Source organism: Loxodonta africana, chromosome 3 (genome assembly GCF_030014295.1).
Source record: "Loxodonta africana isolate mLoxAfr1 chromosome 3, mLoxAfr1.hap2, whole genome shotgun sequence".
Taxonomy (NCBI): Eukaryota; Metazoa; Chordata; class Mammalia; order Proboscidea; family Elephantidae; genus Loxodonta; species Loxodonta africana.
In genome coordinates, this window is record NC_087344.1 from 164,004,811 (window position 1) to 164,533,070 (window position 528,260).

A 528,260-nucleotide genomic window follows, 5' to 3' on the forward strand; every position below is an offset into this window, starting at 1 on the left:
CTAAGGAACATTCTGGTTGTACTTCTTCCAAGACAGATTTGTTTGTTCTTTTGGCAGTCCACGGTATATTCAATATTCTTTGCCAACACCACAATTCAAAGGCATCAATTCTTCTTCTGTCTTGTTTATTCTAGTGTCCCCTGCAGGGTAAAATTGCCCCCAGTTGAGAACTATTAATAGAACAATGAGGGCAGAGCACAGGAGGTGCAGTCACACAGAAAGAGATTAAAATCCAGGCTCTGAAACCTGCTGAAGCAAGTTACTTTGCTCTCTGAGCCTCAGTTTCCTCATCTGCAAGATGAGGAAAATATTAATAATAATACTGACCTCACAAGATTGTTGGGATTGGCATAGGGTGAGTCCTCAGCAAAGATAAATTTCTATCTTCTCTCCTGGAAAAGATTAGCAACTCTGGACTCCTGGATGTTGAGGAGTGAGTGAGGGCAGGAAATCTCACTCTTCTGGGAACAAAAAAAACAAAAACAAAAAAAACCTGTTGCCATGGGGTCAATTGTAACTTATGTGACCCCATGTGTTGCAGAGTAGAACTGCTCCATAAGAGTTTTCTTGGTTGTAATATTTACAGAAGAAGATTGCCAAGCCTTTCTCCCATGATGCCGCTGAGTGGTTTTGAACCACCAACCTTTAGCTTAGTAATTGAGTGTTAACTGTGTCACCCGGGAACCTGGGAAGAAGGAGGCATCAATTGGTGGGATAGAAGAGTTAGCAAATGAAGAGCGAGGGCAGTTGCAGTCTTAGGAGGGAGCAGTGGAGGCTGGAGTGGGGAGACAAAAGTTAAAGAAGCTTAGAGATGGAGAACAAACAAATACGGGCAGACAGTGATCTTTTTCAGAACCAGGAGCCAGCGTACCAGGCGGCTCCATTAACATCCGAATACCCTGAGCCAGAGGGAGAATTCAGATAGGGATCTGACTGCATTTTTTTTTAACTGATTACCTGGAAAATCTAGTTTCCCAGTGATGGCTCGGAGACAGCAGTCCATATCAAACCACATAAAGAAACAGACCATGACAGCTTCTCCAACCCCCCAAACAAAAGAATCAAAATCTTTCCCAAATGAAGATACAATCCTGGAATTATCAGATACAGAATATAAAAAAACTAATTTACAGAATGCTTAAAGATATCACAAATGAAATTAGGATAACTGCAGAAAAAGCCAAGGAACACACTGATAAAACTGTTGAAGAATTCAAAAGATTATTCAAGAACATAGTGGAAAAATTAATAAGTTGCAAGAATCCATAGAGAGACAGCATGTAGAAATCCAAAAGATTAACAATAAAATTACAGAATTAGACAACGCAATAGAAAGTCAGAGGAGCAGACTCGAGCAATTAGAATGTAGACTGGGACTTCTGGAGGACCAGGGAATCAACACCAACATAGCTGAAAAAAAATCAGATAAAAGAATTAAAAAAAATGAAGAAACCCTAAGAATCATGTGGGACTCTATCAAGAAGGATAACTTGCGAGTGATTGGAGTCCCAGAACAGGGAGTGGGGACAGAAAACACAGAGAAAATAGTTGAAGAACTCCTGACAGAAAACTTCCCTGACATCATGAAAGACGAAAGGATATCTATCCAAGATGCTCATCAGACCCCATTTAAGATTGATCCAAAAAGAAAAACACCAAGACATATTATCATCAAACTTGCCAAAACCAAAGACAAACAGAAAATTTTAAAAGCAGCCAGGGAGAAAAGAAAGGTTTCCTTCAAGGGAGAATCAATAAGAATAAGTTCAGACTACTCAGCAGAAACCATGCAGGCAAGAAGGGAATGGGACAACGTATACAGAGCACTGAAGGAGAAAAACTGCCAACCAAGGATCATATATCCAGCAAAACTCTCTCTGAAATATGAAGGAGAAATTAAGACATTTACAGATAAACACAAGTTTAGAGAATTTGCAAAAACTAAACCAAGACTGCAAGAAATGCTAAAGGAGATTGTTTGGCCTGATGACCAATAATATCAGGTACCAGCACAATACAAGGTCACAAAACAGACCGTCCTGATATCAACTCAAATAGGGAAAGCACAAAAACAAACAAATTAAGATTAATTCTAAAAAATAAATAAATAAAATAATTCACATAACAGGAAATCATGGAAATCAATAGATAAACGATCACAATAATCAAAAAGAGGGACTAAATATAGGACGCATTGAACTGCCAGATGGAGAGTGATACAAGGCGATATAGAACGATACAAGTTAGGTTTTTACTTAGAGAAATAGGGGTAAATAATAAGGTAACCACAAAAAGGAATATCAATTTCATAACTCAAGAAAAAAGCCAAGAAAAACGTAACGACTCAACAAACATAAAGTTAAACATTGTGAAAATGAGGATCTCACAAGCTACTAAGAAAAACGTCTCAGCACAAAAAAGCATGGGGAAAAATGAAATGGCCAACAACACACATGAAAAGGCATCAAAATGACAGCACTAAAAACTTATTTATCTATAATTACACTGAATGTAAATGGACTAAATGCACCAATAAAGAGACAGAGAGTCACGGACTGGATAAAGAAACACGATCCATCTATATGCTGCCTACAAGAGACACACCTTAGACTTAGAGACACAAACAAACTAAAACTCAAAGGATGGAAAAAAATATATCAAGCAAATAATAAGCAAAAAAGAAGAGGAGTAGCAATATTAATTTCTGACAAAATAGACTTTAGATTTAAATCCGCCACAAAGGATAAAGAAGGACACTATATAATGATAAAAGGGACAATTGATCAGGAAGACATAACCATATTAAATATTTACGCACCCAATGACAGGGCTGCAAGATACATAAATCAAATTTTAACAGAATTGAAAAGTGAGATAGACACCTTCACATTTATAGTAGGAGACTTCAGCACACCACTTTTGGAGAAGGACAGGACATCCAGTAAAAAGCTCAATAGAGACACGCAAGACCTACTTAAAACAATCAACCAACTTGACCTCATTGACTTATACAGAACTCTCCACCCAACTGCTGCAAAATATACTTTTTTTTCTAGTGCACATGGAACATTCTCTAGAATAGACTACATATTAGGTCATAAAACAAATCTTTGCAGAATCCAAAACATCGAAATATTACAAAGCATCTTCTCAGACCACAAGGCAATGAAGCTAGAAATCAGTAACAGAAAAACTAGGGAAAAGAAATCAAATACTTGGAAAATGAACAATATCCTCCTGAAAAAAGACTGGGTTATAGAAGACATCAAGGAGGGAATAAGGAAATTCTTAGAAAGCAACGAGAATGAAAATACTTCCTATCAAAACCTCTGGGACACAGCAAAAGCAGTGCTCAGAGGCCAATTTATATTGATAAATGCACACATACAAAAAGAAGAAAGAGCCAAAATCAGAGAACTGTCCCGACAACTTGAACAAATAGAAAGTGAGCAACAAAAGAACCCATCAGGCACCAGAAGAAAACAAATAATAAAAATTAGAGCTGAAAGAGAACAGAAAAACAATTGAAAGAATTAACAAAGCCAAAAGCTGGTTCTTTGAAAAAATTAACAAAATTGATAAACCATTGGCTAGAATGACTGAAGAAATACAGGAAAGGAAACAAATAACCCGAATAAGAAACGAGAAGGACCACATCACAACAGAACCAAATGAAATTAAAAGAATCATTTCAGATTACTAAGAAAAATTGTACTCTAACAAATTTGAAAACCTAGAAGAAATGGATAAATTCTTGGAAAAATACTACCTACCTAAACTAACGCATTCAGAAGTAGAACAGCTAAATAGACCCATAACAAAAAAAGAGATTGAAACGGTAATCAAAAAACTTCCAACAAAAAAAAGTCCTGGCCCAGACGGCTTCACTGCAGAGTTCTACCAAACCTTCAGAGAAGACTTAACACCATTACTACTGAAGGTATTTCAAAGCATGGAAAAAGACGGAATACTACCCAACTCATTCTATGAAACTACCATCTCCCTGATACTAAAACCGGTAAAGACATTACAAAAAAAGAAAATTTTAGACCTATATCCCTCATGAACATAGATGCAAAAATCCTCAACAAAATTCTAGCCAATAGAATCCAACAACACATCAAAAAAATAATTCACCTTGATCAAGTGGGATTTATACCAGGTATGCAAGACTGGTTTAATATCAGAAAAACCATTAATGTAATCCGTCACATAAATAAAACAAAAGATAAAAACCACATGATCTTATCAATAGATGCAGAAAAGGCATTTGACAAAGTTCAACACCCATTTATGATAAAAACTCTTACCAAAATAGGAATTGGAGGAAAATTCCTCAACATAATAAAGGGCATCTATGCAAAGCCAACAGCCAATATCACTCTAAATGGAGAGAACCTGAAAGCATTTCCCTTGAGAACGGGAACCAGACAAGGATGCCCTTTATCACCGCTCTTATTCAACATCGTACTTGAAGTCCTAGCCAGGGCAATTAGGCTAGACAAAGAAATAAAGGGTATCCAGATTGGCAAGGAGGAAGTAAAGCTATCACTATTTGCAGATGACATGATCGTATACATGGAAAACCCTAAGGAATCCTCCAGAAAACTACTGAAACTAATAGAAGAGTTTGGAAGAGTCTCAGGTTATAAACATACAAAAATCACTTGGATTCCTCTACATCAACAAAAAGAACATCGAAGAGGAAATAACCAAATCAATACCATTCACAGTAGCCCCCAAGAAGATAAAATACTTAGGAATAAATCTTACCAAGGATGTAAAAGACCGATACAAAGAAAACTATAAAACTCTGCTACAAGAAATTCAAAAGGACATACTTAAGTGGAAAAACATACCCTGCTCATGGATAGGAAGACTTAACATAGTAAAAATGTCTATTCCACTAAAAGCCATCTATACATATAACGCACTTCCAATCCAAATACCAAAGTCATATTTTAAGGGGATAGAGAAACAAATCACTAATTTCATATGGAAGGGAAAGAACCCCCAGATAAGCAAAGCATTACTGAAAAAGAAGAAGAAAGTGGGAGGCCTCACTCTACCTGATTTCAGAACCTATTATACAGCCACAGTAGTCAAAACAGCCTGGTACTGGTACAACAACAGGCACATAGACCAATGGAACAGAATTGAGAACCCAGATATAAATCCATCCACGTATGAGCAGCTGATATTTGACAAAGGACCAGTGTCAGTCAATTGGGGAAATGATAGTCTTTTTAACAAATGGTGCTGGCATAACTGGATATCCATTTGCAAAAGAATGAAACAGGACCCATACCTCACACCATGCACAAAAACTAACTCCAAGTGGATCAAAGACCTAAACATAAAGACTAAAACGATAAAGATCATGGAAGAAAAAATAGGGACAACCCTAGAAGCCCTAATACAGGGCATAAACAGAATACAAAACATTACCAAAAATGATGAAGAGAAACCAGATAACTGGGAACTCCTAAAAATCAAACACCTATGCTCATCTAAAGACTTCACCAAAAGAGTAAAAAGACCACCTACAGACTGGGAAAGAATTTTCAGCTATGACATCTCCGACCAGCGCCTGATCTCTAAAATCTACATGATTCTGTCAAAACTCAACCACAAAAAGACAAACAACCCAATCAAGAAGTGGGCAAAGGATATGAACACACATTTCACTAAAGAAGATATTCAGGCAGCCAACAGATACATGAGAAAATGCTCCCGATCGTTAGCCATTAGAGAAATGCAAATTAAAACCACGATGAGATTCCATCTCACACCAACTAGACTGGCATTAATCCAAAAAACACAAAATAATAAATGTTGGAGAGGCTGCGGAGAGATTGGAACTCTCATACACTGCTGGTGGGATTGTAAAATGGTACAACCACTTTGGAAATCCATCTGGCGTTATCTTAAGTAGTTAGAAATAGAACTACCATACAACCCAGAAATCCCACTCCTCGGAATATACCCTAGAGATACAAGAGCCTTCATACAAACAGATATATGCACACCCATGTTTATTGCAGCTCTGTTTACAATAGCAAAAAGCTGGAAGCAACCAAGATGTCCGTCAACGGATGAATGGGTAAATAAATTGTGGTATATTCACACAATGGAATACTACGCATCGATAAAGAACAGTGACGAATCTCTGAAACATTTCATAACACGGAGGAATCTGGAAGGCATTATGCTGAGCGAAATGAGTCAGAGGCAAAAGGACAAATATTGTATAAGACCACTATTATAAGATTTTGAGAAATAGAAAAAACTGAGAAGAACACATACTTTTGTGGTTACAGAGGGGGCAGGGAGGGAGGGAGGGAGAGGGCTTTTTATTGATCAATCAGTAGATAAGAACTGCTTTGGGTGAAGGGAAAGACAACACTCAATACAAGGAAGGTCAGCCTAATTGGACTGGACTAAAAGCAAAGAGGTTTCCGGGATAAAATGAAAGCTTCAAAGGTCAGCAGAGCAGGGGCTGGGGTCTGGGGAACTTGGTTTGAGGGGACTTCTAAGTCAACGGGCAAAATAATTCTATTATGAAAATATTCTGCATCCCGCTTTGAATTGTGGCGCCTGGGGTCCTAAATGCCAACAAGCGGCCATCTAAGATACATCAATTGGTCTCAACCCACCTGGAGCAAAGGCAAAGGAAGAACACCAAGGTCACACGACAACTAAGAACTCAAGAGACAGAAAGGGCCACATGAACCAGAGACCTACATTATCCTGAGACCAGAAGAACTAGTTGGTACCCGGCCACAATAGATGTCTGCCCTGTCAGGGAGCACAACAGACAACTCCTGAGGGAGCAGGAGACCAATGGGATACAGACCCCAAATTCTCATAAAAAGACCATACCTAATGGTATGACTGCGACTAGAGGAATCCCAGAGACAATGCTCCCCAGAACTTCTGATGGCACAGGACAGGAACCATCCCCGAAGACAACTCATCAGGCATGAAAAGGACTGGTCAGTGGGGGGGGAGAGAGATGCTGATGAAGAGTGAGCTAATTAAATCAGGTGGACACTGGAGAGTGTGTAGGCAACTCTTGACTGGAGTGGGGATGGGAAGATAGAGAGAGAGGGAAGATGGCAAAATTGGCACGAAAGGAGAGACTGAAAGGGTTGACTCAATAGGGGGAGAGCAAGTGGGAGAAGGGAGTAAGATGTATGTAAACCTACATGTGACAGACTGATTGGAATGGTAAATGTTCACTTGAAGCTTAATAAAAATTAATTAAAAAAAAAAAGTTAAAGAAGCCTTCCCTGCACCCAGGCCCCCATTGTTGACCTCTCTGTCCACGGGCTCCGGGCAGTGTCCATGAACCATCCCCCTGCCCAGTGCACCTTCCATGGTCCTCAAGGCTTCTGTGACTAACTCTGTAGCCCATTGATGGGCTCTCATCCCTGCCTGACTTCTCTTCCCTCTCCCTCTCCCTGCCCCAGCTGGGGGCCTGCAGCTGTGGACCCTGGGGTTCCCACAACCCTGCCCCTTCTGGTCTGCAGTCTGTGGGGCCCAAAAAGGCTGTATTGTAAGAAGCATATCTTTAGCTTACCTTCTGCTCTAAGCCACCCCAGCCCTCTGATGCCTATTTTTAGCCCCAGCAGAAGGCTGGGCAGCTTCTTCATGCTCCATGGGAAGGTGGCGATTGGCCCTGACTGGCCTGTTGCTCTGTCAGCCCACTTACATTGGCTTTTGCTGTTGTTAGGTGCCATCGAGTTGGTTCGGACTCATAGCGACCTTATGTACAAAGAAAGAAACACTGCCCAGTCCTGCGCCATCCTCATAATTGTTGTTATGCTTGAGCCCATTCTTGCAGCCACTGTGTCAGTCCATCTCTTTGAAGGTCTTCTTCTTTTTCTCTGACCCTTTACAGCATTCTGGCTGTACTTCTTCCAAAATAGATGTGTTCATTCTTCTGGCAGTCCACAGTGTATATTCAATGCTCTTCTCCAACACCGTAATTCAAAGGCATCAATTCTTGTTCAGTCTTCCTTATTCATTGTCCAGCTTTCGCATGCATATGAGGCAATTGAAAATACCATGGCTTGGATCAGGCCCACCTTAGTCTTCAAGGTGACATCTTTGCTTTTCAAGATTTGCCCAATGCAATGTGTCTTTTGATTTCTTGACTGCTGCTTCCATGGGTGTTGATTGTGGATTCAAGTAAAAGGAAATCCTTGAAAACTTCAATCCTTTTTCTGTTTATCATGTTGTTACTTATTGGTCCAGTTGTGAGGATTTTTGTTTTCTTTATTTTGAGGTATAATCTATACTGAAGGCTGTGGTCTTTGATCACCCACATTGTTAGGCAGGCTAATTACAGTAGTAAATTCTGGATTTCACACCTTGAGCTTCACCAAAAGGCTATGGTGATCGTCATTCAGGAGAGTTAAATTTCCCTGTCCAGGATTTGAAAACCCTCTGATACCATAATGCTCCACATCTAAGGAATGGAAAAGGAGTCTAGGATTCCAAGGAATACTGAATAGCCAAGGAGAGTGATACAGGCAGACAGAGAGAGATGCAAAGAGGCCAGAATAGAGAGACAGGGAACTAAAGACAGACAAACTGACAAAGACCAAAGTAGACACAGATGTTGTTGTTGTTAGATGCTGTCAAGTAGGTTCTGACTCATAGTGACCCTGTGTACAACAGAATGAAACACTGCCCGGTCTTGTGCCATCCCTCACAATCATTGTTGTGTGTTCTTTCTTCTGGCAGTCCATGGTGTATTCAATATTCTTCACCAATACCACAGTTCAAAGGCATCAATTCTTCTTTGGTCTTCCTTATTCATTGTTCAGCTTTCACATGCATATGAGGCTATTGAAAACACCATGGTTTGGGTCAGGCACACCTTAGTCCTGAAAGTGACGTCTTTGCTTTTTAACACTTTAAAAAGATCTTTCACAGAAGGTCTGCCCAACGCAGTGTGTCGTCTGATTTCTTGACTTCCACTTTCATGGGTGTTGATTTGGATCCAAGTAAAATGAAATTCTTGACAACATCAATCTTTTCTCTGCTTATCATCATTGGTTCAGCTGTGAGGATTTTTGTTTTTATGTTGAAGTGTAATCTATTCTGAAGGCTGTAGTCTTTGATCTTCATCAGTAAGTGCTTCAAGTCTTCTTCACCTTTCAGCAAGCAAGGTTGTATCATCTGCACATCACACGATACCAAACCACAAACCAAACTAGTTGCTATTGTCGATTTCAACTCATGGAGACCCCACGTGTGCAGAGTAGAACTACTCCATAGGGTTTTCAAGGCTGTGGCCTTCCGAAGGCAGATGGCAAAACCTGTCTCCCTAAGGAACCTCTGAGTGGGTTTGAACTGACAACTTTGAGTTAGTTGTTGAGCACTTACCCATTTCCACCACCCAGATACTCCTGAGACAGATACAGAGGAAGGTTTATGATGGATACATGGAGGCAGAGGAACAGGCCAAAAGAGATCGAATAATAGAAAAAGAGAGAGAAGAGTGGAAATGGCACAGCCTTGACAGCTAACGTTTATTATTAGAAGTTTTTACACCCATACTAGCTGGATTGTCACTATCATTTTATGGGGGTGGGGAAGTGAATGGCTCAGTGACTCGCCCTAGATGTACTGGGAATGTGTGGTGGGTCAGGATTGAAGCCCATATGTAGCCACTATGTTCAATAAACAGAGAGATGGCACAGTCATACATAGAAGCTAGAGGAACCAGAAGGACAGAGGCCTGGGGGCAAGCTACACATCACAGGTTCAGAGTCTGTGGAGATGTTTTAGGCCAATACCTTCTTTGTTTCTCTGGGAAAATGGCTCTCAGAAATGAGTACAATGGGTTAAGGTGTCAGTGCTGAATTACTGGGTTTCCCTGGAGTGTGTGTCACACAGATAGGGTTCCTGTGCTACCGCAGAGGCTGCCCAACACACTTCAAGTACTTACAGCCCAGCTGTAAGTTTGGAAATACCATCTCCCACCATGCCATTAATGTCATTAAGTTAATTGAACAGGGCTTCTTTTCTGAGGATGGGGTGGAGGCAGGAGATAATAGCTTTGGATTTGCCCATTGTCCTTTGCATCCTGACCTACTACTGCCTGCTGCTTTTCTCCTGAACTAGCTGATCCAGCAGCCCCAGCTGAGGGTGTGGGTGATAAATGCTGTGGGAGAAGAGGAATTATTCTTGCCAAGATCTCCACCTCTGAAAGTCTTAGCCCCTGATGGAGACCCCCAATTCATCTTTCTACATTTGTTGAGGCATCAACCAACAAAGCCTGTCTCTATAGACAGCAATCATAAGTCATTCCTTCTGCTTCTGGCTTCCGCCCCTCACACCACCGTGCAGCCATCCTTTTCCATCAGTCTCCTGAGCAGACGGAGATTTATATAAGAATGGCTGCCCCTGTCTGTGGGCCCTCTGATTACCTCTGACACCTTCAGGAAGAGAACCACAGGATTATGTTATAGTACATGCCTAAACCAGAATTTCATCACTCATCTGTCAGTTTGTTGTACTGTGCTGAAATGTGTGTTGCTGTGATGCATGACTTAAAACGAGAAGAAACAGCTGCAAATATCCATTAATAATCAGAATGTGGAATGTACAAAGTATGACTCTAGAAAAATTGGAAGTTGGCAGAAATGAAATGGAATGCATGAAGATCGATATCTTAGGCATTAGTGAGCAGAAATGGACTGGAATTGGCCATTTTTAATCAGACAATCATATAGTCTATTCTGCTGGAAATGACAAATTGAAGAGGAATTATGTCAAATTCATCATCAAAAGAACATTTCAAGATCTATCCTGAAGTACAACGCTGTCAGTGATAGGATAATATCTATATGCCTACAAGGAAGACCAGTTGATACAACTATTATTCAAATTTATACACCAAATGCCAAAGATGAGGAAATTGAAGATTTTTACCAACTTCTGCAGCCTGAAATTGATCAAACATGCAATCAAGATGCACCGATAATTGCTGGTGATTGGAATGTGAAAGTTAGAAACAAAGGAGGATCTGTAGTTGGAATATATGGTGTGGGTAATAGAAATAATGCAGGAGATCACGTGATAGAATTTTGCAAGAACAAAGACTTCATCATTGAAATACATTTTTCAAGAACATAAACTGGAATCAAATTGGATACATCTGTGGAAAGAGACTATGAAAAACCTCAATAACACCAGTCAGAACAAGGCCAGGGGCCGAATGCCGAACAGACCATCAATAGCTCATATGCAAGTTTAAGTTGAAACTGAAGAAAAATAAAATGATCCAGGGAACAAAAATATGATCTTGAGTATACCCCACCTAAATTTAGAGAATATCTCAAGACTAGATTTGACTCATTGAACACTAATCACCGAAGACCAGACGAGTTGTGGAACGACATCAAGGATACCATACACGAAGAAAGCAAAAGGTCATTCAAAAGACAGGCAAGAAAGAAAAGACCAGAATGGATGTCAGAATAGACTCCAAAACTTGCTCTTGAATGTAGAGTAGCTAAAGCGAGTAGAAAAAATGATAAAGTAAAAAAGCTGAACGGAAGATTTCAAAGGGTGGCTCAAGAAGACAAAGTAAAGTAATATAATGAAATGTGCAAAGACCTGGAGTTAGAAAACCAAAAGAGAAGAATACTCTTAGTATTTCTCAAGCTGAAAGAAATGAAGAAAAAATTCAAGGCCCCAGTTGCAATTTTGAAGTATTCTGCAGGCAAAATATTGAACAACGCATGATACATCAAAAAAAGATGGAAGGAATACACGGAGTCACTGTACCAAAAAGAACTGGTCGATGTTCAACCATTTCAGGAGGTAGCATATGATCAAGAACCAATGGTACTGAAGAAGTCCAAGGTGCATTGAAAGCACTGGCAAAAAAAAACAAGGCTCCAGGAATTGACAGAATATCAATTGAGATGTTTCAATAAACAGATGCAAACCCTGGAAGCACTCATTTGTCTACGCCAAGAAATTTGGAAGAGAGCTACCTGGCCAACTCACTGGAAGAGATCCATATTCCTGCTCTTTCCAAGGAAAGATGATCCAATAAAAAAAAAAAAAAAGATCCAATAGAATGTGGAAATTATCAATGTCATTAATATCACACGCAGGTAAAATTTTGCTGAAAATAATTCAAAAACTGTTGCAGCAGTACATTGACAGGCAACTACCAGAAATTCAAGCCAGATTCAGAAGAGGACATGGAATGAGGGATATCATTGCTGATGTCAGATGGATCTTGGCTGAGAGCAGAGAATACCAGAAAGAAGTTTACCTCCGTTTTATTGACTATGCAAAGGCATTTGACTGTGTAGATCACAACAAATTATGAATAACATTATGAAGAATGGGAATTCCAGAACACTTAATTTTACTCATGAGAAACCTGTACATAGACCAAGAGGCAGTCATTCGAACAGAACAATAGAATGCTGCATGGTTTAAAATCAGAAAAGGTGTGCATCAGGGTTATATCCTTTCACCCTAATTATTCAATCTGTATGCTGAGCAAATAATCTGAGAAGATGGACTACTTTAAGAAGACCTTGGCATCAGGATTGGAGAAAGACTCATTAACAACCTGAGATGTGGAGATGACACAACCTTGCTTGTTGACAGTGAAGAGGACTTGAAGCACTTACTGATGAAGATCAAAGACCACAGCCTTCAGTATGGATTACACCCCAACATAAAGAAAATGAAAATCCGCACAACTGGACCGATAAGCAACATCATGTTAAACAGAGAAAATAATGAAGTTGTCAAGAATTTCATTTTACTTGGATCCACAAGCAACACCCATGAAAGCAGCATTGAAGAAATCAAAAGACATATTGCACTGGGCAGATCTGCTGCAAAAGACCTCTGTAAAGTGTTAAAAAAAAAAAAAAGCAAAGATGTCACTTTGAGGACTGGAGTGTGCCTGACCCAAGCCGTGTTATTTTCAATCACCTCATATGCATGTGAAAGCTGGACAATGAATAAGGAAGACTGAATTACGGTGTTAGCAAAGTATTGAATATACCACGGATGGCCAGAAGAATGAACACATCTGTCTTGAAAGAAGTACAACCAGAATGCTCCTTAGAAGTGAGGATGATGAAACTTGGTCTCACATACTTTGGACATGTTATCAGGAGGGACCAGTCCCTGGAGAAGGACTTCATGCTTGGTAAAGTAGAAGGTCAATACAAAAGTGGAAGACGCTCAAGGAGATGGATTGACATAGTAGCTGCAACAATGGGCTCAAACGTAGAGAATGGGAGAATGGCACACGACCGGGCGGTTTCATTCTGTTGTATTCAGAGTTGCTATGAGTTGAAATTAATTCAACAGCACCTAATAAATGACAACAACAAATCAGAGTATTATATTAACAGTTGGTGCTCCATGGTACAATGTTGGGGAGGCAGAGAATGGGGTCCAGATCCTCCCGTAGCCAATGAAGTTCAAAGGGATGTGTTGGGGATCATTTTGGAGGAGGGGGGATGTGGGAATCATGTTTGAAGCCTGATGGGCTGGCTAAAGAGCTGTGCCATTTATTGCGATCTTGCAGCCCTTTTCTGACTTGCTGTCTCTTTTCAAAGAGGCAAGTGCCTTTCAGAATAAGCTGCCCTTAGGGAAGTGACAGGATACATGAGGAATTCATGAATGTGTAGGTACAACAAACCAGTTGTTAAAATATTAAGTCACTTCCACACTAGTTGGTAAGTAGTATAAGTGGTTGAGACCATATACCATCATTTGATGTTGCCCAAAGGTGGCCACAGTGATGGGAATGAGACCTGGGAACAGCGGGCAACATATGTGGTGGCGGGGCGGGGGGCGCCTGTAGATGCTGTAGCCTCTACTCCTTCCTCCAGAGTGGCTCAGTGTTGGTGGCAGCATTGCCAAGGGATGTAGGCATAAGGTCTCTGATTCCAGGCCACATAGGAAGTGCTGCCATCAAGCGCACATGGGCTGTAGTGTGACTTCTGCACAAGGCTCCAAACTCCGGAGACTTCCTAACTGACAGTTCAATACAAAAGACTTTGGAAGAGTTTGATGGAGTCCCTATGACCAATCAAAGTCAGAGAGGGCCATCATTTAGCTAGTGACAGCTTCAGTAAACAAAAGATCACACCAAAAGTTTTTAAAAATCATAAGAACACGATGCTATTGGAATGTTTTGATGAATAACTTCTGGTACAATGTCCATCACTTGGTAAGTAATTTTAGTTACAGAATGAAAGAGAATAGATTAACTTTTTAAATTTACATATTGACTCATGTGCTGATTTATATTATTATGTTGTTTTTAGCCACTGTCGAGCTAGCCCCTGAGTCATGATGATCCCATGCACAACAGAACGAAACACTGCCCGGTCCTGTGCCATCCCCGTGATCAGCTATGGATTGGACTTTTGTGATCCATAGCATTTTCATTGGTTGATTTTTGGAAGCAGATCATCAGGCCTTTCTTCCTAGTCCATCTTAGTCGGAAAGTTCTGCTGAAATCTGTTCAGCATCATAGCAACACAAACCACCAATGACAGACAACTGGTGGCTGCGCATGAGACGCACTGGCCAGGGAGTGAACCTGGATCTCCCACATGGGAGGTGGAAATTTTACCACTGAACCACCAATGCCCCTATATTAAAAAACCAAACCAAACCTGTTGCCATTGAGTTGATTCCGACTCATAGCAACCCTATAGGACAGAGTAGAACCGCTCCACAGGGTTTCCAAAGAACGTCTGGTGGATTCAAACTGCTGACCTTTTTAGTTAGCAGCCAAACTCTTAACCACTGTGCCACCAGGGCTCCACCTCTATATAAATGGCTATTAAATAGTTCTAGTGTTACCCCTGCCCAGATACATATACCTGAAATCCGGGTACAGTTTCCAGGTCAAAATAGCAGACACAAGCTCAGTGCCCTGATCCAGCAGGAAGGACCAGTGGGTAGGGAGCAGGACCCTAGAGAAGGGGGTCAGGTGGGAAAGAGTCATAGTCACAAAAGGCTTCCTGGGGAAGAAGGATTTTGAGTCAGGCTTGGAGGGTCAGGAAGGACATTCTCGGGCAGAACACTGTGTACATGGGGCACGGGGAGCAGGACAACTCAGCTTCTCGCAGAGGGCAAAGCTCAGAACATCTGTACCGTTGAGGTCTGCCAGGGACTGCACCAGACCCTTGGCCCCCAATGACCCTTAGAAACACAGGCAAGAGAAACAGCCTTTGAATCCTGGAATGGCTGGCAACAATTAGAGTGGTTACCTCACAGGGCGCAGAAGGAAATGGGGAGAGGGAGATAGTGAGAAAGTCTTAATTAATAGTTTCTTGCAGCTTATTCCTGCTTTGATCACGAGGCTGATATTTCTGCAGTCTATTATAAACTTCATTAAGTTTATTTGCCTGCCAGGCGCCTGCCCTTTCTCCCATCCCGTCCTGTCAAAGATAAATGACTCCAGTGGCTCAGCTGATCCCTTCTAAGCTTTGCTCTGAGCACGTGGGCAGCTGGAGGACACCTGAAGGGAAGCCGCAGTGCAGCGCAGCCGACCCAGGGGGACAACTAACAAGTCGAACCACCAAGACAGTGAGCTGGCGTTCAAAGCTGCGGTACCAATCAGCATTGAATTCAAAATGCTTATGCATACGTATGAGGCTTCTCTGAAAGTTGAAAGTGAGAGAACTAATGTGGGGTCAAGGCCATATCTGGGAGCAATTTGGATTGCCCAAACGATTTATCATGACAGTGTATCCATGAGAATCATGGAATCTCATCAGCACTGCAAGGAACTGGAAAGGTCACCCATCCGAAGCTTGAGTCTCTCCTGCACAAGCAATTGCTGAGGCTACCTTGAACTCTCCCAGTGACAAGGAGCTCATTGTTCCAGAGGCAGCTCATTCCATCCTCGGACAGCTCTGTGTCAGTCCAAAATCTGTTCCCTCTAACTTCAAACTTATGGTCCTAGAGCTCTCAATTGAGTCGATAAATTTAAAAAGGTAAAAAACTAATTTATCATCTACAAACTTCATCATGCATTTGAAGAGACAGATTCTGTTGTCCCACAAGTTTTCTCTTAATCTAACTGAACATCCTCAACTTCACCAATTCTTCACATAATTTATATTTCTTTAAGTATGTCATTTCCAGAATTGACAAAATGCTCCAAGTATGGCCAGGCCAGGACAAAGCAGAACACGAGTATCACCTCCCTTCTTTTAGACATTATACTTCTAATAATACAGCCCAAATCATATTGGCTTTTGTGTCAGTCACATTAATGAACCTTTTGAGATTTAAACATTGGCTATAATAATATCGTATAAGGTGTGCTGGTTTTATCGGAGTCAGGAAATAACTTAACGACATTGGTAAGGATAATGTTATACATTGCCAATGTTGATAGCAGATAAACTCCAGAAATCTCTGCCAGCTTAATTAGGACACTGTGGGCACAATAAACTGTTGATTATTTTTTCAATGATTTTAAATTATATTAATCAATCCATTAATTATGTTTTAGAGAATGATTTTAGGAGTATGAGGAATCTGTTCAAATGAGAATTAACAGGTAACTTGTTTGCCAATAGGACAACCACCCAAATAATAAGCTATTAAATGCATGGTAACATATAGTGATTGTGTAAAGAATAACTAAGCAATTAATTAACATTTAATGTAATTCATAGTAAATTAGATAGCAAGACTTATTAAATGTCAATTAGCCATATTAGCTACTGACACCTAAGTGATTCAACATGCTAATGCTATTTAATTTCTTATTTCTTATAGCTTAATTACTTAACAAAAATGTGTTTACATATTTAGAGATTCTTAAAGTCACCAGCCAGATATAGGAGTGACTATTTGTATGGCAATTGAGGAAAAGAAATTAGGAGAACTTGACCAGTGTTTTATTTAGGGCCATCTTCTTAGCGTTCTTTTTTGCTGTATTCCTCTTGGAAAATTTTTGTCTGTTTGTTTTAGGGGAGAGGAGTGTGCAAAGAGTTTAACTGGGAGATGATCCCAAACAAAACTCTGTCTTACAAAGACCCACTGAGAGACTTTGTGGAATAAGTGTCATCATTGTCTCCCTGAGGGACAAGAAAGCTGGGGCTTCTTGTTGCTGTTTGTTTGTTTGTTTTCATACTGACTCCTGTCTAGGAGATAGTTTCGACTATTTTGGATGACTGAACTGATACGCTGCTTTTGTGCCACCAAGTTCAATGTGACTGGTTTTCGAGGGCATTTCTTAATTCTGTCATTGAAATGTTTAAGCCCCAAGCTGCTGGGAAGCCAAGAACATGGCTGAGCTTCAGGAAACTTTGAACCAGGACCTTCTCATGCTTCTAGGACTCTCCGTCTCACTTCTCTCCATTCCCACTCTTTATTGACATGGTCAGAAACATGGCCTTGAGCTTAAGTTTTACATTTTTGAGCTCCAAGCCACCAAACAAGTTGGCTCTGAAGTGATCTCTCATTCCAGGTCCAAAAATACAGGGAAGGGACCTGGGCCAACTGTGGGCCAACCCAAGGGTGCCAGCACCCACTGTGGCCATGCTCCCAAGACAAGAACTGCTGGAATGCTGGTCAGACAATCCCACTGATGTCTGCTACACCTTCCAGGGCCAGGACCTGCATTGGAGGATGGACCTGCAAAGATGAGCAGAATGTTTTCCCTCTGCTTAAGTTGCTCACAGCCTAGTGGGAGTGATAGCAGATAATAAGATACCAACCCGGACAAGGTTCATAGAGATAATTGTGGGGAATTATCCAAACGTGTGGGAGGTGGGCCCAATGGGTAATTGAAGGGGTAGCAGATGGAACAGGAGTGGTACCTGAGATGAATCTTGGAGGATAAGGTGGAGTTAGTTGAGCAAAACGTAAGGACAGGCTGTCCAGGTGAGATGTGATCTTCAGGGAATCTTGGGAAGTTCTGCATGGCTGGCTTGTGGTATCCTAGGGCAGCCTGATAGCTCCATCCGCCTCCTCAACCCAAGCCAGCCATGAGAGCATAGATCGGTCACATTGAGTAGGAATGTCTATTTGGACTGTGTCCATACAGGAACACAGGGCCAAATGCTTTAGTCACTATGTGTTTATTATTCTTAACACTGACAAAAAATGCTTTCCAGAATAAGAAAAACTTTTCAGTGAATGAATCAAGTTGGATTATGACAATATTAGATCGATCAGTCTTATCACTCTTAACTTTGCGTAAGTTGTATGGACCATTTTCTCTACTTAAGTTATTCTGTTGAATTCTTATAACAATCACTATGATGTAGGCATTATTATTCCCAATTAACGGTTAAGGACAAGTTAAGCCAAGATTGAGTAAATTGCCTAAGGATTTTACCCCATCAGTGAGTTGCAGAATCTGCCTTCAAACCTAGGTTTGACTGATTCCAGTCTTGCTCCCAGGACATTCATCCAGTCACTCATCATCAGTACTATGTAATAAACATAGAGATACAAAAGGAGCGTGACAATGTCCCTACCTTCGAGGGGTTACAGAATTGCTCCAACAGTGAGAAAAGTGCAGTGATACAGAGACCCAGGATCAATGCATGTGCATGGAAAGGACGATAAAGCCGGTCAAGGGTGAGGTGCCACTGAGAGGTGATAACATGCCAGTTTAGATCTGAACGATGAGTGGGCTTCAAGCATGTGAAGGGGGTGTGGCAAAATGTACTGTAGGCAGACATGACAGCATGTACCAAACCTGGACAGGAAAGCTAGCAAGTTGTCAGGTCTAGAGTGTGGAAGGAAGAGAGGAAGGAAGGGGCAGATATAGAGAGGTGAGAATGTGGAGGCAAGCAGGGAACAGATTCTAAAAGGCCTTGAAGGCCTTTATGGAATTGACCCCATGCTTGTACCACCTTCACCAAAAGGCCTGATGGTCCCTAACTCGGTTCTGTCTTCTGGACCGAGGGCTGCACTTAGTTGAGAGGGCTGTGGCAGTTGATACAATGAGTAAATTCTTCCTGAATTTGTCAGTTTTTCCCTTTTCTGACCTATTCATACAGGTGAGCCCTGTGCTTCATGTAGAAAAATGGTCTCTAAAATGCCCACCCAATGCAGGGGCTCTACAGCCTAATCATAGAGACATAATCCTAGAGAAGGTACAGGAAGAGACAAGGGTATGCAGTGTAAGAGCAACGGCAAACCAACCTGGGTGGAAACCCTGTCTCTGCCATTCACAAACTACGCTATTGGGCAAGTTTCTTAAGCTCTTACTCAGCTGCAAAGCAGAGGATTCAGCAGGGCTATTGTGAAAAGTAGATTTGATATATGTGAAGTGCTTGACCCATGGCAATAAACCCAACAGGTGTTAGTTCTCTCCCTCAACATTCAGAAACACAATACACAGAATGATAATTGTCTACATTCATGCAATTGCATCTTCAAATATTTGAAGATAATAATTATTTGCCTTGATAGCTTAATAGCCATCTCTTCTCCTGGCTAAATATTACCTTTTCCCTAATCATTTCCAGACCCTTACCATGCTGAATGTCCTTTTCTGAATAATTTTTGGTTGGTGGCCTTTCCTTTCCAAAGTGTCCTGGCTGGATCTGGACCCAGCAGTCTGGGTGTAGTCCGGGCAGCACACAGCACAGTGTGGCTGGCACTGCCCTTGTTCTGGGTTCCATAATCCTATCAGAGAAGCCCAAGCCACCATTAGTTTCTGAGCAGATACATTTAACTGGAGGCACACATGGAGTCTGTGATTAACTTTAACCTTCTCCTCCACCTTATTTACCCTCCACCAGGTCTTGCTCATTTAACCTACCAGGCTGCAAGATACTTGAGGAGGGGCTCAGTCTTGTACAATTCTTGAACAACGTGGAAGTCAGTGTGATATAATGGGAAGAGACTCAACCTTGGAACCAGTTGGACCTGGGCTCAAAGGTCAGCTCTGCAGTCTACTAACAACAAAACCATAGGCAACTTACCCATTGGCCTTAATTTTGTCAACTATAAAATGAAGATAATAGGATTGAATAAGAATTAAACTGGTTATGGATGGAAAGTGCCTGGCACATAGTAAGCATTCAAGAAGTCTTTGACTTTCCTTGTATGTTGCTCCAGAATCTTGGGATACAAATATGGGGCTTAGCTCCTCACTTAGAGAAACTTAGGGTATAAGAGGGGAAGCAGGCCTGATTTTAATAAAATGTACTATTTGCAATGATAGAAGTAAGCGCAGGGGACTGTGGGCTTGGCATATAGTAGATTCTCAGTAAATATTTGGTGAATGAATAAATATTTCTGCCATCAAATCAAGTGCCCCAAATCTTATTCTTGTGTAATTAATTTTGAGGAGATCTAAAAGCAAAGCTTAGCATTTATCTGGTTAAATTAATCTAATTAGTTTTTAACAATTGTTCCAGCCTGTCAGGATATTTTTAGAGTCTTTATTCTGTCATATAATTCATTATATATTACATCCAGCTTTGTGACATCTAAACATCTGGTCTATCTTCCAATTTTTTGACAAACATGTTGACTAAGACGTCCCAGGTGAGAGACCTGTGGCAGTCCATTAGATACTTCCCACAGAATGTTCCTTTGTGTTTAAGATATCAAGGTATAAAAAAGCCATTGGAAAAACACTTCCCGGATACTGAAGTCCCTTCAGAGGTCCCAGGCCACAGAAGGGTCAGGCAGCAAAAACTTCTTCTTAGCAATGACAGCTTTCAATCAGTATCCTGGTTAAACCAAGGGTAAGAGAGACTGGACATGAGGCCTCCCATTGCAGAACAATTTGTATTCTCCATCATTTTCTGATTCACCTTCCACACTTTTGCCAGAGGGACTCATAATTAACTGACTGTGTAACTTACTCAGATGGATGGATGGATGGGTGGATGGATGGATGGATGGATGGACGAACAGAAAGGCAGATAGATGGCATTGAGTTAACTCTGACTCATGGCAACCTTATGTACAACAGAATGAAGCATTGCCTGGTCTTGAGTGATTCTCACAATCACTGGCATGTTTGAGTCCATCATTGTGGCTATTGTGCCAATGCATCTCATCAATGGTTTCCTTCACCCTTGCTGGCCCTCTACTTCACCAAATGTGATGTTCTTTGGCAATTGATCCTTCCTGATGACGTGTCCAAAGCAAGTAATTTGGACAATGCTCTGTTGTGATCCATAGGGTTTTCATTGCCTGATTTTTCAAAGTAGATTATCAGGTCTTTCTTCCTAGTCGGTCTTAGTCTGGAACTTCTATTGAAACCTCTTCACCATGGGTGGCTCTGCTAATATCTGAATAGCAGTGGCATAGCATCCAATATCATAGCAACACGCAAGCTACCTCGAAGGGAGAGACAGATGGTGGTTCCATGGTTTAGCTCTCAGTATGCATATTTCTCAACCTTGTTTCCTGACATTCTATTTTTCATAATTAAAGCTCTAGAAATTCTTAATTGGTCATACTTACCCACATATGCCACAATATTCCACCACCATACTTTAACTCACGACTTTTCTTCTGCATGAGATGCTTTCCCTCTTCCTGTCCCCTTCACCCAGTCTATTCTACTTCATCTTCCAATTCCATCTCCTTTGCCCATACCCTTCATCTGGGACTGGGTTAGATGACCTTTCTGGGCTCTCCTAGACTCCTTTGATTATCTATTATTGCTGCACTTAGTACATCGTTGCTAGTCATCTGTCCCACTAGACTCAAAACTCCTTGAGTGGGAGAACCAAGTTTCAGCCATCTAAGAATTTCTTGCTACTACTTTAGGACCTGGTACACTGTAAATGTGCAATAAATGGTTGTTGAAGTGTGTGTGTGTGCTTTCAGACCATTTATACGGAGTTCTAATGACTTATCCGAGAGTTAGAATAGAGGAAATGTTTAGATGGAAACTGAGGCCTACAGCAGTTGAGTGCCCAAGCTCACATGGTTAGGATTAGAGTTTAATTTTCCTTAACTCCAAACCCATAACTTTCACCATTAGGTAACATTGTGTTCTACAACTTTTTTCTTTAAGGTCCAGATGTGCATGTATTTATGGGAACCACCTGGATCAAATAGGAATGCCCAGGCACTATTTTGGAGAGAGGAAGCAAATTTGTTATGGGATATAATGACAGGTCATTGAGGTTACCTCTGGCAAGGGTGTTTTCACCCTAATGGAAGACTCCTGGAGACACTCTGCCTTAACCATTGGAATGAATCTTTATGGGTAAGATTTCAGATGTTATAGCCGTTAGTAAAGGAAATACTGCCAAGAAATTTATGTTTTGGTAACTGTGAGATCACACAGCGTAGTTAACTTCTGCAGCTACCTATAGGATCAGTTCAACCTTAGACAAATTCTAGGTAACCCTGGGGAACTGGCCATGTGCTAAAGGTAAGAGGACATGTTGGAAGACTGGAGGGGAGAGAGAGAGAGACAAGATAGGGGAGAGGAGAGAAACCCGGCATTTGGACTTTGAGACTAGAAGTCAAAGGTTATAGCCATCCCTCAGCAGGCTAACAGAAGAAACATGGGCTCCAGGTAGAGCCTCACACCTGTTTAATCTTGGCCGCACTGTGGGCTCTTATGGAGACTACCCCTCTTTGGAGTGGCAATGCCAGAAGTCTCTTAAGCAGGCAGAACGCTTATGAGGTGGCCCCTTGGGTCTTCCAGGCAGGCTTTGAGTTCAGGTTCTTTCCCATGGTACTTTTGATTACAGCCTGGGGCTGCTTCCAGTTCTGTCGCTGGAGGCAGCTTTAGTACTGTTGGTCCCATGATTCTGATGTTAACAAGGAGCAGGAGGCTACCCTGGGAGCAACTGGCCATCACCTTCATGTAAGAAGACAGAGTTCAGGGCCCACGGACCTAGACCAAGAGAGTTCATCTGCTCAGGCACATTTGGGGGATGTCAGGCAGAAACGGAGTCTGCAGAGAGAGAGGGGAAAAGAGTGCAGGATACAGCCTGTGTCAATCGTTCGAAACTGAGGAAATTATATGGGACATTATGTTTGCATCCTCAGGCTGGCAAAGGCACCTCAGGGACTGGCTATAGGATGGAGACAGATGGTTTAGAATAGCTTCTCCTCTCATCTCCACCCCTCACACCCACAGACCTCAATGATTGCCCAGTTCTTTGGTCTCCTGAGAGGTGAGTCACTTTCCTGTCATAATTCCAGCGGTAATCTCCACATCATGTATTTTGAATTTCCCTCAGCAGGAGTCATTTCTGGTGACTTAAAAGTTCTGCTGGCAGTGCCCAGGGGGGCAGCTGGAGCAGGGTTAAGCCCACCCATATTCAGCCTTGAGTTTCGTTCCCTCCCCTCCTGGCTGGCTGTCAGAGACTCTACTTTCCTTTCCCTTAAACCATGCCAAATGTATAGAGACCAAAGTTTAGTGGTTACCAGGGGTGGGAGGGAGGGGAAAGGGGGGAGTTATTGCTTTTGGAGCACTAAGTTTCTGTTTACGATGATGGAAAATTCACATTGATTACGGGCACTGGTTGCATGATTAGAGCAACAGTTACCCAGCTGGTTAATGTAACTGATGTCAATAAGTTTTACACCTATAAAAATTTAAATCAACAAATGTGTGATATATTTTTAAAACAACAACAAAAAGCGTAGCTGCTGAGGCTGCTTATGTACCGCCAAACACCTCATGGGGTTGGGTTTCTTGATTTGGAGGTTTCAAGTCATGGTTTCATGGAAATCCCAGTAAACTGGCCTTCATACTGTGTTTAGTACTTCTCTTCTCCCTCCTAGTTTGTTGCATATTGCCTGGGGTTTAGAAGTGTGCAGGCAGACAACCAAGGCACAACAATTGGTCTCTATTCACCTGGAGTAACAGAGGAAGAAGGAGAGTCAGGAATAGGGAGAGGAAATGGAATGCATAGCTAATTGCCTCCAGTGAATAACTGCCTCCTTTGCCATGAGAACAGAAGAATTTGATGGCGCCCAGCTACCATTACCGAATGTTTTGATCAAAGATCCTATAGAAGAATAATGATCAAAAGGGGGAAAAGGGAAAATGTGGAACAGAATTTAAATTTCTCATGGAATCCAGACTTTCTAAAGCCATTGAGGCTGGATGAGCCCCTGAAACTATTGCACTGAAATAATATTTAAACCAAAAATATCCCCTGAAGTCTTCTTTAAACCAAAGAAATAATTTAGCTTAATTTGTAAGGAACATCTCCCTCGAGCGTTATGCTTTTTTAAAGAGATATCTGTATAGTATCAAATTGGTAACAGTAATTTGAAAAGTTAGGAAGCTTAGGGGGCAGTGAGTTTATGTTAATGTGGAGAAACAATTAGGAAAAGGAGGGTGAGAATGTTTGCGCAACCTTAAGAATGTAATCAATGAGTTGTACACAAAGAAAGTGTTGAATTGGTATATGTTCTGCTGTTTATATTTTCAACAACAACAACAACAACAAAATCATTTTAGAATAAACAAAACTAGTTGCCATTGAGTCAATTCCAACTCATGGCAATCCTGTGTGTGACAGACTAGAACTATGCTCCTAGGGTTTTCAATGTCTGATTTTTTTGGAAGTAGATCACCAGGCCTTCTTTCCAAGCTGCCTCTGGGTAGACTTGAACCTCTAACCTTTTGGTTAGCAGATGAGGGCGTTAACCATTTCCTTTCCTCCTGTTTTAGCTCAGGCCCTCCTGACTGCCTTACTTTTTGCCTGTTGTTGTTAGCAGCAGTTGGGTCCATGAACAATGGAGTAAGATTCTGCCTGGTCCTGCACTATCCCCATGATTGCTTGCAAATCAGACCATTGTGATCCATAGGGTTGAGATAGCCAGGCCTTTCTTCCTAGATCACCTAGGAGTCTGGAAGCTCTGCTGAAACCTGATCAGCATCATAGCAGCACACAGCCTGTACTGACAGATGAGTGGTAGCTGGTGATGAGTTGCATTCTCCCACCTCACTCTCCCCACCGCAAAAAAAACCCTAGAAATTGTTGGGCCTTCTCAGCCAGAACCTTGGAGAACTCTGAACCCATCCAGCCTCCATGAAAATGCAGCCATTTCTGGGGCTAGCTTTAGGTATTTCCCAGTATATCCTCTACCTACTAAGGGCACAGAGCTGGGACTTCCCTTATCCTCTACTTTCATGCCCAGTCTTTGCACATGGTCTGTGCCCTACCCCAGCAGCAGAGCCAGGATGTAGTGTGATTTTATGATTTAGAAAAGAATCCTTCATCTTACTTTATGCTTACACTCTCTCCCCTCCTATTATAGTCTCTGGGTGGTGCAAATGTTTAACACTTGGCGGCTGTGATGGTTAATGTCATGTGTCAACTTCTCAGTTGTTTGCCAGTTATGATGTAGTTTGGTAGCTATGTAGTAAGGTAATCACCTCCATGATGAGCTCTGCTATGAGCAGTCAATTAGTTGAGAGGGATTTTTTTGGGGGTGTGTGTCCTGCATCAAATATAGTGACTTTCTGGCAAAACTTGTTGGTTCTTATTCCCTCTGGATCCTGCAGCTGGCTTCTGTTCATCTGAACTCCAGTTCTTGGGACTTGAGCTATCAGCTTACCTGCCAATCTTGGAGTTCATCAGCCTCCGCAGCTTGTGAGCAAGAGCCTGATCTTACGTTCATCAGCCCCTGCAGCTACATGAGTCAGAAGAAGCCTCCAGCCTGACCTATGAGCCATTTCCTTGATATAAGTCTCTCTCTCTATATATATTTGTATGTTTCACTGGTTTTGCTTCTCTAGTGAACCCAGCCTAAGACACCTGCTTACATAAGTTTGGAAGTTTGCGTTCACCCAGAGGTGCCTTGGCAGGAATGTCTGGTGATATATTTCCAAAAATCAGCCATTGAAAAACCTACTCTGAAGCATATGGTGTTGCCATGAGTTGGAATCGACTTGACAACCTCTGTTTTTTCCCCTCCTAATTATTCTTTCCACCACTTGCCTGTTAGTTTAGATATCATCTCAAGAATAGATTTGAGGTATTGAACACTAATGAGCTGTGGGTTTACATCAAGGACATTATACACGAAGAAAGCGCAAGGCCATTGAAAAGACAGGAGAGAAAGAAAAGGCCAAAACTGATGTCAGCAGCTATTCTGAAAGTTGCTCTTGAACATAGAGTAGCTAAACTGAATGAAATAGGTGATGAAGTAAAAGAGCTGAACAGAAAATTTCAAAGGGCAGCTCAAGAAAACAAAGTAAAGTATTATAATAAATGTGCCAAGACCTGGCATTAGGAAACCAAAAGGGAAGAACATGCTCAGCATTTCTCAAGCTGAAAGAACTGAAGAAAAAATTCAAGCCTTGAGTTGCAATATCGAAGGATTCTATGGACGAAATAGAGTCCAGGTGGTGAAGTGGTTAAGAGCTCAGGCTGCTAACCAAAAAAGTCAGCAGTTCAAATCCACCAGCCACTCCTTGGAAACCTATGAGGCGGTTCTACTCTGTCCTATAGGGTCATTATGAGTCTGAATCGACACAATAGCAACAGGTTTTTTTTTTTTTTTTTTTAATGGGCCAAATATTGAAGGACACAGGAAGAATTAAAAGAAGGTGGAAGGAATACACAGAGTCACTGTACCAAAAAGAATTTGTTGACGTTCAACCATTTCAGGAGATAGCATATGATCAAAAATTAATGGTACTGAAGGAAGAAGTCCAGGATGCACTGAAGCCATTGTCAAATAACAAGGTTCCAGGAATTGACGGAACACCAATTGAGATGTTTCAACAACGGATACAATGCTGGAAGCGCTCACTCTTCCAAGAAATTTGGAAGACAACCACTGACTGGAAGAGATCCATATTTGTGCCTATTCCGAAAAAAGGTGATCCAACAGTGTGGAAATTATCGATCAATATCATTCATATCACACACAAGTAAAATTTTGCTGAAGAGATAATTCAAAAGTGGTTGCAGCAGCACATCAACAGAGAACTGCCAGTAATTCACATCAGATTCAAAAGAGGATGTGGAACAATGAATATCATTGCTGAAATCAGATGGATCTTGGCTGAAAGCAGAGAATACCAGAAAGATGTTTACCTGTGTTTTATTGATTATGCAAAGGCTGTGTGTATCATAACAAATTATGGAAAACATTGTGAAGCACCAGTCAAGAAATCAAACGACGTAACACATTGGGCAAACCTGCTGCAAAAGACCTCTTTAAAGTGTTAAAGCAAAGATATCACTTTGAGGATTAAGGTGCATCTAACCCAAGCAATGGTATTTTCAATTTCCTCATATGTAAGCAAAAGCTGAACAATGAATAAAGAAGACTAAAGAATTGATGACTTTGAGTTATTGTGTTGACAAAGAATATTGAATATACTGTAGACTGCCTGAAGAACGAACATACCTGTCTTGGAAGAAGTACAGCCAGAATGCCCCCTAGATTAAAGGATGGCTAGACTTTGTCTCATGTACTTTGGACATGTTATCAGGAAGGACCAGTCTCTGAAGAAGGACATCGTGCTTGGTAAAGTAGAAGGTCAGTGAAAAACAGGAAGACCCTCAATGAGAGGGTTGACACAGTGGCTGCAACTATGGGCTCAAACATAACAAATATTGTGAGAATGGTGCAGGACCAGGAAGCGTTGAGTCACTCTGAGCTGCTGGGTTGGAACCAACTTGACAGCACCTAACAACAGCAATTTGCTCTTTACGGCTTCTCTCTGCCTCAGTTTCCCTAGAAAGTATGGTCAATGACCTCTCACTGGCTTGGATTCTTTGGTTGGGTGTGAAATGCACTCATTCTTACTTTGGAAGGGGTGGGAAGAAGTAGGGGTGGAAAATGCAGCCTTGGCTTGAGTTGAGAAAACTCTCCCCAGGAATCCAACAAATGGATAATTGGTCCCCATTTCCTTTTGAAGGCTCCTCCTACCCCACCATGAGCAGAACAGGGTGCACTTAAACTAAAGGCAAAATGTGTAGCTCCTCCTTAGTTGGGAATGCATGTGTGGAGACAGAAAGATGTAGAGGAGGCAGAAAGAAAAGTGGAAGAGTGAGAAACAGATTTTCAGCAACAGAAGTGTTCTGCCCATGGATGCCTTTAAGTTACTGGAGAAACAAGAAGGGAATGTGGGAGGACAGGGAGCCATGAGGGGCCCAAGCCCCTGGAATTCGGTTAGTGGTCTTGCCTACTATTTATTGGACAAGTGCTTTACACATGCTGATTCTTATAGCCCCCACAACCCTCACAAGGACCATTTGAGAAAGGCATCATTATATCCACTTTGTTGATGACTCGGTAGGGAAAAATGAAAGATGATTTTAAGAAATACTAATATAATGATAATCTTCTCACCTTTGTATATATTTTACAATTTATAAAACATTTTCTTTTTTTTTTTGTACTCATGACAACCCTGTAAAATAGGGAAGAAAGAGACATTTCCATTTCACAGATTTAATTCACTATGCATTTCTTGAATGCCCACTACATTGAAGGCTGAGGAATAGTCCCTTGCCCAGGAGTCTGCGGATTAGGTGATATTCTCCACAGAGCAGACAGGGTAAGTCCTGCAACAAAGATTCATTGAACACAATGTTCGAGACCTTAAACCACTGCTGGTCCTCATATCCCCAAGAAAGAATGAAAAATGAAGTTATTGTATTAAAATCAAGGCATGGAAATAGACTCCTCACATTTCTCTAAGCAGTCTCAACTATGTTCTTGTTAGTTGCCATTGAGCCCACTCCGACTCGTGGAGACCTTATGTACAACAGAATGAAACATTGCCTGTTCCTGTACCGTCATCATGATTGTTGGTATGTTTGAGTCCATTGTTGTGGCTACTGTGTCAATCCATCTCATTGAGGGTCTCCCCTGTTTTTGCTCACCCTCTGCTTTACCATACATGATATCATTTTCTAGTAATTGGTCTTTCCTGATGACATGTCCAAGGTAAGTGAGCTGAAGTCTTGCTTCTAAGGAGCATCCTGGTTGTATTTCTTTTGACTAGTTTGTTCTGCTGGCAGTCTGTTATTTTCAAGCATTACATTTCAGTTTTGACAACTTCCAATTTTCCTTGATTTGTACTCTGTACATTCCGTGTTCTAATTAATGATGGATATTTGCAGCTGTTGCTTCTCATTTTGAGTAGTGCCACAACAGTAAATGAAGATCCCAAAGCTTTACTCCATCCATGTCATTAAGGTTGACTCTATTTCGAGAAGCTCTTCCCTAGCTTTTGAGTGCCTTCCAACCCAAGGGGCTCATCTTCCTGCACTATATTAAACAATGTTCTGTTGTTATCCATAAGGTTTTCATTGGCTAATTTTCAGAAGTCTGAAATCTCTGCTGAAACCTGTCAACTATAGCATTACGTAATGCTTCTGCAACCATCTAATACAGCATGAAGGCTCAGAAGGTAAAGGGGTTCACCAAAAGACACGCAGTTAGTAGTGGCATGGTGAGGACATGAATGCAGGTCTTTGGGATCTTTTTCTAGAAAACAATTTATTTTATTGTTGTCGAGAATATACACAGCAGAACATAACAATTTCTGCATGTACAATTCCCTTATTTTTTAAATTACATTCTTCAACTTGTACAACCATTATCACCCTCCTTTTTTGAATTCTTCCTTTCCAGTTAACATAAACTCAATGCCCCCTAAGCTTCCTATCTAACTTTTCAAAGTGCTGTTGTCAATTTCATCCCATACAAATAGTTCTTTAAAAGACCACAATTCACAGGGAATACATTCTTTATTAATTAAGCTAAACTATTGTTTTTTATTGTTTGGTTTGAAGACTTCAGGGGATATTCTTGGTTTAAGGCTTAAAGATTATCTCAGGGCAATAGTTTTGGAGGTTCATCCAGCATCAATGGCTCCAGAAAGCCTGGATTCCATGAGAATTTTAAATTCTGTTCTACACTTTCCCTCTTTTGGTAGGGATTCTTTATAGAATCTCTGATCACAAAGGTCTTTTGGATCTCAGTACAGTGTGTTTTCCACTCTACCATGCTGTTGCCCACATCAACGCCTGATGCCCTTAGCATAGTGATTTTGTCCTGGCAAGGCCAGCATTAGTTATTGTGTTGTCCATTTATTCCTTCTTCTCCTCACCCCTGCTACTGCCTCCACAAGATACCCACTGTCCTCATGGTGCCCCAGTTTGCCTAGAGCCCTTTCTAAGCCATCCTAGGCAGCCTCCCTCTCAGGTAAGGCACAGATCCCCAGGTCTGGCTCTCTTAGAACTCACAGATGCTGGCACTGCAATCCAGGGCCTGGCCCACAGGGCAGCCCAGTCTGACTGAAGCCTGAGTCTTGAAGAGGGATGCACTTTTGCTAGTCCTGCCTCCCTTCCCACTGTTATTAAGTCTGAGGAATGGAGCTTTGAGATCTTACAGATAGACATCATCTATAGTCACAGATTTCTAAAGGATTTTTTGTTCCAGTGTTTGTGCCTGCATATTATTACCAGGTTTTAAGACTCCAGATGTCTTTGGGGCTCAACCCTTTATTGCAAGTCAGAACAAAGTAAAAACTAGACAGACTGCTTGGGGAGAATGGGTGGCAATTAAGGATTAAGATGAGTAAGTGGGGAAGACATCTTTCCCTCTTGCCAGGACTAAATTAAACATCTGCCATGGCTAATGGTTCTTGCAGTGTCCTAGAGAAGAGTGAGAGGGTGACATAAAGGATGTTTTATTATCATTAGTTATTTTCTAACAGTTTTCAGATAATCCTCAGGCGTTTTAGGAAGGCAATCACTGCATTTGCAAATTGTAATGATTTGTGTACTTGCCTTTTAATTATTTACTCTGTTTACCTATCTTAGTAAATTATTTAACCTTTCAATGACCTGTTTCCTTACCTGTAAAATGGGTATAATAATGGTACTACCTCATATGGCTGTCATGTGGATTAAGTGAAAATTGCTTGGATAAGTGCCTGAAATACAGCAAGTAGGCCATAAAACTTTAGCTATTTTTATTGTTATTCGTATATCTTATTTTTACTTTGTCTTATTTAATTGGCTTTGGCTTTCAGAACAACGATAAATGATAGTAGTGATAACAAGTGTCCTTACGTTGTTTCTGAAGTTAATTGTACTATGCCTAAGATGCTATAATCAAGTATGATGTTGGCTATTAGTATGAGAAAAAAATATGTTCTTTTAATAAGGGAGTATCCTTCTCTTCATAGTTTTCTAAGAGTTTTTTAAAAAATATAATCAAAACTAGATTTTGAATTTTTTTTCTTTTTTTTTAAATTGTATTTTAGGCGAAAATTTACTGCACAAATTAATTTCTCATTTAAAAATTTATACACAAATTGTTTTTGTGACATTGGTTGCTATCTCCACAATGTGTCAGCACTTTCCCCCTTTCCGTTTACATGCCAGGTTCCCTGTGTCCATTCATCCAGGTTTCCTGTCCCTCCCTGCCTTCTCCACTTTGCATTTGGGCAAGTGTTGCCCTTTAAGTCTCCTATACTTGATTGAACTAAGAAGCACATTTCTCACATGTTTTATTGTTTGTTTTATAAGCCTGTCTAATCTTTGGGTGAAAGGTGGGCTTTGGGAGTGGCTTCAGTTCTGAATTAGCAGGGGGCCATAGTTTTGGGGGTTCCTCCACTCTCTATTAGAATAGTAAGTCTGGTGTTTTTTTGTGTGAATTTGATTTTTATTCTACATTTTTCTCCCACCCTGCTTTTTTTTTTACTGTCTGGAACCTTCTACAGTCAGAACAGCTGGTGGTGGTAGCTGGGCACCATCTATTTTTTCTTGGCTTAGGCTAATGGAGGCTGTGGTTAATGTGGCCCATTAGTCTTTTGGACTGAAATTTTCCTTGTTTCTTTGGTTCTCTTTAGTCTTCTTTGCTTGGAACAATATGGGGCCAATAGATGTATTTTAGATGGCTGTCAGCAAGCTTTTAAGACCCCACACACTACTCACCAAAGCAGGATGTAAAAATTTTTCTTTGTGAACTATGTTATGCCAATTGACCCAGATGTCTCCCAAGACCATAGTTCGTACCTCAGCCCCAGTAATTCCATCCCTCAAGGTGGTTGGATGTGTCTAGGAAGCTGCTATGGCTTTGCCTTGGTCAAGTTGTGCTGACTTTCCCTATATTGTGTGTTGTCCTTCCTTTTACTAAAGTTAACACTTGTCTACTATCTAGTTAGTGGTTTCTTCTCCCCACTCTTCTCCCTCCCTGTAACCATCAAAGATTGTTTTTTTTTCTGTGTGTAAAACTTGCTTGAGTTTTTGTAATAATGGTCTCATGCAGTATTTGTCTGTTTGTGATTGACTTATGCCCTCTAGATTCATCCATGTTGTGAAATGTTTGCACATTCATCACTGTTCTTTATCTTTGCCTAGTATTATTCCATTGTGTGTATACACCATAATTCATTTATCTATTCATCTGTTGATGGGTTCACGGGTTGTTTCCATGTTTTTTTTTTTTTTGAACTTTTTATTCATCTGTTGATGGGTGCATGGGTAGTTTCCGTGTTTTTACTATTGTGAATAACACTGCAATGAACATGAGTGTACATATGTCTATTTGTGTGATGGCTCTTATTTCTTAAGGATACATTCCTAGGAGTGGGATTGCTGTATTGTATGGTGTTTCTATTTCTAGCTTTTTAAGAAGGCGTCATATGTTTTTCCATAGTGGTTGTATCATTTCACATTCCCGCCAGCAGTCCATAAGGGTTCCAGCTTCCCCACAATCTCTCTAACATTTGTTCTTTTCTGATTTTTTTTTTAAGTGCCACTAATGTTGTGGTGAGATGGTATCTCATTGTAGTTTTTTTTAAAAATAATTTTTATTGTGCTTTAGGTGAAAGTTTACAAATCAAGTCAGCCTCTCACACAAAAACCCATATAAAACTTGCTACACACTCCCAATTACTCTCCCCCAATGAGACAGCCTGCTCTCTCCCTCCACTTTGTCTTTTCGTGTCCATTTTGCCAGCTTCTAACTCCCTCCACCCTCTCATCTCTCCTCCAGGCAGGAGACGCCAACACAGTCTCAAGTGTCCACCTGATCCAAGAAGCTCACTCCTCACCAGCATCCCTCTCCAACCCCATCGTCCAGTCTAATCCACGTCTGAAGAGCTGGCTTTCGGAATGGTTCCTGTCCTGGGCTAACAGAAGGTCTGGGGACCATGACCACCGGGGTCCTTCTAGTCTCAGTCAGACCATTAAGTCTGGTCTTATGAGAATTTGGGGTCTGCATCCCACTGCTCTCCTGCTCCTTCAGGGGTTCTCTGTTGTGTTCCCTGTCAGGGCAGTCATCGGTTGTAGCCGGGCACCATCTAGTTCTGGTCTCAGGATGATGTAGTCGCTGGTTCATGTGGCCCTTTCTGTCTCTTGGGCTTGTAATCGCCTTGTGTCCTTGGTGTTCTTCATTCTCCTTTGATCCAGGTGGGTTGAGACCAATTGATGCATCTTAGATAGCATCTTGCTAGCGTTTAAGGCCCCAGGCGCCACTCTTCAAAGTGGGATGCAGAATGTTTTCTTAATAGATATTATTATGCCAAGTGACTTAGATGTTCCCTGAAACCATGGTCCCCAAACCCCTGCTTCTGCTACGCTGGCCTTCGAAGCATTCAGCTTGTTCAGGAAACTTCTTTGCTTTTGGTTTAGTCCAATTATGCTGACCTCCCCTGTATTGTGTGCTGTCTTTCCCTTCACCTAAAGTAGATCTTATTTACTAATTAGTGAATGTCCCTCTCCCACCCTCTATCCCTCCCCGCTCTCGTAACCACAAAAGAATGTTTTCTTCTCAGTTTAAACTATTTCTCAAGTTCTTATAATTGTGGTCTTATACAATATTTGTCCTTTTGCAACTGACTAATTTCACTCAGCATAATGCCTTCCAGGTTCCTCCATGTTATGAAATGTTTCACAGATTCCTCACTGTTCTTTATCGATGTGTAGTATTCCATTGTGTGAATATACCATAATTTATTTATCCATTCATCCGTTGATGGGCACCTTGGTTGCTTCCATCTTTTTCCTACTGTAAACAGTGCTGCAATAAACATGGGTGTGCATGTTTATCTGTTCATGTAAAGGCTCTTATTTCTCTAGGATATATTCAAAGGAGTGGGATTGCTGGATTGGATGGTAGTTCTATGTCTATCTTTTTAAAGAAGTGCCAAGTCAATTTCCAAAGTGGTTGTACCATTTTACATTCCCACCAGCAGTGTAGAAGTGTTCCAATCTCTCCACAGCTTCTCCAACATTTACTATTTTGTGTTTTTTGGATTAATGCCAGCCTTGTTGGAGTGAGATGAAATCTCATTGTAGTTTTGATCTGTGTTTCTCTAGTGGCTAATGATTGTGAACATTTCCTCATATATCTGTTAGCTACGTGAATGCCTTCTTTAGTGAAGTGTCTATTCATATCTTTTGCCCATTTTTTAATTGGGTTATTTGTCTTTTTGCAGTTGAGTTTTTGCAGTATCATGTACATTTTAGAGATCAGGCGCTGATCAGAAATGTCATAGCTAAAAACTTTTTCCCAGTCTGTAAGTAGTCTTTTTACTGTTTTGGTGAAGTCTTTGGATGAGCATAGGTGTTTGATTTTTAGGAGCTCCCAGTTATCTAGTTTTTCTTCTGCATTCTTTATAATGTTTTGTATACTGTTTATGCCATGTATTAGGGCTCCTAACATTGTCCCTAGTTTTTCTTCCATGATCTTTATTGTTTTAGATTTTATATTTAGGTCTTTGATCCATTTCGAGTTAGTTTTTGTGCATGGAGTGAGGTATGGGTCTTGTTTCATTTTTTTGCAGATGGATATCCAGTTATGCCAGCACCATTTGTTAAAAAGACTGTCCTTTCCCCCATTTAACTGTTTTGGGGCCTTTGTCAAATATCAACTGCTCATATGTGGATGGATTTATGTCTGGATTCTCAATTGTGCTCCATTGGTCCATGTATCTGTTGTTGTACCAGTACCAGGCTGTTTTGACTACTGTGGCAATATAATAGGTTCTAAAATCAGGGAAGGTAAGGCCTCCCATTTTGTTCTTCTTTTTCAGTAATGCCTTATTTATCCAGGGCCTCTTTCCCTTCCATATCAAATTGGTGATTTGTTTCTCCATCTCATTAAGGAATGTCCTGGGGATTTTGATCGGAATTGTATTAAATGTATAGAACACTTTTGGTAGAATAGATATTTTTATAATGTTAAGTCTTCCTATCCACGAGCAAGGTATGTACTTCCACTTATGTAAGTCTCTTTTGGTTTCTTGCAGAAGTGTACTGTAGTTTTCTTTGTATAAGTCTTTTACATCTCTGGTAAAATTTATTCCTAAGCATTTTATCTTCTTTGGTGCTACTGTAAATGACATTGATTTGGTGATTTCCTCTTCAATGTTCTTTTTGTTGGTGTAGAGGAATCTAACTGATTTTTGTATGTTTATCTTGTATCCTGATACTCTGCTGCACTCTTCTATTAGTTTCAGTAGTTTTCTAGAGGATTCCTTAGGGTTTTCTGTGTATAAGATGATGTCATCTGCAAATAGAGATACTTTTACTTCTTCCTTGCCAATCTCGATGCCCTTTATTTCTTTATCTAGCCTAATTGCTCTGGCTAGGACTTCCAGCACAATGTTGAATAAGGGTGGTGATAAAGGGCATCCTTGTCTGGTTCCTGATCTCAGTGGGAATGTTTTCAGGCTCTCTCCATTTAGGGTGATGTTGGCTGTTGGCTTTGTATAAATGCCCCTTATTATGTTGAGAAATTTTCCTTCTATTCCTATTTTGCTGAGATTTTTTTTTTATCATGAATGAGTGTTGAACTTTGTCAAATGCCTTTTCTGCAGCAATTGATAAAATCATGTGATTCTTGTCTTTTGTTTTATTTATGTGGTGGATTACATTAATTGTTTTTCTAATGTTGAACCATCCCTGCATACCTGGTATGAATCCCACTTGGTCATGGTGAATTATTTTTTTGATACGTTGTTGAATTCTATTGGCTAGAATTTTGTTGAGGATTTTTACTTCTATGTTCGTGAGGGATATAGGTCTATAATTTTCTTTTCTTGTGATGTCTTTACCTGGTTTTGGTATCAGGGATATAGAGGCTTCATAGAATGAGTTTGGTAGTATTCCGTCCTTTTCTATGCTCTGAAATACCTTTAGTAGTATTGGTGTTTCTCACTGTAGTTTTAATTTACATTTCTCTAATGGCTGATGGAAAGCCCTGTTGGTGCAGTGGATAAAGCAATCAACTGTTAACTGAAAGGCAGGCGGTTTGAAACCAGCAGCAACTCCTCTGGAGAAAAGTTGTGGCAATCAGCTTCTGTAGAGATTTACAGCCTTGAAAACCCTACGGGGTGGCTATGAGTCGAAATCGACTCAACGGCAGTGGGTTTGGTTTTGGAATGGCTAATGATCATGAGCATTTCCTCATGTGTCTGTTAGCTGCCTGAATTTTTTGGTGTGTGAAATGTCTGTACATATTCTTTGTCGATTTTTTAAATCGGATTATTTGTCTTTTTGTTATTGATGTGTTGAAGTATACTATAGATTTTAGAAATTAGACCCTCGTCAGATATGTCATAGCCAAATTTTTTTTCCCAGTCTCTTTTTACTTTTGGTGAAGTCTTTTAGGTGTTTACTTTTCGGAAGCGCCCAGTTATCCAGTTTATTTTCTGGTGTTTGTGCATTGTTAATTACAGTTTGTATTGAATTCATGTCATGTATTAGGGCCGCTAGTGTTGTCCCTAAATTTTCTTCCACGATCTTTATCATTTTAGGTTTTATATTTAAGTCTTTGGTCCATTTTGAGTTAGTTTTTGTGTATGGTGTGAGGTATGGGTCCTGTTTCTTTTTTTTTTTTTTTACAGATGGCCATCCAGTTTTGCCAGCACCATTTATTAAAAAGACTGCCTTTTCCCCATTTAGTGGACTTTAGTCCTTTGTCAAAGATCAGCTGACCATAAGTGGATGAATTTGCATTTGGGTTCTCAATTCTGTTCCGCTGGTGTATGTGTCTGTCACTGTACTGGTACCAGGCTGTTTTGACTACCATGGGTGTATAGTATGTTTTGAGATCAGGAAGTATGAGGTCTCCTATTTTGTTCTTTTTCTTCAATAATGCTTTGCTTCTCTGGGGCCTCTTTCCTTTCCGTATAAAATTGGAGATTAGTTTTTCCAGCTTGTTAAAGGATGCTGTTGGTATTTGTGTCGGGATTGCGTTATATCTGTAGATCAGTTTGCGTAGGATTGACATTTTTATAATGTTGAGTCTACCTATCCATGAGCATGGTATGTTTTTCCATTTATGTAGGTCTCTTTTGGTTTCTTGCAATAGTGGTTGTGTAGGTCTTTTACATCCGTTATTAGATTTATTCCTACATATTTAATCTTTTTAGAGGCTATTACAAATAGTACTGTTTTCTTGATTTCGTTTTAGAAGTTCTCTTTGTTGGTGTAGGAAAATCCAACTGATTTTTGTATGTTGATCTTGTATTGTACTGCTCTGCTGAATCTTTCTATTAGTTACAGTAGTTTTTTTGTGGAATCTTTGGAGTTGTCTATGTCCATATAATCTGCAAATAGGGACAGTTTTACTTCTTCCTTTCCAATCTGGATTCCCTTTATTTGTTTTTATTGCCTTACTGCTCTAGCTAGGACTTCTAGCACAGTGTTAAATAGGAGTGGTGATAAAACACATGCTTGTCTTGTTCCTGTTTTCACAGGGAATACTTTCATCCTCTCTCCGTTGAGAACGATGTTGGCTGTTGATTTTGTGTAGAAGCCCTTTATTATGCTGAGGAATTCCCTTCCTATACTTATTTTATTGAGAGTTTTTATCAGGAATGGGTGTTGGACTTTATCGAATGCCTTTTCTGCATCGATTGAGATGATCATGTGATTCTTTCCTTTTATTTATGTGGTAGATTACGTTGACTGATTTTCTAATGTTGAACCATTCTTGCATACCTGGTATGAATCCCACTTGGTCATGGTGTATTTTTTTTTAATACGATGCTGAATTCTATTGGCTATAATTTTATTGAGAGTTTTTGTGTCTATATTCATGAGAGATAAAAAAAAAAAAAGATATTGGTCTGTAATTTTCTTTTTTTGTGGTGTCTTTGCCTGATTCTGGTATCAGGCTTATCCTGGCTTCATAGAATGAATTCAGAAGTATTCTTCCTTTTCTATGTTCTGAAATAGTTTGAGTAGTACTGGCATGAGCTCTTCCTTGATTGTTTGGTAAAATTACCCAGTGAAGCCTTCTGGGCCAGGGCTTTTTTTGTTGTTGTTGTTGGAAGTTTTTCTATTACCTCTCCAATTTCTTCTCTCGTTATGGGGCTGTTCAGATTTTCAGTATCACTTTGTGTTAATTTAGGTAGGTAGTGTGTTTCTAGAAATTTGTCCATTTCCTCTAGGTTTTCAAATTTGTTGGAGTATAAATTTTCATAATACTCTGTTATGATCCTTTTTATTGTAACGTTCCCCCAAGTCATTTCTTATTTGGCTTATTTGCTTTCTCTCCTGTTTTTCTTTTGTCAGTTTGGTCAGTGGTTTGTCAATTTTATTGATACTTTCAAAGAACCAGCTTTTAGTTGTGTTGATTCTTTCTGTTGTTTTTCTATTCTCTATTTCATTTATGTCTGCTCTGATCTTTATTATTCCTTTTCTTCTGGTGGTTGTGAGCTTCTTTTGCTGTTCTCTTTCTATTTGAGTTGTATAGCTAACTTTTTCATTTTGTCCCTTTCTTCTTTTTTGATGTGTGCACCTTATTGCTATAAATTGACCTCTGAGCATTACCTTTGCTGCATCCCAAAGATTTTGGTATGATGTGGTTTTATTTTCATATGATTCTAGGAATTTTTTTCATTCCATCTTTGATTTCTTCTATTACCCAGTGGTTTTTAAGCAAGGTGTTATTCAGTTTCCATATATTTTATTTTTTACCTTGCCCTTTCTGTTGTTAATATCTACTTTTATGGTGTTGTGATTAGAGAAAATGCTTTGTATTATCTCAATGTTTTGGATAGTTGAGGGTTGCTTTGGGGCCTAAGATGTGGCCTATTCTGGAGAACACTCTATGTGTGTTGGACAAGAATGTATACTTTGCTGCTGTTGGGTGGAGTGTTCTATACACGCCTATGAGGTCAAGCTGGTTGATTGTGGCCTTTATATCTTCTGTATCTTTGTTGAGTTTCTATCTAGATGTTCTGCTTTTACCAAGAGTGGTGTGTTGAAGTCTTTTACTATTATTGTGGAACTGTCAATTTCTCTTTTCAGTGCTGCTAGAGTTTGTTTTATGTATTTTGGAGCCAAGTCATTGGGTGTGTAGATACTTATTAAGATTTTGTTCTCATGGTGGATTGTCTCTTTAATCATTATGTAATGTCCTTCCTTGTTTTTTATGGTGGATTTTGTTTAAAAGTCTATTTTATCTGAGATTAGTATTGTCACTCCTTCTCTTTTTTGTTGTTGTTTGCTTGATATAGGTTTTTTTCCATCCTTTGGTTTTTAGTGTATTTATGTATTTGTTTCTAAGATGTGTCTCTTGTAGACAGCATTTTGATAGGTCCTGTTTTTTTTCTATCCATTCTGTTACTCTCTGTCTCTTTGTGGGTATATTTAAGCCATTTTTGTTCAGTGTGATTATCAGTAGGTGTGAGTTTATTGTCATTTTGTAGTGCTTTGTGTGTGTGTGTGTGTGTGTGTGTGTGGTGCTGACGTTTTCTTTTTTCCTTTTACTCTCCTGTGCTGAATTCCTTTTGTTCGTGGATTTTTGTTTGTTTGTTCATTTGTTTCTTCTTTTGTTTTTATAGATTTTGTGTTTACTGAGACTTTATGTTTTTCTTTTTTATTCTGATGAGTAGATTTGTTAATTTTCTTAGTGGTTACCTTAAAATTTGCCCTTATCTTCTAAGTTTGAACACAGCCTTTTATTACTTGATATTGCCTTCACTTCCTCTCCTTTTGAAAATTCTATACCTACATTGTTTATTTCCCCCTTTTATTTTTTTGAGTTTGTTGTTATTTACAGATTGACATCTCTGTTTCCCTGTTTTAAGTCTTTTAGCTCTGTTTTATTACTGAGAGTTCTTTACTTAGATTGGTATCTGGCTGATGCTCTCCTGTGTCCTAGACTTCAGTTGCTCTTTGATGTTGTTGGTTATCTAATCAAAGAACTTCCTTTAAATATTTCTTCTACATTTGGTTTGGTTTTTACAAATTTGCTTCATCTCTGTTTATCTGAAAATGTCCTAATTTTGCCATCATATCTGAAAGAGTTTTGCAGGATATATTATGCTCAGTTGACAGTTCTTTTCTTTTAAAGTTTTATATTAAGGTCATGCCCTTGCCTTTTTGCATGCATAGTTTCTGCCAAGTAATCAGAACTCAGTTTTATTGTTTCTCCTTTCTTTGTGACTTTTCATTTTTCTCGAGCTGCTCTTAGGATTTTCTTTTTGTCTTTGGTTTTGCAAGTGTGATTATAATGTCTTGGTGATTTTCTTTTGAAGCATATCTTATATGGGGTTTGTTGAGTTTCTTGTGTGGTCAACTTTTTGTCTTTCATGATACTTGGGAGGTTTTCTGCCAGCAAATCTTCAAAAATCTTTTCTGTGTTTTCCAATTTCTCCCCCTGTTCTGGATCTCTGATAACATGGAAATTTTTACTTTTGATTGTGTCCCACATAATTTTTAGGTTTTCTTCATTATTTTCTCTGATTTTTCCTCAAAGTGGTGTCCATGAATTTGCCTTTAGTCTTGCTGATTCTGACTTCCATTTTCTCAGATTTAGTCCTAAAACCTTTTACTGAATTGTCCATTTCTGAAATTTTGTTGCTTATCTTTTGACTTTCTAATTGCTGTTTTTGTATGACATCTAATTGTTTATTTATTTTTGACATTTTGTTCTTGTATTATTTTCCTGAATTCTTCTGTTGTTTTGTGTTATTCTTGATTTTGGCTATGTTTTGTTGGTTTTGTCTGTGTTTTCCTTGATCTCTTGGTGATCCCTAAATATTACCCTTTTGAATTCCATATCAGGTAGTTCCACTGCCTTTTCTTCTTTCAGAAGGTTATCTGTTTCTTCTTTTTGGTCACTTGTGAGAGCCATCTTGTTCTGCTTTTTTGTATGTTTTATTATTGTCTGCTATCTTTGAGATGTTAAGGTACTATTTTCTGTATTTATTGATTATGCGTTTTTTAGTTGTTTTGTTTTGATTTGTCATGGTGGGTGTGCCAGGCTTGCTTTGCTACTTGCTTGTCTGTGGGCACAATAGCTCTCACCACCTTGTCCAGGTAGGCAGAGCAGCAGCAGGCAGGGTGAGCCCACTTTTCTGTACACTGGTTTGGTGTGGTGGCTGAGAGTGAATTGGATGGGTGCTGTCTGCTGCCTGGTGCTGTCCAGTGGTGCGGGAGCATTCACAGCCCATCGCCAGAGAGGCAGGGGTGTTGGATGGGTGTTGCTTCCCTCTGTTCAGCAGATGGTAAGTGGTGGAAGGGGAGGGGAAGTGTGAGTCTGGTATGGCAGCAGGCCTGAGCTGAGGATACTCTAGTCATGATGCCACCGGAAGGATTGCCAGGAAGCAGGTGTGGCATATGGGGCAGGTGCTGTGCCTTCTGTTAGTTCTGTTTGGTTCTTTTCTCGTACTCCCTGCCCAGGTGTCTTAGTCATCTCGTGCTGCTATAACAGAAATACTACAAGTGAATGGCTTTACCAAAAGAAGTTTATTCTCTCACAGTCCAGTAGGCTAGCAGTCCAAATTCAGGGCGCCAGCTCCAGGGGAAGCTTTTCTCTGTCCGCTCTGGAGGGAAGGTCCTTGTCTTCAGTCTTTCCTTCATCTGGGAGCATTTCAGCACAGGAACCTTAGGTCCAAAGGATGCTTTCTGTTGCAGGCACTGCTTTCTTGGTGGTATGAAGTTCCCCACTCTCTACTTGCTTCCGTTTCCTTTTATCTCTTGAGAGATAAAAAGTGGTGCAGGCCACACACCCCAGGGAAACTCCCTTTATGTTGGATCAGGGACATGGCCTGAGCAAGAGTGTTACATCCCACCGTAATCCTTTTTAACCACAGGCAGAGATTATAACACATAGGAAAATCACAAAATGGAGGACAGCCACACGTGCACTAACAAAGTTGATGCATATTTTGGGTGGACACAATTCAATCCATTACACCAGGGTTGTTTCTGGCTGTGCTCCAAGATGGCAAAACTGTGCTGTTAGTTGGCAAGGGGTCTCCACTCCATATCTCTCTCCATTCTCTCTTTTCATTCTTTTTTCTTCTTCCATTTCGTATTTGATCTAGTTTTTTATTGCTTCATTTGATGGTTATGGTTTTGGGATTGATGTTTGTATCTGTTTCACTTAATTTTTCAGGTCTCCACTGCAGAGGGACAGCATGGTGTGTTCATTTAGGGTGCCATGTTGGCTCAGTCTCTGGAATTTTGAATTTTATATGATTTTGGGGCCTCTTTTTTTTTTTTAGGTGGCATAGTGGTTAAGAGCTATGGCTGCTAACCAAAAGATTGGCAGTTCAAATCTACCAGGTGCTCCTTGGAAACCCTGTGGGGCAGTTCTCAGTTCTACTCTGTCCTATAGGGTCACTATGAGTTGGAATTGACTCGACAGCAGTAGTTTTTTTTTTTTTTTTTAATTTTTTATTAAGACAATGATAGTTCTCCTTTGATCTATTAATGATCCGTGCATAATGTAAATTATATTGGTAGATTTCCTAACACTGAACTATCACTGCATTTCTGAAATAAGCTTTGTTTGGTCACTGTATATTTTAAGTATATACCAAGGTTTTAAATTTTATTGGTTTCATCATGTTTAGGATTCTTACCACTGTATTAGTACATTATGTTTGAGCTTCCCTTTATGTCCTAGTTTATGATTTAGTTTTTGGATATGTTAGTTTCATAAAACGAATTTGGAAGATTTACATCTTTTTATAGGCTCTAAAACAGGTTGACTAATGTTGAAATTTTCCCTTTGAATGTCTGAAAGAATTTGACAATAAAAGCCTCTGGGTTTAGCATCTTTTTGAGAAATTTTTACAGTTTCTACCCCAGCTATTATTATTCTGGTCAGATTTTCTACTTCTTGAGGCAATGTTGGGCATTTGCAGTTTCCAAAAATTTTGTCCATTTACCTAAATTCTCAAATTATTAGTATCATGTTGTACATGTATTTTCTTGTTTAGTCTCCTTTCTGTCTTTGGTCATATTATTCTCTCATACTTCATGTTACGTACGTTTGTTTTCTCTGTCTTCTTTGCACTGATTACAATTGCCACTGATTTGTCCAAGTACAGATATTTTCAAAGACTCCACTCTTGGATTTATTTAATAATGTGGCTTTTCTATTTTTTTTAATCATTTTCTGCTTTTGCCTTTGTTAATTTTTTTCTTCCAGTTTTAATTACATTTATTTTGTTTTTCCTCTCCTAACTTCTTGAGTTATATTCTAACTTTATTTGATTTTTCTTGTTTTATAATTAAAGCATTTAATTCTACAAGTTTTCCTTTGAGCAAAACATTGGCTGTAGCCAACAAATCTTCACATAAAATGTTCTCATTTTTATTTTCTAAATAATGGGTAATTATAGTTTTGTTTTCCTCATTGATCTAGTAGCTATTTAGTAACACATTTCTTTTTGTTTCCATGTGGTTGAGGGCTTTTTTCTGCATGTTTAATTTTTTCTGTTCTTAATTTAAATTTCATTATATTGTGATCAGAGATGATGTCCTACACAAGTTTCGCGTTTTTGAAATTTGCTGATATGTTCTTTACGTCTTAAAATATTATCAGTTTTACTAAGTATTCCTGGATTGTGGGCATAGTATTATTTGATAGTTATAATATTCAAAACCTTATATCATTGCTTTTTCCCTCTTTTTGGCCAAATTGCTTACTTTTATTATTAAACTTAAATATATTTTTATGGTAATTGAAACATTTAGTTTGCTTTATGTTTTAGTATATTTGGCACATATAATGTCTTCAGTATTTTATCTTCATTGCCAATAATCATTTAGCAATAAAATTATGTGGAAGTATAAATTAATATAGCTTTATGGGGGTCGGACAGGCAATTGAGCAGCTATACATCAAAATTTGTAAAATATATAAACTATTAAGCTCAGTAATTTTAATTCTAGATATTTTTACTTCAAAAACATTTGAACATATGCAGAGAAGAGACGTTTATTGCATCACTGTTTATAACAGCAAAAAATTAGTATCAACCTATAGCAAAGTTTTGCTCAAAGGAAAACTTATAGAGTTAAATGTTTTAATTATTAAACAAGAACTGTCAAAACAATTAAATTAACATTTAACTGAAGAAGTTAGGAAAGGAAAAGCTATGTAAAATAGAAATAAAAAACAAAGTCAAAAGCAGAAAATTAGAATCAACCAATAGGAGAATAGTAAACTATATCATGTGAAAACCGTACTAAAAACACAATGCAACAATAAAAAATGTGATAACTCTATGTGCACTAATGTAGAAAGATAGCTAAGATACAATTTTAAGTGGGGGAAATCCAAGATTGAGTCCTGTGTGAAGCAGATGCCAAGATAGAGTAAGAACTGCAGGTGATTTATTGGGAGTATTCCTGTGAAAGCTAAAGGAGAGACTTAGCAGGAGTAGGCAGAGAATGCTGTCAGACCAGTGATACCTGTGAGAGGAGCAGGGGAAGGAAGGAAGATTGGGTAGGAAGAACCTCATACTGAGGTGCACCTCTGAGAAAATGTTGGCCAGCCTGTCATGGATTGAATTGTGTCCCCCCCAAAATTTGTCAAGTTGTCTAGGCCATGATTCCCAATATTATGTTATTGTCCACCATTTTGTCATCTGATGTGCTTTTCCCAAGTGTTGTAAATTCTTTCTTTATGATGTTGATGAGATGGGATTAGCGGTAGTTACGTTAATGAGGCAGGAGTCAATCTACAAGATTGGATTGTGTCTTGAGCCAATCTCTTTTCAGATATAAAAGAGAGAAGTGAGCAGAGAGACAGGAGGACCTCATACCACCAAGAAAGCAGCACCAGGAGCAAAGCACATCCTTTGAACCTGGGACTCCTGTGCAGAGAAACCTCTTGACCAGAAGAAGGTTGATGATAAGGGCCTTCCTCCAGAGCTGACAGAGAGAAAAAGCGTTCCCCTGGAGCTGACGCTCTGAATTTGGACTTGTAGCCTACCAGACCATGAAAGAATAAATTTCTTTGTTAAAGCCATGGACTTGTAGTATTTCTGTTATAGCAGCACTAGATAACTAAGACACAGCTCAACAGAGAGCTCTAGGCAAAGATTACCCATAGAAGAGTCCCACATTAGACAGAAAAGGCCAGGCCATAATATCCCATCTGTGTTCAGGCATTGGCTGAGGACTGCCAGCTTGAATGCTGTGGTAGACATCCATAATGATGCAGATGGAGGCTAATTACACTCCTGGTGGTTCATTCTCTCTCAAAGGAAGATTTGAGCAGCTCACATCCGTGGTTGCCACAGTCCACCCCTCAAGCTGCTGAAATCTACTCCTCCATTCACATTTGGGTAGCAGCTCCTCAATGGTTGTCATGAACTGCTTCTCCCCAAAGAAACCTTGGAATACGAAAGTTATTTCATTACCGATGCTGCATTTGGTATCAGGGCCTACTGGTACTCATCATCTTTCTCTTACGCTATTCATTCTATCACTCTCATTCTACTACATAGGCACATTGATAGCTTATCTGATTTACGATTCAAATACTCACTCCTGAGGGGTGTGTGTCCCTAGAAGCCATATTCTTCTCAGACTGGGGTTGCTGCACTTGTCCATTCATAGTTACAGTTAGACAAGGGAGTTCCAAAAGGCACCAAAATGGAACACCTGGATTCCTCTTATATTCATTCCTGTTCCCCTTGTGTAACAGCAGCTGTACCACCTCCCACAGATTGGGGTTAATTATCCTGCCAAGATGGTGATTCCTCTTCTCACCTGCTGGTACTTGGATGTAGAGTCCAAAGTGACTAGGTGGAAGCCATAGCCTGTAGTTCAATGGGGCCTCTGCTATGTTCTGTAACAAGAGTGCACCCCTTTATATACTAGGGCCACTAACCCCACAGAGTCAAGAGTTGCAGGGATGGGAAGCACAGAGTCTCTGAGTGGACCATAGTAGTGGAGCCACTCCTGCTTTCTTCTCTTGGTTCCTGGGCTCATAGATTTTTCCTACTGGGGACACAATGCTACATATAGGTACCTGACTTGGTTCATATACTATATCCTGTGTCCTGTATCCTGTATCCTGTATCCTGGAGAATGTCACTTTGTCCTTGAAGATTGTTGCTTCCAGGCTTCAGCAATACCTTCAGCAGGCCATACCAACACTCTAGCAGGCTTGCAGCTTTTGAATGGTGTAGCATATGATACAACTAGTAGATTCCGTAGGCATGGGTCCACTCCAATTCCTTTTCCGTGGTAGATGATTTCTGCTTGACAATTACAGGTGATAGAAAATATCTTCAGGTCTCTTTGGGAAAGGACTGAAGGAGCCTTTATGGCATATACTTGCCATGTATATATATAGACCCAAGGTCCTGGCCACCTCTTCAGATAATTTCCAGGTCTCAAAATTAGCTCAGCAGAGGGTTGTGATTTTTTTTTATTATTATTCAGGCAGCTGACGTCCTCCTCCTGACCATATATTCTTAACTTCTTTTGAATGTATATACTAAACAGAGCCCTCATTTGTTGCTCATCTATTTTGCTGCTCGGGCACTGTGTTCTGTTAACCATCTGCATAACTCTATGCAGGTCAGGCTCCCTTGGCTGATACTCTAACCTTGCCAGTCATTATGGTAATTGCAACTTTCTGGCTTCTGGTGGTTAAGCACTGCCATATGACCTCTTTTGCTTGGAGCGGTAGTATTTGGAAGGTGTTCTCCCCATTGCTAAGCAGCCAAGCTCACTCAGTGACCACCTCTCCTATCATCAGCCCTGGCCTGCAGAGGAGACCCATAACTTAAACTTTTTAGTCATGACAGTACCCCTCTCACCCATGCACCCCCGAAGCCTGAGCCTTCCCAAGGAACATAATCATTACGTGGGTCTTCTGACCTCACTTCCCTGAGCCTTTTTATCCCTTCCTTCACCATCTTTCACAGCAATTTAGGTTTTTCAGCTTTGCTCGGCATGGCCCATCACTTTCCCCAGGCTTCTAAGAGTCACTTCGGTAGTTAGTTTGACCCCATCCTCTGGAGCCCTTGCTAGGGTGTTAAATCTCATTTCCTGAGAGTATACCCATGGGGTCAATGAACCCTTGTTTATCAGCCTTATGTGCCCTTGGTGATGCACCCTAAAAATTCAACCCCTTGAGTATTTACTTGGCTCCTGTCTGAACATATGAGCTAATTCTCACAGCTCTTTGAAATATAATCTCTTTTATCCCTTACCAGGCCCAGCATTTCTTGAGCTGTATTATGTCGGGATTTAGATTATACCAAGCACTGCTAGAAGAATGAACAAATCAGCCTTAGAAAAACTACAGCCAGAATGCTCCTTAGAAGGCGAGGATAGTAAGACTTCAACTTGCTTACTTTAGACATGTCATTAGGAAAGACCCATCACTAGAAAAGGGCGCCATGTTTGGTAAAGTGGAAGGTCAGTGAAAAAGAGGGAAACCCTCAGTGAGATGGGCTGATATAATAGCAGCAACAATAGACTCAAACATATCAATGATCATGAAGATGGAGCAGGACCAGACAACATTTTGTTCTGTTATGCATAAAGTCTCCATGAGTCAGAGCTGACTGGACAACACAATAACAACAAATAAGACTGGTAGCCAGAAGGAGACAGAGACAGCTCCTGAAAGGTGACACCTGCTGGCTTGCATGGAAGAGGCCCCTGCAGTACGTTCTCACATGGCCTGAAGTTCCAGCTTTTAAGGAAGGGCAGGTCACTCTGTAGGCTCTGAGAGTTCAAGGGAGTCTGCAGAACCACAATCCTTTGAGGTATCACCCAGATGCCTCAACTCATTTTTCAGGGTCCCAGGTTTTCCCAGCAAGGGCCTTGACCTTAGCATAACAGGCCTGCCTTGGCTGAGCATTCAATCATCTTTGAAGCTCCGTGACTCAAACTCAGATCCTGAATTATATCCATTCTCTTGCTGTAGGAAATAAAGGCCTCTACCCTGGTGGCATAGTGGTTAAGAGCTATGGCTGCTAACCAAAATGTTGGCTGTTTGAATCCACCAGGCACTCCTTGGAAACTCTATGGGGCAGTTCTACTCTGTCCTATAGGGTCACTATAAGTTGGAGTTTACTCAATGGCAACAGGTTTGGGTTTTTTTTTTTTTTTTTTTTGGTACCCAAAAGGTCCCTAGCTCTCGAACTTAGTTTTTAACCATTAGCCACCCTCAGCTGATTATTATGCTTCTGTAGGACATCAGTGAACTTTATTATAAACAGCCAATCCCATTGGCCTTGTATGCCTTGTTTCATCCATACCCTTTAAATGCCAGAATGTCTGTCCCCCTTCCCTGAGATGTTTTCCAAAGTCACCACTGGTGAAATTTTTAGCAATTGAGCCATTACTTTGTGCCATGCACTATCCATGGCCTCACTCAGTAGGGTCCTCCCTTACAGCTGAGCAGTGAGTGATCAAGTCTCAAAGCCCTATCTTAGCCCCTGTTTTCTTGGACCACTTCTGGTACCAATCGTATCATTTAGATACCAAAATGTAGTTAGAAGTGCAAGAGATTAATTGGGGGCAAGTTCATGAAAGATAAAAGGAACCTGGAGTAGAGGGAGAAAGCCTTCAGACCATGATGCAGGTGGTGTATCACGAAAGAAGGGAAGGAAGGAAGGTTGGGTAGGAAGAAGCTGAGATTGTGGTACAGCTCTGAGAAAGTCCCAGCCAGTGCAACAGGAGGATTCAACGCGGAGGAGTCCTCCACTGGGCAGAAAGGGCCAGGCCCTAAGCTCACCTTTATGTTCAGTGATTGGCTGGCCAGGTGGACCATGACCTTGGCTCAAACACTGCAGTGGGCTGAAAGTGCTGTGGCTGGTGGGTGTCACTAACTCTCAGAAATACCTCAACTGCCCAACTATGATTAAACAAAATTCCCAAAGCCATATGTTTCTACGTGAATGTTTAAGTATATATATGCATTAAAAAAAAAACCAAACCCAGTGCCGTCGATATATGCATAGAGACCTAGAAATATAATCACCAAAAACTTAACAGAGGCCACCTCTTGGGAAAGGAGTAATATTAAAAGAATTGAAAAAAGCATTTTCACATTTTATCCCTTATATTTATGGATTAACTTAAATTTCACAGTAATTTATTCCCATAATAATAATTTGTGTAATTAAAAACATTTAAAATGTGAAATTAACCCTCAGTCTCATTTAATCCTTTTGTCTTAAATTCAACTCTGACCTGTATTAACATTCCATATTTGCTTTCTTTTATTTGCACTTACTTCATACATCTTTATCAACCCTTTGACTTTTAATCTTTCTGAGCTATTTTGTTTTAGGTGTCTCTCTTGTAGTAACATACTATTAAAAAATTTTTAAACTCAACCTGAGAGTTATTGTTTTTTAAAAGGGATTTTTTAATCCGTTTATTTTTATTGTTATAGCTGATGTATTTGGGTGTACTGCTACCATCTTATGTTATACTCTAGCAGTTGGGTTCTTGTTTGCATAGAACAGAGAACTAATTTATCTAACATAAACAGAGAAGGGAAGTATTGGCAAGATGTTTGGGAAGAGAGAACCAGGCTCCGAGAATGAGCAGAAACTATGGAAGGCAAGACAGAGTTGGGGCCATGCTATGGGGACGTGTCAAGATATAGTAGCTGGACCCTGGCTGTTGCCACTGGATTCCACTGTTTCTGGTCAGTTCTTCTGTACTACTGGACCCTCAACTTGATAATAGCCACCCCCGAATAATCTCTGACACAGGTAAATTTTGTGCCAGTGCCTCAACTTTCAAAGTCCCAGGTTGGACCATCTGTCTAGCTAAGCCTGAAGTTCAAAGCTGAGCCTAGATGCCAGGGAAAAAAATTATCTGTCACCCTTATATTTCTTTTATGGGAGTCAGAGCCCTGGCAAATGCTAAGCAGTCAGGAAAAACAAATATCTACCATGTATCTGCCTGTTGTTCATTACTTCTTCATCTATCTTTTGTCATTTGGATTTTTTTTTTCCACTGTTTCATATCATCTCCAATGCTGGAAAGCATAGGTACCATATTGAATACTTAAAAAAAAAAAAGTAAATGTATCTTTTTATTTTTATATTTTACTGAATGTTTTAAGTCAACAGGGAAACATTAAATTCTGGTGCCCCCTATTTAAGACTAAAATTCTAACACTCTCTTACTTTTTCCTCTTCCTCCCATTCATTTCAATGTGCCTACAATCTTCTTCTTCTCCTTCAGTTTCATCTCTTTGTCTTTTCCCTCTAAATTCTGGGAGGATTTCTTAAATTTTTCCTTCAAGTAACTGATTACATTTTCCACAATAAAAAATACTCCTTTTTACTACCTTCAGAGTTAACTTTGGATTCCCTGGAAGATGCAAACAGTTAATACACTCAGCTGCTAACTGAAAGGTTGGGGTTCAAGTCTACCCAAAGGCACCTTGGAAGAAAGGCCTGGCAATCTACTTCAGAAAAATCAGCCATTGAAAAGCCTATGAAGCAGTGTTCTACTGTGACACACAGAGCTCTACTCAGAGAATCAACTCAACAGCAACTGGTTTTTAACGTGAACTCTAGTCCTTCTAATACATGCAGGCCGTCCCTGAATTATGAACAAGTTCCATTCCTAAACCTGTCTTTATGTCAAATTTGTACATAAGTCAGAACGGTTAGGTACTGTTCATATCTAACTTCAGTTAGTCAAATGTTTGTCTTAGTATATAGTATATAGTATATAGTGCACCTTTCTATGCATAAAAACATTAACGAAACACTTCCAGATACTCTAAAACATCTTTAACATAATAATACAGTAACAATAAAAATAATGTTTTGATATGGGTTGCAAAGTAGCACCTGTTTGTTATTACTAACCACTGTATGTATTTTGAATTTTTAATACAATAGACTCTATGAGAGTTACTTTGTAACTATGGGTTGTACACAAGTCAGATCTTTGTAACTCGGGGTCCACCTGTATTTTTTACTTTCCTTGAAGTTCTTCCCTGTATCATCCATCTCTCCTTTAATTGTTTAATTTTATTTTTATTTCATTGTGTCCAGAGGGTTTTTTTTTTTTTTTATGTTTCTTAGAGGTCATGTATTCTTGTATTCTATTTAAAATGTCAGCCCATTTCTGAAAATTTTCTTCTGAGTCCTGTAGTATATCATTTTCAGAGGCATAAAAACAAGGTGATAAAATGTTTGGTGTAGCATAAATTATTTTGATATGGTAGTGGTGAGTTTTAATTTTCTATCTTGATTAAAAGGTTGTAAGTCTTATGTGATCAAAATTAAATGGAATTGTGAATCATTATTTTTATTTTACAAATGGTTGAATATACTTTTGGTGGTTTTATCATGTTTCTGACAGAAAAAAATTTTCTCTGTTCTCCCCTTTGCCCTGTCCACCCCTTCCCTCCACAACTTGGGTCTCAAAGCTCTGTGTGTGTTCAGCAGTATGCTTCTTGCTGAGCCTTCTGAATGATGTGCCTTAGGCTTCTTATCAGGCATTTTCTTTTTGCTCACTTTGAGTAAAGCAAGATCTTTCACGTTTGATGTTTCCCTACAGACAGGATATGTGGACCACCTTGGCCTCCTTTCTGTGCACTGAGGAAAGTCAATGGACAGTTCTCAGTAACACAGGCTCTCCTCCTCCCACTTCCTCGTTCTCTGATGTGAAGTACTATTAAACACACTAGACCTCACTTTCTTAGGACCTGGGTAAGCCCCCCAAAGGTGGCCTATAACGTTTCCTTTCATAACGCTCATTTATGTTAGTAATTATTTGCTTCATGTTTGATATGTTCCACTAGAGTGTCAGCTATACAGGGGCAGAGTTCATGTCTATTTCATTTACTGCTGTAACCCTAATACTGAGCACAGAGCTTGGCACATAGTAAGTGCATAATAAATATTTATTGAATGAATGGATGAATAAATGGAAAAATATATTTAGCAACATGTACAGCTATCAATATTTTTTCCTGCTGTCTCTGCCTGTGATCCTTTTCTTATACATGCTAATAAGACCTGTAGGAGCCAGAGAAAGGGAAAGATATATCAAGTCTTCCAAGCTTTTTAAGTCATCTCTGCATTGTGAGTGTATCAGAGTAGACTAGATGCTATAACAAACTGCAAAATCTCAATGGTTTAACATAAGACACCTTCATTTCTCACTCATATCACAGGGCAACCTCATAGTGCAATGTGCAGCAGTGTCGGGAGTAGAGGTGGGGCTAGGTGCTGCGGTGCCTACTCACAGAGGGACCCAGGCTCCTTCCATCTTGTGTCTCCACCCTCTTCTATGGCTTTGTAACACTCTCTATTCAGTTACAGGGTAGAGAAAAAGTGCTTGAGGGATTGCATTTGGTAGGTTTTTATGGGCCAGTCCTGGTGGTGACCCATATCGCCTCTTCTCGTGCTCCATTGACCAGAACTTAGGCACATGGGTGCACCCAACTGTAAGGGCGCTGTAAAACGTAGTTTATCTGTGGCCCCTGGAAGAAGAGGAAAGGGCAGATGTTGGTGAGCACCAGGAGGCTCTGCTACAATGAGGAAAAGCCTCTGTGCAAAGTGAGGTTAAACCTGGGAAGGTTTGTTTATTTTTTTCCATTCCATTTCTGTGTGCCTCGTAGACAGCACAGATTCCACCAGATTCTGTCATTAAGTTGCCCATCAGTCTTCATTTTCAATGAGAAGTTTCAGCCTTATCTATGTTTCTGTGGGTATTTTAGTGGTAAAGTTGTCAAAATCTTCACTGGAGGATGTTAGCCAGGAGCAATTTTAAACTGGAAGGTCTCCTTGAACCCTTCCTGGTTGGTGTTTTATTTTGGACCTCAATGAAGGTTCATTTGGTTAGAGTCAGACCACCATTCCAACCTGCCAAATGTCTTTGTATCCTGACCCTATATTCTCCAATTAGGAGGGCCTGGAATCCCCAGAGATAACATAGGCATTTCTCCAGGAGGCTGCTACCCATATAACCAAGATCATTCTTTTTGGGGCAGGTAGAGATGAAGGGGATAAATAAGGAGGGGTGGCCTTCCTTTTATGAGGCCCTGGGTGGTGCAAATGGTTAAGCGCTGAACTCCTAACCGAAAGAATGGCAGTTCAAAGACGCCCAGAAGTGCCTTAGAAGTAAGGCCTGGCAATCTGTTTCTGATAGTCACAGCCTTGCAAATCCTATGGAGCAAGTCTACCCTGCACACTTAGGGGTTGTCAAGAGTCAGAATTGACGTGATGGCAATTCACAGCAGCAAGTTTCTCTCCTTTTTTTTGAAAGGTAAACCAGTTGCCAAGGAGTTGACTCCAACTCATGGTGACCCCATGTGTATCAGAGTAGAATTGTGTTCCATAGGGTTTTCTTTTTTTTATTATTGCAGCATTTTTTTTTTTCTAAATATCAAGTCTTTCTTTTATGATTTGGTGGTTGGTTGACAAAAGTACTTATAATAGTTCCTTCCTCTTGTAGCTCGGCTGCCCACCACCATCCCCTGACTTTGATCATACATCTGTTTGGTGACATTGTTAAAGGGCTGTAGAAGGAGAGGGAGCCCCAGCCTGGGAGAGTGGCATAAAAACATCCATTACCGTGCCATTAAGGGCCAGCCTGTGCCTTTCCCTGTCCTTCTTTCTGCTGCTCGCTGTGCTGAAGTCAGGTTTCTGGAATTATTTATTTATCCCTGCTTGGATGGGGAAGTCTGTCGTCATTGTCCTAAAGTCTCTGACTAGACAATGAGCACATTTAAATCCGGAAGCCAATGCTGGCAATCCCCTCCCCTCCTCTAAAAGCCCCTCCCTTCTGGGCCAAAAACACCATTTCTAGGCTCCCTTCTTTCCCTTTTACCCACCAATTTTTCCTTAGATCCACCCCATGACCCATCACCATCACCATCATCATCATCCTTGTCATAACCACCACCATTTATGTGCCAGATGTTGCAAGGTGTTATACACATTTTATAATTTATTCCTCCCAACAGTTACGAGGTAGAAGTTATTATTATCCTCATCATACAGATGAGAAAACTGTAGCCCAGGAAGGTAAAACTATTTGCCTAAGGTTGTGTAGCTACTGAGTGAGTAAATAAGTTTTCAAAACTGAGATGTCTAACTCCAAAGCCCCTGTTGAACACTCACAGTATTATTGCATCTATTAGAAACCCTATGTGCACTGGTATTATATGAATCCAAAGTTGATATACAATGATCTCCAGAAGCTGAGTCTGTACCATAGCCGGTGTTTGGAAAGCACCACAGACATAATGAAGTTAATTTGCCCAAGATAAAGAGCAGTCTACGGAGTTGACAGATCGGGGATCAAGTTCTGGTTCTATTACACTTACTATCTGTATGAACTTAGACAAGTGTCTTAACCTCTTTGAGTCTCAGTTTCTTCATCAGTCAGATGGAAATAACACTATTCGCCCTGTAGTTTGTTGAGGACTGGAGTCTCTGGGTGATGCAAACAGTTAACTCTTGGCTGCTAACTGGATAGTTGGAGGTTCCAGTCTACCCAGAGGCACCTTGGTAGAAAGGTCTGGCGATCTACTTCTGAAAACCCTTTGGAGCAGAGTTCTACTCTGACACAGAAAGGGTCACCATGAGTCAGGATTGACTCGATGGCAACTGTTATTGTTGAGAATTGAGAAAAAGTATGTAAAATATATGTTTTTAGTAACTGACTAATAATAGCTTCTCTATAAAGTAACGCAACCATTTATTTAAAAAAAAAAAAAAGGACATTTAAATCATGGAAAACAAAGCCAGAGTTAGAAAAAAACTCAGTGGCCAGGAGCACAATGACCACAGAAACTCTATGCTTGTGCTTTTGGTGTCCAGAGTCAGTGACTTACTCAATTACTTGCTGCCAAGGCAAGGAGAGGAGATTTTCAGCAATGCCCAGCTGAGTACCAAGGCAAGAGAGAGGTGGCGGCGGTCAGACCAGGTTGTTCTGACACTTTAAGTGGTAGCATTTGAGATACTACATTGTTGTCACTTCGTCCTGCATTCTGGTTCTTAAGTCAGATTCTAGATAACCTGTCTTTCCCCAAGCTTTATAGCTTTGACTTTCAATGGAGTGAGGAGAGAGGAAAGCAGCCCTGAACTTTCAACCCTTCCTCTGTTCTTGCAGATTTTCAGGAAGATCTACGAGAAAGCCAGTCAGGGGAATGGATGAAATTACCCCTAAAGGACTTGGTTGCCCTTCTTTTTGTCTGTCGAAGGAAGATAATGTCTTCTGGCACTATCGATGGCCCCACAGAAGGATTCCAAGCTCTTAACTCCATTAAAACCTCACCACCAATTCTGTTACATCCTGGGACTGCTAATGAAGGGAAAGAGTCATTTGCAAACCCAAGCCAATGTGAACTACCCTGGCTCCTACCGGAAAAGATGTCAGTGGCTTATGTCAGCTGGGTGGCCCTTTAGAAAACCCACTCTCATAATCAAAGTCTCTGTAATTCAGTCTCAATTATCACATGGCATCCACCACATCAGCCAGCTGCAAACATTACCCTGCATTTGGTAGATTACCCATCTCACTGCAAAGAGCCTCACTAAAGTACCTTGACTTCATTTCCCATATGCTCCCTCTCTTTCCTTCCTCTGAAAGATGATTTCCAAATTGGACCCACTCCTTTCTTCTCCTGCAACATTAAGGACACAGCCAGAGAGAAGTCCTAGCAGAATGTCTCATGTTTATAGATCCAGACCTTTGCAGCTGGACCAAGTGTCCCAGTGCCCAGACCAGGAGTGAGGGATGGGTATGCTTACCTGACTCTGACCTACAACCAATTGCCTTCAAGTCAGATGGTGACCCCACATATGTCAGAGTAGAACTGTGCTCCATAGGGTTTTCAATGTCTGATTTTTCTGAAGTAGATCACCATGCCTTTTCTCCAAGGTGTCTCTAGGTGGACTGGAACCTTCAACATTCTGTTTAGCAGCTGAGCACATTAACTATTTGTACTACACAGGGACTCACTCTGACTTACAAGCAGTCTATTAAGTGTCTGAAGACTTTAAACTTTGGCTGGTCTCTTTGAGATGTGTTTTTTTTTTCCCCCTGAAAGGACAGGACCATCATTTCAGCTTCAGTAGGCAACGAGACAGAAACCAAACGTGCTTTTGTTGTTGATGTTGTTTTTCTCAGAAGTGTTGGGCAGTACCTAAGCTAGGCACTCAGATCTTAGGAAAACCTTGAGAATTTCTACTTCCTCTCAAGACTGGGATCTCCCAAGGACCAGGAGTATAACACGTCTGAAACTGGACCCAGGATGCAAAAAAAAAAAAAAAAGCCACAGGATGGATGAAGTTTAGCTTATCAGGTATTAATGGAAAAAGCATGCAATCAGGATTCAGAGGTGCTAAGTGAGTTCCAGACCCACTATCCTCATGCTGTGAGACCTTAGACCTGATCTCTCTTAACCTCAGTTTTTTTAATCTGTAAAATGGGGATCATTTTACTTGCCTCACAGAGTTGCAAGGATCAAATGAAAAGTACTTTGTGAAATGTACTTTGTAAATGCTAACATGCTTTACAAATATAAGTTATTTTTGGTTAAAATGAAATATTAGACCAAAGCTTTGCTTGCTACGTTCCTCTCACTTCTCTTGATCCCATCTGCTTAGGGTAAATCTCTTGCCCATAAATCAAATGTCAGAAAAGGTCCCTGTTGTGTTTTCGTGAATTGCAAAACAAATCCTTCTCCAGGTAAAAAAGGCCCATTCTCTTCTTGTCTCCAGGGTTTGCATGAAGAGCAGTGATAATTTCAATTAATAGGCGAATGGAGCTTTTGCAATATAAAAACCATCTTCCAGTATGCTTCCTTATGTGTACTGCACAACAATACTTGGGGGATTCTTCCGAATGGTTACATGCCCATTTTATAAATGAAGACAATTGAGGCTCAGTCTCATGCAGTATTTAAATAGATTTAGGACCTTGAATGCAAATCTTCTCAAAATCACAGTCTTTCCAGTACTTCCTCCAATACTACACTGTGATCGCACTTAGGTTATTGATCGGGGGTTGGGGGGCTCAGATGAGGGAGTATAGAAGGGTTTGCCTGAATCATCCCCCTGTGTTAGGAAAACCTGCCATCCTGCAGGAGACTCAGCTGTGTGACTCAGTGTTCAACGTTTCACTCACCCAAGAGCGAGATTAAAGAGTGAACACACACTCTGCTTTCAGGGAGCTGACAGAGTAATAGGATATTCAAGTCCAAGTTCTAGTGAACAAGGATTTCCATGAAACTGTCCTCTGAAATTGTGTTTGTTGGTGTGGAGTAGTGTCTTTATCTGGGTTCTCCAGAAAGCAAAGTCTGAGATAAAGGTTTATGTAATACTGGTTTTTTAGGGTATGGAAGCCCAGGGAGCAGGGGTGAGAAAAAATGGGAGCAAAGCAGAGAATACCAATGTATGGATGCATTCATTAGAAAGCTGGCTGCTACTACATGTGACTGATTGCTTGATTTCATGGTATAGCTCTCTGAGAAGCTGCATAAATTATATCTAAAAATAGTTCATTTGGGAGGGAAAAGGGGAAAGAATGTATTCACTGACTGCCTTCTTCCATTAGTTAAAGGTTTGTCCCATGGAGAGTTAACACCATACTTTGGGGTTTCAAATGTTTGGGTGCCAAGTAAGACCCTGAAGCCTGCTAAGCGTTGGAGGCAACAGGAAAGCCCTGTGACAGGATGTAAGATGCACACTAGGTGAAGTCATAAATTGAGGTACCGTAAGCTCGTACCTATTTTAAGCCAGTCAAAGCTTATACAGAGCTGGTTAACACAGTGATGTCCGGTACAAGAAACAGGGGAAGCCAAGAGGATCGCAAGTGGTACACAAGAGATTTCTGATATAGTCCACCTATTATGAATTGAACTGTGTCCACCAAAAAATATGTGTTGTAAATCCGTATACCTGTGGTTATAATCCCATTTGGGAATGAGTTTCTTTGTTACGTTAATGAGACAATATTAGTGTAGGGTGTGTCTTAAGTCAATCTCTTTTGAGATACAAAAGAGATTAAACAAGCAAGCCAGAAAGCGGAGATGGTGAAGATAGATGCCAAGCCAGATGAAGATTGCTGAGGAACAGAAGAGACAGGAACCTTCCTCCAGAGCCAACAGAGAGCTGGCATCCTGAATTCGGACTTCTAACCATCTAAATTGTGAGAAAATAAATTTCTGCTGTTAAAGCCACTCAGTCACTTGTAGTATTTCTGTTATAGCAGCACTAGGTAACTAAGACACCACACCTTGCACTACTCAGATCTTGTGCTTCTCATTATATCTGGCTCCCATTTTACAATATAGGGCCTCCATATTCCTCCCTGAGAAATTATGGGGAGAGAGATTAGGTACAAGTCTGAGTAATCTGAGACTCTTTTTCAAGGTGGTGGCCAGGTTCAACCTCTGAAAAAGCTGTAAGCAAGAGGATTAGTGAAATGAGCTATAGTCCACACTGCTAACTATTGCCCTAAACCATAATTGATATGCATATCTCCCACTTCCCCCATCTACTCTATTTCCCTCAAATTTGGCCAACTTTTCACTTGGTCTGGATTGCTTGCCAGGTGGTGTGAACCAGAATTTTATATCCAAGAAGACTGAGCTCTTGCAGGGCTCTGGTTGTTACAACTGCCCATTTACCATTATCACTTGCACCTGACTAAGAGCGATGGCGAGAAGTCCAATCCTACTTCCGTTTCTTTGTTCCTGGATCCATATATTCCAACTACTGGGTCACAGCACCGTATAGTGGGCTTTGGTTCAATGCATATACCACATCCTAAAGGACAGTGCCCTAAATTTGCAAGTATCATCCCCAAGCTAGAACTGAAGATGAGCCTTTAATTAAGATTATTCTCTAAATCTAATAGGCCAACAGCTTTAGTTTGATGGAGTACACGGTAAGACCAATGAATTCTACGGTCGTATAACCATTATCATACCATCTTTGTTTGAAAATAAATCCCTTGGTCTGAGGCAGTGTTATATGGGCTACCATGTTGATAGGTTAGGCATTGTTTAACTCTTGGCATTCACCGAGCCAATCAACCAATAATAATGGATTCCTGTCCTCTTCAGGATGGAAAGTGTCCAGTGTAACTGACCTACTACCAAGAGGTTGGCTAATAGTCTAATTTTTTTGAGGAATCATACCACATGAGGGAACTGCACACTGGCAGTATCTAGATCAGCGTTAGTGAGAGGGTATCTACCTACCTGCTGCAAAAGACCTCTTTAAAGCATTGAAAAGCAAAGATGTCACCTTGAAGACTAAGGTGAGCCTGGCCCAAGCCATGGTGTTTTCAATCGCCTCACATGCATGCAAAAGCCGGACAATGAATAAGGAAGACTGAAGAACAGTTGACACCTTTGAATTGTGGTGTGGGCAAAGAATATTGAATATACCATGGCCTGCCAGAAGATTGAACAAATCTGTCTTGGAAGAAGTACAACAAGAATGCTCTTTGGAAGCAAGGATGGCAAGACTACATCTAACGTACTTTGGACATGTTATCAGGAGGGATTAGTCCCTGGAGAAGGACACCATGCTTGGTAAAGTAGAGGGTCAGCAAAAAAGAGGAAGACCTTCAACGAGATGGATTGACACAGTGGCTACAACAATGGGCTCAAGCATAACAACAATTGTGAGGATGGCACAGGACTGGGCAGTGTTTTGTTCTGTTGTACACAGAGTTGCTATGAGTCGGAACTGACTTGATGGCGCCTAACAACAACACAACATATGTATTCAGGCCATTTCTCCTTTCATCCAAAAGGATGAACAAGTTTATTGCTCCAAGGTCTGTCCTTCAGGAGAATTTCTCTTACCCAAGTAATTTAGGGCCAATATACTGTATTATCTGTAAACCTGGCCTGATTTCTTTCTTCTTCCCCCAGTTGGTCATAAGGAAATACCCATGAAGCCATAAGTTTGAGCAGAGGAAAAGACATCAGTGTTCTAGAGGTAGGTTCCAGAGGTGGAACTCTAGACCACATGTCCATGTGATTTATTTATGCTTTTTGAACTTGGTTCTGATCCCAAAAATATAATTTTATTAAACAATTGTTGTTGTGTCCACTCGGCCTGATGACTTGGAGGATCCAATAATATCCAGCTCATGATTGGTAGCTCAAGTCACATAACCACTTGATATCCCAAGGTCAGTCTGTCATTTAGTTTCTATTAGGTCCATTAGCATACCAGGAGCTGTTTTTCAAATGGAAAGTAGTTCTCTGCTGCAGAAGTTATAGCCTTTTTCCAGAACTTTAGGTTCTGCACTTTAACTCTCTTATTGAGGCTTGCCAAAGACTACGCAGGAACCTTTCTACCATGGATATCTCAAAACAACATCAGACCTGCTGAGTCATAGATCCCCAATGTCAGGTAAGTTATTTTGCCATTGGGACTGCTGCAGAGCTTACTCTTGTTCTTGGCCCTACTTGAAAATAAAAGCCTTCTGAGTCATCCAAAATTTTGGTCAGAACAGTATCCCCTAGTATGGTATATTCTACCCTAAAATCTGAAGAAGTCCACCACTAGGTGCAAAGAGGAGCAACTTGATCTTTAACTTAGAGGGAATGTCTTGACTTACCCGAGACCACTTGCCTCCTAAAACTTCACCAATATGTCAGACTCCTGAAACTTCCTGCAGTTTATCTCTCATTCTTTAATAAGCAGGGGTTTTAGTAGGGCATCTAAAGTAGTTAAAGTAGTTGCCAGTTCCTTCTCACTGAGTCTGGTTAGCAGGGTATCATTATAGTGGACCGTAATAATGTTCTGTGGAATTCCAAGATGTTCAAGATCTCTGTGGACTGTATTGTGATAGAGGACAGAAAAGCTAACCTAACTCTGCAGAAAGGCAGTAAATGAGTACTGCTGTCATTCTGATATGTTTTTGATCCTCTTATTAATGTGGATTGAGAAATGTGCATTTGTCAGCTAAGTAACGGCACATCAAGTGCCAAAGACTGTGTTAGTCTGTCTCACTAAAAATATCATATCCAGCATAGAATCTATGCCTGGGACTACCACTGATTTAAGTTTATCATAGCCCACAGTCAAATACCTTAATTCATCTGGTTTTTGCAGGTACCCCACAGGTAGATTAAATGAGGATATGATGAGAGCATCACCTCTGTATCTTTTAAGTCTGATGGGGGCACTAACCTCTGCAATTTCTCTCCTGTACTGTTCTTCTGATTACTATCTTGGTCCGTGTAGAAAGTGGGATGTTTGGCAATTTCAGATGCTTCTGCTTGGACATTACTAGCATAATGACCATTACTTCACAGGTCAGGGAGCCCATATGAGAACTCTTCTAGCTGCTAAGTACATTTATCCCAATTTTATACTTGGAGATCGGGGATATGATCACAGGATGAGTCTATAGACCCAGTGGACCCACTGTGAGGTGGACTAGGGCCAGGATTCTATTTATCACCTGCTCTCCATAAACTCCCTCTCTAATCTTAGGACTATGATGGCAAGTCATAGTCTCAAAGATGCAAGTCTTTTGGGTCTGTATTCAGCTCAGAACCTATATCAAACAGCCCTTGAAAAGTCAGGTCGTTTTTCCTTCCCATGTGTGCATAAACCCTGGCAACTGGCCACATACCCTATTGGAAGAATCAGAGGAATATTTACCAAATATACTTGGAGTGACATTGCAGGGTCCTTTCTCAAAGAGAGCCGGTCTCCTCACCAATCAGTGGGCTCTGGGCCTGTGTATTGTCTTAGATAAAGACAGTGAGGGACCACAATTTTTATATATATGTATACAAGTTGGAAAATGCTCTAGATGACTCTAGAAACACCATGATATATGAATCATTGTCCAGTGGTATGCTAGAGCCAGTTCATATGTGCTCACAAGAAACAATTGTGCATATTTCTTCCCAACTCTGCATTCAGTGGAGTCATATTATTGTGTTGTTGTGTGCTGTCAAGTCGATTCCATCTCATAGTGATCCTATAGGACAGAGTAGAACTGCCCCCGCAGGGTTTCCTAGGCTGTAATCTTTACAGGAGCAGATTGCCAGGTCTTTTCCCCTAAAGAGTGTCTGGTGGGTTAGAACCACCGACCTTTCAGTTGCAGGCCAAGCACTTAACCATTGTGCCCCAAGCACTTAACCATTTCAAGTAGCTTGAAAATGGCCATGCAAAAATATTTACACCATGGAAATTGGCAAGTGTCATAAATCAAGGTTTGTTGTTGTTGTTTTTCCCTCCAAAGGGCTGGTTGTTAAGTATTTACCAGAACGCCACTGCCATTGCCATAGACTCCTGGTGGTCAAAGCACCCTGATTTCTACTCTCGCCTTACTGCCATTACAACAATTATGTCCACCATGATTCTGATGGTTAAGTGCAGCCACTTCCACTCTACCTTTCCTAAATCCTATCAAACTCATTGATACTAGTGATCCTAGGTTCCAGCAGAATCTCCCACCAGCAATTTCAGCTTACAGAGGAAAGAAACCACGAAGCTTCTCAAAAATGCTAGTGCCCCCCTCATCCAAGTATTCCTTAATGCCCGACTGAAGGGATTGTCCTATGGGATGTCCTCAAGAATGTAATTAGATGGTGGCTTCTCAGGTCTTATATAGAACATCCATTCCAACATCCATCCTGAGCTTTGTGATCCCCACCTCAATACTAAGCCAAGGAAGTTCCAAAATCACCTAATTTGCTATCAGCCATCGTCATGCCCAAGTTTCATGTCCAAGGAGTCATCCCAAAAGAGTGAAAGGACGGACTCTAGGTGTACTTGCTAGAATATAGATGAGTTCCCCCATGTCAAAAAATATTTCCTTTATAGCCTTCTATTTCATTCTGTCCTCCACAAAGATTCATTTGCACACTTCTTGCCCTGGTTCCTGCCAGTACATATTATCAAGATTGTGTAATTCTTTCAGCATGTGAACTATTTCCTTGCAGACCAGAGACTGATCAGATCTGAGCTGAGATCCGATCTTGGTTATTGTCCTGGAAGTACTGAAGGATAGAAGAAGATTTTAGAGAGAACAGTTATCATCATGCAAGGCACCTGACTCAGGTGAAGTCATTACATGGTCTCCAGGCAAGAGGAGGTTGTTCTCCTCTGGCAAGAGGGGAGGAACTGCTTTTGCCAGCTTTCAGAGTTCAAGGGAATCTTCCAGTTCACAATTCTCAGGCTTGTCCATCCAAATGCTCACATTCAGGTTTTACAATTCTTCTCTTTTCCTACCTTAGCCCCAACTCTCATGTAAGAGAGTAGACATTGTACATTTATCCTGCTTGGCAGTTATAGCATCCTTATAATAAAGTTCTGGGCTTGATTTTCAGTGCTCTGTCCTATAGCTTCAGGAGATAAGAGCTTCCTTAAAGCTGCCAAAAAGGGCCTCTGGTCCATGCCTGGATTTGGCAGTTAACTTCCCTAAGCCTATCATTTTCTTTAGTCAAGGCTTCCAACACAGTTAACAAAAGCTAGCTCACTCCATATAATTATCAATGCTGCCACATTTTTCAAGCACCATACCCACCATATATTTCAATCCTTCATCTTCCACTTTATTCCAGTGACCAAGAGGTAAAAGTTTAGTATTTTTATATCACTGCATGCTACAGATTATCACCACCCTCCTCACTATCAGCAAAGGAGTCCTTATTGCCATCACACTGAGTAATCCACCCCTCCCATACTGAAGGACTACTTTCTAGGGCCACTGCTGATACCTAATGTCTTAGACTGAATTCCCCAGGAAACAAAGCCTGAAGAAGAGGCTTATAAGCTACTGCTTCGCTAGGGAGTGCAATTCTAAGGACTAAGACTGAGATCAAGGGGGGCAAAGCGAGGAAGAATGGAGAGTTACTATAAGGATGCGTTATTAACTAACTTGCTAATTGTGGTTGATTACTTGATTTTACAGGATAGTTCAAGAAGTATGTAAACTGCATCTTAGCACAATTCATCAAGGGAGAGAAATGGAGAAGAGTTTATCTACTGTCTTCTAGCAATCAAAATTTTACCCCACGGAGCATTAACTTCCCCATATTTCTGGGTTGCATATGCATGGGTACCAGGTAGGTTCCCAAGATGTGCCATGCCTCAATGTCAACAGGAAAGCGTTGAGTAGATGGAAAGCAAGAGTTATGCGGCATGGCCAAGAGACAAGGCATTGCCGGGTTGTGCCTTTGTGAAGTCAATTGGAGCTCACATAAAAGTGGAAGCTTCAGTAGCAGGTGAGAGAGTGAGATAAAACACAGGCGAGACCAACAGGAGCTGAAATGGTACATAATTATTTGATACAAGTAGGTATACCGGATTATAAGTGCCTTGATGTCAGGGACCATGTTTAATTCGTTCAGAATCCCTAACGTGATTCCTGTCACATAGTTATATTGATCAATACATATCTGTTGACATTATTGAATGAGTGGAATTATTCTCTGCATTTTACAGATGCAGAAACCAAGGCTCAGACAGGGTCACCGGCCTTTCTGAATCCAATACACTTAGTAAGTAGAGTGGTGGAGGCATGAACTTGGATCTCCTCTTAGCCATGCTGAAGATAATCAGGCCTCAATTAGCCCCTCACTGGTCCTCACCATTCATAATTCCATTCAGCTTTCCCAAGTCAGCTCCTTCCAGCACTCGGTTTACCCAAGTCAAATAAGCATTGGGAGGTAAGTTGGCAACCAGCCATTGTTTCACATGATGCTTTCCAAAACCTAAGAGTGTCCAATCAAAGGGGCTGGTAGCAAACATAATGAACTCTGGGGGAGTCCCACAAACCAAGAAAGCCCTGGGCTGACTGTGTTCGTGTAACCTTCAAACAGGGTAGTCTAAGGGGGTGTTTTCAGCAGGGTTGGTTCTGTACCCCTCTACCCTTCAGATGCCCGTTCTGACCTCATTTTCTTCTCTGTGTCATGGCCGAACCATAGGTTTCTCCCTCTTCTTCCAGACCTCATGAACATTAATCAACTTCAACCTTCCCCCACACCTGGCAAGGGAGAGGGAGCACCTAGTTCTTAATAAACTCAAACTGTCATTGACGATGAAAGATGAGTCTGCAGAAGCTTGGAGCATCCCAACTTCTCAGCTTGCCAAGGGCAGGGAAGGAAACAGGGCAAGGAATCAGGAGGGAAGTGCCCTCCAGGACATCCTCTCTGGATGGAGCAGGAAAGTCAGCCGCCTTCTCCTTCCTCTCTCCTCCTCCTTCCCCTAAATGCTCCATCAGTGACATAACCATGTCTGGAGTAAAGTGAGACTGTGAATTGTCTTCCCCACCCCCACCCCTCTCCCCCTCATCCCTCCCACCCCCCGAAAGATGATATGGTGTGTGGTCTGTGGTGTCAACACATTCCTCTTTGCAGTAAGTGGTGAGTGACCTGTTTTCTGAGTTGGATGTCCAAGTACCATACGTAGAAAAAGATTTCCCAAAGCCCCCAAACACACTGTCCTCCTGAGCTGGGAATATCAGGCAGGCTCCTTTGTAGATGCCCAGCTGATACGTAGGGAGCAGACTTGCAAGTCTACTGCCTGCTCGCTGGCCCTCACCATTCATAATGAAAGCTTAATTAGGTGATGGACTTTCACTTTATAACTGCCAAGCTAGCTACATCATTACACTTGCTTGCAAGATCAGGTTCAGATGTTTGGAATCTATACAGGTAACCCTTTAAATACCTGGGATGCCTTCCTACCCCCAACTCCAACAGCCCGTTCACCAAGCAGCTGATACTAATAATTACTGTTTACAGAGAGTGTTCAAAGGGCTGGGTACTGTGCTAAGCATTTTTCAGATATTATTTCATTTCACCTTCACAATAATCCTATTCGGTAGATTGTTTTTCTTTTTTTCTTCAGTCACAAGAAGAAGAAATTTGAAGCCCAGAGAGGCTGAGTGATTTGTACAAAGTCATGCCGTTTTTAAGTGGCAAAGTCCAACTAGAATTCAGGTCCGCAGATGCCAAATTCCGTTGACTGCAACCCAAACTTGTAGACAAATTAATAAGTGAACAAATATTTACTGAGCACCTACTATGTACCAGACTATGCTAGGAACCTTCACGGAGTTATCTCATCCCACCTAGCAACACTCTTGTTTCAGAGAAGAAACTGTTGTCCTGGCTAGTGATGGGCAGAACTGGGATTTGAACCTGAGTCTGTTTGACTATAGGCTTTTTCTTTTTCATTCTTTTTTAATACAATTAATCATATATTGACTGAGCAAAGGTTAGAATCTTAGCATTTTCAAGAGCTAATTTATGCATTGTGCCTAGCTCAGTATCTGGCAAGTGGGAGGCACTTAAATAATGTTACTTTTCACCACCACCCCTCCAATCACCTTGAGATTTTTTTTTTTTTTAATCACTTCCTCCTCTGCATCCCCCAGTGAGTAAAAGCGGACAGCTCTTTTGCAGTCACGCAGGGGTAAAGATTCTGTCTTTCTAACCTGGTCTGCAGCTTCTCTGCTTGGACAACCCTGTTCGGCTGACTATTTGTCCAGCCCTTCCAGGGATGCTTAGCACAACTGACAGCCTCGTGCCAGCACTGGGGCTCCTTTTTGATAGTTTCTGAAAAATTAACGAAAAGGGAAGCTTTGCAGGGTCTCCACATATGGGCTTTGTTTTTCCTTTCCTTCTTGTTTTGCAAAGAAAGGCCCCTGCTGGCCTTTTAAGCCCAAAGAAAACTTAACAAACACTTGCTGCAAACCACCTTGCTTTTCACCCCACGTCAAATAACCTCCCCCACTCCGGAGATTTGCGTCCCAATCCCTGCAAAGGAGCAGCGAGAGGAAGCAGGATATTGAGTCTCATTAAGTTTCTTTGCAGTGTCAGTTGTCTTTCCCAGAGGGGTATGTGATACTCTCTTCAGAATACTCAACCCCTCGCACAGGTCGGCAACTTCTTTCTCTCAACTTATATTCTTGGCTAAGAATGTGTTCACAGGGATTTCAAAAAAGCCTCCTTAAATATCTGTTTACTGACTTTCTCAGAGCTTTTCTGAGACTGCACAAGGCTTCAGCGGCTCTGAAGTTGGCTTCCCCTTGTTAATGAGGCTCAGGCTCAGCACTTGGCTTTGGAGGTGGGCAGCCCGGTCCTGCTCCACTTCCTTTCCCCCTGGACTGACCCCTCTCTTCTGAATTCTGCCCCCTCTAGGTAAGGGTATAACAGCCTAAGTCAAAGCAGTGATAGTGAAAATGGAAAGAAAAGGAAGGATGAGAGAGGCATTTCTATGTAAATTAAATGAGATTTGCCTCTGACTGGATATAGGGAGGGAAAGAGAGGGAAGGGGTAAAGATGAGTCCAGGTTGATAACAGGTACAGGAAAATAGGAGATGGAGGTTTTGGTAGATGAAGGTGGGATGGGTAGGACTGATAATGAGATCAGTTGGGCTCTATTGGGATCTACCAATGGAGTTGTTAGCACACGATTTGGAATTTTGGCAGAAGTTGGGGTACGATAAGTTTGGTGGTCCCTAAAAAAAAAAAAAAAAAATTTTTTTTTTTTTAGAAGGTAGTCTTCCTCTGGGTCACTAAGAATTTGGGTGTCTGCTGCTACTTCCCACCAAAGACAAGGACAGATTTATTCAAGGACAGATATTTCCTGTTCTGCCTCTCCTCCAGGGAAAAAGATCACTGTCTTGGGTTTCCACCTCAGTTTAATGTTTTATCTTTTCTTCCTTTCTTCCTATGGTCAGCCTGGCCTCTCTGTCAGAATGCTGTCAGAAGAAGCTCTTGGATGGAAATACTGATACCTGGTCTACCCATGCTGTTCTCTATTTCTTCTTTAACTAAATACAGAGCCCCTTCCCATTCACCAGAAAGGTTCAGAATTGGGAACATCTGTTTGCTTCTCCATTGTTCACCTTGCCGCTGATTGGAATGAGTGAGCCTTCCTCTTTGAGCTGTTGTCCCATTGTTAGTAAAGCAAATGTAGTATTGATCTTCCAACCATGGTTATTGTGGGAGTAAATCTTTACACTAAAAAATGAGCATCTTTGCCAAGCATTACTCATTCCTCCACCTCCCTAAAAGAGTCCTTCCACGTTTTTGTCTTCTTTGAGGAATGTCAGTGAATTGTTCAGGAATTGAAAAGAACCAGGAAGTGAAGGGGAAGGATGGGAGTGGGGGGAACCTTACTGACTCTTTTTCAACAACTGTAAACACTTTGGAGTTTATAAAGAACACTCACAGCTATTAGTTCTTTTGATCCCCAACCCACAAGGGAAAAGATTAGTTCAGTCCAAAAGCATTTGCTGAGCATCAGATAAAGTATCAGGAGACATAAAGATGAATAAGACATATGTCTAGCCCATAAAGAGCCCACCACCTCAGTAGGAAAGGCAAATATGTAATTAAAAAAAAGTAGAACCCCATGAGATCCATAAAATATACAAGGCTTAGAAATAGAACAAGCACTCATCTGTCTGATATAAGAGGGAAAGTCCTCAGAGGATGGCTTTCTTAGTAGGATTTTGATGACTGAAAAGAGAAATGAGATAGAGAAAGTTCCAGAAAGAGAATATACAGGTTCAAAGCATATGGTAACAATATGATGCATTTATAGGACCATGAGAAATCTTGACTTGCTGGAGGAAAAAGTTGGGGGGAGGTGTTGCAGGAATGGGTGGAAGGATCAAGTGGTCTCCAGGAGAGGTAGACAGGGTCTAAACATGATTCCATGAAGCACCTTATAGGCCACACTAAGGAGCTTGGCCTTTATCCCACTTTTCAAGAAAGATAGTGAGATATTTTTTAAGAGAACATAACATTACATTCACAAGTTTGAGGAGAAGATATAACTTCAGTTTTGGGAATGTTAAATTTGAAGTTCCTATCTAAATTAATTAAATTTATATATATCTAAATTAAAGTATCCAGTAGGGATATACGGGGTTGGAACTCAGGGGATGGTTTGGGGAGGAAACAGATATAGGGGAATTATCATGTAGTTGGTAGCTGAAGCCAGAGTAAAGGATGAGTTCTCCAAAGGAGAATATGTGGAGAGAGAGGAAGACAGAGCTCTGGACAGCACCCTGGGGAACATCAACATTTAAAACGTAGGCAGCGAAAGGGAAGCCCATCAGAGAGATTAAAAAAAAAAAAAAAAAAAGGAATATCCAGAACATCAAAGGACCACCTACAAGGACAGGATAAGGTTATGTAAGTCAAGACACATTTCAAGAAGAGGTGTGGTCATCAGACTTGAATGTAGCAAAGTCAGACAATTTAAGGACTGCAAAGGGTCCCCTGGATTTAGCAAATAGAAGAATCTACTGAAGGGAACAGCCTCAGTGGAGGGTGCTGGGATAGAAGCCAGCTGAGAAGTGAGTGAGAGATGAGAAGATAGAGGTAGCAACTGGAGTCTACTCTTAAAAAAAAAAAAAGTACTGTAAAGAGAAGTGAGGGTGGGGCACTATTGAATCCAGGGAGTTTTTTTTTTTGTTGTTTATTTTAAGTATGAGAGACTTGAGCATGTTTGTGTGACTGTAGGAAGGAGACAGTCTTGGAAGATGAAGATATGGGAAAGACAGAGAGGAGATAATTGAAGGAGTGATGTTTTCTAATCCCTGGGGAGGCAATAGCAGTGGGTTGGAATAAAACCCAGAGTTTCAAGGAGATGTGGCCTTGGACAGGAGGAGGGGCAGCTCTTCCTCCAAAGGAGGTGGTCTTTGAGACGATAATAGTTATGGGAGTGAAAGAAGAAGCAGAGAAGGAAATGAAATCGATCGTTTTGAGGCTAGCATGAGCTAATTGGGTGAAATCACATTACAACTTTTTGACGATTCACCCAGCATCATTGTGATGGAAATAACTGAACAACAAAAGCATTCCAAGCTCTGGCTAGTAGCCCACATATATGACAGAGCCAAATACTGCAGTCAAAGAATGTGGACAATTCTTGGAGTTGGTGTCAAGAGGGCATTGCCAATAATGGAAAAGTACTTCAAAAGGAAAATACAAATGATTTCCAAATGAAAGCTGGTGCTGTAATTATTGTGTAGGTGGATGCCCTTAATCTTCTATCTCCTGAATCTTCCCTAATGTCTTGTAAGCTCACTTAAAAAATAACCTTAGTTAAATATGCTACTCAAAAGGCCATCTGAGCACCCTCTGACATTTCATGGATGGGTAATTGAACATACCCCACCCCACCAGTTGTAGCCATCCCATAACCTTAATGGATCTCCCGTTCCCAGTGGAGGCCCTATCTAGAGATTAAGGCTGGGTTTGCATACTGAGATATGAATTAAGTACAACCAGAGAACTTTTCAATCTATGTTATTTTCCCTCTCAAAGAGTTAGTGAAGTTCTGTATTCTTCCGGGAAATTAACCAGTTTTAAGCCAAAAAGTGAGGTTAGTTTGATTTTTCCACCCTGAGCCTCTCTCTTTTATCCTCTTCCTTTTTTTTTTTTTTTTTTTGGCAGCTATATCCTCTTCTCTCCATCAGGTATGCTACCTCCTGATCTCTACACTTCACCTGCCATGAAAACTCACTTTCAACCTAAGATGTGAAGTTAAATTAGTCATTCACTCGATAAGGAGCTGTGTTTACTCTTCAAGGGGTATGGCCACATGAAATAGTCCATTTTAATTGTATTGAAGGCTTTGAGCCTTGTTAAAAAGGGCTGGGGAAGCAGGAAGAGAGAATTTGGGAACAGACAAATTTTTACCATATGGACACTTCCTGTAACTATGTTTATGTTGGCTCTTCCTCAAACTATGGCTCCTACCTGTGACGGGGCAAAAGAAGATCACTGGGTCACCCACACCACAGGTGTAAACCATGAAGATTCAACCTCCATGACCACTGGTCTTCCCTTTATACAGCCCATGGTCTAACCTCCCAAATCTTCCAGAACCAGAGCAGGACAGTGGCCCAAGCACTTTTCTGGGGTGAGAGCCCAGCAATGGCCAGAGCCTCTGAAGATTTATCTCTGCCTGGGATCCTGCTGGTTTTCCTTCTTCATGGCTCTTTATTGATGAAAAGCAGATGCAATATAGCATAAATACTTAGAGAAAAATAAAATTCTTTGTTAGCAGAGGCATAGTCTTATTTTATTGCTTTCTCTCAAATCCTGATGACCATCCTTTTCTCCTGTTCCCTTGTCGAAGACAGTGGCACTTGAATAGCCCTGGCATTTTATCTGCACCTGAACACCTCTGGATGCCTTAAATTCAGGTGTAGGAGCAGGGACTTTGTGTAGACCATGTCATCGAAGCTTCATCTTCAGGCAAACAACTGTGTCTTGGAAAAGTCTTGTTTCTCTAATCTTGTTCAACATATACTTCTTTATCAAAGGATAGAAAATCAGACCTGACACCATTTGGATTATTTATATGGATAAAATCCCAGCAGGCTGCTCATGATGTACTACAAGCACTTGCTGTTCTGCTACTCTGGCCCTAGAAAAACCAACTGCAGTTGACACGTTAATCAGTTGCCCCTGAGAACATGGTTTCTTTAAAAACTTCAGAGTCCAGTGGAAAGACCATGGAGCTTTGAGTCCAGCACCTGAGATATTATGACTCAGCATCCCTAGGATAAAGGTTTCACCAAACACTAAAATCAGCATCTGAAATAGAGTCTTGGTTAGACTGAAGCTTTACTTTACCCTCCAAATATAACTTTTCTTTATGACCTTGAAGGAGACTCTAGCTCTAGTGCAGGAAAGAATAATGGAGATCCAGCCTGAAAAGGTGTGATCTCGGGAGAAGAAACTCACACAGCAAAGTAAAGATTTTGAGTATTTTTTGTCTGATTATATAAAGGATTGTACGCTGAGCAAATAAGCTGAGAAGCTGGACTGTACGAAGAAGAATGGGACATCAGGATTGGAGGAAGACTCATTAACAACCTGTGTTATGCAGATGACACAACCTTGCTTGCTGAAAGTGAAGGGGACTTGAAGCACTTGCTGATGAAGATCAGACACCACAGCCTCCAGTAAGGATTGCACCTCAACATAAAGAAAACAAAAATCCTCACATTTGGACCAAAAAGCCACATCATGATAAATGGAGAAAAGATTGAAGTTGTCAAGGATTTCATTTTACTTGGATCCACAATCAACACCCATGGAAGCAGCAATCAAGAAATCAAAAGACGCAACAGGTTGGGCAAATCTGCTATGAAAGACCCCTTTAAAGTGTTAAAAAACAAAGATGTCACCTTGAAGACTAAGGCGTGCCTGACTCAACCCATGGTATTTTCAATCGCATCATATGCATATGAAAACTGGACAATGAATAAGGAACACTGAAGAAGAATTGATGCCTTTGAATTGTGGTGTTGGCAAAGAATATTGAATATACGTGGACTGCCAAAGGAATGAACAAATCTGTCTTGGAAGAAGTACAACCAGAATGCTTCTTAGAAGCAAGGATAGCGAGGCTGCATCTTACATACTTTGGACATGGTATCAGGAGGGATCAGTCCCTGGAGAAGGAAGTACATCATGCTTGGTACCATAGATGGTCAATGAAGAAGAGGAAGACCCTCAACAAGATGAATTGACACAGTGTCTGCAACAATGGTCTCAAGCATAACAACAATTGTGAGCATGGTGCAGGACTGGGCAGTGTTTCATTCTGTAGTACATAGGGTCGCTATGAGTTGGAACCAACTTGACTTCACCTAACAACAGCAACAACAACATATAAAGGATATACGCCCACTGAGGAAATTTTGAAAATAAAGGAAGGCATAAAGAAGACAATTAAAATTACTTATCACTCCATCTACCCATAACATTCTGGTGTATTTCCTTTAAGCCCTTTGTATATTTTACAAATTATATTTTACAAAATGAAAGCAGGCCACACATACAATTTTATTTCCTGGTTTTTACACTTTACACATTATATCACGATTGTAACCAGTTTGATTATCAAGTCTCAAACTCCTCAGGATATAAACATGGAATACTTTACTTTTCCACTGCACTCTGTTAAATCTCCTTCTCCTACTGGGGAACAGACACCCTTGATTCCTTGGGAATCAGACACGGCTCAATCTGATTCCACAATTTTAGTCACATTCAGTTTTTAAAATTGGTCTCATTTTGGTTATTAAATCTAATCTTGTACATTAAAATATTTTAGTTCTATAGTTAATTGATTCAAAGCTTTCCTCATATTTTCTCCCAAAAGCTGTCTAGACTTCCAGCTTGTACTGGGAGCAGTCTGCTAGTTCTCATACAACCCCTCTTTCTAACTTGACTTTATCCCTCCTTATATGAATATGCAGGGACGAAAAAGGAAAAAAATTGCCTCCTTGATTGACTTCCCTTGAAGAGTTGCTGATCCTTCGTTTTGGTCATTACCCCTGCTCTAGCCCTTTGTCAGGGGTCTATATGGATGGCAGGAGACCCAATATGTCTTACCGATAAGGGGCTTATCCCCATGATACTCATCTTTGCCTCCAACTGCAGCATCCTTACCATGCTCATAGACTCTCCTACTATGTGACCTATGGGCATAGGAAAGGTCTGGAGAGCACTCAAGGGGGCGGTCTTCGCTCCCTGATCACTTGGTCATACCACAACATCTCTCCCCTCATTGTTCTCTCCCTAGCTCTGGAAGAACCTAAGAATGAGATTTCAGGATATCCTTCTTGGAGATACCCCCTCAAATGTATAAACCATTCTCTTGGAGCCCCTCTTTTGATTTGAAAGAAATGAAAGTTGCATTTTCTCTTCTTCCATGGAGAGATGAGGAGGGGATAAACTCTCTTTGCAAACTCTGCACTCCCTAAAAAAGTGACTTTTCTATATATCTGTTCGTGATAAAAAGCCACCAAATCAGTTCAACTTTTGTCAGTTCTGTTGGTATGGAGAGTCTCAATATGAAGAATCAGGTTTCCTTTATACTCGGCCCCTAACCCACCCAAACCCAGTGCCGTCGAGTAGATTCCAACTCAGCCCCTATAATACTTAAATTATTTTGTTTTCAACAGTTTTCTGTCTCTGCCATAAACAGCATGATTCCAGAGGCTAATGATCTCAATCAGTACCATCCTATTACAACGACACTGGGTAAACAACTTTTCATGGCTATACTTTATCCCATATGAATTACCATGTACTTATTGTTAAATATTAAGGTTACTTCTATTTTTTGTGTTGTAAACAATGCTGTCATGAACATCTTTGTACACATTTTAGATAATATTTTAGGATTATAGCTAACAGTTATTGAGAAAATTTTATATTTTGACATTTTGCTGACTTTAGAAGTGTTATCTTATTTAGGATATAGGTGCTATTATTAGACTGGTACATAGAGTTTATTCATTTATTCAACTGTAATGTTGAGCTACTATCATACACCAGGCACTGTTCTCAGTGCTATCACTCATCTCTGTCTGCCTTGATATGCTGCATTGCACCGGTCCTGAAACTTGCCATGTGACAACAGTGGCTGGGGAGAAGCAGAGCTGGACAATCTCCCCACCCAGCTGAACAAAGTCCTAAGATACCAATGCATTGTTAATCAGGACCCTGGTGCTCCCCTCTTTTTTAGAAATAGAGTTCCCAAGGAGTGCCTGGTGGATTCGAACTGCTGACCTCTTGGTTAACAGGTGTAGCTCTTAACCACTATGCCACCAGGGTTTCCATGTAAAGGGCAGGTTATATCAAAAGTCATCAGAAAAAAAGTCCAGGATCTTACTAAATTGTTTCAAGGCCCTTGAAGAGCCATAAAAGTGTGAGCCCTCTCCAAGGTGCTGAAAACATTGACCTTCACTGTGTGTACACAAAAAAGGGATTACTAACCCTGCATTTGGAAAGCCTGGTGGCAGGTGTAGTGGTTAAGAACCATGGCTGCTAACCAAAAGGTCAGCAGTTCAAGTCACTAGGCGCACCCTGGAAACCCTATGGGGCAGTTCTACTCTGTCCCATAGGGTCGCTAAGAGTCGGAACTGACTCGACAACAATGAGGTTTTTTTTTTTTTTTTTTTTTTTTAAACGCTGCATTTGGTCATCACCCAATCCCTCTGAAGGGTCAGCGGGAAAGATGTTTTTCTTTTATTCACTGTTTAAGTAAAAAAAAAAGGTAATTGAGTCCTTGAATTTCCTTCTCCCCAAGGCAAGGTGTTATTAAGCTGAAAAATAGCATTAGTGCCATCTATAGAACGACCTTCCTGGGCAGGGAGAGTAGGAAATGTTCCTTAAGCTATTTGAATTCTTGGAAACTCTGCTTAATATTATGTTAGTCATAGGTGGTAGTCGGGAGAAGTAGTGGCGGGGATGGGATATGTTCTAGCTGCTTCGGTAATCTTTTCCTCCCCTCTACCTAACACCAATGCTTTGTCTTCTTTTACTGGGAAAACAGTAGAATTTGGATAATAGGCAGATATCATAGTAGTTAAAAACATGGGTCTATAACCTAATAGTCTCAGGTTTAAATTTCATACCCCCTGTATGTATCATAAAAACCCATTGCCATTGAGTGTATTCCAACTCATAGTGACCCATAGGGTTTCCACCTTAAACCCTGGTGGCATAGTGGTTAAGAGCTACGACTGCTAACCAAAGGGTCAGCAGTTCAAATCTGCCAGGTGCTCCTTGGAAACTCTATGGGGCAGTTCTACTCTGTCCCATAGGGTCGCTATGAGTCGGAATCGACTGGACGGCACTGGGTTTGGTTTTTGATTTTGGTATATGTATCATGAAGATGGCACAGGACAGGGCAACATTTTCTTCTGTTGTATATAAGTTCACCATGAATCAGATATGACTCAATGGCAACTAACAGCAACAACATATTTATCACTTAGGATTGGGTGTCGCTCCACACAAGAGAAATCAAAGTAGCATGGCCTAACATAGGTTATTTTTTCTTTACATAAACCCAGAGATAGGAGGTGCAGGGCTGATGCATTTCCTCAAGGTTGTCATCTAGCATCCAGGTTCCTTTTGTCTTCCTGCTGTACCTTCTTAGCACGTGGTTTTCATCCTTGGGGTTGCAAAAGGGATGCTGTACCTCCAAGCTTCATGTCCACACTTTAGGCAGGAAGAAGGGGGAAGAAGCATGACATATGAGACTGTCCCTTTAAAAAATATTTCCAGGGAGTCCTCTAGTATCTGTCAACCATTCCCAAAGCCCGCTCTTCAGACAAAGATTAGACAGGACTATAACACGAAAAATAATACACATGAGGAACGTGCTTCTTAGTTCAATCAGATATAGGAGACCAAATGGGTAGCTCCGGTCCAAAAGCAAGATAAGAAGGCAGGAAGGGACAGGAACAGAACAGATGGACACACGGAACTGGGAATAGAAAGGGGGAGAGTGCTGTCACATTGAGGGAATTGCAACCAATGTCACATAACAATATGTGTATAATTTTTTGAATGAGAAATAAAAAAAAAAATGTTTTCAGAAGATTTTGCCCAGGAACTTCAACTTACCTCTTATTGACCAGACTCTCTTGTTGCAAGAGAATGTATGAAGACAATATTTTAGCAGAGGAAGGCAAGGGAGAAGCCAGACATAAATGCCACATTATCTTCGTGACCTTGTTCATATTACTTGACCTACAGAAACACTTCTGCTCTTGCCTTTACAAAATGTGGATATTGTTGCCTACCTCTTAGGGTTGTTTTGAGGGTTAAGATAAGGTATGCTAAAGTCTTAGTACAATGCCTGGCATGTCATGAGCTCTCCATAATTTTTTTTTTTTTTAGAACCGTTTTAGACCTATGTCCACAGGGAAAAAATAATATAGAGGTCAGAATAGGGTCTTAGCCTCTCACCCTAGGATTTTTCACTTAACTGAGAGCTTAACTGAATCCCGAGGACTTATATTGATAGTCTCTTTTATTGATGGTAGGCAGCAGGGAACAAGAGACTACCAACAACTTTAATCCCCTCTGCAGGGGTGGGTGGTTATCACACACAAACTATTTAAGAATGCACTCTCATTTGGCATGATGTTTGTGTTGCTATGCCTCAGTGTCATAATTGTGTTCCTAAAGAGCTGTGAGTAAAGAAATACTTTGCTTAATATCTTTGGACATGGAACTAGTGGGTCTGGATGTATGCCCTGGTTCCGTCACTTTACAATCCCTGTCATCATGGGATAAACCCCTTTGGACTTCAGCTTACTCATCTGTAAATTGGGCATATAAAAGGTCTTACCAATCTCACAAGATTTTGAAGATCAAATGAGGCGATGATACTAAAAATCTTTGTAAACAGTGTTGTTGTTGGGTGCCATCGGGTTGATTCTGACTCATAGCAACCCCATAAGACAGAGTAGAACCAACCCATAGGGTTTTCTCGGCTGCAATCTTTATGGGAGCAGATCACCAGGTCTTTCTCCCACGGGGCCACTGGTGAGTATGAACCACCAATGTTTTGGTTAGCAGCCAAGCACTTAACCATTAAGCCAGGTATACAAATAAAACGCCAACTTTAAAACTCATGGAAGCAGCCCTGATCACCAAGGAAGAAACAACAGTGTACAGTGAAGGAGGGTGGAGCTTGATGATCACCTTTGGTTCTGGAGCAGGATCTCATCTGTGAGAAGAACCCTTTCTCCCTGTTAATGCATTCATCTGAAGAGACCCAATCACTGCCATCTCCTCTAGATCTGGGGACATGGGCCCAGGCTAGGCAAAAATGCCAAGTGAGCAGCTTGTCTTCATTCCTTTCCTCCCATTCTGTAGCCCTCCTGCTGCTCCAAGACGTTTATGCTCTCTAGCTCTTTCAAGCATATCAGACACAGCTTCTGCGTGCTCAGCAAAAGGACAAGAACAACTACAGCTGCAAGCAAGAGAAAATTAATTTTGTTGAGTCCTAATATGTGCTGGGCATTATGCTGGGTATTTTACATGTGTTATATATTTTAATTTTGAAAACATTCTTTTCAGATATATATGTATCCCTGGTTGGTGCAAATGGTAAACATGCTCGGCTGCTAACCAAAAGGTTAGAGGTTCAAGTCCACCCAGAGACGTCTCAGAAGAAAGGCCTTTTGATCTATTTCTGAAAAATTCAGCCATTGAAAACCCTATGGAGCTCAGTTTTACTCTGACACACACGGGGTCTCCGTGAGTCAGAATGACTAAATGACAATTGGTCACTGGTCATGTATGCATATATGCATATGTAAATATATTACCAGTTACTGTCGACTTGATTACGGCTCCTGGTGACCCCATGCATGTCAGAGTAGAACTGTGCTCCATAGGATTTTCAACGGCTGACTTTTTAGAAGCAGGCCTCCAGATCTTTCTTTCAAGGCATCTGTATGTATGTCTGTCTCTCTGCATTGTACATGCAGACAGGCTTGGCTTCAAACTTCCAGGCAGACATTAGACTGCTAGGAATGAGACACATACACCCACTGGCATCAACCATTCTGTGAGTGCTAAGTTTATCTGTGATGGAGCCAGACACATGAGATACTTATACAATATCGGCAAGGTGAAAGCCATTATTGTTATTTATAGAAAACAAACAGTAAACAATAACAACAGATTCACAAAGGGAAAATACTTACCCTTTCCCAGATTACCCATGTCCATTCTTATGTTGCTGGACAGGCACACTGTGGTTCAGGTCAGATGCTGTATTCATGTCACCGCTGCCTCCAGCTACCACTAACCTGCTGAGGGGTGGGGGTGGGGTTGCATGGCTCCCAAGGCTTCTGCTCTGCCACTGGGCCTCACTGGCCTCTGATTCCCTCGGTCTGCCATTGGGCCTTCTAAGGGCTCTGTTGCCAGCTCCCTCCACACTTCATGGTCCTGCGGGCTCTCTTGCTGTCACACTATCCAGGTGTCTGTTGTCTAAAGGTCAATTGACATAACAAAGTTTATTAAGAAAATGTTCTGCATCCCAGTTTATTGAGTGGTGTCTGGGGTCTTAAAAACTAGGAAGCGGCCATCTAGGATGCATCAATTAGTCCCAACCCACATGGAACAAAGGAGAATGAAGGACACCAAAGACACAAGGAAAATATTAGCTCAAGAGACACAAAGGGCCACATAAACCAGAGACTCCATCAGCCTGAGACCAGAAGAACTAGATGGTACCCATCTACCACCAATGACTTCCCTGACAGAGAACACAACAGAGAGTTCCTGATATAGCAAGAGAGAAATGGGGTGCAGAACTCAAATTCTAGTAAAAAGACCAGTCTTAAAAAGGCCTGACTGAGACTGGAGGGGCCCTGGAAGACACAGCCCCCAGACTCTCCATTAACCCAGAACTGAAACCATTCCTGAAGCCGACTCTTCAGGCACAGACTGGACTATAAGACATAAAATGATACTTGTGAAGAGAGTGCTTCTTAGCTCAAGTAGATACATGAGAATAAAAGGGCAGCTCCTGTCCAAAGGTGAGATGAGAAAACAAAAAAGGACAAGAGCTGGTTGAATGGACACAGGAAATCCAGGGTGGAAACGGGGAGTGTGCTGTCATAGGGAGAACAACTAGGGTTTTGTATGAGAAACTAACATGAACTGTAAACATTCACTTAAAGCACAATTATATATATATATATGTATATATAAAATGAGACCAAAAAATTAAGCAACTTGCCCAAGGCTACACAGTGAATAAAAGGCCAAACAGGGATTGAAACTCCGATCTTCAGCTAAAGAGATTGTAGAATATCAGCTCAGGGATATTTTGTCCAATGCTGTCACTTTATAGATGATGATTCTGAGGTTTAGAGCAGTGAGGTAACTTGCCCAAGGTCACACAGTGATATTAGTAGAGCTAGAACTGGGTTTCAGATCTCTGGATGGCCAAACAAAAATTTTCCTGCTATGTAATAATATGGTCCTGAGGGTAAAATTCCCAGTGCCAGCTGAGGAACAGGAACAAACTCTCAGAGCAGCGGGGCCCCTTGCCCACCTGGAAGCAGGCCAGGAAGCCCTGAAGCAGGTGCGGTGGTTCCTATTGGGCTGAATATTGACAGAGTATCTTCTGCTTTCTTTGAAAACAAATCTCAAAGAGGGCCCCCCAAGCCTGCTTCAGCTTTCAGAGAGGATCTGCAGGAGGAGGTAGGGAGAAAGGAGAAGAGAAGAGAAATGGAAAGCAAGAAAGAGCAAAACAAGGCAAAAAAAAAAAAAAAAAATCAATGCCTCATTGCAAGCAGGTGGGAGCTGCAGTTGTGATGAATATTTACCGTGCAGCGGTCTAATGATTTTAGAAATGTTTTTCCAACTGTACTGAGCGCTCGTGGGACTGTTTTTCAAGAAATAAAATACATTAAAGCTCAGTCATTAAGAGCTAAAGGAGGAGGGAGCACAGGCTCTAAGCCCATTAGCACATCCTGTAGTTAAGTAAGGGCCTCATTCCTAATGTATTTTTAATTTATTCTATTTTGTAAAATAAAACTTTTAAACTGCTCCTTGTATCATCAAATTTGCAGGCAGCTCCTAAGCCTGTCCCCAGCCATGGATTTCTGGTGAGCTGTGGGGCGGTCCCAGCTGAGCTGCAGGTCCAAGTGCTTTCCTGCCTGGATTTCAAGGTGGCTCCGCCCAGCTCAGCTCCTTGCAGAAGCCCTGCCCAGTTTCCTTGCTGAGGAGGCCTCCAGGGCTGCTGTGATTGTTGCTGGGAAGGAAGGCTTTCAGGCTGAAGTTAGGCCAAGGTGGATTAGCTCTAGGAGACTTGTGGGTAGAGGAAGGAGGTAAGCCCCTGTGATGAGGGACCTGTAATCAGGGGATTCACTCCCCGAGGACTGTAGAGGCAGAGCTTCCGAGCTGTTCTGGTGGAACCTCTGCTGAGAATTTGTTTGATTTCCACCGCAGGCATACTGAATCAGAATCTATCTTTTAACAAAATCACCAGATGATTCTTAAAAAGATTCTTTGGTAGAAATGCAAATTCTCAGCAGGGGGTTGAACCAGAATGAATGGGGTTGAACCAGAATGAATGAGTTTGAACCAGGACGAACCGGTTCGAAGCCCTGTCTAGAGGCCTAGGAGAGAGTTCCTTGCCTGAGAAGTGGGAAAGCCGGGCATGAACCCCAGAATCCTGAAATGCACTAGCCCATTTAATCCTCTCAATAGCCTTATGCAGTAGGTATTATTTTCCTCATTATTCAGATGAGAGAGTTATAACTTAGCAAGCCAGAGAGGTAGTGATTTGCCCAAAGTCAAACAGCTTGTCAACACAGGTCTCCTTATGACCAATCTATTTCTACTATACCAGGCAAGCTGCCCACTGGGGTCAGGGCCTTAGACTCTGATGACATCCAGGCCGTTTTCAGAGATGTTCACATCCCCCAGTCCTTGTCAGCTACTGGGAGGACTGGATCATTATCGGGTTAGGAAGTGGGAGGGGCCGTGTGGCTATGTGCCCATGCCCCATCTCTGCTTGCTAACACTGCCTAACATAGTCCACACCAGCAAAAGGAAGCTGCTTCTTTGTATGATTTCTGAGGCTCTGGGAAGGAACCTTGCTCCATATCTGCTTTTCCACAAAACCTTATGGCCCACAAATAAGATACAAAGCTTGTCACTGCCACAATGCGAGGGAAGCAAGTCTTTCGGGTGAAGGAGGATCACACTGAGTTGAAATCACTCAGAGGGGCCAGTGACTAGTAGAAGATTATGCCCTGATTCCATAAGAAGAGACAGGTAAGCATGTTCACGGTCTAAGAGTTGGCAGACCTTTCTCCCCAACTACAAATCTGCCCTACATTCTACATCCCCAATACTCCCTCTTGTGCCTCTCCAGCTAGAGTCTCCTGCTGTGTCTCTCATCCTCATCCGTGGGCACCCAAGACAGGATGGTGATCCAGGAGACATCTGACTGCCTCAGAGGAGCCACTTCCCTGGGAAGAGATTTCTGGATTTGCAATGAACCATAAAGAAGAAATACACATTTGTTAAGCATCTACTTGTGCCTGGCATTATGTGAGCTGCTTTCACACAGCTTTGTCAACCACAGAAGACAAATGAGATTATTCCAATCAAAAAATGAGAAATCCTAAACTTGGGGAGGCTCATAAACTTGGGCTGGTGTGCACAGACCTGTCCAATCCAGGCAACTCAGCTCAGACATTCGAGCATCAGGTGAGGCTGCGTCTTTGACCAAACTGACTGCAGGTACTAGGTGGTATGGTGGCTGGGTGGTGATTAGGTGGTGGCCAGGCAGAGCCTTCCTTCAGTGGCTTTGACTACCAGGATAAGAATCCACCCTGGAGAGCCTCCTCAGGAAGCTATCTCAGTGAGCACCCTTCAAGGAGCTGATCTGTGGGTCACAGGGGACAGCACTGCTGAGAAAATCCTTTGAAGCGAAAGCAATTACCACCCCCAGCTTGTTACTGTTGTGGTGATCCATGAGGCCAGCTCAAGGCTCAACATAGCCAACCCCTGATCTGGGAAAGATGCATACTAATGGGTCAGATTACTGGGCCTAATTTAATTGTTGTTTTTAATCTTCATTAGTGGCAGTGGGCAGACCGCTGTCTGAGTATCTTTTCCCCACACCAGGAAATGAATGCCAGTCTTAGCAGGGCTAAGTCCAGCACACAGTAGCCTCATCTCCTGTATTCAGTGCCATCTGCTCTTTTCTCTTGGGCATATTCAAGGAGCTTCCTCCTTGCCTTTCATGCAAAAACTTTTCCATTTATTTCTTGATGTTCTTACCCCTCCCTTACCTTTGGCATTTTTCAGCTTGGCTCACACTTTATTTTCAGAATACCAATACCAACAAATCACTTTTATATTTCCATGGCAACTTGCTGCACACACAAGTTGCATGATATTGGTGATAATTGGGTGGGGGAATGGCCTCCACTAACAGTCGGCTCTGGGATCTGTGCTGGCCTACTGGGGAATGCAGGCTGTCAGGAAGCTACCCTTGAGGCCCCCATTGCTTTACAGGAGGAAGAAAATCATAGATTTGGAAAATGCATCTTATGGTACAGACAGGGCAGAAGAATGAAAGACCTTGTATGGCAATGAACGGGAAGGAGCTGGGTGCAGTAGGAAGCAGCTCTGAGAGGATGAGGGGCTAGAGATCAAGAAGGAAGTTCTTGATGAAACTAACTGAAATTGGGAAGCAATAATATAACGCCCAGATTAGGTGAGTCCATCTATAACTCTTCTTGTGCCGAGTCTCTGCCTATGGGGAATTGGCACAGTCAGCCAGCATTGCACTGTCTCCTGAGAGAATATGCGATGGGCATCTCCTAAGATCACAAGACTCCATTTGGTCTAATTGCTGAGTTTTTGACATGAGACATGAAGGCCTACAGAGATTAAGTGGTTCATAGAACTAGTCTGTGGCAAATATGGTGCTGAAGCCTGGGAATTCTGAACTTTCAGTTTAGTGCTCTTCCGTTTAACAAATGCATCCACCCATCCACTGTCTGTCCGTCTGCCTACCCTTCCAACCATCTGTCCATCCATCCATCCATCCACGCAACAATCCTTCCCTAAACTTGAAGAACTAGCATTCTAACATACTCTGAATCAGAATTTCCGATTGGATGGCTTTTATTTTATAATCAGCACTAAGTTGCTTTCATAAGCTCCTAGCCACTTACTCAATATGAGGCCAGGACTCCTCCCAAAAGGTAACGGCACTGGGTTTTTATTGGGTATATATACACAATGGAGTCTTATTTAGCCATAGAAAGGAATAAAGTACTGATACATGTTACAGTGTGGATGAATCTCAAAAACATTATGCTAAGTAAGAGAAGCCAGACATAAGGAGTCATATTTTGTATGATTCCATTTATATGAAATATTCAGAGCAAATACATCATAGAGACAGAAAGCAGATTAGAGGTTGCCAGGGGCTGGGGGAGGGGTAAATGATGAGTAACTGCTTAATGGGTATGGAATTTTCTTTTGGGATGATGAAAACATTTTGGAATTTGATAAAGGTGATGTTTGCATAACATTGTGAATGTACTAAATGCCACTGAACTGTACACTTTGAAATGTTTGATTTTATGTTACGTGAATTTCACCTCCATTTTAAAAAAGGACCTTCTGTTTCCTTCGGGTCCTAGAAGAGTAGCATGAAGATGGGGTGGAGAGTGGGGGGGGATGTAACCATTAGGCCATAACTAGGAAACCTTTTGTGAATACTTCTGGGCCTCATGAACAGGGTGATTTTCCTACAGAAAGGCACCCTAAAACCAAAAGGGCTGCTTCTAAGGGATCCTAACTCCTGTGGCCCTGCGGCCCAGGCCCCCCAATAGGGGGATTTGGTGGGCTCGCCTCAGCCTGGTCCTTTTCATAATCTAACCAGAGGCAAGGCTGCAGTGAGCTAAGTGAGGAGAGGCCACAGACCTTGAATTTAAAACAGAAATCTGAAATTTAAAAATCTCAACAGTTTTAGCTACTGTCACTATTTTTGATGGATTTCTGTCCCTTGTGCATTAAATTATTGTCATTGTCACCAGCACATGCGGGAAATTTCAATGTGCCTGTTAAAAATGTCAAGTTTATTAGACACTCACTCAAGGCCTCGTTAATTTTGTCGTTTTCTTCTCTACTCCCCCATTCTTTTTATTTTATTTATTTATTTCTGGTCGTGTGCACATGGCTGGCAGATTCGAACTGCCGACCCAGTTTGGTTTTTTTTTGTTTGGCACACGGCTAGTCTAAACATATAGACTAATTTTCCTCCCCTGGTGTTAGAATACTTCAATGAATTCTGCAGAGGCTCATATTTGGAATGAGTGAAAGAGGCGGCAATGTTCTCCTGCAGATGGAGGGGAGCAGATACCTGTTGGCTCTGTCCAGGATGCCATCTGCTGGGCCTGCCCCTGGGGAGAACGATTCTTTTCTCTCCAATCAATATAAACTGCAGGGCTCTGGTATTGGAACTCAGCCTTCCTTTTTCTTTGGCTTGGGGCAAATTACTTCCCACTCTCTGACAAATGGTTTCTTCAGAGAGATCAAATGGGTCATTATTGACTTTGGGCTTCTGAAGGGGCTCTCTGTTTAATGGCCATGGTCACTCACTTTGGATGGTGACTTCTCCCTTATTCTTACCTTTCCCTGCACAGAGTTTAAAAACAAAAGCAAAAATCTACTGAAAAGTACCCTGAGAGTGAAGAGACTCAAGAAATGCTGTTCTTTTCTTGCTTTGGCCCAACTGCCAGAAGGGTGTCTTAAATACTTTGGGTACCAGAGGCTCAGCCCGCTTGTGCAGCCAAGGAAAAGGATCATATGTCATACCTGATCAAATGTCATGCCTGCAACTGCTTCCCTAGCCAGGGTCGGAGAGAGCAGGTAGGCGCACCAGGCACCCTTCTCAGTAGGCTTTTATGTTTTAACTCGCATTATCCCTCTTCCAGATAATATGCTTTTTTTGTCTGATATTTGGCATGATAGCTGTTTTTAATCCCACAGTTTAGACGTCATTATTGTTGCTTTTTTAGTCAGTGTTTATTTAGATTTACCCACATATTTCTAATATCATATCTCATCATTTTTCCTTTATCTTAGACATCCCATCTGGGATCATTTTCCTTCTACCTCATGTACAGTCTTCAGAATTTCTGTTAGTGAGAGTCATTTGTCTGAAGACATACTTATTTCACCCTCATTCTCAAAAGATGACTTCACAAGTTATTCTCTCGGCACATTGAAGATATTATTCAACTATTTTCTGGATTCTACTATTACTGTTGAAAAGCCAGTCATCAGTCTAGTTGCCATTCCTTTGAATATGAGCTGTCTTTTTTTCTCTGACTTAAAAAAAATTAAAGTATAATGGATTCATACTTTAAAGTGCATAAATCATAAATGTACAATCCACTGAATTTTAACAAAGTGAATACGGCCATATCATCATCACCCAGAAAGAGAAAATGAAATCAAACCTTACCAGTACTCTGGAAGCCCCCCTCAGTCGTTACACATCTCCCCAAAAATAGGTACCGTTTCATATCTATCTTCATAGATCAATCTGGTCTATTTCAGATCTGGATTTTTTTTTTCTCTTTGTATTTAATTTGGTGCTCTTCAAATCCAGTCTACTTCGTTTAGATGAGGATTTCATTTTACATATCCTCACTGGCATTTGTCAGACCTTCCAGCACTGAGATTCGGTGTTCTTTAACAGTTCTGGAAAACTCTTAGCCATTAACTTTTCCACCCTTGCCTCTTCCCCTTGTCTTTATTATTCCAGTCAATGAGACAAATGTTAGAGCTTCTTACCCTGTCCTTCATGTCTTAGCCTTTATTTTATCTCCCTGTTTCCTTGGGCTACACTCTGCCTTTCAACTGATCAATTCTCCCTTCAGCTGTGTTGAATCTACTATTTAACTTGTCCAAAGACTTTTTAACTTCACTAATATTTTTCACTGGAGCCCTGGTGGTGCAGTGGTGAAGAGCTCAGCTGCTAACCAAAAGGTCAGCAATTCAAATCACCAACTGCTCCTTGGAAACCCTAGGGGGGCAGTTCTATTCTGTTCTATAGGGTCACTATCAGTTGGAATAGACTCGACGGCAACAGGTTTCGTTTGGTTTATATTTTTCATTACAGTTCTATTTGATCATTTTCAAACATGCTTAGTCATTTGTTATAGTCTCTTTTTCCTTGCTCATTATTTTCAAGCTTCTTTTTCATATCTTGAAATATACTAAGCATACTTATATTCTATGTCTGATAATGCTAATGTTTGAAGTCTTTAGGGTTCCGGTTCTGCTATCTGCTGTTTCTGTTGGATTTCACTCCTAGGACTTTATTTCCTTGTGTGTTTTATAACTTTTAATGACAAATTTATGTTATCATCATCTGGGGAAAACTTCATCTGGAGAAATTCTCCAAGGGGTGTGTGAAATTGCTATGAATCTCAGGAGAGATTTTTCTCCTCATCCCAGTATAAAGTTAAGACTTAACACATTCCCTTGTCGTTCCCTTCTGCATAGTAGATTTGTTTTATTTTTTAAATAAAATTTTATTTTAGAATAGTTTGATTTACAGAAAAATTTCAAAGATTGTAAGAGAATTCCTCTATACCCTGTACCCAGCTTCCCATATTGTTAACATCTCATATTAATTAGTATGGTATATTTGTCACAACCAATGAACCAATATAGATACTTTACTACTAACTAAAGGTCACGCTTTATTCAGATTTCCTTAGTTTTTACTTAATGTCCTTTTACTGTCATGTCTCTTTAGGCTCCTCTTCACAGTTTCTCAAATTTTCCTCATTTTTGATGACCTTGACAGTTTTGAAGAGTTCTGGTGAGGTATTTTGTAGAATTTAACTCAGTTAGGGTTTGCCTGATGTTTTTCTCATGATCAGACTGGAGTTATGGGTTTGGGGGAGGAAGACAATGATGTGGATTTGTTTTTTATTCATTCTTTCACAGAGGATACAGCCTTATTATAGTCTCAGCTTTATGCTATCTGTATTATCAGAATGCCCACCGTTGCTGATCCCTAGTCTTCGTCTCCTGATTCCTGAGCCACCAGCAGCCACAAGATAGAGGCTTAAAGTTGCCAAAGTCTGGCGGGTATGTTGAGGGCAAGGGCAGGCTTAGGCTCTTGCTTACCTCCCAGGGTGCTGGCTTTCACTTTGTCCTTAGTCTCTGCAGCATCCTTATTTTTTTTACTTTTTCATCAATTCTCATAGGAAGGTGTTCTTTTGTAATTTATTCAGTGTTTGATATTGTTTTCATTGGCAGGGTTATTCAGGAGATCATACTGCTGGAAATGAAAGTTGAAAGAATTGTCTCTGACCCTACCTAGAGCTTCAGTGTCATCTCTCACCGCATCTCACTTTCCATTTATTAATGAACACATATGGAGCACCTACTGTGGGCCAAACCCTTTGTTAGGCACTAGAGAGCAATTTGGATATGGCCTCTGTCATACAATTTACTGTCTAGCAGGGAAACAGCATGTTCTGGAACAGGACACTGGACAAACCAGGAAGAGGACAGTGTGGATGGAGCACAGAGAGTGAGGAGAAGAATGTTGAGAGAAAGCACCAGAAAGCACACAGGGATCAAGCCAGGAAAGCCTTGTAGGCCATGCTAAAAATGTTAGGTTTTGTCATAAAAGCACTGGGAAGCCACTGAAGGTATTTTTATTCAGAAGTGTGACGGTGACCCAACGGGCTTTTTAAAGCGATCTCTCCAGGTGCTAGAGGGAATGTATTAGAATTTGGGTTGAAAGACTAGTGAGGAGGCTGTTTCAGCAGTCCAAATGATACAGTGGAAATGGGAAAAAGTAGAATTTGAGAATATTTAGAAGGTAGAATGTCCAGGACTTGATGATGGATTGGACATGGGGAATAATAAATGGAGAAGATCAAGGATGATGCCTAGGTCTCTGAATAGAACAAATGAAAGGATGGTGGGGAGATTACTTGAGAATGGAATCCTGGGGATAGAGGAAAGACACCCAGGGGTCTCCAAAGACAAGTTTTGCCTCATTGATTATTTTTCATGGATCTATTGTACCAGGTTAGCAGGCACATGTGACAGGTCCAAGTGCCTAGGAAGCAGTCTTGCCCTGATGGGGTGGAGCTCTTGACAGCAGGGAGGCCCAGGGCCAAATCCTCCCCTAGAAATGTTTCCCACTTCAAATTCCAGTTCTAATGGAACCACTTGATCCATTCAAGCACTTACTTGTCCAAAGACTGACAAAAGGTATAATTGTGGAAAGTGTGCCTGGATTCCCTGGGTGGTCTTCCTGCAGCTCAAAAAGAGAGGTTGGTCAAGAAGTGAGCTCTGCAGATACAGGAACCTCACCTCTCCCCACCATTCCAACCCACCTTGATGTCTAGACCAGTTGATTCACTCATCCAACAGATCTTTATTGAGCACCTACTCTATGCTAGGCACTGTAGGATACAGAGATGATTCTAGGAATCTAGAAGAAGAGATAAGACAAGCACCCACAGGGAGGTCACATGACAGATGCAATAAAAGAGATACAGAGCGCTCCAAAGAAGTTTAAAAAAAAAACTACAGACCCTCTCACCCTCCTTTCTTTTCTTTGTTCAACAAATATTTATTGGGCACAAGTATGCAGGGATCAAAAGTGTGGGCTCAAGGCAGACTGCCTATGGTTTATTCCTTTCCTTCTACCACTTCTAGCTGAACGACAATAGATGAGTGACTTAATGTCCCCATACCTCAGTTTTGTTCATTTGGAAGTTCAGGATAATAACAGTCTCTTTTGTGGGATTAATGTAAAGATTAAATGAATTAACACATGTTAAGTGCTTAGAGGGGTCAGTGGTAGTTCAGTGGTAGAATTTTCACCTGCCATGCAGGAGGTCCAGGTTCAATTCCGGGGCAGTGCATCTCATGTGCAGCCACAACCCATCCGTCAGTGGAGGCTTGTGTTGCTATGATGTGTAAGAGGTTTCAGTTGAGCTTCCATTCTAAGACAAGGCCTGCTGATCTACTTCTGAAAATCAGCCAATGAAAATCCTATGAAGCACAACGGCCCAACCCTTTTGCGTGCATGGGTTTGCCATGAGTCAGGGGCTCACTCGTCAAGGCAGCTTACGACAACAAAGTGTTTAGAATAGTTTCTGGTACATAGCAGTGTTCTGACTTAGCTAAATGTTAGCTATGATGGTGATGACGATGATGACTGTAACAACAGGAATTTGGCAGGCACTAGGAGTACAACCGGGAACACAATGGACAAAGACAGTCCCTGCTCTCCTGTTGCTTTCAGATTTGAGTGAGTAGGGGACAGAGAGAGTAGGAATCAGGGAAGGTTTTATGGAGAATCTGTCCTTGAACTGGAAACCCTGATGGTGTGGTAATTAAGAGCTATGGCTGCTAACCAAAAGGTTGGCAGTTCAAATCCACCAGGCGCTCCTTGGAAACCCTATGGGGCAGCTCTACTCTCTCCTATAGGGAGAATCAACTTGATGACAATAGTTTGGTTTGGGTTTTGGTCCTTGAACTGGGCAGGCTTTGGAGCTGTGATGGTGGAAGTGCCCCATGTTTCATGTCAGAGCACGTATTTGGAGGTGGGAGGAGGAAGTAGTGTGCAGAGGATGGGTGATGCCAGGGATCCTGTCAGGGAGCCTGGGTGATACTGAAGTGGGCCTAGGTACTGGGACTTTACTGTGTGGCCCAGAGCCTGTATCAACCCTCACACACCCCTCCCCCCACTCCCACATTTCTCAAAGCAGGGACAGACGATCAATGATGCAATCAGAGAGTCAGTCCTTCATCTGGGATGCCTGGTTTAGGACTCACTCCCTCTTCCCCAGGTAGCAAGCATCAGCTTAGCTGGAGAAAACATACAGTGAGAGCCTCTGACCTCACACATCCCACCCTGCCAACCCCAACACAGAGCAAGACAGGGCACATGCCACACACCCAGCCCCAAACAGGAACTTTCCTGAGGACTACCTGAGACAGGAACATGTTTTCCTCCATGTGAGCTCCCCGCTCCACCCCTGACCAGCCTATTCAGCTCTGAGAAGGGCTGAGTTCCCAACTCTAAAGCACCCTCTTCCCCACTGTGGCCCAGGTTAGGGATGGCAGCCCAGGACTAAGACTGGCCTGTGTTTGCACCCTTGGTTTACCAAATGTTGGCTGTGTGGTCTTGAGGAAATGACCTCACTCTTCTAGCTTCATTTGCCTCATTAGAAAATAGGTATAAGAATAGCACTTCACAGGCTAACTCTGAGCATCAAATGAATGAACACATAGGGAGAGCATGGCATAGAATAGACGCTCAGTACATGCTGGCTGTCTTCCCCATCCTCCTGACTCTAAGGCTCCTGGGCTTCATCCACATTTCCACCTGCTAAATCACCCTTCACTTTCAAGCCTCAGCATCAGTTCTCAGAAAAGGAAGGAGCCAGCCAGCCACTATATTATCTCTCTTTCTTTCCCCTGGAGCCCTGCCAGTCACTGGCAACCTGAGCCCCACGCCACGGCCAGGGCACATGAAGCAGGAGTGGCCACGTGAGATGTATCAGGGCAGGGTCCACCCTGGACAAAATGGCCAAGTAGGGAAAACTTTGCCCCTCTGCTTCCTCTTGTTCCCATGTGCGGGTCTTTTTTGTTCTCCTTTTCCTTCTGATCAGGAAAGGATCTAGATGGGCATTTGATCTTGAGGATTGAAAAGGTTTAGCTTGTTACCCCTCCTAAGGGAACTTTCATTCAACAAAGCAAACTGCTCTCAGGTGCAATGACTGCTAATAGAGGTTCTGAAGGCATCTGTGCTGGGAAGGGGACGTGAGAAAGAGAGGCTCAGAAGGGCCAGCTGGGTCTCCTGACAGGACCGCGACTGAAGGACTCTTCTTACATCGTGAAAGGAGGCTGCAGAGGATGTCCTGCCATGTGACTCACAGCTCCCCCTCCTTCAGCCAGGTGTGTTTGCAGGGGTCTCAGCCAGGAAGCAGGTCTGGGGGGAGAGTGTTTATCCAGCATGTCTAGGCCTCACTTGCCTTTGATAAATGATATTTCAGCAGTTTAGACATGTTAACTCTTAGAGCATGCAACGCTCTGAAACCCAAAGAATAACAAAACAGAAGATATTTTTGCCCATGAGGTAAAGTATTTAAGATGTGATATAAAGTGGGATAAGAAAGAAAATAATTTGATGAGCATATGCGCTGTATTGGAAACCCTGGTGGCGTAGTGGTTAAGTGCTACGGCTGCTAACCAAAGGGTCGGCAGTTCGAATCCACCAGGTGCTCTGTGGAAAGTCTATGAGCAGTTCTACTCTGTCCTACAGGGTTGCTATGAGCTGGAATTGACTCAACGGCACTGGGTTTGGCTTGGGTTTGGATGTGCTGTATACTTATTATATAATATAAATATATCATAATTTATTAAAATTTTAATTTTGATTAAAACTCATTTGAGAGTAATTCCATGTTTGTATGCCCCCAAGTTGTTAAATCCCTGGACAAGCTTTCTGCTACGACTCCAAGGAAGCCAGAGGCTGAGTCCAGAAGAAGTTGGAAGGCTAATATGGTGAGGGGTAAACTCTTCAGAAAAGGAAGCCAGAGATGGTCTAGAAACCAAAGACTGAGGTGGACAGAGACTGGGGCTTGACTGAGCCCAGAGCAGCCGCTGGTCACAGAGTTGGCAGCCTGGCAGCATATCTTGGTCTTCTATGCAGGAGCCTCCAGAGACCAGACATTGAAGACCCAGCTCAAAGACCATCTCTTCCTCAAAGTCCTCCCTCCCCTCCAATCTTCCAGCTAGAAGTGCTCCAGGCTTCCCCGAACTCACTTTACCTGTGCTCTCACAACATGGGTCACTGTCTTCCTTGTGCTGAGGGTCTTTATGTCTGGCTTTTCTCCATTGCTCACCTCTTAGCTCTTTGAGGCCAGGGCCAGGACCATGTCTGACCCATCTCTCAAAGTTTAGCACAATGACTCCTGTGGAGCAGCTCACAGCAGAGAAAGAGTCAGATGGGTGGACAAATACCCACCCCACAATGCAAAATCTTCCTGCAAGGTCCCTGTGGGTTTGCACCTGCTGGCATTGACCCTTTAAATATCAAACACTGTTTGGTCCTAAGAGCTGTATTTTTTCTTTCAGGTTTGTGTGCTGTAATTAATTGTCCGGTGAATCCTTGGATGCGAGTGGCATGCAGACTGTTTAGACTAATGAATTGTTGTTGTCTGCAAATGATACAGTTGCTTCTGGTTTAATGAGTGGATCCTAATTGGCTCTTATGATGGACATTTGATTCGTCAGCAGGAAGGGTGATGCTGACAGCCTTCCTTTTCTGCTCTTGATTTTGCTCTTGGAGGTTTCCTGGCCCTGAACCAAAACCCAGGGAGCTTCCTGTTGAAGACTAGCTTGGGGCAATGGTTGGAAAAGCCAGCCCTTCCCTTAGCACTTTGCACGTGGGGCTGTAGGGAGTCCTGGGAAAAACGCAAACCCTCTCTCCTGTCTCTCCTGCAACAACTTGGAGGTGCAGATGGGTGGCATGCTGCCTATGGCTCTAAATGTTGAGATTCCATCAAGGACTTAAGTCCAAGAACCTATTATTTTACAAAATAGGAGTGCTGTAAAAAGCAACATATAAAGCTGATTGTGGTCAGGGGGAGAGATGGGCAGATTCAATCAAATTGGATTTTAAATGTATTAGAGGCTCTGAGTGTTTGAGAGAACCCTAGGGTGATGCTTAGAAGAGTAAGGGATCTTATGTAAAGAAAATAACCAACTCTGATAATTCCGCTTCGTTCATTCATTCATTTATTTAATAAAAAAATATATGTTTAATGAGCACCTACTATGTGCTCGGCATTATTCCAGTGACTAATGATACAAACTAGTTGCTATCAAGTCAGCGCTGACTCATGGCAACCCCATGTGTTGTAGAGTGGAACTGTGCTCCATAGGGTTTTCAAGGCTGTGACCTTTTGGAAGCAGATCGCTAAGCCTTTCTGTTGAGGCACCTCTGGGTGGATTTGGACCACCAAACTTCTGGTGAGTAGTCAAGCTCTTAGTTTTTTGCACCATCCAGGGACTCACTCCAAAAGGTCCCTGGGTGGTGCAAAAGGTTTGTACTTGCCTCCTAACCTAAAGTAGGAGCTCTGGTGGTGTAATGGTTAAAGCACTTGGCTGCTAACTGAAAGGTCAGCTGTTCAAATCCACTAGCCGCTCCACAGGAGAAAATGTAGCAACCTGCTTCCGTAAAGACTTACAGCCTTGGAAACCTAGTGGAGCAATTCTACTCTCTCCTATAGGGTTGCTATGAGTCAGAATCAACTCAATGGCAATGAGTTTAGGTTTTTTGGTTGGTTTGTTTGTTTGTTTGCTAACTTAAATGTTGGCGGTTCGAACCTACCCACCAGCACCACAGAAGAAATGTCTAGACATCTGCTCTCATAAAGATTGCAGCCAAGAAAACTCTACTGTACCACATGGGTTGACATGAGTTGGAATTGACTCAGTGGCAACAGGTTTCTGGTTTTAGTCAAACAAAGACAAATGAATCACCTGATATATTATTTTAGAGGATGGTGGTGGTTCACTGGTAGAATTCTCATCTTCCATGCAAGAGGCCCAGGCTTGATTTCCAGTCAATGCTTCTCAAATATAGCTGCCACTCATTTGTCACAGGTGACCTGTCTGTTGCTGTAATGATGAGCAGGTTGCAGCAGAATGTCCAGGCTAAAACAGACTAGGAGGGCCTGGCCATCTACTTCTGAAAATCAGCCAGTGAAAACCCCATGGATCACAGTAGTCTGATCCACAAGCAATCATGGGGATAGCACTGGAGTAGGAAGCATTTTGTTCCATTGTGCATGGGGTTGCCATGATTTGGAGGGTTGACTCAATGGGAATAATAATAATAAAACCCAAACCTATTGCTGTTGAATCGTTTTTGACTCATAAAAACCCTACAGGACAGAGTAGAAGTGCTCCATAAGGTTTCCAAGGAGCAGCTGGTGGGTTCGAACGGCTGACCTTTTGGTTAGCAGCAGAGCTCTTAACCACCATGCCACCAGGGCTGTGTGGCAGCTAACAACAACAACATATTATTTTAAACCAGGGAATGTGCTCAGCATAGCATAGGGCCTGAGTCTCAGGACACCTACATTTAAACGAGGCATGGGCATCTACTAGAACAGAGAAAGGCCCTGCCCTCAAGCGTGACAGTAGGACCCCTGCCCATGACAGCACACTAACAAGTCCTCAACTATCAACATGTGCTCCAAGATCGGCCCAAGCCATGTCCCCCTCCTTCTGTTGACATCTCCTCACCTTTATGAATATAATGACATAAGAAACACACGGAGATGGAATATTAGGGAGGCTTTGATGGAGAAGAGGAAACTACTCTGGCATTATTGAGTGGAAAGTTATTCTAAGCACAGGGGGTTGGAAGAGCTTGCCTTTATTCAAAGGCACAATCTTGTCTTTCATCCCCAGAAGAGGCTTGTCTCCATCTTCCTCACCTGCCTTCTCTCCCCGCTGCTGTGCCACTTCTTCCTCCTGCTGCCTCCAACCTGTGGCTCCGGGAAAATCAAGTGACTTTGAGGTTAATTGTCCATGGCTGTGGAGAAAGGATATTAAAGTGATATTTTCTCTGAATTACAGCTGGCGCTGGGGCAGGAGGCTGCTTTACATATGTCGGCCCCACCGCTCACAGGCAACGCCTGTGCTAAGCTGTTACAACAGCGCTCCATGCCACCGGGCAGCAAATGAAATGGATTTCGGTTCCACTTTAACTTGTAATGAACAGCCATGCCTACGCCGTATCCATCAGCAGGAGCCGATTCCGCCGCATTAACAGCCTTGTTTAATGGCTGCCTCCCTGCTTATCACACCTCGAACTGATTAAATTGTCATATAAAGAGAAATGTTTTTGTAATAAATATCTGTCGGGAGTTTCAATCAGATGCCAGGGCCACCTTTGCTGAGTCATGGTTCTTTTCTTTTCAATTAATGAAGCTTTCATAGGCACTGGCAGGGGTGGACTTTTGGGGAGAACAACAGATGGATTTTAGGAGCACAAAGAGGAAGGAAGAATAGAAATAGAAATAACAGTGACATAGTAGGTGCTTTCAGGGTACACTGGGGGCAAGTCCAAGGTCCCAAGGTCGCCTCACTCCTTATTCCTGGGTCTGTGAGTGAGGGTCCTCCACTGTGCTGGGAAGGGGAAAAAGCTACAAATCATACCGCCGGCCCTGCTAGACTTGCTCTGTGTCCTTTCCAGCCTGGTCACTTCTTGTGGCCAAGCCGGCTGCGGAGTATCCAGAGAGGATTCCCTGCAATGTGCTTATGGGATTTCAAGGACCTCTGTAAAAACATTAATTTGCTGTTGTTGTTAGCTGCCACTGAATGGTCCCCAACTGATGGCGACCCCATGTGCAATAGAACAAACTGTTGCCCGATACTGCACCATCCCCAGGATTGGATGCCCATTGGACGATTGCGATCCTTAGGGTTTTCATTGGCTGATTTTCAGATGTAGATGACCAGGTTTTCTTCCTGGTTTGTCTTTCTATGGAAGGTCTGCTGAAACCTGTTCAGCATCATGGCAACAAGCAAGCCTCCAACGATAGCTGGGTGGTAGCTGTGCACGAGGTGCATTGGCTGGGAATCGAACCGAGGTGTCCAGCAGGGAACCCAAAACCAAACACGTTGCAGTTGCAATTCTGACTCATAGCGACCCTATAGGACAGAGTAGAACTACCCCATAGGGTTTCCAAGGAGTGGCTGGTGATTTGAACTTCCAACCTTTCGATTAGCCACAGAACACTTAACCACTGGGCAACCAGGGCTTCTTCCAGCATGGAAGGAGGCGAGAATTCTATGACTGAACCACCACTGCCCCCTCCAGCATTTATTGTGTTTACCGTGTGTCAGGCCCTCTTCTAGGTACTCTATGTGTCTTAACCCATGTAACCCTCACAAGGATCCAATGAGATCTCCATTGTTATCTTCATTTTACAGATGTGAAAAGGGTGGCAACAAAGATGGGGGTGAGTTGACCAGTTCACATAGCTAGTAGGTAGCAGAGCCAGGATTTGCCCCTGGTAGTCTCACTCCAGAAACTTCTTCTGAACCTCCTGTGATACTGCCGAACACTTCTGAACACATGCCTACTCAAGTGTATGGTGAACAGTGTGCTAAATATGTTACAGGATATTAGAAGCTGAAGATAGTTAGATATGTTTCTTGCCTCAGAGGAATTTGTGATATAGTTGGGGTAGGAAAAACATACCTGCAAAATGGTTCAAAAATAATTAGAAAGGATCACCTTAACATACAAGCAAACAAACAAAAATAAAAAACTATTGGAAATCCTAGTGGTGCATTTGTTAAGGGCTACAGCTGCTAATCAAAAGGTCAGTGGTTCAAATCCACCAGGTGCTCCTTGGAAATCCTATGGGGAGCAGTTCTATTCTGTCATATAGGGTTGCTGTGAATTGGAATTGACTCAAGGGGAATGGGTTTGGTTTTTTTGGTTTATACACACATATAAGCACCTTTGTGCAAACAGTTAAGTGCTGGACTACTAATTGAAAGGTTGGCAGTTTGAACCTCCCCAGAGGCACCTTGGAAGAAAGTCTTGGTGATCTGCTTCCGAAAGGTCACAGCCTTGAGACCCCTATGGAGAGCAGTTCTACTCTGAAACACATAGGGTTGCTATGAATTGGAATCAATTACTGTTTCTTTTGATCTGAGGAAGCAAAAAGACATCTGCTGTCCCTGCCTGGGCCCTCATCATCGGGTACAAAAAGTCTGTGGTTAGAACTGTGGCATGGGAAAGGGCTTTGCACCATCTTTGTGATAGGAATGGATGTACGGCTAACCCAGGCTGGCTTCCTGGGTGTGGTGAGTGTTTTGTCAAGCCCTAAGGACAATGGTAGATATGAATAGGAAGAAGGAAAGACAGAACAAGCTCACTGTCAACGTCTCCAGACTTTCCCTAGAGCTAAGGGGAAGCAGCTGAGATGTGATCGTCAACACTTGGTGGAGGCTCTGTTGCCAGTGTTAGTTACAAGCCTGCAGAACGAGGGCCAGGGACCCCACCTAACTGCTCATCAGCTGTGATGGGATGTCAAGTTGATACATGCTATGTTCTGACCATGTGGAATAGAAGCCAAGCATTTTGACTCAGTATGAATTGCTCTATGCCTTCTGAAGGGGAAGAGGGAGAAATGAATAAACCTTCCAAGCAGCTAATTATACAGACAGAAAGCCATAATGGACACATAGTTCAGAGACAGCCCACCAGGACACAAAGTAGACCAGTTTAATCATCTCTCTCTGGCAGATAATGAAGCTATTTTATTTTGGCTTATATCATATCGGGATCCCCAGGACCAGTGAGTAAAGGGCTGGCATCTTGCCAGAGAGAGAGGGTGTCTACAGGAGAGAGGAAGGGAGACAATGGATCTCTGGGAGTAAGGCTTCTTCTCACCACACCTGGGTTTCATCATCACGGGATGAAAACCTTGGTAAGAAATGCATTGTGGGAAAGGGGTCTTTCCCACCATCTTCAAAAGGTAATGAGGAAGTCAGGTTGAAGAGCAACCCATGGTCTCGTGTACCAACCAGTAAGAAAGATGACTTGCTTTGTCATTGAGTCATAACCTTTCTTCACACAGTGTTTCCTTGGGTGGCCTGACTCAACTGTCAAGGCCAATGTGGGTGCTGGGAAGTTACAGCTTCCAGCAAGGGAGGGCAAGTGGCCCCATCTGTCCCTCAGGAGGAGCACCACTTTGGTAGAGGACTTGTGTGTGTGTGTCTATATAAAATATCATACATGGTTGAAAAGATGGAGGCAAGCCAACATTTATTGAGCATTTACCAGGTGCCAGTTACCGGCTAGGTAATATGAATGAATGTGAAATAGAAGAACATCAGGCTTCCTGGCTGGTCTGCAAGGGAGATGTTGGGGAAGCAGCACTTCTTGCTGGTACCTCACATCATTTACCATGCATGAAATCACCTACTGGTCCCATGGGTCTGGCCAGCCCTGCTTGTTCACACAAAACACAGATGCCAAGACACACGTGGTTGCACATGGAGGCCCAAGTACACATAGTTAATGTGGCAGAAATTACTCCATAGAGGTGTATACATTCCAAGTGGCCTGTCCTATAAGGCTGGATTACAACTCCTTGAAGCTTTGAATCTATTACCCTTCACAGGCCACTGGGCAGCTTGCAATGAAACACATGGTTGCTTTTTGTTTGCTTTAATTCCTTGGCCCTCATCCTTACCATAGTCATTTGAGTGGTGCTCCCCTTAGCTCATACCCTCTCCTTTCGTCCTCATTCCCAATTGCCTCCGCCCCCCGCAAGTCTCCAGATCTTTCATCCTGTCATCACCCGTGGTTAGGGGGTAGGAAGTAGCGAAGCTTGGCCTTCCCAGCATCTCCGTTTCCACCTGGCGGCATCACTTCTATGCGGTAGCTGCCAGGTTCAAGGACAATTTTCCCAGCAGTCGACAGGGTAGCCCATCTTTTGGCAATTTCAGAGGAGGGGACAAGAATGAGCTACAGTGGACTGGCCCTTGATACAATGATTCTCTTCTCACCAGTGACATAGCAGTGTGAGGGTGGGTGGGGTAAAGGTGAATTCATGGGCCTGCCACAAAGTAAACTTCCATCACAGTGGAACCAAGGGTCAAGTCTGTTGCCCAGAGCGTGCCAGAGGACAGAGATGCCTGGCATGGAGCCAGACAGATTCAAATGTGACCTTGGGCCTGTCACTTAACCTCCCTGAGCTTCATTGCATCATCTGTAAAGTTAAAATTATCATTTCACAAGGCTGCTATGAGGAATGCATGCGAAAGGCCAGAGCTCAGGCCCTGGGATGCAGCCAGCACTCAAAAATGTTTGTGTGTACCTTTGCCAACCCCTGCCCTGCCTACATTGTAGGATTGTTGGGAGAATCAAACAAAAATGCTTTATAAACTGCCAAGTGTATAAAAATGTGAGGCACTCTTGTGTTACTGTTACAATAGGGGTCTGCAAACATTTTGTGTAAAGAACCAGACAGTAACTATTTTAGGCTTTGTGGGCTGTAAATAGTCTCTGGTGCAGCTACTCAACTCTGCGGGTGTACCACATGGAAAGTAGCCATAGACAATAGGTCAACGAATGAGCATGGCTTGTTTCCAATAAACTTTATTTACAAAAAAAGGCAGCAAGCTTGCTTTGGCCTGCAGGGTATAGTTTGCTGACCTCACATTATAAGATGGGAAGTGGTGGGCCGGGCTCCCCAGGCTCAGTGCCTGAGGCCTGCCCTCTACCTCTCTCCTTTGCAGCTCCGCATTGGGTATTTGGTCTGGATCCACTGGGTACTCCAACCCTCATGAGCCTCAACTCACAGCAGGAAACTTGGATGGAAGAAAAGAGCACAAGAGTGACACTCACTTCCCAGGATTTTTTGTGGGTCTGGTGGTGCAGTGGTTAAGAATTAGGACTGCTAACCAAAAGGTCAGCAGTTCGAATCTACCAGATGCTCCTTGGAAACCCTATGGGGCAGTTCTACTCTGGCCTATAGGGTCACTGTGAGTTGGAATCAAGTCGACAGCAACAGGTTTGGTTTTGGATTTGGAGAAGCTGGGCCCAGGAAGAACTCTAAGAGGATCGAACTGGCCAAGTACTTGCCTCCAGCAGTAACCCACCTGGAGTGGGGTTGCACAATCAAATGCCCACAGGGGCAAAATGGATCATCAGGATGACAGAAGACTTTGGGTGCAGCCCAATCTATCTTTTGCTTTCACACTTTTGGTTAAGGCATGGCACAGATGTATTTCTGTGTTCTGGGAAAACAGCAGTGCAAGCACGATAATAAATGGCAACTGATACCCAGGACAGAGAGTGAATAGGAAGTGGTGAAGACAGAGATGAATGGGACAAATGATGCCCCATGTAAAGAGGGAATCTACCACTCATCTGTCAGTTTGTCATACTGTGATGGCTTGCATGTTGCTATGATGCCGGAAGCTCTGCCGCTGGTATTTCAAATACCAGTAGGGTTACCCATGATGGACAGGTTGCAGCAGAGCTTCCAGACAAACTAGGAAGAAAGGCCAAGTGATCTACTTTAGAAAATTAGCCTATGAATATCTTATGGATCTTAACAGAACATAGTCCAACTTGCTTGCTTTGGATACATCATCAGGAAGGGATCAATCACTAGAGGAGGACATCATGTTTGGTGACGTTGAGGGCCAGCAAGGGTGAGGGAGACCCTTGGTGAGATGGATTGGCACAATAGTCACAACAATGAACTCAAACATGCCAGCAATTGTGAGGATAATGCAGGATGACACAACGCTTCATTCTATTGTATGTAAGTCAGCATAGTTGGAGTTGACACGATGGTAGTTATCTACCTACCTACCTATGTATATCTATCTAAAGGGTATATGGGGAGCTGTTACTCAGCTCCTGCTGAATGCTGCTGTCTGGAAATTCAAGGCCAGTGTTAACAAATCTTCCATTTTCCGGACAAGCTGTAAATCCATATTTTCTTGCAAAATCTCCTCATCTTAAACATTGGATCCACTAACACAAAGAAATACTATATGGGCCAAAGAAAACACATCTAGAATATCTAAGGAGCTCATTTTGAACTTCTGAGCCTCCAATTCCTGGAAACAAAAGCATCAAGGCCTGCTCTGGGGAATGCTGGGTTGTGCAAGAAAGGCTTCTTAACAGAAGCCTGAGGATTTTCCAGACCCAGGGCTTCTCAGGGTCGGCACTGTTGACATTTTGGCCCAGATAATTCTTTGTTGCAGGGTACTGTCCTTACACATTATAGGATGTTTAGCAGCATCCCTGGTCTCTGCCTGCTGTCAATAGTGCCCCACCCCAGCTGTGACAACTAAAAGTGTCTCCAGACAATGCCAAATGTCCCCTGGGGGCCAAAGCTCCCCCCACCAAGTGAGAACCACTGAGTTAACCCCTCCAGAGATGAAGAGAGTTGGCTAAAACAGGACAGCGCTGAGATGCGGGCCTGCCAGTTGATAGCACTTCATCAGCAATTACTGGGAAAATGCTTTTAAATGAACAAATTTTAATGTAAACCTAAATCCCCATTGTTGCCTGAAGCTCAAGGAAACTGGTGACCATTTAAAATTATTAATTGGAGCCCTCTACGAATCAGTGGAGGGTGAAAAGCAGAAAAGGTACAGCTGATGAACTGGCTGCAGTGAGTGGGGTGGGGGGGGCGGTGAGGAAGGTAGGGCAACTGTGGGAGACAGATTGATGAGGGGCCATGGCTGCTCAGAACAGGGAGTCCTGCCAGGGAGTCCAGTGGCTGTGCTATGGGGGGCACCTCAGCTCAGCCACATGGGACCCTGAGGGGAGACGGAGTGTCCAGGGCTTCAAAGGCCAGCCTAGTAGCCTGGAGCTAGAGCCTAGTCAAGGATTTGTCACAGACAGGCCTGTTGGACATGAAGTAGCAGAAACAGAAGCAGGTAGCCCCTCTGTCGGGATGGTTCCAGAGGCCAATGGGTATTTTCCTGAAGTATTAAAACACCTTGGTGCTATGCCTTCCAAAAACTATTTGAGTGGGTGAATGCATTCTCCTCTCTTATTAGACTCAGAAAGACGTAATAAATACAGGTAATTCCTCAGACTGATGACTAAAGGTCTGAATGTCTTTAGGGTTAAACTCTGGCTACAGGTACTGAAGGCCTGAAAACATGGAGGAAGAGATGCCAGGATTCGAGAGGGCTGCTCTGATGGAGATGGTGAGAGGCTGAGGGGGAGGCCTGGTGGGAAGCAGTGGTAAAAGTGTCCTTGAGAAGGGGAAAAGGACTAAGGTCGACCCTCTGGAGAACAAGATGGGTGGGGCCCGAGGGAAAGCACTGGTTAGCGAGACGAGCCCCAGGGGGTTCTGGATTGAGGCTTGGGGTTGGAGGAGGGAATCTCTGTCGGGAGGAGCTGTGGTTTCAAGCCTCTTCTGAATTTTGATGCTAAGTAAAAAACCGAAAACCAAACCTGTTGCAGTCAAGTCGATTCCAACTCATGGTGGCCTCATATGTTACAGAGTAGTACTGTGCTCCATAGGGTTTTCTTGGCTGTAATCTTTATGAAAGGAGATCACCAGGCCTTTCTTCCACAGTGCCCCTGGATGGGTCTGAACCACCAACCTTCAGGTTAGTAGACAAGTGTAAACTGTTTCAACCATCCACGGACCTAATGGTAAGTAAACTCCTAAATCAGGTTTCTTATTTTGAGTTTCTTACATGGACACTTGAGGTCAGAAGACTACAGCTTAGTTTATCAAACTAGAAACATCGCTGGGGCCCTGAGGGCTGGCCACCAAGGGCATCCTAGGGAGAGAGGCGGTGGAGAAAAGTCTGAGCCCTGGCCATGTATTTGGGGCCTCAGCAGCCAAAGCCACCTGCAGCTGGGGAAGGTAAAAGCCCAGATTCCAACCCTCTAAGCAGGCAGGGCAGCAATCAGCAGTCCCATTTTACAGATAAAGAAATCGAGATGCAGAGAAACACCGATTTACCCAAGATCACCCAGCCAGGAGGTTACAGACCTGAATAGGTGCCCAGGGGTTCCTACTCCCAGTCCTGGGTCTTTTGCACATTCTGTGTTGCTTGTTTTAAAAGAGTAGTGCCTCTGGGTGCAGAATTAAATGAGACGAGAGAAGCCCAAACTCAGAATAACCTGTGGAGAGTAGCTTGGGCTGTACTGGGGTCCCCACGGTCTGCCTGGGATACGGCACCAGGAGAAGACAGGACTGCTCTGAGTCTCCACTGACAAGCCCTGCACCCACTGCCTGCCACCCCAGCCTCCACTGTGCACTTGCTGACCTTATTTCCCTTTGACAAGGCGCGTGTGGTCTTCAATAATGCAGGCCCCCACCTAACACAGAAGAGGCCTGTCACCCAAAAATAACTTGAAAAACAGACAGAGGGAAGCAGATAAGCATTCAAAATCATTTATTTATAGCGCGGAGCACAAAGCTGACAAAGAGACTACAGGCAAGTGACAGCCATAGCACCCCTTGGGGGCAGCTGGGGCCTCTCTTACCCCACAGAGCTGCCACAGAAATGTGCCTTCAGATCTGGCCTGCCCAGAGAGCATCTCCAAGGTGGAACTCAGAAGAGGTTGGAGTAAGGTACAAGGGTGGGGAGGGGAGAGAAGGAGCAAACACCGTGACCTCAGTTGAGTATTAGATCAGGGAGACGCTGAGACCTCCATCACTGGAGGGGCTTATGCAGAGACTGGGACCCCATTGTGGCTGTGTTGGTAGAATTCTTGAATAGGCTGGGAGGTTTGAGTGGATCAGTAGTGTTTTCTAAATTTTCGGCTAAAGCTGAGCTAGCCTATGGTCCCTGTGTGGCACAAATGGCTTGCTCTTGCCTACTGGCTGAGAGGTTGTTGGTTCAAACCCATTCAGTGTTACTGAGGGAGAAAGGCCCGGTGATCTGCTTCCGTAAAGATTACAGCCATGAAAACTGTGTGGAGCAATTCTACTCTATAACACATGGGGCTGCAATGTGCCGAACTCAACATGATGGCAATGGGTTTGGTTTGGTTTTTGAGCTAGCCTATGCCCCATTCTCCCTGGGGGGAGAGGAAGCTGTGGCTCAAGCCCTATTTCCACCTGCTCTCTCCTCCTGGTTGCACACCTGGGTCCACGCAGCCAAGGTCAGTTTACAGCCTGAGTAGGACACTGCGCTAGACAACCTCTAAGTCCCCTTCCAATTCAGAGTCTGCAGTTCTGTAATATTCCAGTCTAGCACTATCGTCATTAGAAGAGAAACATCAAAAAATTGTGTTGCATAAACAATTATTTCAAAGAAACAAAAAAAGGATGAGAAGCCAGGGAATTTCAGACTTGTAATAACAGCGTTATTTCTGCAGACATTTCAATAATAAAGGTGCTTTTATAGCTCTAAGTGTGCATTTTGTTGTTGAAAGCCAAAAGTAATAAACTGGTTGATCAAAACTGACAATATCAAACTTAATTGTCACTGAATCCTGAACAACACAGAAGTCCAGACCCAAATCAGGATGATTTTATCTGGCCATCAAAATAAAAAGGAGCATGGCTCTCAGCCACCGATGCTTGCCAGGCCGGTAGACCAGCCAGCGCTGAGACAGACCAGCTCTGTGTCTGCACTGCTCACTGCCAGTTCCTTCCTTTATTCAAGATGACTGTTATTGATGGCAATCGAGGTGAAACCAGTAGTGGTCTGTGAAGGCAATTTGTAACCCCTAATTTGATCAATGATGTTACATCCTATTCCAATCCATGAAAATTTGCAAAGAGGAAAGAAAAGTGTGAACTCCCCAAGGGTCATTGCTGTGCATCCATGCTCTGGCCTGCTAGCCTGTGTACCTCACTTTGTGCCAGGGAAAACAAGAATAGAAGACAGAGTCTTGTTCTCAAGGAACTACGAATCTCCTCGGGGAAGAAAGGTTATTAGGTTATTCTTTTTTTTTTTTTTTCTGCATTTTAAAAATAATTTGTTTTGAAATGATTTTAAACTTACTGAAAAGTTGTAAGTACAGTACAAAGAATTCCTTTATCTACCCTCTCACACATTCCACTTCCCAATTATTAATATTTCACTGTGTTTGTGCTCTCTCTCTCTCTCATATTTCTATTTATATATACCCATTATCACCAGTCTTTTTCTCAACCATTTGAGAGTGAGCTATAGCTATTATGCCTTATCACTCCTAAGTACCCCAGTGTGGTGTTGTCGTTGTTAGGTGCCATTGAGTTGGTTCTGACTCATAGCTACGCTATGCACAACAGAATGAAACACTGCCTGGTCCTGCACCATCCTCACAATTGTCGCTATGCTCGAGCCCATTGCAGCAGCCACTGTGTCAAACCAACTTGTTGAGGGTCTTCCTCTTTTTCTCTGACCCTCTACTTTACCAAGCATGACGTCCTTCTCCGGGACTGATCCCTCCTGATAACACGTCCAAAGTGTGTGAGACATAGCCTCCACATCCTTTTTTCTAAGGAGCATTCTGGTTGTACTTCTTCCAAGAAAGATTTGTTCATTCTTTTTGGCAGGCCATGGCATATTCAATGTGCTTCACCAATGCCACAATTCAAAGGTGTCAATTCTTCTTCAGTCTTCCTTATTCATTGTTCAGCTTTCGCATACATAAGAGGGGAGTGAAAACACCATGGCTTGGGTCAGGCACACCTTAGTCCTCAAAGTTACGTTTTTGCTTTTTAGAGAGATCTCTTGCAGCTGATTTGCCCAATGCAATGCATCTTTTGACTCCTTGACTGCCGCGTCCATGGGTGTTGATTGTGGATTCAAGGAAATGAAATCCTTGACAACCTCAGTCTTTTCTCCATTTATCAGTTTATCATGCTGTTGCTTATTGGTCCATTGAGTACTTCCCCAAAATAAGAATATTCTCCACATAACCATCACACAACTCTCCAAATCAGAAAATCAACGTTGACATAATACCATCATCCAATCCACAGACTCCATTCAAATTTCATTGATGATTCCCATCTGAACCAAACACCAGTATGATCGTTGCCATATAGTGATTTTCTATTCCTATGATTCCATCATCATTTATTTGGCATTATACTATAAAGAAGAGTGTTTCCTTCTCATTTGTCTATCTATCTACCTACCTATCTATCTATCTGTCTATCTATCTATCCCACTACAGACATACGGATTCCTATTTTATTCTTTGGGTTATATCTGTTACTGTCATTATTTGTTTGATGCTCAAATTGTCCCATATTTGGTGAGAAACCCTTCAAGATGGCTTCTGTGTCTTTTTTGATGTGTCCCCATTATTTTTTGAGCATATCCTTATTTTTTGACACAGAAGCTCTTCCAGGATCAACTTGTACTTTCCCTGTACCAGCCCTGGCATCAATCATTTCTCTGAGTGCTGGTTCCTTTTAGTGATAAATGGTATTCAGATACCAAGATCTGAGCTGTGGTATGCTCACTGCTGCTGTGGTGTCATTGCTTCTAGGCTGTCTCAGTAGACAGAGTCAGGCAATAAATGTATGTACATGTGCACACATACAACACACATGTCCAAAAGTATTTGCATACATCTGTGTATAGAAACTATGAGTTCATACTGATTCCTTTAATCCTACACTTTAGGATTCTTTCTAGCCTTCCTCCTTTCCATATTTGCTAGTACCTTCTCCAAAAGTAAGAGAACTGGCTCTCATTATTCTTAATATACGTACTTATTTGCTAAATATAACCTGTCTTCCCAACATGCTGGCTATCTCCTCTGCCTGCTACCTCTACTCAACCCATTCTTTACTACCTCACATCCTTGGGTGCCAGAGGGGACACCATTCAAAACGTCTCCTCCTGACTCCCCTCTCCCATCCCTCCTCGCCTTTACCACAGTGCGACAGCCTGGCCACTAACTGTTCTGTGCTGGAAAGAAAAGAAAAGGAAAATTGAAAAGGAAGAGAAGATGGGAAGGGCCATATTTGCCTTTAAACTTGCTTAATACTTGAGCTTGCAGAGCCTTGTAAACTTTGTTGTTTACCAAGCCTTTTGGTATACACCTAACCTCATTTCATAAATGAGGAAGCAAAAAAAAAAAAAAACTTAAAGGTTAAATGAATTATCCAATGTTACAGAGCTTACAGATGATGGAACCCGTGGTAGCCAGAAAGAAAATAAGGCCCTCTGTACTGCACCAGCAGGGAGCTGAAATCTGCCAACTAAAACCAGGACCCCTGGTTTCTATCCCAGGACTCATCCTACCACATAATAGAAGAAACCATCACATACATTAGGTTTACTCTCAAGGCCTACAGCATGGGGCATTAGTTTATCTTTGACACTTCTTCCACAGAACAGATTGTCTGCTTCATTGACTTGGCTATTTCTTTATCATGCAATTTTGTCAGGTGTGAGTTGTGCAGAATACAATGGATGTGAGAATGAAAATCATGAATAGGATAAAGGAAAGCGAACTGTGGCAGACTCACACTAAGGTGGCCCCCAGTGAGTCACGTCCTTGTATAACCCTCCCCTTGAGCAAGAGCAAGACCTGTGACTTGTTTCTAGCCAATAAAACATGGAAAAGGTGATGAGATTTTCTTTCACATGATTACATTATGTTATATGAGACCCTGTCTTAGCAGACTGGAGTGAGATTTTTCTGCTGGCCTTGAAGAAGTAAGCTGCCACGTTGTGAGAGAGTCTACCAGAGGGCTTCCTGGCAAGGAACTGTGGGCAGCCTCTAGGAGCTGAGAATGGGCCCCCGAAGACAGCCAGAAACAAAAGAGTGACCTCAGTCTTAAAACTGCAAGGAACTAACACCTGTCAATGACCACATGAGACTGGAAGAGGACCCCAAGCTTTCAGAAAGGAACATAGCCTGGCCAACACCTTGGTTGCAGCCTTGAGAGGCCCTGAGCTAAGCTATGCCCAGACTCCTGACCCACTGAAACTGAAATAATAAATATATGTTGTTTTAATCTGCCAAATTTGCAATAATTTGTTGTATAGCAATTTTATACTAACTACTTTTTACTGGATGTTAAAGCTGAAATATAATTATATACTTCATATTGTCAGTAAAGAGATTATGTGTATTTATGCATTTGACAAATTAACTTGTTCCTGTGTCTGCTACATAAGAATGTTAATTCATTTGACCAAATGTGTGACAATACCACTCTGAGAAAAAAAAAAAAAAAAAACTAAATTTACAGTATAATCCTTCAATAGGACTTATTCTACGCATTAGAAAGTTAGCATAGTACAGTAGTTAAGAGGATGGATTGTGGAACCAGACAGCCTGTGTTCAAATCCTACCTCAGCTACTTCTTGGTTGTGTCCTGGTTATCTATTTTTGTGTAGTAAATTACCCCCAAAGCCGAATGGCTTTAACTAACAATCATTCAGTTTGCTTATAATTCTGTGGGTCAGGAATTTGAGCAGCATTCAGCGAGGTGGCTCTTCAGTTCCAGGAGGTATCAGCTGGCTGCATTCGGGTGGTGTCTGGGCTGAGTCAGAAAAACCACTAGGGCTGAGTCAGAAGGCCCTAGAAAACTTTACTCAGATGTCTAGAACCTCAGTGCTCAGCTGCAGGGCCTCTTGCTCTCTCTGTACTTGGTGAGCTTGGGCTTCCTCACAGAATGGGGTAGCTGGAATTCTAACACAGTTGTTGGCTTCCACAGGGAATGCTCGAGTGGTCAAAAAAAAGACCCCTGATCTCTTAAAACCTGGCGTCAGAGGTTACATAGCACCCCTTGCATCTCAGTCTATTGATCAAAGCCAGTTACAGGATTCAAGAGGAGGGAGAAACAGGCCTCACCTCTCCGTGGAGTAGAACCCTGGTGGTGCAGTGGTTAATAGCTTGGCTACTAACCAAAAGGTCAGCAGTTCGAACCCACCAGCCGCTCCTTGGAAGCCCTATGGGGAAGTTCTACTCTGTTCTATAAGGTCGCTATGAGTTGAAATCAGCTTGATGGCAACAGGTTTGGTTATTTTTTTTCCTCCATGGAGTGGTGGTAATGAATTTGTAATCACCTTTAATCCACCAAATCTTAGGCAAATTATTTTACCCTTTTTCAGAAATAATAATAGTACTTACTTCACAAAATTGTGTTGATGTTATAATTTAATACACAAAAGATGCTTATTGTAGTGCCTGGGCAGACTAATTGCTACATTAGAAGTTGTATTATTATTAGGTTTAAATAGAAATATTTCCCATTCTGGACTGTCAGCTGTATTGTGCCTAATTCATCTTTATCTTTCACAGCCCTTGCTGGCACAGCACTTTGCATATATTAAGTTGAACCATATGAAATTGGCTGGTATTTGACCATTTTCAACATACAAAGATCCCTATTTCATATGGTTCAACCTAATAAAGGAATCCCGGGGTGGTCCAAATGGTTAAGTGCTGGACTACTAACTGAAAGGTTGATGGTTCAAATCACCCACAGGCACGTCAGAAATAAAGCCTAGTGATCTGCTTCCAAAAGATCGCAGCCTTGAAAACCCTGTGGAGCAGTTCTACTCTGCACACACAGGGGTACCATGAGTTGGAATCAACTTAACAGCAACTAACAACAACCTAATAATATATGATCAACAAATGCTTATTGAATGAATGATAAGGACTTTGTATTTATTTGACACGTTGACTTATCATTTTAGTCAACCAATTCCAGCCTGTATCTCTGTATTTAAAGTCAGACGTATACACCTGTGATTGTTGAGGTTGTGTGTCGACGTGGCTGGGCCATGATTCTCAGTGGTTTGGCAGTCATATAATGATGTGATCACCTCCACGATGAGATTTGATATAATGTGGTCACCTCCATGATGGGATCTGTTGTGAGCAGCCAATCAGTTGAAAGGGAATTTCCTTGGGGTTGTGGCCTGCATCCAATATAGGTGGGCTTTCTGGCAAGGCTGACTGGCTTTTGCTTCCTTTGAATCCTGCAGCTGGTTTCTGTTCATTTGACTTCCGGTTATTGGGGCTTGAGCTAGCAGCTTAACCTGTCGTCATGCCTGCCTATCTTGGGATTCATTAGTCTTTGCAACCTATGAACAAGAGCTCTGCTGTCTGACCTACCAATCTCGGGTTCACCAGCCCCTGTGGCTACGTGAATCAGGAGAAGCCTCTTTCCTGACCCATGGATTTGGGACATTCCAGCCTCTACAACCACGTGAGCCATTTCCTTGATATAAATCTCTCTCTATATATGCATTTATACGCTTTACTTGTTTTGCTTCTCTAGAGAACCCAGCCTAAGACAACATCCAACTGCCTTTTTGGCATTTCCACTTGGGTGTCTAATAGATGTCTCAAGCTTAACATGTTCAAAATGGAACTCTTACCTCCAGTGCCCACCCTGCACGGCCCATTGTTCCCTAGTATTTCCCATTTCAAGAAATGACATCACTATTTAAGTGAAAAATGTAGGGCTATTCCTTGCTTTCTCTCATAACTCACTGCCAATTCACAAGCAAGTCTTGTTGGGCTGCTTTCAAAGGACACCTCAAATCTGCCATGACCAGCTCCACCCTGGTCCAAGCCTCCATCATCTCTCTCTTCATTGCCCTACAGATTCCCCTGATCCCATTCTTATCCCACATGCCCTATAGTCTAGTCTACCCTTAGAAATCCAGGTAATGATTTACAGTTGAATATCAGGCCATGAAACTCTTCCCTCATGATGTGGTCTTGACCATCTCTCTGGCCTCATCTCCTACACGCTCCCTCTCATTCATGCTTTTATTGTCATTCTGGCCTCCTGCTAGTCAGTAAGCATAACAAACTCATTCCCTCCTCAGGGCTATACTGCCTGGGACACTCTTCCTTCAGATATTTTCATAGCTAATCCTTCATTCCCCTGCGTAGCTTTCAGCTCCTCAGAGCGTATTCCACTCCTCATTTAGCTTTCCTGACTAGAATGCAAGGCTGAAGGAAAAGACTTCCCTCTGACTTGTTCATCAGTCTACCTGCAGTGTCTAGAACAGTGCCTGGCACACAGTGTTGTTTTTAGTTGGCTTCAAGTCAGCTCTGGGGCTTCTGGTGACCTTATGCACAACAGAATAAAGCATTACCTGATCCTGTGCCATCCTCACGATCGCTGGTATGTTTGAGTCCATTGTGGCTATTATGTCAAGCCATCTCATTGAGGGTTTCCCTCAATGAGTGCCTCCTAAGCCACAGGCACCAAACTAGGAAATCTCACATTTGATAGTCATCTCCTTGTATTATTGTGAGGAAGAAAATGACCCAGTGTTTGAGAGAGGTAGCTCCAGCAGCAATGTGCAGGGTGGATTGGGAGAAGACAGACTTGTGGTGGGGAGACCAGTTAGAAGGAAAGGAAAAGGTAGACCCAAAGGACATTATTATATTATTACAAAGGAGGGATTTATTATGAACAATTATCTTTGTAAACACGTTTTATAAATACACACACACACGCACACAACTATTAGGCATCCAAGAGGAACTGTTTAGCAGGCAGAGTTTAGGGGCTAATCTGGGCAGCATATGAAGGGAAGTATACCCTCCCTTCTCAACGGGGCCTCCTGTGCCTGCTTCCTGCACAGTGGATCCCTTCCTGCAGGGTTGACCTGCACAGGGGATCTATCATGAGCTTCTGTCTGTTGCTTCCAGCTGGGGCTGGAGCTTCTGTCAGTGGGCCACCCAGGAGAAGACAGCACATACAGAGAGGTCGCCATCCAGTGAATACCTAGTACAGGGCTAGATGCTATGTAAATAAGACCCAAGCCCTGTCTGCAAGAAGTTTAGTGTATAGTTGGGGAGATAAAACAAAGCGTAATAGAAGACACTATATAAAAAGACCTAGGTTTCACTGAACTTACTCTCAGGTCTTTACACTATTAGAGGGCAGAGGAGAGAAAGGAGGCTGGTGTAGTCAGCTGGACTCAAACGGGGCCCCAAAGGATGGGAAGAATTTGACTTGGGAGATGAGGAGAGAAGACATTCCAGGCTGCTGGGTCTATAGGAGCAAAGAAGGCCAGGGCTGCTGGGGAGTATGTATGCCCAGGGATAATGATGATAATCACAATAGCAACATTCACTGAGCATTTAAAATGTCCCAGACATGCATATGTCTAAGCATTTTACATACATTAAGTCATTTAATCCCCATAATAACCACAGATATAGAAACTATTATCCCCTTTTACAGATGAGGAAACTGATGTATGATGTATTATGGCCCCGCAGCAACTGAGTAATAGAGAAAGAGTTCTAACCCAGGCAACCTGACTCCAGAGCCCTCACTCTTAGCCGGTGGGTAAAACAGAAAGTCAGGAGGTAGGTCTGGCTGGAGCCCCAAGTTTGTGCTGAGAGGGGCAGAGGAGGCTGCCCAAGGCCCTCAGGGAGCTCCCTGAGTAGTTTCATCTTCCTGACTCTTCTAAGATAAATGAGGATACAACCTGCCACGCTCACCCCTCGGGGGAAGGTTGCTTACGCTGACCACAGGGCTCAATCCATTCTAGGGTTCTGAGCTCTGAATCACCATTTTTAAAAACCACCCATTTTTTAAAAGAAGAAAGAAATTTGCTCAGTTTTATTCCCCATTTTTGGATAACATACACAAGCCACTTAGAGCTTAATATTAACACTGTACATCAATGTCGGCCCTGCTCTAAGTGGCACATGTCATATTTCAGCTGTCAGCAAACTCTAAATGTTAATGAGCTTGGTTTCTCCCCAGCAGGGGAAGGTGGAAAATTCATTGATAAGCCTGTTCTTTAGCTCAGAATTTCTGCAAGATGATAAGTCTCAGGGTTGTCTGTCTGTAGAGAACCTATCCCTACCCGCCTCACCTGAAACAGCCATAAACATTAGCTCTGCAGCTTGGCAAAAACCTGTTATTTGTCTTGGGCTATGTGGCAATGCCACCAAGAACTCTGTGTCCTTAAAAGGATGAGAGGTGGTTTCAAGGATCTTAAGGAGTCATTGGTACAAATGGCTAATATGCTCGGCTGTTAACTGAAAGGTTGGAAGTTCAAGGTTCAAAGGTTGGAGGCATCTCAGAAGAAAGGCCTGGAAATCTACTTCTGAAAAATCAGCCATTAAAAATCCTATGGAGCACAGTTCTACTTGGACACGCATGGGGTCTCCATGAGTCGGAATTGACTTGATGGCAATTGGTTTCAAGGTCAACTGACATCTCAGGCCTAGCCTGCCATTTTCTCAAAGCCAGAGGGTAAGGAATGGAGTAAAAAGATGTACTGTGTGCAATTCTAAAGCATGCCACAAGTATTGGCTGTTGTTACTCTCTTCTCCTTTCCTCCTCTCTCTGTTGCTTTTTGTCTCTGTCTTTCCCTTGCCTGGCATTTCAGTTCTACCTCCCTGATGTGTCTAGTTCTTTCTTTGTGTCTGCTCACGTCCTGCTTTCTACCCAGCTTTGCTTTCTGTGTCTCTGACACTGCTCTCAATGGCCTGGCACAATTTCCGTTCCTTTTTGTGATTTATTTTTTATTGAAGTATAATTCACACACAGTAAAGTGCACAAACCTTAGTGTGTGGCTCATGAGTTTTGATATATGTGTACACCCATGAAACCACCACCCAAATCAAGATATTGACAGACCATCCCCAGCCCCCAAAGGCTCCATGTGTTCCTTCCCTCACTGAGTGGGTAACCACAGTTCTGATTCTTATCATCTTTCTTGAACTGTATCTAAATGGTATCATAGAGGATGTCATCAGCAGCTCCTCACCCACTGTGCTGCTCAAGAGAGCTGACTAACTAAGGGAGGAGGCCTGGTGGTGTTCTCACCCTGCCTCCTTCCTCACCCCACTGGACACCCATCCTTGGTCTCCTATGGAAAATTCAATGAGAAGCCCTTTCCTCTTGGGCTCAGAATTTCCCCAAGAGGATGAGCCTCAGTGTTGTCTATCTGTAGGGATATAAAAGAACCTATCCCTAACCCCCTCACCCAGAGTAGCCACAAGCATAAACCCTTTAGTTTGGCAAAAACCTGCTATGTGTTTTGGGCTAACCACCTTTCTTGAACTGTACCTAAATGGAATCATACAGGATGTCATTAGCAGCTCCTCACCCACTGCACTGCTCAAAGGAGCTAACTTACTAAGAGAAGAAGCCTGGTGGTGGTCTCGATAAATCCCTGCTCGGCCCAGATGGCCTCAGCTTCCTTTCTCTGTGACCTTAGAAGATTAGGCATGGAAAACGACCTACAAGCTACTTCTGTCTATTTTTAAATGGAGGCAATTAAAACCCAGAGAGAAATCTCACAGAGTGGCTCAGCTGGGGCTAGAAGTCAGGGCTACTGACTCCATCCTGTGCTCTTTCTACCACAAAATTCTACTTAACATTGTTTGTTGTCAGGCTTTTTAGGCAGCTCTGCTTAAGCTCTATCCCCCTCCGCTGGCCCTTTTGGCTGAGCTCAGAGTATATGTCCCACTTAGGCCAGCTTAGCCGTTGTAGGTACCTATCTGAGAACAGAGCACACTAATAATAGTTTTTTTTTTTTTTTAAGTTGCTGTCGAGCACTGTTCACAATAGCAAAAAGATGGGAAAGACCTAGGTACTCATCGAAAGACCAATGGATAAACAAATTATGGTACATACACACAATGGAATACTATGCAATGATAAAGAACAATGATGAATCCGCAAAACATCTCACAATATGGATGAATCTGGATGGCATTATGCTGAGTGAAATTAGTCACAAAACGACAAATACTGTATGAGACCACTATTATAAGAATTCAAGAAAAGGTTTAAACTCAGACGAAAACATTCTTTGGTGGTTACAAAGGTAGGGAGGGAGGGAGAGGGGAATTCACTAACTAGATAGTAGACAAGAACTGTCTTAGGTAAAGGGAAGGACAGCACACAATACAGAAGTCAACACAACTGGACTAAACCAAAAGGTAAGAAGTTTCCTGAACACAATCAAATACTTCAAGGGCAGAGTAGCAGGGGCTGGAGTCTGGGGACCATGGTTTTGGGGGACATATAGGTCAATTGGCGTAACAAAGTTTATTATGAAAATGTTCTGCACCCACTTTGGTGAGTGGTGGTCTGGGGTCTTAAAAGCTTGTGAGTCACCATCTAAGACCATCAGTTGGTCCCAACCCACCTGGAGCAAAGGAGAATGAAGAATACCAAAGACACAAGGAAAATATTAGCCCAAGAGACAAAAAGGCCACATAAAGCAGAGACTCCATCAGGCTGAGACGACAAGAACTAGATGGTGCCTGGCTACCACCAATGGCCTCCCTGACAGGTAACACAACTGAGAGTCCCTGACAGAGCACGAGAAAAGTGTGGTGCAGAACTCAAATTCACTAAGAAGACCAGACTTAATGGTCTGACTGAGACTGGAGGGACCCTCTAAGACATGGCCCCTGGACGCTCTGTTAACCCAGAACTAAGACCATTCCCAAAGCCCACTCTTCAGACAAAGATTAGACTAGACTATAAAACATAAAATAATACTCGTGAAGAGTGTGCTTCTTAGTTCAAGATACACAAGACTAAATAGGTGGCTCCTGTCCGGGGGCAGGATGAGAAGGCAGAAAGGGATAGGAGCTGGCTGGACGGACATGGAAAATCTGGGAGGAAGCGGGGGGGAGGGTGCTGTCACATTATAGGGATTGCAACTAGTGTTACATAATGTGTCTAAATTTTTGTATGAGAAATTAACTGGAGCTGTAAACTTTCACCTAAAGCACAATAAAAAAAATAAATACTAAAAAAAATAAAGTTGCTGTCAAGTTGATTCTGACTCATGGTGACTCATGTGCGTCAGAGTAGAGCTGTGCTTCATAATATTTTTAATGGCTGATTCTTTGGAAGTAGATCACCAGGCCTCTCTTCTGAGGCACCTCTAGGTGGACTTGAACCTCCAGCATTTCAGTTTGGGGCAGAGTGCTTTAACCATTTGCACTACCCAGGGCTTCCACAAGAATAATAGATACCCCTAATCAAAAATCAACACCCGTGGAAGCAGCAGTCAAGAAATCAAATGGTGCATTGCATTGGGCAAATCTACTGCATAAGACCTCTTTAAAGTGTTAAAAAGCAAAGATGTCACTTTACCAACTAAGGTGCACCTGACCCAAGCTGTGGTGTTTTCAATTGCCTCATATGCATGTGAAAGCTAGACAATGGATTGACACAGAGGCTGCAACAATGGGCTCAAGCTTAACAACCATTGTGAAGATGGTGCAGGACCAAGCAGTATTTCATTCTGCTGTACTTATGGTCGCTATGAATTGGAACCGACTCAACAGCACCTAACAACAACACCTAACAACAATAAAAACAAAAAACAATAGCAACCAAAAATGTATTTCTCCTTCCCGTCACTGACATCTGGAATTCCTTTCACTGGAACCATACTGTTCACCCAGAGTCAGAGACCAGGCTTAGCTACAAACCCCTGGGTTAGAAAATACATTAACTTTACACTATTTGAGCCCTGGTGGTGCAGTGGTTAAGTGCTTGGCTGCGAACCAACCACCAGCCACTTAATGGGAGAAAGATGTGGCAGTCTGCTTCTGTAAAGATTACAGCCTTGGAAACCCTATGGGGCAGTTCTACTCTGTCCTACAGGGTGGCTATAAGTCGAAATCGACTCAGTGGCAATGGGTTTTGGTGACACTATTTGCAAACAATGGCTATTTGTTAATTTTTTTTTTTCCAACAAAAACTTATAAGGCTTACTAGATGTTGACATCAACCCTTTACTTGCAGTAGGTTTGAACAGATGGGAAGGAATAGCTGAATGGCCCCGGAGACTGGGAAAGTAGAGGGAGCATCCTCAAAGGGGAAAGGGGCACAGCCTGCATTCACTGAGAGCCCCCAAAACTACACAGTTTTGCCAGGACAGTTGAACCGTTCCCTCAGCCTCCTGTAGACCCAGCAGGGTAGTGTCATTGTCCCAGAGACCTAGAGGCCCCGTGACACAGCAGGCAGGTAAAAGCTGGGGTGAGGAGAGGCCCCCTTCACAGAGCGGTCCTGCACTCAGCACCACCGTCTCCTGTCTGTCCTGTGGGACCTCGTCTGATAGAGAAGACAAGCTCTGCCACCAAGAAGCCGCCATCTGATAGGTGAGTGAGAGCTCTCCCACAAAGGTGAATAACTCAGACCATGTAGTTATGTGCGGTGTGTTACATACAGGTGCACAGCACAGAGATCAGTGGCCGGAAGTGCTCAGGTTAATGGGTCCACAGGAGCCCATAAATGTGTGGGAGCCACAGTATAGGCAGAGCCTGAAGATGAGATCTCACCCTGCCCTCATTGATATTCATGTCAGGGCTCGGCGGACAAGTCCAAGGCTAATCCAGCTATCTCCCTCTCACAGACAGGGCTGCCAGGGAAAAACTGGCCTCTGGTGTCCACTTGGCAGAATGGGATGAGATCAGGTGTGACTCCTCTCCTCCGTCTCGCCAGTGGCCTCCCCATCTGTGTCATTCACCTTCACTGTCTGGCTCTTTATGCCCCATAGAATACTTAGCAGAAGCTCTGTCTGTCTGTTGTGACCACTCTGACATCTCCCAACCCGTGAAGGCATCTGCTGGACTGTCACATGTCCCTCACCAGCTCCTGAGACAAACTCAATGGGATGTAAGGTGAAAACTCCAAGTACCTTCTCTGTTAACCGAGATCCCAAGGCAAAGAACTGATGAAACTGAGACTCAACTCACTTGAGATTCCAAGTCCAGGGATCTTTCCAGTGACAGGAAGTGGGGGCCTTGGTAAGCAGTCAGGAATGGGTATGTGGAAAGGCACTTGAGCCTAGGGCTTTGGGGGCCTTTTGAATGCCAGGCACTGCCTTCCCATAGGGCAGAGCTAGCTTGGTTCCTTAAGGCCATACACCGGTTTTGGTGCTTTGTTAGCTCTTTGACCTCACTGAGTGGAGCATCCAAGCTGATTTTGAGAGGCCTGTGTGGGGAGGAGACTGGAGATCTATGTAGCTCAAGGGGCTTAAGGGAAGATGAAAGTGAGAAAGAGAGAGGTGAAGTAGTTGCTGTAAGGAGGGGAAATACGGGAAACAAGCAGTGAGATGCTCTCGTAATTTCTTAGTGCTGCTGTACAGAAATACCATAAGTGGGTAGTTTTAAAGAGCAGAAATGTATTTTCTCACAGTTCAGGAGGCTACAAGTCTGAATTCAGGACACTGGCTCTAGGGGAAGGTTCTCTGTCCATTCTGGGGGAAAATCCTTGACTCCGCTTCTCTAGGATTTTTTCTTGATGTTTCTTGGTTCCTTGGCCATCTCCACGTGGTGTTTATCTTTCCACTGTTTGTGCTTGCTTGCTCCTCTCTGTGTCTAATCTGCCCGTTTTGTATTTCAAAAGTCATTCCATTTTAAGACACGCCCTACACTGATATGGCCTCATTAACGTAATAAAGAGCCTATTCCCAAATGGGATTACATCTACAGGGGTAAGTGTTAGGATTCCATCACTTAGGTTAACGGGACACTATTCAATCCATACCAGATGGTAAAAGGGGACGTTGTGAAAGTCTTAGCCTAAGATGCACAACGTAATCTCCTCTGTCTTCTCATCAAACCTTCAGGAAAACCTACACTGATCATCAGTACTTTTGGAGTTGCGCATGCAGGGCCTTTGGAAAGCAACACCTGCTGAGATTGGCCTCAAATGGGGGCTGTGGTTGAGCAGGGGTAGCCCGAGGAAGTGCAGGGACAAAGGCTGGAGCCTCACCTGACGCCTGCAGTAATGCTGCCCCAGGCTCAGGCTCTGCTGTCCTCCTGTCCAGGACTCTGAGAAGTCACCTGTCTATGTCCTCACCCCTTGGGACATCATCTGACATGCTCCTCTGGAGGTCCAGGGTGAGATGAGGCCTGGAAGTAACCAGGAGGTTGTTCAGAGGCACTGAACAAGTGCAGATTCAAAGAGAGGTGAGAGAGGCAAGATAGCTGAGCTCCTGAACTGGGATTTGCTGATTTCTCATCAGCTTTGAAGGTAGGGAGGGAAGAAGAAAAGAGGATATTCTCCTCCCTCCTCTTTCCAATAAGCACTGGAACCACTCAGAGCTTGAGTATAATCCTTATTGGCTCCATCTGCCAGTTGAGAGAGAGAACCAGAGAAGAATTTCAGAGAGCCTAGACCTTAACTCCCCAGCCCTCCCTGAGCCCCTGACCTGAGCCTTCTATTTCCCTCCTGATCTCCCTTGAACCATGGCGATGGGCTAAAAATGACTCCAAACTGCTAGGTCTCTGAGTTAGAGAAAGGAGTGGGAGTTAGACTCCATGGCCGGCCCAGGGGGCAGTGAGTTGGAGGGAGCCCAGGTCCTGTTTGTCTTCCCTCCGTCTTGGCCAGAGGCCAGAGATGAGGCTAGTGGAGATGGGGAACTTGAAAAAGAGCCTGGAGCCAAGAGCTTCAAACAATTGCTTAAAAAGAAAACACAGTTTTCATTATCCCCCCAAATTAGGGGGTTTCTTTGTACTTTTATGTCTATTCTTAGCTCCAGAAATTGAAAAAAAAATTTTTTGTCGTTGTTGCTTTGGACAAAATGCAGAAGTGAGCAAAACCTCTATAGAAGCCTAGATGATCTCTAACATGAGGAAGGGTCCTGAAACTCCCACCCCGCTACTACCGCCCCCCCCAACCTCTACCAGTGCTACTCCGGAGAATGGGAGGCTGACAAGAAGTGATGGACATAAAGATGGGCCACCCAATCCCCCTTCAGGGGAGGGCTTGTCTTGTCCCAGCTGCTGGGAGTGCTGCCAGCCCCTTTAGCAATCGCCTCAGGTGCACAGAGCTGCTTTGCCCAAGGTCGTGCTCTTCTGGGTGCAGCCCACATCCAATGACTGAGGGAATTAGGCTATAAAAGCCCAGCCATTTCAGCCCAATGCAGGAGATTTTATCTCAAGGTTTCCTTGGGGTCAACCAAGGCTGTCACAGGTCCTGCATTGCAGGTCAACTTCTCCCTTTGCTTGCTCCTGCTTCTTTCTCCTCACTTCCACTGGTGCTGATCCCAAGGGCTCTCTTTAATAAACATCCTGCAAGCTAAACTCTATCTCAGAATTTTGCTTCCTAGAGAGCCTAACGGACTACAAAGGTAACCAGGATTTCTAATAAGTGCAAGGACAGAAATAAGCAAGGCCCACTGCTCATATGTCAGTTTGTTGTACTGTGATGACTTGCACGCTGCTATAATGCTGGAAGCTATACCAGTATTTCAAACACCACCAGTCACCTATGGTGGACAGGTTTCAGAGGAGCTTCCAGACTAAAAAAGACTAGGAAGAGAGGCCTGATGATCTTCTGAAAATTGTTGTTGTTAAGTGATGTCAAGTTGATCCAGCTTGCAGTGACCCTATATGACAAAGTACAACTGTCTCATAGGATTTCCTAGGCTGTAATCTTTATGGAAACAGATCACTAGGTCATTCCTTCTGTGGAGTGGCTGGTAGGTTTGAACCACCTATCTTTTGGTTAGCAGCTAAGCACTTAACCATTACACCACCAGATCGCCTTTCTGAAAATTAGCCAGTGAAAACCCTACGGATCACAACTGAATGTTGTCTGTATGTAGTGTTGGAAGATGAACCCTCTAGCCTGGAAGGCACTCAAAATACACAGCGGTCACAAAAATGGACTCAAGCGTACCAACAATTTTAAAGATGGCGCACAACCCAACAACATTTAGTTCTCTTGTATGTGGGGTCACCATGACTCAGAGCCAGCTTGGAGGCAACCAACAACAGTGTTATATAAAGTGACCATAGAGAGAACAGAACAGACAAGGTGGCTGTGACATTGGAGTTGACACTAGAGAAGGTGTGAGTCCTGTGAAGAGCTGAAGCAGAAGTTTTTCAGGAAGAGAATACAACTAAGAGACACCGAAGTAATAAATGGCCTGGCATACTCACGTCTTCCTCTAGGTGAGACTGTAGAGGAAGGCGGTCATGGAAGGCTTCCTAATGGAGGAGCCTTTGAGTAGAGCCTTGAAGTTGAATTGGTTATTTCCAGGTATAAAAGAAGGGGAAATATCCTAAGCCCAGAGGACAACATAGACAACAGCTTAGAGGTGAGAAATAATCTACAGCAGCTAAAAAAAAAAAAAAAAAAATTCAGAATGTATAATGTATATATGTGAGAGATGTCACACCCACCTCTACTTTAAACTTGGCACCATCGAATCAATTCTGACTCATAGTAACCCTGTAGAACAGATTAGGACTGTCCCATAGGGTTTCCAAGGAGCAGCTGGTGGATTCCAACTGCCAATCTTTTTGGTTAACAGGTGAGCTCTTAACCACTGTGCCACCAAGGCTCTCCGTTGTAGCTAGAAGGTGGAATTTGCTGGTAAGGAATGAAGGAAAAAGGGAGTAGGCAGGTAGGGTGGAGCCAGAATTCATGACTGTTAAGGTGTTTGTGGGAAACCCTGGTGGCTTAGTGATTAAGAGCTACGGCTGCTAACCAAGACGTCAGCAGTTCGAATTCACTAGGGCCTCCTTGGAAACCCTATGTGGCAGTTCTGTTCTGTCCTATAGGGTGGCTATGAGTTGGAATCGACTCGATAGCAACGGATTTGGTTTTTATGGTGTGTGTGTGTGTGTGTGTGTGTGTAATGTGGTGAATGTTCTGAGACAAAAACAGTGAGCAATGTTGAGATGGGATGGACTGAGGAGCAACTGGAGTGGGAAGACCAGTAGGAGGGTCCACCAGTGGTCTAGGCAAGTGCCCTTGAAAGCTAGACTAGGACAATTGTGCAGTGCATGAAAAAGGAAATCAATCTGAGAAATATTTTTGCAGAACTTGCCCAGAAGGTGGCTGGTCGGGCCTGAGAGGAGAAGCGGAAAATAAGCACTGGTTTCCTGGATTGGTGACTGGTTGCCCAATGTGTCCCTTGCCAAGGCAGGGGACACAGAAAGGGGAGCAGAGTTGTAGGGTAGAGAGGAGGAAGAGATGAGTTTATCTTTCTGGGGATTCCATGTGATGATGGTTAGAGGGGCATTCTGACTGAAGGAGTTTTATGTTTATAGGCTGTGGGAAAGGAGCCAGAAGAGTAAAGAGGTGGGTTATATGACAGCAAGGAAATATGGATGATAAAGATGGAGCCAGAGGCAGGAGAAAATGGAATCAAGTGCATGAATGTGAGTCTGGAAAAAGTTAGGGCATGTGTTCCTCTGAACTGAGAGTGGGGAGAGTATGTGAGAGAATGAACAAACATGTTTTGAGGCCAAAGGATAGAATTTGGAAGAAGTTTGTCTTTGATGGTCTTAGCCTCATTAGCGAGGTAAGAGGTGAGGTCATTTGCTAAGTCCTAATAAGGAGCTTGGCAACTCCAGAGCTACAGCTGCTAACCAAAAGTTCAGCAGTTTGAATCTACCAGGTGCTCCTTGGAAGCCTTATGGGGCAGTTCTACTCTGTCCTACAGGGTCTCTATGAGTCAGAATCAACTCAATAGCAACAGGTTTGGTTTTTGGTTAATAAGGAGCCCTGATGGCTCAACAGTTAAGGGCTAGGCTACTAACCAAAATGTTGGAGGTTTGAACCCACCAGCAGCTCTGTGGGAGAAAAGAACCGATGACCTGCTCCCATAAAGATTACAGCCTAAAAAACCCTGTGGGGCAGTTCTACTCTGTTGTATAGGTTGCTATGAGTCAAAAATCAATTCAAAGGCACTTAACAACAACAGTCAGCAAGTGTGTTTGTTCAGAACAGAAACCTATTCAAAGTAGCTTAAGTATAAGCGGGGAAATTTATTGGGAGTGGGCAACCAAGTATCCCACAGACAAATGGGCCAGGAAAGACAGTCAGGGCAATGCATGCCCCATCTCTCCAGGCCACATGGTGTCGCATCTCTACTCCTCTTTGCGCACCTGCCTCTTTCTGCCTTTTTCTGCTGGTTGTTTTGCTCCGGGGCCCAACAGAGACTAATAAGAGCCTCTGTGTCCTAGTTCCTAATGTTCAGGATATGGAATCTAACTTTCTCAGCATGGGACAGGTGCCACCCTTGGTCCAATCAGTTGTGGTCAGGGTTTGGGGTTCCCTGAATCCAACAACGATACCAGGCTGAGGGCAGTAGAGGATGAACTGTGCCAACCAAGAGCCATAGCAAGGGCAGAAAGAATGTCAAAGGCGAAGAGAGTAGTGAAAGCTTAAAGCTACCAGCATGCTAGTTGACAAAATATGGCCAAGCAGCCCTCTAATCTGGCTGAGGTTGGAAAGCCTTAGTTAATAATGAAGCTCAGCATGGATGTAAGGCTTTTCTCCAGCAACTTTCAGTAGATTGGGAGAAGAAGCGGAAACAGTCTTGACTGTTCCATTGCTCTATGAGTGGAGGGGGTTAGGGGAGGTTAATGGAAGGAAGGTCAAGAGGGCAAGAGAATTGGTGCTGGTGAAAGGGTAGCTGGAAGGACCAGTCTACCTGGGCTGTACAGGGAAGGCTGAGAAGCCACAGTGGGAGATTGTGGGCTGGGACAAACAGGAGCAGAGCAGTCAATGCCATCAGAGGGAGGGTGAGGGACAGATCTGGGGAGCACAGGAGGGAGAGCAGTAAATTGGGTTTTGCTTAACCTCAGGACCACTGGGGAATTTACACCCAGTCTTCACTTTCCGTCAGAACCAGTCGCCATCAATTCCAACTTACGGTGACTCATGCCTGTCAGAGTAGAACTATGCTCCACAGGGTTCTTAATGGCCGATTTTTTTGAAAGTAGATTTCCAGGCCTTTCTTCCAAGGTACCTCTGGGTAGACTTGAACCTCCAACCTTTTAGTTAGCAGCTGAGCTTGTTAACCATTTGTACCACCCAGGGACTCCTCATTCTCCATGAAGATTCTCGACTCTAGACACAAGACCAATTTGCTGGGCTTCCCATCTTCTTTAAGAAGTGTACTTGACACACAACTTGGGTACAGTAAGTGCTTCCTTGGAGTGCTGATAACTCTGTAGCATGGTGAGAGAGAAACATGATCATTATCACTTTTTAATAACCTCTGAAGCATGGAGGCAATCCATCACCTAGAGAAACAGCATCTTGTCCACCCCTCACCCCATCAACAGGAGTTTTATACATTTTCATGTTTAAGGCCTTAACCAACCCAGAGAGGACCATCTCCAGGGCCCTTGCTTTTTCCCCCTGGCTGACATTGACTTTCCAATTCTGTCACTCAGAGTGTGTGAACCTGGTGACTAGAAAGCCCCCCGGGTTCAGGAAAAGCCAAATGCACCGAGGCTTAGAGCAGCAGCAGCTCTGCAGAGGCATATAAGGAGAGCCTGGATCGGGTTCCTTTGTCGTTTCCTATTCTCCTTTGAGAAGCCAGCTACCTGACTTGCAACAGAAGGAGGACCTCTGAACTGGTAGGAAGGCAAGCATGGCTAGCTCTGGAATCCCATTCTCCAGATATTTTGGACAAATAGAAAGGTCTAGATTCCCCCATAGTAGACCATAAGTTTCCGGAGGGAGAGACTACGTCTACATGTTCACCTCCATACCCTTGGCAGACGGCCAGTGCCTGCCTGGGGTAGTGTTAACAATATGGCGCGACAGAAGAATGAAGTGCTGCATCTTGAGTTATGAGGCAGTCAGTGGCAGATCTGTCCGGAAGCAGGTGAAGAGACCCAAGGATCCTTAGGAATCTTCTCCCCACACCCTGCTTTCAGGCTGAGAATATCGACCCGTGCCTAGAGGTTTGCTTTGGAGAGGAAGGGGGCCACTCTGCAGGCTAGGGCTGAGGAGTTAAGGCACCTAAAGGCAAACTCCCTGTCACTGCCTGGAGTGCTTTTCACCATCCCGACCCAGAGGATACCCTCTTGGAAAGGGTAATTGTAGGAGAACCTGCATTTTCTTAGGGTTAAATGAGGGACAGTGGCCTGAATCCAACTGGAACAAAATGGGCCTACTTTAGGAAGATTGTCCCTTACTAGGTAAAGGTTTTAGTTTTTCCAATCATTAGTTCATTCATTCATTCAGATATCTTATTGAGAACCTTCTACGTGCCAAGCACTGTTCAGGGTATCAGAAAATGGTGATGGAGAAGACAGAAAGGGTCCTTCTCATGAAACTTTCAGTAAGGTCTTGAGAATTGCCAGGATGTAAAAATAAAAACTCATTCCAAACTAGATAAAACAATAAAGGGGAATTGGTTGGAAAGATGCAGGCAAATTTTGTGCCCACAGAGGACAAGGAGTATAAACAAGTCCCAGGAAAGATTGACACTGGGACCTGCAGAATCAGCCTCTGGGGCTTGCTCTTGAGCCTTTCTGGGGTAGATGCCATCTCTCTCTCTGCAGGTCAGCTCCACTGCCTGCTTCTCTCTGCAGACCTGTATCCTCTACTTCAGCCAGGCCATGGCAGGAAGTGGCTGTCCCAGCCCTGGTCCTGCAGGATACTCCAGTTCCAGAGCCCAGCTGCAACCTCCTCAGCCTCTATCCTAACATTTGGTCCCTCGGGTTCAGATGTTCACCAGAGCAATCAGCTCTGGCCTGGGAGGCAAGCACTGTCCTCCAAGGGGCAGTCGGAGTGGTAGACGGTGGTTAAAGGGGAGCGGTGAGGAGGAAATGGCATGTATTACTCATCCATCTCCCCATTTGACCTCTAACTTAATCCATGAGAGTGGTGGGTGAGAGCTCCTTTTGTGAGATCTGCCCCTCCGCCTGTCCCAGCAGAGGAGAAGCCTGGGGCCGCCTAAACCAGGCAATGATGCTGAGGAAGAAGCTTCATCAAGGCAGGAAGAGGCCTCTTCCTCCCGCTTGTAGCCCCGGGGAATTGTTCCATAATTAAGGGGAAATGTGATGAACGCAAAGCCTGGAAAGTCCCCATACTTCATCCTTATTGCCATTGAATTAACAGCGTAACACATCATGTTTTATTATAACTTCATAATAATTACTGATATTACTGAATTCATGTATATGGAAAAGGCAGAAATTTCATCGCTATATTAATTCTTGAGGCCCTTCAATGGGATTTATTGGGCAATAAGTGAATTCCAACCACCTGGCATGAAACAGAAGACTTTCCCCAACACAGGACTCTATTAGCTGTATTGAAACACAAAGAGCTTGCTTCACATGGAGAAAACTTCTTCTGCTTTTTTTTTTTCTCCTCTTCCATGCAGTCTGCCCTGATCTAGAGAGAAGTATGTGTGAAGAGCTTCCCTTTTCATAGCAGAGCTAACACCCACACTCTTCTAGCATGTCGCAAAGGTCACAAATTTCAGCCTGAATGTTGAGATAAATCTTTTCCATTTTCACAGGGCTTTATAGTTTGCCAAACATGACTGCAAACATAACCTTTCTGTTTGAAAGACCAAGGAGAAAATTCGTTTGCAAATAGAGATATATGGGCATCAGGGCCATCAATAGATTTTACCCTTGAGATTTTTTTTTTCCTACAAATTGACCTGATGCAAAAGCCCAGGCTATTTTTAAGAGATTACTAAGCCCTTGGCAATGACCATATGCAGTCAAGGGAAGCCTATCTGTCCCGAGAGGGGTGCCTGCTGGTTGTTGTTGTTGTCAACTGCTGTCGAGTTGGCTCCTGACTCATGTTGACCCCATGCACAGTAGAACAAAATGCTCCCTGGTCCTGTGCCAACCCCATGATTGCTTGTAGATCAGACTGTTGTGATCCATAAGGTTTTCACTGGCTGGTTTTCGGAAGTAGCTCAGCAGGCGTTTCTTCCTAGTCTGTCTTAGTCTGGAAGTTCCGCTAAAACCTGTGCAGCATTATAGCAACATGCAAGCCTCCACCGATAGACAGATGGTGGCTGTGCGTGAGGTGCATTGATTAGGAATTGAACCCAGGTCTCCTGCATAGAAGGCTAGGATTCTACCACTGAACCAGGGCCCTTGAAATGAGGGGCAAAGGAGAGGCAGGGGCAGAGGCAGAGGCAGGGAAGAAAGTCTAATATTTAACTCAGAAGAAAGAAGACTTGGGAAGAATAAGATAACCATTAAATATCTGAAGGGTTGTTTTGTGCAAGGGGAAAAGGACTTGTCCTCCGGGCTAAGGGAGGAAGGGTTGGGGCAGAGGTGGGATTTAGAGAGATATTGAGTGACAGATTCCATTTGCTCTAAAGCAGACTTACTGGTGGGAAGAATAGTCAGCTGTCAACAGGGCAACCTCAGTGGTGTTAGGCTCCCTGCCTCAATGTCATCATTTGTTAAATGAGGATATTAACACCAGTGTCCTGTCTGGTTATGAGGATTAAATAAAGTAACCTTAAAAAAATATATATTGAAACGATATATATATGGAAAGCCCCACGTTTCTAAGTATTCAACTCAGTGAATTTTCATAAATGGAACACACTTCTCCAATCAGCATCTAGAATAAGAACCAAACATAACTGGCACTTCAAAAACCTTGGGGTATAAATACAGTAACTTCTGTGAAGTGTTTAGTAAAATGCTTGGTACACATGCCAGACACTTAGTAATTATTTTTACCATTATCTCCCCTTCATTTCCAAATACCCTAATGTACCACCACCACAGCCAAACCCCATCAGCACCCAGGTGGCAGAGTCTTCAGGAAGACCTCTAGCCATCACAGCCATCTGCCCTTCTACCAAGGTCGAGGAACTTGTCCAAAGTCATGCAAGCTGGGAAATGGCAGCACTAGGCCTGCAATCTAGGTCTACCTGTCTTCAAAGCTGGTGCTCTCTCCACCACCCCACATTGTCCCCCAGACAGTGCACTAGAAGGGTGATTGCTCAGGGACCCCTCACTCTCACCTCCTCCCAGGCCGCACTCACGCACGCACACAATGCCAACCCTAAAATGGAGCACTAGGATGGGGGGAGGATGGGTGGTTACAAAGATCAATAAGCACAGCGCGTCCTCGAAGAGAAGGAGCCTGGGCAGTTTGCAATCAGCTGCTAAAATATTGGCAATTCTCACCCACCCAGTCATGCCACTGAAGAAAGACCTGGTAATCTGCTTCCATAAAGATTACAGCAAGAAACCCCTATGGGGTAGTTCTGCTCTGTAACACATGGGGCCACCATGAGTCAGAACTGACTGGATGGCAATATGTAGGGTCCTCAAAGAACCTTCCTGTCTAGAAGGAGAGGCAGGTGCAGGCACAAGAGCTTAAAACTGTGCATGTCACTATGGAACCTCTCAGCCTCTGGGTCCTGGGTGCATCTAAAGAGTTGCTTTTAAAGGCCTGTGGTGGAGGGAGGCCAAATCTGACCTAGTTCTCTTTGAACCCCTTTCTGCTCCAAGCTACTGCCCAGGTGGCGGATGAAGGCATCGCAGGGTGGTGAGACTGGATTAATTAGGCTTTATTAATAGGCAAGCACTTCATGAATTGTAATTAAGCAGACAACGCATCTGGTGGCAGTGGTGGCTGAGGGTGGGATGAAGTGGTTCCAGGAGGCTCTGAAGCACCTTTAAATATGAATATCCTGGCACAGGATACAGCAAGAACCTGGACTGTGTGCCGTTATTAAGTAGACTGCTGGAGGGCCCTGGTGCCTGAGCCACTGGCATACCCGATACATTTGTCCTGACCTCCATGTGCTCTACTCTTCTGAGCAAGACACAGCTGTGGTGTGAGGAGGCAGAGGGTAGAATGGCCAAGTTTCCAGTGCTTTTAAGAAGCAAGGTGGTGAAGAGCGTGCTGTAGGGATAGAAAAGAGTCCCTGGGTGGTGCAAACAGTTAGTGCACTCGGCTGCTAACAGAAAGGTTGGTGGTTTGAGTCCACTCGGAGGTACCTCAGAAGACAGGCCTGGTGATCTACTTCCAAAAAATCACCCATTGAAACCCTGTGAAGCACAGTTCTACTCTGACACACATGGGGTTGCCACGGGTCAGAGTTGACTCAACGGCAACTGGTAGGAGAAAAGACTGATGTTTGGGACCGGGGGAGCAATCACGTATAAGGAGCTGTCTTGAAGCAGTGAATCCCGTGCTTGCTCCAACTCTCTCGGTTTTTTCTCTCTCTTTTTCCTCTACTGAAGTTTGCTTAGCCTTGGGTGCCTCAGGAATAGGGCAGCCTGACTTCCAGGGACCAAGAAAAGCTGAGCAGGACAATAGATCTTTTTGTACCAAGGGGCCCCAAGGGCCACACTGGCAGACAGCCGAGGAGGCAAGAGCAGACACGGTTGGCGCTGGGCCAAAACTCCACACAGGGTGCAGCCTGAGAGATGGAGGAGACGGGTCACTTGGCAGAAAGAGGGGCCTGGAACCAAGTGTTTACACAGGAGAAGGCATATTTACCTTATGGAAAAACAAAATGAAGAATGATAAAGTGGACAATGGAAAAAGAGGTCTGAACAATGAAATCCTCCCGCGTTGTTCGTAGTCTTGACATCATGACAGATAGAGAGGATAAACTTGCATCTGGCCTCTTCCAAACCCATCCTGATTTTTCCATTTGGCCTCAAAGAAATCTCCCAGAATTGCTTGTTTAGCCTTTTTGGAATTTCAGGATGTTTGAAGTTCACCTCCATTCTCCCTCATAAACGCATTTCTCTGTGTACGCTGAAGCACAGCCCCGCCAGGAGACTGGGTATGGAACGTTCTATGCACCTCCCATTCTGAGCCTTGTTAATGCTAGCCCTTCATCCTAAAGTGCTTTTTTCACTTTTCCACTGATTCACCCTGCTCATCTACTAAAGTTCAACTCGTATGTAATCCCCTTGAAACCACCAGTCAGAATTGACTGCAACTTCCTCTGCTCTCCTGGGCTGTAAAGGAAAGGACCTGGGGTCACAGGCATCAATTCAAGTCCCATCTCTGCTTCCTTGGGCATCGAGCTATATAATGGCACTCAACCTCAGTTTTATTATCTATGAAATGGGATGATGGCAGCACCTTTCTCCCAGGGCTGTGAAGGTTGTGCGGGTGGGGGGAACTCCATTGCTGTTACATCGATTCCAACTCATAGTCACCCTATTAGCAGAACAACCCCATAGGATTTCCAAGGAGTGGCTGGTGGATTCGAACTGCCAACCTGTTGGTTAGCAGCTGATCTCTTAACTACTGTTATAAATTGCAAAACACAAGTAATCATAAGAGCCTATTTACTACTTCATGCTAGGTGGTTAGTTGTCCGTCTCTCTCATTTGATGGGAAGCCCCAGGTCTCATCTCTCTGTGTCCCAGCACCTAGCACAGTAGGTGCTCATTGCTTGTTAATTAAATAAATGAATGAGGCAGCAGATGAATGCTTTGAGTTAGCTGGTGTTAAGTTAGCTGGTGGTGCCTGTGATGCCTTTCTGCAGGATCTTGGGGGGCCTGGGTCCTGGCCAAGCAGTCACTCCAGGCAGAGACAGAGAAAAGTGAAATGTGTGGGGTGGCAGAGAGTGTGTGCCAACCTCAAAGACCCGTGTGTTTTAATTAGTATAATTAATGATGGCACCAACTGGCTCATTACCTGATGGAATTAATGGGGATCATTTGTCTCCCTAAAGCAGACTTTCCGTCTGGAGGAGACTGTTGGGGAGATGGGGAGACAGAATACATTCTCTGCCCTGAGGATGGAGCCTTTACCTAGATCTGCCTGTTGTTCTCTGAAAGTCTTCTCCCTATTTGTCCCCTCAGAATCCCTCTACCCAGGGGTTTTGCCACCATTCCAGAGCCTAGCTTTACTTTACTTCGGATTAAACAATTGATATCTAAGCACAAATATTGTCAGGGATTAACACACACACACACACACACTCACACATACACACACACACACACTCACATGCACACACACACACACCAGCTGCAGGACCTCTTTCTTTCCTATAAATCTCCCATTTTCTCCCTGTCCTCACCCATGTCTAAGGTCACCCTGTTCCCACCTTCGCCCTAGGCCTGTCACATCCATCCGGCCCTCTGGGGAGTTATTAGGAACCCATCTTAAGAAAAGTTAGTCTCTTGCTGCTAAGGCCAATTTAGGGACAAAGAAGAGGCAAAGCAATTAGGCTCAGTGACGTCAGAACCCACATTGAGACGCATGGGCTGTCTCCTCTTCTCCAATATCAGATCCTCAGTTCCAGCACTCCTCCCTTCTGACCATAAAGAATTACCTTTTGCAGCTGGAGTCTGCATTCTACCTTCCTTATCTGAGATCAGAATCAGATCGCCTGGACTTATCTCCTTTCTGAGAAGCCCAGAACACACATTTTGGGCAAAAGAAAATACTGCCTGGAATCCTTCAGCCTCTGGAGGGTGCAGCTGTATGCAGCCGTTCACAGGGAGACACTGAAATTCTTGACCTCTTCAAGGGAATGTGATGGGCAGATAGGAGCAGGGGACCCTGTGAGGAGTCAGGCAAAGTCCTCTAAATCACCCTACAGAAGCACTCAACTGGCCCTCCATATTTCAAACCATAAAGGGTTGGCCACCCAGAAAGGAATGCCTACCACAGAGCTCAGCCCAAAGGCTGTGATGACAAAATTATGGGATAGAGGAGTTCTGGAACATTCAAGATCACATTTACAGCCCAAGAGCATTGCACATATGGGTATGTGTTTGTGTACATGTGTGAATGGTTCCCTGTAGCTATCTTTTTGAGTGTGTATGTTGAGTTCATCTATGAACGTGTGTCTATGTGACATAGATGTGTGCTTCACGGGGATGGCAAGTGTCTGATGGTATGCATGGGCGTGTCTCTCTGCAGGGCTGACTGTCTCCAGGAATGTGTGTGTGCCTAAGGGGAGTGCACGTCTTTCTGTGTTGGTGTCTGTATCTGTCTTGCTGTGGGTACATGTGTGTAGCTTTCTGCCTGAGGCTCTGTGTGTGACTAATGCAAATAGTGAAGATAAAAAACATCTGATGAGCCAAGAATAAATCCCCCACTCTCCTTTTACTGGATCTTAAAACCCAAGGGATTGAACACTGCCTCAATTCATCCACTCATACACCATAGGGCTTTAATCCTGAAATGGTGTGGACTGGGAGTAGCAAGGTGATGCCAGAGGTATGCAGGGAGTGCATTTGTGTGTGTGTTTATGATGGGGTTGGGTACACTGTGGTGCTTATTAGAACAGAAGCCATCCCTGTAGGGTTCAAAGCAGCTCAGGGAGAAGGCGAAGGCACAAGGGGTGTGTGTGTGTGTGTGTGTGTGTGTGTGTGTGTGTGTGTGTGTGTGTATATACGTCTTGCAGGATAATCAAGTCCGCCATGTTGCCTAACTCCAGGGGCACCATTTGCTGTGTATCCTATGGAGTTCCCAGAAGTGCCATTCGCACAGAACACAATGCAAATGGCGCCCCCTGGAGTTGTATCACATGGAGATGCCAGCAAGACGGTAGATGCTGGGTTCCTTCTCAACAGGACTCTGCCCCCAGGCCAGCTCAGAAAACATGTCCTTGTGGGGAAAGGTATGAAGCAGGGGCAGCTTGCATGCCAAGCCAGTGCTTCCCCTCCAAGCCCTTTCTTGCTGCAGCTCTCTGAGCCAAGGCTGGGGCAGGAGAAGGTCCAGAGACTTATTCCCAGTGCCTGGGCTCCCCAGGGTGTGGAAGCACAGTGAGAAACCGAATCCCTTGGAAGGTTGTGGTGACTTATAAGAAAAAGGCTTTTGCTCCTCAATGGGGCAAGAAATCGGATAGAAAGGAGGGAAAAGAAGGCAACACACACAAAAAAAAAAAATTAGAAAACTCATTTTTGCTTCGGAAAGGTCAGCAGCTGGAATCCACTTCCTTGCCAGCTCAGAGTTGGTGCTAGCACTCAGCAGCCCTCTGTCAATCGATATGCCACTGATCACCTCATCAAATAGTGTTGAGACAGCAGGGGCCAGGGAGGAGGCTGCTGGAGCGGGGTGGGCAGGGCACCATGCTCCAGGCTCTGAGCTCCCTGAAGGCAAGGGTGTTCGCTGAGCCCCATGCTGCCCCAATCTTCTGCCCAGGCTTTACTGCTACCCCTTAGGAGCCACAGGCACCCCACTCCCCATTTTCAAAGTCCTCAGCTCCACAGAGTGCTGAATGCTGTCCTCGTTTATTATTGTGAGTTCAGGAGCACCCTTCCTTGAGCAGCCTGGGTCCCTGTGGTCAGCCACCCACCTCTCAAGGCTCCAGGCACTGCTGAGCAGAATATGAGTGGCACAGGTGGCCACCAGGAAGAACAGAGCTCCTGAGGGAGAAATGGGGCACTTTACCACTGGCCACTGGAGCTGCTTACACATCGTATCTTTGTTCTGTAAGAGACAGAGTAGAATTTTGGGAAGGAGCAGGGGTGGGGACCAATAGTGACCCTCATTCCAGAGTCATCTGTGCACATCCTTGGCCTGTACGTGGGCCATCTGGTAAACCCCCTTGCACTGCCTTCCTTGCACATCTTGAAGAATGCACAGCTTTGACATCCTCAACCAGCCCTAGCCATAAGGCAGAGTGCAGCACGGTCCAGAGGCTCGGGGGTGTGAGGGGCAGGAAAGGGGGACAGTGACACTTCCAAAGAATGGAGGATGCTGTTAATATGTCAGTCCAATTATGGTAATGTGTGGGGTAATTAGCCCTCCAAGGGCGCAGAGGATGCACACGAGTATCTTAATTGCAGGTTCTCTTTGCTTCGCATTCTTTATCCTGCTTTGGTGACTAATTATTAGTATTTAGCAAGTGGATATTGTCATCTTCAAAGCAGGTGCAGCTGTGGCTCAGGCACTGGAGCTGGGGCCAGCTAAAGGTCAGCTTTTGCTTGGGGATAATTAATTTGTCTTTTATGGATCCGAAATGTGCTCCGAGCTTGTCTCTTCCTTTTTGCTTCCAAACAAACAAACCAAAGGGAAGAAGAATGTACCTCGTGGTTTATTTCAGTGTCTTTTCCATTGAAAGGCCAGAATCAACAATAGGGGTAAACAATCGGAAGTGGTTGTTTTTGTGTCTCCATTCTTTCTAGGGAAAGAGCCAGAAATTGATCCCCCAGCCCCAAGATCCGTGTCAAATGGTCTGAGGTAACTATCAACAGGTGAGTACAGTCTATAAGCTCTTGATATCCTATCTATTTGTTTATTACCACTTATGTATTGAACACTAGGAAACTCTCTTCTTAAAAGAATTCACATTTTGGAATACCAAAAGGAAGAGGAACAATAGTCAATAGCTACTGACCAACTACTGTGTGTCAGGTGCTATGCTCATGCATGTGAAATGCTTACTTTGTTTAATCCTTACAACAAACTTAGGAAATAGGTGCTGTGATTCTTCTCATTTTACAGCTGATAAACTGAGGCTCAGGTAGCTTAAATACGTTGCTCAAAGCTAAAGTACTAGAATGGATACTTAATTCCTGCATATCAGATGCCTAACGAAGGCCATTTACTTAGTGCGGTGCTATGCTTAGTTCTCTGGCCTGCAAGGGAAACTCCCACTAACTTTGCTGGATGGAGGCCAAGAGCCCAGCGCTGTCATCTGCTTCAGCAGAGCTATCTGGTGCACCCAAGAGGCCCAAAGTTTGAATCAAGCGTTAGTCCACGGGCAGGACACTTGGAAGAATTTTATCAGAGACAAGATAGAAATCAGTGCAGGTGGAGAAGCAGGAAAGGAAAGGATTCCACCCTAGATCCTGTCTCTTCATGGAGTCTTCCCCACCACCCAGGCGCCTGGAGCCCCGTTCTATCTCAGTTGCCCTCCTGCCTGACTTAAACACTGGCTCAGTTTCATTCCCACTCACTTTCATGAACTGTCCTACATTGCTCATTGTTTCATATCTGTCTTGTCTCTCCAACAAGGACCCAAATGCCTTTAGACCAGAGAACTGGGCACATGTTCTTTCACTGCACCCAGAGTACTTGGCTCTGCCCTGGGCACACAGTAGGTGCTCAATAACTCCTGATTGACTCACGGAGGGGATGGCCAAGGCTTCTTCTCTGATAGTTTGGTTGGCAAAGGAAGACCCCTCGTTTTATACTGCATGATTTAAAGTAGGAGCCCTGGCGGCATAGTGGTTAAGAGCTCAGCTGCTAACCAAAAGGTCGGCAGTTGGAATCCACCAGCTGCTCCCTGGAAACCCTATGGGGCAGTTCTACTCTGTCCTATAGCGTCGCTATGAGTTGGAATCAACTCAACGGCATCATTTTAAAGTAGAGGTGTATGTGACATCTCTCACATGTATACATTATGAATCAGAAGTGTGTATTATTTACTTTCTTGGAACCTTCTTATGATGCTTCTGCCTTGCAAAATAGAATTCCAATTATACTGTTTCGTTCTAAGGAGAAACTGGCAAGCTGAAAGAGGAGAGTACATAGGAGGCACAGGCAGGAGATGGGAGTAGGTGCTTCAAGAGTTTAGATTTATGTCCAGGGGTGGCTGCCATGGCTGGGCTGCAAAATTTTGTTCTGTGGTTTTGCTGCAGCCTACATATTGACGCAGCCAAATGAATTCTCTTCTTTGCAACCTGACCTCCTTCTTACTGTGAAATGATCTCATTTCAAGACTAACCACAAGAGGTTTGGCTGGGCACCCAGCAAGCCATGTGCCTGGCATTTGCAAATCTTCATGCAAAGTGCAAGTTTTTTTTTTTTTTTTTTCCTTAAGACAGTAAATAAATCTTGTCCAGAGAAATCTTGGAAAGGTCTGCTCCCAGCCACGAGGTGAAAAGAAAGCAATCGCTCTCCCCACCCTCACAACCATTATCTGCCGCTCTTCTCGAATGTTAAGGCTTAAGTCGCTTTTAATTTTAGATCAGGAACAATCTGATTTGGGGCCAAGGTCTTTTTTCACTGTCCTTCAAAATGTATTAAGCTGTGGTGTTTTTCCATCTCTAGCCTGCTCTGTTTCAGTTTCTTGAGTGCCGAAAGCTGAAGCTCCACCAAGAATCCGACCTTGAATGCCAGGATGTGGTGAGATTGCACTCTGCAAAAACCACCCCCTACTGCAGGCAGCAGGAAGCCCAGCAGCTATGAGAGAGAGAGACAGAGAGAGAGATTGGTTCATCTCCTCCTTAGGTTGGGTGGGTGCTCATCACCTTCTTTGGCAAAGTGTGGCAATGTCCATGTGGTCTCCCAGGCAAACGACCAGAAGTAAAACCACTAGGTAGAGATCCCAGAGGCTCAGGCCACTGCTGCCCACTTCTTTTCAGCCTAACTCTTCTGTGCTCCTTTCCCAATCCCTACTATTATCAGGGAAGAGGGCAGGCCCCCTCACAGACCAGGGTGTTCCCTGGTCAGTGGCATCTTGCTTCCAGTCTCCCGCACCATTGGTGGACCACAGAGCAAGAAAGGACATTCTTTCCAGACACTGCAGAGGGGCCAGGCATGGGCCAGGGGTAGATGCTGATGGCTGGACTTCACTTTAGGTTTTGTGGGCAGAAGCCCAGCTACCACTCAGCCTGGTTTGTGGAGTCCTGGGATGTTTTTCTCCCAGCCTGGAACCTCATCGAGGATGAGATGTGCAGACATGGTGGAGCTGAGACACACAATAGCCCATTTCCCTGGCTGGTCCCACCTTACTGTTGACATCAACATTCAATCTACATGACTGGACGTTAGGCCAGACCCTCAGGGTCTTCCCCAGCTCAGTGGGCAGATCTGATTCCAGACTTTGGCCCATTCCAGACGCCTCCATCTGTGGTTACTAGGCCAGGTCCCAAGATAGACACGGAGGAGTTCCTGTTCAGCAGCATGACCTTGGCCTCTCACACTGGCTAAAGTCTTCTTTGAAAACAGGACTGTTTCTGGAGCAAGATGCCTACATGCTGGGTAAAAAACCTGCTGAAATTCTTGATGGAACCACCAGCATACTCTCTCTCCAGGTCCCTGACAAGAAGAAGGTGTGGGGGCTGGGAGGAGGAGCAGCTAACAGGGAGAAGATGGAAATGGCAAGAGTTTAACTGTAAGCCACTGCCAGGCCCCTTGGGACCCCAGGCTCTGAAGAGTCAGGAAAATGACAAAATGTTTATGTTTTCCACTTCCCTCAGCCTCAGCACTTCTTGGAAACATCTCACAGGGTTGTTGGTGAACAAGCATATCCAGTGTGCAGCCAGACAGGCTGGCAAGGTGCTCAGGAGAGCTGCAGCAGCACAGCTGATGGCAGGGCAAGCTCTCGCCCAGGGAGCATGCCTCTCTCTGTCATCTCTGCCTGGTGCCAGGCTGCCTGCAGAGGGGAAAATCAGCCTCTGGAAAGAGACAAACGTCTCTCCACTACACTAATGAGATGTCCTGGCCCAACCTGAATGCTGTTTGGAAAGAGGGGTCAAAATGGGATTGGTAGGCACAGGAGACTTGCTTTCCTAAAAATCTGACCATATTTGAGTTTGAGTCATTATAACTGGGCCTCTGGGGAGACCTCAGGAACTTGTCCTGCTTCAGAGAGGCCATTGAAGATTTAAACCATAGGGTGCCTTTGCTTCAGTCCTCATTGCGTTCCCCACAGCCCTCTCCCCATGGAGACGTTGTTGTTGTTACTTGCTGTTGGGTCGATTCCCACTCATGGCGACACCCTGTGCACAGAGTAGAACTGCTCCACCGGGTTTTCAGAAGCAGATCACCAGGCCTGTCTTCCAAGAGGCCTCTGGGTGGGTTTGGACCACCAACCTTTCTGTTAGTAGCTGAGCGCTTAACCGTTTATGTCACTCAGGGACTCCATGGAAACATTACTGGAAGTGAAACGAGGTGATATTTCTCAATCCTGATCCTTTATTTGAACTGACCTGTTGTCCCAAATATACCCCTCCCTTTCTTCCCTCATTAAACTTCATTAGACTCAACACGGAGTAGTGGGAAGGGCACTGGGACAAAAGAAGATACAGAAATTGTTTCCACTTGATTCCCAACAGCTGACTGTGGACATGTTGCTCTTCCTTGCTGAAGTAGACCTTGCTTTCTGTTTTATGGTCCTGTGCATTCAGGGTTTTATGCCTAAATCTTGATACCTGAGCTCACCTCTCGTCAATATTCTACCATCCGAATATATCTTCTCTGTCTAGAGCTTTGTTTAAGACACTTTAAAGGCTAATGTGGTTCTTGGGATCATATCCAAAGTTCTCCAATATGCCACAAAGCTCTTTCCTAAGATTTTTCCTAAAGAATCTTTAGGCTCTTGTTTCTTCCTATGCCTTAGCCAACCCCTTCTCTCTTCTTGGGTATGAGCCCCAAAGTTCCTATGATATACTCTATCTTTTGACTTTCTTCAAAGGAAAATATTTCTTTCATTCATTCAACAAATATTTATTGAATGCCCTTGGTGTTATAGGCCCAAGTATTACTCAGCTGTTGCTGCAATAGTGTCATATAAGAAGCTATCCCAAAATATTGATGGCTTTCAACAATAAACATTTACTTTTCTTGCTCAAAGATCTATAGGTTGGCTGGGATAGCACTTCTTCAGGGTTCAGGGTTGAGTGCAAGCCTGCTTCACAGGTCATCAGTCCAGTTGCCTTGAAGAAGGAACAACACCCACCTAGGGAAGTTCTTCTCATGACAGAGGGCAGGAGATTCAAGGAACCAAGGCAACCCATGCAGTCACATTTAAAATCTCAGGTCAAATGTAGTGTACTTCATTTCCACTAACATACCATTAAAGAAAGTGAGTCACTGGGCCAAATTGAAAGTCAGCAAGGCAGGGAAGATACTGTACCCGCAGTCAAGCCATGGCAAGGGAAGGAAAGAAGGAAAAATTGTGAGCATGTAACCCAAAACAATACAGTATAGCTGCTACTTCCATAAATTTCACAGTCTAATGTTGTTATTGTTAGGTTCCATTGAGTCAATTTCTACTCATAGCAACCCCATGTGACAGAGTACAAGTGCCCTATAGGGTTTTCTGGGTTGTAATCTTTTTTTTTTTTTACCTTAAAAAACAGGATTTATTTTCTTACAGGTGTGGAGGCTAAAAGTCCAAAACAGGGTCTTGGCATGTCACTTTCTTCTGCAAGCCTCTCTCCTAGTTTCTGGTGTCTGTCGACAGGCCTTGGAAACCCTTGACATTCCTTGGCATCCATCTTCCCCTGTGTGTGTCTCTGTGTCTATTCTGCTCTTTTCATAACTCAGAAATGATTAGGTTTAGAGCCCATCCTATTCACATACGACCTAATTAACATAACAAACAGAAATCTGTTTCCAAACAGAATTGCACCCACTGGTATAAAAAAAGCCAAACCAAACCCATTGCCTTTGAGTAAATTCCAACTCTTAATGACCCTATAGGACAGAGTAGAACTGCCCCATAGGGTTTCCAAGGAGCGGCTGGTAGATTCAAACTGCCAACCTTTTGGTCAGCAGCCTGAGCTCTTAGCCATTGTGTCACCAGGGCTCCTCCACTGGTACACCAGCCCATTTCTAGGCTGTAATCTTTATTGGAGCAGATCACCAGGTCTTTCTCCTGTAGAGCCTCTGGGAGGGGTTCAAACGACCAACCCTTCAGTGAGCAGCTGAGTGCTTAACAATTGTGCTACCAGGGCTCCTTAGTCTAATGTAGGAGACAGACATTAAACATCTAAATAAGCAAATTAATATATAAGAAATTGGGATAAATGTTTTGAAGAATAACATGATGGACCTACTTTTAGATTGGGTGGTGAGAAGGCCTCAATGATCTGGTATTATTCAAGCTGAGGTCTGAAGAATGACAAGGATCCAACCATGCAGAGAGGGGCAAAGAGCTTTCCAGCCAGTAGGAGTGGCTTGTGCAAAGGCCCTGGTGAGGCAACAATCTTGGTGTGGTTGAAAAACTGGAATAAAACCCAGTGTGGCTAGAATGGAGTAAAACAATTGCTTTCCAGTCAGTTCTGACTCACGGAGCCCCCGTCTGTGTCAGAGTATAACTGTGCTCCATAAGGTTTTTAATGGCCGGTTTTTTGGAAATAGATTGCCAGGCCTTTCTTCTGAGGTGCCTCTGGGTGGGCTCAAACTTCCAACTTTTTGTTTAACTGTGTTAACTGTTTTCACCACCAAGAGACTCCAGAATGTAGTAAGGGAGGAGAAAATAGTGTAAGCTAAGACGAAGGTAACTACAGAGGTCAGATGATGTAGGACGCTGACTTGCTACTGCTCTCCCCCAATCAGCCAACTATCTCTTGGCCATTTACTAAATGGCACTAAAGAAAAGCCACTCCACCTCCTCCTTGAAGCCTCTTTAGGATGATTTTCATGAAACAAAAACAAAACAAGTCAAAGAAACCTTTAGTCTGTATGTTGCAGAGGCTTGTGTAGGTGGATCTAGGATTCGGATAGTCTAGGGAATTGGTAAATGCTCCTGACCGGAAAAAAACAAGGATCAAAGGAGTCTCCTGGCTGAGAACCATCCTAAGGGAAGAGAGAAACAGGTCTGACACGTGGAGTCTGATAACAAAGTTACAAGAAGGTAAATTTCTGAAAACGGCTTTTTAGCTGGCCCTCAAATCCGTCCCTGGCATCAGAGAACTTTTGGAGTGATGGAAACGTCCTATATGGATTAGCAAGGTGTTATACAGGTCGGTCATTTTTCAAAATTCAGCGAACTGTATACTGAAAATGGATACATTTTGTTGTATATAAATTACAGCTCAATGTAGTGGATTTTAAAGGTAAAAAATAAAACAAAACAAAAAAGAAATAATATATAGAAACCAAAACAAAGTAAAAACTGACCCCAGCCCACCTCCTTGTGTTCCTGCAGAGATGACAAACCATAAAGAAGGAAAAGCTTTCAGTGCCTTCTAAGGTACTAAGGCACAAACCACCTTTTTCTGGAACCCTTTTAACAGAAAGACCAAAGGGGAAAGAAGGCACTCTCTCATCTTGTCAAAGGGCAGTGGGCCACTTTGAGACCTTGAGGGCTTGAGGGTGTTGGTGGCAGTAACTGGGTGGGGGTGGAGGTGCGGGGGCACTGCAGATGGTTGGTGGTCATGTTTGGTGGGTAATTCAGGACCTAGTGGGAGAGCAGAGATCCTGCCCAGTAGCAGTGATGGTGACACAGAGCAGCATAGAGATGCAAGTGGTGGCAGGGTGTGTACCTGGCTCAATGAGCTCAGGAGAAGCGGCATTGTCTATGGCAGTGCTGTCCAACAGAAAGGTGATGGCCACAGACATGAGCCACAGATAGAGCTTTAAATCTTCTAGTAGCCACATTAAAAAGAGTCAAAAGAAATGGGTGAAATTAATTTAATCCAATATCTCCAAAAAACCCATTGTCATCGAGTCAGTTTGGTTAAGTCCTTGGCTACTAACTGAAAGGTTGGCAGTTTGAATCCACCTAGAGGTGCCTTGGAAGAAAGACCTGGCCACCTACTCCCAAAAGGATCACAGCCCATTGAAAACCCTACAGAGCTCAGTTCTACTCTGGAACACATGGGGTCGCCATGAGTTGGAAGCAACTTGACAGCAAGTGGTTGGTTGATTAATATCTCCAAAATATTTTCATTTCAGCATGTAATCCATATGAAAAAACATTACTGAAATAATTTTACATTTCTTGTACTAAGTCTTTGAAATCTGGTGTGTATTTTACACTGCGGCACATCTCAATTTGCAATAGCCATGTTTCAAGTACTCAGTAGCCACATGTGGCTAGTGGCTATCGTTCTAGACAGTGCAGGTCTATGGCAAGAGCAGTGCCCATGTGACCAAATTTATTGTGAGGATATGAGAGCTCTCCCCAAACCCCCACCCCACTCAAGAAAAAGGCCAACAACTCTGAGAACCTCCAGCAATACCAAGGACTAGGGACTCCACAGGGGACTGAGGTCCTCCTGGAGCAGGTGGAGAAGTGAGCGTGAGAAATATGAGCTATTACCATGAGCAAGAGAGCACTTGTACCCACAGGCTTGAAAGGCTCCAGGAGCTTAGGTTACATATGTATTTTTGCAAGTCATGTTCTAGTGTAAGCTGAACTGTTCTTTTAACTCTCAGCATCACATAAGAAAATCAGTTGTATATTGTCAATCCTCTTGACCTTTGGGCTTCTATTTATCTATAGTATGAACACTTCATTTCTCGGCCTCTTTTTCATTCAAACCACCTATAATTCTCTATTCTGCCTTCTTTTTATTTCCCCCATTCCAACCCAACTAGCAGAGAAGAACATTTTAAACCTAAATTTCTATATTTTTATTACAATAACAATTGATACACAATCAGTTTTTCCAACTACACATACCCTTCCACTTCATTTACTACCTCTCCCTCCCACCTTGTTCAGGGTGGTAAGCTTTAGTTGGTTGAGAATCACTTGCAGAACCATAAAGTAGCACTTCACAGCTTAGAATAACAGTTTAGCACTTGTTGTTGTTAGGTGCCGTTGAATCAGTTGCGAGTCAATAGCAACCATATGTAAAAGAGAACAAAACACTGCCCAGTCCTGCACCATCCTCGAAATCCTTGCTATGTTTGAACCCATTGTTGCAGCCACTGTGTCATTCCATCTCAAGGAGGGTCTTCCTCTTTTTCTGTCAATTCCTGGAGGCTTATTTTTCACCAGTGCCTGCAGTGCAGCTTGGACTTCTTTCTTCAGTACCATCGGTTCTTGATTACATGCTACCTCCTGAAACGGTTGAATGTCAACCAATTCTTTGTGGTACAGTGATTCTGTGTATTCCTTCCATCTTCTTTTGATGCTTCCTACATTGTTCAATATTTTGCCCACAGAATCCTTCAATATTGAACTCAAGGCTTGAATTTTTCTTCAGTTTTTTTCAGCTTGAGAAACGCAGAGTGTGTTCTTCCCTTTTGGTTTTCTAACTCTAGTTCTTTGTAAACTTCATTGTAATACTTTACTATGTCTCTCAATCTGCCCTTTGAAATCCTCTGTTCAGTTCTTTAACTTCATCATTTCTTCCATTCATTTTAGCTACTCTAAGTTCAAGAGCAAGTTTCAGAGCCTCTTTGACATCCATTTTACTTTATTCTTTCATTGCTGTCTTTTTAATGACCTTTTACTTTCTTCACTATGATGTCCTTGATGTCATTCCACAATTTGTCTGGTCTTTGGTCATTGGTGTTCAATGCATCAAATCTATTCTTGAGATGGTCTCTAATATCAGGTGGGGTATACTCAAGGTCATATTTCAGCGCTCGTGGACTTGCTTTAATTTTCTTCCACTTCAAATTGAATTTGCATTTGAACAATTGATAGTCTGTTCTGCACTAAGCCCCTGGCCTTGTTTTTACTGATGATGTTGAGCTTCTCTATCATCTCTTTCCACAGATATAGCCAGTTTGATTCTTGCGTATTCCACCTGGCAAAGTCCACGGGTATAGTTGCTGTTCGTGTTGCTGAAAAAGGCATTTCCAATGAATAAGTCATTGGAATCGACTCCATGGCAAAAAAAAAAAAAAAACCCTAAAAAAAAAAAAAGTTGCCATTGAGTCGATTCCTCCTCATGGCAACCCCATGTGTTACAGAGCAGAACTGCTTTCCATAGAGATTTTACGGCTGAGGTTCTCCTGGCTGTGACTTTGGTTAGTAGTCTCACACTTAAGTGTTTGCACCACTCAGAGCCTCCAAATTCTATCATTTGATCTCCAGCATCATTCCCATCACCAAGGCCATATTTTCCCAACTATTGATCCTTCTTCTTTGCTTCCAACTTTCACATTCCAATTACCAGTAAATACCAGTGCATCTTGATTGTGTGTTTAATCAATTTCAGACTGCAGAAGTTGGTAAGAATCTTCAATTTCTTCATCTTTGGCATTAGTGCTTGGTGCATAAATTTCAATAGTCGTATTAACTGGTCTTCCTGTAGGCATATGGATATTACCCTATCGCTGACAGCATTGTACTTCAATACAGATCTTTAAATGTTCTTTTTACCACTTACTGCCTATTAGACGAGTTAATACAAAGCTCGGAACAATGTCTGGCACGGAGTAAGTGCTCAAAAAGTGTTGGCTATAAGTGGCACAAACAATTTGCAGTTGTTTGTTAACCTAAAGGTTGGTGGTTTGAACCCACCCAATACTACCGTGGAAGATAGGCCTGGTGATTTGCTTGCATTAAAAATTACAGCCAAGAACACCCTATAGAGCAGTTTTAGTCTGTAACTGTGGGGTTGCCATGAGTTGGAATCGACTCCAGGGCAAAAAAACAACCACCCTAGCTACTATTACTGAAAAACAAAAAAGTTGCCATTGAGTCGATTCCTCCTCGTGGCAACCCCATGTGTTACAGAGCAGAACTGCTTTCCATAGAGATTTTATGGCTGAGGTTTTCCTGGCTGTGACTTTGGTTAATAGCCTCACACTTAGGTGTTTGCCCCACTCAGGGACTCCATAGCTGCTACTAGTACCTTAGTAATTGAACAATCCAGTTCAACAGGTATTTTTTGGATGCCTGCTATTGTACCAACGCTGTTCTAGGTACTTGGGAACAAAAAGGAACTAAAAAAGATTCCCACCCTGAGGGAGCTAATATTCTAGCTGGGAAGATAGTGAACAATAAACACCATAAATAAGTAGTAGATCATATGGAAAGTTGGAGGATGGTAAGTGCTGTAAATAAAAAAATGTAGAGCAGGATAGGGGGATTGGGAGTACAAGGTGGGGGGCAGGTGGCATATTAAATAGGCTGACCAGGGTAGGCAGTCCCCATCGAGAAGGTGTGATGCGATCAAAGGCTTGAAGGAGGTGAGTGGGTTTATCAAGTGGAATAGCCAGCAGAAAGGCCCTAGAGTTAGGGGTACCTGGTATGTCTGAGGAATAACAAGAAAATTGTTGTAGCTGAGGCAGAGAAAGTGGGGGTAAGAGTAACAGAAAAGGAGACCAGAGAATTAACAAAGGGGAAGAGAAGGTGATGACAGATCACAGAGGGCCTCCTGGGTCATCTAAGTTCTGAAGTCTGTACAGATTCCAGCTTTCACTCTGGGAAACGGGGAGACCTTACAGGAGTGACATCATCAGCTGCCCATTTTAAAGAGATGACTTCAGCTGAGATGTTGAGAGTAGACTGTGGGAGGTGGAGGTAAGAGCAGGAGCAGGGAGACCAGTGAGGAGGTAATGTAGTATTTCAAGCAAGAGATGGTGGTGGCTTGAACTGGGGTAGCAGTAGGTATGAAGTGTTATCATCAACCTGGTATTCAACTCACCATGTCTATATGCCCCTATTCTGACTGTAACTGCCAGTCAGGCAAACAATGGTGTTTCTTCCTTTTTTTGTGTGCTCTCCTCAGTAATAAATATTGGTCATTTAGTTGGTATCTGAATCAAGTTTGAGATGCAGCTACAAGGAAGGAGCCATTGAGAAACTTATTGGTCGTATTCAACTAACCAGCAAATTTCAAGCAAAAGCTACTATCTGTAATGGAAAGGAGTGTTTGGAAGCATTAGTGGAGCAGTTGGGAAACTTTGGCTGGAGAAAAGCGAATCACGGTTTCTCAGACAAAAAGCAGCATCAGGAGAGAGAGAGACTGAGACTGAGACTGAGACTGAGACTGAGACTGAGACTGAGACTGAGACTGAGACTGAGACTGAGACTGAGACTGAGACTGAGACTGAGACCAGAGAACACGGTTCAGCTGTGCACTTCATCAGCCTGTAGAAAAACCTTCCCATGCTTGAGAAGAGCCTTGAGTTAAGTCAGAAAGTTGGACCTGGTCTGGAATTGCAAAACTGTGAAAAATAAAGAGTCAGCATGAGCTGAAAGAAACCTTTCCTGAACGCTAAGGGAAAGAAATCAATTTAAATTAAAATCAGTAGTTAAGGGCTAATAAAAATAAATTGTACTGGATGAAATTTTTTTAAGTTTACTTTCTAAGACACCCTCTTTCATTTTTTAATGCCGCTGTTATACCTGTTTGTTTTGAAAAGTTTTGTTATATGGGGAGAAGAAGAAAAGCATCATTGTAGCAGTTGTTGACATCAGGATTTCTGGATGTTTAGCTCCGTCCTGTCATTAATTATTTGTGTCACCTCAAGCAAGTCATTGCAACTCTCTGGGCCTTGGTTTTCTCATCTATGAAATGAGAGTACAGGAGTAAATGGCCTCTACTGGATCTAAAATTGTGTCATTTTTTAATTGAATAGAAAATGCACTCATTTTTAATATCCCTCATGGGCTGCCTGAGGGCCCTGGGTGGTACAAGCGGTTTGTGCTTGACTACTAACCTAAAGGTTGGCGGTTTAAACCCACCCAGCAGTACCACTGAAGACTGGCCTGGTGATTCTGCTTCCATAAAGACTACAGCCAAAAATCCCCTATGGAGCTCAGTTCTACTCTGTAGTACATAGGGTCGCCATGAGTTGGAATTGACCCCATGGCAATGAGTAATGGGTTACCTGACAACATGCAACCCCAGGTTTAAGGAAGGACCTTCTTACCTACTGGTGGTAACTTCTGACTATGGGCAAACAGAGGTTCTCAGAGAGCTGGATTTGCAAACTGATCTCATACTGTGACTACACGCAGCCCAATCAGAGAGGATACAGATGGACCATCACTGCCTCTCACAACTCCGCTGTGAGCCTAGCCTGGCCCCTCCTTGGAACGGTGTCCATCTCTCATTTATTCATGCAGAGGGCCTGCCCTGTGTCACCATGTAAAACTAAGCACTGTAAAACCTACATCCTCTCAACAGTTGGCTATTCCTAACTGAGCACACAGATGTGCCAAGCCACGTGCCATGTGCTGGGGGCCAGCAGAGAACAAGACAAATGCAGTCCCTGCTCACGACGCACACAGTCTAATGGGGAAAACAGACATTAAACAACAGCTACGAATAATTTATTATAAGATTCTGAGCACGCAAAGTGCTGTAAAAAAGAAATACCCGGAACTACAGAAGCATTTAGCAGAGCAACCTAATTTAGTTCCCCAGGCTGAAGGAGTGGTATTTAAATTGACCCCTCAAGGATGAGTAGGAGTTAGGCAAAGAGAGGAAGAATATTCTGAGCTGAGGGAAGAGCTGTGAGGACATTCTTGAACGTTCCTGCTACGCACACCATCTCATTTAGGTTCCACACAGCAGTGGGGATTTAGAAGGATAATGGTACTGTCTTACTTACCTAGTACTGCTACAACAGAAAACCCACAAGTGGATGACTTTAACAAACAGAAATTTATTCTCTCACAATCTAGGAGGCTGGAAGTCCAAATTGAGGGTGCCAGCTCCAGAGGAAGGCTTTCTGTCTATGTCGGCTCTGGGGGAAGGTACTTGCCATCACTCTTCCCCTGGGTCTAGGAGTTTCTCAGCGCAGGGGCCCTGGGTCCAAAGGACACACTCTGCTCCTGGCTCTTTTTTCCGAGTAGTAGGAAGTCCCTCTCCTCTCTGCTCTGTTCTCTCTTTTATATCTCAAAAGAGATTGACTCAAGATACAACCTAATCCTGTGGATTGAGTCCTGCCTCATTAACTAACTGCCTCTAATCCTTCCTTATTAACATCATCCAATGTAAAAATCCATTGCTGTCGAGTCAGTTCAGGCTCATCCGGAGACCCTATAGAACAGAGTAGAACTGCCCCATAGGATTTCCTAGAAGCAGCTGGTGGACTCAAACTGCCATCCTTTTGATAATCAGCCATAGTTCTTAACCACTGTGTTACCAGGACCCCCACTGACATCACAGAAGCGAGGATTTACAATGCATAGGATAATCACATCAGATTGCAAAATGGTGAACAAATACACAATACTGAGAATCATGGCCTGGCAAGTTGACATACTTTTTTGGGGGACACAAGTCAATCTATAACAGGTACTCATTCATTTGTTCATTTATTCATAGCTACTGTGCTCCTGTTATATGCTGGGATATAGCAGTGAACAAACAGAAGGAAAAAATTATGCCCTAAGAGAACTTATATTCCAGTAGAGAAGACAGACAATAAATAAATATACAAGTAACATATGATGGTTTTACAAATGGAAAAGAAAATGCAAGAAAGGGAAATAGGGAGTGTCAGTTCCGGGGATTGGGGCGCAATGTTATATGAGGTGGTTATGGAAGGCCTTAGTGAAAACATTTAAACAAAGACCTAAGAGAGTTGAGGGGTGAGCCTTGTCATACCCAGGGGAAAACATTCCCTGTAGACGGAACAGCAAGTGCAAAGGCCTTGAGGTTGGAGGATGTCTAGCATTTTTGAGGAAAAGCAAGGAGGACAACATGGCCAGAACAAAGAGAGAAAGAGGAAGAGAATGAAGAGAAAAGGCCAGAGAGGCCATGGGGCCAGGTTTTACATATGGTCTTGGAGACCATTGCCAGGATGTGGACTTTTCCCTGAGCGACAATTTTGAGCAGGGGAGTGATATGATCTGACATGTCACATTTTAAAAGGATGGCTCTGGCTGCTGTTGAGAATAGACTGTAGGGGTTGGTACGTGGGTGGAGAAAGGAAGACCAATTAAGAGACTCATGACTTGGACTAGGATAGCAGGGATTGAGGTGGTGAGAAATATTGGATTCTAAGTAACATTTTGAAGGAAAAGCCAATAGAATTTGCTGATGGATTAGACGCGGGGGGTCAAAGAAAGAGGATACAAAGAGGACACCAAGGTTTTTAGCTGGAAAAACGGAGTTACCATTTGGTGAAATGGGAAAGACTGTGGGAAGGGCAGGTTTAGAAGAAGAAATCAGAAGTTCATTTTGAAACATGTTAAGTTTGAGATCTCAGTTAAACATCCAATGGGTGTGAGAAATAAGAGTTCAGGGAAGAAGTCTGAGAGGAAGTGAAAAAAGGTAGTTGTCAGATATTTACATCCAGGAGTCTATAAGAGATCACTTACGGAATGAGGTAGACTAGAGGAAGAGAGGTTCAAAGACTGAGTGCTGGAGCCCTCCAACACTGAGGAAGAACGTGGAAAGGAAACCCTGCCAGAGGAGCCATGATCAAAATTGCCTTGAGTGGGCCAACCTTTGTTCTTTACCAGCTATCTTGCCCTCACCCTCACCTCCATGCCAATCTCTTCCACATCCAATGAGTGACGCATGCACACACACAAGTATACATCCGTATACACTAATATACATCCACGTGCACTAATGTACATTCACATACACTAACATACATTTGCAGGCACTAACATATATTCACATGCACTAACACCGTTTCCTGTCTCCTTGGGGCTCTATGCTTTGCAGAAGAGCTAGAAGAGCGTGGAGCACCTCCCCCAGCCATGCTGCATGAGGGGCAGGTCGGGCAGGGGCAGGAAAGTTATTTCCCAGGAGGTCAGCACGCTGCACTGTATTTTTCATCTTCCTCTCCTACTGTTGATTCCACTGATCACTGATAACACTGCTATGTCCATGGAATAGCTATAAAGAAGAAAAGAGCTTTCCTATATAAATTCATAGCAATGTGAACTTGAAAAATAGTGTTTGATTTCAAATACCCAAAAAATTATAAAACCCTCACACCAAAAGAATGAGTCATTTCATCCATCTCCCTGCCTCTGGGGACACCCCACCCTGCCCAGGTGACCAAGTTGCTGGGTTTTTGTTTTTGTTTTTTTCCTATTCCTGGAACTATAAGGAGGAGTCAGGCAGGGGACCCAGGATGTCTGACCATGTACCATGTACCAGCTGTTGGCCATAGCCATACTCATCCTCACGCTCATGCAGTTCGTCCTGATTTTTCAACCAAGCTTCCCTTGCTATAGGTTAAGGTAAATTTCTCTTGCCTCGCCCTCTAATAAAAAGACCCTGTTGAATGATGACTAGCCATTCAGTCATTACCCAGCCTGGTAGGCTGGCTCTCCATGGTGGGGCAACTTACGTGACATCATCTGTTCTTCCGTGTTTGGCCCTTAGGTCCCAGCAGCACATGGGTGAGCAGGTTAAGGAGTGACAGGCAATTTTAGCCTTAGTGGTCTGACTTGCTGATGTGGAGAGGACTGCCCAGTGTAAAAGCCAATGGGGTCATTCCTTGAGAAAGCTGAGGGGAACTGGCAAGGGGAGTGGGTACTAAATAAAACTCCACCTTCTCTGTACAAAAGTCACAAGCCCATATGCCCAAATGAACCCCAGGGAGTGGACAGACCAAATTAATACATTGGACAATGAGATGAAAGTCAGACACAGCAAAAATGAGCAGCCAGGGAACCCAGATGCTAACAGCATCTTATTGTTTCGATGTTCCATTAGAGCCCCCATTTTGCATAACCACCGTATGTCTATAAAGCAGGAGATTTTGGAAGCAGAGAACAGCTGACAGAGGTGTCAATAAGCCAATTTGTGGCTTGTTAGAGTGTTACACTTGTTTATTGGCATTTAACGAGATAAGACATTGATGTTAACACAGTGGGAGGGAACTTGCCTGGACCAATAGTATCCCTTGCTGAAAATTAATTTAAACCTTCTCTTCTTCGTGCCAGAAATGGTACAGCTAATTCATTACCAAAGTGTTGAAATGCCACTGAAAATGAGCTAGGGTAATAGGGAAGAGTCATCAGCAGCTGAACAAAATCCCAATTTAGCTTTCTTTTGGTAACCTCTTGTAAATGAGACATTGTGAAATAATATGCTTTATGGCAGGGAAGAAAACAACAAGCATTTATTTAATTTGGGGGTGGGGGGGCTGAAGGGCTGGGATGGAAAAGTTTCTTGCACAGGTTTTTGGAAAGCCCTGCGTGCTGATGTTGCCATAGCTGTGTTCACAGCCACTCTGCCCTGGTAGAAGCTTAACAGTCTGTATTTTGGACATGCTTGCTTGGAGAGTCCAGGGTGCTGGCAAGGCCAAACTCTTTTATCAAGCTTCTGCAAAATCGCTGCTTGGATCATTGGCAAGATCTTGGGCTCTGTGCACTGGTCTCTGGTTGAGGTTGGGCACAGCATTACTTACCAGGTTCAAACCAAACCAAGCCCGTTGCCATGGAGTCGATACTGACTCATAGCGACCCTATAGAACAGAGTAGAACTGCCTCACAGGGTTTCCAAGGAGTGGCTAGTGGATCTAAGCTGCCAACCTTTTGGTTAACGGCCAAATTCTTAACCACTGCGGCATTAGGGCTCCTCATCAGGTTCATAGTTTCCATTTATCAGGAAGGTGAGTCACATGATCTGAAATTTCCACTCCTTGCTGTGTGTTCTTTTGGCCTTTTATTTCTCAGAAAAATTTCAGACATGAAAACTACAACCCATCAGCACATAACCAGTAGCAAGATTTAAGTAGTCATTTGGCACAACACAAACACTGTGCCTTTCTGTTATTTCTGTGCCTGCATTCTAACCAGCATGAGGAAGATGGGGAGGGAGTCATAAGACCAGGTTACTCTGGGCTGATTGGGTCTTCCTTAGAAGGTCCACCATCTCAACCATCACCCAGCTCTGAGAAGAAGGCTCCTAGCCTGGCCTGAACAGATTAGGAATGGGGAAAGAAGACCTCTGCAAGGGCTTCAAGGGAGGGTGCATGATTCCGACATCTTGCTGGGTTATACGGGCTTATACCATTAGCCCAAATTCTTAACCCTTCTCTACTCATGCCCTTTGCCTTGTGAATTTGCAGTTATTCCTATAAAGGTTGTTGTTGTGTTATGTCGGTTACAACTCATAAAGACCCTATAGGACAGAGCAGAACTGCCCCATAGGGTTTCCAAGGAGTGGCTGGTGGATTTGAACGGCCGACCTTTTGATTAGTAGCTGCAAATGTGGCCAGATAACTCACTTAGACCAACAGAATAGGTAGGAGTGAGAATGTGCCCATTCTGAGCCTAGATGTTAAGAGGAGTTGCATGTTTCTGCTCATCTTCAGGTATTCTGCCATTAGCCATGAGAAGAGCCTGCCTGGCCTAGCCCATCAGTCTCAGAAGATGAGCGTTAAATGGTGCAGAGCTGCATTCCAGTTGTCCAGCCAAGCCTGACCAAGATCAGCTGACCATAGGTGGCCCACAGAGCTGTGAGCTAAATAAATGCTTATTATTATACAACTGAGCTTGGGGAGTGGTTTGTTATGCAGAGATACCAAATCATTCACGCCCCATTGAAACCAGGAAAGAGATTCTTACATACAAGTAGACCAATCTCTGGAGGGAAAGCTGATCGCTTTTTGAGCAATTATATAAAATTGAGAGTGGGGGTATGTTTCCCAGGCTGAGATGCCCTCCTCAGAGTGGACTGGACCGCTGTAGCAACACCAAAGTTTCCTTTATGCCCATACCGCCTAGACCACTGATTAAAAGCCTCGCTTTTATGTGGAGAAGCCCTGGTAGAATGTTCCCCACCTCCTTCCACCATATCAAAAGAAAAAAAGAAACTTTCTGTCTCTTAGGGACCCATTCCAACAATAGTTTTGGAACCCCCTCAGACTCCTTATTCCACCCACAGTGGGAAGGCAGGCTTCTAGCTCCTGAGACCCAAGGGCCCAAGACATGGAAGATTCTTTGTTCTGGGGCAGTCTGCTGCCCAGAGACCCTGTCCTTCCATGCTGTTCAGTCTATTGGCAGAGCTGAGAGCTCAGGCCAGCACCCCCACTGGCCCCAGAAAGGTGATATGTCTTTGTCAAAGCCTTTATAATGTGAGCACTAGCCCCAGAAGCTCAGATATGAGTTGTTTAGGGATAAGTACTTGGATTATTCACTTTTCTGCTCACAAAAGGCCAGTGACTCCTACATTTCCAATAAGCATGGTTGGCATATAGCACAGAGCCTTATTTTTTCCTGCTGTTTATATAAATGCACTCACCCTGCCCAGCTCCCTGCTGCAAATGTGTGATTAGAGGATTATAAAGGTGATGGAAATAGTAATCATGTCTGTTTTCAGATAGAGCCTTCCCTTAAGGGGCCTCAAATGGCCGTACTCTTATTCATACCTGCAGGGAAAGGGAATCTAGAGGAGTACTTTCATAGATGGGCCAACCAGGCCATGGAAAGGATGGAATGGCAAGTTGCCCTGGACCTCAGCATCTAGTTTTGATCTCTGGGGTGCTATCAAAACAGAGTTTAGAGCTTGCAGACAACCACACCACCCTGACTAGGCCTGGAATTAGAACATATTTACTGGGGTGGGTGAGCAACTCAGGGGCAAACCCAGCAGCAGACTATGGGGGTGGGCCGCCCATCAGGCCCACCACAGGTAGAGAGGGTTATTTGGAAAACATGTCATGACAGCTAGATGGACAGCTTAACTGGTAGTCAGCATTGGGGAGGTCCAGAGGATGATGACCTAGCTGTTGAACAGAACACAGCAAAGGGCACCTAGAAACAGGTGATGTATAATGGTTCAGGTTGGAGGTCCTAGGATTTCAGCCTCAGGACGGGGTTCTGGAGCAGGGCTGGACTCCCAGAAAGGAAGGACACAGAAGGGCAAGGCAGAAGGACTCGAAGAGCTCGGGGGTGAGGCAGGTTAGCAAAGAAATCAAGGCCTGGCCCCTAGAGCCAGACAGAAATCCCACCACAACTGAGTCAAAGGTCAGAGGAGTCCCAGTAGCCAGTTCAGTTGGCCTGAGTCACCAAAACTACTCATTAGACTTCTTATATGGAGATAAATGTCTGATTCTAGACCACAGAAAAAGGCTTACTATGTTGCTGGGAGGATGGTGGGGGAGGTGGGGGTAATAGTACAAAGGCCTCTAAGCTTAGGCTTCTGAAGGTCATGGAACTTTGGTTTGCCCTCGGCCAGAATTTTGCCTTCCACATGGATCAAAGAATAGAACTAGTCAGGTATTAGGACAGGAAACCTGGGCTCTAGCCTAGGCTGCACCATTGCCTCACCATGGGACTTTGGTTGAGTCACCTACCCTGACTCTGCCTCAGTTTCCCCACCTTCAGAAGAGATGAGTACCTTCCTACTTCCCTCCTTCACATCATTGTTATGAAGAGCGCAGGAAATAGCATATAAAATCACTCTCAAAAAATATAACAATAAGGTTTTGTCAGTATTATTATTTATCTAACATGTGTAGCATCTTCTTTCAAAATTGAATTTCCCAAGTCTGCTTTGCCTTAACTGAATACTTTAAAGATGACATAGTTCCTTTGCTTCTTTTCTCTGACCTGCCACTCTAGCACACTTCTTCGTCCATCATACCCAGCAGAATCTTCAGTGATTTTAAAGAGATAGAACCAAAGTACATAAGAACTGATGGGGAGCTAGGATCATCTGGTCAACCTTTTAATTTTAGAGATATGGGCACTAAAGTGCACATGGGAGATGTTACCTGCCCAGTGTCATACAGCTAGTTAATGGCTGAGCCAGAAAGCACAGTGCCTGGCATACAGTATCAGGTAGACTTTATTATTATTCCAACTATACCATGCTTTTACAAAGCAATCCATTTCACTACTTAACAAGAATTTGATAAAAAGTTTGGAGTAGCAAATTTGGAAATTGTGAGGTTTGGAGAGGAGGGAAATAATAATGTCACAAAGGAGATTTTTAGAGTATCTATTTTCAGTTTAAATGCCTCTTCTTCCAGGGAACCAAAGCTAATCAGGGTTCCTTCTCATGTTCTCATTGTATCTCTTCCTTGTGTCTTGTCCTTAACCCATCGTGCTGACTGAAATTGCCTCTTTACTTGTTGCTTTCCCCTTCTAGGTGAAAGGTTCCTTGAGAGTAAGGTCTGTGGCTTTCCCAAAACTGAATCCACCGAGTTTAAAGTTGAATATACCGTTCTGGAATATGTCTGGTGTTTGCTAGATGCTTCTGATTTCTTTGAGCCCCCATATCCATAAGGCCAGAGACTCCTGGGCCAAGAACTGGAAAACCTTGGTTCTCATCCCTCTCCTTTATGTGCACTCTGTATCACCTTAGTCAAATCACTTACCCTCTTTAGGCCTCAATTTTGTCACCTCTAAAAAATAAGGTATCTATGGAGAGCAATTTGGCAATAACTATCACATTTACAAACAAACAAGACTTTGACCAAAGAATTCCACTCCTAGAAATTCATTTTCAGATACACTCACATATATCCTACAGGTATACTTGCCCATGGGCTATTCATTACAGTTTTATTTGTAAAAGCTCAAAATTGAAAACAAATGGACTTAATAAACTATATAGTAGAATAACACCATGCAGCCATCAAAAAGAATGAGGTGAGTCTATATATAGTGATATAGAATAATCTCCAATATATACACTGTCAAATGAAAAAAATGCAAGGTGCATAACCATGTATGTCTTAGGCTGGGTTCTCTAGAGAAGCAAAGTCAGTGAAGTATACATATGTATATGTATATATATTTGTTGTTGTTTTTAGGTGCCATTGAGTAGGCTCCGACTCAGAGTGACCCTATAGGACAGACCAGAACTGCCCTAAACAGTTCCCAAGGAGCAGCTGGTGGATTTGAACTGCTGACCTTTAGGTTAGCAGCTGAGCTCTTAACCACTATGCCACCAGGGCTCTGATGTGTGTGTGTGTGTGTGTGTGTGTGTGTGTGTGTGTGTGTGTGTGTGTGGTATATATATAGAGGGAGAGAGAGAGAGAAAGAGATTTATCTCAAGGAAATTTCTCACATGGTTGTAGAGGCTGGCAAGTTTCAAGTCCGTGGGTCAGACATCAGGCTGGAGGTTTTTCCTGACTCACGTAGCTGGAGGAGCTGACGAACTAAAGATCAGCAGGTCATACAGCAGGCTACCAGCTCACGGGCTGCAGAGCTTGATGAATCCAAGATCAGCAGGTAAGATGGCAGGCTGCTGGCTCAAGGCCCAAGAACCAGAAGAGGTCAGATGATGATAAGCCAGACATCCAGAGTGAGCAAAAGCCAGTGAGCTTTGCCAGAATATCCTTAAGTATTGGATGAGGCCACATCCCCAAGGAAACCCACCTTACAACTGATTGACTGATCACATCAGATCACATCATGGAGATGATTATATTATGTCACAAAATGGAGGACATTTACATCATTGCATAACTGCCAAATTACATCTTACAGTACTGCCAAAACTACCTAATTACATAACTGCCAAACCACTGAGAATCATGGCCCAGCCAAGCTGACATATAACCTTAACCATTACCATGTATAAAGTTTTCCATTTGTGTGAACGGAGCAGAGAATATATGCATGCATGTGTTTATATATGTATAAAATATCTCTGGAAGGTTACTCAAAGAACTGGTGGCGTTTGGGTGCACCAAGGGAGGAGATGAGGATGGTGGTGGAAAGAAGCCTTGTATACCAGGGTTTGAGGCCAGCTGGCCAGTGGTGCTCTTCTTCCCTATCTTGTACTGACCGAGGTGACATGGGCTTTATAACTTTAACGCATATACGGATTTGACAACTTGAACCCCAGGAAGATCTCAGGAAATATTCTCTCTGTAGTTAGGAGGTTTCCTTTGTCTCCTTTATCCCCTTGCTGGTTCCCTTCCTAGGGTTTCATTGCTTTTAGAGTTAGGAGGGAGAGTCAAACTTTGGGAAAGTAACTGATCTACTGGCCTGGATACCAGGGTCAGTTATGTTTCTAGTAACTATCTGACTCCATATGGAGAATAGCAAAAAGGCCATTTACTCCAAATCCCTTCCCCATGTTGTTGTTATTGTTGTTGTTGCTAGGTCGTTGAGTTGATTACAACTCATGGCAACCCCATGTGTGCAGAGCAGAACTGCTCCATAGGGTTTTCAAGGCTGTGATCTTTTGGAAGCAGACTGGCAGATCTGTCTTCCAAGACACCTCTGGGAGGGACTGAAGTGCCAACCTTTCAGCTAATAGTCAAGCACTTAATTGTTTGTGTCACCTAGGGACTCGCCCTTCTTCATACCAAAAAAAAAAAAGAAAGAAAAAAAAACCCATTGCTGTGCAGTCGGTTCTGACTCATAGCGATCCTATAGGACAGAGTAGAACTGCCCCATAGGGTTTCCAAGGCTGCAATCTTTACGGAAGCAGACTGCCATATCTTTCTCCTGCAGAGTGACTGGTGAGTTCAAACTGCCAACCTTTTGGTTAGCAGTAAAGCACTTAACCACTGTGCCACGAGGGCTCCTTCCTGAAATTGCTCTGTTAGCCATTTATGTACTAATCATTGTCCTCAACATGCAGATCCTCTCTTTAAATTTAGATTTTCTTAGGAAGGATAATATCTTTGAAAGAATTAGCTTAAAAGAACATTCATTCATTCGATGATCACTGAGTGTTTATTCAAACTAGATACTCTACCAAGTACTTGGACATATAGACTAATAAGACAATCATTAACTTTAGTAATAATCATAGCAATAAAGAGGATGATGATGATAGCTAAGACTTTCTGGTGCTTATTATGTGCCAGGCACTCTTCTATGCTCTTTGCAGTGAATTTTCATACCAAATCTGAGGTAGGTAATGCAATTATCTCCACTTTTTGAATGAAGAAACTGAGGCACAGAGGTTAACTGGCTTGCTCAAGGTCCCATAGCAGGTAAGTAGCTCAGCTGGGATATGAACTTTTTGTCTAACATATATTTTTCTAGGAAGAGATAGTAGCCAGGAGACAAGGGCCTAGGTGCTATCTCCTCTTGCTATGAAAAGAGAGGAGACGATTCAAGATGAGATACCAGATGGTCCTCAGGCTAATTCCTGCCCTGGTGATGTTGGGGAAGAGTTCCAGGGTTCAGGAGAATTTGAGGAGGCAGAAAACCAAAAACAAACCAACAAACAAAACCCAAACCCGTTACAGTTGAGTCGATTTCGACTCATAGTGACCCTATAGGGCAGAATAGAACTGCCCCATAGAGTTTCCAAGGAGTGACTGGTAGATTTGAACTGCTGACCTTTTGTTTAACAGCCAAGCTCTTAACCACTGCACCACCAGAATTCCTTGAGGAGGCAAGAGAGGACTAATCAAACAAGTAGGAAAATTCAGAGAAACCAGCCAGCATGACTGGTGTGCTCTGTAAACCAAACAGGCCAAGCTAGGGAAAAGGCCTGGGCCGAATCAAGATCTTGGGGCTGGGAGGACAGCATGCTTTACCCGAAAACAAAATGAGGCCTGGGGCCCAGGTGTCCCAGAAACCAAGGGAAACAAAAGAAATAAATCTGTCTTTGGCAGTAGTGTGGAAGGTTGAGCAAGCTAGTAACGAAAGACAGAGTAACCCAAAGGATCTGCCTACGTGAGGAGTCAGACAATTTGGGAGTGAGATAGAAACAGCCTGAAAAATCCTGAGCCACACTTCAAAGTCAAGCCCAGCCCAGTTGGATAGAACTGAGAATATGAGGCTCTACGCCTGACTTTGACCATCCCCCAGCTCCTCCTAAGTGGCCCAGAGTTGGACGGAGGGACAGGTCAGAGACTCAGTCCAGCACATTGAATTCAAACTGGACAAGGTCTGTCCAGCCTGTGCAAATCCTGGATGTACTTCTGAAAGGGAAGACTGCCTCTTCCTAAAGTGCTCCCTGGGACATGGAATTGAGCCCTGAATAATAAGTTCATTTGCTTTCTAAGTTCCCTGCCAGTTCTCCCTGGCTCAAGAGGAACCTGCACGCTTATAAGGAAAGCCAGACTCCCGCTGGCTAGACCTTCTAGGAACTGGGGGGCTGGAGCAACAGAAGCAGTAAGATGCTGGAGATTGAGGCCAAAATGGACTCATCTGCCACCAAGTCAGAGCTCTGGTGGTGCAGCAGTTAAAGCACCTGGCTGCTAGCCCAAAGGTCAGTGGTTCAAACTCACCAGTCATTTCATGGAAGAAAGATATGCCAGACTGCTTCTGGAAAGATTTACAGCCTTGGAAATCCTATGGGGCAGTTCTACTCTGTCCGCTAGGGTTGTTATGAGTTGGAATTTACTTGATGGCAATGGATTTGGATTTTTGGTCGCCAAGTCACACTCAGAGCCAGGCCTGTGACACTCATTTTGGGGCTGGGGGTGCAGAAGGGAAGAGATGAGTTTTAGTCTATTCTAGAAGAAAATAAAGCCTGGTTTTATTCCTCCCTGATTAGCATTTTTATTATGTCCCTCCTATTTGCTCTGCCTGCTCATAATTAAATACTGCCCATGGTGTCTCGTCTATCTTGGTAATGTTCACTTGGACACCGATGAATTGGATTTTCTTTATGGACTCACTCCAGGGATAGAAAATAAGGCTCATGTTTTGAGCCTCCCCTGGCAGGATGGGTCAGTCTCAGGAGGGCATCTAGCATTGAGGTCAGGAGCCTCCTTACAGTAGTCTCAGGGTCTCTGATCTGGGATCTTGAATGGAAAATGAAAAAAGCACCAGGTCTTATTGTCCTCAGAGCATCCCCGGTGAGAAATGACCCAGGATAGAAGGCAGCTGCCTCCGCTCTGCTTGGGAAGCACTGAGGCCCAGAGGCTGGCAATGACCCTAGAAGGTCGGAAGAGAGAGATGGGGGAGAGAGAAGAGGCTGTTTTTAGAAAGGAGACTCCAGACTATGGGTCAGGACTCCATATAGAACCATGATTGGTTCTAATCTCCACACTCCTCTCTACCCCTCAACTCACCATGGTTCCCTTACAAGACTCAGAGTCTTGTGGCCCCTCAGGTCACCCCTTCTCTTGTGTTATCACATTCCCAGCCTTCCTTGGCCTGACCTTCCCTCACTGCCCTCTGGCTTCCCTCCTTGCCCTCCTGCTCCTGTGTCCTCGGTTGTATCTGTTAGAGCTGCCAGGAGCTGTCTTATGTCTTCCACCTTTTCTTCCATCTCTGCTCTTCAACCAGAGCCCGACTTTCTCCTCTCATCATGTCCAATTTGGGCTACAATAAGGGGTGGATAAATTTGAAACATCTCGAGTGTCGGTTTATCCGTCTAGACTAGTGGTTCTCAAAGTGTGGTCCCCAGATCAACAGCATCAACCACCTGTGAACTGGTTAGAAATACAAATCCCCAGGCACTATCCCTCCAAAATCAAACCAAACCTGTTGCCACTGAGTTGATTCCGACTCATAGCGACCCATAGGACGGAGTAAAACTGCTCCATAAAAGTTCCAAGGCTGTAATCTTTACGGAAGCAGACTACCCCCATCTTTCTGCCACACGGTAGCTGGTGGGTTCAAACTGTCAATATTTCAGTTAGCAGCCGAGCACTTAACTACAGGGCTCCTTCAGGCCCTAGTCCAGACCTATTGAATTAGGTGGAGCCCAGCAATCTGTGTTTTGACAAGACCTCCAGGCAATGCTGATGCTTGCTAAAAGTTGAGAGCCATTACTCTATACTAGTTTCCCATGATGGACTACTAGCCATAGAGTCCAGGTCACATCCCTCCTTACCCCTACCTTCTGGAAAGATACTGGCTGCCCTACCTCTGACCACTCTCTAAGAAGTTGTGTTTGCCCTCCTCTCGTTATCCCTACGCTGTACCCTCTCCCTGGTGAACTCGTCTTTTCTAACGATTTCAGCTGTCACCTCTATGTCAGTGATACCCATATCCACATTCCGTAATGAGCAACTCTCTTCCAAGATCTAGAAATATACTTCCTTCTGCCTAGCAGGCATTTGACTTTGACTATACCAGACACCTTACTCACCCATCCCAAACAATCTGCAAAGAGGCTTCTCTAGCTCTTCCATTTGCTTGGACACTTGCCCCCCTCCCACACACACACTCCTACAACGAACTAGTCACCAGGTCCCATGGATTTCACCTCTCCCCTATTCTTGGCTGGGTCTAATCTTCACTCCTAGTTCAACAGCCCTTGTTCAGGGCCCCTTTATCTCCTATTTCTACCCACCCTTCTCACTGCTGCCAAAGTTGTTTTGCTAAAGCACAGTTCTTACCACCACGGTCCCTCATTGCCTACTGAATAAAACTCAAACTGGGCTTGTCATCATCTGGCCTCTCCTGCCTCTTTTCCTGCTGCTCCAGCCTGCACTCCCACCACTAGGCACGCTGCTCACTTTCACATATCTGTGCATTTGCTCATGCTCTTGTCTTTGCACAGAATGATTTTCTGTCTAGAAAACACCTTCTCATCCTTAAAGATGAAACCCAATACGCATTGCCTTGTGTGAAGTCTTCCTAGACACCCCTTCCCTCTTCTCCCAGCTCTGGGCTCCAAGAGTATGTTGCTCTTGCTTTTTTTACAGGGCATGTCCCTTTGTATTGCTCTTGTTGTCTTTCCCAGATTGTAAGCTCCTTGAAAGTCTCTGCTATGCCTCACTCATCATTGCATACCAAACCCATAGCACAATTAATTAAAGCTCATAGTTAAAATAGTTGTTGTCGAGTCATCTCTGACTCATGATGACCCTATGTGTGTCAGAGTAAATCTATGCTTCATAGGGGTTTCAATGGCTGAGTTTTTGGAAGAAGACGCCAGGCCTTTCTTTCAAGGAGCCTCTCAGTGGACTCAAATCTCCATCCTTTCAGTTAGCAGCTGAGCGTGTTGACCATTTGTACCACCCAGGAACTCCTAAGCCCATAGTTAAAGCTATATAAAGATATTCCCTCTCTGCTTTATCTGGCTATTGCTAAAAGACTGAGACTTATAATCACCTATAATCTACTGTAATGTTCTTTGCCCTCCTCCCAAGCAAAGTGGTGTTGGTGGTGATGGTGATGGTGGTGGTGGAGGTGGTGGCAGTAAAGGTGGTGCTTGGTGGTGGTGGAGGTGGTGGTGGTGGAGGTAGTGGAGGTGGTGGACGTGGAGGTGGTGGAGGTAGAGGTGGAGGTGGAGGTAGAGGTGGTGGTGGTGGTGGTAGAGGTGATGGAGGTAGTGGAGGTGGTGGTGGAGGTGGTGGTGGTGGTGGAGGTGGTGGTGGTGGTGGTGGTGGAGGTGGTGGTGCTGGTGGTGGTGGAGGTGGTGGTGGTGGTGGCAGAGGTGATAGAGGTGGTGGAGGTGGTGGTAGAGGTAGTGATTGGTGGCGGTGGAGGTGGTGGTAGTGGTGGCGGTGGTGGAGGTGGTGGTGGTGGTGGTGAAGGTAGGAGTGGTGATGGAGGTGGTGGTTGTAGTGGTAGTGCTGGTAGAGGTGGTGGTAGTTGTGGTAGAGGTGGCAGTGAGGTGGTAGTGGAGGCGGTGGCTGTAGTGGTGGTGGTGGTAGACGCAGTTGTGGTGGTGGAGGTGGCGGTAGTGGTGGTGGTGGTGGAAACAGTGGTGGTTGGGGTGGAGGTGGTGGTAGAGAGGGTCCATCGTTCCCAAACAGCCCTCAGGTGGCTCTTTGACACCGGCCTCCACCCTTCTCAATCCACCCCTGCGTTAGAATGGTGGAGGGAATGACTATGATTTGCCTCTTGATTCTCACATAGGGGCAGTCCCACCCTGCTTCAGTTCAGTCTTGAGAACCTCTGATCACTCTCCAAGCCCTCAGCAGCCCTAGGATGTCTATGACCTTCCCTCCAGCAGAGAGGAAGAGGGAAATTTCCCACCATCCCTAATCTCCCTGCCATGGTCTGATCTTGGCTGGCCATTCTGAAATCTCAATGTGATGGCCACATAGAAATGTGATTTCAGGGGGCATTTCTTGTGGTCCTGGATCCTGAGTTGCCCTAAAGGTATCCCTGTGTCCAGAAGTAAGCTGCAGCACCTAGAATATAGTAGGTTTTCAGTAAGTATTTGTTGAACGAGTAACAAAATGCTGAGGGGCAGAAGATGCTCGCAGAAGGCCCTGAGGCAGGAAAAAGGAGGACACAGAGAGACTTGGAAAGACTATTTCTTCATGGTTCTCTCCTCTGCTGGCCTCTGAGGAAGACCAGGGGGTCAGAAAAAACACATAGTTTTCCCAGACCACCAGGCCCTCCTCCTTCTTGCCCTCAGCCCTGGGCTCGTGCCCTTCTGCAGACAGAAAGAGGTAGACAGAGCAGCTTGGAGACAACTTTAAGTGAATTCAATTACCATAGCAACCAAAACCATCAGAATGGAGATGAGGATCCAGACAGCAGTGATCCAGGCATCCAAGGAAGGCAGCAGTCAGAAAGCCTGGGCCATCCTTGTGAGACCCAGGGTGGGGAGTGGACAGCCTAGCTCATCTACCTGGTATCCCCTGACTCATTTGCACTTTCCGGGACTCATCAGAGCTCTGACCTGCCACAGAACAGGCACCATTTGGCTGGCAGCTGGAGAGTCCTGGGAGGGATGTGGGGACAACAGCAATAAGCAGATGCTGGTGTTTCTGCGGGCCTCTGCTTTTCCAGTGTAACTGTCCGTGGACGGTCAGGGCACTGGCCATCTTCTGCATCTCCCTGCAGCACAGCACTTAAGAGTAAAGCCTCTGGCGTCAGATTGTTTGGTTTCAAATCTTGGCTCTGTTCTATGATCTTGGGCAAGTTGCTGAACTTTTCAGTGTCCTTATTTTGTCACCTGAAAAATAAGAATGCTAGTTTTTTTTTTTTGTTTGTTTTTTTAGTACCTACCACATAGGAGGGTTTTAAGGACTAGCAAATAATGCATATAAAACCTTGGCACATAGGTGGCACATAGTAAGTGACCAAGAGTTTGTTGGTACTGCTGTCATCGCTATTGTTATTAGTTTGATTAAAGAAGGTGATGATGACAATCTCAGACCTCAGCTCCTCCTGGCCTTTGGCTATTTCCCAGCCTTCAAGCACAGCCTTTGTCAGGTTGAGGCAGAGAAGAGTCCCAGGAGGCTGACAGGCAGGTTCATAGGTTCAGAGGGTGGGGACCCCTCCTTCTCCAGAAGTCAGCAAGAAATCCAGAGGACTGCACAGGCCACCTGGCAAATGGACTTCATCCAGGCCTACCAGCTGCGGGCAGCCTGGGGAATCTCTGCAAGATAGTCTCATTCATTTTCCCCACAGGTGTTAAACAAGTTTGTCATTGTTTTGGCCCGAAAGAGCATTGCTTTCCCTAAAGGTGGAAACTTCCACTATAAAATGGGGGTAAAAATGAAAGCCTCTTTCTGAGAAATAATAAACCTGTTGAGGTAGAACAGAGGGGGAACCTAGACACCACCTGTCCAGTTCTTGCCCTGCATGTGTGGCTTTTACTTCCCATGTGGCAATGTAAGCTTCCTGAGGGCAGGGAAGATCTTCGACACTATAAACGACTCGGGGCCATGCCTAACCAAAAACCTGTTGCCAGAGTCGATGGCAACCCCAGACTCTTGGCAATCACACATCTTTCAGAGGAGAACTGAGCTCCTTTCTTCCGAGGTGCCTCTGGGTGGGTTTAACCGCCAGCCTGTCAGTTAGTAGCCAAGCGCTTAACTGTTTCCACCACCCAGGGACTCCCAGGGAAGATTTCTTCTTATCCTCCTACAGGGCTAAATGCTCATTCATTCCACAAATATATATTGAGCACCAAGGATGGACGAGACCCTAGGCCACTCCTGGGGATACCAGGACAAATAAGACTTCAGGAGTTCAGCTTGGCACTGAAGAAGGACCTCAGAGACAGACAATATACCAAAGGAGGTGCTTTTTGAGAGGGGATGGTGAGCACACTCGGCACAGAATAGCTCATCCCATGGGAGCAATGCTGTCAGGGATCAGAAAGGACTAGCGTCTGGATTGGGCTTGAAGGAGGAATAAAACCTTGCCCAACGGAGAAGGGGGGAAGGGCTCTGCAGGCAGAGAGAAAGAACAGCAGGTGCAAAGAGGGAGTGCGAAAGGGCCTGGAGTGTTTGGGGGAAGGTGAGAAGTTTAGGGAGGATAAGGCACGTGCACAAATGAATAAGTACGTGTGTGTGCATGCAAGTGTGTGTGTGTGTGCGTGTGCTGAAGGATGATAAAGAGTGGAAAGGAAAGGGGAATTGTACGGGATGAGACCCAAGAGCTAATCTCTCCTCTTACCCCTCAAGTGATCAGCAGTTCTAAAAGCCTCTAGATACTGTGGCTTGCTATGCTGGGATTTGTTCAGCCTTGTTGGGAAAATTCATCCCCTTATAACCAAAGGAGTGGTTGAGCTGGTTTTAGGGAAACCTCAGCCTATTTCCTAGGATCTGCATTGCTCCCAGGTCTTGAATGTCCCTATCAGCTTTCTTACCAACAGCTCTGCTAGAGGGACCCTGGGCAAGAGCTATGACCACCCTCCTTTCAGAAAGGGCTATGTCTACACCCCCAGTCAGTTCTGTCATGCATTCCAGTGGCCGGGAACAGCACCGTCATCAACCCAGGCAGCACAGCCTGACCAGGGAGTCCTCTGGAGCTGTTCTACATCCAACCAATTAGAGTCCTGATAATTTTTACCTCTAACATTTTTTTCTCATGCCCCTTCTTCCCCACCCCCAGTACCTTGCCCTAGTTGAGCCCTCATCATCTCTCTCCTGGAGTACCGCAATAGCCTGCTAATTGGTCCCCCTGCTTCCCATCTGGTCCTCCTCAAATCCATCCTCCATGCTGCTGGGCCAGAGTGGCTGTTTTCAGACATAGATCTGGCTGCATCATGTATCTGCCTGAAGCCCTTAGGTGGCTCCCCATGGCCTGTAGGATGGAGTCTAGTTCTTTAGTTTGGCATACAAGACTTCCACGTGCTGTCCCTCCATGAGCTGTTCCTCTAGCCTTGGCCCCTGCAATGCTCTGCCTCTGGCTGCCCACTCTAGCTACCTGGAAGGACTTGGCACACACCAAGCTGTTTCATGTCTGGTGTCTTTGCTCTGCCTGGTCTTCACTTCACCCCTTCAGTCACTTGGCTTATTCTTTGCCCTCCTTCCAGACTCAACTCAGATGTCATCTCCTCCAGGGCATCTTCAGGCTGGACCAAGTGCCCCCTCAATGTGCTTCCATAGCTCTCTGTATATACCTCTATCACCCGTCCTAGCTGTCACCACCAGCTGCGGTGTGATCCTTACCTCCAATTCTTCAACAGAAATATGGCAATAAAAATAGATGTATCACTGCTGAGTGAAAGAAACCCATCTGAAAATGCTCCACACTATGTGATTCCAACTCTGACTCTCTGAAAAAGGCAAAGCAATATAGTGAAAAGATCAGTGGTTGCCAAGGGGTTAGGGGAAGAGGGGAAGGATGAATCAGTGGGGCACAAAGCATTTTTAGGGCTGTGAAACTATTTTGTGTGATACTGCAGTGGCGGGCACATAACGTTACACATTTGTCAAAACCCACTGGACTGTAGAACTCAAAGAGAGAACCCTAGTGTGAGCGGTGAAGTTTAGTTAATAGTAACGCATCAGGATTGGTTCGTCAGTTGTGACAAATGTACCACAGGAATGCAAGATGTTAATAGGAGAAACAACATGCAGAAGCAGGTATATATGGGAATTCTCTGTCCTTCGTCTATAGTTTTCTATAGACCTGAAATTGCTCTAAAATAAATAAATAAACAATGCGGGGGGAGGGGGAATAGATGTATCTTTTGGGATTGTTTCAACAATTAACCGAAAGGATATTTGTAAAGCTAACTTCTATTCAGCCCTCAGGCCTTTCCTGGCCCCCCGGGTGAGGTTAAGTAAGCCTAAACGTCTAGTTAAAACTCTCAGGGCACTTGAAATTACTTTCTCAGTGTCTGTCTTGCTCTTTAAACCTGGAGCTCCAAGAAGGCAGGGTCTATCTTGTCCACCACCATATGCCCAGAACAGCAATTAGTGGGCATTCAATAAGTATGTGTTAAATGAATAAATGAATAGGTGTTTGTTGAGCTAACATTTGTAAATGAAGACCTATCAATTCAATTAAAATGTTTACTGAATGCTAGGCTCTGGGCTAGGGCCCCCCCCGCATTAATATTTAGATGGCATAGGGGATGCAGATAAGATGGTCAAACGGCAACCTTGAGCTGGACTTTAAAAACACCAGGCAAATCAGTTTCCCCCAAGACGACCCCAACTCATGCCCTGTAGGGTTTTTAATGGCTGGTTTTTCAGAAGCAGATGGCCAGGGCTTTCTTCCAAGGAGCCTCTGGGTAGACTCCACGTTAACCGTTTGCACCACCCAGGGACTGGACTTCAAAGAGGGATAGCACTGGAATAGGGTGAAATTAGAAGTAAAAGGAATCTTCCTACAGAAAAACGATCCCTAACTTGCTCCCCCTCACATCCCTCCTCACCATCCCACCACTGCAAGCATCACTATCACTCCCTAAGAAGGCTGTCGCGTGTCTCTTTTGTTGTCCACTTCAAGAACCTGCAGTGAAGAGTGAGCCTGCTTACATTGAACTGCTATTTGCAAAACAGACTCTGGCATTAGTTAAGATGTGCCAAGCTTGCCACTTTGGAGATTCCAGTCAGTCTGGGTGGGAGCAGGTCCGCTCCAAGCCATCAGAAAGGGGATTCTTTCTCTTATTATCAAAGGCCAAAGAATCTTCTAACATCTTTAAGGATGTAGTTGTGTTTTTGTTGTGGCGGTGGTTGTTTTTTCACACAAAGCCTGGCTGTCTCCATTCTTTACGACTCTGGGCATGATTTAACACATACACTTAAAAAATGAAAGAACAACTTCTTAAATTTGCAGTAAATGTATTGTTCAATAGATTTGATTTACTGGTTATGAGCCCTGGAAGAGCGGCCATGGCGATTTATTGAGATGTTGTCTCAGGCGTTGGAGTCCACTGCCTCTATCTGCTCTGATCCCCATAAAAATAATCCAACAAAGGGAAGACCCATGGTGCATCTTGGGGCCTGTTTGGACTGTAACTGCCACACCTATTCTGTATATCAGACCCCTCTTCCAGACGATAATGTGATGGCTGGTGGGGGAGAGGCAGGGCATGTCTCAAGGATTTAGTGGCATTTGTTCTAAGTGGTTGGTTGGGGTCAAGGAGCAGAAGTTTCTGGGCATCAAAGCTTGTGACGGATTTACAGAGCCCCATTTCCCTCCCTGGTGACTCTGCAGAGAAATTAAGTGGATGGAAAACCTACGTGTTGGGGGGGGGAGGGGCGTGAGGGGAGGAAAGGACCAAAACACATAATTTAGAAGGATTCAGAAGGGTCAGTCTTTTGTGAAAAATCTCTACAAGACAGTCTCTGGTTTTGATTCTTGAAGCAACTGGAAACATCTGCTCCCCAGGGATGACTCTGAGTTCGGTATGGTCTATAGCAGGGTAAGGACAGGAGTAAGAGAGACAGGAGGGAGGGAAGGCTGCCCCAAGTTGAGGGACAGGTAAGTCCTGCAGGGGGAAGAAGTGTTCCCAAGCTGACCCCTACGTGTAAGGTGTCAGCCAAAGAGAGTTGAGGAAGAAGGGTAGAGTCCCTACAGAAGGAAAACCCAAAGCTAAACCCGTTGCTACGGAGTCAACTCCAACTCATGGCAACCCCATGTTTTGCAGAGCAGAGCTGCTCCATAGGGTTTTCTTAGCTGTAATCTTTATGTGAGCAGATCAACAGGCCTTTCTTCCACAGCACCACTGGGTGGGTTCGAACTGCCAACCTTTAGGTTAGTGATGTTGTTGTTAGGTGCCATTGAGTTGATTCCAGCTTGTAGTGACCCCATGTGACAGAGTAAAACTGCCCCCGTAGGGTTTTCTAGGCTGTGATCTTTACAGGAGCAGATCACCAGGTCTTTCTCCCTCAGAGGTGCTGCGTGGGTTCGAACCACCAACTGTTCAGTGAGTGCTTAACCGTTGCACTGCCAAGGCTCCTTGTGCTGTCCTCTAGGTCCTTGAAATTCTTTCCATTCAGAGGAAAGAAAGCAAGCATGCAGGATCGCCCTGGCTGCTTTTTATGGAACGGTAGCAGTGGCACAAATCACTTTTGCCTATGTTACCTTGGCCAAAAGTCAGTCACATGGCCAATCCTAACTGCAAAGGAGCCTGGGAAATGTAATCTAGCTGTGCCCAGAGAAAAGAGGAAATGAGTTTGGTTAGCATTTAGTCAGTCTCTGCTACAGGCACCTATTAGCTGTCTTAATTTTCTTACCTGTAAAATGGGAGTAACATAAGAATTGGTCAAGGCCAAATGAAACAATGCATGTGAAAAGTGCTGAGTCCCATGGGGATTCAAGACTATGATTCTTGCTTCTCAGGCTGGGTCTCATCATAGTAACTGGTCACCAGCCCTGTCAGACATGACAAACCTTACACATGGAAGCACTTCTGACAGGCATTTTCTGCATACTCCTTCTTCCCCAAGGAACAGGACAGACTGTGGACAGAATTCAGTAAGCCCCTGAGCTTGCCTAACCCAGGGACCACCCCTGGCGCTCAGATGTGTGTCCTGAATAAACATTCTTAGTATCATGGGGATGAATGAGGGAGGTCTCCCCTGTAGAGACAGATTTTGTTGGCCATAAAGAGGGTGCGAGTACTGAAATATTTACAGATGAAATGATGTGATGTATGGGATTGGCTTCAGAATTATCTGGGGGAGGAGGAGATGAGGAATAAATGAGACATGACTGGCCGTGAGTTTATAATAAGCAAAGCTAAACGATGAGGCATATTATACAATTCTCTTTTCTTTTGTGTATGTTTGAAATTTTCCATAACACTTTTTGTTTTGTTTTGTTTTAACGGCCACAAGGACCTTTCTTGAACGAGCCTTTTGCAGAGAAGTCCAGAATCCTCTCATGACCTTGCCGTATAGGGACAGTAGCTGGACTGTCTTTATTTGTTGACTCACCAAAGCGATTAGCAATTTTGCAGCTGGGTCTCCCACAAACCCAGCTGAGGCAAAAACATCCAACCCTAGCCCTGAGTTCTGAAGAAGCAATGCACTTGAGTATGAATATCATAGGTGCACAGAGCTGGAAGGGGCCTTGGTGCTCATGAGCTGTGTTCCAAAACTCGGGCACAAATGCCCTCATTAAAACATTTTTGCAAAGACTGAAGACTTGCTTTTCGAGCTTCAGAATTCAGAAACACCCACCTTGTTGCTTATAGCTGCATCGATGAGGCCAATTTTATGAGTGGACCGTGACTCCGCAGAGTCAGGAAGAACCTCCTGTCCCTCCAAGACCCCTATTCCTCTGATGGATGAAATCCCACTGAGACCATTTCATTGCCTTGGCTTGAGGCTCTGTCCTGTTAGAACGTGGATATTGTGTCTCTAGATAGGATAGTCACTTATGCGTTAATTTAAGTGGTTTTATCAGATCTTGCTGACGAGGAAGGACTGGGAAGAGAGGTTCTCGTGAAGCTCAAGGCTGTGTAAATAGAGTGCCTTTTGGGAAGAGGGGCTACTGAAAAAAAGTATCTAGAAACAAACTTCTCTGATTTTACACATTCTCTGAGTTCTCAGCATGAAAAATTATCACCTGGAAAGAACTTGGGTGATCTGTCCAAGCTTCTCTACAAAGAAGCATTGCAGAGAGCTGTGCCCAAGATTTTAGAGCTGGTTTCAGATTTAGTTACGGTATTATGATAATAACCAACATTTTTATAAGAAACCTGTTGTGTGCATTATCTAAATCAATCCTCAAAAATCCTATGCATTGATGCCAACATTATATCCATTTTACAGGTGAGGGAACTGAGGATCAGATAAGTAAAACAGTTTGCTCAAGGCCATGCAGCTGGTAAGTGAGACAGCCAAGATTTGAAGCCAGGTCTAGCCAAAGCTCTCCACATGTTCTCACCACTAAATCTCCACAGCCCCAGATTTCCTGATGCACTTTTCATATAATTCTATACTTGTAATCCAGTGACTTTGGTCTCGGCATCTTGTTGAGCAAAGCCTGGGTTTGTTTGGCCAATGGCTTTTCGACAGGCCCCCATGCCAGTTTTTACGGTGAGCAGTCACAGCTGCAGGTAACCAGGGGTATTTCCAACTGACCGAATCCTAGCTGTTCCCAAGAAGGTGATAATCCGGAGATGTGTTTGACGTTCTGCCAGAAAGGAAAGGAAAGTGTTCCCTGCAAACCACTCTTGTTTAAGAGAAGAACACCGGCCAGGTCTCTGCGGGCAGCATTGACTGGGGCTTACGCTGTAGATCCCAAAACCTTTCCTTCCCTCCCCAGTGGAGGAGGAGGCCTTTGTGGCTCTTTTCATCTAGGATCGGGCAAAAATTGAACACACTCATCCTTTCTCTCTGTCCTCATGCTAGTGCTTCAGATCAATTAGATAGGGCCTGGAGCCTGACCAGATGACAAATGCATTCCCAATTCTCGACTGCACACAATTAAGAGAGCCATGTGAATGAAAGTTAAATTCATTCTGTGAATTTATTGAGGACCTGTGATGTTTCAAGCACTGAGTTAGGATTCCAAAATGGCTAAAATACAGTCTTTGCCTTAAACCCCTTAAAGGCCAGAGAGGGAGACCATCATGCAGACAACTAAAGACCATACAAGTCAAAAGAACCTTATTTGAGGTATGCAGGAAGGGTTGTAGGAACTCAAAGTGTGGAATGGTTAGTTCAGCCTGGACTGAGGAGGAAGAATTTATCAACACCTCTTTTGTGATCTTTGTGCTGGGTATTTAAGGTTTGTGGATGAATGGAAGTTGGCTAGGAAGGCAGAGGGAAATACGAAGTGGTGGAGGAAGAGCGTATAACATGTACAAAGGCATGAAGATGTGAAAAAATGTAATTTGTTCATGGAACAAAGAAAAAGTCTGTGTGCTAGTTAACAAAAGTGTAGATGAGTGAATGGATAAAGAAAGGCCAGAAAGGAAGTGAGAAAGATGACATGATCAGAACAGGTTTTTTTTCTTTTAGAGGAAAACATTGACCGCGGAAGGTTGAAGGCAGATGGTGAGAAGAAGCAGAAAGGCACCTGTATACAAAGATGGAGATGCAAAGGGTATAGTTAGGGGTCAGGAAGGACTCAGGACAGGGGTCATTAGCACTTGGGTGAACCTGAAACCATGGGCTACGATAAACTCTCCAAGGAAATAGGCAAATAGAGAAGCAAAGAAGACCATGGATGAAGTCCTGGGGAACATCAGCACACAAGCTCCTAGTGCCTACCTCACTTTCTTACGTTTCTTTTCCATCTCCCCTTCCCTCCTTTTCCCGTACCTAGCCTCTCCCTCAAGCAGAAAGCCCTCCACCAGGACTCTGCCTTCCCAGGATCTGCCTTGGTCAGCGCAGGCACCAGGCTGGCAGAAGGTCTATAGGAAGGGCTGAACAGGAGCCAAAAAACTTTGATGACTTCTCATTTGCCATGACTGGTCTAAGCATGGGAGTTTAAATGCTTGACTACTAACCAAAAGGCTGGTGGTTTGAACCCACCCAGAGGCACTTAGGAAGAAAGGCCTGGAGATCTACTTCCAAAAGGTTGAAAGCCTTGAAAACCCTATGGAGTTCAGATATACTCTGCAACACATGGTTCACAATGAGTCAGAATCAACTCAACAGCAACTGGTCGTGGTGGTGGTCTAAGGGTATCGGCTAATGAGATGACCAACTAGGCAGCTGTTGCCTCCCAAATGAGATGAGGGCTACAGGAAATGAGGGTTTCCCCCACTGCCTCAGAAAGGCGTCAAGAACATCTGAGAGTTGGGAGGATTCAGCCATCAAGGCCACCAATGTTGAGTACTACATTCTCGCCTGGCCAAGATGAACAATTTGGGCTAATACCTAGCAGGCAAACTCCTGGCCTTCCGGGACTGAGCAAAACTCTTTGCCATTTACAATACCACTGCCAACTTCACCTTGAAAAACCAGAGAAAGCCCAGTAACCACCAAGCTTTGGGATTTCCCAGGCAGATTTCATCCTGAAGAAAACTCAGAGGGTGCAACCCCAAGCTGGACACACTGAGCCGTAACTCCATACCTATCCTATGGAGGCCAAACACAGGACAGGCCAACAGAACCAGGTCAAGAGTCCCGTTGAAGCAGGCCTTCTATCTGACTGAGGAGGCCACCCTACTCTCAAGGAGCAAAAATCCAGCAGCCTGGTAGTGGCAAGAAAGAGGGTTCAGAGCTTCACTCTAGCTGTGTGGCCTGGTATGCATCCCTATCCACAGCCACCTTCAATTTTCCTATCTATAAATGGTGACAACATCTACCATGCAGGATTACTGAAGACCTAGCAAGGAGTCCAGCACGTAGCGGTTCCTCCATTTGAAGTTGCTAAACCTGATACAATCCAAGCACTTCGATGATGCCGTGAACACCTTGGACAGCCTTTCTATGCTCAGCCTTTAGAGCTCCCCCTCCTATTAGTGCCCTCCTGGGTCCCTGACTGCTTTCCTCAGCTTGTCGGGAACCAAGGTGGCTGTGAGTAAATGCTCATAAACCAGCTGTAGGAATAAGGAATAAGGAGTGGGAGGCAATGGCAGGATCAACACAAGAGGACCACAAGCCTAAGAGGAGAATGAGGGGCCACCTCTGTTGAGTTCTTCTCTGGAGCTTCCCTCTCATAAAGCCTTGCCTGGCCAGCATTGTGAGGCAGGTAAATAAGGGAGGCTGGGTCCATGTGGAAACCCGGGGTCCTGGGACTCACTCCTTCACCATAAAATTGGTCCCTAGGAAATGCCCAAGGAGCCCTGGTGGTACAGTGGTTAAGCACTTGGCTGCTAATCAAAAGGTCAGCAGTTCAAATACTCCAGCCCCTCAGTGGGAGAAAGATATGGAAATTCATTTCTGTAAAGATTTACAGCTTTGGAAACCCTGCAGGGCAGTTCTACTCTGTCTTACAAGGGTCACTATGAGTCTGAATCCACTCCATGGCAATGGGTAGGAAATGCCCATGGGCTTTTGCCATTTTCCAGCCCCTCCCTCACCCCGCTCCCATTCAAGGAATCAGCATCCCACCTAGGTGAATTTGGCTCACTGTGGGCTGTGGCCTGACCTTTTTATTGTTATATGCATGAGTGCGTGGTGTATAGACAACCCACAAATCCATCTTCCTCCCCAGGCAGGTTTCTTCACAATTTCTGCTCGTGCTATTCCTCCCCTCAACAACAAAAACCCAATAATTATATTGAACTTTACATATTTCAGGCACTGTTCAAAGTGCTTTGTGATAGTTCATTTAATCTTCACAATGACCCTATGAAGTAGATAGCATTATTTATTGCCATTTTAGAGATGAGGAAACCAAGGAAGGAAGAGAGAAGTTAAGTAGCTTCCCCATGGTTGCATAGCTAGTAAACAGAAGAGGCAGGTCCAAACCCAGGCAGTGTTCCTCAAAATCTGCTTTTTACCTCCAAATTACACAGCATCCTGAATGTAGAAAGCCTGAAATTCCCAGAGGTAAAGTCCACTCCCCCGAATTCCTGCCCCACAATGGGGCAGATTGCTGAAGTAGGACAGCCACAGCAGTAATGGTGGGAGCAACCCTAAGGAGACTCTGAGGCACAGCTTCAAAGGGCAAGCCTAAGCAGAGGAGCCCTAGGAAACAGCCGCACAGATGCACCAGCCTTGCATGTCAGTAAAGAGGCGGCTGCCTTCGAGCTGGGTTGCCTCTTACTCTCACAGTGTCCACACAGTGACAAGCTCTGCAAATAGCGGCCAGAGCCACAGGACTAAAGAAGAATCCTCATGTGTGCACAGCTTGCAAAGGACACACGCACACAGAGAACAGTCTTCCACAGCGCACCGTCTTTAAATAGAAAAGATAGCCCGAAATACATCCTGAGCTTCGCGCTCGTGAGCACACACACAGAAACACAGACACAGGGGCCTGGGCCAGTGGAGTGACTGAGCCAGTGCCTCGGCTGTGCTGGTGGCAAGGGGTGGAAATCTAGTGCCCTGGCAGCTCCTGACTTTCAGTTCCTATTTAAAATGTCTGAATTGGGAGCATCGACAAGCTCCCAAATTAGCTTTTTAAATAGAAGCTGAGAGTTAAAGGAAAAGCGGCCGTGTCATGGGGGAAAAGCAAGTGAAAATCCCGGCCAGGCTGGGCCAGAGGCAGAGAGGGGGAAGGAAGAGGACAGACAGTGCTGGGAAGATGCATTGGAGGGCTGGGGCTGTCAGGGAGGGACAGCCTCTCCCAGACGGCAGACAGAGGCTCCTTTCCATCCGGACATCAAGGGGCCTCCTTCCTCCCCATCGCTTGTCTTATTTTCCAGGTCACCTTGTTGTAGTAAGGGCTGGTAAACAAAAACTACACTGGCTTAGACTAGAAATCCAAGTCTTCCATGTTTTCCCCTAGACCTTCTGACCAAAAGGGAGAGAACAGCCCCCATCTAGTTCACTCAAGCCATGAGATGGTGACTGGAAGGAGTGCAAGGGGCCATCTGACTCAGTCCTCTGACCCCAAATAGGGCTAACACCAGGCCTGCAGGGCCACAGTTGACCCATTAGTTGATTCCTCCCAGGGGAGGAACAAGGTCCCCAGCTAACTGTCCCTGGAAGGCTCTGAGTTTCAGGGCAGATCAGCCCCTCAGCTACCCTCAAGATGCAAAACAAAGGTGGGAATGAACATACAAGAGTTCAAACCTGGGCAGGAATAAAACATTGGATTTTAACTCTCCCAAGGTGGACAAGGAAGTGGAGAACTAAAGGGAAGTTCCTTTTCCAGGACCTGCCCACCCACAAGTCAGAGGCACCACAGCTCCGGAGGTTGGCAGTTGTTAGAAAATTAGCTCTTCCCAGAGGGAAGGGAAGAAGGAGGTGGGAGCAGTGCCAGGGCCTTCCCTGAATTCTTTCCCTGTCTGCCAGGGAGTGGCAGTGTTGTTAATCATTATTACTGTATGCAAATCGGTATGTAAATCCCACACAGCCCTGGGACTCCTGGCAAAAGCTAATGGAGCCCACGCCCACCTCTTGAAGAACCAATTGTGCACCTTTCAGACTGGCACACGGAAAAGAGGCCCTGGAGAGAGGGGTGGATGAGGGGGCTCTCAGCTGCCAGGCACTCATGGGGTCTCAGGCCTCCTTCATTTTGAACAGGACTAGGGGTTCTCACAAGCCAGAAGCCCCGTTTTTGACTCAGGTTAGTTCTTTGCTGGCTCCTGGGCTAGAACTGCCCTTTCAAACGCACTCTCCCTGTCAGCGCACGCTTGGCTTTTCTCTCGGTCTCGATTTCTGGCACACGCGCCTCTGGACACCCACAGCCATAATTGTTCGAGCCAAGCGCTCCGGGCCCCTGCTGAGGCGCGGAGATGCCTCGCCTCCGGAAAGCCAGGTCGAGATCCCAGAATTCTGGGCACAGAGGCCGGAGACAGGAGGAAAGCTGAAGCCGCGGGTCGGCACAGTCGCGGGGACTGTGCCCTCAGCGCGCCGTAGCTGGGAGAGTGGGAGTCTGTGCTGGATACCACTCTCCCCGGGATGTTTCGGGGCTCCATCAGCTCGGATCTGTGGGCACATGCAGACCTCTCGCCCCCAGACCGGGGGGAGGCACTGGGCAGCGAGAATCCATGGGCTTCTGGGAATGACCAAGTGGCTGGGCAGGTTCTAGGAGGAAGGGCTTGGGTAAGAGTTTACGGTCTCAAGTCCGGACTCTAGATTCTGGGTACTTGATACACGTGGCGGGATAGGAGAGCGAATCCCAACCTTCCGGCCGCGGCCTCTCGCGCTCTGGGAAGAGAGTGGCTCTTACTTGGGGTAAGGGCAGTCAGTGCCCGCCCTGGGAGCACTCCAGCCCGGGCACATGGAGCTGAGCCGGGTCGAGCCGGGAAGCGAGCGCGGAGGCCGGTTCCACCTCCGCAGGTAGCCGGGCTCGGTCGAAAGCAGGAGCTGGTGCCGCATGGACAGTCAGTGAGAAAGAGCATCAGCTAGGTCCACACATACCCCACGCGCGCACACGCCGAAGCTCCCTTGTCACCTCTCTCCCGGTCCCCAGCCACACACGCCTCCGAGCTCTCGCTCACGCCATACACCCCACTCCGCCCCCACCCCCAAGCCAAGCTCACCTTGCCACGCTCAACTCGGTGCCCACCCTCGCCAGCACACGCGCTCACACCCGCGTCGGCACACTCTGCCACCTCCAGGCACATCCCAGGATTCCTCCACTCGGCCGGGGAGACACACCAACCTCTCCTTCGTCTCTCCACCCCCCACCCCCCGCTCACGCGCGCGCCCCGCTACACACACACACACACACACACACACACACACACACACACCCTCGAGCGCAGAGTCACTCCCCCTCGCACGCCCTCGCCCTGGGCACCCTCCCGCGGCTAGGCTCAGGGTCCTCCTTATCTCTCCCTCTGCTGCCTGGCGGCTCCGCTCTCTGGTGCCCGGCCCGGGGCTGCTCGGCGGCGGGGATCCGTAGGGAGCCGAGGGCGCAGCCTCACCGCCTCCCCCGGACTCTCCTCTCCGCCCCGCCCGCGCCGCGCCCCCACCACCTCCCCCCTCGGGAGAAGGACCTCGCCAGGCAGCCGGTGGCCCGCCGGGCTCCGCTCCGCGCGGCGCCGGCAGTGGCGGGGGCTGGGAGCGAGCGAGGGAGCCTGCGAGCCCGCGAGCGAAGCGGCGAAGCGGGGAGGGAACGCGCTGAGCCAGGGCTGGAGCGGCGGCAGCGGGGGAGGGAGGGATCCACGGACGGACGGACGCACGAACGGACCGAGCGAGGGAGGGAGCAAGCGAGACTTCGCTGGCGAGGAGTCGCGCGAGCGGCGGCTGCTTGGCGCTTCCCCGCACTGCTGGACGCTAGGCGCCTCCGCGGCCCCGGGCTCCCGGACGCAGCTTCCTCGTGCGCGCCGGGCGCGGGGCCCGGGGCTTTCTCTGCAGAAGGTAAGAGGGACCCGACCAAGCCTTTTGGAACCAGGAAGTGCGAGGAGCGCTGCTCCCACGCCTGTTGCTCCAGCTGCCCACGCGGCACCCTCCCACCCCCGCGCCTGGGTGGGTGGGCGCTGGGGCTCGGGAAGAATTGGGGGTGGGGCCGGCGGCTTTGGGGAGCAGGCAGTCGGCCCGGGGGCGTCTATTCCCTCAGGCTCTGGAGACACCTCCGGACAGTAAGGCGGTGTGAGGTTTGGGGGTGGGGGTGTGAACCTCTGCCCTCATTCCATTGGCCTGCCTTCCCTCTGGGGTGCCAGAGGCAGCGCCCCGGGATCTGGCGGCAGGTGGCGACGGCTTGCTCCGTTCCCCGCTCTTTGTGAGGAGAGAAGAGAAATGGCTGAGGGTGGAAGCAGAGAGCGGTTTGGGGCGCTTCGCAAAGTTCTCCAGCCCGGCGAGCCGGCGGTATGCCTACCAGAGGCTGGAAGCCGGCACCTCTGGTCCTGCCCGACACCGCTTCTACCCCGCGAGCTCTGGGAAAGGTCTCTAAATGACACCGGAGGCCGACGCGGCCTGGGGGAGAGGGGTTCGGAAGACTCACTTTGCGACGTGTTTACATTGGAGGTGGGGGGCGGAGAGGACTGAGCAGAGAAGTTACCTGGAATCATCTAAATTCCTGTGCTTGCTTGGTGTTGACACATGAATCAAGTCCAAGATGTTCAGCTTTTATCCCGGGCAGCCCTGATATGTTAGCAACAGGCTGAGGTTCCGGATCTGAAATCTTATAGCAAAAGGACAGCTCCGCCGTATTTCTTAGGAGAGGGCGTCTGAACTTTCCCGTGGTCCTAGGCACAATGTGATCTGTTCCTAAGACCGGGGATGCGTTGCTATGTGGTGCACGTTGGTATTTTGCATGAATGTACCTAATGGTTAAATTTATGCCTTTTAGACAGATTACCTTTACTTAAAGGGCACCTGGATGTTTAATGTCTGCAGAAAGGGCGCTGGGCGTGCACGAATTCCATGCAAAGCAAGTGTGCATTTCTCCCTTGATGTGTTTGATTTTCCATGTCTGGCTACTTGAATGCAACAAAATGCAAGTACATACACAAGGGACCCCCAGGGGAAGAGAGATTAGTAGTGTGTTCTCTTTTGCTGTTGAGGAAGCTGCAGAAAAAGAGTTCAGAAAAGTGCCCTGGCCAGCCTGGGAGTGGCACTGTGGGAGAAGAAGGTCTCTGTGTGTGTCCCAGGCCTGTGCATCAAGATCCTGGGCCTGGTTCACCCTGCAGTTTCATGCCTGTTTATGCAAACCCTGTGGACAGGAGAAAGCCCCCTGAATCATCCTGGCCCTCCCCTGCCCCTAGACTGACCCCATTCTGGGCTAAAGGATGTAATATAAAATTGTGGAAAGTTAAAGTTTCTGGAGACTCTCTACCCCCATCAGTTTGCTGAGGTCATTGAAGGGCAATTGCTTGTGGCGTGGTGCTTTGCTGTCTAGAGCCTATGCTCAGGCTAGGTGTTGAACCTCAGGACAGGCTGCCTGGTCGCTCTGTTTCATGGAGCAGCTGACTTTTTCAGCAGGGGAGGAATGTTTTCCTTTCCCAGTGTTTTTCCCCTTTATCATTTCAGAACTCACCTGTTTTAAATGCCTCTTCCCCAGTCTCCCCCTACATCTTTCCCACTGTCAAACTCTTCTGCCAAAAACAAAAATAGCTTCTGATTTTTCATTTGTAAGGCGTCCACGTCCTAGTAAAACCTTGGCATTTGAGGCATGTGCAGTGCCATTGGCTGGAAATGGGGCCGCACTGTTGTGCCTGTTGCAGGAATTTATACCCAGGCCGGCTCCAGGAGGTGTTGGTGCTCGTCGGGGGCAAGCACTGCCATGTGAACTGCTGGAGAAGCCCTACTCGAACCGGGTCATGCCTGCAGGGCTGTGTGGAGGGTATGCTGGCATGACCTTGGTCATTTTATCTGGCAGGACACTTTTTCTCCCCTTCCTTATCCCCGGACCCCAAACCCTTTTCTCCCCCACTGCCTCTCCCCACAGTATACACACAGAGTAGCCAATGGGGCAGTTGCTCCTTTTTGTACTTTCTAGCAAGGCCTGAGTCTCGGGTGACAGCCTGGTGCTTGACTGGCCTTCTTTGGGAAGATTGTCCTGAATTAATGCATGGGGTAACAGTTTGGCCTTGGGACCAGAGGCTTCTGTGATAGAGAGGGGCTATTTTTTCCTTCCCCTGAGCTCTCAATTATTCATCTGAAAGCAGTTTGTAAAATACTTGTGGCCCCTGGAGAAGAGAGGATTGGCGTGGGGTGGAGAGTCAGGTAATGTGTTCAGCTTGACAGGGGCAGCAGTAGCCTTTGAAGCTTGGGAGTCAGAGGGGAGCAGCACCAGGAGAGTGGAAGGGTAAAGGGGGTGGACTTTCAGGGTGCAGAGTTACGTGTCTGGCCCAAGCAAGGTTCTTCGGGATGTCTCCTGGCTCAGGGGTCTCTTTCTCTTTGCTACTCAAAGTCCCTCAAGGTCCTGACTGTCTGAGCCCCAGTCTGGGATAAAGGATATTAAGTGTCAGAGAGGGCAGTGGTGGGTCAGTGGTAGAATTCTTGTCTTCCATGTTGGAGACCTGGGTTTGATTCCCGGCCATTGCACCTCAAGCACAGCTAACACCTATCCCTCAGTGAAGGATGTGTGTTGCTGGATGCTGAACAGGCTTCAGTAGAGCTTCCAGGCCATGACAGACTAGTAAGAAAGGCCTGGCAATCTACGTCCAAAAATCAACCAATGAAAACCCTGTGGATCCCAGTGGTCCCATCCCACTGTGCACAGGGTCACCATGAGTTGGGGCCGACTCAACAGCAGCGAACTACATCAAGGTTCAGAGGTCAAGGGCCCGGGAGCCCTCTTTACTCTCCAGGAGGGTGGCCAGGGGTTCTGTGAGTGGACCAGGCTTCCAGTTGCTGTGGGTTCTGAGTGACGCGGGTTGTGTACCCTGTTCTGGGCACGAGCCTCATCAGGAATTCTCAGAACTCACTTTGCTAAGATGAGGCTCAGCTCACACCGTCCGCACGGCAACAAACGCAGATGCTCTCTTCCCACTTTGCATGGGCGACTGTCAAGGAGAAAGGACTAGGCTAGGGCTATATTTTGGATATCCTGGATCCCGTAAACTCAAGGATAATTTGAGCCCAAGGGCTCTTTCCACAAGTAAGTCTCATTCCTGTTGTTTTCTGGCATCCAAAACTACAGTTCTGTCATTTTACAGATGAGGACACAGAGGCCCTGGGAGTGACAGGTTTGGGATAGCACTGAGACTACAATTCTCCTGACTCCTTGCCTAGTGCACCTTGCCATCTGGGGAAGAGGAGTTTCTGCATCTTGTTTTCTCTGTCAGGAGCATCAACCGTTAGCTATACTAGGTCAGGGAAGCCATTTGGCAGTGAGCTGATCAATTATCTATTGGAATCATACCAGCTACAGTTGCTGTCGAGTCAGTTCCGATTCATGGCAGCCCCATGTAGACAGAGAAGAGTTTTTAAGGCTATGACCTTTCAGAAACAGATCATTAGGCCTGTCTTCCAAAGTGCCCTGGGTGTGTTTGAACCACCAACGTTTTGTTTAGTAGTTGGGCACTTAAGCATTTGTCCCACCCAGGGACTCCATTTGAATCACAGCCGAGTCCTATATCCATGGAATTTAGTCACTTTGAAGGAAAGTGGCTGAGTCTCAGTCAGTCTCTTTATCTGAAACCTGTAGGCGAAAATACCTGCGTCATAAGATTTTGCAGGGATTTGATGACATGCGGTCTGGACAAGTGCCTAGATCAGTGCCCAGAGCATTTTCATTGCTCCGTAAATGTTAATTAAATCTGAATTGGAGTTACCCATGACTAGTTTTTAAATTGTAGGCTTGCTTTCCAAACTTCCCTTGCCACTTAATGCTGAGAGATTAACAATTCTAGTCACCTAAATTAAAGAACGTGTAGTTAGTGAACTATCAGGGCACATTTCTTGAAAAAAGATATAGAATGCACAGAATGTGTTCCCAAACCTCCTATCAGTAGATTACCCCCTACTGCGGATAAATGAGCCCCTAGTTCTTGCATCAGTTTACATAACCAGGCCTGTGCTCTGTTTTTCTGTTCTCCAAGTAGTAACATTTATGGGGGATGTCAGTGTCATTCCTGTTGTTTTCTGTAGCATCTGAACGGGAGCAGAGGGACCTGCAGTTATTCCTCTTAGCATGCACATGGGGAAACTGAGGCAGAGATCAGCTCCATGAGAAAAATTTGACTGAGGTCACGGTGAAGTCAAAGGGAGAGACACTTGAATTGGAGTCATCTGATTCAGATCTGCCTTTAGAGTTTACTGTTTGTTTGGAGAGAGAACTACCATGCTTGAAAACCCCTGAAATACATTAGCAAGGCATGGAGTAAAATTGATGGAATGCAAATGGGTCTAGCAAACTAGGATTCCCAGTTTAAGCACATGCTGGATGTGATGCATTGTGCTACCTCCTGGATTAAACCAAAAAAACTCGTTGCAGTCGACTCATAGCAACCTTATGGGACAGAGTAGAGCTGCCCCGTAGGGTTTCCAAGGAGCAGCTGGTGGATTCGAACTGCTGTCCTTTTGGTTAGCAGCCAAGCTCTTAACTACTGCATCACCAGGGGAGTTATAAAAATTGAGGCATCATGGCCTTTGCTCTTTAAGAGTTTGTGTGGGACGGGGAAAGCAGAAGAATGGCACTGTCCCTGGCACAAAGTCAGCCCAGAATAAACACCATCTGCTATTTTTTCATTTACAGGGAAACCTTGAGAAGTGGTATAGTGAAATGCTTCAGGGGTCAGACTGCCTGAGCTGGAATCCCTGCTGTGTTCTTCTGGGTTGGCCAACTGCTGCATTTCATTAAGCCTTAGTTTTCCTTATCTATGAAATGGGACATGATAGAATCTTCCTCCTGGAGTTGCTGTGAGGATTAAATCCATGGAAGGCATTGAATACATTGCTTGTCACAGAGTAAAAGTTCAATTATTTTTAGCCATTGTTGTCGATAAGACATTTATAAAGTATCTGTAGTCCTGGCCAATGCACTGCACGCATAGCCACTACCCATGACCCACTGGAGGCTTGTTTGTTGCTATGATGCTGAGCAGATTTCAGTGGAGCTTTCAGACTAAGGCAGGCTAGGAAGAAAGGTCTGAAAATTAGCCAATGAAAACCCCATGGATCACGATGGTCCTATCTGCAACCGATTATGGGGATAGTGCAAGACTAGGCAGCATTTTGTTCCGTTGGGCATGGGTTGCCATGAGTCAGCGGCCAACTCAACATCAGCTAACAATGACGACAACAATCTAGGCCAGAGGGTGATAGGTGCTAGAGAAGAGGGACAAACAAAGAGCCCGAAGGAAGGAGCGAATCCCACAGTGGGGAGAGGAGGAGGCATCCATACAGAGTGGCATCTTGATGAACAGGTAGGATTCAGATAGGAGGGGTGAAGGGGAAAAATATTCTAGACAGAGTGAAGAGGCAGACGTCAGGGGTTCTGTACATGAGCTGGTCTGTAGTCTTGTTGCTGTAGGCTGAGATATGTGCATGGGACATCAATCTGGAATCTTAAGCCAGAATCCGTTTGTGGAAATGCTAAAATGCCAGGCCAAGGAGTTTGAATTTTCTTTTGTAGGCTGGGTGGGGAGGGGAGCACACAATCAGGACCTTCTTTTAGGGAGATTATGGCACAGTGGTTAAACCAATCGACTGTTAACTGAAAGGTTGGCAGTTCGAAACCACCAGTGGCTGTGCAGGAGAAAGATGTGGCAGTCTGCTTCTGTAGAGATTTACAGCCTTGGAAACCCTATGGGGTCACTATGAGTTGAAATCAACTAGACAGCAATGGGTGAGTTTTTACTCTGAGCAGAATGGATTTCAGTGGAGCAGGAGAAATAGGCTGGAGATGGATGGGGGACAAGCACGCCAGTGGAAAGAAGGCCTGAGGAAATCTAAGCCTTAATAAGGGCAATAGGATATATTATCTCATTATTTGGTAGGACAGTGAGGAAGATGGCCAAGGTGACAGGTCTGGGGTCAGGGATGTCATGAGCAAGAGGTAAAGAACAGCTTGTTGCAAGGAGGTAGGTTTGATTTAATCCTGTCCAGTTTCAGAAGCAGCCAGGTGGGAAAGCCCAGTGGCAGCTCAGGAGTAAGAGGAGGGACCAGTAGTAGAGATTTGAGAAACCAAGAGAAGTTGGGACTTAGGAGAAGGTGAGGGGGTTTACAGTGAGAGATGAAGATCAAATCCCATTTCAACAAGTCTGTGTAACAGAAAGAAATTCCAAGACTCACCTCTATCTCGTTAATTAAACTTAGGGTCCAACCAGCTGTATTTCAGAGGGTCCATATAATTCTGAGTTAGGACTTGTTCTGGGTGATCAGTTTAGAATTGGTGGAAAAGACTGTGCCAACCCCAAACCAGTTCCCATTGCTGTTACATGTGTTTCTGAGTCAGCACATGTCTTCCCCCAGATGGTGTACATTTGGGGACTGCAGAGTCATTTGACTATCATCTCTTAAAAGCCAGATTTGGGAAGGTAACTCTATTTCTCAAAGCTAGATATACTTCTTCATGCCATCATTCCCTCCATGCACACGGATGATGGAGAAGGGTTTAGTAGACGTGGAGGTGAAGGGGGAAGGTGGCCCAACTCTAGAGGAATCTCCAACGGTGGAGTGGGGGTCAGGTGAGAGAGGCTGGCATGGGAAGGAGAAAAGTATTGTTACATAACCTGAGGGAGTTACAAGCGGTGGGCAGATGGATGGCTACAGGAGGTGAGGATCTGGAGATGGGAGGGAGCCTGGATTGGCTTCCTCTGGAGAGGGACAGTGCATGGAAGTCAGGTGAACCTAGAAACCAAGACTCCCACAGAGTCAGGGAAGGGCCCTTCCCAGCCGCACAGCCTCTCCCACATCTTCCCATCATGGCTCTGAGGGTTGTCATTGGGTACTAGGTTGCTGGGTAAAGCAGTGCTGGCCGCGTGTCCCACAGAGTAGCATCACAGCAAGGATAGCCTTCTCCATGGGACTTGGGGTCAGAGCATCAGCAAGCCTGGGCCTACTGTAGTCACCTTCCATCTCAGAATTTTCTTGAATGGATAGCCCCACGAAACCGTGGTGGCGTAATGATCAAAAGGTCGGCAGTTCAAATCCACCAGGCACTCCTTGGAAACCCTATAGGGCAGTTCTCCTCTGTCCTATAGGGTCACTATGGGTCGGAATTGACTCGATGGCAATGGGTTTTTGTTGTTGTTGTTGTTTTGGATAGCCCCAGCCTCCTCCTTACCAGTAAGGAGTAGAGTAGAAAGAATGTGTTTACTTGATCACCTTCATCCACACCTTATCCCTGATTGCACTGGTGGGTGAAGAGAGAAATAAAAATTAGCATGTTTATCCCACTTTTAAATTCGTTTAATGAGAACTCATTTACCCTCTCCCAATTTAAATTCGTAATAATGCCATAACCTTTCAGAGCTGATTATTACCTGTGTCTTTGCAGATCTTCCTGCTAAAAAGGCTTTCCCTCCAAATGCTCCCGAGCCCTCTCGGAACTTGACAATTTGTCAAGCAGTCAGCAACACCTAGTGATCCCACACTGCATGCACTGCCCCGCACTAGGTGCTCTCCCCATGTAGGAAGGATGGAAAAGGATCCAAGGGTTTGTTCTTTCTTGGGTGGTGATTTTTCACAGTTTAATTAATTCACCTTTGAGACTTTTTGCCAATGACTGTTTCCTGTGTCTCATTTCCCACCTGCGGACCAGTCGTGGACTCACCTCCTTCCCTGCTCTTTCTTCCCGTCTCCCAGGGATCGCTGAACTAACTCCAAGCTGGTGTGCAAAGTGTCTGAACAGTTGCCGGCCCAAGAGCTGGAGTCATCATGGCGGCTGGAGTTGCAGCCTGGCTGCCTTTTGCCCGGGCTGCAGCCATTGGGTGGATGCCAGTGGCCAACTGCCCCATGCCCCTTGCCCCAGCCGACAAGAACAAGCGGCAGGATGAACTGATCATCCTCAACGTGAGTGGGCGGAGGTTCCAAACCTGGCGGACCACACTGGAGCGCTACCCAGACACCCTGCTGGGCAGCACGGAGAAGGAGTTTTTCTTCAATGAGGACACCAAGGAGTACTTCTTTGACCGGGATCCAGAAGTGTTCCGCTGCGTCCTCAACTTCTACCGCACGGGGAAGTTACACTACCCGCGGTATGAGTGCATCTCGGCCTACGACGATGAGCTGGCTTTCTATGGCATCCTCCCCGAGATCATCGGAGACTGCTGCTATGAGGAGTACAAAGACCGCAAGCGGGAGAACGCCGAGCGGCTCATGGACGACAACGATTCCGAGAACAACCAGGAGTCCATGCCCTCGCTCAGCTTCCGCCAGACCATGTGGCGGGCCTTCGAGAACCCCCACACCAGCACGCTGGCCTTGGTCTTCTACTATGTGACTGGCTTCTTCATTGCCGTCTCCGTCATCACCAACGTGGTGGAGACGGTGCCGTGTGGCACGGTTCCAGGGAGCAAGGAGCTGCCATGTGGAGAGCGCTACTCGGTGGCCTTCTTTTGCCTGGACACTGCCTGCGTCATGATCTTCACGGTGGAGTACCTCCTCCGGCTTTTCGCGGCGCCCAGCCGCTACCGGTTCATCCGCAGCGTGATGAGCATCATTGACGTGGTGGCCATCATGCCGTATTACATCGGTCTGGTCATGACCAACAATGAGGATGTGTCTGGCGCCTTTGTCACGCTCCGGGTCTTTCGCGTCTTCAGGATCTTCAAGTTCTCCCGCCACTCCCAGGGCTTGCGGATCCTGGGTTACACACTGAAGAGCTGTGCCTCTGAACTTGGCTTCCTGCTCTTCTCCCTCACCATGGCCATCATCATTTTTGCCACTGTGATGTTTTATGCTGAGAAGGGCTCCTCGGCCAGCAAGTTCACGAGCATCCCTGCCTCCTTTTGGTATACCATTGTCACCATGACCACACTGGGGTAAGCCTGCATGCGTGGACTAGAGAAAGAGTGGAGGTTGTACATCAACCTGTAGATCAAAAGGCCATGATGCTTTGTGTGTGGCATTGGAATTGGGGAGGGAGGGTGGAGTTCCGTTCCCAAGTTTTGGGAGCAAGGGCAGTCCTATCATCAGAAGAGGAAAGCACAGGAGTGATTTGTTTGGGAGTGGTAGCTTGCTATGAATTGAGTTTTCTTTTGGGGATGGGGCAGGCACTTTCTAAAACTTGGAAAATTCAGTCACCGTTTCTTCTTTCAGCCATACTTTCTTTGTGTGTGTGCGTGTGTGTAGGGGGGTGGGTGCTGGTTGCATTCTTACATTTCTGTGGGTGGGGAGGAAGAGGGCTGTGAGAAGTTCAATGAGTGTTGTAAGCAGGGTACATGTTTCCATTAACGGAAGACACTGAGAGCATGTTTTGTGCATCCTTCCTGCATTTCTTCTTTGCAGTATATTTGCAGGCTGTTTTCTCTCTTGCCTTACTTTTCTTTTCTGCTACCACAGATGCTCAAGGGTTCAGTAGCTCTGAAGAGACTTTATCTAAGTGACTCGGAACTTGGGTTTTCTAAGATGCTAGGTGCCCGATTATTTTTTTCTCACTGAAGGATGACTGGTCTTGCTTTCTCAGCCCGAGTCTGTGATTGAATGACCCCACATACCTTCACAATTGTGAGGTGGTCTGAGTGGATCACGTGGTCAGATACAGAAGCAGCAATATTACCAGAGGGAGGGAGAGGCACCCAGTGAGGTCACGGGTGACTCCGTCTCTTCTGTCTCTCTGAGGTCTTCTCTCCAGCTGAGGTCACAGAAAAGTATTATGGGGCCGAGAAGGGTGCCCAGGAAGGAGATTGCAGTCTTCACCCGAACAGAATTAGATCCAATAAAGGCAACTTTATGGAGACATGTATTTTTTAGGGGTTTCTGCTTCAGCCATTGGAAGCCGTCGAGGCTAATGCGAAATCCCTTCACAATTCATATGCTAGGTCTATGTTTGCTTAGGCCAGGAAGTGTTATATTGCTGATGGAGAGTTCATGAAGCTTTTTATTTGGTCTTTGACAATACAGTTGGTGGCGTCCTGGTGATTTGATTTTTTCTTGGCCGAAGCCCCATAGTGGCGGTGGTGGTTTTCCCATAGTGCTGCTTGTGCTTATTGGGAATGACTGAGCAGGAAACCCTGGTGTCATAATGGTTAAGAGCTACAGCTGCTAACCAAAAGGCTGGCAGTTCGAATCCACCAAGCACTCCTTGGAAACCCAATGAGGCAGTTCTACTCTGTCCGATAGGGTTGCTATGAGTCAAAATTGACTCGTTGGCAGTGGGTTTGGTTTTGGTTTTGGAGCAGGTCATGGGACCTTTTAAAGTGATTACACCTGTGATTCTGCCATACAGGAGGAGGAGGGAACAACAAGGGGGAGAACAAGGGGTGTGACGGTCCATTATGAAGGCAAGGTTTGATGAGGGCATTCCCATTACCTTTTGTCTGACTGACAGAGCCATCCTGCTACCTCCTCCCACCACCCCCACACTTTTAAATCACTGCTCCACCAGGGTGGGTAAGTATGTATCTCCTCATTTGACCTTGTCTGTCTTGGCTCAGGTGGCAAATGTGGGCCTTTGGCAGAGTAGGATATTTTGGGGTAAAATGGGCTGGGGGCTGGCTGCATGTGTCAGGAGAAGGAGGTCCCATTGCTCCTTCCAGGCTGATCCTGGCCATCCCTTTACCTTCCTGAAGGAGACCTCATCTATGGCCAGGATCACCCAGTCACCCTCCTGGATCTGACTGCCCAGGGCCCTCAAGTGCCCCTTGATGGGGCTAATAACACCAGCGTGATGCCTTCGGACTGCCGTGGGGAGAAAAACAGAACAAGTTGATGGGCATCAGAGATAAAATGGAATCATTTTAGGGGAGAGCAATGAGAACCTCAGTGACCACCTGCCCATTACCATTTACTGTTAGTTTAACAGTATATGGATACCTACTATTTTTTTTTTTTACTATGCGTCATCAGTGTGCTAAGCACCTTGCATATGCCCTTGTCTCTTTAAGTCTTCGAAGCAACCCTGCAAAGTAGGAAAAATTATATGTACCTCAAAGACGTGGATGCTGAGGCTTCTCATAGTCACATAGTTGATAAGTGCTACAGTGGATTTTCAGATACCATCTGGCTGTCTTCAGTGCCTTTTCCCTTCTCACTCTACCACCTAACTTGCTCCCATCCCATGCCATCAGGGCCCCTTCAGGGTCATTACTTTGTTGTTTTTTAACTTTTTGTGTGTGTGTGTGTGGTAAATACATACGTAACACAACATTTGCCATTTCAACAATCCACACATACAATTCAGCGGCGTTATGTTCATCATGTTGTTCTGTCATCCTTAACGGAGGCTCATTGTCCCCTAAACATTGTGTCTGCCTTTCTCCTTCCCTCCAACCCACCCCTGGTAACCACTAATAAACTTTGGTCCCTATACTCTTGCCTGTTCTAGGTATTTATGTGCTTGGAATCATACAGGTTTTGTCCTTTTGCAACAGACTTCATCTCACTCAGCACAATATTTTCAAAGTTCATCCATTTTATAGGCTATATCAGGAATTACTTTCTTATCAGAATCTCAGAATGTCCTGTGTTGACCTATTCAAGAAAGCACTAACCCAATAAGTACTATATCCCAGGGACTGTACTAGGCACACTGAGATTTCATAAATGGAGTGTTTCCTTCTGGCTTGTTTAAACACTGTCTCAGAAACTAATGGCGCCTTTCATAGCAAAATCCAGTGTTTTATTGCCACTGGGGAGACCATTGATTTCCTTTGGCATTCTCCCTGTAGATCAAGGAGGGCAAGTCTAGGTTTGGAGGTAGACAGTTTTGACCTCATATTTGCTTTCGTGGTTGGGTGGGGTTGGGGGGAGGAGTGGAGAAGGAGGCTCCACCACAAAGGCAAGACAAAGAGGAAGGGAATGATACCTGAGTTGGAGAGAGGAGTCCTCTGCAGGCATGCTTCCCTTTAATGGTGGGTGCAATACGCTCCCTCACCCCACACCTGCAATAAGCAAGTTGGTTTTCCCTTCCTTAGGCATCAGAATGTCTAACCTCTGAAAGAGGAAGCAAATGAGCAAGAAATGAAATGTTTAGTAGTCGTTATGGAATGAATTGTGTTCCCCCAAAAGTTACGTTAAATCTTAACCTCCAGTACCTGTGAATGGGACCTTGTTTGGAAATAGGATGTTTAAAGATGCTATTACCATTTTTATGCAAATAACTCATGCCTTCTATGTTTTCTAGCCAATGGTGCCATTCCCCTCCCCTCCCCTCCTCCATGAGATATTTTCGTAAGTGTCAGTGTGCCAATTTTTTTCTTTTACATATTGGCATAGCAGCACTTACAAAAATACCCTGATTTGGGGGGAAGGGAGGGCGTGGTTGGCAAACAAACATAGAAGGCACATGTTATTTGCATAAAAATATGGTAGTTAAGTTAACATAAGGTTATACTGCAGTAGGGTAAGCCCTAACACAGTATGAGTGGGATCCTTATAAAAAGAAGCAGAGACAGACACACAGGGGGAAGATAGCCATATGAAGATAGAGGCAGAGATTAGAGTGATACAACTATAAGCCAAGAAACACCAAGGATTTCCAGGAACCATCAGAAACTGTTGTTATTGTTAGGTGCCACTGAGTCAGTTCTGACTCATAGCAACCCTATGTACAACAGAACGAAACACTGCCCAGTCCTGCACCATCCTCACAGTCATTGCTATGCTTGAGCCCATTGTTACAGCCACTATGTCAGTCCCTCTCATTGAGGGTCTTCCCTTTCACTGACTCTCTACCAAGCAGGATGTCTTTCTCCAGGGACTGGTCCCTCCTGTTAACATGTTAGAAGTATGTGAGACAAAGTATCGCCATTCTTGCTTCTAAGGAGCATTCTGGATGTACTCCTTCAGAGACAGATTTGTTCATTCTTCTGGCAGTCTATGATATATTCAATATTCTTCACCAATACCGTAATTCAAAGGCATCGATTCTTCTTAGGTCATCTATTCATTGTCCAGATTTCAGATGCATATGAGACAATTGAAATAACCATGGTGTTTTAGACTGGGTTCTCTAGAGAAGCAAAACCAGTGACGTGTACATATATATGTGTGTATCTATATATAGACTGCTAACCAAAAATATTGGCAGTTCAAATCACCAGCTGCTCCTTGGAAACCCTATGGGGCAGTTCTACTCTGTCCTATAGGGTTGCTATGATTTGGAATTGATTCAACAACAATAGGGTCAGGTATATATAGAAAAAAGAGAGAGATTTATCTCAAGGAAATAGCTTATGTGGTGGTATAGGCTGGCAAGTTCCAAGTCCTTGGGTCAGGTATCTGGCTGGAGGCTTCTCCTGACTCATGTAGCTGCAGGGGCTGACCAACCCAAGATTGGCAGGTCAGACCACAGGCTGCTGGATCATGGGCTACGGAGGCTGAAGAATCAAGGTTGGAGGGTAAGATGGCAGGCTGCTGGCCTAAGTCCCAAGAATCAGAGGTCAGATGATGGCAATGCAGATGTAGGATCCAGAGTAAGCAAAAACCAGCAAGCTTTGCCAAAAAAATCCATATATATTGAATGCAGGCCACACCCCCAAGGAAACTCCCTTTGTAACTGATTGGTGATCACATCAGATCACATCATGGAGGTGACATTATATCACAAATGCAGGATAACTTCACTATGTAACTGCCAAATTACATCATTACATAACTGCCAGAGTACATCATTATATAACTACCAAACTACATCATTACATAACTGCCAAACCACTGAGAATCATGGCCCAGCCAAGTTGACACACAACCTTAACCATCAACTCCTGGCTTGGGTCAGGCATACCTTAGTCCTCAAAGTGACGTCTTTGATTTTTAACACTTTAAAAGTTCTTTTGCAGCAGACTTGCCCAGTGCAATACGTCGTTGGATATCTTGACTGCTGGTTTCATAGGTGTTGATTGTGGACCCAAGTAAAATGAGATCTTTGACAACGTCAATATTTTCTCCATTTATCATGATGTTGCTTATTGGTCCAGTTGTGCGGGTGTTTGTTTTCTTTATGTTGAGGTGTAATCCATACTGAAGGCTGTAGTCTTTGATTTTCATCAATAAGTGCTTCAAGTCCTCTTCACTTTCAGCAAGCAAGGTTGTGTCATCTAAATAACACAGGTTATTAATGAGTCTTCCTCCAAACCTGATGCTGTGTTCTTCTTCATATAGTCCAGCTTCTCGGATTATTTGCTCAACATACAGATTGAAAAAGTATGGTGAAAGGACACAACCCAGATGCACACCTTTCCTGATTTTAAACCAGGCAGTATCCCCTTGTTCTGTTTGAACGACTGCCTTTTGGTCTATATACGGGTTCCTCATGAGCACAATTAAGTGTTCTGGAATTCCCATTCTTTACAATGTTATCCATAATTTGTTATGAGCCACACAGTTGAATGCCTTTGCATGTTTGATAAAACACAGGTAAACATCTTTCTGGTATTCTCTGATTTCATCCAAGATCTATCTGACATCAGCAATGATATCCCTCATTCCACATTCTCTTCTGAATCTGACTTGAATTTCTGGCAGTTCCCTGTCAATGTACTGCTGCAACCGTTTTTGAATTTTTAGCAAAATTTTAACTTGCGTGTCACATTTATGATATTGTTTGATGATTTCCACATTCTGTTGGACCACCTTTCTTTGAAATGAGCAGGTATATGGATTTCTTCCAGTCCATTGGCCAGATAGCTCTCTTCCAAATTTCTTGGTGTAGATGAGTGAGCACTTCCAGCATTGCATATGTTTGTTGAAACATCTCAAATGATATTCTGTCAATTCTTGGAGCCTTGTTTTTCACCAGTGTCTTCAGGGAAGCTTGTACTTCTCCCTTCAGTACCATCAGTTCTTGATCATATGCTTCCTCCTGAAATGGTTGAACGTCAACCAATTATTTTTGGTACAGTAACTATGTGTATTCCTTCCATCTTCTTTTGATGCTTCCTGTGTCAGTCCACATTTTGCACTTAGAATCCTTCAATATTTCACCTCAAGGCTTGAATTTTTTCTTCAGTTCTTTCAGCTTGAGAAATGCTGAGCGCATTCTTCCCTTTTGGTTTTCCATCTCCAGGTCTCTGCACCTTTCATTATAATACTTTACTTTGTCTTCTTGAGCTACCTTTTGAAATCCATTCAGCTTTTTCATTTTATCATTTCTTTCGCTTTAGCTACTATATGTTCAAGAGCAAGTTTCAGAGTCTTTTCTGACATCCATTTTGACCTTTTCTTTCTTTCCTGTTTTTTTAATGACCTCTTGCTTTCTTCACGTATGATATCCTGGAAGTCATCCCACAACTCTTCTGGTCTTCAGTCATTAGTGTTCAATGAGTTAAATCTATTCTTGAGATGGTCTCTAAATTCAGGTGGGATGTACTTAAGGTTGTACTTTGGCTCTCGTGGACTTGTTTTAATTTTCTTCAGCTTCAACACGATCTCACATATGAGCAATTGATGGCCTGATCCGCAGTTGGCCTCTGGCCTTGTTCCGACTGTTGATATTGAGCTTTTGCATCATGACTCTCCATAGACGTAATCAACTGGATTCCTGCGTATTCCATCTGGTGAGGTCCACGTGTATAGTCACCATTTATGTTGTTGAAGAAAGGTATTTTCAGTGAATAGGTTGTTGGTCTTGCGAAATACCATCATGCGATCTCCAGGGTGATTTCTGTCACCAAGGCAGTATTTTCCAGCCACTGATCCTTCTTCTTTGTTTCCAGCTTTCACATTCCAATCTCCAGTATTATCAATGCATCTTGATTGGATGTTTGATCAATTTCAGACTGCAGAAGTTGGTAAAAATCTTCAATTTTTTCATCTTTGGTTTGTAGTTGGTGTATAAATTTGAATAATAGTCATATTAACTGGGTCTTCCTTGTAGGCATATGGATATTATCACTGACAGCATAGTTCCTCAGGATAGATCTTGAAATGTTCTTTTTGTCATTAAATATGATGCTGTTCCTCTTCAACTTGTCTTCTCTGGCATTGTAGGCGGTCCAATTGTCTGATTCAGAATGGCCAATATGAGTCCACTTCACCTTAGTAATGCCTAGCGTGTCGATTTTTGTGCATTCCATTTCATTTCTGATGACTTTCAATTTTCCTTGATTCATACTTTGTACATTCCACATTCTAATTATTACTGGATTATTTTTAATCCACGTTTCCAGCTCTTTCTTCTCATTCTGATTCGTGCTACACATCAGCAAATGAAGGTCTCGAAAGCTTTACTCCATCCACGTCATTAAGGTTGACCCTACTTTGAAGAGGCATCTCTTCCCTAGTCATATTTTGAGTACCTTCCAACCTGAGGGGCTCATCTTTCAGCACTGTGTCAGTGTTCTGCTGCTATCCATAAGGTTTTCACAGGCCAGTTTTTTTAGAAATAGATTTGCAGGTCCTTCTTCCTAGTGTGTCTTAGTCTAGAAGCTCTGCTGGAACTGTCCACCATGGGTGACCCTCTTGGTATTTGAAATACTGTTGGCATAGCTTCCAGCATCACAGCTACATGCAAGTCACCACAGTACATCAAACTGACAGACAAGTGGCAGATTAGAAACTGGGAAGAGACAAGGAAGGGTTTTCCTATACAGCCTTTAGAGAAAGCATGGCTCTGCCAGCACTTGATTTCAAATTTCTAGCCTCCAGAACTATGAGATAATAAATTTCCGTTGTTTTAAGCTACCCAGTTTGTGGTACTTTGTTACAACAGCCCTAAGAAACGAATACAATAGTGTCTTCCTTAACCTCAGATAAGTAATGGAAAGTAGACTCTTTCCCCCCTTCACCGTGGCTGGGAACTGAATGCTGGCTTGGGCTACTTTGACTCTGACCTGAGCTGGCAGTTGGCACCATCACCAGGCTCGTTGCCTGGCTGTACATAGCAGGTGCCTGGCAGAATGCTTTTTAATGGATAGATCAGTGTGAATGGGGTGCTTTTTCCATTTGCTTGGTCTAATACTGTTCTCAGTCCCTTCCAGCCCTGCTTGTCCTCTCTTTGAGGGTGGACCCAATCTGCCCCACTTCCCACCAAGATTTGAGATCTGCAGCCACCTTGGCCATGTGTTTTCTGCCCCAGCCCTAGGCCTCCTGGGTGGACAGATTTCACTTAGTGGCTGATCCATTCCCTATGATACTTGGCAGGTCTGTGTGATGGCCTTTTTGGCCCATACTGGAAGTCTCAATGACTTGGCCCTTGGAAACCCTCCCCTCTCCCCTGCCTTGTTTCTGTCTTGAAGTACATTCACTGGTTAGTTGTAGCCTTGTTCAGCCATTCAAGGAAGCATATCTTTTTCTTACTCTAAGCTGGCATTTCAGTCTTTCCCCGCAAGTGGCCATGGGATACCAAGGCCAATATTCTGCCCCATTCCAGTTGTTTCCAACAACTCCTGGCTCGTACTCATGCCCCCAAGCCCTATTTCCAGTCTGGAGAGACTGTCTTCAGCTCCTTGGCCGATCTGCCAATCTCTTCCTGGCTCAGGTTACCATCTCTGCCTGCACTCCTAGGACCTCGCTGATGAGTTACACAGGTGTTCTCTAGGGAGGGATCTCCTGGAGCCAATTATTGCCGTTTATTTAATATATCAAAATACCTTAAGCGCACAAGAATCATAACAGCCTAATTACCAACAAGACTTCAGTCTGGCTTTCCCTTGCAGCCTCCCGTGTGGTAGGGAAGGCCCCGTTGCCCATCCCAGTTTCCCTTTATGCCCTTTTGACAGTTGAGCTCCCAAATGCACCCTTCAAGGATTCATTTCTGTGCTCATAATTGATGCCAAAATAAAATAAATTCTCAATTATCTCAGTTAACCCAGGGAAAGGAAAACACAGAACTCCCAATATTAAATAAGACGAACTTATCTAGTTTTGGAATGTATTATATGACTTTTAAGGAGCCCTGGTGGCACAAATAGGAGCCCTGGTGGCACAGCGGTTAAGAGCTCAGCTGCTAACTAAAAGGTTGGCAATTCAAATCACCAGCTGCTCCTTGGAAAGCCTACGGGGCAGTTCTTCTCTGTCCTGTAGGGTTGCTATGAGTCGGAATCGACTCAACGGCAGGCAACAGGTTGGTTGGGTTGGTTTTGGTGGCACAAATGGTTAAATAATCAGCTGCTAACTGAAAGGTTGGTGGTTCCAACTCACCCGGGGCTTTGCAGGAGAAAGACCTGGCGACCTGCTTCCATAAAGATTACAGCCAAGAAAAGCATATGGGGCAGTTCTACTTTGTCACATGGAATCATCAGGAGTCAGAATTGACTAGAGAGCATCCAACAACAACAACACGTAACATCTACTTTTTCAAGGTAGATTTTTCTTTGTAATTTTGTTTGACTTTGCTTGGCGTTGCCATTGACCTCGATGGCCTGAGCTGTGTCCATCTGGGAAGCTTGGGAGGAGTGTGGGGAAGAGATGAACATGCAGGAGGCAGGCCTTGTCAGCAAGCCTTCTCCAGGGCCATTACAGGTCAGCTCCAGGCCTGGCTGGGTGAAGGCTGCTCTTGGACATCTAAGGGAAGGAAAATTGGGAAGGGCCCAGAGAAATGTTGCTTCTGATGAGATAGCCAGCTGGTGCCCAGTTGGCTCAGTTATGTAATTGAGGCCAGCAGCCTGTCCGTCACCCCTTGCCTTGAGGTGAGAGAGCTATTGATGGTGTCCAAAAATCACTTTAATGAAAACAGAATCAATTTTTACTTTTTCTAAGCACGAAGCAACCTCGAGGTGATTTGCATTTTCCTTTAAAACCTAATCCTGGCAAGAGGCCTGCCTCAGAAGGCTGAGAGACTGGGGTGGGGAATCAATACAGGCACACCACATAATGGGGTGCTTGATGGGGCTCCCCCACACCCTCAGTACCAGAAGTGGAACCAGGCAGAGTGATTTTTTGTTAACCCTTCAATTCCCAAAATCCTGATTGCTTCTTCATCCACTGTCTATGAGAACTCAACAACCCTCCTCCCAACTCCCAAGGGCCTTGGCCTGGGACACTGGCTAACAGGGTCCATCTGGCTGGTGGTGTGTCCCCTGCCCAAGGGAGTCTGATCATCCTGATGTTTCCCATTATTGGGAATGAATGACCTCTAGTTGTGTCTTTGTTGGCATTTCTAACTAGAATCTCTGCTGCTGAGATTCCTAAGAGAGGACACAGACCCGAATCCCAAAAAGGTATCTTTCCTTCATTCAACATTAAATGAGTGCCTACTGTATCCCAGACAGCATGGTGGGCTCTGAGAATACATAGGCACTATGACTGCACATCGACCCAATGTAAGGCACAGAGAAAATGAATTGAGTGAGACTCATTTCCCTTCCTTTGAACCCAAACAAGAGATGGTGGAAAGAGCAGTGGGACAAGGGTCAGAAAAGAGGCCTTTACTCACATTCTTCCTGCTGTGTGGAATACCCCTTTCTCTGCTCCTGCATCTGCTAACTCCTGGCATCTTTAAAACTCAGCCTTGTAGCATCTCCCCAGGAGACCTTCTCTGGCCCTCCAGAAGAGTAAGGTACCCTCCTTAGGCTCTCAGTGCAGCCCTTGCATACCTCTGTCTTGTCACTCGCCACATTCTGTTAAATTTATTCCATTAAATTTATGTGGCTTCCGCCCAGTACGTGAACTTCTTAAGGGCAGGATCTCTGTTCCAGAGATCATTGTACACTTTGTGCCTAGCACAGGACCTGATATATGGTGAGCCTCAATAAATATTGCCTAACTTCTGCTTTCTCATACGCCAACCATCTCCTGGCCCTCTTGAGAACCAACAGGAGTGCTCTCCAGATGTCAGCTATATTGTCACGTCAGACAGAATACCTCTGGGCAAGGCTGACCCAGAGTGGCCAAGTGGGGCATTCTGTAGTTCTGACTTCAGCCTTGGCAGGATTGGGGCTGGCTTGCAAGGGAAGTTTACACCCAGCCTTGTCCTTCGCTGCTCTTGGCTACTTGGCCATGCTCCCCTTGCAGATCCTGGAGCCAGGTAAGAGCAGAAAGGGAGCCATGGATAAGCCTCTCTCCCCATGAAGTTTCCTTCCATTCAACCATTTGTTCAACAACTAGGAATACAGCAGTGAAGAAAGTCTCTAATCTTGTTGAGCTTGTATTTTAGTGGAGGGGATCTGACGTCAAACAAGTAACGTAAATACATCATGTCAGGTAGCAGTTCGTGACACAGAGAAAACTAAGGAGTGGTATGACAGAGAGTGCTGAGCGTATGCACGAGGGAATGAAGAGAGGATCGGCATTTTACATTGGGAGGTCAGGAAGGGCCACTGAGTTAAGGTGTTATTTGATTAGAGACCTGGAGACAGTGAGAGAGTGGGGCATGTGGGTAACTCAGGGAAGAGCATCCCAGGCAGAGGAGGCAGCAAATGCAAAGGCCATCAGGCAGGAGGGCCTTGGTGTGCTCCAGGAGTAGCAAGAAGGTCCTGATGGCCGAGCAAGGAGCGGAAGGGCACCAGGAGATGAGGCTGGAGAGGTAGCGAGGGAGGCAGCTAATGCAGGGCCCTCATGACCACCGCAAGGACTTTGTCCTTTCCTCTGCTTGGAATGAGGAGCCACGGGAGGGTTTTGAGCAAAGGAGTTCCATAACCTGGTTTATGTTTTAAAAGTATCCCTCTGCAATAAGCCCATGGCCATTGAGTTGATTCTGACTCATAGCCACCTGTAGGACAGAGTAGAACTGCTCCATAGAGTTTCCATAGCTGTAATCTTTACAGAAGCAGACTGCCATATCTTTCTCCCGCGTAGTGGCTGGTAGATTCACACCATCGACCTTTCAGTTAGCAGCCAAGCGCTTTAATCACTGTATCACCAGGGCTCTCACTCTGCAGTTGTCTAGCTTAGTTTGTAAAGAATATCTGTCTTGAACATTGTGGTCTTTTAAAGAGCTATCTATCTATAGGAAACCCTGGTGGTGTAGTGGTTAAGTGCTACAGCTGCTAACCAAAGGGTCAGCAGTTTGAATCTGCCAGGCGCTCCTTGGAAACTCTATGGGGAAGTTCCACTCTGTGCTATAGGGTCGCTATGAGTCGGTCAGAATCGACTCGATGGCACTGGGGTTTTTTATCTATCTATAGGGGATCTTTTTTTTTATAGGGGATCCAGTTGACGACAGCAACTGGAAAGTTTAGATAGGAAGCTTAGAGGGCAGTGAGTTTATGTCCCTGGAGGAGGAAGAATTTGAAAAAGGGGGTGACAATGGTTGCACGACTTGAAGAATGTAGTCAGTACTGCTGAATTGTACATGTAGAAATTGTTGAATTGGTGTATGTTCTGATGTGTATATTTTCAACAAGGACAAAAATAAAATAAATTATTAAATAGTAGTAAAAAGTATCACTCTGGCTTCTGGGTAGTGAATACATTGTAGGGTAACAGAGCAGAAGCTACCACAATGTCCAGGCAAGTGACTATGGTGGCTAGGACCAAGGGTGGTGCAGTGGAGGTGAGAGAATTGAGGGAATCTATTGACGGAGCGAACAAGAAGCCTTTTCAGGAAGCGCTGACCTGTCCTGCCCCACCCCCATCCCAAACACAAGTTTCACCAGCTTCCAGAGCAGAGGACTGGCATGGGAACTCTCATTCCTGAAGGCCTTCTCCACCCTGGAGAGAAGCATTTCATAAGAAGAGGCATCAAGGTTATTCAGGATGGCTCCAAGGCCCAGGGGACTGAGACCCCAGTGTAGAAGGAACAAGCCCAGTGAGCCCGAGTTGTAGCATCGACATCTTAAACCAGGCCTGTGGCAGCAGTAAGCAAGGAGCGTCTGCACATGGATCCAGCCTGCCTTTCAACTCCAGCAGCACTGACTGGGCGCCTGCAAAGGTGCAGGCATAGTGCTTGCCTCTATGGGGAGACAGCCTTGATTCAAACTGAACCATAGAGACCCGTTCGACTTATTTCAACCCCATGTGTTACCGAGTAGAACTGCTCTGTAGGGTTTTCTAGGCTGTAATCTTTACAGAAGCAGACTTCAGGCTTTTCTTCCATGGAGTTCCTGGGTGAGTTCAAACCACGAACCTTTAGGTTAGTAGCCAAGTGCAAACTGATTGAGCCACCCAGGGACCTTGGACCATAGAGGGGCCACTCTAAAACTGGGTGGCTGTGGTAGCTGCTTAAGGAGAGGGTGCATGAAAGGCTTTGGGGCTGCAGAGGGACAGAGGAGGAAGATGTTAACTCCCATTGGTGGGATCTGAGCCTTTTGAGGGCTTTACAAGAGGGGCTTCCCATTGGATTCCTCTTCAGATCCTGCAATTCAAATTGCTGAAATTTTTGGAAAGGAATTTCAACACTGGTGCCCATTTCACAGCTCTCTTCTGGAATCCCTCAGAATCAATCTCAATCTGTGTGTGTGTGTGTGTTTGGTTTTGTTTGGGTTTCCCTGTTTAAACACTACCGTAAACACAAACATGATTCTTCCCGAGGAGCAGCAATTATTCTGCTTGGAAATAGTGTAAATACAAGGCAGCATGGCCCTCCCCCTCCTCAGGGGAGGGGAGGAGCCCGTCAGTAACTGTGAATATTTTTGTTCCTCTCCCTTAGGAGGAGCTCCTGTCCCAGGTCACTGAAAGGCTTTCTCTTCTTCAGGCTCCATTTGGGATGGGTGCACCTCCCAGTTGGGGAGGGGAGTGTAGACTTTGAGCTGTGAGTCCATCATCTCCTGTCCTCAGGAAGGGGGCTTCCAATACTCACACACAGCTAACCATTTCTAGGAAGCTGGCAGTCTACTGAGTGTGTTTATCTCCAGTGTTTATTCTCCTGTGATGGCCAAGTCAACTGTTTCTTTTCTGGGAAGCAGGGACCCCAGCAACTTTTTTGAATGGAGTGCACAGTATTGACCCCCAAACCAGCTCCTAATGGAGACTTGTTTGTGACAAGGACAACAGAGCTACCACAATGCCTTTGTTGTTGTTGGGTGCTGTCGAGTTCATTCTGACTCATAGCAACCCTATGTGGCACAGTAGAACTCCCCATAGGGTTTTCTAGGCTGTCATCTTTCTGGGAGCAGATCAGCAAGTCTTTCTCCCCTGGAGCTCCTGAATGGGTTTGAACCACCAGCCTTTCGGTTAACAGCTGAGCACTTGACCATTGCACCACCAGAGCTCCTCACAATGTCTTTGGGCATCCAAAGTCCTCAGCCAAAAAGCTCAGATATGGTGGCCTCCGGGTCGAGTCCAGGGTCCTGCCTCCGTCCAGCCTGCTTTTCTCAGACCAGAAAATAGACTTCTCCCCCAACCTCCACCCTATTCTTGGCAGCTTAATGCAAATGAGGAGCGTATGAGCAGGTGGGGGCTGGAGGAGAAGCTAGCTGAGCCTTTGCTGACCATGACTGGATGGGGGAAGATTGCATTTAGCTCATGTAATCATATTCTGGGTGTCAGGACTCGAATGAGTGTCATTAAATGGAATCAGAAAAATCGTTTTAATATAAGTGCCACCTCACACACAAGCTAGTTGATGGAGAGATGGATGAGGCTGGGGACGCCTCCTTTGTAATGCGATGCTGTAAAATCTCATCACCTTCATTATTTCCCACCGAGCCAACGCATCATAATACCCATGAGCAGCAGAACAGCTTGAATTTAATATACAGAAAGTCCAATCAAACAATAAATGGATGGAACTATATAAAGAAACTATTTTCTGGGAGGCTGACTCCATTCTCTGGGATTCAGCTCCCTGACACATGAAATGTGCATCAATTTTTCCCAACTAATGCAGCTGCTGAATTGCCACATGTGATATTTGTTTGCTTCAGAAGTGGAAAAGCAGAACTCCCCCCACCCAACATTATCAGGCTATCAATGCAAAATTGCAAATCTCATTTTCTTTGATTTGCATCCAGTGATGCCCATAGCACAGCACGGCACTGTCCTGATGCCCGTGAGACTGGAAGTGCAGCCCTCCCTCCATTCTAGAAACTTGCTCAGCCCCAGTGGCACTAGGGGATTCACCCTGTCATAGTCTTTAAACATAAACCAATTCCGGACACCAGAATGGGCAGTTTAGGGGCTGGGGAGTCTCTAGCCCCATCAGTTATCTCGGAGAAACTGGCTAAACCATGGGGTGTGCTGACACACTCCAAGTACTAGATGCTGTGATTGTCCAGAGACTTGCCTTTGAAGTTGTATATTAAAAAACAAAATAAAACATTGCCATCCAGTCAGTCCTGACTCATGGTGAGCCAGAGTGTTACAGAGTAGAACTGTGCTCCATGGGGTTTTCTTGGCCATGTAATCTTTACAGAAGCAGATCACCAGGATTTTCTTCCCTGGTGCAGCCAGGTAGCTTCGAACCATCATCCTTTAGTTTAGTAGATGAGTGCAAACTGTGCTACCAAGGGACCTGTGAGGTTGTGTATAGTAAACGCCTAATTCCTAACTGGTTTCCTCCTGCCAGTATAGTCCTTGGTCTCTCCTTCCATACCTATTATCCAGCCCAGTGTTGTTGGGAAACTGTAGACTCAAATATCAACCTGATCAGCCAGACACAATCCAAAAGGCAAATGGGCTCCCTAAAGATCGTACAATACGTGTCACGTGTCAAGGATTGATGGAAGTGATGTTTTTATATTTGTGGTGTGGATTCTCTCCGACACCATTTTTCCAATGGCATGGATAACTGAGAGTTAACCATAAGTATAGGCTTAAGCTGCTGAGCAATATGATTAGTTTATTTTTACTTCTTCCTGGGCACCCATACTTAAACGAAAAAAAAAAAAAACCTAGGAGAATTAAAACAAACAATGTCAAAACCACGAACAGCATAGATCTTGATTTGGTTCAACAAATGTTATTGAACAGCTAAATTCACGAGGCACATGATTAGGCAGTGTTGTGGATGCAGAGATGAGTAAGACGTTGGCCCGGTCCTTAAAAAGCTTACAGTATACCCAGACACCCTTTCGGCTCAGGACTGAAGTCACTCCTGAGGTTCACCCTTCAGCCAAAGATTAAAAAAAAGATTAGACAGGCCCATAAAACAAAACGAGACTAACCCAGGAGCAAGGACTAGAAGGCAGGAGGAAACAGGAAAGCTGGTAATAAAGAACCCGAGGTTGAGAAGGGAGAGTGTTGACATGTTGTGGGGTTGTTAACCAATGTGTGTACTGACTGTTTAATGAGAAAGTATTTTGTTGTGTAAACCTTCACCTAAAGTACAATAAAAAATTATTTAAAGAAAAGTTTACAGTATAGCAGCAGAGTGTTCACAAGAGTGTAAAAGAGAATGGGCGTGAGCTGAAATGATTGGGAAGGGCTGGCACAGAAAATGCTTAATAAATATTTGCTGGTGAATGAATGATTGGCTTCATGGAAAAGGTGACATTGCAGCTAGACCAATGAAGGTGGATAGGATTTTGATATGTGCAAATGGGAAATCCAAGTCAATTGTAATGGGCACGGTGTTTGGGGAGCTTAACTAATATGCTGGTTTGCAAATGCTTTGGGCGTATAAGGAGGAAAATGGCTAAAGATAAGCAGGAATGAAAGGTTTGATAGATATATTGTTGTTGTTGTTAGGTGCCATTGATTTGATTTTGAAATATTAGGGTAAGAAATCTATTTGGTAAGCATTAGGGAGCCACAGGTGGTGCAACGGTTAAGTGCTCAGCTGGTAACCGAAAGGTTGGCTGTTCAAATCCACTTGCTGCTCCACAGGAGAAAAGACCTGGTGATCTACCCTCCTAAGGATTACAGCCTGGGAAGCCCTATGAGGCAGTTGTACTTTGTCATATAGTGTTGGTGTGAGTCTGAATTGACTTGAAGGCACACAACAACACAATAGGGAGTCACTAAAGGAGTTCCAGTGATATGTTGATTAACAACAACAAAAGCAACCAGTTGTCATGGAGTCTGTCCTGTTTGATCGTGACCCCATAAGGTTTTCATTGGCTGTTTTTTGGGAAGCAGATTGCCAGGTCTTTCTTTCTAGATACCTCTGGGGTGGACTGAGCCACCAACTTTTCGGTTAGCAGCCGAGTATATTAACCGTTTGCACCACGCTGGGACTCCTGATGCATTGATTAGGAAGATTTATTTGACGGCCCTCTTCTGGATGAATGTTAGAGGTGAACCCTTGGACACAGGACAGTCAGCCAGAAGACCGATCCAGATAAGAGGTGAGGAAGGCCTGACCCAGGACAGTTGCAGTGGGAAAGGACTAGAGCCAAAAGATGTCCAGGAGAAGGAGCGGTCAAAAGTAGATCTGAAATTTTTGTAAGACTAGATGATGAAAGAAAGGTATGGAGTTGGCAAAAGTTGGAGAATGAACAGGTTGACAGGAGGTCAAGGGGAAGATAGAGACAGCAGGCTTGGCTTTGGACCTCTGGAGTTTGCAGTTAACCCTGGGTGCCCTTGAAGTGACTAGAAGACACTTAGCAGAGAGAAGGGACCAAAGAAGGAGTTTCCAAAATCATTAGCTTGAGATGCTAGCTGAAGCAGGGAAAACAAGAGATCACCCAGGAAAAATGAAGGGAGGGAAAAGGAGAGGGCCTTGGGAAACATTTTGTGCCCCACACCCTATTCCTCTGGTACCCCCCCAACTCACACACACACACACACACACACACACACATACACCCCTTTTAGGAGTGTTGGTGCCACCTGTGAACCTCTTTGCTGTGGCAGCCATTTAATTTCTCTTCTTGGCCTGTCAAAGTCCCCTTTTATACGGTGTTTCTGCCAGAGCTAAAAGGTCATATTGGTTTTCTGAGTAAAACAAGGTTATTTTTAGTCTTCTATAATGATAATTGAATAAACAGCGCCCACCCAGGAAAACATAAAATTTATTTATGGCCTTTGCTAAAAAAAAAAAAAAAAAAGGAATAATAATAATAAAGGGACCCTTAACTTGGCATGTGAATGAGAAATGGGGTCAAAATGGTCAGAGCCCAAGAGCTGTCTGTGCCTGGCCAAGGGTGATGCTGATTCAAAGTTGGACCATCTTCATGGTTGGTATGGCCAGATCCTTGCAGTACCAGTCCTTTGAGCAGAGTTTCTAAGGGCTTAAGACACTGCTATATCCACTTCTCCCCCCTACTTCTTGGAGAAAAATGTCAGAGCCACTCCCTGGCATCCCTGGGAGCATCTTCCAACTACCTCTTCTGGGAGACACCTGCTTGGATGATTGGTTAGCAAGTGGGAAAGTGATGGTTCATTCACTCAGCAAACATGCATTGAGCTCTCAGTACCGGCAAGATACAGTCGTAGTTGATGTGGTGGCTACAAAGAGAGAAAGAGGTGGGGACTAAATCTTGGGAATTTAGGTGACTTGCCTAAACTCACCTGTTGTGGCAGCACTCCTGGATTCAGACTGAGGTCTTTGGACTCCATTAGAGCCCACTGGCTTTATAAAGAGCCTCAATCCATTAATGGAATATTGTCTGATAGATATAGTGCTGGAAGATGAGCCCCCAGGTTGGAAGGCATTCAATAGTGGACTGAAACACTATCGTGAAGATGGCGTAGGACCGGGTGATGTTTTGTTCTGTTATAGATAAGGTTGCCATGAGTCGGAACCAACTTGATGGCAGCTAACAAGAAGAACCCAGTGGCTTCATGAGGAGCCTCAGTCCATTAACAGAGATGCCCTATATTCTCAGAGCTATATGTCAGGGCTCAGCAAGGTAAGAGGATGATTAAAGGGCAGCAAAGTGTGAGTAGAAGGTGGAAGAGGTGGGGATCAGGGAAGGCTTCATAGAGGAGGTGATGTTCATGACAGATCATCGTAGAAATGTTAAATGCATTTATTCATTTGATGATTTATTCAATAAATAGTATGTGTCTGTCATGGACCAGCCATTGTGCTGGGTGCTGAGGAGGTACCATGAACAGAGCAAATTCTCTGGAGCTGACATTCTAGTAAGGTGGCAGGCTATAAACGAATGCATAAAATGAGGATAAGGATGAAAGGGTGAAGTGAAAGCTCTGAGAAAAAATAAAGCCGGGGAAGGGAGAGAGAGTGAAGGCCACCAGCCTGGCACGTGGTGGAGGGATGAGGGGTCACAGCATAAAGGTATAAAGGGGCAGCCACTCCAGCCCCTCCCCAAGTGAAAGCTCTGTCCACAGTTGGTTAGAAGTTGGAGAGAGCCTGGCCTCAGAACGCAAATGATGATTTAATAGCTATGTTTGAGTCTCTTTAGGGTTGTCATCCAGAAGGCGGAGAAGCAGCTGTTTGCCATCTCTGCTGAAGACTGAATGAGTAGAATAGGTTCACCCTGATGCGTGAGGGATTACCATCATTAACAATAATAATAGTGAATAATACTATTCAGCCTTTATAATGTTCCAGGTACTGTGCTAAATATAAATTATTCATATGCATTTCCCCATTTAATCTTCCCAATAACCATAGGAGGTTATGTTTTGTAAATGAGGAAACTGAGGCCTGCTCTGAGGCTACCACCAGCAAATGGAGAAGGTAGGTTCACACTCATATGGGTCTGACCAACATCTCTCTTAACCTATAATTTAAAAAAACAAACAAACAAGCCAGTTGCAGTCGAGTCATTTCTGACTCCTGGCAGCCCGTGTGTGTTAGAGTAGAACTCTGCACCACAGGGGTTTTCAATAGCTGATTTTTCAGAAGTAGATTTACCAGGCCTTTCTTTCTGGGTGGACTTGAACCACCACCTTTTCTGTTAGCAGCCGAGCATGTTAACAGTTTGCACCGCCTAGGGACTCCAGCCTGTCACTAGCCACCAAGATTTCTATCAAAGAGGCACTTAGGAGCCTGAAATGTGTTTTCTGGGAAGTGGAGAAATCTCCTTCCATAGCCTGTCTTGAGCAGAAGAGGGAAGACAAAACACTCCCCATCTCCTAATGTGCCCGGACCAAAGGGGTCTACTGGCAAAGGTTATGAGGGCGAAGAGCGGACACAGGATGGTGATGAAGGGCAGGTCAGAGTCAAGGGAGAGAAGGTGAGCGTGAACACAAGTGTGGCGATCAAGGTAGTCTGGGACAGCAGAGATGTGGATGGTGCAAGAGCCTGGGCTGAATTCACCAACCAGTAAAGCATGTATGGAGTGGAAAGGAGGGAAGACAAAAAAGAAAGGAGATGGGGAATTTTAGCTTATTGTAAACGAGTAGAGTGTGCAAAAAAAGGTTTTTTTTAAGGTGAAGTAAAATTGTAAATATGCGTATCTTTTATAATAACTTCAAAAAACAATCTCATGGCATCTTCTCTGGAGAGATTCTGGTACCAGGTGGCTTTGTTGCCAATGTTCCAAGTCTAGGCTTTGGCGGTGTCCCTACCCAGCCCTTCAGCAGACCTTTGGCACAGGTGAGGGAGGCCTGTGCATCACTCAGATTTGCTCTGCCCCTTCCTTTCTAGCCCCCTAGAAACATCACAGCTCAGTTTGGCGGAGAGCTGGGAAGGCTGGTCGTCACGTTTGAGGAATCAAGGGAAGCGACTGTGATAAGTGAGCCTGTCAGAACCTCTGACAGAGAACAGGCCGCCCGTCTGTCCTCTACCCCCTTAGCTGTAGGCCCCTCACAGTGATCTGTGGCTGCCTGGAGTTCTGGGGGATGGGGCAGGTGGGGGCTGGGGAGTTTCCTGGGGACTGTCACCCCCGGGGTGTCACAGGCCTCGCACTCTCCTTGAAGAATCACAGTCATCAGGTGTGTATCCTTTTCATGAGTTGTGATCCTCGCTTCTCCCTCTGCTGGCTTCTCTGACGTTGCGGCTGTTAGGTTCATTCCATCTTTTTCATGCCGTTTCTGCACAGAAGAGATGAAGAACAACAAATTGCCATATGTGACCCTAGATTTGCTTTTCTTTTTTCCTTTCTTCCCTGGCCCCGTTTCTCTCCAGCTCTTCATTCTTCTACCTCCAGGAGCTGCTGGGCATTTTCCTGAGATTTTGCACCTGAGGAATTGTGTCCTTGTCTTCGGAGCCAGAGTCCCCCTCACCTCCCCTCCCTGCCCCTTCCAGCAGAGGCTCCTCTCTGGACAAGCAAAGGGCTTTGTGTTGATTAATAAAACATTTTCCTGCAGCCTGACTGGCATGCTCAGAGCTTGGGCAGGACTTAGAGGGAGATTATGATGAGTTATGCCCACCCCCACCCCACATACACCATGCTTGACTTTCTTAATATTTCCATGTAAGGTCAGGTTCTCATCAGAGGAGCGGAGCCTGCTGCATCCATACCCTGAAGCTTGGTGCTTTACACTTGTGTGGCTCACTTGGGTTGACAGAATCCTTCAGTTGGGGTGGGGCTCTGTGGGACAGTGGAAAAGCACTGGATGGGAAGCCAGGAGATGTGGGTGTTGTTGCCAGCTTTGGCTGGCTGTGTGAACTTGGGCAAGTCCCTTCCTCTCTCTGGTTCTCGGAATTCTCTTCTAAATAATGAGGGGGCTGAACTTCATGAGTTCTCTCACCTCCTATCCTGTTTCTCAAGCTGTAAGTCTCTCACTCTACCAAAGGAAAACTGGGCATTCACCTGGAGAACCAACCTGTACTTGGTAGAATGCTGAGGACCGTCTCATTTCCATTTCATCCCCTCCAAAGAGGCAGAAGTTAAGAGTTCCTGGCCAAAGCTGCCATCAGAAATGCAAGTCTGCTTGGAGACTCCCCCAGAGGGCTCTAGTGTATTTGAAGGTGAGTCAGTAAGACACAAATCAAGGTCAATAGCCCTTGCTCACACAGGGCTGCAACACTGTGTCTGGAGAGAGCCAGGAAATGCGAATTCAGCTCTCCAGTCACCTCTTGTTGAGCTGGGTGAGGGGAAGGCACAAGACATTAACCAAGAGGCTTTTAAAGGATGAGGTATGACAGCCATTTAGATAGACCCCAAGAGCCTGGATTTAGAACAAGTCTAGCTTACTCTCCCCTTTGGAGCTAGACTCCCTTCATCAGCATCCTCAATGGATGGCAACAGGGCCTGGATATTTCCAGGGATGCGGAGTTGGCCCTTTTTTGATGTAGTCCATTCCACTGTGGAGAGGGTCAGAGAGAAAACCTCTTCTTTGCATTGAGCTCAAATCTACTTCCTCTGTGTCCCCAAAGGAGGAGAGTTTTTGAGAACCCAGATGGTTCTGTTGGGACATAGTTCTGGGAGTCAGGTTTATGATCAGGAAGGCCACCAGGGGACTTGGTGTCAAGAGGACCTGGGACACCTGTCATGATACAAACAGGGTGATCCAGGTACAGCCCTGGCAGATGCAAGCCCATCAGAGAATGGAAGCTTTCTGAGTGAGCCAGCTCCCCACTAGGTCCTTCACGATGAACAGCCAAGGGCCTGCGCAGCTTGATGAGCAGGTCTGGGAGTGAGTAGAGTCCGCACCCCATCCTTTGTCTCCCACCGCTCCACCCCTATGCACGCCTCCACCAGGGGGTGGTTTCCTACTTACCCCACCCTCACTTTCAACTTATTTTTCTTCCCCTGTTGTCCTGTTGGTCTGTAAGTGTCCCTTCACCTCCCCACCCCCATTATTTCATTTTGGGAGCTCCCACAGGAGTATAGAGGCATCTGTATTTGCTATTAGCATCCATGTGGGCAGCATGGCTTACATTAACTTGAGTTATTTGAATGAAATCAACCATTAAATGATCACAGAGGACTGGTGAGAGGGTGAGCGTGTGGGCTTTCTCTGGCTTTCTAATGTAAGAGAGGGTGAGGACTGAAGAGTGGGCAGCAGGGTGGGTCCAGCGAGGGTGATGCTTGGTAGGAAACTGGCCAGGTTAGTGAGTCTTCTCGTAATCTCCTGGTCACCACCATCTGAAAGCCTGGATGCACAGCCCCTGTTTGCACAGGAAGCCCTTACTTCTCAAACTCAGGGACTGTGGCTCTGGACACTAGCTCTAGCCAAGCACCTGGGACACAGAAGGGCACATCACTGCTCCTTCATGGTTCTGTCAGCTTGCTTCATACAGAGTGAGAAGTATCCACACATGTGTGGGCTACACAAACAAGGACACAACCTTACACCAAGCAGGATTGAACAGTGAGTAAAGTCCAAGGCTCATGCATTTCACAGCATGAAATGAGGATATGAACGAAGTCAGGTTATTATTGTTAGTTGCCGTCAAGTTTATTCCGACTCATGGTGACCTAGTGTGTGCAGAGTAGAGCTGCTCCACAGGATTTTCAAGGCTGTGACCTTTCAGAAGCAGATCACCAGGCCTGTCTTCCAGGGCACCTCTGGGTGGATTCAAACCACCAATCTTTTGGCTAGTAGATCAGCATTTGACCATTTGCACCACCTAGAGATGGTGCAAATAGTTAAATTCTTGGCTGCTAACCGGAAGGTTGGTGGTTTGAGTCCACCCAGAGGTGCCTCAGAAGAAAGGCCTGGCAATCTACTTCTGAAAAATCAGCCATTGAAAACCCTATGGAGCATAGTTCTGTTCTGACACACATGAGGTCGCCATAAGTTGGAGTCAACTTGATGGCAGATGATTGATTGTTACGTAGCTCTAGGACCTTCCTTACCTACATAGAGATCATCAGATCTGTTCCACTTGGAGACATCACAGAAGAGATACAACTTCTAGGAGTGTGCAATTCATGCAAGAAAGTTGATTCGGAAAGCTGGAAAGGGAAAGTGTTCCAGGCAAACAGTGAAAGTTGGAGGAGAGGCTTGGAAACATGCTCATGGTGTATGTGTGAGAGAGAGAACGAGGAGGTCCCCTGGCAATGAGGGATGGGGGAGGAGGAAGGGAATTCTCAGTAGAACCCTGGGCCATAGCTGACATTAGGGAACTTCTAGGTATTTGTTCTCTTTTTGCCATCTGGGGTCTCTCTGTTCTTGGAAGATTGGCCTTCTCAGAAGTGACCCTTCCTCCCACACCAGAAGCATTGTCCTGACCCAGGGCTGGGGCTTCTGGTCTTTAGATAAGCCCCTCAGCCACCTACCTCCTTTTCTCAGAAAATGATTCTGTGCTTGGAGAATCCAGAGAAAATTGCTGGGAGATCATTCCTGAACCAGAAAGATTCAGCAATCCTTGGATTTGCAGTCCTGTTTACACACCAAAAAAACGTGTTAGACAGTAGAGCTTCCTACCGTAGATGCAGATTTGAATCTGCTATTGCCCATTTTATTTATTTATTTATTCAACAAACATTCTTGGCATGTCTACCTACCATGTGTTCCTGCTCTTTAAAAAACAAAACGAAAAAAAATCTGTTGCCGTCGAGCCCATTCCAACTCATCATGACCCCAGGTGTGCAGAGTAGAACTGCTCCATAGGATTTTTTCCTCTGTGACCTTTCAGAAGTAGATCAGCAGGCCTGTCTTCCAAGGCACCTCTGAGTGGAATTGAACTGCCAGCCTTTAGGTTAGTAGTTAGCACAAACCATTTGTGCCACCCAGGGACTGTCTACGGTGATGAAAAATTCACTGGGTGTGGCCACCAGGCCCAGAAAAATGCATCTGGTGAACTGAAATGACACCTGTAATTATGTCCCTTGGCAGAGTTCAAGACTGTGCACTTTGGAAATGGGGAGAAAGGTGAAGCAGGCAGTCCTTTGTCCAGTGGCCTAGCACTGTGGGATTCCTCTCACAGCAGTGGTGAGAAGAACAATACCCCTTCCTTTCAGCCACTTTGCAGAGCAAGTGTTGATTCTGTTCTCCATTTTATTCTTGTGTCTACCCCCTAGTAACAGCTAGTATTTTAACAGCTAAGTATTTTATAAGCTTAGATTCTGCTCCAAGAGGACCTCCCTGAATTTGTGCTGCTTTCCCCACTCCAAGTTGGTGCATCTTGTCCTTTAAAGCTGTCACCTGGCAACATGGTCACCTGGCTATGCTTTTGATCTTACTCTTTGGGGGCTGGCCAGGCTGCTTGAGCGAGGAGGTGTCTGATCCGGGCTCTGATGCTCCACCCACCCAGTAGCCTCACAGGCTGAGGAATCCATGGCTTTCTCTGCATGCCTGTAACCCATTCTTACCCACCAGTGTACCATGGCCCCACGGATTGGGAAACTCTAAGGTCCTGGGTTTTCTTGCTCACCCACACATCCCCATGTCCAAGAGTTACCCGTACCCACCCGCTGCTCTCAGGGCTCTGGCTGGGGCATCCTTAATGGCAGTCTGCTCTGACCCAGCACCCTGTACCAAGCCAGGGAACATAGTCACATCCATAGAACAAAAATTGTTGTCATTAGTTGCTTCCGAGTCTGTTCCAACTCATGACAACCTTAGGAATAGCAGAACAAACACTGCGTGGTCCTATGCCATCTTTGTGGTCGTTGGTATGTTTGAGTCCATTATCGTGGAAGTTGTATTAACCCATCTCACTGAGGGTTTTCCTCATTTTTGCAGACCCTCTACTTTACCAAACACGATGTCGTTTTCTAGCAATTAGTCTTCCCTGATGTCTTGTCCAAAGTAAGTGAGCCAAAGTCTCACCATCCTTGCTTCTAAGGAGCATCCTGGTTGTATTTTTTCTAAGACTGATTTTTTTGTTCTGCTGGCAGTCTATAGTGTATTCAGTATTCTTTGCCAACACCACAGTTCGAATGCATCAGTTCTTTTTCTGTCTTCCTTTTTCATTGTCCAACTTTCACGTGCATATGAGGCGATTAAAAAGCCTGTGGCGTGGGTCAGGAGAACCTTAGTCATCAAAGTGACATCTTTGCCTTTTAAAACTTTAAAGAGGTCTTTTGCAGCAGATTTTCACAATATAATATTTCATTTGATTTCTTGACTGCTGCTTCCATGGGTGTTGATTGTTTAGCACCCCAGTGTTGTGATCTAGGTGGCCCTTCTTCCTTCCCTGCCTGACTCTGGCTGGGATCCCAGGCATATAGGTCTACATGTATGCCTATGTGGTGTATCGGTGCCTGTTTGCCTGCGTGCATTGAATTGCAATAGAGATGCAACTGAAAGGCAATTCAGGGGCTTGACAGGTAGGTGGGATTAAGGAGTGGGATTAGGAATGAGTCTTCTTCTTCCTTTATGTGGAGGACTCATTCTCTCCAAACCCTAAGACAGTGCCTCTAGGAGGGCAATAGATGATTCTGGGAGAAACTGAGGCACTGCCTCACCACAAAGGTTTCAAAAGAGAAGAAATCCCTGTGAGTGTTGGTGCAGCAGTGAGTGGTAGTGCAGCCTGCTGGGTTCCTCTCGGCTCCGGAAGACTGTTTGACCGGAAGGTCCTCCGTAACCTTTTCTGCATCTACAATGCTTCCTGTCAGGAGGTCTTTCCGAGGTCTGGCCTCTGCCCTCATTGTACGGTCAGGTCACTGCCTCAGGTGAGCCCTCACTGGAGCGGGAGATCTGCCAGTCAGCCCCTTTCCTCCATGAAACAACTCTTTGGCAACTGGGACCAAAATTGGTTCCTTGCTTGGCAAGGCTGTTTATTCTAATAATAATGATAGGAAAACCTCTATATAGTGGGCCAGGCAATGTTCTAAGTGCTTTACATTTATTAGCTCAATTTTCTCAACAGCCCTATCAAGTAGGCATTGGTATTACCCCCACTTTACAGCTGAGAAAACTAAGGGACAGAGAGACCATGCCTCACAATCTCGTCAAAGGTTACACAGCCACTAAATGGCAGAGAAACCTTTCAAACCCAGGCAATCTGGCTTCAGACATAACTACTACACTAGACTGCCAAGCCCATGTTCATAATATTCTCCTCAAAACCAAAAAACTCATTGCCATCAAGTCAATTCCGACTCATGGCGACCCTATAGGATGGAGTAGAACTGCCCCATAAGGTTTCTGAGGACTGGCTGGTAGATTCAAACTGCTGACCTCTTGATTAGCAGCCAAGCTCTTAGCCACTGCCCCACTAAGGCTCCTTTGTTTACTAGTGTTGCTGTAACAGAAATACCACAAGTGGGTAGCTTTAAAGAACAGAAATTAATTTTCTCACAGTTCTGGAGGCTGAAAGTCCCAATCAGGTTATTGACAGTGTCAATTCCTTTCTTGTTGGCAGCTCTGGGTGTGCCTTGGTTTCTTGGCTGATAGATGATCCTCACATGACATCTGTCTTACCCCATGTATGCATGTGTGTCTCTGTGGCCCTTCTGCTCTTTTTATAACTCAGAAGTAATTAGGTCTAGGATCTCCTACACTGGTATGACCTCAACTGACTGATTGATTGCATTAATTAGATTACATCCATAAATATAGGGTTAGGATTCCAACATATACTTTGAGGGAACATAATTCAACCCCTAACAGGGACTTACTTTCTAGCCTCTTAATCAGTTCTTTCGTGGTGCTCTGTATCAGTTAGCTTTTACTGTGTAACAAGCCACCCCCACAGTCTAGTGGTTTAAACCACAAACTTGTATTATGTCTCCTGGTTCTGTAGGTTGGCTGGACAATTCTTTTGGGTCTGGGATGGCTCAGCTGATCTCTGTAGCCAGCTGTGTGGCTCAGCTGGGGATGAATGATCTAGGATGGCTTCACTCACATACCTGGAGCTAGTTCAAGGTCATTTGGGACAACAGGGATGACTTGGCCACATTTCTGTCATCATCCAGCAGGCTAGTCCAGATCTTCACTTGATGGTGGGCATAGGGTTCCCCAAACCAGCAAGAGAGGTCAAAGCCTAGTGCTGAGCACTTCTGAAGCCTCTACTTATATCACATTTGCTAATGTCGTTGTCTTAGTCATCTAGTGCTTCCATAACAGAAATACCACAAGTTGATGGCTTTAACCAAGAGAAATTGATTTTCTCACAGTCTAGTAGGTTACAAGTCCAAATTCAGGGCATTGGCTCCAGGGGAAGGCTTTCTCTCTGTCGGCTCTGGAGAAAGGTCCTTATCCTCAATCTTCCCCGGTGGAGGAGTTTCTCAGGTACAGAGACCCTGTGTCCAAAGGACGTGCTCTGCTCCTGGTGCTGCTTTCTTGGTGATATGAGGTCGCTAACTCTCTGCTTGTTTCCCTTTCCTTTTATCTCTTGAGAGATAAAAGGTGGTACAGGCCACACCCCAGGGAAACTCTCTTTACATTAGATCAGGGAGGTGACCTGGGTAAGGGTGGTGTTACAATCCCACCCTAATCCTTTTAACGTAAAATTACAATCACAAAATGGAGGACAACCACTCAATACTGGGAAGCATGACCTAACCAAGATGATACACACATTTTTGGGGGGACATAATTCAATCCATGACAGTCCTATTGGCCAAAGCAAGTCACAAGGCCGAGCCCAGATTCCAAAGATAGAGAAATAGATTCAACTTTTTAAAGGAGCTGCAAAGTTGCATTGCAAAGGGGTGTGAATACAAAAGGATGGAAAGAATTTGTGGCCATTTTTGTAATCTACCACAGGGTCCTTCCTATGAGTCATGTGGACTAATGTTCATAGGGAGAAAGGAGTGGTATGGTATGGACAGGCTGGGGGTCCTTGTGGACCTTAGCTTGGTTGAAAGTCCAGGCTATTTCCATTGAGCTACTGATGTCAGTGCAAAGGCAGTGGCTTCAAAGTCCATAACTGGGGGATGTCAGGGAGTGAGGCAGGTGTTTTGGTTGAGGTTAAGGAACGCAGTGAAGAGAACAAGTTTTCATCTCTGGCTGTACTAACTGTGGCCCGAGGCCTTTGGCAGCTCCAGGCCAAAGAGGAGAAAGCCATAGATTTGTTCATTCCTGAGAATGGTGACTACAGCTGGAGCTAAGCAGTGCCCCCACCCACCTGGCTGGGCCAAGCCTGTCTGCTCACTGCAGCCCCAGCTGGAGAGCATTGTGAGGGCATGGGCTCTGAAGACAGACAGACCTGGGGTCCACCCTCAGCCTGCCACCTTCTTACAGCAGGCCGCTTGTCAACTTCACTTTCTTCTTTTGGCAAATAAGAATTAAAAATAATGACGTCTATAAAGTGCCTAGACCAGTGCTGGGCATGTAGTAAATGCCCACTGTGAGCCATCTTTGGGGCCGGGATGAGTGCTCCTGCCCTTTTGTATGGGCGGGATGGCCAGATGAACAGAGCCGTCACTGGTAAATAACTCTTGGCTTGCCCAGGAATACCAGATGGTGTGCCAACAACTTGGGCCAGGGAAACTCGGGCAGGAGCTGCAGGGAGAACAGAAGTGGGACTGTAGCCACTGAAGGGCTCAGTTCTGTGGGTATCTCTCACACAGACGTGGGGTTGGAAGGGATCTGATTGAACCTCTTGTTTTAGACGTGAGAAAGCTGAGGTGACAGCCCCAAGATCATGTACCCAGGTAGTAACCATAGTAGGACCGGAACCCAAACCACTTTATTTCCCTGCTGATGCTCTTCCTTTCGTGTGTTTCATCTTCAGATGTCTCTCTTAAAATACTCAGTTCCCTAGGCCAGCATCCTATTGGCTCCCCATCACATGATGTACATCTTCAGCACAGGAAAGGGAGGAGAAGATATTCAGAGAGTAGGTGGGCAGGGAGGCAGCAAGGGAGGGAGCTTGGTGAAGAACGGCAGCTGCTGAGGAGGAGATGGGCCTTTGCAGAGCAGCATGTGCCCCCTGCACTAAGCAGAGGTCAACCCTGGCTTTCAGCCACCAAGGAAACAAAAGGAAGAGCGGCCCCCGTCAAACCAGCCTCCACCCTTCTCTCACTGAGAGCTGCCTAGAGTGAGCGAGGAAACAATTATTTATCGGGGATGAGTTGGTCAGGAAATTGGACACGTTCAACAAAGACTAGGAAACATAGTGCCAACCGGGTCTGATGGGGTTGACGGGCTGCTCGGAGTACAGTGGCTATGCTGGCATCGATGTTTGCTTTTAGGGGGACAGCTGAGGATGCCTGCTGCATGCTTGATGAGCAGAGGTGGACAGGCTCCACTGTGGCCAGCCGGAGTCCTGGCCACCAGCCCCTGGTGGGCAAGTCAGGGTAGAACCTCTCACCTTCCCAGGGCAAGATAACAAAGCCAAGGCTGCCCTCTTCAATGCCCCCTCCCCAGGCTCCTGGGCAAACACCCTGTGTTCTGGCAGGAAGGGGGAGGGGGCAAGGCCCAGCCTGGGGGGCTTCCCTGGAGTGGAAAGGTGGGTGCTTGGGTGGGGTTCCCCAATCACTCACTTACCTCCCTACTGCCAAGGCTCCAGGCTCCTCATTAAGAAATAGAAAGATGAGCACTGACGGGAATGTGTTCTGGAAACAGTCTGTTCTGTTCTCTCCTCTATCCCCAGGGATGCGCTCGTATTCCCACCTTAATAGGAGAAGGGGTTGGAGAGAGAGTGTCTCCTCCAGAGTTAAGACAGTTTTGCATAACGTGACTGTTTATGCTTGAGTCATCTCCCCTCTCAGCCTCGTTGGTTGACATGGGATTTCTTTCCCCAGCCATCTCTGTCCCCAAGTTTTCCCAAGGATCTGACAAATCTCTGTATTTTGCATCTGACAAGTCTCTGGATTAGGGGAGGGAACTGTAGGGGCCCATGCTCTTGGGAACCCTGCTGGGCCTGAGCAATTCCCTGGCCGGTCTTGGGCTCATTTAGTGACCCCCACCCGTGGTGGACCCTGTTTCTCAGTTTGGATGGTGACTGAGGACCCTGAGCTGTCCTCCAGGTCGCTCAGCGGGGCTTTATCGAGTGCTCTGAGGATCAACATCCTTAGTAAGCAAGGACCTTTGGCTTTGGAATAGTTCTTCTGGGCCTAGATTTAAAGCCCTTAATAATATGGACCGGGAGGGCCCTGGGTCGAGGGGACAGGTCCAAAAAGTGGGCATACAAGGGGTTTGGTCCAAGATGGGTAAGGCAGAAGTTCCTGGGATATGTGATTGTTTGACTGTGGGGTTCTCACACCAAATTATTCTTGCCCCTCAAGGCTCTGTGGAAGGGGCCGTCTCTTGGCATTCTACTGAGTACCTACTATGAGTAACGGAGCACCTGACCAAGAACGTGGTACAGATGCTTCCATGCATTCATCCCAGCTGCAGATCTCTTGGGTTTATCATCATTTTCAGCAGCAGGCAGGGAAAGAATATAAATGTCCTGCGCCCCTGGAAGTAGGAAGCAATGAGTGAAGTTAAAGTGCCTGCAGCTAAGTTCACGGAAGCCCCTGGAAGCTTCCAACCCCTGTGGCCTTTAGGAATGAGAGCGAATCTTGTCTCTTGAGGGTGAAAATGGTGGATGGGGTGAGCCACCTGGAGCAAGGGAAATAACACAAAGACCCAGGGTGGCGGATGATGGGAGGGAAGGACTTTTCGCCTCAGGCTGTTCTGTAATGGAGCAGTGTTTAAATACCAAAGAATAACTTCATGTCTCCTCCGTTTATAGTTGCCATTTGTCCCTGGAAAGAAATCTTCCTCCTTAATTACAGCAAAGAAGGCTGAGGGTTTTGTGGAGGGTTTAGAGGGAGTGGTTGAACCTGTGAAAGTGTTTCTGGAAGCCTGGGCCTCGCAGTCCACCCGACTGCTACCCTGTGATACGCAGAGGCAATAATCATGAACGCAACACATTATCTACTGAGGCCCGAGGACAGAGACCAGTGCCTGGAATTTCACAACAATCACTCTGCCTAACCATTATGCAGCCTGGCTTGCTCTGTGAGTGTGCAAGAGAGAGCGTGTGTTTCCCCACTCCTGTACGGATATGTCATTGGGTGATAAAATAGAACATGACGAGTGTCATTCTAAAGCAATTACAAGCAAGATGCATAATGGCAGAGCTGGAGAACACAGCATATGGCCTCTGGCAGCCGCCGTTGAGAACTAATCGGGAGATTTTGTTTCCCCACGTCGCCCTGAGAAACCAGATCGGGCTTAATGTTGAGGAAGAGAATTGAAGACCCCACATCCCACCAGGTGGATGGTGGAGACTCTGGGGCAGAGATCAGGGGGCTGGCATGTGACACTGACTGTCAGGACAGAGGCCACACGGAGGGGCCTGCCAGCTCCAGGGGCTGGAGAATAATGAGGAGCAGCCAGAGTACCCCAGAAATCCAAAGCTGAGCAGGCCAGGCCTGGAGATCTTTGGGGGTTTTGGGGAACACAAAGAGTGAAAGCCAAATGGCTGTGTTTTTGTTTTACCAATTCTGATTCTACCTAAGGCCTATTTCCTCATGCCAGCTTCAGCCACTTGCCTCTCTTTAGTGCTCTGGAAACTCTGCTGCTCTGCCCATACATCAGGGAGCTAAGTGAAGCTCGCAGGGCCTCCATTCTGCTTCTGTTTGTCGCTGGCCAACTTTTCCTGCTTTTCCCGGGGAATGGCTCTGCCTCTGAGCACTGCTGATTGGGTCTGAGGCTTTCTCCTCTCCTGGCCTCAGCTCAGGGCTCTGCAGGGGTTTGGGGAGGTTTTCTGGAGCTGATCAACCATGGGATGAGCACAGGTGGCCAGGTGGGATGGTGTGGGTGGGTGGGTGGAGCATTTTGGGGATAGCCTATCTCCAGGCTGCCAGGTCACTGGGCAGAGCCCCCAGGGGCTCAAGGATCCTTATCCATGTCCCCTAGAAAAGTACCGGTGACCCCTCCTACACCCCTGGCTTTCTGGACACTGGAGAATAGGCAGTCTGCTCTGCCCAGAATCTCTCCAAGCACATATTCCTGACCTCCACTAAGGGAGTCCTTTCCTCCTCCTCCCCACCCCACTGACACACCTTAGCAGGGGTTGGCAACTTGTTCTTAAAGGACCAGATAGTAAATATGTTAGGCTTTGAGGGCCATATATTCTCTGTTGCAGCTACTCAGCTCTGTTATTGTAGTGTCAAAGTAGCCATAGACAGTAGATAAATTAATGACTATGGCTGTATTCTAATTTTATTTGCAAAAGATGGTCCAGGTTTGGCCTGCGGGCTGTAGTTTGCCACAAAGAATGGAGGGCAGGAGCCTGACATCAGGGGTTACCCTCTGTAGACAACCTCCATTAGGATCCATGCAACATCTTGCTTTAAAATGAAAACTTAGAATTGACTCTTCCATGTGCCTTTCCTGGCACATGCAGGCACGTACCCTTTTGGACTTAGAATCATACCGTTATAGAACTTGGCAGCTGAAGAAAATCCTAAGAATTATTTTATTCTGCTGACTTATTTTGTAGATGAGTAAAATAAAAGCATAGAGAAGTTAAGCTACTTGCCTAAATCCGTACAGCTAGTTGGTGGCAGAGGTGGGATCATGCAAAGCCTGGCAACCTTCAGGGCAGACCCCTTTCCTCTCTGCCACACTATCTTGCTCCCAATCCATCACATCAAGGAATCACAGATTGGTATAAGAAGCAACACCTTCTGTGTGTTTAGTGGTTATGGGTGGGCTCTAGGGCATTGGGGAATATTCCTGGAGAAAGAACCTTGTTGCTTTCTGGGAAGTACTCAGGCAGAGAGGCATGGGGGGGGGGGGCGGATTAAGGCAGTCCCACCTGGTACTTTTTCCACCTGTATCAAAATGTGTTGGTCAGAGGGTGATCATAATCAATATGATTTATTCTAGATGCCCCACCCCTTAGGTGTGACCCTGGGGCTTGGAGGCTCAAGGCCCCGCTTCTTCTCCTCTCTTAGACATAGCATCGAGCACAGTAAAACAAGATTGGTTATAATTTGTTTAAGAACAAGAAGCAGGAAAGAGCAACCCTAGTTGTGTGTTAATTTCTTCTCCAGAGACTTTTAATGGGTTCGTCACTTATCTGGGCTCAGTTTTCCTATTGGCAGGGAGATGTTCCACCTGGAGACAGGCAGAGATGTTGTCCTCAGTACAGAGACAGGGGAAATCTGGATCCTGAGGGGGCCCAGCAGGAGAGTCCAGGTGTCCTAGCTTCCTCTAGTCTGTGTGTGATTTTTCCCTTGGGAAGCTGAGCCAAGGAGAGCACAACCCTGGCTTCAGCTGAAATGGGGTGGAGGGAGGAGGAAGGTTGGGAAAATGAACTGAACCCAAACCTGGCATTTGGCTGCACCTGCCCTTGGAATGAGGAATGCTGTATGTCAGGAAGAGAAAAGTGGGACTCGAGAGCCCAGGCCAGGCCTGGAAAGACTCCCGGAGGATGCTGAGCTCACAGCCTAGACCCTCCAATCAATAGGGCATGGCTATTTATAGCATCAGCCCGAGAGAAACTTAATTATGATCAAAAGGAGCTATTTAATACCGTGCTTGCCGAAGACGCAACCTCTTGTCAGTGGAAATTAATCAGCGGCTGCCGTGGGCCCCTGCCCCCTCGGCTCCAGAACTGAGGAGGCACCTGGTGGGGAGCTGGGGCACCAGCCGCCCTAGGAGCACTGATGGTGTAGACGCCCTCACAAACTCATTTAAGGAGCAGTGGTCTCCCCCAGGGCTCCAGATGCGTGGGGAGGGGAGAGGAGGGAGGTGTTGGGGGAGGGACCTAGTCTTCAGCAGGGGAGGAGGGAAGGTTAGGGTGAGGGAGATTCACAGTCCAGCTCAAGTCCTGCCTTTCCCTCAAAGCGTTCCCTGACTACTCCAGCTCAAGAACATCTCCATCTTAACTCTTGAGATATTTGCAGTCTGTCCTACATAGTTTATACTCTGGTTTGGACCCAGTAAGCCACTCCCTAGCTGAGTAGCTTGAAGCAAGTTATTTAACCTCTTCGGGCTTCAGTTTCCTCATCTGTAAAATAGAAATAATAACAGCACTTCCTCATAGGATGATAAGGATTAAAGTGAGTTGTAAGTCACTTAGAACCATGCACGGTACCTGGTAAACATTCAATAAGCAGTAGCTGCTATTATCACAATTACTACAACAACCACTACTACTACAACTCTTTATGTATTAGTTACCTCTGTTGCCTCAGCCAGATCATGAGTCCCTGGAGGGAAAATGATACCTTTATACTCAAGGTGACCCCTTCAGTATCTCGCACAGTAGTGGCCATGTCAAGGGTGTTTAATAAATGTTGACTAAAAAAAGAAAACAACAAAGCTGTCACTTTGATGACTGAGATATGCCTGACCCAAGCCATGGTCTTTGCAAGCGTCATATGCCATAAGCATGCAAAAGCTGGACAATGAAAAAGGAAGACGGAAAAAGAATTGATGCATTTGGAGTGTGGTGTTGGCAAAGAATATTGACTATACCATGCACTGCGAGAAGAATGAACAAATCAGTATTAGAATACAACCAGAATGCTCCTTAGAAGCGAGGATAGATAGCAAGACTTCAGCTTGCTTATTTTGAACATGTCATTAGGAAGGACCAATGGCTAGAAAAGGACATCATGTTTGATAAGTAGAAGGTTAGTAAAAAGGAGGGGAACCTTCAGTGAGATGGATTGACACAATGGCCACAACGGACTCAAACATACCAGTGGTCATGAAGGGCTGGGCAATGTTTCAGCCTGTTATACCTAAGGCCGCCATGAATTGAAGCCAACTCAGCAGCAACCAACCGCAACTATTTAGTTCACTTGATTCAAAAGTGAAAGGAATTCATTCAGTCACTGATTCATTCATTCATTCATTTATTCTAAAAACCTCTATTGAGCCCTCGTGTGTCAGCCCTCATGCTGGACATTGAAGATGTGCAGTTTTTTAAGCACAGATGAACTTTCCGATGAGCTACTCACTGCCTGGTGAGGGAGACACGTGTGTAAATGGATCACTCTGATGCAATGTGAGAGCAATAGTAGAAGTGTCGCCAAGACACAGCAGAAGCACAGAGGAGGGAGTGATTTACCTTCCAGGGATGCCAAGGAAGGCTTCTTGGAGTAGATAGTATTTAGGGCAGGACTTGAAGGATAACTGCAAGAGATGAAGGAAGTATAGAAATTCTAGGTAGAGGGAAGAGTATGTGCAAAGAAAGGCCTAAAGTTGTGCAAGTAGGTATTCAAATCAATCATAAAAATCTTGCCCAGAACTTGAGGACAACCATGGCCCCTGCCCGAGACCTCTGTCCAGGTGAACATCAAAGGCAGCACTAGAGGCATTGAACAGTGGGAGAGGAGGAGGAGGACTCGTATCACAAACCACGTTCTATGTGCTTTGGCTCAAAGGACGTAAACTAGTTTTCTCCCTAGAGAAACCAAAGAAAAAGCCCCAGATGATGGATTTAGGTTAGAAACCCAGAGGACAGGGATGCAATGCTGAATGAAGGCTGCTGGAAAAGAAGTCTAGAATCTCTTTTTTGGGATGGATGTTGAAAATTAAAAAGATTCTCACCTCTACAATGACCAATCCTACAAGAAACTGTATAGAATAGTGGTTAGAACATGGGCTCTGTAGTCAGCCATGCAGGCTTGAATCCCAGCTCTGGCACTTTTGAGAATTGGGCATTGGACAAGTGCAACTCCTTGGTATGATCAGAAAGCAGCTCTACTTTCATCTCCCATGGTTCCTGTGAATTTATTCAGTGGAGCCAGTTCTTCCGGTGCCCTGGATGAAATCTGGGACAAGTCCCATGACTTTTCAGGTCACTTTTAGGTAACAGACAGTCTTAGTTCCATAATTACTATGTCCTGTCCAGTTCAATAATCATAACTTTAAACTCCACTTAGGGTTAAGACATCTCCCGTCCCTGGGCTCTGCTGGCTGCAGATAGAAACTGGGTAGAAGAGGGACATGGTTGACTTCTTTCCTCTTTTCCCTTCTATCAATAAATCAGAGTCCCAGCAGGAAGTAGTTGGCTCACAAAAGCTGGACAATTAAGGGGAGTTTAATAAAAGGACTATTTACAAAGCGTAGCAGGGTTTAGAATAGCAGAGAACCCCCGGGCCTGGAGGTGCCAAGGGAAGAAGTTACCAGAACCAAGAGAAGAAAGCAATATGGAGAGGGCTACCTGAAAGGGGCGACTGTCTTAGGGAGAGGGATGAAGCAACCCATGGTGACCCAGCAGGAGAGGGGCAGAGGGATAAGTATTCTGACCTTACTCTTTCTTCCATGCTTGTTAACCCACAAATGCCTCCCATTGGAAGACAAGGGAGCCCTTTGATGGCTTCCATAGAGGTCAGCCTCCCAGGGCTGGGCCCATGAAGGGTAGAGAGTGGATCTGCAGGTACAGTGGAAACACTCTCATGGAGCCTGTCTTCCTCTTCTCCCAGCTCATTAGCCACAGTCTCCCAGGGTCACAGCAGTGGAAAAGCAGAGGAGACCAGAACATGGAAATTCTTACTTGAGTGATGCTGTCATGAGTTGGTACCAAGCTCCTTGGGCCTGGCAGATGTGTCAAGCTGACTCTTTACCCCTGGAGGGGCACTTCTGGGGTTCTTTGGAGACTCTTGTCCCACCCATTCACTGGGAAGCACCTGCAGTTCCCTTGATGTATGCGATACCCTTTCCTTGGTTGGGCACATAGACTCTTTCTCAGCCCCTAAGCCTTGGCCAGGCCTTGTAGCTCCCTTCTGCTGGGGCCTGCCACTCCCAGGCAGCCTTTGTGACAGGCTTTCTCCCAGATATAGTCTAACTCTGCTCCACAAGAAACACTCCTTGCCTGAAAAACTGGGCGTACCCTGTGAGACCACTTTCTTTTGCTCTGCCATCCAGGCTGCCAGTGAGCACATCTCTTTCTTTTTGGATTATTTGGGTGTGAATCAGACACCAGTTTTCTGTGTCTCCTGAATCACAGAGGACCCATGAAGACCTCTCTGAGCGGTCTCATTAAAGCCCTTCATCCTGGCTTGACCTGGAAGGGGAAGCACTCACAGCACACCAGTAGCTCTTCAGAGATCCTCTTCCAACATCCAATATCCCTTATCCTGTTCTCTCCAACCTCACTAATGGGCTGGGGGAAGGGGGTGGACAGCTTGGATCTGGCATGGTGACCTTCACTAGAGAAGGTGGTAGCCATTGATGCAGAGCATCATCTAAAACCAAGATTAAAGGAGACTGACATCCAGTTACACTAGCTTTGTGGCATCGAGAAAGTTACTTAACCTCTCTGTGCCTCGGTTCCTTCATCTGTACACTGGGTATGATGTATATACTTCATCCGGTTTTATGAGGAGTTAATGGGATTGTTTGTATAAATCATTTAGAACAGTGCCTGACATATAGTAAGTGCTCGATAAAATGTTGCTCTTGATATTATTTTCTTTTTCATCTGATTGGGAAATGGCTTGGGGAGGGAGTCTCCTTCAGCAGGAGGAAGAGTTGAGGAGATGAACCAGAAAGCCCCCTCCTCCACTCCACCTCACCAGCTTTTCAAGCCTGGTAGGGGTCGTTGGGGGATACTAAACTCCTGTGCCAAGAGGAGGCAAGTGTAGAAGTTTCCAGCTTCTGTTGTATTTAACATTAAGCATGGCCTTGGGCAGGTTTCTCTCCAGCCTTCAGCATCTCCCTCTGGGAAGGCATGAGCTTCCTCCTCGCTCTGGATGGGGAATGGGAGAAGCCAAGAGTGATGGTCCCTCCCTTTCCAGCCACCTTGGCTATGAGGGAAGAAGGGAGACAGGGAAATGGCCGCTGAGCCCTAGAAACTTCTCGTCATTATCGGCATGCCACAAACTGCAGGCTCTGATGTCACATGGTGACTCGTGAGCCATAGTGCTATACCCGGGCTGCTGTAGCAAGGCGAATCACCCGCCGTGGCTGCCCAGGCCCCAGCATTCCCCTCAGCCAGACTCAGGGCTTCCTTCTCCCTTCTTAGTCCCCACCTGAGGAAGTGTGAGGCAGAGGGAGAGTGTACCTTGTGTTTGTGGAGGAGGCATCTGCAAGGGTAGGGTGGAGAGTGGGGTGAAGACCTACTGAAAGCACACTCCCAGACACAGCAAGCAGCCACCCCCTCAAAGGCTTCAGGGGGGTCACATTTTCCCCAGTCTAAGCTAAGAGCCCTGGTGGTGTATTAGTCAAGAGCTATGGCTGCTAACCAAAAGGTTGGCAGTTCAAATCCTCCAGCTGCTCCTTGGAAACCCTATCGGGCAGTTCTACTCTGTCCTATAGGGCCACTATGAGTAAGAATCAACTTGACGGCAATGAATTTGCTTTGGTTTTTTAGGCTTAGAGCGGCTTTCTCCTCACTGTGACCCCTGACCCCCTGATGCCGACTTCCAGAGGGCATATCCATGTTTGTCAATGGACCAACCACATTACAGAAGATTCCCTATTTCGAAGGCCCGAGACGTGGGCCTGGTCACAGGTGTCCCTTGGCTGATTGCAGCCTGCTCTTCCGCCTTTGTCAATGATGCCCGGAGGACGTTCTCGCCTCCTGGCATTTACACAAGCTGTTCTCAGGACCGAAACATTCTCTCCTTCCCATCAAATCACCTGCTGTCTTTCTGGAGGGACTTGGCCCTTTAACAGTTTCTCTTTGACTCTCTTTTCTGTTACTTCTTTGTCCTCTTACCCTGTAACCTTGGGTTCCTTTGGAACTTTTTCCAGGGTCTTTCCAATGTCGCTTCCTCCAGAGACATTCCCTGACTCCTTTAGCTACAATAGCATAACCCCAACTCTGCTTAATTTTTCCTCACAGCACTTATATCACCAAGCATTATTTTATGTATTTGGCTATTGCCTTTGTCCCTCTTCCCTAGCCCTCTAGAGTGTAAACAGCACAAGGGCAGGGAACGGATATTGTTGTGTTCTTCATTATATCTCTAGCAGCTTGGCTGGTGCCTGGAACTTAGACAGTGCTCAGTAAATGCTTGTTGAATGGATGAACGAGTGAATGAATGAATGAATGAGTGAATGAATGGGTGCCCTGCACCTCATCCCTTGGATATTCCTAGGCTTAAGGTGGTCAACACAGTTGCCATCTTTACCCCCAATTCCATCCACCCCCATACAGGCATCTATTCCTCTTCCTAATTATAAGCTGTTCCCCACTGTAAAGAGATTGGGGGCTTAGTGACTGTGTCATCCATGGAAGCTGATGAATGGGAGGTGGAAGCTCAGCTATGGGCAGGGTGGTGCACAGGAACCCATATGGATCATGGACTCAGGCTGACCTGACTTGAATCCTGTCTGGGCTGCTCCCTAGCCATGGGACCTTGGGCTTATTACTTAGACCTGTGGTTGTAAGTATTGCATGTATGCCAAGGATCTGGCATAGTGCCTGCACATAGAAGGTGCTCACTGGTTTTACTGTGGGTCTTTACTAAGCTGGAGTGACTAGGCAGAGCCAGAGCAGCTATCACAGGGCTTCCTGCCTCCAGGCCAGAAACGTGGAGCTCTCTTTGACACTCTCTGCCACCCTTAGAGATCTCTGCCATAAAGCCTTGTCACCTTTCCCTTTGAAGAACCTCAAGGAAGAGCCCTTTCTCTAAGCCCCTGCAGCTAGTGCCCCAGGCCAGAGCCTCCTCCTCTCCTGCCCTGGGATTTCTGCCCTGCTGCCCTCACCAGCTGGTTGCTGTCAAGTCAATTCTGACTCCTGGTGACCCCATGTGTATCATAGTAGCATAGTAGAGCTCTGCTCCGTAGGGTTTTCAATGGCTGGTTTTTCAGAAGTAGATCACTAGGCATTTCTAAGTTACCTCTGTGTGGACTCGAGCCTCCAATCTTTTGGTTAACAACCAAGCTCACTGACTGTTCGCGACACCCATGGACTCTGAAGATACACCTTTATCCACCTACTTTTCAAGGCCCTTCCTCCTCATTCTGTCCTACTCTTATTTAGCATTTCTCTGTTCCAGCCAGCCATTCACCACCCCCCACCCCACCCCCGCCATTCAATAATTAATCCATGCAACATTTGGAAAGCCGCTGCTGGGTACCAGGCACAGTGCTGGAGAGCAGAGGTGCCTGTTGGCGGGGAGCTCGCGGTCAGGTGGGGGATGCAGACGTCTACACGGTGATCCAGTGAGCGGATCAAGTGCTGTGACAAGGCTAAGCAGAGGCCGTGTTTTCAAATAGCAGGTTACCAACCCATTAGTGGGTCATGAAATTGATTTAGTAGGTCACGACCAGCTTTTGAAAAAAAAAAATAGAGCGGAATAAAAAAAAATCACAGAATATGTCGCATTCATAAGGGAAAATATTGTTTCTTCAAACTTTTGTTTCCGTTTTATCTATCTGTGTGTGTGTGTGTGTGTAGGATGTAAAATATATTGCTTACTGTGGGTCACAGTAAAAATATTTGAAAAACCCTGACATAAGGTATATGGAGCACTTATCCTTGGGAACCGGAAAAGGCTTCCTAGACAGAATGACATCTAAATAAACCTGTACCAAACCTGTTGCCATTGAGTTAATTCTGACTCATAGCGATCCTATAGGACAGAGTAGAGCTTCCCCATAGGGTTTGCAAGGAGTGGCTGGTGGATTCGAACTACCGACCTTTTAGTTGGCAGCCAAGCACTTAACCACTGTGTCACCAGGGCTCCACATCTAAATAAGACCTGAAATATTAGTAAAAATTAGTTAAATGAGAATAGGAAGAGAGGAGCCTGTTCTACAGGAAGAATCACCTGAGAATGCCAGGGATAGGGGAAGAGCGAGGAGAGAGAAAGCAAAGGAATAAAATGAAAATTCTTTTGTCATTGTTCCACAAAGAAAACAAGCATATTGCTACTTCCCTGCCTTCCTTTTAGTTTCTTCTCACCTTCCCTCCCCTCTCCTTTTTCTCTCCCTTATCTTTTCTAAATCTGCCTATTTATCATTCCAAGTTCTACCTAGGGCCCCTGCCTCTAGGACTTGCCTTTGTCCGGCTCTCTTCTTCTCTGGGGCCTCCTTTGGGGTATTCTCAGTGCCCCAGTGTCCAGCCCCTGAGTGCTCTGTTTCCTGGACAGTAGCCACCCCTGCATTTCGGTAGAGTTTTAGAATTTTCAGAACGTTTTTACCCATGGTGTCTCATCTGAGTGCCCCAATGGCCATGCACAGTAGGCCGGACATGTCAGACTATCTCCATTTTACATAAGGGAAACCGACGCACAGGCCCAGGTTTACCCAATTGGTGAGTGACAGAGTCAGAACTGTGACCAGATTTTCTACTCCCAGACCAAAGTATCTTTATTTCATTTCCTGTTAAACCTTGAACATACTCCGACTCCTCAGCCGGATTGCGAGCCCCTTAGGAATGAAGGCCACTTGTTATGCCTGTACATCTCCCACAGTGCTGACACCCAGAATGAGACCCACAAATGTTTGCTGTATTGTTTTTCCCGCACTGGGATATGGCACCAAATCCAAACCAAACTCATTGCCGCCTAGTCAATTTCAACTCATAGCAACCCTATATCAAACCCTTCTTAGGAGCCCCTGGAGGGTACAAATGATTAACACACTCGGGTACTAACTAAAAGGTTGGAGTTTTGAGTCCACCCAGAGGCTCCTTGGAAGAAGGGCCTGGCAATCTACTTCTGAAAAATCAGCCACTTAAAGCCCTATGGAGCACAGTTCTACTCTGACACACATGGGGTTGTCATGAGTCAGTTGACTCAATGGCAACTAATTTGTTTTTTTGATCTACTGTCTTTTATTCTTCTCCATGTCTGTTCGCACTTTCTTCTCTGCATTCTTCCTCCTCCTCCTCTCATCTCTCAGGACCCCTTTCCCTTCTCTCAATTATTCCTCCCTCATCTATTCCCCCTTCCCTTTTCCTCCCTTTCTCTACCCTTCCTTTGTCCCTCATTCTTCCTTGGTGCATAGACCACTGCTCACAGCTATGATAAGGGGACCTTGCCCAGCCCTTGGCCAGTCCCCAGAGGAGAGCAGGTCTGCTTGCTGAGGAAGCAAAAGGACCCTGGTCACAGACTTTCAGCTAGTAGGTCTGAGGGCTTAAGTCTCTCTGGGGAAGGGCCCTTTGTACCTGAGATAGAAACTCTCTCCAACCCTGGGGATAAAACAGTAGAACAAGGCAGAGTAGCCCTACAGGCTGTGGGGAGGAGAAGAAATAAATCCTGCCCTTAAGTGTGGCCAGAGTCCCCATTACCTCCCTGGCCCCTCCCAGGCCTGCTGCTTCCCTGGGCCTTGGGAGCCTGGCACTCTGCCCAGGTGAATCACAGGCTGTGGGGAGTTATCTATTTGACTCTAAGCACTCATCTGTGGGTGCTTTTCTAGGAGCTGGAGCCATTTACAGATGGGAATGGCTCTCATCTCTGGCAGGGGAGCCCCATGCCCAGTACCAGCCTGGTGCCTCAAAATAGATCTTTCTATAGAGGCAGAGCAGGCGAGCAGCACAGGCCATACACACAGCAGGGCACAGTCAAAACCCGTTTTTCCAGTGGGCATGGTGGAGTGGTTCCCCAGAGCGGGCAGCAAGGGCTTGCCTTGCTCATCTTTGTATGCAGGGCGCCTAAGAAGCTCATGAGATGTTTACAGAAGGGATGAGTGGTGACTGAACAGGGTTCCTTGGAGGCCGAGCCATTGCCTTATGGCCTTCCTCACTTCTCTCCACCTGCTTACCCTAGTCTCCTAACACACATGGTCTCCATTGAAGAAGTGTCATTGTATCCAAGACAAGGGTTACAAAGCAAAACAAAGTAATACAAACAAGCAGAAAAAACTAACAAAATAAAGATATCTCAGCCCAGGATTTCACAGTCCCTCTGCAATTCTTAGAAGCTGGTCTGCCATTATATGGCATTCATTAGTCCTTAGGAGAATACCTGGAGTTCCTCAAAACCTCAGCACCCTCCTAGGAAGCCCCAGACAGATGAAGGAAAGGCCCACACAAATTCCCTTCTCCCATTAGCTCTTCTGAGAACTCTTGTCCTGACATATTGCCTCAAGAACACATGATCTCATGGCTGAAAACTGATTGTTGTTGTTGTTCTTAGGTGCCTTTGGGTTGGTTCTGACTCTTAGCAACTGTCATGGATTGAATTATGTCTCCCCAAAAATGTGTGTATTAACTTAGGCCATGTGTGGTTTTACTCCATTTTGTGATTTCCCTATGTGTTATAAATCATAACCTCTGCCTGTGATTAAAAAGGATTAGGGTGGGATGTAACACCCTTGCTCAGGCCACACCCCTGATCCAAGGTAAAGGGAGTTTCCCTGGGGTGTGGCCTGCACCAGCTTTTATCTCTCAAGAGATAAAAGGAAAGAGAAGGAAGTAGAGAGTTGGGGCCCTCATACCACCAAGAAAACATCACCAGGAGCAGAGCATGTCCTATGGACATGGGGTCCCTGTGCCTAAGAAGCTCCTTGACCAGGGGAAGATTGAGGACACGGACCTTCCTCCAGGGCTGGCAGAGAAAGCCTTCCCCTGAAGTTGACGCCCTAAATTTGGACTTGTAGCATACTAGACTGTGAGAATATAAATTTCTCTTTGTTAAAGCCATCCACTTGTGGTATTTCTGTTATAGCAGCACTAGATGACTAAGACAGTGACCCTGTGTACAACAGAACAAAACACTGCCTGGTCCTGCGCTATCCTCATGATCATTGTTATGCTAGAGCCCATTGTTGCAGCCTCTGTGTCAGTCCATCTTGCTGAGGGTCTTTCTCTTTTTTTGCTGACCCTTTAATTTACCAAGCATGATGTCCTTCTCCAGTGACTGGTCCCTCCTGATAATATGTCCAAAGTATCTGAGACAAAATCTTGCCATCCTTGCTTCTATGGAGCATTCTGGCTATACTTCTTCCAAGACAGATTTGTTTGTTCTTGTGGCAGTGCATGGTATATTCAGTATTCTTCGCCAGCTTCATAACTCAAAGTTGTCAGTTCTTCTTTGGTCTTCCTTATTCATTGTCCAGCTTTTGCATGCATATGAGGCAATTGAAAACACCGTAGCTTGAGTCAGGTACCTCTTTACTCCTTAAAGTATCGTCTTTGCTTTTCAACACTCTAAAGAGGTCTTTTGCAGCAGATTTGTCCAATGCAATATGTTGCTTGATTTCTTGACTGCTACTTCCATGGGTGTTGATTGTGGATCTAAGTAAAATGAAATTCTTGACAACGTCAGTCTTTTTTCCATTTATCATGATGTTGCTTATTGGCCCAGTTGTGAAGATTTGTGTTTTCTTTATGTTGAGGTATAATCCATACTGAAGGCTGAGGTCATTGATCTTCATCAATAAGTCCTTCAAGTTGTCTTCACTTTCATTGAGCAAGTTTGTGTCATCTGCATAACACAGGTTGTTAATGAGTCTTTCTCCAATCCTGATGTGATTATCTACTATATGCCAAACACTGGGCAGGGTACTTTACACGCACTAGCACGTTTAATCCTTACAATACCAAGTGAATAGTATTACCCCCTTTTTTAGATGAGAAAACCAAAGCTTGTCCCAGGCCACAGGGCTAGTAAGTGAAGTGGTAAAGCCCAATCCCTCCAATGCTAAAGCCCATCTCCTCATACCACTCTGCACAAGAAGGAGAGAGGCCACAGGGCCAGAGCACCAAGGTCCTTGGAATGCCCTTATTGGTGCCAGCATGTCATCACAGAAAGACGTTTCCTTTTTTTTCTTCAAGCCTGGCCCCATTTTTGTTTTTGTGTTGTGGTAAATTTATATGTAACAAATTGTTTGCCTTTTCAACGTTTTTCACATGTATAATTCAGGGACATTAGTTATGTTTATCCTGTTATTCAACCATTAACATCTGTTTCTAAACTTTCTTATCACCTTTAACAGAAGCTCAGTACCCCCTAAGCAGTGAGTCTTCCTTTTGCCCTCTCTCCCACCCGCTGGTAACCAACCACTACTCAGCTTTGGTCCCTATACACTTGCTTATCTAGATATTTCATGTAAGTGGGATCATACAATATTTGTCCCCTTGTGACTGACTTATTTCACTCAGTATAATGTTTTTGAGGTTTTGTCCAGGTTGTAGCATGTATCAGGAAGGAAGGCGATTTCTTAGCAAACATTGTTCTAATTCCCCACCACTGGTCATGCCCCAGGACCTCATCCAAGCTTCTCTCCTGGCAGAACAACCAGCTGCCAGGTGACTCTTGAGCAGAAGCTGAGGCAAGATCCTTGGAACCTCAGGGTTCTGCGAGTGTGAGGAAGACACAGGTTGAGACCTGGCTAAAGCCTCAATTAATCATTTCCATACACATGGCTGCCCTAGAGCAGCTGGTCAAGTTCCTCTTTCCACCTGGGCTCTAATTCCAACTTTACAATTTCCCAGCTGTGACCTTGGCGTTAACCTTCTCTGAGCCTCAGTTACCTCATCTGTGGAATGACCGCAATCATAGGGACTGCTTCACAGGATGATTGACGATTGAAGGGAGTAGGTCATCTCTTAATACATTTTCTAGAACCAGCAGCACTCCATTAGTGGGAGATAACCGTAGAAGGGTCATGGGCTACGCCTTGACATTAAAGGCTGAACTATGCATCCTAAAAATCCAGTGTGAATCTGTCTTCCATGAATTCCTGTAGAAACCTCTCTTGTGCCCCCTGAACCACACGAGGTGGCCATATATGGTTGCTCCAGTTGTTCCTTGCACAGGAGCACCGAGATAGGGGTAAGCAAGCAGGGGCTGGAATCCATCCTGCTCTCTGCCCACCAAACCATCTGCCCTGGTGGTGGGTACTTTGTTCTGGTTTGCACAGAGAGGCCAGCAGTGGCCCTACAGCATGCCGCTGGCTGTGTCCTGTCATGCTGCCTTGTACTCAGTGTTTGACGGTGGCTTGGGACTTAGCTCCCTGCCCCTGCCTGACATCCTCCCTTCCTCCCTCCTTTCCTTTTTCCTCCCTCCCTTCCTCCCTCACTCCCTCCTTCTCTTTCTCCCTGCTTCCCTGCCTCCTTCTCTTCCTCCCTCCCTTCCTTCCTTACTTCCTTCCTCCCTCCCTCCTTCTCTTCCTCCCTCCCTTCCTTCCTTCCTTTCTTCCTTCCTTCCTCCCTCCCTCCTTCTCTCCCTCCCTCCCTCTTTTTCTCCCTCCCTCCCTTCCTCCCTCTTTCCTTTCTTCCCTCCTTTCCATCCTTCTTTCTTCCCTTCTTTCCTCCCTCCCTTCCACAAATACCTCTTGAGGACCTGCTATGTGCCAGGCACAGTGCTTGGACTTGGGGATATGAGCAGCAGCCCTGCAGTCACAGAGCTCTGGTCAGGTGGCAGCAGCAGACACAGAAAGCTGGCAGCACAGGACCAAGGTGGCACTGGAGCATGAGCTCTCTGTAACTGCGTGGCTCACCCTGGGCCTCCCGTAAAGGTAATGGTTGAAATGCCCATATTTGTTTTCCTTCCCTCCCCTTGGAGTGTAATAACCTCTGATGACTGTTCAGGAAGGAACATTTACTGAGTTCCTTGTATGTGCCAGGTACCACGGGGGACACCCAATGACCAATGAGGCACACTTTGTGGCAGCTGAGGAGTGGGGAGGCCACATGTGAACAGATCCATTACATGCAGCCCACGTGCCCTCACAGAGGCTGCTGGGAGACACAGGGGCCAGGCAGGGTACCGAAGGGGGTGGGCTGGGCCTCACCCTGTGCCTGGGCAGGCTAGCTGGGCTCCATCCTGCGCAGCGTCTGTCGTGTGAACAGATAGGAGTCTCAGCCTCTCGGGAAGGGCCTCCTCAGGGCCCTAGTAAGCTGCTCTCCCACTGCTGCAATCAAGGGCCCTATTTGGCTTTTTGATTGTGTCATAACCTCCCATTCATTAGGAGTGAAATGACAATGGCAGGTCTGTAAGCTGACAGTACAGGCAATGTGCTGCAATCACAGGCTCTGAGCAGGGATTTTGTGGCCTTCGTCCCACTCCTCCCACTCCCCCAGCCCAGACTTGGCCCAGAGGCCTGTGGCCGGGTCTCCCAGGTGGGCCTCCACTAGGGCCAGAGAGGCCTAGGCCTCCCTCCACCTCACCTGCGATCTACCCCCTGCCTGCAGAGGCAGCCCCTTAGATTGGGTTTTTAATGAATTTTTCTCCTCCTCTTCTGTATTTACATAATAATGAGTCTAATAAATAGTTGTCAGGAAGATGGATGAGGGCCCTGCCTTTATGTTTTCCTGACAGATTTAGTCCTTTATGAAACTCGCCAAAGCAGCGGCTTTTCTGCAGCTAATGAAAGGTAATCACTGTGAGGCCCTGGTTGGCTTTAGCTGGAGTAATTGGAAAGAACATGAAACTTGGAATCAAGGTTTCTGGATTTGGCTCCCGACCATGCCGCTCCTGGGCTGTGCAAACTCCCTGAGCCTCAGTTTCTTCTCCTGCAAAATGGGGTGAGTAACACCTGCCCTGCCCACTTCGTAGGACAGAAAGCGCTTTGTAAACCAGGAGTTCAGGGAAGGCATCTGGAGGGCCCCCTCCTCTCATGAGCAGGCAACAGGCAACATACCCAGTGAATATAATCCCTCTCCCAGGAGGAACAGGAGAAGGGCCATCATAGCCCCTGAGTCAACATTGAGGGCTGGGTTCCAGCGTCAGCTCTTCCTTCCTGTCTTACTGTGTGACGTTGGGCCTTAGCCCCCTCCCCTGTAAAATAAGGGGAGTCCATGAGCCAGCGCTGAAGTTTCCTCAGCATTAACCACCTCCAGTCCGATGGGTGGGGAAGGATGACACAGAGTTCTTTGTACCTGGTGAGGTGTTGGGCTGTACCTGGGGGTTAGGTGAGGCTGGGCATGTTGCTGTCTGTGAAGAAAGAGCTGAGTAGAACAGGTGGGGGCCTGGGAACCTCTGCCCTGTTCGCAACCTGGTCCTGTGAGGCAGGATTCAGTCAGGGTACTCCGGCTGCCTCTGATCTCACTTTGTGGGGTAGCTTTTCTCACCGCCCCTTCCTCTGACACAGTGGCCTCCCCTCCACCCAGCCTGAAGCACACCCTTGCCACCCCCCCCATACCGAACATTCATTTCTCATTTCCACCCCCAGCTCTCTCATTCTGTGTCCCCTTTCTTCCCCACAGTCTGTGCCCTTCCCTGCTCAAAGCTCTCCTCCTCCAGGAGTCTTCCTTCCTGGGTCCCTCCCCCTTTCTTCTCTGGCATGGCAGACTCAGTTTGCCCTAGGCTTCTGCATGGTTTTTAGCTTTGTTTCTTCACCCAGGTGAGAGGCCCGAGGAGTGCCATGCCTAAGAACATCAACTTTTGGGTCAGAAAGAAGGCAGGGAAGTCCCAGTTCTACTACTTCCTAGCTGAGCAACCTTGAGCAAGTCATTTAAACGGGGCCAGGACTTCTGTTTCCTCATCTATAAAATGAAAATGTTGTAGCTCTTTCCCTACTTAAAGTTGAAGCTCTACCCGGCACTCTCTAACTCTGTTTTCTGCTTCATTTTCTGTATAGCATGCATCACCCTCTGTCTTAGTTTGGGTTCCCCTGAAAACAGAGCTTGAGACCAAAGACTTGAGTGCCTGCAGCATGTTGGAGAGGTGATTCCAGGCCCAGGAGAAGAGGGAGAGAGTGAAGTGAGACAGGCAGGGGAGGAAAGCCAGTTATGGTGTGTTAGCTATGGGTATCAGGTATCGTTAAGGGCTCGGACACACAGGGACCCTCTGAGGAACTGTGTAGAACATGCCTCAAAATTTGTGCCCCGAAGAACATGGAAACCGGTTGTTGTCGAGTTGATTCCAACTCAGGACGAACCAACTCATGGTGATCCTGACTTCATGGTGTGTCATAGTGGAATTGAGCTCCACAGGGCTTTCAGTGGCTGATTTTTTGGAATTAGATCTCCAGGTCTTTCTTCTGAGGAGCCTCTGGGTGGACTTGAACCTCCAACCTTTCACTTAGAAGCCAAGTGCACTAATCATTTGCACCAGAGATTCCAGTGGACACAGAGGCTGGAGCATTTATTTTTTGACACCTGTTTCCCATTGGTCATGCCTCTGTGCATACTGAGCAGTTTCCTGAGCTTTGGAGAAAGGCCTGGGGCAGCAAAGCAGAGCGACTGGAGGTCCCCTGCTCAGTGTGGACTCTGTATCACACGGCCTGGCCCACCACAGCTCTGCTGAAATGAGGTGGGTGTAGGGATGGGGCGTGGCACCCCACAGCTTCTGCCACCCACCGCACCATTTGATTCACTGCTAGATGGTTTTCTTTTTTTTTTTAAATTTTATTGTGTTTTATGTGGAAGTTTGCAGTGCGAATTAAGTTTCTCATTTAAAAATGTATACACAAATTGTTTTGTGACATTGGTTGCAATCCCCACAATGTGTCAGCACTTTCCCCCTTTCCTTTTACACCCCGGGTTCCCCGTGCCCATTCATCCAGGTTTCCTGTCCCTTCCTGCCTTCTCATGTTTGCTTTTGGGCAGGTATTGACCATTGGTCTCCTATACTTGATTGAACTAAGAAGCACATTCCTCATGTGTGTTACTGTTTGTTTTGTAGGCCTGTCTAATTTTTGGCTGAAAAGGTGGACTTTAGGAGTGGCTTCAGTTCTGAGTTAGCAGGGTGTCCGTGGACCATAGTCTCAGTGGTTCCTTCAATCTCTGTCAGACCAGTATGTCTGGTCTTTTTTTGTGAATTTGAATTTTATTCTACCTTTTTCTCCCTCTCTGTCCGGGACCCTCTATCTAGATGGTTTTCTTACTTATTTTGTTTATGGTCTCTCTTCCTTCCCCCAACTCCACACAAAATGTAAGCTCCAGAGAACCCAGATATAAATCCATCCACATATGAACAGCTGATATTTGACAAAGGCCCAGAGTCAGTTAATTGGGGAAAAGATAGTCTTTTTAACAAACGGTGTTGGCATAACTGGATATCCATTTGCAAAAAAATGAAACAGGACCCATACCTCACACCATGCACAAAAACTAACTCCAAGTGGATCAAAGACCTAAGCATAAAGACTAAAACCATAAAGATCATGGAAGAAAAAATAGGGACAATGTTAGGAGCCCTAATTCAAGGCATAAACAGAATACAAAATATTACCAAAAATGACGAAGAGAAACCAGATAACTGGGAGCTCCTAAAAATCAAACACCTATGCTTATCTAAAGACTTCACCAAAAGAGTAAAAAGACCACCTACAGATTGGGAAAGAATTTTCAGTTATGACATGTCTGACCAGCGCCTGATCTCTAAAATCTATATGGTTCTGTTAAAACTCAACCACAAAAAGACAAACAACCCAATCAAGAAGTGGGCAAAGGATATGAACACACACTTCACTAAAGAAGATATTCAGGCAGCTAACAGATACATGAGAAAATGCTCTCGATCATTAGCTATTACAGAAATGCAAATTAAAACTACAATGAGATTCCATCTCACTCCAACAAGTCTGGCATTAATCCAAAAAACACAAAATAATAGATGTTGGAGAGGCTGTGGAGAGATTGGAACTCTTATACACTGCTGGTGGGAATGTAAAATGGTACAACCACTTTGGAAATCTATCTGGCGTTATCTTAAAAAGTTAGAAACAGAACTACCATACAACCCAGAAATCCCAATCCTTGGAATATACCCTAGAGAAATAAGAGCCTTCCCACGAACAGATATATGCACACCCATGTTTATTGCAGCTCTGTTTACAATAGCAAAAAGCTGGAAGCAACCAAGGTGTCCATCAATGGATAAATGGTTAAATAAATTGTGGTATATTCACACAATGGAATACTACGCATAGATAAAGAACAGTGACGAATCTGTGAAACATTTCATAACATGGAGGAACCTGGAAGGCATTATGCTGAGTGAAATTAGTCAGAGGCAAAAGGACAAATATTGTATAAGACCACTATTATAAGATTCTTGAGAAATAGTTTAAACTAAGAAGAACACATATTTTGTGGTTACGAGGAGGGGAGGGAGGGAGGGTGGGAGAGGGTTATTTACTGATTAGTTAGTAGATAAGAACTACTTTAGGTGAAGGGAAGGACAATACTCAATACACGGAAGGTCAGCTCAACTGGACTGGACCAAAAGCAAAGAAGTTTCCGGGATAAACTGAATGCTTCAAAGGTCAGCGGAGCAAGGACAGGGGTTTGGGGACTATGGCTTAAGGGGACTTCTAAGTCAATCGGCAAAATAATACTATTATGAAAACATTCTGCATCCCACTTTGAAATGTGGCGTCTGGGGTCTTAAATGCTAACAAGCAGCCATCTAAGATGCATCAATTGGTCTCAACCCACCTGAATCAAAGAAGAATGAAGAACACCAAGGTCACACGATAACTAAGAGCCCAAGAGACAGAAAGGGCCACATGAACCAGAGTCTTACATCATCCTGAGACCGGAAGAACTAGATGGTGCCTGGCCACAACCGATGACTGCCCTGACAGGGAGTACAACAGAGAACCCCTGAGGGAGCAGGAAAACAGTGGGATGCAGACCCCAAATTCTCATAAAAAGACCAGACTTAATGGTCTGACTGAGACTAGAGGAATCCCCGCGGTCATGGTCCCCAAACCTTCTGTTGGCCCAGGACAGGAACCATTCCCAAAGACAACTCATCAGACATGGAAGGGACTGGACAATGGGTTGGAGAGAGATGCTGATGAAGAGTGAGCTACTTGTATCAAGTGGACACTTGAGACTGTGTTGGCATCTCCTGTCTGGAAGGGAGATAGGAGGGTAAAGAGGGTTAGAAACTGGCAAAATTGTCACGAAAGATAGACTGGAAGGGCTGACTCATTAGGGGGAGAGTAAGTGGGAGTATGGAGTAAGGTGTATATAAGCTTATATGTGACAGACTGACTCGATTTATAAATGTTCACTTAAAGCTCAATGAAAATTATTAAAAAAAAAAAAAAGTAAGCTCCCCAAGGACAGAAATTTTTATCTGTTATTCACTACAGGGCCCACTACTGTGCCTGCTACATAGTAAGACACCCAATAAATACTGGTTTGAGTAAAGGAATGAATGAGCAGATTGAAAGAAATAATGCACATACAATGCTTAGCACAGGGCCTGGCTCAGCGTAAGCACCCAATAAGCACTCACTGTTTCCATGATAAAATTATGAGGATGTGGCTTGTGTCCCCTGTGGTCCAGGTGGGCAGAGGCCAGAGGAATTTTTCTCCCATACTTCCAAGTCCCCAGGGCAGAATGAAGTGACAAATGCAGGGACCTGTGAAAAGCAGCAGCTGATCCAAGGTGACCTGATCGTTACTGGCAGGAGGTCAAGGCCTGTGTGTAGCCGGCCCCCCATCCACGTGGCCCCTGATGTGCTGACTGTGAGGCCTCTTGTGTCCCACCCCAGGGAACACTTGTCCTTGCTAATTGTGTGTCAAAGGGAAGCTGTTTCCTATGTCAAAGGCAATTTCTGTTCTTCTGCCACACATCCGAAGGCTGTATTCCAGTTGCAGGCAGGGGCACAAGGTGCCTAGAGGTACTCCTTCCTGGAGTGAGGACTGCAGGGGTCCCCCTGGCCAGCTCCCTGTGGCTTGGAACTGTTGGAGCAGGCCTGCCCCTGGCTGCCTGTCATCTGCTGGGGATGAGGTTGCCGTTCGTTCTAATTCTTGTTGACATTTCATTTCACACGCTATTAAATGAACCTCTCCAGAAAGAATGGAAGAGAAGTTTGCTTTAGCAGGAGAGGAAAAGTAATGCATACTCTGGAGTAAAACAAGGCCTTGATTTATTTCTGTGATGAAAACCTAAGTACTTGATGTGAAGCTAGGCTCCCCAGCCCCAAGGAGCTGGGCAGAGGGTTCGGGCTGGGGATTCTCCAGATTGTATTTTAACCAGTTGCCGTCAAGTCGACTCCAGCTCATGGCGAACCCGTGTGTGTCCAAGTAGAGCTAAACTGTAAACGTGGGTGGACTCGAACTTTTTGGTTAGCAGCCAAGCGTGTTAACCATTTGCACCACCCAGGGACTCCATATTGTGTTATACTGAGGAACTATTCAGCCCACTATATGTAGAGGCAGCTCCAGCAGGACTGGGCAGCAGGAGGGGGCATGGAAGATGGTCCTGAATAGACTGGAGACACCAGCCTTGTACCCCTCCTCCCCACACTGAGACTTCTTGATTGGTAGGGCACACCGTCCAGTGAGACAGACGGAGAGCGACACCCTGCCAGGTGGAAGTTGGGTGGTCATTGAGGAGGAGAATGTGTCAGGTTTGATGAGTGAGGTTGGCCAGCAGCCCCACTCTGACTCTGGTCTTCTTTGTAACCCTGAAATGGCGGCAGCTACTGTTCTTCCTGTGTTTGGTCAGCAAAAAACGAGGGTAACCTTTAGTGAGAAGGATTGATACAATAGCCTCAACAGGGGACTCAGACAAACCAAGGATCATGAAGATGGTGCAGGACTGGGCAATATATCATTTTGTTAATACATAAGGTCACCATGAGTGTGAGCCAACTCAATGGCAACTAACAACAAGCTGGTCTCTTCTGAAATATGTTTGTGAGAGAGGGTTACCCTTACTTCCTCCCCCCTCCTCCCGCCCATTTAGACTTTTAGCACCTACTTTGTGCCAGATTTGGTTCTAAAGGTTGAGAACAGCAGTAATTGAGGCAAACGTAGTCTCCTGCTCTCACTGAACTTAGGGAAGGCAGATATGAAGCATTTAGTTACAAGAGTTAAAAAATTTGATTGCACATTGGAAATACCAGGGAAGCGGGTTGTAAAAAAATACCAATACCTGGTTCTCAACCCCCAGAGGTTTTAATTTAATTGGTGAGGGCGAAGTTGACCCTCAGCAATGTTTACATCTCCCCATATGCAGCCAAGTCTGAGAATGATTGAGTGACGATGTCGTAAAAACTATGAAGGAGGATTCGAAGCTGCTTTGAGAGAATAAAATCATGGATTGTGAGCTTGTCTGTGGGCTGGGAGGAGTCTAATTAGGCTTCTTTGAAGAAACGATGTTTGGTCTGAGATGGGGAACAGAACTTTGCAAATTTTAATGGATTGACTACGAATGCCCTGGTAATCTTGCTAAAATGTGGATTCTGATTCTGGAGGTCTGGGTGGGCCCTGAGGTTCTGCCTGGCCATGCTAATTCTGCTGGTCTGGGAGCCAGGATCTACGTCCACTGTTAGGAATTACCCCAGCAATCGGGAGGTAGGTGCAACATGAGGCCTGCAGGGCCTGGAGTTGCCCCACCCTCAGACTCTGGGCTCCCCAGGGCTGAGATGGACAGCCTTCCTCCCACACACAGCACATCTGACCTGCCCTGGCCTGGGCGTCCTTCACTCTGGAACGTGGTTCAGAGCCTCTGTGCTCTAGCTGCCTGATGGATCCTCCGCTCACCTTGCCTCTCTCATTTCCAGGCGTTCACTGCTCCTTCACCTGGAACACTGTCTACTCTTTGACATCATGTGGTGGTTAGAAACACAGGCTCTGGAGCCAGATGGCCTGGATTTATACACCAGCTTAGTCGTTACCAGTAGTGTGGTCTCAAGCATGTTACTTAACCTCCCTTTGCCTCTATTTCTTCATCTGTAAAATGGGGGAATAATAGAGTTTTCTTTTGGAATGTTTAAATATTGCAATACCTGTAAAATACTTAGCCAGTCCCTGGTATATACTGAGTCCTCAATAAATCTTGGGTATTATTTTTAGCTATTATTATCTTCTTCTCCTTTCTTTTCCCGTTACCACACACACACACACACACACACAGACACACAGACACACACACACACACACACACACCCCTCTCTTGCCCAAACACCTGCTCATGCTGCTTTGGAAACTACCTGGGGAGCCTTCCTGACTCCATCCTATGTACCTCTGTGGCTTGCACTGCATTGGGTCTACTTGACTCCTGTTAGCTTAAGTCAGTTCATGTCCCTCCCCAGCTCAGAACCCAGTGGCTTCACATCTCACGTCTATGAAAGCCAAAGTCCTTACCCTGGCCTGGAATGCTCCCCATCCCTCTCTGATGACACCGCCTCCCCCTCTCCCTTATTCACTCTGCTCAGGCACAGTGGCCTCCGGCAGTTGCCGGCATGCTCCTGCCCCAGGGCCTTTGCACCTTCTGCTTCCTCTCCCTGGACCACTCTCCCCTGAGACAATCCTCACTGTTTTCACATTTCTGCTCAAATGTCCACTTACGAAAGAAGTTTTCTTTTACTACCCTAGATAGAAGTTACTCTCCACCATCACTCTCTCTCTGTCCTCTTCCCCTGTGCTAGTCTTCTTTGTAGCATTCTTCACTACCTGACACATCTCTTTCTTATTAATTACTTAGCTCTCCAATTCTCCAAGAGTGCAGGGACTTAACTGATTTGTTTACTGTTGGATCCCGGCTCCTGGCCTGGCACATCAAACCAAAAACCCAAACCCACTGCAGTCGAGTCGATTCTAACTCACAGCAACCCTATAGGTCGGAGTAGAACGGCTCCATAGAGTTTCCAGGGAGCAGCTGGTGGATTCGAACTGCCAACCTTTTGATTAGCAGCCTGAGCTCTTAACCACTTCACCACTGGGGCTCCTTGTAGCGTAGAAGGTGCTTAATAAATATTTGTTAAATAAATTCATAAGGCAGGTTCTACATTCTTACTTGAATTAGGGTAGTGTCTGGCATGAACTAGACATTTAATACATGTGGAATGAATGAATGAAACTTAGGTTCAGCCCAACACGATTGACTACCTTCCCTGTTCCTGGATGTCCTTGTCTGTAAAACGAATACTGGGTTTCATGATTTCCAAGGCTCCTCCCATCCTTAAGAGAGTGATCGTGTGTTTTCATGAGACTCAAGTCAGTGGGGAGACCCACCTGGCTTGAGTAACGGGGTGTTGTGGGGGAAAGTTAGCTGAATGTTGGGAAGATAGATTGGGTTTAGACCAAAGGGGGCTTTGAATATTAGGCTTTGGACTTCAACTTCATTCCAAAGGCAGTGAGGGGCCACTGAAGGTTGTCGAGTAGGACAGTGGCATGATCAATGCTGCACTTTAGAAAGACCAACTCAGTGGTGGTGTGCAGCCTTGGTGGAGTTGGGGTAATTCCTCTAGACCTCTCTCCAGGCCTCTGTCTCCAGCTCCTCTGCGCCTCCTCTCCTCTGTGCATTCAGGCTGCCCAGGGCCTGGAATGAGAGGCTGCCTGGCCCATATCTAGGCTGGGAGTTAGACCCCAGGTGGAGAATCCTTTGCTCTTCTCCTTGACCATTCCCATGAATCAGGACCAAGCAGCCAGGAAGCCCAGCCTGTTGAAGCTCAGATGGCTGCACTGTCAGCTACCCCCTCCTATGCCTCCAGGGCACAGACTTGTTATAACGAGGGAGAACAGCTCTGAACGGGGTGAGCACTGGTGTGGAACAGCCAGCCGGCCTGTCCTGTCCTGGGAGTCCTGGTAAACCAACAGTCTTTGTCAGCCAGGCCTCCGCCAGCTTCCCCCAGGGAGTCTAGTGACCCTGGGTGAGCCCTCTGCCAAACATCGTCAGCATGCCTTCCCTTTCCATCCTGGTGCTTATAGTTCCAACGAGAATTGTATGGTTATTCATGTGATTTTCACCATCTCCCCCACTAGGCTTTCTTGTTCAGTGCCATGTCTCCAGTACCTAGGACAGTTCTTAGTACACATGAATCACTCAATAAGTGTTTGTTGAATGACTGAATGACTAATGAATGATTCTTGCAGCTCATCTTGGGATGACTGGCTGGGGGCGAGACTAGAGACAGGGAGACCAATTGGAAGGCTTGGTTAACTGTGCTGTTTGGCAGGGGGCTCTAATCTAATCAGGCTGGGACATAGAGAAGGTCTCCTTGAGTACGTGGCATGTAAGCAGATCCTGAAGGGTTAACAGGATCGAGTGGTAGCCATTTGGTGGCCCCCCACTGCCTACAGAGTAAAGTCAAGTTTCTTGGTGAGGTGGCCAGGGCCACCACTTAAAATTCCAGCCTCAGCTCTTGCCTGCCCCAACCCTCTCCACCCTCTGTTTCCTGGTGTCCAGCACCTTTGCTCTTGCTGTTCCCTCTGCCTAGAATGCCGTTCCTACCCTTCTCTCCCTGACACCATGCTCATCCTTTAAGACTCAGACCCCTCCTCCAGGAAGACCACCTGGTCCTCAGGCCTAACATTGTGATCACACCTACCTTACCATGTTTTTATCTGTTCCTGGGTCTACATCTTCATTAGACCCTTCTTCCTCCCTGTGGCCCCTCTGCTCACATGGTGCCAGCATATAGCAGGGACATGAGAAACACTTACTAAGCTGAACTGAGAAATGTGGACTCAGTTTCCCAGCCCTAGACTGAAATCTCATCAAGAGCACAGTCACTCTTCAGACATGGGCTCTCCCCATCCTTTTTATTGAAATCCAAGCCACGGAGGGGCAGTCTGTGCATGTATGTATGTGTGTGTGTGTGTGTGTGCATGTGTCTGTGAGTGTGTGCCTGTGTGTAGTTAACAAATACATGGAGACCACAAAAAGCACAATTTATCAGAATAAGACGTTTCCATGTTTTCAGCATGAATTATACAGAACAGTCCTGTGCTGTGCATTTTGCTATTTTTATAAGCCAGTCTTGCAGAGTTTATTTTCCTTGAGCACATTTGTTGGGATAATTACAGAGGGGGCATGTGTGTGTGGATAATTGAAAAGTAGATTGGGGGTGCTCTGTGCCAAGGGCAGAAGCACTGTTCTCTCTGTGGATTTGAATGAGGTCGGGATTCCAGGAGGATGCTCTCTTGCTCTGAATCTGCAGCCAGGAGTGTCACACCCTTGGCCCCTCTTCCAAACACCTGAATGAGGAAAGTTTGCCCATCAGTGTGCAGCAAAGAGCCAATTCTGTTCTTGTGCCAAAATTAGATGAGCAAAAGCCTGCAGGGGATATTTGCAGTTCAATGGTAGAATTCTTGCCTTCCATGCAAGGTACCCAGGTTCAATTCCTGGCCAATGCACCTCATATGCAGCTATCACCCATCCATCAGTGGAGGCTTGTGTGTTGCTGTGAGGCTAGACAGATTTCAGTGGAGCTTCCAGACTGAGACAGACTAGGAAGAAAGACCTGGTGATCTGCTATGAAAATCAGCCAATAAAAATCCTATAGATCACAATTGTCCGATCTGCAACTCATCATGGGGTGGTGCAGGACTGGGCAACCTTTTGTGCCATTGTGCATAGGGTTGCCATGAGTCGGGGGCCATCCTGACTGAAGCTAACAGCAACAAAAATGCCTATAAAGGAACTTAGCACAGTGCCCAGCACACTTATGTATTTGGTAAATGTTAGAGGCTGTCACCATTCTCATCATTGTCATTATGATTGTTGCCATTTTAATTATTACTTCATATTTCATTATTATGATCGTCAACTGTATCACCAAAACACCTCTGCTCACTGTATCCACTATACTCAAGACTTGTATCTCTTAGGGGAAAAGGACATGTTTTCCTCCCACTGAGCAATTACGACCAAATAAGGACAAGATATTAAAATGATTCCATTTATGTAGATATCTCTCTACATAAATGAGTAACAACAGGCAATTCAATTATTGGGAGGAAGGGAAGAAGGTAGTTGCATAAGTAATCCAAAAGCCAAGGGTGCACTGCAGCCTCTAATCGATTCAGAAAGCTCTTTGCAATCAACCAGAGAGCATGAGGTAGGTTGGGTTGGATCAGTTGAAAAGTTTTTGGTTGATAGAGTCCATTGCTGTCAAGTAGATTCCAATTTATAGCAACCCTATAGGACAGAGTAGAACTACCCCAAGGGTTTCTGAGGCTGTAATCTGTATGGAAGCACACTGCCACATCTTTCTCCCACGGAGTAGCTGGTGGGTTCGAACTGCTGACCTTTTGGTTAGCAGCCAAGTACTTAATCACTTTGCCACTAGGGCTCCTTAGAGTATCAGAAGGATTTTGCTCTAAGGTGGTTGAATGTATAATGGCCTGGACTCTAGGGGAAGTATTTCAGTGAAGGTCATTCTTACGAATTTGAGAATCTCCTTAAAAACATACACACATATAGGACTTTGTGTTTATGTCATGCTCTGTATTCATCTATGCCATGTATATAGATGGATTTGGCTTTAGTTCTGGCCACCTCCAGCAATTCTTAATGCCCTATTTGGAGTCAAGAAAAGGAGAGATCTATCAGCTAATTTACCCAGGTAAATAAACATTAGTAATAATAATAATAATAGTTACTGAGCATGAACCATGTACCAAGCATTAATTGAAGCACCCTCTATGTATTAACTCATTTAATAATCATAGCAGTCCTGTCAACTAGGTACTATGAGTATGCCCATTTTATAGATGAGGAAATAGAGGTATTGTTGCAGGTTTAAGTATTTGCCCAAGTTCACCCATCTGGTAAGCACCCAAACCAGGATACAGATCCAGACTCTAAAGCCTGTGCATACAACCACCACGTTTTCTGTGCCTCTGTCTGCATCAGAGTGCAGGCACAGTGGTGTCCACACACAGGCACAGGTGTATACACACACGCACACATATTCACTCACACACACACATTTCCTCACACACTCCTTCACATGCTCACAGACACACTTGGTAGCAGGTTTACATTCCTTATTCTTTCTTTCCAAGAATGATCTTGAAGTTACTATAGTTGGCATTTCCAGAACACACACAAGTCTGGCAGAGTGGTGGTCTGGGATTAATTTACAAATTCCCCGTGGGTGTTTTAGCCAATTGCATTCATCTGGGCTGTCTCAGCTTCTCAGCCTTGGGGCTGAGGCTCCCTGTGTGGCCAACATCCCCTAGCTCTGGTTTTCCTGATCGTGATGGTCATTGCCTGCTCTGATCCCCTTGCAGGCCAGAGCTTAAGCGACAAGGCACATGTGCTGGGGCTGAGCCCCATCCTGATCAGCGTAGAGATGGAGCGGGCATGGGGGCTGGGGAGGAGTGAAGGGGGGTGGGAGTTGGCTCATTTGCAGGCTTTGCAGCTGAAGCCTCCACCCCCCTCCCCCCCCACCCCCGGAGAGCTAATCTAGAAAAATAGCCCTCTCTCCCGTGCTCCTCAAATCGCCTCCAAAATGTCCTCCCACCCCAGCAGTGGCCCAATTACGGGGCGGGGAAACGCTGGTTACTTGGGAAGATGGCTGTGATTATGGCATGCTCTCCCCAGGACAAAAGATGATGCTCACCTGGGAAAGCTAAGCACTTTGGGGCCCAGCGCACCAAAGTGTGCTCTCAGCTGGCCGCCCACCCTGACTCTCTGGATGCCACTGTGAGGGTGTGTGAGGAGAAGACTGAGGAACTCCCAGCCTGCTCTGCTCCCACCCCAGGCCCTGCCTGGCCCTTCTGCACCAGCCAGTTCTGGGACCAACCAGGGTAGCTTTGACCTCTCCTCAGAACCTGGTTTCCCTCCTCGCTAAACGCTATTGCTGATACTGCCAGCTCTCCATTGCCACGGGAGGATATTCCACAGCCTGTTTAAGCCAGGGCTTCAAACCAGTTCAGTCTGATTCGAACCCCTGCCAAGCATTTACATTTCTAACAAGTTCCCAGGAAGGTATACATAAGAATCACCTGGGGATCTTGTTAAACTGTAGATTCTGATTCAGCATATCTGGGGTGGAAATGCAAATTCTCAGTAGGGAACTTGTTAGAAAGGCAAATTCTCAGCAGGGGTTTGAAGCCCTGGTTTAAGCCCAACCAGCTCCCCACACACGCAGGGGCATGTGGGCTCACAGAATAAAACTTGGCCTTAGTAGTTGCCTTTGAGAAGTACATAACCAAGAGGGTAACTCTGCCTCTAAGAAATCATAAAATGCATCATAAATGTCAGAGCCAAACAGGAAGGAATTTGGATGATCTATACCTCTCAGTGACGTGGATAAATGAGAGTTAACCGCATTTTTCAGGGCTGGGGCTGCTTAGCCTTGGGAGTTCAGGGCAGCTGCCTCTTGTCCTGTGGAGGTAAGAGCAACGTGAAAGCCCCCAAACCTCATTATTACCAACAGTGCCAGTCTCCTTCTCTCTCAACTGAACCACTGAACAACCCTGACAGATCATTTGTTGTTCTGTGACTCAGTTTCATCATCTATAATAAGGAATAACCCTTTAGAATAGTTGTGAAGTTAAAAAAATTAAATGAAGGGATGGCTGTGAAGTTTCTAACACCCAGTCAGAACTCACCAGATCTTAACTCCTTCCCTTTCTAAGGGAGCCCTGGTAGCACAGTGGTTAAGAGCTTGGGTTGCTAACCAAAAGGTCAGCAGTTCAAATCCACCAGCCAGTTCCTTGGAAACCCCACAGGGCAGTTCTGCTCTATCCTATAGGGTCACTGTGAGTCGGAATCGACTCCATGGCAACAGGTTTGGTTTAGGTTTGGGTCCTGGAACATAGGAGAGCCTCTGAGAGTAGGGGAGGAAAATGAGGGAGGAGGGCTTGGTAATACACTCCCTGGATCCACAATTAATGGTTGTCTGTTAACATGTTTCGTTTCAGTGTCCCTATTAGGAAATGCATATAGCATAATCCCCATTCTACAGATGGGGCAGACAGAGGCCTAAGTCAGAAAAATGCAACCAATGCTCTACACTCCCAGCACAGGGCCAACCGAAGGGGTGTCTTAGCTGGACTGGCCTTGACTTTCCCCAGAACATTCACTTCTGTGCCTTCTTTTTAAAAAAAAAAAAGGAAGGAAGGAAAAGAGAATGAGTTTCCCAGATGCCCCAGGCCAATGAGAATGGAAAATTCAGGTGACAACCTAGGTAGTCCTAGTTCCTCACTATGACAGGAATGCCTCATTCTAGTTACAGCTCTGCTGCTGCCTCCTCCTTGAGGCCCCCCAGGTGGGAGACACGGGCCCAAGGAGCTCTACCAGCTTGATGTGCCACATGGCTTGCCTTGCATCAAGACTGGTTACTCACACAAGCGGTGGGCCTCATCCTGTCCCTCGGACGTGACATTTCCCACAGGTACAGTCTGAGTCTCTGCTGGAAGTGTGCCAGCAGTGATGCAGGTAAGTCAGCTCAGGAAGTTCCTATCAGAAAGCTCGTGTGGAACCCTAGGGGAAGTGTCCATGTCCACCCTGACTCCTACCCACCCCCCTTTTCAAGCTAACATTCACTGAGTGCCTGCTGAGTGGCTGACTGTGTGCCAAGTGGTTTTGGAACCTCAAATGCCTCATGCAGTGATTGGCACATAGTAGGTGCTCTGCAAATGTTTCTTGTGAATGGAGCTGCCTGGAACTGATTGAAGGCTGCTCTTTGCTCTGGGTGAGCTCTAAGGTCTTTTTCAACACTAATCCTATGATCCATGAAGGCCCACTGTGTACATCTAAGAATAACTAGGGCAGCAGCTGACCTTGGTCGAGCATATACCGTGAGATAAGGGCTCTGCTGAGTATACCACATTGTTTGTTTTATTTAACCTTCCTATAAATCCTATAAAGTAGGTGCTATAAGGAATGTGGAAACCCTGGTGGCGTAGTGGTTAAGTGCTACGGCTGTTAACCAAAGGGTCAGCAGCTTGAATCTGCCAGGCGCTCCTTGGAAACTCTATGGAGCAGTTCTACTCTGTCCTGTAGGGTTGCTATGAGTCGGAATCGAATCGACGGCACTGGGTTTGGTTTGGTTTTTTTATAAGGAATGTGGAAACCCTGGTGGCGTAGTGGTTGAGAGCTATAAGCTGCTAACCAAAAGATCAGCAGTTCGAATTCATCAGGCGCTCCTTGGAAGCATAGGGTCACTATGAGACCGAATTGACTTGACGGCAGCAGGTTTTTTTTTTTTTTTTTAATGAGGAATGTACACATGTCTGTCATTCCTCCATTCTACTGAAGAGGAAACTGGGGCTTAAAGAGAGTAAGCCACTTACTATAGCACACAGTTAGCATGTGGCACAGTCAGGAGTTGGTTCCAAGTATACCATGTGGTCTCCCTGGAGCCCTGGGTTAGAACTTAGGGTGGGCAGTGGTTGCTACATTGTTTCCCAATCCTGGAGTGCAGACCCCAACCCAAGTATGTAAATAAGCAACGTTCCTGCCCTATGAACATCTCTGTCCATTTGGGAAACAGGAGCTAGAAATGAAGAATGTTGAGTGGGCTTAGAAACCACAACTCTGAGCCCCCACCTCCCACGTTCCAATTTTACAGGTGAGGGGATGGCGGCCTAAAGACATGAAGTGACTTACTCAGAGCTACACGGGGAGAAGTGGGGCTGTCATGGCAACCCTAATCTGTCAACCCCCTACATCCCCTTTCACAGGACTTTGGGAGGGTAGAAACAAGGCCTAAGCTAGTGGAATGGATACAAGAGGAATTCCGTCAACACACAGTTGTCTCATTCTTCCTTCACATAGCACAGTGTCTTGGTTGTGGGAGGTTAGGGTGAGTTTTTAAAGCACTTGGCAGTTTGACAGATCAAACACTTTAATCCGTATTACTTAAATGCTTGAATGCCGTGACTATAAACAAGTGTGAGTTAATACAGCACAGACTCCAAAGGGAAATGTGAAGGGGATGGCTAGTAAAAGAGTCTCTAGAGTTCTGTGGGTTTAGTCATGGAAGGCTTCCTGGAGGAGAATAAAAACCAGGATGAAGGAAAGTGCACCTGCTTTGAACAGTGAACCCTTGGTCTGCCTGCCTCTCTTCCCACATGCATGCCACTCTTGACTTAGCTCTGCTTCCTGGGGTGTCCCTCTTCTCCCTACCTTTAGAGTCCCAAAGTCCAGAGAAGTAGCTCTCCGAAGTCTTAGGAAACTCTGCTGAAATTTGCTGTATGCTCTTGTGCCAAGATCCAAGGCTCCCTGAGGTTCCTATCAGGAAGCTCATGTGGAAGCTTAGGGAGAAACTTCCCTCTGGCCCTGACTCCTACCCTGGCCCCCTTTTTAAACTAACATTCGCTGAGTGCATACTAAGTGACTGGCTCTGTGCAGAGCAGTTTTTGTGCCTCAAATGCCTCACGCAGTGATGGGCACATAGTAGCCCACTATGAATATTTGTTGATGAGTGAAAACTATGCAGCTAATAAATGGCTGGTCCAAGACTGGAATTCAGGTCTTGGAGACTCCAGAACAGCACTGACCACAGCCCAAACCATCGTGCCCAATCACACTGCATTATTTTTTAAAATCTCTGGGATACCAGTTTGCAGACTTTTAGCCTGAAATGCCATTTCTGGTGGGGACTTCTAGCAGGGTCAGCATTGGGGTGGATGAGTCATTTCAAAATCGAGAGACCAAGCCCTGGGCATAAGGGAAGAGGGTGAAGCAGGTCAGGGGTTGATCCTTGCAGTAGAGTGAATAATGCCCCTGCCCAAAGATGGCCACGTCCTAATCTTCAGCACCTGTGAATATGTAGCCTTACATGGCAGAGGGGAATTAAGGCTAGAGATGGGATTTAGGTTGCCAATCAGCTGATCTTAAGAAAGGGAAATTATCCTGGATTATCCAGTAGGACCAATGTAATCACCCATTAACCCATTCTGATCACAGGGGACCTTAGAAGTGGAAGAGGGAGATAGAAAAGGACATGAGAATGATGGAATGTAAGAAGGACTTGACCTGCCATTGTGGGAGGAAGGGGCCACAAGCCAAGGGATGCAGGAGGCCTCTAGAAGCTAACCCATTGCCATTGAGTCGATTCTGACTTATAGTGACCCTATAGGACAGAGTAGAACAGCCCCATAGAGTTTCCAAGGAGTGCCTGGTGGATTCGAACTGCAAACCTTTCGGTTAACAGCCATAGCTCTTAACCACTACGCCACCAGGGTTTCTGATTCTCCCCTAGAGCCTCCATAAAGGAATACAGCCCTGCCGACACCTTGAGTCGTTGAAGCCACTAAGTTTGTGATGATTTGTTACTGCAGCAACAGGAAACTAGTACTTGTTCAGGAGCAAAGGTATTTCAAGTTCAATGGCTCCTGCCACTGTGGGAACTGGCCCATTTCTCAATGCTTGAGAGATGTCCTGGGGGAGAAGGGAACCCTTATCCCATGGGACAGAAGATGAGTCACCACAACTCACCCTAACCATGGAGCCCTAAAATAACGATAATCATAGTAACAAACACTTACGGCACTATGTGCTATGCACTGCCTTCAGCCCTTGTTCTGGACCAACTCATAAATTCCTCATGTAGTTACTGTTTTACCCATTTTACAGACGGGAAAACTGAAGCCTGGAGAGGTTAAGTAACTTGTTCACAGTCATACAGCGGTCTTTGCTTTCAGGCATTACATTATGAAAACAATGTGCTCTCTTTTCTGTGGGACTCATTCCTTAAGGAAGAGAGAGTCTGTCTTCAGGAGGAACTCTATTTTGAGGGGAGGGATCTCTGTACATCCAGCTGGCTTCCATTGTTTATTTTGGAGTACCTGAAGGGTGGGCGAAACATTACTATGGTTCCAAGAGTCAGAGCTATACAAAAAGGTAGACTCAGAGAAGTTTCACTCACTCTCTGTCTCTGTTCCCTGTTCCCCCTTCTATCCACACCTTTTCGACCCACCTCCTGTAGGTAACTAATCTCTTTAACAACAACAAAAAAAAGAACAGTTGCCCTCCAGTGGATTCCACCTGATGGCGATCCCATGTGTGCCAGAGTAGAACTGTGCTCTATAGGGTTTTCAGTGGTTGATTTTTCAGAAGTAGATAGCCAGGTCTTTCTTCAAAGGTGCCTCTGGGTGAAATCTAATCTCCAACATTTTGATTAGCAGCCAAGTGCATTATCTGTTTGTACCACCCAGGGACTCCACTAATCTCATTAGTGTCTGGTTTATACTTCCTGTATTGCTTTTGCATAAATGAGCAAGATACCTGTGTACTTCTTTATATCCCTGTCTTTCTTACATGAGAGGTAGCATACTAAAGCTACTCCTTGCAGTTTACTATTTCACTTAACAGTGTGTTCAGGAGGAACTTGGAAAGCTCAGAGGTAATGTGCTGGGCTCAGTTTCCTGCATGGCATAGACAGGAGCTCTGGATAAAGAGCCCACCTCTCTCCAGCACCCTCCCACTTTGGTTTAAAAGAAAATGAATTCAGCATCATGAACTTTGTCACCCACAGATGTCAGACGCCTGGGCATGTTCAGACTATGCCGGCAGTAGTGTTGTCCCCTCGGCCTTTCTTCCTGACATTGCCAGCACGCCACATAAGTCTCCTGTGTCTTTATCATCCCGATAATGAAAGATGGACTAGAATCTCCATGTGACTGGAGGAGAAACTGAGGCTCAGATGGATTTTCAGTCATTTACTCGATCACTTGATGATTCAGCACAGAGGCAAGCCACCTGACTCCAGGTTCCTTTGCGACACCTGTGCAAGCGGTGTGGTGCTGGGTGGAGATGGGTTTACTGAGAAGAGGGGGTGTGTGGAAGCCAGCTGAGAACTGAGGAGGTGGCCTGACTACTCATGGACCTTAGGTGGGCAAGTCCCCCAGAGACAAGGCGGACAGGAGCCAAAGCCCCTTGCTCAGGCCTAGGGGCTGGCTGGCCTCTTGGTTCGTTTGCTCAGATATTGATTCCGTCATCCACCCATTGGTATTTATTGACCAGCAGCTTGACTGAGCCTTCCTCTATAGAGTAAACCTGAGTGAACACTTACTGGTCCAGGGATGGGGAAGACCACTTTGGGGTGTCACCCTGAACTGTGCAGGCCCTCTGCCCACTGGGTGTGTTTGAGTTCACCTCTCCAAGGGGGCAGGGAGCAGATGAGACCCTCTTTCAGGGCCCCCCCTCCAGCCCTAGGATTGTTTGGTGATGTGAGGAGGCTTTCCTGTTCTCTGTCACCTCAGTTTTCAAGCCAATTTTGCTGCTAATCCAAAACCCAGGCCCAACACAACTTACTGTTTAAAAAAGAAAAAACAACAGTGAATTGCATGAAATCACCTCGCTTTGTCCCGCATTCCAGCAGCCTTTCTAAATCTGCCTACCTAATTAGCTTCTCCTCCTAACCCAAAATATGATTAAATCTGTATTAAAAATATCTATGCAGAGTAGGATCAGACACACCTGAGCATTCTCTAAATTTAGCAAAGGACAATAGGCTCTGGGTTACTTTAATTGAGTGCAGGATTGCTGCAGGAATACATTTTAATTTGGATTTCCAGAGCGTCTATCTCTCTCTCTCTCCTGCCTTTAAATTGCGTAGCCAGAGGAAGGGGGAGCATAATGGGGCCCGTTCATAACTGCCATCCCTCCCGACTTCTCTCAGAGCTGAATGAAAAGTGCATGTCTGGTGGAGGAGGGGATGAACGGGAAAAGGGTGTTCCCTGCTGCTGGGCTCTGCTGTTCCATTGACAGGTCGCAGGGTACAGGCAGGATGGGCCAGTGCTTCAGGGGAGAGGTGATTTGGGATCCCTGCAGCATCTTCCTCATGGCTCCGATTTCCCTGGGAACCCCCCAGTAGATCCCTTTGCTTTATAGCACTTGTGGGAAGAGGAGCTTTCGGTCAGAGTGGACAAGCAGCAGTGTCATTTGGACAAGCACTGAGGAAAGAACTGGTTTCAAACAACTGGGAGGTACATCTCCTAGGCTCCCTGTCATTTCCTTTGCTGAAAGATAAAACAGTGCCACTCCTGTAATTACAATGATGTCCCCCACAGGAGGTGCCAAGGTGGCTTTCTTACAAAGGGGCTTGAATGACTTCCCTGATTGTACCTATTACCTTCCATTGCTGGGAAAAGGCCTGGGAAGCCCAGTGACTGGAAAACACTGGTGTGCAATCAGTGGTTCTGGGTGAGCAGAGGGGGTGAAACCCAACCTAAATCTGAGGAAGTGGCTTGACTGCCCCTGGGCCAGTGCCCCCCGACAAGGTGGGCAGAGGCTAGGGGCGAGCTATGGGTTGTGAAGATGCCAGGTTTCCCCCTTGGGGTTCTCCGCTCCCTGCTGGAATTATTACCCCAGATGCTTGCAGCTGATTTTCAATTTGCAAAGCAAAACAAATTTGCATTAATCGGAAAAATCCACAGGAAAGGCTGTTAGATTTTAATGCAGCTGCAGGAGCCACTTGGGTTCCAAGTTTGCAGGAGGCTCTGTTAACCCTGATGCCATCACATGCTTGTTATCTCTCCTTTGGAGCAGCCGCATCTGGGGAGCAGAGAGTTCTGTCCTGGTCCCAGGCTCTGTAGCCTCTTCTCTTACACTGGAAGGCTGGAAGGAATGTGGGAGTGGGGCTGCCACATCCCGTGCCCCACAGTGACGTTGTTCCCAGGAAGGACTGTGTAGGGAGGGTGTGAGCTCTGCAGGGAGCCGCCCCAGGTACTGGAGCCAGGATACCTGGGCTGGCTATGAGGTAGGCTCAGCTCCCCCTCTGCAGCAGCTTCCTCCTTCCTGGCTCCTCCTGCCTGCTGCTCACTCTGCTTTGGAACTCCATGCTCTCTGCTCACAGGGTGAATGCCATCAAGGTGATGGACTTTTCCCAGAAACAATTGTGCGGTACCTCTGAGGCCTTAGAGGAGTGGACTCAACAACCAGATGCCCTGCCTTGGGGGAATTTCCCTTCTGCTGCCCTCCCGCAAAGTAGAGAACTGTCCAGCATAGAGTAGGGGCTCATGCGTGTTGAATGAATGGAAGGAGGAAAGAAGGGAAGAGGGGAGAAAAAAGAAAGTCCACCCCAGGTGTCTTTCCCTGTGCTCACTTGGGAAGCCGTGACACCACTCCTTTACCTTTAGTCCAGTCAGTGACATGGAAGGACATTGGCTGTCAATCACATTCCTTGCTCTGCTCTCAAAACTCAATGGCTTATAGCCCAAAGAAGGAGGCATGCTGTGTTTATTTCCCATTGCTCTGGTAACAAACAGACTGGCTTAACACAACAGAAATGTATTCTCTCACGGTTTTGGAGGCTAGAAGCCAGAAATCAAGGTGTCAGTGGGGCCATCCTCCCTCTGAAGGCTTTAAGGGAAGATCCTTCCTTGCTTCTTCCAGCTTGTGGTGGTTCCTGTCAATCCTTGGGGTTCTTGGCTTATACCTGCATCACTCCAATATCTGCCTTCATCTTCACATGGTCTTCTTCTCTCTGTGTCTGTGTCTCTTCTGTTTTCGTAAGGACACCAGCCATATTGGATTAGGGCCCACCTTACTCTGATATGACTTCATGTTCACTGACAGTACCTCCAAAGACCCTATTTCCAGTCAAGGTCACATTCACAGGTGCCAGGGGTTAGGGATTCAACATATCTTTTTGAGGGGATACAAATCAACTCATAACACATGCCCATTCAGGGATGGGTTTCCAAAAATGGTGTGTCCTTTTCCATGCTGTGAGTGGGAGCACCGAAGTCTGGAGGCAAGGCCTCAGAGTAAGAGCCGTCAGCATGCTTCCTTGGGGGTTGGGACTGATTCCCAGCCTCCTTAGCCTGTGGGCTCCCCATGAGCTGGTGGAGGCCTGGTCCCATCCTGTTGTTTTTCTGTCATGACCTATGAGAAGGGGAGTCTTGGAAAGTGTTGGTAACTGACTATAAGAAATGGGTAAGTCCCTGTTGACAGGCCTGTGCTCAGAAGTCAGAAGGCCCAAGAGATGAAGAATGCTTTTTTAGAATGACAGATGTTCCCAGCTTTAATTGAAATGTCATTTTCTTTTTTATTTTTCTCTGGGCTGTTGATAGCTCTGATGACAGGCAAGATAAGAGGAAACTTCTTGGCCTGTGGAGCTCCATCTCTTGGTACCCAGAGCTGGTACCTAGAGGCAGAGAGCCTGCCGGTATCTTCCAGAAACACTTCTTAGAATCCAGGCTGGTCCCTGAAACGTCCAAATTGCTGGCATTGCTCAAAGCTTTGGAATAGGAAAGAAGTCACTTTTGGAGCCACTTTGAATTTTTGGGCTCAAAACACTTCAGTGTTTGCTTTTGGCTGCCTGGCATAGAAGAAGATATATAAGGCCAACCTGGCCAGCCATCAGCTGGATATCAAAAAAGATAATGCTGTGACTGGACCTAAGAGAGTAGGCTTTGGAATCAGATATGCCTGGCTCTGGATCTGTGCGCTGACATCACTAGCTGTGTGATTTTGGGCAAGTCACTCAACCTCTCTGGGCCTCAGAGTCCTTAGTTGGAAAATGGAAAGACAATAATAGCCCCTACTTCACAAAGTTATTGTGAGAATTTTCCCATTTGGGAAAATAGACATAAAGCATTTAGCATAATAATCAGCCCATAGTAAATATTTAATAAAAGTTAACTATTCTTAGCTGCTTGTTGCCTTTTGAGAAAAAAAATAAAATGGAGTGAAAAGATAGGTCTGTGTTTAGAAAGGTGCAGACTGAACGGGAAGGAAGATACCAGGCATTTTCCAAAAGGGAAGTCTTCCTAAAGCAGGTCAGCTTTCAAGAATTAGAGCAAACGGCTGTTCTGGACCAGAGCGGCGACCCAGCAGTGAAGCACACAGCATGCCTGTGCCAACCCTGAGTGATTAACGGGAACCCAGGTACTGCTTCTGCCCCACTGCAGCTTCCTCCTAGAGCCGTGGAGGAGAAAGCCCAATATCAGGAGGACTGGGGTCTCATCCTGGTCTGTCCCGCTGGCTAGGCAAGCCTGGGCAAGCTGCTTCCCCACTCTGACCTCGGTGTTCTCTTCCGGAGAATGAAGGAAGTGGACGGGTTGCCCTTCCAGGTTCCCCCAGGACTCACCTGTGACCTTCCAGGTGGTGAAGGGCCAGGCTCTGGACTCGGACACACCTGGATTTGAACCCCAGATCTGCCAGTTCCCAGCCATGTGACCTGGGACGTGATAGTTAAGCACTGTGCCTCACCTGCCTCATTTTTAATAGGATGGCTGTGAAGTTTAAATGACATAACGGGCATGAAGAGCTTAACAGTGCCTGGTACATAATAATTACTCAATAAATTGTAGCTGTTACTAGTACTCCTTCTACTGCTGCTTCTGCTATTCTCGTTATCGTTACTGTGCACCATCTCGGGAGTAGCGTGACCCAACCTAATGGTCCTCCCAGCTTGCTTCATGGAGCTGTTAGGCTACATGAACCACAAACTGGGGAGATTAATCACCCAAGAACCGTTCAGTATTGAAGTTAAATAAAATTTGCTGCAAAGTTACCCTAACACATCCTTAATGGTATGTATAATTGTTTTAGAGCCGCACGATAATTAGGCATAAATGGTAAGCTAGGCATGTAAATGAAAATAATTAGTATATGTAATAATTAGGCAAAGAAAGCATTTTTGTCATCAGCTAGGAGGAGGGAATATACGAGGCTGCGGAAAAGAGTGGGGTATGGGGAAGGATGCCTGGGTCCCATGTGACATCCCTGGAAGCCAATCCTTTATCCTACACTTGGAGAGCTGGTCCTTCTCCCAAGTCTTATCAGGGCTAGACCCCATTAGCCATCCTGCCCCAGGTTCTGGTGCTAGGGCCTGATAACACCAGGCTTGTGACAAGAGCCCCTGGGCTCTTCAGGGTGCCGAGGTGAGAAGGGATTCCTTTATTTAAGTCAGTTAGTGCACAATTCTGACTGGCACATAGAAGACCTTTAACACATGCTGTTGAATGAATGAATGAACAAATGAATGAATAAAATGCTTTCGGATTAGGTATTTGTGAAGCCCTCAACATATATTTGATGAATGAATGAATAAAAGGCCTTGGGGTAAGGTGTTTGTAAGGTTCTCAACACATATCTTTTGAATGAATGAATGAATAAAATGCTTTGTGGTGAGTGTTTATAACTGAGAAGCAATGGAAAGATAGGAGACTTTAGGGGTAAGAGGAGGGGAAGCTTGGAGGGGAACTGGAGTCAACCTGGGATCCATAAAACAAAGCATTTAGGAGCATAGGCTCTGGAACAAGACCGCAGGGGCTTCAGTTCCTCTATGATTAGCTGTTCTGTGCCTCAGTTTCCTCCCCTGTAAATTGGGAACAATTAGATTGTGATGTGGATTGAATGAGTTAATATAGTTAATGCATGTAAAGTGCTTAGCCCAGTGCAGAGTAGATAAAACAAAACAAAACAAAACCAAACCCACTGCCATCGAGTTGATTTCAACTCAAAGCGACCCTATAGGACAGAGTAGAACTGCCCCACAGAGTTTCCAAGGAGCACCTGCATCTGCAGGGTAGATAAAAAAAAAAAAATTTTTTTAATGCTAAATAAAGGTTAGCCATTATTATGGCCTTTCCTGTAAACATCCAGCGAATCACATTGCTTCTCTGCAGTGTAGCAGCAGAGAAATGTACAGATGGGAGGGAGTGGCAGGAGGCAGTTCTGGCACTTGGAGCCCCTGGTAGAGAGGCAGGACAGGGAGCTTCAGAGGAACGAGAATGGAAGAGCTGCCAATCTCTGCAGTCTCTTCACTCTGGGGCTCCTGGGGAGCTTTGGTGTCTCTCATTGATTGATTCATTCGTTCGTTCAATGCATTTATATTTAGTGAGACCTGGTGTGCCAGCTTCTATTCTAGGAGCTAGGGATACTGCAGTGAATAAGATAGGCAAGCTCCCTGCCCTCTTGGAGCTTAGTGGGGGAGATGGTTAATAAACAGAAAAATAAAATGTGTTATGTCAGTTGGTGATAAGTACTATGGAGAAAAATTAAGTGAAGAGAAGGAATAAAGAGAGCCTGGGCGGGAGTGGGGGAACCAAACTGGCCAAAGAACTGAAAGGTCACAACCTTTAGGCATCTGCATATGTCAGTGGGTATGCTTCCTTTATGGATAACAGTGTCAAGAATGGGAAGACCCAAGGCATGGTTTTTAAATGCCTCATATGCAGGTGAAAGTTGGATGATAAAAAAGTCAAAAGAACTGATATGTTCCAGCTGTGATATTGGTGAAGAATATTGAACATCCTGTAGATTGCCAAAAGAAAAAACAAATCAGTCTTAGAAATACAACCAGAATGTTTCTTTGAATTAAGAGTGGAGAGGCATTGACTCACTTTGGACACGTCATCAGGAAAGACCAATTGCTAGAAAAGGAAATCATGTTTGGTAGAGGGACAGCCAAAACAAAGGAAACCCTTAATGAGATGAATTGACACAATAGTCACAACAATGAATTCACACATACCAACGATCATGAGGATGGCACAGGACTGGTCTACTTTTCACTCTTTTGTTCACAAGGTCTCCCTGAGTTGGAGCCGACTTGACAGCAACTAACAACAACATGCTTCCTTCGTGGCGTTTTTGTGATGAAGTTTTAAATCCCAGGCCAGCTAGAAGCAACTTCTCCTCACTGCCCAGCCTGGGTTGCCTCAGGGAATGCATTATACCACCCCATTGTTTCACAGATGTGGAAATGGAGGTATGAAATGCTCCACCCAAGGTCACACAGCTTGTCATCAATTACATATTGGCTAGATAACCTATATAAGACTAAGAAAACACATTTGTGAAATTGTAATTGCTTACATTTTTGGAGTATGTATCAGTGAAAGGCACTGTGCTAGGCACATTACTTTTTTTTATATATTTTTTATTGTGCTTTAAGTGAAAGTTTACAAATCAAGTCAGTCTTTCACCAAAAAAACCCATATACACCTTGCTACACACTCCCAATTACTCTCCCCCTAATGAGACAACCTGGTCTCTCCCTCCACTCTCTCTTTTCTTGTCCATTTCACCAGCTTCTAACCCCCTCCACCCTCTCATCTCCCCTCTAGGCAAGAGATGCCAACATAGTCTCAAGTGTCCACCTGATCCAAGAAGCTCACTCCTCACCAGCATCCCTCTCCAACCCATTGTCCAGTCTAATCCATCTGAAGAGTTGGCTTTGGGAATCGTTCCTGTCCTGGGGCAACAGAAGGTCTGGGGGCCATGACCACCGGGGTCCTTCTACTCTCAGTCAGACCATTAAGTCTGGTCTTATGAGAATTTGGGGTCTGCATCCCACTGCTCTCCTGCTCCCTCAGGGGTTCTCTGTTGTGTTCCCTGTCAGAGCAGTCATCGGTTGTAGCTCGGCACCATTTATTTCTTCTGGTCTCAGGATGATGTAGTCTCTAGTTCATGTGGCCCTTTCTGTCTCTTGGGCTCGTAATCGCCTTGTGTCCTTGGTGTTCTTCATTCTCCTTTGATCTAAGACCAATTGATGTATCTTAGATGGCTGCTTGCTAGCATTTAAGACCCCAGACGCCACTCTTCAAAGTGGGATGCAGAATGTTTTCTTAATAGATTTTATTATGCCAACTGACTTAGATGTCCTCTGAAACCATGGCCCCAGACCCCTGCCCCTGCTACGCTGGCCTTCGAAGCATTGAGTTTGTTCAGGAAACTTCTTTGCTTTTGGTTTAGTCCAATTGTGCTGACCTCCCCTGCGTTGTATGCTGTCTTTCCCTTCACCTAAAGCAGTTCTTATCTACTATCTAATTAGTGAATGCCCCTCTTCCACCCTCCCTCCCTCCCCTTCTCGTAACCACAAAAGAATGTTTTCTTCTCGGCACGTTAAGTTTTTATCTCATTTAAGACAAGTATTCTTATCCTATTTTACAGTTGAAGAAACTGAGGCCTAGAGAGATTAAGTGACCTTCCCAAGGTCACCCAGTTAAAACCTAGGTCTTCCTATGACTCTAGAGCTTACCCTGTTGACCACTAAAACTGCTATTAAAAAGGGCGTGGAGATGATTCCAAAGTTAAATGAGGAATTCAAGTCAATGTAGCGCAGTGGTTAAGAGTTCAAGCTCTGGCACTGGTACAATGACAGACACATAGACCAGTGGAACAGAATTGAGAACCCAGATGTAAATCATTCCAGCTGTGGTCAGCTGATCTTTGTTAAGGGATCAAAGTCCCTTAAATGGAGAAAAGGTAGTCTTAACAAGTGGTTGTCTATCTGTAAAAAAAAGTGAAACAGGACCCATGCCTCACACCATACACAAAAACTAACTCAAAATGGATCAAAGACCTAAATATAAAACTAAAACAATAAAGATCATGGAAGAAAAAACAAGGACAATGCTAGGGGCCCTAATGCATGGCATAAATACAATATAAACCATAACAAGCAATGCATAAACACCAGAAGATAAACTAGATTATTGGAAGATCTAAAAATTAAACACTTAGGCTCATCAAAAGACTTCACCAAAAGAGTAAAAAGAGAACGAACAGACTGGGAAAAAAATTTTTGCTATGACATATCTGACAAGAGTTTAATCTCTAAAATCTATGGAATGCTTCAGCACCTTAACAACAAAAGACAAATAACTCAGTTTAAAAATGGCCAAAGGATATGAACAGGTACTTCACCAAAGAAGACATTCAGGCAGCTAATAGACACATGAAGAAATGCTTGTGATCATCAGCCATTAGAGAAATGCAAATCAAAACTACAATGAGATATCGTCTCACCCCAACATTACTGGCATTAATCAAAAAAGCAGAAAATAACAAATGTCGGAGAGGTTGAGGGGAGACTGGAACTCTTATGCATTGCTGGTGGGAATGTAAAATGGTATAACCACTATGGAAGATGGTATGGAGACTACTTAAGAAGCTAGAAATAGAAATACCGTACAATCCAGCCATCCCACTCCTAGGAATATATCCTAGAGAAATAAGAATTGTCACAGGAATAGACATATGCACACCCATGTTCATTGCAGCATTATTCACAGTAGCAAAAAGATGGAAACAACCTAAGTGCCCATCAACGAATGAATAAACAAATTATGGTACATACACACAGTAGAATACTACGCAACTATAAAGAACAGTGATGAACCCACGAAACATCTCACAGCATGGATGAATCTGGAGGGCACTGTGCTGAGTGAAATAAGTCAATTACAAAAGGATAAATATTGTATGAGACCATTATTATAAAAACTCAAGAAAAGGTTTAGTACAGAAAAAAAAAACAAGGGAGAGAGGGGGTGGGGAGGGAAAATCACTAACTAGATGGTAGACAAGTTAACTTTTGTGAAGGGAAAGCCAATACACAGTATAGGGAAAGGCGGCACAACTTAACCAAGGCAAAGTCATCGAAGCTTCCTAGACACATCCAAACACCTTGAGGGACCAAGTTACTGGGGCTGAAGGCTTGAGACCATGGTCTTGGGGAACATCTAGGTCAACTGGCATAACAGTTTATAAATAAAATGTTCTATATTCTACTTTGGTGAGCAGTTTATGGGGTCTTAAAAGCTTGTGAGTGGCCATCTGACATACATATGTTGGTCCTATCGAAGCAAAGCAGGATGAAGAAAATGAAAGACACGAGGAAAATATTAGTCCAAGGGACTAATGGACCATATGAACCAGACTCTGCCAGCCTGAGCCCAGAAGAACTAGATGGTGTCCAGCTGCCACCACCTGCCCCTCCAACAGGGATCGCAATAGAGGGTCCTGAACAGAAAGGGAGAAAAATATAGAACAAAACTCAAATTCACACACAAAAAAGACCAGACTTACTGCTCTCACAGGAACTGGAGGAACCCCCAAGACTATGGCCCCGGACACCCTGCTAACTTAGAACTGTAGACACTCCCGAAATCCACGTTTTAGCCAAAGATTAACCAAAAGCCAAACCAAACCTAGTGCCGTTGAGTCGATTCCGACTCACAGCGACCCTATAGGACAGAGAAGAACTGCCCCATACAGTTTCCGAGGAGCGCCTGGCGGACTCAAACTGCCAACCCTTTGGTTAGCAGTCGTAGCACTTAACCACTAAGCCACCAGGGTTTCCATAGCCAAAGATTAGAGAAGCCAATAAAACAAAAAATACCACAGGTGAGGAACGTGCTTCGTAGTTCAATCAAGTGTAGGAAACCAAATGGGTAACACTGCCCAAAACCAAAGACGAGAAGGCAGGATGGGACAGGAGAACTGGACAAATGGACTTGGAGAACCCAGGGTGGAAAGGGAAAGGAGCGAGTGCTGACACATTGCAGGGATTGCAACCAACGTCACAAAACAATCTGTGTATAAATTTTTTAATGAAAAACTAATTTGCCCTGTAAACTTTCACCTAAAACACAACAAAATTTTTAAAAAGTTCAGGCTCTAAATTCATATTCCTAGAGGTCAGAATCCTGGCTTAGCCGCTTACTAGCTGAGTGCTTTGAGAAAGTCCCATAACCTCTCAGTGCCTCATGTGTACAATAGGGAGAGTAACAGTAATTTCTCATTGAGTTGGGAGCAGTGGTGGTTCAGTGGTAGAGTCCTTGCCTTCCATGTGGAGACCAGGGTTCAATTCCCAGCCAGTGCACCTCGGACATAGCCACCACCCACCTGTTAATGGAGGCTTATGCATTGCTATGATGCTGAACAGATTTCAGTGGAGCTTCAAGACTGAGAGAGACTAGGAAGAAAGGCCTGGCAATATGGTTCTGAAAATCAGCCAGTGAAAACCCTACGGATCAAAAGGGTTCAATTCACAACCTATCAAGGGAATAGTGCAGGGCCGGGGAGCATTTCGTTCTATTGTGTGTGGGGTTGTCATGAGTCAGGCCAACTCAATGGCAACAAACATCAGTGACTTACATTGTTGTAGTGTGGATTAAATGAGTTAACCCATGTAAAGCCCTTAGCCCGGTGCCTGGCACAGAGTAAGTGCTGTATGTGTCAACTATTAGTTGACAGGAAATGCAGTCACCACTGCTGGTGCCCGACCCCTCTGCTGGCATAACCAGCTGGCAGATTAGACAAGTGCCAGGAGCAAACCCAGGCAGGGGACCTGTGGCTTGGCTGGGATTTTTCTCTGATGGGGGCCCATTACTCAGACAGGACTCTCGAGCTGGGAGCTGTATCCTCAACTGTTTTTTTCAACTTCCCCTCTGGGCCCTCTTGCCTCTCCCTCTCGTAGGCCACATGACTCAGATGGCTCACTCAAAACATGCTGCTGTGAAGGGAAAGATGACCTCATCCCCCAAAGAAACTTGTAAACACCGCCAGGGTAGAGACCCTGTTTGTGACAGCTTTTATTCAGCATGTCTCATTGTATCTGGCAGACAGGATGCCCAACATCCAGGGTTATTGGTGCAGACACAGAGGAAAGGGACTCTCCCAGACCATGCCAGTGGCAAGGGGTCTGGGAAGCCCTGGGAGGGGGGAAGTGAGGCAGGCCAGCCCCTTCCTCACCCTGTGCAGCTCCCCACAAGCCAGCTGCCCAGAGAGGTCAAGGCCTGAAGCATCCCCTGAACCTTTCCTGCTGTTCCCTGGTCATGTAGGGTGGCCCAAGATGTGGAGATAGGAGCAGCGAAGGCCTCAGCTTCAAGACACTTGGCCTAGCACCACAGGTCCCTGTCCCCAAAGAACTCTCTTATTGCATGGAGATGCAGGCAAGGCCCTGGCTCCCCTCCCAGTCAGGAGACAGCGATCAGGCAGGAGGACGCAGTTGTCCCACTTGGGGTCAGAGCCAGAAGCAATATGTTTTCCTCTCCAGGGAAAATTAAAGACTCAGGTGCAAGGGATCCATTGTCTGGAGGGAAGGCAGGTCAGGCTGTTATTTCTCAAATACGTCATGTCCTGAAATAGCCCAGTGCTGCAGCACCCCAACCTCCCTGTTCTTCCTCAGCTAAGTCCACCCCAGGGTAACCTTGCCCTGCCCCTCCAGGCTGGTAAAGTCCTCATTGGGAAGGCTTTTGCTAAGCACAAGCAGACTTTGGCTGCTCTACTGGGGTGGCTGTGCCCTACTGTGCCCCTGGGCAGCCCCAGAGCCTGGGCTTCCAGCCTGTGGCTTGGCCTTCTGTGCACATGCTAATAGCCACAAAAGAAAAACTCCAGTGCCTGAAAAGTGTCAACTGGAAATGCTTTTGAAGGATCTGTGCAGGCCTGATGCAGCCTGAGTCTCTGCCTCTCCTGAGTGTTCTGCAGAGCCTAATATTCCTTGGATTCTTCCAAGTTCCCTGAGTATCGAGTTTATTGCTGTATTATAGCACTTAGCGCACAGTATTGTAATTATTTGTTTATGCGTCTATAATCTTCTCTTCTAGGCTAGCGGCTCTTCAAAGGTAGGGCACTTGGATGCTTCACCTTTGTTTCTGCAGCCCCATGCTCGGTGTCTGGCACACAGTGCTGCGCGAATGTGCCTGGATGCATATAGCCCTCCGTGGTCAGTGCAGACACGGGCCATCTGCCTGTACCTGCTCGTGTGCAAAGAGAAGCCTGGTTAGAGGCCGGCTGGTGGTCCTTAGGTCCCTCCGTGGTGCAGATGGTTTATGCTCACTCAGCTGCTAACCTAAAGGCAACCTGCTTCCATTAAGATTCTAGCCAAGAAAACCCTATGGAGCAGCTCTACTCTGTAACACATAGGGTCGCTATGAGTTGGAATCGACTCCACAGTGGGTTTGGTTTTTTGATTTGGTCCTTATGCAGGGGCATGTGTGAGGGATATCGCATGAATTCCTCTGTGATTTGAAATTCAGAGTCCTGGGCATCAGCCCCACAGACACCCCACCCCCACGCTCTCTGCCCAGCCCCCACTCGCGGTGGCGCTTGCAGCAGCCCCTCTGCCTACCCCACTGCCCTAGGAAAGAGCGGTAAGGCTAGGAGGGGCCATTCGACTACCAGTGTGGTGGCTCCGGGCCATTTGACCGTCAGCCACCTTGCAACAAGCCTCCTACACTTCCACTGAGGAGCTTAGAGTGTCTGTGGAGGTAGTAGGGCCCCCACCAGCTTTTCATTGACAAAGAAACATGTGCTGCCTCCTTAGTTGATGGTACAGAAATAAATTCCCAAGATGTTGACCCAGGTGTTATAACACCGGAGATTAGAATCCTGGAAATGAAAGTGAAAAGGTTTTGCGCATGCACGCGCGCACACACACGCACACATGCACACACACACGCACACACACTCCACAGCTGCATCACCCCCTCTCAAGCTCCCTCCCCATCACCCCTGCTGCCCAGGTTAGATCCTTCTCCAAACTCCAGGTCAGGGCAGACTATATACTGCCTTGAGCCCTTGAGTGGAAGCTGAAGTGTCAGTGGGGTATTTCCCTGACACTTGTCAAAGAACCAGAGAAAATTGTTTGCGGGAAAGTGGAGCACAAGAAGAAGGAAGAATGTGGGACGATCTCATCTCAGCTTTACAGACTCAGCCCCAGTGTTGCGTAGTCTGATGGTAATGACTGTGCCGGTTGAGGGAAGCAGGCAGGAAACAACCTTTGAGCGCCACCCTATGTATTTGGCTCTCTGTGAGGCCTGTATAAACTCAGGATTCAAATCCAGCTCTGCTCTGGTGAGCCCTGCCCCCTCCACACTACCACAGTGTCCCTCAAGACAGCATCTGGGCCAGAGGCCAGGAGAGTCTGGGAGAATGGTTGAGCTGTAAGGGGCTAAACTCCAACTCATGTAGACCCCGTATGTGTCAGAGTAGCACTGTACTCCCTAGGGTTTTCAATGGTTGATTTTTTTCAGAAGTAGATGGCCAAGACTTTCTTCCAAGGCACCTCTGGGTGGACTTGAACCTCCATCCTTTCAGTTAGCAGCCGAGTGCGTTAACTGTTTTGCACCACCCAGTTACTCCACAAGGGGTCTCAGAGGCCATATATTCCAATCCCTTCATTTTGCTGGTGAGGAAACTGAGGTTGCAAAGTAAGGCTATTTACCTGTAGTCAGACAGCTCACAGGGACAGAGCCAGAAGAGAATCTCTTGATTAGTGGTCCAGTGTCCATTCAAAGCTGGCCAAGACCTAAGTGTGTGTGCCTGGTCCATCCCCAGATGCACGCCCTTGAGCACAGGGCTATTATCTGTTTCACTAACAGAAGAGACACTCAAGAAACATTTTTTGGTTGCTTTTTTTTTACATCTACTGTCTCATTTAATCCTCACAGCTACTATATAAAATAGGGACTATAAATGGGATAGGGAACCCTGGTGGCACAGTGGTTAAGAGCTCGGCTGCTAACCAAAAGGTCGGCAGTTCAAATCCACCAGCCGCTCCTTGGAAACCTTATGAGGCAGTTGCACTCCGTCCTGTAGAGTCGCTATGAGTCAGTTGACTCGATGCCAATGGGTTTGTTTTTTTGGCACAGATGTTGTGGAGTCCCTGAGTGGTGCAAACAGTTCACACACTTGGCTGCTAACCGAAAGGTTGATGGTTTGAATCTACCCAGAGATGCCTTGGAAGAAAGGCTTGGCGATCTATTTCTGAAAAATCAGCCACTGAAGACCCTATGCAGCACACTTCTATTCTGACACACATGGGGTCGCCATGAGTTGGGATCAACTCCGTGGCAACTGGTTTTTGTTTTTTATAGATGTGATAGATGAGATTTCATCCTGTAGATGAGAAAAACTGTCTCAGAGAGATCAAGTATCTTGCCTGAAGTCACATAGCTACTAACTGCTAGAAACAGAATTAAAATCCAGATCTGACTTCAGAGCCAAGACTTGTCCAAGGTTCCAGCATGATTCCTGTATGCCAGGTACTATTCAGAGTCCTACGTGTATTAACTTAATCCTTCTAACAACCTATGAAATAAATGCTGTTTCTCTCCCAATTTAAAAGAAAGGAAACTGAGGCACAGAAAGGATAAGTATCTTTCCCAAAGTCACCCAGCCAGTTTGCCAGTGTCACACAGCCAAGATTGAATCTAGAGTTTCGGACTCTAAAGAGCTCATTCTTAATGCTGGACTACACTTAATAAATAATTCACTGGATGGTTCAAATGGTTGAGCGCTCAATCACTAGCCGAAAGGTTGGTTGTTTGAACCTACTGAGAGGTGCCTCAGAATGCACACATGGGATCACCATGATTCACAATCAACTCATTGGCAACTAACAACAAACACTTAGTAAAATTCTGTTGAGTGAATGGATAGAAGTACAGGGGTCCCTGCTGGTGGATCTTCAGCGGGCTCTTGGTACACGGTGGGCTGGTATGGCAGAAGAATTCTTCTTTCCCCCACCACAACTGGATAACCTATCCCGAAACACAAATGGAAAACCACTGAGCTGGGCTGGAACTGGTTGGAATCTCAATTTTACGTTGAGTTTCAGGCAGAGACTCAAGGCAGTTCCTCTTAATGTCTCCCTTCGTCTCCTCCTGCCAACACCACCCTTCTCATGAATTAAAGATGCCGCCTGTGGCCATAGGTTTGTAATGGCATCACCTCTTTTGTGTTCCTCTTAGACAAATTAAGGCTGCCTGGAAACACTCTTGGCTTCAAGGCAACAGATGGGCGGAGACAGAAACACCTACACAGTGAGTTTTTCAGCTGCTTTGAGGAGAGAACACCGTGGCTGTTATAGTGACTTTAAATGTCTTGTCATTTTTTTAATCATTGCGTACCCATCAGCCCTTCCCTGCTATCGTTACTACCATAATGCCTTATATTGAGGCATCCACACTCTCCACCCCGGAGCTCAGAGCCCTGGTTCACATAGTCCATCTTCCTCACAGCTCTGGGAGAGGCAAGGCCAGGATGCCTCTTTCAGCCCTAATGCAAAGAGGAAATTCAACTGTGAAGAAAGCAATGACCATTCCTATGCAAGGCCTGGGAGAAAACAAGGAGGTGAAGCATGCTATAAGAGGGAGAACATCACTGGAACAGCTGGGAGACTTGTACTCTGAGCCTTTTACTCTGCCAGCAACTAGCTGTGTAACCTTGGGCAAGTCAACCACCGTCTCTGAGCCTCAGTGAAATGAGAAATTAGGATCAAAGTGATTTCTGAATTAAGATGCAGCTGTTGAGAGTGGTTAGGAGCGCTTTATCTAACGGCTTGGGCTGGAATTCCCATTGTGCCATATACTATCTGTGTGACCTTGGACAATGTTCTTTACCTTGTTGTATCAAAGTCCAAACCAGGAGACAGAAACCACACTGAGTATAAGGAACAGGGAATTTAATGCAGGGATTTAGTGGCCAGGCAAGGAAGACTGAGAAGCCAAATTAGGGGCGAGGAGATGACCAGAGATCAGCAACAGCAGGAAGGAGCCACTCCAAGGGAGGAGGCTGTATTATCCAACCTCTTGGGTTGGCACCAATCAGCAGAGGATGGAATTATGGTGGCCTGTGTGGAGGAAGACACCATCCAAAGCAAAGAATCAAGAGAGAAATACCCTGGCTTCTCCCCTTCTCCCACCCTCCAGTCTTCTCCAGTGCCTCCCGTTGGCTAAATCCAGTTGGAATCCAGCTGATACAAGAAATGAGAAATGTAGCATGTGGGGTCAGCCCCTTGTAATACAGAGCTAGGCAAGGGAAAGGCAAGGCAAGGATTTGAGGGCCAAGAAGGCAGGACTGGCGTGTTCTCTGTCTGAGTTTCTTCACCTGTAAAATAGAAATAACTGCCTGTCCCATCATGTTGTTGTGAGGATTGTAGGAGATAATGCATGTAAAGTTCTGGCATGGTATGTGTTAGCTACTGATTGATGATAACTACTAATGATTAAGGTCCTCTGATTCATTTCTTTGTAGTTGACTTGATGTGTATGTGTGCTGGGAGTGCTGTGCTTCCTATGGGTAGAGGCTGTGTTCCCAGAACCAAGTGAGAAGGGAAGACATGGAGGAAGCTCTTTCATTCATTCAACAAACAATATCACTAAATAGCAGGTACTGTGCTAGACCCAGGAAACCCCAGTGATGCAGTGGTCAAGTGCTAGGGCTGCTAACCAAAAGGTCAATGGTTCGAATTCACCAGGTGCTCCTTGGAAATTCTATGGGGGCAGTTCTACTCAGTTGTATAATGATTACTAATCATCTGGAATCGACTCAACAGCAACGGGTTTTGGTTTTTTGGTGCTAGACCAGAAGGGTATAGAGATAAAGAATTTGTGATCCGGGTATAGACTACAGACTGAGTAGTAGTTTTTGCATTCAAATGACTTTTAAAATTATTTGCAAGTTAAGGGCTTTGTCCAAAGAAACCCAGATGAAAGATTGTTTCCCAGCTTCCCTGCTCATCTTTCTCTTCATTCTCCTCCTTTTAATAGGCACTGCCCTTAATTTCCCTGTCTTATCTTGACTCCGGCTTAATGAGCTCTAAGCATCAAAGGTGATCTCGGACTGAGCTGTTTTCATATCTTACTTCTTCCATGTACTGACTGTTCTGTTTGCTCCCCCAGATCCATTCTTCACCCTTCTCTGCCCACTCTATGCCCGAAACTGCCTTCCCAGTGCTCCGTTGCTGGCTGGCGTCCAGTTGAGTTTATCCAGTGGGAGGCACTAGCAGGAGATATGAGAGTGGGAAGGGAAAGAGGCTGGGGTATTTTTTTCCCACTTCCTTACTACTCTGGACATCACTCCATGATTGATGCTCCTGCTGGGCAGTCAGTCATCCCTGGCTCAGCTCTCCCTGTTCTCTATCCTTGCCCCTTCAGGCCTAGCGGGAGTAACAGCTTCCTGCCCTTGCTAGTCCCTGGGTACCTCAACACCCCTTGCCTATTCCCTTAATCCTGCCCCCACCCCGTAAATGATCCTTTCATCAAGGTTTCTTGAACCATCTGAGATGGAGTCTGTTACTTGGCTGGCCCTGACCCACACTCCATTGAATAATAAGCTTCTTGAGGGTGCTGTGCTTTATTTTAGTGGAGGGGACCGGAGGACTCGGTGCCATCAGAATTAAAAGCAAATTCCAGCTCAGCTTTTTCAGCTGTAGACTTCTTCAAGTTACTCAATGCCTCTGAGCTTCTTTCCTCTGTTGGTTTACAGAGGTAAGAATAAGAGACCATATGATGATAAGAGGTAAAACAGGGCTTCAAACCAGTTTGTTCCGGTTTGACCCCCTGCTGATAATTTGCATTTCCACCCCAAATATACTGAATCTAAATCCATATTTTAACAAGATTCTTATGTATACAGCTATATTTGTCAGTTGTACGTGTATACATAAGAATCACCTGGGGAATCTTAACTCTGTAAACCAATTGAGGAAAGAAGCTCAGAGGCACTGAGTAACTTGCAGAAGCCTACAGTTGAAAAAGCTAAGCTAGAATTTGCTTTTACATTCCAATGGCACCAAGGCCTCCAGTCCCCTCCACTAAAGTATAGCACTTCAAGAAGTTTATTCTTTAATGGAGTATGGGTGCAGGTTTGGCCCACAAGCTGCACCCCCTGCCTGCCCAGAGGGTGCATGTCTGCCCAGTTGGTTGTGAGTCCAGGGTCTGGGTGACCTTTCCCAGATGGAGCATCAGCAGGGAGAGGATACCAAAGTATAGGTACGTACATAAGAATCACCAGAGGATCTTGTCAAACTGTGAATGTATACGTAAGAATCACCTGGAAATCTTGTTAAACTGTAGATTCTGATTCATTATATCCAGGATAGAAATGTAAATTCTTGACAGGGGTCAAACCGGACTGAACGTTTTGAAGCCTTGGATGAGAATCCCTACATAGTGTAGTCCTTAGAGAAGCTGAACGAGAAACAAATGAGATAACCTGTGAAGAGCACTTAGCAGAGTGACTGGCACATAGCAGGAGCTTAGTTCGTTTTTCTTGCTCTTTCAGGCATTGGATCCTGTCATTTTTCTCCTGGAATCCCCGCTGCTAGGTATACCCAACACAGGGCCTGTCCCATAGGAAGCACTCAACACTGTGAAGGGGTTGGGGAATGAATGGGCCGAGATAAGAAGGATACTTAGCAAAATTTCCTTCCTGGGACCAGAAGAAGGATTAAGATTCTGCCCTGGGATGGGAATGCCTGGGCAGCCCTACCGGGGTCACAGGAAGAGAAGGGGTCAGTTGCTTGTGTGGAGAGGGCTGGGGCACACGCAGCTCCTGGGGTGGCTTGGCTGGGAGTGGACCATCCAATGTGAGTGTGGAAGGCATGGAGGGTAGACCCGGAGTAAAATGCAGAGATCTCCAGGATGGACCAGCCCAGAAAAATGCACCAGCTCTGTGAAGGACCCATATGGGGCTCCAGCTGCCCCTCCAGCTCACACTTGGCCTGGGGTGTTCAGCAACAAGAGATTGTTTCAAAAACAGGGGAGGGAAGAGGAGGAAGCACCCGGCATTGGGAGGCTCGAGTGCTGCCAAGCAAGCTGGTGCTGGAATTATTTGCAGTCCATATGCCAATTTGCTTTGTCATTGCCTGGCTATTTTTAGAAGCCACTGGCGTATCTAGGAAACCAGAATCTGTTGACTATGTTTCTTTGGTGCAGGGAGTGTGATTATTTCCCAGAGATGCTGAAGGAATGTGTGAGGCTGGCTGTGGGAAGGCGACCTCTCCTCTGCCTGGGTCAGGGCTCACGTGCAGGTCCTGCCCACATGCTGCACCCCCTGCCCACCCAGAGGGTGTGTGTCTCCCCAGTTGGTTGTGAGTCCAGCGTCTGGGTGACCTTTCCCAGATGGAGCATCAGCAGGGAGAGGATGCCTCCATTTTGGCTACCAGCTGGAGGGGCCAGGTGGAATCCTTCCTCTCCCTTGCGCTGCCCAGGGGATCAAGTGGCCATTTGTCCAGTGGCCTGGGGACTAAGGTGTCCTTTGCAGGAATAGGAAATAGGTGGGAGAGGGGATGGTGTAGCAACAGCTTGTGCTCCTGATGGGAACCTTGAAACGTTCCACATCTCCCTGCATCCAGGTTGGCGCCTTCGAGGACAGTGTCATTCATTCAAACACTGCCTGCAGCCCGGAGGCAAGGGTAGCACCTGCTTCAAGTCAATTCAAGCCCTAAAAGTCCAAAGATGCCAGGAGGGAGAGGGTGCCAGCTTTTGCTGGGTTAACCTGTCGGTGAGACTGTTGCTGAGAGGACTCCAGCATGGGTTTGACTAGAAGAACTTTAAATTGGGAGCTTTTGTATTTGTTAACTTGTAAATTGGCCCATCCTGCTTCAAGAGCAGTCCCTGAGTGGCACAAATGGTTTGCGCTCACCTACTAACCTAAAGGTTGGTGGTGCAAACCCACCCAGTGGTGCCACAGAAGAAAGGCTTGTCAATCTGCTTCCATAAGGATCATAGCCAGGAGAACCCTATGGAGCAGCTCTACTCTGTCACACATGGGGTCACCGTGAGTCAGAATCGATCCAACGGCAATGGGCTTTGTTTTATTTTGTTTTTGCTTCAGGGACATCATCCAGTATGGATTAGGGCCACTTTGATAAGGGACAAGATGAGAGACTTAGAATAAAATCCAAACCACTTACCATAACCTTCAAAGTCTTACCTGGTGAGGCTCTTGCCTCTTTGCCTAACCTATCTTATACCACCCTCCTTGCCCTTAGGGCTTGAGCACCTCTGACCCTCATTCCAGTTCTTGGATGAGCCAGCCTCACACCTGCCTCAGGGCCTTTGCACTGGCTGCTGCTTCTGTTTCTCCCATACCTTCCTAGGGTGCCTGATTTCATCACACTGTAGGATCACTATGAGTTGGAATTTATTCAACAGCAGTGGGTTAGTTTTTTTTTTTTTTCAGGCTTGAGCAAATGTTACCTCCTCAGCAAGACCTCCTTCCCTGAACACTGTATCTAAAGTTGCCCTCCCCCCCCGCCATGTAACCACCATCATCCCCTATTTGATCCCATTACCCTCTTTTATTATATTCATAGCACTTATTGTTACTTAAGTACAAACGGTTAAGCACTCAATTACCAACCAAAAGCTTGGTGGTTTGAGCCCACCTAGAGATGCCTTGGAAGAAAGTCCTGGCACTCTGCTTCTGAAAGGTCACACCAAAGAAAACCCTATGGAGTTCAGTTCTAGTCTGCTCACATGGGGTCATCATGAGACGGAATCGACTTGATGGCAACTGGTTGGGTTTGGTTTTGGTTTATCATTACTTACAATTATCTATTTATTTTTATACTTGTTTGTTCTGTCTTCCCCCTCTAGAATGTAAGCATATTGAGGACAAGAATTCTGTCTTGTTTACTGCTTTATCCCCCTGCACCTGGAACAATGCCTGAAACAGAGTAGGAACATAATAAATTTTCTTGACTCACTGATTAGAATGTAAGTTTTATGGGAACAAGGACCTTGTGTATCTGGTTCATTGCCTGGCACATAGTCGGTGCTCCAGAAATATTTGCTGAATGGATGAACAAATGAATGAGGCCTTGTGGTCAGATGCCTTTCTGAGCTCAGGCTCTGGGGTAGTACAGCCCAAGACCAGCTGCTCTCCTGATTTTATCATCTCTCTTCTCATTTTTTTTTTTTTTCTACCATCCTTTGGACAACTTCCCAATTTACCTCCTCAGCTGCCTCTCCTCCACAGTGCCTTCTATGCACACAGGCATTTAAAATGCAAAACTCATTTTAACGTGACGTGGCAAAATCTTGAGGGTGTACCACACAGAGAAATAGACTCATGACTCAAATGCCAACAAAGGTAAATTCCTTCCAGTCCTCTCTCGTTGTTCTTCCTGGTTCATGATTCCCTGCCTCCAACCTGGCAAAGTACTTCGTATTAGTCCTTTTGGCAACAAAGGAAATTAAGTTTTTGTCTTTCTGGGCCCATTCAGCCCCTCAGTGTCATATTAAAACTACTCTTTCTACCACCAGTTTTTCTTGCACTCAGCAGCTTCCTCCTGCCTTTCCCAGAATTCCTCTGTGTCCCCAAAGCACTGTGGACCTACCACAATCTCAGTATTTACTATCATATATTGAAATAATCTGTCTGTCTCTCACCCCCACTAGATCCCAAGTTTGTTAGGGCTGGGGACTGTGTCTTTCATCTCTCTCTCCCCAGCACGTAGCACAGTGCCTGAAAGTCCTCAAGAGATGCTTGAGAATGATTCTTCTCTCCCCAAGCCCCATCCCATTGCTCTATATACGACACGCTTTTGAAACCCCATTTCTTTAATGCTTCCAAGTCTCTGCCCAACTCTGCTCTTACACTCATCCAAATGACAGTTTGCTCAGGTCTTCCTTTTTCAGATCCTATTGTCTCATGTAATTGCAAGCATCAACATCAGCCCTTGTACAGCATTCTATAGTTTACAAAGTGGTTTCCTTGTACATTATTATTTCCGCATATCTAAGCCACTTGTATCTCCTCTGGGCTCCGGTCAGATTAGGGTTTCTTTCAGTCCAAACGATGACTCGAAGAAAGGGGAGTTTAGTCATGATTGGATTTGGGTATTTTATGTTTTAGTCTTCCGGAAGCCTCATAGTGTTAACCTTGTCAAATATACAGGGCACGGCAGCCCTACAAAAACAAGGAGGCAAATAAATGCCCAGGGTCCCATATTCCCAGTGCCTTAGACCACCATTCCATACTAGGGCCCCATATGCCCACCCAGATTTGTCAAAATTCAAATGCCCTCTGCAGAAGCAGGAGAGAACCTCGTATTGTGACTTGAGTTGTCGAAAGGGAGGATGGTGTGGTGGAAAGTGCAGTGGTCTGGGATGGGGACCTGAGGACTCCATTATTGCACAGAGTTATCTTTCTTCACCCTAGTTCCGCTATTCTTAGGATGAAGGTAACTGTACCTACTCTGTCTCTTCCCAAACTCATTAAAGTATTATAAAAGATTTTGAATCCCAAAAACCTTTGTAAGGAGAAATACAAATATGAGGGATCTTTTGTTTTCCCCTATCCTACAGTGACATCCCTCCCATTCTTACTTACAGGTAAACATCTGGTGCCTCAGAAATAAGTAGACTTTTTCTCTCAGTTCCCTCCTCCAACCAAACTAGACTCCCATTATATGGTTTCAGTTACACTCCATAATAATTTGAATTGGTAAAAATAGTAAACATTTACTGAATACTTATATGTGCCAGGAGTTATTCTAAGCACTCTATATTGGTTAACTCCATTAACTGTTACAACTTCCCTAAAAAGTGGGTTCTTTTGCATAGATGAGCATGGATTCTGCAAATTAAGACAATGTTGCTTCTTCATTTCCAATCTGTATGCTTTTAATTTTTTTTTTCTTGCCTTATTGCACTGGCTAGGACTTCTAGTACAGTGTTGAATAGAAATAGTGAAAGCAGATGTCCTTGCTTTGTTCCCAGTCTCAGAGGAAAGCATTTAGTCTCACCATTAAATATGATATTATCTGTAGGGTTTTTGTAGATGCATTTTTTTTTTTGTTGTTGAGAAAATTTGCTGAGAGGTTTTCTTCATTTAAAATCATGAATGGATGTTGAATTTTGTCAAAGACTTTTTATATATCTATTGAGATAGTCATATGGACTTTCTTTTTTAGTCTCTTGATATGACAAATTACACTGAAAAGAGTTTGTATAGAATTGGTATTATTCTTTCTTAAATATTTGGTATAATTTACCAGTGAAGCCATCTGGACCTGAAATTTTATTTGTGGAAAGACTTTAAACCAAGAATTCAATTTATTTAATAGATATAGGGCTGTTCAGGTTATCTGTTTCTTTCTGAGTGAGTTGTGGTAGTTTGGTAGGTGATGTCTTCCAAGAAATTTCTCTTTTTCATCTTAATTTTCTAATTTATTGGTATTAAGTTGTTCATAATGTTTAATCCCTTATTATCTTTCAGAAGTGTGTAGAAACATTAGTGAAGTCCAGTCTTTCGTTCCTGATATTCGTGATTTTGTCTTTTTTCTTATCTTGACCAGTCTTACAGTTTTTCAGTTTTAGTCATCTTTTCAAAGAAACAGCTATTGATCTCAGCTTTCTCTTTTCTATATCGCTGATTTTTGCTCTTTTCTGTATTATTTCTTTCCTGCTCCTTACTTTCAGTTTAGTTTTCTCCAGTTTTTTAAGGTATAAACTTAGATAATTTATTTGGCCCCTTTCTTCTTTTCTAGTATAAACATATAATGCTATAAATTTCTCTCTAAGCATGGCTTAGCTATCTACCACAAATTTTAGTATGTTGTGTTGTCATGTTTGTTCAGTTCAAAATATTTTCTAATTTCCTTTGTGATATTATTTAGAGTTGTTTAGGGTTGGGTAATCTCCTGTTACTTAGAAGATTTCCAGATATCTTTTTGTTATTTATTTCTTTTTTAATTCTGTTATGACCAGAGAACAGATTTTGTATAACTTCAGTCCACTATAATGAGACTTGTTTTATGGCCCAGAATATAGTTTGTCTTACTGAGTGTTTTATATGCACTTGAAGACGATGTATATTGTGTTGTTTTGGGGTTGAGTGTTCTAATAATGTCTGTAGGTCAAGAAGATTGATGGGACTGTTCAAGTCTATTACATCCCTACTGATTTTCAGTCTTCTTTTTCTATCAGTTACTGTGAGCTGAATGTTTAAATTTCCAATTATAGTTTTGGATTTGTCTAGTTCTTCTTTCACTTTTATCAGTTTTTGCTTCATGTATTTTGAAACTCTGTTATTAGATTATTTAGGGTTGTTATATCTTTTTAAATAATTAACTCCTGTATCATAAAACATCTATTTCTATCCCTGGTAGTATTTTTTATTTTGAAGTCTACTTTGTCTGATATAGTTACTCCCGTTTTGTTTTGATCAGTGTTTTCTTGGTACATCTTTATTCATTCTTTTACCTTTAACCTGTGTCTTTGTATGTAAAATGTGCTTCTTGTAAACGGCATATAGTTAGGTCTTGTTTTTTATCCTATATGAAAGTCTCTACTTTTTAACTGAAGTTTTCAGATCATATACATTTCTTATAGTTATTGATATGGTTGAGTTTAAGGCTACTATCTTGCTGTTTATTTTCTACTTGACCCATCTGTACTTTGTTCCTTTTTTTCTTTTTCTGCTTTATTTTGTATTGAGTATTTTTATGATTCCACTTTGTCTCTGTTATTGGCTTATTAGCTATATCTCTTTGTTTTACTTTTTAGTAGCTGCTCTAGGGCTTACAGTATACATTTTAACATATCAAAGTCGAATAATATTATACCACTTCACACATAATATAAAGAACTTTACAACTATCGACTCGACGGCAGTGGGTTTGGTTTTTTGTGATATTGTTATCATACATTTTACTTCTACATATTATAAATCTCGTAATACAGTGAATTTTTTTAGAGAGTTAACATATTTTAAATGTGTTTAATTTACCCACAAATCTATTTATAGTGTTTTTCCTTCCTTTTGTGCAGATCCAAATTTACATCTGGTATCATTTTCGTTTTCCTCGGAGAACTTCCTTTAACATTTCTTATAGGCAAGTCTGCTAGTGATGAATTATCTCAGCGTCTACTGAAAAAATATTTATTTTGCCTTCACCTTTGAAACATATTTTTGCTGGATATTGAATTCTAAGTTGACAATTTTTCCTTTCGGATCTTAAGACTCTTACTCTATTGTCTTCTGATTTGCATTGTTTCTGACAAGAAGTCTGATGTCATCCTTGCCTTTGTTTCTCTGTATATAATATCCTTTATCTCTGGGTGCTTTTAAGATTTTCTCTTTATCACTAGATATTAGCGATTTGATTATTATGTGCCTTGGTGTGGTTTTCTTCATGCTTACTCAGCATGGAATTCAATGAGATTCTTGGATCAGTGGGCATAGTGGGTTGAATAGTGTCTTAGGCTGGGTTCTCTAGAGAAACAAAACCAGTGAAGTGTTTGTGTATATTATATATATTTAGAGAGAGAGAGAGATTTATCTCAAGGAATTGGCTCACACGGTTGTAGAGGCTGTCAAGTCCCAAGTCTGTGAGTCGGGCAGCAGGCTGGAGGCTTCCCTGAATCATGTAGCTGCAGGGGCTGACGAACTTGAGATTGGCAGGTCAGACAGCAGGCTGCTGGCTCATGGGCTGCAGAGTCTGATGAATCCAAGAATGGCAGGTAAGACAGCAGGCTTTATCCCATAGGCTGCAGAAGCTAACAGATCCTAAGATTGACAGGCAGTATGGCAGGCCGCTGGCTTAGGTCTCCAGAACTGGAGGTCAGGTGATGATGAGCCAGATGCAGGATCCAGAGTGAACAAAAGCTAGTGAACTTTCCAGAACATCCATATATATTATATGCAGGCCACACCCACAAGGAAAAGCCCCTTACAACTGATTGGCTGATCACATCAGATCACATCATAGAAGTGATTACATTATATCACAAAATGGAGGATAATTGTATCATTACATAATTGCCAAATTACATCATTACATAACTTCCAAACTATATCATTACATAACTGCCAAACTACATCATTACAAAATTGTCAAACTACTGAGAATCATGGCCCAGCCAAGCTAACACATGATCTTAATCATCACAGTGTACCTCTTGTCAACTTGGCACCTGTACACATCTCCTTAAACCATATACAATCTCTAAATAAAGACAATTACAAAGTCATACTTGCACCTAACATGATACAACTAACATGCGTGCAACTGAAAATGCACTAGCCCTGTTTACATTGTATACTTTATTAGTGAAGAAAACAAAAATATATTATGCACACATACAAGAAAGGAATACTTATAACAAGAAACTAATATGGCATTCACCAATTTTTGAAAAATTTTGACTATTTCTTCAAATATTTTTTGTGCTCCCCTTCTCTATGGAATTCCAATTTCATGTGTTCAATCACTTGATACTGCCTTGGAAGTCACCGATACTGTGTTCCTTTTCTTTCAGTCTTTTTTCTCTCTTTGCTTCATTTTTTAAAATATTTTTGATTGCTATGTCTTCAAACTCATGGATCTTTTCTTCTCATGTGGGTAATCTGCTGTTAATCCCATTCATTATAGGTTTTTATTTTAGGTATTTTATTTTTCATCTCTAGAAGTTTAATTTGGATCATTCTTCTGTCCCTGTAATGTTTATGTTTCCTCCACATTCTTATGCATATGTAATAAAATTATAATAGTAGTTTTAACATTCTTATCTGCTAATTCCATCCTCTTTGCCATTTCTGGATCATTTTCTATTGATTTATTTTTCTCCTGGTTATCAGTATTTATTTTTGATTCTTTGCATACCTGGTCATTTTTTAGTAGATGCCAGGCATTGTGAATTTTACTTTGTTGGGTGCTGGGTTTTTTGTTGTTGTTTTGTTTTTGTATTCCTTTAAAGAGTGTTGTACTTTGTTCTAGCATTCAGTTAAGTTACCTGGTATTAGTTTGATCCTTTCAGGGCTTTCTTTTAAGCTCTCTTAGGGTAAATCTGGAGCTGTCTTTTGTCTAGGGCTAATTTAGCTCACTGTTGAGGTGATACCTGTATGAGGACCATACCTGATGCTTTCTGTATTTTTTATGAAGCCTCTTCACTCTGGCTGGTAGGAACATGAACTCTTCCCAGACCTGTTTGAGCTCTGGAAATACTTTGGCTGACTGATTTCTGGTGGTTCTTTCTCCAGCCTCATGAAGTTTCACTCCTCAAATATGCAAATCAGTATTTAGCCAGAAATTTAAGGTGACCCCTGTGCAGATATCCAGAGCTCTTTCTGTTATCCTATGCTGAAAAATTCTAGGTCCCTCAGTCTCCTTGGACTCCAAGAGTGCTGGGGTCTGTTTGGATTCTCTTTCCCTGTGCTGCAGCCTGGAAACTGCACCCAGGCAATAAGGTCAGGGAATTTTAACACCCACCCCCCCATTGGACTCCTTTCTCTAAGAGATCACAGTCCTGTGATGCTTGTTATCTAGTGTGTGAAAATCATTGTTCCATATATTTTGTACAATTTTCTGATTGTTTAAGACAAGAGGGGAAAATCAGTCCCTGTTACTCTGTCATGGCTGGAAGTGGAAGTGTCAGTATGTACTTGCATTGTCCTTATTTTAAAGATGAGGAAACTGAGACACAGAGACATTAAGCAACTTCTCTAAGATAGCATTACTTATAAGTAGCAGAGTCCAGATTTGAGCCCCGGTCAGCAGTCTTCACTAAACTGTCAGCTCCTTGAGGTCAAGGACCTTGCCTCTTTTGTTCACTGCTATATTTTAGGCTCTAGCACAGCACTTGGTACATGGAATTGGTATTCAGTAAATCTTGCTGAATAAATAAATGAATAATTGATTGACCAATCTGGGACTAAATTGAGCCACTAAATTCCCAGGAAGGGAGAGAAGCTATTCAGCCTTTCTTATAACCCAGGTTGTGTTTAGGTTTATATAATCCCACCTGAATAGTTTATCTGAGGAGCAAGTCCTGGGGTCTTCAGGCCCCAACATACACTTTTTTACCTCCCCCTGCAAGCACCTTGCAGACAACCCTGTGTATAAGCAGCAGCTGCTTTCTAATAGCATATCTGCTGTCTGGTTCCCACATTGAAACATATCATTTTAATCATGCACTTTCAAGCCAGGAAGCCAATTTGCATTACAAAAGCCAAATTCCTTTCCCTGGTGGAGGCCATGCAAAAGGCTTGGCTTCTTTTTCACTCTCGTCCAGAGTAGAAGTCTTGGACAAGTAGAAGCCCATTTTGGTCTGGGTCAGGGCTACGTAGAAAGAGAAAAAGGTTATGTGGCATAGCATACCTTCACCCCTCAAACTTCCCTGCTCCGTACCTACATTCTTTGGGATGGTGGAGGAAAGGAGCCAGATTCCTGTCAGTAGCCCCCTTGTTTGGACCTATAGGTCTATTTCAGACATTGCCAGAGCAATTGATTGAAAATTATATGCCCATTTCCGCATCTGCATAATTTTGCATATTCATTTAATGGCCAAATAAACTCATTTGGATTCTCTCCTTCCCTCTCTTTCTCTCCTGCTTTCGATGTGTCATATAAGTCTGGCACAGCCTAGAAAAATGGCCAGTTTGTCTGATCTTTATTTCTGCAGGGGAAATGGCTCTTCTCAGGAGACCTATAGAAGCTGTCCTGGTCTAGCCTCCCACACTGTGGCCTGGGTGATGTCCCTGGTCAGCTGAGATCTGTACCTAGCTGGGGTGTGTGGAGGAAATGGAATGGGTGGGAAGCTGCTTGTCAGGAAAATTTCAAGTGGACAGGTTGTCGGACTGCCCTGAGAATGTGAGTCTCCCCGGGGACTAAGCTGCTGTCACTGTGGGTAATTGTATTCCTGCTCCCCAGCAGGACAGGCACCGGTAACCTTTAAGATTAATTACTCCAGTCGACCTCAGCCGCCCGCTCTGGCTGGCTGTCTTCCCTGCTTTGATCAGAAAACCCCAGGGGCGCAGTGTCAGACACTGGGTGTTGGGACAGGAGGGTGAGCTGAAGACTTCCTGATCTGAGCCTTGAGAGACTTCCCACATACACCTGCAAAGGCACCTGTGGATGAGGTGGTGCTTCACCTTTAAGGCAAGGCTCATTCTGTACCATGCACCTTCTCCAACCTGTAAAACCAAACCTGTTGTCATCAAGTCGATTCCAATTCATAATCCATAGGACAGAGTAGAACTGCTCCATAGGGTTTCCAAGGCTGTAATCTTTATGGAAGCAGACTACCACATCTTTCTCCCACAGAGCGGCTGGTGGATTTGAACCGCCGACCTTTTGGTTAGCAGCTGAGCACTTAACCACTGTGCCACCAGGGCTTTGGACCATCCCCAGGTGGGGTTAAAGGAACTCTTGGGTTGATGGAGATGTGAGGTCAACCACCATTCTGAAGAAGAATGCCAAGCTGCCAACCTCCTATCTTCCCAGGTACTCCAAGAGGATGCCAATGGCTCTCTCCCACTTAGGAGGATGAAGAGGACTCGAAAGTTTCTTACAGTGAGAGGCTATGGCTGTGGCTTATGGGCCATTGAGAATTCATTGCCACTGCATTTGTTCACCAGAACACAGAACCTAGGGTAGGGAGACAAGGAGACGTTGCAATGGTACCGTCCTTGACACCACTGAGCATCCATGATTACTTGTTGGCATAGAACCAGGCAGCATTTCATTCTGTTATATATGAGGTCACCATAAGTCAGAGCCAACTCAACAGCAACTAACAAGAATAACAACAGGATTTCTTGTAATAATAACGGCTAGCTTCTATTGAGTACGTAACGTGAGGCAGGCCCCTATTCTGTGCATTACCTCATTGAATCCTCACAACTGTGTGAGGGGTGAGGTGTTATGATCCCGTCTCATAGAGAAAACTGAGGCTTAGAGATGTTAATAGCAGCGAGATCACAGAGATGGCAGATCCTTCAAAGCAAAGCATGTCTGTTACCAAAGCCAGGCTTTGTTGACTCTTGTCCTTGGAGACCTTGACAATAGGACTTTTACGTTTCTTTTTGAATAAGGGTGGGGGTGACCCTGGTGACACTGAGGTTCTGTAATCTTCAACTTATCTGGGCCCAGAAAAGAACTAGCCCCGATGTATCTTTCGTAGTAATTGACAGCTACAACACTGAAGGGCCTTTTGCTTTCCATGTTACTGCTGGCTGCTTGTATCTCTCTTCTCACTGTGATCAATAATCCATCAATCAGCAAATACAAATTAAGCCAAAACCAACCAAACCCATGATTCTGACTCATAGCGACCCTATAGGACAGAGTAGAACTCCCCCATAGAGCTTCCAAGGCTGTAATCTTTGTGGAATCAGACTCCCACATCTTTCTCCTGCAGTTTGAACTACCTACCCTTCAGTTAGCAGCCGAGCTAAATGTACCTCTGTCAAATTGAGGGTGAGGTACTATCACTGCTCCATTAGTAGGATCTTCATGCATGAACCTTTATTCCTCAGGCTCCCACAGTTGGCGGTGAGCAATGTGTCATGATGAGACTTTCCTGGAAAGCCTGATTGGCCACTCATTTGTTTCCGCTGCCGCCTCCTCACCCCCCAGATGGCAAGAGATGTTGCCATGACAACATAATGGGAAGCAATCACACCTATTGTGGGGCAGGAATGTTGACTTGCATGAAAGAGCGTGTGTGGGGCTAAGGAGAAGACAAGTGAAACACAGACCTCTTGTGCCCAGGAAGAAAGGAAGTTGATTCAGAATTGAGAAGCCTGCCTTCTGAATTTTAAGTCCCTACCCGGCACCTTGATGGCACTGGGTTAAAAAAAAAAAACCTTGACTGGGTTTTTTTTACCCATCACCTTTGGAAAATTTATTACTCGCCAGCTCAAGTTACTTCGCAACTGGCATAGCCTTACATAAAAAACCAAATGGGCACAGGACCAGGGTTTTAGACTTGCTTTGAACCAATACTTAACATCACAGGTGAGAAACTCCTTGTTGCTCTAATTTTTTGATTCTTCTCTTGTCTTCCCTCCTTCCTCTCTTTTCTTCACACACTTCCTCTCAACAGCACCCCCTCCAAAACATCAGGGAAGACAGTGGAGGACGTTTCCATGATAACCTAGTAGAAGAGCTCTGATTTCTTCATTTTTTGAGACAAAAAAAAGTGTTGAACTAGCTCCAGGAAAGACTAAAAAGAAGTGAATTCACCGTAAAATTGGAAAGTCACTGGCAACACTGAGAGAACTGAATTTGTGTGGATGTTGGGGAGCCTGGGCAGGGAGGCAGGAAAGAGCAACGCTGGGTGAGGGGGAGAGAGCACTGGACTCGGAGCCAGAAGACCCAACTCTGAGTTTCAGTTCTTCTGCAACCATTAGGTCTGTTAAGAGTGCTGGAGCCAGACCTCCAAGTTCAATTCCTGGCTCTGCCACTTACTAGCTTACAAGCGTAAACTTGGGCAAGGTACCTAACATTTCTTTGCCTCCGTTTGGCTATATATATATATATATATGAAGAGTAAATGAGTTAATTCATAACACCCTGTAAAATGTTAGCAAATATTTTTACTATGCAACTTGAGACAGTTATTTTACCTCTCTGAGCCTTGATTAACTCACTTGTAAAATGGGTATATTTGCCTCACAAGCAGATATTTGTAAGGATTAAATAAGCTAATGTGTGGGAAAGTGCTTAGCTGCTTTCTAGACATACAATAGGTGCTAAATAAATGTTGATTAAATCTTTATCTACTCCAAGGAGAGAAGTGAAGAAAGAGGATATTAAAACTCTTCAGCCACCCCCTTTTCTGCCCCATCCTACACAAACATACACCTTTTTAATGCCTTTGACAGGCAGTATTTCCATTTTAACCTCCTCAAACATCAGATATTTTCAGGGTGCTGAACTGTGCTGGGTGGTCTGGGGAGTCCAGATGTACAGACAGCATGTCCTACCTCCAGGTGTTTTCAGGGTAGATAGATAGACAGACAGCTGCCATCATGTCAACTCCAGCTCATGGAAACCTTATGGACAACATATGTTGCCCAGTCCTGTATCATCCTCATAATTACTGGCATTTTCAAGTCCTTCATTGTGGCTGTTGTCCAGTCTATCTCACTGAGGGTCTCGCTCATCTTTGCTGGCCCTCTATTTTACCAAACATGATGTCCTCCTCCAGCAATCCATTCCCTCCTGATGATATGTCCAAAGCAAGTGAGTTGAGAATGTTCTATTGTGATCTATAAGCTTTTCACTGGCTAATTTTCAGAAGTATATCACCAGGCCTTTCTTCCTAGTCTATCTTAGCCTGGAACCTGTCCATCATGGGCGACTCTACTGGTATTGAAATACTGGTGGCATAGCTTCCAGCATTGCAAAAACAGGCAAGCTACCGCAGTATGATGAACTGACAGGTGAGTAATGGGCTTTCAGGGTAGCTGAGGAAAAAAAAAACAAAACAACGCACATAAAGCAACGATGTCTGCTTTGCTCACTGCAGAATCCCCCGAAGCATGAACAGTGAGGGGCACATAGTAGGTAAAAAAAAAAAAAAACCCGTTCCATTCGAGTCGATTTTGACTCCTAGTGACCCTATAGGACAGAGTAGAACTGCCCCAACAGGGTTTCCAAGTTTGTAAATCTTTATGGAAGCAGACTGCCACATCTTTCTCCTCCATAGTGGGTGGTAGGTTGGAAACCATTGACCTTTCGGTTAGTAGCTGAGCACTTAACTACTGTGCCACCAGGGTTCCTGTACATAGTAGGTAAAAAAAAAAAAAAAAAACTACTCAACAAATATTTGTTGAATAATTGAATGAATTTCAAGTAGAAGGGCAGCGAAATACTAAGGTAGCCAGTATGTGCTGGAGACATTCCAGTGAGTGCTATAGAGGTTAAAATAGGTAGATGGGGAGCTGGGATGTCAGCGGGCTTTTAAAGGGTAGACAAAATACCTGTATGCTGCTTGTCTTCATCGGGGCTCTGCTTCTTACTGCTAAGTCCTTGAAGGGCAGGAATGGGCAGCTTTGCATCCAAGTCCACTGGCCTGCCCTAAGCCCCATTAGGTGCCACTTACCCCGTCATGCCCACAGCCTTATGTGCGCATGGGTGGGATACAAGGGACATGTATTAGTTACCTACTGCTGCATAGCAAAGAACCCCAACACTTAGCAACTTGAAACAATAAGTGTTTATTATCTCACAATTTCTATGGGTCAAGAATCCAGGTATGGCTTAGTTGGCTGCCTCTGGTTCAAGGTCTCTCATAAGGTTGCAGTCAAGATGTCAGCCAGGCTTCATTGGGTAGTAGTGAGGAGTCTGCCTCCATGCCCACTCACATGCTTGCTGGCAGGTCTTGGTCCCTCACCATGTAACCATTCCACAGGCCTGCCTCTTGACATGACAGATGGCTTCCCCCAGGGTCGTTGATTTAATAGAGGGAGAGAGAGAGCAAGAGAGTACTCAAGATGGAAGCCACAATCTTGTTACAATGTCATAAATGAGATCCCATCACTCCTGCCATATTCTATTAGTTATAGAAACAAGTTGGTAAGTCCAGCCCACACTATAAAGGTAACACCTGAAGTGTGAATACCAGGAGACAGGGATCATTGGGGACCATCTTAGAGGCTGCCTAAAGGACAAGGAGATGTTAGCCAAAGGTGGGCAATGGCCACTTTGGTAAGTGGCGTCTGGGATCTTAAAAGCTAGCAAGCGGCCATCTAAGATGCATCAATTGGTCTTACCCACCTGGAGCAAAGGAGAATGAAGAACACTAAAGACACGGGGAAAATATGAGCCCAAGAAACAGAAAGGACCACATAAACCAGAGACTCCATCAGCCAGAGATCAGAAGAACTAGATGGTGCCCAGCAACCACCATTGACCACGCCGACAGGGAACACAACAGAGAATGTGCGATGGAGCAGGAGAAAAGTGGGAAGCAGAAGTCAAACTCTAGTAAAAAAAAAAAAAAATGACCAGACTTAATGGTCTGACTGAGACTGGAGGGACCCCAGAGGTCATGGCCCCTGGGCTCTCTGTTAGCCCAAAACTAAAACCATTCCCAAAGTCAACTCTTCAGACAAAGATGAGACTGGACTATAAGACATAAAATGATACTGGTGAGGAGTGAGCTTCTTAGCTCAAGTAGACACATGAGACTATGTGGGCAACTCCTGTCTGGAGGCAGGATGGAAAGGCAAAGGGGGACAGAAGCTGGTTGAATGGACATGGGAAATATAGGCTGGAGAGAAGGAGAGTGCTGTCACATTGTAGGGAGAGCAACTAGGGCCACATAACAATGTGTGTATAAGTTTTTGTATGAGAAACTGACTTGAATTGTAAACTTACACTTAAAGCACAATAAAAAAGGTGGGGAATGGGTGTTTCAGTCAGTAGGGACAGTGGAGGCAGAGGTTTAGAGAGGGAGAAAGGTATCATGTATAGGGGACAACATGGGCTTCAGGGATGTTGAGGTCTAGGAGGGTTGGGAGAACATGGAAAGCTTTGGAAGCACAGCTTCCCAGTGATTTAGCTAGGTACTGGATTCTCTAATCCTCTTTGGATGGATCTTGATGACCTTGGCCAGACTAGATTAAGGAGAGGCTACCCTGTACACAGGTAGAGCTGAAGTAAGGAAGAATTGAATGATCAGCACTTGCTGATCTCTGTCTTAGTTTCCTCATGCTGCTGTAACAGAAATACCCCAAGTCAGAGGATTTAACGAACAGAAACATTGTCTCGAAGTTCGGCAGGCTGGAAGTCTGAATTCAGGATATAGCTGTAGGAGAGATCCTTGTCTCTTTCAGCTTTTGGAGCCCTGGCATTCTTGGGTTCCCTGGCGAGCCTCTCATGGCATCTGTCTTCACCCTGTTTGTGCTTGCTTCTGTGCCCAATCTGCTATTTTTATAACTCAGCAGTGATTAGGTCTAGGACACACCCTACACTGATATGGTGTCATTAACATAACAAAGAAAACCCTATTTCCAAATAGAATTACATCCACAAGTACAGGGGCTGGGATTCCAATATGTTTTGGGGGGACACATTTTAATCTATAACAATCCCTGAAACCCCGACAGCTGGGATTGAGGGGATGTCTCTGAGGGTAGGGCATAGAGAGGATGTACCCTCTAAGCAGTGCCCTAAGAAGCAGGTCAAGGCTGGGGCAACATTCAAAAATCACGTCACTAGTTGGGTTCAATAAGACAAGAGAAGGTAAGTAATAGCCTAAGAGTTATGTTTTGTTTTTAAATAATACTAGGTGTCACAAGCCACAGTGACCAACTGCCAACAGTTGGTGCTGACACTAACTGGCATGAGTTCAGAGAGGGTAGAACTCATTCTTCTGCAATGGCCTGGACAAGGTGGCCTTAACACATGGGTATGGTGTCGGCTAGGCAAGAGGCGGTGCTGTTTCCTAGGCAGGGGAAATGGCGCAAACATTCAGGCATGTTCATGACCCGGAGGCTAGGAATCAGAGGACCTGAGGGGTGGCTTTGTAAAAATGGCGCGGGGCTGTGTCTGACGTCCTCTAACTTCGCAAGGGGGAAGGAGAATCAAGATAAACAGCCCAAGGCTGATTCCTATGAGACGGGGTCAGACGTGCCTTCTCTCTCCGCTGTCTTTACCAACTCTGACACCAACTGTCCCTCACACAGCACTCTATTTCTTTGCTGGGTTCGATAATTCGTTGCAGTGGCCACACAGAACTCACAGACCATACTCACAATTATGGGGTTTATTAGGGAAGTAACAGGTTACAGTTCAGGCTCAGGAACACTCAAGGGTACAGTTCTTCCATCAGGACAGCCTCTTCCCAGCCGAGATCAAAGACACCCGTCTCCCTGGCCCTAGGCCTCTGCCCAAAGGCACTCAGCTTTTTCTCTCCATGGGCTGGGATGCCTACTGCACCATCTCCTGCTGTCGGGTCCCTCCTGCTGTGTCTCTCCTGTCCCCGCTACTCACTGTCTTCAGGGTTACAGCTCGCTCGCTCTCTCCATCTCCTGGTTCCAGGAGCTTCTCAGTGCAAGGATCCCAGGTCTAAAGAACGCAATGGCTCCTGGTGTTCTTCCTTGGTGGTAGTGGGTTCTCTTTTTCCCGCCTCTGGGGTGGCTCATTTCAAGCCTAGCGGGATGGCAAAGCTGACCAATCCCCTTAAACCCATTGCCATCAAATTGATTCCAACTCAAAGCGACCCTATAGGATAGAGTAGAACTGCCCCATTGGGTTTCCAAGGAGCAGCTGGTGGATTTAAAATGTGGACCTTTTGGTTAGCACCCAAGCTCTTAACCACTGTGCCACCAGGGCTCTAGCCAATCCCTTGGTGGGCTACAATTACCCTATCTGCACAGACCCACCTAACCACTTGAGTGGGAGTTACAAGACCATGGCTAGAAGGGCCATATTAAGTAATCATTGCATCTTAGGCTTTCAGTGCCCCCACCTGCACTTTGGACCAGGGGGTGCCAGGTGTCTGTCTCCACTCCTTTTCATAGGCTGATATTGCTTTCTTCAAAATTACAGGTCTAAAAGAAAATAACATACTCCCCCCATACCACCCATTTGAGTACAGGACTCCCATGGCTACTTCCAGGCTCACAGCACCAAGAACACCCAGCTTGGAAGAGGAGAGAACTTGGAAATGAGAGGCAGGACACGTGGGCTCCCCTCTTGGTTCTCTACCCTCCGAATTATGTGACTGCCGGCCACTCCCTCGTCCATGCAGAGCTGCAGGACCTCATCTGTGAAGTGAAGGGGCCCAGGAACATGGCTGTCCACCCTGGCTACACGTTAGAACCGCCCAAGGAGCTCTGTGAAAGAGCAGCACCCAGGCCCCACCACAAGGGTTTCCACTTTAATCAGCCTATCTTGGGACCTGTGCTTTACCTTAAACTGACCAGGTCACTCTGATGCACAGCCAGGGTGGAGAACTAGTGGACCATGTGCTCTCCAAGACTTTGAAGCACCGACTTCAGGTTTCGTGTTGCAACTCTGAGAGGGCTGCACGCCATCACCTAAAACCAAAAAAAAAAAAAAAAAGGGTTGCTGCTGTGCTGATTGCAACTCATGGCGAACCCATGTGCTCCATAGAGTTTTCAAGGCTGTGCGACCTTTCAGAAACAGATCGCCAAGGTCTGTCTTCCAAGGTACCCCTGGATGGGTTCAGATCGCCAACCTTTATGGTTAATAGTTGAGCGCTTAACTGTTTGCACCACCCAGGGATTCCCACAGTCACCTGGGCACTGGTAAATACCACCTCTACCTCCTGAGCAGAATCTTCTGGTCAGGGTGAGGCCCAGGAATCTGCATTTAAGGATCCCCCCCCGCCCCGCCCCCCAGGTGGTTCTGATGCCACAGGTTCACAGCCCAATGTTTGGGAATTACTGGGTGTGCTTACTTTATCCTGGAGTTAGGAAACTGGAGCCGGTCCATTCTGTCACTTACTCTGTGTCTTTGTGAAAGACACTGAGCCTTTCTGAGCCTCAGAGCTCTCATATTTAAATTAGAATTATCACAATTCCTCCTAGGGCTGGGAAAATCAAGTGAGATGTTGGCACAATGGTATTGTTGGTTTTATTATGTTCCTGCTGCCTGCATGTTCCGGTTACGTGTCTCCGCATCAGTATTTCCTGCTCTGTGCCTCTTCGGTATCGCACCCAGTGCACGGCCCTGTGCGGTCCCAGATGCTTAATCAAAGGGTGTGGATGGAGATAATGAAGACCTGGGGCCTGCTCTGGAGTGTGCCTCAGAAATCCACTCAAAGAACAAGACCACGCAGTTTCTAAATCAGTCATTTGGGCTGGTTTAGCATGAAAGGCTCTGATGAGCCGGGACTGATTCATCACCCGTTCTCGGTGTTCTGGGGAGGCACACAGACTAGCTCCCTGAGAATGCCGCGGACTTCCGGCGTGAATAACGCAGCCTGCGCCCACTGCATCGTCGGCAGCGCTGCTCCCTCCGCAGGCGGCCTGGACAGAAAACCGGGAGACTGAGTGGCCAGGGCAGAGGGATGGGACCTCTGCTTGGCCACCTGGGAACCCGTGAGGGTGGTGGCCTGAGTGTGCGTCCTGAGTCCGCCTCAGCACAGCCAAGCCTCTGACCCCCCCTCGCCCCGCTGCGCTAGGTTGCCATGGTGACCTCCTGTCCTCAGGATGCCAGGGCTCTATCAGGTGCAGATAAGGGTCTCTAAACATCTAAACGGGGACGGCTGTCACGCAGCCGGCTGCAGCGCAGATCAGAGCATCGATTCTCGCTTGTGCCCATGCCCACAGAGGACGAGGGAGGCTGGGGGAGGAGGGAGTCCTTTCTATTTTTAGCTCCTGCACTGGGTATGTCCCTGCGGACAGCTTCGGAGAGGCTGACTTCTAGCCTAGAGTGGGGACGGTTTAACATGCCTCAGTCAGGCACGCTCTGTGTAGGGCTGTGTGGTGCCAATTGAGATGGTTTTTAAAAATAAGTAAGAAGGAAAGCAAGAGGGAAGGGAATAACAAGGCTAAGCTGATTTATCACAACCAGAGAAACGGCCCCCCAAACAGTTCCTCCACTCCATGCCTAGACACTGGGTGTGGAGGGAGGCTGCAGGGACAGGTGCTGGACAGGGCAAGAGAAGCTTCAGCGTCGGCAGGGGTTCTCTGGATTGTTTAACAACAGTTTGGCCTCTGAGGCACTGCCTCCAACAGAAGCAGAGCTGGGGCAGTTGAGCACTTGCCCCAGGGTCCTAGAGTAATGGCCCTTTGGGGGGGCTCTACGTTTGGGAGGGAGCACAACAGGGACTTGGGTCACAGGGCATTCATCCAGGCTAATGGCCTGACAGCCTGGGGATTAGCTTGGAGCCCTCCCTACCCCCTCCCACCCCTCACACACATGAAAGGGACTCAACACACCAGGGGAGCCAGAAGGCTGGCAAATTGTTTATTTGCCTGAATTCACCAGGTAATTGCATGTCCCTCTGCTTTGCTCCTGCTGCCCAGGCTGTGACCCACTCAGCAACCTGGACCCAGTCCCCTCAGCCTGGGGCGGTGTAGAGAGATAAGCAAAGGAGAGATTCAGGCTCTGGCCTCTGGAGGTTCCTAAACTCTCAGGAACACAGGCACAGGAAGGAGACGGAAGGACAGACACGAATGAGTGTAATGTGGATTGGCAGAGAGGCTGTGGAAGGAGGGGTGAATGGGTCTGAGGGGCTGTCACCAAGGCAGGTGGCCCATCTGGTTCTGGGACTCACACCCCCTCCTCAGACAGTGTGGGCAGTACCCAGCCCACCTGGCATTCAGGGATATCAGCGATGCCAAAGGGGTTCAGTGCCAAGTTAATTATCATTTTTCGAATTTTGCTTGAAAGTGGCAGTAGATGCCAGTGACCCTGCCACTTAACAACCAAGTTAAAAGACAGGTCAGAAATTGACGCCTTCTTCCCCTGGTGCCTTTACTCTGTTGGGTCACTCTGAGCAGAGGAGAGAAGCGACCCTTGGCGGCCTGAACCACAGTTGGGCTGAGATGCACCAAGCAGGTGCCATCTCCAGGCCACTGGGCTCCATGGTAGCAAGGACGTTTGGAAAATCTTCCCTCTCCCACTGCATTCAGGTTGAATGTTTGCATGACTTTCCCCCTCCGACCTGCCACCTGCTCAGCCTTTCTTGCCCTAACTTTTACCTGGTGACATATGCAGGCACCGAGGAAGGCCATGGAGAACAGCCAGGTGCTAAGTCCCTTCTGCTCCCCCTGGTCTGATGGCTAGCAGGTCACAGAGATCAGGGAGCCAGGCTGATACTGTGTCACACACTGGGTGGGCTCAAGGAGAAAGGTTTCATCTCCCCCTCCGAGCAGCGCAGCCTGCCCCAGAGCATCTTGGATGGAAGAATTCTTCAGGCCTTTAGGGGCTGAGTGGCTGCAGCCCATACTCGTGTATGTGTGTAGGCATTTGTGCATATCTACATGTGTGTGTACATACATATGTCTGTCTATATGTAAATATGTATTTTTTAATATTTGTTGAGCTCCTACTATGAATAAAGCACTATGCTACTCTCTAGAGTGTGCTGAAAATGGCAGGGGAGTATATGAAGTTAACCATATTGTTTACTGAGCACCTCGTATCTTTCAGGCACTGTATTAGGTGCTTGACACCCAGTGAATCTCCTTTATGCCTCACAACAACCTCAAGGCAGGTACTGTTATCCACACTTTGCAGATGAGAAAACTAAGGCTCAGAGAGATTAAACTTGCCGTCGGTTGCAAAGGCGGAAAATGACTAGTAAAAATCAGATTTAAATCCAAAGGCTGTCCTGGCCCCAGAGCTTTTAACTTCTCCACCGTGGACAGCACATGGCCCTGTTTTCACCTGTGTGCAGTGAGCAGGTGAGACAGGTTTAGTCACAAACAGCTATAATTACTAAGCGGTGAGGAGGCAGGCAGGCACAAGTCCTCCTCAGAGGAAAATCAATTTTTCTCTAAACAGGCAGTGCAGCGTTAGCTACAGAGGGAGGGGCCTTTAAATATCCTCCCCAGGAGTTGGAAGCAGGTGCTGGGGCCTATCATAGCCGCAATTCTTATGCCTCCCATCCAAACTCACCTGGACACAAGGTGCCTTTTCTCCCACCAAATTACTGTCTCTGCCTTCAGGGCCCTATCGAAGTGCAGGACAGTTGCTTTTGGGTGCAGGTGTTTTTTCAGGCACTTGACCTCACCTGTTCCTTCCTCTACCCCTTTTCTCCCTACACACTGGATTCTCTGATTTGCAGTACAGTTGTCCCACATATTATGTACCCAGAGGCCTGGAACCACCCTGGGACTGGCCTTCCCTCAGCACTTATTTGTGCACCTGCCTATCACAGCCCACTGGCCAGGTGCTGCCAGCCGGGCCCCACCACACTTCCTTCCCCTGCTGCACCTGACAGGTGTCATGGGACATCGTAGACTCGTGAGTGAGGCCAGGCAGAGGCCCTGGGAGATTCAGAATCTTAAGTGCTTTAGAAACTGGAATCAGGACACGTGGGATCTCACTTGGCGTTGTCAATGCCTCACACAGTACTTTGGGGTGCTCAGCTTCTCCTGGCCTCAGTCTCCTCAGCTGCAAAACGAGAGACTGAAATGAATGGTGTCTGAGTTCCCCTCCAGTGCTGCTACTCCTGGATTCCTGTAGGGCCCAGGGCTCTTGAGAACCTTGGGGTTAAGGAGAATGGTGGGAGATGCCGCTTTTAGCAACGGGTAGTGGTGTGATCAATATGGGTGCTGGATGGGCAGCCTGACCTCTAGATACCCTTCAGCTAGGGTGAGGTCTGGCAGGGGCTGTGGGACCCCTGGTCAAGAGGACTGGCCTGGGTCTGTACAAGCATATCTCCCAGAGAAGAGAAAGTACTTTTCATAACTCCTTCCGCCAGAAGTAGGTGCTCCTGGGTGGTGTAAATGGTGAACTTGCTCAGCTGCCAACCAAAAGGTTGGAGGTTCAAGTCCACCCAGCAGTGCCTCAGAACAAAGGCCTGGCGATCTACTTCTGAAAGCCAGGCATTGAAAACCCTGTGGAACACAGTAGTCCTCTGACATACATGGGGTTGCCATGAGTTGGAATTAACTTCACAGTGACCATTTTGTTTTTTTCTTCTGGTTTCCCCTGGGAATCTTGGGAATGAACCTCCCTGCCCCACACACAGGCAGGGCTCAGGGCTCCATACTCTGTCCTAGCTTTTATTGTTGTGACCTATTTTTATGAGGTCTCTTTGTCTGGTCTAGGAGCAGCTCATCTAATTCATCATGTTTATCTCCATGTCCCCAGTGCCTAGCTAGGAGCCTGGCAAGTGCTCCGTAAATATTGAAGGGATAAATGAAAGTTTTTGCCTTGGCCTTTAGAATGCTGCCTGGGTCCTTGGCTCAAGCCCGAAGGCATTTATGCTGATGAGTGTTGATCTCCCCTCTCCAACTCCAAAGTAACTCCTCTAGGAGGGGTGTGGAGGGGAGCTTGACTTAATTCTTCTCTATCTTGCATAGAATCTCACCCATTCTGGGCACATCAGAAGTGCTTAGTACGAACCTGTTAAAATGAATGGAATGGAATACAACATATCACCCTTTGGACTCCAGGGGCAACTACTTAAATTGGGGTGGGGGGGATGGGGGGTGGGAGCATGTCACTATGTAGCCTTAATTACCTGATTTTTTATTAGCTCTGGGAGCTAATCTGACTGAATAATAAGATTTTGCTCATGGATAATGGCTAAGCATAGCTACCCTATATCAAAGGCTAAATATGTGACATCGCCGTGATAAATGCTTGGCTTTGCTCATCTCATTTAATCCCAATAGCAATCCTTCTGTATTCATTTATTCGTCTGTTTAGCCAGTATTTTTTGAGCATTCACTTTTTGCCAGGCACTGGATACACGGTGGTATACGAGATACACGCAGTTTTATTTTCCGTGTTTTGCCGATGAGGAAATGGACTCAGGGAATCTCAGAAACTTCTCTGTAGTCAAAAGCTAACAAGTGGCAATGTGGCATCTAAATAGTCTTTTCCCTTTTTACTGCTTCAGGGAAATGATGCCCCTTCTGCAAACTCAAGTTTGTAGCTAGTTCGCAGGGTGGTAGTTGCTGTTTGGTTTTTCTAGAAACTGGCAGTACCTTATGGGTAGCAAGTGGATGTTGGGCAGGTAAACATACCTGTCACCAGCCCCTGAAATGCTCTCGGGGTGGGACAGTGGGGTAGGAGGAGGGACTGCTGACCACACACTAGTCACAGGTACAGTGTCGACGGTGTCGGGTTTCAGGGAGGCTCTCTCTCCTGCCAGAGGTGAACTAGGGGAAGTGAGATGTGAGAGGGAGGGAGAAGAAGGCTTGGCTGGGGGGTCTTGTGGGACAGACTTGGAGCAGGTATGGGTGAGGTGACCAGCAGCCCTGCTGTCATCCCCTGCTCTGGGCTGTATTGAGAAGAGTCCCTGAGCGGTGGTACATGGTTGTGGTGGTCGCCCCAGGGACTCAGGGAGCACGTGTGTGCCCATGTGTGAAGGAAGAGTCCCAGACTGCTCCGTTGTGAGTACTCACACCCACATCCACACTTGGGTGCCCGCGCACACGTATACCCACCATGGTCAGGTGGCTTCTGTGGAGGTGTCTGGCACTTCTGGTCCCCCCGTCCTCCTTTGCCAGCACCGTACATGCACACTCACAAATATCATTCACACTTACACACGTGTGCTCACATACATTCTAAGGGGGGATAAAAACCAACCCCCCCAGGTATGACTCTTAAATCTCGTGCACAGCTAACGGAACCCCATGTCCTCACCATCGTAGACCCACCCTAGCTGGCTGAAACAGCGTGGAGATGTGTCAGCATGTGTGGTCGGGTCGAACTCTGTAGGCCTTTCTGCAGACACATTGTTCAGTCAACTGGAGCAAGAGGCAGAAGCAGAGGGCCATTCTACACTGCCCACCCCAGTCCCAGCCTCAGGCCAAGAAGCAGCACATAAAGGCCTTTCCAGTTGGAGGGTCACTGAACAAAGGAAGGGAGACAGGATGAAAGGGGAGAGGGGCCCAGATTTGCAGAGGGCTCACTATGGATGGGAGCCCTGGTGGCACAGTGTTCAAGAGCTCAGCTGTTAACCAAAAGGTTGGCAGTTTGACTCTACCAGCCACTCCTTGGAAACCCTGTGGAGCAGTTCTATTCTGTCCTGTAGGGCCGCTATGAGTCAGAATTGAGTCGATGACAATGGGTTTGGTTTTTGGTTTCTGTGGACTAGGCCTTGAGTGTTTTATGTTCATTGTTTTATTTAGTCCTCACGAACCACTGGAGGGATCAGTCTTATTAACCCCATTCTACAGATGAGGAAGTTAGGGCTCATGGGGTCACTGAGTAGAGTCAGTGATTGAGCTAGGAATGGAGCAAAAAGCAGAGAAGGGACTGAACAAAGGTTTGAGGGTGACCCCGAGGCTGTGCTGCACTGTGGGCAAATCAGTGGAGAGACAGCCTTTGGAATAAGAACCTGACCTTACCCTCTAATGCTGGGAGGTTTGGAAGGGGAGAGAAGAGAGCAGGCCTGCCCCAGCCAGCTAAGAGGAAGGGGCAGGACTGTGTCACCCCTCCTGGTACTAGAGGAAAGCCAATATCACCGATCATAGGGAAAAGGACTATGAGAGGGAACTGAGTCCCTGATAAGTCTTGGTACAAAATAGAGGAGCAAAAAGGTCGCCATACCAGGCTGGGCTGTGTCCCGCAGCCCTGAAGGCTGGAGGCAGTCATGGCCCTGGGTGTGGGGAGTGTGGTGTGGCTCACAGAGGCCCCCGCCCTACCTTCGCTGATACCCTTCTGCAGCCTAGACCATGTTCCTCTGGGAAGCTGTCCCCGAGCGCACATTTTGTGGTCTCTGCCTGTTCCCTTGTTGTTCCCCCTAACCCCCATTCACCCTTCCTCATGGACTCTGAGCTCCTGGAGAGCAAGGGCTGTGCTTTGTCCTCCAGCTTCCAGCTCGGCAGTCACTTAGTGAGTCTTCCCTGTGCCGGACCTAAGGACCCAGTGATGAATAAAACAGTCCTTGCCCTCAGGAAGCTCCCCCCAGTCTCTCCCAGGGAGGCAGCCACATACACCTCAACGGCAGTCCTGAGCCACTGATGTCAAACAATAGAACAATAGCTGTGAGCACTTCCTGTGTGCCAGGCATGTGGAGAGCAGATGAAAGAGCATTAACCCTGGCTGGGAGATCAAGGAGGGCTTCTCAGAGAAGGTGGCTGGGTTCTTTTGAATCCATTGTTACTACCTGCCAGGTTGCTAAGCACCAGGGATCCAACAGTGGACAAGACAGACCCATCCCAGGCTCAAGGAGTTTACAGCCTTGTCAATAGGAGTAGTGTGGTGATGATGGTAATAATAGTAGTTACTAGGTCCTTGCGATGCTCTGGGACCTTCTTAAACGACTTGCAAATTTATGAATGCATTTAATCCCTGTAAAACTCCATGAGGAAAGGGGTCATAGTATTCCCACTTTGCATATGGTGAAACTGAGGCACAGAAAGCTTAAGTAACTTGTCCGAGGTTTCACAACTCATAAACGAAGGAGCCAGCATTTGAACCAGGCTGTCTGAGACCTCCTGCCATTAGCCAGGATTCACTGATCATGGTGATGAAGAGGAGGCCATCTCTCATGCTGGCATGAGGCTTTAGAGTTTACAAAGCATTTGAAACATACTTTTTAGCTCATTTGAAGCTCTAATGTGGATCTCATTATTCCCATTTTACATTTGAGGGTAATGGAGATCACAACTTTTAAATAACGTGCTATGTAGCAAACGACAGAGGAGGGACACAGGCCCGGCTCTGTAGGGCCCAGGTGGCCCCGTGCCTCAGTTTCTCTACCTGTACAACAGGAAGAACCATGCGTGTCCTCCCACCCCCACCCCCTTCATACACTTTACAGAGAACATGGCAGCCCCTTGATTCATTGTGCTGCTGAATAATTGGAGAAGGCGACTGATTTAGGGGACATGCCAAATAAACGGTATTAGAAAGGAAATATTGGATATGCCATGGACTGCCAGAAGAAAGAAAAAAATCTGTTTTGGAAGAAGTACAGCCAGAATGCTCCTAAGAAGCAAGGACGTCGAGACTTCGTCTCATATACTTTGGACATGTTATCAAGAGACACCAGTCCTTGGAGGACATCATGCTTGATAAAATAGAAGGTCAGCAAAAAAGAGGAAGACCCTCAATGAGATGGATTGACACAGTGGCTGTAACAATGGACTCAAGCATAATAATGATTGCGAGGATGGCTCAGGACTGGGCAGTGTTTCGTTCAGTTGTGCATAGGGTTGCTATGAGTTGGAACCAACTGGTTGGCACGTAACGACAACAAGAAGAAATAAAACAGTTACTAAAAGCAATTGAGATCTGGGTGAAGAGCCAGGAACAGGCCCCCTCCTGGTGTCCACCGTGCTGTCTTAATTTTCTCCACATCCCACTCAGAGCAGTGAGCTCTTGACTTCCATGCTTTACAGGAAGGAGGACTCCAGAATCCAACAGATGTGGGTGCAAATTCTGCTCTGACACCAATTAGCTGTATGGACCATTCAGCACCATGGGGACAATGACACCTGCTCCCCGAGGCTGCTGTGAGGATAAGTGAACTAACATGTATGGAGCGTCTGGCCCCCAGTAAGCTCCTGCATCATGGCAGTCATTTAAAATTATCTTCCTTATTTTTATCTTTAGTCCTGGAGGCGCTCGAGCCTGAGGGAATGGCAAATCTGCTTCCTGAACTTCTGTATAACCAAGGTTTTTCGAAGAAATTCTTTTCCATATTCGATGTGGCCTTAGATCCAGGACTAGTCATATCCCTACCCCTAGGAGTTCACAGGTGACATGGACACAACAGCCAAGCTGGCACATCCTCTCCAGGGGAGCTGGCCGCTCTCTGTCCTAAGCTTCCTGCCCACCCACTGGGCCCCCGGGGCCTGTTCCCCATTCAGCCGCCCGCCTGGCCCCCCCACTCCCCAAGGAGGGCAAGCGCATCCTGAACATATGGAGTAGGGGTTACTCGGCAGCCCTCTGACTCATCGCGCGGCTGAATAATCCGAGAAGGTGACTGATTTAGGGAACATGCCAATTTGATATCAGGGCCTGATCACTGGAACGCAGCTCCCAGGGGAAGAGAAAATGAAAAATATGACTAAACTGTCCTCCCACACAGGCTGTCATTAAAACAGTGCTCGGTATGTCACAGATATTTTTTGCTTCGTCTCCAAATAATTTGTTCTTCTAACTTAAAAAAAATTTTTTTTAGTTTAATTCTTATTACTCCTTCCTCCACCTCCCCATTTGGTGTGCACTTTGCTCTCGAAGGCCATGGGGAGGAAAAATGAATGTTCTTGTCGCCCAAGGGCCTCCCCTGACCCTCAGAGTGAAGGCACATAACACCCCAGGAGGTCTGGTACAGCCTGATCCCATAGCTGAGATAATCCACCCTCCTCCTGCTCCTCCTTCCTCCTCCTCCCACTTCTTCCTCCTCCCCCTCCTCCCCTTTCTCCTCCCTCCGCTCCCTTCCTCCTCTTCCTCCCCCTTTCCCTCCCTCTTTTGCTTCTCCTTTCCCCTCATCCTTCATCATCCTTCTCTTCTCCCTGTCTCCTTCTTCCCTTCCTCCCTCCTGCCACCTCCCTCCTCCTCTGCCTCCCCTTCCCTCTCTCCCTCCCCTTATTCCTCCTCTCCCCTAGTCCATCCTCCTCCTCCTTCATCATCCTCCCTCCTTCATCATCCTTCTTCTGTCCTCCCTTTCTCCTTCCTCCCTTCTTCCTTCCTTTTTTCTTCCTCCTTCCTCCCTACTTTCTGCCACCTCCTCCATCTCCCCTTCCCTCTTCCTCCATCTCCCCTTCCTTCTTTCCCTCCCCCTTCCTCCTCCTCTCCCCTTATCCATTTTCCTCCTCATTCATCATCCTTCTTCTCTTCCCCTTCCTCCCTCCTGTCACCACCCTCCTCGCTATCCTCTTCACCCTCCTCCCTTCTAATGCCTTTCCTTCCTCCTCCTCCTCACTCCCATTTTCCCCCTCTCTCCCTCCTCCTTCCTCTCCTCCTCCTCCCCCCTCTTCTTCTTCTCCCTTCTGCCACTCCTTCTCTGGCTCCAGCTCCTGCCCTGTGGGCAGCTGGGACGCATCATAAACAGGTCTTCTAAGTCCCCTCCCTTGCCTACCCCGCCCCCCCCTCCCCCCGCCATGGCCTGTGCAGACCCCACTGCTCCTTGTGCTGCTGAGGAGGAGTCTCCCTGGTCATTGGTTTAAGAGAAGGAAATCCTCAGAACAGTCAGGCAGATCCAGGGCCAGAGCCTTGCCTTGCAGGTGCCATCTTGTAGCCAGAGAAGCATCTCTCTCCCCACACGCTCAGGACCAGGGTAGTTTTTGATCTGGTGACCCCAGACCAGCCCTGAGTTGCCACCAGCTTTGTCAGGGCAGCTTCCAGTGACCCTACTTTGCAACCTGTGCAGCTACATCTAGTAATTGCCATCCCTGCCAGCTCTACCTCCCAGGAAGAGAGTCAGTCAGCATTTACTCTGTGCCAGTTCTTGTGCTGGGATCTATGCTAGGGATGGATGGGTAACAAACACCCAGATAACAAATAAACACACAAATGACTAAGATAACTTCAAGTCCTGCAAAGTAATATGAAAGAGATGGAATAGGGTAGGGTGGTGGAGAAAGGCAGCTTTAGGCTGGGTAGTCCTTGGGCGGGGGAAGAGCGTTGAGAAGGGAACAGAGGAGTTCGCTCTGGGAGGAGCATCCCAGGCAGAAACAACCCAGCAAACGCCCCAAGATGGAAAACAGTTCAAGTTCTACTTGTTTGAATGATATGAGGAAGGTCCTTGAGTCTGGTACAGAGTGAACAAACAGGGCAGTGAGGAGGGGTGTTGTTTGGTGCCATCGAGCCATGGCAACCTTATGTATAGCAGAACAAAATGTCACCCGGTCCTGCACCATCTTCATGATCATTGATATATTTGAGTCCATTGATGGTGCTGAAGAAACAAACAGGGACCAGATCCTGGAGCCCTCATGGGCCATGGGAATGCATTCTAAGTGGAATGGAAAGACACTGGAGGGTTTGGAGCTGCAGGGTGATTTGATCTGATTTATGACTGACCTAAGCCATGGTATTTTCAATCACCTCATATGCTTGCGAAAGCTGGACGATGAATAAGGAAGACTGAAGAAGAATTGATGCCTTTGAATTATGAAGTTGGCGTAGAATACTGAATATTCCATGGTCTGCCAGAAGAATGAACAAATCTGTCTTGGAAGAAGTACAGCCAGAATGCTCTTTAGAAGCAAAGATAGCAAGACTTTGTCTCATATACTTTGGACATGTTGTCAGGAGGGACCAGTCCCTGGAAAAGGACACCACGCTTGGTAAAGTAAAGGGTCAGTGAAAAAGAGGAAGACCCTCAATGAAATGGATCGACACAGCAGCTGCAACAATGGGCTCAAGCATGGCAAAGATTGTGAGGATGACGCAGGACTGGGCAGCATTTCGTTCTGTTGTACATAGGGTCGCTATGAGTTGGTACTGACTCGATGGCACCTAACAACAATGTGCCTTAAAAAGTGAACTTCGGCTGCCTTGCAGAGGATGGATTGTGGGGAGCACAGACTCTTCTGTCTAACCTTCTCCTTGACTGCCGGTTCCTCAAACCCAGCATGTCCAACAGAGCTGTTAATTCCCACTCCCAAACCTGACCTGACTCCCCAAGTAAATGGCACCACCATTCGCCCAGTTTCCCATGCCAGAAATTGAGGTGTTGCCGGTGATTGCTCCCCCCCTCTCTCTCTCTCTCACCCACCCCCAGTGCATCAGTCAGTCCTGCCATCTTTACATCCAAACATGCCTGGAGCCTGACTACTCCCCACCAGCCCCTGCTAAACGCAGCTTCCAGTCACTTGGCCTGAGTTGTTCCCTCTGATGGGGTGAGGGCTGGCTTGGCTTTGCCAACTCTTTTCTAGTCTTTTGAAGAGAAAGGATGGACCATGTGTAAGTACCCCCCACCCCCTGTGGAGTGCCTACCGCAGTGAGAAGCCCTTGTTGAGTTTTCTAGCATTGCCTTTACTGTAGAAATGACTTCATTTGCATATGAACTCCTTAAGGACTTCAGAGATTTTTTTAAATTATCACCTCTGCTTCCTGCCCCAGGAGCCCTGGTAGAACAAAGGTTAAAACCTTCGGCAGCTAACTGAAAGGTCAGCAGTTCAAACCCACCAGCTGCTCTGCAGGATAAAGCTGTGGCAGTCTGCTACCATAAAGATTATAGCCTTAGAAACCCAATGTCACTAGGGTTGGTATCACCCAATGCAGTAACTCATGGTGTCACCCCCCCGCCCAAGGACTTCCTCCTGTACCAGACCACGCAGAATCCTTAGTAACGGTTTTTGTACTTATGTTACTTGTAAATTGTAATTCCCGTTTATCACCGAATGTAATGGCGATAGTAGTGACATAAACAACCAGTAAAATTAAAATGATGCCTGTAAATTACACTGTGATATGCACGGCCTAAATGTATTTTTATTTATTTATTTTTTCCCCTCTGGTTAAAGTGAAAATTCGGTAAGAAAACAATAGGATTCGAAGTAAATACATTTAAGAACTACATCAAAATTATGTTCATTTTAACATTAAACTTTACCATTGTATGAGAGATATTAATGTATTAGGTTTGCATAGTTAATTATAGCCCAAATAATGTAAAAGCTGTACACAGTGCATATGGAAATATATTTGTAAGTTAAATAATAACATAAAAATAAATAGGAACACACACACGAGCATTGCAGCACTTAGTGAACATCTCAGCTAAATCAGAACTTTCCTTTCCTGGCCTTCAAAGCTGCGAACTTGTGAACGACTTCCATCAAAATCAATGCCTTTCGCCAGCTCACTTTTTAATGGGTCACTATTGTTTTAAACTGTAATTCAAACTTAAACCCTAAAAATTCGTTAAAGTCAGGTACATATTTGCAAGACGGTGATGGTTTTAAAGAAAATTTTTAAAAGACTAAAATTAAAAAAAAAAACTGATCGATTTCAGTTATATTTCTAAACATGTATCAAGAAACATAGCATTTCCCTTACTTCATGTTTTAAACTGTCAGCTTCTCTATTTAGTTATCAAAGAACTGTATAAGCCATAATTGTTACACGTGTCAGTTTATTATCAATTTTAATGGTAGAATAATACGTGATAAATATAGTTATAAATTGCTTAAATATAATCTTTCTTAGATTATATGAATACTAACGAAATTGTTTTTTATAAGATCTTTCTACCTTGAATTACATTATTCATAACTAAACTGAAGCCCTTTTTAAAAATTTTCTCCTTTTCCTTTAATTACTACTTCATTCTCACAAAAGTTTTGTAGCTAAAACACCAGAAACTGACAAAATCAGCGACCTTAGAAACGCCAGCAGCAATGAAAACAACAGCGTGTGCTTGTAGCGTGTGCAGACGAAACCACATGATTCAAAGTGTCATTGCCATTGGGTAACAATGACAGCTCTGACTGGAGTGAATTAGAAGTTTCAAAAAGTAGATTAGCATAGAGTTTTAGCCTTATAGGTATATTGATACATATAAGCTGGGCTTATGAAAAAAATGCTTTGTTATTATAACTAACTGCAGGGATATTTTAATAAAAGATATTAAGTTTCTGCTGAAACACTGCACAAAAATGTTATAGATGGTCATTTTGGTGTCACCCCCTCTGACAGAGTCACCCAGTGCTGTCGGCAACCCCCGCACTTCCCTAGGGACGCCACGGGTTCTGCCGTGTCCTCTAGGGTGGCTATGAGTCATATTCGACCCTATAGCAACAGACTCCCTGCCCCCACACACCTGCTATTTCTCTAGCCTCACCTCCACCACCTGCTCCCAGCACACAGCAGACCTGAGCTTCCTGTGAGAGGCTGTATCTTGCCTCTGAACCCTCCTACATGCTCCTGCCTCACCCTAAACACCACCACAAACTTCCAGTCATCCTTCAAGCCCGAGCTCAAATGTTACCTTCTCCTCAAAGTGTCCCCAGATCCTGCGTTCCCTCCCCAGCCTCCTTCCCAGACAGAGTTCATACTGCCCTCTCAGAGCTACCCTGTGCTGTGTCTTGCTGCCATAGCCCTACTCACACTGTGTTGTAATTATTCATTTGCCTGCCTCTCTCCTGCACTTGGGACAGGGACTGTCTTCTTTCACCACCTTGGTGCCCTCAGTCAGCTCGGCCCTTAGAACTGCTCAGTAAATGTCTCTTGACACTTACCGTCTCTTTTGGTCATCATTTCAGCTAACAGCCAAGCTGCCTAATCATATTTGCACATTTAAAGTTCACTGTTGAGGCTTGGAGCCCTGGTGGTGCAGTGGTTAAGATCTCAAGTGCTAACCTACAGGTTGGCAGTTTGAGTCCACCAGTCGCTCCTTGGAAACCCTACGGGGCAGTTTTGCTCTGTCCTGTAGAGTTGCTATGAGTTGGAATTGACTTGACAGCAACGGGTTTGGTTTGGTTTTAGATTGAGGTTAACTCCTGAACAAAACTTACCTCCTCCAAGAAATCTTCTTGGATTTTAGCTGGATATTTTGTTGTGTCCTCTCAGCACTTGGGCTCTCTGTTTGAATTTCATGTTTCCTAGAATGTTGTTTTGAGAAGATCATGCCTATTGTTACCCAACTGGGGTCCGTGCCCTGGAGCAGTCAAGTCAATGAAACATACTCCAAGTCAGAAAGAGAGAGAAAGTTTATTAGGAGGTGACACCAACGGGAAGTCAGGTAGAAACGCAGGCTGTCTTTATGGAGTCCCGAAAAGCAATTTTTACATCAGAATTTATATATCATTTTTGCAAGGATTATGTAGCCCGCAGGCAGTCAGGTGAGTATATATCACAAAACAACTACAAGAAACTCTTTATTAAACTAAAGATATGCATGTCGGACATCTGGAGTCTAATCTTTATGTTTGTAACAGGCAAAAAAAAAAAAAAAAAAAACTTTATATAAGTCTCTCGGTTAGTGGAACTGGCCTACCAAGTTTACTCTGACTGAGATAAGGAACAAGAAGAAAGTTACAGACCAAAAGCGCCAGGTAGCCTTCCTAGCTGCCGCCTTGTAGGGTGAAGGCCATCTCCCAAAAGAACAAAGAAGAGGAGGGAGACCAAGTCTGGAAGAGCCAAGAAGGCCCTGCACCCCTTTGGAATGAGACCACTGCAGCTGGTATAATAAAAAGGACATTGAAAGTGAGAGTGTACAAAATGCCAAGAAAAAAAGCTTATAGGTTGCTTAGATTATCATTATTGCTTTAGTTATGTCAAGCTCTCAATTGCCTGTTTTGAAAAGGAGAAAACGTTGTGAGGTACTAGGGTCACTCTACTTCCCTCTTGTTCATTTATTGGTTCAGTAGATGTTTATCACTTGGTCTCACCTTAAATGTCAGAGATGCCTGCCCTGATTACCAGTTAGAGGAGCCCCCACCCTTCATTCACCCACCCAGTCACTCCATCACATTAACCATTGTGTATTTTCTGTGTGGCACTATATTACTTTTTATGTATATGCTTGTTTATGTACTTATGGACCATCTTCCCAAATAGATATAAGTTCCAGGGCCTGGTCTGTCTTCTTCACGACTGCATCCCTAGTGCCCAGAACAGTGCCTGACACGCAGTAGGCATTCAGGAATTATTTGTTGAGTAAATGACAGTTGAGCTCCTACTATGTATACATTATTGCTGTAGGCGCCATGCCTTCCCTCACAAAGCAGACCATCTACCTGAGGTCTCAAGGCTCACCCCTTGGAAAGCTGATTCACAGTCCAGGATAATGCCCAACAACTGGTACAACAGATACAATAGAGAGAGAGAGACAGTTGGAGGGGCTGGAGTGGCTACAATCGAGATAAGATTTGGACACTTAACTCACCGTCAGGCTTTTGTCTGTGTGGCTCCTCCACCTGGAACATTCTTACTCTACCCTCTTGCCTGGTGCTCTTCTGGGCAACTCTAACATGTTCTTCAGATTCCAGGTGCTTCTTCCCAAGGAAACTTCTCCTTGCTCCACTTGCCCAAGGCTGTGGGGTCCTGTACTTCCTTCTTGTATGATTTATCACACAGTTTTGGAACTGCCTTATGTTTTTTATGCTCCCCCTTCTGTTCCCCATACATACTGCAGAGTTGACTAAATGAATGCAAGTTTGGCATCTGATTCATCTCCAATTCCCTAGAACCCAATACCATTCCTGGAACATAGTAGATGCTCAGAAAGTATGTATAGAATAAATAAAGGAGGGTCCTTGTTTTCCCAGATGGATAAAAACTCCCTAAGTACAGGTACAAATTCATCCTTTTATTCAGCACATATTTATTGAGCATTTACTGTGTAACAGGCACTGTTGTAGGCTCAAGAGTTACAACTGTAAACAAGACAGACAAAAATCGGATCAGGGAACAGACAAAACAAGATGAATAAGTAAAACAATATGTTAGATGGTGATCATGGTGATGAATAAGAATAAAGCAGAGAAGAGGGAGACCAGAAGGGGGTCAGGGACAGCCTCCTGGGAAGGTACCAGTGGGGATGCCCTGAGGGAGGTGAGGGGAGCCATGTGGGACACTCAGTCCCATCCCCTCTTTGTCCTCAACAACTTCACTCCAACAAAACTCCACTCTCTTCTCTGTCATTGAATCCTCCCTCTCTAATGGCCTGTTCCCATCAGCATTCCAACCTTCTGTTAGTTCTTTCTTCTTAAAATAGTAGTGGTTAAGTGTCTGGCTGCTAACCAAAAATGTTGGCAGTTAATATCCACCAGCCCCTTATGGAAACCCTATAGGGCAGTTCTACTTTGTCCTATACGGTCTCTATGAGTTGAAATCTACTCGACAGCAACGAGTTTGTTTTTTTCCCTGCTAACAACCCTTCTCCATTTCTTTGCAACAAAATTCCTCTCCTTCTCTCTCTTTTTCCCTTTTAATTTGATAAACATTTATTGTGTTGCCTGTGTGCCTGATACTCTTCTAAGCACTTTACAAACATGAACTGGTTTAATCCTCATAACAACCCTGTGAAGTCAGTAACCTCAGAAGCAAAGACAGATTAAATAACGTGCCTAAAGTCACACTAGTAAGTGGCAATGCCAGGATTTGAAACCTGGCGGGCTGGTTCCCAGAACCTGGGCTCTTACGCACCCTGCTACACAGCCTCTCAATACCATGCTGCCTAAAACCCACTCCACTTGAGCTTTCATCTGCACCACTCCCCTGAAACTCTTTGTCCAGATCACCTGTGCTCCACAGGGTTTTCAGTGGCCATTTCTTACCCCTCATCTTCCCTGACTTCTCAGCAGCATTTACCACTCCTACTTAACACACATTCTTCTAGAGGCTTCTAGGACACTACATACTCTGCTACTTCTCCTCCCATCTCATATTCCCTCCCCATTGGTCCCCTTTGCTGGCTTTTGGTCTTCTCCCCAGTTTCTGGTTGTGAGAGAGCCCAAGACTGTGTCCTTGATCTTTTCTCTATCTAGACTCACTCCGTGGTCATCTTGTCTTGTCTCATGGCTTTCAATAATCTGCACGCTAAGACTCCACATTGATAATTCCATTGCTGACTTCATCAAACTCCAGACTTACATATCCAACTGAGTTCTTAGTATCTCAAATTGGGCATTGTCTTAGTCATCTAGTGCTTAGTATCTCAAATTGGGCATTGTCTTAGTCATCTAGTGCTGCTATAACAGAAATACCACAAGTGGATGGCTTTAACAAAGAGAAGTTTATTCTCTCACAGTCCAGTAGGCTAGAAGTCCAAATTCAGGGCTCCAGCTCCAGGGGAAGGCCTTCTCTGTTGGCTCTGGAAGAAGGTCCCTATGATGCATCACTCTTCCCTTGTTCTGGGAGCATCTCCTGATTTCTTGGTGGTATGAGGTTCCCCACTCTCTGTTACTTCCCTTTCCTTTTTTATCTCTTGAGAGATAAAAGGTGGTGCAGGCCACACCCCAGGGAAACTCCCTTTATATTGGATCAGGGTATAACATAGTAAGGGTGTTACAATCCTACCCTAATCCTCTTTAACATAAAATCACAATCACAAAATGGAGGACAACCACAGAATACTGGAAATCATTGCCTAACCAAGTTGATACACTCATTTTTGGGGGGAATGAATTCAATCCATGACAGGCGTGTAATAAAACCACTTGCCATCAAGTCAGTTCCAACTCAGGGGGTCCCCGTGTGCTTCACAGAGTAGAACTGTGCTCCATAGGGTTGTCAATGGCTGACTTTTTAGAAGTAGATTACCAAGCCTTTCTTCCAAGGCAACTCTGGGTGGACTTGAACCTCTGACTTTTCAGTTAGCAGCCAAGCATGTTAACCGTTTGCACCACACATCTATTAAAAAAAAAAAAAACTAGTGCCATCGAGTCGTTTATTAGACCAGTCTAATATGCAGCTCAAAGTCAATGTGTCCAAAGCCAAACTTCTGGTTTCCTCCCCTAACCCTACCCCATCTAAACCTGCTCCACCTATATATCTTCCCTGATGGAAAACACAATCCTTTCAGGTGCCCATGTCAAAAACCTCAGAGTCACCCTGGACTCATCTGTTTATCTTACACCCCCATCCAGTCCATCAGGAAGTCTTGCAGACTCTGTCTTCAGAGTACGTGCAGAACCTGACCACTTTCCACATCCCCACTCCCCCGCCCCGGCCCAAGTCACCATCCTTTCTGGATTACTGTAATGTCTTCCTAACTGTTTTCCCACATGTATCATGGCCCCCTTCTCTACTCCCCTCACGGTAGCTACCTCGGTCATCTAGTGTTGCTATAACAGAAATACCACAAGTGGATGGCTTTAACAAAGAGAAATTTATTCTCTCACAGTCTAGTAGGCTACAAGTCCAAATTCAGGTCGTCACCTCCAGGGGAAGGCTTTCTCTCTCTGTTGGCTCTGAAGGAAGATCCTTGTTATCAATCTTCCCCTGGTTGAGGACCTTCTCAGTGCAGGGACCCTGGTCCAAAGGATGCACTCTGCTCCTGGCGCTGCTTTCTTGATAGTATGAAGTCCCCTGTCTCTCTGCTTGCTTCTCTCTTTTATATCTCAAAAGAGATTGGCTTAAAACACTATCTAATCTTGTAGATCTTATCAATATAACTGCCACTAATCCATCTCATTACATCATAGTGATAGGATTTACAACACACAGGAAGATCACATCAGATGACAAAATGGTAGACAATCATACAATACTGGGAATCACAACCTAGCCAAGTTGACAGATATCTTTGGGGGACACAATTCAATCCATGACAGTAGCCAAAGTGACCTTTCTAAAACCTAAAGTCAGAGCATGTCCCTCCTCTGCTGGAAACCCCATGATGGCTCCCCACTTCATCCAGAGGCAGAACCAGCCTTGCCAGTGTCCCCAAGGCCTTCCCCGACTGCTCCCATGGCCTTTCTGAATTCATCACCTGTGGCTCTTCCTTTGGTCTCTCCATGCCGCCATTCCCTTTGCTGCCCCTCAATGTTCCAGGCATGCTCCCATCTAAAGACTTTCCCTGGGCTGTGCTCATAGCCTAAAGTGTTCACACACCCACCTCCCATATCCTCAAGGTCAGCTCTCTCAGCACTTCAGGGTTTTGCTCAGATGTCACCTTAGCGAAGCCTATGCTGCCCCTGCCCCAGGCCTCCTGTCCCCCTTCTTCCTCTCGGTATCCCCCCTGTAGCATTTACCATCTTCTAGCATACTACATGGCTTACTTAATCAAGTAAAACTCCCCCTACTAGAACATAAGCTCTGCAGGAGGAGTCTTTGTTTTGTTCAGTAATGTTCTAAGTGCCTAGGACAGAACCTGGCACAAAACTGGTCATCCACAAACACCTATTGAATGATTATTTGGGTGAAAGCATTCCAGGCAACAGGACCATTGGGTGCTAAGGTCCTGTCCTTTCCTTCCTCCCTGCTCAAGCAGGGTCAGCATCCATCGGCCAGTCCATGGGACAGACCCATGGGCATGGCAGTGATGTCTGCCCACTGTATTTTCAGGGACAGGCAGTTATTCATTTATGGTGACAGTGCTTGTGACCTCGTCTGGGGTGCTTGTGACCTTGTCCAGGGTAAACAGCAGGGTGCAAATGCAGCACAGCAAACCCCAACCCAGCAGCCTTCTTGCCTCTGTTTACCCAGGCACTCATTATATCAAGATAGCACACAGCCCTGGTCTATAAGAGATCCCAGTGATATAAACTGACCTCTGCCTGCCTCCTGCTTCCCTCCAGACACAACCAGAGAAAAGCCCTGTGTCAGCAAAGCTGCCATCAGTGAGTGACAGGAAGATGAGCTGATCCCTGGCTCAAGATAGTGACTGAGTTCCCAGCCTCCCAGCTGCAGCCCCCACCTCACTGCCCCAGGGCTCTCCTATTAGTCTGCGTATTCCTCTGCTTCTCTTTCTTAATGTGTGCTTACTTCCTACTGTTGCTCCTTCTCCATTGTCCCTTCTCTCTGCACCCTCCTGCAGAAGTTTCTGTCTCTATCTTTGATTTCTCTGCCTCACTGTCTTTTTCTGTCTCCCTCTGTGTCTGTTCCTCTATTTCTCTGATCTTTGCCCTTCTTCTCTCCACCTTTGCCTCTTTCCCATTTTTCTCTAACTCCTAATTCTCCCTTTCCTAAATGGTGCAAATTGTTGAGCACTCGGCTACTAACAGAAAGGTCCAGGGCCCCTTAGAAGAAAGGCCCAGCAATCTACTTCTGAAAAGTTAGCCATTAAAAACCCTGTGGAGCACAGTTCTACTCTGACACACATGGGGTCACCACCAGTTGGCATTGACTCCATGGCAATGGGTTTTCTCTTATAATTACCCCTCCCCCCCCCCCCCACTTTCTGCCCACTTTCTGGCTTCTTCTCTTGGCCTTTAGCCTTCTGGGGGAAGTGCTATGCCTCCCCTCCCCAGGTGTGCGCTGGAAAGGCCTGGATCTCCTCCCTCCCATCCCACAGTGAGGATTTCCATTGATGGCATTTGCCTCTGGTCTGAGCAGTCTACTCTCAGGCCCTTGCCCTCCAGGCCCCTCTGTCCTCCTAAGCCTACTGCCAGCTGTGTTGACTTGTCTGGTGGCCCCTGGCCTTCCCCAAGCCATGGGACCTTTGCCCTTTGCCAGGGCTGACCCTGTGGTTGGATCTAAAAGAAAGGCACATGGTTATTCTTCAAACTTCATGCTGATTTTCTGGGAGTCCTGTGTAATGGGTTCCCTGGATGAGCCCCCTTCAAATTACAAATCTTTCTTCACAGCTCCTTCCTACTGAGCATGAATTTCCCATTCCTGGACTCTCCAAAGTGATTCCTGCTCATACATAAGTCCTACTCTTCTTTCTCTTTGACAGCCAGCATGTCGGATAACCTTATAAAACTAAACATTAGTCTCTGGTTTATTCGCTTTGACTCAGCCAGTTTTAGGTCTGGTTCACTTGCTGCCTTTTTCTTTTACCAACCAGTAAATTTTCATCCTGCTTTACTTTGACTCACTCACTTTGGACACGTCATCAGCAAAGACCAGTTGCTAGAAAAGGACATCATGTTTGGTAAAGTAGAAGGTCAGTGAAAACAAAGGAAACCCTTGGTGAGATGGACTGACACAATAGCTGCAACAACGGACTCAAACACGCAATGAAGATTTTGGGAAGGGTTGTGTATCCTCTGTCTCCTATCTTCCCTTCTCTTCTCCTTCGTTCTCCAATATGACCCCCCCCCAAATCATTCTCTTCTTTTTGTCATTCTCCTGTTTCTGCAAACATTTCTCTCTATCCCTTTTCACCCCTACCTTGCCAGAGGGAGTTTCTTAGAAGGTTGTTGAATGAGGTTATGGGATTACAAGAAATGAGATTATGTCCATGAAGGGGCTTGTAAACTGAGAAGCATAGTACACAAATGGCTTGTAAGTGTGGTCACAAGCTTCTATGGACAGAAGAAGCAGCTCTCAGTGCTGAGGTAGGTTTCTCATTGGCTCTAGTCTCTTTGACTTTCTACTGGCCAATACCCTCACCCAAAACTCCAGTCTTGCCCCCATACAATGTGAGTGGGAGGGTGCTTGCCTCTCTCCCCACATGCCTCATTCCATTCTCACATTCACAGAGTTTATCTTAGAAGATGAGATCATATTAGGCAAGAAACACGATCTGTAAAAAAGCGAAACACGACCCATACCTCACATCATACATAAAAACTAACTCAAAAGTGGAACAAAGACCCAAATATAAAACCTAAAACAATAAAACTAGTGGAGGAAAAAATAGGGACAACACTAGAGTCCTAATATGTGGCATAAAGAGAATACAAACTATAACTAACAATACACAAACACTAAAAGATAAACTAGATAACTGGGAGGTCCTAAAAATTAAACACTTATGCTCATCAAAAAACTTCAACAAGAGAGTAAAAAGAGAGCCTCACACTGGGAAGAGACATTGTCTGTGACATATCTGACAAGGGCCTAATCTTTAAAATCTAGAGAATACTTCAACACCTCAATAATAAAAAATCCAATTAAAAAAATGGGCAAAGACTATGAACAGATACTTCACCAAAGAAGACATTCAGGCAGCTAATAGACACATGAGAAAATGCTTTCGATCAGTAGCCATTAGAGAAATGCAAAAATAAAAACTGCAATGAGAAACCATCTCACTCCAACATCATTGGCATGAATCAAAAAACAGAAAATAACAAATGCTGGAGAGATTGTGGAGAGATTGGAACTCTTACGCACTGCTGATGAAAATGTAGAATAGTACCACCACTATGGAAAATGATATGACACCTCCTTTAAAAAGCTAGAAGTAGAAATACCATACCATCCAGCAGTACTACTCCCAGCAACATATTCTAGAGAATTAAGAGCTGTCACAGGAATAGACGTATGCACACCCATGTTCACTGCAACATTATTCACAATATCAAAAAGATGGAAACAACCTAAATGCCCATCAATAGATGAGTGGATAAACAAATTATGATAGATACACACAATGGAATACTTGCAATGATAAAGAACAATGATGAATCTGTGAAACATCTCACAATGTATATGAACCTGGAGGGCATTATGCTGAGTGAAATAAGTCGATCACAAAAGGACAAATACCATATGAGACCAGTATTATAAAAACCCAAGAAAAGGTTTACACACAGAAAAAAAAATCTTTGATGGTTAATGAGGGAGGGGAGCGTTGGGAGGGGAAACCACTAACTAAACAATAAAAAAAAAAACAATAGCAAGTGTTAAATTTGGTGAAGGGAAAGACAACACACAACATAGGGGAAGTCAGCACACCTTGACCAAGGCAAAGCCGTAGAAGCTTCCTAGACACATCCAAACACCTTGAGGAATCAAGTTACTAGGACCGAGGGCTGGGGACCATGGTCTCAGGGGACATCTAGGTCAATTGGCATAAATAGTTCATAAAGAAAATGTTCTACATCCTACTTTGGTGAGTAGCATCTCGGGTCTTAAAAGCTTATGAGCGGCCATCTAAGATACGTATACTGGTTACAAGAAGTTTGGAGCAAAGGAGAATAAAGAAAACCAAAGACATAAGAAAAATATGACTACAAAGGACTAATGGACCACATGAACCATAGCTTCCACTAGCCTGAGCCCAGAAGAACTAGATGGTGCCCAGCTACCACCACCTACCTACCACTCTGACAGAGGTCACAATAGAAGGTTCCGGACAGAGTGGGAGAAAAAGGTAGAATGAAATTCAAATTCACAAAAGACTAGACTTACTGATCTGACAGAGAGTGGAGGAACCCCCAAAACTATGGCCCCCGGATACCCTGCTAACTCAGAACTGAAGCCACTCCCAAAGTCCACCTTTCAGTCAAAGATTAGACAGGCCTATAAAACAAACAGTAACACAGTTGAGGAACATGCTTCTTAGTTCAATCAAGTACGTGAGACCAATGGGCAACACCTGTCCAAAAGCAAAGATGAAAAGGCAGGAAGGGACAGGAAACCTGGACGAATGGACACAAGGAGCCTGGGGTATAAAGGGCAAGCGGGAGAATGCTGACACATTGTGGGGATTGCAACCAATGTCACAGAAAAATTTGTGTATAAATTTTGAATGAGAAATTAATTCGTGCTGTAAACTTTCACCTAAAACACAATAAATTTTTTTAAAAAAGAGAAAGAAACAGGCTTCTCCTACCTGCTGCAGGAGTTCTGTCCTGGCATCGTGGCTGGGCAGTGTTTGCATCTCTGTTGAATGCTTATCATAATGGAGATCTCACTCTCTTTAGGCAGTAGGTTTATTGTCATTGTTAGTTGCCTTTGCAATGAATCCAGAGTAGAACTGCTCCGTATGGTTTTCAAGGCTGTGACCTTTCCGAAGCAAATCACCAGGCCTGTCTTCCGAGGTGCCTCTGAGTGGGAAAGGTTCTTAGTCCAGCAACCATTGGCACCACTCACAGACTCCATGCAGTAGGCTTAGTGGTAAAGAATATGTGCTTGGAGTCACACTGATCCACTATCTACGGGTTGTGTCACCTCAGGTGCATTTACTTACCCTATCCAAGTCTAAGTCTTCCCCTTTGTGAAAATGACAATGCAAGGGGCACCTTTTCCAGGGTGTTGTGAAGTCAGGGAGTTAATGCGGGTGAAGTGCTTATCACAGCGCTGAATGCTTTGTAAGTGTTCTGGAAGTGTAAGCTATTTTATTATTATCTCCCAAGGCAGGTTTGCATCGTTCTGAACTGAAATTGGCCTTGCAATAAATTGAAGAGGGCCTAGTTCTGCAGTGTGGAGCTACGCAAAAAGCACCTAAGCCCTCTTGCACAGGACAGTCCTTCAAATGTTTGAAGAGAGCTTTCATGTCCCTTCTGAATCTCCTCTTCTCCAGTTTAAGCATCCCCCGTTTCATAAACGATTCCTCGTATTGGTCATGGTTTCCAGGCCCTTTGCCATCTAGTTCACTGTCCTTTATACAAGCTTATCAATGCCTTTCCAAAAATATAGCATATGAAAGTGAAAAGAAGGCTACGAATTTGGTCTGACCTGCCCAGACTATAATTGGTCTATATTGCCCTTGACGTGGATGCTGTAAAGAGCCAAAGCTTTTATTAGTATATGTTGGTATGTTTGCTTATTGGTTGACTTGGCAGCCTGGTTCCTCCTTGAGCTTGTGACCAACTAAAGCCTCCTACCTGACTTTCACATGACCCTCTTCAGCCAGATTGCCTCATACATGGATAGTTAATTTTGTGGACCAGTGCAGGATTGCCATTGTGTCTGTTCAATTACATGGTATTTATTTTGACCCCTACTGTGATGCAGCAATTAAGAGCTCCGCTACTAACAAAAAGGTCAGCAGTTCACATCTACCAGCTGCTCCATGGAAACCCTGTGGGGCAGTTCTGTTCTATCCTGTGTGGTCGCTATGAGTTGGAATCAACTTGATGGCAACAGGCTTGGTTTGGTAGGTTAAGATTTTTTTTTTTTTTAATTTCTTTGTTTGAATAGATAATGTACTTCCATATTTAGAAATCAGGGAGCCCTTGGGTCGTGCAAATGGTTAAGCACTCAACTAACCCACCCAGGGGTGCCTCTGAAAAAAGGCCTAGTAATCTGCTTCTGAAAGATCACAGCCTTGAAAACCCTATGGAACAGTTCTACTCTGCATATATGGGGCGACCATGAGGTAGAATTGACTTGATTTCAATTAACTACCACAATTTAGAAGTCAAAAAGCATAACAGGATAAACTGTGAAAAGTCCTCATCCCATCTTTGTTCCCCACCTGCCCTGCCACCCCTCCCCCACAGAGGGAGACACCACAGTTCTTAGTTTCTTATGTATCATTCTGGAGTTTCTTAATGCAGGTACAAGCAAATACCAGTATTGGTTCTTCTACTTTACTCACTCTTTACACAAATGGCAGCATAGTGTACATGCCGTTCTGAAGTAGTTTTCATCTAACGATGCCTGAGATCCTTTTGAATCTTTAGTCCTTGGTCTGACATAGTTTTATGTCTACCAGACTTGTGACATTTGTACATATGATAAGCATGTCACTGATGTCTTTATCGAAGTTGTTGATAGAAATGTACAGAGCCCAGAGGCATGTCACCATGGACATGCCCCAGGCTGATGCTCTTTCCTAGGTCAACACTGTTGAGCCCTGAGCACAGCATTCAGCCAGTTACTGGTACAACTAACTAGGCTGACACTCAACCGACCTTTCTCCTTCTTAGTCACAAGGATGATATGCAAAGTTGTCAAATACTTTGCTAAAAAGAACTAGGGATACAGAAGCCTCCTGACTTACCAGTCTAGGACAATGGTTCTCAACTGGAGAAGATTTTGTCCTCTGGGGACATATGGCCATATCTGCAGGCATTTTTGGTTGTCACACTGAGTGGGGGGGGGGGCTGCTGACATCTAGTGGGCAGAGACCTGGGATGCTGCTAAACATCCTATAATGCACAGGACAGCCCCTTACAACAAAGAATTATTAAGCTCAAAATGTCAGTAGTGCCAAGGTTGAGAAACCCTGGACTAGAACTTTACCATATGGAGAGGTGGGGGGAGATTCACTTAGTGTCACCTGGCCTTAACGAATCCATGCTGGTTCTTAATAATCACCACTTTTCGAATATTGCATTAACAGGCAATTCTTTTTTGGCAAGAGAGAATTCTACGATTGGATTAAAACTCATCTAGACTCGCTAGTCTCATGTAGAGAGCCCTCAGATTTGGGGGGCCTCTCCTCCCTTGGGGAATAATTTCCTCTAGGTTGCCCTGGTGCAGGGAGCTATCTCAGAAGCTATCTCCTCTCCAGTGTGCTCTCTCTTGCTTGTCAAGACTGCACACTTTCCTGGCAATGGCCTTCAGTTCTGGCCCCTCTCCCCGGGTACCCCCACTTCAGGCAGGAATAGCACAGAAGCTTTGAAAAGTTGGAAAGTCATAGGAAAATGTTAGTAGCAAAGAAACAGGTACAGGAGGGTAGCTCTCTTTCCCATTTCTCACAGAGAGGTGTCAGTGCCCTCATTTTAACATCTTGAGAATCTTAGCAAATGGGAAAAAAAGTGAACCAGCCCACACCTTTTTAGAAAACTAAGCCCACAAAGAATTGAATCCCTAAAGAAGGAGCTGCTAGTGTCCAGCAGAGTCCAGAGTCTCAGGCTCCCCAAAGAGACAATGGTGACCGATGCTTTCAGCCAGGAATGAGCCATCTCCCATATTCACTGAGCTCCTACTGTATCCAAAAGGCTATTAGGAGATGGTTGTTCAGGGGTAAATAAAGCATGGGCCCACCTCCAAAAGAGCTTCCCAGAGACAGCCTGTATGGTGGAAAAACATGGACGTGGGACAGATCTGCATTCAAAGCTCAACTTCTTCACTCACTGACTGGGTTATGCTGAACACAATGCTTAATGCCTCCAAGTATTGGTTTCTCGTCTATAAAAAGAGAGATAGCTGTGCCTCCCTCGTGGTTGTGAAAACAAAATGAGAATAAGCATCTGCAATGCCTCGTGTCCATAGTGAAAAGTCACTATGGTAGTTATTATTGAGTATCCTAATATCCTGGTACAGATATTTTTTTTTATCCTAATATCCTGGTACAGATATTAGACATGCAGAATGTGATAAGCACTAAATAAAGGCTCAAAGGACCGTGGAAGCATAAAGGAAGGGTTGTTAAAGCAGTTGAATGTGTTTTAAAGACCACTGGATTTGGAATCATCAGAAGACCTGCTTTTGAATCCCACCTCTCATTTAGTAGGTGCCCTGGTGGCACAGTGGTTAAGCACTCAGCTGCTAACCAAAACATGAGTTGTTCGAACCCACCAGCCACCCCACGGTAGAAAGACATGGCAGTTTGCTCCTGTAAAGATTACAGCCTTGGATACGCTGTAGGGCATTCTACTGTGTCTTATGGGGTCACTATGAGTCAGAAATATGGATACTTAATTCCTCTAAGCCTCTGTTTTCTTATCTATAAAACGGAAATAATAGGATTTAACCAAATAGCAGTATATATTTAATAAGTGCTTATTGAGTCATGGTTGCATTGCAACCAGGAAGACTTCTTGAGATGGGTGGCATCTGAACCGAGCCTTGAAGAATGAGGAGGATGTCTGTAAGGTGGAGAAGGAACAGGATGGCCTCTCAGGGTGAGGTAAGAGTTGAGCAAAGCAGGGAGTCATGAATGTTTGTGGGACTCTCCTGGAAGTTGAGAACATAAGCTTGGGCATCAGACAGACTTTTATTTGACTCTAGGCTTCACTTTTCCTGTGGTCTCTAAGCCTCAGTTTCTTCATCTGTAAAATTAACCTTCAGGGTCGATGTGAGTGTTCACTGAAGTAATGTATGAAAGCTCTCTCAGTGTCTGACACGTGGTATGTGCTTAATAGAAAATCACTGCTAAACCTGTGGCCCAGGGCAGGGTTGGGGGCTGGAAGGTACAGATGGGCCAGTTGTCAAGGTCCTGTGTGCCAGGCCAAGGTGGAGTCCAGTTGGTTGGCAATGGGAGGCCATTACCAGCTTTTGAGGAAGAAATGACACGACCCAACATATTTTAGGCTAAATCTTGGAAACAGTGTGGAGGGTAGGCTGGCCAGGAAGGCAACTGGAGGCAGGGAGACCTGTTGGCCCAGAAAACTGGGCTTAATTTTAGTTTTTACCATTTATTCACTTGGGACCCTGAAGCAAGCCACAGAGACTCAGCAAGACCCCTGACTCACACACTCGCCGGGCTGGCTTCCTGGGGTGGGAGGGAAGAGTTCTGGGCCCCTCCCTGCTGGACTCTCCTCCACCACCCTCACCCGGCCTCTTTATGACAGCTGCGGCTCCCACCCCCAAGTCCCTGTTTGGAGCAGTGATTAATACAGGTTTAAAATAATCTTTGTCTTCTCCCTTTGTCCGCCCCCAGCACAGCCGCTGCTCTCCTCCCATCCCCCCTACTCCCTCCTCGCCCTCTGCTGAGCCAGCCACACCCAGAAACCTGCGTCAGTGCAACTAAGGGCCTGGGGTACCTCCTTGACCCACTGTCCCACTGTTCCCACATGGTCACCACATGCACATCCCAGACTCTGAGCAGACAATAGCTCTGTTCCTCCGGGGCCCCTTCCTGGCTCTCAGCTCTCTGCAGGCATCTCTTCCCCAGGGATTCTGGACCCCTGAGCAAGGAGAGAACACAATAGACCTTCTCGCTCCTGACTAACACTGGTTCAAGGAGTACTGATGAGCATCCAAACTGGATGTAGGAGACCTGCCTCACTCCATGTGGTGTTTCCGTCAGTGTTCACAGAATTATACGTAGCACCCTGTGCCTCCATTTCCCAGTTGGTCCTCTGGCTTCTTTTCCTTCTCAAAGAACATTTTTTCATTTCCTCATTGGTGCTCCTAAGTTGGGGACATGGATAATGTCATCCCATTAAGCAGATGAAAGCAATCAAAGCTCAGAGAGGTCAAGTGGCTTCCCCAAAGGTCAGAGCCACAAACTGAGTTACAGGGGCTGGCTCTAAAAGCCAGCAGCCACTCTGTCCTGATCACCCACCTGCCTCCCTCCGCAGCTGCTGGGTCTCCATTCATGTTTCTTCGATACAGTGACGTGCCTCACTCCCCTCTTCTCCCTGGAATAAACCTGATAACTAACAGGCAGTTGCCCCCTCAGAGCCATGTGACTCTGAGCCAAGCACAGTGGTGGCTCTTGCCACGTTAGCCACGTATGTTTATACTCAGGAAAGGACATGCTGGCCTGAATGAGGCAAAACAGGAGATAATGGATCAAAATGGATATTATCGAAACGTCAGGTTGTGGGTAACATGGTTTAAAGGAATGCAAAGATATCTAGTCTATCTCCCTTCTTTTACAGAGAAGGAGACCGGGTCTCAGCGAGGAGGAGGGAGTGCCCAGAGTCACAGAGCTGCAGAGTGAGGAACAGCCCTCCAACCCTCTGCTGCCTGCCCTGCCCCATAGGCCACCCTGGACCCCCGCTAGTCACATGAGGCATAGTGGCTGCTGCCGTGGCTTTTCCCTCCTGATGACATCAGAGGTGACAGATCATAAAGAGAATTTGCATACAGTAGCCAGAGGCAGAGAGGGTTAGGAAAGAAAGAAAGGTGTTGGGTGGTGAGGGAAGCCAGCCCAGGATTACACCTGTGAAATGGGCACAAAGCACCCCGTGGGGAGCGGGTGCGGACACACCTTCCAGCCACCACAGGTGCTCAACTGGCTGCCAGGCTGAACTGTGCACCGGAGAGCACAAAAGGCACTTCTCTGCCCTGTCTGATGGGAGAGCGCCAGGGAGCTCACGCCTGTGCTCAGACAGAGCGGACAAATGCCAAATTAATCCCGAATCGCTTGCATGGAGTGAAAAAAGAAAAAAAAAGTAGTGGCGGAGGAATGTGTCACTTTGGGTGGGAAAGGGAGACAGGAGTGTGTTTGATGGCCTGGATGGAGTCAGGCTAAATATTTAATGTTCTTGACAGAGACCTGGAGGGGGCCATACCTTTCTTTAAATAGTGACATGCAAGACTCCCAGGCTAGGAGACAGCGGACCCAGCAGCTAGACCGGAGAGCTGCTTCCAGCTGCCTCTTAAAGGGAAGGCAGGAACCAGAGGCGGCCGTGTCAGGTACTGTGACAGAAGATGTGGGAGCAAAGGGCCAGTGCAGATGGGGGCTGGGGGATGGACAGGGCTGGGACCAGCCGAAGACTCCGTTTATTAAAAAAATAACAGTTCATTCTTTACATTTGGAATAAAAACTTGTTGTAATTACCTAGCAGTGGGAAAGCAATTTCCAGGCAGCTTTATTATTCTGCTCCCCAACAAAATGTGCAACGAAACATCCACCAGGGAATAGCAGAAGCGAAGACACACCGCAGTAACTATGATATTTAAATGTTTCCACAGTCGAAATTTCACTAAGGTTTAAATGAACCATAAGTTGATTTCTCTCTGGATTATTTTTTCCTCCTCCTCTTTTATTACTAAAGACATTGTGCTCGGAAACCATATTCATAAGGCACTAGCAAAGAAATCCCAGCAGGAAACTTCAAAACTTTGTTACCATGTGGAGTGCCTCTTGCCTAATCCACGCCCCAGAAGGGGGGCATCCTCCATCCAACTGAGTTGCCAGCTGGATTAGCCTGGGGCCCTGGGGCTGTCACCTGGAAGCACAAAGCCACCAGGAGTGGATTGATGATAGGCACAGAAGCACAGGGAGCATCCACTTTGGTTGGCTGAGTTGTACCTCCTGCAGTAAACCAAAAACCAAACCCAAACCCGTTGCCGTCAAGTCAATTCCAACTCATAGTGACCCTATAGGACAGAGTAGAACTGCCACATAGAGTTTGCAAGGAGCTCCTGGTGGATTCGAACTGCTGACCTTTTGGTTAGCAGACGTAAGACTTAACCACTATGCCACCAAGTAGTCATTGCCAACTTATAATCCGGTGAGAGTAGACGAGCCTCCATAACTCAATTTCCAACTTCTTGAGGGTCAAGATCATGTCTCAGGTGTCTTCCTGTGGAGCCTAGGTTGGGCTAGGATCTGACTGGCAGTGGGTAATGGCTGAAATCAGAATTTTTAGCATCTGTAGTACTGTTGCATGTATAATTCTTAGAATACCAGGCAAGTTCTAGGCTTGGTGGGGGATACATAAAAGGATGAACTATTCAACCAGCCAATAAACATCTAATAATTGTTAATACATATGTAGTGCTACTATAGGCCAACTATTTCACTAAGATATATATATCTGTCTCTTTCTATCTATCTATCTCTCTATCTGTATAAACTCATTTAATCCTTACAACACTCCTAAGGAGTAGTTGGGGCATTGGTGGTTCAGGAGTAGAATTCTCACCTTCCGTGCTGGGTTTGAGTCCCGGCCTATACACCGCATGCTCAGCCACCACTCATCTGTAAGCGGAGGCTGATGTGTTACCATGATGCTGAACAGGTTTCAGCAGAGCTTCCAGACTAAAACAGACTAGGAAGAAAGGCCTGGCAAGCTATTTCTGAAAATCAGCCAAAGAAAACCAAATGGATCACAACAGCCCAATCTTCAACTGATCATGGGGATGGCATCAGATTGGGCAGTGTTTCATTCTGTCATGCACAGGGTTGCCATGAGTTAGGACCAACCTGACAGCAGCTAACAACAACAACAAGGAGTGGTAACTATTAGTAGTTACTGTTATCATCCCATTTCTCAGATGAGGAAACTGAGGCACAAGGAACTGAAGTAACTTTCCCAAGATCTCACAGGCGATAATGGTCAGAGCTGGGATTGAACCCAGACTGTTCAGCTCCAGCACTTAAGTGCTATACCACACCACTACTGCCTTGTCAGCCTACCCTTGGACTTACCTACACAAGTCTGCATTGCAGAAATAATGACTTTCCTTAGAATTAAAGTAATTGAAATCTTCTGGATGAATTAACACTGGAATAAATGAATGGGGAAGCTTGTGGAGGGAAGCTTGGAGACCTTGAGGAACTACAGACTAGGTGTCTGGATTCAAGCCCTTCCTTGGAGGCAGGAAAGGTAAAAACAGCACCCGCTTGACTTCAACCATGTCTTCCCCAGACTATGCTTGGGTCTGAACACCCAAGTGAGCTTCTCTCTGCAAGGCTGAGGTAAAGCATGTTCCCCTTTTCACACCAGATGGTTCTTTTCAGCCCTGTGGCACATACAGGGCTGGGGAAGAGTGAACAGCTCTGTGTGTGGACTTCAGTTTCAAGCTTTGAAAAACAGGCTCTATCTAGGAATGTTTGGCCAGAGAAGTACCTTCATGCTGAGTTTCCTGCTCAAGGCTGCATTTCAGGAGCCATTTGAGTAATCCCTGGCATCTGAGAGGCAAGAATGTGAATGCCTTGTCTCAGAACTGTCTCACATGCAGAAACTGAACCTACCAAGTGCCAAGCCTGGTCCCTGCCAATGTATATTGATGGTGCCTTGCCTGGGTACAGCCAGCTGTACATTCTTAACCCCTAGCCTACCAACTCTTGTTCTAGGAGGCAGGGAGGTAGGGAGAGTGCTTAGAGCATCCCATCAGCTCTGCAAATGAGGTTGGCCTTTCCCTTGGCTTCCCATATATGTTGGCTTTGGGAACCAGCTGTGCAGGTTAAAGCACTGACGTGTGATGGAAGAAGTGCCGGTCTCACTCCTTAGCCCCTTCCTCTCCTGCCCTGACCCCGCCCTACAGGAGGGATGGAGGAGAGAAGCCAGGAATGAGGAGGAGGATCCTGCCACGGGCTCTGCTTAGTCCGTGACCTTGGGCCTCCGCCCCAGGCACCCTGGACGAAGCGTGCAGGAGTGGAAGCAGCATCCCTTTGTCTCCCCTTTTGCTCAGCAACTGAGCTCGTGCTGACTAGAAGCCCCATGTCTTATTAGGCATAATAAGGCCATATTGTGGCTGGCAGGAGGGAAGCTCATTTCACACTCTGGGAAAGGGAATTCGGCAAAGAGACAGGAAGAGGTTTCGTGTACATACTTCTCTGCCTGCTAGTCTGAAAGTTGGCAGTGGCATCAAGCCAGAGGAGATAAGTACAAACTTCCCTTTCCAAACGCCTAGAGACCAGGCAGCACCAAGGTTCTCATGGGGGCTTTTGCCCCAGGTACTGCTTGTCCTCCATCTACCAGCTGAGTGACCTCAGGCAAGTCCTTTAACCTTCGCATGCTTCAGCTTCCTCATTTGGAAAAAGGAGAATACAGTAATAACAACACCTACTACCTAGGGTTGCTTTAATTTTGTGTGTATGTGTGTGGTAAAAACATATATAACAAAGCATTTGCCAGTTCAACAGTTTTCACAAGTACAATTCGGTGACATTGATTATAGTTCATCATGGTGTGTAACCGTCACCACTGTACTTTCCCAAATTACCCCACCACCATTAACAGAAACCCAGTGCCCCTAGGCAGTGATCCCCCTTTCCTTCTCCCTCCCACCCCTGATAACCAGTACTAAACTTTGGTCTCTATATATTTGCCTATAAGTGGGATCATGCAATATTTGTCCTTTTGTGACTGACTTATTTCACTCAGCATAGTGTTTTCAAGGTTCGTCCATGTTGTAGCATGTATGAGGACTTCAATTCTCTTTATGGCTCAGTAGTATCCCATTTGTATGGATATACCACATTTTGTTTATTCACTCTGCTGTTGATGGACATTTAGGTTATTTCCACCTTTTGGCTATTCTAAATAGTGCCTCCCTAGGGTTGCTTTGGAAACCCTGGTGCTGTAGTGGTTAAGATTTCAGGTGCTAAGCGAAAGGCCAGCAGTTTGAATCCACCAGGCGCTCCTTGGAAACCCTGTGGGACAGTTCTGCTCTGTAGGGTCACTATGAGTCGGAATCGACTTGACGGCAACAGGTTTGGTTTTGGTTTTACAGGGTTACTTTTGTGAGGATTAGATGAGTTAATGTATATAAAATCCTTAATAAAATACCTAGCACAGAATGAGGCTCCAGTAAATGACAGCTATCATTATTACCTAGCAGCCTCCCTCTTTTGCTCCCTGAGATTTGAAATTTGGTTTTCTGCTAGTGGAATATCCACAGGAACTTTAAAGTCCTAGGCTGGTCCCACCACCGCCAACCATATGTGCTCTGAAGAAATAAACTTCCTTCAAGAGGAAGATCAAGGATTCTTCCCACCTTCCCCTGCTACGTGTCATGAAGCTGAGGGCATGGTGGGTTTGGGGATAATACATATGATACTCCATTATCATGCCTCTCTCCTGACAGGGAGAGCTAAGGAATGACAGTGCATCCTTGATCCACAAGATGGGCCATGTCTGTTCCATCCTCCCAATTCCCTCCATGCCCCTCCCAGCCCTGAAAAAAAAAAAAATTTTTTTTTTTAAGCTCCTGCATATTCTTCCTTGGGCCTTTCTTACTGGTGATGGCGAAAGTGAATGGTTCCTCTACTCCGCTTCTACAGGCAAGCGCCACAGGAGACTCAAGGTGCTCTCTCCCTGCCTCCCTACTCCTTGGACTCACCCCATTTCTCAAGCGTGTGCACATGTGAACTGAAAGTGTTGGCAAGATGGTTTGATTGAGTTTCAAGCATGTATCAGTTTAGGCAAACTTAAGACATAGAAAAACCTCACTCCAACATGATGAACATAATTAATGCCACTGGGCTGTACCTGTGAAGATTGTTGAAATGGTAAATGTTTTGGTACCTATATATTTACCACAATTTAAAAAAAAAAAAAAGATTTGCCTGAAGCCAAAAAAATAAAAAACCACCTACTCCAGCTCCACTGGCAATCAGTGGCCCTCCAAACAAGGACAACTTGTAAGCATCTAGCATAGTGCCTGGCACGCAACAGGTACTTGATATGAATTTACTGAAAAAATGAATTTTTTTTTTTTTTTTTGGCTAAAATTGACCAAAAAAAAACCATTGCCTTCAAGTCAATTCCAACTCATAGCAACCCTACAGGACAGAGTAGAAGTACCCCATAGGCTTTCTAAGGAGCAGTTGGTGGATTCAAACTGCCACCTTTTTGGTTAGCAGGCAAGCTTTTAACCACTGTCCCACCAGGGCTCTCTGGAGTAGAGAGTATCTCTAAGACATCCGTTTCCTGAAGGTAGAGTCCAAGCTACTTCTCTGCATTCCCCAGGGCATTTAGCACAGTGCCTGGCACATAGACCAGTGCTTCTGAAAGAATGAGTTAATGTTGGGGCTCTGAGATGGGATCCCAGCCAGACCCATCCTACCTGGAGATGAGAAGTTGTGAGAATCCCCAGGAGCTCAATGGGGGAGTGAAGACCAGGGAATGGGCCCCATCATACTAAGGGGCTTCAGATCTCCTTCCCCATATATGGGGAGAGGACACAGCTCCAGGTCCTCCTTCCTCTTCTCCCTGTGAATTTCCCTTTGCTCCTTTTCTCCCCTCTTTTTGTCTTGCCTGCCTTGGGGAGAGCATGGTCAGAGAGGGAGGACAGATCTCTCTTCCCCCATGCTTAGGTTGTCTAAAAATAGTCACTAATCCAAAAATTTGCTTTACTTTGGCCTTAGAATAAGTGCTCAGAGTATTTTGGAGCATATTCAACCTGCATGGTTTTGTTTTGCTTGGGCTAGAGTTAAAATCCACTCACAATTCCTGGGTACTCACAATTCCCAGCCAAGGTAGGGAAGGCAGCCTAGAAGCAGAAGTGCCAGATAGGGTGGGGTTGCACCATGGGAATGAAAAGAGCTTAGGAAGTGGACTAGAGTCCCTGGATGGTGCAAATGATTAAGTGCTCAACTGCTAACTGAAAGGTTGGCAGTTTGAACCCACCCAGAGGCACCTGGGAAGAAAGACCTGGAGATCTACTTCTGAAAAATCAGCCATTGAAAACCCTGTGGAGCAGAGTTCTACTCTGACACACGTGAGTTTGCCATGGGTCAGAGTCAACTCGACTGCAGGTGGCATAGGTATAGGTATGGGAAGTGGGTTAGCCACACACTGGGCCACCTCCACAGCAGCCATTCAGCAGCACTGAGTACCTCCCAGTCACTTAGCAATGCACGCTGTTGATTGCTGTATGCCTCTGCCCACTCATGGGGTTTGTCTCGAATCAATCCTTTGGGCCCTTGGAATTACAGAATTCCTGGACAAAATGGACCATTTTTTTTGTGTGGAAACTGATGCCCAAACAGGTGAAGTAACTTGCCCAGGAACACAGCATATGTCAGGGCAGGAGGCCTCTTTTACACAGAAGTTTCAGCCTAGTCGATTTAGCTGACTTATAGACTATAAACTGGACCTAAAGAGGAAAAGGGCATTTGGGGGCTAGTTTCCCTGCCAGCTGAATAGTGGATTTCCTAAATCCATGGGTTTCTAATCTCTACCCCCATCTCTGGCACCTACATCCTGAGCAGAGAAGGCAAACAGCAGACAGGCTAGTTGGCCCTGTTTTGCTGCTGCCTCCATGAGCATCCATCCATCAGCCACAATTTCACGTTGAATGGGGCTGTGAGGAACTTCAAGGCCGAGATTATTACATTTTGTACATTACACTTCTGCCGGAGAGCTAAAAATACCCTCCTGATGGTTGCTAAGTGCAGGTCTAATGGTTTCCCTCAGAGGAAAGAATGGGATTCTAGTTTTGCTGAATCTGGAGGCTCCGTGTCCAGGGAAATGAGGACAAGGAAATCATTGGAGCTGGTTGTAGAGTATCCCTGGGGGCAGGGGTAGGAGCTGAGGGGCAACCCCAGAATTTACTTCTCCCCTGTGTCAAGGAAAATCTTCAGGGATTGATGCCCTCAGAGGTCCTGCATCCCCAAAAGAAATAGAGAAGGGACTGTAGCTTCCATGGAGAATTTTCCCTCTATCTTCAGGCCCTCCTCCTCTTGGGAATCTGGCTCACTGAACTGCCATTCTTGGAAATCTCATTCTCTCATTTGCACAAAATGACCAGCTGCCAAAGTCACAGCTACAACCTATATATTTTGAAAGGAAAGAGATTGATTTAGGGCAATTGAGCAGGGTCTTGAAGACAGTTCACCTGCCCTCCTAGAGACCTAAAAACGCATCTGCAGTGTCTCTCACTCAATGAATTAAATGCAGACTTACCAAGCCTCTAACCGTCCTGGTACTGCCAGCCTCCTCTCACTTGGCACAGCACTCCCTCTGACTACAAACAAAAACATTTGATTTATTTTTTTTAACCAGTACTAAGAGGCTTGATCTCCCCTGAGAAGGCCTCTTGGAGGAGCCACACATTCTAGCTGTTGTCCCCTTCTAGAACCTTCCTTTGGAAACATCTCCAGCCCCAAGTCACTGCAGCCCACATTGGCCCTCTGGATTCAGAATGTCTCCTGGGGACATTTGGTTCCTTCGTTGGAGGCTGTTGCCGTGGTTTCGTCCTTTGATTACCTTGGACATTGACATTCTCCTGAACTTGCCTTCTTGGCACAGGCTGCTCTGTGGCCCTGGGAGGTGAGTGAGGAGTTGGTTTGGGGAGCTGGCCTGGAGCGAGGGTTTTGAAGCAGTGTTTTAGCAGCTCTACACAGGAGAGGCCCTGGGGGCTAGTTAGACGTTGTTGTATCTGTGTGGCTGTCAGTGGGTGCAGGCTGAGGGCTGTGTACCCAGAAGACAAAAAGGTACTTGTGTCATTGTTGGGGAGGACTTGGTTTTCTCTTGCTCATTTTGTTCAAGGAAGCACTGATGAGCTCACCCTCTTGCTTAGGCAGTGCTCACAGATGCAAAGTTCATCTTAAATTGCTTTCTTGGAAAAAAAAAAAGGAAGTAGGAAAACAAATCTTTATGATTAAGAACTACAGGCATGCACTTGACCCACTATGCTTGGCTCCAAAATGTGTTCTGCTGTCACCAGAAATCGATCCTGCCCTCACGCAATGCGGATCTGCCCCCTTGGTAGACAGGCTTTTCAAAGACTGGACACGAGGCTCTAGAGGCAATCCCCCCTCCCACCCTCCCCAAAAAGAGCTTCCAGAAGTGACTCGAGCACAGCAGCAGCTCAGTCCAAGGTGACTGTTTGGAAAGAACAACACATTTGAATGTGTATGTTGTCAGATGTTTGTTAGAACAGCCTCATGGGCTGCAGCTCCTTCTCCTTCATCCAAGCTAATGGGGGAGAGCACAGGGGCGATTAATTCAAAACGGTGGCTCATCCGAAAACTCACTGTTGTTTGACTTAAACTGTGCTATATGACCTATAGATATGCTACATATCTGACGGCATGTTTGCCTTCCTAATTATGTTTTGCTTCAACCAGTATGGAAACGAGCTGCCCGTTTGTGAGTGTACACCAATTAGTGGCTGGGTCAGGTGGCTTGGAAGCTTTCTGGGTATGTGGAGCGATGGGGGAAAATCTCATGGGATTAAACATCTCCCACAGACAACTCACCTGGTGTGTAATCCACCTGGGTGTAGTCGAGTGTTGGCTGCAGATTCGTTAGCAGCCCAAAAATTAAACACCCCCCCCACCCTCACCCCCACCCAGCAATTCTCTGTTCTCTCCTGCTTGTGCCAGATATTTCATGAATCTTGGGTACCAGAGGCTGCCAACCAGGCAGCTTTGCATCAGTGGCAAGGGGGCTAATCTATATTCGCATATTAACCATACTTCCCAGTGAATTTCAATAACTTGGAAATGGGCATTTAGCAGCTGGGAAAGAGAAGGCCTGGTAAGTGCTCAGAACAAGTCTATAATAAGCATCTTGCTTAAGAGCAGCCCTCTCCATCCAGATGCGCTGAGCCTGACTGGGGCCCTGGGCTGGGGCTGCAGCTGCACATTAAAATACACTCAGCCTGTCTTCCCCAGGTGAAGTGCACAGCAATTCTTCCCCCATGGACTGGCTCTGGCCAGGACAGGCACTCTTTTATTCATAAAGTAGAATTTCCAAACCAGACTTCCTTCTACCCGCAGTCAATCCCCTACCTCCAAGTGGTGCTCCTGGTTTAAGACTCTGCTTCAGAAGTCTTCACCCAGTAATTCCAGCCCCCTGTCACCTGCTGGGAACCCTGGCAGTACAGTGGTTAAGAGCCTGACTGCTAACCAAAAGGCCAGCCGTTCAAATCTGCAAGCTTCTACTTGGAAACCTATGGGACAGTTCTACTCTGTCCTATAGGGTAGCTATGGGTCGGAATCGACTCGACGGCATCAGGTTTGGTTTTTTGGTTTGCTCACATGTTGTGTGCCTTGTGCCACTTGCCACACCATATATGTGCCTTGTTTATATGCTGCTAGGTGGGCATTCCTAAGGAGAGCGTGTGCCATCTCTGTCCTGGCAAGATTTGTGTCTCCTTGAGGGGAGGGTCTGTTCTTGTCTGAGTGTCCTCATCCTTTGCACCACCACCACCCCCCATCCCCAGTATATCACCTCCTCGGAGAGGGCAAGACAGTTGAAGGTAAGACAGGCTGGGACAGTACACAGGGGGCAGTGTCAGGGGTGGAATGCCCCAGGCCAGGACTGGATCAGCCATTCTTACCTGAGCCTTCATGGGGCACCAGGAGCCAAAGAGGCATAAGCCAGAGGTCAGTAGAGAAACTGATCTTGAGACTCTGAATAAACCAAGCACAGCCTCAAAGTCCAAAGAATCAGATGCAGGAATAAAATCCAGGCTACAGAACCAAGAGCTGAGAGTTCGGAAGAGATGGTATCAGAGTGAAAGCAATGCCCACCACTGTACCCAGTCCAGAGTAAGTGCCTAATCTATATGTGTTGAATTAATGAATGAGTGAGTGAATGAATAAATGGATGAACGAGTGGTTGAGTCAGGAAGAGCATTCAGTCAGACTGCTCCCTAAAACCGTGGGGGCATCTACCTTTGTAAAATGAGTGACTTTGCAAAGTGGGGGAGTGAACAGGCTAATTTAAAGAGCCTGAGGTGGAATGGGTAACAGTTTTCTCCGCTGTGGTCTTTCCCAAGAATTCCAGCTCATAGAAATAGAAATACCATATGATCCAGCAATCCCACTCCTAGGAATATATCCTAGAGAAATGAGTCGTCACATGAATAGACATATGCACACTCATGTTAATTGCAGCATTGTTCACAGTAGCAAAAAATGGAAACAACCTAGATGCCCATCAACAGATGAATGGATAAACAAACTATGGTACATGCATACAATGGAGTATTACGCAATGGTAAAGAACAATGATGAATCTGCAAAGCATCTCATAACATGAATGAATCTGGAGGGCATGATGCTGATAAGTCAATCACAAAAGGACAAATATTGTATAAAACCACTACTGTAAAAACTCCTGAAAATGTTTACACACAAAAAGAAGCAATCATCGATGATTACAAGGGAGGTGAGGGATGGAGGTGGAAAAACACTAAATAGACAATAGATAAGTGGAAACTTTGGTGAAGGGTAAGACAGTACACAATACTGGGGAATCCAGCACAACTTGTACAAGGCAAGGTCATGGAAGCTTCATAGGGGACTGAATTGCTGGACTAAGGGCTGTGGGGACCATGGTCTGAGACAAGATCTAGCTCAGCTGGTGTAACATAGTTTATAAAAAAAAAAATGTTTTACTTTCTACTTTGGTGAGTAGCGTGTGAGGTTTTAAAAGCCTGATAGTGGCCATCTAAGATACTCCACTGGTCTCACCCCTTCAGGAGCAAGGGAAAATGAAGAAAAGTAAAGATACAAGGGAAAGATTAGTCCAAAAGACTAATGGACCACATCTACCATGGCCTCTACCAGACTGAGTCCAGTAAAACTAGATGATGCCTGGCTACCACCACTGACTGTGCTGACAGGGATCACAATAGAGGGTCCTAGACAAAAAAAAAAAAAAAAAGCTGGAGGAAAATGTAGAACAAAACTCTAACTCACAAAAAAAAGACCAGAGTGTGGCCCCCAGGCACCGTTTTAGTTCAGTAATGAAGTCACTCCTGAGAGTCACGCTCAGCCAAAGATTAGACAGGCCCATAAAACAAAACAAGACTAAAGGGGCACACCAAGCCTGGGGCAAGGACTAGAAGGCAGGAGGGGACAGGAAAGCTGGTAATAGGGAGCCTGAGGTTGAGAAGGGAGAGTGTTGACAGGTCGTGGGGTTGTTCGCCAATGTTATAAAACAATATGTGTGCTAACTGATTAATGAGAAACTAGTTTGCTCTGTAAACCTTCATCTCAAGTACACTAAGAAAATAATAATAGTAGCAACGACAACAAAAAAAGAACCCCTGCTCAAAGCTTTGTAAATGTGGTGTTGATTTATTATCTGGCACTAAGATTCCTTGTTTCCCACTATCTGTAGCCATTACTTCATTTAGCTTACCCAAGACGCCCTGGTGGCACAGTGGTTAAGCACTTGGCTGCTAACCTAAAGGTTGGTGTTTCGAACTCACCAGACACTCCTCAGGAGGAAGATGTAATCCTAAAGATTACAGCCTTGGAAATCCTATGGGACAGTTCTACTCTGTCCTATAGAGTTGCTATGAGTCAGAATCAACTCAAGAGCAAGGGGTTTTATCATAAAAAACAAAATACCCTTTCTCCCTTAAAAAAAAAAAAAAGAAAGAAACATGGCCTCCACATGTTTTGGTGTCATCATCTGTAACTTCATGAAAGAGTCTTCCACACTAGCATCTCGCAAAGTATGCCTTGTAGAACATACTTCCATGTTCACATGTCAAATAAATTTAGAAAACTTTGGATTAAACAAATTTGAGCAGGTTTCTTGAGTGCGAGACATACCTATCTTTAATATGCTAACCTGCATTTCTAGAAGGGAAAATGCTAAATGTACATAACCTCAGAGCCCTTTTATTTGATGCTTCTTGCAGGATTAAGGTTCTATCGAACACAGTTTGGAAAACTCTTGCCTACAGTCTTTTCCTTTCTTCTTATTTGTTTCAGTGCTCTGGTTTCCTTACCTGTAAAATGGGCTTAACAACAGTACCCACATAGGGTTGTTGTGAAGATAAAGTGAATTAGTATGTGCAAAGTGTTTAAAAGGGGCCTGGCACTTAGTAAGCATTAAATATAAGGTTTTATTATTTTTATTTTTATTATTATCATCATTATTACTTAACACTCTTCTTAATCAAGCCCTGACCTCCTCCGCTCTATCAAACTTGCTTTCTTGACAATCACTGATCACTTCTCAGTCCCCAAAGCCAATGGGTTTTTCTTATTTCTCATGCCCCTAGCCATTCTGCACCATCCAGTGCTCAGATCTCTCCACTCCCTAACTCTCTGGCTTTAGCCTTGGACTTTTCAGCTACCATTCTCTCGTATTGTCCTTCTGCTATTCTGACATGGCTCTTTTGGTTCCTTCTTTCCTCTGCTTTTTAAACTTAGGTTTTATCCAAGAGTCATTCTTTGGCTCTTTCCTGTTCTTCCTTCATACTCTCTCCTTTAGAAATCATATCCAGTTTCAGAGCTTCATCTGCTAACCTTGGTAAAGGCAAATAATACCTAAATTAATTCCCCATCCCCAGCTTCTCTACAACCCCTCAAACTCAATGTGTCTAAATTCTCTGCAACGCCTCAAACTCTGTGTTCAGGACTAAACTCACAGCCTTTCCTCTTTAACATTGTTCTTTCTTTTATGTTGTTTGTTTCTTTAAAAAATGACAGACTTTCCTTCCATCAGGCAATCTTGATTCCTCGCTGCCTTTTGCCAGGTGCTACCAATTGTGTTACCATCTTGCTCTAAACTTCATTTCCTTTTCTGCATTTTCTCTGCCGCTTCCATGATTCACTCCTTCATTATGCCTTCACTGACGGTTGTTATTGTTGATTGACGATTGTCAATTAAATTGACGATTGTAACACATGTCTTGACCACAGTCTATTGTACACCATGCTTCAAGAATACTCTTCCAAAAAACAGCTCTCATCATCTCATATCCTTCTTGAAAACATTCAGTTACTCTCTACTACCTATAGCATCAAGCTGAGACTCAAGACCTTTCACAATATAGTCTCAGCTATCTTTCCGACCTTTACTTCCATTACTTCTCTTCACAAACCCTTTACTACAGCCCACTGGATTTACCAGTGTGCCCCACATATGGTCAACACTTTCCTTCCTATACCAATTGCTACTTTCTTCATGAAATAACAATTGCTGCAGCTAGAATTTACCTTTTCCTCTTCTCATCTTCCATTGCGTGTGCGGATAAGTCTGTCTCTTTGTGACTTCTACCCTACAGGAGATTAGATTCCTTCAGGGAAGGATCCATTCTGATTCACCTATCTCCCATTTCACATATACTTTGCACAGGATAATAGTTCAATATATCTGTTGACTGGATGGATTGATGATTGGATGGATGGTTAGGTGGTTGGATGGAGCAGTCGTATCTTTCTTCATTTTTGTCTTCCTTTCTTTCTTTCTTTTTTACCAAAAAGCAATCCAATTTACCTTATTAAGCAAAAGACCTTAGTACCATGCTCTTTAGTTATACGACTGTCACTACAAAACCCTGACTTGGTGCTCACCCCCTGCACACATCAAAGCTCTCTTAACAAGATACCATAGCTGGTAGCTCTCCAAGCAGAGCCCCTTTTGAATCCCTGACACTCATTTCTTCAAAATGGTACTGACATCAGCTCACCCTCTAATTAGAGCCATATACCTTTATTATCGCCAGCAATATCTTTTAGTGCCAAAGTGATCATCCATTGTCTTATTTCAGACTCTGTCCCTGTGGCAGAGTGACTTTGGTGTTCTAAATTTCAAAATCAGGCTAGAAATTCTCAATGTCCACCATGCCCAGGGCCCCCAGCCAGGATTTCCATAACTGAGAATCTTCATAGTGAAGCCTGTGCCCATGATCTGCTAGGAAACTGTAAATGTCTCTGAGAAATTAATTTAATATCTGGGGGAAAAAACATGAAATAATAAAAGCGACTTCTGTGATTCTGCCTGCTGGTGTTTCAAATTCCCACAGCTATGGAGCAGTAAATAAGACACTACTGTTTAAAAGCACAGGCTCTTAAAACAAGCTACCTGATCCAAGTACTACTGTAGTCAGGATCCAGTCAGGAGAGAAGAAGCCACCCTAGGTATTTCAAGCAGAGGAGATCTAATACAGGGAATTAGTTATACGACTGTTAGAGGTCTAGGAGAGCAAAAAGGGAACACTGAAGGAACCCAGAGATAATAAGTGCAGGAAGAAGCAGCCATTTCCAGGGCTGGGAGGACAAGAAGGAACCTAGAGCTCAGAGAAGCAGGTGCTCAGACCTTGGAGGAGGAGGTGCTACTCGGCTGGTTCTGGAATGCCCAACAGAGTCAGTGGGTAGAGCTATGAGTTGCTGCTAGAGCTACACTGAGAGGAACAGAAAAAATAAGAAAGAAGTCCTGTCCTTCTTTCTCCTGCTTTCCGTTCTTTTCCTAATGCCTGCTATTAGCAAAAGCCCATAGGAAGCCAGTTATCAAGGGAGTCAACAGAGTCCCAGCTCAGAGTATAGAATAGAAAATGGCTTTGGAGCTATATGTAGCTAATAGATAAATAATTGGCACGATCTTTTGCTAGGTCTGTAACCTCGGTCAAGTTGCTTATCTTCTCTGTGCTTCAGTTTTCTCACCTTTAAAATGGGAGTAATAATCGTGCCTACTTCATAGGGTCCTTGTGAGGTTAAATGAGCTAACGTGTAAAGTTCTTAGAACAGTGCTTGGTGCACAGCAAGTGCTCAAAAATTTTTAGCTATTACTATTATTACTACTAATCAACGCCCAGGTGGTACACTGGTTAAGAACTTGGGTGCTAACTAAAAGGTTGATATTGGTAGTTCAAATCCACCAGCCACTCCTTGGAAACCCTATTGGGCAGTTCTACTCTGTCCTATAGGGTCGCTATGAGTCAGAATTGACTCGATGTCAACAGGTTTAATCAACAGCCATGGAAGCAGCAGTCAAGAAATCAAATGATGTATTGCATTGGGCAAACCTGCGGTAAAAGACCTGTTCAAAGTGTTAAAAAGCAAAGATGTCACTTTGAGGACTAAAGTGTGCCTGACTCAAGCCATGGTATTTTCAGTTGCCTTATATGCACACAAAAGCTGAACAGTGAATAAGGAAGACTGGAGAAGAATTGATGCATTTGAATTATGATGTTGGCAAAGAATATTGAATATACCATGGACTGCCAGAAGAATGGAACAAATCTGTCTTGGAAGAAGTATAGCCAGAATATTCCTTAGAAGGGAGGTTGGCGAGACTTTGTCTCACGTACTTTGGACATGTTATCAGGAAGGACCAGAACATGGTACTTGGTAAGTGGAGGGTTGGTGAAAAAGAGAAAGACCCTCAATGAGATGAATGGACACAGTGGCTGCAACGATGGGCTCAACCATAGCAGCGATTGTGAGAATGGCACAGGACTGGGCAGAGTTTAGTTCTGTTGCACACAGATAGGATCACTATGAGTCAGAACCAACTCGAGGAGGACACCTAACAACAACATTATACTACCAGCATGTATCTCAATTATTCTCTTTGCTCCCCATCATATTTTCCAAAATCACACACTTAACAGAGTTAGCATTGATGTATTTTGGATATAAGCACTTTGTTTCAGTGTCTGACTCTGTGTGTGTGCGTGTGTGTGTGCGTGTGTGTGTGTGAGTGTGGGTGTGTGTTCATTCTTTTGGGAGGCAGCTTCCCCTCAAAAAAGTACAGACTTTAGAGTATCAGATATGAATCCCAATCCTGGATCCACCACTTAATGGCTGCATATTAAAAAAAAATATATTAACCCTTATAAATTCCAATTTCCTCATCTGCAAAATCAGGGCAAATAGTACCTCCTTACAGTATTATTAAATGAGACGATGGACTTGAAACTGCCTGGCACACAGCCTAGCACAAGGTGAATGTTGACAGTGTTGGTTTTGCTCCTCTCTTCCTTCCTCACTGAGCGCAAAATGCAGTGAGCTGCTTAGAGCCTTGAGCTTTGAGCTCCCCTGTGAGTGTTTCTGCTCAGTGTCCAGCTATGCCATGTGCCCAGGGCACCCACAAGGGCAATTATGCAGACTATGAGCAGAGATGAGAGTCAGTGGTCACCCAATATAAGACTTAGCAGAGCAAAATTTAAGCTCTGGTGCCATCTCTGCCTCCTGTCTACTCAATGATCTTTGATCCCTTTTGATTTTCTCTTCAATTTCTGTTTTTAGTCTACAAGATCCCAGGAAGAATGTATGGGCTAATATATGTGATGTGACCATAGCCCCAACTCATTCAAGATCCTGTAGTGGTATGGGAATGGAAGAGGGTGGAGGTGATGCTATAGGAAGAGGAGAGAGTCCAGTCTGGTGGGCAAATTTGGAATGAAGGCTTGGAAAAAGGCTGTATTTAGGATTCCTAGGGATCCTAGAGGCTTAGACAGCCCTGTTTCTGTCTGATAATTCTAACAGTTTATGTATTTCTGGGTCTCATAATCTTCCTCTAAAAGGTCTTCAGTTTATGCATGTTAAGCAGACTATTGAGAGGAGACATTATAATGAGAAAAAGGAAAGAGGGAAAGGAAAGTTCAAATTTCAGTCAATACTGCTGGTGCCCTGCTGTGAAAGGGCCCAAGGGCAGGACAGATGGTAGAAGGACGAAGATGTAGCATACAGCTTAAGAGGACAAACTTTGAAGTCAAGGCATCCCAGGTTCAAATCCTAGCCTGCCACTCATTGTTTGTATGACCATGGGATGAACTCACAAATTCCCTGGCCTCAATCTCTTCAACTATAAAATGGGGATGATACTTCTAAGAGTCTTTGTGAAGGTAAAATAAAATAATGTGCATAAAGCACTTTAGCAGAAAGTTTGGCACATAGTAAGCGCTCAATAAGTGGTAGCACAGTAAACCACTTAAAATAATAATAGTGACCACTTACGGAGCACTTGTGTGCCAAGCACTTTGCTAAGTGCTTTATGGGCCTTGTTTTATTTAAATTGAATAACAACCCAATGAGGTAGATGCTAGGATTATTTCCATTTGAACGATGACATGACCTGGCTTAGAGCAACTAAGCAGCCTCCCCAAGATCACACGGTTAATGTGTGTTTGTGCCATGGCCTGTGCTCTTACCACTAAAACACCGTGTCTCGTGCAATGCTCTTTTATACTGGGCCCAGAAGGGGTTTCTCCAAAGTTCCTTCCAAAGACTCAAAAAGCCCCTATTCACTTCTGTGGAGATGCCTGCAATGTTCTACTAGCAAATATGTTTGTTGAGCGTTTAAAACTTTTTCCTCTTAGACACGCATGTATATCATCTCAGAAGAAGGGAAATTCAGTCTCAAACTAGCACCTTGGAAAGATCTGCTCTCCCATAAGACAAGAAGCCCCCTGGTTGAGAGCAGAGACCCCATCCCTCCACCACCCCACTATATGGGAATGGCAGTGAGAGGTGTTCCCATAGGGGAGAGGGGTGATCTGATTTCCCTTCCAACTTCACAGCCTCACCCCAGCTATGACCAGGGCTTGAGTGTTCTGTATATTCAGAAAATATCCAAAATATGTTGGTCTTAGAAATTTGATCCAAGAGAGTTTTCTGTTTCTGGTAATTCCTAATGCAAGTTCTCCAGCTCTGAAAAGGCTACATTTAGTTCTGTTTGGATCAAGCAGCACATATTGAGCACCTACCTGATGCCAAACTCTGGAGCAACTAACTTAACATGCCGCAACTCACTGAGCTTTAAAACCCAGAATGTGCCTAGAAGAGGAAGGGCAGGGGTTTATATAGTATGACTATTGGAAGTGGCCATCTACTAAGTGCTTACTATGGTCTGGGCTTTGTTCTAAGCACATTTTATATGGGTCAAGTCACTAGCAACCCTGTGAAGAGAGTATTATTTTTATCTCCTCTTTATAGATGAAGAAACAGAGGCAGAAAGAAGTTAGGTAACTTATCCAAGGTCACACATGGATAAGTGGTGGAGCCAGGACTTCAAAGCAATAGTACTTTTTTAATAAGCATACATAGGAATCTTTTCATGATATGCATTTAAAAAGATTGTAGCGACCTTCAAAGGGGTTTCTTGGGAGGCTGCATACTTAATCCAATAATGCTAGCATTGCCTAGCAGTTTCAGAATGCCTCCCTGGAAATGGCCATTGGAGCTGATTTAGGAATCAAACAGAAAAGCCAGCCTTAATATATTAGAGTCACACCTTGTAAAGAGTATTGCTCAGCTTCTCTTCATGCGTGTTTGTCGGCACAAAGAGATAAGCAAAACTGGAGAAATGAACACAGAACCTAAAATGATGAAAAAGGCTTTATGGTTTTATGTCTTAGTTATCTGGTGCTACTATGACAGAAATATCACAAGTGGATGGCTTTAACAAAAAGAAATTTATTCTCTCACAGTCTAGTAGGTTACAGGTCCAAATTCAGGGTGTCGGCTCCAGGGGAAGCCTTTCTTTCTCTGTCAGCTCTGGAGAAGACTTCTTATCATTAATCTTCCCCTGGCCGAGAATTTTCTCTGCGGAGGAACCCCAGGTCCAAAGGACACGCTCTGCTCCCAGCACTGCTTTCTTAGTGGTATGAGGTCCCCCTATCTCTCTGCTTGATTCTATATTTTATATCTCAAGAGATTGCCTCAAAACACAATCCAGTCTTATAGATTGAGTCCTGCCTCACTAACACAACTGCCACCCATCCTCCGTCATTAACATCATAGGGGCAGGATTTACAACATATAGGAGAATCACACAATACCAGGAATCATGGCCCACAAACTGATGGGGCACATAATTCAATCTATGACACTTTATAATCCAGCAATCCCACCCCTAGGTATATATCCTAGAGATATAAGAGCAGTGACACAAACAGACATCTGCACACCTATGTTCATTGCAGTGTTATTCACAATAGCAAAAAGTTGAAAACAACTGAAATGCCCATCAGTAGATGAATGGATAAACAAATTGTGGTGCGTACGTACAATGGAATAGTACACAACAATAAAGAGTAATGATGAGTCCGTGAAACGTAACATGGATGAATCTGGAGGACATTATGATGAGTGAAATAAGTCAATCACAAAAGGATAAATATTGTATAATCTCACTACTATAAAAAGTCAAGAATAGGTATATACACAGAAAGCAACATTCTTTGATGGTTACGAGACATGGGAGGGAGAGAGGGGGAACCACTTTATAGATAGTAGACACTTGTTATTTTTGGTGATGGGAAAGGCAATACCCTGTATGTGTGAAGTCTACACAACTTGTCCATGGTAAATGAAGACATTAAGAAGTATGCAAGAATAAGGGACAATTTTGGTAAATACTATAACATGCAATTTTGCAACAACGATAATAACAACCAAAAATTATCTGTTTGATTACACAGGTAGATATGTATGCATATATGTGTATAGGAAAGCATTATGGGTGTGCACGTGTAGGTGTATCTATAGGCATATTTACATGCATGTTTGTGTGCACTGCATATATATTCATATATATAATAATTCACATAGGAGCACAGTTATGAATACTTCCTAGACATAATCAAACACCTCATGGGATTGATTTACTGGGTTTAAAGGCTTGGGACCATAGTCTCATGGGCCATGTTGGTCAATTGCCATAACATAGCTCATAAAGATAATGTTCTACATCCTAGTTAGGTAAGTAGTGACCAGGGTCTTAAAAGCTCATGAGCGGCCATCTAAGATACAACTATTGATCTCTACTCATCTGGAACAAAAGAGAATGAAGGAAACCAAAGAGTCAAAGAAGAAACTAGTCCACAGGACTGATATCCCACATGAACCACGGCCTCATCTAGCCTGAGAGCAGAAGACCTAGATGGTGCCCTGCTGTCACCACCAACTGTTCTGACCAGGGACACAGTAGAGGGTCCTGGATAGAAAAGGAGAAAAATGTAGAACAAACTCAAATTCCTAATAAAGGCTAGACTTACTGGACCGATAGATACTAGAGGAACCCCTGGGACTATAGCCCTGAATTACCCTTTGAACTTGGAACTGAAGCCACTCCCAATGGCCACCTTTCATCCAAATGCATTGGCTTATAAAACCAACAGTGTCACCCGTGAGTACTTTGCTCCCTTAAATAATCAACTATATGAGACCAAAGGTCAACATTCACCCTAAAACAGAGAGAAGATGCTAATCTGTGGCATAAACTAAATTAATTGGAACAGAACAAGCAGAATGGAAATAATGAGAATGTTGACATATTGTAGAAAATGTAACCAATGTCACAGAACAATTTGTATAAAAACTATTAAATGGGAACCTAATTTGCTGTGTAAATTTTCACCTAAAACACAATAAAATATTTTTTAAGTGTTTTATTTCAAAAATAGTTTTTACCCTCAAAATGAAAGATTTTCACAATTGAAAGTATATAAATAGGTATCTTTAAGGAAGCTCCAAAATAGAGCCCAAAACTAATTTGAATGATAGCATCACTGGAATAGTTTTGAGCTACTAGAATCTCTACTGTGAAGGTTTTTCTTTGGATACGTAATTTCTGTGTTTTTTTAAAGATAGTAATTTACAGTAACACCTAAAATTCCCCAGGACCCTGCCCCTAGTAGAGCAGATATCCAGTGTTCTGGTGGACGCACCCTGACAAGCTCCACGCTGGCTCCCTCTCTGTTTAGCCTTGCCCCTCACTGGCCATCATTTTAATGTAACCAGACATCAGCTCTCTCCCCTGCTCCCTTGCCCTTTCTTTTAGGTCTTCATAACAAAGTAAAATACTTTCAGTCAGTACCCACCCCTTACAATGGTTTGTTTTGAGTAACTGAAGGCAAGACAAACAGAAGTTCTTTTAATTACTGTGTTATGGAGTTGTTGTGTGATTAAGTGAGATAATATGTGTGAAAGTAAGTAGTAGAATATCTGGAATACAATGGGTACTCAATAACTCTAATAAGGAACGTGGTGAGCATAACAGTTTAAAGTCTTATATCTGATAATCCCCCCAAAAAAACCACTGCCGTCGAGTCGATTCTGACTCATAGTGAGTGACCCTTTAGTACAGAGTAGAACTGCCCCATAGAGTTTCCAAGGAGCGCCTGGTGTATTTGAACTGCCCACTACGCCACCAGGCTTTCCTATCTGATAATAAAAAATAGGGCCTTAGAATTCAGTACCATGGTCAAGGACACTTCAAGATCAAGACTTGGGTTGGGTTTCTTGCTAACATAGACTGATAACCTGCTCCACTTCCCACCCCAAGCCCCCACCTCCTTCCTTTGCCTCCTATTTCCTGTCTTCTACTTGTGTCTCTCTTGTATATAAGTATCCTCTTTGTTGTTCTCTGACCTATTTGTCTCCTGTGTCTTTCTCTCCCCTCCCTTCTTATTTTCACCTTTGCTTCCTTCTCCCTCCCTCTCTCACTTGTTCTTCTTCTCCCTCTTCTCTCTCTCTCTTTCCCCCTCACGCGCACACGCACACACACACAATTCTATTTATCCTTGGAAAATCCTTACCTTTGCTCCCTATGTGCCCTTCTATGAGGCCTGAGCCAGGGACTGCAGTAAGTCAGTCTGAAGGGCATAGTTTGGGAAACTGGCCTTGCTGAGTCAGTATTTCCTCCTGAGATGTCTTCCATGGTGCCAGGAATTATCCTAGCAAAGGCAAAAATGTAGCAGCAGCAAAGAACGATTGTGACCTGGAGGAATGGGAAAAGTTAGGCAAATATTTTCAAGCTATATAACATGTGCAAAGACCTGGAGATAGAAAACCAAAAGGGAAAAACATGCTCTGCATTTCTCAAGCTGAAAGAACTGAAGAAAATAATTCAAGCCTCAAGTTGCAGTATTGAAGGATTCTACAGGGAAAATATTAAATGACACAGGAAGCATCAAAAGAAGATGGAAGGAATATACAGAGTCACTATACCAAAAAGAATTGGTTGACGTTCAGCCATTTCAGGAGGAAGCATATGATCAGGAACCGATGGTATTGAAGGAAGAAGTCCAAGCTGCCCTGAAGGCATTTGTGAAAAACAATGCTTCAGGAATTGACAGAATACCAACTGAGATGTTTTGACAAACGGATGCAGTGCTGGAAGTTCTCTCTCATCTATGCCAAGAATTTGTAAGACAGCTACCTGGCCAACCAACTAGAAGAGATCCATGTTTATGCCTATTCCCAAGAAAAGTAATCCAACTGAATGTGGAAATTATGGAATAATATTAATATCACACACAAGTAAAATTTTGTTGAAGATCATTCAAAAGTGGCTGCAGCAGTATATCGACAGGGAACTGCTAGAAATTCAAGCCAGATTCAGAAAAGGATGTGGAACAAGGGATATCATTGCTGATGTCAGATGGATCCTGGCTGAAAGCAGAGAATACCAGAAAGATGTTTACCTGTGTTGTATTGACTATACAAAGGCATTTGACTGTGTCAGTCATAACAAATTATGGATAGCATTGCAAAGAATGGAAATTCCAGAGCACTTAATTGTGCTCATGAGGAATCTGTACATAGATCAAGAGGCAGTAGTTCGAATAGAACAAGGGGATGCTGCATGGTTTAAAGTCAGGAAAGGTGTTTGTCAGGGTTATATCCTTTCATCATGCCTATTCAATCTGTATGCTGAGCAAATAATCTGAGAAGTTGGACTATATGAAGAAGAACAGGGCATCATGATTGGAGGAAGACCCATTAACAACCTGTGTTATGCAGATGACGCAACCTTGCTGGCTGAAAGTGAAGAGGACTGGAAGCACTTACTGATGAAGATCAAAGACCACAGCTTTCAATATGGATTACACCTCAATATAAAGGAAGCAAAAACCCTCAAACCTGGACCAATAAGCAACATCATGAAAAATGGAGAAAAGATTGAAGTTGTCAAAGATTTCATTTTACTTGGATCCACAATCAACACCCATGGAAGTAGCAGTCCAGAAATCAAAGGACGCATTGCATTGGGCAAATCTGCTCCAAAAGATCTCTTTAAAGTGTTGAAAAGCAAAGATGTCACCTTGAAGACTAAGGTGCACCTTACCCAAGCCATGATGTTTTCAAGTGCCTCATGGCATGTGAAACCTGGACGACAAATAAGGAAGACTGAAGAAAAATTGACGCCTTTGAATTGTGGTCTTGGAGAAGAATATTGAATAAACCATGGGCACCCAAAAGAATGAGCAAATCTGTCTTGGAAGAAGTACAGCCAGAATATTCCTTAGAAACAAGGATGGCAAGACTACGTCTCACATACTTCAGACATATTGTCAGGAGGGATCAGTCCCTGGAGAAGGACATCATCCTTGGTAAAGTAGAGGGTCAGTGAAAAAGAAGAAGACACTCAATGAAATGGATTGACACAGTGGCTGGAACAGTGGGTTTAAGCATAACAACGATTGTGAGAGTGGCCCAGGACCCGGCATTGTTTCTTTCTGTTGTACGTAGGGTCACTATGGCCGGAACCAACTCGACGGCACCTAACAACAATAACAACAGGTACAAGGAAGGCCTCTGTTTGCTATATTTGTTTATGGGGCTTCCTGCACTCAAAAAGCCAGATAAGAGGGTTTCAACATAATCACCAGAATTTTCATTTTATTGAAAAAAAAAATGACGTTAATCTTAAAGTTGTTCATAACAAATCAGGTTCTTAAGAAAGGGGATTCCCACCTGTGGTTTCCATCACTCCAAGATCCTCCCCTAGAACAGAAGGTAGAGGCTACCCACAGACGGGAATATTGGGGGAACCCTCCACTGTTCTCTCAGAGTTGGTTCTTCAGACCTGATGAATGTACTCTTTCCAACTCTTATCAGGAATGCCACATGGGACTCAAAGAAAAATGTGTGTCCTTCTCTTCTCCCCCATCCAGCTATCCAGACAGCCACACCCTCCACCACATCTAACCTCCACATCAGCCATCCTCAATATGTCCAAAATGGAACTCATTATCTTTCTGTAAAATTCTATTCCTCCTCCTCTTTTCCTCATATCAATGAAGGGGTCCTCTATTCATCTCATCACTCAAGGCTCCAAGTCATCCTACGCTCCATTCGTTTCTCCCTACCTCAACCCTCATTCCAATTATCATCAAGTCCAGCCACTCCTAACCCTTCAGTATCTCTCAAACCAGCCTCCTCCTCCCTATCCCCACTCCCAAATTTTAGTTACCCCCCTTCATTGTTTCTTCCTGGATTATTCCATTTGTCTTTCAGATGGTCTTTGTGCATTCTGCCCCATTCACCTTCCAGTCCCACTTTCATTTTTTATTTCTAAAACACCATTTGATTCTGTTGCTGACCCACCTAAACCCCTTTGAATGTCTCCCCACTGCATTCAGGATCAAGTTCAAACTCTTCATCATAACCCAGAGGGGCTCCCCAGACCCCCTGTGACCGGCCTCTCCAACCTCATCTCCCACTGCCAGAGCAAACGAATGACTGTTCTGGAAACCACAATATTGTTTAATGCCTCCATGTGTTTGCATAAGATGTTACTTCTCCTGGACATGTTCTTTTCCTTTTGTCCACCTAGTAGACTGCCATTCTTTCAAGACTCAGCTTAAGTGTCTCCTCCTTGGTCTCCTCCTTTCTACTTCCCAAAGCTTTCCTTTGTAATCTCACCGTAATGTTTTATTTAAATCCTCATCTTCCCCATCTAGACCATGAAAAACATGAGCTGGTTTTATTTCTCTCTGTTTTCCAGACAAATAATATAGTCAGTGACTGACACATAATTGGTGAAAAACAAATATCCGATGAATGAATGAACTTGCAATTAGGCAGTCTGGGTGACATTGGACATGTCACATAAACTTTCTGAGACTTCATTTCCTTGTCTATAAGGATAATATTGCCTTCTTCACAGCATTGTTGTGTGGGTTTTATGAAATAAAGTAGGTACCGCACCTAGCCCTGCCCATCCCATTGTAACAATTCAATAAATGTAGTTTCCTTGTCCTTTTTCTTCCTTCTTCTATTTGCTATACTTAGTCCAGTTCCTCTTCTAATCAAAATGGGCAAAAGCAAAAGAGAAATTCCCAATGCCCAATGCCAAGATGCCTGGATGGGATGATGACCTGTTATGTACCTAGCAGGAATAAAGAGTCCTCACATCTCAATCTCTCGAATCACTCAAAACCAGCCAATCACCTGGTCTGTGAGGGTTCACTAAGGTCTAGCAACAGTTACATACTAAGGACTCACCATGTGCCAGGCCCTCTTCCCAGTGCTTTACCTGTAATCCTCATTCATCTTTACAACCCCGTGAGGGTGAGCTATTGTTGTTCCCATTTTACAGATGAGGAAATAGACAAGTGAGGTTAAGGTCATAAAGCTAGCAAGTAGTAGAATAAGGATTGAAACCAACTGATGGTGCAGTGGGTAAGCATTCAGCTGCTAACTGAAGGGTCGGCAGTTCAAACCTACCAGGCGCTTCGAGGGAGAAAGATGTGGCAGTCTTCTTCCATAAATATTACAACCTTGGAAACTATGGGGCAGTTCTACTCTGTCCTACAGTGTCCCTATCAGTAGTAATAGACTTGATGGCAACGAGTTTGGTTTTTTGGTTTTTTGAGATGACTTCAGAGCCCATGCTCTGAACTCCTACGTGGAGCCAACACTGATTAAGGATTTTTGAGAGCTAATTTTTTAATAGCCCCAGATCCATGGAAGAGCACATCGCTTGGTATCTGAGACTTGACCATACAATTTATAGGCTCGCCCTATTAGAATTTAGGGTAAACTCCAATGGCCCTGTTGCTTGGCCTACATTTCTCAATGTAATAATTATTAATTGATAAATCTTATTAAGAGGGTGGAAGGTATCCAATTCCCAAGGATCTTGGGTGTTAGCAAACTGCAGCCCTGAGCCAGCGATCTGATTTGTGTCAATAAACTTTTATTGGAACATGGCTGCACTCATTGATTTATATATTGCTTGTAGCTGCTTTCACACTACAGCTGCTGAGTTCAGTAGTTGTGACAGAGACCTGCAAGCCCAAAATATTTACTGCCTGGCCCTTTATAGAAAGTTTGCTGACCCCTTGAACTAATAGTAAAGACCCCTGATGGTGCAATGGTTAAGTGCTCAGCTGCTATCTGAAAGGATGGCAGTTCATACCCGCCCAGTGGTTCCAAGAAAGAAAGACCTGGCAATCTGCTTCCATAAAGATTATAGACAAGAAGACCCTATGAGGCAGTCCTACTCTGTCACATGGGGTCATTATGAGTTGGAATTGACTCCACATCACCCGACAACAATCAGCTAATACAGTGAAACCTGTGAGAACTGGAACGCAACGGGATTGCCTTGCTTCTCCGGGTCTCACAAGTTTTCTGCCTTTGACAGGGTGCAGTCTTAGTATTCTTCTATTGCTCCTTTTAGTGGAAAACATTTAAGTTTTCCTTTTCTGACAGGTTTCTGCCTTACACAGGTTTTGGCTTTCACAGATTGTACTGTAGTACTTTCAGCCAGCAGCATCTCTCTTCAAAACAGGCCAGGGAAATCCTGATGAGCCCAACAGCACAGCGTCTCCAGGCTCAGCCCCGTTCCCAACCAGTGCAGTGCACTAACAGAAGCCCCTCATTTCCTACAAGCCATGAGGAAATGCATCACTGCCTAAGGGGAGTCTGTGCAGCCCGGGGTGGGAGCAGATGTGTGCAGTTCTTAAGGTACTAGCCTAGCTATGTGGGTGATCCTTGAATTTGATTCCTTCTGCTGGTATGAGGGGCTCTCGCATGACTTGAGCCACAGAAGCCCAAGTAAAGTGGCAGAGCGATGCAGTCAAGACAAATTTCCTGACCCCACGGAGGCTGCTGGAGGCAGCCAGCTGATGGATGGCATGAGGAAGAATTTCTCTGTGCCTGGGAAATAAATTGCTCTTGTCACTGGCGTCTGCCCTGGCCCAGCAGGCCCCTCTTCCCTGCAGAGCCTGCCCTGCCTGCACTGCCACCCCTGCTCTGCCAGCCTGGAAATGCTGCCTCAGGACATGGGGAAGGAGAGGACAAGGGAGGAACAGAGAGGAATGACACGTTCTGTCCTACTTCCAGTGGGCCCTTCTCCTGCCGGGGTCTTCCCTCCCTGCAGTGTTGCTCAGAGCTGGAGGAGGTGGGACAGGGGGAAGAGTAAGTCACCTGCACAGAGCGGGGGAAGAGTAAGTCACCTGCACAGAGCAGGGAAAGAGCTGGGCCTGGGAGTCAGGTGGGCCTGCTGTGACCCTGTTACTAGCAAGCTGTGGGCCTGGGGCAAGTCTTAAAACCTCAGTTTTCTTATCTGCAAAATGAGGTTTAAAAAAAAAAATTATGCCAAGTCTGAGAATAGGCTGAGGAGGGAAAGGAAAGGGATTTGTGAAGCCAAAATCTGGAGGGACACCCAAATCCAAACATAAAGTGCCTTCATAGGCCTAAATCTCTGAGCCTGATATTATGACATAGCTTCACTGGGACCCAGGGTGTAGACTCAGGTTATTAGGAGTTGTTCAGGGACCCTCAGCAGAACTGCCTCTAGGAAATTCTCCCTTTCTCTTTGTAAAGGTAGCCTTCCCTCCTGTCCCCGCAAAAAAAAAATTGTTATCTGTGCTGTCTACTTCTCCCTCCCCTCTTCTGCCCCTTGACCTTCTAAAAAGCACTCTTGACTAGCCACCATCTAAGAGCTTATGGGAGTCCCTGAGTAGTACAAAGAGTTAACATGCTTAGGTGCCTACCAAAAGGTTGGCCATATAAGTCCACCCAGAGGCACCTCAGAAGAAATGCCTGGGAATTTACTTCTGAAAAATCAGCCATTGAAAACCCTATAGAGCACATTTCTACTCTGACACACATGGGGTCATCCTGAGTTGGAGTTGATTCAGGGGCAAATGGTACTGGCATAGGAGCTAATAGGTTTAGTCAACTTCAGAAGCCCCAGTGGTCCTTTGGAAACAGGAGACAGTGAGATAGGCTCTGCTAGACAGCCACTGCTTGAAAAGGGACTTCCTTTGGGACCCACAGGGAGACTTCCTTGCTGGTGATTAAACCTTCACAAAGATTGTCTCCTCAGTAATCCAAAAAGACATGGACAGATGCTGGCCAAGATCTGGGCCCAGAGCTTTCTCTGAATGTAACTACCTATAGAAACTGACAGCCGACATCTGGTCAACCCAGGAAGGCTTTACGAAGGAAGTGGTGTTTCTGGAGCCACCTGAATGAGAGAGAAGAGCTTGCTTATTACAGGGCAAGGACAGAGAAAGAGTCACCTCCCTGCTGAGACGGACATAATCACTGGCTCATCTCGGGGACTAAACTGGATCTGTCACTATGATTTCACAGCTGCAACTCAAGGATAGTTTGAGCTGGGGAGGCAGCTTGGAAGCGTGGGTCGTGCGTTAGCAGCATGGATAGGGCTAACTCCAAGCCAGGGGGTGAAGGGTGGGGAAGATCAGGAAGCTGTAGCCACGTTCCACCTTCCTCTGCCGCTCCCAGGACCACTTCCCCTAAGGTGCTGGACTCACGATGTTGTTATTTTTTCCCAGGTAGAGCTGTCAGTAGCCCAAGTTTCATTACCCACCTAACAAGTATTAATCAAGCACCTAAGCTGTTAGAGGCAAGTCAAACAAACCTGGGGGCAAATCCCAGGGTCAACATTTATTCATTGTGGGACCGCAGCTAAACGCTTATTCTCTCTGAATCACTATTTCCTCATCTGTTAAATGGAATTAATCATACCTTTTTTTTTTTTTTTTTAGGATTCTTGTGTGGCTTAAATGAGATAATGTTTGCAAATTACCGTGTAGAGCGCTGGTACTAAGTGGATGCTCAATAAATTCACTGATCCACCAAATAATTTTTAAGTGCTTGCCATATTCCAGGCTCTGTCCTGACAAGCCCTGGTGGCACAGTAGTTAAGAACTTGGCTGCTAACCAAAAGGTCAGTAGTTCGAATCCACCAGCTGCTCTTTGGAAACGCTATGGGGCAGTTCTGCTCTGTCTTATAGAGTCACTATGAGTCAGAATCGACCTGATGGCAACAGGTGTGTGTGGTGTGTTGTCCTGATAACTGTTGTGAGTAGTACCTAAGACTGTGGAACTTTTGTCAACTTAAGTTGGGGTGGTCTCCTCTAAACTGTCCCTGATTGTCCTTAGGGTACTTTCCTGGAGCGTGTAGAGGCTTCTTCCCCAAAAGGCACTGGGGTTTGGGGAAGGGCTTTCCCACACCTCCCACCACCCTGTCATTATCAGAAAGGTGAAGGAGACATGAACTCCAAACTCTCTTCTATAAAATAGCATCTACCTCCTAGGGCTACTGTGAGGATTAAATCAGTTCGTGCCTATAAAGCGCTTGGGAGATTGGTTGGCACATGGCAAATATTCACTTTTATTGTTTTGGTAGAGCCCAGCTTTCAGAGGGCTTTGTGGTGGAGAATCTCCTGGCTCTCCATTTCCACTGAGGAGTGAAGTTATGGCATGTAAGATATAGGATAGACACCAGGAAGTACTTCTTGATTGTATCCTCTGAGTTTCTCACTCCATGGCTTCTGGAAAACCTTGACCAGCCTAAAAAATTGCCCAGGGGTAAATATTTCCAAGCAAATTCCTGGCACTGCTCCCTTTGCCAGCTGGGGCCCAGTGTCCTCCAGGTCTCTCCAGGAGTTCTAGCTGGTCTGGGGAAGAGACTAAAACCTCAGTCTTTCAGGGCCTCTTGGAGTCATCCCATCCATACCTCTGCTTTCCCTTGGCATCAATCCCAACCCTTCCCTGGCACACTTGGGCTTCTTCTCCTCTTAAAAGAGGTAACACTGAGGCTCTTGTGCCCCCAGAGAGCTTCCCATGAGACCATCAGTCCAGGCCATGCACATGGAGGGCCTTGGGAGAAGAGGAACTTTGAAAGGGCCAGCATCGAAGCTCTTGCACTGGTGAGAAGGCTGCACTGACATTTGAGCAAAGTCTGAATAAAGTTGGCCACGTTTTTATCTGGATGAAAAATGTTCCATGCATAGGAAGCAGTAAGTGCAAAGGTCCTGAGGTAGGAGTGTGCCTAATTCGGTCAAGGACCAACAGCAAGGCCAGTATGGCTGAAGTGGAACTAGCCAAGGAAAGGGAGTAGGCGTTGAGCTCAGAAGGCACTGGAGAACCTCTGCTACATAGGAGGCCTTGTAGTAGAGTGATGACCAACCATTCCAGTTTGCCTGGGACTGGGGGGTTTCCCAGGATGCAGCACTAGAGCCAGCAGGGCCAATTTATCCATCAGGGACAATAGGCACAGTGCTTAGGGCTTACAGTTCTTTTAGGGGCCCACAAAAATGTATAATTTCACTTTTTTTAAATCAGTAGAAGAAACAAATATGATACTAATGAATACATAATAATGAGTTATATTTATCTTTATACCAACAGGGTTGTAAAATACAATTTTTAGTATCTGTTCATGAAGAAAGAGGGCCACAAAGGAACAGAGCTCACTGAAGTCGTAACGTAACTCTGAAAACCAGGACAGTTAATCACCCTTCCTTGCAGGGCTTTGGAGGGACTTTGGCTCAGGGTTGGTTGGACTTATCCCATTTTATAGAAAAGAAAACTGAGACCCTGAAGAAGTGAGGCAGCCCCTGAATGATGATGGTGACTTAGTCCAGGAAAATGGCAAGGGAGAAGCAATTAGATGGAGTCAAGAAACATTCAAATAGTGGAGTCGACAAGACTTGATGATTGTTTCAGTGTGTGCTGTGGGATGGGGAGGGGGTAAAGAGATTGTCTTAGGCTGGGTTCTCTAGAGAAGCAAAACCAGTAAAGCATATAAATATCCAGAGAGAAAGATTTATATCAAGGAAACAGCTCACGCAATTGTAGGACCTGGCATGTTCCAGGTCTGTGGATCAGGATGGAGGCTAGGTACTGGTAAACCCAAGATCGGCAGGTTTCCAAAGCTTCCTTCATTCACCAAGCATTTATTTTAGTAAATGGTTAAAGCACTAGGCTGCTAACCAAAAAGTTGGAGGTTCAAGTCCACCAAGAGGCACCTTGGAAGAAACGCTAGTGATCTACTTTCAAAACATCAGCCATGGAAAACCTAATGTTCTACTCTGACACACATGGGGTTGCCCTGAGTCAGAATCAACTTGAGGCAACAGGTGGAGGTGGTAGTCACTCATGGAACTTGTGTTCTAACAGGAGGGGCAGACAGTAAAGAAATGAAAATCTTATATTGCTGGGGAGTGATCTGTGCTATTAAGAAAAGTAATGTGAGAAGATGGAGAGTAATGGAGGGGGCTCTTCAGATAGGGTGGTCAGAGAACACCTCCCAGAGGAGGCACCTGTGGACCTAACTAGCTGGAAAGGCTCTTACACCAAGAAAGGGGGCATGCCTGGGGGTGCTCTGGGTACCCTGGACTGGAGCAGAGTAGAGAAGGCAGCTGAGTACCAGGGAGCCCCGGCCCAAGCAGTTGTCACAGGTATAGCTTTGCTGAAGCGGCAACAATTACCAGCTCCCACCCCATGCCACCCCCCATAAATGATGGGTATTTACCTCTCTCTAGTGTTCTGCTGACACACAGTCCCCAGAGCTGAGCCAGGAGAGGAGGACAACAGCCTATCCTAGAGCCATGACCTCCATCAAAACCAACAGCAACACTTGGTCTCCCTCCGCTCTGCCTGAGTCACCAAAACCGGCAGGTGCACCTAGTGAGCCAGTGGAATTCGGTGCTCCTCCTCCGCCTCCCGCGGCGACACTATGCCCCTCTGTCTTCTGGGGGCCGCGGAGCCGGAGCCCTGAGCGAAGTGGAGCATCTGTAAGATGGAGGTAGTGATCATAATAGAAACCATACAGGGCTGTCGGGAGGCTTAAAGGAAGTAATGGACGTACAAAGTGGTTTGTAAACTGTAAGACATCATACAGATGTTCATTTACAGTTTGTAAATGAGTCGATGGGACGTCTAAGGAGAGAAGGAGGTGCACAGTGCTAAGCGTGCCCAGAACCTGCTTGAAGGCAAAGAAAGTTAAAGAGGAGGAGTGGCCACAAATCGCCAGAGACTGGGATCCACACAGAGAGACAGTGTGTCAGAGGTACATAAATAAACATGAGATGTCCTCAACTCCTAACTGCCCTAATTGCGCTCCAGTTAACGAGGTAGACAGGCAGCTGCTGGTTTCTCCCCAGCAGGAAGGTGCCCTCTCCTCTCTTCCTGTCCTGCTTAGCAGCCTACTGTCTGTGCCAGGAACAGGGCCCAGCAGGATGGGGCTCCCTCCTTCTCTGCCTTAGTCTGGCCCCCAGCCTTGTCCTGCCCACCTTGATGCCACTGGGCCCTGTCACTGGAGCATGGAGCTGTGCCCATAAGAAAACACGGCAATGCTGGGACGGGCTGGGTGCTGGCATTTGTGGAAGTTGGCAGGTGGGGCTGGCAGCAACTTCGTGGAGTAGACACAGGCTAGGCAGAGGCTCCAATCCACCACAAACAAGGGGCACCTGGCCTGAGGGAGGCTAAGAGAGCAAGGCAGGAAGCCAGGGGCAGGAGGGAAAGCTGAGGGCACCAGGCGGCTTTCAGCTGGCATTTTAGATTCAGGTTATATTTACTGCACACCTGTAGGTCTGGCAGTATGCTGAGTTTTCACTCACACTGTCCCTTGAAAACATCCCAAGAGCACTATGTGGTCAGTGTTAGCAGTGCCACTTTTACAGATAAGAGCACAGACTCAGAGAGGGTAAGGAACACACACAGAACAAGATCCCAAGGCTTCTGACACCAATCTGTGAGTACCTTTTCCTGAAACTTTCCAGAACACCTTCTACCCACACCCCATCGATGTCCTCGCAGAACCTGATGTGGGAAACAAACACTCTCTGCTCTCCTCACTCTTACTTCTTGTCCTGAGGAAGGTGCAGAGGAAAGAAATGATCCACTCAGTTATTAACCAGAGTCAAATGTTTCCAGAAGGGGTGTACCAGATGTTTCCTTCCAGGCCCACTTGTCACCCTCACCACCCTGCTCTCAGGCCAGTGGGAGTCCTGGCAAGAGGTTGAAGGGGAGAGGAAAGTAAGGTTGGAGCATCCTTGGCTGCCTCTGTGCAGGTCACCGCAGGTGGCTCTGTCCCACAGCTGAAGAACATAGCTCCTCTCAAGGTGGCCCTTTCTAATCGTTCCCTTCTTCGAGGTTTTGGTACCACTTGCTCCCCCAACCCCTTTGGCCTAGGGTTGGCAACAGCCCTGATTTACTTGTCCTGGGGTATTGTACTAGCCCTTGTGGTTTCTCTAGACCCTGCCCACACCTGAAGGTAGTCCCTTTCTAAAGGTAGTCCCTTTCTAAACCTTTCTTCTGGGCCCTTACTTGATTGGGTGTGCCATCTGTCAGGGGTGTAAGAGTGGGGAAGGAGATATAGAAAGATCTAAAGTAAGATGTTGAGTCTTTGGGTGGTGCAAGTGGTTAATACCCACAAGGTTGGTGGTTCAAGTCCACCCAGAGACACCTCGGAAGAAAGGCCTGGCAATCTACTTCTGAAAAATCAGCCATTGAAAACCCTGTGGAGCACAGTTCTACTCTGACACACGTGGCGTTGTCATGTTATTGTTGTTGGGTGCCATCGAGTCAGTTCCGACTCAGCGACCCTATGCACAACAGAACGAAACACTGCCCGGTCCTGGGCCATCCTTACAATCGTTGTTATGCTTGAGCTCATTGTTGCAGCCACTGTGTCAATCCACCTCATTGAGAGTCTTCCTCTTTTCCACCCACCCTGTACTTTGCCAAGCATCATGTCCTTCTCCAGGGTCTGATCCCTCCTGACAACATGTCCAAAGTATGTAAGACGCAGTCTAGCCATCCTTGCTTCTAAGGAGCATTCTGGTTGTACTTCTTCTAACACAGATTTGTTTGTTCTTTTGGCAGTCCATGGTATATTCAGTATTCTTTGCCAACACCACAATTCAAGGGCGTCAATTCTTCTTCGGTCTTCCTTATTCATTGTCCAGCTTTCACATGCATATGATGCGATTGGAAATACCATGGCTTGGGTCAGGCGCACCTTAGTCTTCAGGGTGACATCTTTGCTCTTCAACACTTTGAAGAGGTCCTTTGCAGCAGATTTACCCAATGCAATGCATCTTTTGATTTCTTGACTGCTGCTTCCATGGCTGTTGATTGTGAGGTCATCATGAGTCAGTGTCAACTCAATGGCAACTGGTCTTTTGTTTTATTTATTTATTTATTTTTGTGGCCCTCCTAGCCCCATATGGAGAGAAGGACTTTGTCTCTGGCCCATTCCACAAGGATACATACCTAAAAAAACGGTCCCAAATTCCGGCAGTTTGGAAGAAGGTCCCTGCTGCCTCCTTGCTGTTGGATGATCCCTCCCCAACCTCCCCACTCCAGCCCAGTATGTATGCGGTCATTAGCATACGACACAGACTCTCTACTTGAAGAGATCCATCAGGAAGAAGCTGGGGTGTGAAAAGTAATTACAGGCTGGTGATTAGAATCATCCTTGGGCTTCACTTGCTGGAACGTGCCTCTCTGACCCTTGGAGGGTGGGTAAGATTAGTTAGCTTTTGGATAACAGGCACCAAGAGCTCTAATACCCAGGAGGGAGGCAGGCGGGCTTGCCCCATGAGGAGGATGAAGCAGACTGAGGAGGCCTGGAGGCTGCCCCTGTGGACATCCTGGGGCACTGAGAGATTGAAGGCAGTCCAGACCTTGGGAGCTCTAGAAGGTGGGGCGAGGTGGGGCAGGGAGCGGGAGAGGGCTGTCCTTGCTCCCACAGCCTAGAGGCAGGCTGCATCTCTGGTTCCGAGGATTTGGTCCAGGTTTGACTTTAGCCTAACTTCCTATGGGTTTATGACTTCAGCTTCACACCGTGGCCCCAGAGGTGATGAGAGTGACCTGCTGAGCTAGAATGGAGACTGCACACAGTAGGGTGGGAACCAAGGCTGCAGGACTGGCCACGCCCGGAGCTACAAGCTCCCAAGCCCTACCAGAAAGGCTAGTGTGATTCTCTGGGTGCCTCACTGCTTGCAAACAGCATAGACTGGGCAATATGGCCTAGTTCCAGCCCTTTCCAAACAGGAATCCAAGTATCAGGAGGCCCGATTTGAGCCCCAGCTCAGTAGCTAAGTAGCTAGCTAACATAGGCAGGGACATCTATGACCTTAATTTCCTCCTCTCTGAAATGGACACAATACCAACCTGGAGACTAATGGATGAAGCCTATTGCACATGCGGGAGGTATTTTAGTAGCCAATAGCAACTAAGAGCAGGGATGCCTTATATCACAAGGATGATGCCATGTGTTCTCACTCTTATATGCCCAGCTCATGACTTCCCACAGAACCGGCCTCTGCCCAGTGGCAGAGCTCACCTATCTCTCACAATTCCTCACTGCCCCTCTCCCTGGACAAACAGCACACCCCCCCTCCCCACCCACCCACACACACACACTTCTTGGCTTCTCCCGCCCCTCTCTCTGCCTCTGAGCTCACCAAAGCCCCCACCCAAGCACCCCTCTCCATAGCTGAGGAGGAGATATGGTTGTGGCTGAGGAGATCTTCCTGATGCCTCCATCTTCTCAGGGTGTCTGTCCACCAGCTAAGTTTGCCAGATATAGCAAATAAAAATATAGGACACCCAATTAAATTTGAATTTCAGCTAAACAGTGATGATTAATATTTTAGTATAAGTATGTCCCAAAGAGAGCCCTGGTGGCACAGTGTTTAAGAGCTCAGCTGCTAACCAAAAGGTCAGCAGTTCAAATCCATGAGCCACTCCATGGAAACCCTATTGGGCATGGGACATACTTATACTAAAAAATTATTCTCTGTTTATCCAAAATACAAATTTAAATGGGTGTCCCATGTTTTATCTGGCAACCCTACCCCCAGCCAAAAAAATAGAGTCAGCTGTCTGGGGCCTGCTTCAATGAGTGGCCAAGCTGTGAGCAATATGGCATGATCCAGGGTCATCATGGTCTTGCAGGCTTCCTGTACATTTTCAGACTCAAAGAACCTTCAAACAATATCCAGTTCAAAAGCCAACAGATATTTACTGACCTTGTATCAATCACTCTCCTAAACAGTGGAATTATGGTCATGAATGTAAGCAGCTCTGAGCAAGTATCAAATGTCAGGCACTGTGTTAAGTGCTTTAAAAGCTATCTTGTGTATTCCCTCCAAAGCCCAAAAGGATGGTATTTTGCTGATGTTTATTGAGGTTAATCTTTTGTTCATTCATTCAACAAATATCCATTGAGCACCTACTATGTGCTGGGCATTGTTCTCAGTGCTGGCAATACAGCAGTGCACAAAACAGATGAATATCCCTGCCCTCATGGAGCTTACACTCTGGTGATGGGAAAGGCAAGAATAAACAAAGCATAGAGTATAGTATGTGAAAAAGTGGAGAATGAGGATATACGGAAGGCCAGTGGTGAGAGTTGTAACCACCTGACAAGGGGACATCTGGGCAGAGACAGGAGGAAGTGAGGGTAGGCTAGGAAAAAGCAGAGAGGAGATTCGGCCCCAGATAGTTCGATTGCAGCAGCCGGGTTCCTAATCACTACACATTTCTGCCCACCAGACCTTGATTGAGGACCTAAACCCTGCCTGTCTCGTTCACATACATGATTTCATTTAATACTCTCATCAGAACAATCCTAAAGGAAAGATTTATTATCACACTTTTCCAGAAAGGACACCTCCTCAAAAAGATGCAATGACTTGCCTATAGCGCTGATGCTGGAATTCAAGCCTGGCTCTTCTATTTCCAAGTCCACCAAGCATAACGGTGAAGCCTCGATTTCCCCACCTGGAAGGTGGGTGTAATATCATTACCTCTGTCATAGCAGTGCTATGGGGATCCATAGATAACACATGGAAAGTGCCAGACTTGGTTCATTTGTGTTGCCACTATTATTCCAGGAATGATGCTTTATTCTTGGAGGACCAAGGTTAAGCAATGTGGTACCCAGACCTTGGAGGTATAGGGGAAGGATGCTGTGGGAGCGCAGGGCCCCAGTAATGGAGGATGCACCAGGCAGAACCAAACTAGAAAGAGAACCAAGCCCACCTCTGAATGAGTGGTTAAGTAAATGTTGCTTAAACCTAAGGGGTGCGACTCAGTGATTGTAATTACGCTGGTTTGAGGTTATGACTTCAGCAATTTTATTTTTCTTTTGGAGGTGCCGGCTTATTTTTTATGCATGTGCAGGAGCTAATTGCATCCCAGAGAATGCTCTCCGCCAGTTGGTCTGGAGGTGTGCTGCCATATGCTTGGCGTGTGCGTGATTAACCCCGTGCAGCTGTGCGCCCCTCTGTCTAGATTACAGATTCAATTTCAGTTTCACTCTCAGGCGAGAGTCCCACAATTCATATTTATTAGAATGATTACCTCTTCAACGAGGTGCTGGGGACAGAGCCCAGTACCGGCTGGGAGCCTTCTGGGCCCGGCTGACGCACACGACGCCCATTGCTGAGCGTGCGCAGCTCGGGCATGGTCCCTGCCAGTGCCCAGAAAGGACTTAGCCTGCTGGGCATGTTGCGGAGTGGCCCCGCAGAGAACTCTGGGCTATCTTGAAGGTCTCAGAGCTGTTTTCCAGGCATCTGTAATTTATTGTGAAACCCTGGCGGGGTGTCAAAGTGTCAGCAATTCGAATCCACCAGGCGCTCCTTGGAAACTCTACGGGGCAGTTCTACTCCATCCTGTAGGGTCGCTATGAGTCGGAATCAACTCGATGGCAACAGGTTTGGTTTTGGTGATTTATTGTCCCTGGACTTGCTTTAAGAGCCCTGGTGGTGCAGTGGTTAAGCACTCAGCTGCTAACCAAAATGTGGGCAGCTGAAACACACCAGCTATTCTGTGGGAGAAAGATGTAGCAGTCTGCTTCTGCAAAGCCTTGGAAACCCTACGGGGTAGTTCTACTCTGTCCTACAGGGTCACTATGAGTGGGAATTGACTCGACCGCAGTAGGTTTGGTTTTGGTTTGGACTTGCATTTCTTGTCCATCTTCTCCCTGCCAACCTTCCTCCAAACCATGGCAGCCACTGACCATGGGCTGTCTTTCCAGAAAAGTGCTTTCAGCACCAGGAATAGGAACACAGTAGGCACCTGATTAAGATTGAGCAAGGGGTGGTTAGGATGAGGACAAAGGGGTGCTCCCTAATTCCCCTGGATAGAAACCTGAGCCTGTAACCCACATGTTCTGTGACCTCATCCTAACAGTGGCAGCTGTGACAATTGATAAGTCAGGTACTCCTGGGGGCTTAGGGGCTGAGACAAGAGGAGGTTCTCCGGAGCAGAGCCGAGAAACTTACCATCTTTGTAACTTCTGTAGCATTTTCCCGCCCTCAGCAAGTGGGCAAGACTGTTCTGTGAGAATTTAGAGCCACGTCAGTCCTGGCCATCAAGAAAGATAAGATTTCCCCACCTTCTTTCCAGGGTCTCCATCGAGCTGTGAGACACTGTTGGTCCCATAGCCACAGCCACCCTTGTAGTACTAATTGATTCGACAGGCAGGCACCGAGCACCCACAGAATGCCAGGCGCCCTGCTAGGTGCTGGGATGGGAAGACAAAGAATAAGAAACAGCCCAAGTCCCCAAGGATCTTGTATCTAGTCAGGAAGACAGATGTGTAAACAATGGTTACAGTACAGTGGGATAAATACCATAGTGCAGGCATGTTTACAGAGGTTTGAACACAGAGAAGGAAATGACTAAATTTGCCAGGAGGAGTCAGTGATGAGATTGTTGAGCTTCCCATTGAGCACAGATGAGTTTGGGGGCAGAATGGGAGCAATTACAGTTCGTTTATTCCACAGGGATATGTGAGCACTTCTGTGCTAAGAATTATGTGGGCTCTTAGAAAATATATGATCACTAGACCCAAGGAGCCTGCACTCTAGGTGGGAAGACACATTGTGCCCATTTACTCAGCAAGCATTTAGTGAGCACCTACTGTATATCAGATGCTGTGCTGGATTCAGAAGATACAATGATTAGATGCAATCACTGTCATGGTTTAGAGGGGAGACAGACAGAGTGACTGAATATATTAGAAGACAGTAGAATATGTCAACCACTAGAGGAAGACTTTTGAAGATACAGAGGGGAAGAGGAAATTGCGTATATGGAGGGAAGAGAACAGCAAGCTCAAGGAAGATGCCCTAGGGATGGTGTGATGGTTAAGGTTATGTTTCAACTTGGTTGGGCCATGATTCGCAGTGATTTGGCAGTTATGTAATGATGTAGTTTGGCAGTTGTGTAATGATGTAGTTATCCCCCATGATGTGATCTGATATGATCTGTCAATCAGTTCTAAGGGAGTTTCCTCAGAGGTATGGCCTGCATCCAATGTGTATGTGGACATTCTGGCAAAGCTCACTTGCTTGCTCTGGATCCTGCATCCAGCTCATCATCATCTGACCTCTGTTTCTTGGGACTTAAGCCAGTGACCTGCTGTATTGTCTGCCAGTCTTGGGTTTCGTTGGCCTCCACAGGCTATGAGCTAGCAGCCTGCCATCTTACCTGCTGATCTTGGATTCATCAGCCTCTGAAGCCCCTGAGCCAGCAGCCTGCCATCTGACCTACCACTCTTGGGTTCATCAGCCCCTGCAGCTATGTGATTCAGGAAAAGCCTCCAGCCTGACACCTGACCCACGGACTTGGAACTTGCAAACCTCCATAACCTCGTGAGCCATTTCATTGAGATAAATCTCTCTCTCTCTTTCTGAGAGAGAGAAGAAGAATTGATGCTTTTGAATTATGGTGTTCACTAAGAATACTGAATATACCATAGACTGCCAAAAGAATGAACAAATCTAAAAAGAAGAACAGCCAGAATGCTTCTTAGAAACAAGGATGGCAAGACTACATCTCACATACTTTGGACATGTTATCACGAGGGACCCGTCCCTGGAGAAGGACATCATGGTAAAGTAGAGGGTCAGCAAAAAAGAGGAAGACCCTCAATGAGATGGATTGACACAGTGGCTACAACAGTGGGCTCAAGCTTAACAACGGTTGTGAGGAAGGCACAGGACCGGGCAGTGTTTTATTCTGTTGTACATAGGGTCACTATGAGTTGAAACCAACTCAATGGCACCTAACAACAACAAAAAAATAGGTAGATAGACAGACAGACAGATAGACAGAGAGATACAAGTCACTGGTTTTGCTTCTCTGGAGAGCCCAGCCTAAAACAGATGGTTTCATCCAAGTTGGGTTTTGCAGGATGATTAAGAGTTGCCAGATACAAAGTGAGAGGCTGGGTTATAGAACAATGGAAATAATTATAAGGACGTAAACAATTGGGTGATGTAGGAGCCTTACAACAATACAAATAAGAGGCACACAAGGCATCCTAATGTTGAAGATAAACACCTTAAGTGCCAAATCACTGTTATGGAGAATAAATACAATGTAGAGTCCCTGGGTGGTGCAAACAGTTAACACACTCAGCTGCTAACCGAAAGTTTGGAAGTTCGAGTCCACCCAGAGGTGCCTCAGAAGAAAGGCCTGGCAATCGACTTCTGAAAAAGCAGCCCTTGAAAGCCCTATGTAGCAGAGTTCTACTCTGATACACATGGGGTTGCCGTGAGTCACGATCAACTTGACAGCTACTGGTTTTTGGTTTATGGTTTCTTTGCATGTGAGAAATACTCAGTTCAGTCCTAAGTTATTATTCATCGTGCCCCGTGTGAATTGCTATGATGGTGTGTGACCATGGAGCCAGCCTTCTCCTGCCGCCTGCCCCCAGCGATACTATCAGCCACTTTCCCAGTCTCTGGGCTGAGAATCCTCAGGGAACACTTTCTTGGCTTCATATTATTTGAAGACAAATATGAAAAAGTCACCTGATGCAGTGGGTCCCAGTGGCCAGTGACTGGACCAGACACATCAGAATCGCTTGAGGGCTGTCTTAGTCATCTAGTGCTGCTATAACAAAAATACCACAAGTAAATAGCTTTAACAAAGAGAAGTTTATTCTCTCACAGTCCAGTAGGCTAGAAATCTGAATTCGGGCATCAGCTCCAGGGGAAGGCTTTCTCTCTCTGTCAGCTCTGGAGGAAGGTCCCTGTGATGCATCAGTCTTCCCTTGATCTGGGAGCATCTCAGCGCAGGAACCTCAGGTCTGAAGGACGCTCTCTGCTCCTGGCACTGCTTTCTTGGTGGTATGAGGTCCCCTTGTCTCTCTGCTCGCTTCTCTCTTTTATATCTCAAGAGAGATTGGCTTAAGACACTATCTACTCTTACAGATGTCTTCAATATAACTACCGCTAATCTATCTCATTACATCATAGTGATAGGATTTACAACACGTAGGGAAATCCCATCAGATATCAAAATGGTAGACTGGGAATCATGACCTAGCCAAGTTGACAGATATTTTGGGGGCACGAAGTTCAATCCATGACAAGGGCCTTCTTAACCCACAGCTCAGTCCCTTGCCTCTCTCACCTGGACGTCCTGATTCATGTGCCTAGGTTGTGGCCCAGGATCTGTATGTTTTAAGCTTCCCCAGGGTGATTGTGATGAGACCAATTAGCCATCCTTCCTTTCATAAGAAGAGCAGAGTCAGCCCTGGGGTATGTTCCTAGTGGAGGTGAGGCCTGTGGGTTGGCTGTAAGGGTCCCCAGCTGGCAGTCCAGCCTCCAACAATTCCTGAGGGAGCAGAGGCTCAGGAGAGTGTACCTCAGCACACATGGGGGGGAGGGGCTCCTGTCTGTCAGGTTGTTTAGTCACTGATGAAGGTGCTATTCTTAGCACTCTAGCAATTTGGCATTGTCTAATCAGGGAGCAGGGAAAAGGCCAACCAGGGGTGCCAGGGGATTTAAAATTCTGTGCAGGGCCTGTTAGAACTGGAGCGGGGAAGATGCCATTGTTGGGCAGCGGTTGGTTGGAGGATAATCAGATATTCTCCATCTCTGCAGTAGAAAGGACAAGAGGAAAAGGGCCTAAAATGTAGCAGGAGGGTGCTCAAAGAGATGCCCAGAGCATTCTAGGGCTCTCTGGCAGTTTACATGGGTGAGATGGTGAACTCTCCTTTGCCTCTGGAAAGTCAGCAGCTGAATTGGTCTAGGCTGGAAGGTCCGATGGCCACCACAAGGCAGCTCTGGTGGAAGACATTGAGAGTCTTTGATAAGGAGACTGGAATTCAGCAAAAGGAAGCTAGAACACCAGACAGGAAATGTGGTCCCTAAAAGAATAGGCAGAGGGACCAAGAAGGAGTCTAGTCATAGAGGAACTGGGTCCAAAGCAGAAAAACAGGGCCACCAAGGTTTGAGGAGAACCAACAACCAGAAGGACTCTAGCTTGAGCAGGGCCCAAACAGGCTAAAGGACACCCTTTGTGTGAATTTTAAAGAGCCTTGGTGGTGCAGTGGTTAAAGTGGTTGATGGTTCAAACCCACTACCTGCTCCATGGAAGAAACATGTGCCAGTCTGCTTCTGTAAAGATTTACAGCCTTGGAAACCCTATGGGGCAGTTCTACACTGTCCTACAGGGTTGCTATAAGTCAGAATCGACTCATGGGCAGTGGGTTTGGTGTGAATTTTTAAAGGCACCGTCTCTGAGGTAGATGGAGCCATATAGATTTTAGCCCCAACTCAACCCCTCGGCAAGGACCTGCATAACTGTACACAATGGCATTAAGGCTGAGTTTGTAAATGGTTGACCTTGGGCTCGTCAGCCTCCCCCTGTGTAGAAATAGGATTGTTCCCAGAGCTTGGCCTGGGACTGTTCCTACAGATGGCACTACCTACTAGAGATAGAGGGACTTGGGCGTACCAGGCCAGGCCTGAAGCCACAGGTGCTTCATACAGAGATGGAGTTCCATGGGACAGAGTCCTCAGGGACCAGGAGACCCACACCAGTGGCAAGCAGAGGAAGATAGGCTAGGGCGGTGACCCTGAGCTGGGTCCTCTCAGCCCAGCCCCTCCTCACTTGTTCCTGAAGACTGGGCACCGAGTGGGCAGAAGTTTCTGGGTGCTACAGCACAGCAGGCAGCTTGCCAGATCCCAGCCTCCCATTCTCTGCTGTCGGCTCATCCCCACTAGGGAAGGGGAGATGAGTGCTGAGAATCATTGAAGAGTTTTTAGTGGTATTGTAGCAAGCACCCACTCGGGGAGGTTTGCTGTGTCTAGACAGTGTTCAGGCCCAATCAATACGATGCCAGTCTCCGAGGGCCGCCTGCACCTGGCCAGGAATAGACAACGAGCAGAAGCAGAAGTATGCTTCCTGTCGTCTGGCAGCCTCAGTTGTGAGAAGTGGACTGCAGAGAGAGGCCTGGGGGAAAGGGAAGAAGCAGAGAGGAGGGAAAAAGAAGAACAGGAGGAAGAGATGAAGATGAGAACCAGAGAATGGAAAACTGGGGAAAGGGAAAGAGCACAGAGAGGCACAGCCTCTGGATCATCATGGCCAGCTCTTCATGTAGAAAGGGCCTCCTGTGTCCCCGGCATCACTCTCTGCACCTACGTGTGCTTACTTCACTCCCCCCTCACAGTAACCCTACCAGGCAGATATTGTTATTATCCATATTTATAGACAGGAAGCTTAGGCGTGGAGAGGTGAGGTAATGTGCCCAAGGTCTCAGAGCCAGGACTTGGGCCTGGCAGTCAGACTCCGGGGTCCCGCACCTACCCATGGCGCTGCAATGCCTGGTAACCAACTGCGTGGTGGTTTGGGCACCTCCTCCCTGGGCCTGTGCAATGCCTGGGGAATGGAATACAGGGTTTCTGGGGCCTCTAGGTTGTAGCTATACAACAGACACATGAGAGTCAGGGCAAAGATCAACATCTAGGGAGAGAGGGCAGGAAGGGATTCGTTCGGCAGGGAAAGAGCAATTTGCCCGCAAAGCCCTTGCTGTGTAAGTTTCCACTGGTCTTTCTGGAATATAGAAGGTGGTTCATAGACCCCCTCCCACCCCCGCCACCACATCCATCCACAACTACCACCCCTGAGAACACTCCAGATGCCTTAGGAGAAGACCCTCAGCAGTCTACAGAGCAGACTGCACACACTGGAACTCTGATCCCAGGTTTTTGGTCCCAGACAGCTTCTGTGAGGACCCAGGGGCCCAGCCTATCTCCCCCTGATGGCAGCCCCTTGTGTCATTGAAAACCCACCACCAGAAGGTCAGGTCACTGAGGAGTGGGCTGTAAGATTCTCACCATTTATAATCTGTGTACCCTCAGTGTGTAGGACACAGCAGGTGCTCACGAAACATGTGCTGTATCTGAAGGGTGCAAGACAGCAGCAGAGGAGGGCCGCTGGCCTGAGGTCCTTAGCCCCAGTTTGCCTCTTCCCCACATGAGGCCTTTCCCCCACAGGAGGCCTGAGGAGAGCATGTGGGGGGAGGAGAGCAGGGCAAGGGCACTCCACAGCGGGAGGGGCTCAGCAGCCATGTCCCTATGTCCCGATGTCCCGATCCGTCTGGGACAAACCACAGGAGCTTCTTCTTGCCTAACTTTGCCTCCAACTTTCTTCTCCACAAGTCCTGGGGATCCTCCCACAGCTCCAGGACGCCCTGCCCTGCTAGAAGGAAGCTGGAGTACTCTGTTCCCACCATCTTCCCTCCCTGACTGCTGCCAACAATTAAGCCCAGGACAGCCATTAGCTAGTGCTGAAGGGCCTGTATTGATTAAGGATAATTATATTTACTCTTTAGCAGTGTGAGGCCTGGTAGGAATATTTTTTGTTAATTTGCTGCTGTTTAGCCTCAGGAATAGGGACTGATCTGCCAACCCCTACCTAGGTCTTTCTCTCTCTCTCTCACACACACACACACACATCTTCATTGTTGCTGAATTATTGTAACCACCCGTCTAAGGCTCATGGCATTCTGCGCTGCCCTTTCTGCCACTTTTGTTCCAGAAAAGAACATGGAAATAGTTGAAGGAGTTTATTTTCTTTGGGCTATTTTTATCTTCAATAAGAGATACAAAGGAGCACAAATTGCAACAAAACATGCATACACACAAACACACTCATACACTACTCTCCTCCCTCCTCCCCAAGAAATAAATTTTCAAAACCTAACTTCTAAGAGGAAAGGAGATAAAGAGATGTCCTCCCTCTCTCTCATATAAAAATCCAAATCCTGTGAGAAGATTCCCATGATGTCCCTCCATCCCCATGACCGGTTGCAGATTGCACGGTTGTGACCCACAGGGTTTTCGCTGGCTGGTTTTTGGAAATAGATCACCAGGCCTTTCTTCCTAGTCCTGCCTCCCTGATAACAATTCTCACTCTTTGTGTTTTATTTTCATCAGGCATGAGCATGCTTTCTCTTCATTTCTATGTTGTGTCTTCCTTCACTCAGCAACTGTCCTGGCCTGAGGAAACAGAGGCAAAAGGTGCCATCTCGACCCTCAGGTGGTTCACGTTCTAGGGGAGAAGGCCAAATAGAAAAACACACGTCCCACACATGTTGTGGCTTCAGAGGGCTTGAGCTCAAATCTTAGGACCAACACTTACCGGTGCTGCTTTATTACATAGTGCAAATAAGTTCTCTAAGACTCAGTTTTCCCAACGGTAAAATGAAGATGATAACAATATCTACTTCATAGAACTGTTGTGAGCATACATGAGAGAATGCATGTGAAGTGCTCAACAATGCCTGACACATAGCAAATGCTCGATAGATAATAATAAACCAAAAAAAAAAAAACCCCAAAAACCAAACCCGTTTGTGTCAAGTCAATTCCGAGTAGAACTGCCCCATAGGGTTTCCAAGGAGTGCCTGGTGGATTCGAACCACCAACCTTTTGGTTAGCAGCCATAGCACTTAACCACTATGCCACAAGGGTTAATGAAGAGGGTAGTGGTGGTTTAGTGGTAGAGTTCCCACCTTCCACGCAGGAGACCCAGGTTTGATTCCCTGACAGTGCACTTCACGTGCAGCCACCACCCATCTGTCCGTGGAGGCTTGCGTGTTGCTCAACAAGTTTCAGTGGAGCTTCCAGACTAAGATGGACCAGGAAGTAAGGCCTGGTGATCTAGTTCCAAAAACCAGCCAGTGAAAACCCTGTGCGTCACAACAGTCCGATCCACAGGTGATCATGGGGATGGCACAAGACCAGGCAGTGTTTCCACCCATTGTACATACGTGGGGTTGCCATGAGTCAGGGGCTAACGCTAACTTGACAGCAACTAACAACACAAGAATGCTTAATGAGTATTTACTATATACCAGGCAAACTTAATGTAGAGTATTTCATATAAAGACCCCTGGTGGCACAGTGTGAAGCACTTGGCTGCTAACCGAAAAGTCGGCAAATTTGAACCCGCCAGCCGCTCCTCGGGAGCAAGATTGTCTGCTTCCATAGAGATTACAGCCTTGGAAACCCTATGGGATAGTTCTACCCTGTCATACAGTGTTGCTATGAGTCAGAATTGACTCGACGGCAACGGGTTTATCTCATACAATCCTCAAAAAAACCTTATGAAGAAATGAAGTCATGGAGAAGTGAAATAACTTAATCAGGGTCACTCAGTAAGCTGAGATTCAAGCCCAGGCAGCCTGGCTGCATTGCCCACATGCCTAACCACTCTGCTATTCTGCCCCCAGGTGACACTGGCTGCCCTCCTTTCATCATCGTCACCAGCAGCAGCTGAGAGTGTCACGAGTGTACAGAGGAAAGGTACCTTACATAACCTGGGGGAAGTGACATCAGGGAAGAGCTCCTGGAAGAAGATAAATAGGCTTTTTCTGGCAGATAGAACTGTGTGTTCAGAAGCCCAGAGGTGAAAGAGGAAGGTGTGTTTAGAGGACAGCAAATACTTCAATATGAGTGGATTCTACTTAGGGTGACCCTATATCCCAGCATGCCTGGGACTGGCCTCGTTTGCATCTATTAGCCCAGCTTAACTATAAATAGTCCTTTTTTCGCTCTCAGACGATCCCAGGTGGGACAATAAATTGTATGGCCACCATGATTCTAGTGTACAGGTAGGTAACAGGGAAAGAAAGGAAGAAGCTGGAGAAGTAAAAGTCAGGTTTTGCTGACCCATCTAAGGATTCTGATTTTATCCTGAAGGAAATGGGGACCCCCTGAGGAATGAATTATGGGGAAACAAAGCTGAAGCCAACCAGATCTTTTAGATGCAAGGTCCAGACGGAAGATGATGTTGAAGGCACTATTTAGGAAACTGAATCCAATAGGCTTTGGCTGCAGAGAGGCACTGTGGCTGGTGGTTAAAAGCTGGGACTCTGGCACCAGACCCTTTGGGTTCAAACCCCAGACATGCCACTTATTAGCTGTGTGACCATGGATAAATTATTTAATCTCTCTATGTCTCACTTCCCCTCATCTCTGAGAGAAGTATAATGATAAAACAACCTCGCAGGGTCGTGAGCATTACATAAAGTTAATGTATAGAGCAGTTGAAGCAGCACGTGGTAAGCAGCACGTGGTAAGCAGCAACACGTCAGGGATGACTTCTCAGGTTCTGGCTTAGGTAGCAGGAATGGGAACATTCACTGAAATCAAAAACAGGGGAAGAAATAGGAATAGAAGATGGTAAGGCCAGTTTAGGATATGCTGGGTTTGAGGTATCAGAGATGAGTGGAGAGACTGGTAGATAGCTGGACGTAGCAAGTCTGGCATCCAGGGAAGGTGTAGGTTGATGATACCAACCTTGGTGTCATCTGCACGTAGGCTGGAGTGGATGAAGTAAGGAAGGAGAAGTGTCCTGGGAAACCCCTGGGAGCACCAGTCTGGAAGGCGCAGGTCGGGGAGAGGATCCCATGAAAGATTCTGAGGCATGATCAGAAAGGTAGGAGAGTAATCTGGAGAGAATCATTTCCCAGAAGCCAAAGGAGAATTGAATTTTAATGAGGAAAGGGTTTTCAACAGTCAGATGCTGCAGAGAGGCCAGGCAATTCAAAGACAGAGAGCATTTGCTGGATTTAGCCACAGAAGCCATCGGTGACCTTGGGTGGCACCATGTCACTGTAGACAATAGGGATTACAGTGTGAATGGAAGGTCAGGAACTGAAAGAAATGCGTGTTGACTGCTTTTAAGAAGCTTGGCTGCCAGGGAAAGGGAAGAGACAGTAGCACAAGGGAGATAACCAGGCCAAGAGAGAGTATTTGTCTTAAAGGAGGACGAGCCTTGAGCATGGGGAGAACACTAGAAATGGAGAGGCTGGAGATGTCAGATAAAGGCATAATTGATGGAGCAAAGTCCTTGAGGAGGCAGGAGGGCTGGGCGCATGGGCAGGATCAGCCCTGACAGGAGGAAGGCTGCCTTCTGGAGTAAGATGGAGGGAGGGAGATAAGATGAGTGGGAATGCAGATCATTTTGTGGGCTGTGTGTGTGCCGAGTGGGGAGAAGCAGGTGGCCGCTATTTTGCCTGGAACATCACAGGCAAGATCTTCTGTTTGGTGTGAAGGGATGGGAGTTAAGGAGGCTTGAGAGGGGTGAACATTTGAAAAAGCTGTGTGGAGAATAGAGAAAGTTGTTTCCTGGAGGTAGTTTTTTTTTTTTTTTTTTAGGTAGAGGAACGTGGGGAACTGGGAGGAAAGCCGTTGTCGGATTGGTAAACATGGATCCTGCAGTCACCTGGGATGAGTAAGAGTAAATGCCATGGTCTTCAGTGACCAGAAAGCTGATAAATGACAGAGGCAAAAAGGTTAAAGGAAGTATATATCTAGCATCAAAGAAGTAGGATTTTTAATATAACAACAAAGGATTAATTTGGAAGTCGTATTGGTTATTGATGAGGTGGCCTCCTCATCTACTGGAAAAACGGGCATCCCCTCCAAGGAAGGTCTGTAGGAATACAGTGAACTAGAAGATAGAGTCAGTGTCCAAATTGCCTTTGCCCTCTCTTCCTACTTCCCTGGCATGCCTAGCATGTAATAAAACCAAGCCAGTTGCCACTGAGTTGAGTCAGTTCCAACTCATGGGGACTCCATGTGTGTCAGAGTAGAACTGTGCTCCATGGATTTTTCCTGGCTGTAAATTTTTGGAAGTAGATCACCAGGCCTTTCTTCCAAAGTGCTTCTGGGTGGGTTCGAAGTGCCAGCCTTTCAGTTAGTAGTCAAACGCTTAACCATTTGCGACACCCAAGAACTCCATGGCATATGATTACAAACCAAACTCAGACCCATTGCCATCCAGTCAGTTCCAGCTCAACCCCACATGTGACAGAATGGAACTGCTCCATAGGGATTTCTTGGCTGTAATCTTTATGGAAGCAGATTACCAGGCCTTTCTTCTGTGGTGCTGCTGGCTGGGTTCAAACCACCAACTTTTCACTTAGTAGTTGAGTACAAACTGCTTGTACCACTCAAGGACCTTTATACAGTAACCAAACCAAACCCATTGCCGTGGAGTCGATTCTGACTCATAGCAACCCTATAGGATAGAGCAGAACTGCCCCATACAGTATGAGGTTTGAAAATGTTGGCTGGTTGCATGAATGAGTAAGTGAGTGAAGTGAATGAATGAATGAAGGCCTTGCTCCCATCCCAAGACACATCCAGTTCATACCCATGGTTCTTGCTCTGGACCTTGTCTCCTCCTATCCCTGAGAAGCACTTGCCAAGCCTCTGCAGTATGTGGGCCGCTTTTCAGGGGCCATATGGAGAGTTGGAAGGTGGAGAGAGGGGATGGGTGGGGGTTTCTCTCATTCCCAGAGCGCGCCAAAGTTCCAGAGAGCGTGAAACCTTCCTACCCACCCAGCCCCATTCCCTATACCCCCATTCTATGCCAACATAAAATGACTGCTGCATTGTCTGCCAGCACTTAGGGTTTCAGTAACTCTAAATAACATTGCAATATGTAGCCAAATGAGCAGTGGTAACACAGCGGATGGGAGGTAGTTTAAGGGGAAACAGAAGGTTCGGATTTAACTGGACTGTCTTTTTTGTGGGTTTTTTTTTTTTTAATTGTGGTGAGTATAACTAAACCCACTGACGTCAAGTCGATTCCGACTTATGGTGACCCTATAGGACAGAGTAGAACTGCCCTATAGGGTTTCCAAGGCTCTAAATCTTTACAGAAGCAGACTGCCACATCTTTCTCCCCCGGAGCACGTGGTGCACTCAAACTGCCCACTTTTGGTTAGCAGCCGAGTGCTTTAATCACTGTGTGTATATATGTATACACACACATATATGTATAAAAACCAAAAAAATAAAAAATTGCCATCAAGTTGATTTCGACTCACAGCAATCCTGCAGGACAGAGTAGAACTGTCCCATAGAGTTTCCAAGGAGCAGCTGGTGGATTCAAACTGCTGACCTTTTGGTTAGCAGGTGAACACATAACCTCTGGGCCACCAGTGCTCCTTATATGTGTGTATACATATGTGTGTGTGTGTGTATTATGTGTGTATATATATATATGTATATATATAAAACAAAAGTTTTGCCACACGTACAATTCAGTGACATTAATTACATTCACCGTGTTGTATAGCCATTACCACTATCCATTTCCAAATTTTTCTATCACCCTTAACAGAACCTCAGTGCCTCCTAAGCAATGACTCCCTCTTTCCTTCTCCTTCCCGACCTGTGCTTTTGCAACCATGGTTCTAGTTTCTCATTTGGTCTTATTTTGTCCCATCACTATCTGTCTCCCTTACTTACTGGCCTGGCACCAACGGCTTGGTCAGGGAACCCTGAAATGCAGAGCAGAAGGTGCTTCACTGGCTCCCAGGGGCAAAATGAAGCAAGATGTCCACCAAGGCAAAGAGGACCACAGCTCAGCTATTCCCAGTGACCACCCAGATGCCCATCAAGGGGGCAGAAACAGACTGGCTTTATTTTTAGCTCCCCTTGGAGGCCCCTGATCCCTGCCCCACTTTCTGAAAACAGAGAGCTTGGGGCCCATACCATATGGTTGAAGTGGAGGCACTGGGCAGCCTTGCCTTCTCCAGCTGTTGATGATGAGCACCAAGGAAGCGCAGCCCTCCCCATGTCTGCATTTTCCAGGCCAGGAAACCCACTGGTGGGGCCTTCAATGGGACCAGAGTCAGGACACCGGTCAGTCCTGTGCCCAGCACTCTCTCTCTGAAAGGGCTCTGTAAACCCCAAGATCCAGTGTTTGGGGCTACAATAGGATTCCTGGTAGAATCCGCGCCACCCCATAGCTTCCTCCCCAGACCCTAGCTAGCCCTTTTCTCTACCCTCCTTGAGCTTCCCATAGGACTGGGAACGAATCTGTAACTTGAAGAGTAAAGGACAATAAAAGCAATAGACTCCCAGTTGAGCTCAACCCAGACAGTGTAGTAAAGAGCATCATTTATTCCTTCATTCAGCAAATGGTGGGACGCATGCCTGCAACAGATGCTAAGGATGCCAAAAAATATATATAACAGTCTTTGCCCTAAGATGCTATTTATGCTGTTGTTCCCTGTTCCATAACTGATACACAGGGACTGCCGTGATCCAAGGACCAAACACAGAGGAGGGGGAGGGTGGGGCAGGAGAGCTGGGATTTCTCTTTCCTGAATGGAACATTTGGGTTTGCAGCCTCTCCTTCCTTTTCCTTTCCTCTGGCAATGCCCCTTGGCTCGTGCCCTCTGCCCCGTGTTCTCAGTTCGCACACAATGGAACCGGGAGGGCACCTGCCACACAGACATGGTCTGCAGATGAAGGGGTGGCACTCACCTTGGCAAAGATTCTTAGCACTCATTGGCTGCTCCATGGATCCCCCATGGTCACTTCCCTGTCCAGGGTAAAGACCCTCCTTGGAATCATTTTCTGCCCCTGCTCATTCGATCCCCAAGTCTAGGCTGAAATCTTTTTTCCAGTCCTTCCAGACTCAGCTAGGACTTTTGCAGCCTGGAAACCTCTTAATGGCATTTCCTCCTGTGGGCAGTGGCACCCAGTTTCCCACTCTTGGGCCCTGGCATCTATAGGGAGTCCCTCCTGCCCCATAGCTGCTCTTCAGTGGGATGCTAACAGGGGGCAATGCAGCTAAACGGCAGGCAGGCTGTGGCCAGGGATGGCCACTCAGGGTGGGTGGAGAGTCTGGACAGCTGAGGCTTGTTTGGAGCCCAGTGCTGACTCACCCTCACCACCCACCCAGCATTTGTGCCAGGAATTCTGCTGAGCCCTGTGTCCCCTGTGAACCCAGCTTATCAGGAGCAGCCCAGAATCCAGGACACCTGGGCCCCTTCCTGGCTGGCATTTAGGACCCAGAGTGATGGCCATATGGCCTCTCAGGTGCTTTGCTTCCCAGCTGTCCTGCCTGTCTCCATGACTCCATGCTACAAAGCCCCGGTGTGCTGGCCTGGAGGCGGGGGCTATGAATCAGGAATTGTTAGAAATGGCATATCTCGGCAAAAGCGTTGCCACCTGGCGCCCAGGGCCTATACTCTCAAGGCACCCTGGGCATAACCCTCCTGCCACCCTGACCATTTTAACACATGCTTCTAAGTTCTTTCTCCTCTCGTAAAGATCCTTAACCAGCAAGCACTGAAACAAGTTTTAGACTGAACACTTGAGCAGAGGGTTTAGAATATCCAGAAGAGGCCAGATACCCTGGAGTACCACAGGGGTGGCAGAGCAGGAAAGGCAAGGGACTGATGTGGATTATGCCCTGAGGGCTGCTCCTGCCTCCTTTTGCAGCTGCGCTTTGCTACTTACCTTTGTCTCATTCGCCTCAACCCCATAAGTATTATTATCCTTGTTATATAAATGAAGAAACCTCAAAGAGTGTAACATGCCCAAGGTTACACAATAAGGAGGTTGTAAAGAGGATTCAAACTCACATTTGACTCTATGGTATGTGCTTTTCCCACTACACCACACTGGTCCTAGAGGAAGAATGCTCCCGGATGAGGTGCCCAGGAAGCCTCAGGAAATATCAGTTAAAGAGCCAGGAGCAATTTTTAAATGCTCTGATATCTACTTACCAGCAAAGAGACTGAAAAGCAAGCTAACTTGTAACCTCTTGGGTGTTCCTGTCTGCTAGATGGAACTCATGCTGAGGTATACAGCCAGGGAGGGCCAAACTACATAGGGAGAGAGAAACAGTACATGCCAGGGTTATGGGTTGAATTGTATCCCAAAAAAGTTAGGTGGAGGTCTTAATCCCCAGTACATGTGAGCATGACCTTGTTGGAAATAGGGTCTTTCTTTGAAGATGGTACCAGTTAACATTAAGGTCGTACTGAATAGGGTGGGTCCTAATCCAGAACAAATCTGTCTTGGATGAAGGACAATCAGAATGATCCTTAAAAGCAAGGATGACGAGACTACCTCTCACATACTTTGGACATGTTATCAGGAGGGATCAGTCGCTGGAGAAGGACATCATGCTTAGTAAAGTAGAGAGTCAACAAAAAAGAGGAAGATCCTCAATGAGATGGATTCACGCAGTGGCTGCAACAATGGGCTCAAGCATAATGACAATTGTGAGGATGGCACAGGACTGGGCAGTGTTTCATTCTGTTGCACGAAGGGTCACTGTGAGTCAGAACCAACTTGACAGCACCTAACAACAACAATCCAATATGAATGATGTCCTTAGAAAAGAGGAGAAGAGACAGAGACACAGGGTGAGGAAGGAGGCAGAGATGGAGTTACACTTCTTGGAGGCACATGAAAGGGTCTTCCACTAGAGCCTTCTGAGAGAGTGTGACCCCACTAACAACCTGAATTCGGATGTCTAGCCTCCAGAACTGTGAGATAATAAATCTCTGTCATTGTTAAGCCACGTACATTGTGGTACTTTACCATGACAGTCCTAGGATACTCATACAGCCAGGAAGGTGTGTGTGTGGCTGAAACCTGGCAGCCATAGGGGTGTCCCAGGTGAGAGGATTTGAGTGGGAGCATGCCACCAACTGCCTGCCAGATGGAGCCCAGAAACAATGCTGCCCCACCAGCACAGGACAGAAAGGGATAGTGATGAGGACCTCTGACTAATTAGACAGTGACTGCAAGTATCATTTTGCTAAAAGCAGAACAGCTGATGAATTTTTTACTAGGTCTACTAATAATTTTATCCCTTGAAAGGTAGGAGAGGCAAATAGGAAAGTTGAATCCAGACTTAACTGTGATCTACAGAAAAGAGTTCCAACAATATGAAGAACGTGAGGTGTCTCATTTTGTTTATTACAGTACCCCCTCTGCCTAGAACAGTGCCTGGGACATTGTAGTTGCTGAATTATTTGCTCAGTGGACAAAAAGCACAGGGATGGGAATCTGGAGGAGTTAGCCATGTTGTCTGAGCATGACTGATAGCCAGGAAAGGAAGCACTGGGTGTTTTCAGACATAAGCCTGAGGCAACCAAAGGCACTGTTAGTATTTATTTTGTTATTATGGCTAAGAGCAAGGGTTCAGGGAACAAAACCACCTGGCTTGAATCTCTGTGACATTGGACAAACTCTTTAACCACTTCAAGCCCCAGTTTCTTTATCTGTAAAATGGGGATGATATCTATTCCCACAGAGTTATAGTAGAAAAATAAATTACATAATGCATGTTAAGTCCTTGGCCTAGTGCCTCGCACAATTGGTTCCATACATATTAGGCATTAGTAGTAGTAGTATTCTCTGCTTGTAATGCCCTTGCTCTCCTTTTATGACTATCAAACCCTCAGGAAAGGTTAGCTTTTAGTGGTTTTGTTATTTTTAAGTAATGCCTGAAGCAGGAAAATAAACAAGGTAAAGGACTGCTCCTTAGGGAAGATGATGTACTGTTAGCAAGATGCATCTACCACAAGGGCATCGGGCTAGCACTGGAGGGTGGGAAGAAAATAGAGCACACACACCTGAGCAGAGAACTGTGACCCTGGGGACGAGTGAGGAGAGTAGAACCACCTACCTCTTGCTTATCTTCTTCACCAAACCCAAAAACCCACTGCAGTCGATTCCAACTCATAATGACCCTACAGGACAGGGTAGAACAACCCCGTAGGGTTTCCAAGGCTATAAATCTTTACGGGAGCAGATGGCCACATCTTTCTTCCACAGAGAGACTGGTGTGTTTGAACTGTCGACCTTTTGGTTAGCAGCTGAGAGTGAGTGCTCTAACCACTACACAACCAGGGCTCCTTTTCTTCACCAAAGGGAACAATTTTTGATCTGACAAGTCAGTGAGAGTGTATCTATGATCCTTGAAATGACATCAGGACTCCAGACCAAAATGCTCGATATTCCAGGAATAATGAATTATTCAGAGATACAATGGCTGAAACATTGCTGGTAATCGTTAAACCACGTAGAACAGAGGGGATGCCCAAAGACTGGACACAGCTTACTTCTCAAAAAGTAAGATTCTAAACGTTCTGGATTGATCAACCTGATGTCAAATTGATGAAATTCTAAAAAAATTAAGTGGTCAGTAGATTGTGTGTACTTAGAAAAGAAATAGATGCCCAGGAGCCAGGAGGGGCTCCCTAAAAACAAACCATGCAAAATTAAAACGATTTCCCTTTTTGGTAGGTATTTTTCTAGAATATCAAGAGAATGCAATTGGTATATATTTTTATTTCAGGAAAACATTGAGTGAAGTCGCTCCTTACCACATTGTTGATAAAATGGAGGCATGTGATCTGGACAATCATACAATTACATGACTTTAAAAATGCTCCCAGAAGTGCCAATTGTTCTTCCCAGGTGTCAAGAGAATCTCTTAGAAAGTGGTTCATGGTGGCGTGCACAGGTCTTTGGCCTTGTCTGTGCAACGTTTTTGTAAGTGACACAGTTGAAGACAGAAACCATGCTAATAGATGCGTAGATACCACATGCTCAGGAAAGTTAAATCACCAGATAGACACAGCATCAGGATTCTAAGCAGGTATCCACCACCTGAAACGATGGGCTGAAACCAAGTGAATAAAATGTAATGGAGACATGCAGAAGAATTCCAAATAATTTATGCAGATACTCTGCTCTCAGTGAGGTGGAGCATAACTCTCCACCCCTGAAGTGTGGGCTGCACATAGTGACTTCCACCCAAAGAACACACTACAGAAAGGAAGAAAAAAAGAAGTGACTCTACAGTGGAGAAACCTGACAAACACTACTTCAGCCAACTGATCAAGGTCAACACCAATGGGTAAGTCATATTGATAGCATATACTCCTGACATGTTGTTGTTGTTGTTAGGTGCCATTGAGTCAGTTCCAACTCATAGTGACACTATGTACAACAGAGCGGAACACTGCCCAGTCCTGCACCATCCTCACAATGGTTGTTACGCTTGAGCCCATTGTTGCAGCCACTGTGTCAGTCTATCTTGTGGAGGGTCTTCCTCTTTTTCTTGACATGACGTGATGGCACTTTACCTCCGTGGTCTTTCTCCCTAAAACTCATAACCCCAGTCTAATCATGAGAAAAATATCAGACAAATCCCAGCTGAGGGGCATCCTACAAAATACCTGACCAGTATTCCCAAAACTGTCAAGGTCATAAAAAGCAAGGGAAGTCTGGAAACTGTCACAGCCAAAAGGAGCCTAAGAAGACATGACAACTAAGTGTAGTGTGGTGTCCTGGATGAGATCCTGGAACAGAAAAAGGACATTAGGTAAAAACTAAGGACTTCTGAATAAAGTGTGAACTTTAAATAATAATAAGATATCAATATTGGTTCATTAACTATGAGGAAAAACATACCATACTAACGTAAGATGTTAATAATAGGAAAACTGGGTATGAGGTATATGGGAACTCTGAACTATCTTCACATTTTTTCTTTAAATCTGAAACTCTTCTAAAATAAAAAAGTTTATTTAAAAAATATAATGAATATCATTGTAAACCCCTGTATTTAGCATATAAAATTATTTTGTAAGTGTATCTTATGGGACATCTGAATTGAACACAGTTTGTGGGAAAGAAATCTAGGGCTTTTAATTGACCACAATCTCCAAGCAACATGGCTATTCAAGAGACTGTGTAATCCTGTGCTCCATCAATAATCCCTTAGAGACCAGATCAGGCAACTTGGCAGGACTCTGCACTGCTTAGACTACAGGAGGAGTCGCAACTCTGAGTCAAAACTTCCTGGGTTCAAACCCAGGCTTGACCACATGCTAGTTGTGTGAACCTAGTCACATCACCTACTCTCTCTAATCCTCAGTTTCCTTGTCCGAAAACTGGCGATAATAATAATAACTACCTCATAGAGCTGTTGGGCAGAGCAAGGCCTACAGTACATAATAAATACTCAGTAAATGTTACCTGTAATCACTGTGGACAGTGTAATTTAATAGGACACTGACTAAATCAACAGGACCAGAGGTCTGACTAGACCAGGGCAGGACCTGAACCTTACTGTTTATAGTAAGCCTGTCTTAGTTATCTAATGCTGCTATAACAAAAATACCACGAGTGGATGGCTTTAACAAACAGAAATTTATTTTCTCACAGCCTAGGAGGCTAGAAGTCTGAATTCAGGATGCCAGCTCCCGGGGAAGACTTTTTCTGTCTGTTAGCTCTGATAGAAGGTCCTTGGCATAAATCTTCCTCTGGTCTAGAAGCTTCTCAACACAGGGACCCTGGGTTCAAAAGATGTGCTCCACTCCTGGTGCTTCTTTCTTGGCAGTATGTGATCCCTGTCCTCTCTGCTCGACTCTCTCTTTTATATCACAAAAGAAATTGACTCAAGATACAACCTAATCCTGTAGACGGAGTCCTGCCTCATTAACATAACAGCCTGTAATCCTGCCTCATTGTCATCATAGAGATTAGGATTTACAACACATGGGATAATTAGATCACAAAATGGTGGACGACCACACAATACTGGGAATCATGGCCTAGCCAAGTTGATACACATTTTGGGGGGATACAATTCAACCCATAACAGCGCCTTATTCCAAAAGAATGTGGAGTAGCTCAGAGTATACTGTCCCAACAGGCACTGATGAAGGATCTCTCCCTGGGGCAGGGATCTATTACTTCAGAGGCGAATGAGGGCCATCAGGTAGAAGCGACAGTCTTGGTCATTAATTTATTGAAACCCTAAGTATGTCCCTAAGCCTGTCTGCATCTTGGTTTCCTTATCTCAAAATACAGATAAGAATACCTTTTGGTCAGCTCTGCAAGGTGACTGAGAGGAGAAAATATGAACGTGCACTAAATAAAAAGCAACTGTTTTTAATATGCATGTTGTTACTGAAACTATCTTAAATATATATTGCCTTTTTTTTTTTGCCTGTTCTGGGGCAGGGAGGGGAACAGGAAACTATTTGAAACGCTTACTTTTTTAAATTGCAAAGCCAACAGAGGCAAGCCAAGGACACGAGCTTCTCTTCAAGAATAGAGGATGGTGTCATAGGCTCACAGAGAAGCAGCAGCCAGACTGGAGAGAAGGCACAGGCCTTGGAATCAGAGGTGGGAGCTTGGGAAAATTACCCAACTTCTCTGAACCTCAGTTTCCTTGTCTGTGAAATGGGGATCATACTATCAATCTGTTGTGTGTAAGTAGGTTGGCACGCGGTACACACTTAGTGTGACTACTATTATAATCTGTCCCACCTGTTGTTGTTGTTACTGCCATTGAGTCAACCCCTAAGTCATGGCAATGCCATGCACAAAGGGATTGAGCATTGTGATCCATAGGGTTTTCATTGGCTAGTTTTCTGAAGTAGATTGCCAGGCCTTTCTTCCTAGTCTGTCTTAGTCCGGAAGCTCCGCTGAAACCTGCTCAGCATCATAGCAGCAAGCAAACTTCCACTGACTGATGAATGGTGTCGGTGGAATCGAACTCAGGTCTCCTGCATGGAAGGTGAGAATTCTACCACTGACCCACCACTGCCCTCATCCCTCCCACAGCTGTGGGGAAGTGGCAGTGGTGGTCTGAGTACCCCTGTTCATAGAGCCTGTCAGGCAAAATTGTCACTGCCCTCGAGGCTTCTGGGGACCGGAGGAGAAAAAGCCCACCATCACAAGAGAAACCTAAAAGGCACAGGAAAACAATCAAGAGTAACAAATAGAGGCCATGTCAAGAGAGTGTGGATTGAGAACAATAATCTATCCCATGCACTTTAAAAATACTTTTCATCAAGCTCTTAACAGAGGGAGTCAGACCACTGGGAAGGAGAGGAATTGTGTTGGTGAGAGAGATGGGTAGAATCATTGCAAAACTACCCTGTGGAGACCACGGCTTAGAAGGAAGCATGGGGAGCCCCTAGAAGGCAAGGGACTCAAACTGCCAGTCCCCAGGCCCAGAGGCAGCCAAGTGACAAAGTCATGGCAGAGGGCATATGAGTGACTTGGTCCTTGAAGATTCACGTCACATCATCACATGCCTGGTGTGACCAAAATGCACTGGACCACTATCTACCAATGTGAATTTCAACATCATTCAGGCCAAAATCACACATTGTGCCAAAATCTCCTTAGACCAGAGATTTCTAAAGATGTTACCACAGGTTTTTTGGGGGAAAAAAAACCAACAACAATGTATTCAAAACATTTTACAGAGCCTGGAGGTACAATAGAAAGTGACAGATGGACCTGGATTTACATAAAATGACACAGACACTGATTTTCTGAAAAAAAAAAATTTTTTTTTTTTTTTTTTAGTAAAATCAACAACAACGACAAATAAAATGCATCCCTCTTTTCCAAACGTTGCCAAGCAGCAGAGGCTCCCAGCAGGGCCGGTGCAAAGATCTGAACGCAGAGTTTCCAAAGGTCAGGAGTTAAACCCTCATTAGATTTGTCTGATTCCCTCCCAGATCCCCTGCCAGCACTGCCTCCAGCTCTGCCGGTGGCTCTGGAGGATGAGCAGCCTAGAGTTTCTCTGAGAAACAGCTCTCAGCTTAACCTTTAACTCCTCTGAGCTCCCTCTAAACCACAGATATCCAGGTTGCTGTCTGTCCCTCCAAGTTGGTCTAAACCCATTGAATGCAGGTTGGTTGGCTTACCTGGAATCAGAACAGAACTCCACCTTTTAAGAAGGATATTGACAGACTGAAGCATGTCCACAGTTGGGCATCCTGGCCGGTGGAGGGCCTAGACCGTGGCCTGCGGGGACAGGGGAAGGAAGATGCAGAGGGACCTGCTGGTTGTTTTCAACAACCTGCAGAGCTGTCATGTAAAAGAGGTAATAAACTTCCTCTGTGTGTGCTCAGAAGACAGAAAGCTAGGACCCGTGAGTGCCAGTTAAAGGGAGGCAGATTTTGGCTCATCCATGAGAAACTTTCTTACAGTTGGTGTCTCCGATAATCTGACTGCTAAGAAAAGTAATGAGTTCTTCATTATTGCAAGGGCTCCAAGAATGGACGACCTTCTGTCGAGGGTGCTGTCGAGGGCTCCTGCTTTGGATGATAGATTGGATTAGAAGATTCCTAAATTCCTTCCCAAGCTTCAGATTAAGTGTTTCTGTGTTCTCAGTAAGTAGAGAGAGCAGAAATTGAGGATCACAGCTTAGCCAGAAAGGGTTGAGATGAGTATGCTGAGCTGGGAGAAAACCTATAAGTTCGGTAAGTCTTAGGTTTCGGTTTTCAAGCACTTTTTAACAGAAGGGGCAGTTATCTGAGTCTGAGCCCCAGGACCAGACTTCTACTTTGGTTTTTAAAGACACCTACCGCTAATAACCACCACTTGTCCATCACTTTGTTGTACTGTGGTGGTTTGTGTGTTGCTATGATTCTGGAAGCTATGCCACAGGGTTTCAAATACTCACCAGGATCACCACTGGTGGACAGTATAGTGGTTAAGATTGTGTATCAACTTGGCTGGGCCATGATTCTCAGTGATTTGGTGGTTATGTAATGATGTAGTTTGGTAGTTACGTAATGATGTAGTCTGGAAGTTGTGTAATGATGTATTATTCTCCATTTTGTGATATAATGTGATCACCTACATGATATGATCCAATGAGATCGATCAGTTATAAGGGGAGTTTCCTTGGGAATGTGGCCTGCATCCAATATATATGGACGTTCTGGAAAAGCTTGCTGGCTTTTGCTCGCTCTGGATCCTGCATCTGGCTTGTCATCATCTGACCTCCAGTTCTTGGGGCTTGAGTCAACAGCCTGCCATAATGCCTGCCAATCTTGGCATCCATCAGCCTCCACAGCCTGTGAACCAGCAGCCTGCCATCTGACCTGCAGATCTTGGGTTCATCAGCCCCTGCAGCTCTTGAGTCAGGAGAAGCTGCCAGCATACATACATACACATATAAATATATATATACACACACACATATATATGTACACACACACATATATACATATATATGCATATGTATACTAAAAAAATACACATATACATATGTGTATGTATGTATATATATGTGTGTGTGTATACATATATATACACTTCACTGATTTTGCTTTTCTAGAGAATCCAGCCTAAGACACTAAGACAGAAAGGTTTCAGCAGAACTTCCAAACTAAGATAGATTAAGGAGAAAGTCCTGGCTATATACTTCTCAAAATTAGTCAATGAAAATTCTATGGATCCAAACAGACTACTGCCTGACTGGACTTAAATATACCAGCAATCATGAAGATGGCATGCAGCGGGCCACCAGTGTTTTGTTCTTGCCATGAGTTGAAACCAACTAGATGGCAACTAACAACACCCTTATGAGAAACCTTTCTCCAAATTCCAGCAGGCATAGTAGCTACTTCCATTCCCTGGATTTTACCTACCTTCCCAATTTTAAGGTGGTCACAGGAACAGGGAGAGAACTGGATGTAGATGAAGACCTAACCTCCCCCCTCCATGGGTCAAATTCTTGACCTGTCCCCACTTGAAATGGTAGAGTAGATAAATGCAATTAGGCCCATTCAAGCAGCCATTCAAATGACTCAGAACCCTACTTCTTTATTTTGTCAGGGATATATCCACACCTGCTTGGGTAACTGATCACCCTTCTACTCCTGGGCCCTCCACCTGTCCCCTGAATAGCTTATTTTTCTCCTGTAGTGTCACTATGAGTCGGAATCAACTCAACAGCAACGAGTTTGGTTTTAGTTTAGATTTTAATCAGATTAGTTTGTTGTTTTTTAAAGATTTTCAGTCACCACTGCCTACCACCGTCTTCTCTGAAACCCCACTTACAAACCAGATATATATTTGGGGAGATAGCCCCTGTATTAAGAAATTGGTAGAGAAAGTGATATTGAGAGACTCTATTTTAGACTCCCTGGCGCTCATGCATGGGCAGCAGAAGGCAGAGTAATTGTGCCAGAAATCAGCACCATCAACATTTGGACAGCGTTCCCCTTAATTTGTTCTCCTTCCTTCATCCAACAAATTCCAGCTGGCTTGCTGCTCTTGCCCTGACCTGCCTGAATTTCTTATTTTGAGCATGATTCCTAAGGAACTGAAGACTTATTACAGACTCAAAGTATAATTTCAAGCAAGGCACCTTTCCTATCTGGGCCTTGGGCTCCTTGTCATCGAGCCTTTGACTGCTCCTACGGGCCACATCAGGAAAGGCCATTCATTAAGGATACATTCGATGCTGGCAAATCAGGTGCAAGCGTTCCAGACTGCTTGCAAGCAAGGGAAAGGTCTGCACTAATCATCTTGGAGTCTACAGAGTTTCCAGCATCTGTCAAGATCCAAGTGTAAACCGGACACCATAATTGGGCCCTGGTATCCCTAGCAAGTTCACTTGACACCTCCACAAGCCGCGGATGGATCAGACATGGTGTCAAGTGACGAGCCTGTTAATGTACAAAGCAGAGAGGTGTCAAAACTGGCAAAAATCAAAGCTTCCTGTTTTTCTCAATCTCCATAAAAATAAGTGAATGTGGATGCTCAGCTGCCACCAGGAGCCAGGGACCAAGGCCAGTTTGGTGACACTGCCAATATATGGTCCTACTGCTTTCCTGGCTTTCTTCTCTCTTGCCTCCCACCTGCCCCTGAAACTTTAATTACCTCCTGGACCCAGTATGGTGTCTGTTTACTGGTGGTGAGCTGGAGGAGGGAGGAGAGATGGCTCCCATACAAATACAAAGGCCCATCAGCCTTCACAGCAACCATGGGGAACAGAGTGGCTATTTGTAGTTATAAAGAAGTCTTGGTGGGAAGATTTACCAAAGATGTATTTATTCCATTAGAACTATAACTCCCTTCAGCCTAGTTATCTCCAGCACCACATTTGTCACTCTGCCATTGCATTCTGGGGGGACAAAGAGAGAGACTCTGAACTGAAGCTCTGAGCATTCAGATGAGCTGTTGTGGGTCTAAGTAAAAAGCAGGACCTGAGGCTCTCTCCATGGTCACTTTTCCCTGCATTGGTCTTGGAAATAGTTCTAGCATTTCCACTCTTTAGAAAAGGGGGGTAAGGTTGGAGACTTTTCCAGAAAAAGGGAAAGGGCCTGAGAGTGTGAAGAAAAATTATAGAAGAGATGGAGAATTACATTAATGTTTATGAAATATGCCTTTGGTTTACCCTAGAAGCTTTTCTGGAACTTAGAAAGTCTTCAGAAAAAGAATGAAAAAAGAATTGCCAAATGCGATCTACACTGTCACTCAGCATCCCAGGCTAGTCTCAGAGGTAAAAGCATGGGTTCTACATCTTTATGTCTGTGTATTTGTACGTGCACATGTGTGGAAATATGTAGACCCCACCTTTTAAAGAGGTCTTGTATGATGTGCCCGGGGCAGTATAGACCCAATGTGTGTGAATGTAGTGCTTGTGTCTTTGGTTCCCTGGCTACTTCCTGGTAAGGGAAGACCTGTGGTGTGGGTATTGGGCATGGGAAGCAACTGGGGAGGCTGCTCCAATTAGACTTATGGTTACAGGAGAGTATTCACTGTGTTGACCATCCCAGTTCAGTGTGATTCCATAAACATATACTGAGCCCTGTGCACAGCTCTATGCTAATTGCTAAAGCCCTGTCTTCCAAGAGATTGCAGCCTTGTTGAAGAAAAAGCTTTCAGGTATTGCCACTCATGTACTCAGTGGTTCCCACCCCTAACTTCATCGTTCTCTTGGAGAAAGTCTTAAAAATACAGATCCCTTGAAAAAAACAAACAGATCCCTGGGTCTTGTGAATCAGAGTCTCTGCAGGTAGGGTGGTCTTAAAGACCAGGTGTGTTGGCCCCCCAGAATATATGCCAATGTTCTAATTTCTAGAACCTGCCAGTGTTACCCTATTTGGAAAAAGGGCCTTTGCAGATATCAAGTTAAGGATCCTGAGATGAGGAAATAATTTTGGATTATCTAAATGAGCCCTAAATCCAATGACAAGTGTCTTTATAAGAGAAAGGCAGAGGGAGATTTTTTTTTTTCAAATTTTATTTTTGATGAAAATATACAGTAAAATGCAGTCCCATTCCACAGTTTCTAGACGTTGGTTAAATTCTTTTTTGTTGTTGTTTTTGGTTTCTTTGTTTGTTTTACTGTGCTTTAGATGAAGGTTTACTGAACAAACTAGTTTCTCATTAAACAGTTAGTACACATATTGTTTTATGACATTAGTTAACAACCCCACAAGATGTCAGCACTCTCCCTTCTCAACCCTGGGTTCCCTATTACCAGCTTTCCTGTCCCCTCCTGCCTTCTAGTCCTTGCCCCTGGGCTGGTGTGCCCCTTTAATCTCATTTTGTTTTATGGGCCTGTCTAATCTTTGGCTGAAGGGTGAACCTCAGGAGTGAATTCAGTACTGAACTGACAGGGTGTCTGGGAGCCATACTTTTGGGGCTACTCCAGTGGTAGAGGGAGATTTGAGAAAGATAGAAAAGAAGACACAGACACACAGAGGAGAAGGCAATGTGAAGACAGAAGAAAAGATTGGAGTGATGTGATCACAAGCCAAAGAAGCCGAGGAAGGTTGGCAGCCACCAGAACCCGGAAGAGGCAAGGAAGGATTCCCCCCTGGAGCTTCCAGAGGAAGTGCAACTCTGCTGACACCCCAGATTCATCCTCCTAGCCTCCGGAACTGTGAGAAAATACATTTCCATTGTTTTAAAATACCCAGTTTGTGGTAATGTGTTGTGGCAGCTTCAGGAAATTAATAAACCTCTCCGGGTGATTCCCATGGGACCAGCCAAGGACGGGTCTCTTGACCCACATTCAAGAACATTTGGACTAGGGGAGTCGGTGAAGACTTCCTGGAGTAGGTGAGACCTAACTTGTCCCTTGAAGGGAAAATAGGATGAGAGATCAGGTAAAGTGCAGGATGAGCACAAATGAGGAAGCAGGACCTTGTTGTCGGGGCGTCCAGGGCAAGAGATTTGACCCTGCTGTAAAGGAGGAACTTATGCCTCCATTTCCTCCCTCCCTGAGAATGAAAGGTTGGGTTAGCACAGCCAACATCAGATGAAGGTGAATCCTGCAGACCTTTGAGGTGCTGCCTGAGGCAATCTTCCGAAATTTCTTTGAAGTCCTATTTAATCATAGAAATTCATTCAAACCATGCTTGTTTTAATATAAAAGACAATGTTTCCCCACATCTAGTTTAACACAGCAGTTCTCAAATGTTTTGGTCTCAGGAACCTATTATACTCTTAAAAATTATTGAAAGCCCAAAAAAAAAAAATTTTTTTTTTTTTAGATTTTTAAGGACCCCCCCCATAAAGCTTTTGTCTATGTGGGCTTTATATATAGATGTATTGATATAAATATATTGGTATAGATATGTATTGATATATATGTATTTATGTGTGCTTTCTTCTATGTGGGCTTTATATATAAATATGTGTTTATGTATGTGAAGGAGCCCTGGTGGCACAGTGGTTAAAGCACTTAGCTACTAACTGAAAGGTCGGCAGTTCAAACTCACCAGCCGCTCCGCAGGAGAAAGAGGTGGCAGTCTGCTTCTGTAAAGATTACAGGCTTGGAAACCCTGTGGGGCAGTTTTACTCTGTCCTGTAGGGTCACTATGAGTTGGAATTGACTTGGTCGCAGTGGGTATTTGGTGGCACAATGGTTAAGAGGTTGGCTGCTAACCAAAAGGTCAACAGTTCAAATCCACCAGACGCTCCTCGGAAACCCTATGAGGCAGTTCTACTCTGTCCTATCGGGTCACTATGAGTTGGAACCAACTTGACAGCAATGAGTTTTTTTGTTTGGATACATATATCTATATGCATATATATGCATTTATTGTGTTTGAAATTAAAACTGCTGAATTTTAAAAATACTTATGTATTAATTCATTTTGAAATAACGAACCAGTTGCATGTTAACATAAATAACATATTTTTATGAAAAAGAACTATAGTTTCCAAAATAAAAAAAATGTAGTGAGAAGAATGGCATTGTTTCGCATTTTTACAGACCTCCTTACTCTCTGGCTTAATAGAAGACAGCTGGATTCTCATGTCTACATCTGCATCCCATTTGTTGTTATATGTGGTTTAGGTTGAAGTCTGAGAAGAAAACCTGGCCTCACATACCAGGGCCTTGACTTGGGTGAGGCAAGCAAGGCACTGAGGGTGCAAAATTTAAGGAGGTACTCATTCTCAGGGCTATGCAAATGAAAAGTTGGCCTTGAGAGTGAGCGCCTCCTTAAATTTCGTGCCCTGGGGGCCTCTCTTGCCTCACTCTATTCCTGGTCCTGTCACACAGATACTAGTTGTAAAAGCAAGGCCACTCTAATAGCCCTGTTAGGTAATTGTGAATATTCATCTTTGATACCACACCAAGACACGACAAGTGGTAGTTTCTTAAAAGTTAGTTGCAGTGTGGAATCCGAAACCTTTTCAGTGTACTTTTCATACCCTGTTACCTTAAAATCTACTGGTCATTCTTGAACTGCAATGTGTCTGTAACCCATACTCAATGACCACCTGAAAAGGCCTAGGAAGCCCCAGAGATCCGTGGACCATACTTTGAAAACCATTGACTTGAGTGATGCTCCAGGAACCGCAGTGAGGTTAGCATACCTGTAAGCTAGGCTGAGATGGAAGGAGTGATGAGTGAATTCAGGGGGCTAATGAGCTGGGCCAGGGCCAGACCTGAGCAAGCCCTGTGTGCCACGCTAAGAAACTGGCCTTTACCTTGAAGGCTAGGAGGAGCCGCAGAAAAGTCTTAAGCAGAGGAGTGATGGGATCAGAGCTGCATTTTCATGTTCCTTCATTCGATTGTTGTTAACTGATATTCATTGAGTTCCTATTGGCACTGGGGAAATAACAGTGGACAGAGGAAGTTTCTGTCTTCATGGCACCTATGTTCTAGTAGGGAAGCAGATAATACCTTAGGAGCTTTTCTGGAACTTAGAAAGTATGTAGATCGCCCTGCTGGCAATAAGGAGGATGGACTGGAGTAGAATTAGACTGAAAAGAGGAGAATTCAGACAATCACAACAATAGTCCAAGAAAGAGATGAGTGTCCAGGGGGTGTGGCAGTAAAAATGGAGGGCAGGAGAGAACATTAGAACATTAGACAGTAGGAGCAACATTAAGGACATAGTAACCAATGTTACTATGGGGATGTCTATGAAGATGCTCAGCTTTCTCACTCAGGCAACTGGATGTGCTGATTTTCTGACATGGGCACCCAAAATGTAGAGCCTTTTGTGGGGAAAGGTGACTAGCTCAGTGAGCAACATGTTGAGTTTGTGGGTCATTCAGGTAGAGATGTCCAGCAAGTTGTTGGGTTGTAGAGGCTGACCCTCAGGGCTGAGGAGTAGACTGGAGATGGAGATGTGAGAGTCATTGATTATTCAGGTGGTAAGTGGATAATGTCACTCAGCAGTCATGCTCAAAGTGAAGAGAGAAAGGATTCAAGGGACACTAACCTTGATTCACCTATTCCTGCCACCCTGCCTCAAATTCAACATGTCTAAAATCAAATTTGTTATCTCCTCCCACCCCTGAAGACCATTAATCTTAGTTAATGATGCTGATAACCATGTTGTCTGAGCTGGAAACCTGAAGTTCACCTGGATGCTCCCTCTTGCTCAACCCCACCTACCATGGCTTCATCATCCAACCCCTGCCCAGCTCTCCCTCCCTCAACCTCTACACTCTCATAAGCCCCTAAATTGCTGCTTTAGTCTTCCATGCCATTCCCTCTGCCCAATTTGCATTACCCCCATCACTCCCATCACAACTGTATCCACCTGGAGAATTCCTGCCCACTCCTCAAGACTTGCTCAAACATGCCCTTTTATTTGAGGTCTTCTACCCACCCCACCCCCAACCACATACAGCCACATAATTGATCATCTTCTTTAGTCATAATTGGTCATCTTCTTTAGTTTCCAATCTACCTCACCTTGGCTCTCTCTATTCTAGCACTCATCACACTGTAGTGTAAGTATTTATTCATATGGCTTTCTCCTTTACGAAAGTGAAAGCCACATGACAGCAGGAAGTACAGTAAAAGTTGCAAAAGCCAGAACCTCTGTAAGGCTGAAACCTGTCAGAGAAGGAAAACTCAAATATTTTCCACTAACAGAGAGCAATAGAAAAGTGCTAACCAGCCCAGGGGCAAGGATGAGAAGGCAGGAGGGGACAGGACAGCTGGTAAGGGGGAACTCAAGGTCGAGAAGGGGAGAGTGTTGACATGTCATAGGGTTGGCAGCCAATGTCACAAACAATATGTGCATTGTTTAATGAGAAACCGATTTGCTCTGTAAACCTTCACAATAAAAAAAAAAGTGTTAAGACTGCACCCTGTCAAAGGCAGAAAACTTGTGAGACCAGGATAAACAAGGCAGTCCTGTCAAGTTCCAGTTCTCACAGATTTCACTGTATATCAATTTGTCTTTGTAGCCCTGGTTTCTAGGGTGGTTCTGGAATGAATGCAAGACTTCAACTTAATGGAGTTAATGGAGAAAGGGAAAAGCCAGAAGCAGGGCTAGGCAAGTAGCTCAGTCTACCCAGCATCAGGATCAAAAGGAATCCAGTTTGGGGCATAAGTGAGGCAGCAAAGGGCTCTAAGCATCATAAAACTCAAAGCAGATAGGAGGTAAATGCCTGGGTTCCAGAGTAAGAACCCAGCGGTGGATGCTGTCCCAAGGGGGGCAACAATACCAAAGACAATAGTAGTACGTCCAGACAAAAGGGCGGCGAGCTGTACAGAGTTCATGGGTGGGCTCTCTCTGTACCCGCAGGATACCAGGCTCGTGGCAATAACTGATCCTAGAGCCCACCTGAGGTAACAGTGAAAATGTTTCCTGCTCAGAATGGGCCTGCCACTGCCACCACCACCCATTGCGGTTGAGTCAATTCCAACTCATAGTGACCCTACAGGACAGAGTAGAGCTTCCCCAGGGGTTTCCAAGGAGCAGCTGATGGATTCATACTACGAACCTTTTGGTTAGCAGCCGAACGCTTAACTACCATGCCACCAGGGCTCCCAGAATGGGTCTACCAAACCCATTGCCATTGAGTCGATTCCAACTCATAGCGACCCTGTAGGACAGAGTAGAACTGCCCCCATAGGGTTCGAAGGAGTACCTGGTGGATTTGAACTGCTCACCTTTTGGTTAGCAGCCATAGCTCTTAACCACTACACCACCAGGGTTTCCAGATTGGGCCTAGGAATTGGGAATTACTGAGCCTTCTCTACTGAAATACCTCAGAATCTTCCCACCAAAAGGGCTGGTCAAGACAGCCACTGACAGCACCTGAGGCATGCAGATGACACTTGTGTTTGGGGAGACGGTGAGGGAGCTGGCCCAGCTAGGGCAAGGGGTTCATGCTGGTGACTAATGGGAGATGGACTGGAAGAGTATAAATGTGCTCTTCTTTGTCTATTTGAACAACAGAAGTAACAAGCTAAAAGCCGAGACAGAAACCCAGAAGGGAGACAATTCTTATGAGACAGCCACAGGTAAACGGAGGTAAAGGCTAGGTCCCATCTTTGTTTGCAGAGCCGAGCTCTGTGAGGGAAGAAAAAGTCTTTGTCAGATCTTCCTGCCAGCACCAGTGCAACCCTGAGCCCAGTTAAATTGATGGTGCCATGAGCACTAGGGGAGTTGCTTTCCATGCCTGGAGGCCCCTCACCCCCATCAGGGTGAGCTGCTGGGGGTGGAGGGGAAAGCCACAGGCTCCACTATGCTCTTTGGAGAGGCTGCTCCCAGGAGCCCCTGAGCAGGAGGCAAGTGCCCCCTCTTCCAGGAATCTTTAAAAACCAAAAACCAAACCCATTGCCATTGAGTCGATTCTGACTCATAGTGACCCTATAGGACAGAGTAGAACTGCCCCATAGAGTTTCCAAGGAGCGCCTGGTGGATTTGAACTGCCAACCTTTTGGTTAGCAGCTGTAGCATTTAACCATTACACCACTAGGGTTTCCCCAGGAATTCTTAGCAGGTACCAATTTTCATTATTGGAAAGAAGACGGAGTAGAACAACCTTGAGACTGTAAATCTTTTAATTGTTCTCCAGCCCAAAGCTTTGAACAAAGGGCAGCAGGGTCCCTTCTGGGGTCCCTTGGAGCCCCATTTCTTCTTCCTCTGCTCAGCCCTGGCTAATCATCAGGGTGTTTTGGAGCGGGAGAGAGAGAGAAACTCCATAGTACCTCCCATCTCCCACCTGGGGGTCAGCAGAGGGAAGTGGAGAAATATATAGGCTTTGGAGTCACACAGGTTCTGCCAATTATAGCTGTGTGAACTCTCTAAGCCTCAGTTTCCTTGTATGTAAAATGGTATAATAATAGTACCAGCCTCAGGATTGTTATAAGGAGTGCATAAGATAATGTATGTCAGGTTCTTAGCCCAGTGCCTGACATCTACTAAGTGCCCACTGCAAGTTAGCTGTTGCCACTGTGACCATTTTTCCCCTGCCCTCATTTGGGCCCAGGAATCCCAATATATAACTTGCAATGTCAGCATGGCATTGGCTTTGGCTTCCGTCAGTTCCTACTCATAACCACCCCATATGTGCAGAGTAGAACTGCCCCATGGGGTTTTCAGCGCTGTGATCTTTTGGAAGGAGATCGCCAGGCCTGTTTTCCAAAGCTCCTCTAGGTGAGTTCAAACCACCAACCTTTTGGCTAGTAGTTGGGTGTTTAGGCGTTTGTGCCACCCAGCAACAAAATTCTGTCTTTTTGGTGTCCTGGATCCCTTTGCAAGATGGGTTCCTGCAATACGAGCCTGCTGAGGTCAAGGAAGCAAGTGCTGGGTCACAGGCTGCAGAGGGTGCCCACTGGGGCACAGCCTCCAGGCCAGAACCCAGCCCGGTGGGCTGCCTTCCCTCTCCTCTCGGCATTGCCCACTTCCTGCCTCAGTTCTCAATCGCTACGAGACATTCCAGCTGTCATCTTCACACACATCTGTTCTCTAAGCAACCCAAGCTATGTGTACCCGTCTCCAAACTCTGCTACTCACTTGGGCAGGTAACTTAACCACTCCATACCTTAGTTTTCTCATCTGAAAAATGGGAATAATAATAGTATCAGCCTCCTAGGATTGCTGGAAATTGAACAAAGTAATTCATATGAAGCACTTAGAACAATGACTGGCATGTTTTAAGTGATCATTAAATGTTTATTCTAGAAAGTTCATGTCTCCCATGAGCAGAGATTTTGTTCTGAGTGCCACTGTCCTATGGAAACCCTGAATGAACTCTTCAGCCTGAGGAACATTTTAAACACATAAACCAAACCCATTGCCATCAAGTCAATTCCAACTCATGACAACCCCATCTGTTACAGAGTAGAACTGCTCTGTGGTATTTTCTTGGTTATAATCTTCACAGAAGCAGGTTGCCAGGCCTTTCTTCCATGGTGCCACTGGGTGTGTTCAAACCACCAACCTTTAGGTTGGCAGCTGATCACAAACTGCTTATGCCACCCAGGGACCTTGAGGAACTTTTTAGAACTATGAATTCATTGACATAATAAACCACCTGTGAGAGACCTTCTGACTCAAATAAAACAAAAAATTTGGGAGTAAAAATTCTGAACCAAACCTGACGGCCTGAGGCCTAAATGTCTCTATGTGTCTGTGATATGTGGTGGTGTGTGTATGTGTGTGTGTGCGTACACTCACACATGCGTGCATGCAAAGGAAGAACAAGTTGGATGATAGCAGGCATGTATCTTAGACTTCAAAACAGCAAAGTTCAAAAAGTTGAAAGGAACGCTATTATGATCCCATGACAACAAACTCTAAAAGAAAACATAGCTCACAAGGAATGAAAGGCTCAAAAAATGAAATTATAACAATAAAAATCACACATAATTCCAATAAGGAAAAAAACAGGGCATCTGAAGAAATCAATGTGGCTACCTGAGAAACCTCTAATAAACTTAGATTTAAAAAAAAATCAAACTGGGAAAAATATGTTTGCAGCAAATATTAGATAAATGGTTAATATCTTTAACATATAAAGAGCCCATACAAATCAATAATGAAGTCCCTGAGGCACAATATGAAAGCAAGATAAGGATGCGATAAACAATTCACTAAAGAAGAAATAAAACTGGCGTTCCAACAGATGGAAAATCTTGAGTCTTACTAGGAATCAAAATGAAAATTCAAACAACTAGACCTCTATTTTTGCCTTGTAAATTAGCAAAGATTTTTATTTTTAATGAGTACTCAGCGATGGTAAGGGTGCAGCAAAATAGTCCCATTCAAACACTGCAGGAGGGATATGGATTGGTACAGCTCTTTCAAAAACCAGCTTGGCACCCAGGAGAGTCACTTCTTGGATCTAGCCTAGGGGAATTGTGTTAGTTCAGAAATACTGTTACTAATATTTATAAAAGCAAAAATTAGAAATAATCAAAATGCAACCATGTAGAATGATGTTTACAAAAAATTCACAATCATCTAGCTCAATTGGCATAACAGTGTACAAGGAAAATGTTCTACATTCTACTTTGGCGGGTAGTGTCTCAGGTCTTAAAAGCCTGTGAGTGGCCATCTAAGACACCCCACTGGTCTCACCCCTTCGGGAGCAAGGGAGGATGAAGAAAACTGAAGATACAAGGGAAGGATTAGTCCAAAGGACTGATGGACCACAACTGCCAAGGCCTCCACCCGACTGAGTCCAGTAGAGCTAGATGGTGCCCGGCTACCACCACTGACTGCTCTGACAGGGATCACTTAAGGGGTCCTGGACAGAGCTGGAGAAGGATATAAAACAAAATTCTAACTCACAAAAAAAGACCTGACTTACAGGCTTGACAGAGACTGGAGAAACGCTGAAGAGTATGGCCCCTGGACATCCTTTCAGCTCAGTAAAAAAGTCACTCCTGAGGTTCACTCTTCATCCAAAGATTAGACAGGCCCATAAAAAAAAAGGAGACTAAATGGGCACACCAGCCCAGGGGCAAGGACAAGAAGGCAAGAGGGAAGCAGAGAGCTGGTAGTAGGGAACCCAAGGTTGAGAAGGGAGAGTGTTGACATCGTGGGGTTTTTAACCAATGTCGTAAAACAATATGTGTACTGACTGTTTAATGGGAAACTAGTTTGTTCTGTAAACCTTCATCTAAAGTACAATAAAAATTAACCAAAAAAAATTCATGATAGTATAGAGAATACAGGAGACAAAATTGTACAGGTAATATGTTAACAACTGTTTTGTTTTTTTTTTAAAGGACAATAAAGACCAATAGCAAACATTAATGGGGGACAGTGACGGTTCAGCGGCGGAATTTTCGCTTCCATGTGAGAGACCCCTAGTGTTCTATTCCCAGCCAATGCACCTCGTGTGCAGCCACCACCCGTCTGTCAGCGGAGGCTTGCATGTTGCTGTGATGCCAAACAGATTTCAGCAGAGCTTTCAGACTAAGATGGACTAGGAAAAAAATGGCTGGCCATCTACTTCTGAAGATCAGCCAGTGAAAACCCTCTGGTCGCAATGGTCCAGTTCACAACCAATAATGGGGATGGCACAGGACCACGTAGCATTTTGGTTTATTGTGCCAACTACAGGGCAGCTAACAACAAGGATAACCCTTGCTAATCTCCCTTTCTAACAAAACTTGAGCAGGCTTCAGATAGAGGCTAAGCACCTAAAGCAGGCGACAGCAGCTGGCTAGAACTTCAAAACACAGGAGGTATATGTATGTGGCAAAATTGCCAGGGCAGGAGAAGACCGACTGAAGTTTGGCAGATATTGAGCTAGTCCAAAATCTTGGACATCTGGAGCGGCGAGGGTCGGGGAGGTGGTGTGACGTGCTGTAAGTCACCTGGCTGGCCAGCAGCAGACCAAGCCTGGACTTCCACCACCTGCTAGGGGCTCTTTCTCCCACTTGCCTCCATGGAGCTGTCTCTTCGAAGTCAGCGTTTCCTCACCTTTTCCCAAGCAACAGTCTTATCTCTGCTTGGTTTTTGCTGTCATTATTTCCTGTTTTGCTTTGCTGTTGGACATTTTTTTGGGGGGAAGGTGGCAAGGACATGGGATCATGCTATCAGCATAACTAAAAATCTTTTCTGTTTGTCTCTGCAATTTTCCCAAGTCAGCTTTTCCTAAAAAGCCAGCATCTTCTCTGGAGGCCACAGTGCTCCCCACCACTGTGCTGCATCACGTCTATTTACAATTGAAGCCGCCATTTTCTTTTTGTTTTTTTCAAAGGCAAACTTGTCTGAGAGCCCCTGGTGTGGCCACATTAGTATCTTTAGATGACTCCTGGTGGAGATAATTTGTGCTTGTGTAGTCAGAATTTCCCCTTTGATCTCTGGGTGTGGGTTCACAGTGAAGTCTTCTTTTGCTGCTAACTAGCCGAGGGAGCCTGTGCAAGTCATTGAACCTCTGATCAGATAACAGCCCTGCCCTACTTACCACTCGAGGCTGCAATGAGGACCAAATGAGCTGCTCGTTCCAAAAGCGCTTTCCAGAGCATAATGCATCCCACGATGGAATGTGTTACTCTCCTTTTTTTTTTTTTTAGTTTTCCCATTAAGTAAAATGCTCTTCAGATGGCAAAGGGTAAAACTAGCATCACGAAAAAGAGAACTAAATCTCCAAATAGGAGCAGAGATGGAGAATGGCTTGCTCTTTGAATGAGCGCAGTCCCTCGGAGCCTCAGAACCATCAGGCCGCATCTGCAGTGCTGACACCCAGGGTGTCGGGTTATATGGTGCTAAGACCAGAATAGACTGAGTGGAGGCAGGGACAGCAAGGGCTCTGGCCGCTGTCGCATGTGAGAAACCATTGAAAGAAACTGGGAAATTTAGATAAGAAAAGACCTGAAGGATAGCACGTACATTCACTGCCTGCTTAGGATCAGGGATTCATCCAAGGAGTCCCTGGGTGGTGCAGATCATTAAGCACTTGACTACTAACCGAAAGGTTGGCAGTTTGAAATCAGCCAGAGGTGCCTCAGAAGAAAGGCCTGGCAATCTGCTTCCGAAAGGTCACAGCCCTGAAAACCTGATGGAGTCTAGTTCTATCCAGCACCCATGGTATCGCCATGAGTCAGAATCATGGTTTGATTTGCCTTTTTTTTTCCCCAAGGACCTTATGAATCGCGGAACACCTCCCCCCATCCCACCCAGTCTGTCCAGCCCCCCTGAGAAATCCCTCAGGATCTTTGAGTGAAGTTCACGATCTCCCCAGCAGCCCCCGTGATGGTAATGGGGAGGAAGACAGGGGCCACAGAGCAGAAAAAGCCCCGTTTCTGTGATTCCTAACTGGGCCCTGTCACAATCTGTCGGGGTTCAGATTGTGGCTGTGCACTTACAAGTGGTGTGACCTTGGACAAGGGGCTGTGTCTTGGTTTTTTTCATCTATAAAATGGCAATGATATCTCACTCATAGGCTTGTTGTGAAGTTTAGATAAGATGACGTAAAATTCTGGACACAATGTATGTGCTCAAAAGATATTGGTTCTTTTCTCTACTTCTCATACCCCTGTTTCTGATTATTAAAAAAAAAAAAAAAGACTGCCTGAGCCCCCACAAAAAGGAGGGGAGTAAAAACGTAATCTGTGGCTCATTGTCAAGGGCACGGAGAGACCAGGCCTTAGGGGAAAGGTCAGACAGAGTGTTGCTTACAATTGCTTGAAAAGAACTCCCACCACTCTCAGTTCCGGGGTAGACAGTACAGGAGAGAGCCCACCCCTCCTTGACTTCTGTAACGTCAGCATGCACACATGCACACACACACGCCCACCTCAGAGCCAGCCACCCTCACCATCCCCCTTACAAATAGCAGTAGAGCTGTGGGATGCTCGAGGCCCCAAGGACTGCTGGGAAACCAGCTCAGCCTCTGCTCCCCTGCCAGCCCCTCTCCCAGGAGCAGCCAAGCCCATTGCCTGCAGACAGGGATAACAAGAGCCCAGGGTTTGGGGGCGCCTGGCTGCAGCAGTCACAGGAGGAGAGGACTCTGGCTGTGCCTCCACTCAGCGGCAGAGAGAGGCTCACCACTGGGCTCTTCTGGAAGGTGCCTGAAGCTTCAAAGCCTTCAGTCTGCCTCCTGGAAAATCCAAATCCCAGAGCGACCAGGACCAGAGCTGCCCCTGAGCAGGAAGTAATCAGGCCATTCTTAAGTCCTCTGTCCAGAGCCCACATGGACCTGGGACATGTTAAACAGCTTACAGGTGAGGGTGCCAAAGAAACCCACATGCATTTTCAAGACCCCTGTGCTGGGCTAACCACACTTGTAGACTAGGCCACACAGGCAGCATTCTTCAGCTACCATATTGCCTAGCTGCTAAAACCCAGGACTCCTGACCCAGGACCAGCCTCATCGCCTACTAGCTTTAAGGTAACTAACCTCTCTGGGCCTCTGACACCCATCAGTAAAATGGAAATCTGTTCCCTATCCTGAGCCTTCTGCAGACAAAACCAAAACCCAAACCCAGTGCTGTCAAGTCAATTCCGACTCATAGCGACCCTATAGGACAGAGTAGAACTGCCCCATAGAGTTTCCAAGGAGCGCCTGGCGGATGCGAACTGCCGACCCTTTGGTTAGCAGCTGTAGCACTTAACCACTATGCCACCAGGGTTTCCACAGGGGATAAAAAATCTTTCCATTCCACGGATATTTACTGAGCACCTACTGTGGGAGTGAAGTGAGCTGATTTCTGAAAAGGATAATAAGAAGGATACAAACAAATCCTAGCCTTGGGGATCTTCCAAAACTAAGAGTAAAAATAACATAGCAAAGGAGAAAGCAAAAACTTTGGAGTCAGATTGATTCAGGCTTCTTAATCTCTCAGGACCTCATTGTACTCAACTGTAAAATGGAATAACAGTCTCTACCTTGCAGGCTATAATATATGCAAGGCAACTGGCACATAGTAGGCACTCAGTAAGTAGTAACTGATATGGTTATAGCTATTATTATGTTATTATTTATAGCTGAACTGCAAGGCAGAAGGAGAAGGCGTCTCATGGGAGATGTTCAAGCCAAATACCCTGGAGTGACATTATACCAGATTCCGGGAAAAGGGAGTAGTTTCAAGGAAGAGATAGCACTGAGAACAGGCCTTGAAACAATGGATAGGATTTTGACACATAGAACTGACAGGAGATGGAATTCCAGGCAGTGGGAGCTCCATAACCAAGCCTTGGGGTGGGAGAGCATGGCACATGTTTGGAGAAGAGCACTTCGTTCCATTTGGCTGAAGCATTGGGAAATGAATAATGATCATTAAAGTTGTAAAGAGGCATTTGAGTCACACACCATAAAGAGTTTACACTTAATTCATGGGTAAGGGGAGCCAATGAATGTTGTTTGGAAAGAGTGACCCAATTAAACCTGCATTTAGGAAAATGAATCTGGCTGCAGTGTACAGGACCAGAGAGCTCTGCAGCCTCTAAACAGGGAGAAAGCAGGGCCTGAACCCAAGATAGATCCGCATGGGAGAAAGAGCTTTCCTGGCTGAAGGCTGAAGGTAGGTCATGGAAAGGACTCAGTTATGGTGTGGCCTGGTCACCTTGGACAAATCATTGACCCTCTCTGATTACAGTTACCTCACCCTAAAACAGGGTGGACGAGTGATGGCAGAGGTCCCTAGGTTGCCCAGGTGGTTAAGCACTTATCTAAAACCTTAACCAAAAAATTGGTAATTGAAACCCACCCAGAGGAGCCTTTCAGGAGATCTGAAAGATCATAGCCTTAAAAACCCTATGGAGCAGTTCCACTCTGCACACTTGAAGTCGCCATGAGTCGGGATCAACTTGATGGCAACTACCAACCACAACAGCGATGGGGGCCAGGAGATCTTCAAGACCTCCCATGGCTAATGGCCTCATCCTGAGAAGACATGGGGGAGGTGGGGGGCTCTGAGCTGCTTTGCCAAGAGCATCTCTGGGTGAGGAGTCTTCTCTCAAACCTTTGTCAGACCCCTTCTCCCCTCACATGGCCCTTTGGGAGCCCAGGAATATCCCTGTTTCTACCATGCTGAAGGCTTTGGGAAGGCAAGAACCAGGTTAAGCAGCTCAGGAGCTGTGAGAAGTCTTAATTGTTCTGTCTTTTCACCTCGGTCTTACTTTAGAATTCTGTGAATATTTATGAGCGAGCTCCGACTTAATGATATGGGGAACGGAGACATTAATGAGCTTTCTTTCTCAGTTGGTTTGGGAAATTTTTTTTTTTTTTTTTTTTGGTTTCACATCTCTCATCTGAATTCTAGCTATGTTTACCTTTCTCCCTGCTGGTTCCTCAGGTGAGGTGACCTGCTGTAACTTCCCTGCTACAAAGGGCAGGATCTAAGCAGACAAAGGTGAATGCGGAAGTAGCCTCACGCTTTCATCCCTGGGAGAGGGAATCTTTCCCGGCAGCAGAGAGGGGTGTGTGTGCATCTGTGTGTGCACACCTGTGTGTGCAAGTGAGAGGCCATACCTGCCGAAGCTCCAGCTCTCCTGAAAGCAAAGAGAACCTGGCTGGGTTCATATTGAACTAGAATCTACTTGCGGTCTTGAGTCAGGCCTCTCAGACGTGAGAGAAAAGTAAGGAAAGAGCCTCTTTCTTTTCTTGAGTCCCTTCTTTGCGTGAACTGTGGTGTGGGGCTGGGCCTTCTCTGGGCCTATGCCTCAGGGGTCTGCCCCAGGATCTCCCCAGAACGAAGCAGAGGCATGCGCTCATGCCAGTGAGAGCCAGGGGGAAGGCCAGGCTCTGAGGAGGGCCAAGGCTCGACCTGCCCTCTGACCCTGAGGAGAAAGTAAGGTGGCTTCTTGGCTCCTGCCACCCCAGCAGCCCCCTTAAGGGCCCAGGGCCTTGAGCAAGAAGGCACACTTAGGGAGATCATATGCATTCTCCACTCAACTCAGGAAGCTTGGAGAACATTCCAGTCCCCTCGCTAACATTTGCTCCCCTGAGATCTGTAGCCCAGTCTCCCAAGGGACTATATATAAAAAAAAAAAAGCCTGGCAATTGCATAATTCATAAATCAATAAGTGAAAAGGCAGAGGAGAGTCTTGGAAACGTGAAAATTCCTTTGCGGTAAAATTTTATGTTGTTTTTTCCCAGCCTCCCCTCAGCTTTTCAGCCACCTGGGGACTCTCCAGCTCTCTCTGCCTGGCTCCCATTGACGCAAAGGTCCCTGATCAGATATCAGTCACGTTGCACTTGAGTGTAAATTTGGCCTAAACCAAGTGGGAATTTTCTCAAAGACTTCTGCTGGGAAGGAAGATACAGGGCCCAAGGCCCTGGAGCAGTCAGATCCTCCCCAACTGCTCCCAGCTCTCTGTCCCCCTCCGCAGAGACCACCCTCTCCCCAAATCTCCTCCTCATCCCAACTGCATCTTCTGCAGCACGTTCGGTTGCCTCGAACCTACCAGTCCAAGACACAGGCTGGTGAAGCCTCAGTCCTGAACCCTGGCTGACAAAACCAAAAAAAAAAAGCCCATAGCCCTCGAGTCAATTCCGGCTCATGTTGACACTACATGTTACAGAGTAGAACTGTTCCATAAGGTTTTCTCGGCTGTAACACGTACAGAAGCAGATCACCAGGTCTTTCCTCCGGGGCACCGCTGGGTGGGTTCAGTCTACCAACCTTTAGGCTAGTAGCTGAGCGCAAACCATCTGTGCCACCCAGGGTTCTGGCAAGACAGTCACCTGATAATTTGTGTGTGTGTGTGCGCGCGCACGCGCGCGCATGTGTGTGTGGGAACAGGTCACAGCCGGTATTAGGCTAAGCTATCAGCCCTGATGTGGCTAAGAGATGCTAAAGAATTAACAACAAAGAGAAAAATTAAAAACGGGTTTTGTGGTATAAAATTCAAACTAATTACAGCTCTTTTATGAGTTCTCTTCACTATTTATGCCCAGTCACAGAGGTGCGGTGGCTGTTCTGCATGTCTTTGAAGTGACAGATCGTTTCTTTTGTGAGTTTCGCTTTGTTACAGCACTAATTCTGTGCCTGCATACTCAGTTTTCTGTCTCTCTCGCAGAGTTGTCATCTGCTCCCAGCTTTTTTTCAAAAATGTTTCATTTTTATTAGAAATATGAGATATGCTCTTTGTTATCTAAAAATAAAGAAAACCATAAGGAAAAAATGGGTGGAGAAGGGGGAGGAAATTGACCACAGTCTGATCACCCAAACCCCACCACTGTTAACATTCTTATGTTCCTGTGTTTGCCTTCAGTCTTTCTCCTTTGCATAGTTTAATTTCCTAACCCTCTAGTGTAAGCCGTATGGGTCAGTGTCTAACTTACGCTATAATAAACAATGCTGGGTTGAACATCTTTACACGTTTACTTCTGAAAGCCACTCAGGTGAAATTACTGGGCCAGTGAACTTGCATACCTTTAAACCTCTGAATGGTTATTGTCAAGTTGCTTTCCAAAAGAGTTGTACCAATCGGCAGGGTATAAGAGTACTCATTTCAGGTTTTAAACGCTAGCAAGGGGCCATCTAAGATGCATCAACTGGTCTCAACTCACCTGGAGCAAAGGAGAATGAAGAACACCAAAGACATATGGTAAAGATGAGCCCAAGAGACAGAATGGGCCACATAATCCAGAGACTACATCAGCCTGAGGCCGGAAGAACTAGATGGTGCCCGGCTACCTCTGATCACTGCCCTGACAGGGAACACAACAGAGAACCCCTGATGGAGCAGGAGGACAGTGGAGTGGAGATCTCAAATTCTCTTAAAAAGATCAGGCTTAATGGCCTGACTGAGACTAGAGGGACCCTGGAGGTCATGGTCCCCGGGCCCTTCGTTACCCAAGATTGGAACCATTCCTGAAGCCAACTGTCCAGACAGGGATTAGACTGGGCTATAACATAATGATACTGGTGAGGAGTCGGCTTCTTGGCTCAAGTAGACACATGGGACTATGTGGACAGCTCTTGCTGGAGGCAAGATGAGAAGGAAGACGGGGACAGGAGCTGGTTGTATGGACACGGGGAATACAGGGTGGAGAGAAGGAGTGTGCTGTCTCATTAGAAGGAGAGCAGCTAAGAGTACATAGCAAAATGTTACAACTTTTTGTATGAGAGAATAACGATTTGTAAAGTTACACTTAAAGCACAATGAATAAATAAATTAATTTTAAAAAAAGACTGCCAATTTCAGTATATCCTCACCAGGACTGTTTTCTCATTTTTTTTTTTTCTGTTATTTTTGCCAATTTTACAGGCTAAAATGGTACTACTTCCCTGCTTCCTTAACTCACATTTTTAGTATATAGTCAGGTTGGATATGTTTCTGTGTTTCTTGACTAGTTGTAGTGTGCAAAGCATTCAAAAGTTAGAAAAAAAATGTTGACTCGTGCCTGGATGTGTACAGATGGTGTGTAGAGGAATGTGTGTCCACTGTGTGCAAGCTATATGTGCACCTCAAAGGCCGGATGCATCCACTTGTATGTGTGTAGATGTGAGTGTGTGTAATTGTGATGGATGGTTATTTTTACTTCCTGTGGGAGACAGGGAGATGAAGAGGAAAGAACGTAAGTTTTGGAATGATTCAGACTTGCCTTCAGTTTTACCACTTAGTAGTCTCATTTTTGGAGTCTCTGGGTGGTGCACACAGTTGACATACTTGGCTGCTAACAGGAAGGCTGGAGGCCAGAGTCCACCCAGAAGCACCTTGGAAGAAAGGCCTGGTGATCTACTTGTGAAAAATCATCCATTGAAAACCCTCTGGAGCACAGTTCTACCCTGGCACACCTGGGGTCACCGTGACTTGGAGTCGACTCCACAGCAGCTGGTTTCGTCTCTCTGAAAGTCTTCATTTCCTCATCTGTAAAATGGGTTTAATAATATGTCTAGCATAGAATTGTGGAGAACGTTACATGAACAAATGAAGGCACAATAGAAGCCCCAGTGATAAGAGTTCCCCTTGATTTTCCCAGGTTGGGGTGTGAAGAGTGCTGTGCGAAGGCAGGAGCGTCTAATGCTCTGGAAGATCCATTGGGTGGTGGCCTCTTGGAGAGCCACATCAGGCTCCGCGAACGCGTGTATAATGAATGAATGAGCCTCTGTCTGAGTGAATGCAAGGTTTTACTGGTGGGAATAAGAGCAAGAATGTCTGAATTAATCAAACCCCAATCATCTTTATCTTCACCAGGTACTTGAGGGTATGTCAGGGCTGGAGGTCATCCTTTATAACCTGACATTTCTGGCTCCTTTGATGAATAAGACACATACCTGAGAGGGGGGAAGAGGCTGGCTGTCAGGAGTACACCCACCCGGAAGTGCTGCTGCCCAAGCCTCATCCAGGTGAGACAGGCTGGAGTGCTGGGACTCTGCCGCTTCCCAGGGAGGCAGCCCTGGTTGGGTGCAGGCTCAGGGCCATGTTGTGTGGATCTGCATCCTGGCCCCACCCTTCCTAGCTCTGTAGCTTGGGCGAGTTATTTAAACTCTCTGTGCCTCAGCTTCCTTGTGCATGAAACAGGAATATTGATAGCACCTACCTCATCAATTGTTTTGAGGATTAAGGGAGCTTTAGTGCCAGGTGGAGCCCTGGTGGCGCAGTGGTTAAGAGCTCAGCTGCTAACCAAAAGGCTGGCTGTTCAAATTCACCAGCCTCTCCTTGGAAACCCTATGGCACAGTTCTACTCTGTCCTATAGAGTTGCTATGGGTCGGAATCAACTCGATGGCAACAGATCTGTTTGGTTTTTAGTGCCTGGTACAGTGGAGGTATTGGTGGTCCAGGGTAGTATTCTCACCTTCTGTGCAGGAGACCTGGGTTTGATTCCTGGCCAGTGCACCTCACGTGCAGCTACCACCTGTCAGTGAAGGCTTGCATGTTGCTATGATGCTTAACAGGTTGCAGAGGAGCTTCCAGGCTAAGAAGGACTAGGAAGAAAGACCTGGCGATCTGCTTCTAAAAATCATCCATTGAAAACCCTGTGGATCACAGCCCATCATGGACACCTAGTAGGACCAGGCAGCATTTTGTTCCATTGTGCATGGGATCGCCATGAGCTGGGGATCAACTCGATGACAGCTAACAAAAACAATAGTGCCTGGCACAGTGTTGGTTAGCTGTTATTATTCCCACTGTAACCTCGGGTTCTCTCCATCTTCCCCCTACTTCCTTGTCAGGGTCCTGGGAGTGGCTGGTGGTGACTGGGGGGGTGGTACTGAGGAATTTCTCAGTGAGGAAGTTTTTGCTATGTGAGGACAGCCAGGAGGACCCAGAAATGCCTTCCCACCTTCCTCTTGGCCTCTCTGAGGAGCGGTGCCTATGAACTAGGGGTATTGAGAAGGGAAATGGCTGATCTAAAGGAGGAAGAGGAAGGTAGGGGAGGAGTGGGGAGACAGAGAGGGCAAGGAAGAAAAGTGAAAGGAACATCGCTGTGCTATTTGAAATGAAATTTATCAAGTGGCAAAAGGACTGGTCTAATAGGAAGGCCTGGTGATCTACTTCCAAAACAGCCAGTGAGAACAACCCTATGGATCCAATAGTCTGATGCACAACTAGTCATGGGGATGGTGCAGGACTGGGTAGTGTTTCCTTCTGTTGTGCATGGAGTCACCGATGGTGTGCAGAGAGCTGGCGATGGTGCACAGAAGGCAGGACTCAGTTTCCCCAGATGCAGTCTAGACTCCCCACTCCCATATATTCCAGTCCAGGTCCTACCACCAATGCCCTAGGAGTTCAGACAAGCTGCCTCCCCTCCCAGGGCCTCCACCGCTCCTCCTTCCGCAGACAGAATCTGTTGTTCCTGAGGCAGGAGGAGGCTAACCTGACCAAAAGTCTGCCCATTGCTTTGTGTCCTTTAGAATAAAGGCACCACATGAGTCAAGGTGCTGATATAGCAGATATTCCACTGCTCGATAAAAATACCAGGGCAATGGGGCTTCTTAAAATGGCTGAGCGGGTACATCCCAGGAACTCAGGCAGAGAAGACGAACAAGCCTGTGGCTTAGACAGCAAAGCTGCGGGCTGTGGAGATAAGAGGACCATCGGGGAAAGTCAGTCACCCTCATGGCACGTGGGCCTGTGTCCCCTGCCCCAGTGGGAAAGCTGAAGAAACCAGGGACTTGATGTTAGTATTAGGACTCTGGCAATAATTTCCAGAATCCTAAAGCAGATCTTTATCCCAGCAGTAGGGGAGTTTCTCCAGTAATAAGGTCTCAGCTTTTAGCATTTGTGAAAGCCAAATTAATCGGGGCAGTAAGGAAATAAGAAGATGAAGAAGCACCTCAATTACTCATGACTCAACTAATCCCTCACGAAGTCTACACCTAGTGAGCACCCACTGTATGCAAGGCACCTGCTAGATGCGACTCCGCTCAACACTCCCATGTCTTGTTCACTTGGATGTTCACAGCGGATGCCCAATAAATGCTATTTTTCCTGTCACAGTGCAGGCTCTACAGGGCTTTCCCAGGGGTCCCCAGGCAAACGTGGAGACCCCCTCCTCACACCCCACACCAGTCTGTTCCTACCTCTATTAGGCAGCTTGCCATGCTGCCTTGTAATTTGTCAGTTTCTATGTTGGCCTCCTCTACTAGTCTACGCTTTCCTGGGACGAACACCGCATCTTAATGCCTTAACATTTCCTCTTTCTGTACCCGGTGTCTAGCACAGTGCCTGGTATGTAGCACCTGTCGACAAGTATCTATTTGGCCCAACAGTTACGTATTTGTCTCAGATTGTGGGCTCCCCGAGGGCAGGACCATTTCCTTTATTTATCTTTGTGCCTGAAAACTTAGCCTAGGCCCCAGCACATCATAAATGCTCTTGGTCTGATGAGCGACCAGTGCAGACAGTAAATTCTGGAAAAGCTCACGGAGACTACAAGCAGGTTGGTGGGGTAGAGCCCCTCAGTAGAGGGGGATGATGTATATAAAGCATTTAGAGCAGTACCTGAGAAACAAGCACTCGTTGAAAACTACGATCGTTACCTTGGGCAAGTCACTGGAGGCCTCAGAGCCTCAGTTCCCTCATCTATAAAATGAGAGAGCAATTCCAGCTGCTGCAGAGTTGCTGTGGGAATTAAGGATGACCATGGCTGAGAACCTCGCAGGCCTGGTCAGTGTCAGCTGGACCCATCCAACGCTCTCTGGTCGTGCTAGAAAACCAGAGCAGAGCCTACTCACCTGGTACAGGTGTGTGAGACATGGACCCCTCAGCCCTCCCTCTCGCTGGGCAAGCCTAAGAGCAACTAGAGCCTCAGGCATCTCGTCTTTGGCTACAAACAGCCACCTCTGTTGACCCCAGTGTACTGGACCAATAGTACCATTGTGCACGTGTGTCCTCATATGAAAAGGTTGGGAGGCTCTGACCTAGAGGACTGGACAGGCACCAGCTGCGAGAGAAAAGCTTGACTTTGGCTCTGATGCTCAGCCTCCTTGTTGCCATGGCTCCTTTCTGACTCCTCATGTATTTTTTAAAAATACATAATTTCCTAAAGGGAAATTAAATTAGATTGTGCCATTAATTTGAGGGACTGTAGTCTAATTTTTTTTTTTTTTTTTTTGGGCTGGAAGAAGAACTGCTGGCTTCAGATTCTTTCTAGGGTTCAGTGGGTGACCTGAAGGCCACCTGTAGCCCCTTTGTGTCCTTTCCCCACACACCCACCCCTATGGGGAGGGTGCCTGTGCCCACTGGCCTTCAGCTGAGCACCCCGCCTACACGTCTCCAGCTGGGGGAGAAAGTGCAACGGCTGGATTCCTAGAAGCCTGAGGTCACTTCACCTGCTCTGGGGGTGCCTGACAGTGACCTGCTCCTTTACCTTGAAACCTGAACTAGCTGCCCTGCTTCTACCAATTCTAGGTGGCAGAAGCCCATTTTGGTGGGGGGTGAGGTGCAAAGAGTGCTGGGAGAACACCTTTCTGGATGCCTCCAGGGACCAAGCAGGAGGAACCAAGGGAAGGGGCAGGACTGGCCCAAGCACGCCTCCTGCCCACCTGGGCCCTCCTTCTTGTACCAGCGGCCATTGTGGGGGGCATTTGGCTCAGATACTGGGGTGAAGCAGGTCTGTGTTTGAGGCCTGGTTCTACTGCCTGCAAACTGGGTGACCCCAATGAAGTTATTAAACAAGTGAGTCCTAGTTTCATTATCTGTGAAATGGAGATGATAATAAGAGAATCTACTTCCTCGGGCCATTGTACAGAGGGTCTGAGTGATGAAAATGCTTGGCACAGTGCTTGCACACAGCAAGCACTCAATAAATGTACTCTACCCTTATTTTTATTGATTGCCTCCTAACACTGTTACCCTCAGCACTGTGCCACATTTGGTAATGGGGGGTGCCCAGGGACCCCACCATCATCTCTGCATTTCCTCTGAATGCCCAGTGCAGGGCATGGCACACAGAGGCCACTCAGCATTGGGGTGAAATGGACTGACTAGCAGGCCTTAAAAAAAAAGCCCATTGCCATCAAGTTGAGTTGGGCTCATGGCAACCCCATGTGTTACAGATAGAACTGCTCCTTAGAGTTTCTTGCCTGTAGTCTTTACAGATAATGAAGCCCTGGTGGCACAGTGATTAAGAGCTTGGTTACAGACAATGGAGCCCTTGTGGCACAGTGGTTAAGACTTGGCTGCTAACCAAAAGGTCGGCAGTTCAAATCCACCGGCCACTCCTTGGAAACCCTAGAGGGCAGTTCCACTCTGTCCTATAAGGTTGCTATGAGTAGGAATAGACTTGACGGCAGTGGGTTTGGTTTAATCTTTATAGAAGCAGATTGCCAAGCCTTTCTTTCACAGACCCGCTGGGTGGGCTCGAACTGCCAACCTTTAGGTTAGTAGTTGAGTGCAAAGCATTGTGTGAGACCAGCTCCTCCAACGCCCCCAGTGGAGCCAGAGAGATGATTATGAGCATTGTCTTCCTCCCTTGTTAGTGACTGCGGTGCGGACCAGCTGCACAGGCCCTTCCTCTGACAGCAATAGCTCTTGCCTCCTGAGCAGTTAGCAGGCATTGGACCAAGCTCCGGACCAGCATCATCCGTCCAGTCCTCACAATGACGGCCCTGTGACACAGGAATTGGCATCATCCCATTTTCAGATGAGAAGATTGGCTTGCCCAGAGCGACCGTGCAAGCAGTAGAGCCAGGAAAGTTCTTGTCTGTTCTTACCATTCTGTGCTGCCTCTGAGTCGCTTGAAACCACTTCCGGGCTGGGCTGAGGAAGCAGGCAAGTAGAAAAAAAGGAAAAGAAATGGCAGAGCCTAAATTCTCTAGGCCCCAAACTCTCAAAGAAAAATGTTAATGCTCCTCACCTAGTCCCAGTGAGTAACATCTCCCCAGGGGAGGTTTAAAATAGAACTTCAGTCAGACCTTAATGGAGCCAATTGATTTTTAGAAATAATTAAGCCTTAGTTTTATGCAGCGAAGTCTGACTACTATAAGCATTCATCTATCCTCACCGCAACACTGGCAAGGGAGACAATGTATAGAAAGCACCTCACCTAGGACCTGGCCCTTGGTTGCCCCATTCGATAAAGGTGAATCCTCTTTCCTTCCTGTATACACGGAATACAAGAATAAGCAAACCCACTGAACAGATGAGGATAGTTAAGCACAGAGAGGAAGATGGCTGCTGAAATCCACAATTCAGGAGAGTGGTAGGACCAGGACCTTCCCACAAATCACACTGGCCAGCCTCCCTCTCGCCTTATACAAGAGTTTTATACAGATGAAATCGGATTAGATCGAATAGTGATTGTGGTGTCGAGGAAGGTGTCACAGCACAGCTGGGTGTGTGTCAGCCTGCCTGAGGCCCACGCAGCTCGAGCTAGTGACAGGCAGAGGCTAGAGGGAGTGGACATACTGAGACCAATTATTTTAGCCCCCAGTCATTAACTTGCCTCCTTTTACAGCTGCCATAGCCCGTCACAGCAAAGACCCCAATTTGTTGGACCCCAGGGAGAGTCCCTGCCCTTTTCTTTGCACCAAAAAAAAAAAAAAAAGACACTCTCTGGAAAAGATATGGCCAAGATTTATACTCATTTTAAGCTACTTGGTGGAATGTTACTTTGCCTTCTCTGTTATTAAAGCCTTGGAGCTGACAGCCACAAACCAGCTTCTTGGGGTCCTGGAAGGTTACCTATCCTCGCCCTGTGCAGAGATTTCTGGAAGAAACACCAGACATGCTGTTAGCTCCAGGGCTGGGGAGAGGCATTTTCCGCCTCCCTGGGCTCAGCTAATTGGCAGTAGATTATCACTGAGAAGAGAAGCTTTCAGATGCCTGCCGTCTCCCCAGCCAAGATAGGACTGTGGAGAGAAGGTCAGAACATTTCAGCCTATGTCCAGTGTAGACCGTTGGGTGCAGCCTTTGGGCAAACTGGATGAATGACCCAACATGGCTTCGTCTCTGCCCTCCCCATGGGTCCCGGGGTACCCGGAGGTCTTTCCTTTCCAACCATTCAGTCCCAGCATGAGGGCTTTGCCATTTTCCAGAAAGATAAAAGCCCATCCTTTAACTAATAGTTGAAAGAGACTTTAAATGATCACCAAGTCCAGGCACCTAACCCAGCCCCATAACAGAAGTAGGAAAATAACAGCCAAAGAGGAACAGGAGGCACACCATTCAGCCAGTTTATTCAAGACAGAGCCACAAATAGATTCTGGAGGCCCCTTACATGCCGACACTTGGTTATCTCCTGCTCCTCGATCAAAGGCAGAAGGGGCAAGCAAGAGCCCGAGCAGGTCATCCATCTTTGATCTTAGTAATATCCTGTCCATACTGGGTAATGGCTGGGGCAGGAAGTGGCTTCTTACTTGAAATTTCCAATGCTGCATTTGGCGCCCGGGAGGAAGTTATGAAAACCTATTTTGGCTGGTCCAGATACCAATCAGTGAACCAAGGAAGGCCTGAGGCAGGCTGGACACAGCAAGGAAACATCAAAATGCATGTGTCTCCCAGAGCTGGTGAACATCCCGAAGGTCGTCTCGATCATGTTGGCTTTCCTAGGACTCAGCACGGGGTCTGACACACAAAGACCCTCAGTCAACATCGTTTTGATTAAAACATGAGCCCTTGTCCTTGGGGACCCTGGCTCAGATGAGTAGGTCAGTGCATGTGTGTGTGTACACACTTACACACACACACGCATACATATTTGGAGAGAGAAACTATGACACATTTTTTTTCCAAGCCCAGAGAAATAATTTTCTGCTTTTGAAACAGAACGGGTAAAGCCAGGGTATCCGATTCTGTAACCCCCTCAGGCTCTTACTAATCAAAACAACTCCCAATGTTTCTTTGTCCCCTGCACTGAGCCACCTCTCTGGTCTCTCACCAACCTTCTACAGCAGCCCAGTACCCAGGCCCCTAGAGAGCTCCTCCATCGGCCTCCCTCACATTCGACACAGCCCTGCTGCCAAGCTTCCAAAGCTTCATTTTTCTCTGTTTCTCTCCCAGAGCCAATTCTAATTCTTCTGGCTTATACATCAGGCCTGTTGAAGAGGAGACAGCCATTGGCCCTAGTTCTACCTTAGCTCTATCTGGTTGTGACCTTGAGGCCAGGCCTGAGATGGCCTCGATTGGGAGTGGAGGGTGGTTGCTCAGGACATCCCTTTCCCTCTTGCTCCAGTGCTTGGAAATGGAGGCACTTTAAGTCAGTGTACAGGAAGCGTCTCAGCAAGGCCCACTGTGAGCCTCAAAGTCCTTGGACAGTCAGGGGCTGCAGAGCAGAAGTACTGCTAGCAGAGCTGACAGTCTCTCTGGGGCTGGTGGATTTCTTGAGCTCCTTGATGGCAATTTACAGCCACTCCCACTCACCAACTTTGGTCATCAGAATTTCCAGAATAATCTGAGACCAGAAGATATGGCAAAAGAGACTAGCAAGGCTTGAGAAAGCTTGTACCTGTTCCCTGTTTTCCTTGATCTCTGGAGTATTCATATAGCCACCTTAGTCAACAGTTGCCTTAACCCAGCATTGATTAGAGAGCAGTGTCAATTCCATATTTTGGAATTCGACTGGAGAAATGCCTCCAACAGGAAGCCTTTGCATTTATACATCATCATGGCCCAGAGGAATGAGCCTGTGGACCAGGAAGCCTTCCCCTAGAGCTGGCACCCTGAATTTGTACTTCTAGCCTACTAGACTGTGAGAGAATAAACTTCTCTTTGTTAAAGCCCTCCACTTCTGGTTTTTGTTATAGCAGCACTAGATGACTAAGACATACAACTTGTGGGGAAGAGGCGGTCTGCCAAAACCACAGCTCATTTTTATCACTTTGATTTCCAGACTGTTATTTTTTTCAAAGGCAAAGCTGGTATTGAATATAGGGCCCACCTCTCTGAGTTCTCACTTCCTCAGAGATTATGGCCCTGTAATTTCTCATTACTTTGCTACCTCTTTGATAATTTTAAGAAAAAGTTTGTTATATTTCTTCCAGCTTCTTCAGTTGTCCTCAACAGAAGGGCTTATACAAATTGCTTAGCCTTCCATTACTAGAATTGTGTGTCCCTTCTTTCATTTTCTCACAAGCATGGGAGGTGAGTAAATAAGAATATTCCCATTTTACAGATGAGAACATGAAAGATAGAAATGTTACCCAAGTCAATCAAGTGAAGGGCCCAGGAGTTGAATCAAGATTGTTCTGGGCCCAAAGACCATAGTTTCCCCACTATACCCTGCTTGGAAATGGAAAAGAAGAGCAGAAAAACTACTTCCAGCATCCATAAAAGACATGTGCAGAAGTTCAGAGGAAAACAAGAGAGCTGGGCAGTAAGAGCCATGGGCAGAAGTATCCACAAGAGCAGAGCTTCCATGTCAGCAGAAACACCTTCCAATGGAAGTGGAGTGGAGGATCCATGCTGAAACAGATGTGCCCCCCAACCAGTGACCCTGTCCTTGTGGAGACAGATGTTCCCACTGGAGCTGGAGTCCACAGGAGGCAGGTGTGCATCCCCATAGCTGAGAATCCATGTGGGAACAGATGTGCTCCACAGAGCAGAGGCCACAACAGGAGGAATCAGTTTGACGCTTGATAGAAGGACATTGGAGGAAGGCCAGACTGAGAATTTAGGATTCTGCCTGATGGAAACTACAAAGCCCTTGCCAACCTCCTATTCCAATCTCTGCTCTTCCTGACCTCTTATCCTCTTCCTGCCAATAGGAAATGACCCAGCAGCCTCTCCAGAAAACCTTGCTCCCAGACCTCTAAGTTTATGAAAACATAAACACATTCTGTAATTACTTCCCCCCCCCCCCCCAAGCCAGTTGCTTTTTCTACTGCAGCATCAGGGCAGTTCTCTTCAGGCCTTTCACCCGAGCCAAGCAAACAGTAAAGTTGAGCCCTCCACATCACCAACCTTCCCAGTTCCAATTTTTCTCTCAAGTCAAGTTGGTTGCCCCCTAAAGTTTCAGGCCTTGGCTGAGCCAAGCTCTTAAAAGGGGATTGATTTACGCCTCTTTTTTAGAGATTTCCTTTTGGAGTCGGTAATATTTCTAAGATTAATTTTCATACCATCAACACAGGAGGCCCAATAAGATGCACGGGGTGTGTGTTAGTCTGATTGTGACAGGGGCTCAGTGGGGACCCACCAACTGGGAAGACAAGGCAGACCAGGGGTGGGAGATGGGAATACTGGCAGGGTCAGGAAAAGGAACAGGGAACTGGCCTGGCGCTAGGTACCCACTGAGGTTCTGGTTGTGGGTCTGGTAGGCCGTGGAAGGCTTCCTCCCCACAGTGTCCTCGAGCACCCCCTCTCCAGCAGACTGGGGCTGAAATATATGCATTTTTTTCTTGCAGATTTTCTTGCTCTTTTTTTTTTTTTTTTTTCTCTCCTTGTTGGGGCTGATGTTCCATGAAGATTAATAGTCAATTGAGTCATTTTAAAGAGGTCCTTTGATGAAAAGAAATCAAATAAATAAGGCTTGTCTGTCAGCTTAGGTGCCCTTTTCTCCATGCCACTTGGTTCAGCTTTGTGGCCAAGAAGCCCTCTGCCCTTCATTTGATACACCCGTGAACCTGCGGCAGGCTGGGATGGTCTCTCCACACCTAACCTGCCCCGTCAGCCCTGTACACAGGCCCTTGAGGTAGGCGAGGGGCAGGGTGGCGAAGGCAGGCAGGTGGAAGGTGGAAGAGCCTTCCCAGAGCCTGGCATTGCTTGTGCTGTCTGTCCTGGCCACGTCATTCTTTCTGCAGTGAAGGGTCACGGTCAAGAGCATAGGCTCTGGATGCAGGATGCCTGGGTTCACATTTCAGCTCTGCTGTTCACTAGCTGTGTGATTTGGGCATTATTACTTAACCTCTCCGAGCCTTAGTTTCCTAATCTGCAAAATGGGGATAATCGTAGAACCCACCTCCTGGGGTTGCTGGGAGAATCAAATAAACAAAGACTTACAAAACTCTTAGCACAGTGCCTGGCACATAGTAAGCATTCATCTATTCTTATTACTCATATTCTCCGCCAGCTGTGGAGTAGAGCACCCCCCATCCCATCAGCTTCACTTGGAGCCACAGTTGTATTTCCCACAGAGGCTGCAGGTGGTTTGCCACAGAGCCACCCTGAGCTGTGTGAGTGACCCAGAGTGTTCCCTGCACAATGCAATGATGTCAGGCCCAGAACACCGAAGGTTACTTGAAGTGCAGAGGGGAGAAGTGTTATAAAAGGAGGGTTCGAAAGGAAAAGGCTTCATTCCAACATAGGATGTGCAGTCACATCAGGGTTCGGGGCACCTTGGAGATGGGCCTCTGCAGCAACCCCCAAGTCCACCTGCCTCCCTCCTGCCTGCATTAGAATTTAAATTAAATTAAATATTGACCAACCAGGACAGCATACTGCCAGTGCTGAAGGAAGACTCCAATTGCCAAGGAAATGGAGTCCCTGACTATAGCATCACCCTGGACCCTTGGCAGAGCCAGGGAGGAGCTGGTTGGGGAAGGGTGGAGAAGAAGTCCATTATGGGTTGAATTGTGTCCCCCCAAAATATGTGTTGTAAATCCTCATCTCTATGCCTGTGCTTATAATCCCATTTGGGAATGGGCTGTCTTTGTTATGTTAATGAAGCAGAATTAGTGTAGGGTGTATCTTGAGTCAATCTCTTTTGTGATATAAAAGAGATTAAACGAGCTAGCAAAGCAAAGATGGGGGAAGAGAGATTCCAAGCCACATGAAGATCGCCCAGGAGCAGACTCTCATAAGAGACCAGGACCTTCCTCCACAGCTGACAGAGAGAGAAAGCCTTCCCCTAGAGCCAGCACCCTGAATTCAGACTTCTAGCCTCCTACACTGTGAGAAAGTAAACTTCTGTCTGTTAAAGCCTTCCACCTGTGGTGTTTCTGTTATAGCAGCACTAGGTAACTAAGACAGAGTCAAATGCCAAGGCCATGGGTGTTATGAAAGAAGGCTTTGGTCCAGGGGAACGGACTGGACAGCTTCCATCACCAAGTGTTTACTAGGCACTCTACAGTATGCCCAGATCTGCTTTCAGCTTTACAAAAACTAGTTGCCATCTAGTTGATTCAAACTCATGGAGACACTGTGTGCATCAGAGTAGAAGTGTGCTCCACAGGGATTTTTCAGAAGTGGGTCACCAGGCCTTTCTTCCGAGGCACATATGGGTACACTCAAACCCCCAACCTTTCGGTTAGCAGCTGAACACATTAACCTTTTACACCACACAGGGACAACTTTAAGCTCTACAGATGTAGGGGTAAAGTACCATAAGACACAGCCCTGCCTTCAAGGAGCTCAGAATCTAGTTGACAAGAGGAACGTCACACAAATGAAAAGTTAAAGAAATGACAAGGGACTTTGCAGGGTCCTTTGCCATTTGTGCAAAATGAGGAGTAGCCTCAGCTGTCTCTGAAAGTGAGGAGGTTGGAGTAGCTGGCTCTCCTTTTTTTGACTTTGCATTCCTAACCTTTTATTATGGAAATGTCAAGCATATACAGAAGTAGAGGGAATGGTAAATGAAACACCACACACTGTCTACTTGGCTCAACGGTGATCCTCATTTTGCCTATCTTGATTCCCGTGGAGTACGTTAAAGCAGGTCTTACCCATAAGTACTTCCAGATGTATGGAAGAGATGGTTTCTAAGGGGTTTCCCAGCTCTGGCCTGGCGTGCATGCATGTGTGATGGTGAATGTGAAAGCTCCCCTGAAGGAGTGAGGAGAAAGTCATGTTTCCATTTTGGGGCCTGGTATATGTGGGAAATGCTGATTTACACACACATACACACACACACACAGAGCCAGCAGCCCTAAGGCCTTCCTCTAAACCAAACCCAAACCCATTGCTATCGAGTCAGTTCTGACTGCTGGCAACCCATGTGTTACAGAGTAGAACTGCTCTAGAGTTTTATGGAAACAGATCACCAGGCCTTCTGCAGTGATGCTGGGTAGGTTCAACTGCCAACCTTTAGGTTAGCAGCTGAGAGCAAGCCGTTGGCACCACCCGGGGACCTAACGATGGCCCCTGATCACCTCAAAACTATCCTTCCTGATTCTAGCAGATCTTACCTCAGGCAGGGATGGCTTCAGCAGCTTGGACATGGGGCCCTGAGAAAGATGGAAAGAGAATCAGATAATCATTCATTTGGTCATAAAATATGTAACGCGTCCGTCTATGTGGCAGGCACCGTGCTAGGCATTGGGGAAACAGAGGTGGCCCAGACAGACAAAGCCCCTGGTGTCACCACCTCATGGGGTAGGAGAAGAGGGGGGAGGGGTAAAGGGCGTGTGGCATGCAGTGGGGGGGGGGTGGTAATGGGGCCATAGCGTGCAGTGGAGGGGGGGAGGGATAACAGGTCTGTGGCATACAGCAGTGGGGGGGAATGGGGTCATGGCATATAGTGGGGGTGGGGGGGAATGGGGCCGTGGCATATAGTGGGAGAGGATGGGAGGGTAAAGGGGCCTTGGCATGCAGTGGGGGGGGGGGGATGGGGCGTGTGGCATGCAGTGGGAGAGGAGGGGGGTAAAGGTGCCGTGGCATATAGTGGGAGGGGAGGGGGGTAAAGGGGCTATGGCATGTAGTAGGAGAGGAGGGGGGTAAAGGGGCCGTGGCATATAGTGGGAGGGGAGGGGGGTAAAGGGGCTATGGCATGTAGTAGGAGAGGAGGGGGGTAAAGGGGCCGTGGCATATAGTGGGAGGGGAGGGGGTAAAGGGGCCGTGGCATGCAGTGGGAGAGGGGGGGGGGAATGGGGCCGTGGCATGCAGTGGGGGCGGGCTGTAGTGGGGCCCCATGGATGTTATGGAGCTCACAGAGGGTTGTCTCACTCAAAGCCAGTGGGGTCAGACAGAGGGAGGCAAAGGCTCAGTGAACCAGAGACTAAAGATAGAGGCCAAAGAGGCCTTGGGCTCCAGCTCCTTCCAGGCAGGTGAGGAGGGCAGGCCCTCTGAGGACCACAGGAGCAGACTGTACACCTCCTTTCCAGCACGGCCTCAGGTCAGGTCAGCCAAGATGGAATGCAGAGCACAGCTCCCTTTCCACCTTCCAAGGCAAAAGAAATACTTTGGGGGAAATGATCAAGGCTCAGCAGAATCTATCGGGCAAAATCAAACCAAACCCAGAAGTGCTGAGCCTGGGGCTGGAAGCTTGTAAAATGGAAAAGGATTCTTCTGTGTTTTCCACAACTCGGTGAAAACATTAAATTGGCCCCAGGCCTGGAGCAGGATTTTAAGTGCCTGAGATGAGGTTAGAGGTAGTAGTTAAGTGTCTTGGGTACCCAGGAATTTAATCCTGCTACAAGCTCCAGGAGAAATCTGCCTTAGAAATGATGACTAAATTTAGTCCACCACGCCAGAAGTATTATTTGAGTGGCCCACAGTGTGTCTGGTATGGCAAAAGTGCTGAAGTCATATAGAAGTAAAATATTTGATCTTCAAGATGATGACATGAGATGTGTGAGGGACCTACTATGTACCTCCACCACTGTCATAGTCATCTAGTACTGCCATAACAGAAATGCCACAAGTGGATGGCTTTAACAAAGAGAAATTTATTTTCTCACAGCCTAGTAAGCTACAAGTCCAAATTCAAGGCATCAGCTCCAAGAGAAGGCTTTCTTTCTCTGTCGTCTCTGGAAGAAGGTACTTGTCCTCAGTCTTCCCATGGTTGAGGAGCTTCTCAGGCACAGGGACCCCGGGTCCAAAGGATGCACTCTGCTCCTGATGCTGCTTTCTTGGTGGTATGAGGTCCCCAACTCTCTGCTTACTTCCCTTTCCTTTTATCTCTTGAGAGATAAAAGGTGGTGCAGGCCACACTCTAGGGAAACTCCCTTTACATTAGATCAGGGAGGTGACCTGAGTAAGGGTGGTGTTGCAATCCCACCCTAATCCTCTCAACATGAAATTGCAATCACAGAAATGGAGGACAACCACACAATACTGGGAATCATGGCCCAACCAAGTTGATACACACATTTTTGGGGGGACATAATTCAATCCATGACAACTACCCACCACCACTAACTTTTCAGTTTGTCATACTATGGTGGCTCACATGTTGCTTTGATGTTGGAAGCTATGCCACTGATATTTCAAATGCCAGCAGGGTCACCCATGGGGGACAGGTTTCAGTGGAGCTTCTAGACTAAGACAAACTAGGAAGAAAGGCCTGGCAATTTACTTCCAAAAATTAGCCAGCAAAACCCCTATGGATCACAGAACATTGTTTGATTACCAATGACCATGAAGATGGAGCAGGACCAGGCTCTAACCAACTCAACAGCAACTAACAACAACTACGTGCTTAGTCCTGTACCAGACCCTGTTCTCATGGAGCTTATGATCTGGTGGGTAGAAAGACATTAATCAAATAACCACAGTACATGCTGTGATATGGGCTTGGTGATACATATGAGTCATTCCCTATAAACCCATTGCCACTGAGTCGATTTCGACTCATAGTGACCCTATAGGACAGAGTAGAACTGCCCCATAGGGTTTCCGAGGAGTGGCTGGTGGATTTGAACTGCTGACGTTCTGGTTAGCAGCCACAGCTCTTAATCACTGTGCCACCAGCGCTTCCTATAAGGAGACATCCTTCTTGGTTTTGCAGCTGAGGGATCTCAGGCTTAGAGATGTGAATCACTGGCCCAGAGTCAAACAACTACAGAGAGAAGCAAGTGTGCAACCCGGGGCCTTCTGACCCCAAAGCCCATATTGTTTGCATGAAACCACCTTGTACCGAGCTTAGGGTTTGCCAGGGAAGAGGAGAAGGAGAGAGTGAAACAACAGCGACAGTGCAAGCCAGAATGAGGGGAGGGGCCAGGCTGCACCTCGGGAGCTTGGAGAAGAGCTGTCATGTTGGCGGAGAACAGAGGTACTCTGGGGTGACCAGGACATATGGGTGCAAGCTACAGGGAAACTTACAGTGGACAGCCCAACCATGACCCAAATTAATTCACGCAGAAGAAGAATGAAGCTGTCTCTGCTGCCTTAAAATTTGTAAGGCATGACTTTCATGACAATCCTGCAAGGTAGGTTATTGCTGTCCCATTTTTCAGATGAGAAAGCTGAGGTTCAGGAAGCTTGTGATTGCCTGAGGTCTCTAAGCTGGGTAGTGGGAGAGCCAGGCCATAAGCTCCTGTCTGTCTGACCCCAAAGCCTGTGCCGACTGAATTCCCCAGAAGGTACAGCAGAGGCAGTAGGGCTGCTGAGGCTCCAAGGAGGCCAGGCCTGCCACCCTGTATGAGCCTTCAAGACCCCACACAAGAGTCTGAGACTCTGAGACAAAAAAGATTCACGTGTAGTTCAGATAAAGCGTAATGGAAGGGGGAAACTTCTCCTGGTCCTTAAAAGATGGCATATTAGTCTCTTAGGGTTGCTGGAACAAAGTACCACAAACCAGGTGACTTATAGGAACAGAAATGCCGTGCCTCACAGTTCTGGAGGCCAGAAATCCAAAATTAGGGTGTCTGTTGGCTCCTGAGAGCTCTGAGAGAGAATATGCTCCATGCCTCTCTCCTAGCTTCTGGTGACTGCTGGCAATTCCTGGCGTTCCTTAGCTTGTAGAGCAGTCACTCAGTCTCTGCCTGTCTTCATATGGGCCTCTTCCCCTTGTGTCTCCCTGGGTCTCTGCTCCTCTTTTATAAGGGCGCCACTCGTATAGGATTAGGACCCACCCTACTCCAGTATGACCTCTTGTTAACCTAACTGATAACATCTTTAAAGACCTTGTTTCTAAACAAGCTCACATTCACAGGTACAGGGGTTCTGTGGGGGGGATACGATTCAATCTATAACAGTTGGGGATGGGTGAGGAGGGGAAGGGAGAACACTCAAGACAGGGAGGGCAGCACTAGAGCAACAAAGGGTCAAGAGGCATAGTACTAGATAACATTTGCAAAGGGCACTTGGAGCTGGCTGGGTTTACCCTACAGGCAATGGATAGCAGAGTAGTGTGATGCGTGGGGACACCTGCTGGCCGTATGTAAGGTTAAGCGGGACAACCACTAGCACCTTTATCTGCCCTGACCTGGGGCCAAAACTCTCATCTCCACTTCTACCTCCTGCCTGTCGGTAAATCTATCACCACCCCAAAGTCTTTGGGTAGTACAAACAGTTAACATGCTCAGCTACTTACTGAAAGGTTGGAGGTTCAAGTCCACCCCGAGGCACGTCAGAAGAAAGGCCTGGCAGTCTACTCCAAAAAAAAAAAAATCAGATCTTGAAAACCCTGTGGAGCACAGTTCTATGCTGACACATATGGGGTCACCATGAGTTGGAACTGACTTGATGGCAACTTTTTTTTTCCCACCACCATCCCAGCTGGAGCTACAGGAGACAGAGTCAGAGGTGTGCTAGCAGAGGCCAGATGGGACCTTCAGAGGAGGCTCTGTGTCAACAATAAATACTCTGACCACAAGAATTTGTCTGCGCTGGCCACAAACCCCAGCTTCTGCGTCCTAGCTCCCCATCACCTCCATGGACTGTGACCTCAATTCACCACCCCTTTGGAAGTGCCATTTGGTTCTGACCCTGGCCACAACCTGCTTCTGCTTTGTAGACTTGATGGAGCCCTTGCCACTTCCCCCAGCATCCAGCTCACCCTTCTGCAGCACAGGCCCATATTGGCACCAACCAAAGTTGGTCATGGCTGTTGCTCCACTTTATGGTTGAGATACTGCATCCTTTTCCAAGAGATGCTTGCTCGGGTCGCCTGGACTGTGGGGCTGGGGGTGCTGTGTGCTGAGCCCAGGGTGGCAGAAGGCCCAGAAGCTGCCCCAGGGAAGAGGGCTGTTCAGATGAGCATATGGAGACAGAAGCAGATGGTGCAGGCCTGTGGGACAAGGTCTCCAAGGACACACCATGGTTTGACCAGACACGTGTGCTGTTCCCCATGTCTCTTTCTTGTCAACCCCTACTCCTAAGGGTGTGGGAGAGAGTGCAGGGGGAGGCCTCCCAGGGTCTGAGATGGGGAGAAGGGGCTGAGCAAGGCCCATTTTCCAGAAGAATATGTCTATCAATTTAGGGAGGAGGACTTTGGACATGGCAGCGTGGCTCCCAGATCCAGGGATACCCCACATCAGGGCATATGTCCTCTCCAGATCTGACCGGGCCTGAGCTGGGTCATTGTATGGTCTCAGGGGTCTCAGCCCTTCTACTTCTTCCCTCCAAATTACAAAAGTCCTTGCAAGCCACATTCTGAACGAGCCCATCCAAAGTGCAGGGAACAACTGACTGGATATTTAGGATATAAACAATCAAAATTCCAATTTTCGTGTAGATATTTTCTCATTGTCAGGAGACCAATAGTGAACTTAGTCACATTTGCTTTCCCCGATTTTATCTGCAGGCCACTGGCTGGCTGGCATTATTCCTGTCTAGTTACAACATTGGTTTGCTGTCTTTATTTTGCTGTCTGCTTACCTGATATATGCTCGTCCGTGTCAGTGTGTCTTTTCTGGGAGTTGTACAAGCAACAGGAATTGTGTCTCCATAGAAATGAAGCTTTTTTGTTTGTTCTAACGATCATTTCTTTTGGTGTCAAGATTGGTGTAGACAGCCCCTTGATCCTTACTGTCCTCCTAGTCACCATACGAACAGACTCAGGTACAAGGATTTTTTTGGACCAAATGACAACATGAGGTCCTCAAGGATTAGGTTGGGAAGAAGAGGTCTACTCCAGAAGCTGAACCCAACAGGGATAACCAGACGTTATGTCTGGGTTCAGACATTATGTCCAAAAGAGAGATCAAACTCAGTCATAAATTTCAGCATTTAACTTTTTCACTTCTAGAAACTCCATTTGGTTCTTTTTCACATATGCCTGGTGGTTTCTGAGGGTGTTCTATTACTTGCTCATCTTTGTGATTCCATGCTTTATTTTGAAAAAGCATTTCATATATAAGTGTTCTATGTCTATCAATTCCTGTATCCGAAGTCCTTGCGGGGGCCTAAATCTGTTTATTTTCTTTGTCAACTCTCACTTATGGTTGCTTGCTTGGTTACGATTTTTTTTTTTTTTTTGAGAAAATCCATATTTACTTGATCTTATTCTGTGGGAACCCTGAAGACCTAGGTTAAGAATGCGTTCCTCTGGACAGGATTTAAATCTGGTTTGATTTAAATCTACCATCCTGTGACCCCATTATACCATTTCCAGGGCCTGGCTTAATTTTAGAGACTCTGAGAATGTTCTTCCTTTTTGCTCTTAGCCCAAGATTCAGTTTCCCGGTGACTGGCATCACCCGAAGCAACACTATTCCTCCCTGTTACTGCTCACTCCTGCCAGCTATGATTTCACCTTGGGATTTGTTCCTTTTTATTGGCGGTAAAATAGATTTCCTCTCATTTAAGTGAACCCAGCAATGCATCAGAAGGTGTGTTTTATTCAGGCTGTGGATGTTTTGTGGCAGAAGAATCCCTTGATGATCTGATCTGCCAAAGTCAGTTGTCCCATCGATAGTCTGTTTATAGTTCATTCACTCATTCAACAAATATCATGCACCAGTCGCTGTTCTAAGGCCTAAGGATACAGCTTCTGCCCTCCTGGAGCTTACAGTCTGACTCAAGGAGGAGTCAGTCTCAGGAGGCCAATCCACTCAGTGGAACACAAGCAAGTGGGGCTACTTTATTCTCTGATTCATTCATAAACTGTCGAGTTTCTGCTATGCATCAGGCCACATGTTAGACATCAGGGATCCAGAAGTAGATAGCCCTGTCCTCATATTGCTCTTATCCCAATAGGGAAGTAGATGTTGAAAGAGGTATATAAAGGTACAAATGAGTAAGTGCTCTGATGGAGGGTGGAAACATAGAGGAATGAGTGGTGCTCTCCCTGGGGAATCAAGGAGAGCCTGAAGGAGGTGACATTTGAACTGCATCTAGAAAGATGAGTAGGAGTTGCCTGGCAAAGAAAGAGAGGACATTCCCATCAGAGGAAAGGGCCTAGAACCCAGATGAATACAGTGGGCAGGAACAGAGACAGCAGGAGGAAGGGAAGGATGGAAGTTTGCAGGACATGCACACAGAGGCTGCCTCACCTCCCAAGCCTGAGTGTCACCCCAGAACCCTCCCTCTCCTCCACTGTCATGTTGAGTTGGTTCCCAAGTGCAGCTGGTTCTGTTTCCTAAATAGTACTTATCTGTCTCTCTTTCCCATCCTCACTGCCACTGCCTTGGTTCAGGCCTCATCGCTTCCTTCCAAGACTAGTGCTGTAGCCTCCTAACTGGCTTCCCTGCCTCTCCCTTCATCCCCATACAATCCATCCTCCACGCTGCTACCAGGGTGAATATCTGATCAAATGAATATTTGATCAAATCACTCCCATGCTTAAAATCCTTCACCAACTCCTCATAGATTTCAGGAGAAGGTTCAAATCCCTTGAATTAACCCAAAAGGAACTTCATGGCCTGGACTGTGCCTACGCCAGCCTCATCTCCCACCTATCCTCTAACCCAGCTGGTAATTTCTTACAGACCCTCAAATGAGCCTTCCTGCTTCACAGAAACCACACTGCACCACCACCTCCAGGAAGTCCTCTGACCACCCTCCAGTTTGAGACAGAGGTCCCTCCTTTGTGCTTACACAGGACCCTGCATACATCCTCCTTGTAGCATTATGACATTGAACTGTCATCATTGATTTACTCGTTTGTCTTCCCTATGAGATCATAAGCTTCTTGAGGGCAGGGCACATGCCTGTTTATTTGACTTTGCATCCCCAGCACCTAGAAAACTGATGGGCACAAGGTAAATACCCAGCAAATGTTTGATGAATTAATTTGTCCATAGGGGGAAGGATAGGAATTTGAGGGTGAGCCAGGGAAGATCTGTCTGTATTTGGAGTCAACGCGGTGGGAGAACACCCCTCTGGGCTGGGAGTCAGGTGATCTCAGCATGCTCTGCCATCAAATCTATGACCCTGGAGTCTCCATTTCCTCACCTGTGCAATGCCTGGCCTGAGACTGGCTGCTAAGACCCCATTGCAGCTCTGACATTCTATGAGTCTGCAGATCTGTTACCACCAGAGAGGGGATGGTTTAGAGCTGTGGTTCTCAAAGCATGGCCTCTGGATCAGCAACATCAGCATCACCTAGGAAATGGAATAGAATTGCAGATTCTCAGGTCTGCAATATATATATATATATATACCCAAAAACCCATATATATATACAGGGATTTATCTCATGGAAATGGCTCATGTGGTTGTAGAGGCTGGCAAGTCCCAAGTCCATGGGTTAGGCATCAGGATAGCAGCGTCTCCTGAATCATGTAGCTACAGGGGCTGACAAACTCAAGATCGGCAGGTCAGATGGCAGGCTGCTGGCTCACAGGCTGTGGAGGCTAATGAATCCCAAGATCAGCAGGCAATATGGCAGGCAGCTGGCTCAAGTTCCAAGAACCAGAGGTCAGATGATGATGAGCTAGATGCAGGATCCAGAGCAAGCAAGGAAGCTTTGCCAGAAAGTCCATTTATATACTGGAGGCAGGCCACATCCCCGAGCAAATTTCCCTTAAAACACATTCCCTTAAATCACATCACGGAGGATGACTACATCACCACATAATTGTCAAATTACATACATAACTACCAAACTACATCATTACATAACTGCCAAACCACTGAGAATCATGGCTTGGCCAAGTTGACACACAACCTTAACCACCACAGTCCACCCACCTTAACCACCACAGTCCACCCCTCGTCAGCTTGGCACCTGTACATATCTCCTCGAACCATGCACAATCTCTAAATAAAGACAATTACAAAGTCGTACTTGCACCTAACATGATGCAACTAACATGCATACAACTGAAAACACACTAGCCCCATTTACATCTTATATTTTATAAGTGAAAAAAATGAAAAAATTTGACGCACATGTGCAACAAAGAAATACTCATAACAATTACAGTCCTCATTTCTGCAACTGGTCATGTAGTCATAACTGGTATTTAAAAATACCTTCTTCCACTACCTATTCCATATTCCCTTTACCCTCAGCAAGCACCTCACCTGGTAGTGGTTCTTTGTCTGCTGGGACAACGCAAACCTTCATTCCTGAAGGCCTGGGCCACTAGTAGTTCTGTCTGAATTGGGTTGTTGTATTTTCCACTGATTTTAATCACAGGGCATGGTAGTACTAAGAGATGCCCTAAGAGAGCTCCTGTATTCCAGACATACTCTTTTTTACCTCCATTATTCAACATCAATCTGATTTCCCCTTGGTAGTCAAGGTCAATTACAGCAGCCAATATGGTAACTACTCTCTTTGCCTGTTGATCCAGAGGGATGAGGAGCCCAAAGTGGCCAGAAGGCATTCTTAACTTTCAGTTCAAAGGAGTCCATGCAGTGTCTCCAAGTGGGAGCATTCCTCCCTTTGGCACTAAGCCCTCTAGACCTGCAGAGCATAGGTTGCAGGGACAGGAAGCAAAAATTTTATGAGTGGGTCACTACAGATAATAATGAATGTTGCTACTCCCATCTCCACCCCTTGATTTCTGGAACTGTGAATCCTGGCTATGGGAGAAACAGCACCATATATTGGACACTGGTTTAGGGCATATACCGCCTCCTACTCGACGGCACTGGGTTGGGTAGAGAACATAGCCTGCAAAGTGTTGCCACCTAGCTGGTGCTATAATTGTGTCTTTAGAAGACCGTTCAATTGTTGTGTCAAGCCAACTGCTTCAGGATGGTGGTGAACATGGTAAGACCAATGATTTCATGAATATGGGTGCATTGCCATTACTTCATTTGCCGTGAAGTGAGTCCCTTGATCCAATGTGATGCTGTGTGAGATACCATGATGGTGTGAATAAGACAGACACTCTGTGAGTCCATGGATGGTACTTTTGACAGAGTTATTATGTAAAGGAAAGATAAATCCATATCCAGAGTAAGTGTCTATCCCAGTAAGAACAAAATGCTGCCCTTTCAATGGTAGAGGCGGTCCAACGTAGCCAACCTGGCACAATGAACGGTGCCATATCGGGAATTCAGTGTTGGTCTCTGCTGCTAGCAGATTGGGCATTCAGTAGTGGCTATAGCCAATTTGGCCTTGGTGAGTGGAAGTCTGTGTTGCTGAGCCCATGCATAACTTCCATCCCTGCCACCATGGCCACTTTGTTCATGAGCCCATTGCACGATGTTGGGAGTGGCTGGGGAAAGAGGATGACTGGTTTCCACAGAACGTGTCATCCTATCCACTTGATTGTTAAAATCCTTCTGCCGAGGTCACCCTTTGATGGGCAGCCACATAAGATGCAAATTTCTTCATTTCTTTGGCCTATTCAGAGAGGCCTAGCCACGTTTCTCCTCCCCATACTTCCTTGACACCAATTTTCTATTCATGTCCCTTCCAAGTCCCTGACCATCCAGCCAAACCATTGGCGACAGCCCATGAATCAGTATACAATTGCACATCTGGCCGTTTCTCCTTCCAAGCTCAGTGAACAACCAGGTGCACTGCTCAGAGTTCTGCCCATTGAGAGGATTACCCTTCACCACTGTCCTTCAGGGAGGTCCCAGAAAGGGGCTGCAGTGCTGCCACTGTTCTTGTTCAAGTGGTGCCTGCATATAGTACAGAACCATCTGTAAACCAGGCATAAGTTTTCTTTTCCTCAGCCAACTGATCATAAGGAACTCATCATGAGGCCATAGGTGCAGACTAGGAGAGGGCAGCAATGTGAAAGGAATGGAGACCATAGTTACTTATGCCATTTCCTCATGCAACTTATCTGTGCCTTCAGGTCTTCTTGCTCGAGGCTGATCTCACATATACCACTTCCTCTGGGCAGTCCATGTGTGGGCCTGTTAGTCTAACCTGATAAATAATCTCTAACATGCTAATTTTCCTAAGGCTTTGGATACTTTCTTCTACAGTATATCAAGGCATTTCTGGTACTTCAACTTGATTTAGCGTCGACCACCAGGTAATTCATGCTTCAGCAACCCAACCAACTAAACTATTAGATCCTTTCCTAACCTCTCAAGCTGACATACTGAATAAAGAATCTGTGCTCAGTGGGCACATATCAATAAACTCAAACTGATCCAACTTTATGTTCCTTGCACCATTATCCCACACCCTTAATAGCCATTCCCACACATATTCCCTGGATTTCTGTTTGTACATATTAGAAAAATCAAACAGTTCTTTTGGAGCATAGCATATCTTCTCCTGGACCACAATTTGTACTTTACCTTTTGGGGTTTGCTGGGACTTAAGTCCAGTTATAGGTCTAGAAGCAAAACTGGGTGGCGGGTGTGGGTCCTGGGAACATTCAGCAATGTCTTGTAAAGCATCTACCTCAGGTGATGCCCCAGGCAATGTCCCAGGTGATATCTCAGACAAAGACTCTTCAGGCTGGGTTAATCTCATCAGATGAGGATGGAAGGGATAATGGTTTTACTGGGAAGGGTGGCTTAGCACACAAAGATGGAGCGATCTCTTCAGATGGGAGTAAGAGAGCTGCTTCTGTTGGCAGGAGTGATTCAATGGAATTTAGGGGCTCAGTGTCCCCAGCATCCTAATTATCTGCTCATATGTCCCCATCCCAAGATTCAGGATCCCATTTCTTCCCAATCGATGCCCTCACTGTAACGTCAGACACCATTCGAGGTTGGGAATTCAATAGTCGTTGTAATTCAGCTACCTTTAAAATAAGAATCTGGGTTTGGTTTTCTGCAACATCAGCTCTGTTACTACAAGAAATAAGGCTTTCTTTCAAGGCACAAGTGGCAACTTTGAGGTCTTTTATGCAGTACTTGAGCTGTGACTCGGTAGCCCTGAGCTCATCTCTTTCTTTCACCACTTTGTCTAGTGAAAATAGGATAAACCAACCAGCTTCCCTATACTGCTCATTCTGACAAACTTGTAGAAAAGTATCAAACATGTGATCAGCCAGAGCCTCACTTCTCACCAATACTTGATCAATTATGGTGATATTTTACATATTAATATTGCCACCTCATGGCATGGATTAGCAGCACCTTCTTTACTACTGGGGATAGAGTCATCAGTGCCTTTAAGACTAGTCAGACTTGAGAACCAACTTAGAAAACTCATCCTTATGATTTTTCTTCTCTAGAACAACTCTTGGTACCAAATGTCTTAGGCTGGGTTCTCTAGAGAAACAAAACCAGTTAAGTGTATATATAAAATATATGCATAGAGAGAGAGAGAGAATAATTTATCTCAAGGAAATAGCTTATGCTGTTGTAGAGGCTAGCAAGTCCCAAGTCTGTGGGTCAGGTGTCAGGCTGGAGGCTTCTCCTGACTCATGCAGCTGCAGGGGTTGATGAATCCAAGATTGGCAGGTCAGATGGCAGGCTGCTGGATTACAGACTGTGGAGGCTGACAAATCCCAGGTCAGCAGGCAATATGGCAGGCAGCTGGCTCAAGTCCCAATAACCAGAGGTCAGATGATGATGAGCCAGATACAGTATCCAGAGCAAGCAAGCGAGCTTTGCCAGAACTTCCATATATGTATTGGATGCAGACCACAACCCCGATGAAACTCCTCTTACAACAGATTGTCTGATCACATGAGATCATGTCATGGAGAAAGACTACATCATTACATAACTGCCAACTGCATTATTATATAACTGCCGAACTACATTACATAACTGTCAAACCACTGAGAATCATGGGCCAGCCAAGTTGACACGCAACCTTAACCATCACACCTACTGAATAGAAAATCTGAGGTTGGAGTCCAGCAATCTGTGCTATAAGAAGCCCTTCAGGCAATTCTGATGCACACTCAAATTCGAGAACCACTGGTTTAAAAGAACAACTTGCCAATCAGCACAACTGCCACTGAGGTGGCAAGACAAGGAAAGTATCATCCCAGACTCTCACTGCCCACAGGCTGCAGCTGTGACTGGCTGTGACCCTGCAGGCAGGACCAACCACAACAACGGCCTAGGAGGGCCACACACCTGCTTCTCCCCAGTATGTTGCTGGCAGAGCCCAGAAACATCTCCCTTAGCACCCAAGAGCTTCCTAGAGGGGTTCCTGTGATCACACCACTTTGAAAGTTTCTCCATTTCTTTGAAGCCCTTCTTTCTAGTGTGAATCGTCCAAGCCCTTTGGCTCATTTCTTTCTTCCTGCAGTAGGTCATTGTAAGAAAGAGGGGTGTTCTGAAGTCACACAAGCCTTGTCTGGAACCCTAGCTTGAATAAACCAATGGTCCTGGACATAATTAACCTCTCTGGGCTTCCAAACTCAGGGATTTTATGATCTCCTGGGGAAAACAAATAAGTAAATCCTCCTTATCTCAAAATGGAGCTAAGGTTGCTTTGAAGATTAAATGGCACATATGAATGTTAAATAAATATGAACTATTACTGAATCATCACTGTAATGGATTTTAGCTTCCCCTGCTTCTGATCCTCATCTCTTCCCTTTGGGTCCAGCCCCGGATGGGTTTTTGGAGGAACTTCAAGGCTCTCAAATGTCAATCTATCCTTTTGGCTCCTGGCTCACTGCTGGGACTCACTTTGCAAGGTGAGACCGGGAGAGCTCCTAGCTGCAGGCGTGTGGCAGATTGGGGTGGGGGGGAGGACAAGGTGAGCGCTGTGCAAAGGGGAGGAGTGAAGTGGGGCTTTTCATTTCCCAGCCCCTACTCCTTAAGCAGTGACAGCATAGGCTTGCATTATTCAGGGGTGTGGCTAGACAGATGCCCTTGCTCTCAGTCACCTCTGAAGTTGTCTCTTCCTTGCTCTCTAATAGGGCCCTTGGCTCCTCAGGGACCACAGCTTTGAGCCAGGATAACTAGTAGTTGATCCAACCTGCAATTGATCATGGGGATAGCACAAGACCAGGCAGCCTTTCTTTCCATCGTGCATGGGGTCACCATGCGTCGAGGGCAGACTTGATGACAGCTAACAACTAGTAGTTTCAAGCAGGGACCTTGGAATTAAAGAGGTCTGGTTTGTGTCCCAGTTCTGCAACTGGCTAGCCAAGTGACCTCGGGTCTATTACTTAACCTCTCTGTGCCTCAACTTCCTCATCTGTAAAATGAGAATAATCATCGTACCCACTTAGGGGTTTTGGAGGAGCAAATGAGATAATATATGCACAGTACCTGAAAAAAAAAAAAAACTTCCAGCAGTGCTGCTCAGTGGGAGGCAATTTGACCATAAAAGGAGATTGCACAGGTGTTTGACAAGAGATGAACTCATCAGCCCAGGCTGGTGGTTTTGGGGTCCTCCAGGGTGGCCTACCATTGCTCTTTGCCCCTGGACAATGGTGGCCTAACCTGCTCTGAGAACCCCTCTCCTCACTCTGATCCCAGCCAAGAGAACAGTTTCCATTTCCCACCCCCATCCTCAACAGTGGGGGCTCCAGGAGCAGAGGGGCCCAGCCTTTAGGGATGCCGGGTTCAGGGATCCCAGTGGAGAAGGTAGGTGCAGAAATGGTTGTGCCCATGCAGCTGAGACATCTCCTTGCAGAAACTCATTGAGGACACGCCTCCTTGATGGATCTCCCAGCAGCTGGGCCATGAATGAGCAGGACCCAGGGTCTCCAGGAGGGAGTGGCCTCCCTACCAGCTGGGCAGCCTTGCCCCTCCCTGAGAGGCAGGCAGAACCGGACAGGGGAGCTTGGCTTGTACTTATCTCTCGGCACCCGGAGGAGGAAATGAAGGCAGCAATTAATTGTACAAGCGGATGGTTTGTGCAGCTTAAGTTCAGATAAAAAGTTTAATTATCCCTAAGCCCTAATACAAATTAATTAGCCTTCCATATTAGGAGGGTAAGCTTCCCTGCTCTTGCCTCAGCCCAGATAGACATCACTGTGGATTACTGAGGATGTGCTGGGAGAGGCAGACAGAGAAGCATGGAGTCCCTGAGCCCCACCTGGTCACGGGCAGACAGCTGCCTCCATGTTGGCTCCAGGTAGGGCCTGGGTGTGAGTCCCAAGTCACCCACATCTGGGATGTCGCCTCCAGGAGTGACAGCCCCTACCCACAGAGCCTGGGTCTAATGTTGGTGGTTGGGGAGGAATGCTTCTTTGCATGAGAGGAGGGAGACAGAAAAGCAATAAGGCCATGAGCTTAAAATTTTCTTGCTAGGCACCCATGACTTTTCCTGCTTTGTTCTTTTCTCACCCCTCTCTTTCTTCAAAACTCCACAGAGGAAATAGCCCAGAGCTGCCATTAGGATTTAAAGAATCACCATGGCTCCCTGACCTCGGTGCTCCTGCCCAGGGTAGAGCCCAGGAGGTGCCATAGGATAAGGGGCACTGCCCGTCATGGGTCATGACAATCCTAGTTGTTGTGGTTGCCGGCTGCCATCCAGTTGGCCCCCAACTCATAGCAACCCCATGCACAACAGAACGAAATGCCGCCCAGTCCCCTGCTATCCCCATGATTGGTTGTGCCAGTCCTCTGCTATCCCCATGACTGGTTGTGGCAGTCCTCTGCTATCCCCATGATTGGTTGTGCCAGTCCTCTGCTATCCCCATGATTGATTGTGCCAGTCCTCTGCTATCCCCATGACTGGTTGTGTAGCCACCACTCATCTGTCAGTGGAGGTTTTCTTGTTGTTCTGATGCTGAACAAGTTTCAGCAGCACTTCCAAACTAAGACAAATTAGGAAGAAAGGTCTGGCAATCTACTTCCAAAAATCAGCCATGAAAGCTTTATGGATCACAACACTCCTAGTTAAAAAAAATTAGCTGCTGTTTAATGAGTGTTTACTGTGTAACAGTCATGTAGTCTTTGCAACATTCTTGCAAGGTAGGTTTTTTTTTCATTAACTCATACAACAAGTGCTTCCAGCGGGGCAATGACATGATTGGATTTGTATTTTAAGAATGTACTTGTATGTCTGCTTTGTAAATTAACAAAAGTGGAAGTGGGAAGCCTGGTTAAGGGACTTTTGCAAAAGTCCCATCTAGAAATAATGGTGGTGTGGGCCCAGGTTTTGTTTAAAAAAACACTTACAAAGCTCTACCTATGTGCCAGTCTTGAGCACTTCTACAAATACCAACAGCTTGTTTAACCTCTCATAACAACCCCATGAAGTAGTCAAAGGAAACTGTGTACAGAGAAGTTAAGTAACTTGTCCACGATCACCCTGCTAATGAGCGGTAGAACCAGGGCTTGAACCAGGTAGCCCAGCTCTCAGAGTGCTCACTTTGAACCACTATACTGGTTGTTACAGGTTGAATTGTGTCCCCCAAAAATGTGTGTCAAGTTGGCTAGGCCATGATTCCCAGTATTGTGTGGTTGTCCACCATTTTGTGATCTGATGTGATTATCCTATGTGTTATAAATCCTAACCTCTGTGATGTTAATGAGGCAGTATTAGAGGCAGTTATGTTAAGGAGACAGGACTCGATCTACAGCATTAGGTTGTATCCTGAGTCAAAGTCTTTTGAGATATAAAAGGAAGAAGTGAACAGAGAGGAGGGGACCTCCTACAGCCAAGTAAGAAGAGCCAGAAGCAGAGTGCAGCCTTTAGACATGGGGTCCCTGTACTAAGAAGCTCCTAGACCCAGGGAAAAATTGATGACGATGACTTTCCCCCAGAGCTGACAGAGACAGAAAGCCTTCCCCTGGAGCTGGCACCTTGAATTCGGGCTTCTATCCTCCTAAACTGTGAGAGAATAAACTTCTGTTTGTCAAAGCCATCCACCTGTGGTATTTGTGTTATAGCAGCACTGCATAACTAAGACACTGCTGCTGCCACTGAGGCAGTGGAGATGGAGAGAAGGGAGTGGAGTCCAGTCGACTGCTCTAGAGCCCTCTTCTACCTGCTGAGACTTCAGATATAAGAAGACGACCATCCTCCCCCTACCCAACCCACACCCCCAGAGGATCAGGATGTGAGGGACAGAGCAGAGTGATGGAAACAGACCAACCTGGACTTTAACCCAGTTCTGCCTCTTCCTTCCTGAGTGGCCTAGAGCAAGTCTACCCTGGACTTCAGCTCTTCATCCCTAAAATAGGTTGACCCTACCTTACAGGGTTATCGTGAGACCAAATGGTCAGGAAAAGTTCCTTCACAGACTCCAGTACCTTGTTCCTTTCCATCCTCCAGTCCCCATCTCCTCTTCTTCAGGCCAGACATTCCTGTTCCTTTGATTGTGTCCCGTATGAGAAAATTTCCAGACAAATCACCAGTCTGGCCTCCCTTCTCTGGACATGATCCAGTTAATCAATGTCCTATAGAACATATAGTGCCTGGAAATTGGCACAGCATCTAGAACTGGTCTGTATCAGAGAAAAGAGTATAAGCATCCACGCCCTTTTTCAGGCATTATACTGTATCTGTCCAGCGAAGATGGCATTAGATTTTTTTGTGGCCACATTACATTGGTGGATTGTGTTAAAGTTAAATCCTCCTGTGATTTTTAACATGGACTGCTCTGGAGCCAGGTCTCTCCCATCAGCTATACAAGGAATTGATTACTTGAATCAAAATGTTGGTGCCATCATTTATCTCAGTTAAAATTGATCTGGTTGGATTAAGCTCATAATTGCAACCAGTTAATCTTTTTGACTCTTGAAGACCTCAACTCACAGTAGCTCTATCACTGAGAAATTTGAAGAACTTGTTTAAAAATAAGCAGAGTGGAACCCTCATTATTAGCATCATCATCATCATAATCATGGGATCTGTCTTAGTTATCTAAAACGCTGCTATAACAGAAATACTGCATGTGGGTGGCTTTAACAAACAGGAATTTATCCTCTCACAGTTCAGTCTAGAAGTCTGAATTCAGGGTACTAGCTCCAGGGGAAAGCCTTCTTTCTCTGGTGGCTCTAGGGGACGGTCCTTGTCATCAATCTAGGATGGTCTAGATTGATGACAAGGACCTTGGTCTAGGAGCTTCTGAGCACAGAGTCCCCAGCTCCAAAGGACACACTCCACTCCTGGCTCTTCTTTCTTGGTGGTAATGAAGTCTGCCTCCTCTATAGTCACTTCTCTCTTTTACATCTCAAAAGAGATTGACTCTCTGTGAAACATTTCATAACATGGGGGAACCTGGAAGGCATTATGCTGAGTGAAATTGGTCAGATGCAAAAGGACAAATATTGTATAAGACCACTATTATAAGATCTTGAGAAATAGTTTAAACTGAGAAGAACACATTCTTTTGTGGTTACGAGAGGCGAGAGGGAGGGAGGGTGGGAGAGGGTTATTTACTGATTAGATAGTAAATAAGAACTACTTTAGGTGAAGGGAAGGACAATACTCAATACAGGGAAGGTCAGCTCAACTGGACTGGACCAAAAGCAAAGAAGTTTCCTGGATAAACTGAATGCTTCGAAGGTCAGCGGAGCAAGGGCGGGGGTTTGGGGGCTATGGCTTCAGGGGACATCTAAGTCAATTGGCAAAAGAAATTCTTTTATGAAAACATTCTGCATCCCACTTTGAAGAGTGGCGTCTGGGGTCTTAAATGCTAACAAGCAGCCATCTAAGATGCATCAATTGGTCTCAACCCATCTGGATCAAAGGAGAATGAAGAACACCAAGGTCACAAGATAATTATAAGCCCAAGAGACAGAAAGGGCCACATGAACTAGAGACTTACATCGTCCTGAGACCAGAAGAACTAGGTGGTGCCCGGCCACAACCTATGACTGCCCTGACAGGGAGAAAAACAGAGAACCCCTGAGGGAGCAGGAGAACAGTGGGATGCAGACCCCAAATTCTCATAAAAAGACCAGACTTAATGGTCTGACTGAGACTAAAAGAGTCCCCGTGGTCCTGGTCCCCAGACCTTCTGCTGGCCCAGAATAGGAACCATTCCCGAAGACAACTCATCAGACATGGAATGGACTGGACAATGTGTTGGAGAGAGATGCTGATGAGGAGTGAGCTTCTTGTATCAGGTGGCTACTTGAGACTGTGTTGGCATCTCCTGTCTGGAGGGGAGATGGGAGGGTAGAGAGGGTTAGAAACTGGCAAAACGGTCGTGAAAGGAGAGACTACTGGAAGGAGGAAGTGGGCTGACTCATTAGGGGGAGAGTAAATGGGAGTACGTAGTAAGGTGTATATAAGTTTATATGTGAGAGACTGACTTGATTTGTAAACTTTCACTTAAAGCACAATAAAAATTATTTAAAAAAAGAGATTGGCTCAAGATACAGCCTAATCCTATAGATTGAGTCCTGCCTCATTAACATACCTGCCTCTAATCCTGCCTCATTAATATCATAGAGATTAAGATTTATAACACTTAGGAAATTAGATCAGATCACAAAATGGAGGATAACCACACAATACTGGGAATCATGGCCTAGCCAACTTGACACACATTTTTGGGGGACGCAATTAAATCCATAACTGGGTCCAAATGGAAGAAGGCTAAACAAAAATAATAATTTGTTGGTGCACGGAATCTAAGGAAGGATTGAACAACTAAGCCACAGGAAAGGCAAGGGTAAAGCTCTCAGTACAAATCAGAACAGCAACTCAAATTCCATCAGACTTCCCTTTCCATCACTCATACCTTTGTACGTGTCGACCGTCTTTCTCACTAACTACAATCTGGCTTTTTCCCATGGCAGAAAACGTGGCGGCCAACAGATACAGAGCTTTATTGTTGCACCTTCAACTTCTTTGAAGGAGGTTGATCTGGTCTCACAGTTAAAAATTTCAGGGAAGGAAAAATGTGCTCAGCATCATTAGAAAATCCCAAACCAGTTGCTGTCTAGTCAGTTCTGACTCATGGCAAGCCCATGTGTTACAGAGTAGAACTGCTTGCCATAGAGTTTCCAAGGCTGTGACCTTTCAGAAGTAGATCACCAGGCCTTTCTTTCAAGGCACCTCTGCATGGGTTCAAACTGCCAACCTTTAGTTGGTAGCCATGCACTTAACTGTTTGTTCCACCTAGGGACTTGTTGTTGTTGTTGTTAGGTGCCATTGAGTCGTTTGTGATTTACAGCAACCCCTTGTATGACAGAATGAAACACTGCCTCTCATCCTGTGCCATCCTCACAATCGTTGCTATGCTTGAGCCCATTGTTGCAGCCACTGTGTCAATCCATCTTACTGAGGGTCTTCACCTTTTTTGCTGACCCTTTACGTTACCAACCATGGTGTCCTTCTCCAGGGACTAGTCCCTCCTGATAACATGTCCAAAGTATGTGAGACAAGATCTTGCCATCCTCGCTTCCATGGAGCATTCTGGCTGTACTTCTCCCAGACAGACTAGTTTGTTCTTCTGGCAGCCCATGGTATATGCAATATTCTTTGCCAACACCATAAATCAAAGGTGTCAACTCTTCTTCAGTCTTCCTTGTTCATTGTGCAGCTTTCGCATGCATATGAAGCAATTGAAAATACCATGGCTTTAAGTCACCTTAGTCCTCAAAGTGATATCTTTGCTTTTTAATCCTTTAAAGAGGTCTTTTGCAGCCAATTTGTCCAATGCAATGGCACCTTTTATTCCTTGACTGCTGCTTCCATGGGTGTTGATTGTGGATCCAAGTAAAAGGAAATCCTTGACAGCTTCAATGTTTTCTCCATTTATCATGATGTTGCTTATTGGTCCAGTTCTGAGGATTTTTGTTTTCTTTATGTTGAGGTGTAATCCATACTGAAGGCTGTAGTCTGATTTTCATCAGTAAGTGCTTCAAGTCCTCTTCACTTTCAGCAAGCAAGGTTGTGTCATCTGCATATTGCAGGTTGTTAATGAGTCTCCCTCCAATCCTGATGCTGTGTTCTTCTTTATATATCCAGCTTCTCAGATTATTTACTCAGCATACACAATGAATAAGCATGGTGAAAGGATACAACTCTGATGCATACCTTTCCTGATTTTAAACCACACATTATCCCCTTGTTCTGTTCAAATGACTGCCTCTTGGTCTATGTACAGGCTCTTGGTGAGCACACTTAAGTGTTCTAGAATTCCCATTCTTTGCAATGTTATCCATAATTTGTTATGATCCACACAGTCAAATGCCTTTGCATAGTCAATAAAACACAAGTAAGCATGTTTCTGATATTCTCTGCTTTCAGCCAAGATCCTTCTGACATCAGCAATGATACCCCTCGTTCAACATCCTCTTCTGAATGCATCTTGACTTTCTGACAGTTCCCCGTTGATGAACTGCTGCAACTGTTTTTGAATTATCTTCAGTAAAACTTTACTTGCATATGATATTAATGATATTGCTCAATAATTTCTGCATTCTGTTGGATCACCTTTCTTTGCAGTGGGAACAAATATGGATCTCTTTCAACTGGTTGGCCAGGTACTGTCCTCCAAATTTCTTGGCATAGATGAGTGACCACCTCCAGTACTGCATCCATTTGTTGAAACATCTCAATTGGTATTCCATCAATTCCTGGAGACTTATTTTTCACCAATGCCTCCAGCGCAGCTTGAACTCCTTCCTTCAGTACCATTGGTTCTTGATCATATGCTACCCCCTGAAATTGTTGAATGTCGACCAATTCTTTTTGGTACAGTGACTCTGTATTCCTTCCATCTTCTGTTGATGCTTCCTGCGTTATTCAATGTTTTCCCCATAGAATCCTTCAAAACTGCAACTCAAGGCTTGAATTTTTTCTTCAGTTTTTTCAGCTTCAGAAATGCTGAACATGTTCTTCTCTTTTGGTTTTCTAACTCCAGGTCTTTGCTCATTTCATTATAATACTTTACTTTGTCTTCTAGAGCTGCTCTTCTTCTGTTCAGCTTTTTTATTTCATCGTTTCTTCCATTCGCTTTAGATATTCTACATTCAAGAGCAAGTTTCAGAGTCTCTTCTGACATCTGTTTTGGTCTTTTCTTTCTTTCCTGTCTTTTTATTGACCTTTTGCTTTCTTCATGTATGAAGTCCTTGATGTTATTCCACAACTGGTCTGGTCTTCAGTCATCAGTGTTTAATGCATCAACTCTGTTCTTGAGATGGTCTCCAAATTCAAGTGGGATATACTCAATGTCCTATTTTGGGTCTCCTGTACTTGTTCTAATTTTCTTCATCTTCAGCTTAAACTTGCATATGAGCAATTGATAGTCTGTTCTGAAGTTGGTTTCTGGCCTAATTGTGACTAATGATCTCAACTCCTTAAGGAAATGCAAATCAAAACCACTTCACACCCAACCACTAGAATGGCTATAATAAAAACAATGGACAATAAGAAGTGTTGGTGAAGATATGGAAACTTAGAACCCTCATTCATTGCTGGCGGAATTGTAAAATGGTACAGCTGCTTTGGTAAATAGCTTGGCATTTCCTCAAATTTTTAAACATGGAGTTATCATATGACTCCTAAGAGAAATTAAAACATATATCCACACAAAGCTTGAATGCAAATTTTCATAGTAACATTATTTATAACAGCCAAAAAGTGGAAATAGCCCAAATGTTCATGAGCTGATGAATGAATGAATAAAACATGGTATATCCATAAAATGGAATATTATCCAGCCATAAAAAGGAATGAAGTGCTGATGAATGCTATAACGTGGATGGAACTCAAAAACGTTACACCTGAGTGAAAGAAGCCAGACACAAAAGACTGCATATTATGTAATTCCACTTACGTGATGTGTCCCAAATAGACAAATCCGTAGAGACAGAAAGTGTACCAGTGGTTGCCGAGGGAGGGGGTGGTGAGTGACTGCTAATAGGGAGAAACGAGTTATCTTTTTGGGGTGATGAAAATGTTCTAAAATTAGATTGTGGTGATGGTTGCGCAACTCTGTAAATATACTGAAAACCGTTGAATTGTACATTTCAAATGGATGGTGCGTAAATTATATCCTGATAAAGCTATTAAAAAATAAATTTAGGAAATGAACTCACTGGCCCAGCTTGGGCCGGCTACCCTATGCTGACTAATTAACTGTCACTAGTCGGAGTGGGGGCATAAAGGAAGGTTTGTAAGAATACTGCAGCTCCTCCAGGTAGAGTTTATGTTGTAATGGTGGGGAGGGCCCAGTTCCTAGATGGGGGAGGGTATAAAACAATAGGTGCCCATCACACTGGCTATTTATAGAGAATTTGCAGTTTCCAGACACTGAATTAAGTGCTTCTTTTGAGTAATCTCATTAATTATCTCAACAACCCTGTAAGTTAGGTATATAAAAACCATTTTATAGGTGATGGAGACTCAGACTAAATAACTTGCCCAAGGTCACATAACTGTTGCTGTTGTTAGCTACTGTGGAGTCAGCCCCCAACTCATGGCAACCCCAGGCACAATGGAACGAAACACTGCCCGTCCTGCACTGTTCTCATGATTGGCTGTGGACTGAGCTGTTGTGATCCACAGGTCTTTCATTGGCTGATTTTCAGAAGCAGGTCCCCAGGACTTTCTTCCTAGTCTGTCTTAGCCTGGAAGCTTCGCTGAAACCTGTCTGAATGATTGCCTTGCAGGATAGCAACGTGCAAGCCTCCACTGACAGAAAGGTGGTGGCTACGTATGAGGTGCATTGGCTAGGAATTGAACCCAGGTCTCCACACAAAAGGCGAGAATTCTACCACTGAACCATACATAGGTCATTTAACTAGTTACATAGGTCCCATAATTAGTTAGTAGGTAAGGTGGGGCCAGGGTTCAAACCTGGGCATATCTAACACTATCTCTTCTCTCAATCACTAGGCCATGCTGCCTCCCTCTGGCTTATTACAAGTTGTCGAAAAATCCTGGAACACACCAATGGAGACCTAACTCTAGATTAATCCTTTATTTCATTCACTAAATTATTCTTTCATTAAAGGAGACCCTTTTGACACGATAACCATGACCTTCCTTTGCTGGTCTATGACCACTGTTGGTAATTTTTGAGAAGTGCCAAAAGACTGGAGATGGTTGTCCAACCGCTACTAATCATACTGTTATCCACACCACAGTCCTCCAGCTTGTCAAGGAAATAAAGACCTGGGACAAGAACACACCTTGCTAAAATCATGCTGCAGTAGGGTCTGTAGGATTCTTCTGATCCTCCAGCCAGTTAACCCTCTCAAAACAGGAAATAAGGTTAATTTGGCAAGATTTGTGCTTAGTGAACCAATATTGCTTATTTGAGGGGGGGAGGGAGGGAGGGTGGGAAAGGGTTTTTTATTGATTAATCAGTAGATAAGAACTGCTTTAGGTGAAGGGAAAGACAACACTCAATACATGGAAGGTCAGCTCAATTGGACTGGACCAAAACAAAGAAGTTTCCGGGATAAAATGAATGCTTCAAAGGTCAGCGGAGCAAGGGCAGGGGTCTGGGGAAAATGGTTTGGGGGGACTTCTAAGTCAATTGACAAAATAATTCTATTATGAAAACATTCTGCATCCCACTTTGAAATGTGGCGTCTGGGGTCTTAAACGCTAATAAGCGGCCATCTAAGATGCATCAATTGGTCTCAACCCACCTGGAGCAAAGGAAAATGAAGAACACCAAGGTCACACGACAACTAAGAGCCCAAGAGACAGAAAGGGCCACATGAACCAGAGACCTACATCATCCTGAGACCAGAAGAACTAGTTGGTGCCCGGCCACAATAGATGACTGCCCTGACAGGGAGCACAGCGGAGGACCCCTGAGGGAGCAGGAGATCAGTGGGATACAGACCCCAAATTCTCATAAAAAGACCATACTTAATGGTCTGACTGAGACTAGAGGAATCCCGGTGGCCATGGTCCCCAGACCTTCTGTTGGCCCAGGACAGGAACCATCCCCGAAGACAACTCATCAGACATGAAAGGGACTGGTCAGCGGGTGGGAGAGAGACGCTGATGAAGAGTGAGCTAATTATATCAGGTGGACACTTGAGATTGTGTTGGCAACTCTTGTCTGGAGCGGGGATGCAAGGATAGAGAGAGAGGGAAGCCGGCAAAATTGTCACGAAAGGAGAGACTGAAAGGGCTGACTCAAGAGGGGGAGAACAAGTGGGAGTAGGGAGTGAGATGTATGTAAACTTATATGTGACAGACTGATTGGATTTGTAAACGTTCACTTGAAGCTTAATAAAAGTTAATAAAAAAAAAAAAAAAAGAAAACTGAAAAAAAAAAAGAATAACCCTCACCCCATCCTAAACTTCATCCAACCCTAACCTTAACCTTAACCCTAAACCTAAACCTAACCCAAACCCTACCAAAAAAAAAATATATATCAACACAACAGTTTTCCATCTCTAGTCTCTTGGTATTTCTGTCCTGCACCATGATTTCCCAAAGGTCTTGGGGCAGTGGTGCTGCAGCCCCATCTGTGCATTCCTCCCATCTGGTATCCCGGGGTGGTATCTGTGTGGGCTTCAATCTGTGTGGGCTTCAAACCCACTGAAGGCAGCAAGGCTCTCCCCTCCCCACCTAGGGCTCCAGATCCTTCTTAAACAGATTGATCCCAGACTTTCCAAAATGAAGCATGTCCTTCTCGGTGGAGAAGGCAGAGGGCACACAGGAGTTGAGTTCTGTTTTCTCTGTCATCTCTTGCCAGCAGAACATATGCCCAGCAGGAGGCATAGCTTTCCTCCTTGTTTTTTCTTCAAACAACCTTCCTGTTGCCCTTACTATTTTTCATTAGCCTCTGTGTCATTGATTCATTTGTGTGCCCCCAAAAATATGTGTTGGAAATCCTAACCCCTATACCTGTGGTTCTAATCCCATTTGGGAACGGGCTTTCTTTGTTATGTTAATGAGACAGTATTAGTGTAGGGTGTGTCTTGAATGAATCTCTTTTGAGATATAAAAGAGCAGATTATGAAAGCAGCAAGTAAGCAGAGATGGAGAAAATACAAGCCTCATGATCACTGAGGAACCTGGGAATCGAAGCTGAAAAGAAGCAAGGACCCTGAAGTCTTCTTAAAAACCAAACAATAGTTTAGATTAACTAGTGTTATGGATTGAATTATGTTCCCCAAAAATATGTGTATCAATTTGGCTAGGTCATGATTCCCACTGTTGTGTGATTGTCCACCATTTTGTCATCTGATGTAATTTTCCTATGTGTTGTAAATCCTGTATCTATGATGTTAATGAGATGAATTAGCAGCAGCTATATTGATAAAAAAAAAAAAAAATTTTTTTATATTGATGAGATCTACAAGATTAGACTGTGTCTTAAGCCAATCTCTTTTGAGATATAAAAAAGAGACAGGAGCAGAGAGACATGGGGACTTCATAACACCAAGAAAGAACAGGAGCACCCATCCTTTGGACCCAGGGTCCCTGCACTGAAAAGCTCCTAGACCAGGGGAAGACTGATGACAAGGACCTTCCACCAGAGCCAACAGAGAAGAGAAAGCCTTCCCCTGGAGCTGACACCCGAAATTTGGACTTGTAGGTTACTAGACTGTGAGAGAATAAATTTCTTTGTTAAAGCCATCCACTTGTGGTATTTCTGTTATAGCAGCACTAGGTAACTAAGACAACTAGGAAAAAATGTCTGCCTTGAGCATTATGCTCTTTTAAGAACTATATGGGATCAAATCAACAACAGCAAAGATTAGACAGGAATCTTAGGGGGCAGTGAGTTAATCTTATTGGGGAAGGAACAACCCAGAAAAGGAGGGTAAGAATGGTTGCACAAGTTGAAGAACGTAATCCATGTCACTGAACCACACGTGTAGAAACTGTTGAATTGGTGTATGTTTTGTTGTGTATATTCTCAACAACAACAGTAGATAAAATTTAAAGATAAAATTTAAAAATAAAATTTAAAAAAGAGACAAGGACCTTCCCCAGAAAACAGAGAGAGCCTTCTCTAAGAGCTGATGACCTGAATTTGGACTTCTAGCCTCCTAAACTGTGAGAAGGTAAACTTCTATTTGTTAAAGCCATCCACCTGTGGTATTTCTATTGTAGCAGCAGGCGATGACCAAGACACTCAATCACCCTGAAACTTAACCTTCCTGTTCTTATACACACCTGCCACGTTTCATTTTCATGCCTGGCCATGCCCACCATCCATCTCTCAGTTGTATCATCTGAAAATCCCAGTTAACATGATTGTCTCCAGGGGTAACCCTCTTTTCTTCATCATTAGGACTCTTTGAACTTCAACAGTCAAATGTGTTTTTAGAGCTTCCCATCGTCAAAGACAATGGTTTCCAGAATACCTGGGTAAAAATAATAGTATTTATTGTCTATAGGGAAGGAGGAAACCCTGGTGGTGTAGTGGTTAAGTGCTACGGCTGCTAACCAAAGGGTCGGCAGTTCGAATCCACCAGGTGCTCCTTGAAAACTCTATGGGGCAGTTCTACTCTGTCCTATAGGGTTGCTATGCGTCAGAATCAACTCGACGGCACTGGTTTTGGTTTTGGGTTTTATAGGGAAGGAGTCTCAGGGTGGTGCAAACAGTTAACATGTTTGGCTGCTAATGAAAACGTTGGAGGTTAGAGTTCACCCAGAGTCTCCTTGGAAGAAGGGCCTGGCAATCTACTTCCAAAAAATCAGCCATTGACACACATGGGGCCACCATGAGTCAGCATCAACTCGATGGCAACTGGTTTGGTTTTTGATTTATAAAGCTGTATAAGTCCTTTATATACAGTTCTTTTTTCACAATAGGGTTAGTATATACCCACCAGGATATAGGTTACTCTTATTATCTTCATTCTATAAGATAAGGAAGCTGAGACCCAAAGAAGCTAAGCAACGTCCTCCCAAATTCACGGTTATTTTATGGTGGAGCTCCAGAATCCAAGCTCTCAACCACTGCGCTAGAGGCCTCTACTAAACATCACAACAGAGAAGGCAAACCTGGCTGCAAAGCTTCCAGAAAGAGCATCAAAGGCCCTGATGTAGTGGCATGTCTGAGACCGTCTGAGCCAGGACAAGGGGGCCTGCACACTGAAGGAGAAGGAAGGAAGAAGAGGAGGAAGTTCTCAAAACAGGAGCCTGCTTCACAGGGTGTTGAGAGGCTTAAATGAGATCATTCATTCATTCACCAAATATGTGTCCACCATTGGCATAACCTCCACAAAGCCATTTAGGTGTTTAGGAGGTAACAAGCTCATGCTTCTAGAATACCTCACTCCATCCCCTTCCATATCCTCATTGGAGCCCCAGGACACATGAGCTCACTCAGTAGGAGTGACTTGGAGCCTCACCATTTGAGAAGCAACCATCCCTGGTCATCCCAAGCCTGTTTCTGTTCCAGATGCCCAGACTGCACAGAGGCAGAGGAGATGGTGTTTCTGGATTTGGCCAAAGGAGTCCTCACAGCTCTTTGCTTAATAAGGCCTTTAAATTATCTCAATAAGGAAGAGGCTAAACACTTAACCACTGTGGAGAGTGTTTTATTGATTGGAGGAGAGGCTCTGGCCTGCCTGCCCGGGGCTGAGTGGGAGCCAGGCCAACCCAGTCCCAGGGGGCAGCTGCAGGGTGTGAAGTGCTTAAGAGTTTCTCTGAGCTCTGGGGAGCAGCTGGCACTGTCCCAAAGTGGCTTCAGTACTTGAGGGGCTGAGTTTGGGAACTCATGGTCCCCCTCAGAGGCAGTGGGGTTGATGAAAAAAACATAAAAGCAAAATTTAAAAAATAATAATTTAAAATATAAATATATACCATAGATATATAAAATATTTTAAAATAAGTAAATTTTAAAAGATCAAAGCAAGGGGTGGGTTTTAATCCCAGCTATACCCAATGAAGCAAAAGTGGGCAGTTCACTTAGTGTCTCTGAGCCTCAGTTCCTGCATCTGTGCAATGGGGAGAAGAAGACATAGCTCACAGGGTTCATGGCACTTGCATGAGGTAAAGGTATAAAAGTACCTTGGAAATTGTAAATCTCCACATGAAGACAAGGTGGATTAGTTATTTATTATTTTTATCATAAATGAGATCATGCATTGTTCTTTTGCTTGAAACTCATCCAAGGTTCCTTGTTGCATTTGGGATAAAATTCATTCTGTTCACCTTGGCCCACTAGTCCCTTCATGATCTGGCCCCTGCCTACTTCCTCAGCCTCCTTTCTGTAACTTTCCCCCACCCTCACTGTGCTGCAGCCACCCTGGTCCTTTTTGACAGTTCCTAGAACAGGCCAAGCTCCTTCCTACCTCAGGGCCTCTGTATTTTCTGTCCTCTCTACCTGGAATACTCTTCCCCAGGTGTTTTGTATGGCTGGGTCTTTTACCTTCAGTTCTCAACTTAAATGCTGCCTCCTTGGGGAGGTCTTTCCTAACCATACTTCCCCAGTTGGGCACAGCAGCTGTCTATTCTCATCATAGAAATAACCACAAACCACAAATCTTTTTAGGTATTCATTTACTTGTTTATAGTCTCCCCTTGGTAGAATATGGGCTCCATGAACATGAGGACCTTGTCTGTTTTGTTCACTCCCAGGTCTGTATCTCAGGACCTGGCACAGATTAGGTGCTCTAAACAGTTGTTGAAAGAACAAATGAATGAGTGAGTGAGTGAATAATAGGTGAATATTTGGCAGGGAAGCCTGGCTTGTTTCACAGATGGCCCCTTTCTTCCTCTTACCCTGATATTTTCTCTCTCTCTCTCTCTCTCCCTGTCTCAGATATGGAGACATGGTGCCCAAGACGATTGCTGGAAAGATCTTCGGCTCCATCTGCTCCCTGAGTGGCGTCCTGGTCATCGCCCTGCCGGTCCCTGTGATTGTTTCCAACTTCAGCCGGATTTACCACCAGAATCAGAGAGCTGACAAACGCAGGGCACAAAAGGTAAGACTCGGACTCAGGCATGGAGCAATATAAGGGTCAGAGGGGCAGCACCAGAGAGGGGCCTGGACCTTCCCCTTTTGTGCCTGAGAAAAGTCAGGTGGCCAGGGCTGGAGTTCCTCAGAGAGTCGCTGCTGAGACGGCCTCCCCTCCGGCTTTGGGAAGTAAAACAACTTCACGCCAACTTCAACCAACCAGCATCCTGCATTCCAGCCCCAGTTAGTTGCAAAATGCAATAACTCCTCAATTATCCACAGGCTGATTGTCTCCCTTTTGGATATTCTATGGCAATTTCCTTGACCCCTGGCTCCCCCTCCACTCTCAGCCACCACCAATCAGCAGCCTCTTGGACTCCTCCTCCCAGCCAAGAGTTTGGGGAGATCATAATTTCTTCTCACTATCCTACAATAGCCTATACAAAGCATAGCGACAAAAATAAATTTGCTGAAAAGAAAAATGGATACTCTGAAAAGAGAACATGCTGAGGCCACTGAGCTCAGGGACGGACAGCACCACAGGCGTGAGTAACCTCCAGGGCATCACTGGGTTAAGGCACAGAGCTACAACTGACGATCAGGAGAATAACCACCATGCACTGCTTACAGAGGCAGGAAAGGGTGGAATACATTTTGCCCACAAAATGGGGGAAAATGGCTGAAGGCTTTGGTGCTTGGAAAGACGCCTCCTTCCCTGACTAACCCTCAAACTTCTTTCTGTCTGGAACAACTGGTCCACTCCACTGGCTTTCATTCACCCCACATTTTTAAGGTTCTTTAAAAAACAAAAAAAAACCTGTTGCCATCAAACCAATTCCAACTCATGGCAACGCCATGTGTTAGGGAGTAGAAGTGCTCCATAGGGTTTTCTTAACTGTAGTCTTTTTTTTTTTTTTTTTATTTCAAAGATTTTTAATTGTATCCCTTCCTTTCAACAAATCATCAGTCATTTATGACATGAAGCCATTGGTCAAGATCACACAGTCCTTGACTTATAACATTGTTTTTTTTTTTTTTTTAATTGTACTTTAGATAAAGGTTTACAGAACAAACTATCTTCTCATTAAACAGTTACTACACATTTTGTTTTATGACATTGGTTAACAACCCCACGACATGTCAACACTCTCCTTTCTCGACCTTGGGTTCCCTATTTGGGCTGTAGTCTTTAAGGAGCAGATCTCCAGGCCTTTCTCCCATGGCACCTCTGGGTAGATTCAAACCACAGTTTTGGTAGCAGTCCAGCGCAAACCATTTACACCACTAAGGGGCCAGTAAAGATTCTTAGGTGGTGACTTTTACTAAGATTCCAACTAGGAAGGGCAGGACTGAAATATGGTACCCCACCGGCAGGATCTCATGCATGGTGACCCTCCATCCCTCCATCCCAAACTCCAGGGGTTGCGGTCAGAGCCTTTCTGGGCACAATGGACAGGGAGGGACTTCCTTGAAATATTGGCTCAGAGAGGCCTGGAATTTGGACTCCTTATTTTATTCTTTCATTCATTCATTCAGTCCACAAACACTTCCTGAGTACCTGCTCTGTGTCAAGCACAATCACTGCAGCTGGGTTATTTCCCTGCCACGTGATCTGTGCCATTCACCTCCCACTTGCAGTGATAATGTCCAAGTGTCAGAGGAATCCGGAATTTCAGAACAGGCCTGTGTATGCTGACTGAAACCTGAAAACTAGCTCCAACGTGTAGGAGCAGAGAATTCCAGTTTGTTCCAGCATATCCCATTTTGTGTGCCTTCGTGGTCACCTCCTCTGGGCCCTTCTACCTCTCTCTGCCTGTGCTGAAATACATTTTTACTTCTCTTTACCTGGGTCTGTAACGTCAGCAGCCTTCCTTAAGCTTCCTCTCCTGGCGCCCTGCTGTCCTCTCCATCCCTTCCAGCACCTATTTCCTACCCCTTCACCCAAGGTCAGGGTTTCCCCACCCCCAGCCCCTGCCAGCCATCCCAGAAACAGACGTCTTATGTCTTTCCCAGTTCAAGTCAGCTGGCAAATCTGAACAATATCTAAGTTCCTCATACACTCCTAAACAAAGGGGCAGAGACAAACTGAGGTCTCCTTTTCCAATCAAGGAGCCTGAGGCTCTGAAAAACTAGGAATTCTGTAGCAAACCTACCCACCAAGGCTAGGGCTGACTTACAGGTTTTGGCTGAGCAGGTGAAGTTTTTTTTTTTTTTTTTTTCTTGTACTTTAGATGAAGGTTTACAGAACAAACTAGTTTCTCATCAAACAATTAGTACACACATTGTTGTAAGACTTTGATTAACAACTCCACAGCATGTCAACACTCTCCCTTCTCATCCCTGGGTTCCCTGTTACCAGCTTTCCTGTTCCCTCCTACATTCCAGTCCCCGCCCCAGGGCTGGTGTGCCCCTTTAGTCCGTTTTGTTCCATGGACCTGTTTAATCCTTGGCTGAAGGGTGAACCTCAGGAGCGGCCTCATTACTGAGCTGAAAGGGTGTCCGGGGGCCATACTCTCTGAGTTTCTCCAGTCTATGTTAGGCCAGCAAGTCTGGTCTTTCTTTTTGAGTTAGAGTTTTGTTCTACATTTTTTTCCAATTCTGTCTCAGACCCTCTATTGTGATCCCTGTCAGAGTAGTCAGTGGTGGTAGCCGGGCAGCATCTAGTTGTATTGGACTCAGTCTGGTGGAGGCCGTGGTAGATGTGGTCCATTAGTCCTTTGGACTAATCTTTTCCTTGTGTCTTTAGTTTTCTTCATTCTTCCTTCGAGCAGGTGAAGTTTAAAGGAATCCTCAGCCTGGCACACTAGCCCACGGCTATGTCTACACGGGTAACAGCCCCACTCAAGTTGTGTTCTAGGGAGCTTCTCCAGTGACCTTCTCTCCATACCCACACCTTTACCTACTTCCCGGGGCATCTCATCTGCTGTCTTTTTGCCCCCACAAAGAACAGAACGGTGGGAATTTCCCTCTGGATTTTATAAAGCTCATGCTGTGCAATTAAAATCCAGAAGGTATAAGATTTGGCTTATTCCTTCCTCTAGCAGTTAAGATGGGTCTCCCCTGCTCCTGGCTCCTCCTCCCTTTCCCTCTTCTCTCTCCCTTTGAGAGCAGAGTAAATATTTACAGTGTTTTCTCCGAGCCTGGCTACTGTCTGTCCTCAAGGTTGCTCAGCTCTGTCTCCTTCACCTTGAGCTTCTTGTGAGAGGAAGCAAAGGACACTGCCTGTTTCCAGCACCAAGCCTGTCACCAGGAGCCAAGGCAGGCAGGCCCAGGGGACTTGGTGAGGAGTGGAGATGGGGTGGGCAGGAGGTCAGGGAAGCTAATGAGGCTTCTCAGCCCAGACCAGACCCTTAGGATATATAACAGCCACAAAGGTCGGCTCCAGCCCACTTGTCTGGGGTGTGAAGGAAAGGCTCAAGAAGAAGATCGTGCCATTCTCCTCTTTCCATCATGACTGGTTTGCTTGGAATTGTTACTGGGATGACTCCACAATGCTTTGCTTCGTCTCTGAGCCAGGCGAATTGGGGTTATAGCAGTGGGGTGGTCTAGCAGTGGACAGAGAGAGGGTAACATACCAGAGTGGGGAATTCCACCCCCATCTCTGGTTCTGATGCCTGTCCTTTGTGTGTGTGTGTGTGCGCGCGCATGTGTGTGTGTGTTCTAAAATACATGCAAAAAATTGCCATTTTTAGATGTACAATTCAGTGGCATTAATTACATTCACTGTTTTGTGCAATCATCACCACTATTTTATTTCTAAAAGTTTTTCATCATCTCAAATAGAAACTCAGCACCCCGTCAGCAGTAACTCCCCATTCCCTCTGCCCCCGGCCCCTGGTAATCACTAACAATCTTTTGTCTCTGTGCATTTACCTGTTCTATGTATTTCATATAAGTGAGATCATGTAATATTTGTCTATCTGTGTCGACTTATTTCACTCAGCAGGATGATTTCAAGGTTCATGCCTGTCATCACATGTATCAGAACTTCAGTTCCCTTTATGGCTTACTAATATTCCCATGTATTTTTTTTAATGGTAATTTTTATTGTCTTAATTGTAGATTCACTTGTTGTAAAAAAAATAGTACAGAGGGATCATTGTATACTTTGTCCAGATTCCCCAATGGTAACATTTTATAAAACTATAGTACAATGTCAAAACTAAGATGCTGATATGGATACAACCCAGCAATTGTTTGTGTGTGTGTATGAGTGTGTGAGTGTGTATTAAGTTTTACCATATGTGTAGGTTCATGCACCTACCACCACAGTCAAGACACTGAACAACAAGAATCCCTCTTGTTGCACTTTTATAACCACACCCTGCAACCTCCGCTCCATCTCTAATCCCTAGAACCACTTCTCTGTCCTCCATTTATAAAATGTGTTCACTTCAAAAATGTTATGTAAATGGAATCATATGTAACCTTTGGAGACTGGCTTTTTCACTCAGCGTAATTCCTGGAGATCCGAAGTGTTGAGTCTATCAATAGCTAGTTCTTTTTTATGGGCGAGTAGGAACTCCACAGTATGGATATACCACAGTTTAACCATTCACCTGTCAAAGAACGTTTGGGGTGATTCGAGTTTTGGGGTTTTTACGATAAAGCTTCTGTAAGAATTCATGTATAAGTTTTTGTGTGAACATAAGTCATTTCTCTGGGATAAATGCCCCAGAGTACAATTGCTTATGTTCTCTTTTGGCCTTTCCAATTCTCCCTCTTTCTCTTTATTTTGCCTCTCCCAGAGAAAGACGTGTAGATACTCACGGCCAAAGGGCACTTGCCAGCCAACAGCCAGGAAGTGCTAATTGTGAAGGACTTCTCAGGGACTGGTAGAATTATGGTCTCCAGCATTGACTGTACCTGGAACTAGGCCCAGAGTGCGGCATTCTCCTTCCAGACCTCTCCTCTGGCCCTGCAGTCTCCACACCTGTTGAAAATGCAGGTTTCTGGGCTTCATTCAAGTTTAAAAACTAGCCTGACTGGAGTTGAATTCAAGAAAGTAGGAGGAGGAGGTTATGGAAGTAGCATCGGCCTAAAAGCTGGAAGGCCTTAGTTCAAGTCTTCCTCGTCCACTACCTTACCCTCAATAAGTCACCTCCCCCCATGTCCTCCATTTTCTTGTCCTTAAAAAAGCCTAGATGATCTCAACACTCTCTTTTAACTCTCACGCTGTCCTTATAGCCATGGAAGACATTGAAGCTGACCAGTCCACACAAGGACTGAGCCTATTATAAATAGATAGCTACCATCCAGTCAACTCCAACTCATGGCAACCCTACGTACAACAGAATGAAACGTTACCCAGTCCAACACCATCCTCACGACTGCCAGCGTGTTTGAGTTCATTGTTGCCGCTGTTGTGCCAATCCATCTCACTGAGGGCCTCCCTTACCCTCATTGGCCCTCTATTTTACCACTCATGATGTCTTCCTCTAGGTACTGATCGTTCCTAATGATGTATCCAAAGCAGTGAGGTGGACAGTGTTCTGTTGTGATCCATAAGGTTTTCACTGGCTAGTTTTCAGAAGTAGGTCACCAGGCCTTTCCTTCTAGTCTGTCTTAGTCTGGAAGCTCCACCGAAACCTGTGCACCAGGGGTGATCCTGCCGGTATCTGAAATACCAGTGGCATAGCTTCCAACATCACAGAAACATGCAAGCCACCACAGTACAACAAACTGACAGATGGGTGGTGGATTGAGCCCATTACAATGGCTTTATGAACATAGATTTCTAACCAACTGTGTATGATCATCTTCCTTCCTCAGCCATCACAGACTTTTCTCGAGTACCTACTCAGTGCAAAGCCCTGTGCTAGTCTCTGCCCCTCCAGCACTCAAAATCAAGCCAAAGATCCTAACGTATAAGCCACAGTCCCTGCCCCTCCGGAGCTCAAAGCCAAGCCAGAGAGCCCTTTCAAACTTCCTCTGCTGGGTATAGCTCTGTAAATACATTGCAAACCCCTTTATCCTGTGGGGGAGATGATTAAACGATCTAGTGCATTTGATATGACAATCAGTTGCTTTAATAGAGCCCAGGGTAAGATAAGATTAAAAGAAGTGCCACAAAGGAGAACAGGAGAATCTTTCATCTCTAGAAAGTAATGAAGACAGACCCCAGATACAAAAAAGGTCTGGCTCTAAGTGGTGCGATCAAATTATATAAGGCTATAATGAGCTTGACACAATTGAATTTCCATGTGCAGCTCTCAACACCCAGTGCTCACCCAAAGCAATAACAGCCACATCCTCCAATGATGAGCAACTTGCTTAAATGTAAACATTTAGCTGAGAGGAGGGCAAGAGCAGGATTCCTAGGGAGGAGAATTGACCTGAATCCTGAATGAATGTTCTTTGCTCAGAGAGAAGAATGGTAGGGGCTGATTAGCCTCCTTTCTCTCCCTAGTTCCCCCTTTCAATTCTCTCCATCTGGAGGAATGTCCTTCCTTGGATTTATGGGCAGATCTTCCAGGCTGTGGTCCTAGGCTTCTTCTCCATATTTGGCAGGCAGGGAAAGGAAGAGCATTGGCCAAGGAGACCCTGGCCAATGGGGGACTTCCCAGGAAATAAGAAACACAGTGTGTCCCTGGTGCTTCTGAAAACAGCCTGGCTTCATTTTAATAGATAAACCAGAGCAGCAAGACGCTTGAAGAGACACTGCCCATGTTGGGGACAAGGTGATAAGAAATAGAAATTGCATAGCCAAAAAGATGGAAACAACCTAGATGCCCATCAACAGATGAATGGATAAGCAAACTATGGTACACACAATGGAGTATTAAGCAACAATAAAGGACAATGATGAATCTGTGAAGCATCTCATAACATGGATGCATCTGGACGGCATTATGCTGAGTGAAATAAGTCAATCACAAAAAGACAAATATTGTATGTGACCGCTACTATAAAAACTCATGAAAAGGTTTACACACAAAAAGAAATCATTTTTGATGGTTATGAGGGACGGGAGGGGTGGGGATGGAAAACCACTAAATAGACAATAGATAAGTGGTAACTTTGGTGAAGGTTAAGACAGTATACAATGTTGGGGAAGGCAGCACAACTTGTACAAGGCAAGGTCATGGAAGCTCCATAGACACATCCGAACTCCCTGAGGCACCTAATTGCTGGGCTGAGGGCTGTGGGGGGACCATGGTCTCAGGGAACATCTAGCTCAGTTGGCATAACATAGTTTATAAAGAAGGTGTTCTATGCTCTACTTTGGCAAGTAGCATCTGGGGTCTTAAGAGCCATCTAAGATACAACACTGGTCTCACCCCTTCGGGAGCAAGGGAGAATGAAGAAAACTAAAGATACAAGGGAAAGATTAGTCCAAAGGTCTAATAGACCACATCTACCACAGCTTCTACCAGACTGAGTCCAGTACAACTAGATGGTTCCTGGCTACCTCCACCGACTGCTCTGACGGGGATCACCATAGAGGTCCCAAACAGACAGAGCTGGAGGAAAATATAGAACAAAATTCTAACTCACAAAAAAAAAGACCAGACTTAACTAGTCTGACAGACTGGAGAAACCCTGAGAGTATGGCCCCCAGACACCCTTTTAGCTCGGTATTGAAGTCACTCCTGAGGTTCGCCCTTCAGCCAAAGGTTAGAGAGGCCCATAAAACAAAACAAGACTAAAGGGGCACACCAGTCCAGGGGCAAGGACCAGAAGGCAGGAGGAAACAGGAAAGCTGGTAAAAGGGAACCCAAGGTCGAGAAGGGAGAGTGCTGACATGTTGTGGAGTTGTTAACCAATGTCTTAAAACAATACATGTACTAACTGTTTAATGAAAAACTAGTTTGTTCTGTAAACCTTCATCTAAAGTACAACCAAAAAAAAATAAAAATTGTAGCAATTGTCCAAGAACTACTCTCCCGTTCAGAGTCCATGCTGAAGCCTCTGCACCAGGATGGCTCTATGAGTCCAGGTAGGCTCTTCTGTTTCTGGAAGCAAGAGCCTGGAACTGTGTCTAGGCCTCTAAAGCCCAAACCCCAAGCTCACTTTTTAAACCAGCAGGTCCCCTCTTCCCAGTCCTTTCTCCATTTCTCCCAAAGTCCCCTTCCTCTTAGCCCTGGTCCTTTGGCTGTGCTGCTGTCATGGTTACCCAGATTACGGTCATTAGGAAGGGACAGGAGCCAGCATGTGCAGTATGGCCAGCCTGTCTACTGCCTCTGCAAGCAGGTTACCAGGCAGCCCTCCTCAGGAGACCATCTCTGTGAAAGGCTGCCTTCTCTGGAGCTGTCCAAGTTAAACTGAATTGTATGGAGATGTCTTCCATCCATCCCTCTCACACACACACATCAGGTCACCTTGTCATATGCGCTCATTCCCACAGCCAAGCATGACAAAATAGACATGTATTGACACATCCATGCATGAATCCACACCCAAAGACAGACATGCCATTGTAAATTCATTTAATAATTTTAAAAATATGTGAGGACCTAAGGAGCCCTTGAGTGGCACTAATGGTTAAGTACGCGACTACTAGCTGAAAGATTGGCAGTACAAACCCACCCAGAGGCACTGGAAATATAGGCCTGGCAACCTGCTTTGGAACAGTCACAGCTTTGAAAACCCTATGGGGTGCAGGTCCACTCTGCACATGTGGGGTCGCCATGAGTTGGAATTGACTTGAGGACAACTAACAACAATAACACTAGGTACTAGGCACTGGGGTTACATCAGTAAACAAAACAAAAACTCCTACCCTTAAGGGGCTTACATTCTAGTGGCGGAGAGAGATAGCAGCAAGATAAATCAATAGAACATACACTACTTTCATGATAAGTGCTGAGGAGAAAAAAGAAAGCAGGGAGGGAGTGACGCAGTGTTGAAGGGCAGGAATACACACTCCTTGCTTTTCTCATTAGTAACTAATATGTGGGCACCAGCTGTATGCAGGGGCCTGCACTGGACAGAGGGGGAGAAGCAGGAGAGCTATAACATACAATCCTTTGAGGAGCTTGCAGTCTACTTAGAGATAAGACATACTCCAATGAGAATAGCACAAGGCACTGTGAGATGCTGACTGTATAAAGGTCATGTGACTTTGGGGAGGAGGGAAGACTTGGGTGAGTGGTATTTCTCCTGCCAGAATCACACCCCAGCTGGAGAGATGAATGGAAACGCCTAGGAGCTCTGACCATGACCCATTTACACAAAGAGGAACGTTTCTCAGACCCAACCTGGGTCTACAACCAAAGACCCATGAGGCTGGGAAGAAGCAGCCTGCTGCCCTTCATCAGACACTGCCTGGGAACCCATCCCCACAGGGGCAGCCCACTCTTACTGGCTTTTTGCATCTCAGTCTCCCTCACTCTTGTTGTCTCTGCCAATCACAGAAGGCCCGCCTCGCCAGAATCCGTGTGGCCAAAACAGGCAGCTCCAATGCTTACCTGCACAGCAAGCGCAACGGGCTCCTCAACGAGGCCCTGGAGCTGATGGTAAGTGCCTAGACAGCCTGGGCTGGGGGAGAAGGGTGGGGAGATGGGGTCTTTCCCTCTTTCCTGGGGCACCAGCACTCCTGCCCCCAAGCCCCAATTTGAACCCTGAGAAAGCCATGTTACCAAACTTTCCAAACATACCTCTTCCATAGATTTATCACTGCTACTGCTAATCCAGTTTTATACCAAGGGCCCCAGTTCACAGGGCTAGTATGTCTATGCTGACCCTGAATTTTGGTTCGCCCTGACTTTTCTGGTGCCTTCCTACCTTCTGTGAAGGGATGAAGGAGCCAGAGAGGGAAGGAGCCACTCTCCTGATACTCAGAGGCTCTCCTTTTCTTCCTAGGGCACCCCGGAGGAGGAGCACATGGGCAAGACCACCTCACTCATCGAGAGCCAGCACCACCACCTGCTGCATTGCCTGGAAAAAACCACTGTGAGTCCCAGCCCATCGCCACTTCCCTTCTCACCCCTGACCCCTGGCCCCTTTCTGAGGTTGTACTCACATATCCTCACCCTGGGCCCAAGCTCCAGAAGTCAAAGAAACCTGTCTCCTCCGGATCCAAAGTGTAGCGGTGAGGTCTCTCTATCAACTCTCAGGAGGGTGACCCAAGAAGTGGGGTGAGGTCATCGGGGTGGGGAGGGTAACCCTGTCCTGCAGCAGCATGGAGGAGGTCATTACCCCTAGCTTTCTACACATACCCCACACCAGTGCCCACAGCCCCTGTCCTAGTTACTGAGGACTAATGACTCTTTCTATTGGTTTCTCAGTTCTGAAGGGCATCGCCCTTCAAAACTAGGGCTGAACTTGTACCAGAGAGATACAGGACAGTAGAGAAGAGCATTCATTTTTGCCCCACCCCTGGTGCTCAGCTGATGCAATCTGTGGGTCCGTTTTGGAGCAGGAAACAGTAGATTAAGGAGGCATTGCATCTATTTCTCTAGCCAGAGATTTTATCAGTACCATCCCCTGCCAATCATCCTGCAAATCCCAGGGAGTTCAGATACTGAAAGGCTGATTGTTAAATAGAGTCATGGTTTAGGTGCCATGGCTGGAATGTGGAATGATGCTTGTGCCTCACCAACAGACATGAAAGGAAGGGCAGTGGGGCTAACCCTGGACCCTTGGCAAAAAGTGCTGGGAATAGCAGGGAGGGAGAAGTTAGGGTGGACAAGCCAAAGAGCAACAAAGTGAAATCCTTCCCAGTTCCTGTTAGAACTCCCTCCCTCAAGAGCCTATAGTCAGGGCTCAGCACACTAGGAAAGGAATTTTCTAACTCCAAATGTTTTATATCTTTGCCTCCCAGATGTGGGATGAATAGATGTTAAATGACTCTTAACCTGAGCCAAATGTGGACACTGTGGGTGGCAGTTGAGTGAAATGAAGACTTCAGAATGGAAAGGTTCTCTGAAAGCCCTAGTTTCCAGAATTTATCCAGTACTGCTTAGCTTTAAGAACCATGAATGCATATCTATAACTTATTTCAAGGACTTAGAGAAGTGCCAAAGGGATAGGCCCAGACCCAACTGCCCTTTCCAAGTTGCATGCTGGGTGGAATGTGCAAATCTAAAGATATGTGAAAATATTCGGGTTGAGGAGCTGGAATGTTGGCATTGAAGAGATGAGGTTCTGGAATTGAGGAACGGAATGCTGTCACTGAGGGGTGGAATGCTGAATTTAAGGGGAAGAATGTTGGATTGTGGGTTGGGATATTGGGATTAAAAAGATGGAATGCTAGATTTTAGAAAAGGAATGTTGAACTCAAGAGGTGGAATGTTGGGATAGAAGAGGAAGAATTTGGGGATGGAAGGAATGGAATGTTGGGTTTGAGCAGGGTTATGTTAGAGCCAAGGGGTAGAATGCTGGAACTAAAGAGGCAGAATGCTGGGGGTAAGGGATGGAATGTTGGACTCAAAGGGTGGAATGCTGGGATTGAGAGAGTGAATGTCAGAAATGAGCTTGGGAATGCTGGAATGTACAATCAATGGTGTTTTTATCTTCTATTGGCATGTTGTCCTGTAGGGGTTGTCCTATCTTGTGGATGATCCCCTGTTATCTGTACGAACCTCAACCATCAAGGTATAACTTTTTAAAAATTCACTTGATGTTTTTTCTCTCTGATTCTTCTCAGTCTGTGGGTTCTTCTCTTTTACTCCCTGGTCTAGTTCTGTGCATGTGCTGTTCATTCTTCTGGGGCTTACCCTACCTCTGCTGCCACACCCAGCACCAGCTCAGGCTTCCAGTTCCCTGTGCTCAATTACCCAACTGCCTTTCCAATGGCCTCTTTGGACTTCCCCAGGGGCTTGGAGGGGTGGTAGAAGACGGCACCAATGTAGGTACCTTGCAAGGGTCCATGTGCCACAATCTGTCTATTCCACTTTCCCAGCTCCATGGGGACTCCTGGGGTTGGCTCTCAGGGCTGGTCTCTCTCTGAACTCTGTTCTCATGCTACTTCTCTGCAGACTTCTCACTCTGGCAGCCTTGGCCAGGCCACTAATGCCCTTAGGGCTTTAGTCACCTTGGCCAGTCATGTTTTAGTTATTCCAGGTTCAACTATACCCCATCCTGAACGGCCTCCAATCAGGAGACTGTTGGCATTTCCTCCTCATGCTTACACTTGACTTTGGGAATCCTGTGCCTCCAGGTATATTAAGGATCCAAAACCAAAACCAAACCAAACCCACTGCCATCGAGTCGATTCCGACTCATAGCAACCCCATAGGACAGAGTAGAACTGCCCAATAGAGCTTCCAAGGAGCGCCTGGTGGATTCGAACTGCTGACCTCTTGGTTAGCAGCTGTAGCACTTAACCACTATGCCACCAGGGTTTCCATTAAGAATCCATGTCCCATAAGCAGGATAAAAAATTAAATCATATCCCTGACAGTTTGACCCCATTGGCTATCAAGAGCAATGCTCTCCCAATTGTATAAATAATCTAGGGCCTTTAAAAGCTTATGTCTCACTTTTACCCAAGATTCATAAGAATCTCACCCCTTATATCCAGAAAAGACAACCTAGCATACCCACCACTCGTAGTAAGTGACTCCTTACCTGTCACTCCTAGTAGGCTTCATGCAGATTAAAAGTAAAGTCCTCACTTCAAGCTCTCATGATTCCCTAAATCCCTCCATGTCTTCTGCTTACCTTCAGCTCAAAGCTTTGGATGGGGTGTGGGTCACATCATGATTTAACAAGGGCAGTCCCCATCTTTCAATCTGATGGCCAGGGCTGCCAAGATGATTCTCCTTCTTTCTCATCTGATGCCTACGGGCTCGCACCCCTCCTGAATGTTTATCTGTGCTCCAGGCAGCTGGGAGCCCTTCCTTCAAGGCTCAGGACAGAGATAGGTAGCCATACAGAGTGGGGGCTCACCTCCCTACCTCCTTTTCCTACGTCTCCTCCTTCTGCCTCCCACAGAACCATGAGTTTATTGATGAGCAGATGTTTGAGCAGAACTGCATGGAGAGCTCAATGCAGAACTACCCATCCACAAGAAGCCCTTCACTATCCAGCCATCCAGGCCTCACGACCACCTGCTGCTCCCGCCGTAGTAAGAAGACCACACACCTGCCCAATTCCAACCTACCAGCCACCCGCCTGCGCAGCATGCAAGAGCTCAGCACGATCCACATCCAGGGCAGCGAGCAGCCGTCCCTCACCACAAGGTGGGTGGCTCCCATCCCTGTCACCCTCCCTCACCACCAGGTAGGTGGCTCCCATCCCCGTCATCCTCCCTCACCACCAGGTGGGTGGCTCCCATCTCCATCATCCCCAAAGGCTTGAGTCATTCTAGTCATGGAATTAGCAATCTGAATTAGAAGAACCTTGGGGGTCCTTTAGCCTCCCCTTATCTAAAAAAAAAAAAAAATTTTTTTTTTTTTTTTAATCTAATATGTGAACTTCCTCTACCTGCCTCTCCCCCGTGCCCCCCCCCTTCTCATCCTTGCAGGCTAACCCTGTGTTTGCTGTTGGAGGATACTATAGTAGGTTTAGTCAGAATGTGGGCTTACACACAAGGGGGAAAAAAAACTCAAAAAAAAAATTTAAAAATTACCTGCCTAGTGCAAAGAATGGTCTGCCATTTTCTCAAGGGAACAGTTTTCACAATTTTGTTACACAGGGCTTATCCCTGGCAGATTTTGAAGCCCAGGCTGACTTCTCCCTCCCTCCTACTACCTCCAGTGAGTTGCAGGGAATTCAGGGAAAGCAAAAGTCAAATGCCACAAAAGATAGATAAATAAGCCATTAGGGCGGGAGGGGGATGTGTATGCCGAATTCCATGACTTTGCAATTGTTGGTAATTTAGGAATGATAATTAGAACGGATAATTACAAGCTGATTACCAAAGACAGAGGTAGAGGGACACCAAAAATTTGTCCTAGTTACTCTGAGCAAGAAATGTATGGGGCCAAGGACGCTTGGGGAGGCTCGCAGCAGGGACCAGCACCAATTCATTCTTTTCTATCCCAGTCGCTCCAGCCTTAATTTGAAAGCAGATGACGGACTGAGACCAAACTGCAAAACGTCCCAGATCACCACAGCCATCATCAGCATCCCCACCCCTCCAGCACTAACCCCTGAGGCGGAAAGTCGGCCCCCCCCTGCCAGCCCAGGCCCTAACACGAACATTCCCTCCATAGCCAGCAACGTCGTCAAGGTCTCCGCCTTGTAAAGCCACTGGACAGAGGGCCAGAGAGAGTAGTGGGGAGCGAAGGGGGCTGGCATGTTGGTGGGTGGCCACTGGGACCACTCCCCCCCTTTCCCCACTATTTCTGCCTGCCCCACTGCACCCCTAGCACTGAAACTTGTGCCTGGAAAGAAAAAGAGGCAGCAAAGGGACACCCGAGGTTCACCGCTGCTACGTGGACAGAGCCCTGGTACTGGATCTCACTGGGTCTGGAGGAAGGGAGGGCGGGTGGGGGGCAGAGGATAGGGTAGTGGGGGCATAGGCTGCGTTCCAGGACAGTCCTGGAGGTAGGCGCCTCAGACCAAATAACAATTGTTTCTGGAGACCCCAGTGAGGAAAATGCAAGACCAAGAGCAGCACAGAGGCCGAGTTGTCACATGCAAAAGAGGAAGAAAATATAACACTGTGTATTTAAGCACCTTTTTCAAGGCTCTTAATGGATAATATTTATTCATGGGAAAAGGTGGAAAACAAAAACACCAACGGAGTTTTGTGAAATGTTTTTCTCCATGGACCCAACACCTTTGAACCAAAACAATGCGTTTTGTGATGGATTTTGTTTTGTTTTGTTTTGCTCCTTTTATAGCAAAGCTTTTAGGCTAAGAAGTCAGTAATTGCTGAGTTCTCTCTCCATTCCCCCAGGTGGGTGAGGTCAACTGAGCCTGGGCCCCCACAGCCCAGCTGACCTGCACAGAGCTGCCCACTGACTACCCAGCAACCCTTACCCTTGTCTGTCCCTGTCTCCTTTGTCTCTGTAGCTCTCTGCTTCACCCCCTGGCTGTTTTTCACTGTGTCCAACCATCTGTCTCTCTTCATGGGTCCCAGTGATCCTGAGACATGTTTGTAAAGCCTTCTCCATCGCTGCCAAGCACCTACAGTCTTGTGCCTGGGAGTTATATTTGTACGAAGGCAATTGTGGGAGAGGAACGAGTGAAGCAAACACAGGGAGAGTTTAGGGTGAGGGAAGCCTACCTTATAGAACTAAGGTGCTTGCCTAGTGGTTGGAACCAGTGGGTGTTCTGCAGTTTTAGTTTCTGGAGAAGAAGAGGAACAGCAAGATTTATGACAATGGGATCTTAAAAATAGAAGCAGCCAGCACCTGAGAAGCACAGTCAACTCTGGTGTGCACCGTTGAAGAGCAAACAATGAAGCCAGGGCTTTCAGCTGAAGTCAGCCCTGGAGGCACCTTGCTTTGTCCCTTTCTTTCAAGACCCACCAAAAGCCCATCCGGAGCTCTGCCAAGGGACATCATGAGCAGTTTCCTCCAGAGAGGAGAGTGGTAAGGGCACCAAGCTTCCTCTGACTTATGCATGAGGCAACTCCCACTAGAGGCTGCAGAAGGTTGAGCCTGTGTGCCTCGTGAAGATGCTCCAAGGAGTCAAAGCAAGTAAGAGATTCTAGATGATTCTTACTCGGTCTGAAAGATGCCTTGAGGTCTGGAGTCTTCAGGCCTGAACTCCCTAAAGACAGCTGAAATGGGGGAGAACCCTGATCACCTCTGGCAAAGTGAGGGGGTGGGGATTGTTTCTTAAGAACCTAGACAGCATTCCTGTTCAAGTGGCTTGCACCCTGGTGGAACTGGGAACAGAATTTCTGGAATCCTCCAAACCATTTTCACTGCTTATGCAGCAGGTGGGCTCCAGGGTTAGTGACAAGACCCTCCGCTCCTTCCCCAAACCCCAGCTACCCTATTGCAATCCCTCTAGCCTGGGCTCTGAGAAACAGGAGCTCCTATCCTTCTACAGCTTAGTAGTTAGGTGTTTAATTGTAAGCCAAGGATTTCTCCGCCCACTACAGCCATCTAGGACAAGTCTCACTAGCCAGGAACCTAAAAACACTGTCAACAGGCTTCCCTATGACCCCCAGCTCTATTGGCCCTGTAGGAGGGGAAAGTCCAAGGGTTATGAGGTGGCACCTAACCAGAGTATGCAGGAGGGCAGTGGAGAGGGAGCCTTCTTTCTATCTTTATGTCCTGAGGCTTGTCCTCATTGACCACTGACTCTTTCTCTGGGTCTGGCCTCAAGGATTTCTGCCTAATGGGGGAATGGGGCAGTTGTTGTCCTCTGAGTTTATGGTCTAAGCAGGCAGAAGAGCCTACTAACCATACAACCAACTTAAACACACCAGTTAACTCCATTCACTTCATACACACATCTTATTAGGGAGGGCAGGGGACTGGGCTTGACTCTGCTTGGAGGGCAGATCAAGGACTTGAAAAAGTCTTCTCTTCTAAGAATGGGTGATGGAACAAAGCTAGGGAAGTCTAAGTATGTAAGTTACACATCATAAGAACTGAGTGGGGTAAGACATAAATAGGAGCATAGTTACAGACACAAACTGTCTATGCTTAATTCAAGGACAGGTCATCCAACCCAGGATCTGTTTGATATAGTGCACCAAAGGAGCATGTTAGTGCTTCTAAAAATAAATAAATAAATCTCTAAAATGTCCCAAACACTTTCCCATGTTCTTTTTATTAATCCTAATGAACTGAACGTTTTGGGTTCCTTCCCTTTCATTTCCAAAGCCCACATCAAGCCAGTTCCTAAAAGATTATTAGGCCATCCCCTTCATCTCTAGCCCCCATCATAGCCTTAGCCAGGGATCAGGGACCCAACTCACCTCTAACCCAAAAGATGTCAACCCAGGAAAATGGCTCATTTACGTAACAGAATCAGCCAGACTATACTGCTAAAGGACATTTATAAGTAAACACAAGGGCCAAAGTGTGCTGAATCAGATCAATAAGTCTAACTCACTGGTCAGTGACTGAAGAACCAGGTATCAGGGTTTTCTGGGGACACTGGCCTTTTGGTGCAGTGACTCACAAGCTTTCATAGTTCATGAACTTCAGCATAATATAAGACTCCCAACTTCACCTGTATCGTTACAATCCCACTTAGAATTAGGGGGTAAAAGAAACCTAATAGGCTACCTTCCAATGAATGGAAACCTAGAAAACATAGTATGAAGAGTATATAGAATCAGAGCGAGAGACTATCTGATTCATTGTACAGCATAGAAAGCTAAGGCTCAAAGAAATTAAGCGACTTGTTCAAGGTCATGCTGTGATGTAAAGACAGAGCTGGGACCAGAACACAAGTCCCTTGGCTACGAGTCTAATGCTCTTTCCACTGCATCCACTGCCTCTCAGAGTGATGATGCTTCAGAGAAGACCCATCCAAGAAGCTATGCTACAGACATAATCTTATGTAAATGCCCAGAGCACTTGGACACAGCCCTTGGCAACCACCTGACTGTACTAATAGAAGCTATACTTTGGAAACAACCATCCCCTGGTTAAAACCAGCTATGGACTATCAATTCTGTCAGATATAAATGAACAAGTGAATAACCAGTTGTCTTCAAGTTGATCCCAACTCAGGGCGACCCATACGTATCAGAATAGAACTGTGCTCCATAGAGTTTTCAATGGCTGATTTTTTGGAAGATCACCAGGCCTTTTTTGCCAGGCAGCTCTGGGTGAACTTGGCTATCCAACCTTTCGGTTAGCAACTGAGCACATTAACTACTTGCACCACCCAAGAACTAGTGAATCGTGGAGGCTAGGGAAAAATACTCAGGTTTTTTCAAATGCTCTCTTCTTAGTGAAGAGGGGGCTAGGACAGTGACATTTCAAAGCATACTGTTAGCTATTTTATAGTCCTTTTAATCTTCACTACAGCCTTCTAAGAAGCCTTGGTGGCGCAGTGCTTAAGTGCTCAACTGCTAACCAAAAGGTTGGCAGTTCAAACCCACCAGCCGCTCCACAGGACAAAGATATTGCAGTCTGTTTCCATAAAGATTACAGCCGTATGGGACAGTTCTGCTCTGTCCTATAGGGTCACTATGAGTCAGAACCAACTCGATGGCAATGGGTTACAACCTTCTAATGTTAGCGAGTCAAGTAAATAAATCCTTGATTCACAGAAAACAGGCACGAAGAAGCTGAGTGACTTATCCAAGTTCACATGGCAAGTAAATGGCAAAACTATGATTACAATCCAGGGCTTAGACATCTTATCCTGGGGTTTTCTCTCCACATCATATTGCATTACTCTGAGGCTTGCTTATATTTTTAATACCTGGATTTCCAGGGTGGCGATTAGGGGGAGGAAGCATTCCATTCGGAAACACCCTGAACCAGGACCTCCAGAAGCAAACTCTATATTATTTCTCCTTCATCCTCTATTTTCAGAAATAGTGTCACGCTCAGGACTAACTGCATAGAATCCTGTTGAAAAGACCAGATGTTCTCAATGGCAGATGAACACATGCTTTTTCAAGAGGGAAACACTGATACCTAGAGATTAAGACTTACTGTCAAAAACATATATTAATCTACAATCACACAGGAATATAAAGCCAGCAAGTAGGAAAGTGAAATTAGGAAAAACAAAGAATTTAGATAGAAATTAAAGTGGACAGTTAGTGCTGATCCATGATTAATAAAAGTCAGCTCGTGACTGTGCTGAGGTATTTTATCCAGTGTCAAATTAGGATTCCAGTAGTCCCCAGATCATGTCACTCACTTGTATACAGGCAGGGAGAATGTACATGGAAACATTACGCACCTTGATTTTTTCTTTGCTTTTTTCTTTAACTTTTTAGAGGTAGTGGTTGAAATTGAGCTAAAACTAGATTTTGAGGTTATCAATGGAATCCAGTGATTGAGGCTGTTACCAGGTAATTGGAAAGCAGGAAGAAACCAATGCAATTAATCTAAGGCAGTATTAGTTTCCCTTCTAAACTATAGTTGGCATGGTAACTGTGACAAACAGGAACCTGAAAGGCTTTATTCTCCCTTTCTGGTTTCCTTATGAAATCTCATCATTTGCAAAGAGCTTTAAAATGACTGGACAAAAACTTTATTATGAGCCGTGACCCTTGGAGCCCAAACAGCACCCTGAAGAGCACCATTAGAGGAAGTAGCTCTCAGAAAAAGAAACCGCTTTAAAGGGGTTCCTTTCGAGTCTTGTTATCTATTCAGGATGTTCTACGTTTTTCTCATCAAATCTGGGGTTGACATTTATCTTAGTAGCTTACTTAACTACACTGGATGATGTCACTCTAACCAGTGTAGGGCACAGACCCAAGTCCTGGGAGGCTCCATGGACCAATGGACTATTTTACAAACCCGGGCGGTGGGAGGGATGGTATATTTTTGATAATCAGACATTCCAATGTAATGTTTTCCTTAGAGGTCACCCCCCCCCATTAATGTTACCGTGAAAACATCAAGTGTGTTCTTTTCTATTTTCATATAATAAATGGGCTTTGCTTACCAACATCACAATGGCAAAGAAGAAATATACTGTACAAAACTGCAGGAAGATAAACATGTGAAAACTTTCTATGAAAAAAAAACAACCCCTGAGTTTCCTGTCGTCTTTTTTTGAAACTGTAGTGCGTATGTTAAAACATGTGTATCATTTACAGTATTGAGTCGTGTGCCACTGCTGGACCTGATGTATCCAACCTGGATTAAACAATGTGCCACAAACCCTGAAATGATTATGAATGTTCATTTTAGTATTGTCTTTCCTTCCAAAGGTACTACGGTATGCTAGGAAACAGAGACTTTCTACCCTGCTAAAGAGAAGTCACAGGCTTGCAGAAGGGTGCTTAAAGGTCTTGTCTACCATTCCCTCCCTGGCCAACGTGGTGACTCCACACGTCCCTGACGGTCCTCGCCTGCCTGTAGGCTTTAGTGACGGGGCTTCACTTCCTAACACTTGATTCCACGGTCAACAGCTCTATTTTGAGGCCCAGCCCTGTATTATGGAAAGAAAATCTGCCTTTGTGTGTCAGTCTTGGTTCTACTCTGAGGCAGCACCGACTGTATACTCCTTCATCCAAGCCAACTCTCAAACTAGGAAAACTCAAAATTAAATGTTTTCCTGGGTACAGTGGAACGCTTTGGCATTGGATGATGGAGGCTCAAGTTTGGGTTCTATCGTTTACCTGTATGACTTCACCCCAGTTACCTTCTCTTAGTTCCAGTTAGTTTCATCTTAAAAATGGAAGGGATCAGATGAAATATCTTGCAGGTCCGCTCTAACCTGAAAGTTCCACGATTCTGATTTAGGTGGTGAGAGCAGTAAGCACTTTTCTGTTTCACCCTAGTGTGGCAACAACAATGCAAATCTTTTTGACTTCACCACCACAAGCAGATCCCAGTGAAAACGGTAACAGAACTGGATACGTAAGATGCCTCAAGGCCCTAGGGGTCGGGCTGCGAAATTCATTTCAATCACTGATGCTCACACCCTTATCACCCACTAGGTGTCACTACAGATCCATAGCTCAAATAACCTGGTGAAAAAGTAACTAGAAACCAGATGTTAGTTGAGCATCCTGTTCATTAAATAGCATGAATATCAAGTGGGACAACTGTGCTTGCTCAGAGGTTCCGGACGGTAAACACAATCTACCAAAACGAGAACACCTTGTGGTGGAGTTCCAATGTCCAGCTACGACTACCAAAACTCTGATTTTACTTTTTAAGACTGAAAATAGGTTGATTTGAAGACCAGTTATCTTCAAGTGGACTCCAGCTCGTGGTGACCCCATGTGTGTCACAGGGGAACTATGCTCCATAGGGTTTCCCATGGCTGATTCTTTCCAGGAGATCACCAGGTCTTTCTCCCCACGTGCCTCTGGATGAACTTGAGCTCCCAGCTTTTCGGGTAGCAGCCAAGCACATTAACCATTTATATATTTTTTATATCACCCAGGGAGTTCACAGGTTTACTTGGGGGGGGGGATCTAAAATTTCAAAGTACTCCCTTGCCTCCTACAGGCTGATTTACAGCACTCTTAAGTCCTGTTCAGTTATTTTTAGTATTCAGGGGCTGAAGTTTACCTTGAAACCATGTGTTTTTAAAAGGTCAATACTGCAATACGTAAGCTACTTTAGAAAATATTACTCTTAATTACCTAAAAGAGTAATTTATATTCTAGTTCTAAGTCACAATTATCCAATAACTCTAAAGCAGGTTCCCAAAGATCTCATTACATGTCAATACTGCTAGCCCAATTCAAGCTTAACACAAAAAACTCCAATAAGGCATTGATTTTAAAGTATCACAAAATTCAGAAACTTAACCAATTCACACTGGTCCTCATCCAAATTGCCTGACTTTGTAAAAGACTCTATAAATTTGATTATTCTTTTTGCATAGTAGAAGTTTTCCGTATTATTCATATAATTAAACTTTAGAACTGGAAGAGACCCTAAATTCTTCTAGACTCATTTTATTAATGAGAAAACTGGACTCTGAGAGGTAAAAAAAAAAAAAAAAAGGTCATAGCAGAGTGTTCTTTCCACTATATCACTGTGCATTCTCAGGTAAGTTTACCTTGAACTTAACTATGATTCCTAACAGATTATGGGGACATGCACCTAGACTGACAATTCTCAATAGTAATTTTCCACACATACATGGTCATCCACAAAAAAACACAGGTATTTCACATCTACCACTATAACTACCTCCCCTAGTTGAGACAGCAAAAACTGACATTTTCCTAACAAATGTTTATAGCAAGTGAAGCAATCAGCATTTTTTAATATGCATATGCTGACCTCCAGTTTATTTTTCTATTAAAAAAATGCAAACACAAAATAAGACAAACTTAAAGAAAATCCAATTAATTTCAAGATTAATGGGTAACTTCATCTCTAATTAAGATGCAGCACTATCCTAATTAAAATCCCCCAGCAATGACAAACTGTGAACTTCGCTGTGTTATGGGGGAAAGGTAGGAAAAAAAATAAGAGGTAAGTTCAATTATAGAGCAATGACAGGATCTTATTTAAGTGTATAATTAAAGTCTCAACTTCTTAATGGCATACTGGACCTAATTATGGATTTGCTATCTAGTGTTAATTAATTCATTCTAACTTGGCAATACGTGCACAATACTGATACATAAAAGTAAAGCCAACCAACCGAAAAGACAGGCATCCAAATTACACAGGAGTTTAGGACTGTTGCTATGTGGGTGTTGGACACTAAATGACAATGACTGTGGGTGTTTGCTGTCCGCCCTGGAGAAAAGTGTTTATACCGCCTAGACCATAACTTACACAGGAAAGAAGAGCTTTCCTTTTAAAAAGTGAAAACACATCTCCACACGTAAGGGGATTCTCTCACCACAAATCCACTTCACAGAAAGGTTGGGAACCAAAAGTTTAATCATAAAAGGACTGCTGCAAAGAAGTGAAAGAATACACAACTTCCAGTTACATTTTTCTAAATCACAATTTACAGATGCACCATCTCAGAAAATGACTGCTCCCTTTGGATCCTAGAATTAAGAGATAAAAACTGGGAAGAAATTTCTAGAAGATACAAGATTAGGACACTCTGTGGGAAAAGTCTGACAGAATGAGTTCCAGCTTCCATGAGATACTTAAAACCAAGAGCTAGGACTTTCTCTTAGTCTACCAGCAAAGCAGGCACCTGGGTGGTGCAAATGGTTTGTACTTGACTACTAAACAAAATCTTGACAATTCCGTGGAAGAAAGGCCTGGCCACTTCCCTCCATAAAAACTACGGCCAAGAAAACTTGATGGAGCAATTCTACTCTGGCACACAAAGGGTTGCCATGAGACAGAATCAACTTGATGGCAACGGGTTTGGTTTTGGTTCACTAGCAAAGCAGGGCAGTTCTTAACGAGTTCCATAGATGAGTTTCAGCTGGTCTAGGAATCTCTTGAAATTACATATACAATTCTGTTCATGGGAGGAGAAATTTCCTGGGGAGAATCTATAGCTTTCTTCAGATTCATTAAAGGACCCAAGAGCCAAGAAAGACTAAGAGCTGCTCCTCTACCTGAAGAAAAACAAAAAGAAGACAGCCGCTGATGATCCTTAGCTATTTAACGCACAGTAAAAACATAGACAGCTTTCACCACCCCAAAGACAAAACATATTCAAAAGAGCAATGACAAACATGTCAACAAGGTTAGCTAAATTTGTGTTTTTACTGGAAACAAATATTTTTAGTGGAAGCAAACAGCATCAAATCAGGTGTTTGGGGGAAAGTTTGAAGCAATGTTTAAATACTCCTTCCCGCCTAAACCTAAGATTTTCCAATCTACTGTGCTAAAAAATCCTATCTACAAGAATGCATCTTTGTGGAAATGGAGCCCAAGCCTTTTGTAAAGAACCTCACAGCATAAACTTGTATTACTTTCCAAATCTCGATTGTTTTTATTTTTTTAAGTAAGCAGTGGTACGTCTTTTTAAATGTTTGCTCTTGAAATGGCTTACAGAAAATGGCACTCTGGAACCTTAGCTCTATGTCCCAAAAATTCTTTCAAGAAACTGGTCCATGAAGTCTCTTAAATAAAGAGGATAATAAACCGGGCCTAAGTCAAAACGATCTGAAAACCAGATGTGTCCCAGTGGAAAACCTCAGGTCTTTTCAAGTTCCTCAAAAATGCCACTGTACAGTAGAGGTCAAGAAGGGTAGACGGCCTGGTATTTTCTGATGGCCCCAGGTATATCCTATAATCGCTGGTTTCCACGCATCATTTCTTGTAGATAGATGGTATTCATGTGATAGGCTGCCATCCAGTTGGGATGTCTCTGGGCATTCCAGTAATACGACTGAGAAGCAGCAGCATAGTACTCCTGCCACGCCCTGTAGTAAGCTCTCCAGTACTCCTCGTAATCCTGATAGGTATCAGAAAAACTCAGGTGTGTCTCCCTGCGGTAGTCATACCACCCGTCTTCTTGGGGCTCTGTCTGCAAACGATAGGAAGACCGCCTGGGAGGGTTTCTCCGGCTCTGCTTAGCTCTCTGGTTAGCCCCCTCTTTGTGCCTTGCCTTTTTTTGGATTTCAGGTGATTCTTGATTAGGGGTGTCATTTTCATTCTGAGATTGCTCCAAAGAGATATGGCCATCCACAGGAGTAGATTCAGAGTCTTTCAGCTGAGCATCAGAAGAGCCTTCCACGTATGACTTATTTCCTTTGCTCTGGGAAGAAGTCCGGGAGCTGTAAGAATCACTGTCACTCTCAGAGTCTCCAGATTGGCTACTACTTGCCACTATCTGCACTCTCTCTTCAGCACATCTCTCTCTCACAAAGCCATTCTGAAGATTTCCAGTCTGATCCCCAGGACCTGTGTAGTGCCTGATGATTTCCACAGGTTTCTCTAACCCCTCTTTGATATAGTGCTCATAGTCCTCTACCAATTCCGCGAAAGTCAAAGTGCACGGCAGGTGGGTTTTAAAGGAAGACAGACATGGAATTTTAGGGAGTGACACAGGTAAAGCTTCTTTGACCTGATGCTGACTATCGGTAGAGTTTTCAACAGGGGTCTGAGCAGAATCCTTTACTTCCTCTTCCGGTGGTATGGCACAGCCCAGTTCTTTGGGTGATGTCGCTTTTTCTATGATTACACAGTCGGAGTGGCTTTTCACAGGTAGCTTCTGTTTGGCATTACTTTTTGATCTGGCTGATGCTGCAGGGCCAGAAGTAACTCTAGATGAAGCCATTTGGTTACCATGAGCTTTAGGAGTTTGAAAGGTTCTCTCTATTTTTTGAATTTGCTTTTTTAGGGTTTGGGTAGGCACACTTGCTAAGTCATACGCATGCATGGCAGCTGTAACTTCTACATCCCAATCCAAACATTCTTCCATCAGACCAGGAGGAATGGGATCTACAAAAAGAAAGAAAAGAGTATTAAAATTCTTGTGCTGCTACAGACCAGCACTTTCTGAATGGCTTCCTAAAATTTTCCATGGTCAAATAAGCTTAAGAAACATAATATACTAATAAATCTAAGACATATATTAGTATATGAAAAGACCTAAGCAATCCTGCAGTAAAGAAATTTGCACGGAAACAGACAAGATCCATCCTATCCTCACAAGCAATATTCTCCCCTTGAAAAAAGCTCAGTGTAGGAGTGATGTACAGGTCTGCGGCAATTCTCCCAGCTCATCTTTCCTCTAGCCCCCAGCCCTTCCCTTTTATCTCGCTACGGCTGACAGCAAAACAAGATAATAGAAAATGGACAGCACTCCTCCAAGCTTATCAACAGGGAAATATTACAACTACAATTCTGTACCCAACTAAATCTGCCACCCTATATCCCAACAGGGAGAAATCACTGCCCTCAACAGTGGGGAGAAAGCCTTTAGAGGGGAAAAAGCCTGGGTGGCTATGAAGAGCTGTGGTACCAATGGCACTTTTAAGTTTTTAAAAATTTGCTCACTCCAAGCCCCTAAGTTTTCTACTCCAGCCAGGTGTGACAATATGCCTCCACCTGCAAACTGAGACCTTTCCAAAGTGTGATGAATTTCAGCCTTAGACAGAGGATATACACAGCTCCTGCTTTACAAAGATCTTGCCTATCCACTGTTGCTGTTGGTGCACCATATATCTGTGCCCATTATTAATCCCTCAGGTCTGGACCTCTGGCCAGAACTCTGATTCCTATCAAAGTGATATCCCAAATTCTGGACCCCCTGCTTAGCTGGGCCTATGTAATACAGGCCTACTTCTCGCCTAGTTCTGCCTCCAGAAAACTCATTTGAATAGTCTCTTACCACGTAAGTTTCCAGTCCAATACAGACCTAACACCATGAATATCATTCTCTCATGATTTCAGGGCTCTATTAACATTACACAATGGCAAATTTCACTTTTAATCACTAGATGTTATGATTCTACCACAAGGACATTTTAACTCTGCTCTACCAATTTTCAACTTATTTTTTCCACGCTATAATCATGTGACAGATCGCCAATATACCACTATTATACATAGAGAGAACCGGTGACATACAGTTTTAGAACAGACAGACAACCTAAAGACCATCTGTTCTAAAATTTTGTAAATCTGGACAATAAGCTTAGGGCAATTAAAAAGATATGTAAAAGACCATAAAATGAGTTTTTACAAAGCCAGAACTACTCAGATCCATGACCACCAGATGTGTACTTAATCTATTTTTATAAAAATAAATTTAAAATCCATAAAATGTTATTATGTTTATTCAATAACTATATAATATATCCCATATTCTAGGTCACGTATATACTATTTACATATACATTTTTATATATATGTATACAGACATATGCATATATACACTAACAAGCACACATTACCATGTATAGCAAATAAACCATTAATTCTATAGAAGAATTTCTAGGGTTTTTGTCTGTTTTCAAAAGGTCATTAATAGTTTCAAACTTGCATTGTTTCCAAAATGGCACTTAAAAAGCAGTTTGGCAAATGATTCACTAAATTCTCTCAAACTTTTCAAAAACAGTGTTCAAACTGAAGATACCGTTCTATCTATAATTCCTAGGGTGACAAAGGAGAATAGGGCAAGAATTACTTTCACAACAACATAAAAGAGAGAAAATATTAAAGAATATAAAAGAATAAAAGCAAGTTGCAGTCACCAACTAAAATGTAATGCTAATACAGTAGTAAAATTGTTTTCATTTTTCATGTGCCAGCAGGACCTGGCAATCCTATCCCTGCCAGTTAGCTGTACAACAGGCCTTGGGCAAATTACTTAATGTCTCTATGCCTCAGTATCTTCATTTACAAAAAGTAGTTACTAATAGCACACACTTCACAGGCTGCAGTGAGAATTAAATGAGTGAGCATATATAAACTACTTGGGATGGCACTCTGTATTAGTTATCATGATCTCTATCATCATTATTATTTTGATGGCAAAATGAAACACACAAAATATACCTGGTAAAGGAAGAAGGTTGAGGTTACATTTTTGAGCAATTTTCATCATCATATTTTCTTCTTCTCCCCGACAACAATAGGTTACTGTCAGTCCTAATGTACCTAAAGCACAGGCGAAATGTTTAGTAGTAAATCATAAATGACACTCCAAGTCCACCTGTCACATTATAGATTCCTCCCGCCTTAAAGGAAGCACCCAAATTTTTTCCTTTTTTTTTTTACCAAAACGACCGGCTCTGCCAATCCGATGCATGTATGTCTCCCAGTCCAACGGTACATCCAGATTTACGACCAGATTCACCTTCTCGGCATCAATCCCACGGGAAGTCTTAAATTGAAGAAGATAGCAATTGTTTGCATTAAATGTAACATGGCTACCACTGCCAGTATCCCCCATGAAGCACTATATTCTTCAGCTATAACCAAGACTCGGATTAAGAACAGGAGGATACTTAAGAGCAGAGGAAAAGGAAATTCTCTTCTAACAACTAATTTAAAGAACAAAAATGGAAATATTAAAGACTTTTTAAGAAAGCACAAATTCTAGCACTGGAAAGATGATTATCTGCTGGTAGTCTTGTTAGATACACCCACTTAAAACAGAGAAAATCAGTGCATCTGATAACAGAACATATGGCAAGATGGATCAGTCACCCAACTGAACAGGAAATTTACCAAATCGGTAGAAATGAGGACTCGGCAGTGAAACTGCTTCAGTTTAGCCATAGCATCAAGACGCTGATTCTGATTCATGCTCCCTAAAAAGATCCAAAAAGCACGTCATATATAACAGCTAAGCAAACACACATTTATCAAATCCGCAAAAGTCCTAACTCCTACTCTGAACACTTTAAATATACCAAGCATAGTTAATCCTGTTCTGTGCAAACCTGGGTTAAGACCTAAAGTCAGAATCTTTAAAAAGTTTTTAGGCAGTCAACTTAAAATTCAAAAAACAATTTTAAATTATAACCAAACTATGCCTGTTGCTATAACATTAATTGTATGATACAAAGCTGTTACACATGAGGTGCAGCCAAAAGTTCATAAAAAAAAAAAATTGCTATCATCAGCCATTCACAAATTTGGTGTTGAAGTGTGATCTATAGTCAAAATATCTGTCCATCAAAAAATAAGTTTTCCCAATATTTCATGATATACTATGATTTAACAAGTTCAAGTTCAGGTAAAAACTAAGTTGAAACACCAAAAAAAGAGCCCCCCCCCCAAAAAAAACCCTCTAAAATATTATCACTGATCAAAAATTAAGTCTTTTATTCTTATTCCAAAACCAAACCCACTCCCCCTTTGTGTCAATTCTGACTCACAGTAACCCTATAGGACAAGACAGAACTGCCCTATAGGGTTTCCAAGGCTGTCAATCTTTACAAAACAGACTGCCACATCTTTCTCCCACAGAACGGCTGGTGGGTTCAAACCACCGACCTTTCAGTTAGCAGCCAAGCACTTAACCACTGTGGCCACCAGGGCTCAAGATCATTCCTATTAGGCAGCAGTAATAATTTGACTTTATGGCAAGAACTGATTGACTTTTACCTTCCACAAGATCATAAAACAGTTAGCATTCTTAACAATGATTATGTAAAGACGCAAAACACATTTCTCTTAAGGCAAGGTTGACAATCTTTGTTTTATAAGATTATTAAGTTCTTCGTGGATACCAAACTCGAATTTGGAACACCAGTTTTCTAATTATTTACTATGCACTCGATTACTCCTTAAAAACAAAACAATACATATATATTATGTAAATATAGTTACATCTGTAACTATATATAAGGGGCCTTGGTGGCACAACGGTTAAGTACTCAACTGTTAACCAAATGGTTGGTGGTTCAAACCCACCCAAAGGCTCCGAGTTAGAAAGGCCTGGTGATCTGCTTCCATAAAGATGACAGCCAACAATATCCTATGGGGCTGTTATACTCTGTCACATGGGTCGCTGTGCGTCAGAATCGACTCAATGCCACCCATCAAAAACAAATCCAAATGAAGATAAACCTGAAATTTCCTTTACTCTGAAATCTCAGTGTAACTCATGAGACAACTCATAAAGCAGTATTTCTTCCTCCTGACCTTGGAGGCTTCAAGTCAGGATATTAAACCAAGGTTAAGGTAAGAACTTACCTGAAATGCACTCAGCAGGAAAGCCTTTCGAAGAAAGGATATCAGCCAAATGTTGTGCTCTGTAAGAAACAGAAAGGGTTATAATTTTATAAATAATTACAAGCCCACACCTAACCTTTTAGTTCACAAGTTACCCAGATGACCTTTAAAATTACATTACCTACTGTGCAAATTAGAAAAGACTAAGGCTTGATTAAATGGAATTCTGCTGAACAGTTCCTGTAAATGTTGAGCCTTTTCCTCAAAAATCTTATGGGCCAAAGGGTATGAAGTAACAAGTTTATAATACTGCTTCAAACCTACAAAGAAGTCAAAAGACTTCAGTTAAAACAAACAGAAATTATACATATTATCCTCATAGCAAATATGAAACAGTCGTAGCCAACTGGGCAAGGGAAAGCTCCAGAATATTATGAATGACAAATCAATAATTTAAGTATCCAAAATCTGTACACACCTATGAGACTCGGATCACTGGAATTTAGTCTTACAAAAGTGGGATCTCTCATGTACTTTGTCAAAGCATTAGCCAAAAATTCAGGGTAAGTGGCTGATACTGCCAACATCTGCTTACTAGCAGGCAAAGAAGAATAAATCCAACTGGAAAATAGAAGAAAAACACCACTGAAATTATTCAAACCGTAATCACCACATGGAAAAGTTCAAGATAGGTAACTTTGGAGTGCCACTTTAATAGTCATTTTTCTTACTTTATTTGCTCCTGAAAGCTGCCTTCTTCTAAAAGTTTATCTGCTTCATCAAGAATAAAAAGACGTACACTGGCTGGGTGCAGGTACTCAAGTTCTATGAGTTGTTTAATTCTGCCTAAATTTCAGAAAAAACACACGTGGAAATATTTATGATGCATCAAACTGGCGTAAATCTTAGCCAAATCTGTTAATCCATTCAGGCTGTACTGCTAAAATTTCCTGACCCAAATCTCATAAATGCATTTACACACGAATTTGAAATCTTAAGTTCTGATCTTGCCTCAATCCATTTATTTTTCCTCCCATTTCATCACTAATATGCATGGAAAAGTAACACCATCCTGCCAAGACCTGAATGCTAAGGTACTGAATGCTAGATTCTGAGTAATCCACAATCGAATGGTTAATAAAGAAGTCAAACGATAATCTGAATCCAAGGCTTAGAAGAGCCTCCTGGAGGGTACCTCATCCCTCCTCTCCTCAGAAACCTACCCCTTATGTTCTTAAATATCTGTAGGGAAGATTTCATAAATGCTATTGGTAATCCAGCCATGTGTCTGTATCTCATCGGTCTAATGCTCTTCAAATGTAATCCCAAAATAATGATCACAGTCATCAAGACTTCCATATCCTTACTGTTATATTAAAAATGTTCAGTTCTTTAAAAGCCCCAGATATCAACAGGCTTTGACATCTCACCAGGAGATCCAACGGCAATGTGACACTTTTTAAGTCTGGTTTTGTCTTGTGATAATGGAGTGCCTCCAATAAAGACATGACACTCTAAGCCTTCCATTTTGATTCCAATGGCCATGATAACAGAATGTATCTGTACAGCAATTTCTCTTGTAGGAGCCAAAATCAAAATCTAAAAAAAAACATAAAATATACCTTTAACAAGTCAGGGAATAAATACATATGACTGGCACATTAATTATATGACAAACTACTACATAACCATTTAAAATGATGATTGAGTTTTTACTGGCAAAGGAAAACATTCCATTCATCCATTTACATATTCATTCAGCAAATATTAAATGAGAACCCACTAAGTGCTAGATGACATACTGATGCAAAAAAGCCAAACCCGTTGCCGTCGAGTCAATTCCTACTTATGGTAACCTCACGTACGTGTTATAGAGTAGAACTGCTTCATAAGGTTTTCTTGGCTGTAATCGTTATGGAAGCAGATCACCAGGCCTCTGGTCTGCGGCACCACTAGGTGGGTTTGAACCATCAACCTTTAGATTAGCAGCCAGGCAAAAACTGTTTGTACCATCCAACATACTAATTGCTAGGAGATCACAGTTAACAGTATAAAGCCCTTGACCTCATGATACTTTCATTCTAGTATGATAAGATGGTATATAATAAACATATATAAATAATGGCAGGTAATAAAAAGTGCTACGAAGAAAAATCCAACAGCAAAAGGGATGGAGTCATTTTCACGGAGTAGTCAAGGAAGCCCCCTCTCTGAAGCTGACATTTGAGCAGAGATGTGAATATACAGCAGAGTAGAGCTGGCTGTGTGACACCTGAGCAAGAGTTTTCAGGAACAGGGCAGCAAATGCAAAGGCCTAAAGATGAGAGTGTTCTTGGTGTGTTTGTAAAATGGCAAGGAGGCCATGTGGCTGGACAGAATTGGGGGAAATGGAGCGGACGACAGAGATCTAGCTCCAGGGGGCTAGATCATGAAAGGTTTTGTGAGCCACGGTGAAAACTCTGCCATATAACTACTGAAAAAGGAGAAGGTTAAATTACATGTTCTCAATTATGAGAAGGAAAAAAATGCTTACAAATAAAAAGGACTAGAAGAAAATATGCCAAAACTGTTAACAGCAGTTTCTCTCTGGGTAGGTGAGATTATACATTTTGTTTCCTGGTATTTCTGCTAAATTTTCCCAACTTTCCATAAATGCCCATGTACAGCTTTGATGCAAAAAATTATGTTATATAATTTTGATAATACAAAGACCTTAAATTTTAAAAAAGAATCTTATTTATGGAAATTATGCACAGTTTTGACACTTAACCTGCTGCCAGAGTGCTCACTTTCAGCAGCCAAAATGGCAAATACACCTTAGTCCACAAGTAGAAAAGCCCAGGTCATTGGGTAGTAGAAGGATTTCCTATGAGTAGCATCAACCAGGATTCAGTAGGTAAAAGGTAAGACTCAAAAAGCTTCCCGGATAATGTATATATGAGTATCCCTGGTTAAAAACAACCGTATTAAAGGATCATCGTCCTCAGATATACATAACTGAAAATATGAAATAAAGTCTGTCATAACTGCTATGCCACAAACTAAGGATGCCATCTGCTGCACCTTTGTATCCCCAGTGCCTGACATACTGTTTATACATAATATGGGCTCAACAAATCTTTGTTGAAGAAATGACCGCACCTCCATGCCAAGCCTGAATTGTCTGTTAATTTGAGTAAAGCGGTCTTAGAACTATTCTAAGAAAATCCAGAAGATGGGAGATCAAGATGATAGATTCACAGATCTTTAAGAACCACCTGGCGTTACCACCAATTATAGCCAGAGCATCACATCACCATGAATCAAATCAAACGCTAAGTCTCGCCTTGCTGCAATCTAGTCAGCAAGTAAAAGAACAATGAATCCTTGTCTGTAGTCTTATGTCACGTCAAAACCGACACTCATGGTTGGCTTACTCTGTTTATGATGTGGTAATAATATTCCAAACTTCAAAGACCAATAAGGTATCCTTGGTAACCATCCACACCAGCACCACTCAGCAGCCTTAACGTCTCCTTTACTTTCATAATTTACATACGGTTTAACTCAATCATTCATCTGAGTCCTCGGAGCTAAACTCACCTGGGTACTTAAGTTTTCAAGAACAAGAGAGTCCAAAGCAATGGTGGAGAATACACAGGTTTTCCCAGTGCCTGACTTAGCTTGAACAATTAAATCTGAGAAGGAAAAATCAACAAATTGTCACCAGCAAGTACTAACTGAAGGAGCTTAGATACCAACATGAAATGGGAGAACTAGAAAGGGTCTCCACAGATAACCTAGCTGGGACCTGCCATTTTCAGTTTACCATCAAAAATGCACGAGGCCATATTCAGAGCCATCCCAGGTGTGTCTGAACCTCTACCACTGTTTAGCCTCTCAAGCTCAGAATCACGAGCCAGCGCTGGAAAGGGCTCTAGCTATCTTCAAATGCAAAACCGCCCCTTTTGTTTTACAAAAGGGGAAACTGAGGCTCGAAGGCGTGCGGCACCTAGCCCAAGGCCGAGCCCTGCCCAGGCGGCCGACCTGGTGCTCCTTCCCGGTCCTCGCCGCGGGCCCAGCTGCTGCCGCCCCTCGGGCCCCCCTCCTCGGCCCCGTCCGGCCTCCCCTGGGCCCCCGCCCTCACCGAGACCGCAGCGCCCCAGCGGGATGGCCTTGAGCTGCACCGGGGAGGGCCGCTCGAAGCCGGCCGCCCGCAGGCCCTCCAGCACCGGCCGCGACAGCAGCAACGACTCGAAATCCGCCGGCTCAGCCAGCAGCACGTCCCCTGTGCGGGTCCGCGGGCCGCCGATGTCGTGAGCCGTCCGCAGGCTGCGCGCCGGCCCGGGGGCGGGCTCCGGAGCCGGGACAGGCGCGGTCACACGCTCCTCCGGTAATGCCGTCTCCACGGGAGCCGAGGCCGCAGGGGCCTCAAGCGCCGCCGCCATGGTACACGCGCCACCAAATCTCGCGGTACTTGAGAAGAGGCGGGGAGCATGAGAGCGAGGAAAGAGAAAACGTTATTGGCAGTCTTCCAGTGACGACAGTAACACGCCCGGCCTTGGACAGAAGAGGAGGGATGGAAGCCGGAGGCTGGGAAAGACTCAGGAACGACAACAGAAAAATGTGGCCTGAGGAAGGCGGGAAGTGAGAGGAGAAGGAAGATGAGGCTACCGGTGTGTCGCTGCCTTCGGCCTGCAGAGGGCGCCACGTGCTCACGGTGGGGGCGCCGTCCCGCCTCCCGGCTTCTTCTGGGTGGGTCCGCCCAGTCCCGACCGAGTGCAGCCGCCCGCACAGCCCTGTCTTTGTGATGCGTCCGGTGCGTCACACCTCGCCGCCTCTGAGCCTCCGCTGGCTGTTCGGTCAGCCTGAATCCCGCTCCGCCGTCATCTTTTCCCGAGCCCTCCCAACTCGCTGTTTTCTCTGTGTTCGCAGAGAGCGCTCGAGGTTTAACAAGACTTCGGGATTTTTTTTTTTTTTTATGGTGTATGTCTGCCTGCAGAATGGCTTTGTTCATCCTTGGGTCCCCAGCTCCTGACACGGTACCTGGCATGTGGTGAACTCTAATAAAGGAAATTGAATTGGAACCAGGAGCTGGAATTGAATATTGAATTGATGACCCTGATAATTGCCAAACCTCAAACCTCTCTCTAAACTCGTCTTATATTTTCATCCATCTGCCTCATCAACATTTCTACTTTAGATGTCTAGTACCTGGTTGCCGTGGAGTCAGTTCTAGGCATCTCAAATTTAACATGTTTTCTTTGTATGTCTTGCTCCTCCGTCATGAGTGGGCAACTAGCGGTCTTTATGGCTTTCTTTAATTTAGGTCTCTGCTCAAATACCACCTTTTCAAAGAAGTCCCCCACCCCTGCCTTTTCCGTCACTATATTCCCTTGTTCTGCTCTAATTTTTTATAGGACGTATTATATATAATTGTATTATTGTTGTTGTTAGGTGGCGTCAAGTTGGTTCCGACTCATAGCGACCCTATGCACAACAGAATGAAACACTGCCCTGTCCTGAGCCATCCTTACAGTCGTTGTTATGCTTGAGCTCATTGTTGAACCCACTGTGTCAATCCACCTCTTTGAGGGTCTTCCTCTCTTCTGCTGATCCTGTACTCTGCCAAGCATGATGTCCTTCTCCAGGGACTGATCCCTCCTGACAACATGTCCGAAGTGTGTAAGACACAGTCTCGCCATCCTTGCTTCTAAGGAGCATTCTGGCTGTACTTCTTTTGAGACAGATTTATTCATTCTTTTGGCAGTCCATGGTATATTCAATATTCTTCGCCAACACCACAATTCAAAGGCATCAATTCTTCTTCGGTCTTCCTTACTCATTGTCCAGCTTTCACATGCATATAATGTGATTGAAAATACCATGGCTTGGGTCAGGCACACCTTTGTTTTCAGGGTGACGTTTTTGCTCTTCAACACTTTAAAGAGGTCCTTTGCAGCAGATTTACCCAATGCAATGCGTCTTTTGATTCTTGACTGCTGCTTCCATGGCTGTTGATTGTGGATCCAAGTAAAATGAAATCCTTGACAACTTCAATCTTTTCTCTGTCTATCATGATGTTGCTCATTGGTCCAGTTGTGAGGATTTTTGTTTTCTTTATGTTGAGGTGCAATCCATACTGAAGGCTGTGGTCCTTGATCTTCATTAGTAAGTGCTTCAAGTCCTCTTCACTTTGAGCAAGCAAGGTTGTGTCATCTGCATAAGGCAGGTTGTTAATGAGTCTTCCTCCAATCCCGATGCCCTGTTCTTCTTCATATACTCCAACTTCTGGTATTATTTGCTCAGCATACAGATTAAATAGGTATGGTGGAAGAATATAACCCTGGCGCACACCTTGCCTGACTTTAAACCAATCCGTATCCCCTTGTTCTGTCTAAACAACTGCCTCTTGATCTATGTAAAGGTTCCTCACGAGCACAATTAAGCGTTCTGGAATTCCCATTCTTCCCAATGTTGTCCACAGTTTGTTATGACCCACACAGTCAATGCCTTTGCATAGTCAATAAAACACAGGTAAACATCCTTCTGGTATTCTCTGCTTTCAGCCAGGATCCATCTGACATCAGCAATGATATCCCTGGTTCCACATCCTCTTCCGAAACCGGCCTAAACTTCTGGCAGTTCCCCGTCGATATACTGCCACAGACGTTTTTGAATGACCTTCAGCAAAATTTTACTTGCATGTGATATTAATGATGTTGTTCTATAATTTCCACATTCAGTTGGATCACCTTTCTCGGGAATAGGCATGAATATGGATCTCTTCCAGTCAGTTGGCCAGGAAGCTGTCTTCCATATTTCTTGGCATAGACGACTGAGCACCTTCAGCACTGCATCCATTTGTTGAAACATCTCAACTGATATTCCATCAATTCCTGGAGCCTTGTTTTTCGCCAATGCCTTCAGAGCAGCCTGGACTTCTTCCTTCAGTACCATCGGTTCCTGATCATATGCCACCTCTTGAAATGGTTGAACATCGACTAATTCTTTTTGGTATAACGACTCAGTATTCCTTCCATCTTCTTTTGATGCTTCCTGCATCATTTAATATTTTCCCCATGGAATCCTTCACTATTGCAACTTGAGGCTTGAATTTTTTCTTCAGTTCTTTCAGCTTGAGAAACACCGAGCGTGTTCTTACCTTTTGGTTTTCCATCTCCAGCTCTTTGCACACGTCATTATAATACTTTATTTTGTCTTCTCAAGATGCCCTTTGAAATCTTCAGTTCTTTCACTTCATCCATTCTTCCTTTTGCTTTAGCTGCTTGACACTCAAGAACAAGTTTCAGAGTCTCCTTTGACATCCATCTCAGTCTCTTCTTTCTTTCCTGTCTTTTCAATGTATTTATATATTTATATATTTTCTGTCTCCCCTACTTCATGAGGACAGGAAGCTTTTTTGTCTGGTTCTCTGGTCTATCCCTAGTGGGAAAAAGAGAATCCGACACATAGTAAGTACTCAATAAATATTTATTGAGAGAATGAGTGCCTATAACAAAGACTTAGTCACAATTCCAAACTTATTTTCTGAAAACCTATCTTACAATTTCGAACTTAAAGCTATTCTGCATCCAACACCAAACTTTTCCTTTGTCCTTAGATCATAATCCTGGTCATTATCTCCCACTTACACACACAAACACACACACACACACACACACATACACAGTGGTTCCAGATTCCAAACAAAATGCCTCTTCGGCATGGTAATCCCACTGGAAAGGAGTCCTGCTTAGAAATTTACAAAACCTTGAGAAAATGTCAACTGTCCATAGGAAAGAAGGAGGACTGATGATGAGGGGTGCACTAAACCCCCAGGCATCCTATTAGGACCCCCACCTTTTTCAGCCACCTAATCCTCCAAGTCACACCTTCTACTATCCCTCCCCTCTTTGTAACAATTCACTGACTGGAGGTAATTATGGCTCCAAATATTTCTTCCATTCCTCTTCTCCAGTCCCCGTAGCATCTGCCGTGTTTTAGGCCCCTTCACCATCCTGAACTATTGCAATAACCTCCTGAATGGTCTCCTGCCAGAATTTCTTCTCTATCTTGGCCATCCACCCGCATCTGCTGGAATGAGCTTTCTTAAATAGATTATCCTTGGTTGCTTTAAACCAGCTTCAGGCCTTGCTTCTTTTGACACCCTTATTTATTCCCCACCCCAGGCTCCCACCTCACACTGTAAATAATTCTTGTCCAGCTCTTACCATATTGTATTTACTTGTTTACATGCCTGTCCCTCCTACTAAACTATGATCTTCTCAATGACAGGAATGTTGTCACCCTAGGCTCTCTCCAGCCCAGTATGAGGCACCTGGTAAACCTAATAAATATTGCATGGCTGACACTTTCTTGCTCAAAAAATCTCTACCGGGTCCCCATGTGCACAGCAGCAGTTCTACAGAACTTGGACCAATCACTGTCAAAGAACCTGGCTCTCATCCCGAGAGAAACAAAAATACTACTTTTCCAGAAAAGGGCATTCATAGTTTTATAGGCATTCTCTTATTGCATTTGTTATTTATGGTGTTTTACTGACACGAATATTGCAGTAATGTTATTGGGAGTACATTTTATTGCTATGGCTAAAAACACAAATCAATAAAATTTTTCCCTCAATGGTTAAAAAGAATAACAATATTGTTGACCACAATTTCAGGGCTGTAAAGATAAAACAAAGAGAGATCACTTAATAACTAGGAAAGGTGTAAGAGAAAAACACATGGAAACTGAACACTAGTGTGGACTATGTCTGCATCTCAGCACCCACAAGATAAAGTCCAATCAGACCTCAGCCTCTTTTCGGGCCAGGAAGCCCACCTACCTCCTCCAAACAGACCAAACTACATCAATTCCTTAATGCTCATGGCTTGTCACAGCTCAGAACCTTGGTGCTGCTCCGTCTACCTGGAAAGCCTCGCCCACTTTATATATCCAGGAGCTCCTACTCCCCTTCAAGTCAGCAGAGGCCAGTGGAAGGAGAGATCCCTGTGAACTGAAGAAGTAAGAGTGAGACTTGAGCTCAGAATGAATGTTGGGGTTCAAATGGTCATGTCCAGTCATTTTGCAGCAAAGGCTGCTGAGCCCAGAGGGAAGGAAAACAATGTAGTGGGTGTAAGGGGGCCACCCTGGGCATGAGGATCAGTGGGGGCATGTAGAAAGAAGAAAATGAAACTATAGTTAGACATTCACTTTATCTCATATGACCCTCAAAGCGACAAAAAGGAGGCAATTGTTATCCGCATTCAATCCACAAGCATCACTTTATTCATTCTTTCAACAAAATTCTTCTGAATGCCTAAAGGGAATCACCCAAGTGCTGGAGATACAAAAATAGAACCAAATAAAAAGAGTGCTTGGCCTGAAGGAGAAAGACGCACACAAACAGGTGGTTAAATTCACTGCAAAGTGTAGGGGGCCGCTGAAGTCAAAGAGGGCCACTTAACCCAGAAGGGGGCCAAGAAGGGTTTAGCAGTCAAGACTAGGTTTGAAGGAAAATAAGACCTCAGAATGACAGTGGCTTGACCAAGATAGAATTTATTTTGTCCTTGTAGAGAGATCTGGAGGTAGGATTGATATAACAGCTCTGGTCCACAAAGTTCCCAAGGACCCAGTTTCCACTTCCCTGGTTCCCACATGATTGCTCTAGCTCCCTGTCTGGTTTCCAGTCATCACAAAGAAGGAAGGGTCAAAATCAAAAGCAGAGAGACCATCATGCCAGCAGTCTCCTAAAGAAGGGACCAAAAAGCTGCTACACTCCTACTTGGCATCTCATTGCCAGAACTTAGCCACAGAGTCATGCCTACGGGCAAGAAAATCTGGGAATTGCCATCATTTTTCTGGGTTGTCCATGCCCAGCTAAACAGGGGAAAACAGGGAGTTCTATTACATACAAGAAAGGAAAGGACATTGGGGACAACTAACAGTCTCTGCCACATCTTCCCAGCATTAGTGAGAGCTAAGGTAAGACATAAAAATAAATAGGAGTCAACCTCCTGACCAAAAAAAAAAAGAAGTTGCTGTTGAGTTGAAATCAACTCAATGGCAACCCCATGTGTGCAGAATAGAACTGTTCCACAGGGCTTTCAAGGCTGTGACCTTTTGGAAGCAGATCACCAGGCTTTCCTTCCAAGGCACCTCTGGGCGGATTTGAAACACTAGCCTTTCGGTTAGTAGCTGGGCACTTAACCATTTGCACCACCCACGGACTCCTACTAGCCTTGTGACAAGAGAGGGAAAAGTGGGGGGTCTGTAGATGAGGAAGGTCATAGCACATTCAGGGGACTAAAAGAGCTTAGACTGTAAATGGGAGAGTGAGCTATGATGAGGCAGGAGAGGTAAGCTTCAGTCCACGTTACTGTGTCTGGATTTTACCCTAAATGCCTTCTGTGTGTCAGGTGCTGAACAAGAAAGACACTCCCCTCGAGTAGCTCCTCAAGGCAAGAATAACTAATTGGCTGAAGGTCACAGAGCTCATAAATGCAGTTGGAGCTCAGATCTATCTGACAGCAAAGTCCAGGTTTCTTCTATCCCCTGTGCTAAAAAAGTTGACAATGTAGCTGAGAAAATGAGCAAGCATGAAATATGCAAGTAGCACCAACCGGTGTAAGATCATATGACATTTTTCAGGCTTTAGTTGCTCCAAGTGTGGGAGAGAGTGAGAACTTCTAAGATGTTGAGGGAAACAGCTTTTGGTCTTGGGACAGCAATAGTTTTCTTTCCTACATCCTTCTCGCCCCCACCCAAGACAGCAGCACCAGGAGATAGAGCTCAAGTCCTGAGAAGCAGTGGGGTGGATTTTCTGAGTTGGTCTTCAAGGATGATGAGTAAGGAGGTCAACAGACAGTGGGGTTGGAAGGAGAAAACTCACCAGGCAGAAAAGTCTTAGAATGACATTCTGGGCAAAGGGCACAGAAGCATGAGAAATTCATAGTTTGGGAAAACTACATCTTTTAATATGAAAGGAGGTAGGCATGGCAGCAATTGCCAGGAAACGAGGCTGCAGAGATATTTTGGTCCCAAGTTATGGAGGATCTTGTCTGCCGCCAGAAGGAATATATCATGAGTATGTTATGTTCTCCCAATGGGGGTGGGTGGAAAGGGTAGTGTTATGTAACAGAAGAGAGAAATATGGTTGGAAATGTAGTTAAGTCTTGATTAACGACAAGGCTCAAGAGTTTGGATTTTTACTTACAGACCATGGAGAGTCACCTAAGTTGGGGGTTTAATTTGAAGCAGGTAACTATGAGGCCTGAGTCCCTGGGTGGTATTAACGGTTAACATGCTCAGTTGCTAACCAAAATGTCAGAGGTTTGAGCCACTCAGAGGTGCCTCTAAAGAAAGATCTTCTCCCAAATCAGCCATTGTAAACCCTATGAAGCACAGTTATACTCGATAAACATGGGGGTGCCATGAATCAAAAGTGACTCCCAACAGAAATTGGTTTAACCGGGAAGGCCCACTTTCCACGGTCTCCTACATCTAATAGTCTGGTTTTGTAGGAGCTGGCATAGTGCTTTCTGAGTGCCGTTGTTCCCTGTATGCTGGTTATCCAGCAAACCATGACTGTGGATGTGTCTCCTAGCTCTCTTCTCCAGACACAGTTATCTTTTTCTTCTTTAGCCTTCTGTTCATCTACTCAATGGACAAGCACCATCAATAAATTTAAGCTGCATAAGTTTATCAAGTAACAAAACCTGGCCTTCTGGGTAGAATTTATGGTTTTATGGCTCTGCTCAATTCTAATTAGCTACTTCCCAACATAGAGAATAACCATTTGTACATGTGCCCCATTGCCCAGGGACTGACAATTATCTGTAGTACTTTTTTTTTTTAAATAATTTTTATCGTGCTTTAAGTGAAAGTTTACAAATCAAGTCAGTCTCTCGCATATAAACTTATATTCATCTTACTACATACTCCCACTTATTCTCCCCCTAATGAGTCAGCTCGTTCCCTCCTTCCAGCCTCTCCTTTCGTTTTGCCAGTTTCTAACCCCTCTACCCTCCCATCTCCCCTCTAGACAGGAGATGCCAACATAGTCTCAAGTGTCCACCTGATACAAGTAGCTCACTCCCCATCAGCATCTCTCTCCAACCCATTGTCCAGTCCAATCCATGTCTGACGAGTTGGCTTCGGGAATGGTGCCTGTCCTGGGCCAACAGAAGGTTTGGGGACCATGACCGCTGGGATTCTTCTAGTCTTAGTCAGACCATTAAATCTGGTCTTTTTATGAGGATTTGGAGTCTGCATCCCACTGCTCTTTTGCTCCCTCAGGGGTTCTCTGTTTTTCTCCCTGTCAGGGCAGTCATCGGTTGTGGCCGGGCACCATCTAGTTCTTCTGGTCTCAGGATGATGTAGTCTCTAGTTCCTGTAGCCCTTTCTGTCTGTAGTACTTTTACAGGCAGGAATTAGGAGTGGAGGAAAGTAGTTATGGCCTGATTCCCTGCATTCTCTGCAGCCACCTCTGCCATGGGGATTTGCCTGGCTCCTTTTAGGAAAAGCACCCCAAGCCATTCTCCCTCACTTTCCAGATCGGAATCCTCTCTGCCCAGGGCCCACGTTGATTAATCGCCCGATTTAACATCATGGCCTCAGCCCTTAGGGAGGGAGGTGGCACACTTTCTCTTCTCCTTGTGAGAATGGGCCCAATTCATTCTTGTTCAGGCAGCATAATAAATAACCTGCCCCTTTTGGCAGGGAGTTTATTAGAGACTGATGGGACATTTAACAATAACTGGGGGCCTGTGATTTATTAGGTAGGGAGGTTCACGGCGTCTCTGAAGACTGGGAATGTGGAATTTAATTGATAAAGCGGCTGTCAGCAGCAATGAAATGCACTCAATAGTATATGCGTTTGAGGGATTCTCTTTGGAGCTGTCAGGATGGGTTTCTGCTAATCATATTCTGCTCCCTCAGATGGTGGTGTCTGCTGGATATCGGCAAGAGACAAATGGCAGGAGGGGGATCTGAAAGGGGCCCGGGGAGGGGTGCACCTGTCAGTTGCCCAGCTCAATGGAAGAATGTGACACAAATGAGCTAGGAGAAAAAGGATCCCCATCACCCTAAGCGAGGGTTCCTGTTTAAGAGGCCTTTGTCTCTCCTCTGTGAGCTGCTCAAGAGTGCATTCACGAGGTACAGAGCACCCAGTTCCTGGAAAAGCAGGAAAATGAAAGCAAAAAATGGCAAGAAGAGAAATTTGCTCCAGAATTCCAAACTCTCTGAAGCTCAGGTTTCTGCACCAGAGATGTCCTACCCTTCCTTTTGGCCACGGATATTCAGATAGACAACACACACACACGCGCGCACAAGCCAGTTACCCCCACACAAACGCATGCCACAGTTACCCCTACAACACACACTCAGACACACATGCCACAGTTGTGCACACACACACCATATTTAGCCCACACCTCCGCAGCCTTCTGCAAACCCCTGGCTCAGGTGGCAGCTCCTCCTGTCCCTGCTGTTCTCATGTCAAGAACAGAGCCACAGAAACCCTGATGGATGGAGCCTCACCTTTTTTATTGTCTCCCAGCTCCAGAGACCCTAGAATCCAGCTGAGAACCTGGAAATCAATGCTTGTGGTCTGGCGTGTACAGAGCATGCAGCTACTTCGGCCCTCAGCCCACCCTGCACTCTGGCTGCCCCACAAGAGGGAGATTGGTTTTATATCCAAGGGCCATCATGGATGGCACAGCTCTGTCCTCAGGCAGCCTGGAGCCTTTTCTACCCCCACCCCAGCCTCGCAGGCTGTTGCTGAGCCTTAAACAAGGCCATGTAAGGCGAGGAGAGGGGCTTTCTCAGGCTGAAGCTTGTTTCCCTGCTTTGATCCTCCAGCATCTATTCTTAGGCCCCAGGAGATTGGTCTGCCGCCTTGCTCCCTCCAGGGGCACAAAGGGAGGGAGAGGGAACAGCCAGGGAAGAAGAAATAATTGTCACTGTCTAATCTGAGCCTCGGTGGTGACATCAAGGGACCTCAGAGCAGGGTGGATACAGCAATGGGTTTGATTAAATCAAACCTCTCCCGAAACCTTGTTAAATTAAACTGACAGGCCTAGGGCAGATTCAGGAGGGCAGCGAGATCGTCGCCTCAGGTCGGGGCAGGGGGGCCCAGCGGGGGTTGGTAAGAAGATCAGATGGTAGCAGAGCGTCTTCCCGCCCTCGGCTTATTTCCTCTCCTAGAGCTAGGGATTGAGATTTATGGATGTGAGATGCTTAAGTCCCTGCCTGCGCAGAGGCTGTGGAAACTCACACAGTGGCAGTCTACTGCCTCCCTGCAGGCCTGGCAAATTCCCTGGGCTGTCAGGCCTCACTTTGGAACCAGGCTCACGACATTTCAAAGGGCCTTTACATAGCAGTGGGATGATTTACCATGCTTTACAGTACACTATATATATATATATACTTATACTATATAATTATAGTTAGAGAAACTGAGGCATGGAGAGATTACAGGGCTGCTCTAGAGTCAGGCAGAGACAGGCTGCAGAACAAGCCCAAGAACCTAGGTCTGTCTTCCGCCTCTCAGGTCTGACTCACAGCCTCCAACATTATGCCATATGGCAGAACTTCCCAGGATTTAGTCTCTAGAGCGCCATCTCTTCTCCCACCCACCAGAGAATTGGAAAGCATACAGCTTTACACGTGGGCCACCAGAAAAATGTCCAGCTCTCAACTGGGCTTAACACAGCCCACCTGCAAGGCACACACAAGGCCATTCTACTGTCCTCATATCACTCTCCCACCCCTCCAAGCTTTTCCAAGTCACTTCCACTCTTGTTAATTACAATTCAAGGAGGTGGAGGGGCCAGAGCGATATTGTTAGCAACACCAGCAAACAGCAATATTAGAACCGTGACACCGATAGCCTGCTGGCTCCCTCACCTGTCACCCAGTTCCTCATCTGCCAAAGCTAATTTTCCACTCACCAGTGGGTGAGAGCTCATTTCAGAGTGTGTGAGCCGTGCATACACACACACACACACACACACACACATTTATGGATGCACAGCGCCATTGTGAATAGAGTAATGCCTCATCCAGGACGCCATTGTTCTCACTTCAGATATACTCCAATGATTTGTTTATTGACCCCTCTACCCTTTTCCCATCTCTTTTCTGGTAGGGAGGGATACTGGGTTGGGGATGCTGGCCAAGTGGTAGATAGTGATTGCCAGAGCACAGCTGGGATCCTGCTGGACTCTGCCTCCTCTCAAGGGACGCTCATCACATCGCAGGCAACACACCAGTTAATGATCAGATCCTAGGACTGAGGGAGCAAAGGATGGGGAAAGGGGGAGAGAGAGAAGCAGAATTGTGACCACTGTCACCATGAAGGAAGCTGGGTGAGAGAGCTGGCACGAGGAGGTAAAATTTGCTTCACAAGGATGAACAATGGAAGATCATGTACATACCACACAGGACGTGGTATCACCACGCTCTTTCCCTGTAGTTAATTAACCCTTGTGTTCTGATCACCACTCCTGCCCAAAAAGTGATAGACAAACAGCAGAGAGACAGATTGATAGAAGGCACTTTTTGTCATTGTTGCTAGCTGCCATTAAGTCTGGCCCAGATTCATGGCGATCCCAGGTACAACGGGTTCGAACCCTGTGACCCATAGGCTTTTCCTTGATTGATTTTTTGGAAGTAGATCACCAGAGCTATCTTCCTAGTCTGCCTTAGTCTGGAAGCTCGACTGAAACCTGTTAAGCATCACAGCAACACTCCACTGACAAATGGGTGGTGGCTGCACAGAAGATACTTAGATAGACAAAGATCACCAGCACCCCCTAAACTGATCTTTGCTGTTATTATCTCCAGTCTATCTATCTGAAATCATATAACAGGTCTCCTCTAAGGCAAGGAGTTGGATTCCTCTAGAAACACCTGCCAACATGAGGTGGCAAGATAGAATGCCTTGCCTGTGGGCAACAGGTGTCACTGGGCTTGGGTTCCTGAGCTGCTCTTGCTATTAGCAACCTGGATGACCTAGTTATTTAACATTTCTGCACTATACTTTCCTGACTTGTATGATCATATGATTGGGTGGGAAATGCAGACTGTTAAAAATTTTTTAAACTTTAGAGATGACAGAGGAGAAAAATGAGAGTCAAGGAGATTAAATGATTTATGCAAAGCCACGCAGTGAGGCAGTGGAGTGACTGAGAAGATGTGTATTCTAGAGCCAGACAGAGCCAGATTCACGTGCCAGCTCCAGCATTGGCTGCTGTGAGACTCAAGGAGAGGTACTGTCCCCTGGCTCCTCTTCCTCATCTGCAGAATGGAGGTAATAAGAGCATCTGCTTCATAGAGCTTGGGAAGAGCAAATGAAAATCATATGATTGTACGAGTCAGGCAAGTGCAGCACAGAAATGGTAAGTGACTTGCCCTTGGTCATCTGGGTTGCTAATAGCAGAACCAGCACAGGAACCAGGCCCAGGGAGACCTCCCTCCCCCAGGCAAGCCATCTTTTCTCTGCGCCTCACTTTAGCAAGTGAGGGATCCAAATCCTTGCCTTAGAGATGCCATATCACAGTGCCTGACACAAGGAAAGCCTTCAATAAATGGTAGCTAGGCCTATTATTAGTGATGGACCGGAGGTCCAGACCCACACATCTTGACTTCCAGTCTTTCCACGAGGCCACAATGCCCTGATTATCTCTAAGGTCCCCTTCAGCTCTAAAATTCTATGATTCTAAGTCAGAAAGATTAAAATGCAAGTTATTTCCAAAACCCTCCAGGCAGAGACACAAAAGACCAGTTGGGGAATTCATTATTCACTCTCCATTGCCTCAGTCACTTTCTATGGGCGATGATTCATGGGGAATAATCACAGCAAAGAAAACCTGTCCAAAGTCAGGAAGGAGGGAGGGCACTAAAAACCCAAACTCCTTTGCACGTTCAGCTCCTGTTCTTCAGTTTGCATCTTCATTTGTTTAGTGGTGACAGTGTTTCTTGGCCTAGGTGTCTCTCCTCTCTGGCAACTTGAGGCTTTCTCTTGCTATAAACTGCTGCTGGTAGTAGTCAGCGCCCATCCAACCTCCTCCCCAAAACCCCAGGGAGACGGTCTTGCCTTTCTGATCAAGCAGAAGCCCTCAGGCAAGCAGCTACTGCCCTCAGCACTGGCTCCTCTCAGTGTCTCCAGGCTGAATCTCTACATCTGATCAGGGCTAGGACAGTTCTCTGACACCTGCAAAAGACCACAAGAGGCCCAGAAGCCAGCCTGGGAAAAACCAACATGCAGTAAGCCAAACCTGACACATGACCTCTTTTTCTCCTCACCCAATGGCCTCAGGTGGAGAAGCAAGTAGCCTTTCTTTCCCTCTTGTTAACAAGTCTCTTCCTGGCAGGACTCCAAGTGTGGTTCTTGCTTACAACTACCAGAAGCTGGTGGAGAAGGCCAAGCAATGTGTAATAAAAATGAGCTTTTGCTCTGAGTTGCAGGAAAGCCAGTGCTGGGTCTCTAGGGAGTCAGACATTGCAGAATATCCCTAGGAGAGTCCTAGGAGCGAATCACCTTTCTTCACATCTACAGGGATTAGTTTGCACAAATACCCTGGCTGTGCCCTGGCATTCTTCAGGTGTTCTTTGTGTTTGAAAAAATATTCATTTTTCTGGCAAATGTTTGCAAAATGAAAATGTTTGCTTCCCAAGTAGCCATGAGACCATTGCTTAGGCACCATAAGCACCAGGCTCACAGCTGCAAATAATTCCAAAGCAGGGTTCCGCAGCAGGTCCTACACAATAGCTATTCATTTTTTGGACTAATCTAATACCCACTTAAAATTCCCCCTGAATTGTTCAGATGCTGTAGCCTGGGAACCCATTCACACATGGAGTTTTCTCAGAGTACTATACTGCTATTTCTTCCTCCAGTATCTTCCTCTATCTCCCTTCAAAAAGTTTTAGCAACTGTATAACTGAGAGCCTGCTCTTTCAGCCCTATGACTCTGTAAAAAAGTTACAGGTGTGCATGTGGTGGTTTAAGTCAGCACTCTGGGTAAAAGCGATGGCAATTCTGTGAACGTGGGTGCTACCAGAACTCCGTCCCGCAGTGGTTCTAGTCATCTCAATCATCTACCTTAGGGCATGTCCCCTGCTTTCTGCAGAGTAGGGGCATAGAAAGAGTGCTACCCTGGAAACCACCACCAGCTCTCACTGAGTCAACTCTGACTCATGACAACCCCCTGTGTGTCAGAGTAGAACTGTGCTCCATAGGGTTTTCAATGGCTGATTTTTCCGAAGTAGATGGGCAGGCCGAGGCACCTCTGGGTGGACTTGAACCTTCAGCCTTTCAAAGGTTATCAGCCAAGTATGTTAACTATTTGCACTACCCGGGAACTTCTACCCTGGAAACAGAGAGACCCTATTTAATCACCATACAGACCAGTTGCTCCATTCATAAATGGGGAGAATGACACTTTTTGTTTGAAGAGACCCAAAGCTCATAGAGCTTTTTATGGCTAGAGTCTAGCCCTCTACCCAGTGGCAGTCAAAATGGTTGCTGATTAAAACTCAAAGTGAATCGTTCTTTTGGAGCCTAGAGGCTTCCCAACACACAGTCCTCTCTGCTTCCCCTCCTGGTGTTGGAATTATAAGGGGCAGAGCCCAGTCCTCTGCCTAAGGTTAACAGAGAGAGATTTCATGAAAGCTAGGAGTTAGATTCTTTCCAGAACAGCTAGGCCTCAATCCAGTTCCCTCCCCCACCATCTCAATGTATTCTCACAGACATGCACACACAGTCTGCTCAGTACCTCTGGGCCAGCCGGTCAGGCAAGGTCCTCTCCCAAGAGAGAAACCATTCTGCAGTGATATCTGAACACATTCCAACAGCACGTGCTTATCTCTAGGGTCAGCCTTTCTTGTTGATGCTCAGGAGGTGCAGGGGGAATGGGAGGAGGGATTGGGATAATGGCTGTTGGAACCACAAGGGGTGGAGACATGAGGGCAGTGGGGACATGGGCCCCATCCTTGGAAGGATGATGTTATGATAAAGTTTCCAGACTGTGTGAGGCCACGCATCCCTTTCCTCACATCAGGATGAGCTCCCCAGCTCTGATGTTGCTAGTAGAGATGAGATGTTGGACAGTGCCTCACCCAGCACTGGCTAGGATTCAGTGGGTGGTGGGCTGCAGGTAGGAGCCATAGGATCTGGAGCCAGGAATGGCAGTGTTTCCATTGTTTAATTTAGGATTTGAGTTCTGTTGGGACACAAGTTCTGCCTCTCCCTTTGAGCTCATCCATCAGTGCCAGAACCTTAGGGCTCTGGCAGTGGGACAGAGGGGGCCACCTCCCTGAGTAGGCTGGGCAAACCCCAAGGGCTGACAGCATTGAACACGGTATCCAGGATCGGCACCATCTCCCCCAGGAAAAATGCACACCACATGGTTACTTGCACCAGCTAGGGGGCAAATACCCAGGTGTCTTCCAAGGGTTCCACCCCAACTCTGGAGGGCTTTGAGAAAGTATGTTCACAACTAATCTTAAGACATTTGATTTCTTTATTATTTATTTTCAAATGAGATGTCATTCTCCCTCCAGGCTGAATTTCAGGGGATATGGGGGGTGAGGCTGAATGATCTGAATCCTCTTCAGCAAAAATGAATCACGTCCCCCAACCCCACCCCCACCCCCACCCCCATCCTCAGCACAGGAATATTTATCCATGTTTATATAACCATAGCAACAGGCTTTATTCTGTATCACTTAAACCCATTAAAAAAAAAAAAGGCAGCTCTTTTTCCTGTCTTCTGCACTTCTCAAATGACAGAGCTACCTCTTCAGAAACAGGGTCAGAAAGACCCACACACTCACACCTGGGGTAATGGTGGCCTCCTCTAGAGCAAGGCAACAAGTAAGTTGCAACAGCCCAGCATCATGAAAGGACTTCAGAGTTTGACAGTTACTGTCCTCCAAAGCCTGTGGGAACCACACAGTAATAGCACCTCTGGCTTGTCTAGGACCTTTCTTTCACTGCACTGAGATTATGGTCATCAATTTTTTTTCTTGCTATCTCCTTGACCTTAAGAGTGGTTGGAATGCCAGCTGGCTTTGCTAGCAACATGTTCTTCATCTGTAAAATGGAGTAAATAGTCCCCTTGTCCTGACTGCTTCACAGAGTTGTCAGAACAGAGTGAGTTTTGTAAGGAGTATAAAGTGTTAGGCTCATGCAGGTTTAAGATACAAGCAAGGGAAACTGAGGCGCAGTAAAACGAGAGGATCTGTGCAAGGTCATACCCTGTTGTCAACAGTGTAGAAGACCTGCCCACCCAGTCCAAAGGGCTTGCTAAGAGACCAGCCTGTTTGTCTTACAGTTCTAAATGCAGTCAGCTTCCTAACTCCCAAAGGGATTCCAACTCCGCCAGCTTCCAGGAATGCAGAAAGCCAGGGCTTAAACTTGACCCTAAAGACAATTTCCACCACAGATTCACAAACGTTTTCTCGGAGCCTCTTACGTGCCAGCCACTGTGCTGGGTGCTGGAGATCTAACACTGAGCAAAGCAAGGCCCATGAGGGTGGGGAACTTTTTTTTTGTGAAGCAGTTTCTCTCCATTCGAGGGTCCCTTTGTGGAGTGTAAGTCAAGGGCCAGGTTCCACTTTCTATCTCAATCTCTGAGGCGGACTGGGTTTCGCTGGCTTGGAGACCTCAGCTCCGTCCTTGGGTGCGGCTCCCACTCTGAACACCCCGCAGATCTCAAGGAAGCTGGCCCCTTAGAGAATCTCAGCTCACAACTGCAACGAAGCAGGAGGGCCAGGCCGCCGGCGATGCTGCTCCGCCCGGCAGGGCCAGATTTGCCGCGGCAGGGAAAGCAGAAGGAAATGGAATTTCAGGTTCTCCCGAAGGGCGTTGGAAATGCCTGAGCAAATTCGCACTTCCACCTCCAGGGTGGTCGGGTTCTCTGACCGACGCGGCGCCACGCTTAGTAGCAGAGAAGGGAGCGCGGACACGCGGGGTCGGTGAGCAGCCCCTGGCTTCGGATCCGGCTCTGCCTAATTTGCGTCTCCTTTTCCTTTTCTTTATCCATCGGCTACCGCTGCCCCCAGCGTCGCCCAAACGGGGCGCCCAGGCCTAGGCCACAAGACGCGGGCAAAGTCCACGTAATAGAGGACCAGGGGTTAAGTGCCTGTGAAAAGTCTTCACTTCTAAAGGTATTCACATTTCTTCCCTCTTTCTCCTTGTCCACCCCCTCCTTCTCCCTTTCTTCCCCGCCCCCTCACCCTTCTCTAATTAGCAGAAGTGGAGCGCTGCCTGACACAGATCAGAATGACAGCAGCGCCTGCGTTCTCCCTTCGCGCCATCTCTGGCGTCCCCACGATTCTGACTCCAGTTCTAGGAAGATCAGACTGCCCCACGCACAGCCCCTAAACCCTGCCTGGGGCAAAGTTTCCCCGTTAATTACCTTGACACAACACAGCGCTAAGTGCCCTAATTACTCTCGGGCTCTGCGACACCGCCCCTGGCGGGCCTGGCTGGATGGCGCAGAGCATCCGACCGCGCAGGGAAGGGACAGCAGCTCCTAGGGCGCTGAGGCCGGCGTGGAGGGTCTGGAGCTTGGCTGGCAGGAAAGCCTGAGCGGCCTGCGGCCCCTCTCGGGTCTGTCAGAGCCTGGTTGGAGCTGTCACACGTTTCGTGCTCGCGTTGTGTCTGTTGAATAGAATCGGAATACTTTTGAGTGTCCCGCTCCTTTCCCCAACCTTACAGAACTCTTTGCCAAAGTCCAGAGCAAGAACTAGGATAGCTGATGCTGGAGTCCCCATTTTATGTGTTCATAAAAAATTACTATCTAAAATCACTTTTTTTTAACCTACCCCCTCCCCCATATAAGTTCTTGAGAGCAGAGACGTTACCTGTCTTATTCTGTATCCCCAAACCTACAACCGTGCCGGTGAACAGTAGACCCACCATTGCTTTGTGTTAAAAGATTGAGTGGACCCAGTGTTTGCTCCTCCGCTCGGCAGGGTGAGGAGTGGGCTGGGAGGACCCAACATTAGGAGGTGAGATGGAGCCACGCTCCCAGAGTTCTCCTTGGAAAAGAAAAAGCTTCTGCGAGGCTTCTAAGAGGCCTGGGAAGGGGGTGTTGCTTCCTATAATCGGAGTTTGGAAAGGAGGTTGGTACTATGGCATTTTCAACTCCGAAATCACTAAAATGTTTTCAAAGCCACTCATTGAGACCACCACCCAGTTTCCACCGGTAAAACTGGGTTCTCGCTTTATAACCAGAGTGTGGAGTGTTTGTTGGGCCTTGGTATGGCCTGGCGTCACGTTGCCCCCGTTGCACTGGCCAGGACCAAGTGCTCCCTGCCAGCCCCCCAGCAGCGGCGACGCGCGCCCTAAGCAAACACCCACGTCAGGGTCCCCCCCGCAGCGGCCCAGCACGGGCCCCCCCCACCCCACAGACCGCTGTTATCATTGGCTGAATACATCCCTCCTGATTTCTCATTGGCTGTTCCACTTTTCCCTCCGCCTCCAACACAGACCGCGCGCCGTGAGCAGTTGCGCGAAGCTGCTTTAAGTCCCGGTTTGTGAGCTGAGGCTCGACTCTGCGCTGCGAGAGGCGCGGGGCGCAGAGGTTAACAACCCGCCGAGCGCGCGGTTTCTAGTGGAGCCGGTTGTTCCCACCCGGTGACTCTCTGGTGGAGCGGAGCCCAGCAAATGGGCGCGTAAGGAAGGAGAGCAGGGAGATGGACTGCTATTTGCGTCGCCTCAAACAGGAGCTGGTAAGAGCGGAGCTGGCGCCGGGAGCAGGGCGGGGCTGCTCCGCCCGGACGGTACCTATCCTTGGCCCTCGTCCCCCGGAAGCCTGGACATGTGTGGGGCGGAGGAAAGCCAGAGAGGAAAGGAGAGAACGTGGGCTGGTAGGCGGAGGGCAGGGCCTGTCCTAAGTGAAAGGAGCCACGAGGAAACTTCGAGCGAAGATTTTTGGTGAGAGTTGAGACAGACAAGAACGAGTAACAGAGAAACAGAGAGGGAGAGCCAGCCAACCCGACCGAAAGACAGATGAGACCGAGAAACCAAGACGGGGGAGGAAAGAGGGTACACTCGGAGACAGACAGACACATAGTCTGATACCCAGGCGCTGAGAAAGTGTGGGAGCGACTGACCCCGGGAGCGGGACGGGCTGTGCCCGGTGCTGGCGCTGCCCTGGTGCCTCTTCGAGTGCGCAAGGCCGGCGGGGCATCAGGAGGAGGGTGCGCAGGCGGAACCCTGTCCCGGGGCAGGAGGTCAGCCGAGGACCGCTCTAAGGGAGCTGGCACCACCTGGGGCCCCCAGCTCTGCCGGGCTTGGCAGAGCTGGCGTGGCTGCGGGGGCAGGCTTGGCCGGCTGTCTGCCCGGGCTTGTCTGCCAGCGGGGAGGGGGCCGGGGGCTGGCAGCTGTAATGGCGGGGGAGGGCCCTGCGCCGGAGGAGGGGTGCCGCCTGGCTGACCGCGAGCGGGAGCTGCGGAGGCCCAGCCAGATGTCAGGCCTGGGCGTGGGGAGTGCGGAGGGAGCGTGCGGAGGCCCGGGGTGCAGGGGCTGGGGAATGGGGGGCGGAATCACCTCGATGGGGAAGGGGTTCCTGCTGAAGCTATGTTAGTGGTTCATAGGCTATTGCCAAGGGAGGGCCAGGCCGATTCCCACTGATGTCGTATACCAACCCCCGCCCCGCCGCCTTTCTTTTCCCTTCAGCCACCAGAATTCTGATAGATATGCAGATGCACCGCCCCCTCTCTGCTCTGCCGTCGCTCTGTCAACCAGGCTCTCTCTTATGTCTTTGCTTCTGTCTCTGACTTTCTGTCTTTTAGTTTGCCTCTCTCAGAGTCGGGTCTCTTCTCTGTCTCACTTTTCTCCCTATGCTGTCTTACTTTTCAGAGCTAGGGGCACCCAGGCTTACAACAGCAGACCTGGATCCAGAAAATGCCAGCCCATGGCTCTCCAGGTTCCAAGACAGTCTCTCCCACTCCTGCCGCCAAACTCTCCACTCTTCCCAATGTGTGTGCGGTGGTGGGGCAGAGGGTGCGGGGACGGCTTGGCAGCTGTGTCCCAGGCCAGCTTTGTGGGGAGGGCTGGGCTTGAAGCGGCAGGTGTTCTCATTGATGCTTCCTTGTCATGTTTCGATGGTACTCTTCTTATGTGTCCAGCTCCAGAGCTAGCCTTCTCAGGTGGTGGGCCTTTCTCTGGTCCTTCCTCCTGATGCCCTCTCTGTAGTGACACTCAGATGTAAAAGTTACTGACCCAGTAACTTTGGGTTACTTTGGTGAGGGACAGAAACGTCCGCATTGCTGCTCCTCTGAACCCATACCATGCCCCGTCTCAGGCTGGAGTTTTCTCATGTTTCCCATGCCAGTGGGAAGCCCCAGCCCACACATGCACAGTTCTGACTTTTCCCATTCATTTGTCCAGTGCCACAAAGAAAGGTCAAGGCCGTCAGAGATAATGTCTGAGGTCCAAGGCCCATGCTGAGAAAAGACTTTAACAGAATCCTCCTCTTTCTGCTTGGAATCGGGGACCACACCACCCACCTCAGGATCTGCCTTAATGGAGGGTTTGTGGGTGTTCCTGGCATGGGCTGGAATTTTAAAATCCTACTGATTTGCATTTTTTACAGCACCCTAGGTGGGAGGTGGTGAGGGGAGGAAGACAGTCTGTGGATGCCAGGAGAATAAAAAAGGCAAATAGGAATCTGCATCGGCACTGAGCTCCAGGGCTTGATTTGCACCCTCTCCTGCCAAGGCTTGAGCCCCCAGACCCCGGGAAGAGGAAGGGGAGAAGCTGAAGTCACCGAGCCCCCCATTAGCTTTCATTTGGCCCTTTGTCTGAGCAGCTTCAGCCTTTGACTGTCTTGGAGAGGAAGCCAAATGCCTGGCCCAGGGCCCAGAATGACACTCAGATGGGAGAGGTTTGCACCCCCTTCCCCATGGTGCTCCGCCCCCTCCCCAGTGCCAGCCTGCTCAGAGATGAGATGGAGCAGAGTGACAGGCAGAACTGTGAGAGTCTCCCTCCCTCCCCAATACCTCAGCCGAATGCTTGGGCCGCTGGACTGGATCTCAGTGCCTCAGTTTCCCCAACAGGAGCGACTGCCCCACTACCTTCAAGTTGATTCCGACTCATAACAGCCCCATACGGTTTCCAAGACTGTAAATCTCTACAGAACTCATAGCCACCCCATAGAGTTTCCAAGGCTGTAAATCTCTATGGAAGCAGACTGCCCCATCTTTCTCCCACTGAATAGCAGCTGGTGGTTTCGAACAGCTGACCTTTCAATTCGCAGTCTAGCACTTTAACCACTGTGCCACCAGAGCTCCTTAATGGGAGAGAGGGGGAAAGTAAACCTGAATTTGCCCAGAGTCAGCCCTTTGACCACCTTCCTCTAAGGGCTGTGGGGACTGAATTCAGTGTAGCTTGGTTGTGGCTGAGATAGGAAGGTGTTGGCTCGTTTCCACCCCAGGTCTGCAATGGGCTGTAGGAAAGGCACATATTCAGTTTATGTTATGAGCTCTGGGGCTTCTGCAGTGCAGATGGTTCATCCCAGGCAGGGTCTCCCTTGTCACCCAGGAGCACTCTGTTGCCTAGCTCTGCCCTATGTTGGTGTATGCCCCAGAATGGCACTCAGTGAGCTCTGTATTTCATTATCCCACCAAAATCCTTTCAAGAAGCAAATGTCCTGCAGACCCCGTGGGGTAAACCAGCTGGAAAAGGAAACGTGAACGGGGCGTGAAATTATCTTCATTGAGGGTGTTTTGTGCTCCCTTTCTGCGGCCTGACCCTGTCCTTGGCCCAAAAATTCTAGGCAAGAAGAGTGTGTTCCTAAAAACCAAAGTAGCAGAATTTCCCAGTTTCCTGAAGCAGAAAATTTGGATTGTAACAAGTAAGCAGTGCCGGGAGGCTGAGAGTTTAAGGATCCTGGCTTCATTAGGGAGGTATCTGGAGAGCTAGAAGGGGAAGGGGATCGGATTTCAGGGATGAAATGTGGCAGGAGAAGGAGCAGCAGCTGATACACTTCTTCATTAGGATGAGGAGGTCAGGGCTGCAACAAGCCAACAGGGAACACATCATCCTCCCTCCAGCCGCCAAAGAGGGGCCCTGCCTGAACACCAGGCCTTGGGACCAGCTGTTCCTCGCACATGGCTCCCTTGGGGGCTCCCAATGAATGGGGTAGACACAGGCACAAAGAAGAAGCAGATGTAAGATGCTTGAAGGGTGTTTCTTGTAAGTTCAGATAGGTATAGAGCAAATAGAGTGCTTAAAGGCTGAGCGATGAAGGCTTATGAGAAACACAGCCAGGCTAGGAAGGCTTCCTGGAGGAGAGGAGGTTGAAGGATGCCATCTCCTGGAATATGTGTCCTAGTTGAGGTGTGGGAAAGCTGCAGAGGGACTCCTCTCAAGCTGGGGAAGGTCCTCCTAGAACAACGTCTCACCTGGAGTTCCCAGAAAGCAAGTAGCCACAAGCTGAGGAGGTTCTGGTATATGAGGAAGGACCAGGGTCTGAAGGCAAAAAAAAAAAAAAAAGGAATAAAAGGAGAATCGAAGAGATACAATAGGAAAAGCTTTCAAATCTTGGGGCAAGGGGCTTAGGTTAGGCCAAAGAGCAAATTTCTTGAGGCAGAAAAAAGGTTGTTTTTTTTTTTTTTTTAAATCCAGTGCTGTCGAGTTGATTCCGACTCATAGCAACCCTATAGGATGGAGTAGAACTGCCCCACAGAGTTCCCAAGGAGCGCCTGGCGGATTCGAACTGCTGACCCTTTGGTTAGCAGCCGTAGCACTTAACCACTATGCCACCAGGGTTTCCGACAGGATCTCATAATGTAGTCTTCCTTGACATTTAGGATGACTAGTTAGATAACAGGAGCCCTGATGGTACAGTGGTTAAGAGCTTGGCTGCCAACTAAAAGGTTGGCAGTTCAAATCCATCAGTTGCTCTTTGGAAACACTGTGGGACAGTTCTGCTCTGTCCCGTAGGGTTGCTATGAGTCAGAATCAACTCAATGGCAATGGGTTTGGTTTGGTTTTGTGTTGGTTTTAGTTAGACAATATGGTGTTCCAGGTGGGATGAGCATGGAGCACAGGATTTGGGGTCAGGCCAACCTGAACTCATATCCTGGCTCTGTGTGATGCTGGCATATTACTTAACCTCCCTGTGCTGAGCTCTTAACCACTGCTCCTTTCTACATTACCAATTGTGGTTTAGTTGAGTCTGACTCATGGCGACCCCAGAGTAGAATTGTGCTCCATAGGGTTTTCAATGGCCGATTTTTTGGAAGTAGATCACCAGGCCTCTTCTCCCTTTCTTTCATCTCTAAAATAGGTTTTTAAAATTCCCACCTTATACAACTATTTGAATATTAAATGGCAATATGTATAAAGGACCTCCCCAACTGTATGTTCTTTGCGCATATCACAGTGCCCAATATAGTATACGCACTTGGTAAATTTCTTTTCATTATAGTGCTTTAGGTGAAGGTTTACAGAGCAAATTAGCTTCCAGTCCAATAATTTATACTCAGATTGTTCCATGATATAGGTTGCACTCCTCACAGTGTGTCAGCACTCTCCCCATTACCACCCTGAGTTCCCCATTTCCATCCTTCTGGTTTTCCTGTCCCTTTCTGCCTTCTTATCTTTGCTTTTGGCCATATGTTGTCCTTTTGGTCCCATGTAGATGATTGTTCTGAGGATTAGTCTTCAGACATCCTCAGTAGAGAGTCTTTGAACATCCCATGACTTCGACCTCTGTGTCTTGTGCTGTTCCGTTATCTGCCTGGAATGTTGCTTTCTCCTGTGCATGTTCCTATTTATCCTCAAGGACTAGCTCAAATGCTACCTGTTCCAGGAAGCAGTGTGGAATTGTTTATTATGTGTGTTATTGTTTATTATGTCTATTTTGGGGAGCCCTGGTGGTACAGTGGTTAAGCTCTTGACTATAGACCAAAAGATTAGCCATTCTACCCACCAGCTGCTCCTTGGGAGAAAGATGTGGCATAAAGATTCCAGCCTTGGAAACCCTATGGGGCAGTTCTGCTATGTCTTATAGGGTTGCTATGATTTGGAATCGACTCGAGGGCAATGATTTTTTTTTTTTTTTTGGTCTATTATTTGGCTGAAAGTTGCTCTCTGGGAATGACTTCAGTTCAGTTCCAAGTTAGAGAGGTGTCTAAGAGCTGTGGTCTTGGGGGTTCCTCCAGTCTCTCTCAGACCAGTAAATGTGGTCTTTTTTATGAATTTGAATTTTGTTCTACATTTTTTTTTTCCCCACTCTAAATGGGACCTTTTATTGTAATCCCTGTTGGAGTGGTCAGTAGTGGTAGCCTGGCACCATCTAGTTCTTCTGGTCTCAGGCTGTTGGAGGCTGGGGTTCCTATGGTCCATTAGCCCTTTGGACTAATTATTTCCTTGAATCTTTGATTTCCTTCACTCTCCTTCTCTCCAAACAGAAAGAGACTAATAGTTGTATCTTAGATGGCTGCTTGCAAGTTTTTAAGGCCCCAGATGCTACTCACCAAAATAGGATGTAGAACATTTTCTTTATGAACTATGTTAGGCCAGTTGACCTAGATGTCCCCCGGGACTATGGACTTAGCCTTCAAGCCCAGTAACTCAGTCCCACAAAAGCACTTGGTAAACTCTTTGTGATGGATTGATCAGGCTGGTTTACAAAAGTCATTTATTCACATAACACATTTATTGAGTTCCTACTATGCTCAAGGCACTTTACCAGGCACTGCGGTTACAAATATAAATAGATACAGATTCTGTCTTCAAGAAACTCACAATTTATTAGGAGAGTTAATAGTAAAATCATTAATTGAGGGTAACAATTATTGATATGCCAGACACTTGTTGATACGATATATTATGTCATTTAATTGTCCAAGCAACACAGAGGTAGGTACTTTCATCATCCCCAATTTTTCAACAAGAAAATAGAGAAATGGGAGGTTAAGTGACTTGGCCAAGATCATAGAACTGATCAGTGGTACAGTTAGGAATCAAACCCAGCTAGTCTGATTTCAGAGCTTATGCCCTTCACCAGTACATGTATGAAAACCTCTAGTACAGACACCGAAGTGCTATACAAGAGGCACGATTCAGTGTCCTGAGAAGAGAAATATTACCTGCAACTAGGAGACCATGGAAAGCTTCCTGGAACAGGTAGCATTTGAGCTAGTCCTTGCGGATAAATAGGAACATGCACAGGAGAAAGCAACATTCCAGGCAGAAAACGGAACAGCACAAGACACAGAGGTTGAAGTCATGGGATGTTCAAAGACTCTCTACTGAGGATGTCTGAAGACTATCTAGCTGCTGAGTTTGGCTAGAACATAGGGTATTTCCAGGGAATAGTGGTCAATAGAATAGAAAGAGTTGTTGAGAGCAGACTACAGGGAGTCTCTGGTCCTGGGGTCTGCTGTGATCCTGGTCAAAGTAGTCTGTACAGCCATCTAAGATGCATCAATTGGTCTCAACCCATCTGGATCAAAGGAGAATGAAGAACACCAAGGACACAAGGTAATGACAAGCCCAAGAGACAGAAAGAGCCACTTGAACCAGAGACTACGTCATCGTGAGACCAGAAGAACTAGATGGTGTCCGGCTATAACCGATGACTGCCCTGACAGGGAACACAACAGAGAACCCCTGAGGGAGCAGAAGAGCAGTGGGATGCAGATTCCAAATTCTCGTAAAAAGGCCAGACTTAATGGTCTGACTGAGACTAGAAGGACCCCAGTGGTCATGGGCCCCAAACCTTCTGTTGGCCCAGACAGGAACCATTCCCGAAGCCAACTCTTCAGACATGGATTGGACTGGGCAATGGGTTGGAGAGGGATGCTGGTGAGGAATGAGCTTCTTGGATCAGGTGGACACTTGAGACTATGTTGGCATCTCTTGCCTGGAGGGGAGATGAGAAGGTAGAAGGGGTTAGAAGCGGACACGAAAAGAGAGAGTGGAGGGAGAGAGTGGGCTGTCTCATTAGGGGGAGAGTAATTGGGAGTATGTAGCAGGTGTATATAAGTTTTTGTGTTAGAGACTGACTTATTTGTAAACTTTCACTTATAGCACGATAAAAATTATTAAAAAAAAAAAGAATGGGCATGACACGCCAAAAAAAAAAGTAGTCTGTAGTGGTAGCTGGGCACCATCTAATTCTTCTAGTCTCAGGCTAGAAGCTGGAGGCTGTGGTTCCTATGGTCCATTAGTCTTTTGGAGTAATTGTTTCCTTGAGTCTTTGGTTTTCCTCACTCTCCGTAGTAAATGCCATATTAAGGGGTCTGACCTTTCCTATAAGCATTGGAGAGTAGCATGGTCAGAGATGTGCTTTGGAGTCTAGGAGGTGGCATGAGTTGGGGAAGGAGGGAATTTGAGGCAAGAGGATGAGTTAAAAGGTTTATACAAAAGTCCAGGAGAGAGATTGTGAATGCCTGAACTAAAAAAGAGAAGAGGAAGATGATTTTTGAGATCCCTTGGATACCCAAGGAATTTGATTGATTGACTGCAGTAGAGAGGAGCTAAAGCTGGTTGGAGAGAGAAGGGCTTGGTGAGGCTAAGAGGTCTTGGTTTAGCGGCAGACTCCTGGAAAAAGGCAAGACTGGGCACCTCTATGTGCCTACCTTTTGCCCGAGCATGTGGCTCCCAATGAATGGTTCAGTTGGGAAAGCAGTCTCATCCATTTCACATCCTCACTTCCTCCTATCTTTGCCCTCCTCCCTCCCACAGCTCTTGGCACAGTTTCTACTTTACCTTCCTGTTGAGAGTTCCAGCCAAGAGCAGGGGCTGTGAAGGTCACCATTCACTGAGCTGGAGAACAGGCCACTTGGCAAAAGCGGGGCTCTTCCCATTTCCGGCCTGGAGCCTCTTCCTAGCTTCCAGAGGGGTTGAAAGGAACTGTGTGGGGATCCTGTGAGTAACGAAGGGGGGTGGGAGGGGTGAGTCAGGGCACACTGCCAGGTCCACCAGCAAATCTGCAGCCTGTGTCAAAGGATTTTGGCTGAGCTGAGAGAGGGCATGAGATGGATGGATGGAGGGCACAGCTGTGGGATCAGTGAGGGGCCTAGGCGAGGGGCTGGGAATGGAGCCAAGGATGCTGGCATTACACTTTCCCATCCCCACTCCCCCACCACAAAGGGCCCAACAAGGGGAAGGGGGCTGTCCTTGGACAGCTGACCACACGCTACCCCCTCGAGGGCCCAGGACTGGAGGTCCAGGATGGTGGGATCTGCTTCCCAATGGCAACTTCCTCTTCAGCCCCAGGCAGCGTTCCTCTTGCCTTTTCAGATGATTCAGTGCAGAGAAGCCTTCAGTGGGAAGGAACTGAATTGGGTCTTGGAGTCCCTCAAAAGGATGACTTCATGTTCTTCCTCCTGCATAGGATGACAATTGCCCTTTATACTTCCCACTGATTATCCTGGATTCTTCTCACAGCAACCCCTTGAGGCTGAGGGGTCAGGGATTATGACTTGGAAAGTCCACTGGCCTGGGGTTAGTGGGGTCCAACGCCTCCACTAGGAAGCCTCAGAACCTCAGGCAACAGATCAGTGTTTCCACTGGTGACACTCAAGATGATGTTAGATGATAATCAGATGGATGACTTTTAGAAGAGGACTTGAAGCACTTACTAATGAAGATCAAAGACCACAGTCTTCAGTATGGATTGCACCTTAACATAAAGAAAACAAATATCCTCACAACTGGACCAATGAGCAACATCATAATAAACCGAGAAAAGATTGAACTTGTCAAGAATTTCATTTTGCTTGGACCCACAATCAACCGCCATGGAAGCAGCAGTCAAGAAATCAAAAGATGCATTGCATTTGGTAAATCTGCTGCAAAGGACTAAGGTGCGCCTGACCCAAGCCATGGTATTTCCAATCTCATCATATGCATGTGAAAGCTGGACAATGAATAAGGAAGGCTGAAGAACAATTGACACCCTTGAATTGTGGTGTTGGTGAAGAATACTGAATATTCCATGGACTGCCAAAAGAACAAACAAATCTGTCTTAGAAGAAGTACAACCAGAATGCTCCTTAGAGGCAAGGATGGCGAGACTGCATCTTACATACTTTGAATATGTTGTCAGAAGGGATCAGTCCCTGGAGAAGGCCATCATGCTTGGCAGAGTACAGGGTCAGCGGAAAAGAGGAAGACCCTCTATGACGTGGATTGACACAGTGACTGCAACAATCAGCTCAAGCATAACAACGATTGTAAGGATGGTGCAGGACCGGGCAGTGTTTTGCTCTGTTGTGCATGGGGTCGCTATGAGTTGGAACCGATCCAGCGGCACCTAACAACAACAACAACAACAATGAAGGTAAAGAAGAGTATGTCTGGAATGCAGGAGATCCTTTAGGGTGTCTCTGAGTACTACCATGTCCTATGATTAAAGTCAATGGAAAACTACACCAACCCAATTCTGACGTGACTACTAATGGCTGAGACCCTTCAGGAATGAAGGGTTACGTTACCCTACCAGCAAAGAACCATGACCAGCTGAGGTGCTTGCTGAGGGCAAAGGGAATACAGTGTTTCGTTTTGTTGTGCAAAGGGTCACTATGAGTCGGAACCGACTCGACGGCACCTAACAACATATATATATAAATGGCTATCTGTTTATGGCAAGTGGTATATACTTTATCACTTTATACACATTCCTATATAAATATACATTTATTTACATGAAAATTAGACATAAATAAAATATTAACTAGTAGAATAGGTCGTGTGTAGATACAGTGAAAATCATGGAGGAGGTCTGGCTTTTGGGAAACAAAGAGGAAGAAGATGAAACTCACAGATCCCTAGTTTCCTAACCCATAACGTGGGGTAACTTCAGACTCCCAGACTGATTGTGGGAATTGGGTAAGGCAATGTAGAGGAAGGGATGAGTGCTACACACATGTGAAAACAAAAAAAAACAAAACCTGTTGCTGTTGAGTCATTTCCAACTTACAACAACCCTATAGAATAGAGTAGAACTGCCCCATAGGCCTTCCAAGGAGTGGCTGGTTGATTCAAACTGCCAACCTTTTGGTTAGCACTACGAGTTCTTAACCACTGCACCACAAGGGCTCCTACACACATGAGGGGTTACAGACTCAGAAACCCAAGGACAAAAAGGTTGGCTAATCTGCTCAATGTCATGCAGCCAAGTTAGCTGTTAGTAGTTAGTAGTCAGCTAGGACTCCAAGCCTGATCACCTAACTACAGTGTGAGGCTCAAGCCCCAGGAGGGAGCCCAGCTGCCATCTACCTCCGGAACAGTGAGGAAATGAGGGACTGGTTTAAACTGCAATGGGACAGACTAAAGGTTGACATGAAGAAAATTTTTAGAATGAAACATTGCGAGAGCCCAGGAGTCACCGAAGGCGGGAAATGGACTGGGGTGATACGGAGGCAAAGAGGGTGGTGAGGAGGACTTTCATGGCCTTTCTCAGAAGGGATTCCCATGGCCTCATTGGGATATGCTGATTAAGGGCATTATTTTTGATGGTGGAGCAGGTTAGCTCTGTGTATGTGTGAGAAAGAAAAAAAGAGAGAGACTTAGCTTGGGGAAAAAGGGAGAGGACGATTAGCATCAACCAACCACTCAAACTAGGGACAATCAGTACCAATTAGAGCCTCTTAGGACTTCAAGGAGTCCCTGAGTGGTTAATGCGCAGGACTGCTAACCAAAAGGCTAGGGGTTTGGTCCACTCAGAAGTTCCTTAGAAGAAAGACCTGAAGATCTATTCCAAAACACCAGTCACTGAAAGCTCTATGGAGCACAGCTCTACTCTGACAGACGTGGGGTCACCATGAGTTGAAATCGACTCAACGGTAACTGTTTTAATTCGTTTGTTGTTGTTGTTTGTTTGTTTTTTAAACTGGTGATAACTTCTTCAACTGACACCTGAAGGCAAGTTGGGTATGACTTGGCCCCTGTCCTCAGGAAGGACCTGAAGCTCTGAGGCACTGGGAGGCCAGGGAGGAGCTCAGCATCCTATAGCCTGCAAACTGAGATTTCGGTGTGCTATTTCTAGATCAGGATTTTCTCTGAGTTGGCCCCTCTCCTTTGCTCCCTATCCCACACTGCCCCTCTTCTCTCTCTTTGGTTTCTGGGATCTGAGAAAGTCCCACGCTCTGGACAGCGAGCACAGCTTGCCCTCTGGCTCTTTCTCTTTGGGTGACATCATTCCCCGCGGGGTTGGGAAAGGCTGTCCTGCTGGCTCCCTTCTCAGTCAAGACCCAGATGATGCTCCTGCCTCCCCACTCCCCCTGGACCTCCCAGTTTCCCACAGCTCAGGCTTCCTTCTTCCGTTTATCTCCCTCTCACAGCTGCCTTCTCGCTCTTCAGGGTCAACACTCTGTGATGGACTGACTGAGCTCGGCATGAGCGTGAGCAAGAGGATGCTGAGACTTCCCTTTCCTTTCCCTCCCCTTCCCCTGTGTGGGCTGGGGGTGGAGGAGACGGGACAGGACAAGAGATGCATTTCTCCTTGATCAGACCAGATACGGTGACTGGAATCCCACCATTACTATGTGTTAGTTCCACCGAGGAAAAACTGTTCTGCAAATGCATTAAAAAAAAAAGAAAAAGCTGCTGCTCTTGAGTCAATTCCAAGTCACGGTGACTCCATGTGTTCCAGAGTGAACTGCTCCATAGGGCTGTCTTGGCTGGGATCTTTACCAAAGCAGTTCCAGGCCTTTCTTCTGCAGTGCCTCTGGGTAACTTTGAACTGCCAACCTTTAGTTAGTAGTCGAGAGCAAATTCATAGGTCTTATATTTTATATTAAAATAAGAGCCAGAATTCACCCAGTGCTTTCTCGGTGTCATGCAGATACACACATGACCTCGCCTAATCTGCACAGTAGCTTTATGAGGCAGGAACTCTTATTCCTGTTTTAAAGAATGGAAAATTCCATTGAAAAACAGAATTTAAATAACCTGCCCAGATCACACAGCTGCTGAGTAGCAGAGCTGGGATTTGAACCCTTTGGAAACCCTGGCGGTGTAGTGGTCAAGTGCTACGGCTACTAACCAAGAGGCTGGCAGTTCAAATCCACCAGGCGCTCCTTGTAAACTCTACGGGGCAGTTCTACTCTGTCCTATAGGGTCGCTATGAGTCGGAATCGACTCGAGATGGCAGTGGGTTTGGTTTTTGGGTTTGGTTCCATTCGTCTCCAGAACCCAAGATCTTAACCAATACAGAATATTATTTTCCATATGGGTGCAGTTTCGGCTCTTGTTTACTTAAATGGGGTCTCTGTTTTACGGTCAGCCCCAAATTCATGCATACCCACACATTCCTTCTCCCTGGAAAACTACAAAATGTCAGCATTATTTCATATGGATTTTTCCACACTGGAAGCAATTGAATGGGGCCATTTCATTCCTCCCACTGCCTCTGACCTGGACTGTGTTCAGCCTTCTGGAAGGAAGCCTGCCAGCTCAGACTCCTTGCCTCTTGGTGAAACGAAACCTTGGGCAACTGCCCTGCCTGTCTGTAGCGAATTACTGTTTAAGGGTCGCACACACTCTGGAAGGATGATTGGAGTATTCAGTGGTACTCAATATATGTTTTATGGGTATGTAGCAAGTGCAAGGGGCTAGCTAGGTTCTGGGAGACATCGTGATGTGTAGATCTCAGTCCCTGCCCTCAGGTAGTGGGTGCACAATCACTGTTTCAGAAGTGACTGAGTGTGTAAGCGCGTGGAGGAACGGAAGCAGCCGGGCCACAGGGCAGAGCACGTTCGGTATCACAGGAGAGTTGCTAACAGGAATATGGGGCGTGTGTCAGGGAACCGGGAGACACCCGCAACTGGAAGCTGGAATTGTGTCCTGCAGAGTCTTGGCTACAGGACCAAGGAGTTCAGATTTTATTCTCTGGGCAATGAGGAGCCAACAGAGGCTTCAGTGCAGCAAGTGACATGATCGGAGGTGTGTAGGGGGAGGATTGATCAGGCACTCATGAACCTGTGGCTGGGAGGCCTTTTAGGAGAGCTCTGCAGCATTCCAGGGGACAGAAGGGCAGCAGGACCCCAGCACAGCACATGATTAAGCGCTATACCTGGGGCGTGGCAGGGTGGCGGCACTGGAAGGGCAGGTGGGCAAGGCTCCGCAGGCAAGCCTTCTCAGGCTTCTGTGTCAGATCCTCTCCTGCCACCCCTGGGGACCGGGGCAAGAACAGGGGTGGTTGAGTGCAAAAGCCAAAAATGAATCTGAGGTTCCAGGTTGGGGTGACAAGGAAAGTGGGAGGGGGCAGAAGTAGAGAAATGAGGGAGAAGCAGTGCTGGGAAGGGTGGATGATGGGTTTGATTTGGGGCTTAGAGTCCACTCTGACTGTGCTCTGGGTCTTACCAGCTGCAGCTGAGCTGCGTAGGCCTGGGGAAGGAAGGGGTCAGGAAGGTGGAGGCAGAGACCAGAGCAAGGGGCCGTCAGCAAGCACACCCTCCAACTCTGTGCCTTTTGCTGTTGCTGCCATCAGATAAGCACACTTGCCCAAGCCGTTTGGCAAATCCCTGGGCTGCCAGGGCCTCCACCACCACTTCTTCTTGCCCTCTCCTGGGGAAGATGTACAGAGCATTGGCAACCGTGGGCAACCTCAGGGACAGTCAGTACCCCTCTGTACTTTAGCTCCACTGGCTCATGTAGAGCTTGCTCCAACCTCCCCACCCCCCAGGGTTGGCAGGAGAGGATCTGACACAGAAGCCTGAGAGGGTCAGCTGTCAGTCCAGCCCTGCCCTTCCAGTCCCCCCACCCCTGTACTCTCCAGGCTTAGATCTGTGTGTTAAGACAAGCCTGTGAGGTAAGATGATCCTGTGGGTCTCTGGGGGGCTTAAGCAACAGATGGTCCCCACTCATAAGGTTTGCTATTGGTAACTTGAGCAGGATCTGAGGAGGGAGCTGGCGGGGATCAAAGCAGCTTGCACCCAGGGACTGGGACCTTGTGAATGTTATCAGACGTACCCTCCTTTCCCCAGCCTCCAAACTCGGCCCTCACCCAAGTCAATCTCTCAGCCCCTTCCAGCTGGCACCTGGGACTCAGGCCTTAGGCACCCACAAAAGGGCTGGAAGAACTGGGCCCCAGTTCCCTATTCTGGCTTGGCCAGGGCAGTGGAGCCAATTGGACCAAGAAGGCAGGAAGAGGGTTGGAGCCAAGTCTGAGAGCAGCTGAGAGAGGACAGGTGTTTGGTAGGGAGAGGCAGAGCTGGGAAGAGCTGAGCAAGGGTTTCCAGCAAACAGGAATTTTCTGGTCTCCTCATCTCTCTCCTGACAAGCAGGAAACCCCAGGGATAGGGGTTTCTCTTGGAGAATCTAAGCTTCTGTTCTTCCCTAATGTCCCCTTCACCCTGTGTCCACTGCCCTGTGGAGGCAGAATAGCCTTAAAGCCCAGCTTCACCGATCAGCCATCTCGAGGCAGTATCTGATCATTTAGACCATAACATTTGGAGTGAGATAGTCCTGTGTTTGAGTCCCCGCTCCACGAGCTGCGTCACCTTAGGCAAGTTACTTCACGCCTACCATGGTTTACGTACCTGTTAAAACAAGAATAAAGCAACGTCAGAGGGTTGATTAAAGATGAAATGAGATAATGGCATAATGAGTACTTAGCACATAGAGTACTATGTAACTCCTGTTACACAGTCAGTGTTCACAAAACGTTACTGCTGCCATCATCCTCGTCATCATCTCAAGGAGGCTCAGGCGAGGAAGATGGCACAGTCAGAGATGGACAAGGATGGCCACCACAACTTAGTCATCCTCAAACTGATCTCAGCTCCACCTTTACCCTCTGGCCTTGCGAAAGTTACTTCTGTGCGCCAGTTTCCTCACCTTTAAAATGGGAACAATACTAGTCACGACCTCATAGGATAGTTGTGAAGATTAAACAAACTGATAGAGATTAATATGTTGTTGTTAGTTGTTGCCAGTTCAGCTCTGACTCATGGCGACCATATGTATAACAGAACAAAACGTTGCCCGGTTCTGCACCATTTCCATGATCTTTAGTATGTTTGAGTCTGTTGCCTTGGCCACTGTGTCAGTCCATCTCATTGAGGGTTTCCCTGATTTTCACTGAACCCTCTACTTTACCAAATATGGTGTCTTTTTCTGATTGGTCTTTCCTGATGACTTGTCCAAAATAAATGAGCTGAAGTCTCGCCATCCTCACTTCTAAGGTACATGCTGGGTGTACTTTATCCAAGACAGATTTGTTTGTTCTTCTGGCTGTCCATGGTATATTCAGTGTTCTTCACGAGCATCACAATTCAATAGCATCAATTCTTCTTAATATGTATATTAATTAATGTGTATTAATATATATATTAATCACTTAGGACAGTGCCTACCTTAGCTAGTTAGCTGCCATTAATATAATTTCCTTTATCCAGCCCTATCAGGGTTGAAACTCGCCCTGGCCAGCACTGATCTGCACAGTCCTAGGCTGCACAGAGGTGGACCAGTGGCAGGCTGGAGTGGCTTGGCTGGAGCTATGTGTTTGGGAGGGGGCGTGGTCCTAGATTCAGGGCCAATGAGGGGCAGTCCCATCCCCCTCATGGCTCACTGGCCCTGGGCTTTCTCTCTTCCCTGCAGATGTCCATGAAGGAGGTGGGGGATGGCTTGCAGGATCAGATGAACAGCATGATGGGCGCGCTGCAAGAACTGAAGCTCCTCCAGGTGCAGACAGCTTTGGAACAGCTGGAGATCTCTGGAGGGGATCCTGCCCCACGCTGCCCTGAAAGCCCCTGGACACAGCCCAAGCCTCCTCGACTGGAGGGTGGTAGGGGCTCTGCCAGGCCTTCGGCTGGCTCCCCCTTCAACCAACCTTCTCTTGACAGCAGTGCCAAGTTTCCACCCCACAGGAGTGTCTGTGGGAGGGAGGTGGCCCCCCTGCCCAGGACACAGCTGCCAGAACACCACAGCTGCGCCCAGCAGTGGCCAGAGCGTGTGGAACCGGATGACTGGACCTCCACACTGATGTCCCGGGGCCGGAATCGACAGCCTCTGGTGTTAGGGGACAACGTCTTTGCAGACCTCGTGGGCAACTGGCTGGACTTGCCAGAACTGGAGAAGAGTGGGGAAAAGGGAGAGACTGGGGAGGCTGGTGAGCCCAAAGTGGGAAGGGGTCAGCCCCGGGAGCTGGGCCGCAGGTTTGCCCTGACAGCAAACATCTTTAGAAAGTTCTTGCGTAGCGTGCGGCCTGACCGGGACCGGCTGCTGAAGGAGAAGCCCGGCTGGGTGACACCCATGGTCTCTGAGCCCCGAGCCGGACGCTCCCAGAAGGTCAAGAAGCGGAGCCATTCCAAGGGCTCTGGACATTTCTCCTTCCCAGGCATCAGGGAGCCCAAACAAGGGGAAAGTCCCTCCCCGAGTTGCCCCAAGGCCCTGGAGCCCTCTCCTTCTGGCTTTGATATTAACACGGCTGTTTGGGTCTGAATCCTAGAGACAGAAAGTTGACTGGACCTGAGAGGGCCAGGTGGAGATGCTGTGACCCTGGAGAGGATGGTGGGAGGGCAGTATCGTTTCAAAAGCCCAACTCAGAGTTCTTTTCCCCAAGAAAGGAGAGAGAAGGGCAGAAGCCGGTCCCTAGTCTCCAAGCAAGAGCTCTGGTGCAGGGCTGACAGCCTGCGATTAGGAGAGGCTGTCGCAGGGGCTGGCTGGTGGGTAAGGTCAGAGTTCATAGACTGTGTGTTTGTGTGTGCTTGTTTTGGTGCTGGAGGTGACAGCAGAGACCAGACGGGGAGAGGAGACCAGGGAACCCCCCCCCCAACATTCCCTCATTGCCCCCAAAGACTTCAGTTGAACATTCTGTATGGAAAAGTGCATTGGGGCCTCAGGTTCCCCATAGAGGCCTTCAATAAAGACCTCGTCTTTGGTGTCCCTAATCTTACAATGTTTGCTTCCCTGGCAAGACATGATAGTGACCCTCAGCCCTCCTGGGAGTTAGAGCGGCAGTGAGCCTAAGTCCTGCCTCCTACCCTTTCCTGCTGCCTTCGATTTCAGCCCATACCTGGACCCAGAGAAAAATGCCAAACCCATTGCCATCGAGTTGATTCCAACTCATGGCAACTCCATGGATTACAGGGTAGAACTGAGCCCCATAGGGTTTTCTTGGCTGTAGTCTCTATGGAAGCAGCTCACCAAGACTTTCTTTCATGGAGCCAGTGGCTGGGTTCCAACCCCGTGCAAATGGTATGTGCCACCCAGGGACCTAGAGAAGCACATGACTCCTTATGCCAACAAAACCCTTATATAGTCTTCCTAAAAGCACAAGGGGAGGATTGATACATTTGTTGAGCGCTTGATGCTTTTGAAAGCCCTTTCATTTCTCCATTATCTCATTAGTTAAGGGGCAAGTAAGGCAGGTATTATCCCCATTTCCCATCCTAAAGGAAATAAGCCTAGATTGGCTGCTTGTCAAGATCACACCACTGGCAGGGGTAGAACTGTCCAGGCCTGACTCCAGAGCAGAAGCTGGGCCCTGGAGTTACACACACACCTACTCCAGCAGGACATAGAACCACCACCTTCCCCCTCCAGCACCCAGGAAACTCCCACTCAGAACACAAGCCAATCCAGTTGCCGTTGAGGCCATTATGACTCCTGGTGTTTCAGAGTAGAACTGAGCTCTGTAGGGTTTTCCATGAATCTTTCGGAAGTAGATCGGCCGCCTGTCTTCCGAGGTGACTGGGCAGATTTGAACCACTAACCTTTGGCTAGTAGTCTCGGGCTTAACCATTCGCCCACCCAGGGACTCCTCCGGGTGGGACAAATGAGAGCCCAGAAGAAATCCCCATTTTTTTTTTTTTTTTCTAACTCCTAGCTCCATTACACAGCCCCTACCCGACCTGGGCGCAAGCTCTGGCCTTGTCTTCCCTCACCCAGAATCAGCCAGGGCTGAGGGGGCAGGGCTGGGACAGCAGCTCAGCTCCCAGCATCAGTGGCGGCAGCTAAAGCTTTTCTAAAGCCTCTCTGGGCACATGGCCCGGGGTAAAGGGCCCACAGATCCAGGGGCCCTCCTCTGCCCGCCCACCTGGAAGCTACCATCCATCCCACTCCAGGCAGGGAACGCCCACTGGCTGGGAAAAGACAATGTGGGTCCCTGTTTGGGCTGAGCCAGCCTTGTAGGGCACTCCCTTTACCCTCCCTTCTCCCACTTCTGGCTGATCTCCCCTTAGCCTGATGGGGTATGACAGCTGCAATTAGAGGCAAGAAGCCTTCCTGGCCTCAGAGCATTAATAGCAAATTGAAGAAGAAAAATAAGAAGAAGGAAAGCTCTTCTTCCTGGATCCTGGACCCCCAGGGGCGGAGATGGAGGAAGGAGGCTTAAGAGTGAGCAGCTCCACAGCTCTAGTTAGGGGTGGGGAGTGTAGCGGCAGCGGTTAAGGGCCACCCTCAAATTCCCACGCAAGGAAACGGTAGGTGTTCATTTTTGGTGAGAGAAGCTACAGGAAGGAGAAAAGGGTGCCAATTTTTTAAAGCATCCACTGCTTGCCAGGCAGTGTGCACATTATCTCTTTCAAGCTTCAGAATGACCCCAGAAGGTATTTTCTTTTTGCACGGCACCTAATAGCAAGAACAACAAGGGTCATGGAAGTGGCCCAGGAGCATGCTGTTAGTAAAGAAAAGAACTAGAATTTGAACCAGAGGGTTGTCTGGCCCCCAAGCCCTGGTCCTTTCCTCTCTTCTCCCTGGAATTTGCCAACTGAGCTAGCCCTTTCTGGAAGAGCAAGACTTTGCTCAGCCTTTGTGTCTTTCCACAGAACTCTTTGACATTTCAGTCTGGGTGAAGGCTTCTTGGCTGTGGCTGCCTTTGGTGGCGGTGATGTGTGTGGAGTGTGTGTGTGTGGAATGTTCTTGTGAAGATTTCATCTACTGCTGTACTGATTCGTGAGAGGAGCAAGTCCTGGGCCGTCCAGCTAATTTTTCAAAGTGGCGCCAGCTCTGAATCTGGAGTGATTCTATAGGAAACCAAGTCAGCTTGTGGCCATTCATCTGCAACTGATCTGTTTTGTGGACACAGCGGTTCAGATCAATTGAACAAACTTTTGTGAACACCTCCCAATGCCAGGCATCGTGCTAAGAACTAAGGACAGAGTGCTGAAAAAGACCTGGCTCCTGACCTCAAGGAGGAACAGCGGGAAAGACAGAAGCAGGCTAATAAACTCAACAGTTAGTCAGAAGGAATTCAAAGCAATGAAAACTCATTTTTAATTAGGGCCAGAACAAAACAATTAGGAAGTGATATTTGCTGCCAACCTAATTTACAGGTGTTGCACACCTTCACCTTAGTGTTATTTCCTTCTCAAACTACACCCTGTGAGTGTTACTGTGACTCTTATTTTACACGGGGTAGGCTCACAGAAGTTAAGCAACTTGCCCAAGTTCATGTACTGGCAGAGCTGGGATTGAAACAGCTCCAAATGACGTCCAAGCTTCTGCTTTTTGGACTGTCCCACAAATTGTCCATATCTTCTCCAAAGCCAAATCAAAAGGAATAAGAACAAAACCTGGTCCCACCCAGATTGTCCGTGCCCCTGCGTGGATAAAAAATGGAATGCGGACTGTCCGTGGAGGTTGATGTAATGCCCCACCCACCACGTCATGCTCTGTTAAAGAAAGATTGTGGCCAATTCATTCACCCTTCCATAATTTTTACTTTTTCCTCCCCTTCTGGGCTCCTTCGGTGACAATGACAGAGACTTGTATTTATTTTACTGAAGCAGAGAGAAGAGGTGAATGGGAATGCTTGAGGCCTAAGTGATGCAGGAAAGTGTAGGAGGGGGCGGGCAGAAGGAGAGTGTGTATGGCGGAGAGATAGTGGAAGTCAGCAGACAGAAATTGACAGCTTAATTCTGCCCCTGGGGCTCATTTTATGGTTAATTAGGACATGCAAATGAGCTGGAAGCTCATTTAATACCTTGCCTGGCATGCAACCCCGCCCCACACCTGACCCACTTCTCTGACAGGTACAGGAGCCCCTCTCTGCTTAAGCACCTGCTTCTTTGTGACCCTGGGGCTACAATGTGTCTTTGGATGGTTCTCAACCTTAGGCAGAGCTGGACAAAGATTTCCCTCTGGGCATGGCCTGTGGAGCCTGCTAGGTCTCCCTCTTCCGCTTTTCTTCCCAACCTTTCAGACCTGGGACCTCTTTCCTGGAGGGTACAGGACCCCTCGCCCTCAAGCAGTTCCCCTGTGCCCCACTCCTCAGGGTCATCTTGCTCTGAGGAATAGAGACCTGGTTCAGCTCTACCCTCACCCCGTCCCCACCCTCTCCCAGAGCCTGTGTGGGTGGGAAGGTGGGGCGCTCCTCCATCTTTCCCACATCATGCCACCATTTCCACGGGTCCTAGATAAAAGCACAGCCTGTCTCTGGGGAGCAGGTGAGCTCCAGGGCAGTTAAGGCACACCTGCCAGCACCACGATGCGTGCACCGGACTGAGAGTTAGCCAGGATTTGAGACCCATTTCTGTCACTGGGCAAGCCTGAGCATGCTGCTTGACCTCCCAGCCTCGTTGGCCTCATCTGTGAACTGGGGCTAAGGCAGGCCTGCTGTGAGATTTCAGGACACACAGCCCCTCAGGGGCAAGCACACTGCCCAGAACACAGCAGAAGCTCAGTTTACACCTGACTCCCTGCCCCCCTTAGTGCAGGCAGGAACCATGTGACCCAGGGCGACAAAAATGCTAAAAATGCATTGTTTCTCTGAGGGTCAGTCTCCTCTTCCGTTATAAAATTTACACTGGCCCTTATGACCTCACAGGGTTGTAGTCGGGGCCAGAGAAGACAATAGGTGTGAACATGTCCTTGAACATTGTAAAATATTACCCAGGTGCGCTGTGATTATTATATGTCAAATGGCGAATAATCGACACTTTTCCCTGGAGGGATGATGTATATGTATGGGTATAGGGACTGGGAGGGGGTGGCAGTGGAATGGAGAAGGGCAGCACTGTGGGCTGAGCTGGAGAGATGGTGCCTTAGGACCCCACTGCCTGAGGGGCTGCTCTAGAGAAAAAATCCTGCACCCTCCTACCCCCAGCTCACCCTCAAATTCCTGGCAAAGAATAAAGAGTTGAATAAGCCAAGTCCTGATGGTTTTGAGAAGAATCAGCAGCCACTCCACCTCTCCGGCGTCTACTCTCTGTTCTTCAAGGCCTTAGTTGCTAGAGTCCCTGCCAGGTCCTATACCTCTCTCTTCCTCCCTTCCCCCAGCGACCCTGGGGGCTGATGGCCTAAAGGTCCTTGTGGTGGGAACTTATGGACTGTCCTCTTAAAATCCACTCTGTAAAGCCTGACCCTCAAGGGAGGGCTGAGGCAGTGCTGCCAAAGGAAGGCCACGGACCAGGAAGGCCTAGCAGGCCTGGGGGTAGAGGGCAGGGCTGCTGGTGTAAGAACCTCAGACCGCGGATTATCCGTACCATTACTAGGATGTCTCCTGCCTTCCTTTTGCCTCCTCTAAACCCTGGTGGTGTAGTGGTTAACTGCTATGGCTGCTAACCACAAGGCTGGCAGTTCAAATCCGCCAGCTGCTCCTTGGAAATCCTGTGGGGCAGTTATATTCTGCCCCGTAGTGTTGCTATGAGTCAGAACTGACTTGAGAGCAATGGGTTTGGGTTTTTTTTTTTTTTTTTGGACCCAACTTTTAAAACAAACAGAATGATGAAACTTCTCTCCCAGATTCTCTCTGAATTTGACAGTAGGTTTATTTCCTGCCCCTCTTCCCGTACCCTTCAATCAATCCTGCAAGCCCATATGAAAAACCACCTGCAAGCCCATATGAAAAACCCATCCAGCACAACTAGATGGTGCCCGACTACCACCACTGACCGCTCTGACAAGGATCACAATAGAGATTCCCAGGCAGAGCTGGAGAAGAATGTACAACAACAGCAACAAAAAGGACCAGACTTACTGGTCTGACAGAGACTGGAGAGACCCTGAGAGTATGGCCCCTGGACATCCTTTTAACTGAGTACTGAATTTCACTCCTGAGGCTCACTCTTCGGCCAGAGATTAGACACCCATAAAACAAAATGAGACTGAATGGGGCAAGGATGAGAAAGCAGGAGGGGACAGGAAAGCCGGAAGAATGAAAATAGGGAACCCAAGGCCGAGAAGGGATGAGTGTTGACATGCCTCGGGGTTGGCAACCGATGTCACAAAACAGCATGAGTATTAATTGTTTAATGAGAAGCTGATTTGCTCTGTAAACCTTCATCTAAAGCAAAATTAAAAAAATAAAACCAAACCTGTTGCCGTTGAGTTGATCCCAACTCATGGAGACTCCATGTGCTTCAAAGTGTGCCCCACATGGTTTTCAGTGGCTGTGATCTTACGGAAATAGATCACCAGGCCTTTCTTTTCCAGTGCGGCTGGGTGGATTCGAACTGCCAACCTTTTGGTTAGTAGTTGAGGGCAAACCGTTTGTGTCACCCAGGGACTCCAAGCCCATACATACACCTCAGAATTCTGGAACACATCACGGTCATCACAAATGAGCCCTGCCAATGTCCCTGAAACAAAGTCTTCATTCTTGTCCCCCACTGGAGTCCTCGTTCTTCCTCCTTGAAGCCTTCCCCACCAATCCTTGGGGGCGCTCCCTGAAAGCAGCTCTGTGTTGCCTGCCAGAGACAGAAGCCACTGAGGAGCAGCGAGGGAGTAGCCCTTCCCAGGGCGCTTACCCCTGAACGTAAAAAATCTTGGGGCAATGATTACCTGACAAGAAAAAAAAAAAAAAAAAAAACAAGGGAGCTGTGAAATTCACCTTCTGCTTTCCACTGACTCTACCAGGTTTCAGGACACAGCTGCCCACACTCCCTGGCTCCCACTCCACAGAATCCATTCACTTTCTCTATGCTCCTCTGGGCACGTCCTTCGAAATGACTGCCCTTTCCAGGAACAGCTAGGAGTCCCTGCCAACAGCGACCTCCTGCATGCCGGACACCTTGGCCAGCTCTAGTTTCCAACTATCCCTCTGCTCACCACGACCCACTCAGGGCTGCCACTTTGCCCCTTTTTCTCTCCTTCCACTCTAAGATGCCCTGGTCTCTGCCAAGTGGCCGGGGAGGGGTGGTTGCCCTGGGAGGCCAGCCTGTTGGTTCAGGCATGACAGATGCTGCCCGCCACCCATCTGAGGCTGCTTTGCAGGGTGTTGGTTTGCGGGGGAAGCTGTCCTCGTCAAAGTGAAGAATCAGGTTTTGTTTTCTTGTTTCCCCCGCTCTGCACATGTCACTTCCCCTCGTTCCTTTCCTTTTATTCCTGTTCCTCTCCCTCAGCCCCCTTCCTCACCTCCTCCTCCTGACCGGAGGCTGAAGCTGGCAGCTGCAAGGAAATGCTGCCTTGGGTCTGGAAGGAAGGACGGAGCAGAGCGGGATGCAGGGTCTGTTGCTGAGCAGACCTGACGTCCTCCTCACTTGCTTTCTGTCGTCCTGGGTGATGGGGGCCCCGCCCTGCCCAGTGAGACCCCAACTGACATGTTCAGCTTTATTTCTGGGCACTTCTCATCATCCTCTTCACCTTTGATAAACTACTCTGAGCGTTCCAAGCTTGAATTTTTTTTTTCTTTTATGCCTCTAGGTCTTTGTATAGAGCGACATCATCCTTGGTAGAGAGTCAGCAAAAAAGAGGAAGACCCTCTGTGCAGCCCTCCCCATAGGCATTATACCTGTGCACGTACCCAAACCACAGTACTTATTTTTGTTAGTCACTTCTGTGTGTGTTTATCTTGCCCTCTAGACTGGGAGCACCTCCAGGGTAGCAACGGCTCATTACTCCTGTCTGTACCTGCTGCACTGAGCGCAGGGCTCTCCGTGTGACCTCCATCCCTCCGGGTGAGCCCCAGGTGGAGCCCGCCTCATTTCTCCTGCTGGAGGTGAGACCAGCAGGCAAGGCCTCTTTAGCTGCCCCCCAAGGCCCACCCATCTCCAAGCCCTTTTCACTCTACTTCTCAGTCCAGCCTCCAGGAAAGAGGGAAGCCATGGACAAAGTCATTTTCAAGAGAGCTGAAAAATGATCCTGTCTCTAGCCCACCTCTCCAAGCTACTGTGCAGTCCCCTCTGTCCCTGGCTATTGCTTCGATTTCCCCACCCTCACTCGCTTCCCAGGCCAGCTCTATTGTGAGGTATACAGGCTGGGGTGCATTAGCCCTCACCCCTCTCACTCTGGCTCCCTGCCCCGTTTATGCTGTCATTGGGCTGCCCAGAGTCCAGGGCTCACTGCCTTTCCCATGCTTACAGCTACTTCACTCCCAGGCCTGCTCAATCCCAAATGAATCCCAATTTCCACCCCTGAGGACTTCATCTTGACCCCAGCCTCCTTCTCCCTTCCTGCCCCCTCCTGTCCCACCCCTCTTCCTGACCTGGCTGTCTCCTTCCCTGTTTGGCAACACTATCTGGGAACCTTACCCTAGGAGTTTTTTTTAACCTGCTATGCCAGGGGCTCCCCACCCCTACTGGGGACATTGAGTCTGCTGGATTCTTCTCCTCCCATTGTGACTTTGAAGGGAGGGTCAGGGCGGGACAGTGGGGAAGGAAGTTAAAGAGTTGGGTGTTCAATGCCTTCACTACCTCCAGCCCCACTGCTGGCCACACTCCAGGTATTGTCTCCCCACCAGGGACTAAGCTGCCAGCAAGGCAGCATATATAATCATTTGTGTAGAAGTGGTGGGAAAGAGAAAAAAAAAGGTTTCTCCAAATGGGGTAAATGTAGCCGCTGAAATCCCTGCATAGACTTGGCTCCCTGAGCAGAGGTGCCAAGGCTGTGATCCTCTTCCCGGACCCCAGAAGGCCTCCAAGTACCAGTTTGCAGCTTCCAACTCGCACTCCCACACCACAACTGGCCTAGGGAGCCAAGCTGCTCATTATCACAGTGAGCACTGGGCCAGATTGACTTAAGCAGGTGGAGAATCCCTGATCTGAGCCCAAGCATCTGTTCAGATAAGTCAATTTATATTCCAGAAAATAGGGGCTTAGGCTTTGCATCAGTGATTTAAAAGGCCCAATGAATTCCAAAGGTGCCGGCCTGGGCTTCAGGACCTGCTGGGAGTGTAGGGATCAAATATCCTCTTTAAACTTCTCCATTAAATGTATCCCCGTCCCACTATTCCATGCCCTACTTTCCAGACTGGGAAGACTGCGTGTCTAGTATTCCCTTAGCTTGGGTGGCTCCTTCAAACTCTGCCACCCATCTAACTGGAGAATCGCTAGCAGTACTGATGTCAAGGCTGACAGGGGCTCCAGAAGGTGGCTTGTGGGCCACCATGAGGGAAGCCCTGAATGATGGCTGAGGTCTGGTGGGAAAGCTGGCACCTGACTAATAGGGTGGATTAAGGAAAAAGGGCCCTCTCACTAGCTTTCTTGATACAATATAGTAGATCCCATGGGAAGGGCTAGAAGAGCTGCGTCTCATGCTGGGAGGTAACAGTAGAAAGAGGAAAACTTTCTAGGGAACTAATATTTATTGCCTGTCCTGTAGGTTTGGGCAGTTTGCTAACAGTCTAAGGGGAGCAGATCAGTGGGGCTAAGTAGAGAAATACAGAAGAGGAGATTTTTCTCCAGTCCTAACAGGTTCAAAGAGCCAAAGTATTAATGCTGGCCCTCTTCTAAATTGAAGGAGTCACAACCACATACCTAAGGGATCACCTTGATTAGAGAAGGGAGAAAGTGAGAACTGAAGACTGTGAAAAAGACTCGTAAGAGTCCATGGGAGGACCCACACACCACCGTAATTTTCATCATGATCAATTCTAAAGTTTCCCTGTGCCTGCCCTCAGCAAGTTACAGGTGAGGGCTGTGCCCCAGTCATTTACCTAGCTCAGCCTACTGGCTCGTCAACTTCCTGCTTCAAGGCCTGCCGTGCGTGGTATGGCTCCAACCGGCCTGTCCAGCCTACTCTTCCCACATCACCCAACACCAACTGAAACTAGGTAAATTCTTGTTCGTTTTCCCACACTTGCTTTTTCCTGAAATCTGCCTGTAATATCCTCTCCCCCGTCACCCTCTCTGAAGCATTCCAGAGAGACTTCCACAACAAAAGCATCTATTCTTTCTTTCTCATACTTTTGTTCAAAACTTTACAGTTGTGTCTGCATCTATATACGGTGTCTTCCCTCCTGCCACTACGCCCGCCCATGGTCCTATCTGGGGTCAGCTTCTTCACTTGCACACGAGATTCTGCCCCTTTACTCAACTTCCCTTCTCAGTGGGCCATTCCCATTAGCACACAAACGTCATTCCTTCATCCATCTGAAAAGGGTAGTACTTCTACTCTGTCCTAAAGGGTTGCTATGAGTCGGAATCGACTTGACGGCACTGGGTTTGGGTTGCTTGGTGTCTCCAATTTCTTTCTTCCCATTCTCCTAAACCTCTCCTGACATTGTCCCCAACCAAACCACTCCACTGATACAAGACCATCAAGGTCACCAGTGACCTCTACACTCTCTGCTTTGCTAGTTCCTTTTCATCTCCCAGATTCCTCTTGGAGTACTACCTCAAGGTTTGGTCCCTGGACCTCTTTTCTCTCACACTCAGTCCTAGGGATCCCATCCAGTCTTGTGTTTTTAAATATCAAGTGAGTATCTCCTGTCCAGGCTTCTTCCCCTGAATTCCAGACTACTACCCAACTGCCTCCTATATATCTCTAGAATCTGATAAACTTCTCATTTAGTATGTTCAGAATTAAACTCCTGACCCACTTTCCATTCCCCTTCCAAACCTGCTCCTACCATGATATTCCCTATCTTGATTACTGGCCAAAAATCTGGGGCGTCATTCCTGACTCCTCTCTGTCACATTCTACATATATCAATAAATCCGGTTGCCTCAACTTTCCAAGTGTATCTGGAATGTATCTACCTCCATCTCCACTGCTACCATTGTGGCCCAAAGTACCATTCCTCACTTGATTACAGACCCACCTAACTGCTCTCTGCTTCCATCCTGCTCCTCTCTACAGGCTATTCTCATCCCTACACCCAGAGTATTCCTGATGATAGGTGGAGTCAGGCCATGTTATACCCTTTGCTCAAATCTCTTCCATGGATCCCAGAGTAAAAGTTGAATTTGCCCCTCACCCAACCCTATTACCTCTGTTACTTCCTATTACTCACCTCCTTGGTCACTGGGCTCCAGCCACATGGGCCTCCTTGCTAGTCCTCCAACATGCCAGGCACACGTCCACCTTACAGCCTTTCTTCCTCCCAGGCAGTGGTGTGGGCTGCACATTTCAAATATTACTCCAATATCAACTTCAGTGACCTGAGCCTTTGACCTACTACCACACCCCTCTGCTTAGTTCTCCTGTCCTTTTACTACTTAACTCTTTATAGCACTCATCATATATAAATGTGTGTGTAAATACATAGCCTGTGTTACACACACACATACAATTTTATTATCTTTGCTACCTCCTAAGGATAGAAGCCCCATGAAGGGAGAGATTTGGGTCTGTATTGTTCACTACCGTACCCCCAGCGCACAGATCAGCACCCAGCATACTGCAGCAGTGTAATAAACATTTGGCAATAGGTTCAAAGCATCACACCTTGCTCTGCTTTGTATCCCCTACAACATTTGGTACAAGAATTTGCAAATAATTAAGCTTTTAAAAAAATGCACTGAGAACAACAGCTCAAAGTAAGAGTCACATCACTGTTTAAAATGGGAAGGTTTATTAAGGTTTTTCCTCCAGAGGAACAGTGAAACCCTTGCTTCTTAAGGGAAGTAATTAGCAGGGAATGCATGCCACACCTTGGGCCCAGAACCACAGGAGGCCTCTTAACAAGCCCAAAGGCTCTACATCCTCCAATTCCCCTTTAAAGCTCTTGTTAATGTCTGCAAAATAAAATCCAGGTTGCCTTCTCAGAAAACGGAACTGGGCACCCAGTTCAAAAAAGCCTCCAGCTGTGCTCAACAAGAATATTTAAGCAAGATAGGGCAGTACATGGACAGCACATTTAACAAGCCCAAGATGAACCTGCAGTAAGCAAAATCCCTATCAATGCAACATCTGTACCACATTTCCAAGAGTAACTCACATTCTTCACATTTGGGGGGACAGAAATGCTAAAAGCTGGGCGGTCAGACTGCCTCAAAGCCCACGTTCACTTCCCTCCCTGCAAGATGGGCTCTTTTCAGTTCCTGGCCAAGCACCCAAGCCACTTCACCTTTTTAAGTCAAAAGGGGTTGTTTTTAACACAAATCACACCTTAAAATGGCTGGCAGTGTGAATCCACCAGTCGCTCCTTGGAAACCCTACAGGGCAGTTCTACTTTGTCCTATAGGCTGGCTATGAGTCAGAACTCACTCGGCAGAAATGGGTTTGGTTTTTTTATGAGGATAATGAGGCAAGACATTTGAAAATGGGCAGGTCCGGAAAATGCAGGGTGTTTTAACACCATTCATTTATGGAGAAAAATAGCTCCAGGTAGGCAAAGTCACCTGTGAGTTTTAATAAACTTAGTAATAAAAATCTCAAACTTCCCTAGTTTCTTGTTCCCAGTGCACTGTAACTTCATGTTTCACTGAAGAGTAAAAGATGGCCAGCTATGCTGGCAGATTAGGGTGTCAAACAGAGAAGAGTTGTTCAGAGATGTAGAGGGAGAGAATAACATACCAACAGTCACATTTCTCTAGACAGTCCTAAAAGAAGCCCCCTTGTGGCCATAGCTCCAAAAATTACAGTGTTATTCATAGCTTTCATACATTAAAAAAAATATATTTTCCCTGCTCAATTAGATTAAAAACGTAGAGGAAAAGCCTCTATGCCTCTTTGTGAAGCACGCAGTGCTTACAGAATAAATGGCTGGAATACATCATTTTAATTCAACTCTTATAAGTGTTAACTGATACCGAGGCTCCTCCTGGTGGAGGGGAAGAGTGTAGTCAAGTTATGTATTTACTCTGAAATTTCTAAAACTTTTTTTTACTTGGCGAAACAGTGGTTAAGAGTTACAGTTGCTAACTAAAAGGTCCAGCAGTTCGAATTCACCAACCACTTCTTGGAAACTCTATGGGGCACTTCTACCCTGTCCTATAGGGTTGCTATGAGTCCAAAAAAAAAAAAAAAAAAACCCAAGCCATTAAAGTCGTTTGTGTTTTAGTGGAAAACACATTTGTATTTTACTGGCACCAAGCCTCCTTTAAATTGTACATTACTCATATAAATGAAGCTATTACACTGAAGAAAGTCACAAATACTGATATAGTATCAGTTCCTGGATGTTTATCATGTAAGATGCATGTAAGAACCCAGAACACTTGATGTTTCAGCTATAAAAAACCAAAAAAACCTTGCTGTCAAGTTGATTCTGACTCATAGCAACCCTATGAAAATACATCTTAATAGGCAAATGCAGACAGGTGAAAGTTTATTTTTGGTTACCAGGGGCTGGGGGGAGGAGGGAATGGGGAGTTATTACTTAACGGGATACCAAGTTTCTGTTCAGGGTGAAGAAAATCATTTCAAAATGGAGAGTGGTGATAGCTGCACAGCATGGTAAATGTAATTAATGTCACTGAATTGTACACTTAAAAATGGTTAAAATTATAAGTACATATATATTTTCTTTTTAACCACAATAAAATAATTTAAAAAATCTCATTTTCAGGCACCCTCCCCTATGGAATTAAGACAGAGTTCACATCGTGATGACATAAAAACACACTTATCTCACTTTCTAACAGGATAGATACCTTTCTACCTACTCAGTAACTACAGCTTTCCTTGAGAGAGCAATGCACATCCCTGGTTTCAGTTGGTCCTGTGAGCCAAAAGCGCATTTTTCTGTGACAGGAATTCAGTAACTATTATTTTTTTCTACCATGTTCTACAACAGGAGGCTGAGTTTGTGTTCCCAGTTATGCAGATTGCAGCTTGGAGTTATTGTTATCTACTAATTTTTTAAAAATAATTTCCACTTAACTTGGCATATAACTACACAATCTATATAACAAGGTAATATTTAGAAAGTTTTACTGGTTTATGAGATACCTGTCTAAGATTTTAAGGAATGAAATGTTCGGAAGGTGAGTTTTAAAGCAGAATGATTTCAGAGGCCCTAAAAATAAAATATGCCACCCTGACCTGCACAAACAGGCCCTAATGCTTTCATGTGTTTAAAAAAAAAAAAAAAATTTATTATATTTTTGGTCCCTGGATCCCAGACATATGCATAATTGGATCAGTAGAAGGGAAGTGTTAGGTAACTAAGTTTATTAGAAACTCAAAAGAATACAATTTCCAAATATGTTTCACAATACTTTAACATTTTCTCAGGTTGGTCAGAGCTGACATTTAAAATCTGATTTTTAAATTTCAATTTAGCAACGGACGGGCTGACCATACTCCTGGAAAATCTCTGCAAGGCATGAACACGTCTCCGCACCTGGTTGCAATAAAACAGTATCTAGATCCCTGAGCAATGAGTTAGACTGCTAGGACTGGTCGCCTCCTTGATATTCAGGGACAAGGCACAGGGTTTCCTGAGCTTGTTTTCTTTCCTTCTATAGCACTTACCTGGCTAACAAGCTCTATGCTTTCCCTCTCTTTATGGAGGAAGCATAAATTATATCACCCTGGCCCATGTCCTCCTTAAGCTCCCTCTTTTGTAAAAATGGAAGAAATTGGGAAGGAAAAGAAAAGCACCACTATGTTTTCAGCTATAGGGTCACCGTGAGTCAGAATCGGCTCGACAGCAACGGGTTTTTATATTCAGCTAAAATTTTAAACTCAGCAATCTTTTCCAGGCTACTACTATACTACTTCATATACAGTTGAAGCAAAAGCAACTGACACCTCTCTCTTACACTTTGTAACTTTTCACTCACTCCTCTCAAACCCTCCAGTCTATTACAAAGCAAGTTTCTGTGTTTTCACATAGCACTTCAATCGTGGACTCACAGCCAACAAATTAACAATGGCAAAAGGATTCCTTTGATGACATTACAAGCTGTGGCAGACTTGAAATAGTAAAAGTTAAACCCTGATTCAGTATTAAACTTATCTTTTTACATATAAAAATAA

At 45.5% G+C, this 528,260-nt stretch overlaps 3 protein-coding genes across 3 annotated transcripts; 2 read left to right on the top strand and 1 right to left on the bottom strand.

Annotated features, from left to right (window-relative positions):
• The first annotated feature begins 176,863 nt into the window (after positions 1 to 176,863).
• On the top strand, positions 176,864 to 459,625 carry KCND3 (potassium voltage-gated channel subfamily D member 3). The gene is made up of 8 exons (XM_003409579.3): positions 176,864 to 177,065; positions 184,902 to 186,079; positions 445,122 to 445,284; positions 454,613 to 454,714; positions 455,061 to 455,150; positions 456,738 to 456,794; positions 458,136 to 458,383; positions 459,189 to 459,625. The coding sequence occupies exons 2-8, from the start codon at positions 184,974 to 184,976 to the stop codon at positions 459,388 to 459,390; spliced, it is 1,968 nt and encodes a 655-aa protein (XP_003409627.1). The 5' UTR covers positions 176,864 to 177,065; positions 184,902 to 184,973; the 3' UTR covers positions 459,391 to 459,625.
• Positions 459,626 to 468,595: 8,970 nt separating this feature from the next.
• Positions 468,596 to 478,879, bottom strand: DDX20 (DEAD-box helicase 20). The gene is made up of 11 exons (XM_064282416.1): positions 478,395 to 478,879; positions 477,851 to 477,945; positions 475,699 to 475,867; positions 475,000 to 475,114; positions 474,747 to 474,889; positions 474,450 to 474,588; positions 474,290 to 474,348; positions 472,817 to 472,899; positions 472,364 to 472,469; positions 472,142 to 472,243; positions 468,596 to 470,080 (listed from the first exon to the last, which is right to left on the bottom strand). The coding sequence occupies exons 1-11, from the start codon at positions 478,693 to 478,695 to the stop codon at positions 468,924 to 468,926; spliced, it is 2,469 nt and encodes an 822-aa protein (XP_064138486.1). The 5' UTR covers positions 478,696 to 478,879; the 3' UTR covers positions 468,596 to 468,923.
• A 17,912-nt stretch (positions 478,880 to 496,791) lies between these two features.
• On the top strand, positions 496,792 to 518,717 carry INKA2 (inka box actin regulator 2). Its single transcript, XM_003409578.4, has 2 exons — positions 496,792 to 496,996; positions 512,832 to 518,717. Exons 1-2 carry the CDS (start codon positions 496,961 to 496,963, stop codon positions 513,672 to 513,674), a joined length of 879 nt encoding a protein of 292 aa, XP_003409626.2. The 5' UTR covers positions 496,792 to 496,960; the 3' UTR covers positions 513,675 to 518,717.
• The last annotated feature ends 9,543 nt before the right edge of the window (positions 518,718 to 528,260 follow it).

Excerpts from the sequence above, each read along its gene's own strand:
- KCND3 (XM_003409579.3), top strand. The coding sequence starts at position 184,974 with ATGGCGGCTGGAGTTGCAGCCTGGCTGCCTTTTGCCCGGGCTGCAGCC. Across the intron at positions 454,715-455,060 it reads ACGAGGCCCTGGAGCTGATG|GGCACCCCGGAGGAGGAGCA; the intron begins GTAAGTGCCTAG and ends TTTTCTTCCTAG. Across the intron at positions 455,151-456,737 it reads ATTGCCTGGAAAAAACCACT|GGGTTGTCCTATCTTGTGGA; the intron begins GTGAGTCCCAGC and ends GTTGTCCTGTAG.
- DDX20 (XM_064282416.1), bottom strand. The coding sequence starts at position 478,695 with ATGGCGGCGGCGCTTGAGGCCCCTGCGGCCTCGGCTCCCGTGGAGACG. Across the intron at positions 474,890-474,999 it reads AGCTTTCAGGAGCAAATAAA|TTGGATTTATTCTTCTTTGC; the intron begins GTAAGAAAAATG and ends TCTATTTTCCAG. Across the intron at positions 474,349-474,449 it reads TTTTCTAATTTGCACAGTAG|AGCACAACATTTGGCTGATA; the intron begins GTAATGTAATTT and ends TGTTTCTTACAG.
- INKA2 (XM_003409578.4), top strand. The coding sequence starts at position 496,961 with ATGGACTGCTATTTGCGTCGCCTCAAACAGGAGCTG. Across the intron at positions 496,997-512,831 it reads GTCGCCTCAAACAGGAGCTG|ATGTCCATGAAGGAGGTGGG; the intron begins GTAAGAGCGGAG and ends TCTTCCCTGCAG.